At 37.8% G+C, this 482,398-nt stretch overlaps 8 protein-coding genes across 12 annotated transcripts; 4 read left to right on the top strand and 4 right to left on the bottom strand.

Moving 5' to 3' along the window:
* Positions 1-15,640: 15,640 nt before the first annotated feature.
* BBS9 (Bardet-Biedl syndrome 9) lies at positions 15,641-294,577 on the bottom strand. Its single transcript, XM_065752711.1, has 22 exons — positions 294,249-294,577; positions 291,220-291,334; positions 288,513-288,663; positions 287,512-287,576; positions 285,374-285,487; positions 262,989-263,163; positions 259,987-260,071; positions 258,037-258,220; positions 256,910-257,039; positions 240,228-240,409; positions 236,766-236,842; positions 233,926-233,979; positions 231,523-231,625; positions 230,557-230,661; positions 223,900-224,040; positions 221,831-221,926; positions 216,209-216,381; positions 215,057-215,209; positions 168,910-169,092; positions 152,529-152,751; positions 125,512-125,613; positions 15,641-18,288 (listed from the first exon to the last, which is right to left on the bottom strand). Exons 2-22 carry the CDS (start codon positions 291,323-291,325, stop codon positions 18,248-18,250), a joined length of 2,643 nt encoding a protein of 880 aa, XP_065608783.1. The 5' UTR covers positions 291,326-291,334; positions 294,249-294,577; the 3' UTR covers positions 15,641-18,247.
* Positions 292,878-314,951, top strand: NT5C3A (5'-nucleotidase, cytosolic IIIA). Of its 5 annotated transcripts, none has more exons than XM_065752751.1 (10): positions 292,878-293,017; positions 304,415-304,521; positions 310,148-310,246; positions 310,641-310,710; positions 311,381-311,427; positions 311,818-311,903; positions 312,165-312,254; positions 313,252-313,414; positions 313,843-314,043; positions 314,624-314,951. In XM_065752751.1, the coding sequence occupies exons 1-10, from the start codon at positions 292,906-292,908 to the stop codon at positions 314,723-314,725; spliced, it is 1,077 nt and encodes a 358-aa protein (XP_065608823.1). In that variant the 5' UTR covers positions 292,878-292,905; the 3' UTR covers positions 314,726-314,951. The 5 variants fall into 5 exon arrangements, with proteins under 5 accessions (XP_065608823.1, XP_065608819.1, XP_065608821.1 ...); XM_065752749.1 differs by having other exon boundaries at positions 292,962-293,043; XM_065752748.1 differs by lacking the exon at positions 292,878-293,017 and adding an exon at positions 303,964-304,062.
* A 5,349-nt stretch (positions 314,952-320,300) lies between these two features.
* On the bottom strand, positions 320,301-333,599 carry FKBP9 (FKBP prolyl isomerase 9). The gene is made up of 10 exons (XM_065751819.1): positions 333,341-333,599; positions 331,065-331,210; positions 330,469-330,658; positions 329,680-329,825; positions 328,577-328,766; positions 326,458-326,603; positions 324,970-325,156; positions 323,641-323,786; positions 322,089-322,252; positions 320,301-321,373 (listed from the first exon to the last, which is right to left on the bottom strand). The coding sequence occupies exons 1-10, from the start codon at positions 333,592-333,594 to the stop codon at positions 321,191-321,193; spliced, it is 1,752 nt and encodes a 583-aa protein (XP_065607891.1). The 5' UTR covers positions 333,595-333,599; the 3' UTR covers positions 320,301-321,190.
* An 11,356-nt stretch (positions 333,600-344,955) lies between these two features.
* On the top strand, positions 344,956-351,084 carry RP9 (RP9 pre-mRNA splicing factor). The gene is made up of 6 exons (XM_065752555.1): positions 344,956-345,212; positions 346,149-346,179; positions 346,976-347,105; positions 347,412-347,503; positions 348,745-348,806; positions 350,828-351,084. The coding sequence occupies exons 1-6, from the start codon at positions 345,007-345,009 to the stop codon at positions 351,009-351,011; spliced, it is 705 nt and encodes a 234-aa protein (XP_065608627.1). The 5' UTR covers positions 344,956-345,006; the 3' UTR covers positions 351,012-351,084.
* Positions 351,085-358,036: 6,952 nt separating this feature from the next.
* On the bottom strand, positions 358,037-363,224 carry LOC136058902 (uncharacterized). Its single transcript, XM_065752684.1, has 4 exons — positions 363,077-363,224; positions 360,492-362,420; positions 359,135-359,257; positions 358,037-358,077 (listed from the first exon to the last, which is right to left on the bottom strand). Exons 1-4 carry the CDS (start codon positions 363,222-363,224, stop codon positions 358,037-358,039), a joined length of 2,241 nt encoding a protein of 746 aa, XP_065608756.1.
* A 4,696-nt stretch (positions 363,225-367,920) lies between these two features.
* On the top strand, positions 367,921-379,347 carry KBTBD2 (kelch repeat and BTB domain containing 2). The gene is made up of 4 exons (XM_065752743.1): positions 367,921-368,081; positions 374,219-374,725; positions 377,159-377,324; positions 377,777-379,347. The coding sequence occupies exons 2-4, from the start codon at positions 374,556-374,558 to the stop codon at positions 379,310-379,312; spliced, it is 1,872 nt and encodes a 623-aa protein (XP_065608815.1). The 5' UTR covers positions 367,921-368,081; positions 374,219-374,555; the 3' UTR covers positions 379,313-379,347.
* A 4,122-nt stretch (positions 379,348-383,469) lies between these two features.
* On the bottom strand, positions 383,470-418,665 carry AVL9 (AVL9 cell migration associated). The gene is made up of 16 exons (XM_065752742.1): positions 418,540-418,665; positions 404,158-404,278; positions 401,556-401,641; positions 399,884-399,955; positions 399,220-399,309; positions 398,789-398,855; positions 398,088-398,128; positions 396,985-397,023; positions 394,741-394,810; positions 393,672-394,213; positions 390,872-391,006; positions 389,858-390,077; positions 388,338-388,455; positions 387,375-387,428; positions 386,883-386,971; positions 383,470-386,691 (listed from the first exon to the last, which is right to left on the bottom strand). Exons 1-16 carry the CDS (start codon positions 418,630-418,632, stop codon positions 386,597-386,599), a joined length of 1,932 nt encoding a protein of 643 aa, XP_065608814.1. The 5' UTR covers positions 418,633-418,665; the 3' UTR covers positions 383,470-386,596.
* Positions 418,666-420,088: 1,423 nt separating this feature from the next.
* On the top strand, positions 420,089-423,898 carry LSM5 (LSM5 homolog, U6 small nuclear RNA and mRNA degradation associated). Its single transcript, XM_065751854.1, has 5 exons — positions 420,089-420,157; positions 420,455-420,550; positions 421,340-421,367; positions 421,988-422,060; positions 423,636-423,898. The coding sequence occupies exons 1-5, from the start codon at positions 420,112-420,114 to the stop codon at positions 423,666-423,668; spliced, it is 276 nt and encodes a 91-aa protein (XP_065607926.1). The 5' UTR covers positions 420,089-420,111; the 3' UTR covers positions 423,669-423,898.
* Positions 423,899-482,398: the final 58,500 nt, after the last annotated feature.

Below are 482,398 nucleotides of genomic sequence, written 5' to 3'. Positions count from 1 at the left end.
TCTGGTCTTCCGTCCCCCTTTGCGTTTCCGTCCGCAGGTCGCTGTTGTAGACGAGGGCGCGGAGCGAGCTACGGGCACGCACCGAAGCTGAGCTTCTGCACACGCAGCTGCCCTGACGGCGTGACACTTCTGCTGCGCGGAGACTTGCCGGTTTTGCTTTGCAACTCGTTCTCCTTCCACGGTGCTGTTTCACCGGGGGAAGTGCGCGCTCGCCGAAATAAACCGATCTGGTGACCAGCTGAAAGATGCTTTCGGATTCATTGGCGTTTGCACGGTCTTTCTGCAGGGGGGAGTGAATGCTGTTTCAAAAAAAGCTGAAGGTAATGGCAAATCAGGTGCAGGCAGCACAGGACCGCTTTCTCTTTAAAGACATTTCCCTCCCGGTCAGACCCAAGACTATCGGATTTGTGTGTTTGTTGTTAGAATTAAGCCCAACAAACTGCTGGAACATGGCAGCACCATTCTGAGATTTGGGATGCCCACACCTCACTTCCAGCACCATTTGCTGCTCACCTTTATGGTGGGAAACCGACGTCCTGTGACAGGACTACACTAATCTGATATTTGTATTTAGCAATTGCTAGCAAGATCCCTCTCTATGAAAAAAGAAATCCCGTTTCTTTTACTGTCACACATTAGCAATCTGAACAGGTTGAACTGTGTAGGCATATACGATAATTTTGGTGCCATTAAAGGAAGCAACTATCGAAAGAGGAGATTTTGTATTCCAAGGAAATAAAATTGGGAGCAGTGCATAAGTATAATGCATGGAACTTGAACATATTCATTCTGAGAAGTGATTCACAGTTCCCTCTGTTTCACAGATAAACGAGCCTGTAGAGGTACATATTATACACTACTCTAGAAGAGATTTTCACTTGTCCAAATGTTTTTTCCACTGGAAAGATGTACTGAACCTTTTTGGCAAACTGGCTCTTCCTTACTTCTCTATCTGCAATCGGCGGCTGTGTTTCCGTTTTCTAATTCCAGTGCAGCTACAATCCTTCTAGAGCAACAGCCATAGGAAAAAATATCAGCTCCAATAATTTCTTAAGTGACAACTCCCACAGGAGAGTACTTATATCACTGTGCGCACTGAGCCTTCTCTTTGTGATGGTTTAAAATTCATTAAATATTAATGGTGCCTGGTGTGAGAAACGTACAAATCATCAGGGCATCAAATAGCAATCGGGCATCCAAATAACAGCAGGGAGCTGATAAAAGTGCTCTACAAATGCAGAAGGTTTGCATCTGTCAAATGAAAACAAGAAGGGACAGCAAGCGAGCTTTGTGGTCAACTCCTGCCGTGCCTCTTTCGGTTAGCAAGAACGTGTAATGAAATCATACCTTAGGCAGGGCAGTTATGCAGCAATGCACACAGCTTTGCTGCAGCATCCCCAAGACACTGCTTGGCCCCAAACTTACCTCTGAAACCGTATCTGCGTGATGAAAATATTTTGAGTGCTCCATGGGGTGAGCTCACTGGGTCCGTGCCTTTCGCTGTAGTTACCACAGCATTGGGGTGAGGAGTTTGCCCTGTTATTCATTGTCCCATGCACCTGCTGATGGCACCACAGTCCTCCCCTGTCCACAGGCTTCCAAGTGCTGGGGTAGACCAGCCTGCTGAGGGCTCAGCTCCGCACCCACCTACCTCTCATCATACTATGCGGTAAGTGCTCATGGATGGGAGCAACTCTGGTTCTCCCTGGCATCAATAGTGGTGACACATTATGGGGAATCACTCTTCGATTTCAATCTCTCGCAAAGTGAAATCCAGCACAGGAGGGAACCATGCCATCCCAATCCTCCCACCTTAAGTTTCACTCATTCAGTGCTACACTATGAGTTTTGGCTCACCTCTCCCTTAACCTTCCTCCAAAGTCTATCACATCAGTGGTCTGTGTTTTTTTCTTGTAGTAATGTCACATTAAGCACAGATCCAGAGGTTTGGGTATTATTTCTTCCTGCATCCACGTTTGAATGGGTATTTACTTTTCCAAGAAACATTCAAAGCTGCAGTAACTTAGGCAAAGTCAGAGGATTGCACTGAAAGCTGTGTCCTGCTGTTGGACACACACAGAGGCTTCTGTTATAACTGCTGGCTTATAACAAAATCACATGTCGTCAAAATTCTTACCTCCTTTGTATAAGCATCACACAGTATCACTTTGTGTTGAAGGGATATGTTCATTAGTTTTGTTTATTGGTCAGCCTGGGTTCATTGACGGAGCGCTAGCTGTTCACAAGTACCTAGTTTTACGTCATTTGGCTCCTTCTCCAGTTATGCTTTCCCAGTGGTCAGCCATAAATCGTTAACAGTGTCAGCCGTTAGCTGGTGACAATAAACGTTCAACTTAGCACTCACCTAAAATGAAAAACAAAGCTTTACTGTTTGTTAAAAATAACAATTGTGAAGAAGATGACAGTGATCACATTCACATCTTTCTCCATGATCATCTGTCTTCCTGGCAAGTCAAAATAGCTAGAACACTGATTATTTATGAGCTAAAGAATTCTTCCAGAACTGAAGAGACACTGAATCATTAGAATTCACAAGTATTCTCTTTTGTTAAGGAAATTAGCTGTTCTAGGTCTTTGGCATAGGGTCCCTTCCCATGCAAGAAAGCGTGCAATTAACATACTACATAGGAATGTATGTTAGCACCAGGAACGTCCCTGTTTTTATTGTTTTTATGTTGCTGTGCATTATTTAAATTCACTTTCTCTGTATTTGTGAGACTTCTTAAAATAAAGAAGGAAACACCTCTCCAAAAAACACTGTACTGATGCCTACACTGAGTGACTATGCATTTGCAATGAATATGCAGTGAAAGTGGCTTGTACATCAGATTGAGCTTACCCATTCTTGTTGTGGTGTTCATTCTACCAGTGATAAGAATTCTTGATCCAGTAACATACATCATCAAAAAGAAGGGTGCATGCATTTGCTGTAAATGGAAGTGTGGAAGTGATAAGCTTCAACTCTGGCAGTTCTTGCTGAGAGACCTGTAATTTGGGGAAGTATTTTATTATCGTGGTGCATCAAAACACAGCCACTGGGAAGCGTGGTAACTCACAGAATCACGATGCTGTTCATCATTCTGTTGTCTCCACTGCAGCCTTTTAAATGCATATGCGTGTTCTTCTGAATAACTCACTCATTTCAGTGCCTAATCGTGGTTTAAAGTTAATAGTATCTACCGGTGTAAGCAGATAGTATTTCATACATGACCGCTTCTCCTCCATGAGATAATGACCGTGAACCTCAAGGTTGGCCTCAGTTTATCAGAGGTGTTCTTGACAAAGCTCCCCTACAGCAAAATAATCAGAAAACCAAGTGGATGTAAACGAGGGCTGGAAAACAGACTAAGATCTTAAAACTGTAACGGGATTAAAAATGGCATATGGTCCGAGTCCTTAAATAAAAGGAAAATATCTAAAAGTTACAGCGAGACTTGCTTGAATAAATGTTTATAAATTTCATCAAACAACTCATCATTTTGACAGTTTTCCATAAACCCCTGCAACATGCAAAGTATTTAATTTATTTGTGGCAAGATAAAGATAATGAGTAACATTTTAAAAGTTTGTTAACATAAAATGTCTTGGCATGGTCAGACTTGCATACTTCTACTGTTTAAATTCTGTTTTCTAAGAGCTCGAAAAGCCATATTAGAAGGAATTTCTAGCTGCAAAAGTCTTCAAAATCATCCTTGTAATTTGCATTTGTACAAATGAAAGAGAATCTAACCTGAACAGGATGTAAATGGCACCAGATCCCAAGCTAAAAAATATATTATTATTATTAATGTTATTAATATTAATAGTAATATTATAATAAATATAATATTATAATAAAGATATTATTATTAATAATATCTGACTGCAGCACAAAAAAGAAAGTATCACTCCAACATGGAGAAAATGAACAGATATAGCCATATCAGGTATGCTAAGAACCAAAAAATGATAACAAGTGGTCATGCAGTCCTAAGTATGGAAGTCCCAGCAGAAGCTATTTAATAGGCTGTAGGTGAAGCTTACACAATCAATTGGTATGTGCCTTTCTGTTACTCAGCTGCTGTAAATACAGTTTGTCTTCCAGAGATAATAAAAAAAAATGTTTTGTGAGCTTTCTGCTGTCATGTTAAAGTTTACCTTGAACATCTGCTGTGCCTGAGAAATGATAAGAGCTAATTAAATCACATAAAGAGTGACATGCACGAAGCACTCCTTTGTTTCATATTTGAGAGACAAATGAAACCTGCATTTTGCTGGGCCACTCTCCTCCCTAATGACTGCAACAAATAAGGTGCATTCAAGAAACACTGTGTACCATGGCAGACCAGTGCCATGCAGATGAGGATGGTCCTCGTACAGTACACCTTTGCTGTGCAATCTAAAATTATTGGTTCTGCACCACACACACACCTAACAAAAGGCTTGTTTATTCTGGCATGAGATTTACCCCTCCAGCCAGGATCCAGTTCTAAAGCATCTGCCTCTACCACACACAGAAAGGCAAAAGCTTCTATGTGTGCTAAAAAACAATTTTTCAACTGCATATATCCAGTAAGATCACCTTGCCTCCCATCAAAACCTTGCCATGTAAGTTTTCGTGTTGCTGTGCTCACTGCTGATGTTCCTGTTTTATTGCAGAATTTCTCCTTGGGCTTTCCTGAACGTCAACGAAAGGCTCAATGACTTAGAGGTGATGTTTGAGGAACAACTGTAAGATGCCAAGTTGGAGCTTCCTCTTGTTCATGTGGCCCGTTTACACCCAATGAGCGAGAGGAGACCAAGGGCCATTCATTGTACAACATCTATAATAAAAAATGTTATCGCCTGTCGGCAGTGGTGGGGATGAAAGAGAAAAGGTGCTGTGTGGTGCGATTGCTGGCAGATGGCACTGTTGGGAGCCCTGATCTTCGCAGCGAGCAGAAGCATGGCAGGGAGGGGATGGGACTGCTTTGACGATTAACCTGAACCACAGATCTGTTTGCAGCAATCTAATCCATATGTGCTAATATCTTGCTGCTACACGAGTCAAACTCTCCCTTGGATTGTTCTCAGAATGTACTTTTTGCACATCTGGCTTCATATGCACAGGGCATTTACTTCTACTGTTCCTGTAAGGAGAACAGCATACCTTATTCCATCTGGAAGCAAGACAACAGACTGTTACAAAGAAATCCTCGATATTGTTATTTTCCAGATACAAAGCTCGAGTAATTTAAGAATTACTTTCTTTATTATTATTTTTAAAGAAAATTTTCTGTGCAACTTCTTCTTGTCTTCTGATTTACCTATATGACCATTTAATGCAATATCCGATCTATCCTACTGATGGTACCACACATACAGGGCAGTGAAATTTTTGACTTTTTTCATCTGTGGACATGAACAAGTCAGGGTAATCCTGAACCACTCTGTTGTAATTTCTGAGAATTACAGAGTTTCATATTGAGCAATATAGCTAATATTAAAAAAGTAATGACGCAAGATATCGCACTAAACTGCTCACCAATACAGTTGAATAATTAAACCCCAGATTTTCTGCATGCACTTAAACTCAAAATTAGACTCGTCTCCTGTGAAAGAGTATTCAAATAAAAGGCAAAAATTATATATTATGCTTATAATATACCCTGAGCTGCATTAAACATTAAAAAGGGGTGAACAGCAGGGAGAGGGAAGCAACTGTCCCTCCCACACTCAGCTCTTATGAAGGCTCATGTGGAGTACTGCGTCTAGGCCTGTGGCCCCCAGCACAAGAAAGACACATAGCTCTCAGAATGGGTCCAGAGGAGGGCTGCTAAAATGATCAGAGGGCTGGAACACCTCTCCTACAAGGAAAGGTTGAGGGAACTGGACTTGTTTAGGCTGGAGAAGAGAAGGCTTCAGGGAGACCTTATTGTGGCCTTCCAGTACTTGAACGGAGCGTATAAACAGGAGTGGGAATGATTGTTTACACAAGTTGATAGTGATAGGACAAGGGGGAACAGTTTTAAACTAAGACAGGAGATTTAGTTTAGATGTTAGGAAGAAGTTTTTCACTCAGAGGGTGGTGACACACCGGAACATGTTGCCCAGAGACATGGCTGCCTCACCCCTGGTGGCATTCAAGGCAACACTGGATGTGGCTCTGGGCAGCCTGGTCTAGTGGCTGGCAACACCACCCACAGCAGGGGTGTTGAAACCAGATGTTCTTTAAGGTCCTTTTCAACCCAGGCCTTCCTATGGTTCTATGATATATTAGGAAATACAGAGCTGAAGACTGGTATAACCCATCTCCTTTTGCTAATGATTTATGCGAGTCAGATTAATCTTAGACCATCACCAAAAGGAAAGCCCACAGTCATTTGAGCAGTAGAAAAAGGTGCTCAGAGAAGGCAGTATAATTCATCTGCCTGCTTCTCAGATGTCTGTGGCACTGTCAGGAGAAGACCATTAAACGTGCCTGAGGTGGGCTTTGAGTGTCATAATGCAGATCTGCGAGGGCTTTCAGCCTAGCTTCTCTGTCAGCAGCATATCACTAAATATATTGCTGAGAAGCACAAGGTGAACAGGGACAGGGAAAAGTATCAGACACGTCTTGTATATATTAGCAGATTAAACCCAAGAGAGTCAGCTGAATTGCCTGTGACCTAGGAAAACAACCAACAGTTTCAAGGCTTCATAGAACTTTAAATATGTATTTACTTGGTATACATCATTTTAGATATCTTTTAATGTAAACTGCTGTCTCACAGGAATGGCTGGCTGGTATCCTGACACAGAATGATTTCTGTTCAAAGGTTGGCAGGTAAAGAACCACTTCCATCACCAAGTTTGGGGCTTTAGAGGGCTTGCTTTGCTTTTGGTTCTAACCAAGCTAGTTTGAACAACACAGAACTAACTGTTTACTGAATTACTTAAAATTCTGCCTGGCTTTCATATTGTATTTTGGTTAACTTGAAGTCAGTCTGTAAGGCTGTAATCTAGTCTGTGTCAGTATGAAAGTGTGATAATAAATAGAAGAGCTATTTTTAACAAAATGGATATCACTGTGCTGAAAGCGTTTTGGAAATTGCTCATTGTGCCAGTTTAGATCCTTCCCTGGGAGATGTTCACACATTGGAGTACCCAAATGAGATAAATAAGAATCATCACATTGTTGTCAGAAGGGCTCTGCCTCTTGAAGGGCCTTCTTGGACCAGGTCTCTAAAGTAAACTGAGATAGCATGAACTGGGATAAACTTAAGTGCAGAGTGGCTATGGCATCAGGGTGGCCATGTGTTCAGCCTCTCAATGTGCTGGGGCATCCAAGTAACAGGCCCTTGTCCCAAAGGGTATATCTATGGGACCTAGTGGTGGTCTTCAGACCCCTACCCCCGCAGACACCTGCTTGGAGCTCTATCTCCAGGCCTAGGAGAAGCAATCATGGTCCCAGAACAATCCAAAGGCAGCCCACCCAGTCACAACTCATCTGCTCAGCCCTCACATCCAAATTGGCACCAGGCCTAAATTAATCCACAAACTGGGCTAGGTGGCTGCTATTGTCCAGGGTCTCCTAGGCTTTGCTTAAGAGGCAGTGTTCTGATAGAAATGCAAAAAGAAACCCAAAAGTAAAATCAGAATCCTTCAGAGAAAAGGAAAAGGGCTGCCCCAGTACTTTCAGGCTAACCAAGCCAGCTGTCTCAGTGGTGAGACCCAGCCATATGCCTCCACTGCCGACTGGCACAGTTTGGATGGAGGACATGCACGGTCTGGAGCACCTGCAGGATAGAGACACAAGCCTTTGCCTACCAGACCTTCCAGCATAGTACTTAGCTTTCACAATTACTTTCTTAGATTTGTTTTGAAGCACATGTTAATCTTCGTATACTCTCATATTCCAAAAGAAAAACATCAGATAATAAATCACAGAACAGAGGGCCTCATGATGGAGCTGCTTTCAGTTCTTTTGTGCCAGAAGTAATGGAAGTAATTGGACTTCTTAAAGATTGTTCCTGTGCATCTCTATTTAAAAAAAAAAAAAAATCATCCCCACGCTCCAAATGATGATTAACTGACTTGTGAGCATTTCACAAAAATGACAATACAAGCCATCTATTATAGAAAGTAACATTCTGCGACGAGTTAGTGCTAGCAACAGTTCCATGCTTTGCTTTTGGATCCACTCCAGTTGGATGAATAGACAGAGCAATTCCCTATACACAGAAATTTTGCTGCTACAAAACATTCAGAGGACAACAGTCAAGCCTCAACTTTGTAATGATAGGATTTTAAAAAATGGCCATTTATTTTAAAATAGCCTCCGTGGTTTGTAAAACTGTTTCTACAGAATGCAGAGAGCATAAGATGCACATATTTTTGCAGGCTTGCAGCTGCTGGCCAAGCGAAGAAAAGAATTAAGAAAATACGGACTGAATTTACATGATGTAAACTAGAAGAAGAGAACAAGAAAAGATGGCTCTGAAAGCTACACTTTATGTTCTCCTAGAAGAGGTGCAGTGCAAAGTAAGTATTTTTTCACAGCTAGTAGAATCCAGTCAGACTGCAAAGGTATGAGCATGGGAGCAGTCTAACAATAGCTCTATTCACCCACAACCAAATTCTCAAAATCTGGAGTTTCACTTTCTGAATTCCCAGACTGAGCCCCAGGCCTCGAGCTTAATTGGGGGTAACTAAAAAAAAAATGAGGGCAATCAAAATTATCAGTTGGCTTTGATAATGCAGGCCTTTGCAAGGGAAGGACAGGGACTGAGACAAACCCAACTGAGACAGTGTGCAGCACGTCAACACAAAGACACCCCTGTGGGCACATGACAAAGATTAAGAGAGACATGGGAGCCTGCAGGTAGAGGTGATCTTCTGTGACTGAAAACTGTTATTCTGGTTTGTGAGTATTTTCAAAGCACTGCCTAGCACTACAGTGTACAAAGGTTGGAAAATTATATAAAGAGGAGCCCAGTGATACCTCCGACATGAGCCAGGTGGAGGCACAGAATTGGGGGAAAGAGTCTTAGGGGATTCTGTCACATCCTGACTGCAGGATGCAGCCACTGCTGGAGACCAATGCTGCAGCAGTCACCATTTGGAGGTGAAGCATTCTCTGCTTCGTTCTCTGCTTCTGCTGTCCCAGTTCTCACAAGCTGCTTGCCACAGCAGCCCCGTGACTGACATCTAGAGCCTGGTAATTATGAAGTAGGTGTAAGAAATGAAGGAAAAGGGTGCTTCTTTTACTTGTACTCTCTGGCCTTGTTTTTCATAACAAAGATGTCCTCTGGCAACTCTGGTGAGCAAGTTTATCATTTTGATAATTGCTCTGCCACACCCTTCGGATGCTGAATCAGCAAGGGTTATGCAACTTCACAATTTACAGGTTAGTTTGATCTGTTTACCACTGCTGGGCCATTCACTTCACCTGTGGTAGCACAAAATTGGCTTTGAAGGAGATGTATCCACTAACTGCATAAATGTTATGCAGCAAAGGAATAATTGGTCTTTAAATTTAGTGACAGTGGAAGTACCTAAAAATGTGCAATAGTGAAAACAATGACCAGAAAGAAAAACATGACAGTTTCAAGCAATGTGAAAGTGATTTGGTAACAACCACAGAAGTTATATAAAAAGTTGCAGTCTATGCAGTTTTTCAGAAAGGTCCTCAGCTGTACTATAGCAACCTAAATATACAGAGCAGCAAATGCCAAAATTCACTTCCTATCTCAGCCACAGAAGGATGGACATAACCAGTGGTTTGGGACCTAAAGAAGTTCAACTCAACTAAACACTTAGTGTCCAGGTTTGTATTCTGGATATTTGCAATGACAGTGAAATGGAAAAACATTTTTAGAAGTTGTTCTTCTAGCCAGAATCAAAATTTTGAACAAGGAGGACCACACAGTACTTTCTGTCTACTAGTTTCTGTGTGATCAGGTAGCAAAACTGTCAAGGACTCACCAGGCTGAGCAATCAGGTCCTCTTTCAACATGCTCTAAAACTGGAAGCCAAAAATCAGTGCCCAGGTTTGAAAAAGTTCATCTTAATGAGAAGCAAGAAAGGTTAAAATGTACTAACACTGTTACTCATTGGGATTTATTCGCTCAGTTCTAATTTTAACTTGGTTAGCCCAATAAAAGGTATCACATCACCGTCTGGGTAGCTGTCTTACAAAAAAACAATGCAGCTACCAATTTTCCTCCATTGGATGACATACTTGGGCAGTAGCCCTTTAAAAAAAGCTTTGACTTCTCTAGAGCACATTTGGTTTTCCATTCATTATTTTTCTGATGCTGAAAGCAATGTTATTCATCCTAGAGAAGAATAGCTACATTGTACTTCAAAGGTTTAACCAAAACACTCCTTACTGCAAGTTGTCCATTTTCCTTTCAGGATTTTAGAACATATTTACCAAGTGGCTGCTGGGAGAAATCATCAATTTATGGTCAATGGGATCTGGTTAAAAAAAAAAAGAAATATGGGAAATAAATGAATTACACAAATGCAAAAGTGACTGCTATCTATAAAAATGTGGATGACGAGGACTCTTCTCCCCATGAGATGAGCTAATGAATGTTGAATGTGAAATGACTTAAAAAAACCCTAGAAAAATAAAATCGGTTATTATATTGTATACTATCCCCAATCTATAATAATCTATATATCTACAACTCCCTTCCCTCCTGTTTTTTGTTTTATGTTTTAATAACAGCATCTATAGTAATCATCTAAACATCAACCTTTACCTTCTCTAGTCCTGCTTGCCTGAAGGAGGAAGAACCCACCTCTGCTTGGATTTGTTTTTCTGTGACTATCTCTTGGCTCACACCCATATAGGACTATTTAGGTGCCACATACACAGCAATGATAAATCATTAGCTATTTTGAAAGGTCAGCCCTTTGTGTCCATATTCTTCTTTGGTTATATGGCCACACAAACACATTTGCTTTCAGTCTTCTCTTACCGATGTTAACCTTGTTAGTGTCACTGCTGCTTAACCACCGTAAAGGTTGTAAAAGCAAAGAGACCAGCACGAACAAGGTGTTACAAAAGAAGAAAAATAGATACTCACCCATCTCTAAAGAGCCAGATTTACAGTGAAAGAACTTCACAAACAAGAGACCTACAACAAGAGATCCTTCCTCAGTGGCAGTCAGCCCTTAAATGAGGTCATGCAGGTAAATCACCTTCACCAGTGCTCCCAGGGCTGACCAGATCTTTCCTTCAGGTGCTCACTCAGTGGTTCAGGCTGTGACTCAGCAGTTCCCATACAACCACTAAATGCCTGAATGCAATAATTCTAATCCTGTGGGGATGTTCTTACCCCTATGTGCCAGAATTCATCTAGGAAAGATACATTTGTCTGTGTCAGTTGGAATGGGAGTTTTAGAATGCAAACCTGATGGGTATCAAGGAGCCAAATGCACCCTGAAGCTCCTTGGTTCTTTTTCCCTCCTGCTATGCTTTCCCTTCATGTCATAAGGGGCAAATCCTCACAGCTGGAATACAGTTGTCCAAAGCAATAGGCAAAATATTGCTAATACAGGTCATGGACTTCAGGTACCTCTCTGCCTGCAGCTGTGCTTGGGATTGGTGCCCTGAAGTACACTAAGCAGCTGTCTAGCTTCATGATGAAAGATATGTGTTGTGCCACCATGAAATACTTACCAAATGCTGTAAGCTGTCAAGACAAACTCTTTTTGTTTCTACTTAACCAGAAGCAATTGCACCTTGTTAACTAAGCTGTATTATCACCAGTTCCTAACTACAGACATTGCTTGTGCTGAAGGAAGACACTGTTCGAGCAGCTGGAAAAGGCACTTCCTGGTTTCTATAGAACATACATATATTACAACTTGACTGTTCTCCAATATTCATGGATCTCAACTGCCTTCAATTCATTATACCACAAGAGAAGAAAAAGTACAGTAATCCCCTTTATGTCTCCTGTAATTGAATCCAACTATCATTATAATATATTGTGGGCACTTGAAGTACCTATTAATTATTGAGTGCTTGCTTCATAATGAACTAGAATATCATCTCTGATACACCAACCTCTTCATATATTCTTTCAGCCCTTCCAAGATCCTGCAGAATTGGTCTATCCTTTAAAATAAATAAAATAATAAAAACAATATAATAAGTAATTTTAGTTATCTCCCAAACACACTGTAGGTTTTGGGATACTCTCTCATAAGATTTAGCAAAACTGGTCCAAGCTGTCCTTGGATCAAACAACTTGGTGCTGTTTCCTAAAGTTTTTAAGAATGGCACCTATGTTACATTCATCAACAATGATAAAATGTCTCAGTATAATGAGAGGAGAATGGAGCTGCCAATTTTTTAACAGTACATTAAACTGAGGAAATAGTAATATTAACAATAACATCAGTTTAGAAAAACTGCGGCAACCTTTAAATAGATAGAGGGCCAAGTTTTCTGTTGATAAGATGCCAACTCAAGTGCAATCTTCCCAACAGAACACGTCCTGCAGATGTATCCCTCCTATGCTCTCTTGACTGGAAATCAGGAGAGCATGCTGCTCGTTGCTTGGTTTCCTAAACTAATAGCGCTGCTTGTGCTGTTGAAAGCTGTTATACATCATCCTGAGAGTGACTTCATCTCAGAAGTGGCTGAAGTAACCTGTATAAAGTACTTTGAGAACTTATTTATTTTGAAAGGGGCCTATTTAACATGTAGCATCACTCTCTACAAAGAAGCAACCACTTCTGGGGTAGAATGTAGTAGATGTTTAATTAATACTCACTAGCTGACCCTTACAGATAGAGTACTTGGGGAATAATACCTATTGGAGCAAACCTCATAACGTATTACATCATCTAGCTAGGAGTAATTGGTGCTTATTTGTCATCTTATTACAGCATTTGGCCTCCAGCAGAGGAGTATGGATGTTCTCCTATCACAGTCTGTGGCAAAACACTCAGTTAAATTCAATTAAGGTAGATTTGGGCACCTAATCAGGTTACAGTAATGACTCACGATGACTGAACTCCAAGATTACTGATCAGGCAACAGCTTACATAATCAGAGCAGAGTTGTTATCTTGTTTCTGCAGCTGAATGTGCTGTCAGTCTGCACCCAGCTGGAGCTGCAATGGAGAGTGGGCTGTGAGCTGCAGTGATCGTTCTTACTTAGGAAGCACTCCAAGTTTCTAGTCCGCTCATAAAGATGAATCAAAATATCTTATCTGTTAATCTGGGCTGTTATTGTTTTCCTGAAGAATCTAAACTGCTTTTGCCAAAAATAATTTTCAAAAGGAATTTTTTTTTTTGTGATGAAAGTGCTAAAGAGGTATTAAAGTAGCAAACAAGTACAATATACTTATGCTATTTAAAGTGGAAAATACTCCCACTAGAGCTAACATCAATTTACATCCTGTAGCCTGAGGGTGTGGATCTATTCCAGGGCTCCTGGTTACTTCTGTGATTTTTTTTCTTCTGCTATTAAAAACACAATTGTGCTCAATCCTTTCATTTTTAGAATGAGGATGAATATTAAAATTTTCAATACAGCATGTTTTTTTGCAAGCATGCACGCCTCATGCATACATAGTAAATCTAAGCACATGACAATGTATGTGAAGAAAATATCAGCCTACAGTTGAGTACTTAAGAAATATAATGGTGTTTTACTCTCTTTCCTGCTTTTGACAATATGAAACTCTTGGAAAATGCCACAGTGTTTTAAAATAACAAATATATTTGTTTACATATTCTTGGACATGGCATTTTCTTTGTACCCCTTGCTACAACAGATGTAATATTATGGCAAACAGGACATGTCAGACAATACCATGCCAGTACAAGAAACTAGGTTAGGCCTCCATCTTACCATTAATGAACTAATTTACTATACATTTAATGCCAATAAAACCACTGGGTGTCTCTGATATTATCTGCTGTCTCTTGTACAAAGCACATTCCCCCCAGACTGGAACCTTCTATACAGAAAACTGCTTGTCATCACACAAAGGAGAACAAGGAAGACAGAATACCTGGTACTGCTCACCATTATAAGAATTTGCATTGCAGGACATGGATGAGTAGAGAGGAGCTTCAGACTATGAATAAAGCAGTGTTTTCTGGTCTTCATATGAGTATCATTCTTGTGTTGAATTTGGGCTACGGGAGTACTAGAATAATTTCCCATAGAAGCAATGCATTCAATAGCACTTCTAATTGGGGTCGCTTTTGCTAATATGCAGAACACTACATGGCTTGGCCTCCCACTTGCTTCATCATGACCTGAGGGCATTCATTCACCTCTAGAGAATCATGGCTCGTATGCAAACAAGAAACTATGCAACGTTAAACATACATTAAGTTACATAGGAAGAACTAGGTCAGCTGCAAACAGCGTATGAAGATATCACATAAATACTGGAGGAATCCTGTGCAACAAGGCAGTGCGTGAACAAAGCAGCATGCTAGCAAAAGGTGACTACAAAAAAAAAAAAAAAAGCCATGGAAAACTCTAGCTTAATTTAAAGATAAATATGCAAGAAAGAAGTTTGCTTTCAGGAGTATGCCATACATTTTGCAGTACCTTCTACAAAAATTTTTTGAAGTATTTATACACAAGAAACTGTGATAAGAAGGAAAGATACTTGTTCAGTATGGTGCATAACCCATATTTTTTTATGCTGAAAGGACTTGACATACAAACACAATCTCTGCTCAACAAAATTCATTTTATGGCAGTGAACTATTCTTTATAAACAATACAACAATATTGAAACCTATCTTTTAACACTCTGTACAGTAAATGCTGAAAAAAACAAGATACCATGAAAACAAAATTCAACCTCTTGCAAGTAAAGGAATAATGCTTTTCCGTGCCATAGTTTAATAATAGTTGGACAGAAGAATCAACCTGGGACTGAAAAGCACAGTCCTGGATTGAACTCAGCATCAAAAAATCCCTCAGAGTCCAAACCTCCAGATTTTGGTCATCAGAGCAGTAATTGTTTTAATCTGTTGTTCTAAACTTCAACACCATGAAAATAAAAGAAAAGCCTTTACACAATAACATTCAGAAAACAATGATCACAAAATATTTGCCTATTAACAGAAATAAAATGCATATATTTTAGCTTAGGACTTACTTTAGAAAATACATTTCAAAGCACTATAGCACAAATATAAGAAAGTTGCCAAGACCCTCTGTTTGGTTTTCAAAATATTATAAAATTCACTTTAGATATAAGTATCCAAAATTGATTTTAATAAAATGATCAATTAAAATTAATTTTTATCATTAAGCCAACTAAAAATATAAAATTATCCTTGAATAGCTAAATATTCAAATAGACTGCATATTTAAGGTCAGAAAGTACATTTCTTATTTGAGCAATCTTTTTGCAGAATAAAACACTAGTTTTCTAGATATGACATTGATATTACAGACTCCACTTTACCCGAAAACATTGTAATTTTATAATTAACCAAACAGTTGTTTAGGCATTACTCTAAAATCCTGTTCAGAATTATTTGGTTGGTCAGCGGTGTGTTTTTGGCCTCAGAAACACTGTCATTGAGAACCGAACATTTGGACCCCCTAATCTTCTGATGGTTCCTTACATTTTTCAGTTGGCAAATTCTCTAACTTCAAAACTCCCAGTAATCAGCATGATTTTTTTTTCCATCCAAAAAGAACTTTCTTAAAAATTTAAATCACATTTGAAAACTGCTAAGAATTACTTTACAATATTTCCTCTTAGCCTAGTTTGTAAGTGACTACATTTCAACTACTTCCTTCCTTAGAATTAGCCGAACTATTTGGCATTGAGGGAAACAAAGCGGTATTTCTCAAAACAACTGTATTTCTCTCTTAAATCTTAATGATTCTATCAAGATCCACAATATAGCACAATATACAAAGAGGTCCTACACTGTGACTGTAGCCAGGTCTACCTTTTTTTTTTTCCTTCATTACCAGCACGTTTTCCCCTTCACATCATAGTATCCTCATGAGACCTCATTTTACGAAGCATTGAGCAGAAAAGACAAATAAGAGTGCTTCTGAACCTTACATGTCAAAATGACAGAAAACAAGAGTGTATGAAATAACTGACCTGAGTGCCCACTTGTTTACCCTAAATTCCCAATGAATCAGCGCAGCTCTGAGCACTGGGATCACATGCAACAATTATAATTATGACAGAGTAATATATTTCTCATACTAGTGTATTTTCCTGCTACTGTCATACGGATATAGGTTAAGATTCTTTGGTCCAGGATTCTACAGCATGATGGCACTTACATAGCATGGGTAAAAAAAAGTAGACTGTAGAGGATTTTTCTAGATTACCTAGCAGCCACTCACAAAAGAAGATTTGAGATCTATAGTTAAAGTTTAAGCCTAATAGCTACAGTAATTGATTAGTTCTCCATGGATTTTCTTTGGTCATTGAGGTGTGTACAGAAACTACAGGAGATTATTTTATTGGGTAATTTTCACAGCGCAGCAGGATACCTTTACAATGGATACTGCCCTCCTGACAAAAACCATGGGAGAGGGATCAGAGTGAAGGAAATTCAACCAGCAGAATCCTTGCATAACAAGTAGGGTGTAGGATTTTTCCTTCCTGGGAAAGAGGCAAGAGTTCTGGCAACACAACTTCAGATATCTGAGGTATCCTGAGTGGAGTCTTTTTTATTGTGAGGGCCTGACCTCCTCAGTTGTAGAAGTCTCAGAAGCCTTACCCAGTGTCCTGGCCACTTTGTTCCATGTAATGGCTAACATGTTGACAAGGGCTTGGTGAAAGGTGGTTTTATCATGGTTACTGAGCCAGAGTAGGACCAAAGGATTAAGCAGCAAATCCACAATTGTTGCAAACTGGTTTTGTTTTGGGGATGGACAAAAAAAAGGTTGAAAGTAAATACAAATCAATGATAGTTGTAGGCTTAACAAATCCTGAAAAATGTCTCATTTTAATCCATAGACCAAGTCTGGTGCAGACCACAACTGTCACAACCCTTGCCAAAACAGCAGAAAAGTGAGTTGGAGGTTCTATGGTTAGAATAGCAGTTCATGAAATCAACAGGAGAGAGGGAAGTGAAAATGGCTCATGCCAGTACAGAAACTAAGCTGAGACCTGCAATACTTTCCGTACCTGTAATCTAAAAAAAAACACAGCTTCTAATTTTTTTTTTATGAACTAGCAATAGCCAAGAGAGACTTTGTTCAGATGTCAGTTTTTACTCTTGACTCAGGGCTCACTTATTTTCAGTTCCAAATATCTTCTTCTGATACCACACTCAGCTCACTCTCAGGAAGTCAGACATGAGTGTGACACTTCCAAACCCTAGGCCAATATTCACAAAGGTGTTTGGCTTGCCTCCATCATTGGGTGTTGCATTTCAGGTGCCTCGTGTGGACCTGATTTTCAGAATGTGAGTACTCTGCACTTCATAAAAACTCAAACCTCTAAGCCCCTCCAAATGGGTTCATTAAAATTAAGGCACTCAAAAACAGCTAGTTACTTTTGAGAATCTAACCCATAACTAGAACAGGCTGACCAACAAGAAAAGCAGGAATAACAGCTAACCATAAAAAGACCCATGTGTTGCTGTGCTCAGGGTACTTAAAGTGTGAACTTTATTCAAGTAGTAGTGACATTGTTAATGGCAAAAGGGTTTGCCCTTTATGTCCAGTAACTATATTTTACTCTGTATCTCCTGAGAGCAGGAGTTTGTATAAGCAGTGAGGGGGAGGGGGGGGAGGCAAAAAAGAGTTGATGGATTACCAGTTTTTTTTCTTGTGGTGAATTCAGCTGTCTGGAATGGTGAATGTTAGTACAGGAGGAAAGGAGATGGTTATCTTTTGTCAAAGCTGTGATATAGCAAATGTTAATATAATCTCAAAGGGAGGTATAGTTCAGAATATCTTAAAAAACAGATAAAACATATCCTGAAACAAAGGTTGCTTTTAACTATATGTAAACAGTCTTTGATCAATCAACAGAATCCTCAGGAAGGGCTGATGTATCACAAAACTTAACACAACATCCCTACCACAGTTGAGTAAGTGCATAAGCTTTGCTCACAGAAAAGATGCTAGTAGTTGGCAGGAAGACCCAACTGAAATGATCAGAACTGAACTTTTTTTTGTATAAATTATCACAGTCCTCTCCTTCTGAAGCCTGTAATCAATGCAGTGTAAAAAGGACGGGTACTGTAGCTCTATAAGCACATTTGATATCAGATAGAAATTCTTCCTGAGGGTCGTCTTCATATTTCATGGCTTTTCTGCTTCCTTTGCTGCATCCTCAAACAAACCTATAAAGGAGAAAGAAGATGCTTAAAAATTTGGTGTACTTGGCAACTGTGTACATGCTACTGTTGATTAATGGCTTGTAAAAGCTTTGGTTATAGCTGGAGGAAACAATTTATTACAAGCAAAACAGGATAAGAATGCATAACTTTCAAATTCAAGCACTCACAAGCTTAGGGATATAAAAATTAAGGCAATGAGAGCAATTTCATATCAACTTCTTTATGAATATGATGGATGATGCCATCTTTAACTTATAAAATTGTGGACTACTCCTAAATTAGAGGGAAAAATGGCAGAGAACAACTAGGCGTACAATCTGACACATGGCTCTTGACTTGAATTTTGCCTGCATCTTTTTATAGCAACAGAAATTGCAAACAATATAGAATTACTCTGCATAAACTTAATAAGGATAGTTTTCTTTTAATATAAGACTAATACTTTGGGAAAAGGGAAAACAGCATAATCCCTGTACAGAAGGTAACTTCTGATTTAAACCAGGAAAGGATGAGGTTTTTGTTTGCAAATACTTGTGCAAAGGTTAATTTATCTTGGATTGGATATTAATCTTTGCAACTATGAGCCTTAAAGAACCAGAAAAGTGGGTAGAAAGACATATTAAGTTGGTTGAAATATCTACAGAGAAAAGGAACAGGGCAATCTTGCAGATTTGTATATGTACATACTTGCATGACTTAATTAAAGTGATTATTTAACATAGCAGTTTCTTACATGTCCACTATTAGTTAGGCTGAAAATTTTTTAACTTAAATCCTTTTCTAATTAACATTAAGCAATCCAGAATAAATTGGCACTATATCCAAATGATACATGAATAATAATACAAATGACAGACAGCTTTAAGCCATCTCTACAGGAGGTTAAATCCCTACAAACCCAGTAAGGTCAGTAGCAGAATAAATTTGATTATCCAGGACTTCTGAACACAGGCCATTGCATTGTCTGTAAAACCCAAGTGCCTTCACACAGAATTTATCACAAACAATCTACATCATGTAAGAAAATAATAAACTAAAGGCTGTCATTTAGTTCCAAGCAAGTCCACATGAACAACATCCACATTACTTTCTCATGTTTTGTTTTACAGTTTTTTGTTTGCACTATCAATGTCTTTTGGTGCTTGGGGATTTCAGCATATGCATGGATGGTTTTCATGGCTGCTGGTAAGTTAAACAAATTTTACCTCAAGCCTTGAGATTGAAGCAAAGTGTCAGTGAGGCTAACAGAGAGCAGATCAAGGGTAAAATTGCCAAGATACAAAAGACTAAAGCGGTAACATTTCAGCAACAGCTGGAAGCCCAAGCCCCCCAAGGGACTCAGAGGTCCCCCTTGCTGAAGTTTGTATTTTTTTTTTTAAGGACAATTCAAAACAGCATGTTAAGAGCTGACATGGGTTTACAAAGGTCAATCCTCAAATGACAGTTCCTTTGTTCCAAACTCTTACGAGACAGCACATGCTGAGATGACAAAGGGACCAGCAGCAGGTCCCATGTTGTTCCATTAATGATCTAGAGGATGGAGGTAGGTAGCATGATAATGAAATGTGTGGAAGGTGGGAAGCCCAGATGGGCTACAGCCACTGGAGAGGAGAAAGAAATACTGCTCTATGACCTGAGAGATTAACAAGGCTCAGAGAAGATAAAAGAAGATTCCATCTAAAATACATTATGGGAATAATCTTAAAAGCAGATGGTTGCTGAGGAAAGCCCCACTGAAGTAGTGCAGAAGAGCTTAGAAGACATGCATTCGCAACGAAATGGGCCACGTAGCAAAATGCAGTTCTGAACCACAGAAGCCACTGCAGAGCCCTCAGTTCCTGTTCCTGACCATGTAACTTTGTTGAAATCACATCTGCAGATGTTTACAGCTCTCTGCGCTACATAAAAAGACACCAGAGAATACCTTCATTTCCCGCCACAGTTAGGGAAGAGTTTGCAAGAGTTTGGAAACTACTTTCTGCATACTCCTAGAAAAGTTGGGACATACACATAGTTAAGAAACAGAAAAAAAAAAAAAAAAGTGGTATGCTTATGTCAGCTGTTTGTCCACAAAAAAACAGCCGAAGATTTACCAAAGGACCTAGAGGTACTGAGCTGTGCATTAGCACTGCCCACTGAGGTGCACGCCTCAAGATGAGTGACAGTGCTTACTGCACAGTGCCTTCAGTGTCTACATAACTACATTTGAGAACTTCAGCTAGAGCACGTCTGAGAGGTAAACAGCAAGAAAATAGTGAAGAGGCTTTGCAGAATACTGAGAGAGAATAAACGTTTGTGAAAAGACCATAATTGCCTAATGTGTATTTACCAGTAGTAGGTTGAAGCCATAAGATTAAAAATTAAAATCCAATTCTTAAATTGTAAAGGAAAAATAATTATTGCCGACATAAAATAGCACCCGGGATACCGCTTTCACAAACTGTTACTTCCATGACATGGATTTCTTACAAATAATTCCCGCGTCTATTTCTCTAAATTGCTGTGACAAAATGAGGAATGTCAATGGTTACTTTCAAGACTGTGAAACACAGTGGATCAGCTAAACCTGATACGTTAGCTGTAATTTTGGGCTGGCAAAACTGACAAAATACAGCAGGAGTTACCTCAGTTTCACATAGATTTGCCTGACAGCACTATACACAACTATAGGCAACCTGGAATACTTCTTCGCCGATCAAAGAACTCCTACATGAGTAAATTGCAGGAGAGACGAACTGACAGATGAGGTATAGACTGCAGCAATTTTTATTGTGTAACTCTAAAATGGGCGGCAATATGAAAACATGGCTTGCAGTCATGAGCCTTCCCACCTCTCCTCTGTATTTTTCAATGCACAGCATTTATTAGTCAGTTAGGAGAACAACATAAATTTCACACTAATTTAACTGCCATATGCTATTTGTAGAAGTTTATCATCAGTTTATCCTGACAAGCTTTGGCAGAACCTAAGAAATACCTGGTATAAAGTTAAAAATTCTGTAGATGAAGGCTCCTCTATTGTAATTCATCAGGAAAAGAAAAAAAAAAAGAGGCTTTACTTACCCTTTTACCTCCATATTTCCCATTAGAAAAAATCTATGTGTTTCATTTTTCAGATAACACAAAAATCCCAACAGAACAATAGTGGTCTGAGCACATATTTAGGCAAATGTATATCATAACTCAACAGCAATAAACTGGGAAACAGTGCTTTTGAAAGTAACCATAATAAACCTTAATCCTTGTGTAGTAGGCAACCCCAAGAGTTTCTGGAGATAAGTTTTCAAAATTTAAAGCATGTCATTAAATTAATGTCCTGATTAAGAACATGAGACTGCATGCATCTGAAGCTAAAAATGGAGTTCACCTTCATCCACTTAATAAAACTCTCAAATTATGTTGTGTATTTGTCAGAGCACATTAGCACCCCTGTGAAAGCCGCTTCTATAAGCAAAGATATGGAATATTTCAATCATGCCAATTCATCTCCAGAAATGCATGACTTAATGCATACTAAATATCACTGAGGCACAGAAAGTTCATTTGGTATTTGTATTTTTGAGCACTGAAAACTGAAAACCAAAAGATTGAAGAAAATCATTTACAAAAACACCAAAGACAGAAGAAGAAAAAAAAAACCTTCCTGGAGACAAATAAATAAATAAATAAAAGGAGGGATGACATTTGAGCATGAATAAGGGAGGAGAAGGGAGGCAAAAGAATCATTTATTGTAGTCACGAATTGTTCATACTAAGCATTATTGAGTAAGGTTTAAAGATGTTCAGGTTAAAGCATTAGGCAATGGAAGAAACTACCTAGGGAGGTGGATGACTCATGGATATGAGAGGTTTGTCAAGATAGGGCAGTAGAAATCCTAGTGGGGATTAGTGAAGAAGATACGCAGGCTTTCAACTGGATGACCTAAGAGATCTTCTCCAGTCCTATCATTTATGCTGCTATGATTCATCCTAAGGAGAACATTTTGGACTCTCATGAATTACTGGCTGAGTTTCTTGGATGCTATTGTACATTAGTCTACTCTGAAGCATGCATACAACTAAGTCAAAGTTGGCTTTGAAGTATTTAATCTACAATATTCAACACTTCCCAGTCTCTTTCATACAGTGACTCAGAAAAAGGGCTGTTAAAACAAGAGAACAAAAAGTTATTTTGAGTTCAGATTAAGTTAGAGAAGGGAGGCACCACTTTCATCGGTTCTTCCCATCTAAAAGGAAAGAGGAAAAAGCCACCCCACCTCATGGCCTGATGGGAAATTTTGCTATTTGTAGATCAGTCATAAAACAGCCTTAGAAGAAACTACAGTTTTCAAGTAACTTTTTCATAAATTTTTGGATGCAAAACTAAATGTTCCAGATGACTAAAGTGAATAGCTCTTTTTTTTTTTTTTTTTTTTTTTTTGTGTGTGTGTGTGTGTGTTAACAGAAGAAGTCAGATTTTTCCTAGCACCTTCAAGCCATGTTTCCGGAAAGCATAATTTTCTTCTTAGAACACCATCTTCTCACTGCTAATAATTTTGATTAACATTATAAACTGCCTGAGAAAGTATATACAGCTTCCTTTTTCTTAGCATATAATCTTTATTCCATGGACATGATCCAAAACATTTTTAAGCAAGTTTAAGAATGTAACAATATATTGCTTATCTCAATTCAGCCTGCTGTGCAAAAGGGATTAGTGTGAAACCATTGAATTAAATGCAGTGCTGAAGACTGATCATCATGATGGACAAGCTACAAGCTTTCCTGCAGTGTGCTTTCACAGGGAAAACTGGACTTGATCAGTATTCAGTACCACTTACTGTGGAATCATAAACTGAGAGTGAGCATTACCATTCCCTCTCAAGTCACCAGTGAGCCACTGATCACTGCATACATAATTTTGAAATGATCAGACTTTTGAACCTGAAAGGGGAGTGACAGAAGACAAATGAGTGGGAAGCATGAACTGACTCATTCATTAAAGAACTGGGTAAATAAAATAAATTTGCTTTTCATTTAGCAAGCGTGCCTGAGAGCAAGGAGTTCATTCCATGATCTCCTCTTTGTCCTAAGGGGCTATATACACCACGGGATGGATAATGTGAGACAACAGTTTCCATCACTCACTTTTAGATATGTCCTCTACTAACTGCAATACAAAGGGTCCAAGTTACACAAAGCTGTTAGCAGCTGAATTTCCAAACTGCTGCAAAATGGCAGGGTAGCCTTTACCTTGCGCTTAGCAGTGTTTATAAACCTTGCTAAAATGTTCTTTTGTCATTCTAACTTAATCTTGACATGTAATTGCAGTGTAACACGTAATAGCAGTGTAACACAAAGGAGATAACAAGCACCAAGGAGGTAACAAGTAACACCGTCAATGCTTAACAAATGTTCACAGATTATTATTTTTTAAATTAACTTGTAAACACTTTACAAAGTTCTTGAGCATTCATGACCCTAGGCTGTAATCCTCAATGGAAATTCTACAGACATGGGCATTATAGCAATTCAGGCTGACAGTGAAAAGGGGCACTAGAGAAAATTACAATCACTTGGTAACACCTTTTTATTTCTTTATTTTCTGAAGTATAGCAACTAAGTTGTCCTCTCATTATTTTTATCCTGATAATGAATGTGGTGTGCTTGTGTTGTTTAACACTGAAATCTTTATTTTTTATTACATCTTATTTCGTACATACACATATCCATATGCATCTTCAATACAACATTTTCTATCGAGAACCACATCACCCCAAAAGTATTAGAGTTGCCAGCAGGAAAAAAACAAGTAGATTGAATTACCTCCCATATGTTTTGGAAAAGGTAAAGAGGTATGCAACAGGTCACAGATCTTAGGACTATTAAGCTGTAAATGGTTAAGAGTTCAGACTCCTATATGTATATAATGCTATACATTTCTGTACTTTCTTCACATCTTTCTGCTTTACATTTGGAGAATGCCCAAGACACATGACATTTATCTACTGTAAAATTACAAAATTTGAACGCTACGAAAACCAACCAGGAATATTACAAAAAATTCCCAAGGAGCTAAGTTCTTATTCTAATAATCATGGTGATTTTTTTATTATTATTCATTCATATATGTATACTATCATTATATATATAATATTAAAACTGGAAATAAGCATATTCTAAAAAAGGGTCTAGCTTATGTTCATAGATGTCAACATGGAAAGAAGAACAAGAGGATGATGGCCACTTTGAAGTAATATAGAGCTTTCTAAGCAGCCCTTTAATAACAGTATTCTGAACTCCATTCAGGAACAACTACAGAAAAAAATAATAATAACCCAAAGATATTACAAAGCAAATTGAATATGCTCACAGGGACACAAATTGTGTAAAAAGCATTTTATCCATTGTGAAATAAAGTAATTGGTCATTAGCATGGGAAATGCATTTTCATTGGAGACCGAATTTTAACTGAAAGGTACCTATTTTCTCCAAATACCTGACTTATCACAATCAGCTATCAAATCTTTGATATATTTTCTAGGAAAACTTGCAAATTGCTTTAGGGAATTGATTTTTTTCATTTAAAGATAGCCACATTTACAGTTCAGCCTGAACAGATTATTTCTTGCTGCAAAATGAATCCCTAAAAATGAGTTTGTCCCTCAGTGGTCAAAAAGCAGGTTCTTTCTAATTAGCTACCAGCTTATGTTAGGGCAGTACACTAATTCAGTGAATTCTAAGGCAAATATGCAGAAGAAAAATCTAAAACTTAATTATGGCCACACAAATGTCAATGCTTAGATTTATTCTTCATCAGGTTTATATCTTAACATGCCATGCAACCAAAAATCCTACCAAATATTTCAGAAATGTTGGCTCTTTAATAATTTACTGTCAAAAGACAATATATACATTCGGGCCATGTATATTAAAGTTTGATAGATTAAACTATATTAAAACCAGAGTGTTTCTTTGCATAGATAGAATTCTTTGCTTTTTCCTGGGGAGAAGTAATCCCCCTAGTAGCTGGTCTTCTGCCCGCTTGATTCATTGTGCTGTTCTGCTGACTTCTCAGACAAACAGATTGGACAGCTGACTATTAAGAGAACCTCCAAGTAATCACCATGACAGATAGGCAAAACTCCAGGAGTAAGTTAGCTCTAGGGTAAGATTTTCCACCATTTTCATATGAATGGCGGGGAATCTACCACCCAGAGACAGTCTGCAGGAAGACCTAAGATCCTTCATGGATATGAGGCGTATATATTACAGATACCTTCTACTCTTATAGGTCGATCACATCTCATAGCTGACATCTCCTTGATAATATCAATAATATCGCCTACAATCTCCTTGATAATATCATCATTCATCATCTACTTCCATAAAGTTCAGCTAATACTAAGCAAGCTGGGATATTTTACTTTAAAAGATGCAGATGTAGGTCAAACAACCCATTTGTCAGATTCCTGCTGAATTTGTCAGATCAATTTGGCTGTAAAACTGTAAATCTTTAAGTTATTTTTCATATTTCCAAATTTTTTTGGATTTTCACTTCACAGTGAAGTATCATAAACACAACTTCCCTGATTTTCTTTTTTTTTTTTTTTTTTTTTTTACACTTAACAGATCCCAAACCTAGGCGAAATACTTCATTCCAGGAGTAAAAGAGAAAATCAAATTAATCTTTGGAGGTTGTCATAAAATAACAGATTTTCTAATACTCTAATTTAGTCAGAGATTTAAAAAAATATATATTCACAGAACTCTGTCCTTGTTAGCATGTGCCTGCATCTTAAATGAGTCAAAGCAGTACAGTTATCCTTCACACACAATACAATTGCCATAATGAAGCTTTCAGCAAATGTACATGCAAAGTATATTAGGCTTTGTCCAATGTCAACTTCAGGAAAGCACAGTCTAAGAAATATTCTAGATTTAGAGGAGGAAAAAAAAACCACCACAGCATCTTTTTTTATGAATAATGAGTCTGATTCAGGCAAGTGTTTAGGACCTACACTGTGCTTCTACTGCAAGTATAACTTCTATGGACACAGAATAAGTTATGTAAACATGACTTTCTCCAGTAGAGATTTTCCACATTTTTTTTTTTGTCTCCAGAGAACAGTACATAAAAGCCCATGGCTCCTCAGTACCAAAAAGATACAACAACACAGAATCAAATCCAAACAGAACAGTGCAAGTAATTTTGTGATTCCAGGGAAAACAGCAAAGAGAAAATAGCTACAGGCAAAGTAACATTAGGAATTGTTTAGTGCAATGAAGAGATACAAAAGAGGATCAAGAAAATGGAAAGAAATCAAGGATCAAGGAAAGGAATATTCAGCTTGCTTTAATGCCACGTTCTTCTAAAAGAAGTAGTGGAAGCCACATGGCTTGTGACATTTGCAAATTAGAACAAGTACTGCAATGAAGACAACTGTCTGGCAGTGTCAAGGAGATGGTCAAGCTGATATAACAGGAGTTTTCCACTTCTAATTCCTATTATCATACAACAGACCTGAGGTGCTACAGATTCCTAAGTGCTTTGTAATATTCAAGGAAACATTTGTTTTGCATACCAGCAAGAATTCAGCGACTGATTACTCTTCAGTATGTTGTTCCTTTTAACAATGGAACATTGCAGTGGAAGTGATAAAATCATATTCAAGATTTCCATGGATTATTCTGGAAATAGCATACAGTAGGATTTTATCCTTCGATGTCATTTTTCCTTTGGAGTCTTGCAGGAGAAAGGGCTTGGTAAAGAGGCAGTTTAGAAGGAAAATTTGTTTGGGGAAAAAAAAAAAAGAAAAAAAAAATGGAAAAGGAAAGCTTTTGTGTAATACTTTCCAAACTTGAATTTCACACATTCCTTTTAAGCTACACTATATGAGAAAAATTCTCTACGAGTTTTTTTTCCAAGTACAATCTTTTGATAAGTCTCTGTTGGCTTAAAAGAAAAAGAACACAATTAAGAAGACTGTATTAAAGTAACAGATTCATTCTTGTCTAACTCTCCTTCCATTGTTCAGCAAAAATCCATATTTGCATGTTGTTCTGAAATCTTACCTTTGCAAATGCAAATAATGATTTTGGGGGGATAGAGGTGTAATGAGACAACAATTTGGTGAGTATTCTGGTAAGTGTCATTAATTGTCTTAACAGCTCACTATATTAAAATATGTAACCCTCCTTATTTCTCCTACTTTTCCACTGATATCAGTCTTGTCTCATACAGATGGAAACTATGACCCTGGGTACGTCTATCTACTATTATCAAGTTATCTTGACAATAGTAGCTAGAAAAGCAATTTCAGCACTTAAAACAAAAATTGGAAAGCAGCTGAAATTTGATGATCCAATTAAGGCCTAAATTTGTGCATTTCTGAACAACGACAGGAAATTTCTGGGCCTTCCATGTTCACACCAAAATTGGCAGAACAAGAGGGAGGGTAGCACTTTGCAGGCCTGAGCCTTTTAGCACCTCCATAAGGACTGCTGGAAGCCAACATGCCTCCAACTAAGGTCTGAAATGATGAAAGTAACAGTTTTAAATGTACGGATTTTCTCATGCACTCAGGAAGCAATAAAAACTAAGTATAGTCAGACTGCAGGAGAGTAATATAGCTTTCATCATTTTCTGTGACTTCAGGGAAAACAAGCTGAACTTTTATAGACAGGCAATTCAGTATTACAAATGTTCAGAAAACTGCAATGGGATTTCCACAGTAAAGTTATATTCAAGTTACTGTTCTCTGCAAGCACGATACTTAAAATAAGAAATTTGGCTTCATGTAAATGAGTTGATTTACTTCAACACAACTAACTGCCTTAGATCACAGGCTTCTTGAATTGAGCTCTAGTGATACTAGAAAGAGCAAGTAATTTTATTCTGGTGGTTATATAAAGTTCTAATTATTTACACATTATCAATAAGACGGAGTAGCTGAACCTAACTACAGATTCAAAGAGAGATACTGGATGGCTGAGAAAGAGCTGCCTTTGGGGCTGCTTTACCTTTAGTCTGCTTCTCATCCACCTGAGATAACCTAAAGGCAGTTCAGACATTCTCGAAGCTAACATGCCTGTCAGAGGAGACTCAACAGTCTTCTTTATACCTAAATTAATGTTTTTCTTCCATAGGTGATACAGATAAGGCTCACAAACCTACGATTGAAGACAGCATCTAGGATACAGTTATTTGTTCTTATTTATATATGCAATGTAGTATGCCTCTCCAAGAAGGTAGAGATCATGTTTTCACAAGCTACCTTCAAATCAGTGATTGAGTTCCTCAACAACATAAATCCATTCCTACTTAGAAGCTCATAGGCCAGAGTTGTAAGACTCATGTTTACTCACTGGGAGAGTAGTTAACCACTTATGTATGATATGGAATCAGCTGCAGTTCCAGTTCAGAAAGCTGCTTCCAATCACTGAAGCAAATGTTCTACTGAGATCAGCAGAATTAAATATATCAGTACTGTGCTTAAACTATTGATATGAGCTGGGTGTATGCCTAAGCACTTTCCCAGCAAAGAATCCAAGCACAGCCTTAAATGCTTTCCTAAATAATGTTTTGTGTATAGTTTTTCTCCCTTTTTCCTGTCTCTTCCTTCTTGACTTTGCTGATGGTATCTGAAACACTGGCATAAAAGAGTGGCTGTGAAGGAAGCAAAACAGAAAAAAATAAAAATAAAAATAAGAGCTAAATTTTTTATCTGAATGAAATATAAATGCTAACAAACAATGCTGACTCTGAAAGAGAAAGGATTAAAAGTAAAAATCTTTTCCATTTTCCTGTGCATGTGACTTGCAAGTAATGCTAGTATGGATTTTTAAATTTTTTTTAGTCTAAAAAGAACCTAGTGACATCACCCAAGGAAATACCTAATCATACATCACATTTAATTTGATACAAATTTGCTTAACTTTTACTTCCTTAAGAAACAGATGCTTTTTTGTCTGCAGTGTTCTCAAAGGAATCTTTGCTTCTACACACGGTGTTTCTGATCTCTCACTGTGGGAGAGCTTTACATCAAAGGTCACATAGAGCTACAAAAGCCTCACTGGAGACTCTCAAGGCGATAGTTTTTTTGGAAAAAAAAAAAAGTTGTTATTGAGACAGATTTCAGCAAACCTGAAATTTAAGCACAGTAGATGAAGATTTATCAAAATGTAGGCAGAAGCAGTTCCACACTGCCTGCTGCTAGGATCTTGCAAGATGTTACTGCTTTTCTCCCAGTGTATTTGCAGTTGCTGCTCTTCTTTCTATAATGAGGGATTTTGTCAGAAGAATAGCAATATATATCACATGTAAGATGTTTTGAGAGGAGCTGTGAGTTAAATTACAGATCACGCTTGCCTTTTAACCCTTACTTGCAATGCTGTGTAACAGTTTTCCAATCTGTCATCTATGAAGTCATGGTATGCAGCCCATGAAACCACATTAAACAGGAAAATAAACATAAATCTTGCAGTTTTTCCAGCTAGAGGTGCAAAGACATGATCATCTGCAAGAAATGGGCCAGCAGAAACCCATGATTGTGAAAGTGTGAAAGCCACTAATTTCATTCTGCATGAAGATGAAAAGGAGAAGATCAAATCAAAGTTTTAGTTTTAAATGATCAACAAGAAAACAGTAAAGCATATGAACAGTGAAACCAATATGTTACGAAGTTTCAAATACAGTACTTAAGGGAGCATCTACCCTTCTGTCGAGCCTCTAGGAATACAAATAAAACAGTGGCACTTCTGAAATACGCCCAAGTATTAGCAACACTTAATGCATTGCCATAGGACTACCAAGAAGCTTGGAAAGCAAAGTCCTTTTAAACATAGTGGAATAGTTCACCAGTTCACACATAACCTGGCCAGATCTTCTTCATCCACATAGGAGAATTAAAATGCTGCTGTAAAAAAATATAATTTGCCTGAATAATTCCATATGTGGAACCAGATCGAGTCCTTAAGCAGTAGTTTTGAAAATGATGCCTACTCAACTTTAACAAATTACAGATTTAAAAAAGAATTAGTTTTTCTCCTATCTATCACATTCATGAATGGATGACACATTAAATGATAGAATGCTTGTTAAACTCAACTGGACCGTACCAAGATACCTGTATTCTGAGATGCTGCAACACCACCTCCCATGGAAGCCAAGGTTTTGAATGACTTCCTAGAAATACTTCTAAACCTTCTTCACCTTCCAAATTTCAGAACCAAAATGTTCTCCACCATTATTTACTCTCAAAACCAGTCTACAAATCTTTTTATCCAGTATGTAACGCCACCTTCACGTGACAGTACCCAAACCTGGTGGATTTTAAGTTTTATTTATTTTTCCAGGCACTTTCACAAAAGACAGTGACAAGAGGAGGAGGATAATAAAGCCTAATTGCAGCTTTAAATAAATCACTTATTTGTGTGAGGCCTTTCCGTGCCCTTTTGTCATACTGAGTTCTAACAGTGCAATCTATCTAGAGATTTTATAAATCTGAATAAATAATTTTAACTAATTTAATTAGCTAAAGGAAATACTACAGGGCTTTTGTATGTCTTCTTCAAAGGCATGTGCTCATCTGTCTACAGCTTCCTTCTTTCTCAATCAGTGTGTGCTCAAATGATGACAGGTACTGGCAATGGCCTGAGGGTAGGAGCAAAAAGTGACCCGCGAGACTCAGTGGGATCATGAATCAACTGAAGTCATAAGTCAGCAGCAGCCTGTAGCTGATTGCCTCTGCCCCACCAGTAGGTGTTACTTCAGCTATTAATGGAGATTGCTGTACAGCAATGCTGCAGGCTTGTACATGCCTGCCAAGGTACATAAAAAATATCCAAACCCAACTAAAATCTGCCAGATTCTGGAAATATCATGCAACACCCTGCTTTGTATCTGTAACAGCATCCAAAGTAACATTTGGGAGCTCTGACCATGGCCACACCCGTCCCTGTGTCTGCAACAGAGCCTGAAGGCTTTTCATTGATGGTCATTCCACTTAATCGTTCAAAGCAATTGCTGTGATTTAACACAGTAATAGCAATAATCCAGACTATACTTAAACCTTTCACAATACTTCCAGAACTGTTTATTAGCATTGGCTTCTGCCTTAGGAGCTATTTTCAACACCCTTAAGTTCCTCCTCTGGCACATCTGAACCAGCCAAGACCATATGAAAAAGAAGGCCTTATTTTCTGTTTGACTGAGTATTTGATAACAGCACTTAGCTCGCACTTTCTTTAACCCCAGATCAGGCTAAAGCCATCTGAAATGCCCAGTGTACTGTAACTTCAGTTCCTATACAGAACTGCATGTTGAACACAGAATTGAAATTTAACAGCTCCTATACGTACCCTGAGTTAGCTTCAAAGCCATCAAAATCAGGTTCCCATGCTCAACATCTCTGAGCTGAGTATCAGCCATATCAGACTGAAGATTTATGGCTATGCCATCACTAAATCTTATCTTTGAGCTAGTACTTTCCAATTGGTGAATGAACCCCATTCTGTATACTGTCACAGTGGAAAGCTCATCACTGACATTCTGTCTGATTGTGTATTTTCAATGAAAATAGTACTTTCCATGGACTGGAATGAACTCTTTCTTAACATGTGAATTTGATCCCTCATCATATCATTAGAACTCACAAGAACTTATTTAAGACTTCTCACACCCCAAAAGTCAACATTTACGGAGCAGTCATTAAGATTAGACAGAGAATAAAACACTTCCCCTCAAAAGTAGGTTTTGGTCAATAGCAAAAACACAAGAGTAATGCACAACATAATAAAGGCTTTTAGAGTTATAAAGTCACAGAATATCCTCATCTGGAAGGGGCCAATGAAGATCAACGTAAGGGTTTCACCATGCATGAAAAGTGCTGTCCAAACTCTTCTTGTACATTAACACACTTGGGGTCCTGACTACTCTGTCTACTGAGAACAAAATACCTTACTTTTTTTTAAGACACCAAAAGACTGCGAGCAATACTATTTTTATCAATGTTTCTCACAAAACATACCCAACTTTTGTTTACACAATTAATGCAGGTGAAAGGCTGAAGTATGCAGCCTTTCAACTATACATAATGTGAAAGAACAGAATTTCTCTAAAAGAGTTTTTTTACTGCGAAACCAATACTTATAAAAGCAGTGCAATTGAAAGCAGGTGGGAAGTAGTACAAGGGCTTCTCATCATTCTAAGTATATAGTTCAGCTCACTAACAAATAATAAGGCCTCTATGCTCATTCAGTTTTGTACTTCTCTTAAAGCAAGGCCACTCAATTGCGTCGAAAAATGTGTTATCCAATTTGGATTAAACTGAGAACACTAAGCTCATTTTCTTAGTGAACTGTGCTCTACTTGTATTATTTCACCTTGACAAGCAGACATTATCTATAAGAAAAGAGAAATGCAAACTTTCTAAAGACAGCAGTTTCAAATTCCTTATATTCTTGGTGAACCCTTAAAAGATGCTATACTTGAAATTAAAACTCCAAAAGAACTTTACCACCATGATGCAAATATGCCCACATGATAGCACATAATTAGATAATCATGTACATATGTATGTGTACTCACTGCCAAATTCTGCACTGTCACTATTATTTATATTTGATCTGATATCTGGAAGACACTCCTCAGACCAATTTCTTTAAAACTGTAAACAGTAGATAGTATCACCCTTTATATACATTAAAAATTAACAAGTTGGTAACAAAACTTTTACCACATTCATTTTTTGCTAACTTAAAAGTAAGAAGATAAAAGGGCAACTTGCATCTCATCATGTTGAATTGTAGCACTGAGGAAGAAAAACAAAGATAAAGCAAGAGTTTACAACGTAAATCTACTGATAGTTGAACTTGTTCAGATAAAATAAAAACTATAAATCAACTTGAAACTGTTTGAAGTATTAAAAAGATGAGTTAACTTTCTGGCACCTTTCATTCCTTCACTCTCACAGTATCTATTTTCACAACCGTTTTTGAAATTTGGCTCCTGGCTTCTATTAAACAATAAAATGGGAAGTGAGAGCACGAACAGCTTGCTTTTGAAATCATGTTTGCCAAGGAGTGGAACTGTCACCTATGTCTACAGAAGCACTTCTTCTGAGGTCTTTATATAACTCTGAAGGACTGAGAGACTGCAATGTAATGAAATTGGGCGCCTTTTTTTATATTTTGAGTCTATGATTACAACTGACTTACGAAAGTTGAATGTCTTGCTTTGTGGAAAGGTTTTGATTTTATGACAGGTTTTCATTCTCAGCTATATCAAAATACAGAAAATAACATTAAAAAAAATGAACTTTTTAAAGGAAGTTTCATATTGGCAATGTTGCTGTAAAATGAACTGTGATGGCAAAGAATAACAGAAAGAATGGTCAGGTTTCATACATGTTTCTTTCAGAAATTTGCATACTCCCTCTCTCACAATATGTCCAGCTAAACCCACCTCTGTGTCCTCATTTCATGTCACAACACCCTCAGCTGCCCTTCACATCAACTGACATCCTCCTGAGCAAGATTCACAAATTAGGCTGGTTTTGAGGTAAGACTGCGCTTACACAAGATCACATTCAATAGAACATATAACTACTAAATTCATGGTTGAACTTTCCCACTATAAATCCAAACCTTTCCTTTACAATCACCTGACAATTTCCGTGAAATTTGTATGAAATTTTTTTTTTTTGAGATCTCTCTCTTTTTTAAATACATCAGAAATAGGCCATGGAGGTTCAAGAAGGGCATGGAAAGAAGAACAAAATGCAAATATTATGATTACCCAAAGTTTCAAGGGTTAAAAAATGAAAATTTGTCTTAGATATGATATGACCAGATATTTTGGAGTTCTAATTTTAGGAGAATACTCTTCAGGAAATCAAAGTACCCCATTTAAATACATTAAATTGCTTTGTGTCAAATAACAACACATGCATTTTCTGCTTGGTCTCTTGCCAAGCAGAGTAGCTTCCATTGAGAAATTTTTGAGCATCAACACCCTCAAAATCAAAGGCCCACACCCTAACATTGCATAATATACTCAGCTTGGAAAAACATCCATAACCAAGCATTGTTAAGAGGTTTGCACTGAATTTAAATAAAACAGCAACTACGGCTTGCACCACTCGTTCATTTCATTAAATGCTATGCATCAAAAAGCCAATGTAATTTTAAAAAGGTGGAATAAATTCACTGTCTCTGAAAAAGAAATGCCCTGGTTGTTAGTGTTCTGTAAAAAATGATGGTACTGAAAATTGCATCACTTGAAGAGATGATATTGAAAATGCCCTTTAGCTGGAGATGCTTGATTTCACCCCATGTTTTCTGTGACACAAAGCTAGTTCTGTCCCACATGGACAGGTTGGCGGGAGCCCAGGGCACACCTCTGCACACACTCAGTGCTGGAACAAGGGTCTCCACCACACGCCTCAGCACAGCACTGCCATCCTGCAGGGTTGCTGTAACAGCACTAGGCCCCTGGGTGCCTAGGAAAGGTTTCTGTGAAACTGGCAGAAGGTGAATTCTGTGGAACTCTGCCTAGTCGCAATGACTGCTTGAGTCCTTGAGATGTCATTACTTTAGGCTGTACTTGACTGTCTCCTCCCAGGCTTTGCTTCAAGAGAAGGGAGATTTTTCTGCATACCTTTGCTTGAGGAAATCCTCTTCAGCTACAACCTGGAGTTGCTACTTTCAGTAGCATTTTTTGTACAGATTTATATAAAAAAAACTAGCAATTAGCAAGATTACAGTTGGAACAGCAAGAATAATCTTGCCCAGTGGAAGAAACTTTCACTGACAAGAGAGAACAAGCAAAGAGACAACATTTTGAGGTGACAAGAAGGGACTGAATAACGGAAAGAACAGGAACTCATAGAGTGAACACTTTACTGTAAAGATGTGTAAAAAAAGGTGCTCATTTTCAAGATGAAATAATCAGGAAGAAATCTTTTTGAAAATATAGTTCTGGATGAAGTACTGATTGGGAAATCACATTTTCACAAGCACAAGGAAGACAGAGATTCTTTCAGCCACCACACAACCTTGCAATGACCCAACACAGATGACTTTGATGGAGCAGCAGGAAGGGAAGGCACAGTTACACACCTGGGACAAGCACACTAAACAGAGAGTACCTCTGTTGTGGGGACACTCTGATGGCAATCTACAGCATACAGAAAACACTGCTGGAGCTAAACTGTGCACAATTCCACTATTTTAAAAGAATACTGGGTATTATTAAGCAACTTCTATAGTGCTACACCTTACTGAGGCACACCAGATAAGAAAACACAGTATGGTAATATTCAAAAATATGCCAACAATCTTCTGCTGCTCACAGATTTGAGAGAACAGAAGGGCTTAGACTGTGGTAATCTCAATACAACCATCTAGTCATATGTCTGGAATAAGAGAGAATATAGAATTTCACCAAGTAATCTACTCAACAAGCCCTTAACTTCCAGTTGAGCTTTTTGATGTAAAAACTGTAAGTGAAAAATGGAACCCATCTATAAATGTTAAACTTCTCTGCTCAAAAGTCGCCTTTATTTCTAGGTCCAATTTTTTTCCAGCTGTGTACATGTGCAATACATTGGTTTGAAAAACATTATCTGGTTTTGTTCATCTCTACTTTAAATCAAACAAAACAAAAGAGGAAGTAAAAAATAGCTGTAATATGCACATTACAGATCACTTATCTCATGTCTAGTGTCATACAAAGTATGAGATAATGATCTTGAATCCAACACACATTGTCTACTGAAATTGTCATTGCTTTGATAGTGAGTTCAATTTGTCAGTACTTAGAAGGATTAAGTCTAGGTAAAGTACATATCTGAGCAAACTATAGCCAGCATGGATAGTTTGCCCATTTGTCAGAGAGTAGTTATGGAACTAAGGAGACAAAAATGCACATTTAGCTTCAGCAGATTTTTCTCTACAGGATACATAATAGTCTGGTGGGTTTCTCTTTTTATTTCTGGAATATGTTTGAAAGCCAGATGACTCTCTTTATGCAAAAAACTTTGCTTTAATCAGTCCTTCTACTGCCAGATCATTTTCATTATAAAATAACAGTACTTTTTTTTTTTTTTAAACAAATTTGCTTCTCTGGCCATGACTAAGGAATAGGAAATCGGTCGTGTGCTCAGTCATTGGAAGAATGGAGTGGAGATGCTGCAGGTCCTGGGAAAGTAAATCTGAGTTTTATAAACTAGAAATTTGTACTCTTCACATTGGAGCTTTATACTGGAAAGGTTCCTACTGATTAAGATGGATGTTTTCTGCAGTGGAAAGCGCTGGCAGACATACTTCCCCAGATACCTTCAGCTTTATTGTCAACACAGTAGCAAGGGTAGAATAAGCTCCTCTCTGAAGAAATGGTGCAGCTCAGAGAGGCATTCTGCAGGTCTATGAGGACAAACTGGGCATTTCTGCAGTGTCCTACAATATCCCTTTCAGCCCACAAGGTAGGAAAACAGGAAGCATGGGAATCTAGCTGCTCAAAGTTGATGTGGTGTAAGAGGGAAAGGGAAGAGCACTGTTTAATGCTGTTTCTGAAACACAGGGGCATCTCTGCCACCTCTGATGGAGGGCACAGACCAAAGACAGATGGGTGCTGAAATCGTCACCCAGATTTGTGGGACTCTGTCTGAGCTGAGGTAGCAGAATTCATAGTTTAAACACTAAATTTAAGAAAAACAGAATTTTACTACATTCATCAACAAAGAGAAATACCAGGAACACAGTTATATCCACTTCTACGTCACCTTTTATCAAAGACTCAATCCCTAAAGCCATTCTTGTCAGCTGCTATGCAGAAGATAACATTACTAAAGACAGAGGCTTCACAATTTAGAAATATAGAACTGGGATTAGGTCCCTCGATTGGGTCATCCAGCTGAGAATCAACAGGCTACTGTTGCTTTGTTTCTAACCACTTCCTGACTGTAGCTTAGCTATTTAGCCTTTCACCACCTGGTTTGTATTTGATTTACAAAAATAAAAATAAACAATCTTCCCCATGTAACAGCAAGAATATTGCACAGTATGCAGTTTGTGACCAAAAAGGCTAGAGGCTGAGGCAATATAATCTATGGTACCTAAGCCACAGGACCATATTTCTGGTTTGAAGCATCTGCTGAACTCTTTCAAACAATAAGAAAGATTTGTTCCATCACTGAAATAGAAAACCAAATTTAAGGATGGCTGGGTAAATAGAGTGGAAATTCATTCAAAAACAGTGACCCGGAGGCCAGTTATATCTGGAATATAAAGACTTAAGATTAACTTAAAAAGATAATTACTGAAATAAAAAGCAAAGGTTCCTATTTTCTTCCTTCTAAATAATATTGCATATTTATATTATAATATATAAGCAATAGATTGCTTATAATTGCATATCCTATCGTAAAATTGCAAATAGTTTGTAAATTTAAAATATCATTCTGTAAATATCTAGTTCCATCCATTGCAACATTTTATGGATAACTTCATCATTATAATTTTAATTTATCCACTTTTCATTAACTCTGAAATTAGTTTTTCCTACACAGTTAAGTTTCAGACTTTAAATGGAATCACTGAATCTAATTGCACTTGGGGCTTCCATAACATCGTACGGGAAGGGAATCTACAATTTGTAAATCACCTAGAAGGGCGCCCTCTTCTACTTTTTTTTTTTTTTAAACCTGCCACCTGATACTTTTCTCAGTGGTTCTAGTGTTAATACTTCAGAATCCACTGAACAATCCTTCCTGACCTCCTCCACTCAAAATTTTCTGCCTCTACCATATCACATCATGACCCATCCATCTCTCTGCTACCACAAAGATCTGGTAAACTTTGCCCTTTATTTTTTCTTTGTTACCCACATGGACCACAATCAGCATTTCCTGCTCCATTTTCTAATAGACCTTGTGTCTTCTCTGCAAACTACTCTCCTATCTCAGGCAGAAATTTTTCCTTTGGAAAATTTTTCTTCTTTTCACTCAGAGGGTGGTGATGCACTGGAACAGGTTGCCCACAGAGGTTGTGGCTGCCCCATCCATAGAGGCATTCAAGGCAAGGATGGATGTGGCTCTGGGCAGCCTGCTCTAGTGGTTGGGGACCCTGCCCATGGCAGGGGCATTGAAACCAGATGATCTTCAAGGTCCTTTTCAACCCAGTCCCTTCTATGAGTCTATGATTTGGTTGAGTGGACGCTGCTGAAGAAAACTAGGGTTTATTTCCAGCTGGCCTCTTTCTCAGAAAGGCATATACTCAGAAATACACACTCTTCCCTCCCCTAGAAGGCCTAGGGAACACCATGAGGGGACAGCATGAGGAGACAGCATGTATATAGACAATACTTTTGTTTGCAAAAGGCCCCATTGCTCAACTAAGCAAAGGAAATTTGATCTCCATCATGAGATTGTTTTCTTGCACCTTTCCAGACTGCGTGCCTGCACCATCACTTTTCAGGTGCCAAATTCCTGCCAGCAGAATGTCCTTGTTTGTGACTGTCACAAGCATAAACAGGACTGATAATGTTAATGGGATTCATAACCGAACCTAATCCCCAAACCATGACAAAAGCCATTTCAGTAATCCCTTATCTGTCAGGACTGTGTTTCACTTCCTTTACATACTCCTCATCAAAAAGGGCAGAGATGAGTGAATTAGTTTAGTTGTGGGAAGGTGCTGGCATTGGAGCAAGCTCCAGCTGAGCTTGTAATGGGAACCACCTGTCCGTTGGCACTGACAGAAGAGAATTTCTCATTATATTCCCTCTATACTACTTACTTCAGAAAAAATAATAAAAATTCAATGTCATGTTAAAAAAGAGAAAGTCATTTGAAAGGATAAGTGTGTATGAAGAAGGTAAAAAGAAAAAAAAAGAAAAGGAAGACTGTTTTGTAAACAGTACACGTAGCATAATGGTGGGATAATAAAATAAAATATACATTAAGGGGATGCAAAATGTGGTGGAAAAGCCAAAAGCCAAAAGGCAGAGTTGTTACAGCAATTTCTTCCCATCTCAAGATAATATCGTCATTGCATACAGTGCAAAATAAATTTCTTCTGCTTTCAGGAACCAGTGTATTGCTCATCTGTGGATATCCCAACTCAAATGTCCCAGCTGTTTCCCAAAGCAATTACTGAGCACCACTTAGCATGAATCCCTTTCACTTTCCACCTCAGTTATGTCACAAGTCGTCCTGGGCATGTCCAAAGTTTATGGAATATTAACTGCTACTCTTCAAAGCAAAATCCCTGCAAACAGGCTGGTTTTATTGTAGACTAAGACTCTGATAAAAGTTGATTTGAACACTACCTACCTTAGCTGAGTTTTGGATGTAAAAGCTGAATGAGCTATCAGAAGGTCCACTTTTTTTGGCAACATGACATAATTTGATAGGTTACCTTGTGCTCTGATCTTACAAACACAGCTGGGATTGGACAGTGTGGTAACTGCATGATAAACTCCCAAGGATAAAAGGAACCGCCAGTACACAGCTGATGACAGAGCAGATGGTATGCTCCACTCTTTAAATCAGTATCTATCAAAACACTGAAGTACTAGAGACTGTGTTTATTTGAGGGGATAACTCATTGAACTGAGCATCCCAGCATGGTGAGTTGAGTTATGGTTAGGCAGAGATCATTTGGGGGGACCTAAAAGCAAGTTCCTAGTTTCTGCAGTCATCTGAAAGATGGCGGAATTTAACCGATTGTTAGGAAGGAAAAGTAACTAACTTTTCCTTCTAAATAAACGCTGACATGCTGACTAACAAGATTCACTTTGCAGTCTCGGTGGGATACAGTACTTTCTTCACGTTTTCTCCTGAACTGTTGTGTAGTGTTGCTAAGTACTTACCGCATTCCACCCCAGGGGTGGCTCCATTTCAGTGCTGGGCAAAGTGATCCTTACTTAAACATTACTTAGCTCACAGGAGCGCTGTGAAACTTAATTAAATTAATGCCTGTAAAGTGCTTTGAGGTTCTAAGATGAAAAGTGCTATAGAAATCCAAAGTACTATTAGTGTTTCTAAGGATAGGTGGAGCAATTTGGATGAACTAAATACTTACATAAATCTTTCCTCAAAGCAAAAGTTTTTGCAATTTCAGTTAATTTTTTTTTTTTTTTGTATTGATTTTAGGATCTTTACAATTCCTGACTTAACCTTCAATTGAAATAACCAATTCACAGAAGCCCAAACATACTAATGCCTCATTCTTTTTTGGCCTCTCTCAAAATGCTTTCTCAGTATTTCAAACCTCACTGTTCTCAAAAATCATAGCCATCTTTCTATCTGTGATCCATTACACAGATTGTTTTTATCTAATAGACAAAAAAAAAAATCAACTCCTCAGTGAAACTATAGTTACAGAATTATCACAGCATTCAACTGTTACTGGAGAGTTAGCTCCAGTCTCTAAACACACTGAATGACAACAACACAAAGCCTAAATGCAAGTGCAAAATATAAGTTGTACCATCACCTTGATTCTACAGCCTAGTCTCTCTGAATGGCTTTGGATTAATACAATTGTTTAATACATCCAAACTAGGACTTCAGAGAACCTGCTTTCTTTTAAAACAAACAAACAAATAAATAATAACAAAGAATTAAATTCAAAAGCTTATAATCAAAGTACTCTGTTACCATGCAAATGGAGGGCTGCCTTTTGCATGGCAGGTAACAGATGACTATATAAGAAACGCGTTTCTAAAAAGCATAAACATGAGGCATTATTAAAATCATGTTACAACATGAAAAACGTATCAAGCAGAAGGCAATTAAATCCCATAAATCCCATGAAAATGCTCATTCTCGTGAAATTCCCAGCTTAGCTTCCAAATCAAAACAATATGAATAAATATCCTCAAACAGAAAAACCATAGTAATGTAAGTTTCAAATCTTTAGAGATTTGCCCCTCACTAATTTCCTTTACAGCCTGGAACTGAGGGGAGGAAATCTGCAACTCCGTCACCTGCAAGAAAGCACCAAGGGATGTGGGTACATAAAACGATATGGCCACTTTGCTTCAGTATTACTATACTCAGTGCAGACCAAAAGGAATTTTTATTGATTCAGTGTACTTTGGGGGTTTGGCATTTAGTCATATAACACTACTGTGAGAAACCATTTTTAATCTCAAGTATGCATGACTGCTTATGACTACTTCAATGTTATGAGGTAACTATCCAGGAAAAGAGAAGGCTGTGGTTGAAAGGAAGGAAATCCCAATCTCTGACCTATATATGTTCACTATAATTGCCATCTGCTTATAAAAATATATGCTCGGTTTGACTGAATATATGTGTTCTTTTGACAAAATACAATAACATCAACCAAAATAATACCTTGCATGAAGCCAGAGAGCATAATACATCAGATGTTGCTCAAATGTGAAACTGTAATTCAGCTAGCAAATAAACACACCCCAGCCTAGTGATTGATCAAAATACAATACATTCCACTTAAATTAAGCCATAAACTTGTAATCTGTTGAATGTACTAGAATATATGCATAAAAAAAAGACATGCCATAACTTCCACGGTACTGGCTCTACCAGGGTGTGGCAAATGTTTTCCTTTCTTGTGCTGTCTAAAACCACAGACTTAGAACTTAAGAGATTTACACTCATTCAGAAAAGACAAAAATGCATCTAAGGACACTTTCCTAACTTAAATCCACTCATGTTGACTACATATTTTCTTTCAAATGTATACCCGAACACTATTCATTATCAATTCTCTGTTGTCTCCACTCTGGAAGCTATTTAATGTTAATAACCATCTTTCCAAGGAAGCAATTTCTCCTCAATTATTTTCATACATGGCACATCTCATATCTTGTTCATAACTCTCTGTCTTCTGCCCCAGTCAGGTTCCAAAAGCCTTTAAAGACCCATTCTTTCAATTCCCTCAAAAATTACACACATATCAAGTGGAATCCCTCTTACCTCAGTAGGATCCCCTTCTTTCCTAAAGAACACAGACCTGGTTATTTTGTGTAACTGAAACCCTTGAATTACTGCATTATTCTAACTATCCTTTGCTCTGCTGTAACTTTTCTCTCTGTATTTTCCCTCTTAAAATAACATGCCTTCCTCATACAGACCTAAAATTATTTCCCACAGCTATTCCTGAAATTTCAAACTGTGTTTTTTTGCAGTTTAATGCAAACATTATTTATACAACGCCTTTCATCCAAAAAGCTTAAAGAACTTAACACTTTAAGTTTTACCATATCTCTGTGAACTCCCTCTTTATTTGAAAGTTTCTTCCCTCTGGGTAAGACTATATCCATGTTGCAGAACCAGAATCTAACACAGTGGGGTCCAGAAAGCCAGCAGGCATGGCTTCACCCCTGGCAGAAGCTGAGTATAAGCTGCTACTCAGAAGGAATGCACACCCCACCTTCTTCCTCACTGAGTGACCCTGTGAACAGGGCTCATGCAGCCATGACACATGCCAAACCAGGGAGTGGAACCAGGGAAAAATAAACCTGTTTTGTTGGGTTGCTTTTCAGCTGGAACTGTTTCGTAGTCCATGCCACTGCACAGACTCCAGTGGTGTAACCATGAGGGAAGGAAAATGCATGGCCAAGGTAAAAGCGCTGCTCTCACTTCTTTCAGCATCATCTAGAACTTAAATGATTTAGATCACTGTAAAACTGCAACCACAGTTTAGAGATAGGTGAAACGAGTGCCCTAAGGATTTAGGCAAGAATATACAATGGTGGCCAGTCGTCCCCTGTGAGTTATTAATGAAAGCAGTAAATAGATGTACAGTCTGAACAACAAGTGTATCACCACTGATCTGAACAAAGCTTATGCACTGCTCTGTAGCTCTATCTCCATTAATCTCGACAGACTTAACTTACAGCAACACTTCTTAGGAAGCAGTAAATAACCTGTTGTCTACATGGCAAATTCACACACACAAAATCATCTGTGAAAAACCTCAGCTTTGCTTCAGACATGAAAACCTGTAGTTGCCCTTAGATTTAAACTTTTTATGAGTCCTAAATAATTAGAGAGAATCACATAAATCACATAAAGATAAGGTCTGATAAGAGAATAAGTTGTGCATTTCTTTAAAATAAAAAAAGGAATCTTCTTAATTTTTAATGCAGCAACCCTATATATTTTACAATTTTATGACATTTTCTTTATTGGAACACATCTAATTTATGGCGTTTTCTTACACAGTCATGTAAAGAAAGAAACTCCCATTGCGAATGTGGTTCCTATCTTTGGGGCCTTTCATACCTTTTAACAATTGGTTAAGAAGCCTCCAAAAGCCAGTTTTAATACATTACTACTAAAAGAACAAATTGGCCATCCTGTCAACAAAGAACACCAAGAAGACGACTAGTCTTGTTACAAAATGGACAAAGATGAAATGTGATGAATATGCAGCTGATGAAGGAAATGTATAGTGAAAACTCATGATGGTGCTCAGTCTGCTAGCAGAGGGCTCTGCATTGCCAGCTGCCAGAGCTCAAACAAAGCCTTTGATGAAATCACAACTACCCTTGTCTCAATTTCACCAAAAGAAAAAAAAAAAAAAGACTGCGGACAGTTTAATTATCACAGAACCATTACCATCAGCAGCAGTTTCATAATCTTGAAATGCTGCCATTCTCAAAAGCCATTTGCCTGAAAAAAAATCTTTAAAACACAAGAGACTGTCATACTGTCCAAACAATAGAGCAATTCTTATACAATCAGACGCCATAACTAATTATTCAAAAAAAAACAAACCACCCCCCTCTCCTCCATTATTTTTAAATAAGGGAACAAAGGATGTAAATTTTATCCAGAAATATTAGATTTTAAAAAGAGCAAAAATATCCAAAAATCAAAACAGATGAACATTGTGCTGTGGACTTTCCATTCTTGCATGCCTGTACGTGCACAAAACTGATTCTGTGTTGAAGGAATGAGTACATACACTGTTCATGTCCCTAACAAATGCAATAAAAAATAATAAGTCATAAAAGCAAACTCTATGGGAGCTTTTTTCTTGTCACTTTTGCTTACATTTCAAAGGAACTGCCTCCTTCATTCACACTCTATCTTATTTAGGTTAATCAAACTGTATTTTATTTTCTTCTTTGGCACCTATAAAGATTGTACTGATATAGTGCCTATTAAGATAAGTGTTTCAGTGTTCTTTTTTTCTTACCATTAGTCACAATTTCCTAATGCTGATATTTTGGCAGGAAGACAGAGGAAGCAGTTACAAATGCAAGTGATTAGTATGTGTGTGAGTGCCTTGACACACAGTTTTGGTCACTTACTAATACAAATACTAAGCTGGCCTAAGGGCATCTTTGTGTCATTTTCCATTAATAGAAAAATATGAGCTCTTTGTAACAAGTTGCTACTAAGCATTATTTCCTTGACTTCTATTGAGTTAACTTTTCAGACATCTGATGTTTGTTATTCATTTTGTACAGCGTTTGGACGTTCTAGAAACCTCAGTAATCAAAGCAATATGCACACTGGAGAATGTTCTTTTTGTTAGTCTATACTGGTCATATATCAATCATCTGACTACACAGAGACTGGAGTAAGTTCAGCTTATTTTTCTTTAATGAGACAGATTCATATGCAAAGGTTATATATGCAAATAGTGCCCAAAGGCATGGGAAAAAAAACTATGCAGAGATAGAGGAAAAAATCCTCAGCTAGTTGACTTGAGTAGAGCCAGAATTACATTCCTAAAATTTTGGCTTAAGACATCCTCTCTGAAAAGGTAAAAGGATTCCAAAATGATGGAGTTTACAAAGAAGAGGGTCAGGGCCTGTAATAAAAGCACACTGCCAAAATAGGAAGACAAGAGAGAGAACTTAGAAAGGAAATGCTGCAGAAAAAAAGCAGAGAGCTGAAAGTCTGAAAGGACGGTGTGAAAGCAAGGAAGTAAGAGAATAAACTTGGGTGATCCAAGCAGAAGGCAGTCATTAATGAAGGGAAGTAGAATCAGTGGCTATCAATAAAGGAAGTGATATATTTGTGTTACATTTCACTAGACATAAGAAAGTAGGAGGAATATGGTCATTAGTCACCAGAAGGGGTCCTGGATTAACAGGGAGTTCTAAAAAGAGGTCCTGTAAGCAGGTGGGTAGTGTGTTTGATTTGTATCTGAAGTAAACATAAGGTCCAGGCTCCTCACTCCTACTATACTGACAAATGAAGGTGGAAAATTTTAGAGGACTGCATAGTAGAAACAGGGAACACATGCAGCAAAGGTAAGAAGAACCAGGCTATGGGGCTGGTCACTGCTACAAAATCAAGTGATGAGCAGATTACTGAAGAAGGAAGACTTGTGCCTTGAGGCTGTATATATCGTAACTAGCAGCTCCTATGTTTAAGGTGGCTACAGAAGGATTCTGTTGCTTCATGAGGGTCGTGGGATTTGGGGTCACCTAGAATCCAGAGGAATGCTTCTCTGGCCAAGCTGGAATCAGAACAAGACAGACAGCTTTCTTTGCTTTATTCTACCGATCTGGCTGCTGCTTCTTGGAGTCTCTTAACAGAGCAAAAATTTGTGAGAATGCTACTACAGTAGGGACCCATGGAAATTGGTTACCATGTCCATGACATGCCTCCCTTGATAAGCTGTGTTGTCCTCTTTATTTCCCCTCCACCCCCCCCCCCCAACCCCAAAAGAGAAAACTAGAATAAAACTGGGTAATTTGATCCAGATAAGTTACACCACATAATGCACACTGTCTTTCTAGGACACATAACACCGGATGAGGAATACTTCCAAAATGGCTTCAGCTTACAATCAAATTCATGTACGTTCTGCACAGCTGTTGATATAGAGAACGTAACGTCACTTCAATGACAATGGCTTCCATTGTTACCAAAATTTTCATCTCTGCCCCTAGGAAAACATGCACATCTAGAAGAAAATATTTGAAATTCTGAATAGATGTAAAGCCAGGGGGAAAAAATGCTTTTGCTTCCACAGAATTGGTCAGGAAAGGGATAAATTACAAAGTAAATTCTAGATGTAACTAGAGTTGAAGTGAGGTGAACTAGTAAACCAGTGAGGTACAGCTGGCATCCTGCAATACATTTCCATGAAGTCTACTGTTTTCCTTCCTCAAAAGACACGTGAAAATATTGTTTAAGCCGCACACAGAGCCCAAGCTAACTGCCCTCTCCTAAGCATGCTCAAACACTTGGCATCTTAGGGGCTGCCTCTATTCAGGGTGAAAAGACTGGTGTGGAGAAAGGAACACATACCTATGTGGCAAAGCATTTAGATATCACAGTCATCACTTCTGTGTCACCTGCAAGAGGTTTGGAACACACTGGTGGTTTGATTGGTTGTACATCATGTATGATGGCACACAAATGTCTGCATCTGTGTGTTTACAAGTACACACAAAAAAGTCAGGGATAGATAGCAGAACTTTTCTTAACCCATCACTAAAAGTGTAAACATCTAACATTATTTAAGAGCTATATAACCTACTAATAACATAACTTAATGTATTGGTGAAATATAATTTATTCAGTCAGTCTTTAGAGAATTCACATACACGTTAGCTGACTTACAGAGACGAGGAAGAAAGAGATTATTTGCAAAGATACCACATTAAACGACAGAAAAATGCATAAGAAAATATGCATCTTCTATTTGGGACTTACTATAAAACTGAAAGAAGGGAAAAACAACACTATACATTGTCAACAGAACAGAAATGTGTTTAACACTTCTTCGATCTTGTATAAATAGTAAGCTTATTCTATGAAGATTTATGATGCTAATTCCACTAGATTATTTATTTTAAATGAGGTATTTAAATCAATTCACAAACGGATTGTTCCATGCCAACTTGGATGGTCCACAGGCACTGCACAAGGATTTGAACATAGTAGCCCTTTTGGCAGGAGAGGAGAAAGAGTTGTGTTTTCCCTTCCCCACCAAAAAAGGCTTTTCTATTAGAAATATAAACTTGAATCCAGGGTGACAGCTCATCTCTCCCTAAATCTAGGCATGTTTTTTTAAAAAGCCTATGAAATTATAAAGAGTTAGGAATTATATACAAAATAAAAATATGACAGAAAGGGAAGCTTTCATCTCTCATGGAAGCAAAGACTGTTTTTGTTGATACATATGGAAAAAATTAGGCCCAATTATATGTTGTGCTTTGGCACTGGGGTTCCAACTTCACCACAGGCTTATTTTTTTCACAGATATACCATTACAGCCAATTCTACCCTTGAACATTTGAACTCAAACTTTGTAACACAGGCATTTTTGTTGCTAGATTACTTGTACCCTGGATGAAATGCTCAGTGTTACCGTTGTACTATATTTAGAGGTTAAAAAAGGGTTATCCGTATGGACTCGAGAGAACATATATTCATAAAAATATAATAAGCTTCAAACTTTATATGAACAAAGCACTTTTTATTGCAGTATAGTTTCTCATTTTCTAAATTGGATTGTGAATTACAGTTCTTGGTATCATGAGCTTGATATTCACTCAAATAAAGGTTTTCATATAGCAAAACTATTTTACTTTATGTCATAAATCTTTTAATGAAGAGTTGGTTCTAAATGTGAAAAGGTGACATGATAACTGAAAGGAACTACTCCAGCTAGCTAATCCTTCCAGACAGAAATTTTGGCTGATAAAACAGAAAGATTCCAAGAGTTTCAGAATTCTTTTGATACAACAGCCAGAGATGCTTATTTACTAGATCCTGAGGTCTGCATAAGTATGACTGGTCACATATTATTCAAGATAACTGGCATGGATTGGATGTTCTCATTCCTCTGTGATTTGTCAGATAAATAAAATAACCTCAGCCCATGTGAGGTTGGAAAGTATATTTTCAGATTCTGTGTATGTAGGATGGTGGGATCCATCCCTCCTTCATGCCACTAATGAGACAACCCAGTCAAAATCTCCAGCCAAAACTTGTGATCCTTGCACAAAAAGTAATGCAAACACTAGCATTTGACGTCTATAATCCCCTTTTCCTCCCCACCAGAAGGTAGCAGCAGCCTTAAAGATAAAAGGAAAGTGATGGAACTCTTGACAGCTGAGGACCAAGAGGATGGATGGGTTGTAGTGAAAAGAAAAAAGAGAGTCCCAGAAAAAAAAATCCTATATAGAAATAGGTATTGGTATATTTTGTAATCAGGAGAGACAATGAAGAGGAAGCCACGATGTAAAGAGTATTATAGAAGTAAAGGTGATGAATGACCAGAGTGAACAACAGTTTTTCTGATGCAGATCATGACATAAGGAAGAGATTTTGAAAGTACCTAATCAAAATGACAGAACATAACAACCAGGAAGGACAAGAAGGAGAAAAAATGAAAAGTGTGAAATTTACATATGGCAAATATAAATTCACTTTAGGAATGACAATTAATAACACATGAAAGTAAGTGTCTTAAACTTGTAAGCAGAGGTCTACTTTCAAAGACCTAGAAAAAAAGTCATTTTTTAGTTACAGTTCTATAACTTTCTTGGGAAATGTACAGTAGTTTGCAAAACAGAATGGTTTAAAAAGCACTATTTCTAATGAAGTCACAAACACCTGTGGCCACACCCTTACATAAGTTAGAACAATGTTATTTTAGATTTATTTTGAATAATTATTTTGAACAGAATGTGAAAGCACAGCTACCTTAAAAATCTGCATTAAACTGATCCTTTCAGCCATTTCTGAAATTTCTTTGAAGATCATAGCTATTTCTGGACTAAAGATAGAAGCTTTCCCAAAGATTGGCCTAAATGAAGGTGGCCAAGGTTGTATGTAACTTGTAAGAATGAAATTCCAGAGCACACAAGCCATCAACCATCTATCCATGGTATTTCCTAAATGGCTATTCTGATACAGAATGTCACCTAATTGAAACACTATAACAATAATTGGTTCTTCCTGTACTTAGACAAGAATGAATATTATACAAAGAAAATGGAGAGGGACACTAAAATGAAATGTAAAGGAAAAGGGAGAAGTATTTAATAGAAATGTAATGCATACATTGAATACTCATAACTTGAGCTCCTGTGGCATACGAGAAGGGTTCTGGCATTCTCCCTTTCTGTAGCAGACTGCTTCAGAATGAGGAAATGATTCTTTACAAATGGATTTATCTTTGATAAGAACTACATTAGTATAATAGGAAAAAAATGTGCAGATTCAGATGAGTTTATACTAAATCTTAAAACAATAATTTCAATAATCTGCAAACTGTGTATATCCTAAATGAATCTTACTAATGAATCTACATTTTTCAAGTAATGAAAGGAAAACTCACAGTAAATGGATGAACCCAACTTTATTCAGTCTTCAGTGATAATAATACTAGAAATGCCTTTTCCTAATGCCCATGCAGGTCACATAATGAATTTTCTTTCTTGAAAATCAATGTTGTTCCAGAATGGCAAAAACAGAAATCATCAGCAGCATAAAGAAGAATGTAAATTTAAATTGCTTATATAAAGCATACTTCATCCATTTTGAAAATACCAAAGATGCTTTTGTGAATACAGTGCCCCTTCCAGTCTTTCACAGGAAAATACAGCTACTATCTACAATCTTGACAGTATGGATAATCTCATGCTGATAAGATCGTTTTGTCTGGGCAGTGTAAAATTACATAGTCCTGAAGTCTGTTACTCACTTTTCATTATGTGCACAAAGAAAGAGTAAGCTGAAAACTGAGCAATGTAGTACTCAGTTTTACAAAGATAACACTGCCACGTCCATGCCACATTTCCTCTGGATTATCCAAATCAAATTTTTAAGTAAAAACATGGTTTGGTAAAATGATTTGGATATGAACTTTATAACAAGATTTTAGAAACAGTGTTTAAAAATCAGAAGGATAAGCATGAGATGAACAGGGGAAAAAGAATACAAAGGTACAGTCTTCTAATCTCTATCATTCTTTTTCAGTTATCCTATTAGGGAGTTTATACTTCCATAGAATATTGGCTACCCTGAATTTGGAAGAAGAAAGTTATCATTAATAAAATAGACAAAATCATTAAGAATTATTACTAGGTATTTGCCATGGTGCAGAACAATTTTTAAAACAGCAAATGCTACTTCTGTGTTTTCTCTCCAGCCTTTACCAGTTCTGTTTCTGAATATAAAGCAGAAAAAAATTTGTGTAGTTTTTTTCGAGGTTGGACGGTAGAGCAAAACATTTTTAAAATATCAGTAATACAGCTTTTAAGGGTGGACATTCACTAGATTACCCATATTTTCTTACAGCACTAGTTATTTGAAAACAGACAAACAGACAAACATTCAAACTGATACATAAATAAAGCCATTTTATATTTTCTTTCCTAGGATAGTTTCTCATTAAGTAAGAGACCAAACTTTCTCACAGTAGTTTTACAACGTACAATGAGAATGCTGGGATTGCAGAAGCCCAAGCTAGCAAAACTGCCTAAGTGGTAGAGAGTACAACGCACATTTAACAGAGTGGCTATGGGAGTAATGTAACTGTTTTCACATGTCAGTTTCATTTGTTTAGTAAAAGGTTTTTGTGTTTTTTTCTGTTTGTTTGTTTTTTCCAATTCAAATAACAACTGAAACTTAAAAAGAACCATCTTACTATTCTGTCCACATGATGAAATTAAGCCTCAATTAAACCCCACAGTACTGGCACAGAACTGGAGTGGTGACCTGCTGATTGGATTAGCTGCATGCATCTGGGCTTATTCAGGAAAGTCAGACTGATTCAGCAAAAGAAGTGGGATGATAAATATCTCAAACAACATTATTTCCTACACCTCATGAAGGGAGTATTTTTAGGACCTTCGTGGCACACATTACAATTTACCTTAATTCCAGAAGGAGACCCTCCACAAGAAGAGCCATCCAATTTTGGCATACGTGTTTTAGACTCAGTGTTAAGTAAATTAACTCTCCCTTTTTTAAGCATCCCTATATTCATAGGCACTCTGGAAACAATTCACTGCAATCCTTTCCCTCTTCTGTGTCTCCACAGAGAATTACTCAGGCCACAGTTTCAAAAAAACCCACAGTTTATGAGTCAAAGGGACTGTTTGGGGAAATACAAAGTGGATGACGGATTTGTAATACAGTATGGGACTTATATATATGTGTGTAGAGGCAGACAGGTTAAATTATTGCCTGATGGATTTCCCATGGCAGTGAAACATAGGCAACCACCTTGACCCTTTAAAAAGTTGCTCTTTGGTACTCAAATGTTGAAAAACAATCAATAAAAATTATTTTCTGTAGTAAACAGATGGCTCACCTTTGTAAAGGAGCTCTCAGGTGTTGAAATGCATGGATAATGAATCCTGTATTTCCTTACATCCCATCTGCTGGTCACAAGATAAGGAAAAAGGAGAAATAAATAGAACAGCCCTTATTCTGAATAGACTCTTGCTGCTAGGCAGCCCTTTGGGCACTAAACATGTATACATAATTTATGACAGCTATTAGAAGAACGGTTTTGAACAATACAGAGAAGCAAGCAGAACTATAATGCTCATGTACCTTAGGTCATCTAAATCTCTGTTAAGTCTGTGAAAGGCAACCCATGCTAGTAATAGATTTCCACTGGGCACATCTTTTAGGAGTTTTGCCTGAGTAGCATTACTATATTTTGGCCTGAGCAGGAAGCCAAAATTTCATCTTCAAGATATTTCTATGGCAAAATAATTTGAAAAATCACATATTTCCTCAAAACAACTTTTCATTAATAAGGTTACTTGCCTTTCCATGAGAGTTGGGCCCAATTTGAGCTCTCACTTTACTTTCCTCTGAGCCACATTCTCTCAATTTTGTGTCACACCATTGTCCAAGGCTCAGTTTGTTGTCTTTCTACTTCTTTCATACACAGAGAGAAGAAAGGCATATCATAAGATTTGATGGGCATCTCTGTGAAGGCAGCTCAGTGCCAACAAGGAAAAGCTATGGATCTGCCAAGGATTGTTAGTACTCATGAGGTCTGCTAACTTGTGTCACCCCATTGCCTCTGCTTGTGCTAACACTAGAGTGAAGCTTCCAGTGCTGAAATCACATCCACTTACTTGCTTGGACTCCTGAAGCCCACACATGCTTTGTTGTGACTTAGCACTAAGTAGTAAAATATAACTACCTTTTGTCTGTAAACAGCATTTCCCCCTATCCTCCCCAGTTGATTCCAGTGAAGTTTTGCCACTTCTTACTCTGAACAATCTCACTGTACTGTAATAGTGGTGTCAGAATAAAAATCCAAGGTGATATTTTCAGAATTTATCTTTTTTGTTTGGAGTCAAAGAAAACATTGCTGAGGAATTTATGCACACTCCAAGATATTAGCTACCTGGGCAGAATCAAGAGAAAGACGATTACATCCTAAATTCACAAGAGCAGTTACCATTCACACTGCACCACATAGCTACATGATATAGTACTTGCTAACAAGCCTGCACACATATTTAAGACTGAAACTACCAGAGACAACATAAAGACACAATTCTGGAAAATACTTTCCATCTTCAGTGATGTTCACTGAAGCTCAGGCTCTCTTGCAATGAAAGTTTGATAGTATTGCAGCCATTCTTCACAATTAACCAAATGCTGTGTGAAATATGGAGCTATTAAGGAGGATATTCTGGGAAATGGATGAGGAGAGAATATATGTATTCATGTTCTTTAAACTAATGCTATTTAATTTTGAGTTTTAGTAAAATACTTTTTCAGATTCATGTAATTTATATATTTATACACATACAAAAAATCAACATTTTGATAATAAATATACTCTTTCAAGTATGAAAGCTCCCCCTTTTTAACTAACACTATTCCTTTGGTGTGGCTCTGCTACAAGACTACTTAACTAATCATTTCATTTTAATGATGCTGTGAAAATACCACAAGGTTGTCCCTGCAGTCCTAATTACTTTTACAGGGATCCAAGGGGGTACTTTAGAATATATTCATCCTGTACTCGATATACCATAAATTCAATTAGCAAGCTAGATGTTCATACTTAGATTAATATACTTTACAGAAATTAATTCTTTATTAGTGACAAGTGTACTAAATACTTCATTCCTGTTCGTAACAGCTGCTACCCTAATTATGATTTATTCCAGTGATAAATTTTAAGACTTTGGTGTAATGTAAGATAACTGTTGAGTAGCAAATAGAAAAGAGATTTAACAGTATATATATCATTCACATGAAGTTAATATCAACAAATCTAACTATCTTAAAAAAATATTGGCCTTTTCAAGCCAGTGAATGTTCGAGTGACATCCAATAGCAGAATTGCAACCATGGTACTTTTTGGATCTCCTGGTTTACTGTCACAGCTTTGTTCTGTGCAATGAACATCTCATTCGTACTGGTTTTTAGATTTAAGGTGTAATTTTGAAAGGCTCCACACATAAGGATAAGTTTAAACATTCCACATAGTTAAATTAGATGCTAAGGATTCCTGAGGCAATTAAAAAGGTGTTGTTTTTTTTTTTCTGAATTATGTCCCAGATCCTGAGCTTCATGGGCTCCTCCTAAATTAGACTTGGAAAATTTGTTAGAATTTTCTTCCTTCCAAATTTCCTCTCTCCAAGGTACAGCTTGAATATGCTGATTTATTAACTATATTTTTCAAGATACACATTAACAACTACAACATTCCAGACTGACATTCTTAAAGAATTTTTGCCTTTTCTGAGTTTCTTTTAACCTGTCTAAGAAAGAAATGGAGGGTTGTGGTTGATTTTACTACAAGAGTACAGAAGCCACATTATATCACTGTCCTCCAGTATAGATTTCTTCTTCTGTTGCATTCTATTTATAAATGAAAACAGATGAACTCAATAAAATGTAAGTCTACAGAATTATGGCTTCCTTTATCCTAGTGGTAAAGAAGTTTATACATAATTGGCACATAATTTTATCCAGTGGTTTAACCTTTTTCTTGAATTCAAAAAAAAGAGGAACCATTCAGTTTAAGAATCTGACAATTTACCTTCAGTGCAATCCATTGCATTTTCTTATGCTAGCAAATATGGATTAACTAAACAGCCATACTATCTGATTCTAAGGAAAGCTTCCTTTTTTTGGGCTCAAGCCAAGGGACCAAGAAAACCAGTAGCTTATTAGTAATAGAGACAGGGCGTCTTAGGAAGATGGAGGCCAAATTCTCCTTTCACATTAATGTCAGGAAATCGAATCCTCTTTGATGGAGAGCAGAACTCTGTTATGCCAACACAATATTAGTAAAACATAGTTCTCTATACATTACATAGCTATATGTCAAGTTTTGAGATATATATTAGAGTTTAATGGTTTGGCTTCCTGCCAATAACTCAGTTGGCAAGAACTGCTCTGTATTTTTGTAACTTTTGAGTCAAACAATAATCAATTATCAAATCTTTTATTTGCTTCATGGGCAACTCTAGTGAACACCAGTTCCAAAAAGTGACTGGCACACAAATATATGGTGGCATCATGCATTTTTGAAGCACTAATAAAATAAAAGGAAAAAAAGAAAGGCCTTCCCCACTAGCTCCAGTAGAGAGGTCCGATCTTCAGCTCAGAGAAATGGTCATGAGTCCCTTAACTTCAGTAAAATGATGCTTATCACATATTCAGTGAATTTGTTTGGCTTTTCATTAAAGGCACTATTTCTTTCACAGCCATAATGGGCAATGCCATAATGCTGTTTTAATTTGTTATGAGCTTCACTTCTGCCTGTCAATTATCTTTGTCACATTTTTTGGGGGAAAAAAAAGTAGATCCATCCCACCTACAGTTACAGTACAAAAAATTAGGCAACCACACTGGGACACTAAAATAAACTCCTTTGACATAGATCACAGTGAATTCAAAACTAAAAAGTAATACACTATGTTATATAAAATATTAATCATAGAGTAGGATGATGTTTTGTCTAAATCTGTTTTTTTCTGCATACTCTAGGGCCTAAATAGCTAGCATTGATCAACAACCAGATTTGAAACTATAGATGTGAAAAACATTAATTATTTCTTCATTTAATTATTTATTTTTCTGTACCATACCAGGAGCCAAAAGACAAATTAATTACCATACAGCATGTACACTGAAGTATTCTTTGATACATTATGAAAGAACTAAAATTGCCTAATAGTCTACATTACTTCTAACAGTGGGAAACTGTATGAGTTGAATTTCAACAGGATGTGTAACACTAATGTTTTTCTTAACACATCACTGAAGATAAGCTCTTTCAAGATCACAAAGCAGAACTGTTTCCTTCTTAAACTACTATATACTCTAAACATGTAGCTGCTTTGAAAAAAAAAACGAAATAAAACAGGAACAGATTATAAATTACAATTCAGTAATTACCTTGAAGTTCTTTGCACCATAAGGAGTCACAGAGAATCATTTTACTCTTTCTAATCTCTCCCCTCATTGAGAAGAAATTAACTTTGGAAAAATTTAACAGTATGAACACATTCATGTGGATGAATACAAAAATTCCACTTTTAAAGCCACTTTGGTCATTCAGCCAAAGACATACTGTATAATAATGCACACCTTGTTGTGTGCTATAACTTGCACAAAAATATTATTCGTGCAAAGTTTATAATAACATACATTTAGCATTATAATAATAAACATTCTTAACAAATGTTCTGTAGTTGGCAAATATGCTGCTCCACCTTATGTTAGCCTTGCAGAATAAATCTTCACTTAAACTTATTTTAAAAAAGTCTAAATCCTTAAGATTTTAGAAGATTGGTTTTTTTGTTGAAACTACAAATGAAAATTGTCACAGAATCAAGGATAAGATACAAAATAAGGAAAAGTAGCATTAAAATCTCAGATCGCATACTACAGATCAAATAAGGTTAGAACTCATCTAAGCATTTTCAACAATCATTTAAACATGAAAAAAATTCAAAAATGGGAACAAAGATTCAAAAATGGGAACAAAGGATGACAAAAATGCCTCTGGACAGATTATTCACTCAGAAAGAATCTTCAGTCCAATTGCTTGATTTCACTGTTTCCCCAGATCTCCAGGCATTCCCTACCTATCAGTCTACTGGCTCCTCCAAGGCCATTGAGTTGCTCTCTTCCTGTAAACATTACATTTTGAATAATTAAACTTCACTGAAACAGGGATGTAAATTCAAAATTCTCCCTTCGGTACTTTGAGTCAGCTGTCTGGGTTTACAAAATAAGTTGCATTTTAACAAGTTGTGCATTTGTTTTTCAGAAACTTCGGTTGAAAAATATTTGTATGTTTAGGCCATGATTTCCACTCAGTTTAAATTTACTCCTCCCCTTTTCAGCATGACTGCAGTTAGTATCATGCAAACAAAGCAGTTAAATAAAATTGTAATAAATGTTCAATCTAAGGGGAAACATTCAGTTATTTAACAATTCCAAAGTACAATATAATATATTCCATTTTATATATTCAACAAGAAACTTTGATTTTTCTTTTTTTTCCTCTCTGAAATTATTAAAAAATATTTCCATGAGAAATGCATCTTATGTGTTCTTTGATTACATAATCTAAGCTGTATTGAAAATTCCATCTGCTTTCTTAGCTTACATGAAAATCTTTGTAATGGTAGAAGGTATATTCTCATTAACTGGAGGAAAAAAAATACTATAACCAGTAGTTGACACTTGTTGGGAGCGTAGTTTCAACCTTTCAGATCAGTCATGTTAAACATATTATAACTTTAGTATCATGAAAATGAGACCTGGATTTCTGTACTTGACTCAGTCACTAAGCATAGTAAGAATGGCTCCAAAAAAACCCTCAAAAAACCATCCAACCAACCAACCAAAAAAAAAACCAAAAACAAAAAAAACCCCAAACAACCACAAAAAGAACCATATTTATAGATTTTCTTTGTCAAATTAAACCATTTGTCTACTCTCTTTTGGGCAGTCATTTGGGTGGTTCTTTCACTCAGACTCTGGCAAGAAATTCATCTTTAAAAAACACAGAACGTTGAGAGGGTCTTTGATCCCAACAATGGCCAAGCCAAAGTCAGAAACGTTAGCGAAAAATGTCACGAGTTTTCTGGTGGTTTTGCAAAAAAAGAATATTTCAATGGGAAGGGAAAAGTCAGTCAAGAGGCTGCAGAAGTCATCTTCATGTAAATGGGAGCTGTCTGAAATTGGACGAAGGGCCATTAGAGACAAAATTCATAGAGAAAGAAAAGGCATTCTGTGAGAGAGAAGCGCTACCTTTGTAAGACAATTACTTAGGCAACACAAAGCTTGCAAAATGTAAAATATACTATGTCTTACTCAGGCATAAAGAATCCCTCTTCAGATGAGAAAATTCAAACTCTTTCCACTAACCTGTTTTTCTGTAAGAAAGAAACTACGGACATTTAGTAACAGGCATTTAACCCACTTCTGGCAGCTATGACCACACTAAAATCTCAGCAAAAATATTCTGAAGCCCTCAAAATCTTTCAAAGTTATCATGGATCTGTTCCAGGCTGGACTGTCACCTAAGATGGAAACAAGATTCAAATGTTATTGTTTTTATTCTAGTTGCACTGTTAACAAAAATCTGACTGACTTGCAGCATTTGGACAGTATTTAGCCAACAAGTCGAAATCATTACTCATTACTGTAAACACCAATATGTGTTTCAACTCATTTCATTAGCACAACTGGCCTGTGGAACTCAGTGCCACAACAGTAAGTTTAACAAAATTCCAGATACATTAGTCTGTCTGTAATTTAAATATTGAAAATTGTGTGAAGATTAGGATTCATCAACAGTGTTACTCATGTGAAAAGTTACTAAAAGGGAAGGGGCTCCTTTGATTGACCACCAGGTTAGGTTCATTGTATTCTGCTGCTGTTACAAATCCCATGACTGCTTTAGTCTAATCTTTGGTCATTCAACATCTACACATCTTTAGAATGCATCTGTCTTTTGACCACATCTTAGGGTTGATGGTGAATCATATCTGCTCCACTACTACCACACCTAGCTTGGGAAAAAAATCAGTCAGAAGTGCAAAGCACAGCACTAAAAGAGCAAGAGTCTGGGATCTATTTATTTATTTGTTTGTCTGTTGGTTGTCAGAAGCATTACAGGAAAGCCTGAGAGGGGAAGGTCACAGTAGGAAAATAAGCTCATTTGAGAAAATATGTATAATGGTTCTAAGTGAAAGGGCTTTGAGTACTGTATAACAATTGTTGTAAACCTCAGATGGCATCCTACATGCACGTGAGTCTGTGAGTTGTCATAATTATTTGGATTGAAATATTTGAAAAAACCTGCATGGATACAGCACTAACAGCACTAAAAAGTGCTGTTTAAATTACTAAAAGCACAACAGTACAAAATTAGCAATATGATCAGAATAAGATGGAATCCTCTATAGCCAAATTGAAAACACTGGAGTTATAGCTTGAACTATGTAACAGGGATGGCTAAGTCATTTATTTCCCCCACCACACCCATATCTTCATAAAGAGGTGATAATTCTAACACTCAACAATGCTCCACAAAGGAAGTTCCAAAAATATCACCATGGATTCATACATTACTGCCTAACACAGGATGTGCTTAATGCTTGTCAGTGAACCTCCATGCCATTAACGCCTTCCTTTAAGTGCTCGATTTACTAGCACATGATTCATTAACGTCAGAAAAATATCTAGTAACGTTCTAAGAGGATACATATTATCATTATTGTAATTGACATCAGTCTGAACTACGTTCACTTTTCCCACAGCTAACTCTCAGCATCAGGTGTGACTTAGACTAAGTCATACATTTCATTTTTTCATATCATTTACATGATATGAAAAAAACATTACACTTTCCTGCGACTTTCTTTAATTGACTTTCTGGTTTTGTTCTGGAAGAAGTTTGTGCTAAAACTAATCACAGCACTTTCTTTTGCCAAGATCCTGTAATATATTCAGCACCTTCAGTTCCTACTGAGCGGCAGCACTTTGACCTTCACCTTCACATCACCCCAGTGAAACATTTAAGGGGTTTGGGAGTAGTAGCTGTTTATTTCCTTTTTCTCTCATGAAAATGATAATGCCAAGACACCATGTCTGGCTTATAGCACTGAAAGTTATCAAGAACTTCCTGAATATTTTCCACTAAAGCAAACCGCTTTATTTGAAGAATATAGAAATTCTGTACTGAAGGTGAAAACTGCTGTGAAATTTCTGATTCATTCCAGCAATTTCTGTAAAAAGTTACACAGTCACATTTGCTTTTCTGAAGTCACTCACCAGCTGTTCCATAACAAAAAATAAAGCACTGTCACTAATGACCACTAATCATCATATTGAGTTTAAAAAAATAATTCTCAAGTCCATTTTCCCTTTGATTTTGTCTTTGGGGAATTGGTCCCAGCTAGTACATAGCACACCCCTTTCTTGGCCAGCCAGCACTGGCTGGAGGTGATTTATCCTACTGCCATTACCTAGGTAATTTGCCATGTATCATTACACTGTTGACCAGTGATCTGGGAGTCCCAGTAGTATCAGTGAGATGTGAAACTATTGAGAATCTACTATATGAAAGCTGGAGTTATAATAATGCTCCTCTCTGAACTATTTAAGCTACTTTGAGGAGACCTTGAAGCTTGCTCCTTAAAGTAAAGTGTTTATTTTCCATGACAGTTACAGATATAAAAGCCCAGAACCTGATCCAAGACTCTTGTAGACAATGGCAAACTTTCTGCCGACTTCCTTTGCATCAGAGTTCCACAAATGATTCAAAGTAGATACGGCCACAATAAGACCCTACTTTAAAGACAAAATAATAGTCTATAAAGGGTGAGCCCTAACATCAAATACAAATGCTGCTGACAGCTGTGGAGAGGAAGAATACTCCACAGAGTATTCTCACAACTCACAAACAAGTATGGTGAAAGTAGGGCTTATCTATAGATTCTGTAGATTTGAACAACAAACAGAAATCTTTGAGTCTGAATGTCAGATGAAAATGTCCTTTCCTTCCAACTGTTCATCATTTTGCAGATGGTGTCAGTTCTACATATAATTTGTCAGTTATCAGCTCTGACTTCCCATTTAAAATAGCTAAGTCTAGAATAAAATAAATAAATAAATAAAAATTAAATAGAAAGAAAAGCATATTGCCAAACTACTGACTGAACAAGTGTATGGCTTTTGAAAACTAAGGATTTCAAAACAGACACAACCCGTGTATGAATGTTTTACTTTGTGATGGAAGAAATTTTAAAATAGCACAAGAGATGTATTATACCACAATGATTGGGAACATAATTTCTCTAGTACAGAGATAGCTTACAGAGCCTCAAAACTGTAATTTATTCATTGGGTTTGCTCATATTTGAAATCTCTTGTTGTACATTTAAAACATCTGTTGTTCTGAAAGTTCTTAGTTACAAGAAGGGAACAGAATCCAAAGAACAACAAGGTCACAATACGGCTAAATCACTCCTCATTTTCATTTTTATATTAAAACTGCTTTGAGATTTATGAGTCAAAGAAAGTTTGTCCTATTGCCAAAAGGAAACGAGCATACACCTTGAACCAACTAAAAATATTTAGAGCACAAACTGTCATCAGGCCAAAAGATGACACTTTGAGTAGCCAGAGTAATGATGTTTAATGACGCATAGTAACAGCAGTTAAGATAACAAAATACGACTAATACGAAGATTTTGACCCATTAACTATAACAGAAAATATTATTACTTTAAATATTCAGTAGTTCTTTGTCTTAGATATGAAACAAATGATTCCTTTTAAGAAGAAACATTTAAAGAGGGAGGGAGGAAGAGGGAAAATAAAGGAGGAAACAAAAAAAAAAGAGGAAAAGGAGTGAAAAAGAGGGGAAAAATAGGAAAAAGAGTGAAAGGGATAGAATAAATATGAATTGTAGATTTCTAGTTTTGTACATAAAAGAAAAAAAGCAACTTCTTAAAACTTTTATACTGGCTATTTTCAGATAATGCACCCTCCTGACTTTCCTCTTGTCTCTAAAGCTAGCTGTAGAACCTTTCACCCTGAATACCCTTGTTTCACACCTACATTAAAAATGATGCATTTAAGTTTTTACACTATGCACATGTTCACATGACATGTCAGAATTCTGTGTCTCTGATCTCTAAAGAAAACAACAGCTTCCTACTACAAGTTTACCGATACATTGTGCATATGAGTGCACTGCAGCATAACTGTGGGGAAGTGATATGCACCACTAACACATTCTTTGACCAGTGCCAATATATCCCTTGTGTCTATCTTTTACACTGCACTTGTAAAAACTCTTCTGAGGGTGCCTCTACCTTATTAATTCCACAAAACAGATCTAAGCACACCTTGAGCAGCAGCTGAATGTGATCCTTTTTGAAGAACTCTCCAAGAAGGTCAGCAATGCTTGTTAAGTATTTAAGGTGTCTGCTCCATTTAAATCAAGGTTTTGTTTTGTTTTGTTTTTTTCTTAAAAAAAAAAGAAAAAACAGAACAGTTTGGTAAGAGAGAACAATTCCACATAAATGAAAAACATGTGGAAATGTTCAATAGGTCAACTATGTAAAAATGTGTTATATACTGTGTTTATAGGTATTTTATTCACAGACAAGGCTGGCATTAGTGTTTTATTGATATCCTGGTGAAAAGCACATTAATCTAGCTAAGGGTTGCAAACTGCTTTTCTCTGTATGATGATATTGACTGCATCACAGCATAATAATTATTTTCAAAACATTAACTCATACAATGTACATTACATCTTCAGTGTACATTACTTCTCTGAAATCCTACAAAGCCTCTTTTTAGATCTGGGTATTTCTAATTATGCATCTGAAAGCAACCCACAGTCTCATAGTTCTGGAACTAAATTAACGCAACACATCATATTTATGTTTTTCTCATTTAAAGATGCCAGTTCCAAGCAAAGATGAGTAATCAGTTAGATACTGTTAGATGCTAGTTTGGTACTATTAGGTACCAGTTCAGAATGTCAGTACAACATTTAGGATTCATTACGAACTGTCACCTAGAGAGTTGTCCTTACCTCGCCATACAATGACTGCACTTTATGAAGTGGAAGTCACATACAGAATGCAGGAGCAACTATGCCAGGAAGTTGTGAGCTATGGGGCTCATGGCTCAGAAATCTGTTTTCCATTTACACCTGTGCCAGCCAGAGTCTGTAGACAAGTTCTCTCCTTGAAACAAATATTTAGTTGAGGTGTGACCAGTGAATATGAGAAAATATGCGTAGATTATGTTCTTTCTCAGACACTAATTATATCAGAAGTAATCACTAATGCTGAATTTTACCTTTTTTTTTTTTAATTAAAAGGCATACATGGTACAAATGGTAAAATTTAATGAGATACATCTGTAGTATAATTGATGTTATAGACTGATACATTTGCTATCTATAGTAAATATGCTTAATTCCTAAATATATAAACCTACATATAAACCTATGTGTAATATATATATATATGTTAACAGTATATATTCATGTTAACAGGACAAACAAAAACATATAATTCCGATTTCTACTTACTAATTTTAGACTTGGAACAAAAATTTTAAATACAAAAACTCAAGTAAATATAAAAGTGCCTTTTATCACAGAAAGCACAGTATTCCAGAATTTAAGATCCTATTTTTAGCTGATATGTCTAAGAAAAAATCTGACTACTAAGGAGAGATAATGTTCAAAATATTCCCTAAATTTTAAAGGGACAGCATCTTCATTAATTGCAGGAGGAAAAAAAGATTAAAAAAAAGCAAAAAAAAAGCAAAGTGCAAACAGCTGCTGGAAATACTCCACTGATTTGAACTTAAGTCTTTAAAAAGAGATGACAAACCCTCTGATCCTCAATAAGTGATGTTACTCCACCTTTCATATAAAGAAACAGATACTTCTGGTTATATATTCAGATTAAGTGCTCTTATATCAGCATTCTTCAAGTAATACCAAATCCTTTTTTAATTATTCTATTGAAAAGTACCTACATATTAGAGCATGAACCCACAAATTAAAAAGCGTATGTTCAGAATCTTAAATGGAAGCCTTTATAACATCAAACTTGGAAAATGTATTTGAAAACACACCTAGAGGAGTGAAAAGGTTAATAGAATGAATATGTTGTGTCACATTTTTAAATTGCTGTTAATGATAATCATTTGTTACCATAAACTCTTTTAATTTCACCTAGATTTGCTATGGCAAATAAAGAACAATCTTCCCTCATCGTACTTGTTTCAAAGGCAAATGACTTAACTTCCTATGCTATTTTCTTTACCTTAAGATCTATTACATATCTACCTATTGAATACTAAGCTCATGTTCCCTGTTTTCTCTTCAATCTTTGCAGTCTTTAAAACATACCATTCCATATATATAATATATACGCATATATAAACACCACTTTCTACTTTGAGGATCAAATGAGCAGCTGCCAAGTAAAAAGGAAGGTACTCTGAATGAGAAAAAAAAACCTTCACAAGAAAGCATTATTCACGTGGTAGATAACACCCTCTTCATAGCTGACTACATGACACAGTACAATGCACATAAGTTGACTATTTCAGCACACAAAAAAATCACCCAAAGATAATTAAAATGTTATAACTTTATGCTCCAGAATTTGAAAGTGGCATTGATCAATAGATCCCAGATAGCCCACATACGTTAGGGTCAAATTTTACCACAAGCAAGGACACCCTGTCTTCTCCAGAGCAAAAGGTATCCGTTTCTCCTCTTCTCTCCATTTCTTTTCTTGTTCAATGAATACTAGGGAGCCAACTTCAAGTCTCAAAGATCTCAGGAAACCAGAATTTCATGAGAAAATAATCTAATCAAAGGTGCAAAATAGTCAGCTAAGTTTCAAATGACTTCTGATTCTATTCGGATTTTTCCTCCTCTCCTTGCTCTCTACCAAAATTGCATGTGACAATTTTATTAAGTCTCAGAAGTTAACCTGACATGCCTACTCTCCAATTGCTGGTATTAGCCTAGGCCACATGAAATATGGCTCTTCAAGGCATCTTGGATCAAGGCAAGGGATGAATGTTCCTAAGCTTTTGCTAAATTATGTTTCATTTGGTTTTCCTGAAGTTTTATGATTCTCCTATATTATGATCCAATGCATTTGCTGGACTGAATCAATTTGGATGTCCTTGGGCTTTTTATTCCTCACACAGCTGCTTCTTTATTTATTTTCATTCATTTACAGTCATTATGTATAATTTAAGAGCCAATTTTTCTAGGATGCAGTTGCTTTCTGCGAGGCTCTGATTTCTTCATAATTTATATTTTTAACTTCCAAGCTTCTTAGCAAGTGCCATTGATTTACAATACCACACAGAAAATTTAATGAAATGTTATAAATGAACAACAAATGTCTGACAACTTGGCAACAGCTTTCACTGATGAGATGGAGCTGTTTTAAGGCCATAGAACTTCTACCATTAAGGAAACAGAGGTGCCAACTTACATTTTACAAATGAACACCTGAAATGCTGCATAAAAACAAATACTTTAAATATTAATGAGCTCCTCTTAATGAGACCCAGTCTGAATATATAATGCTGGAGATGAACAATCAACCTTCTTGTGATGCACGTGTAATGAATGTGCTGCTGTGAGCTTCTTTGCGGAAAAAGGAAAAGAATTCCAATGAGAGTCGCCTTCCAATTCACACAAACACAAACCTTGAAAGGCTAGAAAGATATCAAAGGAGGAGCAAAGATGAAGACATTAAGCACTGTCAGTGAGGAAAGGATGACACTTATGAGAAACACATGCAAGCTGAGGTTGGTAGAATTTTGCAGAGACAATACAAACAATGTTTAACTGAAGGCAGAAAGTGAGAAAAGTCACATGGCATTGATTTTGTTACAGGACATATTTACAACAGTGTTTTTAAGATTGAAACTCTACAAAGCTTACTTTCTGGGATTACATCTGAACATGATTTTAGAAGTACTAAATAACAATTCTGCTCCTGCTGAATAAAACACAATTCCTTGAAGCAAACACTTAAGCTACATGCATTCTATCTCTCTATGATTTCTGTTTAACTCATGTATGGGAGGAATGGGTGAACTGTGAGGTTTCTGGTAGCCTTATCAGAAAATATAATAAATACAAATACTGGGAGAAGGAGTAGGAAATCTTATAATGAAAAGCATGATATACAACTCAAAACTCTGAGACAGAATTGTTTTCTCTAAACATCTGGCTTTCTTTTGTGGGATTTTATGTCCATAATAATAAATAAATGAAGTTTAGGAGCGCCAGTTTATTAAGTATTTAAAAATGGCTAAGCCACAGCAGCTGCCTGGATTGCACAGCATGTACAAGCAGACCAAATGTTGCCTGTTGGTAACACTATATTCTAATACAAGTATTACTATTATATACTGATACTAATAAACACAAGGTTTAATTTTAAATGGGGCTTAAAATTCCATTTCCTTCCCTTACCATTTGCTATTTATTTTTTAGCTACTGAATATTCCTGGACAGTTAGCAAAAATCTTAAACATTTCATCACTTTGCAGTACTCGTGAAGGCTTCAGCTCTAACAGTACAATATTTCTGAATTAAAGATCATTTTCCAGAATCAAATAGGTAAATACACACCATGTCTGTATATTTTTTCTTTTCAAACTTTCATTTTAGTTCATACCTTACTGTTTGAACTCACCAGATTCTATCATCTGCACTGAGTCTGAGGGACAGTGAAAGAAAAAGCTTGCAATGTCAGCAACTCTACTGCCCAGTCTCTTCAACAGATCTCTCACGATAAGAATAAAAATTAACAAACAAACAAACAAACAAAACCCAAAGTTTATAAGTTTGCAGACTTGATTTCTCACGCTGGACCATGCTCACACTCAAGTAATTAAGATTTTTTAATACTTTGGATACTCATTTGAATTAGGCCACTAGAAATTTTTATTGCTTTAAAGGAAACCTCTGGATGGGAGAACAGTGGAATTGCTTTTAAAATTTGCTTTAAAGAATCACTGCAGATCAAGATCAGCATGGAGAAGGAAAATAAGTTAACTTCAGTGCTACAGAGCTGTGAGTGCTCATTGTTAAGAGCCAACAGTGTTTATAAAGTTAGCTAGATCCTATACTTATTTAGACTCCGTTTTAGTGACTGGATTGTAAAAAAATGTTTCCATTTGCTTGGACATGAAATAAAGAAATGACAGAGCAGAAAGTTCTTCAAGAGCAGCTGTGAATGACCGATACAAGGACTGAAAGAGGATGAGATCTCTGTATACATGGCACGTAAAAAAGATATAGAAAAATGTGAGCATCTCTCCAAAACTATGCAAATCTCAAATTATTCCAACAACACTGACTGGCCTTTCTCAAAGTTAGATGCAAAATCACTCAAAAAGGGGCTAAGTTTTGAGACCCAAACACGCTATTGAGAAGATGACTTTTATCTTCTGCTCATGATAAGACCAAATCCAATCCAATCTACAGTTTGAGCAGTATGATTCAGTATGAATACTAGCATTTAGCATGAATGGCTTTTTTTTTTTTTGCCTAACATTTTATCCTGTGACATAAGGATGACAATAAAAAAATTCAAGCCAAAAAGAAAGTTTTCTTTAAAAAATTATTTCAATCATCTGGAATTCCTGGAATAGAGTTGTATAATACAGAACACAGCCTGCAACAAATTGATGCAAGTTCACTAACTGGAATCTTTCTTTTTCTCCAAGAAACACTGCCAAAATGCATTTCAGATTTTAAGCTGAATTTGTTGAGATTTACTACTAAAAAATCACTGTTTGGAGCATACCAAGCATGTACTAAAATGTGTGTAACTAATGCATACAAATGACCATTGAAATTATACAGTGGGTTTAAGAGCAATATGTGGTAAATCTGAACTAGCTTAAGGTATTTTTATTCCAATGAATGTTATAACATTGGAAATTGCTATTCTGCAAGTTTCAGTTTCATCTATAATTAATTCAATAAATCAAGAAAATTTCCTAGATCACTTCATGTATCATTTAAAAATGCATGAGAAGTAGGTTGCTTGTTACCTGGAAGTATTGATTCTAGGCTATTAGAATCAGACTGCAAAAGAAAGAATTACTTAAATAAGTATAAGCAATTACTCAAGTTAATATGCTATTTTTCAAGTTCCATGCTAAATTTGTGGTATATTTGATATAAGCTTTTCAAGCTACAATTTCAGTAAAGGAAGTTTATGCTCCCCGAGAACTTCTGCTGATGAAACAGAATAAAAGACTGCAAATGTCAATGAACTACAAGCATTAGACAATTATATTTGTAAATCTTTAAAGTGCATATTTCTGGAAATAGAAATCTTGTTGTATGAAAACTTGTCCAGATTGATTAAGTTATCAGATGCAAACTGTTATAATTGCTGGTTTTGCTTCCTTGTTTAAGCTCTTGATGAGGGAGTCTCCAAGGCACTCTTTGTGTTTGCACAGCAAAGCAATGATATATCACATGTGGCAGCCAACAAATATTTTCATTCCAATTAAACAAGTCTGTACAACTCTGATTAAGATCCTTCTTCTGTCCTAACTTTACAACAAGGCCTTCCAGTCTACATGTGAGCTTATAACTAAACACTTGTAGCTAAGAAATTGTATTAGCAAAAGAATTACGTCTGAGATGTTTGTTTCCTTTACACATCAACTTTAAAACACAATTTCATTCAACTGCCTACTGTGCTGTTACTGCATACATCTTCACAAACAAAAGCATGTCTGTTGCCCTAGTGATCACTCATCTAAGCAGAAAGTTATATGGAAACCTGTGCAGGGGCCAAATTCCACTTATCTTTCAAGAAAAGCAGACTGCACTTATTTTCTATTATACTTATTTGTCATTACCATGTTGCACAGTTCCCAAGCACAGACAATTAATATGAATAGTATGTTATGTTCTTGAATCATAACAGATTCTATGAAGACTAGGTACAGTTTCACATGAAAATTATCACTCAATGAAAGCTCAATTTCTTTTGTGAAGCCTGACAGATGTCTGAGAGTTTGGGATTTTGTTTTTAGTACCTATATAATTCAGGATTGCTCCAAGGTATGGTCATGAAAAGCCTTCTAATGGTTTCCACTGCAAATGAAAGGTAAATGTTGCAGACTGCAACCTAACAAAGTTACATCATTTCATAAATATTTTTGTGGGAAACACAAAATTTGTTCTGTAATTCTAGAGTAGGATGAGCTGTATTCAAATTGTGTGTACAAATGTATGCTATATAATGTACTTCAGTCAAATTTTAAGAATATGCTTTATATATTCCATTTGGGCAATAATCGTAATCACCAGATTTTATGTTTTTATCATGTATAACTGCTTAGCAGAATATGTGTATTTTCTTAAGACACAGTTGCATAAAAGACGAAACACGTACAAGTAAAAGTTGCTTATGCATTTTCACATATACTTTGATGATTTAGGTATTGCATTCTTGGCAGGAGTCTGACCTCCAATAAATTGCAGATTTTTTTCCATTTTTATAATATATATTTTTAAAGTAATATTTATGTACACCAACTAACAGGGTAACATGGAACATTTCTGTTCATATTAGCCCATACAATCTGTGCAGAGACGTCCAAAATACGCTATCAGCATTACGAACCACAAGAGTTAGACACAGAAGCAAAAAGTCATCAACAGTTCATCTTACAATTGATTTGTATTGGTTTCTGTCTCTGCCAACAAGTGCTTGAAGTCAGATGTGCTGGTTCGTGTGGGGACCCTGTGCTACACTACCTCCATACTGTGACGGAACACATCAAAGCCTTTGCACTATTTTCAAAAGCCAGTTTAATAAAAGCAAATGAGCCAATGACATTTGTAAAAGAAACAGCACTAGGCGCCCGAATTCCATTACATTTCAAAGGAATGTAAGAGCCCAACTCCCTTAAGATCTGTAATGTAGGCTAGCTACATACCATTTATCAAAACGGTTACTACTTGATACCTACTTAAGTAAAGAAAGATGGGTGCCGAGAGGCAGCCTGAGCATCCTAAAGTCAGTGATTTACATATATCAATTTAAAGTTATATATGGTGCCTCCACAGTCATTACCTAGTAACTATTTTATTGCTTCCTGCCAAGGGCCTCCTCCACTGTATCACAGCCATTAAATAATACACTAGGGCTCCCACACCTCTTCCACATCACGAGCCTGCCACTGGATCACTAACCACACAGTTGTAACTCTAGGCTGATGAGAGCTCAGAAAAAAAACAGCAAAAAACAACCAACCAACCAACCAACCAGACTTTCAAAAGGATTTGGGAGAATTTTCAAAGAATGCTATTAAATCAACTGGGTGCACTCAAAACAACTTCTTTTAATATTGACTTTTGTAACTTTAAAAATAGTCTAACTCTTCAGACTTTCTTTGAGATAAGGAGATATTTAAAAAGTGGAGGCCCACTTGTTTTTCAGGGTATCTTCCTGCTGTCTATGGATGTGGCTCTTTAATCCCACCTAGGCTGTTTTTCATTCTTGAAGAGTGTGCTTCACCTTTATACTCTGCAGGGAAAGCGATTGTCTCTTCTCACCCATATAGTAATAGCATGTAGTGTTAAGTACAGAAGTGAAGAGCACAAATCCATTAGGCAACTGCTCCCTCAGTCTAGATCAGCAAGAAAGAAACTGACAGCAAAACATAGAGGCTGACCTCAGGTTGTTTTGTAACATAAGCACTTTCCACCCAAAGGGCAAAAGTCAAGGAGGGTTTGATTGTGGAGTCAAAATAGTCCTACCAGTCTGTTTTTTTAGCCTCCCTTTCTTCCTTCTGATTATTCCACTCAACATAATCTACAATGTTTAGCGATAAACCTGCTGGCACACAATTTATAGAGAAACAACACTTGACTTTCCCTCAGCCACTTATCTTTTTGAGCAGTCAAATTAAAAAACCCACTATGTATAGTGTCTCCTTGATGTCTAGACCTTTTTATTCTTTTTTCCTCCTCCCCCGCCCACCTTTATTTTTTGGTATGTTCATGGGACTTCAAGGTTTTAAGTTCTCCTTCCCAAAAGGATATAATAGATGCTTTTACACAGAACAGAAGACATCTAGTAATGCATGGTTAACCATGAAAAGTAACTGCTAAAGGATGGTAAGATCAAGTATCTGTCTATTTTGAAGAAACCAATGCCACTAAATTTGTACTATAAGGATCTGTAGTTCCTTGAATGCCGTTCAAGCAAAACAGAGACAATTATAAGAACAATTAAAATGAATAACAACTTTATTTTTATGATTAGGCAAATATAAGGAGAGCAAAGGGGAACTGAAAAAAAAAAACACCACTATTAAGGAAAAGACTTTCTTACTCTCCTGAATCTGTGAAACATCACTGAAAAATGAAATGAGAAAAAAAAAAAAAAAAAGAATGCAAAGGCCTTTCTTAATTGTTGTGGAAAACTAATTGACAGAGCAACACCTTTAGCAGCACAGCTGCATTATTACATTATCAATCATACCATGAAATGGAATAACTATACTGATTTTATAATCTTTGAGTTACTCATTGTGCCCACTAACAGAACTAAAAGAGAAGCAAGTGAACCTGGACTGCAAAAGTATTAATACCAACTGTAGAAAGATGCCATCCTAGAAAGATAGAGCCCAGAGAAATTATACTCATATTTGGATCTTATATTTGTAAACATAGCCCCCCCTTTTTTTTGTGTGTGTGTGTGTGTGTGTGTGATTTTCACAGAAAAAAACACTTGCTAATGTGAAGAGAGCTTTAATTCATACTAGAGAAAGTAGGGAAATACACAGTAAAAAAAAAGCTACAGGGAAAAAAATAAGGTCTGGGTTTACACATCTTTAAAATTTCTAAGAAAGAATAATTTCAATAAGAAAGAATAGTATCAGCTAATTCTGACCACAGACTCTGCACATGGATGACAAATAAGCCAGTAAAAATCTCACCTGATGTTTTTGTTCATGTCTCGTTTTTAAATAACAGGATGAGTTTGCAGGCATGAGATTTAAAATATCAGCAGTTCTCTTTCTATATATGTATAAGAAAATTATTTATATATGAACCTCTGTCTTTAAGGAAATGCTTTTTCTTCTATATTGAATTCAAACTAACTTTAAATTAGAAACTCCCATGGGGCTTTTAAACTCAACGTGTTCAGAATTTATAATCGACTTAGGTGTCCACTGAAACTGACTAATAAAAAAAAAGTTCAAATTAAGCATAGCTGACAAAGATCGTGGCCTTTTGAGAGAAGAATAAAACAAAAACAAAAACTTAGCACTTTCTACTACATTTCTGCAACACAGATCTCTTACTGGCTTTTTAAAGCTTTCTAATACTTATTAAAGGACAATATCAAATAGGGATAATGCTATATAATGTATATACATATATACAAAAAGACCATACATGTACAGAACAGAAACTTGAGTGTCTTTGTTTAATTCACTCCATCCTACATGCTTCCCCAGTGATCTGAAGAAGTCTTTGAAATTCTCCCTCCCTGCAGTTTATTTTCTCCTGAAGTATGAGGTTCTGTGAGAACTGTGAAGCAGAGGATGTTTTCAAGACCCACATTTGGCATCCCCATCTCTCTGAGTTCAAGCTGCCCACACACCTTGCCTGTCCAGCAGCAACGAGGTCAAGCTCCTAATAAACAGTGCCATGACAACATTTTAAGGGCAAGTGAGATCAATAACCCCCCACACTAGGCAGCATGCCTAGAAAAAGGTAGACAATGACCAGAAGCTTGTAGTAACAAATAGTGCTACCAACTACTAGGATTTGGCAGCATGTATAACTGAGAATGCCCATGTGCACACATACCTCCTCCAATGCTAGCCTGGTTTTACAGAAGTAGGACACATGAATCAATTCCCTTCTTAGCTTGAATAAAAAACACAATGTTCTTTACTCATATTATTCAACTGCCAGGCTGCTGATAATTTCCATCTGTGAAACTCCCCTCCAGGATATGCTGGACATTTTGCATTAGACAGTCACTACTTACAAAGCAAAAATCTTCCTGAAAGTGTTATCAGTATGCATCTTTCATGCTCCCACTGAGGGAAGAAGAGATTCAGCTTCATCAGTGCTCATCTTCACGCATACAGTAAATGCTGCTTTGCATGCACACTGTCATCTTGTACTCCATTTTCTCTCTCCACTTCCTCCCGTTTGGGACCCTGAGTGAAAGCTCAGGCACAGGCTGCTTTTCTGCCTTCAATTTACTCAGCATCTACTATCACAGGGTCATGGCCTGTGAAATGAATCCCAATGCACTACAGCACTGTAAACTTCCACCACTGGCAGGCCTGCCAGAGCAAATTAACTAAGTATATTTTGGTAATGCATAGTTCCCAATTGCTTCTTAAAGAGTTTTGCTTACTGATTTATGAATGCCAGTTTTCTACATGGAATTACATGGCTATTAGTGGAAATTATTGAAATTCTGCTTCATTTATGCAAAACAGTTCATGGGCAGATCTTCTACTGGCACAATCTAAGGGCTTCAAAAGAAAAACAGTTTATATAACTGCCTGCCCTTTTATCCACATCAACTTCAGCCCTTGTGATAACCATTCCAGTTGCAAAGGTCTAACACAGTGCACATCTGTACCTGAACTCTTCAATCTATGGAAGAAAGTATCTGTTAGTGTTGGGTGCCAGTATACTCAGTGAAACTTTTTCTCTGTACCTTGACACTGCACATACCTGCTGGGGTAGTTAATTGGATAGGAGAGGGAAGGTTACATTTTTTTATTTTCAACTTCATTGTTGGAAAACCTGCCATTACTTTTCAGCCATGAGGCAGAAATGCATGGAGTCTAGAGGACCTCACTGACTTTTACAAGGTTTTCCCAGCAGTAGCTGGTTGCTACAACTAGGTCTAGACATGGAGAATTTAAGAAGTTTCCTTGTAACTCCCATGGGAAATGGGCAACTGTGAAAAGTGTTGGAATTTCCTGATAATGACAGCATCCTGCCCTGTATGTCAACATAAATGCAGTTGACAGCAACAATGCACCAGAAGTGGACTTCACCAGTTTGCTACAGCGAGAGGAAACTGCAACTTACTTTTCATTTTTCTTCATTATGAGAACTGATGTGTACCTTGAGAGGTTCCTGACATGCTCATTTAAAGTCCTACCAGAACTCACTAGACACAGAAAAGCAGAAAATAAGCAGCACAGCAAGATTATTTCTAAAGTTTATAACCATTCTTACACACGCTTATTGCAAACTCTATAATTAATATTCTCTTCAGCCTACCTTTATGGAGCAATTGCACCAAAGTAAAATTTCACATAATACACATAAAATCTTGCATGGGGAAAATTATTACAAGCATACACCTCTTCTAGCCCACCTTTACCTCAGACTTCAGGCAGCCATAACAATGGCATTATAACCTTTTAAAACAAAAAATATCACAACTATAGTGGCAGAAAAACCAAGAGATACAATAACCTGAAACACATCTGTCATACCTGTACAATTTTTACAACAATAATCCATTTATTTTTTTAATACATTTAAGAAATGTATACTATGTTATTTTTAGCTAAGTTCCCACCACCCTTTTTACAGAAGCCTGCAAGTAGAGCTTTAACTAAATAGTGAACATTTTTATGTAAGGAACAGGATGTCTAGTCACGAACTAGAAAAAATATCATGCCATCTATCCAAGAAGATCCTTCCACACCTTAATGAGCAAGAGCCTCAGGACCTAAAGGGTTTTGTTTTTCACATATGATTCTAAATATTGCGAGATTCTGCAAGGAATCAGCTTAAGCAGCTGCACATCTATTCATCATTTGATTGAACATGTAGTGTTAAGTACGGTGATATGCTATTATGCTTTTGTCTCTTTTTCTTATCTTTTACATATTCAGAATTTGTCCAAAACATACCACAGAAGACGGTATCTTCATCTGCCATGCTCAATCAGACTACAAAATCAATGGTGGGAGAACAGCAGCTACCAAAGATAAGTTCAAGGGCAGGTCAGAAAGTAAAGTCCATACGAAGGAGGGTCTGCTGGCTTCAGCTGCCTGATACATCATAAAGCAACATGGTAATGTCTCTCTTTCATTCATTAGAACTACATTCAAGTCCCACATCACATTTTTCCAAACTAAACTACAGGAACCAATTAAAAATACAAGCACCAGACCAACAGCAAGTGAAGAGTAATGGTAGTATCAAACGAACACAAAAGTTCACAGACATCTCCGGCTGCTTCCAGGTGGGCTGCAGGCCACCTGCTACACCAAGCTGGGCTGGCCAAAGACAGAGACAGAGAAAGTAGATGCTTGGAAAATGTCTTGCTATGGCCCTGTTGGGAAAGGCAAATGGCAAGCAGAGGCCAAGAATAAGAGAGAACAAGTACATTCAAACCAGGAACACTTAATATCACTTGTAGTTGGACCAAGCCAGGTGGCTTATCTTGAGTTACATTACACTACTGTTGTGCTTGTATGTAGTCTGAATCGGGCCCTTGGAGTCTCAGTAACAACCTAGACACAAGACGATTTTGCCTTCTGTCAGGCCATTACAAGGCGCTACAGGCCTCAGACCTGTCCCACAAGGAGACATTTTATTTGGTCATCTAAGCCAGTAAAGGTGGCAGTCAGCAGTGCATGGCGACGGGCCTGCCTCTGGGAGAGGTTTAGTCACTACTGGCCGTGCCAGCTGGACTCAAAAGAGAGTTCAATAAAATGTTTCATGGCAGTGACCATTCCTGGTTGTTGCTGGCACAAAATACTTTAATCTCTAAATGTCACCAGCAGGTTAGTGCTGCCTTGAGCCACAGGGAAGGGAAGGGAAGGGAAGGGAAGGGAAGGGAAGGGAAGGGAAGGGAAGGGAAGGGAAGGGAAGGGAAGGGAAGGGAAGGGAAGGGAAGGGAAGGGAAGGGAAGGGAAGGGAAGGGAAGGGAAGGGAAGGGAAGGGAAGGGAAGGGAAGGGAAGATGAAAAAGTAAAAGAAAAAGAAAAAGAAAAAGAAAAAGAAAAAGAAAAAGAAAAAGAAAAAGAAAAAGAAAAAGAAAAAGAAAAAGAAAAAGAAAAAGAAAAGGAAAAAGAAAAAGAAGAAAAAAAAGAAAGAAAAAGAAGAAAAAAAAGAAAGAAAAAAGAAAAAAAAAGAAAAAAAAAGAAGAGACAAAAAAGAAAGAAAAAAAAAGAAAGAGAAAAAAAGAGAAAAAAAAGAGAAAAAAAAGAGAAAAAGGAGACTGCTTTTGATGCTGTTTGCTGCTGGCATAATCTACCTCCCTGCTTCTAGTGCCACATAAGAAAAGTGAAGCAACAAAAAATAAGCCTGTCTTCTCTGTTCAGTTATAAATGGTGAAATTTTGGAATTACTTTCAAGTTCATCCTGCAAAGGTTTTCCTGGAATGTCAGGGAAATATCAGGCAAGGAAGTAACTGCTTGTCTGACAATTTGAAGAAACATGTCCAGACAGGAGAAATGTAACTAATCTGCTGCTTGCCAGGAAATTTTCATGTAAATGCCACAGAAAATCCTGAAGAAGCGCCTCGCAGCTTGCTAAATTCCTCCTCTGGCTGTGGCTGGTCGATTCTGAACTCTGTTGCACTTTAGGAAAAGAACTGATCTCTAAAAGGGTCCAAATACTATTTACACCTTTTTCAGAGATTTTTTTTTTTTATTTTTATTAAGGAAAAATAAGGTGATGAGGTTACTTTTTATTCCTCAGCCTTCAGTTTGCACATGTAGTGATCACTGAATTGTTTCATTTGCAAGGACAGCAGAGAACAACGGTTCTCCAACAGAAAAGAGTTATAGAACCAGACACAACCCTTACCAGTTTCCTTTTGGCAATCAAAGAAAAATAAATACAGAAATAAATAAAAACCATATTTCCATTGTGAATAATGAAATTTGAGAAACGGGTCATAAATTCTTCTCAAGAATTCTTAAATTCTTGCATTCTTGTTGGCAGAATTAATTTGGGGAACAAATCCCAGTTTCCCACTTCTAATACTTATGCAATATTGAAAGTTAATTTATACTTCTCTTATTGTCTTTTATCAAATAAACAGTACAGATACAAAATGGGCTTTTAGAAATGTGAAGACTGTAAATATGATAACATTTTAAAGATAAATGTTTCTGTATTTTTGTACACATTCACAGCATCTAACTACGGAAACTGACTTGTTTTGCTCCTGTTCATTCTCCATACAAGTCTGCTGTGTCTGTCAACTGCTTTGCCTCACCCATGACCTCAGTAATGATTGCCAAGCCTTCACAAGGCTCTTTCTAAGTTTTGAATATTGCCAAGAGTGCAAAAGTGCTTGAATAAATGTCAGGGAAACTAAGGAGCTTGAGTATTGCAATATTTTTTTAATATTTGAGTTTTATCTGGAGCTGAGATTCAATAAGGTCTTGTTCCTTTGCAATAGAAGTTATTTCCTTAGAGGTAACAGAAGTGTATCATTATATGGATAATCCAGCGAGCACAACAAGATAACAGAGCCATTCACAGTATCATTTCCAGTCTAGACAGTCATGCAAAATACTTTGCTCTGTCTCACCAGGATTGTTATATATGCCACACAGAAACCAAAGCCGGACTGAGTTAGCATTTTTTTTTTTCCAGGAAAAATATTGTACAGCTCACCAGCTACTGAGTACTGGAGATGGTAAATTCAAATAAAAAGCAAATACCACATCATTTGGGATATCAGTATATCCTCCAAGTGGAGTGGAGTGACATTAGATGGTTCCAGCCAGCCCACAGCAGGATGTGTTATCAGGATTACTGGAGCACCTCAGAGCCGGAAATGCAATGCATTTTTGTGTCTGCCTCAGTGCTTACAAGGACAGCACATCAGACTTTTTAATGACCTTATAATTTCTATTTTTTAAATCAATTAGCACATAAAAAAATTCAGATCTTCTGTTAGTATTAATAGTTGTAAGCTAATGATGGCATTTTATATAAATGTTTTTCTTTAAGCTTAGAAGATTTGGGTTCCACATATTAATCAAACAGGCCAACTGTATCACAGCTCAGAGACGGACACTAATTTTGTCTTGAATGAAACATGATATACAGAAACATGATGAAAACTGGCAAAGCAAAAACAAACAAAAACAAACAAAACCCCACCCAACCCACTAACCTAACAATTTCTCAGGTAGGAGCAATGGATTTTTCCTTACTCTACAGATTAGGTCTGACCTTTGTATTAGATCCAAAATAGCCACCTCTCTAGCCAAATTCCTTGGAAGTTCTCTGACAAGCAAAAATTGATCCAGTGACATAACTGAATTTGCTTTGGTTATATACTGGCAGCCTGATACTGATTTCACTTTGCTAGAAACCCTGAAAAGCAGTGTACTATGGAAATAGAATAGCTTATGGTCGAACACCAGATTGAATCTGAGGAAGAAAAGACAGGTCATCAGGTCACCAACTGCCTCCTTTTTATACTAAAGAAAAAATGCTATATATTCCAGCGCAAAAGCTTTCTTACATTCACAGCAGATTCTTGAAACTACAGAATAATTCTCTTACCAGAAAAGCAAGTTCTTAGACTAAAAACTGGCAGATGAAGCAACAAAAAGACAGATTTTGAAGGTCCATGAAGACTGCAAATGAGGAACCTACAATGTAATTACTAGTTGTTTTCTTTTTTTTTCTTTTTTTTTTTTTTTAAGACAGTCTCTTTGCCTTTTTTATTTTTTATTTTTCCCAAAAGGCCAGATGAGCAACGTCTGAAAAAAGTTTTTCACAGGGTGCATAGTGGTTCAGGTTGCACCTTAATCTCCAATATGTCCTTACAGCTAGTGAATTTGACTGCTGTTAAATGTAACACTTACAATGAAAACACCATGATGTAAAAACTAACTACAAAAGAGATTCAAGACAAGAAATTATTTTAGTCTGTGATTCATCCTCAAACTTCTTCAGCTCATGTTATGTGTCTGCTTTAGCTTCTTACTGTGTGTACAGCTATGTGGTGGGTCACTCTAAAACTAATGCCTCCTGTTTAGTTCCATGAAAACAGCCACAGATACAAAGGGCAAAATAACACAATTTGATAGAGCCCATTCTCACCTACAAAACGTTATTTTTTAACATGCTTTTTTGCCATTGATGAACAAGAGCCTGCATGCTGCGCTCAGAAAAATCAGCACCAACAGAAGTGACCCACTGTCACCTCCATTTCTGAGGCACAAATAAAACTGAAAGCAGAAGCAGAAACTGATTCACTGACTGTTCCAAAAAATACCAATTGAACATTACCTGCTCTGGTGCCTGTACAAAGTTTCAGAGATATCAGAATGGACTGGCCATCAGTACTTGGCAGACACCCTTAAATATGGACAGCCAAACTTCCATTCTTTCTTGCAGAGAATTTTAGGGACATACTGAATACATCATCCGCTTGATTCTGAGGTGATAAATATTTGCAACTGGAACTACTGTTTATCCAGAAATTAAAAAATAAATGGCTGCATGCCCTTTCACCATTCAAAATGCTCTCCCTAAAACATACACGAAATGGGCCATTGCCAGTTCAATGACTTCTGCAAACTATTATTCTATTGAAAGTAATTTTGAGAGGCTTAACTTTAGACTTTTTCTCCTACACTGTCTATGAGGTTTCCTGTGTTGTGCCTCTCAAACCTTTTTCCAGTCTGGAGATTCAGCATTCAAGCAATACCACCTGAGCAGAGGAAAGTACTAAAAAGGACAGCAAAAAAAAGGGAAAAACAGGAAAGTGACTTAGATCTCTTGGGTAGTTTTCAAGATTGCAGAGAGCCACAGAGTGAAGCTCTCCCAAGGAAAATGCAACTTCCAACTTCCTGCTCTAAACTAACTATTTTTGTCTACCACAGTGATAATTTTCTACCCTGTTAAAGTACTTACTTCAGATTTAAAGCCTTTGTAGTAGTTAAAGGCTTAAATTAATAGCATAAAATCTTTACTCTTTTATAACATTCTCAGTGTATGAAACTGAACAAGAAATTGTGTGGCATTTGTCAGTCTATTAGAAGAAAACAGTCCATAGATTTCATTACGGAAGAGGAAGGTCACAAAAACTTACCAAGATTTGATTAAGCTTTCTTGATAAAAATGTACCTCTCTGACTTTTCCTTTTTCCTATACTTTCATGAAAGTTACTCTAACCAAAGATTACTGAACTATTTGCTTTTCCATGCGAAAAAATAGCAAGCAGCAGTTCTAACAATATCCCTAATTGACATTTCCACATAAGTATGTTGCTTACAAATATTAGAACATTTGTAAATTATTCCACTCCTGCCCAACAGGAACAGCAAGATTTTCTGCACATCAACAGATATTTAGACATATAATTCTGTAAATTATGCTGTAGATTACCTTTCTTCCAGTATGCCCATGCTACCAGATGAATGAATGTGAAGAGAAGATGCTGTCATTCTCTTAAATGACATGATTCCACAGGATTAATTTCCACTATACCTTCATCTTGTTTATGCTAGTAGTCACTGCTAACCTTATATTAAATATATATAGTACCTTTTTTTTTTTTTTGCCAAATCATAGAGACAATGAGCAAATACTACAGAAGAAAAAAAAAAAAAAGAAGAATGAATAGTTAGAAAATGAAAACAAACCAAACCATGGTCCAGTGAACTCTGGCTTTGCTTTAAACACATTAGCAAATATGTACCTCACTGCCTCATTTCTCCCACATTCCATAAACTGTGCTATTAACCCCTTCCTTTTGGTTGTGGGTAGAAGGTCAGTGTACGGACAAGGTATGCTCAAAAAACAGGCAGCCTTTACGGAGTTAACTTTTTTTCCACAAAGGTGAAGAGTTTTGCTGACCCAGGGTGAGTTGGGTTGAATAAAATTCAATCTGCTATAGTCAACAGGAAAGTAGGAAGGAAAATAGGATTTAACAAACAAAGCATAAAGTCCACAGCAGGAAATCATTATTTGAGCAATTGTTCACTTTGTTAAGAGACTGGACTGCATTAATATCTATCAGGGCATACTGCTGTGTTTGTGGTTTCTCTTTAGTGCCACGTCTAGTCTAATTAGTTACAAAGTGGTTGTATAGGCAAGCAAAATCTGCAATTGTGTGAGGTTTCCAAAGAATACAGAATACATATGTCATTGATGCATAATCTGGCACCAGCTTATTCTGGTTAAAGCTTGAGTGGTTAACTAAAATTAAATCAATACTAAAGGAAGTTCAGAAAGCCGATAGAGGTAGCTCACAGAAATAGTTTCACTGACCATTACAGCTGCTATGGATTAGGCATGTTAAACAGTCCAGTTTGTGTTAACAGTTTTAGTAAAGACACACTCAAATAGCTGCTGCCACAGTATTCTGTCTGCACATTTGCATTTAAAAGCATGCTAGTAACACACAAAATGTTGCTCCAAGTTAACACTTGGAACAATTACCAATTTACATTAGTTTCCTCACCATAAGGAAGTTAAAGTCATATATATATATGACACAGCAGTTAAAAAAATAGATTTTTAGACAAAAGTCCTGTAAACTGATGGAAAATTACTGACATTCCATAGGGTTTCACAGATCTGAGGTGCTTACTCATACAGTAATCATAACTTATAAAAAAGATGTCAATAAAAACCAGTGAACAAATGAACACCAACAATCTACAGGAATAGTTCCTTAGCTTTTGTAACTATTAAAACTGTCATAAACTGGTTTATTCAATAAATTTCAAAGGTTCTGGCATCACAGGAAGAGCACTCAACTTACCATGTAGCTATATTTCATCTGCTCTTCTCCCAAGCAAAGAGAAACACCTGGCTGCCCTCCATATTTGAGCTTCTTTGAAGCTACCTCAAAAGCTAGAATCAGTCTCTAAGAAATGAACTTTTGGTTACAAACTGCTGGTGGTGAAATAAGAAAAGGCTTGCAGTATAACATAACTCAACTTTTTATCAGACTCAGACAATTTAAATCAATACAAAGCCAGAAGACTTCTGCCAGTTTACATTGGTTTGAACACAGTTCAATGATTTGCACTGAAGAAGCATTTTGACTTACTTCCTTCAGGATGTGAGCGTGGCCCTGCCAAGCACTATTTCCCAATACTGCTGAGACTTAAATGAAACAAATGATGGATGTACTGCTCGAATCCACCAGTACCACTCGTATATCATCCATTATAGAATTTGAGGGATGTGTTAAGGCCATCTTCTTTAACTATCAACATTTTACCTAGTTCACGGGGCATAAGCTGCTCAGAGACAAAATTTGGAAAAGGTCAACATTCACAGCCATCTATTGCAAAATGCATCACATGAATTGCATTTCATTTCTGACTCAATAACTCCCCTTTCCCAGCCTTGATTCTTCAGAAGATTGAGTTTTTCTTATATCTGAGACTTATCACTTGCCAATATTAATCATGCAGTTTGCACTTCTTCACAATACCACGCTTTGACCACCTTGCAAGATGTGGGACTGAAATCAGTATATGGCATTTTTTCTAATTATTTCTAGATTAGTCTTATATTGAAATGTAGAAAACTGGTGCAATGCTTCTGGAAGTGGACAATCCTGACATAAAACCTAATCCAAGATGTGTGTAGGCTGCTTGTGCCTCCTTCACTTTTCATCTCCTTGTGAGTATTACATCTAAAAAGTCTCAGGTAACTTTCAGCTTTAGATTTACACAGATCCAGTGGCCCCATTTTCTTCCATAACTAACATGGAAGGGATGCAGTGGTGGTATGCTTTTACTAACAATAAAAAGCTGGTTGGGCATGTGAAGGTTGGGAGCAGCTATTGTGAGATGGTGGAGTTCAAGATCTTGCATGGAAGGAGCAAAGCAATTAAGTAGGATTGCTATCCCGGACTTCAAGTGAGACAGATTTGACTTCTTCAAAGACTTACTTGGAGGTACCCCATGGGTTAGAATGTCAGAAGTTAAGTGGGGCTGTGAGAGCTGGTTGTCACTTAAACACCACTTCTTCCAAGCTCAAGATCGGTGTATTCCTAAGAGTAAGAAAGCAGGGACAGGTGGCAAGAGGTCTGAGTGGATGAGCAAGGAACTCGTGGATGAACTAGGAGGAAAGAAGAAGGTCCATGAAATGTGAAAAAGGGCTTGTCCACCTGGGAAGAATATAGGAATGCTGTCAGGGCCTGAATACATGCAACAATGAAGGCTAAGGTCCAGTGGGAATTAAACCTTGCAAAGGAGGTAAAGGTTAAGAAGGAAGATCTTTTTAAGTACGTCAACAGTAAAAAAAAGACTAAGGAAAATGTGGGTCCTCAACTAAATGAGGTGGATGCCTTGAAAACAGGAGACACTGAGAAGGTGGAGATTCTGAATGCCTTCTTTGCTTCAGTCTTTAATGCAAAGAGACTAGCTCTCAGGAATCTCAGCCTGAGGAAAGGAAGATTTCCCATTGGTTGAGGAGAACTTGGTCATAGGGCATCTAGCCAAAATCAGCACACAAGTCCATGTCCCCCAGTAGGATGCATCCACGTGTGCTGAGAACTAGCAAGAGAACTGGCAGAGGTAATTGTTGAACAAATCTCTACCATCTTTGAAAGGTCTTGGCAAACAAAAGTGCTTGAAGACTGAAGGATAGCCAATGTCACTCCAGACAAAAAGGACAAGAAGAATCAAGGAAACTACAGACCAGACAGCCTCACCTCTGTCCTTGGAAAAGAGTTAAAAAAATTTGTTCTGGATAACCCTCTCCAAGCAATTGGAAGTGTAGAAGGTTATCAGGAGTAGTCAAAATGTATTCAGCAAGGGAAATCATGTTTGACCAACCTAGTAGCCTTCTCCAAAAAAGACTGGGATCTCCTAGAAGGAGTCCAGTGGAGGGCCACAAAGATGATAAAGGGCATGGAGTATCTCCCACATAAGGAAAGGCTGAGAGACCTAGGTCAGATCAGCCTGGAGAAAAGAAGACCAAGAGGGGAATCTGATAAACTTTTATAAATATCTTAAGGGAGATGAGAAGCAAATGGATGAGGTCAGGCTCCTGATGGTGCATAGCAAGAAGATGAGGATTAATGGCCTCAAAATTTAACAGAGGAAGGTTTATACAGTATGTTAAGGGTGACGGAGCACTCAAACAGATTGTCCAGAGAGGATGTAGAGTCTCCTTCTGTGAAGATATTCAAGACCCATCTGGATGCCTACCTGTGAGACCTATTGTTGGATATCTGCTTTAGCATGGGAAATGGACTCGACGATCTCCTGAGGTCCCTTCCAACCCCTGCGATTCTGTGATCTGGTTCACCCTCAGCCTCAACTTCTCAAACAGTGAAAAGTGCATAATATACATTGTATGTTCTTCAGCATGCTGCAGGGCTCAAATGTTTCTGTGGGTTTACTAATTTGAGTGCCATAATAGTACAGAAGTTTTCAAATATTAACATAGATTACATGATTGTGCCATCTACCACTTATTACCTGCAACAAAATTTTAATGAATGCCAATTCAAGTTTAGTATTGTTTTTTATTTTAGTTTCTGCTCATTTAATGTAAGTTTCATGTATATACATTAATAGTGATTTACTTGGAGTTATTTGTAATTTACAGAGTCATACAAGGGATAAGGCAGGTTGCTGGTAATACCCTTGATTTACAGAACTGAATTTGGTCTGTTAATTGTAAAAAGATGACTAAAGATGATTTGCTATATTACCCTTTCACTGACTGCTTTTTTTGGAGACAATAACTCAATTGTAAAACCAACAACTCAATGCTCATCCTCACTCAAGATTGCTATTCTTCGGACATAATCTTAGGGGTGAATTATAAAGCATTAAGTATTTGCATGCTATAACTTGTTATCAAGAAAGAATGTCATGATTTATTTCAACTTCAGGTATTTTAATATGTTGTACTGTAGTTACTGGTAAAATACTACCTCATTAATGCACTGAATTCTGCTGCCAGAAGCCATGGTAATATTTAGGAAAAAGTCTTAAACAACAAAAAAATCACAAGGATACATTCCATATATGTCATTCAGGGCTCATATAGTAAATTCATCATTAGCACAAACATTTTACAATTATATGTTTGATACCAAGTATTAAATATATAAAATATTCATTCTAATTGTTAAAAAGAGAGCATAATATGCAGATCAAGTCTTATCATGAGAACAAAGTATTCTTGTGGTTTTGACACTAGGCTTGCACTCGGTATGGACTCAGTTCAACTAAAATTACATATATTTTTGTGGTGTGTAATTAGAAACATATTTAAGTCAACACTGAAAAATTGGAATAGTAATGCTATTTTATTCAGCATAAGATTACTTCTAGTATGATATTAAATGCAGTTACATGGCAATGAAATAATCTGGACTTAAAAATTACAAAACTTGAGACCCACAATCTCTAGTGATCTGAACTCAGGAAGAAAAAGGTATAAAAAGATATCAGTGACTCTGAAAGAAATACAGCAATAGATAAGTGTTCACTGAGTGACTGTGAAATGTTATCTGGACACATATAATATGAAAACTGCAACATGCAAGATAGTATCTCCAGCTATTTTACACTCCCTGATTATGTTACAAACACTTAATACCTTCCACACCTCTTCCATCCAGTGAAATACAAATCATATTTAGATTACATACCCAGTCAATAGCAATATAGTGCAATAATTTTTATTGCTGAAGTACCTCTACACCAATGCACACAACTGGATGGGTTCCTGGACGGCCTGAACTAGATAGCAGCTGGCAACTCTGCCCCTGGCAGGAAGTTTGGAACTAGATGATCTTTAAGGTTCCCTCCAATCCAAGCCATTCTATGATTGTATAATTTTTGCCCAATTATTTGTAATAGTCTAAATAACGCAATTAATAAAAATATATTAATATAATGAATAGAATTAGGAAGGCTTACTATGACTTAAGTAACACCTGATAGGCTGCATCCTGCTACTATTGTAAACATTTAAGAAAGAATATTGTTTTTGGAGTGCATGGCTTATTTATGCTTTCTTATTTACAATGGTTCAGAAATCAGTATATTTTAGAAATACTAGGTATGCTGAATATACAGTAAAACAATACTTCGTACTTTTGCCAACCAAGAAAAAAATTCTCTGATGTAGACACTGAAATCAACATCTTCTCTTCATATCTTATTATCAGTCTCATCTAATGTATTCATAGACTTATTCCTGCATAACATATAGTTTAGACCACATGACATTTTTCATCTACAAAGCTCATGCTGTATCTAGTCTCTTCTTATACTGACAGCATAGAAAACCCTCTTCCTGCACTAATGCTATATGAAACTCAATCCTTCTCCATTGCTTTTAGAGACTAAGAGCCATCCTTGTCTTCATATCTCTCTCAAGCACCATTTCCTCATGTTACATTTTTCATCAGAAGTCTTACGAATGTTAAATCTTTTTCAGACATAAGCACACACACACGAAAAAACAAACAAACAAACAAAACAAAACAAAAAGAGAAAAACACTGTAAAACTCCACTAGCCGTGTAGTAATGAAGCTTGCCATATTTGGTGTGATCTTGATCTGATTTTTTTGTTAGTGTCCTCAATCTTCTCCTTCAACATACAAATAAGGCATTTGAATTTTTAAAAACATCTTAAATCTTTTTGTAGGCAGAAATTATTGCAGTGCATGACTATTGCTTTATACCAAAGAAATGGAACAATTATTTCATTTGTTAGGAATAGGTAACATCACTCTGTGGACTCCTTGTAGAGCTCCAGCAGTCATAAGATGCCTTTGTGTAACATATCAACATTCCTGATATTTTGTGGAACAAGAAAAACATCTGTATTAAAATTCAGGGAGCGGGAGCCTTCATCTCACCAAAGAATTCTTCACTATGAGTTACATTTGCCTTCTATGTTAATAAAAAGCCAGTATTCATAATTTATGGAAGCTAGATACCCAACATTTAAAAAAAGTCATAAAATCATAGAAGTTTTTAATGGAAAAGTCTTCACCATCTAAATTGATCTGTTACACAATACTTTTCTGCCAGATTTATAAAGTTTTATTTGAATAAGTTTGACTTTGCAATGATGATTGCACAAAAATTCCAAGCAGCAAAAACATCAAGAACGAGTAACATTCAAACAAATGTGTGGTCACATAAATAACAAAGAGCTTGTAGAAGACTCCACATTATTTGGTTTAATACTCCATTATAAAGCTATGCCCCTTTTAAAAAGATGGATTCTGATATTCTACTTTCCTGTTAGCTTTCATGCTGCTACTCCTTCATACAATGACTTTCTGCAAGGAATGATGTTCCATGAAAAACACAGGATGATTTCTTTCAGAGTCAAGAAGAGTTAGCAGAAAAATTACATAAGGTCTAAACCTTGAGCCACAAGCATCAAGAGTAGCACCTTCATTAGCTAATGCAACTTCAAAGTGTGTATAGCTACAGATTTTCATACTTTTTCATTAAGGAGATTGTATAACAAACTCTCCATAGGAAAACAAGGCTACCAGCAGAAAATGTTTCTTCACTCTGTTCTTTCTTTTTGTACTAGTTAATTGTTTTACAGTCATGCACTACATGGTTTTGACAGATGATGTCCTTCTCATAAAAATATCCAGTTTGATTGTGTACCTCTGATAGAAATAATTATTCAGTGACTGACACGATCAAAACTAGTAAAAAGAACTAGAAAACACATGAAATACCTCTTATTTTAATAAATTTTTATCAGAAAGAGGGATAGAGAGTGCGCATTCTAAGTCTTATCGTGCAGAAAATAAAATGTGAGTTGGCTAAGGCAAAATTACATAAGTAAACATGATACACATGCAGTTCAAATTATTCTTTTCTATGTAGTCAGAAGCAAATAAAGTGGGTGTGATCAACAACCTGACACAAAGACAAACTTGTAAAACTCATTTCTAGGAGAAATACCTTACATTTACCTACAAGTGCAGATAAACTACTTGCTGGGCTGAAAAATAAAAAAAAAAAAATGTAATTGTGGTTATATTTGAAATTTTTTTTTATCCCAGGTGGTTGGCAGGTTTTAGAGATCAAGGAGTAACTAGGGTTTTTAATGGCCACAGTTGTAGTGTGGGTGGCTGCCCATGTACTTGACATGTTTAAGTTATTAGAGATTTTTAATGTAGCTGTCATAAATATTATGCAACTGTAGATTAGTTCTTATTGAACAGCCTGCAAAGAAAACCCCATTAAAAAAATTAGAAAGAAAACAAACACAGCACCAAAGAAAATTGATGCAAAAATGTTTACATTAACTTCCTTCACATTTTGCAATCTTAAATTCATTGCATTTCAGTGTAAAAAAAGTCTTTTTCTACTTAACTACTTTCCTCATTTTGACTCTAACAAAGAGAAATACAACCCATACGAAGAATACAGTTCTTCCTACAAAAGCTCTTTCCCAGGTAGGCTGCTAGTACACAATTTAACACAAAGGTATCCTCTGTAAAACTTCCATTCACTAAATAATAATTCAAGATAGCATATGTCTTGTTAAACTGACATCTTTCTATTTTTTGGAAAAGTTTATAAAGAACAATTTTGGACAAAAATGTTTAAGACTGAATGTAAACATGGCACAAGAAGAAACATTTTTTGATTTATGATCAAAAAAGCCTTGCCTTCCATATCTCCTATGTGACCCAAGTACACAGATGATCTTATTGTAATTAAGCTGTCACTGTACATACACTGTTTTCATCATAGGACTAAGCATTAGAAATTGCTAAAGGCTGAGCTATTTACAACCACCATCCTTTTTTTTTCTTTTCCCTGAAAGAAAACACTGCAGCACTTCATAATTGCTTTACAATGTCTATTGTGGAAGATTTCACAAGGAATGTAAAAGTTTGTGTGTAGAGCTGTTGTCTGTAAAGGGAGTAAGGTTACAGATCAACAAGCAAATTTTACAAGAATTTTCACTGTCACCAAGGGGGCAGTTTGTTTAACCCTTTATTAATAAAGCTTTGCAACAGAAATAAAGCAAATTTCCCATTTCAGAGAGTTTTCCCCTTGCTTGTCCCAACAGCTTCACTTTTCCTCAGAAGTTTTACCAGTCTTTAACTTTAGATCTCTGCTAATGTATTTGTTAATACATTTTCCTAAATACTGTGTATTTTGAAATATTGCCCGTTCTTTAGCACTTAGAAAAATCTATGTAAAAAAAAAAAAAAAAGGAATTATATTAACTACTAAATATTAACTACTTTTTATGCACAGAACAGAGAAGACTGTTTCAGGATAACATGATATGTAAAGTTGCTGCCTCACTCCTAACATCTGCTTCTTCAAAGCAGATACCAAAGAAATCAGTTTGTTCCTGGTTTCTTAACAGAAAAGACAGTAGGTCAAATAGAGTATTTGAGTCGGTCGTTGGTCTTATTCCCCGTGAAAAGTACTATTCCAATACACATATATAATTATTGTCCTCCAGTACACACATTTAATTAACACTCTCTCATTTATAGATACCTACATGGCTTTTAAACTTTTCCTTGTGGTATATTCTTTGCAACTAAAAATGTCCCATGAACATGGGTACTCTACTAATGTTACAAAATAAGCATATCGTGTGCTTGTAGAAATATTGTTAATATGCAGTGACAATGCAGAGTGACCATGCAACTGCTGAATTATGCAAATAACATATGGAAAGTACATAAGGAAGTAGCTTCAGAGTCTATGAATTTATAATTTTCTATAATTTTCCATTCTAGTGATGGAAAAGTAGAGGAAGAGAAAGAAAAGCAATGCCTCAGCATTACTCAGAGCTTGGGAACTGGATAGGGAAAGAAAAATATTTGACCATTTGATCCCAGCCCACTCACAATAATCAAAAGCAAAGCTCCTATTAGGTAAAATGACATCGGATTGAGGTTTTCATGAAAAGGGATAAACTTCTCTCAGGGCTCTCATTCAGAGATTACTACTGAATGGACTTAAACATATGCTTATAAGTCTTCCTGAAAACACCATCTTGGGTGTATTCATAAACAAAGGAAAGATGCACAGAAGATTTTCCTGAATCAGACCTCACATGAGGAAAATAGCAGCCAGAAAGGCAGAAATGAATGGAATTGTAACGGAGAGAAGTAATATAATCTCCTAGCCAGATTTAGCTTCTTGAAATAAGGAGACAAATCAGATAAATGGTCAGTCTTCAATGAATGCATCTTTTAAAAAACCTCTTACTGTCCTCTCATCCATTTACCCTTTCTAGCTCTGATGCTGGATTTACCCTTTCTGCAGTGATGATGGAAAGCAAAATGATATGAATATTATGTTACAATTTGCAAATATTTGTGTTTTCTAGGGAGTTCCTAGTTCTATGCTCCACTGCTAGAAATAAGTAAAACTTTGAAATAATAATAATAATAAAAGAAAAAAAAAACCCAAACTTTAAAATCAACAATAATTAAATGAGAAGCATCGGAACAGTTTCTGAATGGGACTTCTCTGAAAGGTTCATATGATGAAATAACAAATGAAAAAAATAGATCATACAGGAAATTTTCCATGATCATAAAAGAAGTCATGATAAAAGTACCCAGCTTCCAAATACTGTAACAGGAAAAAAAAAGAAAGAATGAATAAATGAAGTGTTGTAGTAGGCGTGGCTGGGACACTGGGATGTGACAGGCCCTCCCCTGCTCTGTGATTGATGAATGACAGGTGCTTTGGGGGTGTAGACAATGATAGATAAATGTATATAAAGAACTGTCGTGCCTTATTAAATGCCATTTTGCCATTTTCTACTCATCCATATGGGTGTCTCTGTGTGGCTATGGCCCTAGCAGGGGAGATCACTAGCCCCGGCAGTCTGACCTTCCAGAACAGTGACAACAATGAAGAAAAGGGGAGAGTACAATCATTACTCAGAAATGTTATAAGATTACATCTAAGCAAGTTTACAAAAGCACGGAATTTTCACCTTGAGCAGAAGAAAAATCTGAGGTGAGAATTTAAGAAGAAAAAAGATAAAATACCTAACTGTCTATAGATTAAAAAAAGTCATTTCCAAAAACCACTGCAATTCTCAGAACTTCAGCTTCCTATATTCCTTCAACTGTCTATCACTAGGACAAGGAAGGAGACTGTCAGAAGAAATAATGATAACCATGTGACCAAACCCAAAGTTCTTAATAAGGTATTTGTCACTTGACACCAATACCAAGTGAAGAAAAACTGTTGAAACTTTTGGTTCTTGGACTTTATCTTCTGCTTTGTACACAATCTACAGTCAGACAGCTGAACTGAATGACTAGCAATGCTAATGCAAATGTCTTCGATTAAAAAAGCATCCTTGAAGTCAGAAAAACCACAAAAATCAGGAATTAATCTTCTGGAAGAATAGAAAATGACTTCTCTTTTTCCACAGCTGATAATAAGGTGACTTAATAGAACATGCACTTTGTGGTGTGTGAGGTGATGTAGCAAGAAGATCATGACAAACTTCCCATATTTAATTATTTTCTGGTGTGTGCAGACTTTTTACACTAGAAAAATTCAATCTCTACTGCACTATTTTTGCAGCTGACTACATTTCTAAAGAACAATGCAAATTTTTAGGAAAAAAAATCAGAAGTAATAATAACTTGAAAGCAAAATGAAGCTAGTGCCTTTAGAATCCCTCTGAAAGTTTAATGAACTTGCAATAAATATCCAATTCTTAGCACAATCCACTTTGAAATAAAACCAATATTTGCAAAACTATTTTAAGCTACAGTATTCATTTAGTTTTTGGAATATAAATGGGGGTTATTTACTGTACACACTGTTAATTTGTATTTACTATTTTGAAAATGCCTGAGAAACAAAGTGCATCAGAACAGCATTCAAAACTACTGTTCACCCGAATGCAGTCTGCAGAGTGCTTCTTCAGCATTATGAAAAATAATTGGATATCATGCTTCTAGAAACAATCTCTGTCTTTTCAAGAGATAATCTTTATAAATTTTGTCTTCATCTTACAAAAGGCAGCAGTAGCTTCTAGAGACCACAGAGCAGACAGCTTACTGAGCCATACTCACCTATGAGTGAGATCATAGACATGCTGAATGGGGAGCTACTCTGAACTGCTACAGAGAAGGAAGCTTTCAGCCCTGGTATAAAGTATTACTCCATACACAGTTCCACTGGTCAGCAGCAGCACAACAGCATCAAGACTGGTAGAAATGAGTTGTACAGCTCTCCTCAGTTAACAAGGAAAAATAATTGTTTGGACTCAGAAATTTAATTCTGATCCTGGCTTTCTGCATGACCTTGAGTCAATTTCATAGTCAATATAGCTCAGGTCCTCCTGTACTGAAATGAATGTAGTACAACTTTTCCACCTCTATAAATCCTCATGCCACTCAGATGAAAGGCATTTTGTAACATAAGTGCAAACTCTTGTAATTTATTAAAGGAGATATGTACCACAGGCCCCCAGTTAATGTTTTCAGGGTCTCTCTTTACCTCTAAATCTAATAAGACAATTATCAATTAATGACCACATCACCTCTATGAGAAATATAAAAGCAATCCAAGCATGCCTGTGCCTGACAAATCAACCATCTTCAGCAAAGAGTTGCACAATTTTATTGACTTATCCTAATGCACCCCTACTTCAGTGGATTCTAGCGGTCTTAAGTGGATACACTTATGCTAACCAGTCCTAATTCCTGTGGGTGTTATACTGGTGCTAGGGTTGAGGTACACTCAGCTTTAGTTTACGAGCTACTCAGATGTTCTCCGTTCCTTACATTCAGGCTTCTCAACTCACTGCAAACATAGGTTCAGATTTCCAAGCCAGCAGGCAGGTCTAAAAAGCAAAATATTTTTTTAACTGTAAAATACTTATAGTAGCCACCCTATTAAACTTTATAAGAATGTACAGCATCCAGAGCAATATTTTTCCAATTCATTAAAAAAAAAACAAAACACAAAAAAAACCAACACTGATTTACAGTGACTTCAGTGACACTATATCAAGAATAATGTGCTATTGGGGTTACTGTATCTCTTAATACTGACTGCAATGTACTGCCCAAAATTAGTACCTACACATAGACACCAAAGTCTGAAAACATACAATAGTTATGAGAGCTTTCAGAGATTTTCTGCTGTTCATTTTCAGGGATATTGATAGTATTTAATTAAATGTGTCTGTATCCTAGCATTCATCTACACTTTTCTGAAGCTGTTTTATCCAAATGATATCAAAAAATGTGTAAGCATCTACAAGAAACAGACAGATCTACCTTAAGTCAGACACCCCAGTCACCCAGTAGTTAACAAAAGTCCCAGCATTGGACTTGGATGCTTTTAACTTCTGTTATGCTCTCTTTTTTTCATTATCCCCCCAGTACACTTCAAGAGCAGAGGTATTTGTTACCCCTTGATAGAATCTGAGCCTTATCATTTAAAATCTACAGATATGTAAAATGGCTTTGCTGCTTTAAGTACACTCCTCAAACTGTTTCAGTTTTTAAATGAAGTAAAAAATAATAATAAAATAAACTAATTAAATAAGTTCAAGATGATGTAGAAAAACATTACTCCTTTTTTTGGTAGGGAGTGACATATCCAAGGAATCAACAGATTATCTGTATGACCTTTCAGCCCCTATCTCTTCCCATTCCTGCAAGTTCAGTGAATACAAAGAGATATTTCTACAGTGTACCTATGAGCCCTTCTCTTTTCCTAAAACACAACCTCGATATGAGTTATTCTTCCTCTCTAAATTAACTGGTAGAAAGTTGTCTTCCTCTAAAGCTGCTGTCCACAAAGCAGATGACTCCTGATCTTCTTCATCAGATGATCTACTAAGTACAATCTGTTCAGTATTGCTGAAAATTATCATCAACTGAAATAATTCAGAAAAGGAGCACTGGGTTGTTTATCATTAAATATTAGAAAATAAGTTGTATTGCAAAGGATGAACTTTTAGCCATTTTTTAAACAGATGTGTTTGTCTTTGAAACTCTTACAAGTTTCACAATACAACTGGATGGTGTATTTCTCAAACTACCCATCCTTCCTCTCAACACCAGCTTCTTGGACTGAATCATCTCAGAAGACTTTTCTAACCTTGGCGATTCTATAATTCTTACCAAACGCTCAGAATGCAAAAAAATTTTCATTGCTAGCACCATGCTACGAGGCTGGAATTTTACCAGGAAAAAAACAGAAGTAGCATTACAACTGAAATTAAATTTGTAGTGTGATTAAAATACAAGCAGAGGGTTCACAGTCTCAAACTGGTTTGCATGAACTGTACATACAGAGTCCCCATGGAAAGCTTTTAAAGTTCTTCAGGAGCTGCAAATAGCTGCAAGGCCCAAAGCAAAGCCAAGGAACACTTGGAACTTCTGAGAAACTGAATGTCAACACAATATCATTTATGAAAGTATGCAGTGAATTCTGAGAAGCTGCCTTGCAAGTCTCGGTCCATGCAATGACTTTAGCAGGTGGCTTAACTGTTTTTCCTGCTACTCTTCTTGAACTAGGTCTATTTTGACCATAGAGTGGAAAGCAACAGCCAGTGTAAATCTCCTAATCCCTCACTCATGACATTTAAGCAGATAGCGTTGTCAAGAACAGTGTGACTCAGGTTAAATTCTCATTAAAGGACTTCCCTGGTTTAAGTATTTTTCAGTGATAGTTTACAGTGCTAGCACAGGAATATAATAAAAGGCAAATGGGTTGGAACTCTGACAGGAAGCTGTCATCAGGCCTTTGTGAGCATCTGATTGTTGGATGATATCAGGAGGTTACCCATAAACAGAAGAAAAATAATTGCCACATGAAAATTCTCATTTCTGGGGTCTGCATGAATTTTTGCTGGTGTCTGACATACTTACTGTTTCAAATATTTAATATTAGAGTTCAGAGAGACTGAAAAACCCTGGACATGGCAGACAACAGAATAGCAATCTGATACAAAGGTTATTATTACTACTTATTATTACTACAACTTTTCTTCTGTTTTGGAGCCAATAATTTCAGGTACGTATATAATTAATGCTGCAACTATGAAGGAATATATTTATAATTCAGATTTTAATGGCAATACAAATAGAGAGGGCCTGCACATCCAGAACTGTTCTAGCCTTAAATTCCAACTCAGTGCATGAAATAACCACGTGAAAAAATCCATTCCTTTTCAGTGTGGCAGTCTGCTAATATTAAAACATTCAGGAAGCCCATTGACTTCAGCTGTCTGAATATAGCAATCAAAATGGATGACTGCTGAATTGGGTCCCCATGCTACTAATTCCATCAAAACATGTATCCCATCAGCTTCAGTGGTTTAAATGATGTTATGAAGTGGGATGATTGTAAAACCTGCTCCACAGTCTTTTGCATAACAAATGTTAGAATACAAAATGAGATGATCTCATAATTGTTAGCTAGAAAAAAGCTATTTTCTTTTCTATTTGGCTGTGACTGTTTGCAACATCTGACATAAGAGCTGAAAATAAACCCAATAAATTTCCACTTGTAGAAGGAATTACTGAATCAATATCATAAGTTTAGGAATATCAGTCAGTAAGGCTCATATAATCATACAGATGACAAAATTCACTCAGTTCAGAAATATCTCCTTTCATTATATTCATGAATATCCAATATATTGATATCTGTACTTAATCTATGAAGTGTGATGACTTAACAATCAGATGAGACTTAGAAATAAGCTTCTACTGTATTCTACCTCACTAAAAAAAATAATAAATAAACTGAACAAGTTTTGAAACAAGAGGATGAGGTTTTTTTTTAACATACAGAGAACTATTCTGGCTTCAGTGTCATGCATCTTGAAATTGTGCCATTACCAAACATGAAGGAAAACAAAAGCTGTTTTAGGATATCTATAAATGTCTCCAATATCCATACCTATTGGAGATACAGAGAATGGACACATTTTTTGAAGTATACTGGCAGGCTGATTTGTTCCTTTCTTCACCACACGTCACAGTCTATCATACGGTCTTCCCTTTAACCTCCGTAGACACACAGGAAATGCAGAATGGCTGGTTGAATACATGTGCATGAAATCAGGCAAGGCACACATCGTTACCGAGAAGGACATAATCACTAATACCACGCAGTACAAATCTTGCACCAAAAATTTGAAAAAATATATATAAGAAGTAATGTATCTGAGCAGTTTTTAGTTACTTATGCAGACTAAATTTAAACACAAATTATGTGGGTATTTTTTTGCAGTTTTGTCATATAGGCTGCTACTTATAGTAACATAAGTATCAAGAAACATACAGTTTCAGTCAAACCTCAACCACATGGCTTCTTCCAAAAGACTATGGTGTCAAGGCATACCTTGACTGTACAGCCTTTCCTGAATAAAGAAGAATAAAGACCTCTTCCTGATATAAGACCATATGGCACCATCCCTAGCGCTGTTCAAGAAGCGTTTAGATGAGGTGCTAAAGGATTTAATTTAGTAGTTGGGTTGAGATAGTGATAGGAGGATGGTTGGACTAGATGATCTTATAGGTCCTTTCCAACCTTATGAACTTATATAAAAACACAGCATCTTGATGCTAGTATATAACTTAGAAAAAAATTAGTGGATCCTTTTTTGTTTTTGTTTTTTAATTCCACTTAGAGTATCAATTCAGAAATGTATCACTTATATATCTAGAATAAAGAGACCATGATAGAAAATTATACTATCCAGAGTTACAGAGCTATAGCAAGGTTTTCACTGTGTGCTTAATGCATCAAAAAGCAGTTTTAGCTGTGACAAAAATCCAAACAATAGCTTGCAAAAGCTATTACCTTCAAGCTAATTTATGTTACTCTATAAGTGATTATGAAAAAAAACCCATACTATTTTTCCAATACATTTTTTTGTTTATCCTCCATTGCAGTTAATTCTTTTTTGAGCATTGTATATGACCATAGAGCTTTTAAGTGGCCTGCGCTGAAGTCCATAGGCCTACACAGCAGATCAGTCAGCCCGAATCCAAGTCTGAAATAAGATCAAAACAAAAGAAGTGCAAGTTCAAAACCACAAGAATTATTAGTTCTGCTTGTCAACTATATTTTAATAGTTTTACAAGACTAATTTTGAAGTTGTTGTGAAAACTAGCTGGCAAAAAAAGACAGCTATAACTTATCAGGAAAAAAAGCAGAAAAAAATGTAAGCAATCCTGACTGATTCTCAACAGCTGCATTTTAAAACAAGAATAAGGATTGCAAATGCATAAACTCTGATGAAAATACTGATTTATTTTTAAGTATGTTGTACTTGGAAAATCATTATGAATCAAAACAAGGCAGAGCTCAGCAATGGAAAAGCTGAAAGAAATCCATATGGGCTTGGTCTTTTCACATTTTTTTCCCAGACAAAATCTGCTGCCCTCACTGTTCATTCCTATGCCCCAAACAGAATTTCCCTCCCTCTCCTGTATTCCTGCCACCTTCAGTACAGACCTCTAAGAAGTGACTCTCCCCATCAGCCCCTTGGAGCCAGTTACCCATTTGCTTGTTATTCAGATCCTTCCCAAAGATACATTTTCAGCATTCCACAGACACATGCAGTCTTGCATAAGCACAAGACTAAAATTCAAATCTAAGAGAAATTAGGACCCTAAATGTACTGGTGAATTTGGGCCAGAAAGATGAGGTTTGAAAACCAAAGGACAACAACATGGCAGATAAATTTATTCTACATTTGATTCTGCCAGCTGGAAAATCAATGTGCTAAAAGCTGAACTGGAATTTCAAGAGAAATGCAGAATACCTACTTAGGAATCATTAACTTAAGGGCTGAAACACCAAAAAAGTGAATGTCTGGTCATGTGTCTACCTAGACCAGGGAGACAAGAATATATATTTCAAAGAGTAGAGTCTGTTATAAACAAACAAACAAACAAGCAAATAAATAAATAAAGTGCTTTGTATCTGTTGGAACAGCATCTTTTTCTCTGTCATAAGGGGACTACCTACTAAGTGTCTGTATCCAGCTGGAGTGAATCAAGCTCTGCACTGGAGAAAGGTGCCTTAATAATCAGAGTTTTCCCTTAGTCTCCCTTCTTCTATTTGAGTTGTTTGGGTTTTTTTTAATATATACTTGTCAGGTCCAAGCTGCACTCTGAAGCAGCATGAGTGGATTTTATTAATGTTCACAAAGTGCCCAAAGGATCAGGTTCTGCAAGGAACTTGCATAGCATTCAGATCCCCACTGACTCAGTGAAATTCAGGGGAACTGAGGGGAACTTTCAGTCTAACAGATGTCACTTGGTGCATATAAGGCATGTGTAAGGCTAAAGCAGAGCACAAGCTCTCTAGTGACTTCTTATAATATTTGTCCATTCCTCCCAAGTCCCTAAACACCAAAACAGGTGTCTGAAATCCTTCTTTTAGAAATGAGACACTGTGAAAGTAATCACGTTTCTAGTTCAGTACAGCATCATGAAGACTCTTCGTGATCTAATAAACAGACAAGTTGCTGTATATCTTCATTTAAAAAACAAATACCTAAGTTGCTCTTGGAAAATATTAATCCAATGCATCACTTCGTGGTGTCTGTAATGACAAAACCCTGTATAAGTTAAAAGCATGAAAATACCCTATTATGCAAGGAAAAGAGATCATAACGTTGGGTTTCTTTTTTTTTTTTATTAGAAAAAGCTAGTTTTGTCAGAATGTAGAATACACAACATAGATTTGAAAGAAAGAGATTCAAAATAAAGATTTGAAAGAGAATGAGAAAGAAAGAAAAAAGAAAAAGAGAAAGAGAGATTAGAAAAGAGAAAGACAACAGCTTGTCTCAAGAAATTCTCTGTGGTATCTCAACTAATATTTGTCTAACTGCAGTCCCCCATTTCATTGTTCGTGGCACTGCCTGTGTGAAACAAGCCAGCAATTGGCAATAATGCAGTCTGATGAATAATAATCTGCTACAAAGTGTTAGAAAGGAAGAATATTGAGAAAGACAATAGGGAAAAAGTAAATCCAAGAGAAAGCTGAAGATACAGAATTTGGTTTTGGCAATATATTTCTGTATCTCAGGAGAAAACTGCTTTCCAGCTTGGTCCAGTAACAGTAACAGACATGCACAAACAACAGTAAGAATGCAAATTTTGGCTTAACACCATATTCCTAGCTGGTGTGAAAGTGCCCTGACATGAGATATGCAGCCAGCAAAGGCTCCATGGCGGGCAGCACCAAGCACAGCCTGGGAGGTTCTGGGAGACCTCAGCTTCTGCTGAAATAATTTCCAGGCACTCAGGACCAGGCCTCTGCTTGTCCAGTGCCAGATGTTACACAACACATTCCTGGAACAAGCTCAGGATAGATGAGAAATGCTATGTTTAGTACAGGACATAATGGGTTATGAATCAGGCACACTGAAGACAAGAAGCTATTCTCTTTTCAAAAAGACGTTACTTCCAACATGCGTAAAACACACCAGTAAAACAGTGACTGCAACTTTGAAAATATCACTGCAACCATTTATTCCATTTAACACACCACCTGTATGACAGAAAATAGAAATATGTGAGTACAAATGGAAAGAAGTTTTACCGCAGTTAAATGTGCCACACACAGAGACCTTTTCATATGGTGTTATCATCCAAAATAAGAAATGTCAAAAACTATAACATCAGTGAAATTTACTAATAAAATTCTATTTTATCAAGCATAATTTGAGTGGAGACAGCAATAAAATCTCAGTAAACAACCTTAAAATAAGCTTTGGAAAAACATTAAAGATCAAGAACTGAGCATCATTTTTTATTTTTATTTCAAACTTGACTATTTCAATCTAATAGAATTTTACTTTTGAAGTTAATTGGAAGACCAAATTAAACTGTTTAGTCACCTATGTAACTACAGAGCAGATGCAATCAAGTGACTAGCTGGCTAATTTCCAAAGTACATCATCCATGCTCTTACAGAAGGTATAAATTTGTCCCTACAAAATTATAAGTCATCTTTCAAAAGCAATTCCTAGACTTGTGAAGTAACGGATTCTTACACTCTGTGGCCAGAAGACTTTTCTGTTAGAAAGAAATTTGAAACAAACAAACAAAATAATTTAAAATGAGAAGAAGGTGCATTAGTAACAGGTATGATTTTTTTCAGTTTCCTTTTACCTGCTGTGTAGCTTTATAATTAGATAGATTTGATCCAAGGGAGGCAAATTAATCCATATAAGTAAGTAAAGGAAAACTTAAACTGAGGCTTCTACTCTCTATTAAATTACTTTCTTGCAATACGCTCTGGTTTATAAAGCTATGAATGTTTTTAGAAGTCTCCAGGCAAGTTCAAACATATGCTTGTATCCAACTTGACCAATGTAAAGTAGAGGAGGAGACAAAAAAAACCAGAAGAACAACCCCAAAACAACACCATTCACCCCAAATTTCTGTTAAATCGGATCTATGGAATTATATAGGGAGTCTCATTAATTATGGAGTACCTGGTTATTTTTCCTTTCTACATCTTTTTCTGACATAGGTTTTTGAACTTCTGCCCAGACTAAGCCTGTGAATCAATGTCATTCACAGCATTCATTAAGATAATTGAACATGGTAAAGAGGACACAAATAAATAGAAAAGATATAATATTTTATATGGAAAAGATACATATATTTTTTAAATTGGTGGGGCAGTACACAACTGACCTCACAACTGTGAGGTCACAGTTAATGCTTTTCACATAAAGGAAAATTAATTTGAATGAACTTTTCTTTACTCTACTGTCATTTATTTTACTCTTGATTTCAAAAAAACAGTTTTATATACTTCACTGAAATATATCATTAAACTACAGACTCAGGGTACTCAGTATTAAAACAGCTACAAAAGGCTGAAATTTAAAATGGTTAGAATAACACATCTTAAAAACAGCTCTCTAGTAGTATTCAAGGACTTTGGCTTAAAACACTTCCATGTGTAAAGAAAAAACAAAGAATAAATATTTAGAGAAAAATGAGAACAAGAACACTAGCTCAGGCCTTAGTTCTGCAAACCACCTGTCTATGAATAGCACCACTGCTTATACACCAAGCTGCTGTCATAAGTGTATGATCAGGGGCCAAAATATGTATAATTACACTACACTGTTTAAAAATCCTGTTTTTAATATTAAAAACATGCATATAAATGGTTAAACTAGAAGTGGCTCATCCAGAAAGATATAATCATGACTCTTCAGTTTTTTCACTAATAATTTTTTAAATATATATATGCATTTTTGATCCTGCAGGACAAGAAGAGGGAACATAAAACTGTACAGAATTTCAGATAAAATAAAAGTGAGTTAAAAGGTATGCAGCCTTTGTGCTGATGAGACATCATTCTTTTGAGAAAAGGCTTTGCTTATCAGGCAAATATCTAATGGAGAGTGGCCTTCAAGAAGTATTTTTTTCCAAAGATCATTTCTGTTTAGAGAAAAGAAAAATTGTTTGAATGAGTGGTTTTCAGATGTATAAACCTAATAAGACACAGCTGTACTTTTTCCTTCTCCAAATAAATAAATTTAAATCAGTCTGAGAAAACAACAGTTAATAGTCTAAGAGGCAGAAGAAGAAAGAAGAAAAGCAGTGCTGATTAATGCATTTTAGACTGACCTTCTCTACTCATGAACATAAGAAAAATCAGGTAGATGTCCCTCAAATGGCAGCTGACCAACATCATGAATGGTTATTCACCTTCCCTGAATACTACAAGCATGAAGAACCCCCAAAAAAAGAAGTCGGTTAAAAAAGTGGGATTGCAAAGCAGAGAAATTCGAGCCAATGTAAAAGCCACAGCATAGTCAGTTCCTTCCCTACCTGAACTGATATGTCTGCTTTATGGACAGATATTAGGCCTGTACATGAACAGATAGACGTAGACTTTAGAAGTCTCACTTCTCAACCTTCACGAGAAAAAGATCAGGGATCTGAAAGCCAGCAAATGAAGCTCAGGCAAGGAAAGCATTTGTGTAAGTGATACCGTGTAAATTGCATAAAGTCAGATTTAAATTAGAGATGCTTAGAAAAACAATATAACTATAAAAAACATCTGGAGGGAATAAAATTGATTTTTTCCTAATGAGAATGCTTGAAAAATCCAAACCTGATGAAAAAAAAACCCAAGAAAAAAGAAAATAAAAATCACAACATCTTATTTGCAGCATTCTAGGCATTTGAGTAACCCACTCTCTTAAAATAGCACATGGCTCCTGAAACCCGCTGAGTATTTTAATACATGTTCACCTTCTTGATGGGAAAGTCTAACGTGATTTTACACCTAAGGAGCAAAATAAGAAGCTACCTTCAAGTATATTCAAGTGAGGTTGTCAAGATTTTACTGCATTTGACTGCACTTCCAGACTAGAACAATCCTAAATTTAATCATCTTTTGTTATCTATAGTGTTAGACTTTTGTTATCAATAGTGAAGTACACAGGTCTATACATTAAAAAGATGGTGCAGTGGGTGACTCAATAATTTTTGTTCTGTTTTTATCTCAGAAGTATGTGCTGCATATAACCGTTGCACAGAGACCAGCCTAATTTGAATGTGGTATCAGCACTAGGCATCCACAAAACAAAAAGATGATCAGTTTTGCTGTCTGTTTCATAGTCTTGTATGCAAGAAGTCATAGAGAACAGTAAGAGGAAAAACTAACCGATTACAAAGGATAGTCAGAAATAAATTTTAGTAAGAAGACATTTTTGTTTTTGGAAAAGCTGATCCCAGATCATACAGCAGTTACATCACAGTTATTTAGAAATACCTCTTAAGAGAAATTTTGCCAGCTCTTGACACAGTAACATAAACTTTACCAGAGGATAATGAAATCTCTGTAACCTCAAATTGCTCTGAAACTAAAAAAAATAAAAGAAAAAAACAAATCCACCTGATTCACCTGTTACAGAGGAGTAATATAAAGCACTAAGAGATGCACAAAAGAAAATTATCTTTAGTTACCACTATGTAGCAAGATTTTCTGATAAAAAATAAATAAACAACAAACAAAAATATACCTATGTAAGGTGTAGCATGATGAATACTGAGATTTGAGATGAAAATATGCATTTTGAATTTACTTGATTGTGGGAGCACAGAAATATACTTCATACTTTTGTGATCTGCAACAGGAAATATCCAGTTAAAAACAGAACTAGAAAATCAAATACTCTAGATGAAAACAACTGCAACTGTAGGGCTTTTTTTTTCTATAGGAATACATTCCATTTATAGCAAAAAGAGCATTGCCAGAATTTGAATATATGAATAAGAAACCAACTACAGAAATCTTTAGACAAAAAGATGAGCTACAATTGAACAGTATACCTTGATAATTCTGTTGCAATATAATATACACAGATCGTGTGCAACTACATCAATTTTTATTTGGGAGAGAAAGGAGCTTTTGAGGTTATACCTACTTTCTGTACTTTTATCTACATCATGGAACAGTCTAGAACAATAAAGATGGGACTCCTTTTAGATAAGCAAAACTAGAAAATGTACTTAAATCACTAATAAAGTTCACTGGACCAGATTAGAGAAAGACAGAAGTAAAACACCTTGAAATATGCGATTAGGTGAAGCCCTTGGTGACTGGGAAAAAGGGAAAGTCAAACCAACTGTTAAGAAGGGTAGAAAGGATGACCCAGGGAACTACTAGCTTGTCAGCTTCAACTCTGTGGTGAGAAATACAATAGAACAGATCGTCCTGGAAGATCCTCCTAGTATTCTGAGCACAAATGGATAAAGGTATCCTTTTTTCTATTTTTCTATAAATACAGTAAAACAGCACAAGCAGTATTGATCCTTGATAGTCACTTTCCTTGCCCTTGTCTTTACCTTTCCAGGACTGCCTCATACATTTTTTCAGCTGTGCAAAGCTGTTCAGGGAACTGCTTGAGGTTAAACAAGCTAAGGCATCAGTGCCTCAGTTCAGAATTTCTCACAGTTCCGTGTGGTTCCCTACACAGCAAGCAGAAGCACTGAGCTGCTGTACGCAGGAAGCAGGGTGAGCCCCACAGCCATCCATGGAAAGACATGGGTAACTTAATCAGTTCTTCAGTTAATTCTTCAGACAAATTGGGTTTCCTCAATAGCCAACCAGAAGGTGAGGCTGGTGAGGTGGAATGAGTGCTTGCTTTTTCAATTACTGAAATACTTTGCTAGGTGCCTGAGATTGGCAGACAAAAGGAAGCTCTTCATGCCTGATGCAAAGAGCCTTTTATTAAAAAAAAAAAAGCCTATCAGTGGTATCAATGGCCTTGCATATACTGCATATATTTAAATACCATTGTGTTTACATAGAATAACCAACAGCAATCAAATTGGTCCAGGAAAAGATGTCATCTACTTTCTTGATGCTGAATACTGAAGTCAGTGGAACAAAAGTCTGACATTTGGATTCAATGAAGCCAGTAGAAACTTGCTGTCCATTCTTCTCCTTTTATACATGCTAGGAATCTGATAGGAATGACATTTGGAAAAAACAAAAGGCTGCTTCTTTCTCATTCTATTAGGTCAATAAGCTTACTATATGGGTAAGCATTCCAATTAACTATCAGTAGTCCTAAATAAATCTCACCCAGATCTCAACAGAGAATTCAAAGCTACACAGGCACAAACCTTCACACAATTAATTACATCTAAAATAACTCAGAAATTAATTCCAGAACAGATTTAATATGTTCATAATTTAATCAGACATTTTTGCTCAAAGATTTGATGAACGAAATGCAAGACACTGGCAGCTTTGCCTCATTCCACTGTTGTGAGCTCAGTCAAATTATAGGGACAGAGGTGGGAGGACACGTAATACAAGCCACATAATTATGAGAATTGGAAGTATCTTATGAATATGGTAAGCACAGTTTTCATTATTACACTGTATGCTTAGCAATATGCTTGGCTAAATAAAACTCAAGTTCCAAATGTATAACCTAACGATACTAAGATCGCTACAGACCTCCAAGGTCAAAAAACCTCATACTTTCCTACTCATACTCCTGTTTTCCTGAATTAATCTAATCAGTTATATACGTAAGCAAAACTGTGCTTTTTATGTTAGGTATTCTGTTGTCAGTGAGCAGCTTTTACTGCCATCAAGGGTGTGGCAAGTAATCAGTCAACATTTTTCCTATCGCTATTAAATATATCATTTCTAATACATCACCTAAAGTCCACACAATGAGCTGAGACTGCATGGTAGAAATAATGAGCAGAATACCAACATTATAACATAGCTCTGTCTTACCATACATTGCTAGGTAGGAGAGCTGGGGAACAGGCACTTGAAAGTGATAGTGTCAGAACTTCATTACTTAAACTCATAATTTAAATTTCTTGGATTTGAAATATATATATGTTTCCTTATAATGCTATTAGTTCTTTGCTGGCCTATAGGACCAAAAGGTGTTATCTGTTATCTGCTACCTAGAAAAGACTCAAATCTATTGAAAATGCATTAATATTTAGCTTCTATATGAATTAACTTTGTAGGTGTTCAGTATATTTTATCTCTGTTTAAACAGGTGAATTTTCAAATTTAATACTAAAGCACTGCTAATCAGCAGGATAACATTTATAAAGGGCTTCTCTCATGGCAATACAAGAGACTGATTCTGATCTCACTTTGACTTAAAGAAAACTGAATAGGGCATTGTCATCACAAGCTGCGAAAGAGAAACGCTGAGATGAGCCGATACCACAACTACCTGAGCAGTGCCAATGTTTTTATGACACTCATCATCAACAGAACTGACAGAGCAATTTATCATTGCTACAGTACCAGTATTCTTCGAAACAATTACAAAGACATTCCCTTTTCTATTGGTCATAAATTTGCAATGGAAAGCAATGCAAAATTTTTATAAACTTCTCAAGTTTAGCTCAGTATGAGACAAACTGCCTCATGCTGGAAGAACTCCACAAATACTGCCTGCAGCTTCTGCTGAGATGGCAGGTGAAGGAGGTGTCAGGTATCACTGGGCAAACAGAATGTCAGGCAGATTTTTTTCCCTTATGACGCACAAAACAAGGCAGTATATCTTGTCTATCTAGACAGTCCTGCAGAAAATGTTGTGGGTTACTCTACATACCTGTAAAGACAGCAGGTCTCTTGGGATCTCTCTCATCATGAGCCTGCTAATTCTACTTCAAGCAGTGCCTGCCAAGAACAGACTCCCTTGAAACTGTTAGTTATAGCAAAATCAAGCAGCATGCATTACTTAATGTACAAAGCAGATTTTAAAACCCATCCTGTCTGCTGTAAAAACAGAGGTTTCCTTTGTTCTGTTTTAGAACAAAGCACAGCACCATGGTTCCACACTGACAATAATGTATATCTAGTAAAATCAGTCCACAGATCTCAAATAGCTCTAAATGTACATCTCAAAAATGGAAACAAACTCCGTTCTTTCTGTGGTAACTGATAATGCTGAGCACTCTAGAAACACTCACTTTCAGAGAGTTAGTTGAATATTTCACAATTTAGGATTAAGGGAAAAGAATGCAAGAAGAAAGCCCCCTTCACTGTTCACTTCTCTGACACAGAAATGGAGTACTTCCAAGAGCTAGCAGACAAGAAATTACAATTATTTGCAATCATATTGCTTTTTAAAAATAATTATTAAAAAAAAAAAAAGAAGGAGGAGGAGGAAGAAAAACATGTTAAGGGTTGTACCTTCCAGAACTATAAAGCACTCATTCTTCCATGTTTTTCCTACTGAAAAGATTAGGAATGAAGCCACAGATAATTCAGAGGTCAAATAAGTGAAGGCAAAAAAATAGAAATCTGTGTTTGAAATACAGCGATTCAGGTGGAAGGCTTTGAGAATAAGAGAATATTTATTCTGTATTAATTTTTCTTTAAATTAACTTTTCTCTGCCTTTCCACAAGTATATTCTCACTCATTTGCAGAAATAAGTCTGAGCACACTGCCAATTTCTGTAGACTGCCAGCAGCATATACACTAAACATTTCAGCTGGCTACATTTTGGTTATTTGTTAACAATGGCATTAGCTAATGTTATTGCTTCTGTTCTGTAATTTTGTAAACGATCCTCTAAAATTTGACTGCAGGGGAGCAAATAAGACAAAAATCAGCTTCATGCACAAACCTGAAGTGTGCTTCTAGAACAGCTTTAGCTGATGTCCATACTGCCCAATTCATGGCTGGCTACCTGTGTGCTAACGCCTACCTGTGTCAACATAAGAGCTCATTTGCCCTTCTGGGAGCAAGTTTAGAGATGCAAACTGGCAGGTGACTGCTCCTCTGGCATTAGTGACTGACAGGCAGTGGTCATTTTGGGAGGGAATGGACTTTGGTAGGTGTTCACCTAAACTCTTGTAGAAATGAATCTGAATTTGCACAAGGAAACAAATGAGTAGTAAATAGGGATAAGGCAAAATTCAGTTTGTGGAAAACATACTTTAATCAAATTAATGAAATCTTGCATTTAATTTAATGACCCTTCTCTATGAGTAACACAGCATCTTAAAAGCTATATATGATTGTTCATTTAAATTTGAAAGCATCCTACTACCTAATGAACTTCAGACTATGAAGTCACAGAACAGAATGTGCAAGGTGGCCCTGTTATCTAGACAGGACATCCAGCATTCCCAGTCACCTCTGCCTTCATAACTGTAAATGAGCATAAATACCGTCTGTGTCTCTACCAAATAGTACAAGCCATGCACTGAAAATAATTTATTAATCTCCAAAAAGAAAAAACAGAACTCCAAGATTAGAGAATGAAAGAAGAAACTGGGAGCAGAAGGGGAGTCGATCCAAAACAAAGATGATCAACGGGAAAAGAAACAAATCTGAAATATAGATATTACAGGTCACCAAAGGACAGCTAGATGCAGTTAATGGAAAAATAAATCAGTTTTGGCTGAATGGTGTATGTTTTCTAGTTTGCTCATGCAGTGAAGTGCACAATATAGGTCATTAATATCAAATAATGAGAATCCAAAAAAATATATTTTTAAATACTTGATAGGACACAGTACTTTAATAAAGTGTACAAATGTTAGAAATCAAATGAAATTTAACAGGGGTTCTTGTGTTCTTGAATTATTATTATTATTATTTAGTTTAGTTACATTTTTTCCATTACTTCAACTATCAGAAAGCTTCTCTGAAAAATACTTTTAACAAAGGGAAAAGAAAGAATGAATGGTAATTTAATTTTAGACCACTCCAGATTGATTTCCAGTCCATGCTCAGATGTCTGGAAATCAGCCAAAATAAAAACTGTATTTTAGGGAAAATGAACTAATACAGCCCATGAACAGTTTATTATCCTAAAGTTTAGCTGTTGGCTATAAATATTCTAAAATGTTAAAACTGCTGCTCAAGGGTATTTATGTGTTGGCTTAGCCTCATGTTCATGATGGAGCCCTGACCTATTCTCCACTTGATCAAATCAACAAAATGCTAATGAGGATAGGAGAAGCAGCTGTCCTAATATGACATTTCTTTCAGGCTTACAACCAATTCTACTGCAAGAAAGCCTAAATGCAGTCGATACAGAAAGGCTGGAGGGTGGTTTCACTTTGCCTACTGCTGCTCTCCCGTTCAGTGAGACTACATAGACTTAGCAGTGCATGTGCTTAACGACATTTTTGGATTAGGTCCTGTGTCCACAATTTTAGAGCTGTGAGAAAATTGCCAGGAAAGAACATAAATGAGTTCTGGCACAATGCACTGAACACAAGAATGGAGAGGCTCCCCATTATACACAAACCACCACCCATGGTGGCATAAAAATAAAGTAGTTTTTCTAGCAATGGCTCATTATGCAACAGAACTGAGAGTAACTTTACAGTTCCACTTAATAAAGCACTGCACATGATTTACAAAATTTGCACAATGTTCTGGGTTCTTTTCTCAATGCTCCTGTAAGGGTTCTGAATATACTTCAGCTATTCTGGATGCAATGCACACGACAGTATAAGCAAATGCAAGCTGGGCAAGTCATGGTTTCTCTCCTCCCATTTCTTTTCTTGAATTAGTTTTCGCGCTCCCACAATTGTGTGGTGAATGATTCAGGGTGCTGAGCAAGTCAAAAGCTAGGATGCTATTTCATATTATGCTTAATTCCATATATATGGCCAGCTGCCAAAATGAGTAGTCATGTTCTTCTCCATACATCACGATGCACACATCAATCTCCTCCACATCACTACTAGCAGCTTTGAACCTGTAAGCCCAGCGAAAACACAGACCTCATAAAATTATAAATTTCCCTTCTGGTGATCTAACTATAATGGATAAAGACTAAGCTAAAAAAGTGGCCTTAAAGCCAAACTCTAGAACGAGCTTCAGTAAAGGGAGAAAGGCTGTTGCCACTGCTTTATCTTCTCTTCTTCCCACCATCACTTAGTTGTAAAGCAACGGCAACATCCTTGATTTAGGCTGTAGCTCATTCCTATATGAGCAGCGCAGTTTTAAATTTGCTAGAGAACCTAGCTACTACAGGCAGCCTAGCTATACAAAAGTTACCTTCTCAGGCACATTTTGCAATATGCACTGAGTTGCAGTGACTGTTTTGCTTAATGTCACTTGCAAATGCTTTTAATCCTCCTTCACAAATATAAACTTTGCTGGACTATGACAATAAAGAACTAATACCTCTTAGATGTGGAGCATTTGGTGTATTTCTGCTTTTCTCAAATTCATCTGTGCTATGTTCTTCTGTTTTCCTTTCTTAGCTTGCTTCTTTTTCTCCTTCCAACTTGCAGTGAGAAAGCTCAGGTATCTCTAGTAGGAAATCTCTATCAATTACCAATCTCAAAGCAACAAGTTGTTAGTACTCGTGCACATGAAAAAATCTGACAGTTTTTGGAATGTTAAGAGCATGAGAATAAAGCTACACAAGCAAAAATTTATAGATAAACAGAGCCAGAGGAAAACTCTAACTACATATATTTTCTGTATTGTTAAGATTTTCTTGAATGGGATCAGAGATCAAATAATAAACTGAGTTAAAACATTTTGATAAAGATACTTTCCAGAAGACAGGCTTAACTTTTCATTTTTACATAGTCTTCAGAGTTCTGACACATAGTCAGGGTATTGCACAATGCTCCATGGTCCAGCACTCTGTCCGTGCCACTCAGAGTAACAGACTTGGTGAAGACAGATACATATATTACAACAATCTATCATCCAAAATAAACAAAATCATACATTAAATTCATTATTAACATGAAGGCACGGGCAACTTTTATAGAGGTATTTCAAAGACAATTAAATTAAGAGTCCAGATTTGATTAAATAGTGTTTTGGTTTTTTTTTGCTGTCATACTTAATAGAAGATATAAATTGAATATATATATATATATATATATATATATATATATATATACTGGCCTAACTGGTGACACAATAATTTAACTCCACTTAGTCAGGAAATATAGGAAGTTAAGTAAATACAGGGTTTCTTTGGTGGTTCACCTCATTCTGTGCAGTAGCATGTGCTGTAAATAACCTATTGCTGATAAAAGCAAATGTGTTCTCAGTCAATGGCACAGCACGTTTGTTTTGAGGTTGGCAGGAAGGGAAACAGACCTAGTTGTAACATCACTCCAGACTGCATATCCTGCATTGCTGAACATTTTGGAAAATCTTTTACTTCCACTCATAATACACAACTGTAGTCTGTGTTTGCAAATATAAGCTATTTTGCACTCATTATATATTACTGAAGACCTAAACTTCACAAGCCTTATACACTGGATATTGCTTACTAGCACTAAAGCATAGGCATTGATCTACCCATGCAATCAAGGAATTGCACTAGCATTGTTTAGGCTCAGAGTTTGTCTGGTCTAATTTTCCAGTAGCTATTACAAAATTCAAGACTGAGATTGTTTTTCATTCTCTTTACTTGAGCCTCATATCTTACTCTTGCAAACTCAGCAGTAAGCTTAATACTAAATTGGCAAGGGGAACGTGGCAACCTCCGGAACGGAATTATTGGAACAGGTGAACAGATAAACACAAGGGTACTAGGTAGAGTATGACAACACAAGAGTAACCTAGATTAGAATGTACTTAGAGATGTTTGATAAATATTTGATAAGGCTGACAAAAATTGGACTACCACAGAGTAAGAAATAATACTGCATTGCTGGAACCACCGATTTTAATAAAGAAGGCATCTGTTACGCTGCTGCTTGTGCATTCTGTGGAATATAATTCAATATATCCTAAAATGAAATGTTTTGTTCCAAGATATACTGCTACTCTTTAAGAAAGTCATCCAATCGCTTTCATCTTTTCCTCAATTACAGTGAACTCACATCACTTATTAAAGCCCAGTATTATATATTGTTACTGTAATAGATGTATGCCACGACCAGAAAGGGTCAGACAACCTGCACTAACCATAGTCAAATTTACTGAGTCATAAACTGCTTCCTTTAGAATTCTCCGGTGAAGTTTGAAATACGGGACACTTTCATGCCTTGAGGACAATATGGTTACATGTATTGCATCTCTTAGATGCAGGTGATAACCTGCAAATCAATAACCAAGGCGTTTGTGAGTAAGCCATCAGCCATGAGAGCTTTGACAGCACACTGGGATAAACATGGGGCCCTAAATGACCTTTCTATTAAAGGCAGAACGTGATCATCTGAGTTAGGCATATGTTCACACTGTGGGCCTGTCTCACCAGCATTTCAAAGAACTATGGAAGAACTTCTAGCACTATTGCATACAAATTGCAAAACGTTTGATAAAAATCATAAATAAAATGACTCATTTTAAGACCTACAGCCAGAACTACTGAAACGCTTACTGCTCCAACATACCAAATTGAGAACATTTCCTGGCTTAAGAGTTGATGTGCAATTCTGAGCAATGATAGACTATCAGGATTTGCAGTTTAAGCCTCTTCTGAGATTTGTCAACCTTAGCAGCACAGTATCACCAATCTGTATAATTACGGTGATTTAATCGCTTTTATGGAAAAGCTCTGATCTACGTAACCTTAATAGTACAGCAACATTTGGAAATTTTTACCCCAGTAATCAAAAGAAAAAACAATGTTGATATCAACTCTGGAAATGTTTCTGTATTATCCACAATATTAATTATCTAGGATGATATGCTCTGGCATTGCACATCACCTGTATTAGAACTAGTGTCTATTTCTTGATGATGAGTCACAAAATTCTAGCAATCCTCTAAGTTTGATCAGGGAGGGCAGACTATCTCTCCCCAGTTTTGGGGCTGGCTCACCTGTCAGCTGCCTCCCAGACTACAAATCTAGCCATGGTCTTCACTTAGCAGAATGCTCTTGCCAAGAAGAATGTGGGGACCCAGATGGAATGCTGGCTCAGAAATGCAGCTGCTTAGTTCCCCGGTTGCAGGGAGTACTTGAGCCTGTTGCTGCTGGTGGAGGGTGGCAGAGATACCACCTGTGTGAGGTGTGAGCAGGTGGAAGATCTTTACAGCCTGGTGAGAGAGCTCACAGAGGAGGCAGAGAAATTAAGGAGCATCAGGAAGTGTGAGCAGGAGATAGACTGGTGGATTAACTCCCCAACATACCTGGGAGAAAGGCACTGAGGTGATACATCCCAAAGAGTAGTGGAACCCCTGCCCTGTCACCATCAGACAAAGAGAGGGGACTTATGAGTTGGAAGGAATAGAAACAGGTCTCAGCTCAGTGTTCTGGGCAAGCCCCTTCCTTATCTACCTTGATTCCCCAGGTCCCCCTGCATAATAAGTTTGAGGTTCTTGATTCTCAAGGGACAGGTTAAGTAAGGATGCAGTGGAAGGCCCACCCATGAGGTTGTCTAATGTAAGGCAGTCAACTTCACCTCTCAAGATTGCCCCCCCCCCCAAAAAAAAGGAGAAAAGGGTAATTATTACCCTTTACTGATAGCTCAGGCCAGCAGCAATGAAATCACTGAGTGAAGCCTGAGGGCTAACAAAAGGGACTTCACGTTATTGGGGTGGTTAGTTGATGGAGCAGGAGTACAGGTGGTGTTTTCCTCTATCCCTTCAATTACAGTGAGGGATACTGAGAGGATCAGGAAAAGCTGACTGATAAATACATGGCTAAGAGGCTGGTTCCACTTCAGGAATTTGAGCTTCTTAGATAATGTGGCAGTTAACTTGGTGCCAGGCCTGATGGCTGCCAACAGGTCTCACCTGTCTCAAAAGTGGGAAACTGATCCTGGCCCAGGAGCTGGCAAGGCTTGTAGAGAGGGCTTTAAACTTTATTAAGGGTATAAAATGAGGCTCGTTAGAAATGAACCTGGGGGTGAGGTAAACGGCTCAGCAGAAGTACATCTACACCAATGCATGCAGCATAGGCAACAAACAGGAGGAGCTGGGAGCCATGCAGCAGGCAAACTATGACTTGATTGCCCAAACATGGTGAGACTGCTCCCATGACTGAATGTTGCAATGGATGGCTATAAGCTCTTTAAAAGGGATAGGCAAGGAAGGAAGGGCAGTGGTGTGGCTCTCTATGTTAGAGAGGGTTTTGATGTTATTGAGCTCAGGGCTAGAAATAACAAAGTCTAGACTTTAAGGACCAGGGGGAGGCCACCAAGGCTGACATCCTGGTGGGGGTTTGTTATAGACTGCCTAACGAGGATGGAGAGACAGATGAGGCATTCTCTGAGCAACTAGAATAAGTGATGCAATTGCCAACACTTGTTCTTATGGGGGACTTCAATTTTCCTGATATATTCTGGCAATGTAATGTAGTACAGAGGAAGCAGTCTAGAAGGCTTCTAGAGTGTGTGGAACACAACTTCATGTTGCAGCTGTCAAGAGAGCCTACCAGGGACATGCCCCACTAGACCTGCTCCTTGCAAACACAAGAACTGGTGGAAGATATGGAGGTCAAGAGCTGTCTTGAACAGAGAGACCACAAAATGGTAGAGTTCTCTATTCTTCGTGAAGTCAGGAGTGAGGTCAGCAAAACTACTACCTTGGACTTCCAGAGGCTGGACTTTGAACTTCCAGAGGCTGGTCAGTAGTAGGGAGAATCCCTTGTGAGTCTGTTCTGAAGGGTAAAGGGTTACAGGAAAGCTGGTTGCTCCTTGAGAATGAAGTCCTAAAGGCATGGGCAGGAAGTCTTAACAGCACGGGCTGTTCACTTCTGCTGTAAGAGCCAGTTGGGAAGAAGACCAGTGTGGATGAACAGGGAACTTTTGCTGAGACTCTGGGAGAAAAAGGGTCTATCTCCTTTTGAAGGAGACAGTACAAGAAGTTGTTAGGATATGCAGGGAGAAGATTATTAAGACAAAAGCCCTACTTGACTTCAACCTGGCCACCATAGTAAAAGACAACAAAATATTTCTACAAATAGATTAGTAATAAGAGAAGGGATAAGGAGAACCTCCATCCTCTACTGGATGTGATGGGGAATGTGACCACTGAGGATAAGGAAAAGGCAAAGGTTCTCAATGCCTCCTTTACATCTGTCTTCAAAAGTCATACCAATTATCCTTGGGGTATTCTACCTCTTGACCTGGAAGTCTGGGATGAGGAACAGAATAAACCCCCCATGGTTCAGGTGGAAACAGAGTCCTACTATTCCATCTGCACTGTCACAAGTCTATGGGGCCAGATGGGATCCACACCAGGGTGCTGAGGAAACTGGCAGAGATGACTACCAAGCCACTTTCCACCATCAGTGTTCCTGGTCAACTGGAGAGATTCCAGAAGACTGGAGACTTGCCAATGTGATTCTTATCTACAAGAAGGGTCATAAGGAGGATCTGGGGAACAACAGCCCTGTCAGCCTGACCTTGGTGCCAGAGAAGGTTATGGTTACATACTGTCTTCAGGGAGATCACATGGCACTTACAGGACCAACTGAGGGATCAGGCCCAAGCACCATGGGTTCATGAAAGGCAGGTCCTGCCTGACCAACCTCATCTCCTGTCATGCTCCAATATATAGGAGGGAGATGAGGTTCTTAGATTATGTATATACCCGGTGTGAGATTAAGAAACAACGGTTCAAATGTTGGTCCGACCAGTTTATTACCAATGTTGACTAGGGAGATGGGGAAGGCAGATACTGTCTTAACAGTATTGATGGCTATCTCCCCACGGAGATGAGTACCACACAAAAGAGTGTTCAGCGGCCATTGAGCTGCAGCTTTTCTCTTTCATTGTCCCAGGACACGCCCATCTGCTTGTCCCTTAGACAAAGGATTTCACAACCCTTGCCCAGGACTAGCTTGGACATGTTCGGACATGTTCATCAGCAAACTTTGAGGCAATGGTATAAAATAATAATAGTCTCTTACATCTCCTTCTATGACCAGGTGACCAGCCTGGTGGATGAGGGAAAGGCTGTTGACATAGTTGGCCTAGACTTAAGCAAAGCCTTTGGCCCTGTCCCCCACAGTACTCTCCCGGGGAAGGTAGCAGCCTATTATTTGGACAGTCTTTGACTGTTAAGTACTGGCTGGAGGGCCAGTGAACGGAGTTAAATCCAGTTGGAGACTGGTCAGAAATAGTGTTCCCTAAGGTCAATATTAGTAATCTGGACAAGAGGATTAAGTGCATTCTCAGTGAGTTTGCAGATGACAAGTTAGGAGGCGTTGCTGATCTACCTGAGGGTAGGAAAGGTCTTCAAAGGGATCACTGGGCTGAAGCCAATGGGATGAAATTCAACAAGATTAAGTGCCCAGTCCTGCAATTCAGTCATAACAACCCTGTGCAATGCTACAGGCTTGGGGCAGAGTGGCTGGAAGACTGTACAGACTAAAAGGTCCTGGGGGTGTTAGTCAATGCATGGGTGAACACAAGCCAGCAGTGTGCTCAGATGGCAAAGAAGGCCAATGGTATCCTGACTCATATCAGAAATAGCACAGCCAGAAGGAGTAACGAGGTGATTGTCCCTCTGTACTCACATTTGGGGAGGCTGCATCTTGAGTACTGTGTTCAGCTTTGGGCTCCTCACTACAAGAAAGACATCGAGCATCTGTAGAGAAGGGTAATGAAGCTGATGAAGGGACTGGAGCACAAGTTTTAGGGGAGTAGCTGAGGAAACTGGGATTGTCTGGAGAAGGCTCAGGGAAGACTTTATTGCTCTCTACAACTCCCTGAAAGGAGTTTGTGGAGAGATGGAGGTCAGCCTCTTCTCCCAGGTAACAGCAATAGGACATGGAATGGACTCAAGTCGTGCCAGGGTAGGTTCAGGTTGGATATTAGGAAAATCTTCTCAGAAAAAGTGGCGATGCATTGCAATGAGCCACCCAGGGAGGTGATGGTGTCACTGTCCCTGGAGGTATTCAAGAAAAGTTCAGATGTTATTCTAAGGGACATGGTTTAGTGGCCCACATTGGTGGTATGTAGACAATTGGACTAGATGGCCTTAAAGATCTTTTCCAACCTTGGTGATTATACAGTCCTAAGTAGCCTATAATGGCACTGGTAATCTCCATAAAACGGCATGAAAAATCTATTAGCAATTCCAGTAACAATCTCCAACAAAGAGCACGTGGGAATGTGCTCCCTCATATCAGACATGCCAGTATTTCTTTAGAAGATTCAATGTTTCCATTCAAAACTCTTATTTTAAGAGAGGTTGCAGAGTCAGCCCTGGGGGAGAACTGATAATAGCAGTTTCAGGTGTTTTCATGCAATCTTGTATCTCAAAAACACTCTTTTCTCTTTTTCTGAAGAAAATTTAAGGCATTAGCTCATAGTGTGGATGGCTGCCTTTTGGAATTGAGAGTGGGGAAAGGGGCATGAGACACCAACATTAATTCTAAAAGAAATTATTTTGGAAAAAAAAACTCTAATGCATCCACAATGTCTTTTTTTTCCAGCAAAAGTTCCTAAAGACCTAGACCTAATCTCCCTTTGGTAGCCAGTGTTGACAAGCTACAAAGTGAGTCTTGGCATTTTGTGTAACCTGTAAAAAAAAGAGCTGGAAAACCATTTTACAGCCTCATTCTGCATTTAACTAATACTCATACGGTATGTCAAATCATTACATTAGTACTAACTTCCAAATTCTGAGAAAGACAGTGAGACTCAAAGATAAGGATGGAAGTAGCGATTGTTCTGTAGTCTTAGTTATATAACATAAACCATACAACTCCAAGCCCAAGTTTCCACCATCAGGTAAACAAATGCTTAGAGAGCACAGTGAATTTTCAAGATTTCCTCAACCTTTCAGTAGAGTTTTTCAGAAGCACAAAGAGCCTTAAAGTGGAGTATTTGGTTTTGTTTTGTGCTATTGAACATCTTTTCAATTCCCTCTTTTATATGAAGATGAATGGTGGAAGCAAGAAGTATCTGCATTGTCTTACGCCTGCCAACATTGTTTTCCATGGCCATGAACAGCTGACCCAAATTTAATAAAAATTCCTGGCAGTCACAAAATCCTTCTTGGCCAGGAATACTAAGTGGGCATTTGAATAATATTTCTCTACCCTTTTATTATTTAACTTTTAAATAATATCTCATTAGAAACCACAACAGCCTGGATGCCTTTATATTTCTCAAAGACTATCAAGAAAGTATAGGAGACATGATCATCAATTGGGAAAGGACTGGCTTCATATTTTGCTTATACTCATCTCCTGTAGGTAATAGTTTAGTAGAGACCTGGGGATTTTTTTAAATCAGATCAGAGGCATTGCTGGAATCTGAAGACCAACTGCATATAAGCTGCTCTGAAAGTAATGCTTCATATTTATCTCCATGGAAATTAAAACAGATACAAAGACCACAATAACACTATTTCTAGAGCAAACTCTCAGTTAAAAACCACTGTTTTTCAACACAGTCATTACTGCTAGTTATGCATTTTTGCCAGCCATGAACAAGAGTCATAAACACGTCCATGATAGATGCCATTTTGTCAGACCATTCCTCTGCTGCCATCTGTCACATATCAACAAAATGTAATGGAATATTGGAGGAAAGGTTCAGACCCTACTGCCATACCACCAACATTCACCTCTAACATGCTGGGCAGACACAGTAAAATGGGAAGCACTGCTTCCATAAAAGCCCTCATAGTATAGTCAAAACTTCAAATAGAATAAAAATAAGACTTGCTACTTACTCATGTGTAATACTACATTTCACAGGTGATGTATATACAGGCTCCTACTAAAGGAGAAATTGCACTCAGTTGGTATTGACTTAATGAAGGAATTCTCACATTAATCTCTTAAGCTGTACTGCTCTTTAGAAAAACAGACTCTGTGGAAAAGAAAACCTCCATAAATCTCTTCAACTCTCTCAAGAAAAATAGGCTTTTTGTAGTCCATGGATTTTCTTTGCACCTTTTCTTGTGGAAACAATTAGCTTAGCAATTTTAAAGTATTAGGTACGCCCAGCTGCAGGCTCCCAGTATTCATTTTAGATAACAATGTCTGTACAGAAAAAGACAAGGATGTAGTCTCAACAGTACTACAGTGGGAAATGAGAAAGTGGACTTCTAATAAGGCTGTCTTGAAGGAGCTTTCACTTACCTGCAGCTGTCACAGATTTCAGCATTTTAAGCCAGATTTGTTTGTGGCTCGAGTACAGACTTGACTCTTAATTAGTTCAAGGACAAAATAGTGTTGCAACTCAACTTCCAAAAAGCTCGAAACTGACTCAGACTGTCAGAGACACAATAAATCCTTCTGACTTTAGATGAATTTCAGTAGTTGGTCCCTTGATGATTTCCATAGGCTACAACTGTAATCAGAACTGTTCTAACTACACTTTTGTCATGAGTATAGAGTAGCCAAGCTTCAGACAATACTGGTTCAAAACCATGGCCATGGAGCGCTGAGAAATCTGCTCTGAGAATGATACTGAATGATTCATTCAACTGACCATTTTCAAAGCTCATAGGCACAAAACCGTAATCTAAAGAGCATGTACATTTTTTTCCAAAATAATCTTTAGCTTAATTTATACGTCTTCCTCCTACTTATTTTGATGTAAAATACTGCTAGGATTGATTTCTGCTCTACTACACTGACTTAACTTGAAAAAGTTAACTGCTTGACTACATAATTTGAAAATACTTCTACTATTATGTTCAAGAATATCAGTATCCAAATAACTATCAGTGTAGTAAATTTGATAGCTACAATAACAGTAAGGCAACCTGTACTTTATATACCGTAGAAAGTTAACTGTGGTTATTAGTTCTATAGTAAATATGAACTAAACCAAATATAAATTTTGGTAGATTTTTACAGTTTTTTATAGCATGTTTAAACACTTTAAAACAAAATCAAGGATGTCTCTCTGCTCATTTGTGTAGGCAACTGATAATAATAAGAAAGGTATAGTACAAAGATGAAAAGACTCAGTGGCTAGTTGGTAACAATTTACATTTCAAAACTCTTGAATTGTTTGTACAAATCCAAATGTTTAATATTCCTTTCTATAATAAAAAAAATGAAACTGTATCAGAAACTTTATTTTACATCATTTTTTGATAAGTTACTCTGTAGATTGCAGTTCCACACAGTTGTGTATCATACAAATGATGATTTACAAGAAAATATTAAGTGAATACCTACATTTAAATGAATCATTAGACACTTCAAACAAAAATGTTCCAATTTTATTTCCTAAGAATTGTTTACATAAGGTTGTAGTAAACAAGTATCTCTGCGGACTGGAATCGTGTAATGGTTCCTGAAATTATCTAGGCACTTTAAGGACAGTAATCTTAGATTAGAAAACTAAAGTTGTAGAATCCTCCTAAGCTGCACCCACAACAACAACATGGAAATTATCATACATTTCTGTAGACAATGTAACATAAAACAACAACTAAAATACAATCAGTAAAGCTTGTAAGAAAAGATATGCAACTGTGCAATGTCTGGGAGCAACTTCTGAGGATCTTTAAAAAATTCAGTTCAAAATGTGGTTTTACTAGAGTTTATAGCTCAACTTCACAATCATTTCTGTATAGCTGTGTATTTTATCTAAAGTAATAATGAATTTTCTGCAAATTAAATTTAAAATCCATTAGATTACATAACTATAAATGCTGAGGTTGGGTGGGTTTTTTTTGTTGGTTTTTTTTTGTTGTTGTTGTTTTTGGTCTTAGATGCAGTAAGTATTAAACTATGAGAATAAATTTAGTAAATATAAACATACAAGATAAGAACTTTGAATTTTAATATTCAAGTTATCTAAAAACACCAAAACACAAAGAATTTATCTAAAAACAGTGATGGCACAGTAGCGAGTGCAAATGCCAAAGCTTTGTTCTGATTAACAGCTTCTCTGAAATATCTGTGCTTAAGCAATAAATGTAAATACCAGCCCATCGTCTCTGTTACTCTCTCAGAAAGACACAATGGTTATTCTGAATTATTACAGTGAAGTCAGGCACATATTTCCCTAAAATCTTTAAGACTTTCTTTGTTTAGATAGATCATTTATGGAATAGATTTACTGGCTTACAGTGAAAAAATTCTGCCAGGAAAATAAAGTCCTACATGTTGTGAAAATTCCTACAGCTGCACAACATTAAACCTGACAAATCTGTCTCCCAGTGTTGTAAAATTCTGATCAACTAAGTCAATTGCAAAGTGATCTGTACTATTGCACTACACCAAAATAAATAAATAAATGAACAAACAAACAATGGCAAAGATATATTTTTCAGTCCAACCATTCTCTGATTCACACTAATTTTTCATCTTGTTTTCCAACAGCTTCTTGGACTTACTCACGATACACTGACATATAACTCATTACTTATGAAAGAGCAAACTTTTTATATCTAAAATATTGAATGAGAATATAGGATTAAAAATACAGCCTAGGTAATTCTTTCATAGTAATGTGCATGCAGCAGTAGCATATGAAGCATAAATAGTAGCATATGAAGTAGCATATGACAAATACATAGCATGTACAAGAACTCCTTTATATTTATTTTCTACAAACAACACTTCCAACTCACTCTATCAGAAATAGTTTAGAACTTGAGAATGGAGATGTTCAGAATACTACTGAAAACTTACCTTCTAGACCATAAAAAAATAACAAAATTCTTGAAATCAAACCATTAATTGTCTCAAGCAGACTGCAATTGTGGTAAGAAAACCAAAATTTGTAAAGAAGAAAATGGAAGATAACAGATAGATCACAACAAACAGAAAGGAAGTCTATAGCACTGGCACGAGAGTCTACATTCCCTGAATTTGTACTAATGATTGCAATAGAGGTCAGCATATCTGTATTGTTATTGTAGCTGTAAGCTCATGGAAAAAGTAATGATGTTGCAACAGAGACTTCAGTGCACTCAGAACTTCAGTTCACATTCAATTCCCTACCACGCTTTTGCAGTCCAAGATGAAACCTGTGCTACTTTGTCCTCACTCTAACCAAAACATCAAGATCAAAGTTACCCTGAAAGTGTAATTCACATAGACCCAGTGACTAGAGGGGGTAAGTAAGAAGAATTATTATTTTTCATTCATAGAGATGGAGAATGTTCAAGCAAGCATTTTTGTACTCACTCAAAGCAAAAGCTGTTGGCAAGAAACTGGTCATACAACTGCACTAATTGCATTCATTTCCAAATATCATGAACTTTATCTTATTCTTTAGTATGGAATCATACCATATTTGGATGAGGGTGAAAAAAAATCAACATTAACTATTCCAGTAGTAAAAAGAAAATACCATTAATTCCCTCTCATAAGATAATCTGATTGATGCTCAAAGAGCATGCTAGTATATAACACAGTGACTGACACCCACCTCTGTACATCACACACTTCTAAATAGCAAGAAATCAGCAAGATCCGATATTTATTAGAAGCAAGAGTTCAATTCAATGTAAACCAAATTGTATTTACTTAAGAGTGTTGGCAAATTCAGGTGCCAGGGCTCCATGCCATTCCATCACAGGTAGGTTGCAGACAGTAACGGAGTTAGCCATCTCAAGGCTAACTGGAACATTGTCTGTGCAAGCAGTCATCACAGCAGTAATACTGTAAATACACTGAAAGAGATCTCAGTCTGGCATAGAATTCAGGACTTCTCTTCCTCCTGACGTTTCCTCTTTAGTGCATTTCTCCTCTGTCTTCCAACCTCCTCAACAGTACTTTTCTATTTAACTATAAATCAGGAAGTCCCAGCACAGCACCTCAGAGAGTATTCTTGTTACTTTCTCAATGAGGAACCTCAACGTTTCCTGCTGAGACAATTTGCAATTCAAGCATTATGTTTCTTTCCAGTAGATAAGATACTTTGCTCTGTTTTGCTTTTCTATTGCTACTGAAAACTGCTTCAGTTTTGTTGTAATCTAGCAAGCCATATCAGTGGGAGAAATCAGAGTTTATCCTTTTTTCTCGTGATGAAATACAGGTGTTCCTTACTAAGGCGCCTACACTACTTTTCTGCACTAGACCGTGTATAACTGTTAACACATTTTAACCTGTACAAAATTGTGCTGCTAAGATTTGGTCAGGCACCAGATGGAGCAAGTACATAAACACACTTCTCACAAGTTTGGTGGATGGTAGTCTACTAGTTTCAGTGCTGATGTTCTCCAGTGACCTACAGAATTCATTGGAATACTCTAACTTGATGAACTCATTTTATTCCTGTGATTTCCATCTTCACATATGAACGCAAATCTATTGCTAGAGATGTTTATTTTCATATTTCCTGCTCAGATGTATCAAATCATAGAATCGTGAAGGTTGGAAAAGGCCTCTAAGATCATCTAGTCCAACTGTCTGTATGGGAACTGTTGAATCACAGCCTGAACCACTGATTGATCACCTGAGGCAAGCACTGAGTCAGCTGCAGGAGCACAGGTGAAGGTAATGTACCCATGTGATTGAAAGGGGTGGAGTCTGGCTCCACCTCTCCCAGACCCCATTTAAGGGCTGACCACCACCAGGGAAGGATCTCTTGTTGGAGATCCCTCCTGTTTGGAGTCATCAGCAAGCCTCAACCATCATAAAAGGTGAGCCACCCTTTATTTACCAGTAGCCTGTGTACCATCTATATAAAGCCTTACGGAAATATACCATCCTCTGTGATATCTCCTCTGAATTCCATCCTTTTGAATTATCCACCCTACACTGTCTTCCTACCAACAATATCGTCCACTAAACAACATCCCTAAACACCACATCTACAGGTTTCTTGAACACTGCCAGGGACAATGACTCCACCACTTCCCTAGGCAGTCCACTCCAATGTATCACTGCTCTTTCTGAGAAGGTGTTCTTCCTAATATCCAACCTGAACTTCCTGCACGTCTTGAAGCCACTACCTCTCATCACTAGCTACCTGGGAAAAGAGGCCACCTCCCTTCAGGTGGCTGTAGAGAGCAATAGAGTCACCCCTGAGCCTCCACTTCTCCAGATTAAACAATCCTAGTTTACTCAGCTGCTCCTCATAACATACATGCTCCAGAGCCGCCTTCTCTCAGCTTCAAGGCACCATATGGGTTTCTGCGAACCAGACAGGAGGCCTCTCACTGAATGTCCTGCCATCCACCACCTGACCTGAGCAGACACAGCCACACTGTCTCCACTATTGTGTCCAAGTTCACAAACAGCATATCAATGGAACTGACACAGCCCTATGAAGTGCACTGAGTAAAGGCAGAAACCTGGCCAGCATTAATTTTGCACTGTAGAATTACCTTTGTACGAGTAACAGATACCATCTACAAGAAGAAAATAAAACCTCTCAATTTATAATCACCTCTCCCAGGAAATAAAAGATCTACCAAGAAAAATAATTTTTATTTTTCTCTCTTTCATTTTCTCTTATTGGTTCTGCATAGCTTAATTAAATGAAAAGTCATATATATACACACACACACACACACGCACAAGATAACAAATATCCTTTGAGAGCACAGCATATTCACTATGCTCTTGCTGCAGTCTCTGGTGTCTGAGCAAGAACTCGGGCCAAAAATATCATGTACAGAAAAACACTGCAACACTGTGATTTCATGCCTAGTGTTACCTTATGGTTTAAGTAGCTCCCTTGGCTCTTACACTTGTAGCAATTAGACTTTCCAGACAGCTCAGTGGCAAACATTCTAGGTTCTCTCTACACTGCAGCACTAACTGGCAGATGGCAGTCATTCTTACTGTGAATGAATTAAATTCATTAGTAAAACACAAGTCTGTAAACCTAAAGATTTATTTAAATTTAAATTCTGCCTTTCATAGAAAGCTACAAAGCAACAGCAGCCAGTTGTGTGATGCTGCGATGCAAGTCTTTTTTTTTTTTTTTTTAATCATGGGCTATAATCTACAGTAGGATACACAGGTCAGTGTGCCACTGTTTCTGGAGTTCATTAACACACCTCTACCCTTTTCCTTTCTTGATAACTTTATTTTTCAGCAATCAGATTATTTCAACACAGAATGCTATCTCCTGAAGAACACCGAAACACTCTAAATTACTGCCTCACATGCTTGATCAGAAAAGTGGAGCATCAGACAACGAGGAGAGAATGCCTGCCATATGCTCTTGTTTAGTGCAGTTGCCTGAAGTCAGAATTTTATCAGGATTGTATCCTAAATAATGAAGATGATATACTTCTGCATTACCAGTACTTAATAAATGTGACAAAGGTTAAGCAATACACATGCCAACATGACAGCTTCTTTTGACCCAAAGTCCAGGTGGACTACAATTAATTAGCACTCTGGAAAAGCCAAAGCTCTAGGCCTTCACTGGAAGTTTCAAGCTGTTTTAGTGAGCAGATTCTGGAGTTTTAAGTTACACTGTGGTGGCAACTGATCCAAAAGTAATGCCACCTGTTTATTATCATGGAAATACAACAAAGAGCACAACAATACTAATTTCACTGAGTCAATTTTCAGCTAAAAAACACTGTTTTTCAAGTCACTATCACTAGATACACATTTTTGCCAGCCATGAACAAAAGCCTGTGTGCCGTGCTTGTCAAAATCTGCACCAGCGTCGCTGTCTACACCACCACTACTGCTGAAATTCACCACTCACCACGACAGTGCTCACATCCACTGATCGATCTTCATAAACATTCAACAAGCATCAATGAATGTCAGTGGGTACATTTTTTTCCACATAGAGAAATCAATGACACACTTTTGCTTCCATGTCAGATGCCACTTGGTCAGACTGCCCCTCTGCAGCCATCTTTCACACAGCAACAAAATATTACAGGATATTTGTCTGCAGGTTCAATCTCTACTCCCATACCACCCACATCCACCTCTTACGCTGTGGGCCAACATAATAAAGCAGGTATCATTTTCAGAGCATCCTGCATACACTGCTGCAGAAGGTATCTTTCTCTCATTGCTCAGGTAAACCATGCCATTGCATTTAACTGCGTGTTTCAATTACACGCGTACCTTGCACCTATGTGAAAGAATTAGCCAGGTAAAGAAGAAGTTGGATGCACTATAAACAAATAATTAAGTGTTTTCTACAGGTGCATAAGGAAATTCTAATAATCTATTTCTGAATATTGATATTTGCAACCTCTATGTCTCTTCTAAACATGACACAACTGATTTATGATCAACACTGAAATGTATTAAAAATCAAATATTACAGGGAAAATCATGAAGATATATTACACAACAAGAGAAAAGAAGAGAAGGTACAACTTAGTAGACAGAATGGGTAATTGCTGTAGTCTAAGTCTGAGGGCTTAGCAGGCACTTTATTAAACTGCAATGCATTACTTTACAGTACTGCTTTTAAAATATGTTAACACTATATCACAGTTCCCAGCAGCATGAAGTCTTTCCAGAAAATGTGTCACCACTGTATGCAGCATATTTTACAGCCATTATAATTTTATTATATCCAATAATATTTTTTCTGAAATTCTAGGAAGTCTTCCCACAAAAGATAAGTAATGACTATATTTTAATCAGCTGGCACAAAGTCTAACCACCATACTGCAAGAAAAAAAACCCTTTATTACACCAATATGACCTCAGTTTCATTTTGCCTTTCTCAAAGACGTTATGAATAAAATCATACAGAATCTCATTCAGGTGTTATGTGGCACAAAACATCTCAACTGTAAAGTTACTTAATTCAAAAACTGATTTCTGCTATTTACCTATTCTTAATTGAAATTCCTATATACTGCACAATTAAACAAAGAAAATTTGAAAATTATGCTAACTAATCCTGAAATATATGCCATTTGTTTGATGAATCCACTAGCATTCTTAAAGAAGTTACGTATCTCTGAGCAAACCAAAATATCTTTTCTTACCAGTGTTGGATTTCTGCTTTGCAGTGGGCTTGTGATTGGTGAACACAGCCATGGAGCCTGTTGGTTCCTCTAAGTCAGACTCTGGGATTGTAGCACAGCCACCTAGTAGAAAAGGGAAGAAGCTTAATGAGGTGTTTATGTAACAAAACAAACTCACCAGTGCACAATTAAGGAAAAGAGGTGATAAATCAACTGGCATGAAATCCCAAGAACTGAAATAGCTTTAACAAGAAAAAAGAAATTTCTGTGAAGTGAAAGAAAACCATTACCATTGTTCAGAACACTGGTTATGCCTTAATGACTTCTCTCTGCCACTGATGTTAGTTTAGAAAAAGTCTGACTGCATTAAACCCATAGAATATTTAAAACTGGTTCCACATAAAAGCTGGAAATAATGTGGTTTATGTTAAAAATCAGACTACTGGGAGCTAGATCAGTAATAAAAGTAATTTTATGTGAATGAAATAACTTTACAAAGTCAACAAACCTTATAAAGATTGTTAGCTTGCCACAGAGAATTAAATGTGACATTTTTTTGGTTGGGTTATTAAATACAGTATCTTTAATTACTACATGCTAGAGACAGGAACACACAGGGATACTTTCACTGTAGGGTAACACTGCAGTGCCTTACTCATTAGTGATCTTAGGACACAGGATATAATGGATTGTTTGTATTTTGCAATACAGCTTTTCTTAGTAGTTCATCAGAGAGCACAATGGCTTTAAATGCTTATGTTTAAAATAAGAAAAGGGGGACAATTTAGTAGTAAAACAACCTGAAGGCAACTGCAGTAGCTTTCTATGGAGCAGAGTAAAGATATTCTTTTCTGAAAGGCTGTGATCAAGACTTTGGAGAAAGTACTTATGTTTCACAACAAAAACCATAACCTTACAATGAATGCTTTGCTAGCACAGTCTGCATGCTAAGCTTGTCAGAGTCCAAAGCAGGGAGGAGCTTTTTAAAGCATTAAGAATGATTGACTGCTTGAATGCTACCTCTTCCCATGTGTCAAATGATTAATATTTCTGTATCTTATATTTAGCTATTCTGGGCAGTTCTTGTTGAAGCCTCAACAATTTCAAAATAACACCTGATCTAAAACCCAATACAATGCTGCAGAGGCTCTATTATTGACTACAGGCAAATGGTCACCTGCTTTCAAATTTAGCTCTGATTTATATATTTTGTTGGTCCAGGACAAACGTTTGTATCTCTTTCACAGGACCACCACTAGCAAGTGTACAAATGCATGTATCTATTTACTTCTTTCTGAAAGCACGCATTTACAAACAGCATATCAAGGTTGTTCTCTCCTTAAAAAACAAATTAATAAAAAAACTATTAAAAATAATGTTACAGCCTCAGGTAAGAGAGCTGCAGCTGCCCTAGTAGTTTCAGAAGCACTAACACACGATGTCTTGCAGAAATGTGCCACAGTGTCTAGCTAGGGTACAGTATGGCAGCTCCAGTGAATATTGTGAGGGCATTCATTCATACCAACTGAAGAACTGATACAGCATCCTTTATTTCTAAGGAAGACATAAGACGTTCCAGATACACCCCAATAGAAACTGTAAGACACGTTATGGATTTGCATTTGACTAGAGCAAGCCAATCTTTTCTGTTAGAAAGGAAGTTGAGGAGTGGATTTATCAACAATGTGTATGGCCCAAGATAGCTTCAGCTGTGTAGGGATCCTGCTATGAAGCTGAAGGAGAAAATGGAAAATAAAAGAACTGTTGCCACGTTAAAATACCACAGCAGTGGGGCACACCATTAAATATAAACCTACATACATCCTAAATGAAAATAAGTATCAGTAAATGAATACTTCTGTTCACATTTGCAAATTATGACTAAAATGTAAACTCAATTTGGTTAAATGGAAGCACTGCTTTAAAAGTCAATTTAGGTATCTTTCATTCTTATCTTCAGATAAAAATCTACCATGTTAAACAGAAATCTGTAAACACAATGCCAAATTAAGGTTTCTTCTGCAAAGGAACTATTAAGAATGGTATCATACATTTTAAAAGGTTTTATAAAATTTTTAACATTATGAGTAAAAACTCATTCAGCTAGCGTCTATTGAATTTCTACATGGAAATAAAAACTTTTACAAGGCTCATTCTGAAGTCTGAAATTCTGTAACTTATGCAGCCTTGAGAACTGACAACTTTTGATGCCAAAGTACTTCATTAGTCATCAATACTGGTAGTAACTGAATAAGAACTGGAAAAGGTCTGTTTGCCCTTAGGTATAACACTACTTTCTAAAAGGAAGGAAGACTTCCTGCTCTTGATTTTGATGTGCTAGATTTGTTAAATTTACTTGTCAACAGATACTATCAGAATGTACTAAAATTAAAAGCAAAATTCACCTTCTCCATAATTTTAATTTCTTGACAGAAAATAGTCAAGACTGAAATGTTACGAATCACAGATTATTTTAGATAGAAAAAAAGTCCAAGCAGAGTACACAGAGCAATAGTAACATCATTATTTTCGGTATTATGAGTAGCAATTATTTTTCATTTCTACAAAAATACTAATAACTTTTATGTATTATTTGTCCTACAAACATCACTTCTTAAGGAACATATTCAGTGTGCTGAGAATAGTGTTCAGAGGACCTGAATTTCACCCAGGATTCTTACTGCAATAATTATTTAAACAAATGACAAGACAAGAAAGCAATACAATGGTGACATTTTGTGCAATGAAGGTTACATGATCAAGGTCATTGTACAACTGCTTTTCACGTCTTCCTCTTCCAATATTACTTTATAACAGAAGGAACTAATAGAATCTGCTGAACTATATTCCTCAAACTGTTTCCATGCCCAGGGCTAGGTAAAATGACTGAACCCTCATTCACACCAGCCTGCAGAAAAAACAAGTTGTGCCTGCTTCTTCCAACGAAACTCAATTCAATGGCAAATTCAATGTTCTTGATCCACTTGGCACAGGTACCCATCCTCATGATAAAATGAATACACTTGACAACACGCTATGATTGCCCACAGGAAGTAGTGAGGACCACAATAAGGCAATTGTTATTCTGGAGGAATAAAAACAAGAAAAAGTGCTAAACTTTCCCTCAGCTAGGCAAGAAACTGGATAAGGCATAAACAGATATTCACTAGATTGCAGCTAGGAAATATAATCTTTACACCACAGTAGACAATCATTTTGCAAAAATACTCAGACAGACAGGTACCAGTAGCCTGAAAAAAAAATATCTTTCCCATTAGAACTCTAAGCTCTTTTGAACTACATTCTGAAGGGTTTCTACTGAGGGCACCTATTCTGCCTTCTCGGGTCAGAGGCCAATAGAATTTTTACTTTAATGAAATAAATCACTCTGAATTCTTGTACATCTTTGTATACATTACAAAAGGTAGTCACAGAATATGTATTTTATAAAGCATTCATATCTGTCTGGAGTCCTAGAAGTCACAGAGCAGAATCATTCACATTCATTGATAATTAAGTGAATGGTACGAAGTAGAAAAGTGAAATATTTAAGGAAAAGGTTGGAGGAAGTAAGAATAGTACATAAATCTACAGGCTGGAAATGATCCAAGTTGAGAAGTTCTCCAGATGTCAGCCTGTAAACAGTGCTTCATAATATGAACTTCCCCATTAATTGTTGGCAGGAGTAACATCTAGAATACAATATTACTTACATTTGACCCACTCTTTCCCCCTTTTCTGTGTAGCAAAATTCTTCTCTGACATCACAGATCTTTTATCAGTAGTGATAAATCCAACCAGAAAGCTGTGGTCAGCAGAACTGTTTGATAGGGTACAACTTGCATAAAACTACTCTCAAGCTAATTATGAACTTTGTTCACCAAAGGAAATGAAACTTCTCTTGTTTATTTTCACTACATCTGTTTTTGTGACACATTTCGTTCTTAAGTTGGAAAAAAGACACCCACACCCAAAGGAAACATAAACATAATACATAATGAAAAAAAAATTAAGTACTAACAGTTTTCCTACAGGTTCCTATCGTCATGTTTTTACACATTTTAATATGGCTGCAAAAGCTTAAAAACAGGAAAACAGAAGTAGTATACACCTAAAGAATTAAAAAAATATTTGAGGGAAAAACCATTTGAGCTTCCTCTTTCTCTTCCAGTCAATCATAATCTAAACTACTCATAAAGTTTCCATTTTCCTCTGAAATTAACTCTTCTACAAGAGGCTACAGAAAGAAGAAAAAATATATACTCCCTGGCAGTCTTCAACAGTAAGAGGCTCAAAATGTGAGCAGAAAGCTCATAAGCTCAGTAATTAGCAGGTCTTATATTTAAGTGTATGCCTTTGTAACAACAGAGAAAATCTAAGCAGGAACATTATTTCGCAGATTCAAAAAGTATGGGCAAAATCACATCCAGTTGATTCTTTTGGGGAGATGTACGCTAAAAATGCGGCCTAAAGCATTATAGATTTTTTGTTCTAAAAACTAGCTACGTTTATTCCAGTCCTGTAAGTCTGGGGGGGTCTGCTCATCAGAATGTAGGTGTTTTGTTTAGGTAAACATTGTTTGCAAGCTTTGTACCTAGATAGCTGTGCTGTTGCTTCTAGGAAGGAAGATAGAACAATACCATCTATAGAAGAAATCATTACATATTTGAGACTATAAGACCCAGGGAATATTCATTCACAGACAGTATATTTCATTGCACCATGTAAGGAGAAAGAGTAAAGATAGAGATAAAAAGAAAGAGGAGGAGAGATAGAGAAGGAAAGGATTTTTTTAAAGATGTCTCACTGATAATGAATGTACTGTTACACTTAGCAGAGGAGAAACAACTCAGATTTAGTTCAAGTATTTGCTAATCTAATTGTAGAGTCACTTTTCAATCAGTTACAGATTTCAGGACACAGCATTTAAATCCGGCAGTGTGGCTATAATTGTTAAGTCACAAAATTCTGTTGCTACTCTCTGTTCCAGAGTTGCCTTAACCAGCATCAATGAAATGATGGAAAATATTTCTCTTGCATTCCACTGAAGTAATAAATTAACAAAAATATCATAATAATTGAGCATGCAGTCCAAGGTCACTCTAGATTAGCAAATATTCATTTTCAATGAACATAAAGAGAAACATAGTAGGCTGGTGTTCTGCTTTACCCTTGTTTTACTGAAATGTTTCTTAAAGAAATTTCCAGTTCATAAATTCCACAGGTTGTCTTATAATATGTTGCTTTGATGTTGCTATTGCTACTATTTGCATTAAGAGCTATGCAGAGGAAACATGCAATAATCATGTGTGACTTCTGTTCGAGCTCATAGCACATCCTAATATCTTGAACACAGCTGAATCCGTAAAATCTTGACTTAGGAAGTTCAGGTTACTTAGGCAGTACAATCTTTTTACAGGAAAAATAAGCTGTTTATAATAATCAAATTCTCTTGGCCGTTATTCCAGAATGAAATTCAGTGCATGTGGTATGCAAGTAACACAAATGGCAATGGGAAAACACATTTCTAAGAACAGATCTAGCAGCTGTTTTCATTAAAAAAGCATTATTGAACATTCAGCCAAGAACACAATCAAAATTAACATTCAATAATACCCTTACTAATACAGGTCTAAGAATACAATAGCACTAAACTGTATAATGCCATTCAACATATATCAAAAGTAACTTGTTACTAATTAGGAACAAAGAATGAATGATGACAGTTGTGATTCAGTCACGTAAATCTGCTCTGCCTTCCATCTACCTATTCAATTAATGAGCTGAAAAATATGACGTTCTGCTGTGTGTTGGGTGAGGTAATTATCACTGAGTTGTGTAGTATTTGGATGACTTTCCTCTGCCTTTATGTAACAGATAAAAAAATCACCTTACAAAAATAATTTTTCAAGGGGGAGATCAACCCTTAACAAACACCATGATAAAAATAATTGTACTTTTAGGGGTATGATGTCTGACATAACACCTGGTATTTTGTTTTTGACTGGAGCTCGTGGTTTTTTCCTGCATTCAATGTACTGCTAACTGGAGCTCCCATTCATTTAGTGTAACTGTACAGGTTTTTTCTTCAAAATGCTTAAATACTGCAGCAGCAGAAGTCAGAGAACATACTGTCTTCCACACACTTTCAGGGACAACATTCTTCATTTACCTTTTCGGAAGCAAGAGTGGGAATGTGCAAGGCCTCTGTCATTATTGGCTTTGGTTTCATTTGTCTGTTTTAAATACATATATAAATTCATTTGGTGTCACAAGGAAATGTGTATGTATGTGTGGAATATATAAAGCATTTTGTATCAACCATTTTGTTTTCACTGAGACAGTTCTAAAGATGTTTTATTTATTTCATTGTTTCAGTAATGCACAGTGGTGAGGAGCTTCTGGATGTTTAAAATTGTGTTGTTGTTTTTTTTAAACTAACGCATTAAAAAAATTAAATAGGTTATGATAAACACTTTGATAAACACTTTCCCTATTTTCTTTTTTCTTAAAGTATATTCTAATTAATTTCTACAGTCAGCTCTGGTTTCTATCTGACAATACGTTCCAAGAGAACTCTGGAGAGCCAATGCTCATTTGCCGATGTGACTCCCATCTACAAGAAAGGCCGTAAGGAAGACCCAGGGAACTACAGGCCTGTCAGCCTGACCTCGGGATCAGGGAAAGTTATGGAACAAATGATCTTGAGGGAAATCACACGACACGTCCATGGCAATAAAGGGATCAGACCCAGCCAGCACGGGTTTACCAGGGGCAGGTCATGCTTGTCCAACCTCATCTCCTTCTATGACTGGGTGACCAGACAGGTAGATGAGGGAAAGGCTGTCGATGTAGTCTACCTGGACTTCAGCAAGGCCTTCGACACGGTCTCCCACAGTATTCTCCTAAGGAAACTGGCAGCCCGTGGTGTGGACAGGTTCACTCTTCTCTGGGTGGAGAACTGGCTGGAGGGCCGTGCCCAGAGGGTAGTGGTTAATGGAGTTAAGTCTAGCTGGCGTCCTGTTATGAGTGGTGTCCCCCAAGGGTCAGTTTTGGGGCCCATCTTATTTAATATCTTTATTGATGACCTAGATGAGGGAATTGAGTGTACCCTCAGTAAGTTTGCAGATGACACCAAGTTGGGAGAATGTGTCAAACTGCCTGAGGGTAGGGAGGCCCTTCAGAGGGATTTGGATAGGCTGAACAGCTGGGCTGAGCTCAATGGGATGAGGTTCAATAAGGCCAAGTGCCGGGTCCTGCACTTTGGCCACAATAACCCCATGCAATGCTATAGGCTTTGGGCAGAATGGCTTGAAGAATATAGAGAGGAAAAGGACCTGGGGGTGTTGGTTGATGCTCGGCTCAACATGAGCCGGCAGTGTGCCCAGGTAGCCAAGAAGGCCAACAGCATCCTGGCCTGTATTAGAAATAGTGTAGCCAGCAGGAGCAGGGAGGTGATCATCCCCCTGTACTCAGCTCTGGTACGCCCGCACCTCGAGTACTGTGTTCAGTTTTGGGCCCCTCACTACAAGAAGGATATTGAGGCCCTGGAGCGTGTTCAGAGAAGGGCAACAAAACTGGTGAGGGGTCTGGAGCACAAGTCTTATGAGGAGCGGCTGAGGGAGCTGGGATTGTTTAGTCTGGAGAAGAGGAGGCTCAGAGGAGACCTTATTGCACTCTACCACTTCCTGAAGGGGGGTTGTGGTGAGGAGGGGGTGGGCCTCTTCTTCCTGATAAATAATGACAGGACGAGAGGGAATGGCCAGAAGTTGCGCCGGGGAAGATTTAGATTAGACCTGAGGAAACTTTTTTTTTTTCTGAAAGAGTGGTCAGGCACTGGAATGGCCTGCCTAGGGAGGTGGTTGAGGCACCATCCCTAGCGCTGTTCAAGAAGCGTTTAGATGAGGTGCTAAAGGATTTGATTTAGTAGTTGGGTAGGGATAGTGATAGGAGGATGGTTGGACTAGATGATCTTGTAGGTCCTTTCCAACCTTATGAACCTATGAACCTCACATAGCTGCTGAAACAACTGGGAAGTCCAGAGCATGCCTGTTCTAAAAATGTTCAGAGTATTGTGTAGGCATCCAGGCTTGTGCAGCCTGCTGTAAGAACCCTGCTTTGCAAGGGGGTTGGACTCAACGATCTCTAGAGGTCCCCTCGAACCCTGTTATTCCGTCATTGTCTTATCTAGTTTCTGTCCTTTCTTCAGGGCATAGAGAAAGTAGAAATACTGGAATTGACTGTTGCTATCCTGATACCAAACCCTTCTGGTACTCTGAAATCTAAAAGGTTTAGACAAAATGTTTTATCCTATCCTCATTTGAACCACTTTTATATATCTAAAGCACATTTGTGACATTCTCCAAAGTGAAGATGTTTGCAGACGTGTAGACTCTATATATTTCCATGTATATATATAAAGTAACACAAATTTTGATCTTACTAGTGAAGCGAGTGTCTGTCCTCACTCCCTGGAGACAGAAGTTGAAAAGACAGTAAATGTTTGTGGCTTTTCAGCTTGCTTGCATTTTCATAACTTAGGAATGTTTCCACATGTTCTGTGGTACAATCATACCACAAGAATTTCAAGGTGAGTACTGTATGACTGCCTTGGAGGAACAAACAAGGACAAGAATACAGAAAAAAATACTGAGATACAACATCATATATTCTGTGGATGACAGAAGACAGCAGAATAGTAATTGGGAATCAGCTGTAGATACTCAAAATGGAACAGTTAATGAAGTAAAGTAATACATCACAACAGCAATACAATGGACTAGTTTATAGAATTGGTCAATTTGGAAATAGATTAAAAAGCAGTTTAACAGACAAAACATCAAACTAAGCCACAGTCCAGCAGGATCAGACTGCAATACCAATCGCAAGTGCTTTAATATTAGGGGAAGAATTGACATTATCAAAAATAGTGATGTCATGGAATTAAAGATATTTCATATTTCTGAAACAAAAAAAGGCACCTTTGACCCCTTATGTGAAGCAGCCCAAAGAGAACTGACTTCAAAAAACTGCCAATGGCCTTTCTACCATAGACACTGTATTTAAAGGTACAAGAAACTGTTCTGAAAAATCCCCAGTAACTCAGGAAAACCTTGACACTGAACTTTTCAGACTCAAATTGCTTAATGTCATCATATGAATTATGTTCAAAACAAAGATAATGAATACTTGGAACTGTGTTCAAATCCAACCTCCTCTTTTCAGTAAAAGTAAGGTCTGTTTTTACAATAAAGTGCCATACATAAAGTTTCATGGGAAAGCAGAGGATTAACTTTCAGCTTCATCTTCTAAAAAAGTTGACGTTACTGCTACTGTGCAACTTAATAAATAGAGTGGCAAAGCAGATGAAATACAAAGACTCTCTCAATCAGCCATTTTTATGCATTACACTTATTCAGTTCTCTAGGTTTTAAGGATCACCTTTTAGCCTGTCTGGTATAAAAGGTTACTTATTCTAAATGATGATTTTCAAACTGTGACCCTGAAAACTGAAAAGTGTAGAAGTACCAAGTGGCAGTTACACAGTAAGGGTAGCCCCCAAGTCCATTTCCTCTTCAAATCATTATTTTGTTTTATTTATACAACATCAGTACATGCTAAACAAAGTTTACTGTAAACTACCAAAGTCTGCACAGATGAAACCAAACAGTTTAGAAATCTATATGTCATTTTCAAAGTAGCTGTAAGAAAGCACTCTGAAGATTACAAGATCAAATATACTATTTAAAATGAGAATAAAGATATTAGACAAAGCTTGTAACTGAACAGAATGAATTGAAATGACAGAATTTTGCAGATTACTTTGCAAAATCACAGCACTCAAGAAAAAAAAAAAAGACAATAAAAGCACGTTCAAACTTTCTTTTTAGTGATTCATATAATATTGTTCTTTTCCTGCATATCCCTGGTGCTGTTTTTCACTGTTTCTCACTTTAAAAGCTGCCTGGTGACAGAACTGAATCATAAGCTGCAGCTTTAGAAGTATTTTAAACCAGATATATGACAAACATCCTATTTTTTGGTCCCCATTATCATTACTCTATTGACACAAAAGTGCATCTGAAGCCATGTGATGTATTAGATCTGAGAACTCACCTAGCTGAAAATTAACAGTAAAATACACAAAGACTATTTGTGAGAATCATGAAATAATTTTTGGCAAGGGACCTCTAGAGGTCATTTAGTCCAAACCTCTGATTAGTGCAGGTCTGCTTAGACTAGGTTGCTCAGAGACATCAAATTTAGTCCCAAGTATCTCCAAAATAAAGATTCAGCAACCTCTCTGGCAACCTGCTCCAGTGTTTGACATAGCAAAAAATATTTTACCATCTCATATCTAATATCAGTTCCTAGTGTTCTGACTTCCATCCACTTCCAATCCCACCAACATCAAGCATCATATTTTCAGTAAGAGCTGGGCATCATCTATATCTTCCTTAAACAAGCCTTCCATTCTTAAACATAGAAACAGTTAAAAAAAACCACCTAAGTAACGTAAATGAGACACTCCATTCCTTGAAAGTGTGTGACTTAAATGCTTCTGCAATAACTACAAGCCTGTGTAAATCACATGCAATGTCTAAAGAGAAAGATAGCTTTCATGCACTTTTCTTTTGTGCATGACAAACTACATTCTTGTCAATAATCTTATGATCTAATATACACAGATTTCATGATACACATCAATTTATGCACAGGAACAACAGACATAACACCAGGTCTTGGTTTCAATGCCCTGTGTATCATCCACAGTGCAAATAGTTTATGAGCTTTTATGCATAAGAACCGATCAGTTAAAAACAAACTTTGTGAAGTTCATAGTTTGAAGTTTGAATAGAACATCTGAAGACTTTCTATATTTGATTAACAATATACATGATTATCATCAGTTCATCTCAAATAACATGATTACATGTGTTTAAAATCTGTTTGGATGCTCAGAGACATGATTTAGCAGTGGGGTGTTAGAGGTAGGGTAGTATGGTTAGGTGCTAATTGGACTCAGTGATCTTGAAGGTCTTTTCCAACCTGAGCTATTCTATGATTCTTGATTATTTCCTATAGCATAGTACAGAAAGATTAACCTTTTCTTAATTGTTGTCATGGTTTTATGATTTTTGTTATTGGTATTCCACGTCATAACATCACGTAGTGCATTGGGAGTTAAAGAGTTAATGCTCCAGTTCTGTGGATCATTGCTAGTTCTGGGTATACCTGTCCCAGAAGACAACTATGTACTGCAGAGGAATTTGCATTGCTTTGTGTTTTTCCATTTTCCACTCAAAGGGAAAGATAAAAACTGTTAATGTGTCATAAGGCACAGGCCTTCTCCCTTTCAGATTGACCAAGCAGCAGGTGCTCCCTAGCCATCTTGCCTTCAGCATTCAGCATAAAGCCTTTGGTCTTCAGACACTCTCTCATTTTATATATTTATTATATTGTGTTATTTTGCATTCTGATATATTTTGCTTTTAGGTCCATCTCTCATTTCCTTTTTCCCCCTTTCCTGGGCATGGGTCTGTGGGTCCCTTTACTCCAGTTGTCATGGAACCATGTCAAACCAGTCCATAAACCACTAACAGTTGTGAGGTTGAAAATTTATTTTAGCCTCTCTTGATACCACAACTTGTTTTCTTATTTATAATGATATTAATCTTTAGGTTTTTTTCCAAGGAAAATTCAGTGCCACTGAAGTGACAGATTTATCAAAACAGAGGCTTTTCTGCAACAAAGTAGGCTTGTTTAAGAAAACCATAAACAATCCAGTTAGTTGCTAACCATAATAAGAAATTCACCAAGGTTGAAAACAAGTTTGTGTGGTTTATACATACTCGGGATAACAGTACACCCATTTTACACAACTAGTCACAAAAAATTATATGCTAGAAAGCCCAATTGGTTTGAAAGATCAGGTTAAGCATGATTTGAAATTGGATTTTACTTTTTAAAACCATTCTTAAATCAAGCTGTAAGTATAATCAACGTGGATATGTTTTTAACTATTTGAGGATTTTTTCCTACAAAGCTATGGATTAAAATAGTGCTACTACTGCTACACTCCTTGCTTTTCTTTCCTCTTTAGCCACAGCACTAATTTCTCACATATGCTTTCTTTCTCTACTTATACACAACTTGAAAGAAAATAGGTCCAAATCTCTGAGAGACAATGCAAACACCATTCAACTGATGAGCTTCTCATAAAAGCACCATCTTCTGAAAGTGTATTTTAACTAGTTTAATAACACCATGTACGATTTCTTAGTTCCCACAAGATGCACAATATTTGAAGATATTCTAAATATTTTACAGCCAAATTGACTAAAAATACTAGCAAATATTATCCTCTTTGTATCAGTAGATATCAGAAATATTTCATTTGAAAATTCAGTGACATCCTTTTGGTTGATTCACTATTTTTGTCTCTCTTAAGGTCTACTTTCACTCTCAGACATCAACAAAATTTATCCTGAACTGAGTTTCTTCATTACAAGGAATAACTTGAGGGGAGGTAACTTCTAAAAACAAATCTAAATATCATCTTTTTTTCACTTCTTTCATAGAATCATAGAATAGGTTGGAAAAGACCTACAAGATCATCCAGTCCTATTGTTCACCTATCACCAATCATTCTCACTAAGCCATGTTCCTCAACACAATGTCTAAATGTTCCTTAAACACCTCCTGGGTTGGTGACTCCCCCATCTCCCTTACCCATTCCAGTGCCTGACCACTCTTTCAGAGAAGTAGTATTTGCTAGCATTCAGCCTGAATTTCCCCTGGCACAGCTTAAAGCCATTCTCTCTCATCCTATCACTAGTCACACAAGAGAAGAGGCCAAACCCCAACTCACTGCAACCTCACTTCAGGTAGTTATAGAGAGCAATAAGGTCTCCCCTGAGCTTCCTCTTTTCCAGACTGAACAATCCCTGCTCCCTCAGCCATTTGCATTCCAGACCACTCACCAGTTCTGCTGCCCTTCTCTGGACACACTCCAGGGCCTCAATGGCTTTCTTGCAGTGAGGCGTGCAAAACTGAACGCAGTACTCAAGGTGCAGCCTCACCAGTGCTGAGTACTGTTTTAATCTTTGCATTAAAAAACAACAACAAAACAAACCGCATTCTTATGAAGAATTTATTGCATAATCAAGCTCACTGAAGATCTGTTGTGTTCTAATTCTTTTGCCTATTCAAAATGACTGCAACAAATCAGAAATTTTCTTGGTTTTTTTTTTCTTCTGTATAAAAATAAGCTTACTAACTTCATACACTGAATGACCCAAGTCTAAGAATATGTATCACAAAGAAGTGCTCTCTGTCCCTTTGCTTTAATTTGGTCACGTCTACAATACCAATTGAAGCACAGCAGTAGTACCCTATACTGAGGGTTTTAAATGCTACTGTTCTGACCTACCAGAAACTGAAAATTTTGTTCATGATTTCAAATTCAACAAACATCACTTTATAACTTAACACATACTTTTGCTCTCCTGTAATATTTATGAAAGCAGACTAGCATCAAAAACACAACAGACTGCATTAACACTGTACTAGAACACGACAATACATTACAGGGACTTGAGAAAGTCTATTTGTACGAAGCAGTCATTTTAACATTTGCTCTTTCTTCCTATATATCTTAAAGCTAAGTTTTCTTCCTATATATCCAAAAGCAAAGTAAAACAACAAATGGCTCAAATGAAATATTTCCTTGACACCAAATTCAATTTTAGGAAGAGCACATATGGGATACTGGAAGTGTTAAACTTTATCATCTTTTGCGGCAAAAGTTACCTACGTGGGATAAAGTGTGAGAAGCCACATTATTCCCTTTCAGGCTTCTCTTACACTATGTTTCTATGTTACTCCTAATGAAAAGCTTAAAGAGAACTAGCGAAGAATAATACCAGCACCAGAAATGCCCCAGATAAGCCGCACTGCTCTTTAGTGAACAGTTACAGCAGGACAGAGCATAGAAAACTTCCAATTCCTGATAATTAAATCATCTCAGAAAGAACACCACCTTGATAAATTACTTGAGAATATTTCCATGTATAATATTTTATGTATACAAACCACCATTTAACAGACAGACACTGGAAATAATTACATTAAATATAAGTTTAAATGATTGAAGTATTATTACTAAGCAGCACTGCAACAGTTACATTAACACACAAGCTACACTTCCTTCCTATATTGGCAAAAGGAATTGTTGAAAATACTAAAATCCTCCATCAACTGAGTATAGGCTTTTCCATTCCACATGATCCAGATGTAAAAGAGGAATTGAAAAATATACTGTCTAGAAAATGATTTGTTTAAATGGAGTTATTCAAATTCAGATTTAGTTTCCGTTATGCAGCCAAATAGCCTGTAAGTATAATGCCTTCAGCTGGCACCAAGCTTAATGATTTTTTATTGATCTGCTCATAGCTTAAGTGCACATGTAAGGATATGGATTGTTAAACAATTCTTATTATCTATCACTGATTATGGAAATATAATACATCTTGCAGCAGCATCTGCACTTTCTCAAACATGAAATTATATTTACGGCAGACCATTCATTTTACCCTGTGAACTCTCTAACGCTTGTGGTATACTTTGTGCACCAGCTAAATGGAAGAATTTTTTTAGTTCCAATTATATGACAATTCCTTGTCTGTTACAGCTGGTGTTGTAAGCAATAAAGTAAATTATTTGTAGTTGAGTAGCATTAAATGCAACTGTAAGGTTACAATTGTAATTAACAAGTTAAATTTAAAAATGTTTGTGTTTTCTTCTCCATGAATCTTAGCTTCTCCTCAATTAAAGATTCTAATAAAAATTTAAATGGTCAGGGAAATATATTTCAAATTCACATCTTTGGCAGCTGTTTAAGTTAGTCCTTGCGAAAGGTTTGGTAGAGCTATTGGTACCACATGTTGAGTATTTCATATTCAGTGTTCAGTAGGAATTAATGGGAATGAATTAATGTAATTTTAATATTTCCTTTATCACTTTATCCTCTATACTTGTCATGAAGATGAGACGACAGAATTCCCATAAGCAAAGTTGCATGAAAAAAGTACAGGGCTTTTATAGATCCCTAATTTTGTATTTCTTTTCCCTTCCAGATCTTAATTAGGTGTTTGACTTATTGTTTTCCTGAGAACCAAACCTGCAATGTATTACAGTCATTACCTGTGCCTTCCTTTTTATCCAAACACTAAAGGAACTCCATTCTGAAGAACTGAACTTCAAGTCTGAATGTATTTTTATTTCAGTTGCATTCTGCTAAGTGTGCAGGTTACTACATGAACATAAGTATAACAGTAACATGCACAACTGTGAAATAAACGAGACCCTGACTAAATTAAGTCAATGGCAAAACTCCCAGTGACTTCTTTGAGGCCAAGATTTCACCCTTATCTTGTTGATCAAAACAATTATTTCACTGTTCAGAAGGACAAGACTGCTGTGCTAGCCAAGAATTTCTTAACAAAACCTATCGTGCACAGTCTTACTTGTATATACACCTCTATAACTACTCCTTTTTCATTCTACCAACGTAAACTATTGACTTGCCAAAAATATTACAACATAAGAAAACAGCATTCACAACAAAGATCTTTCTTTCAACTTAGCAGAAAGCCAGAAAGACCAAAGCTCTCCTGCATATAAATCTTGCTGCTGATCTGCAAATGAATAATTATCACTTCCTTAACACTCATTACCAACCACTGATGTTCACACCTGCTGAAGTGGCTAGCCTGCATTAGGAAATGTTTGACCCAAGAACTGAAGTGTTTTGTTGGTTTTGAAGTCTCATTGCAGAAAGCTACCTATTTTTCAGTGAACCATAAAATGCATACTTGAAGGCGTATCTTCTACATAGTATGGACCCACATTAAGAATAGTCTAACCATGAAAAGTATAGCTAAACACCACTTATATTTCTATACCACATTTGTAATACACTCTGTAACTATATTAACCAAAATGACCTCATGTATATGTGTTCAATAGCCAGAATCAAGTTATCTACATAAAAATCAATTTTACATTACACTAGAATGAAATACTGCTTTTAACGCACAGCAAAAGTGACCTAAAATGAAGGTTCTTTTTGACAGAAAGATACCAGTTTATATTAAGAAATGTTTGTGAAATTTGTTTTAAGAAGACTGTAGAACAAAACAAGCACTTTTATCTCCATAACTAATAACATGACATAAACAAAATTTGTTAATTTGTTCTCCTCAGACTTGGAGAATATCGCAAACTAATTAATTTTGTCAACATAGTACCTTTCTAGGGAAAAACAGTTGTTTAAAAGTGGTTTATTGTCATGGGCATCATAAGAATTTTTCTTGCTTTCAGAAGGAGTTTTACCTCAAAGTTCACTGAATTTTCCTATGTTCCTATGCTCCTACATTCTATTACATGCAATATGGCCCTCGACGGGTCTGAACATCTAATTATTTTATCCTAGATTCTGGTTTGACTCTACTGCATAGCAATTCCTTCTTTGCAGTTTACAGTAGAAAATAATCAGACTTGGCATATCTGTATATTTACTCCATTAACTTTAATCTCCTGATTAACTCCCATCTGTAATATTACTACCTGCTTTATCAATCACCTCTTTCAAATGAGAATGTCAGGTTACAACTTCATTTAAGACACTTAGGACAGCACACCACTGGGGCACCTAATTGCTGCTGTGGTTATAAAGAATCCTCCCCATTTTAACAAAGATTAAAAAAAAAAAAAAGTTGTAAATTCCTAGACATTTAATTGATTTTAAGATCATTTAGTCAGACTATACTCTGCAATATCCTCTACAAATTCCAGAATATAATTCAGGAATCCACTTTTTTTCTAAGCTGCTTTGAAGAATGTCACCACAGCAATCCTTTTCACTAGAAAATATCCTGGTTTGTCTGAAAAGTTTATTTGGAAGTAAGTGCTAGAATGCACACATCCTTATCAGTACTGTGATTCAGTTTTAAGATAATAATGAAATATTTCTCAGTAGAGCTATAAAATTTAATATAGTTTAGCACCACATAACTTACATTAAAAAACGTTGTTCATAATATTTGTTACCCCCCAGTTCTATTTCTGTTCAGCCATCCAATCTGAATAGAGGCATCCTTAATCAACCATATACATAAGACCCTCTCTTTGATCTCTAATGATAAATGTAAGAGCTGAATAAATTTTCTTTGAAATCTATAGTGTGGCACAGCTGCTTATGGTTACATAGAATACAGCTTGTCATTAGAATCATAGAATCATAGGGGTAGGAAGGGACCTCAAGAGATCATCGAGTCCAGCCCCCCTGCCAAAGCTGGTTCTATTTCCATTAAAATGGAAATTCAATTAATACAGTGGAATATCCCACTAATCATAACTCAGCTTTCAATTAACACCACTTAGGGTGATATCTCTGATTTACAGTTAACTAGTTTTCCTAAAGTGGAAAAAATAGCCAAGCTTTGGTTAAAGCCTGAATTAATTAAAGTACATCTTTCATTAAAAGACAGAGAGATACTGGCAGTACACTTTGCTGTGTATTTGTATTCTTACAACACACACCAGACACACAAGAGAAACTCATCCTTCCACATTAATCACGTGAAACTTATCAAGCTTGCTTTTTTGTTTCAATTTTTTGCCTATTTCCTGGAGGTTTATATAGCCCTACAAGCAAGTAATCTGCATTATCTACTTAACTATTATTTTTCCTAGGTGTTTTAGTAGAAGGTGAGCTAAATCTTTATTGCCAATTGGAACTGTATGAAAACAATCTTTGCAATTCAAGTTTAATTATTTTTTCATTTTTACTTACTCCCCTTTATTACTTTTATTTGTGTTTCAGTCAATAAAACAATCAAGAGGAAAAAAACAAAATTATTTTAAAGAATTTTCACATCTGCCAGTGTTATGAAGCACCTTATGTTTGATTTCATTACATTTTCCAGCTGAAATACCAAATGAAAGTGTTAGAGCCAGGTGAATCTGAATAAACACAGGGGCAAGGGAAATGTGAATTTATGAACCTTGGCTTACCCCATGAACACTGGCTGAACCATCCATACCAATTTCATGAGCAGACTCTCACCAGCTGACTGTTCACATAGCAAAGTGATACAGACAGAAATATGACTGGTCTTCAAAAATGCTAGTTTCTCAATATTAAGAGGAAAAAAAAAAACCCTGAAAATTCAATACAGATCATGCATAACTTTATAACACTTGTGTGCTCAGATTCATGACAAGGTCAACTCTTTTCTCAATGAGAAAAAGTCATCAAGACAGTGTCACTACTGAGGAATTTCACTGTAGCCAGATCTGCATTCTATCTGAGCTAGAGGTGTCACTCAGAAATTAAAAAGGAAATTGAGAGAGATATTACACCTCATTCAGTGCCATTTATAACACGATGTTCCCTTAAAGTGTGACTGGTTTCATTTCAGGTTGATAAGATGTGCCCATGCTCTCTAAAACCCAGCCTGTTCAACCACATCTACAGCTGAGTGCACTGATCCAAACTCCCAGAGGCAGTGAAAGCCACCCTGCATTGCCAGATGGACTTGGCTGCATTGTGTGTTCTCTGAATTTCAAGTGCTCTCTCTCAAAGAGGTGTAGTTAACCTCAGGGAATTATTCTTTAATTGCAGCACAGTTTTCCATCATAGCAAAAAATTATCCTTTATTAGGACAGACAGTCCTGACTCTCTGAAACTCACAACCCAATAAAATTTTAGCTGAACTTCCAATAAGATCCTCATTTTAAGCTTTGTTATCATGTATTTATACATTTCCAAAATAATCCTTCCAGTATGGAATTTGTCATGCTTAGACTAAGACTAAAAGCTTTAAATATTAAAGACAATCTTTTACCCACTAAAGTTGTAAGACCTTTAAAACTATTTTTTTTTCTGTTTCAAAAAATCATTGGGAACTTTCCTGTGTGCAACTCAAAACCAGCTGTACTTTGCAAGTGTAAACTTTCCAAGTGCCTGGCTCTCTGTAGAATTTTGGCAAATCCATTTGAAAGACTGAAAACTAGGGGCCTGAGCCAAAGCTTACTGAAGTCTATGGAAAAACTCCCAGAGATTTCATCAGGATTTGGATTAGGCCCTTAAAGAGTCCAAACTAATTGAAAAATCAGATCTGCGTGTACAAAATACGTATTCACGAGGTTTAAATTTGCTAGACTCCTTTATGGTAATGTAGAAGTGCAAATACATTATAATTGGTGATAGAGATGTAAAGAGACTTGCACCATTGATTTACCATGGACTTACACATATTTGTACATGTTACTTACACTCCCTGCATAACAAAAATTATGAAATCAATCACACACAAACACTTTTTTTTTCATTCTAAGACCTGAACACAGGAAAAACACTATAGCTCAAATGGCTTTTTAAATTCAGAACCAAATAAAATATGGACTAAAATAATCCCTTCAAAAGGGGTAGACTAAGTTCAGTGTTAAAGTCACACAAATAAGTTATCTCATTCTGGGCACACTTGCTCTGAACAGCTTAGAATTAGGTAATACTACCAATTTCAGTTAATATTTATCTAATTTATGACAGCAGAAAAGAAGAATCAGGTTCACTCAAACTAAATGTGCTAGAAAACGAAGAAAAGAAGCAAATGCGAAGTGATCAAGCAGTGGTGCTGGAGACAATGGTCACAGCATCACCTGACAAAAACTGATGCACATTTCCGCTGACTAAAGGGTATCACTTCCAATCAGATGAAACTGAATGAGCCATTAACATATTTTGGCTTAAGTTATATATGATGCTGTGTCTCACCCCTCTTTTCTGAATCTCTTCTGGTGCCATTCTGTGGAAGAATCTCTTTTGTCATGGCTGTACTAACAAAAAGTAGACATCTAGTACAATTTTGTGTTAGTCTTGTCTAGATAGTGACTGAAAAAAGAGAAGTAACACTATCTAAATGACAGAGCTAATCATGATCATTAATGCCTACAGCTAATGTGTGAATGTTGAATTGTTGTGTCCTCTATCATAAAGGTCCTCAAAATATCACATAAATATAAAACACGAAGGAGCCAAGGCAAATGTGTCAAGCAGAAATCCATACAATGGGTGCACATATAAAATAGATTCTACAATACTAGCACACATTAAATAAAATGATTATGCTATATTATTAGTACATAGGCTTTATTTTAAAATAGATTACATCATGTTACAGCCTTTTAAAATAACTAAGGCTTTATGTTTGCTTGTTTTACTTACTAGCATTGAATCTTCTGAAATGAAAGGCCAGAGGGCCTTCCTATTTTAGCAACACAAACTTCCTATTTTAGCGACACACATCTTCCCTGCATCTTTGAGCATTTAACTACTTAGAGCAGATTTTAGAAGTTTAATTCTGCTTATGGTATCTCAAGAACAAAGAATGCAGAATATAAAGTACAATTGCAAGTGTGATCATTAGGGGAAATTATTTCAACTGACAATTTTTTTCACCAAAAGCTTACCTCAATAATATGAATCTTTTCTGACCACTTATATTTTAGTTGGTCATATTAAAATCTAATGGATTTCAAAGCAAAGAGTCAGCAGCAGGACTATACACACCAAGGCACTAATGTGTTGATCCGAGCTGTACTTAGATGAGGCAAGCTGAATTGCAACATTACCAACTAGATTTCATAGTATAACAAATGAATGAATCCCAAATCTCAAGCAGGATTTCTTTTTTATTCATTATGTATGATATTTTCCCTTTTAAATTATTCTTTTTTTTTAATGTTGTTGCTTTAGCCTTCTTAATCTTTGTATTCCTTCATTCTGTGGTTTTTGCCAGCTGAAATATCAATTGAAGAGGGAAGATTTTCCCAAGAATATAATAAAAACCTTTTCACAACCCTGCATACAAAAAACTGCCTTGCTACCCTTCTGTCTTATTTTGCTTCTTTTCACACTAAAAGAATATTTCTAAATATATTTTATATTTTTAAATATAATTTCAACATTTTACCATTGTTTATGCAACCTCTGAAAATTAACAACTTGAAAAAATCAATTACCTCAGTCATTGAGCATGATTAAATTAGACTAAATTAAAGGCCACATCACATATTCTTCGTCGTTCTCTTTTCTTGCTCATGATCAAATTTCCTAGATCATACCCAGTGATGTAAGTATATGCTGCAAGGCTTATGATTATCCAGTAATCTGTAACGTGTCTTTTAGTAATAAAACATCTAAAAACAAATGTAGGTAGGTGCTACAGCACAAGGTTGAAAGGCACTATGCTTGAATTCTATTAATACAGATGTTACTGGCTTATGGCATGACCTTGGGTGTGCCACTTAACTTCTGAATAGTTCAATTTTCCATTTCACAGAATTAAATTACCAAAGTTACTAAAACAATGGAAATAAAAGTTTTAAAGATTGAAGTTACAATGGAAATTAGTTACAAGGAATTATATACCACACCAGAGAGCCAAACGATGTTTCTGGCTCCACCAAGCTGTTCTTAAGCTTTTCTTGAGCAACCAGAAAATCTTGTTGCTGTAAGCACTCCCAAAATTCTCCCTAATGACTTGCTACTCCCCTTCCTTTTCACTAAATCAGCTTTACGAGGCAAGGGACATTTCTGACGTTCAAAAATAGATCCCAAATAATTAGTTTTAAATGTCCAATATTACTATTTGTTTATTTCTAGGCTTTTTTAAACTGAGATAGAAGTGTTCATCATGAACAACCGATAATTTCCTTCCAAAATATTTTAAAAGCAGAGAACTAGAAGTCACGCTAAAGTTGCACCACTGTATTATGTTGCATTTTATGCCGTATCAAGTCTCATTATTAACTGGCATGACACAATACAGAGCTGGCGTGACACAATACAGCAAAAGTACATGGCAATGCTGTGGGCTGTTAAGAGTTATGGCAACATTGTTCTTCCTGTGATTCTTATGTGATTATTACTTGCACTGCAATTAGATGGAGTAGAATGTTATGAGCTCAACAGCTGAACCATGCCGAACCGCACAAATTGGACACAGAAGTGCAGAATTATTGTGCTATTTAAAGATTTAGTCTGTTATGCCTTTGTCAAACCTTCCCAGAATTTCACTGCCCAGCAGACCCATATTAGTACTCAGGGTTTTCTCTACAGTAACTGCTTTGGGCCACCGAGACTGACAGTTAACCAGGAAAATGACCTTCCTATCCTTTTATTGCTACCTCACACAGTCATAGGCATTTATCACGAGCCATCTGAGGGGTTTCAGTTACTTGCCCTGACTACCACAGTGAAGGAACTGTGTATATAGTTGCATTGACATCAAAGGGTACAGTACGGCAAGGAAAGCAATGAAGTGTAATGCAGAGAGCAGGAATGAACAAAAAGAAATTATGTTAATTTACGAAAAGAGCCTGAACAAAGAAGAGCCATACTGGTAAGAAGGAACCTTAATAGAAGGAAGACTCCCAGAAAGTAGACTAAAAGTAGACTTCCAGAGAGTAGACTAAAAGACTCCCAGAGAGTAGACACATTTTACCCAATTTTGTTTGCCTTTATTAAGGTAGATAAGTAAGGGAAGTTTAAAAACTTGGTACAGTGATGACTGGCCTGTTTTAGCTTCAGCGCAAATAAATGATCTTTGATAGGGACAGAAGCAAACACTACTAGAACAGCTGCAGTATACAGTTTCTTCTTATAGAGAAATCTTAGCCAAAAAGATAGAGCAAAACATACGTAATTGTTACAATGCAAACATACATTAATTTTCAGATAAGATACGCTTGCACATGAAAGTTGAGTGTTTTAGAGAACAAAGGGTGATAAATGTAATATTTTAGTGATAGTTAAATTAAGATATTCATTTCAACCAAAAAAGTCTATATAGTCAACAAATGTAAGAAATATCCCATCTTTCTGCTTAAATGCAGAATTCAGTCTTTCAATACTATCAATTTTCCAAATTTTTTTATTTTACTGTTTCACTCTTAATAAATGACCTAATTCCTGGGGGAATCAGCCATTCAAGACACTAAATTTACCAACCTATATGACTCCAAGGAAGCTAGAAAAGATGAGTTAGAATTTTCTTTGCAACATTTAAATGGATTTTTCTGTCAATTTCATGTTCAAGTCTTGTTCAAACAAACCAATACAAATGGATTGGCACATAGTGATTTACAAGTGTGCCTTCAAAATCTCTGGGTACATTTAAGGAAAAAACAACCTCAACAAACTGACTTTCCATAAGAAATAGGCACTTCTATTAAGGTTTAGATTCCTGAGATCACAGGTAGATGCAAATGTGCTCCTGGTAACTCCCAAGGCACTTTCATAAATATTACTCTGCAACATGAAGTAGTGGAAAGAAGCAAGAAGCACTATGAAAAATTATGAGTAAAATGCTGGATCTAGTTTTGATAATGACGAAGTTTCCACTGATCTCAGTGGACTACCAGTTCCATCAATCAGTACTGATCGATATTCAACTGGTATTCTCCTCATAGGTAGTAGCACATCAACACAGGGTTCCTTAAGGAATACAATATAGGTAGCTGCATCCCAATTTCCAGTTAAGAGTACAGCTTCAAAATGAGTGAATATCACTTATAAACAATACTATAGGATTTTGAAAAGGGGTTTTTTACAACCTTCATGAAAAAAAAAAAAAGAGAGGAAAAAAAAAGAACACAGGGAAACTTTTGATTTCCAAGAAATGATTTTAAATAGATTCTGGGAGCATATGCATATGTAACATGGTTAACACGTTAAAAAAACAAAACAGTGTATTTAAAGTTAGCACTTACCCATTCATAACCTGAATGTTAGAATCATGATTATACAAAGCAGTTAACATCAAATTGAACATTTAAAAGCTCCTTGCAGAATAAAATTATAATCAACTTGATAAGTTAATCAAATGCTGCGAAAATAAGTCTAAAAAATGCCATGAAAATGAAATGCTAAGTCAAGTATATACCATCACGCTGAGGAAACTAATATCATAAATATAAGAGCAGAACAGGAAACAGTTGTTTAGGCAGTTAATATGTAGGAAAAGAACCTAGAAATAGAGGTGGAGCAGAGTATAGCAGTATATATTACTTCAAGGGAGACACAGACTTACGGAAGAATATTCCACCTTGTAAACAAAAAGGAAAAGAATGGAAAATCATCATGAAAAAGATAGACTGAACATAGTCACAATTAGTATGAAAGAAAAGTTTCTGAAGGGATACAGTAATACCATTCCAAAGCTTAAAAGCTTACAGAGACATCATTAATTGACACTTCTACCTTCAATATACACAAGAAACAGAATGATCTGCAAAAAAAACATGGTGTAAATAAAATACTATGAAAGCCTTTCTATAAAGACAATTAAACAATCATGTAGGCTATCAAGGAGATTTTTCAAACTTGTACAAGGTGCTTATGAGTTCAAATAAACTTCTGTCAAAGATGCTCTGGATACTTTCAATCCATTGCAACACAAAGAAAGAACTAGATGGGCACCTGGTATGTTTTCTATCTCTACATTCATATGTATCTTGAATAGTACACTGACAATACTAATTGCAAATCCTATTTCCTGGATGCAAAATATTCCCATATTTTCTTATCATTTCAGTTCTGAAGATTCAGCCAACCTGGAGAACTGACCAACACTGGCATACCATGTACTTCATTGGTGATGTACTCAGTAACTGATTTTAATTTTAAATAACGTTTTCTCCAGTGCTTCTATTAAAATAATCTAAGTAATTAAATCCTACTAAAGCACAATGCAAAGATCCCCTAAGCAAACTAAGAAAAAAAAAGATTGAATTCCACTTAGGAAAATGAAATAAATAAATAAATAATAAAATAAAATAAATAAAATAAAATAAAGGAGAAGAAAAATGATTCTTGAAAGAAAAATAATGCCCTACTTTAAAAATAAAAGTCCTTGTTTGGACAAGATACTTAACTGATACAACAGAAACTACAAGAGGATAAAGAGGATCATGTTATAACCAAAGGGTAGTTGAGAGATACACAAATATAGGTGTTGCAATTACTGCAAATAGAACTCCAATCAGACAGAGTTAAGAACTCTTCAAATACCCACAGCTGACATATTTTAAGGTTCTCAAAACAATACTGAAAAATACATGGGCATCATAAGAGTCCTCTAAAATCCATAAAATTAATTTGCCACAGGTAATCAGGATTTATGCTATGAATTCTCACACATTTAACTCAATATGTGACAACCTGGGTGGCCTACACCACCTTTCCTCCAAACTCCCCTGCCTTTCACCCACATCTGGGTTGCTACCATTCTCCAAGACCCTCACCCTTCCCCTTATCCAAATGCCTATTGCCAAAGGTAACATAGTGCATGATATAGTGTGACATGCCTTGCTTGACATGACTTATGATCAAATTTAGCCAATTATTTTGAATAACTTATAAGAAGTTGATAGTGTTTATAAGAACATTTTGCATACTGGAAAACTATTGTGCCACTCTTCAACCTTTTCTATTTTCCCCTATATAGGAGAAAAAAAAACTACAACAAAAACCTTCAACTAATTACAGTTTTTAATGGTCTTTCCTGAATTCTAGTCATCTAAGTTTTTTCTTAAATCATGTTTCCCAATCATTTCAACTAAATCTTCATTACAAAGAACAAGAATCACTGAAGTCATATAACTACATCCCAAAGCCAGAATTTTACTTTACTGACTTCTAATATAGCATGGCTTAGATTGAAGGAACCTTAAGGACTACCTAGTTTCAACACCCCTGTTAGAAGAGACCACCAACCCCACTGTCACTGCAATCACCTTTCAGGTATTTGAAGAGAGCAATAAGATTTCCCCTCAGCCTCCTCTTCCCCAGACTAAGCAGGCTCAGTTCCTTCAGTCTCTCCTCATAGGGCATATTCTCCAAGCCCTTCACAAGCCTTGTTGCCCTTGTTTTGACCTGCTCCAGCACCTCAATGTCCTTTCTGTACTGACGTGCTCAAAACTGTGCATAGTACTCATGGGGCCTCACCAGTGACAAGCGCGGGGGGAGGATTACTTCCCTAGTCCTGCTCACCACACCAGTCCTGATACAGCCCAGGATGTCACTGGTCTTCTCGGCTGCCTGGGCACACTGCTGGTTCATATTCAGCTGAATGTCCATCAGTACACTAAGGTCCCTTTCCATCATGCAGCTTTCCAGCCACTCCTCCCCAAGCTCATAGAAAATGGGATTCTCAGTCCTCATTTTTAATCACATGTATTAGAAATGCACATGTTCAATTCAATTGAGAAGTTTAAAAATAAATAAATGATAAGGCATTTCGAGTATCAAAATGACCATATGGGGCACATTTACTTCGTAACTACGCATGTGCTGTAGGAAGAGTGATCAAACTGGGATAATATTATCTTAAACCAACGGTTTATCTAGTTCATTCTATTAGTTTGCAAAACAATCACTGTTTGGTTTCCACAACCAGCAAAATTTAAGCTCCAAAAATAATCAAGTATTTATCATTGTTATGGTTTTATGATTTTTGTTATATTATTGATATTCCACATCATAACTTCATGTAGTGTACTGGGAGTAAAAAAGCCTATAGCACCTGATATTGTCAGGAGGTCTCCCATCCAAGTACTAACCACACCCAACCCTGCTTAGCTTCTGAGATCAGACAAGAGCGGGTGTTGCCAGAGTGGTGAGGCTGTAGAGAATTTATACTTTTCCCTCTGGGTGGAAACATGTAAAAATGCAAAGCATTGCACACTCCTCTGGGGAATGTAGTTCTTCTCTTCTGAGACAGGTACACCCAGAACTATTGATGATCCATGCAGCTGGAGCATTGACTCTTTAACTCCTAAAACACTACACGATATTATGATGTGGAATATCAAAAATATAACAAAAATCATAAAACCGTAACAATCATCTTTAATTTTTTATATACAAATACATGTTTTAAATTATGAACATAAAGTTAATGCCTTACCTGGCACAGCAGTGGCTTGTTGAGTGGCTGTGTCGGTGCTCAAAGAAAGGCGACCACCTTTGGCCAGTCGATCACAGAACAGGCTGATATTCTTCTTAAGTCTGCTAGTATCTTTGGGCATGCTTAGCTGGCTGCTAAGAGACAGGGCTTGTTCCTTAGAGCTCTTTGACAGGCAAGTTCTTAGCAAGAAAGAAATGGCAGAATCCACAGTTTCTTCCCAACCCTGGATTAAAGGAAACAAATTTAAATGAGGTCAATTATAATATGATGTAGCAAATTAAATACAAATTAATGAAAAAAAGGATTGAGGATTTTCAAATAGTACTGATATGTAAAATATAATTTGGGGATTAATACAAGTCATAGCCATCTGTCTCTTTAACTTGTACATGTGAAAATTTCCACAGCAAGCAAGAAGGGGAGAAACATATTTCTAATATTCAGAGTCAAACTTTAAATAATAATACATGGACAGTTTGAGACAAATAAGAGTTAAATTCAGCAGCTGTATTAAAACAGTGAAAAAACAGAAGTTCCTGAATGCGATACCTAGAATTCAGAACAGAATTAAGATATACAAACATAATGCTTTTTAAATGTCATACAGAAGGTTTATTATATTTGGTATAAAATAAAATAAATAAAGCACTTACACAGATAGCAACCAGTAAAAAAATAAAAATAAAAATCTTAGGTTCTTTCCTATAAATAACTTTGAGGAGCACCTTTAATAATTTGCTTCAAGTTTCTGCTCTCTAGTATGGCTTTCAGTAACACAAACAAACCAAAGGTATTCCTCCAAGTAAGAGTCCTTAATGGCAATTAAGGATTTATGAGTTATTAAGCTCATAAATTTTACATGTTATTTCATTCATGTAGTGTTTGATGTAGAATCATCTCTTCTTGATGCATTCTATAATATTAAACTATATTTAAGTGGAGACCTTATGATTAATTTTTAATGTCTTTCAAGTTATTCAATAGTTGACTCGTGTTTCATAACAATCTTGCACAGCTTGAACAGTATTAGCCACAAATAGATAAGACTTTGTGTTCTGCTAATTTCAGTTCTCATTACATCTCTCAGTATTCAGCTACCCATAAGTAAGTTTTGTATATGTGCTGCATACATATGCATGCATAGGGAAGTAATATTCATTTGTCACAGTACTATCATCACCTCTCAGGGCGGTACTTATTAGTTGGGACTTATTTTGCCAAGCATCTCTACAGATTTAAGAATTCTTGGGGCAACAGTCTGGAACCAACCAACTGAATCTGCCTTCTAAACTAATAGAAATCAGTACCAAGGTAGACCTTTTGCTGTTAATGACTCAGGTAGAACAAAAAATATTAACAGCTCTTTGAGTATCCAGTTGTTAACTAGCCATAGATTTTAGTTCATAGAATCATAGAATCCTTAGAGTTGGAAGGGACTTCTGAAGGTCATCTAGTCCAGTTCTTTCTTACGCTGTATTATTCTTGAGTGGAAATGATCAGCTGAACAGCAAAATCACCCTTTTACCAAAATTCTGTGACTAGGTGAATATAATATCACGAGTCTGTTAGAGAACAATGGAAGCAACTCTTGTCAGAGTACACTGTTGAATAAATAAGGTCAGTGAATTTCTTTTAGATTCGTATGGCTTTTGTGGAGGGTAAGGTACTAATATTGAGACTTAAAGAATCAAAAGCTATCCTTCCTGAGCTTGTTGCTTCCTAAGAACAGGTCAAGAACAGATACTTAGATGTTGTCAAGTACATTGGTGAGGCTAAACAGTTATATGAACTCCACTCTGGCCAAAACACATACCAATCTTCACAGTGTCCTCAAAATGTGATATATTTGTATTAAAAATTAACATTTTCCAGAGGAACTGGATCAACTAGTGGGGTTTTCTTACTGAACATTTGCCTTTCATGACTTCAAAACAGTATAACATTAACCTGATGTCTAATCTTGAAATTTTCACCCCCTAAATATGCAATTTAGAATAATCATGCCAGTCAATGCTGCGATAGCTTAACATTTTTCAAATATTCTAGAAAGGGTCCACTGGAGTGCAATTCATCCACCAACCTGTGGTAGTGACAGGATATAATCCATTCCGCAGTCAATTTAAAGAGGTTAATGAGCTGGTAAATGCTGTCTACATCCCCACATACTGGGCAATGAAACTTAATATGTACAAAACATCAAAAACAGTCAAGCCAGGTTCTCCTAATTATACAACAAGACATAAAAATTAAGACAACATAAACACAAGAATCTTGAGTTTCACAAAACGTGAGAGAACCACATGGTTAACCAGTGTCAGCATAGAGTTGCTGAGAAACTGGCCAATAGTATTTCTCCAAATAAATAATAATAATAAAAAAGCAACATTTAAATAAGGAGACTGAAATAAAAACTAGTGGAAGTCAGGAAATTAAAAGTGGCTGATACTCTGTTCCTGGCTCCCACAGGCATGTTTTACTTCGTACTGTAGCCTTAACATTTTCCAACCTTCATTCTCATATGCAATTTCCATGTAAAACTATTTTTTCACCAGACAATAAAACTATCTCCTCCAATTCAAGGACTGTTTGGCCTATTAAGTCCAGTCAATTTCAAAGCAGCCTACATGATTAGTGAAAGAATACACAAGAGTGATGTCTACATGAAAAAAAATCTCAACAGAAACTTTACTGAAGTGACGTTATACAACTAAGAATGAATGGCTTCAAGTATGACTGCATGTCAGAATTCTTGCTTCAATAGGGAGAATTGAAACAAAAATAAAACTTATTCAACACTTATGTGTTAAAAAGGAAAAAAGATGTTTGAAAGTACAGGTGGTCTGGTCTGTAACACACTGAAGTGTGATCCTATAGCCATAGACTTAATATTCACTAGTGGCTTTTGCTTAACACTCTATGCATTTAAAGTCTGAAGAAACAGCTTCAGTAGAAGTGTAGTACTAGTAAATCATATTTCTTTTACCAGCAATCACTGCCACAACCAAACTGAACTGGTATTCTCAGAAAGATCTTAAATCATATAAATTCTTCACACTGACTGTGTCATCTGAAACAGGTATGAAAATTACTTAATTCAATACTTTAACTTTGTAATTGGAAATGGATTGGCTACAAATTTTGCATATACACATGATTATTTTCTTTTGAAGATAATAGTTTACTAAGTAAAGATTTGGGACTTCTTTTAACCAGATCAAATGCATTACTTGAATCTGAAGCCTTAAGTTGCTCCAGAAGTTATGCCTCCTATTTATTTCTGTGGAAAAAACAAAGAGCACAACACTATTTCAAAAAGCTAAAAGCTAATTCTCAGCTACAAAATGCTATTCTTCAATTTAGTCATTACCATTAGCTATGCATTTTTGCCAGCTATGAACAAGAGCCTGCATGCCACACTAATAAACATTTGCACCAGAGGAGGTGACCCACTGTCACTACCACCACTGCTGAAATGTATTACCCACTACTTCACTGTGCTTACACCCACTACTTGGTCTCCATAAATGTTCAGCAAGTGTCACGTGTCAATGAGTGCAATTCTTTTGCATAGTGGTAAACTACACAGCTTTGCTTCATACTCACTTTCACAGCAAACACCATTTTGTCATACCGCCCCTCTGCTGTCCTCTGTCACACAACATCAAAACGTATTGAACATTGGTGGGAAGGTTCAACCTCTATAGCCATGCCACCAACATCTGCCTCTGACATGGGCCAACAAAATAAAATAGGAGGCATTACTTTTGAAGAAATCCTTGCAGATACATGATACTAGCAGAACTATAACTTCATTAGCATATATATATCCTTTGTATGCCATTTATATTACTATTAAGGTTTTTCAGGTATCACAGGGCAGCTGAGTATGCCAGTAAGTTTACATTTAACCTCACCTTGATATCAGCTTTAATCCAGAGCATGTAGGGGTAACCTTGGGAAGATTTAAAGGTGTTAACATTTGACTGAACATGAAGAAACCTGTAAAATAATGTTCTCTGCAAGGTAAATGATTAACTTACTGTTATTTTAAAAGTCTAGACAGTAAAACTGCATGCAAGACTTTATACTGCAGAAAAATTGTTAGGCTGTAGAAACCATGCTCATCTACTGACACAATATACGAGGATAGGCATAGCGCTGTAGCCACCAACTTGGCTGCAAGTCTCCACTCCCCAAGAGCTCACTGGTCAACATTCAGGTTAAGTAGCAATACAGAGGGTCAGGATTTTCAAAGCATACATTGTTCTTAGGTTGAATGAGACACATATACACGTGGAGAAGCATGAGATAGGGCCTAACTGTAGTCAGACTTGATAGTTTTAATCCTATATTTATGGATACTTAACAGATTTGTATAGTATGGTTGCCTAAAAGCATAATTTTCTTAATTTTTTTAGATTATACCTATAGCATCATTCATAGATCACTGCAAGTTCCATATGTGAAAGATGAAGTTGGTGGGATAGTTGCAGCCAGAATGCTGTGGTCAACATGACTATGTCAAGATAGAGGCCTGTATCAAGTGGTGTCTAGAACTTTGTCCGAGTACCAGCACTCTTACATCACAGATTATCAGAGGGCTGGAACACCTCTGAACCGCCTCATGAGGACAGGCTGAACAAGCTGGGGCTCTTCAGGCTAGAGAACAGAAAGCTCCAGGGGAACCTTATAGCATCCTTCCAGTAACCTGAAGGGGGTCTACAGGAAAGCTGGGGAGGGCTTTTTTTTTGAAGGGCGTATAGCAACAGGACAAGAGGAAATGGTTTTAAACTGGAAGAGGAGAGATTTAGACTAAATATTAGGAAGACATTCTTTATTGTGAAGGTGGCGAGACACTGCAACAAGATTCTCCCTCCCTGGAAGCCCTCAAGGCCAGGCTGGATGGGGCTTTGAACAACCTGGGCCAGTGGGAGATGTCCCTGCCTACAGCAAGGAATTGGAACTAGGCAATCTAAAAAACTACTAAAAATATTAAAAACTATTTAAATATACATATTCTATGATTCTATGGTCAGAGGGCTGGAATACCTCTCCTACAAAGACAGGCTGAGGGAGCTGAGCTTGTTCAGCCTAGAGAAGAGAAAGCTGTGGGGAGACCTCATTACTACTGAAAGAGTGGTGAGGTGCCAGAACAGGGTGCCCAAAGAAAGTAAGCATCTCCACATATGGGGCATTCATAAGGCCAGTTTGAATGGGGACCCTAGTAGTCTGATATAATGAGTGGTAACCCTGCCCACAGCAACATATAAAATGTTCAGATTTTATATGATGCAACTTTTCATTTCCTCCACTATTCTGAAATTAGCCTAAATAATCTCCCAAAGTGCACCAAAGCTTAAATCCTACAAAGGCACTAAATAAAAATTGTTCTATACTTGCACATAGACCACAGCAGAGAAACTGAACAGGTGACGTTTTATGCTGTAAAGTTGGAAATTAAGTAGTTTACCACATCGTGTCATTACAGAACTCATCTCCCCCAAAAAATCGTTTATGCTCATAATTAACTCCAATGTAAATGACTCCAATGACTTTACCTTTATTTTAACATAGTCAATTTGTTTTTACCAAGCTACTAGTCTTCGTGTACTTTTCCCCTCTATTTGTAAGAGACAAAGGGGTTCCTTTAAATGCAAACCTTTGCTCACTTTGTGATGCTTAATATAAAAGTATAAAATAAGTCAGTGAAGTTAATCATTTCACAACTCAAAATTAGAATGACTGAAACATTTTTCTCTATGAAAGCAAAACAATAGGCAACATACTCTTGACTGAGTAAATAACACAGTCTACATATGATTATATGACTCGGTGATTATACCTAGAAAGTTTGATAAATAATAAAGTTAATGAGTAAATAATTTTGTCTGTAAAAGAAAGAAAAAATATCCAAATGCCACGAGATTTTCATGGGAGAAATTTCAAAATTAGATATCATTTCTGCTGTGATTGAGAGCGGAATGTTGTGCCTTGAAAGTCTGCTTATTAAGTCAAATACAGATATGACAAAGTTATTGAAATCTTTGTTGTACCTTTTATTTCAGCTGAAGACCTTCAAGAAATAATGGCTTACCAAAAAGTCTAACAACACAGACATTCTTACACAAGATAACACAGAAGAGTAACTTCTCAAAGAATGCTTGCTTATAACTCAAACCCACTAAGACATAGTGTTTTTCTAAAACAATTACAGTCATTTCATAGTTGTTTCTCCCACCTAAAAATCTGTTTACAGTGGTGCTCGCTGCCAAATCTTTTCATAAGTATAAAGTAAAATTCACCCAAAACCCTGTGCAGAGAATGCATCAGACAGGAAACTGCTGCGTCATTGCAGGAAGAAAAGATCAAGACAAATGATAGTACTATGTAGGGAAAATCTTCTCCAACCTCAAAATAACCTGGACAGAATATCTGGGTGGGGAAACAGTGCAGTACAGAGAGCAAAGCTGGAGATGTAAGCAGAAATGCTCAGAAATACTGTAAGGCTGAGGACATTCCAGGGAAAGGATGAAGAGAACAACTTGGAATGGGTAAGAAATCTGTCTGTTGGGAGATTAGTTTGAGAACAACTGCTTTATGGAATTAACAGAACTCAGAGACCATGAAAATTGAGAAAGCTAGAAGTTAATACTAGCTGTCTTAAGTGTAAATAAATCATTCTAATGGCACACCAGACAAACTTGAACAAGACTCCTCCTAAGTTATACTCATGAGCGAGAAAAACATTTGATTTTGTATCTTGAAGAGACTCTCTCCCAAAAAGCTTGACTTCACCTTGAAAGCCTTTATAGCTATTTATGTTATTATTCCTAAGGCAACAGACAATTTCAAACTGCCTACAAGTTTATTTATCCTACAACAATAGCCAATACAGTATTGAAAGAATGCAAATGCAATTTAAAATATACTGCAAAAATATGCAAAACTGTGGCAAGTCAGATGCTGGGAATTCTTAATGCTGTTAACACAGGAATTTGCCTGGCTATATCCTATTTCTTGGTTTTAGTCACAATAATGATTTTGTCAGCTCTCAGAAATGCCACAGTACTTGGAAACTCACCTTACTGAATGAAAACCATAGAATTAATGCTTATCTGAAACTAAAATCAAGCTTCTATACCTAACACAACAGTTCTATATCCACAAGATACATTGGTCATGTCTTTCAACATTTTGATTTCACAGTGACTTAAAAAGTTATCTTATTGTTACACATACAAATTTAGCAAATCAACAATCCAGGGCTACTGAACCGATACTCGTAGACACAGGACATTACCAGCTTTTCCCAAGAATTTACTATGTTATCAGTCATCCTATCTCACAATTCTTAAGCATATCCTACAGTTCTAATGTGTCTGTTTGCTTCCTGAACAGCAAGAAATAAGCCACAGGTCCATAAAAACAGCACACAACATTTGCATGTTACTGAAGTATTAATGCATTAAGTTTGAACAGTTTCATGAGACAATATGTTCTTTAAGATGCACATAAACTAGTTAAATAATTATCTTCATAACAACATAAGAACAGTTTTCTACAACACTGCGCATTAAAAATGCCAATTAGTAAAATAAATAAGCAAACAAAGAAAAAAAAGCATTCACTATAGCAACAACAACAAATCAGCACCAGATTAACTAAAAAGAGGGAAAAGCATAAAATACTGCAGACTAGTAGTCTCAGTTTAAAAACATTCCAAAACTATTAAATGCTTAAGAAGAACATTTGTACTGTAGTATCCTTTAATCTTGAATTTTTAAGAGTTTGGGGCTTTTTGTTTGTTTTATTGGTGGTGGTGTTTTTTTGTGTTGTTTTTTTTTAATTAGTATTATTTCTTTTTTATTTTATATTATTATTTTTTTGTGCCGTTGTTGTCTCAATCTTCACTTTTGACCCCTCACAAGCACTGACACTGTTCTGAGAACTGACAAAACAAACTCTTGTATGCATTCCAAATGAATGGACTGGTTGCCCTCTTTGTAGCCCACTACAGAAGCACGCTGTTTTGCTTTTTAGCTGAAATCATCTAACACTTCATATTTCCTTTCCCTAAAGACTTTTCACTAGTTAGCTATCTAAACCAAGGTGTTGTTTGGGTTTTGCAGATGCTGTCAAAGCTGTCTGCAGGAACACAAATACAACAGAAGTCATGCATCTTCCTGAAAAATGATATATACCCAATAGTGAGTCTGCCATAAGTGAGGTCTACAAGTTCAGTGAGGTTTGACAAAATAATTTTTGACACAGGGAAGACAAATTGGGCTTTGTTATTCTTGCTCTATTATTGCTTTGTTATTGCTAAATATCAACACATCTGCATCTCAGCATGTATTTTATTTTTATAACCATGACATCCTTGCAGAGGAGCTCCTTCTCTTATTCTTAGATTGCCACTGTAAGACACTGTGGAAGCCTGACAAATAAGTTTGTGCTCCTGAGGGATGTAAAATAGGGAACTACATTCACACAAATGTTTTAGCTCGAAAGAAATGCAACCTACTAGAAAGCGTATTGTTTCCTGTTTAAATTCTTACAGTACCTCAGATCTACTCACCAGTAACTTCAAATTCATTGGAGCTGCTTCACCATTTTGGAAAAACTCTACAGGTAAGGTCAAAGAGAACAGAGGCAAACTGGATTTGCATGTTTACTTGGATATCCAATTTTCAATCCTATGCTAGAATCAACTTTTGTTTCTTGAGAGTGTAGCTTGGGCAAAAATCATAAACTCCTGCATTATTCTCATAGCTTAGGAACAAATGCCTCATTTACTTCTGAGGTATCAAAACTATTTTAGCAACATCAAATTTTCCCTTCTTTGAAAAGGCTAAGATGGCTGAAAGAAAGACCATGCCATTTTTATGTTCCTATAATCTGAACTGACCTGTCACTAATTCTAAAGCAAAGCATATAACCAGCTGTTCAGACATGAGAGAATACTGGTTTATTATTTTTAATCTAGGAAATTAAGACAGAGAAGCTTACCATTATCTCAAAGAAAGACTTCCATCTGTAAAATCTGCCTAAGACTCACACGAGATATCTTCTCATACTACCTAGTAATATGTGTTAAAAAAAAACCTGTAAAAAAAAAAACACCTTATCTAATAATAACCAAAAATTGTTCTCTGGGAAAAAAGCAAATGCAGTTTATGGAATAACTGTTATTGGCTCTGAACTTGCTAATGGGCATTCTTGGTTCTAATTAGCAATCACAATGCATCCAAGAATGGATGGTTTGGTGATCAGGTCTTGGTATATCCCCCAAGAAACATTTGCGAATTTTGTGACTGATCTGTGAGGGAAATAATGAATTCAGCTGAATACAATTAAGTCATATGTTGAATATAAATCTAGGTGTTCATAAAATTATTGGAAGCCTCCACAATTTATTTTCTCAGAAAATGCTATGATACTGTGCTGGCTTTTTTTTCCTTTTTTTTTTTTTTTCTTTTCTTTAAATTCAGGCATTAACATAGAATTGCCATATTTTTAAAACAGTAGTATAATACTTTTTATTCCATAACAAGAGTTTGTGGATCTTTCAGTTAGTTTATCAAGAAAATTCTCCCATGACAATCGGCTTCTTTAAAAGAAACATTCCAAAAGAAAGTTACTGACTGTATATATCTAGTTGTAAGTCCATCTGGAGTACAGCATTGCTACAATCACCATATTGTATCACTCTTGTCACTAAGAAGTTTAGATGACAACTGATCTGAGCTGCTGGTATGTAACACATATTCAGTAATTACTATGACAGAGAAATACTTTAGCATCGCTTTGTACTTGAACTAGACAGGTAACACTTCCTGAACAAAGAAAGTTTAGGGGCCCCATGACAATATTACATACAGTAAGATGTCTGATAACAAAAGCTTGTTTAATCTGTCACACAAAGGGTATGCCTCCTGGGACAATTGCAGTACTTTCTATGATATCCTAGTTGGTTTTAAAGGAGAGAATAAGCATGCTGAAGGCAAACTAATCACAACAGAACACACTTCTGCCTTAACTAATTTACAGCAAGAAACAAGATAGTTGAGTAGGCTTCTGCTTGCAACATACATAGCCCACACTGAAGATTAACTTCACTATCTTCGGAATACCATCAGAAAAAAGCTGATAGCTCAGGTTAGGTAAAATTCTCAAAGCCAACTGATTATCTAACAGACATGCCAGAATTTCTCTAAAGTAAGGTTTATACCAAGCATTAATGTTAGTTCTGAGCTTGACACAAGGGAATATAATTAAACAAGACATGAATGCAATTATTTTTTTCTGTCCTTAAAATTTTATACTTTATAACGCATATCAGAACCCATTTCTACACAATTTTTTAAATTAATTTTATGCCATTAAGAATTTAAAAATATAAAGAACATCACACTTACCAGAAGGAAGTCTTTTAAAAACAAATTACAAAAGTAAAACACAAAGTATGTCCCACTCTTGCAAAATCTGGAAGTTGGCAAAATATGATTTTGAAAACAAATTGGACATACCTTCTTCTGAGAGTCCTCTCAGATAGAAAATACCAAAAATGCATTATATTACCAATTTTGATTAATTCACAAGAAGATTCATTTGATCATACTACAACTTTCTTTCCAAGGCCAACAAAATATTTACACTTTTCTATTCTACCCATATAATTCACTGCTGTAATCCAGCTCCAAATGAAAATCATTATTCAACGGCATACATGGCCTGTAATGGAAAATGAGTTGCTGTGTTTGCCAAAATAGTTTTTTCTCACTGAGCAAAATTAATTGCAGGAAGGGAATGACTCACAAAAAATTAGAGGAACTACAATAGCGCTTAAAGAAGTGCAGAGATGACCTAGACACTTAAATTCTCTCCCTCTCCAAATTATTTACCAAAAATAATTGATCTTTTGTCTCTGAACATTATAAAATTCACAGGTAATCAATCAGTTTGAAACCCTGCTTTTAAGGGACCACAGATAAAAGCAAAGAAAAAACGGTTACCCGTTAATTTGTACTACCTACAACCCTAAGTCCTCTCCACCTAGTCTAATTGTTCTTCTGCAGCCCTGTCCCTTTGACAGTAGTGAAACAGACTGGTTTGCTCAGCATTTTGCTGAGCTCCAATATGAAAACACAAAAACAAAGAAGGTTGGAATATGAGTCATGCTTTTACTTGTTCTTCAGTTGGTCACGCATACCTGAGCGAAAGACACTGACAGGCTCCAGGCACAAATGTCTTTTTAATCTCTGCCCCTCATACTGGACCTTCCTTGCCAGGGAAGCATATGAAATCTCATTCCTACAATACCATTTACCCCTCACTTTTATGCTGTCCTAAGCAAAAAACTAAGGTTCAGATAGAGGATGACAATTTTTTTAATGAAAATGATTATGCTTAGAAAGAAATAAAGCTTTACACTCCTTCATTTTATTTTGTCAATTATGGATTTAAAAAACACTAGCAATTTTCCCCCCAACCTTTACAAGGCTTGGATGACATTTTCAATGATGCCATTAAATGGTTTTTCTTTCAAAAGGAAAGCACAAGTCCAATCATTTATTTATTTATTTATTTTTAAATGTAGAGTATTACTACCAGCTGGAAAGAAAGGAAACAAATTTCACGTGCTTCTCCCACAAAAAACTATGCATTTCCAGCTGTATAATTTATTTTGTTTCTGAACAGAAGAATGTGGGAAAAAAGGGTATCTGTTATAAATGTGTCTGTTTGAGACAAACAAAGGATCTCGATACAACTACATAGAAATATACTTCCAAATTACTACTTGTCACTGCCCATCACGTTGTGGTTTTGTTGTTGCTGTTTTTTATTTTGGTTTGATTGGTTGAGATTGGAGTTTTTTGTTCATTTGCAAAGTATCAAATGATAATTTGTACAAGCTCATTGCAAGCAATATAATTTAAAGTATCCCAGCCTATTTTAAAATATTTGTTTGTTACATAGTTGGAACTTTGCTTTTTAAAACTGATTAGAAAAGACAAGAAAAGTACAGAAAGTAAGATATCAAAAAATTGATTGCAGATGCATTTTACCATGATTAAGACCTATCTTGATCTATACTCTAACTACAGAATTATTGAAAAGTGACAATTTATTAGAAAATTCTAAGAATTAAGGTTCGTGAAAATTATTCTTCCCAAAGATGTAGTTATTGGCTCAAAGTCCCAGCACTTATGAACATTAATGGAAAAAAATTAAGAGTAAGTTGGATACTGTTAGACTTGACAGAATTAAACCTCTTGGAATTATGGAATTAACCTTATCTTTAATCTTGGGAACTTTCAGCCAGTAAAGGATTCCTTCCCCAAACTGCAGTGTTCTGTTATTCAAGTGCTCTACAATAAATTCCATCTGGTATAATATATAAAGCCTAGCAGACTACCTAGCTTTTCCAAATTATTTATATTTTTCTGGTGGCTTACATTCAGAAGATCTAAAAGAAAGCACAGATGATTTTGATACTATCTCCTATTACTCTTTCAAGGCATTTTGTCATTGTTTCTTCATGCTTTTCCTTATCAACATTGTTTATTTTTCTACTTTATCAACAGACACTACAGGAGTAAATTTATAGTCATTAACTTTAGTTTATCAAACTAGATCACGGAATCACATAAATGCATTTTACCCACAGGCATTTATTTATTTTTTCCTTCCAAATTACAACTCGATAGGAAATTAACTTAGAATACAGACATTTACTTGGTTGCTATGATCTCAAACATAAACAAAAGCATATTAAAGTGTTCATCCTCAAAGCCAATTAATAGCTATTATTAACTGTAGTATCATGAGTGGTACTAGAAATTGATGATTTCTGAGAAATGAAAAGCTTTTATGACATTATTTGCTAGCATCAAGAGAACTATGAAAATAATTTTCCTTTAGTGAATTTACCACTGATGACTATGCTGTTGAGGGCACTTCATCAATCCTAAAATCATAACATTAATATCAACAGAATTTTTTTCCACTTGTAGTATGTTAAGCAAAGAGAAAATGTTAATAGTTTAATGATCAGACAACTGAGTAATCAGTCAATCCAAACTCCATACAATCATTATATCAAAACTATTCGGTGATATGAACCTTTGAACCCTTTAAATTAGGTTGGATAAATTCCCTGTCTTCCCCAAAGGATTTTCTATTTTAAGCATATTATCATTCAATCGCAAACTCAGCCTTTTTCAAGTATCTCATTTCATTCAGATGACTCAGCTCAGTAAAAGTAAAATGACTGAAAAACAACCCTTAAAACGTTCCTTGATATTTTTGATTTTTTTAGTAATTCAAATTGCTGCCACTGCCTGTTTTATGTTAATACCTGACTATTAGAGAATAGACCCCAACTTCCCTGAGAAAAACAAAATGCATAATAAAATCTCTGATAGATCATCAATATCATTACAGTGATCACGAATTCTTCTGTCACCAAAATAACTCTAACATATTGTCAGATATTTCAACAGATAATGAAGACAACACAGGATTCTAAACAGGTTTAATTTTTTAAACTATAAACTCTACCCAAGTTACTTGATAAATTAGCTCCTTATTTAAATCACTGGACAAAGCACAGATCTGGGAGATCTCATGCAACTTCTGATGTTATGCTTTCCAGACTCTCTGATATTCATGAAAGAATGACTAAAAACAGAGGATGGCCACAAATTCCCAGTATTACACAAAAGCAATCCTTTCAGTCAGCTTAAATTCAGAAATAATTGTTAATAATACATCGTGCCTAATATTAGTTATTCATAGAATATGCATTAAATTTTAGAAAATACAATAGAGGGGGAAAACTAGAGGTATTTTCAGAAATTTAAAGATAGCACCATAAAGTGAAGTTGGACTTTTCTTTTGTATTTTAAAGTACCTCATTTTGAAAGCTTGTTGTATTACTGTTGCTTTATCTCCATAGACAAGAAAATAGAATTTTACATTTTCTCAAGCATTTGTAGTAATAGACACAATTTATATAAAAAACTGTTGACAATGGGAACTCAAAACTTCTCTTCCCTATTTGCTAAATATCTGACTGGAGCGACTGCAAGGTCAAGAAAACAAGATGCAATCTGTCCTAAATGGAATGGTATGTATGAGAATAATGTTGATGTTATGGTCAGAGAAGCATTTCTTTTCACAGTAACAGTATATTCTAAACATTTCCCTTTTATTAAAAAAAAAAAAAAAACAAAAACAACACTTTCATAATTTAGTGTTTACAAAGCAGAAAATACTCTGGAAAGCTACACTGGACCCAAACGATCTTCAAAAACATTCCTCCAAATAAAAATAAGAGAAATCATTGCGCGGAATTGTTTGAGTAAATAAAATCCTTTAGAGTACTTTCTTTCATTACAGTTCTACTAAACTGCTTGCAAGGAAATGAGAACACTAGCTAGGAGCTTCTGTCCTTAAAAACCATTTTTATGTCAAAAGACTCCTCCTTTCCCTCCCTGGCCTAACTTAACTTCTCCTTAAACTACATTCAGATTTTGGCAGTTCCATAACAACTTCAATATGGCATGTATTTCCATATTTTGTAAAGGTTTCATTTCAATTTCCACCTCCAGTTATTGCTGGTTTATATTTTTCATCCTGGCTGCTCTGAAGAATGAACACCTTTACAATACTTATGTGGGGTCCCACAGCTTTAACATGAATCATTGTGAACTACAGTATTAAAGTGACATTGAGATATATATTAAACTGGTATCTTTTATTATAGATATGCAAAACATTTCCCCACAATTTACCAAAACGTGTCAAAATAAAACTTCATTGATGGCAAAATAAAAGTGAGTCATCCAAAAAGTGTTTGTTTGGGCTTTAATGAGATTGATGTGAACCATCTTTCAATTCTATTCATGCGACATACACCTCAGTTGTGCAGCATAATTTTAGAGTTTAAAAGAGCCAAAAGTCCAAAGCAAATCTCATTAAAAATGTTTTGTTTTGCCTCCTATGGGTCAATATCATGTAAAATGCCAAAACATACTTTTTTTCCCAGTTGAAATTGTAAATCACTTGTAGTTCACTTGGAACACAGCACAAACTTTCTAAATAGCCACAAACCATTCTAAGTATTCTGGGTATGTACTGAAATCTGATTTCACTTTATATTGCAAAAGTTCTGTACAGAGTTGTATAATTAAATTTAGAGTGTAGTCAGAAAAATTTTATTTTTTCTTACATTTAATTTGTCTGTGAAAACAGTAATGCAGTATACTTTAAATTCTGAATACCTAAAATAAACTGTGTTTAGAGGTGTGTTATCAGAGCTTATTTATCTTCTACATTTAAGTTTTGGTTATGTACTTTAATCTAGAATCCAACAGAAGGCTGGATTTGAATCTCTCTAACTGTTGCCTTTAGTTGTTAAAAGCTCTGAATATTCCTTACTTCCACTAAAGTAATATCATTTAGCTGGGGATCTTATATCAAAGTAGAATATTTTTTTTTAAATACAGAGTTCCCCAGATTTTGTACATAATCTCGCAAAGTCGCACATATTAGATCAGAGGAGAATTCACAAAGAATCTACATGATCTCAGACTATCTATGGTTAGGAGAATATAAGCAAGTTATCCAGGCTTGATATTTTCTTTGGATAACTTTCGTCCATTATATAAACCAGCATAAAAAATACTGAAGACGAAAGAGTGGCCAATGTTTAAATAAGAGACTGAATATATCATTTGACTGTGTGTGCATGCCTATTCATTATACTGACTGGAATTAGTATATAAAGGGAGCTTACAGAAAAGAAAAGACCCTTTGGCATGGTCTGTGGTGATAGGGCAAGAGGAAATGGCTTCAAACTTAAAAGAGAGAAGATATAAGGCGTCTTTTACAGTGAGGGTGCTGAGACACTGGAACAGGCTGCCCAGAAATGTGGTGGATGCCTCATCCTTGGGTTCACTGCAGAGGAGTTGGACTAGATGACCTTAAAAAGTCCCTTTCACCTCTAAGAATTCTATGACTTTAAGAATGTGTGCATGCAAGTACACAGACATGTATACATACCACATAGCATTTGTATTAGTGCATTTAAAAAAATTAGAACTAGTTCTAGCTTCCATCTAATTGTTAGCACTAACACAAGCCAAAGTTGTTACGGAATATACTCCCAGTGGTCTTGATATTTCTACTTGTTAAGTAGGAAATAACTGCTACTTTTTCATGAACTACTACCTAGTCCAAATTTTCAACTTCTCTGTGAAATCACGTAGTTTGCATCAGATGTGTACTACAAAAAACAATTTTCAACAAAGGACACAGAGAAATTCCTTTAAATGAGTATTTTTCAAGTAATTCTTACAGATTCTTAGATTCTTACCAGCTCTTGTGTATCTTCCGCTAATGGCAAAAATGTAGCTTCCATAATAGCAACTTGATCAGCATTGAGTTTCTGCCATAGGCTGATCAGCATGATCACAAGATGGGTGGCACTTTTCAACTTCGTGAATGCCTGGAACATGTTGGCTTGATTTTCTTCTGCTGCATCTGCTAGAGCTATTACCTGCAAAAATTACAAACTTCTGTTAAGTATAATTTTACCATCCGTTAACACTTAACATTGAAATTACATTTGGCACACTCTTATTTTCCTTTAGAAGGTCCTGAGGAATTCTGTTTTCCATAAACACAAACCATGGATTATTAAATGAATTATCATTTATCTAGATTTTTCCTTTGTATACCCAAGGTAATTTCAAGTCCATATGGCAATACAATTAATCTATCTCGTACTACAGTCAACATAGAAAGGATTCTGTTTAGTGTGTATTCTTAAGGCATTTCTGAAACTGATCCCCACCAATCCATATAATACATGATAAACTAACTTTCAGGTTTATACCACACATGATGCTAATCCCTGTACAACAAGAAAGCCTACTGTATTAATCAAAAACAATATGTTGATTTTATTCCATTAAAAACACTATATATAATTATTTCCACATGAACACAACAGACATCTGTTACTTTATTAACTCCCAGGTCTCCCTGTGTTTTGCACTAGTTGTTTCAGCATTTATGCCAAAATGTAAAGAGTACGAGTCCTGTTTATGACAGCAATACTGCTTTAGCATACCTGCCATAGATTCTGAAATATTATTTTTTTTTTAATAAAGTAAAACAGCAGATAAGTTTCTTGTAAGATGATAGGATAACAAAGTACTTCAGTACAAGGTGGGGGTTGTGAATAGAAAAGCTATGACATCCTACTCATTTCAGAAATAACTTCTCGCTGTGGATGATCACTCACACCACTATGATAATCGGTGTTTCTGAAAAGCATTGTAAAAAATCTCTTCTTCTTGAAATACGTTTAGACGTTTTTCACCACTTACTAGTGAAAACATGACAGTGATTTCAATACGCAGTTGCCATCATTTCAATATGCCAACAGTAGATTTGCCATGCTACTTGCACTGATTTACTTCAGCTAAAGTTACAGAAGAAATTCAAGTGGTTTATCATAGGGAGGGTGCGCACAATTTATGAGACCTGCTCTCTTGAATGCCCCAAGATTTTCATGTTGCCTAAACAATACTTCATTTGCAGCAGTGAAGATTATTTTCTCTGTCATTTAAAACAATTCAAAACACTTCCCCTCAACCACTTTTTCCTTCTGTGTATTTATCTGTGAAATCATGGAATCATAGGGGTTGGAAGGGACCTCAAAAGATCATCAAGTCCAACCCCCCTGCCAAAGCAGGTTCCCTATACCAGGTAATGGGGTAATAGGTGCTTTACTGGAGTTGTGAAAGGCCTCCCAGAAACACTGCTGAAGTGTAATTACTATTTCAACAGAATTTACAAAGTAAAACTCAATCCATTAGCATTTGGCAACAGCAGGAAAATGAAAATACTATACAATGCATCCTCAGCCTGGAAACAAAGCCAACCAGCTGTTAGCATTTGGTGGAGGAAAACTATTTTTAAATCTGCAACACTGGCATTAGAGATGTGTGTGTGTTCCCTCCAAGTTCCCATGTGACTGGGAAGATAAAGACAACAGAGAATTTTAGGGAACTATAAATATGAAACATTTCAAACCAAATGTGTTGATAGCTTTTGTTTTAGATTGTAAAATGCTACATTTCCAAATAAAATGGAGAACCCACAGGACACTTACAAATTCAAACACTGTATAAATCAGACCCGAGGGGAAGGGAAGAGACGAGCTCAGCTAACTGCACTAAGAAGTGGGAAATGAATCTCTAACAGTAAAAAACAAAATTACCTAAGGTGCTTAAAAGAAAGCAATAGTATCACAGCCACGAAAGCCCTGGTGCCCTATCCATCTTATCATTCTTTAAGAGGTGCAGCTCCACAGCATGCTTACTTTTCTGTGGTTTTGTATTACAAAGTCACATGACAAATTCACCACTGCAGAGCACCTTACATGAGGTGCAACTGACTGGCACAGTCACTGATTGCATACACGACACAGCTCAATCTTTACAGAAGACAAGTAACAACAGTAGACAAGTCCTCTGCACCCAAACAGCAGCCTTCGATCAACCTACCACCTCTTCTGCGCAATATGCATTCAAAAATACTGGGAATAAAAGTATGATATCATGAACTTAACATGCTAGTGACATTAATCACTATGGTCCCTAAAATACTGTAGTTGGATGGGATAGCAGAATGGATTAATTCACAGTTTTTAGAAATTAGAATAAAGTTATCTTCATACTGGATGCAAGTCAGTCAGGTAACAGGCAGTTACTGGATGCTAGTGTCATGTTAGTAAGGCTGAAGAAGCAGACAAATGTCACTGTGCTTATGCGACAGCTACTGGAACCTCCATTACACAATAGAGGTAGAGGACACCTACACTGAGTCACACTTGAATTCCTCGATGGTCTCTCACTCTGTCCTATGCTTAACACAGTATTGGATACATCAGAAGCTAAGAGAAGTTATTCCTGGTGTTTTACTTCAAGGAAAGTTATTCCAGAATTTGCATTCTTTCTATTTTACAACAATAAACAAAGGAGATGCTCACTTTTGATAGGCTATAAGACTAAAATAACTAAGTGTCACACTCCCAAACAGCAGCTAATACACCAACGCTAAAAGCTATTTTAAAAGCAGCTTAATTAAAAAAAAAAAAACAGCAAAAATTACAATGGTCAAAAAACTGTTACAGCTCAATCTGCTTAGTCAACATCCAATTTATTGTCTTTACAAATGGAGACAAAACTTACAAAAAAATCACCCAGCGCATCTTGTTTCTTCATAGGGTAGAAGCAAAAATATATTGCAACTGGTAGTCCAAAGCACAGATTAAATGCAAACAATTAGTCCAACTGAAAACAAGAAATCACCCATTGTAGCCTTCCTCTGCCTATTTAACTTTTATCTTTCTCCTTGATGTTTGATATCAATCTTTGATATCACAGAGATGCCAAAAATATCTAAGTTTAATGTAATGAAAGTAATGGAAGAAAGGAAGATGTCTGAAAGAAAAAAAAAAGCTAAAAGGTATTGAAATGGCTTGAACGTGCAGTATTTGTTACATATTTTTACAACTGACAAAAAGACATCTTTCATTTACAGCCTTTTTGGTTTTTTTTTTTTTTTTTGTATAACAACTCACCAATTCTCCCTGTGTTCCAAATACATATCTCAGCAAAGCACAGGCCAGTTACAATTATTAATGAAAGTACACTGTTAAAAAGAAAGAGAGAAGTAGAGAACTACTGTCTAAATTAAGATCACGCTTTTAATGGAGTTGAAAGTTTCATATTCACAGTACAGGTATGCCTGAAATCTAGAAGTGTTTCTGTAATCTCTTAAGAACTTCTCCCATTAACACTATTACTGATATTCAACTGCAAATATTTCCAAGTACAGAGAACTTCTCACATTTTCAGAACGGCTTTCCATACTTATTTCATTGCTAAGTAGACCTTATAAGATCGTCAAGAATTTGAAAACTGCACACGAATGGCTATTCAAGTTTAAAAAATAAGTAAATAAATAAATGCCACATCTCTCCATTATTACCACATATATTTTTGGGCAGTGTTTTAACATCCAGCAGTATTATTGCAAAATACCCCCTCTTCACTCACAGACAAATTCCCTAAAGCAATAATGAACATAATTATCACTGGTTCATTCCAAATAAAATTCCAAAAATACAAAAGGGCATATTAGCTAACTAAGAAATTAAAGAAAACTTTTTTTTTTCTTCTTTATTTGAAGAAGAGCTAGAAATGAGCACGAAGCTCCACACAGTTTTCTTTTGAGTGGTTAGTGTATTTTCTTGGAGACAAAAACACGATAGGGATTGAAGACTCTCACAGGTTTTATACCAGATTCCAAAATGGAGAACAGGAAATTTGACGGACAACTTCTTTTTTCTTTTTGAAAGTGGGCAAGAAAAACATAACTGTTCACCGTAGATTAAACTTCAGCCAACTGTTCTTAGTCTCATCTGTTTCTAACACAATAGGTTCACCTTCTAGCAAATTTGAAGTATCTTTATTTTCAACAGAAATCATTAGTGGAAGTCAGCAGAGATTTGGTACTTAAGAAATAAAGGATTCTCTTTACATTTCATACATATGCATTTAAGAGATGGTCTTCTATGCAAAATGTGTTAAAATAAGACAAATAGCATCAGAAGTATAATTACTTTGAACCAGACACAAGAATGATAAATTATCAAGACAGTTATCATGTACACCATAGTAAACTAATGCAAAGCCCCCCTGTCTAGTGTCAGAAAATAGATAACCTGCACTAAGGAATAATTATACAAGCAAAAACATTGATCACAAGCTCATAGGTCTCCTCTGGCAATTGTTAAAAATTTAATACAGAATTACTTATTGTAAGGTATCTATCTAACCCCTTCAAGCTTATTTTTTAAGCAAAGCTAAATCCTCATAAAGTAAAACCTGAATGCACATAAAGCACAAAAAATATAGAGAGGTGAGAATTCTCATGATGACTACTTGTTCCTCCCTGTTGTAACAGGGCATATAGTACTATTCTACTTCACTATATCCTGTATTCATTCATTTTAGAAAAGGAAATAGAATTCAACAACTACATCTATAACAACATCTAATCGAATATTCTTGTGGTTTTAAGAGGTCTCCATCACATATCTTAGTTCACATGGAACAAGCAAGCATCTACAGTAAATTCTTTAACCCTACAAGTCATTTTGTTTACCTTACAGATGGCATGCAGCCCTACACAAAAGCTAATGCACCAGTAAAGCAAACCTTCAGAACAGATAAGACAAGGTGGTAGCAATATATCAGTTTAATTAATAAACTTATGAATATCCTTATTCTAGGAGTGAACTATTTTCTTGAGGGCAACTCTCAATGCAGTTTGTGAAGTAAGCAAATGGTGAGTAGCAGACTGGATCCCTCTGCAGCCCTTCTCACTCAACGACCATTGTGCACATAACTTTTGACAAGTGACCGAGGCTTTATGGAATGCAGGCACAGATATCCATGTCAGAGAGTGATCTTTATTTAGCTCCCTGTCATCAGGACAAGTATGTCACTCCTGAACTTTACCTCTGTGGTGTTCCCACAGCCCCACAGCACAAATGTAGAACAAGCATCAGGGTTCAGTACCTCAGGCCACAGTTATCCCACTTAGATATGAATGCCCCCAATTGCACTAACCATGGCCAAAGTTTTTGAAACCATTGCACAGACCCACTATGATGACAACAAAGCATCAGTTCACAATGGAACCAAATACTCAGCTTTCAAGTGAAGCTCCACATGACCCAGTGCTGAGAAAAGAGCAGAGAGATGAAAGAGGCAGCATTGTATGCTATGGTTCATTATCTGGATGCAGCCAGCTACCTCCTAAGACAAGCATGAAATTATTGCTCACCATAAGTAGTTACTACAGCAATCGCAGCCTCTGGAAACTAGAAAAACTATATTAGTGAAATGCTAGAGTTTGCAGCGGATGTTGTGTGAATTTATTTCTTTCTATGTTATTTCCATGACAGAATTATCCCTAATAGCTCAACAGCACCTTCTCCTAAACTGGAACTTGCCAAGGAGCAGTACTGCATACAAGCTGACACAAAATACACATTAAGACAGCAGACAGTTCCAACACTCTTTGAAAGCCAAATGTATATACTGTTTATATTTAGAATTCTCTCTTGAAGCTTCGCATATAATAAAGCTGTTTTACCTCAGCAAACCAAAGAGATAGTGCAATATTATCACAGAGTCATGCTGCATCTATTTTATTTCATTCAAAGAAATAGGGACAAAGATACTGTTAAGAATATCTTTCTAGATAAAGTACCTATCTTTTCAACAATCCAAAGACAAAATTGTATGACTACATTCAACTGAAAATTGGAAAAAAAAAGTCTATATCCTTTTCTTTCTTCCTTTTTAGAAAACACAGCCAGCCTATAACTGTGTCTTCACAAGTTTCTATTCCACCACTTTTTACCTATATCAGTATGCCCCATTTTATTCAAAAAGCTTTTAGAAGGTTTATGCAAAATATTTGGCAGGTTCAGAACCCCAGTTCCCTGAGTACATTAAGTAAACTCACTTGAATTGTTAATGCATTTAAACACAAGTTAAAATCCCAATGGATCAATAACATCTTACTCCAAAGGAAATATGTTTTCATCGGGTAAAGCATTTAGACAAGCACTGCCAGTAGACTTGGTTAGTTCTACATAAAAATGGCTGTGATGTGATTAAACTGAGCATATTCATATTCCCCTTCGTTTAAGGGGGATACACAAGTTAATAGTGAAAAGTTCTGTCTAAACAATAAAAATATGATGGCAAAAAAGTATTACTCCATTAAATCATAATCAAATCATAACAGAGTAATACTTTTTTAATCCATTAAAAAGTATTATTTCATTACTTTTACCAGTTTACTGGTTTTATTTAATCTCACTATGCTACCTAATACTGCAGCCTATTCACAGTAACAGAAAAGAACTTCTGTTGCCTATAATATTTCTTCTGTCTGAAGTAATGGTGCCAGCAAAAAATACTTAGATTTGATTAATCTACTTTTCTCAATTTTCTTGATTTTTAAGAAAGAGTTCATTTCTTTAGAAGCCAGATGAACTAAAGAAGTTTATAAGAACACACAAGTATTTAAGCATTTAAGACCTCACCTGCTCTGGATAGTCCATCTACAAGTAATATTACCAGTTTTACAGGTGAGTAAATGCTTATTATTTGGTACAATTATTAAATACCAAGATGGGGAAAAATATTTATCATGAGAGAATGCCAAAAGTTACAGTATGCTCCAAAAATATATATGACACTTTCCAACACATTTAGAAGCGAGTCCTACACTGTAAATCAACATTTAAATGTGTAGATAGAAAATTAGTAGCTTATCCGAGTGAAACAGCATCTGGTGCAAGCTACACAAACCCCAAGAAGTCAGTGAGTTACAATGCATCTTTTACTTCCCCCTTCAAAACAAATGTGCCAAATAATGTGCAGATATGTCAAAGAATCGCTGATAGCCAATCAACACTGAAGACAAGAGTTTCACTGTGAAGCTGTGGTTGAATTGGCAGCAATGTATTAAAAAATACAGCCAAGCATTAGCTAAATGGAGACAGAGAGGTGGAGAGCTTGGTTTATATCACTAAATACATAGTATTATGTAATGATGACAAAAATATTTTACAACTGAGGAACAAACTTTGGCATATTAAAATAAGCTTTGCAGATAAACAAATGGTTAAAAAAAAAAAACCTAACAGGAGCCTGCAAGTTTTTAAATGTATTCCATGTATTTTATTTGAGGATGAAATTAAACACCCACTAGAGCTCAGCCATGTCCCACCTGTGGCCCCTTCTACCAATATTCCATTAAATTTTGCTGCAACTGAGGCAAAATGGCGTCTGACACAGAAGAGCATACGAGGCATTGTGGTGTGGAATTTAACTCCTCCATGCAGAAAAAATGGCACACAATGATGTTTATGGACACAGAGGATCTGAGCACAGCGGGTGGTGCACTTCTGCAGTGAAAACAACAGTGGGTCACCACTGTTGATGCGGAAGAATACCATTTTGCAGCTGAGAATATTCTCTATCAAATAGTGTTATTGTGATCTTTGTACCTGTTGTAGTTTCCATGGAAATAAACAGAAGGCATTACTTTCAGAGCAACCCACATATATGTGATCCAACTTAATTTCTCTGCACTTAGCGTGGCCCAGGCAATCCTAAATGATAAGGCATCCACACATTAGACACCACTTCTGCAAAAATCCACAAACAGCAAAGTTTAATGAGCAAAAGCAAAGCTTTACTATCATGAGTGGGAATGTTAAACTGATTCAGCAAGGGCAGTATTTCATCCTATTATAGAAGACTACACTCAGTATGATTAGTTACATACATCTAGTAGAAAAAAAGTCTGCAGTATGTTTGATACATAGCTAGCTCTGGAAATCAACAATAAATCTAAAAATCAATGTTGTTTCCCAAAAATTACATGCTAAATCATGTATCACCTAAATCAGGCTTGTCTTATGTCTATATTTTATTATTAAAAACAAAAACAAAAATAAACTTGTGAACAAACAAAATTCCTAAAAGGTTAATAAAACCAAATGCAACTAACACACTATGGAGATATTTTTCCTTTTGGATAGACACACATAAAGCAATTCCAGCAAATTCTGTTCCGAACACCTTCATCATTACTAGTATCAATACTGAACAAATCAGCAAGGTAGTTAAGACACTGAAATACTAAGATAAATTCCACTATATTGCATTTGTCCACCCAATTCCATGTGCAACTTTGGCAATTCTGCTTTTACTGAATAACCTCAGAGAATTATCCAAAATTCCTCATCCAGGCTGACGAATACATAAGTTAAAATGATTAGAAAACATTGCAGTTGCTAACAGTTTGGAAGTAACAGTAAGGCTCAGAATGATTAAATTAAAAGAATAAAGTGGGAAACAATTTTAAACACGGCAATCAAAGAAAATGAATGGCAGGCTAATTAGAAGCTCAAGTTTTTAACTACAACCCTAATTTCAGGACATCTCTCAAGAATACCTTTCTATTTTGAAACACTTTGTAGGATTTTTCTTTTGGTACAATCTTGAGAGCTTGTGCCAGTTCATTTGGAAATAAAACATGCTTTTCAAGTTGAAGTACAAAGGTCTAAAAACATGTGAAATGTTTGTTTGAATACGTTGTCTTTGAATTAGGGTTTTTTCCATAATTTCTTCTTTTTTTTTTTTGTTCTGAAAGAAGCATAGCTATTTCAAAACAAAAGAACACTGTGATGAAATGCATGTTTTATAAAAACCAACCTATATTAAACTTGAACAGAATTAAAAGAGATTGGAGTTATTTTCTAAAAGAAAAACAGAAAGAAAAGTTTCAAACCAGACTTTCAGTGCAAGTAAAAATTCAGCATTCATTGAAGGTGCCAAAAGAATATGTTTCAAACATTATTCTTGTATTTCTCCACAGAAGAAGTACAACTGAGATCACAATAATGCCATAATCCTCAGCAAATAATTTCTATCAATCTTATGAGATGCAACTCATTTTGTAAGATACTTTACTTCTATGCCAATAGTCATAATTGTAATATAAATCACACAATGAAGAAGCAAAGTGATTACCATATCCATGGGATCCTTCATCTACAGAAAAAGAAAGAAAAATAGAAAAAAGGAACCATCTTAAGTAACACCATAGTCTATTCAACATCAGCTTTCCAGGTGTGTTCAAAATAGCATACTTTTAGGTCACCAAATTCATTGTGCTGTGGATAATGACCAAACAAACGATTCCCATTCTTCAGCACACCTGGAACTGCACCTTCTTTCTTTGTTCCTTTCTAACTCTCTTCTCCATCTGAGAAATTAAGAAAATTCCCACCTGAAATACTCTGTTAATTCACAAGAACAAAGACCAGCGGAACAAAATCAGGTGAAGTTTTCTTTATGTGTGCATCTGCCCTAGCGACACAATAAACTGCCCTACTGAAACATATAAATTAGAAAATAAGTACTAATAAAAAAAAGTAAAACAAGTAAATACTTGTCCCCCAAATTTGATTTTCTTATGTTCAAATTAAGACAAGCTGCAGAGCCAGAAGTTATTTTAACATGTAAAAGTGACTTTAATACAGCATAATGTCAACAGATTGTCTCATTACAGGGCATAGATAGGTATCCAGCAAAATAAATGCCATTATTATATGTGCACATATATATTTGCAGGACTGGATCTTTATTATTAGTATTAACATTTATATATATAATTCTCCTATTACACGTCTATATATATGTGAGCCAATATGACATACATACATTCATTTCAAAATAAAGTTATATACAACCTTTGAGAAATGTTATGAAAAAAACAAGAACAAAAACAACAGTTAAAACAGTTAAAAGTTATATGCAAATGTCTTTAACAATCTTTGGAAATACAACTATTTCCAGTAGGACATCAGCTAACTGTACCCATATCCCACAGTATTCCTCTTTTTCTCAAAATAAATGAAGACTCAAAATAGAGAAGACCTAACAAACAGATTAAAGAAACTCCTTCCAGTATCAGTTTAGGTTTAATTATCCACTGAAAGAACACCTGTGTGACACACTTGCCAATTTTTTAACATGAACGCATTTTTTTACCTAGCCTCACTATCTATGTGGTACATTGTATGCTGACAGAAAAGCAAGATGACTCAGGCCAGCCTGGCCTTATGGAGGAATATTTCCAAAAAGTCTTTGGAAGTACTTCAGAGAGATCCAAAGTTTAATTCAACACTACTTCCTAGAAGACAGCTATTTTGCTCCACAAACTAAAACATTTCAAAAAACCCTATAACCAAATGCACAGAAATGCATGCATTTAAACTGCAACCTTCCATAAGCAAACTTATCATTCCCTGTCTTCCCTTATTCTAGCAGGCTGCTGATTCTATCAAGGCCCTACTGACCTAGACTAAGACTCCCACTGGGACAGCAGATGAAAAAAAGAGAGCAATTGTCAAGTGGGTGAGCTTAGACCTCTGAAATGTGATAACTGACCTTGCATCTCTCTCTGTTTTAAGTCCAGAAAAAATAAAATAAATAATAATAAAAAGAAAAAAATATATATATATATCCTTATTTTATGAGCAAATGTTTATGGGTAGCTCTACTGCATAATATTTGGATTAACAAATATTACCTTCAATTATGTTAGTAGAGGAAAGAGCTCATTTTTCAAGGCTAATATGTAATCACACACAAACACACCCCACTAAATTAGCAACAAATGCTCTTACTGATCTTAGCCAAGATAGGCTTCCTGATAAGATTCTCTTTAAAAAAAAAAATAATCTCAATTTAAACACTTATCTTCTTTCCCTGATGTAGTACAGCTGAAGTTCATGCTTTGATTCAGTCAAATCTAATAGTTTTAACTTAGTTTTGTCCATTACTGGTCATAATAAGACATATTCAAAAGGGTATTTATGTTTGCTCTATTCTATTGCATAAAGTTAGGAAAGCACATCTGGGTAGCGTACCTTCTAGCCACAGTACAGACCAAAAATCCAGATAAAAGTTTTGTCTAGAGGGATGACTAAATGAGTTGGCCAAATATCAGAACAAAATCACTTTGATGTTTCAAGTTGGTGGAGCTCAGAAATATGACCTAAAAGATAAAGTTACATCTCCTGAAAGAGTAGCAACTCTCATTTCCCTTAGTCTCTGCTAAGAAAAATGAAAAGCATTCCTGTTGAGTGATGGCAGAATAGCAAACTAATAAAATGGTAGGAGCTCAAGAAAAAGCATTTTTCTATTTTAGCTCATATTCCTAAATAGCTCATACCCATCCCCTATTCAGGACAATCTCTAGTGCTTGCCTCCACTTTAACCAAAAATGGCTTGGAGTCTTCTTAGAGGACTGCAGAGAAGGATGGTATTCAAGGTTCATGTTGCAAGTGCACATGGCAGAACTCAATCTTAAGTGGATTGGCTCTATATAGCCAATATCCTCAAAACGATGCTGAGTCATTTGTCAAAAATTAATAAACTATGAAATATATAAATGGATAAATCCTTGTATCAGGTACAGAACTAACTTATTGAACTCAATCTACCATGCAGTAAAGCAGACAGCTGGCATGGTGCTGAACGACAGGACTGGAGAGAATTACTAAGCACCATTCCTGTGGGTAGCAGTACTAAAGAAAACTCAGTGTGCAATGAGAATATGAACGAAACATCATGCTCTTCTCTAAATGGAAAATTCCTAGAGGAACAGAGAAAAATAATTTCCCAAAGGAAGGAACTCCATTGCAAAGCCTACCATTAAAGGAACTAGATGAAGCAATGCCAGCTGCCCTCGTGGGGCAATGAAACTATGAAGAATCAGTTTGCATCCTTAAGCTACATGTCTCAAAGATCTTTCCTTTAAAAGTACGCATCAAGAAAGCAGCTTTAATTTGTAATAAAAAGTAGAACTATCCCCAAGATTGTTGCACCACTTGTCATTACTAAGCAATACAAGGCAGCAGAACAGAGCACTGATCCCATCACACACCTCTGATTAGCCCTCAAATAGTTTGTTCTGGGCTTTGCAGACATAGAGACATGGACCATATAATTCCTTAGGACAAAATACAGTGCTACCCATGATACAGTTAGCTCCACCTTCCATAACTCCCACTCCATCAGCTGATCTGAATCTGTTTCCTGTAAATGACTGTACGTCCTTGAAAGACAATAAATGCCTTTTGAGGTGTGTATGCGTCAAGGCATGAATGTTCAGGGACAGGATTGATAGCAGAAGCGTAATGTTCAGACCAAGCTGAAAAAGGACTGAAGGAATAAAAGAATAGTAACAAGTTTGTTACATACTGGCATTCACCACAACTTTTTCTTCCACATAGTAGCACGGTATTAAAGAGAGAAGGTTTCCAAGACTTCCCCTTAAAGTGAATAGCAAGATGTTTAAAATCTGCAAAAGCAGCCAAGAAAGTCATCCAAACCTAAATTAACCACAGCAATTTTAATTTCCTTAAGAACAAAATTTTAGTACATTTGGTTTTGGATTCATGATCTATACAGCTCGAAAGTTAAATAAGTCTGGCGGTAAATGAAAGCTTTGCCTAGAAAGTGCTAAGAACATTTCTCCTCCTATTCAAGCAAGCAATCTGTAGCCTATATACCACATGCTTCTATTTAAATGTAAAATACAACTTAAAAAAAAAATACACATCCCCCAAACCAAATAAGTATCTTTTACTTGGGCAGACAGAAAGTTGAAGCATCCAGTTTAAGAAAAGACCAGTGTGAGAGCTGCTTGGACTCTAAAGAGTCCATCCACAGTAAGTAAAATTCCACTACTTTGGCTAATGTGAAAAAATGACAATATAAAAACACCATGCCACCCAGTTATTTTATTTTCTAATCCTCAGACAAGCCATATAATCCTAGTATTAAAAATAAATATATAAAAACCCCTACAGGTAAAGAGTATTCTGTAGTGGAGAAAATTGATTTCAGAATACTGCAAAAATGATTGTTCTCTGTTTGAACTTGCATTTTTTTTTCTACAGGCAACAACAGTATGCTGCTTCAGAAAGGGAGCAAGATTTGAATCAGACTACTGTTCATGGCAGACAACTAAAATATGCATCTGTACATAACTGCAACAAAAGTATTAACAAGAAAGAATTTAAAAATTTTTGCTTAGAACATGTCCTTCCAAGCCTCCAAGTTAACTAAAAGTCAAAATACTTATGTGCTGCTGTGTTAAAAAGGGTTATATGTTAACTAAAAATTAATTATTCCTTCAGAATGTCTTAGCGATGTGGGTGAAAGAGAACATAAGGTAGTGGTAAAAAAGAAAAAAAAGTCACCTTTCCATTATGTTCTAAGCACTGTAACATTAATTCACTTCAAATAAGTTACTTAAATACAATCCGTATATATTATCCCTTACACTCTCAATTTTTACACAAATGTGAATCAATGGATTTCTGCTCCACAGTTCTTTTATGCTATATGTGTAAAATTTAATTATTGTCCATTTAATAAAAAACAGCTATACATAAGAAGAACTTATTGCTTAATTAAATTCAAAGGAAACTTTCTTGTCAGTTTCCTTGTATCTGAGAATTTATATATGGAAAAACAGAGAGAAAATGTAAACTAAAAAGTAAGACGTGTTTCCTTCAATTTATAATTCTAATCATACTAAAATAGCTGTTTTCTGTGTGTGGATAAAACATATTCATAACAAAAAATATTCATGGACACACAGAATATTACAATCAAACTTTAGCAACAAGTTATGTGGATGTAATACTTCACTTAATAAAATTAGCTCCATATTAAATGAAAAAAATCATCCCCCTCAAAGATAATTTTCCAAATTTTCAACATTCAAACATCACTACCTTTATCAGGAGTTATTATCAGAGTACTGATGGACAAAATCCTTTTCAAAATGGCAAGGGGGTACTTCTGTCAGTAATTACCCCCACTAATTGGAAACTGCTCTCTTTCATTTGGTCTTTTCTAGTAAGTGCTCCTCTTATCTGTTTTTCTGTATGTGATAACAGCCACTGCCTCTATCAGTTCACCTGCTGCTTCATTTAACAGCCTTGCCCCTCCATAATCACTTGTTTTCTTTTTCAGATCTCTTCCAATTTTTAACATTTCAAATGGACATTTCTTAATTTATTTCTTGTTATCAATCTATGAAAATATTGCGAAGGTACTTTTTTCTTTGGTTACTTTATATATCCTCTACTAGCAAATGAGATAGCAGTATACAGTATGTCTGGCAGGATGTCAAGATATTCTGTTTATCTGTGTGTACGCTGAGGTTTCACATCCTGCTAACAGATTATATGAAAAGGTATTACTTCAATCTGTAATCTGTTTATAGCTCTCTACTAAAGTGTGTACCTTTATCTTCAGGTAAACCACATCTTTTATTTCTTTTTATTTAGTGGTAATTCTGTAAAATGCCATCTATGACTAAAACTGTAGAAATGGAAAGGAAACTATACAGAATTGAAACTCTGGTAGCCACAGAAGGAGATCTTGAACACTCAGCTGCATAATGAAATTCAGTAGCACAATAGTAAATCCCTATTTCTGAGAAATGGGTTGTCATTTTCATCCTTAAGCATGCGCTTCAAAACCCATCAGAAGGCTGGATTAAAAATATGCTATTAACTAATTAACTTTAATAGGCAGGGGATCGAGCAGATTTCTCCTCTATTGTGATGTAATCTTTTACCCCTATTTTCTGTTCTCACTCTGACTGAAGTGCTTCAAGACACTTAAGGACCTCTGCAGGAGAGAATATTCACACATGCACTGAAATTATTCTTAAAGCTTTTCCATTAATTTGGGTCACAGACATAATTATGACAACAGAAAGAGCTTGTTAATATTGTAATTTCTACTTCCTTCCGTTCCTCCCTGCTTCAAGAACACACGATGCTGTAAGTTCAATAAGTAATAAGCAGACCATTTTCTTCAAGTTAACACAATAAAGTCATTTACAATTCATTTTTAAAGAGTTTGGATTACATGCACAGAAAATAGATTTTACTAGCAATGCGTTTTTAGATTTCACACAGTGGGAAAATTATCTTTGTACATATACAGATATTTGTGTGAGTAAACACATTGTGAAATGTGTTTGAAAGCACCAGTTAATATTATGACTATAATGCTGATGCTTGTATATTTGCCACAAGCATCAGAAAAGGGCTTGCGCAGCTGTAATCAAACCTTCCTCTATATTTAACACTGTTCAAGCTTCCAATTGTATTTTTAAAGCATCATGTTCACAGGAAGCACACAGGCAGGTTTGATATTCCACAGCAACACAGCATCACTCAATACCTGTTTGCTTCTCAATGAGGGCCACATTTGATTATAATCTATGGTGCTGTAAATCAGCAGAGTCTGTTTTTATTCAGGAATTGCCATGGAAGTAAATATTTGCTGAATTCAACCACAAAGGATTCCTGAGTCCTATTATCCACAGCTAAGAGAATACTGGATAGGGTATTTATAGAACAAGATACTTATAGAATTGGATAATTCTACAGGAAAGAGAATATGTATATCCTCAATATAGTACAGAACAGGATATTTTTAGGGACTATTTTTAGGGACATATTTTCACTACTGAAAACTACTCTCTTGAGAAAGAAATCAATATTTAATTTGAGAAATTGTCAGGCATAATATGAGACTTTTCTGTCTGGTCCTATTCTTAGTCTTTTTAGGAGTCAAGCAAGTCAAGAGCTTTATTCCATATCCCATTACAACTACTTTTATTCATGTTTGAATACTTGGTGAACTGACAATAGGCATCAATATACCTGTCAAAACAAATATGTCCCACACATGGCTTGAATTAGATCTCCATAATTGAAGAGCTAATACATTAATCCATGGTGACATGTACTACACGAGTAGCAGGAAAAGTGTCTGTTTTTGTAATGTCTTCACTACTGTCTATCCAAACTCAATCTGTTTGCTTGGCAGCCCATGAAGTAATTTTAATGTAGAAATGATCAATTTTAAAAACAAATTAATCTTTTTCCATCATATAGCCTAAGGAATTATATATTGTTTTAGTTAAAGAACTAACAGAAAAGCAAGGGCAGTAAACTACCATCATTTTTTTATAGTCTTTCTAGAAACTCTGTGAGCTGAACTTGTTCCCACTCTACTTCAATCTGTAATTGCTTTACGGTGTATTAGTTAAATGGTCTTAAATCTGAATGATTAATGCAACAAATTTTCACTCTGGTTCCTTAACTTAGTAAATACTAGATAAAGTTCTTCTGTTTATAAAGGTAAGATACCTGAATTTTACTTAAGCTCACCTGATTATCATATAATATAGTACCAAGACTTAAATACAGTTTTGTGACTTCATTTGCATGCCAAGGGGTACCAGTTTCTTATCAGAAATTCTACATACAAGCTTGTTTAAAACAATTGCTAACAATGAGTATACTGATGTAAAATGGAAATACAAAACACACCCAGAGCATATAGCATACAGCATATATCAGACGTGACTACAAGCTGTACTAAAGTAAAACTCTAACAGATTTTTTTTGAAGCACATGACAAAGATAACATTTACAAAACGATGTCAAAAAGGTGTAATTCCTTAGGAAAACTACTGTATACAGATCTTAAAGGACAGTTTCACAAGCAATCATCCCCAGGGCCATGAGGTCAATGCAAATTGCAAATACATTTCTAACAGCATAAAATAACCTTCATTGTTTCTAATTCGGTTTTGATGTCTTCTTTAAGACAGGGAACATTTTACACACGCACTGATCTGATGACTGTAAGCACATATGCATGAGAAATGTCAGTGAACTTTAAACAGTACACTGTGCACTGACTTATTTTTAAGCTGAATATACATGCAAATAAAAAGTCTTGAAAAAGCTCAAGAAAGGAATTTCCACTGGTGCATATTAAAATGTAAATTGCAGGAGATTAGTCTAACAACTTGCAACTAGTGACCTTAAAATACTTTGCTTCTAATCCCCACTTAATTTAAACCAAGTATTTTAATAAATAGACTCTTTATCAACTGTTCTTCCATATCAACAAATTTTCCCCAGAACACCTTTGATATCTTCCAGTAGTGTTGATTTGGTGATATTTTCCCTTCAACAGAAATTAAGTGAGGGTTGTGCTTGTACTACCATATTCTTTCTCTTTGCATTTAGCTGCCTTCACTCTTTCAGAACAATCCTTGCTACATTTTAAAATCCTACCTTGGCTAAAGAAATTGATTAGGCAAATATGCTCCGAGCTCTTTGTATCTCAGGTGGAGAAGAACATAATGTCACTGAACATATTTTCCTCTTTCTCCTGGTTAGTAGTATTAAAACTCTTCTAATGAGTATTTTAACAGGTATACTCTCGATTCCAATCTTGTCAACAAGCACTGCTCCTCTTGGAAGCAAAGAATAAAGCCTAACTCGACATCTTTAACAAAGGCTCTTTAACAATGGGGTGAAGGAGCAATTTAATTTAGATCAGAAAAGATGTTACCAATCAAATTTTAAAACACCATTCATTAAATGGCTAATAGATAAAAAGAGCGCCACAATTTCTGGAATCCAATCTCTTTCACTGCTGTGAGCAATACCTTGTTGAACACTAATTGCTAAAAGGATTGACAATATATTTTGGGGGAGGGCAGGTTTAGAAACATTCACATATTTCAGCGATTCACTCTTCCATAAAGCCTGTAAAGCAATTCTGGTGTTCTCCCCTTGGGCAAACACCTGTTTAGGAATTGGGACATATCATTAAAAGTGGCTTCAACCTCTTTTATGCTGTATGCCAAATTCAGTGCAACTCATTTGCGTTATGCTAGACCAGCATTCTTAACCCGTGTTCTGGACAACTAATTGCAACTTTCAGTTTAACTACTTATCTAGGGTGTTTGAAACAGTGCCTGAAAGGGGCAAAGAGACAGAAACAACTTTCAGATTTTCCACCAAAAGAAATGCTGCCACCAACCTAGTTAGTACACTTGGACCCTCAAAATCAACAAATGAGGCAAGTTATTAACTCTTGATGAATACAGCACTTCTCATTTATTCATTATATGGGGCACCATACAAGTTTATAGAAGAACTAAAACTTTTCTTAAATACTAACAATAAATAAACATATCAGCACACAGGAGAGAAAACATTCTGCACTGAAATAGTCAAAGGACTGAAAAAAACCCTTGCACCATCAACAGCAATTTTTACATTTTAAAAGTTTAAAGAGAGCTCTTCTCCACCACAGCCATACCAGACAATTTAAGTATCAGTATACCAGAAGAAAATAAGGGTGATTATAACAGTGTGGCCCTACTACCTCCATAATACCACATATTACCAAATGGTAGGAATAAGAATCACATTTTTGAAAACTGTAGCAAAATATTAAAAGAATGAGGACTTTTCTTCTTCATTATTGCAGATATTTTTATTTGACAATAATGGCCAATACCATTTTACCTGAGAAACTGACATAACCAATTTATCAGAATCACACAGGCAACTGGTATTATTCCATCACTCTAGTATCCTTGACATGGAAGCCTGATTGCTGCCAAAGCTTGCTCAAAGTAAGATAATTATTCTCAACTTATGACTTAAGAGGGATAAATTTCAAAGATATCTACCTGGACCAAATTAAACACAGACAGTGACTTCCTTATTTGAAGATCGTTGATGCTGATCCACCTGTCCTAAATCTGAGCTTTCAGAACTGAGTTGAAACATTTCAAGGCTAGGGAAGTTTTGGGGGACAGGATTATTAAATGTTTATTCTCCTTGCTCTAAAGAATGAAAGGAAATACTCCCTTATTCTGGGCAGAAACAGCAAATATATCTGAAGCAACAAAATGCTCTTAATTTAGTTATGGCCCCTCAGCAGAAAGTTACCTCTCCTTCAAAAGAGAGGCTGTATGAAATTATGCAAGAGTTGCTAGTTCATCTTAATGTAAGCTATAATTCTTTAGTCCAAAACTGTATGTATTAAAATAACTTATCGTTGTAGTAGGATAAGACCAATCACATAGAAAACCAGAAACAACACACATAAAGGGGAGCCCAAGAGCAGTAACTTCTCATGCCAGTATAGGAATCACTGTCACAAAGCTTAATGTATTACACATTAATTTTTCTTAGACTATCCTCATCATAAACTGGGAGTTTGTTGTTTGGTTGTTTATCCTTTGGTTTTTTTTAAAGACACTCTTTTGCTTCAGACAGAAAAATAAATAAAAGTGTTCAGTATTCATAAAATAAACAGAGATTGAAGTTTTGTTATTGAGTTCTCACATTATCTTAGATTGTTAGACAAATCACTTGTCTTTTTCCTTAACCACAACATCTTTTAAATTTACTCACCACTCTCTTTTGAAATTAAGGTCAAGTACTACAGTAAGGATGAGAACTCTTCTTTGTAAGACCTGTTTAACCTATTGAAATCTGTGAATATATTTCAATCCACCACTGACCATCTGAACAATATATTTCCTCTTTAGCAGTTCTGATGTGAATATCTTAGGAAAACATTAGCTTGTTTTTTTGTAGTTACTTGCAGTAAAAAAGTGGGAAGCAACTTGCACCTAATTCTGTTATGGAAGCTCAAATCATTAAATGAAAACTGCACTTTCAGAATCTATGCGAAGTAATGAACCTTGAAGAATTTACTACTTGGGGCACCAAACTGCAGCAGTAAACGCTGCTTGGAAGTTTGCTCTGAGAGTTTATCAGTGAAACATTGCACAAATATAAAACAAGATACAATGTTAGACAACATGGATTAGACCTGAATGCTGCTTTTCATATTTTAATTACTCACAAAGCATGGCATATAAAATAGAACCAGAGAGCAATGCATTACACCACACTGTGAAAGCATGACAAAGAATGGGAGTAAACTCAAAAATAACTTTGAAAAATTGCATAAATAGCTTAAAACAAGTTTGCCATGCGACAGTTGGAAAGAAAACTAAACATTGCGTTTAGGATGAAATAATTTACTATATAATACAGTGGAGGGTATGTCTAAGGCATGAAGCAGATCTGCAATGAACAATCTCAGTACTATAGCATATCAAAACCTGAAAACAATTCAATGGTATTTTGCTGTTGCAGAAAAACAAACAAAAAGCAGGAGAGTATAAATGGCGACTATGTGCATGTTTACATATATGAAACAAAACTTTTTATATATTAAAAAAAAACACATTGTTTTGTTTTGCAGGAAATAAGTTGCCATAAAAGCACTAAATATTGAAATTAGAGACACTGACCCTAATCATTTCCATGCCATTCCAAATGTAGCTTTTCCCTCTAGATGTTTCCTGATGTGCTGTGCAGATTAGGCAAAGATTACTTGCAAAAAAAAAAAAAAGGTAAATAGGACATGCTTGAGTTTAAGATTAATAATGAGTTGGGAGGGGCACAGTCAAATCCTTTGTTTGTTTAAAACAGAAGTATTACAATGGCCAAGTGGTATAACCACTTTGCTATCTGCACAAAAGAATTAAGACTGTGTATTCCTGAAATGGACAAAAAAAAATTTAAATGCTTATCTTGCTATTTGCTAGTATTTGAGACAAATACTTGTTAAATAAAACATTACAAATAAAAATAAATAAATAAAAGAAGCCAACGATATTTTTGTCAAAATATAAATATTTTTTTCAAAATAGCTCTACACTTGACTGACTAGCCAGAATATGCAAATTATACAAGATCCATAGGTTTGTGTATAAGAATTCTGTAGGTAATTAAATACATTAAGGACTTGAAAGATTGCACTATTACCATAAAATGAAGTAAGGGAAATAATGGGTTGTGTTCTCCTGTGTGCCTGACCTTTGTGCACTCGGTGCTTATGCTATCTTTGAAAAGTACAGCTCTTGAGGTAGCTCCAAATTTCAACAGAAGTGAACCAGCCTACTGGAACTTAGTTACTGTTGTCACAAGAACCATGCAGTTTGCCCTTATTTGTCTAGACTCACAGATAATCTCAGCATTTGCAAGAATCTCATAAGTCACTGGTACCTCTACATCCTCATAGAATGATCTCAAACCCAAAAATGTAAACATAGTTGGCACAATATTCTCAATCCAATAAATAAGGCAGTCAGATGCAAGTCAGCTCAAATTCAGAAATTTTACCAAGGTGCTTTTGGCATTGAGCTAGCCCGGTCTCTCACCAGAACCCAGTAACTTGTGCATAGTACTTCCCAGCACGTCTTCAGAGTCACAGCTCAGCCAGAATGAGTTCACATCTGTCTGTAATATACACGTAGATATACCCTACCAAAAGCATAATTCTCAGAAGACCATTGCTTATGCTGAGACAGTATTGTTGCTGAGCCAAGGATCTTGCCCAATAGATGTAATGCTGAAATGTAAGATATATGATTGTAATCTTAATTTTAGCTCACATCTCATCATTATTACTGGAGGAAGAAAGTATCTCGGTGTCGAAAAACACTCAACTCTCTGCCATTCCTTCTTCATGTGCTAGAAAAATAGAATAAAATCTCACACCTCAGTCTCAAATGATAGATGAAAACTGCAATGCAAATTATAAAAAAAAAAGTCTGATCACATTTCTTCCAAATTATGTAATATATGAAGTCTCAAGTAAAGGAAGTACAATACTCAACTATGGAAATATGTCTGTGGTACTTGTTTTACTAAGAAGATTTCATTAATTCCCATGTAAAGTATCTGAAACATTCTTGAGATCAAACTTAAATTATTCTGCTGGAGGCATTCTGCAGTCATCCTTATAATCTCTGGGTTCTTATAAACACACATATATATACACTAATAAATATTACTGCACATGCCAAGTGTATAACACACTACATACTAGATATACATCCACATTACTGCTACATAAAATAAGTAGCTTTAATAAGTGTAAGAGAATTATGCATTTCCTAATGCATTTTCACAAAACTGTCATGAAATCCATGCAAATTAAAATTTATATTAATTTCCCTGTTTTGAATCTGATTTCTCTATTTAACAGGGCATACTGCCTACATAAAATAGCACTGGCTCTTTTTGGTGAGAACCAGAGAAGTCTTATAATTCAGATTTCTCAAATGGAACTGTTGCATAATTAATCTAATTTGCATAGAGCACACACTCTTAGAGCTAGTATTCTGCTGCCAGAACAAAGGAGACCCACTTATTTTGCTGACCTCCCATCCTGAGAGGTATTGGAACTCTTCTTCAAACTACTGAGCCTTAGTCCTGGCATAGCTCCAGTACTGTACTCATTTCATAAACGTGCTTTCAGAGCCAAGACATCTGCGTACTCCAGTGACATGCAAGTTATAAAAGGAGTGTTTATATCCAACTTCAGTATAATGTGAAAGTTTAGCAGCCACAAGACAGCTTTATACAGTGACTGGACCTTGCTTAAAGGCTTCACTGTACTTCTACTGACAGTACTCAGCAAAATAACTAGAGCTCTATAAATTAATTACACTTTCTTTTAATAATTACTAAACTCTCCTGGGTTTACATATAGGATGGTCCAAACACCAGAAAACGTGGCAGGAGGCCCAAAGACTGATTTAATATTTATCCCTGCTGACCAGTATTTCCCATTATCATTGTTCCCTACAGGAAACAAGAAAGCAAGCTTCAAATCACACATACATAGAAATGGAGCTGCTAAGCAGCACGCGTTTCTGGGTGTGCATTGTCCCCAGAGCCAGCTCCCTGATGCAGTATCTGATGGGACTAAATTTCTCTCACATCTGTGGGTTCTATTCCTGACATGCCCTCCTGAGCCTCGCAGTTACAGGGAAGTATGATCATGATCTTCCTTTATGTGTAGATGCTAGGTCTTCAGACTCCTGAGACTTCAGCTTTGACAATATTTTTCAGAAGAACATTATTTACCTTATGGTGCTCAATGTCACGAATACATGCAAGAACAACTATAAAATTCATGTAAATAATTAAATGAAAAAGTCAGTACCTCAGTTCTGCTCCTTCATGGTTTTATTACTTGTATGATTTATTTACCTGGTATGACCAGAAACTAGCAAACATACACTTATTCAACTATTTTACCAACAGCTTGAAAGGAAAACATACTATTTCAAATCTCTGTTTAGCTGTTTTAGAAAACATAATGGTACACACCGCTTGCCTTCAAGAATGAATTCCTCATCTTCTAAATAAAGCCAGACATGCACAATGCCACTCATACTCACTATATCTGTTATCACAGTGTTTTAAAGAATACACTACGTGAGCTGAGTGTGCAAATACATTTCATCTCAGCAGCTAGATCTGGTGGAAAAGCCAAAACTTGTAAATCTAGATAGATATCAGAAAAGAAACACAGTACCATTTGTACCTACAATCCCACGGTACTCAGACTACCTGCTTATGTATATACAAACCACATCCACTCACTTTGCCACTACCATCTAATGTTCCTGCTCTCATTTGCTTAAGTGTCTCATTTTTGGATTCTTAAATATGTAATTTATCTAAACAGATAGTGAAGTATACAGGAGTACATTTTTAAGTGAGTGAAGAATAGAATGGTCTCAGGACTTATTGATTTGGATGAACAATCTACATAATCTTTGCTGACTATGAACATGTCATTTTTAATTTTAGTATTATCAATTATACTTCCTTACTTTTCCTTTAAAGCTTTTAAGGCCAGATTCACTGAGACTTTGATTCACTTTCAGTAATTAGATGAAAAGCAGAAGTACTTTGTACCAGTTTGGAAAGGTTTGCAGATGCTTCATTTCCTCAGAATAGCTAGAAATATGTTTCTCTTTCTCTTTTCCCCTTACAGATTTCAACTTCTGCTTGCATCTTCCTATGATATGCTGCATGCATACCTCAAATTTTCTGCCTTCTGGCTTCCACGCTCCTCTCCATGAATTTCCATTCACTGCATACCTTCCCTTGTACAGATTCTAGAATTAATTATCCAAAAATACTCGTGGACAAATATTTGAAGGGATAAAGCACTTTTCATGTGAACTGTAATCATCATTTTTAAAAGGTAACGTTAAAAAATTAAGGTTTTGATCACAGTTTTTTGCGAAGTTTGTCAGCAGACATTGCCAAATAAATCACCTTTTTCAGATGGTTTACAACTTAATGAATATTGAGCAGAACTTTCTTTTCTCACTTCACTTAAAGTTAAAAAAAAAAAAAGGCAAATCCTGTCTTTTCCACAGTTAGATAAAATCCATGTCTAAAATGCGAAATTCAGCTCATGCTTAATGGCAAGGCTACAACTGTCTCCTTAGAAAGTTTTATCCCCTTTCTAGACGTATCCACTGTTGAAGCAAGTGCAAATAAATTCAGAATTCTTTGAGAATACAATATTTAAATAACGTACACAAAGCTTCTTCTGTGAGACTGCAGTCAATAGTCAATACATTACATTTTCCAAGACAGCTCTACAGACTCCTTTCCATAAAGCCTTACTTGTAGAGTAAAAGAAAAAAAATCCATTTTCCTGTCAAAGAGCTCATCTGCTAGCACTGCAATGAATACTGTATTTTTAACTACAAGATGAATGCAGTGTGAAATTCACACAGGTATCTACAATCCTCCCAGCTCCAACTGTAGTTGTTCTATGAATACTTAAATAAACATCTGGATTCCCTTTAGAATTTAGCTGGGAAAGAGTGCTGTGTTGAAAACAGTGGATTGGGAACAAGGATTCAGACATATTTCTAATAAGAGAAATAATTTCTTACATTTTATAATCATCATGGAGACACAGAAAACAATGTATCTATGGAATAGCTTGAAAAATATAATTAACTGAAAGTGCAGATTAGCATTTCCATTTTGCAGAACAGTTGTTTGCTTAAAATCTCAATGCAAACATAATACTATAACTTTCCAGAAGAATTTTCAGACATTCAATTTTCTAGACTTTTAATTTTGTGGTTTAGAGTTTTTAAATTGTCATGCTCTGAACATGGGCAAATATGAAATCATTTAGAGAACAAGAATGTAAAAGAGTGGAAAATAATAACTAGTGAAACATTCATTTATTCTTATTTCTTGCCATAACCTTTCCAATTTTTTTTTTTTAGTTCTGGGCAAATACAGACAAATTGAAAATTCAAAATGAAAAGAAAATCTTAGTTTTCAAAAGGGAAGTGCTTCACATACAATGTGTTTCAATAGAACATTCTGACAACTAAAAATATTTTTTTTTAGTAAACCAGCATTTTCATATAAAAATACATGTGGTTAAAAAATGGCTAAATAGTCTTAGAAAATATATCATGTGAACTCCACAATAATGAGTAATGCTATATCAGTAGGGGAAAAAAATGAAGTGAAAGGAAAGAAAGCAAAAAAGCAAAAGCAACACAAGACAACAGAAAGTCATATCTACAGTAGAGATTTAGGATGGAATGAGAAAAGCATTTTATAGTCAATACGTAGGTATTAATAATAAAGCTGAATTACAATAAAATCATAGAAGAAAATATAATGAAAATAATAAAGCGGCTTCCAATTCAGGCTCAAAATACTTTAAGAACTATTCTCTTCAGATGACAAACCTGTGCAATGAAATCACTGAAAGGTTTCTAAGTATGTTTTCACTATATTGGTAAAATTGATAAGAAACTGGATGAAAACCATCCAGTATAGTAGTAGCGCTAGTGAAAATATTGTCTGAGGAGTTCAGCTTCTCCAACTATTTCAATCATAAGAATGAAACGCCCTATCTCTGTGCACTTGCATTTCAGACTCTAAGGAAAAATAATAATGCAGGAACATATTCTAACAAGTCCCCAGCAAAGCTCAGATACTTCCTAGTCTCCTCTTGGGTCAATTTCATTCAATTCTTCTAGCACTTCCTCGTAATTTATTAATAATTTTCAACAAGGCTTTTCTCTTTCTGTTCACCTGTGAGTGGGATATTGATTGCCACATCAGAAAACTGATGCTTACATTTAATTGAACACCATTCTTCATCACTCTTTTCCTCGCTACTTAAACAACCCACAAGCTTGCAAAGTGAAGTTGTGTAGGTACAGGAAATTGCACTGTAGCATGGCTACAAGTTACAACTTCGCCACTAAAGACAAGCAGTAGATTAACTAGATGATGAAACAGCAGGAGTAATATGCTGAACTTAAGACATATCTGAAAGGATGCTCAACACTGATGGAAAAGAGCACCTCATGGGAAAAAAAAAACACACAAAAAAATGTAATAATATCAATCATAAGTTTTTATGTTTAGAGGATGAATAGATTAATTCACTGTTCTGTTTGTTTGTTTTTTTTCCTTTATGTTGTATACAAATACAATCTCAAGTTTGCAACTTGAGAATCTTTAATTTGAAATGTTTAAGCAACTGAATTCAGCAAGCCAATTTGGTTGAAATATGGCAGAGAAGAATGTTGATGTCAAAAAGAAATCTGGTTGCAAGAGTGAGATGAATGCTTTTACATATATTTATAAATTTATTATTACTGATGTTGAGATGGTTCAAGTTTTTAAGATGAATAGAGCTTAGGATAATTGCAAAAACAAATAATATCTGGTCAAAGTTCTCAAATGGGATGATCAAATTCAAAAGGTTTATTAGAGCAATAACAGGCACTTAATATTTTGCAAAAATGAATATGGTTTACAATTTACAAACCTTACATAAACATGAAAAAAAAACAGTCAATATATGAAAATATTCAGTAAAAACTATTGTAAAAGCTAAGGAACCCAAAAATATAACTCCTCCTGAAAACATTAACTTAACATTTCTATAGTAAAATTTACTCACAATCACAGAGACACAAAAACACAGAGAAGATGTAACATTGCATTAAATAACTGAATTTTCATTTTAGCTCTAAAACATCAGTGTTCTATTGGCCTAAATTGCTGTGCACAAGTTTCCTTGTAACAGAAAGAAGTCTATATATACAAGTTTTTCTCAACATATCCAGAGCTTACTAAAGATTGCTAGGCTCTTTATTCTCAAAAAAGTTGAGAAAAACATCTTTTTTAAATCCAGAAATGGTCACTCTCTCTCACCATCATTGGTTTTCTTTTAAATCTTTGTTTTCTAATTCCTTTGGAATATTCTTCCTTGACTGTTAAATCTACTTCTTTATACCTCAAGCTGTTCATCTTCCCTGTTCTCTTATTTATCCCTTTAAAGTCTATAGACTATCCCCATACCATTTTTTCAGAGGCTTGTGAGTCAGTTCTGTCTGTGAGACAGACCTCCTGACACCTCCTGACTTTGCTCAGAATCTCTGTGTCTTCAAAAGCAAAATACGAAGAAATACAGTTCTGGAGATGTGAGCCATTTATCCTTCGTGACATAGCCACCTTAAATAACTTTCTGTTTGGGTTTCAGGTGGGTTTTATTGTTCCTGTTGTGGTGGTTCATTTTTTTAAGTATCCATGCCAGGAAGAGATTATTTCATTGTTTACACAGCTGTTTAAAAAATTAGAACATTTGTGGAAAAGGCATTCTTTTAACTTGCAATTTTATTTCCTTGCAATTCTATAACTTAAGTATTCAGAAGCTTAAAAAAAAATGAAAATCATTTAGTTGCTTAGGAATTTCCATTTTTTATGAACTTACTTTTCAGAGAGAATAGTTAATTGGTAAGAAAATCATTGATTTTTGGAGAGAAAAAAAAAAGGGAACTCTAAACATGTGGCCAACAAGGCCAGACCCAAAGCATTCAGTCAGTTAACAGATTATCACTGAATTTGGTGGACATTTTAAAAGTTCTTGTATAAAATACAGCATAAAATAGCATACTGCAATCGAATCTCAGTTGTGATTTAAATGAAAATGTTCTTTGTTGTTGCTGCTATACTAGCATTCATCAGACCTTCAGTAACATTAACCACGCTGTGTAGTTGGCTTTAGTACATATTTAAATCAGCTCTAGGCACAGAATAATTTACATGATCAAAAAGTATACCCAAAGGACAGTGTATGTAGACCAAAAAGTCAGACTATTTTATGTGAAGGCTGTTTTTAATTCTTTTCTTGTTATTTTTGTCATATGATGGTTTTAGTTATTTGTTCTGATGACTCTAGTTATTGGGAAGACAAAGATTTAATACAAGAACTAAAAATAAACCCACTCTGATAAACACATTCTGCCTTTCACACTTTGGTTTATAGCTCTACAACACATCTGCAATGCTCACTGCATTGCTGGGGGGGGATAAAGGGGGAATAAAGTCTGAATACTATCAATAAGGTGCTGTTGTTTGCCCTGTCTTGTCACTAAATGTGAAATGGGATCTGAACCGCAAGGCAAGTTGCTCTACAAAGACTCTTCACACAAGATTTCCATTGCAGAATTCAGCATAATGTTGGCATTGCTAATGGGATGAAACTAGAACAGTATGAATAATACATTACATGCACCAATCAATGTTACACTGTAATGGACTGACGGAAAATAAATACTCTTCAGGAAAACCAAGGAAGAACCTTCAAATACCAACATTTTAAGATTATTCATTTATTATCTTTACAAGATGAAAAGAATCAACTGTGAAAAAAGAATGTAAAAGTAGTGTAAATGTTACTTTATCTGTACCAAGTATTTATTATTGCTTTGAAGCATGACTAGCTTCTGTACTTTCTGGGTTTTCTTCCCCTTCACCCTTTTTTCCCCCAATTGATCTCTCTTCCCAGACCAAACATGCAAAACGTAAACTCCTGCACCTACTATTTTACATACTTTCTAGGCCTCTATAAATCAATTATATGGATGGAGGAAAAACAGTAATAATATGTATTAAAATATCTAATTTTTCTCTGATTGTTCTAGATTCTTTACTCTCTTCATTGTCTCATCTTACCTATCTTTTCATCCATGTACAATCCCTATTATATTCCTCCAGCCCCCATTAATTTTAAACTCTCATCTTCTTACTCAATTCCAATAGCTATTTAAACACATCTATCCCCCATCAGCTAAAATCTATACTCAGTTTACTTAGTTTCCTTACTGCTGATAACTACATAGAGTGCTCTCCTACACAATACCTTGCTTCAAAACAGCCTGCACTCACATTTCTTCCAGGCTCAACAAATTCAACCATGGGTCAGATCTTCTCTTCCCCTAGAATCTCACAACTACCACAAACATTCACACCATGCAAATCATAAATATCCCCCGGTCGCAGGGCTCAGGAAAGTAATAACAAAGGCCGTAAAGGCTCTGGTACTATGACAACAAAGATAGCTCTGTTTTCCAAGGCCCTCAATCCCTCCTCTTTTTCTGCATGCAGTTCATGTGCTACGGTCAATCCAGGGACATACAGCTTGTGCCGTCATTAAAACAAAAAAACTCAGGCACACATCATATTCTCTTCAAGTTATCACTCCATCTTCTCTCTTCTCCTCATCTCAAAAAAAAAAAAAAAAGAATGTGCTCTTTCTAGTCATGGCATTAACATTCTTTCACCTTTCTGAACTTTGGAAACCTTTGTTCTACTACTTAGATGAAATGGCTCTCAGACTAAGGACTTCTTCACATATAAATTGCAGGACCATGCTAATGACTCTCACCAAGATAACTATCAAAGCATAATTACCAAGTCAAAGCCTCTTCAACCCAAATGATTTTTTATGATTCTATCTTCAGGTTCACTGCTTTTTGATGCATCTTTTTATTTTCTATTATTAAATTTTTTCAATCTCATCTCTGTTTCTCTCAGCCATTAGCATGCTCCGCAAGCCATTCAGACTGATTTCAGATCTCCTGGTGATCTTTCTAATTGAATCAACAAAGGAACTGGCAGATAAAAATTGCAGATAAAAACATATACATAGCAATCTTGCTCAGCTGGCAGGTACACATCAGGGCCTGCCAGCAGACAAATTCACAAAAGAATGAATTCACTTGAGAGTGGCCACACTGTACTACCACAAAAGAAAACCTTCAAGAACAAATACTGTAGAGTCACCCTAGAAGTAGTCATTCTTAAATGTTGTTCCACACTACTTGGAGAGTTTAAAACTCTTCCCTGTAGTCCTTATGGCTTGTATTTGCTGACTATTTTTTCTTCACCAAAATTAACAAATTGCTCCTTAAAACTAAGCATCACTTTCTCAAGAATAATGACCACTCCAATGATCACATTTTTTCATTAGTGAGTGATTTGCGATTCTTAAATGTATTCCCTTTTGTCATCTTGTAATTAAAGTCTCTGCAAGGCTAAGGCAAGAAAAAAAATTAGATGAGCTTAAAGCCACTCTGGCTCTGTTAAGATTTTCTGGTATGGGAAAGGTCAGTAAATAATTCCTTTCAGACTACAGACCAGGACAGATCCAATAATTTAAACAAAATAAACAATATTAGAAAAGTCAGTAGATCCGAGAATCATCACACTGCGTGACCACTTATCTAAATAGCCCTATGCTCTTATCACTCTGACCTTCATCTTTAGGTTAGATTATTAAACAAAACTTATTTGCAATTTGGTCTACTGAAACAGGAAGATCTTTGGGGGGAGGGGGGGGGAGTAAAGAAGTTTCTCTGTTTACACAGCATCTAATATATGACGTGTTGACCTTATCTAGAGTCTATAGGTACTACAGCAATTTAGAGTTCACTCTGTTAAAGATTCTGATTTTTGTCATTTGTGAGAATTCAGGTAATGGCAGAAAAAAATCCTCTCTCAGCATATACCAGAGGCTGTTACCAAAGCTATTTATTGGGGAAGTGGTGGTTGTTGCAGACTGCGATGCCAGAATGGCCTCCTGCAAGCCTAACCTCATTGCTGTCTAACCCAGCATCCCATGCCAAGGTTAGTTTTTCCCCAGTTCTCCTGGCGCCCTCAAGTGCTGTTTTAATTTGGCCAGCAGGAAGGAGGAGGAAGCAACTAGTAGTGCAGCACTATCACCCTGGTGTCAGGAGGGGTCACTCTTGACGGGGAGAAGTGATCAACCGAAGGATCACAGGGCACACTGTGAGGATGAAGGGTCTCCAGTGCCCACAAGCAACGGGATGGGAATCTCAGACTTGCACACCCTCAGTGTTACATTTGACCTGTTCCCACTGATTAATGAGCTGAGAATGAACTCATTTGGGAACACTTCCCACTTCAACTTTGGCAGTGTAAGGCATTTTGAAACCGAGGATCAGGAGAACCAGGGGATCAAGCTGCAACTCAGTGAAAACATAAGCCTATTTAGTGCTTTAAATCCAGATTCTGACATGGGAATAACATTAGAAATTATTAGTAAAAACGTATGGTTTGATTCAAATTATATACACTTTAACAGATGGATTAAAGAAGACTACACTCTTCTGAGATTTCATGAGAAATATTTTTGATAAACAATTTTCAATCTCTGAATTTGTATGTGTATATATAATATATATATTCTAACTATCTCTTATACTCATTAACCTGTATTTTAAGACTAGATTTCCTCTTTTCAGGTTCTAAAAACTGCTATTGGTTTTAGCATATAAATAAAAAATAAATATACGTCTTGATGGTCTCTTCACTACTCTTTAATCAATAATATTCAGCAAAAACATACTGATATAAAGAAAAAAATATCATATAGCGACTTTAAACAGACAGACACATAAGGAACAAGCAAGAATCCTTTTGTATCATTGGAAATTTTTCCCAGGAGTAAACTAGAAGGCTGACCTGAATTGTATATACTATCCACAACCAAATATTCTCACTCTTATTTACATTTTTGAGGGAGAAGGTAACTATATAATCTTTTCCTAATTGTGACATTTAAAGTAAGGCTTTTGAAGGCTAAAAGAAATTCTTGCATGTTATGGTGAAACAGAGGCCAAAAATAAGACTTAGTAAATTCTAAGCAATTATGTAAGATGGGAAAATACAGTAGCTAAAATTATGAAGGGCAGTGTAGTCTAATTCCCCAAGTATGGGTAACGGGAAGAAATAAAAAATGTCTGAACTGTAATCTCAATTCTTCTACAAGCTTGCAGTACAGCCTCAGATAAACAACAGCATTTAGCTACCAAAAATCAAAGTTCCTCTCCTATTTACCACTAATGTTTAGAAGTTCTTCATAGTTCTCTCTATATCATTCAATGTATGTTGATGCATCTTTAATTATTTTCCTAGCAAAGTCTAAGTCTCAGAGTTGCAGAAGGAAAAATGTGCAGAATGAACTTACTAAACTGCAACTTCCTGCAGATTCTGCATGTTTTATTTACATGTTTTATCTAGTACTTTATGGATTATGAACTCCTTTTATCTAAACTCTTCCTTTTTTTTTCCCAGCATACAAACTCTTGAGGAAAAGTAAACATATTTACACTATTTGTCTTTTGCTGCACTCTGCTGGAACAATCCATTTTTCAACTGAAAGTAGCACTGTTCTATATGTAATGAAAAAAAAAAGTAAAATAAAAATAAGACAAATATTTATTGTAAAAATACTGGTTTGCAGCACACAAATTTTTCAAACTACAATTTGCATCTTTATATTCATACTTACTCCTCCTAATGTGTCTTATTTTTAAAGACAGAGCAGTTGCAGCAGTCATACACCAAAGAGTTATACAGTGTGATCACTGCTGTTCACAATAAAGCTACAACAAACTAATGTCTCAGTAAGGCACTGAAGAGATTTCAGATTGGAAAACTCTGGACTTGCACACTTCATTTTAAAAGTCAAATAAGCACGTTATTTCTAAAACAGCAACTTATATGCAGAAATCCTCCACTTGATCAGTTTGTTCAAAATAATAGTAAAACATCAAGAGACAACGTAAGTTGTTTCAACAAATAGGACTTTGACTCTCTTCAAAAAGTCGTAACAATGTAGGAAATTTTTAAATTTGCAGTGTGAGTTGTTTCACTAAAAGAACCTGAAGAAACTTACCTGGGCTAGGGAACATATCCCAGTTTGTGTTCACAGTCAGAGATATTAAATCCCATGATAATTTATTCTGGCTGAGGATCTATTATAGAATCATTCAAGCATCCCACATGTCAAATGAAACGTGACTTCCTACTAGAAAAAAGCACCTGTGATCAAAACAAAGGGTTATGACTTTCCTCTTCCCTCTTTGCATTGACCATAAACTTCTAAAGAAAATAATGTAAAAGGGAAGTAAATAACACAGATGCAATGGAACAGAAATGTCACAGGCTTGTTCTAGCAGTCTTCTGAGGGCAATGAGGAAAAGCTTTCACTCTTAGACCTATCCTGGGAGTTGCAAATACAGATACGTTGGCACCATTCCCAGAACACAAAACAGTTTTCAATTTTTATTATTACCTGTTAAAATAGTGTCTTGGCATTTTTGTTCAGAAAGAAAATTAAGTAACAACCCATCTTAAAACTCTGTAATCCACATAAATCTCAAATGCTCCTCTCAGGGAAAAGTTTCCACAGAACCTCTTTTTTTTCCTCCAAAGAACAGGGTTTTTTGGTCAGTCATTGCCTTTATAGATTGCCTTGCTGAATTTTAAAACATGAATAAATGCAGTCAATACTCAACAAATCACTCGCACCCTCACACGAATAGTGAAGAAATGATTTAAGAGCTTTCAGGTTTCCAAAGGACAAAAGAAACAGATACATGAAAACAAGTTATCAGAGAAACTATCTACTTCAAAGGATACTTAGCCCCAGACTGATCAGGCCACCAAGTTTCTGTGTAAGTGCACTACTGGCATTCCCCACCACGATCAAAAAAAACAACAACAAATAAATTAGACAACACATTTCAGAAATGAAAAGTGTTTTTCATAGTAACAAAGTTATATGCTAGAGATCAAATGTTTCTCTGTTCCATAAATGGACTTCCAGTAGAAGATAAACATGTGAACATGCTGAAGACTTGTATCGGCACAAATTTCTCCATTTGTCTCTGATGCATTTTTAAAATAAAAGCTCAGTGATATTACAACAACGAACATAAATGGAGAACTGCACTTCAATCTGTTGTAAACATGAATTTTTGAACTGAATTTTTAAATTTTTAGCCTGCAACATAATAAAACAGATGTGAAGAAATGATGAAGAAACTATTTAGATACATCCAAAAACAAATGGACACTGCAGGCAACAAAGTGAGAGATAGATAAAAGGAGTAAAGGGAGATACTGATCTGATTGACTGGCTACAAGGCAGATAGAACTTGTTGTAGACAAGCTTTCACTACAAAAAAAAAAAAAAGGAAAAAAAACTGTAGGAAATGATGTAAAATATATTTTGTGTTACCACAGGTATTTCACATCATAGAATTCTAGCTGCAATTATAAACTACAATCCACTCATATGCTTTCTACACATAGGAAACAAACAAATAAACAAAACAGAAAAAGATAAAGCGAAATAACATGCAAAAATAACACAACCCAGAACACATGGATAAAATACTGAAGATAATGTCAATCTATAAATTATTCATAATCTTCTCATTTTACAATTCCCGTGCACCACTGAAAAAAAAATATATAGGAGAAAGAAAATCCTCCTAAAGTATTTTCTGACACATGTGAGATGTTCTAATGAATTGATCAAACTACACACGCTTGTTTCCACTAATAGGTTAAAAAAAAAAAAAAGACAGATAATAGTAGTCCAAATGTATTCTGGTATTCTCCTTCATATTTGTTTCCATAATAAAAAGAAAAGAAATTGAGTGTATCAGATGCTCATAAAAACTGGGTGAAGAAAATGTATCCAGAAGACACATAACATCATAACATCTGAGACAGAACATCCTTCTCTAAAATACATATATTAAAACAGATTTTCAGTGCCTACTGCGAAGTAATAGAGAGGTAATGCATGACAGCATACTCACTAAATAGGAAACAAACAAACAAACAAAAAACACATGGAAAATGCATAAATTTCAGTTTTTTTCCCATGCTGTCCTGGAGGAAAAGGCATTTTCTCAAAACTCTGAAGCCCCATTCAAATTAGGATAGAGGCAAGGGCTACTGTTTTCTTTAACATGACAAATCTAATTAGCTAGCAAATATTTAACCAATAGCTAGAGGTTGCTCTTTAAGTACCAAATAATGACATGTAATTAAGGTACCAAAGGCAAAAGGTTACTAATTTAGGGCATTTCAATGGTGCAGTGCTTAAATTATAGGTTTTATACAAAACTCATGGGCTGATGCACAAGAGAAAAAAAAATTCAATTTTAACGGAATGCAGAACAAATTAACATTTTAGCATTATAATACTACTTAATTGTATAATGGGATTTTGTTAAGTGTCACGGAACAGAAAAAGTAACACTCCAAGGTATGCTTGTTAACCTCTTCAAACTACATATATCACAAGCCTACTGAAGGCAATAAATAGACACATTGTAACATGAAAGACTCTGAATTCAAAGGCCTTTAATAGGCTTTGGGTTTTAATAAGTAGATTGGTGAAAGTTTATAAACAACATATAAGAAAAAAATATGTTATCTGTACCAAATGCATTCAAATTTCCTAAAGGGAAAGAGAATGATTCCTCTAAAAATACCTTTTAAAACATCCAGTTCCTTTGATGTGTAATGCTTTTTTTTTCCCCATCTCTCCCTCCTGCCATAAGAATTTAGACCAGCAAACAGCCTCCAGCACTCACACAAAATGTTTTCTAGGTTGATCAAAAGATTTCTTGGAAAAAAAACAAATTGCACTTGCAGTCAAAGCCTACCATCTTATGATCTGACCATACTGGTCCTTCATCCAACAAGGAGCTCAAGCAGATGCTTAACTTTATGATGTCTAAATAACTCCACACCAAATTACCAATATTACACCAAGAAACTGGCAACCAAAAAACTTCAAAGGGCTCTAAGTAAGCAGAAGGAATGGAACATTTTAGTTAATACAAACTTTAACATGATGCCCATAAAATTATAATACTCATCATTACTGTCTTGTTGCTTCCTGACTTCTGACCCTCTCACTTCATTACACTAACTTTTTTTGCATCAGCCACTTTTTTTCTTTTTCACACCAGTTTAAACTATCCACTACAGAGTAATTAAAGGCTTCACAACATATAAATACTACGTGGAAGGTAGTAGTTAAGCACAGTTGAAACAAAACAGATCTGACATACCAACTGGCAATAACAAAAGGATAAAAAGAATTCTTGTTCCTTTTTGTCATTCTACAGATTTAACCATCAGTTCATCATCAACAGAAACTTCACCTTTTATTAAAAAGATCTAAATGAGGAAAATGACCACACAAGTTACATTTTTTTCTGAGAGATCTGGTGGCTACTGCAGCAACTGAGTTGAGATTGTGGAGACCACAAGGAACACACAAGCAAAATAATAATAATAAATAAAAAAGAAACCACAGAACCTTTTTGTTTTCTATTTAATCAAGTGTTTACACTATTTTGGAATTACTTGTTTTCTCTAAGAAAGTCCACTACTTCCAAAGTCTAGTACTACACTTCCTCTGGTGAGTACTACAAAGTAGAATCCCAACTCAAGCAATCAGGAAAGCATAAGAACATAAGCAACATGACATATTCTGGAGGTGGGAGTCAGGCACTGCAATGACTGGAGGTCTACTGACATTAGTCGAAAGCATGATCATATGAGTCATTTTGGAGTAGCCATCATCAATGACTAAGTGAAATGTCACCTGTGATACCTGTAAGAGTGCCCAAGATCAACAGAATGGTAATTAAAATACTCATTCTCTGCGTATTCATGGGAAAAAGTCATCGTAGGGCTTGATGTAAGACGATTTCAGATTGAGCTAGCTGACAAAACAGCTTGGTCTTGCTGGTTTTACACTAAAAAAATACAACTAACTCCAGTTCAGTAGCTAACACAGAGATTTTCAAGCATTAGATGAGTAAATACTTTAGACAGTTCAGCCCTCATTTATTTCCCAGTTTTTAAAAGGAGGTTTTGTTTTCCAAGCATGTTTATTTTTCATCGTCTTCTGTGTGCGTCCTGCTTCATTTTTAAAATCAGAGTTCAGAGTGTAATACCACTAAATTACACAGTACTCTCTGCATTATAATACAGTCAGTTGTTGGTATAGTAAACATATGAATTGATAACAATGAAACAAGCATAAAGAACCCCAGTATTTCACTAAATCTGAGTATTAAATTCTCTTACATAACATGAATTCAAAATTAACATGTACTTGTCATCTAATGACCATGTGCAATTATCATCTGCTGTAAATCAAATAAATTGGTATAACACCGTAAGCTACAGCAGAAAATGATCTAGTTTGCTATGTTATTTCAACTACTTGAAGGCACAGCAACTGTGCTTTCACAATCACACCTGGGTAACCAAACTGAAATGAGCTATTTCACAAAGATCATGTATACAAACTTTTAAGGCCATTACATCTTTCACCACATACACTCAGTAGTTGTTACCAGCAATAATGCTTTTATGACATATTTGCTATTGTACCACAGAATTACAAGGCTAATACAGAAAAATTACTAAGAAGCATGAAATAATAGGGTTTGCATGTTTCTATTAATATGGTTTGCATTTTTATTCAAGTTTTGCTTACACTACTGCATAGCAATTCCACAGTTGCCTCCGGAGTATATTTTTTCCAATATGAGAGCTGACCAATACTTTAACATTCAGCAAAAGTATCCAATATTTCAGATTAAAAGATGACAAAGCTTTCTTTCAGATAAATAAGACATCTGTATTTGTTTCTCCTGGGAACTGTAGCCCACTGGTTCCATTTTCAGTTATTCAAGTGTTCATAGGTCCTATCAGTCCCTACAGAGATGAAGGATCTAATCTCACAAGGGTTATATGGCCTGCAGCACATTAGGCTGATGATAGAAGATACAGCCTTGCAAAGCAGTATTCTTCCCTTTCAAAAAGGCACTAGCCATAAAGAAGTGAATTACATTAATCACTTCCTGCCACTGCCTTTATATACTGAGAGGATACAATCTTTCCCTATCCCTGAGGACTGCGGCAAAGTTTGAGGAATCCTGACAGGTTACATTGATGCAACAGCTCTAAAATGAGAATAAGACCAAGCGTGGGACATGAATTCACCCTTCCCCTTTGATGATCTGAATGGACAAGAGCATTTTCAAACCTGGCTATTCAGCAGCTAGGGGGGGAAATTCAGTGACATGGCTGGGTGCAGTTGAAACCCTTTTTGGCAGAGCATAAGATAGGTCAGTTGGACTGAATGCAGCTCAGAAGACCCTAAAAGAAGTGCTTGGTGCCTCAGATACATACACACAGACTTTTTACTTCGAACTGTTTCTTCTTTTAACAGTGGCATTCTTTTACATGTGTCTTTAAGCCATTCTAATGAAGGGCAATCAGAACTGATGAAGATAGTAGCATCAGTTTTACCTGTTTGTCCTATAAACTAGTTGATCTTACATGAAGAATATTCCTCTCTGGAACAAATTATCACTGAAGTACGAAAGAGTTGTGCTAGTAATCTCAATAAACGCATCCCAAGCTAACTACTTTCAGACATATTTGGAATACATCTTCAAATAAAAAGAAGCCTTTCTGATACTGTAAATATTTCACAATTAAAGCTAAATAAGTCTTAGAGAAACAGAAACATGACACTGTTCAAAAACCAGTAAAATAGAGAATTTTAATTTTATGTAAAAGCCAAAAAGCTCCTTTTAGTGGCTATGAAAAAAAAATCTACATTTAGCAGAAACAGCAACAAAATGAGAAGTGTAACTCCTTCAAAGAACAGTATATTTATTCAAGCCAAAAAGAGCTAATTTATACCATGGGTGTAGTTCTTACTGACATTATCTGGGGAAAATGACTATTATAGGAGTGGGTGTGATATATAGCCTTCGAGTCACGCATGATAAACCCTAATGGTTTTGCTTTGAGGTAAAGTCCTTACTAATCAAGCAATGATTCATTCTCAAAACGTTGAGTTCCCAAGGCCATACGTGTCAGAAGCGGAACTCTAGAGTGAATAATCAATCACTAAAAATCAGTTTTGAGATTTTTATCAACCAATTAATAAACAAGAAAAGTAGCTAAGGGGCTTTAACAAAGACTTAATGGACTTCTAATGACACTCTAAGTGTGTTTTAGTGAATAGAACATAATGAGTCTTATTTGCTACTGGCCACAAATCATCAAAATCGAAGTGCTCTATGCACTGGAAGTGTAGAAATACTGCAAAAAACAGCACTTGCACTTTAAACAGAGGATGAAATTGTTTAGCTAAATGTGTATAAATTTAATGCCCACACTTACTTGGTGTTACATTCCTAAAGCAGATTAAAGATAAAGATCCTAAGTTCCTAAATCAGTAGATGGATGTGAAGTATGGAGGGAAACAGCAAGATGTTTATTCATTTCTTTACTACATTAGGTACTGTTGGAATCAGCTATCACAGAAGTAAACTGCTGGCTCTTACTTAAATGACATTGAAAAGACTTTCAGGAACAATTCTGAAGACTAAATATATGATGAATTGTGCATATGTACACATATATATACACACACACAAATTTATCTATTTCTATAACTGTCTATAAATCGCCTTCTGTCTTCCTAGATGTGGGTATTAACTTTTGATATACTCCTGACTTTTGTGTTGAAACTGCCACGGAAATATCAAAAGAGATTCCTGCAAGATACATTAATTTAACTGCTTGAAACCACAGTGTCACTATGACTTTTAATTCCATAAGCAAAAAAAAAAAAAAAAAAAAAAAAAAAGCCTGATTATGATTACAAGGAGACAGTTCACACAGATGAGTTTGGAACCAAGTCCCAAGACTAAATGACCTAAAATCGAAAGGAGAAGATATTTCATAGCTGGCACAAATCTGATTCTGAGAGTGGAAACAGAACAGGAATTGAGCAAATAGAACTAAGGCAAAGGGAAGAGATGTATATTTCCTTTCAAGAGGCAGTGACAAAATTCAAATCTCTCATTGAAGAGATGAAAAGAAGTCAAAAACTTCCATAGAGTTGCATTATTTTCCACACATCTACATGTTTCATGTTGTCAAAAAAAAAACCAAAAAACGTGTACACACACACATTTAAAAATGTGTCCATATATTATAATTATTATATATATATATATATATATATTTGTCAGAGGGAAAATTAAACACCTGAATCTGAGCAAAGCTGGAAGAGTTGCCACTATTTTGAGGTAAATGGACTCCAAGAACCTCTGAGAAAGAGGTACTCAACAAGGGATTGAACCTCAAGCACATGCCTAGAGACACAGGAACAGACAGCATCTATAATTCCTCTAGATACAGTATACAATAGTATAAAAAGAGATTATAGAAGATCTACAGAGAAGTGTGCAGGAAGTCAAAAAGTTCCTCTCCAGTTCTAAGGCAGATCATGAACCATCTCTAACTGTGAGCCACATAACTTCATTAAAACAGTGCTGAGAAGAAAGTATATTGGTACAATTTTTTAATCACCTTAGACACATTTGTAAAGTTTCTGGATAGCATCTTATTTACATCTATCTTTTGTGGAATACTGGTGAAGCGACAGATTGCTCCTAGTCATAAAGGAAAGCTTATAAACACAGCCAGATTCACCCATCTTATAAATCAGCATCTCCGGAACAATGCAGGTTTAAATCACATAGGAATCTGTTCTGAGAACTGATGAAATGTGTTAGACGTTCTTAGACAAGAAGGACAACATGCACCTACATCTGAATATTCATCTACCATTAACTGGAACGCTGGCTTCCATTTGAAGGGCCAAAATTCCAGGGAGGAAATCATACGATTCAAGAGATACAGTTCAGAATCAACCAGTTATCTCCCATTGTCATCAGAAAAACAAAAAAACTACAAAGCTAACTTTGGATTAGGCTATTTCAGCTTTCAATACTAGGATATATCTTGTTGTATACCATGGCTACTCTACATAATTTTGAAATGGGATTTAAGGACTCCAGAAGGATGAACCAACTGCAAGAAAAATTATCTGTAAACACAGAGCAAACATAAGGACATCTAAATAACAATCCTGTGCAAGAAACTCTGAGACAGGTCTAGGAGCCTGTCTCTATTACTTGACCCTAAGTTTTAGAACCTGGCATTAATTCACAACACAATTGCTGATATCTATCTCAAAAGCATGGAATAACCAATTTACATTAAGCTTTAATATAAGATGTTCTGAAAACATTAGAAACTTCTCACTTCAAAATTCTTTCACAGGTGTAAAAAAAGGTCAATTCCTATGAAATTACCACTTAGAAGAACTAGTGTTCACTTGACTTACAGATCCTTTACAAAATTCATCTCTTCCTTAAGAAGTCACTACCACAATGATCAAGATCCTCAACTAACATTCAGGACAGTATGTGTGAAGAACAGGTTAGATCATACATCTCAACGATAAGAGAAACTCTTATGTATGAATAAAGCTTTCTCAGACACTGGTGACAAGTTCCTATACAGTTTCCTACAATGTAAGGACTTAGGATGGTAATTCCATCAGGAATATCCATTTTTACTCTAAATGGTAGTCTACAGCATCTCTAATGGAAAGTTTTTGAAAATCTGCTGACCACTTCTAGGAGATTCACTGACTTTCCAATGTTGCCAGCTATATTAATAAAAAGTGCAATACAGGAAAGCTGAAGGAAGAACAGCACTGACATTAATTTTTAGCATTTGTGTATTTTTTCCTATTGTCTGTAAATACTAACCTACAATCACACCTCCAAAAATTGGAGAACTCTTAGATATTTTGTTTTCAAAACATTTCAAACAACAGAGTTTTTAAATGAAAATATCCTATATGCACAGATTTTACAAGCTACAATTTATAATCAGATTTCTCCAGATGCAAGACCAAAACCTGCCAATATACATACAGGCTATATTCTAAGGAAAGCAGAATGAACTGGAGAACTGGTTGTTTACAGGGCAGTGTCTGAAAATTACACTGAAAGTCATTTCTTTGCTGCTTACAAACAAATATTTCTGAGAAGCAGGCAGGCATTTCAGTAACAAAATAAATAAAATGATAATAGAAACCAAAACAAAGGGAAGAAACTCAAAGGATCAATTTTTCTAGCAGTTCTATCTAGAAAAGCAGTTAGATCCTCTTAATAACAGCACGGTGCACTCAAGTACATAAAAATCAATGCCTTAAAGAAAGAAAAACTGAATTGTATCATCAAAATTAAGGAATCATTCAGTTATTAAGATTAGTTTCCTAATGTTATGCAACTGTGCTGACCATTTATGTCAGACTTGTTCTAACAGTCCATTCCTCGTTCATGTAGTTGCTGTTTCCAACTACCACTACTAAATTTTATGAAACAAAGACTCATAAGTCTAAGTTCCTACATATTTTTCTAAATCAACAGACTGGCAGTAGAGAGAGACATTATTAGTTATTTCACAGACTCAAGGTCAAGAATCCTGACATCATCCATCTTGTCTGTCTAGCTACTGCATTGGCTAGTAGAAAGAGATTATAGAAGATCTACAGAGATGCCACTGATCTACATCAAATGCCACTGATGATGGAGAAAAAGTTGATATTTCAGTATTAAAAAATGCAGAAGTGTTAGCAGTTCTAAAGATGGGATGAAGAAGCCTTAAAACATGGGAAGACTTAAAGTATTGTGCAAAAGTGGTGAAAAAGAACAGGAATGGAACTAGGTTTATCACACGTGATGGTAGCGTAAGGAGGATACAGGACAAATCTACTTGCTTTGTGATTTATTTTAATTTTATTGTAGCCCAATGCAAAATAGAGAAGCTTGCTTTGTCATCACATTTTCTTTTAAACTTAAAACATGCGTCTGAAACAAGATTGAACAGTTTAACTACTTCAAGTTGGCTAAGCAACAGTCTGTGCCCTAGGAGAACTCCACCCCCATGTTTCAAATCCAACTTTTCTTTCCTAAAAGTTTGTAACAGCAAAAGCGATTTAAATCTAGTTACTGGGTTAAACAGTTTACAACTAAACAAGTCTAGTGCTTCTTATATTGGCTAGGTTAAAATCTGTGAGTTAAAATTGAACCATTTGATTCTTATCATCCTTATTGCCAATTCCAGCTTGTACCTGGAAGCCCCAGTAATGTATGTCAAGAGTCAGTGCATGAAAATTATAATTCCAAGGCAAGCACCTGCAGCTACTGCCGAATTATGATTTTTTTGTAATATCACATAAATAAAACAGGTAAGCTTAAATACCATTCAATTATACTTTCAAGCAATAACGTGTCTCTACTAAGTCAGCGTTACATATAGTACATACTGTTCGCAACCGCTACAACAAAATTTGAATATGAAATTTCAGCAAAATATTTCTTGATTTAAAGGACTCATGTCATCTCAACGACTTCAATTACGCATAAATTTATCTAAATGAACTCTTTTTTTATTTTAGAACAAGAGCTAATAGCAAGGTAATTGCAAATTGCAATGGTTGTTTGCTTTTTTTAAACCAGAGTTTAATAAACCATCATTCACAGGCGCATAAATATCATCTATTTATTTTCTATGATTTTCATATGGTCTAGCTAGAAGTCACTCTTAAGCAACACAGTGATAACATTTCTGTTTCTTCTAATATATTAAGCAACATAATGATAACATTTCTGTTTTTTCTAATATACATAATTACTACATATAGAATATATTTTCCTTTCAAAATAGAACACTGTATGTTGGCATTCATTAACCTCACTCAAACCTACTTAGATATACAACATCAATTCATAAAGACAAATTCTAGGAGAAAATTCTGAGAAGTGAAAAAAAAATTAAATAAAAAAAATCTTTCATCACACACCTATGCCTGCTTATACGTTTATCCCTTATCGTGAAGATGAAAAGTAAGACTACAGTTCGCTAATATTATTATATTTGTACTGAAAAGTCTTTTCACACAAAGGTTCTATATTTGCATCAGAACAATTGTTCAGAAAAGAAATAAAGGAAGCTGTAAGTGACACCTTTATATCAGGTCAGAGACAAAGATTACACCATTGCAGCTTCAATTCATATATATGTGTGTGTGTGTATATACATACACACACACACATATATATTTATATATAAACTATAATAGTTATTCTATTAGGAAAGCAACTCTCATAGAGCCCAAGTGCTGGAGACTGAGAGAAATAAACAGTAGTCAAAAGAGACATATACATAATAACTGGAAATTCTTTCCTGTTCTAGATGGAAAGGTCTGGAGTACAATATAAAATTCACAACACACACATTTTCTACTTGCAAAATCCAACGTAAAGAAAATATTTCTTTTGTAGAAAATAATTACTTCAGTAGAAAATGAGAGAAAAAAATTGTACCACTTGTTCTTTTCTCCTTGTAAAAATTTTTTGCATAGGAGATTCTCAGACAGTGGTAAGAACTGGAAAAAAATCTCCATTCTTTTTACCATCTAATACTTAAAGTATTTAATTGTGGGTTTTGACAAAATAACAACTGTTCTACTATCTCCCCTAATACTTTTCTATCACTTTTATTCAGAGTTCGCTTCAAATTAAATGAAGCAAAGTGAAGTCACCCCACTCACTTCCTTGGGGTATAGATCACTTCTTCATTGAATGTATTCTCCGTTAAGAAAACTAATGAACTATGATCTTCTGAATAAACAATGCTTCCGAAAGATAAACAAACAGACAATGCATTACTACACTTTTGCTTGCAATAAGAATAACAAAATGTCTTCATTGCAAGACTCACAAGAACAAAGGAAAATGATAAAGGGAATATACCAAGAAAAATATGAGCTAAAATCAAGTTTTAATGAGCATGGAAAAGTGTAAACATTTATTCTGCAGAAATATATATTTTTCCTTATTCTCAATTAAACTACAGCAATTCTAATAATAACTAAAAAATAAAAAAAAACTTATAATGTAAAAAAGCAACAGCAAAATTTAATTTTATTTAAAGAACCCTCCAAATAAACTTCCATAATAGGTAGCTATTTTAAACTATCTGATATTTGACATAATATTAGAACTGATCTATTTAAAAAATGGTCAAGAACTTCCCAATTGCTTTTAAGTTTAAAAATAATGCTTTGACACAGCAAAAACAAACTCAAGAAACCCACTTCTGTTTATCTATAGGGACTATTTAGTTGTGCCATTTCAAAGTGTTAAAAAACCATCCATATGTTAGCAAGACAGTATTCTGCTAAGTAAAAAAGATTTTAAAATCATGTCATAGTTAACTCATTAACAGTAAAGATGAAAATATGTCATGTTTCTCTTATGTCCAATAATAAATGGAAAGGCACTTTTTCCTCTACTTTACAGAAAGGTTTCATTAGGGCACACAGTAAAATTATTCTTCCTTAAGCAATGTGGAGTTGATGTAGGAGGAGAAAAAAAGTTTACTTCTTTGTTCGCATACTTCCAGTATGGGGATGGTTTATGAATATTTTTTATTATCTTTTTTTAATTATCTTTTTTTAACATTTTAACATTATGATTCTATAGAGATTGTATTCTAAAATCATCAGAACATAAAAGCCCCATGCAGAAGGATATGGACAGACTCAAATGATCTTGTTGTGAATGTTACACCAGCCAAACCATTCCCCCAGCACCATAAAATATTTACATAAGCTATGACCTATAAAATATTTTCACATGAACTATAAAATATTTACACTACCAACATCAGCTAGGGAAGAGTGATGTGTCATCAAGCTGGTGTGACCCAGCAGTAACAATTTTGTGGCAGGAGATTAAATAAAACTATTGCAAATCATCTGGAACTTACAGGGAATATTAAGCTCAACAAGTTACTGTTTCCTGGTCTATTGGATAGTAAACATAACCAGGAAAGAATAGCTTATATGCTTGAAGCTAAATCTTACCAACAAGATAAACAAAGATTAGGTTCATAATCAAGTTTTACTGACCTCTCTGAACGTTCCTTCTAGCAAGGTGTCCAGATGTTGAAGAGGAGCAGGAGTTTTATCTTTAAATCGTGTTAGCAATCGTCGCTCAATAGCTCTGAATTGTATGGCCCTTTCAGACAACAACTCCTGAAATTTTTCAGCATTCAAGCGTAGCTGCAATTTAAAAGTTTTCAAGAATTCAGATTAAGAGTCATATGCATTTCATAGGTTGTCACCCACTAGACCAAGCTGCCCAGGATGCCATCCGACCTGCCCTTAAACACCTTGAGAGACGGGGCATTCACAGTTTCTCTAAACAACCTGTTTCAGTGCCTTTCCATGCTAGAGTAAAAAGTTTCCTCCTAACATTTACTCTAAATCTCCCATCTTACAACAAGGTCACTCCAGAGCCTTCTTTTCTACACGCTGAACAAGTCCAGCTCTTTCAGCCTGTCTCCAGAGGAAAGGTGCTTCAGCCCTTTGACCATCCTTGTGGCCCTTTTCTTGAACCACTCCAACAGCTCTACATTTTTCTTGTGCTGGGGTGCCCCAGACTTGAATGCAGATGGGGCCTAACAACAGAGCAGGAGACAATCACTTCTCTCACTCTTTTGGCCACCCCTGTTTTTGCAGATCAGGATACAGCTGACCTTCTGAACTGCAAGAAGGCCAGCAGTTGTTAGAAGAAACATTCCAAGACACGCAGCTTTCAAGATACCTTATGACATATTACAGTGTCTCAACATAAGCAAAAAAAAATGTTTCCCAAATTTAGAAAATAGATTTTTAAAAATAAACAATCATACTCTTCTGTCAGTACATAATTATGAGGGGCATTAAAGCAAGCTAACAGAAAAAAGAAACACAACACAGGTTTTCTAGGAAGAGAAGGAAAAAGGGGACATCTCAGATAATACAGTTCCAAGCTTGCCAAAAAAGGGACGGAGCGTTAGATCCGTTAGAGTAAAAATACAACTCGTAATTTGAAAAAAAAAAGAAAAAAGAAAAAAAACATTGCTAGAAAAATTGTCATTATCTCAGATGCAACTTCATATTTTCTGAAAAACAAATTGTTACGTGTCTGTGATCACAGTTTTAAATGGATTGTTCTTAATAATAACAAATAATACTGAACTTGGAGAACAGTAGGTATTCATATGCTATGTAACATACCTCAAAATGCTGATCAATTAGTTCAAAGTATTCTTGTAGTGGAATTGAACCAGAAAAGGTACATGAAAAGTCTTTGCAATTTTGCTTTTTGAAATGTTCTTCCAGTCTACATGTTAATTCCTTTGTTATTAGCCAAAGGTCTTCTAATTGATCACTCTGGATTCTATAACGTTCTTTGAAAAGAACAAATACAAGATTAACAATGCATACATTTAAGCCATATACATATACTATGCAACAAAGATAACAATTCATAAACAAACTTCATAAATGCATTCAACGTCTGTTATAGAGATTTTCATAGAAAATGCATGTTCATTAGCATTAATTAAACTGCTGTCCTGTATCATAGGCCTGTTAATGAAACATGAATACCTATGAACTACCACAATAAGAAAGTGAGAATTAGTGGATGACATTAAGACCTGACAACAGGCTGCCTGAATTCTGCCATAACACAGCTGTATCAAGTTTTTCTGGAGGCTGAGGCTGGAGGCAAAGTTAGGCTCAATTCACTTTGTTCCATGAGAGAAGCACAGCATCCTCTGCAACTGATAACAGCTATAATAAACCAACTACATTCTACGTAAAATCTTGAATGCCTTTTGGAAACATAGTTCTTGAGTTCTTGGACAATATATTCACTAATATAACTTCTATTACATCCCTTCTTCATATATCTTTAATAGGAAACTGTTACTCATTCTGTAGTCACAGATAACAATACTCAGCTTTGTTAGTGCTACGCTTTACTCTAACAGCTAGTATTAAACAAAGTGCATTATCAATCCAACATACACTATAGTTTTGTTAACATGGCTTAGTGTAGATGTTAATACAATTGAAATAGAAAAGCACAAAGATCCAGATAGCATTCTCTGTCTCAACAAGTTCATTCAACTTCCCATTTTAGTGATTTTCAAATTATCAGGTTAATGGAATGAGATCTTATTACTGTTCAGTTTCTGCTCAATCTTTGTAATGTTCTCTTTTCAGATTTGTGGTAATAGTATCTTTTTTTTTCTATTTTTTTCTTTTTTGTCAGATACATTTTATAACAACAGTATTTTATTTCTTGGTATTATCTATTGATGCTATCCAAAGGGAAAGACAGAAATTCAACTATGAAGAAACAGAACTGTTGAGGTTTTTTGATACAAAATAATTTTTTTTCCAGTCTCATTAATAAGGATCATAGCAAATCTAGCAAAATTCTTTAGAAGTCAAATGCACTATTTAAAATTTTCTCAACATTAGTAATTCAAATTGTTTGACATTACCACTGGCATAATTCCCAGGATACACATTTCACTGAAAAGGGAATGACAAATTCTGTTTACAGTATAACAGGAAAGAAGCAAGTTTTATTTAAAAACATGTCTGTTAAAGAAAAGAACACCATCTGCTAAAGATAACATTCAACCTTATACCCATATTTTTAAATACTCTCAGCATAATTGCTAGACTTAGTTGGATGTATCACTGTACTTTGCCTTAAGTGATTTTTCTTAAGGGAAATTATCTCTGATGTTTTCATACCAAATCAACAGTCATACCATTTATCACTGACGTATCTAATACATTAATGGTTAAAATTGATAAAACTATTTCCTTCAAAATGCATATTTAGTTTCCATACATTGTTTGTTGGTCAATACAAACAAAATCTGATTTTATCATAATGTGAGTAATCATTTGCTTTACATGACCTTCCAGCACTCAAAAACAAAGATAAATTAGATTTAAAAACCATAGGAAAGTGAGAAGCCTTAGGTGTACTAAGTATCCGCTTTAACATACAGAAATAGAAAAGAAAAACTAGAGAAATAGCTGGGGTTCTGCTCCTCCTGTGCTTTTATAATTGTTCATTTATTTGTGTCAGACTTTTGTTAAAATAAGATTTCTTACAGAAAAATTACAATTGATTATTTTCAGAAATACTATCAAAAGGAAAAGCAGAAGACTCAGGAGCACTAATAGTTAATAGTGGCTTAAACATCACATGACAGCAGAGGGTACTAGTCCATCCTGCAATAAGCATGATTTGTTGCCTTGCCAGTAGCTTATCTGCAAGAAGCCTGGAAGATTCAGTTTGCTTCTCAGCTAGGAAGCCCTTAACACGAGAAAAAAAGCACCTTCAACTAGTAGTCAATTCTTTACACTTTGATTAAAATCAGTTTCAAACAAATTTCAACAACAATATTAAAACTTTACACAAGGCAAGCTTCATTTTAATTTCTAACTGAAAATGAACTTTATTTTCTTTACAGCAGTCATTTCTACAAGCTGAAGTAACATCTTCAGTTACTACACTGTTTAAAATAGATTAGTTAATATAATTAAAAACAAATGTGAATACAGATGTCATCCTTGTCTGCAGCTTCAGCAGTGAAACCCAATCCAACCTGGAGACTTTCACTTCTATGTGAAGCCTTTCCCATCCAGAACTTAAGGTCTATTCAAAAAGAAATATAGCAAAAATGTGTACATTGTCCAAGACTAACATCTTTCATAGAAAAAAATAAGAACAGATCTGTTCCAATTATTATTTTTTTTCCTCTGTCACTATTTGTCCACATGTACAATTTTCTTTTTGAAGAACCTTCCTACAATGATCATCCCCCACAGCTGCTTTTCCTAGAATCATAGAATCATAAGGGTTGGAAGGGACCTCAAGAGATCATCGAGTCCAACCCCCCTGCCAAAGCAGTTCCCTACACCAGATCACACAGGTAGGCGTCCAGGCAGGTCTTGAATATCTCCAGAGAAGGAGACTCCACAACCCCCCTGTGCGAGTAAAGAAGTTCTTGTGCACATTCGTGCAGAACCTCCTGTGCTGCAGTTTCTGGCCGTTCCCCCTTGTCCTGTCTCCACACACTGCTGAAAAGACTCTAGCCTCGCCACTTTGTCCCCCACACCTCAGATATTTATAAACCTGGATCAGGTCCCCTCTCAGTCTTTTCTCAAGGCTAAAGAGACCCAATTCACTTAGCCTTTCTTCATAGGGGAGATCCTCCAGGCCCTTCACCATCTTTGTGGCCCTGCACTGGACTCTTTCCAAGAGATCCCTGTCATTTTTGCACTGGGGAGCCCAGAACTGGACACAGTACTCCAGATGAGGCCTCACCAGGGCAGAGTAGAGAGGGAGGATCACCTCCCTTGACCTGCTGGCCACGCTCTTTTTAATGCATCCCAGAATGCCATTGGCCCTCCTGGCCACGAGAGCACTCTGCTGTCTCATGGTCGACCTGTCATCCACCAGGACATCCAGGTCCCTCTCTACAGAGCTCCTCTCCAGCAGCTCATCCCTCAGCCTGTACTGGTGCACGCAATTATTCCTCCCTAGGTGCAAGACTCTACACTTGATTTTGTTAAATTTCATCCGGTTTCTGACTGCCCAGCTCTCCAGCCTGTCCAGGTCTTGCTGAATGGCAGCACAGCCTTCAGGCGTGTCAGCCAATCCTTCCAACTTCATATCATCAGCAAACTTGCTGAGGGTTGCCACTATCCCCTCATCAAGGTCATTGATGAAGATGTTGAACAAGACAAGACTTTGTTGACAAGACTTTTATGAAATTAAAAACTCAGTGGTAGATTTAGGTAGAAAATAATACTACCACCCAATTAATACACAACTTCATTCACACTAGTTCTGTATAGGGTCTGCCTACTCAAGCACAGTAATTCCAATACCATAAAATTCTACCAAGGAATGTTTTTGTATTATGGATAGTCTCTGTTCACAAAAATACTCTTATTTATGCTTGTGTATCACATCTTTTACAAATAATTTTGTAAAAACATAGATTTACTTAAATAAGTGACCCCCATGCATTTCCCATGCTGAGAAATTCTGTAACCAGTTCAATATAACACATTTGTTAAATTCTGGAAACAGACCACTACATGGAAGTAGGCATCATATAACTCATTTGTTTTCTGAAGAATCCCAGACAAGAAAAATGAGCAGTCACACTAAGAGAAAAATAGTTATTTGAATCTCCTTTGTAAAGCGAACTTCACAAGTAAAACAGTGTGGGAAAGTTTATAGTAAGACTGCAAGCATCGTTCTTAGCTAGTGACTAAACAAACCTGATAGGAAAAACTTGAAGGTTGTATGAAGGAACTAAAAGTTATAGCCTCACTGAAAGTTAAAATATATTCATTACATAGATAGATTTGTCCTTTGCACAGTATCATCAGATTTAGCAATAAATCAAAAATATTCAAATGGCAATCCATAAAAAAAGTTACTTATATATCCTTTAAATTCTTTAGTTTCTAGAAATTATTGTTTTATATCTAGCCAGTTTAAACTTTTTTAAATGCAGTATTTAAGCAAATATTAAAACAAACTAACAATAACACAGCACACAAACAGTCCATACAAACTAACATAAATGCATTTGAACCTCAGAAATGTAAAGTGATTCTTGGTACAAAGAAAGGCCTGTAATAATTATTTTCCAGATGGTTTCTGTATGTAACACATTTGATTACATTATAAAGAGTATTAAATATTATCTCATAGCTTACAGCTGACACCATCGTCATTTATATAACCTATCATGAATACTACATTTTGAACACTGTGAGACAGATTATTTTTGTGTTGAAAGAAATTCAGATCAAACTAGACTCCAATTTTTCACTTACTCAAACTAGTTTTCATAAAGCATTCAAACAATGTTCCATTTGAACTCCCCACAATGTGTGGTTGGTATTTTAGCATTTCAATTTCTCAGTCTGAATCAAGAATTTGTGCTTTATTGGCACTGAAAATACTAAACACAACTGAACTGATTTGGTCCCCAGGTACACAACAAGGAAGTTTAGCAAGCTGAGTAGCAAGGCAAGACTGTAACTCTCCAAAATTAAAAGAACCAACTTATTTTATTTTTATTTTTATTTTTTACAAAGAGCACAAGCACACAGGTCATTGAAACATGATTACTTAATTCACAAACTGTCCTGTACAAGAGATGCTGGACAAGTTAACAGCATACCTACATATATCTTCATACATTCCATAAACATGGTAAAAAGTAGAGAATCAACATGGTTGAATCCATAGCCCTATATTTAGTGATATAGAGGTAATTAATGATATGGGCATTTACTTGATTCATTTACTATAAATATGGTCAGGTGCCTAATTAAAGCATTACTGAAAGTCAGTGTGCAGTGAGAAACCAGATGTGTAGTCCTTTTTACAAATTCCAGTAGATGGCTTCCTAACAGAGGTCATGAAATACATTAGAGGAAAAGAGGTAGGGTTGGTTGCTTGCTTGCTTTTCTACATGACCACAGTGGCAGTAATAATTCCTGATTTTAAATATTGCTAAAATAACAACAAAACAAAAAACAATTTCTCCAGTGATTGTACAGTATATTCTGAGAATGATTTTTGCTTCATTTCAAGGTTTTGTGACTACACTACCATTAGATACTTGACAGGGGATGTCAAGATATGACCTATTAACACTTTGAAGCTCCTGTGTAAATTCTCACACTATGATTAGTCATTTTTGTATGATTCTCAGTTTGCACATATAATAGATTAATCAGATAGTATCTATTATGTTTTACGTCTATTAACTTTTACATTTTAAAAGCACTTACGTGATGTTTTTGAAGCAAGAAGAGTGATTTTTGAACCCGTTAAGAACTGAAATCCCAGAACATTTGCCTGGTCATCCTCAGATGGATCAGCAAAGTCTAAAAGAGAAAATGAAATAACTGTCTGTTATTTAGCTTTCACATAAAACAAAAATCAAGCTACAGACAAGACCATATCAACCTTTACCTTTCCTATACTATTCATGCAATTTGAATTGCATGGCAGTGCTCCCCCTTCTGAGAAGTAAAGAATATCAGGAGTAGATTGGTATATATCCCCACTATTCAAGTGAAGTTGAGCTACACTGAGTTCTTACATGGAACTGGCTAGGCTTGGTAAACAAAAGAGTTTTCTCTGAGGTTCAGTCTGTGTCATCTAGTAAAAACTGTCTCTTGCACTGGACACAACACTGCAGGTCTCCCTTTATTAGACACTCACCCAAAAATCATCATGATAACATTTGAGTACCCTCTTATTTTAGCCCTCAGCAAACAGGACAACAAACAGCTAAATGACTAATTCTAATTAGTTACTCAGCAAAATCATGCACGCCAAAATTTCTGTTCAATCCATTAGACCACAACAACTTAAAAGGCTCTGTTTTAGATGTTAAGAACTACTTCAAGAACACTCTCCTACTAACTGCTCCCTAACAATAAGGTAAAAGAAGAAACAGAAGAGATACCATTTTTACTAAGGAATACACCAACATTTTCAAGTTTCTCCGAAGAACACATTATAAACAATATGCTTTATATTTCACCATCCTGTAGGACTGCCCCTCTGCTGCCATCTGTCACACAGCAACAAAATGTAACAGAATATTCTAAGGAAGGTTCAACCCCTCCTGCTTCACCACCAAGATCCACCTCTGACATCATGGCCAACATAATAAAACAAGAGGCACTGCTTTCACAGCAGCCCTTGTACTAAATAATCTTTCCAGAAACAGATGCAGCTCCACCTTAAAAACATTGCATTGAAGTTGTTGGCCCATACAGCACTCATCTCATTAGAAAACTGTTCCAGAACCTCAGTTCTCTGAAGTTCAGAACTTTAATCACTACCAGATTGAACTTATTCACTATCACATTGTAATCCTTGTTTATTCATTTTCATTCTTTTTTTTTTTTTTGCCAGTGTTTTATTCATCTAAATGAGTAATTCTCTTTCAATTCTCTCCTTCAAATCCCTAGGCAAATCTCATAGCCTTTTCTACACTTAAGAGTTTTAACTCACTTTCAGTATCAGCAACCAACATTCAATACCATATGATGGTGCATAGTTACTTCTTTGTTTGCAGCCTGGAACCATTCTGCCTAATCCATCCTAGGTTCTTAATGGTTTGCTTATTCTCATACAACATTGTACCACAGAGTACCAATCCTGGGATAACTGCCACCATTTCTATCTCTTCCAAAGCACAAGCACATAACTACAGTAGAATATTATTTATAATACTTAATTTAATTCATATTTTTCTAGTCCTATACAGCACCTAACTCCCTCTTCCTATTATTATATTACTCTTTCAAACATCATACATAACTCAGTTTTGCTTATCAGAAAATATTCCTAAAGTGTCAGTCTTTTTGGTCCAAGAAGACTAATGAAATGATCTACTAAGATCACCTCAAGACTAGTATATCAAGAATTTCCTAAATCTTTCTCTGAAGCAACTCTACTAATTTAAAACTTTGCTCTGCCCTGCTTCCTCTTCACATCACATGGCTACCCCCATAACCCTTCAAGAATGAATGCCCACATTCTCTCAGTTAAAACACTGCTGCTGCGTCTTGCATCAAATTATTTTCTGGATACATAAAAAGTAGATCTAATTTCCTAAATACAAAAAATCTTCAGTTGCTTTTTATTTTTATCAAATCAAAGTCAGATACACAAGGCTAGATTGATTACCTACCTTGATATGTTATTAGATAATTTCTTTCAAGATATACATTTTAAACCGTCTCATATTGGTTTTGTTATTTACTTCATACTTCTCACAAACAATTCCTGAGTTTCTAACACATCTCTTGTCAGAGGCATATTTTAAATTTTAAATACCTACCTGGAAAAATAGTGAGAAAACTGATGGGAGGTTTATTGGTATCAATAGTTAGCTTGTGGTTTGCTGATTTTGAAGGTTGAGCTGGAAAGCAAATTAACCGCAAAGGCAGCTTGAATTTACACTGGGCAATTTTTGGTATTCCTAAAGTGAAAAAACACATAGAATCATCTTTCATACCCATATTCTGAATAGAAGATATTTTATACTGCTGTCCTGGAGCGAATTACCACGTATTCATAATATAATTAAAGTATATCCTAAAACAGAAGCCACAAAATTTTTTAACTAACACTCCATGTAAAACACATTTAAACTAGAATACTTAATTCATCTTTCCAAGTGAATATTTATAAGTAAATGGGAGGTGAACATTATAACTCAAATCCACTGCATACCTGCATTCACACCAGTTAACATGCAATAAAGATTGGTAACATTTTGTTCAACCCTTTAAACAAACAATTCTATTTCAATGCAGAAGACAGCTGTATGTCTGTCCCTGATGCATTGAACAGAAAATTGAAACATGTATGTTTTCATCAGGAACACTCCCAAACTACCTCCTTTGTAAGAATATGCATAGTCTTAATTTTTGTTATTTTTATACAAAAACTGCACCCATTCTTCAAAGAAAAGTATCAAAAGCACTCTTTTTCTGACAAACAAGACAGAGGTGCAAATGTAACTTAAAAATCCCTACCCAAACTATAGACAGAAAAAATTAATGACCTGCAAACTAGCAATTAGAAATTGCCATTGCCCACTGTACCCTCTGTATGAGTAAATAATTTAAATCAACTTCCCCTTATTTTTCTTGGGTTATAAATTCCAATTTGTTGTTGTTGTTTTTTATTATTTTTTTTAATCAGAGTACTCACGACCGATTTGATAATAATATACTTCAAGCTGGTATTGCACAAACACTGCTGAACAGTAGCAGTCATTGTTATATAAGTGAATAACAAGAGCTAATTAAGGGGAGTGCCAACTCCAGTAAGCAGCCTTCATGGCATAAATGTAACATCTCAGAATTGCCATACTGTATACCTTTCCCAGATGAGACACAACTAATAATAGATCTGGATTTATTGAATAACAATCCTAATGAATCAGTTTAGCCCCTACTTGCTTAAATATTGAGTTATGACTCAGGGTTACATTAGATGGTATCATTCAACTCATAAAACATGTAATTTTATCAGAACAGTGCAAGAAGAGGACTTTTCAACACGAACAAACATATTCATTAGAATGAGTCAGATTTGTACAAATATAAGCATTATCTAAAATGGTTGGCACATCAGATGATGCACAGTATTTTCTATGTGAAAGATGAAAATGCTAGGGGCCATGAAATATGGAATGCTTGCTCTTCTGTTCAGACAGTCTGTGTGGTAATTTTGAGTGGGATGTTTTTGATGGAGCAGCTAATAAACATTATTTTGTTCAAGTAGAGATATCATTATAGAGACCTTACTGAAAATAGCACTAATATTGTAACAACAATCCCTCATTATTTCACAAAAAAATTAAAACACTAACCCCCAACACTCACTCCAGCAGAATTGAACACAATATACTGTCTTTAAACTTATTCTAATTTAATGTCATCGATCATACCAGGACAGAAGAATCATAAAACTAAAGGGTACACAGGCTGTCAGTCACGTAAGCTGAGGAGTCTACTATATAAAAAATAGCTTAGCTGTTTAACTGACATCTATAGCAACCTTTTTTACTGACATTCTTCTGTTTGTTTGCCACTTCACAGATCTCTTGCAAAGAAAAAGTACTGCAAGGATTTGTCTTGAGGAAAGAGAGGTTGTTACTAGAAAGCTGAGATTCACCCTGCTGGCTGTCAGTTAACAGTTCATTAGTTCTTCTGGCTGGCTAATAATGCCTCCAAGTAGCTAATTAGCAGATGCTTATTAAAAAAAAAAAAATCAGTGTAGAAACTGCAGAAAACACAAGTCCCAAAATTAGAATAACCCTAGGTTCCAAGGAAAATTCCTGAAAAATACTTGAAAATAAATCCACAACCTTTCAGAATGATTCACTGAAACATATCTTCACAGTCAAATGGAAAAAATAATTAAAATATTTTCTTGATGACAACATTATATAAACATCTTACTATTAAACTCAGAGACAACAGGAAAAATTTAGCAACAAAAGCAGCCAAAAAGGATTTTGAAATGTTTTAGTATTTAAATAATGTTCTTCTCATTTCAATGCAACTTCTCCTAGACAGCACATTAGGAGTCTGCCTCTCTGAAATATTGAAAAATCTTTCATAATTAAAATTAAAACTAAATTCAAATTAAAATGAAATCAAATAGTATCTGGCTATGGAGATTTCTAGTTGATGAGTTCAAAACAACCATGTACATAGGAAACCAAACCAAAGAACTTTAAGAAAATTTATCGCCACAGATTAATAATCTTACATTCAATTGAAATACAATGTTCATTAGGTCTGCAAGAGTAATTTTAAATGGTGGAAAGAAGAATCAAAATGGCAACAATTGTGGAAACAGAACTTCTTCAGTTGTTCAATACTAGCTCTAGTAATGGATTTCACTTCATTCAGAGCTGGATATATGTAATGATACACAATTTTAGTACGGTAATAATGAAAAAGAAAATAACTTGAAAAGAGCCTGAGTTGTTTTTTTGGTTTTTTTTTCAGATTACTCCTGCCGTATACAGAAGTAAAACTGAAAAGCAACAGAAATTTCGTAAAAGGTTAGCTCACAACAATAGTATTATTTGAAATAATTCATACTATGCACTTACAATCTAACAAAACAGTTACATACAAGTTTTCAAACTACTTTATTCAGTCTTAATCAGTCAATAACAAATCATCTGCACAGAGTAAAAAGAGAATTCAAGTTCAGATCTCTAATATAGAATGTTAAATACATAGAAAATCCATGCCTTCTCTGGTATTGATGAGTTTATTCCAGTGTACCTCACAGTAACCTAAACAAATTTTGCCAGGGAGATTCACTGTGCTCCACAGCATCTGAAAGGTTTCATATGGAGAACAAATTTCTTAAAAAAGATAATCTTCAGTTTTAGAAAGTCACCCTTTGAATTTATATACACCTATTTTAAATATTTTTTTATTCACTTTATTTTTACAGTATAGTTTTTTAATTACTTAAAAGAGCAAAAACGTACCATAGGGTGAAAGCTATTTTTCACAAAAGCACTTTATTGAGATGGTTAAAGAAACTATTTCTGGTAGAACCCCTCAAAAATGCAAAACCAAAGAGGAAGAGATCTGTTGACGCAGTTATCTACCTTTCCATTTCTCTTGGTGTGCTCACTGGAGCATCCATATTGAAAGACAAAACTTACACATACACACAATTAAGCATACTTATTTTTAAGAGAAAACTGCAAACTGAAGAAATACTTTGTTATCTCTAAATCCACAACAAACAACTTTATTTTCCCTCAGATGTGGGTGAATTTGTGTTTAATTATGTACATATTTCTTTGACTTAGTTTAATTATGTACATATTTCTTTGAGTTAGTAAGTGACTGTAACTATCCAATGCATGTACTCAACTACATTGCAAAACTATCTTCTCTTCTTTTTAGCCCATTTACATCTATCTATCACAATGAAATTTAAGTTTAGTACTGGTTGCACCAGTTGTAAAGTTGCCTTTAGATTTTTAGAAAATTAGATTTCTAAAAGGAATCAGAATGAATGGATGTTAGTGTCATCGCTCTCAGAGCTGTTCTATCCAAATAGCATAGAGTTAGCTACAAATCCTTAATGACTGTTTTAGTTTCCCCCCCAAATAAAAAAGCTGTAATTTGGCTACCCAATGAGTTCTTAGTGAAGGAATGAATAAATAGCTAGAAATACAATACTGAAGGACCATACAATTGTGTTTTCCATTTTTAATCTCAATGCATAAGGTATTTAATATATTGTAAAATCTCTATATGCTATATATGCTAAGTTGTGACATATTTCAGCAAATATCCTTACTAGATTGTCTTTTCCCATGAATATTTTTTCTTATTTCTATGTCTCATTTACTTTCAAATTTCTCCAATGTTCACACTTCTGTAGCACCATCTAACCAAGGAAAGCAGAAAAGCTTATAGAAATATTAGGTAATCTAATAGCTCACTTCCAGATCTGCCTTATTCAGTATATGCTCACTCATGAGACCATTCACATATGATTTTCCCATTCACTTACCTTCAGGATTGAGCTCTACCATTTAACCAGCAATAGCACAAAAGAGAAAAAATAAATAAAAAGAACCATAAGATGCTACTCTAATAAGAAAAGAAAATGTAATAACATGCTTAAAATAAATGATTCTTAAGTAGACAATACATAAAAACCTAGTACTAGCCAAAGGAAAAAATAAACAGACATGAGACCACATTCATCAATAGCACAATTCAATCCAGCTGAGTGACTCATATTAACATTCAGCTGTATGAATCCCACAGAGATGCACTTAAGACTGATTTGGCCACAAACATGGTATGTTAAAAAAGAAGAATAAGTCCCCATTCAGATAAAATAAAGTCACAAAGGCACTCAATTTTTGTGTACTAGCATATTTCTTAAGGATTTCTTTGCCTTGTACTAAACACTGCTTTTTTATGTAATTGAACAGAAATATTCCAGCTTAACAATTTAAATGAACATCCAAAATTTTAGCAAGATCTTAACATTTAAGCCCTTTTATTTAGAAGGTATATCAATTCTATCACTAAAGATTTTTATTATTATTATTTATTTTCTTCACTTATTTTGTTAGATGTCATGCCTTCTGGGGATTTTTTTAATTGTATATCAACAAACATATTTAAGATGGAAGGTTTCTTTACTTTCCTGCTTGCAAAATTGGTCCCAATAACTAAATACCAGAGGTGTAACTAATATCATCAGAATGAAATAATAATACATTCATTTAGAAATTAAAAAAAAAAACCACACTTAAACAACACTTCTAATCTTGGAAAGCAAAATCACAGACACAAAACCAGCAAAACACAAAGCATACTTTCAGAATCAGAGGATCCGAGATACTCAAGAGGAGACTACCTGTGCAGTTGCAGCTGTCTAAAGCCACATCACTTTAAATTGGACGCTTATGAAGTTACACAGCAAGTCATTCACAAGGCATAACCTGTCTGAGAGTCACAAAATAGGCAGATGGAATAGTACAAGCCATTTGTGTAGGCTCTCAAGAAAAAAGGAGGATTATCCTTTTCCTTCCCGTCCTCTGCCCACATCTTCATACCTAATCTAACAAGATAATCAAGTTCTTAAAAAAACATGAGCTTCTTTCTTGTCTAGGAGATAAACATTTTAATAGTTGACACACAACCTAGACTATTGTCATAAATACCATGTTTCAAGTGAGAAGCGATGCTTAAATAAAAGAGCATACATAGGATAATGTGCATTTCTTTGATGCTAGCTGACTCCATGTTACCCTCCCCTTAGTGCTGGCAGAGCTCTATGCTTGTGCAATGAGCCAAATCAGCAAATCTGGCTGAGTAATAATTTCTTATTGTATGAGCACAACATGGGAGGAGGAGCGGATACAAAGCCTAGCACTGCAAAGTGAAGAAAGAACAGAATGCTTAACCTGGTCTATGCTGCACTTAACTTGGAAGCCCTGCATAAATACAGTTTTTCATGTGGCCTAACACAGAGTCCCGAGGCTGAGTGTACTAAACTAAGTAAACTAGTTTTCAGTTACAGATAGCAAGGTAAATTTACATACTCTACCAACAGAATCATTGTAAAATAGAATGACTTAATTTCTATTCTTTTGAGTCACTTCATTTGTTTAGAATGAATATGTTGAGCTGCTGTTAAAAGGGAAGTGAGGAATAATCACTCCCAATGCTTATTTTCTTCCTGTGTAGGGAGGCAGTTATTGTCACGTTTGTTGGCAGCCCCAGAAGGCTGAACAGTCATAAAGATGTAATTAACTTCTCACTCCAAGAGGTGGTCCCTTAAAGAGCAGAACAGAAGCAAATTGATTAGGCAGGGGAAAAAGCTGGTAAAGCTGCTTCTTGAGCCATAAGATAATGATTTTACACATATAAAACTGTTGACATAACTTGATGATTTGACTAAATAAATAAATAAATGACAATGAGATTCTGAACAGTCCCAGCTCTCTCTTTTCCTTCTATGGGAGATGCTCTAAGACCCTAAATATTTTTGTTGCCCTTCACTGGATTTTCTCTAGAAGTTCCCTGTCTTTCTTGAACTCAGGGGCCCAGAACTCGACAGAATATTCCAGATGTAGCCTCACCAAAGCAGAGCAGAGAGGAAGGATCTCCTCCTTTGACCTGATGTCCATAGTCTTTTTAATGCACCCCAGAATACCATTGGCTATTTTGGCCACAAGGACATACTGCTGGCTCGTATCCACCGAGACCCCTAAGTTGTTCTTCTGCAGAGCCCCTTTTCCAGCAGGTCAGCCCATAACCTGTACTGATGCATGCAGCTATTCCTCTCTACATTTCCTCTTGCTGTCTGGTACGTGATTATTTCTTCTATTATTATCTGCCTTTAAATCTTTTCAAGAGAAAGCTCACAAGAAACACATAAAGAAAAGACCTTAAAAAAATTGTAATCTTTAGAGGCTTACCTGTTGGTGCATTGCATGAAAACACACAATTTCCTTCTAATTCTGACGGAGGAAAATTTCCCTTCAAAAAGACAGACAGGACTACAGTTTCAGATGACCCTGGTTCTAAAAAATTAGAAAAAAAAATTTAAAAACCCCTACAAAATTAAATCAAATAATAGAAGCATCCACATGAAAGCAACACAAGTTTCAGCATTTCAAAAAATGGACCATGAAATTAGGATAGTCATTTTCATTCATTCACCTTTATCCAATCCCTTAACAAATTACAATCAAGTTAGAAAACTCCATAGCAAATTTATTTTATATGGCAATTTTAGTATCCTACAAAGCAATCAGCCCTTTGTTCCTGTCACACGTTAAGGAAATGTAAGAACTGTACTTTCAGATTAGAACAGGAGTCAGTTATGCTCCCTTTCAACAGTGCAAGTAATACACATTTCAGTCCAAAACAGGTCCCAGCTGAGGCAGCAGGACACACTTCTCCATTCTTCAGCCCCATTTACAAAGCTTCTTCAAAGCTATCCTACCTGGAATTTTATTGGAAGAATCACCAAATGTTAATAAGTTGTGCTAGGCTGGCAAACAGCTCAAGCTTTCTGTCTCTGCTTTGATTCACCAATGCCATTCTACATAGACAGAATTGCCAGCAAAAGAAAATTCCCCCAGTAAAAATATCAGATAATAAACTGATTTTCTCTCTCCATCATTAAACTGTCACCCTGCCTCTTCTCACCTTCCACATATCATACTGTAAATCATGGAAGCAACTCCATTCCTATACACTTTTTTGTCATCCTCTGTAAACAGAAGAAAGATGCTGCAGTGTACATAAGGTATATTTGTAACTGCCTGCACTGCAGTTATCTGCAATGATTCACTTGATAGAGGCTTAACTACTGCTTTCAAACATCCTCAGAAAATGTAATATGATACCATAGCTGTAGCAGTATTACAATAACTTACCTAAATCATTAAAGATGAACTGGTCACAGGTCACTGCTAATGGAGCTTGTACACATACTGCCAGGTATGGTTTCTGGGCAGTCACTCTGCTCTGTATTGTTACCTAGAGCAAGTAAAACAGAATTATTTAAATCAAACAAGAAACTGATTTCAGTATAGCAGAAAACTAACACAACAACATAAAAAGAAAAAAGACTATACAACCCTGCAACAACTTCTTCAGCAATTTTTAATTACTTCAAGTTTCAACCACAGAAACAATTTTTACAATTCTTATTTACTCACGAACGAGAAAAAAGAAAACAATAATAGCATGCAGTAAAAAACAAAAAATGCAGCAAAAAGCTTTTTCGCATTCTTAGTAACTTTAACCAAAGGAAATCTAATGACAAATTCCTAGTTATAATGTGTTAACATTTTGCAAACTTCATTTACATTTATTTTACTGTAAAAAAATGTTTCTTTCAGATAACTAAAGCAAAATAAATAAATAAATGAAAGCAAAGCTAATCTAAGAAATTATTTCCTCTAACTACTGAGAACAGTTAACAGTTTTCTGAATAATTTCAGAGTTAAGTTTCGTACAATCTGTTTCATATGGTATCACATAAAACTAGGAAGGATCACATGGAGCTCTGTACATACATCAAGTAAACAGCTCCACTTTCTGAAAACAGAATTTTCATAAAAGAAACAGTAAAGAAGAAATCAATAGACTTGCAGTTCTTATGAAAAATACACCAAATACATACAGACACGAGACTGCACATCTCAGAAAATTTCTGATTAAGACAGTGACATTTGAAGTTACTGCAAAACTTTATAACAGTAAATAACTTTAAAACGAAATAATGTTCTTCACAAATTGCTTTTGGAGATTATCTGCTCTTTGCCTCAGCCCCAAAAGAGGGGCATACAGTTTTAAAAAGCCGTTCTTGCCCTCAGCTCTGAACTGTTTCAGATCCAATGTAATTCAATGAATGCAGCTGTGTAAACCCACTTGCATTACCTTTAAGCCAACAAGCTGGGCAATGCCAGATCTGCTGACTGCAACCACAAAAAATTCAACGCAAGCTAATTGTCTGACTATTTATCAACTTTCAAAAGCAGCTACTATACCCAAATTGGTCATTTCAAATGTAATTTAGGCAATACCTACACATTTTCCAGTGGGAGCACCAAGTGTAATACATATGGTTATTTTACGAAGTCAGATCTTCAACAGCCTCTTTAAGGCATGAAAGGGCTATAAACCACACAGAGTTGCCAACATACTCCGTGCTGTGACCCTCTGTCTGACTACATCTTTCCTACCTAAATCCCAATCCTCCAAATGAGTCAAGGCATTCAACTACAGTTCAAGAGCCTGCTCAATTCTGTTTGGCTTTCTGATGCATATAGAAACCTGAAGTGAAAAGAATCCACTTTTACTGTACATTTTGCCAAAAGCATCTAGTTTCATTAATTTTTTTTCTGAAGGAACTGCACTTTGTGGTTTGATAAATTCATACTTATCTGAAGACTATTTACATTATGTATTTTAAGGTAGCCCTATATTCACAAATAGGCTAATCAGCTGCCAAATACAATTCAGTGGAACTGTTGAGTTTTCATAGCAAAACCAACACTGACTTGATCAGAACTAAGTTTTTATCCTTCCTCATATTATAATTTGAAAATGAAGAGAAAGATGCTGAGCTAAGTACAATCAAGATACATTTACGTAAGGAAGTTCTCTTCAATAACTAGCTCAGTTAAACTCTAAACTTTTCACTCAAGTCAGAACTTCTCAAAAACAAACCCCCAGTATTCTTCCATTAGTAATCCTATAAGAGCTTCTCAAATTCAAAAAATAAAAATATCCCAAGCAATACTGAGAAGCAACTACACTTGCACACACACACGTTTGTACAAACACTCACACTTTGTTATAACCAGAGGTAACAGTCCTCAGGGAAGAGAGCAATTATGTCAATTTTCAGGTTGTCCTGGCTATTTTTGTGCTAACAAAAGTTGTAAAATTGTTTTTACAAATGAAAGTCTACTCTTGCTTATTGACAACTAAAAAGGCAGCTGGAAGTCACAATCCTTGTGTTTTGAGCAAATAAATATTTATCTGCTTCTTATTATTTCTAAAACAACTTCCTTTCACTCCAGTATTTTTTTTCTCTTTTTGTGATAGCTTCTTGATAAATCTATCACAAATAAAAATACATACACTTCTAACTTCAACAGAATTCTTGCAAGGTTAACACGTGTCATATGAGGGAAAAGAGAAATATGTACACAGAAGCATTTCAAATTCTACTCATTTCCATAATATAAGTGAAATACACAGAAAGCACTACAAGTTCTCTAAAATTAGTCACTACTATTTGCTACGGTTTGAGTTAGGCATAGTACCTTTACTGTGACTGATGGTACTACCTCTGCTTTTACCTCACTGTCAATGGCTTGCTGGGAAGAAAAAGATGAAAACAGTAAATTCAGTATTACACATGAACGAGTGAACACAATAAATGTAATATTACTTTCCTATCATCAATTCAGTAAACAAGGAATTAACTGTAAAGGACTTATCATTCTGATGACAGACTAAATACACAAAATACATTTCCAAGCTCGTGAAAACATAAAGCCTGTTTGAAATTGCCTGCAAAAAGGATAGCAAAAGTTCATGAATATTGTTTATATAAGGAACTAATACACTATGAAGTATATATGAATATTTGAAACTATTTTGCTTGGAATGTTTCTTTTTTCTGTGTATTTATTTAAATTTTGGAAATTCCTCCTGTTACTTATTAGGGAAACATGGCTTCTGATCTACCAATGTATTATATACATATCATAGCATGTATTACAAAATCATAGCATACAGCATGCAATCCTATAATCATAAATATATTTTGTACTTCAAAAGAAATTGTCAGACATTTGTTACTCATGCTTATTTCTATTTCATTAGGTAATTTCATCTAATGCAAAATTCATCTTGGCACTGCAGTCTGTTTTAATAGCTTGTTTTATGCACAGATTTAATTCTGCAGCAGCGCCATGTCAACAGTTTAAGAAGTTTTCCTACTTGTTTAAACCAGTTTGTTTTAAAGAAATACCTCACTTCTGCTGTAATACCAAATTCCCAGCATGAATTTATTCTCTCGTGATGGGAGCAATGTTTTCAAAATGATAACAGTAATAAATCTGATGTGGTTTATCTGTTCACTTTTTCACCTTAAAATGGCAATATAAACTTCACATATGCAACGCTCCTAAGAAATCAGGAAGGTGGCAGGTTCTCTCTGTGTTCTAGAAGTAGGAATTTCATTTGTGCATTGTATACTTTTCTTCATTGTAAAAACTCAGAGACTTTCATGTTGGGTTAGACTACTGGCTTATCAAGTGAACCAACTCTGACAGTTACCTGTGATTGATCCTAAAACAATAGCATGAATGCCAAGAGACTGATCCTTGTCCTGGTATACTGTATTCATACCATAAAATAAACAGTTGTGACTTCCTGAATCAGAGGCTGCACTTCGAAGATCACATTAAATACTCTGCTCCTACCAGTTCACAGTTTAAATCTCTTCACATGAGAGAAATAGTATTTGCAAGCTTGTAGAAGGCCTAAAATTGTTCTCACATTTGCTTTACTCATCCTTGTCTATGACAAGTCTTAATATTTTTTTCATTTATAAATGGTTACTGAAGGAGTATCCAGAAAACTCTTCAGTACAAGAAACTAAGATATAATAAATAAAGATTTAAGGTTGTAGTTCATTCAGTGTATTGAGTTACTCATATCCAAAGCAGACCACCTGCATCTGGAAGGTTGGGCAAATGAGTACATTATAGCATTCTGCAGGCCTGACAATCTTAAGTCTTGAAAGATTATGACAGTTAGCCAATATCATGTCTCACTGACTTTTTTCTCACCAACTAATCTTTTCCACAGGCAAGTGCTAGGCCATATTATAAAGACGTCTCTATCAAATAATAGCAACAGCAGCAGTAGTAATAGACTTTAAATATAGCTATCAAATAGACTTCTAAAAGTATTAAAAAGCAATTCCTTGTGTATTTTTAAAATGGTAGATAGTCATGAAAATTGTTTCTGCAGAAATCAGTGTCTAGAAACAATCAGTTACTTATTTTATGGTGCAATGACCATTTCCTGAAAAGCTCACGTGAAAAACTTTAACCAACAATATAAACTCTCCTAAATTTGTATATCAATAAATTCTAGCTAGGCTACTACACCAGATAATAGTGAATGACACATTGCCAGAGATTACGTGTTACAATGCATCACTGAGTGACAGCAGATTGTATCTTTAAAAGATCCAGAGGGTGACTACTACTACTACTACTGTTCCCCCCCATTATTAACTGCTTCAACAGTTCTCAATAATTCAAAATTATTCCAGATTCTAAGAAAATTTTTCATCACTTACTTTTGCTTAGCCAAGAATCGTAAAAGTCACCAAAAAGATAAAGTAATTTAATTACTCAAATTAAAATGACCAACAGAAACAGGTTTTTAATAGACAACTGGACACTATGCAGAAGCACAGTTCCATAAATATAAACAAATAAACAGTAATCTCTATTTCAGATGTTTCAGCTATTTTTATAAAGATCTAAGGCTTATGCTGTATCATAAGCTGTGAAATAGATCAGAAACAAGTGCAAAAGACAACATTACCTCAAACAGCAAGCATGAGTGCAAGCAGTCTTAAATGGTATATTTCTTCATTAAAGTATGAATAACATGTGATTGCTCGTGCATTTTAAGTATTAAATTTATAAACATGATGGCTATGATATACACAATTCTCTTACAAAAAATACCTCACATTTCATTGCTGTTTTCAAACCTAAGAAGTGGAAGTATACAACTTACATCCACTTACCCTACAGGCAGCTGTGAACTATAATAACCTAGTATATCATGTTATTTTATTATTTATATAGCACATTAGATAAATATCTATAGTTATTGACTTATTTTCTCATTACTTTTACTTCTCTCACCCAATGATCTGATTTGTAATAGGAAAATCTGACAGAACTCTACAGCATCAGAAAGTCATCTCTAATCATCTGCTATAAAGCAAGTTAACATCCATTAACAACACATTTGCAAATACAGAGAAGCATGTCAGATAGCACTGCTTGCAAATAGGAGCAAAAAAGGCTTGCCAAAAAGGGTTGTCATTTATTTTTATACATGTACATACAGATTCTGCATCCAAGTCTGGTGAAACTTCTGCAGTGACAATTAGATCTCTGTGTTTTTCAGACTGGGGCAAAATATCTGAAAGAAAACAAGATAAAAATCAATAAGCTCTCCTTCGACAAATATACACCTACATTTCTAAACACACTGTCAACAATGCCTGAATAAAGGAAGCACCAGGGTTTTTGGTTGTTTTTTTTTTGTTTGTTTTGTTTTTTAAGATTTCTATAGACAGCCTAAGCCTGGATTATATTCTAGATTTATGATTTATGGATTTAAAAAAATAGATTTATATATACTCAAGACAGGATTTTACTCATGCTATCTATGATCTTCAGCAGTCCCAGGAAAACTATATGTCCTTGGTTTTGCTCCCCCCGCCCTCCACACAGACAGTTACATACAACAGTACACCATAAAGTACAATAGTACACAATAAAGTATCCTGTCCTCAAAATACACACATCTCACATACGGTATACTTTGATGTAAATAATTTCATGACGAAGAAGCTAGGAAGAAAAACTCTGTCCAATAGCATAGTGTCACTAAAACATATTTCAGAAATTCATCTGTGTAAAAGGTTTTAAGAAAGCTTGTATGTTATATGGGGCTTTACTACAGTATGTTACCTGATTAATTTGAAGAATGTTAACATATAAGGTAAAGAATGCTACAGACTCATTTATATCCACAATACAAAATTATTTATGTGTGGTTTTATAAGAATTAAAAATAAGGCATTTAAATATTGCAAAAAGTTATATAAACTTTTCTAAGTGAGTACAGGAAGAAAGGAGAAAAAAGGAGGGAGAAAGGTCCAGCTTTAAGGTATTTGTGTCTTCCTGGAATATACTTTTATCTCACAGAACTAAATGTATTGGTAAAACAAAACAAAACAAAACAAAACAAAAAAACAGAAAATTCATATTCTCTGAAAAAACAAACAGCAGGAAAACTTAATGTAAAGGTGACATAAACATATTAATTGGATAAATAAGCACATTCAGAAAGCTGCAAGAATTTTATTATATGTAAGGTCCCAAAAATAGCATCTTATTTCTCTTTTTTAACAGGAAAGTCAAGGGAAAAGACTCTATTGAGAAAACTAGAGAAATTAAGTTTTCCTTTTCTTATGCCCCATGGAAAAGCTTCTTTTTAATTAATACAGGAAATAGAAAAGTAAAATCAAAGCATATTTCTCTAGCATCACCTATTAGTGATACCAGTTGCACACAACTGGTTCTGCCTTCTGCACATAACACAGCAAAGTCCCTTTTACTTGTTTGGATAAAAGTAAATCTTCCTATCTTCCTTTTCTAACCCTGTTTATCCATTTCTCTTTCAGCAAAGTCTGATGCAATTTCTGTCATATCGTCATCTTTCTATTAGAAATAGGACAGACAATACAACCAAAGTTTACGTAACATCTTCATCTCTTTCTTACTATTAAACTGAGTCAAACATCTATGGTTAATCACTTCAGTCAACCAAGTTGATGTTAATATCACTAGATTTACGTTAGCTTAACAGCTAACAAAAGAAAGGTTTTTAAATTTTTCTTCAGTTTGTAATGTAAAACCTCCTCCAAAACATATAAAATAACTAAAGTTCAACAGTTTAATGGTCAGCACTGAACAGAAATACACGACTTATTTATGGAAATAGCTGCTCTACATTTTTTATATGATGACCTAATTCTAAGTGACTTCCATTTTTGGAAGTCAAAATGAAACAAAGAAAAATTATTTCCATGTAAGGGTAGGTGTTTTCAAAACAACACCAGCTCTTGCTTTCCCACGTGAATCCACAAGACAGAAAAATCAATCACTCATTTTAAAGATCATGTTTAGAAAAACTGAATGGTGAACAGTTTTCAAAGGTATTCTGTAATCAACTTGCCATGATTAACAGTTATTTTAAGTCAGCTAAAGATCTAAAATAGTCAAAATGAGACAAAGCAAAATAATCCCAAACTGAAAGGCATTCTTCATAATCAAGTGAAAGGTTTTTCTTGTAGGAGAGGCTTTCTAACAGATTTTACATCCAGTTAAATCACAGCAAAATCTCTTTAGAGCATATCTCCACAATGAAGAAAGCATTCCTAAAACACCTTAAACCTTAAATCAGACTAGAAAGGCCTTGAGGAACGAAAAAATTAAGAGCAAAATAGGAAAGTAAAAGAGTAATATCCATAGAAAACAAGCCAATCTCATACTATCACATGCTTACTAGAGAAAGTTGTAAAGGACACTTATGTGATTATTTTCTCTACACAATTTTTTAAGACAAATAAACAGAAGTTTATTCACTTCAGAAACAGGTGTATTCACCTCGCTTGTCTTTCGTTTGGTTATAATAGCCAGATGAAACAGTCAAATATTTATTAAATAGGCTGTGGTAAAAACAATGAAATTTTACACATGTTAATGTTTAAAAAACTGGGTTTGTTAAATTAAAAATAAAAAAATAGAACATTTATATTAGTCTATTATGTCAGTAACAGAAAAAGTTATATGCAATTACAAAAAAAATCTTTGAGTTATACAACCGAGCTCATAACTTCAGCTTACAAATTTCATCCCATTTTCTAGGGAATTTCAACAAAGAAAACTGCAACTATTTCTTCAAGGCATATTAAGAACAGCTAACTATCAGCAGAAAGAGATTTTAAGTGGTTCTATTTGTCTAAGATTTTTGTCACAATTTCCTGTAAAATTGCATGCTTTAAATTCCCTGCACAAGTAAGATCCACTGCTTATAACAGTTATAAAACACAAAATTTGAAGGACCTTTGTAAAAAATCATGTTGCTATTTGAACAAGCTCACTACAAATCATTAGAATCATAGAATATCCTGAGTTGAAAGGAACCCACAAGGATTCTCAGAGTCCAACTGCTAGCTTCCAAGCAGGATCACCCAAAATTCAAATCCTAAGGCCAAGAGCACCATCCAAATGCTTCCTGAAGTCTAGCAGGCTTAATGATGTGACCACTGCACTAGGGTGAGTCTGTGCCTAGTATATGCAATATGTACAAATTACAGCATTTACCTTGATCATAATTACACTTTTAATGTCCTTTCCTATATTCTTCAAATACAATCACTTTTGAAAAAGACAAAAGAAAAGCTGTTTATAACACAAATCATCCCTTATTAATTGCATAATGTTTAAGAAAAAATTCAAAATAATTAAACAGAATTTGTGAGTACTTCCCTTCTCTCTAAAGCCTGACAGGTACACCAGACTGTTTGGGAAATTACTTACGTTTTCTTGCCTTTGGGTAGTATATGCACTGTCAGTCTTTTTCCTCTAAATTTTTGCTCACATGCAATTGAGCACATAAATCTTCTAACTTCCAATAGGCATTATGAAAAGAGAAAGAAAACTAAATACTTCACCAATCAAACGAAATACAGTTAGTTAAAGTAAGTACAACTAAATAAATGGGAGAAGCAAACCTTGTGTTATTGTGGCTTCCTTGATGATTTTCTGAAGCTTCTTCATTTCCGCATTAAATTCTTCGTAGTTTATTTCCTTAGAATCAACTCTAGGAGCCTGGAAGATCGAAGGATCAGTACCAAGGTAGGAACACTGCAGATGTCCGTTGTCACTCAGAGTAATTATAACACCTTTCAGATCTCTGCACAAAAAATAAGCCTCATTAAGAAACTGTAAAGAATCACTGGAGCAACTGTAACAATGAATTTATGCTTATCCTAAAGGTTACGTAGAAATATAATAAGACTTCCTGGTTTTACAAAATTATTTGACCAAGATAAAACAACATTCATCCTTTACTTTAGATGCATTTATTAATACTTTTTTTGCAACCACTTATGGACCACTAGGCGCTAGAAGATTAGTTAAGTATCCTCTAGACATCTCTCTTCAAAAAAGACAAGCAAAGGAAAGGACCAAAACAAATAAGCTAAATAGAAAGTAGTGTTGTAATCATTTTTTTTTTCAACAAATTGTTACTTTTTTTTTTCCCCTCTAAGGATGGATATTCAGGTTGGTATGCAGGAAGACGAATTACCCAAACAAGCAAATAAAAAAACAATTAAGGGAAAGTATGCATATAGAACAAATCAGTGGTTGATGGAAAACATTCACAATGACGACAGCAGTTAAGTACTCTGATGTTATCAGTAGCACCCCTTTACCATTCTCTGGCTGCTACTGCAACTACTGTGCTGACTCCAAACCCTGGCTGGCTCCTCCCTGCAGTGACCTTCTGAAAGGAGCCCACATGGATCTGAATGGAGACCATTTGGATCCCTTACAATGCACTGGAACGTTAAAGATGATTATTTTATTAGCTACATCCTAGTCTACTTTCTCTCCAGGGAACACTACTTCTGTGAACTTTAATCTCCAAAATTCCACTCATATTTTGTTTATCTGATTTAGTACCATGCACACAAAGCACCTGAAAAGGTGTTTAAAAAATTACCGCATAACTGAGAGTAACACGAACATTTCCCTCAGCTTGAAACAGTAAAAACTAGTAAGGATAATAACAGCAAAAAATAGGAGAAAGTTAACTTTCATTTTATTTGTAACATAGTGAAGCTAATTTTGTGAAGAAAGCCTAGTGTATTATGTCACTAATTAGATGCATGTAAAACATTTCTTATATAAATGTTCATGCCATAATTTGTAAAGAAATAACAAAAAGTATTTTAATCATTATAAACTGACGTCATTCAAGCATTTCCTCTAGTAAAGTCCTCACTAAAAAAAGGGTAGTTTTTCTAAAAATAAAAAGAAAATGAAATTCAATCTGTTTTTCTGTTGTGGCTTGAACATGGATCCAGTATACACAAATAGGAAATCTCATTCCAAAGTTTTCCAGAGTGAAGTAATTATGAAGTCAAATCAGGTGACACTGATTAATTTTGTTAATTGATGGTTTCACTGGACAATCCAAAACGTTTTTTTACAGAATGCTAAGGCCATTATGCAAGTGCTGGTTTCAGGATTCTTCAAACATTCTGGAAATAACTCAATTGCAGTTGAGATCACTCTAACTCTGTACAGTTAAAACTGCATATAGACCTGAGGATTCATCTATATAGTGCTTACCTCAGTTAAGAAATTCTGGAAATTGAGGTTGTTTTGATTTTGTTTTTAACAATAAGAATCCTTCCTGAGTTTGTCTCTTTCTGCAGATGCAACATAAAAACTAAAGAGCCTTCTGGAATAGAATACACATAGTAGAGACTTGAAACAAACAGCTTCCCTTATCATATAGACTTCTCTTAAATACAGTCTTCTCTTTTGGGAATACTGTGAAATACTGCCCCTACTGCCACAGGAACCTTCCAGCTATATTCTTAATTTTTAATTTTTAAATTCTAACATCCAATACAAAAACTAAGCAAACTAATAGAAGTCTGCCTTTGTGAGTACCATTAAAGTTGAGAATCCAAAGTCTACCCTAACAAATACTTTAAGGAAAAAGAAAAATTGGAAGATAATGTTGCTTTTACAGCTTACATATCTAGCACCTGCATGCTGCAAGCTGTCCTGCATGCGTGATGGCCTGTTTGCGACTTGTAGTCTTTGGAGTTTGCAAAATTATTTCTGACAAATTGAAAATTCTCTATACAGAGTAAGAGGAAGGAGGACTAAGTACTAGTCCTGGTCTCTAGCTGATTGAATATTTCCTGTACAGTATAGTTGGCACATGGAACAAACACTCTGGGATAATTCTGGGTTCTTCATACAAACAATGCAAGGGGACAGATCATTGTAAACACTCAAGTCCTATCTCAGCCTTTATAAGGTATGCAAAAGACACCTAACACATAGGACTTCAACTAATGCATGCCAAGTATTTGCAAAGAACTTTGCCATATTGGCCATGGTGCAGAGAAGTCTTCAAGAAGGAGTACTGTTGAAGAAGATGAGAATAGATGAAGCTTCCATGCTACAAAATACTCTAATCGATTACAAAAAATAGTGTCTAAAATTGTTTCAGTAACTACTCAGATAGTTCAATATGAACTCAGTCATAAGCGAAGAAAGAGAACTCTGACACCTGAACACAACAGCAACATTTTAAAATGTACTTCCCGAGGCTCTGAATCCATTAAGATAAGGAAATCTCCGTGAGGACATCTGAATGTGAATCAAAGAACCTGAAGAAATACAGCTGCATTGTTAGAAATAAATCTTTGATGACATAATACATTCAAAAACAGTTGGTAAATACAGTCCCTCATATATCTTTGAGATTAGCAGTCATCTGCAGATAATCAGTCTACCAAATAAAATCAGCTCAAATCAATTAGGTGATTTTCCTGTACAAATCAAGGTTTCCTTAATGATATGAAGTTTGTGTCAGCAAAAAAAAAAAAAAATCTATTACAGAATGCACATTTCATTTCAACCAATCTTCATGTTAGCCATGATGTCCTTTAATTTTGCACTAGCTCAGAGACAAAAGCATTATTTTAAGAAAGCAGCATTAAAAAGGCTTATTTTCCTTTCCTTCAATTACTGTTCTGCTGGGTCCTAAAAAGATTGTTCAACATGAAACGTGCAAATATCATAAAAAGCTTTTTTCAAAAAACATTCCCTGTTAAATGTTATTCATGAATTTGTACATCAATAGAAACAGTAAGAGAAATATGGCTAACCAGTTGTAACATATGATTTATAAGATGTTAATTTCTCTGCTGGAGTGTTCGTCAGCCAGTCAAGATTACTTTATTTTCTCAAGGCTTTATAACAGTGGTTAAAGATGGCAAGGGGAGGGGGAGTGTATTTCACAGTTTTATGGTAGTTTCCCCACAGCTACTGCACTCATGCAATATGCCTGCAAATGCCATTATTTATTTGGCACATTCTATACGCAATGTGGAATTTCAATTACTTGTTAAATTTCGTTTATTATAAACCTTTTTTTCTTTCTTTTTTATTTTTTTTTTAAACTATATATCACACACTAGTCAAAGTAATAGCAAATCTAAGGGGACATTTTAACAGTGAGGAACTCAAACTACGAAACAAATTATTCTGGTATCTAAAATAACTTTACAGTACAAAGCGACTCCTACTCACATATGGTAATCATTTGAAAAAAAATTATCTTTACTGGATTCTGGGTAATAATAATGGCATATGTTTTCTATAGGTCTTCTCTTACTAAACAAATTGCTGACAACAATTTTTAAAGAAATTAAAATGCTTTGCGTGTTTCCAGTTATATCGTACCAAAATTGAGCACTCAAACAGTTGCCTTAGAATTATGGATTCAGCTTCTCTGAAGATCTCCTTGGAGGACAAGCTAAGGTATGCACAAAGTCTGGTTACTTACAGTATCTACTGTATAAACTATTTATAACTTCAATTAAAACTTGTACTCCAATTTCAGGAGCTGTCTTTAGCGTTGATAATTCTCATAACAATAATTTCAGAATACAAAATGTTCTGCAGTACAACTTTCAGTCCTTTGTTGATAATGTATTATTTATAAACCACAGTACTAGGAAAATAATTCCTGAATTGTGCTCAAGCATTTTAAATGCAATTCTCATTTTATCATCCTCTAAAGTCATTTATTGTGTGCAATAGCAAAATTACAATTGCACTTTTGCGTTTAGTGCTTTTGGAAAAAATAATTTTTCCGAAGTCTATGATTTGAGACCACTTTCTCTATAACTGTGTGAAGTAGTTGATGAAATGCTAAAAGACCAGATTACTTGCAGTAAACTAAGAGCTTTCTAACATGAAATAATTTGAGTAAACGTCCAAAGCCTACTCTCTCATTGAACACACTGAAATCAGGCCATTAGCTGAATGTTCGAAGTATCACTGATGCGATTTAGTGACTGCTACCAATGATCTTTGGGTATCTCTTGGTCTTCCATTTAACTCCAAAAATTGTTACCTTTTTAAAAAATTGTTTTCAATTTTACATCACAAAGGTAAAATTTGTATGTTTGACATTCTGAAGAGGTCACTCAGAAATATAATGCAATTATAACATAATTTGTGCTGCGTTTTTTTGTTCTGCTTTCTTTTTTTCCCTTAAGAAAAGCATTGTTTTTCCCTTCAGTTTGTCATAATTTTGCATTATTGAACTCGAGGAAAAAAAAAAAAACAAAAAAAAAACAGATAAGTGGAAGAGGAATATGAAAACTGACTTTATCATGATCATTCTTGCCAGGAAAAAAAAAAAAAAGTTTCCCCTCTTACAAGTTCTGATAGCTGGAACAGAATAAAAAGCTTGAATTTTGAATGCCTATGGAATTCTCAGATCCTACTTTTTAAACAGTACTCCCTCACCCTGTATTTGAGAGGGAGAACATTTTCACTAGCCACACAACTCTAGGTGACACCTTCACATGGTGACACCACACAGAGCACTAAGGAAAACAGCAACTTCAACAACAGGCAAGTTCAGGTAGTTCTTGAGCAGGTGCAGTTTTCCCTTTGCAAGGGATTCTTTGCCTAAAAGGCTAAAAGCTCTCTAACGACCAAATTAAAGCAAAATCAAAACAAAACAAAACAATAAAGAACCACCAGCGCTTCTCGCTAGTTTGGGTCGGAGTCTTTTCTGCCAAATCGCTACTGCCACCTGCGGGTCAGCATAGCGCGCTGCCACAAGGCTGGCATAGACGAGGCAAGTGGCTCTGCCTCTCATGCAGGAGCCCTAAAAGCTGCTGTGTCGCTTCAAATGAACCGCAAAGCTATTCATTTAACATGGTTAGTACAATAGCCTGACAATTTAAATGCAAGGGGTCACCGTATGCGAAAACATACATGATATGCAAAGTCATGGACTTCTATGCACATCATTATCTTCGTTCCTGATGGAACAGGTTTCCCAGGGCAGTTGTCATGGCACTGAGCTTGACAAGAGTTCAGGAAGTGTCTGGACAATGTTCTCATCCATATGGGCTGAGTTTTGGGTGGTCCTGTGTGGAGCCAGGAGTTGGACTCAATGATTCATAAGGGTCTCTACCAATACAGGGTATTCTATGATTCTATGACTCCTTACAGTACAGATAGATCATGTCTAGGCCAGTAAGTTCACGCTACAAGTCACATACATGAAATTATTCTTTTGTAATGGGTTAACCAACTTAATGTCTTTTTGCTTAAAAGAAATCAAATCAGTTTTTCAAGAGCAGTAATGGTTCCATAGCTGGCTACTGCAATACAGAATTAAACTGAATTTGTATTTATCCCAAAGCAGAATAAAAGCAACATATTCCAAGTGATGCCAGAAGTCTCTAAAAATACATGGTCCTGTTTCAGGCAAAAATGTAAAGAGTCTGAAGTATAACATATGAAAAGTTACGAGAAGATCTACATGTTGTTGCAAGTTATTACTCACAGTTGAATACCTAAGAAATTTAGTGGCAGTTTCTGAATTGACACCCAACAAACACTCCCAAGCTTCACTCTCTAAGATCTAGATCAAAAACTCTTGATTTTTTTTTCATTTGCACCTCCTTCTCCTCCAGTCTGAAAACTGTCTGAAGACCAGGTTCCCTCACCAGCAGACAAGTGCAACAGTCTGCACTGCAGCTCCCAAGGGCTGCACCAAAAGGTGACAGCTGCAACACAGAAAACACAGGGCCTGAGGGTCTTACAGGTTTATCCTTCATCTAACCCTTCACTTTTCTCAGTTCAGGGTAGCATATAGGGATCCATTTCACTGCAGGTGAGCTGGAATGGCATTTCTCCTTCAAAGAACATATAAGAGATGCCAGGGGACATACTGACAAAATACATACTATTGAGTTTATGGTTTCAGTAAAAGCTTATTTTTCACTGTTCCCTTCATCAGCTCTTTAGATAGCACATGGGGAAAGCTAAACAGTTACCAGAGAACAGGCTACAACGAGGCCAATAGGAATAAACATGACAGGTCTCAGGGGTCATGGAAAATAATCAGCTATGGACACGTAACATTAAGCACTGTAAAAATACACCTCAATAAACTATTTGTGAAGTTTCTTTTAATCATATTCTGTATGAGGCATAAGCTCAAAACAAAGAAAGATACATATCTTACAAATAAATACACTGTTTAGTGATCACTGCTTTATATTAGTATTGTAACCTATCGTGATGCAAAGCACTACAACCTAATGCGTTCTAGCCATACAATCATTCTTGAACATGCCAATCTATCACAGCTCCTCAGCTAATCAAGTCAGAAGAGAAGCCTGCTCCTGCTTCCACTTTTTGTGCCCCTTTACTTTTGTGCCCTCAATCAGATAAAGCACTCTTTCTAATGCTATTCCCTCAGCATGAGAGCAATTCACTCTCTTTGGACCAAAGATATTCGCTAGCATCCAAACTCCACCCCCGGTTTCAAATATGCTCCACCATTAAAGGGTACATAAAGAACATAAGCATAGCAAAGAAGTATCTTCACCCCTGAAAATGTACTTTAAAAAGACTACTAACGTAACTTCAAATGAATGAGTTCCAGAAACTAATTTCCATCTCTTTCTCCTCAGCTCCTCACAGTTTTACACCGATGAGCACACAGTATTTTAGGCCCACAGAAGTCCATATACAACTACTTTTTATAGCACTTATCATTGCCCCCTGACCCTGTCTTGTAAAGAGCAACACTGTTATTTAGAAGGAACTCTGGAACTCTGCACTGCTAGCTGGCTCTCGTCTTCATAGATCAACATATGTGTCCCACCTGCTAGTCTGAGCATGGAAAAAAAGAAAGTCATTCATTTTAACAGCACAATACTTTCAAAATCAACAGACTCTTCACAGTGACTGTTATTCAAACAAGTCGAGCACTTCCATTGGCAGAACACGTCTCATAATACATCCATTAGCTCCAGCCTATTGCTCAACACTCAACTCCAACACTGAGTTCAGAAACTGAGAGTTACGTTTGCACTCTGTCACAGCATGAACAAGCACAAAGAAATTGGAGGCTAAAAGAAGAAAAAAAAATACAACCACTACACCCCACACAGTAGTTGTTTAAAAGCAAGTATTTAATATAAAATATTAGAAGGGGGAGTAATCTGTCTTGTTCTTAAATAGTTAGAATTTCCACTTTTAAGGCTTTTTCTAGAACCATGAAGGTAGGAATATTTTACCTGTTATTCTAAAGAAAGCTAAAACCCTTACAAAACCACATCACTATAAAAACTAGGCTTATTGCAAAAGCCAGTAAGTGACATGCTACAAAATTAGGAGAGCCAGCAATATGGGCATGTGTTTAATATCATACAATGTATACTACTTGAAAATTGAACTTGCTAGAAAGCCTCAGTCATGAATCAGAGTACATTCTGGATATGGTACACAGCACTTCTACGGTTTTCTGCAGGATCAGAATCCTGCTAACTTATAGGAAAAGCAGTCACCTACATTCTGTGGTTGCATAGACTACACAAATTAAAATTTTCTCTCAGTATGACCTTTAAGAACTATAGTATTTTGTACAGCTATCTCTTGACAATGGCTGTGGAAATTCAGTGATGAAAACCAGATGCAATAATTTTCCTTTTTCCTAAAAATATATCCTTAAAATGCAATTATGCTTAAGTAAGAAGATTGCAGAAGTTTTTGCGTTTAACTTCTCAGATCAGGCAACATATTCTTACAGAACACTCAAATAAAAATTTATACATCTATATATATATGTGCATATAACTGAACAGTTCATACTGTGTGTCATAACTGGCACTGCTTCTATTAGAGTACTACTATACAGAAAATGAAAAAAATCTTTCAACAAACTGTAAAGTTTGATTCCTGCAGTTTTCCTTCCATAAAACCATGTAATAAGTGTTAAGTTTTGCTGTTTTTATATGCAAGTTCTGCCATTTTTATATGGTGATTCTTTAACAGTTGTGGTAGCTGTGGTGATGTGAGTTATAATAAGGAATAACAGATGGGCTGGAATGAAGAACAAAGTATTTTTTTAGCATCTGGATAGCTAAAAGAATCCAACAAGAGGATTTTATTTTGACCCCACCCACTATTCCCCTATAGAAGACATCCTTTTTACATCTTAGATTCTTTATTCAACTACAGTAATTCTTCATTTTTTTTTTTCCAGTTAAATTGAGTTGCTTTTGCCTTCCTACTGCTTGGAGAGTGCAGGTACAGCAAACACATTCATTCACCTAACCATCCAATATACTACGATTCTGTGCCAGAGAATAAGTTTTAATTTCAAGCTCACATTTCAACCAGATTGATAGTCACTCACTTGCAAATTGGTTGTGGGTATTAATTTTCTTGTAAAAGAATATCGTAAGCCAAATCATCACAGAATTAAGCACATTTTCAAGCCATGGTTGTAATTCCAGAATACTGAATTCTTTTGATTCATCTCCTTAAATAAACAGATGAGACCTTCGGGCTACATGTAATTTCAAATCTGGGAAGTAATCAAAACAATGAGGAATTGAAGCACTAAGGTTCAAGCTCTGTTCTTTACAGAGATGGGCTGCTGAATCAGAAAGTTTATCTGAAACTTTTTTAGATAAAGCACCACAAAGTCAGATACATGTTAACAATGTCAAGCTGAAGTTGTTACTCACATATGGAAGAGAAGTCCTGTTTCTGTGAAACCAGTGAGTAACAGTCTCCAGGGAACCATGACTTTGTAAGTCATTAGACAGAGGGGCATGCAAACTATGCATTTCCTATTAGTCATTCTAATGTTATGAAATACTAATAAACTAGAAAATACAAAAGGATTATTAGATAAATTAGATAAAGCTAAGAGGGCAAAAGAAGTTATTTTCTTCATGCATCAATATGCTCAAATAACTACAAAGTCATTACCTCAAATACAAGCAAAGGATGTTTTAAATTGCAATAAGTGTATTCCTAAGCTTTATGCTACCTTTCAAAACATAAACCTCTAAACAGCCATAATACAGTCTGGAGGCCAGAAGAACTTTTCAGTTGGCATAAAGTATAGATGTAGGGGCAATCCCTGCTGGTCTTCAGAGTCAACACTTCTCACCATCAGAGCAATACACAGGCACCCATGCAAGCTGCAGACTAAAAGGGAAGACTGGACAGGAATAAAGTAGTGGAATACAAAGTAAACCAATTAAGCATAAAAATTACTAAATCATTCCTTGCACATTCTTTTGAATCTGGAGTTCCAGCACCAGAAAAGTTTTTTGCAGGCACTCATTGCTATCCACAAGGTCCTAAAATGGCAAAAGCCAAGAAAAACAGCATTGACAGTTCAAAGGAAAGAAGCAGCTAGGAGTAAATTTATAACTTAGCCCATAACAAGAGACTATCATTTCAGTAAACTTGAAGTTACTTTCTTGAAAATTAGAGTTTTACATTTCCAAATTGTCACCGGTTTGCAGGACAGTTCGACCCGGTACCGTGACAATTGAGGCAGGGGACCCACGGGCCCACACCCCGGGGAAGGGGAAGGGGGAAAGGGAAAAAGGAGAAGGGAGATGGGCCCAGGAACAAAACAGCGGCAACGATCTGAGGAGGAAAGCTAATTTACTAAATAAGATATCAGAAAGGAAAATAGCACAATATAATATAATATAATTGGAATTGAGGCAAATGAATCAAATAAAATGAGCAAGAGAGAGTGTCCGATAAACCGAAGGCCTTACGCTAACGCTGAAGGCGGATGGCTGCAACAAACACCCACTGCCGAGCTCGGTCCCGAAGGGAAGAGAGAGTCCCGTGACTGCAGACAGTTTTTATCTTTCCCTCTGAGCGTAAACACGTAAGAACGCAAAGCATCGCAAAGTCCTCTGGGGAATGGAGTTCTTCTTCTCTTCTGAGACAGGCATACCTGGAACTATCGATGGTCCACGGAGCTGGAACATTAACTCTTTAACTCTAAATGCACTACATGATGTCATGATGTGGAATACCAGTACCAAAAATCATAAAACCATGACACAAATATTTCAAAAATAATGTAAAATATATTCCTGTAGTGCACTTGCATAACTGTAACAAGTAGGAATTTTTCAAGAGACACAAAAGTACAGTAAGCTCTCATCACCACACAGAACAAGATAAAAATTCAAACAAGCAAGAACATGTTTACATCAAAAATAAAATGATTCTCACCATCCACATCGGTTAAATAGTGTCCTTGATTCCTTTTTTTTTTTTTTTTTTTTATTTCTGCAAGCATTGGTGGAATCATTTTTTGTGTAAATCATCATGTCTCGCTCAAAATGAGTATATGAGAGGACATAGGAATAGTCAATATTTCTTACAGTCTTGTAATGAGTTCCTAAGAGGCACAAGGGGAGAGGGAGGGAGGACTTAAAACAACATTAGACATTTTACCTACTGAATTTCTTTAGTTTTTCTCAAATAGCAAGACCTGGACTACTCTAGCATCTTCAGTCAATGGCTTTGAAGTGATTCAGTAAGCTGCAGTATGTTCTGTATTCAAGCCTGTACAATTCAATTTATTACTTTAAAAAAGTCCCTAATTGAGTAGAAAACACAATTTTAAAAAGTTACAGTATAAGTTGAAACAAAAACACCAATAAGCAGCTACCTGACAAGTACTTAACTATGTAATACAGTTTTAATGGGCTGGCTATTCACAGTACTAGTGTTAAGAGCTCAGGTATAACTGCTATGTAGTCAAGCCTGCAGTGATCATACATGAAAAAGTAATAACAATAAAAAAAAAAAGACTCAAGTAAATTTCAAATGCCACAGCCAATCATAGTCCTAGCACTTAGCAGAAAACATTTTTTTTTTTATTGCAAACTGAGCAATACAGAATCAGTGGTGAAAACACAAAATTCTCATATCTTTACTAGGTCATTCCTCAGTATAAACATAGGTAAAACTGATATTTTTAATGAGTTAAAGTGCAGAAAAAGCTTACCAAAAAAAAAAAAAAAAAAAAAACCAGGAAAAACCCTGCTTGCCTCCTGAACATGCAAAGCCTACTTTTACTCCCTGGCTTTTCAACAGTTACTTCTGTTTTAATTTACGTATTCTTCCCCCCACCTCAAATCTTGGAAGTATGTTTACAAGCTTAACTCTAGCTAAAATAGTTTGCTTCTGGAAATGTCACATTTTTAAGAAGATCAGAAATTCTCATTCTTAAAAGGTGCTAAATTACTTCTGGACTAAAAAGAAAAACAAAACTAAACAAATCTTTTCCAGACCGCTTCATATACTTCATACTTCCTCTTCAAAAAACTGTTCCGTAACCAAGTAAAATGATATGTACCTGTCAAATAATGAAAGTAGAAGTAAGTACTCCAATAACTTTCACCAACTTGTCCATACCTGTCAACCCCTCATAATAAAAGGACTGTTTTACAAGGCACACATATCATTCTGTGGGTTATTTCCTACAACAATCTTTCTTCCATGTAATGTAGTCTTTTTGCACACTGACACAGTATGTTAAAAGCTCACAAAATGTAAGTCAACATAATTTAATCTCCAGGTTAAATTAAACTTCTAAAAACAAGAGGCATCATATATGCAAATCATTCAATGACCTATGGACAAGCAGTAAAGGCAGGGCTAACATTTTTTCTTTGGGGCATTTCTAATGAAATTCTAATTAATTGGAAGGTAAAATTATCCCTCATTTAATTATAAATTTCACTGATAGACTGGTGCCTAGAGAAGAGTCCCAATAGGTTATAGATTTTTCCTGAAACATGTTTCCTACGCCCTGAGAGATGTCAGACTTACTGTTAGAAGTGGATGCCTGTAGATAAATTCCACATCAAACTAACTTTCTTTTCTCCCCCATACAGGTACTACCAGGCTTCATTTCTTGATGGATAGGAACAACCTGCAATACCATCTTGGGGGAAAAAAATTAAAAATGAGAAATATTTAACAAAGTCTATTATAGTTTAGAAGAAAAATTTGAGCCAGATTTCAGCATTCGCAGGCTCATCAGATTAAATGTGAAGGATGCATAATACAATCAAAAGCAAGACTAGCCAAGAGACAAAAAATAAAATAAAAACAGAAAAAAACCAAAGTCCTAGATTTGGAGCCTTCATGCTTCCCTATTGCAAAAACAGATCTCTAACTTGGAAGTGATCAAAATTGAAATCCCTTTCCCGAGATCATATCCAAGCTATAACACTATATCTACATGGTTTTAACTGAAGCCACAGTGGCAATTCCAATTTTTGTGATGGAAAGATCCCCGAGGCTAGCAACATGAGCTATTTTGCTTCAGACTGAACGCACCTTAACACAATGTTCTAGTTTCAGGTCATCCAGGTCAGCATAATACTTAGTGCAATCAAACCACCATTAAAACATGGCACTCTTAGGATCTGCTTTGCAACGTGAATTACTGTCAAATAAATAGAAAAGTGGATGGTGTAAGCATTTTAATCCACTCCAAGGACCTTTTATGGTCAAGCACACAGGGACAGGATAATTCAGGCACAGAAAAACAAATATGACCTCTAATAGGCCCTTAAAAAGCTACTTTCTGCTACTTTCTCAAGAAGTTGTTTCAGATGATTCAGATAAACATGACCCACCTTTCTGACGGGTAGAATTAAGACACTCGACTTTACAGGCTCTAATCCCTGGCAGAAGCAAAAAAAATGACCTTTATATTAGGCATCTGAGCTGACAAACTTTAAACAGCTTTGTCAGAAGCATGTTACTGTTGACCTGCTCCCCAGATAACTACCTGAATTATAGGAGAGGGTGAGAGGAAAACATAATATGCTTTCAGAAGCACCAAAAAGTGACTGCATCAAATCTAAGAACAGAGAAATAACAGTAGTGAAATTTCTTCAGCAAAAGAGATCTTGAGAGGTGCAGTGAAGGTCTTGGAAAAGAGGTCTCTCCAGTGAAACAAAGAAAGTGAAATGAAAGCATAAAAGAAAGGTAGTAAGAGTTGGAGCCGCTGCAAAAAAAGATGCTTGTGTAACTGCAGTGGATTCCAAACAAACACTGACAGTTACTACTTCAACACTGAAAATGAAAGCGGAATGGAAATGCTTACAATTTGTGCGATTTCCCAGATACTATGTTTTTTAACTGAAGCATATGGACAGTTTCTCTTCAAACCCTCTAGAACAGTGTGAAAGCTGCTGTTTTGTGTTTCGGGGGGGGTATTCTGTTTGTTTCTTTTAGACAACTGAGGCAGAACACCCAGACCAAAGAGTTCCAGCCTCAGCAAAAATACTTTTTCACAACCATAGCTTTAAGAATAACACACGATACATGAAACTTTCCAAGCAGGCTTATCAATGGGAAAATGAATTTGCACTGAGACAAAGTCCTAAACAGTATAAATTAATGCAAATTCTCAATGTAAAAAGGTTACCACTGAAGCAATCCAGGCTGTATTAAGCACACAGGATTCCCCTAACTTAAAAAGATAAAATTAAAAAAAGTAGTCCAACTTAGAATTCCAGTTGAGTAACAGTATCTATAGAGATCTTCAAGTAAAACCTAGAGCAAGATAAACTGTCGATTTATTTGCCTGTAGTACAATATTATGATTAAGATTCATTATAGTAAAACTTCATCTTCACTTTTTTGGCAGATACCACTCTATATACTTTCTACATAAGAAAGGCAAAATACCTGGTTCAACAGCTTAAAAAATACATCCTCTTTAGATCACAGATACACCTCAGCAAAAATGTTATTAATAACCACTTTGATTCTGCTTTTTCCCTGTATGCTTGTGAAAAGTGGAATGATAAAAATAAAGCATTCTGTCCTGGAATTCAATCCCCAAGATTGTAGCCTGTTATTATCATTATTTACATACTGGTATCGCAATAGGGAAACACTGCATTTCACATTACTGTAAGAGGAAAAATGAAATAATTAAAATTAAGGAGTACACAATAAAATCGAACTGATTCAGACTACTCTGAAGTATGTGAGGGGCTGGTCTTAGAGGCAAACTATAAAGATTACAGAATAAATCATATGACTGCCATTACAGAAGCAGTGACACTAACCGTGCCCCAAGAGAATTTACTTAAAATATCTTCTAATACTGCTTTCCTTATCCAACAAGTCAGAGCCACACACAAGGAGCAGATGAACACACAAGATCTGTAAAGACAACTGCTTTCAGAATGCTCCATTTACTTGGAAAGTATTGCAATAGAAGTGGAAAGCATGTGAAAATAACTCATTTATGAAGGTTATATTAAAGGTGCTTCCATCTCTCAGCAGTGTAGGATTAACAACTCTGTAGTTAATAAAAGGCTTAATATCATTTATGTTACAGTAGTGCCCAAGGGCTCCAGCTGAAACTGAGGCCTCTCGAGTGGATAGGTATTGGAAAAGCACCACACTGACTCATATGAAATGAGAATTCTCTTTCAAGCTACTTTTAAGCATAATCTTTGTTTAAACCAAATTATTATTTCTGAAAGCTTTACTGCAGTTTTCTTTCTGTGTAGCTTTTGTTTGAATATCGGTATGAAATACAAGTATAGTGCATATGTTCAAACAGAAAGCTATAAGGATAGCACTGAAATATATATACCCTGTACTTCTGCCTTACAGGCATTGGGTCTATACAGACAGATACACATCCCTTCATTTATCAGTACCTGGATAAAAAGAGATTTGTATAAATAGACTGCCATCCATGTCTTCCACATGACAAAAAAAATTAATAGAAATAGAAACATGGGTGTATGGAACCTTTGAATCTGTAACTAAGAAAATTATCTAGGATAAATTAGTAGGCTCTCAAAATTCTCAGCAAGATCAACTACTGAGTGTTAAATATTACATAGAACAAGTAGAATCTGCATGAACTTAGAATTATACAATCATAGAATCACAAAAGTTAGAAAAGATCACTGAAATAATCTAGTCCAATCATCAACCCATCTTCACCACACCCACTAAACTACATCCCAAGAACTTCTTAGTCACAGAACCACAGAATTGTAGGGGTTGGAAGAGACCTCCACCAGTATTTGAATAATATGCCAATAATTCTACATATCAATGGTAGTACAATATGCTGCTGAGAAAAATTCAGTGTTTCTTTAAATTGTTTCTGCTGACACTAACTGTTTTTTCCAAACTACTAAAGCTATACTGTCACATCCTGCATAATTGAGTTACTTTTTTTGTTTTACACTAACTAGATCACAGATGTGATCTGTTACATTCTTTATTTAAGACATGTTGGATGAAAATCAGCAAAGTTGTCTTCAGAGAGTTTTCAAAAAAATTAAAATTTTAAACTATACATTATTTAAAAATAATTTAATAACCTTTAACATCAAGTCAAATACACAAACATCCATCATGGATATCTACTCTATATAAGTCAGTAAAGTTAGTCAAATATTCATTAATTATGAGACTTTGTGAGAAAGAAAAAAAAAAATAGTGATTAAGTAAGCATTCAAAAATCTATAGTATGTTGTCATAACAGCCATAAGCTTGATTGGCACGAGAAGAAAAGGACACTATTACGGCATTTCCTAATGATTGCAAACAACAAGAAGCCAGCACCATAAATGATTCTAGTACATTCACTACAGTATAGGCATAAGTTGGATCATAAAAGCACTAGCAGAACTTTTCTATAGTTTGCTTCTCATTTCATTGACAAATTTGGCACAAGTAATAAACACTAGCATAATTTCTCTGTATTTCATCCTGCATCTGACAGGTTTTTTTTTCCTGTCCTGTCCATTTTAAGTACATTTTACAAAAAAATTTATCTGTTGCAGTACAATTCTGAGCATTTTAACCAGTTACTTAAACTAATTTCCATAGTTTAATGTTGGAGTTGAGCAATCTGTTTCAACAAATCATGGGAGTTCATACACTCTTAAACATTTAATGAAGAATAGATTTTCAGTGAGCATCCTTAGCACTGTGTCTCAGGGAAGGATCTTACGAGATGCTAAAGCTTAATCTTTCATTTATTTAAAGAAGAAACTACTTCTTCATTAGAAGTATGAAAGACCAATTTCCACTTTTACTCATGAAAATTGAAGTCTAAAGCACAGTACAGAGATTCTAGTGGGTCCACTATGAAATTAATATTTTACACAACAAATTTTGAATTTTCATTTTAGAAGTCACCTTATTTATTACACGACTCAGAAATACTTGTTAGAATCTACAAGCAAATGTCACTACTAAAAATGAAACTGGAAAAGTACTTCAAGGAACTTACTGTAATTTGGCTACTTTTACTGATACAGGAACATGGGGAAGCTGAGTGGCCCATTTCAGTGTAATGTCTTGATAAACATACAGCATTTTACTATGGTTTCCAACCAGAGTGTTTATTGTTCCTTCTTTCACTGTTAGAAATATAAAAACAGTTTAAAAATTAAATCTATTATCATAAGCTATTACTTTTTCTTTGGAGGTACATACTATCCAGCTATTTATTCATTTATTTCCTTTGATAACATTACTTGTTTTATATACATTTACAGAATTTTAAAATCTTTGAATTGACAATAACCAAGGATGCATGTTATTAATAATGTAATATCAGTTCAAATCATATACAACACATGCACCAAAACTTCTCAAGGTTCTAGCCAATTATGTTTTATAACTTAAGATATGAATAACAAAGACTCATCATAATTATCATGTTGGCATGCCAGGATAGGCATGACAAAATACACGTGTTTAAATTATATCAGTTACTTATACTTGCCATTAATTCACTGACCTGTGAACTCTGATTAAGAATTTATACACTTATATGTTTTATTTATAACTTAAATCAGAAAGCATACAAATTATGTGAAGATTATTATGATCATATTTACAAAGTTTAAAATAAGATTCTAAAGAAGGCACAGTGTCAAAAATTTATCAAATAAGTTTCATCTCTCAAAAATAAACTTTTTTAATATTTGATTTCTTAAAGCAAGTATATTACATTGCGCAGAACCATTTTGGAACCACTACAGAACTTAAAAGTATTAAGAATGTATTAACCTATTCTATATTAATGTTTGAAAAACTTCCAGTGAATAACAGAAGACTTTCAAACATTAATCTCTCATTCTTCCGTGTTTGGTGTCCCAGTAACCTGGGCAAACTAGCTCAAGCACTAGACTAGATATTTGATGATGAGAAAATAGCCATTTAGATTCTGAAAGTCATGATACTTCAGATTAAACAATATTAGAAGATAAATCTGAGAAGGCAGCTCTGATTTGTAGTTTTTCTACAATCTATAGCATATTTAGAAAAATATATCATCAACGGGGAAAAAAAAGACGAGCAACAAATCAGTAATAAAGCTAAAGGTTTCAAGTTGAATTTTCTTTTACAAACCTGAACAATATGGAATAAAGCAACTTGGACTGTAATCAAGCTTTTTCATGAAGCGAATCTGTCCATTATCCTTAAGGCAGAAGAGGTTTCTTTCACCAAGTACAAAAACAGAAGAAACTGCCTGATTAAAGGACACAATACATATATCCAGTGCTTGTTCTCCAATGTTCAGAACCCAATCCACCTTTAAAAAAGAAAAAAATACACACTGTAGAGATCAGTTGACAATTGCACATTTAAAGGAATCTCAAAAATATGCAGAGAACTGAGCTCAGAATTCACCAAGGTACGTAAGTATCGGTAGCATAAGTAGAAAAGAAAAAATCAAAGTGTTTTTTCGGAAGGAGAAAATATTACTTATCTACTTGTTGATCTGGAAGGCAGTTGTGATTTTCTCAATTGTGGATAAAGCAGAAAAGACAATAGCAACATTTTGAAAGTATCATTAATTAATGGCTATGCAATAAACTTTATTAGTATATTTAACTAAATGTTAAGATACAGTGTAAAGCACTTTCATCTTCAGTGAGATGTGTAAGTATTAAATTCTCCAAAAGCAGAGCAATAAAATCATTTAAATCTGACACAGTATGTGTCCTTAGGGTAATGTTAGGGAGGAAAGATGATAACCTATTCTACCAACGTATAATTGGTAGACAAAATTTATAGTGCTATAGCCCACGTACATAATTGCATTCAATAACATACAGCCTTTAATCTGAAGAACAGTTCTGTGTATGAAAGCTTCTCCACTTTTCAAACTACATGCATTGCTACAATAAAGAATATTCTGAAATCGTTTCTTACCTATATCCTTACATGTTCAAGCAATATTACTGCTTATTGATAGCTTTCATTAGTTTGTCATTTCAGTTCCTTTGGGAAACTTTAACTCACACATGCAAAAATTGCTTTTGACATTGCCAAGCTGGTTAAATGAATTCAGAATTTCTGAAATCAAAAGCCATTCAACTGTCATCACTTCCAAAATTAATATCGTCAATCTTTTTGCTTAAGACCAGAGTGTGTTAGTAAACGTAACAGCATACCTCATATACAAAACTGGAAGTGTCACCTTCAAAGGAAAATATTACCTTTGTCTCTATGTATGTTTCTTTCTCAATTCATAATTTAAAATTTGTTTACAGCATGTTTGAGGAAACTTCTAAATTTCTTATTAAAAATTATGTCTTCTCCTAATTCAAAGGATAGGATTATGGTTGATTTGCACAGTGTGAAGAAATTCTACTACTAACAAATGTAAGGAAAAAGTTCTCCCTATATTTTCGTGTCATACCTGAAATAAGCTAAATCTGGCATTTTACATAGTACTGTGAGTGGACAATCAGTTCTAACAAAGGACCAGAGACTCAAACTCTCCTCCTCTCAACAACAGGTAGCTCAACTACTAAACAATTTATGAGCTACAAGTCCCTCTTGAAGATCACTGACTTAACAGGTTTTTGAAAAAGAGTCCAGGATACTGTCTATTTATGGAAACATTTTTCAGTGTTGAATTTTCTGTAAAAGTACAAAGGACTCCCCAGGTACAACTAAATTAATTTCATAAGCTGTTTATTTACTTAGAAATACCCTCCAAGTTAAAAAACATGAGCAATATTTCAGGTTCATCTATTTTACTACAGATTAGATTCTGCATTAGAAAAACAAAGACTGTTCTTAGAAATAGCTGTTTACAGTATACAGGTTTGATTCTTGTTTGTTTTTTTTTTGTTCTTGCTTTTCCCAGCAAGTATTGAGGCCCAATCTGAAACAAGTAAGGATAAGGAAATCCTAATAAAAATGTACAGAAGACTTTCCATTGCCTTTTAACAGCAACTGGAAAGGATCCTTTGTCATCAGATAATGTTTCCATTCATTACTTAGTATTGGTCTTTTTCAGATGCTTGCAAGACATCATATAGGTTATATAAAATAAACATCTTTTACCACAAGTTTTTTTCCAGAGCTAAGTTTTTGTTGTGCTGTTTCTCGTCTTCCATCAGCATCTGTTGCAAATGCCAGCACTTGGTATCTGTTATAAGAAGTTTAAAAAATAATAATAATAATACAATAAAATACAATGTCTTCGTAGTTAAAACCTTACGTTAAGAAAAAATAAAATAGAATTATCATATTATGAGTATACATATGCAGCAAAAGCAGAAACTAAAAGTGATTGTCAGAAAGCCTACAGCAGCACAGCCATAATCAAAATTAAGATAATAATTATTATTAAAATAAATACTGCTGTAGAATCTGAAATAGGTGTAAGGCAGAATTTAGAACAAGGGTTCTACTCAGGTCTTCTCTGATGTTAATGTAATTCAACAGTTAACCATATTAAATGATGGAAATATCTTACAAAAAAAAAACATGCAATAAGTCAGAATTTTAAGTTTGCAAAATTAATATAGCAATTAAAAAAATTCCCCCTCCCCCACATAAACTTTAAAATAAACTATCATATTCAGGGACACTACCCAGATGTGCAGAGATGGGATCAGGAAAGCTAAGGTGTAGTTAGGACTGTACTCAGTGAGAGATATGAAAAATAGCCTGACAGCCAGGCTTCTCACATCTCTCAAATCCATGAACCTCACACATCCCTGAACCTTTATGAGAGGACTGGGGAAGCAAAATTCCCTGCGCTGCTAAGAGAAGAACAAGTGCAGGACCACCTCATGATGCTGAATGTGCACAAGTGGACAGACAACTTGCAGCCCAGGGTTCTGAAGAGAACGGACTGATGTGGTTGCAGAGCCACTCATAATCGTATTTGAAAAGTCATTCTATTAACTTATAATACCCTTATTTGCAGTACATCTATCCTTTCCCATATTATTAGCACAATGTCTGTAATGTGTTCACACAATATCTAGAATCTGAAAATGTCTTACTAAGTTGTAGCAGAATAATTAAAAGTTAGTATTCCTTGAGAAATTCAATTCAAGTGATAACATAGAATAATATATGATAATAAATATTATGTTAGATTAACATTTCCTTCCTGGATTAGATCCCTAAGGTAGAATTTGTAAATAAAAATTAAAAAGTGGTATTTGTGGTTTTTTATATATTTATTTCAGCACACCTTTACCCTTTCACACCATGAGCAAGACCACTTCTGATAAAAGAAAATCAGAAAAAAGTCATTTTCATTTCAGAGAGAGAATAAAGTTTAAAGATACAATGTTTCCATGTATTTCCAGGAAGTTACACTTCACAACTATTAATTCCCTTCTAAACCAAGTGCTAGAATGGTACTTTAAATGCCCTACATTACGTTTGTAGCAAATACACATCCCAGTGCAGGTTATGAATAACGATAATTGAGGTCAGAATGAAAATAAAAAAACAAAAGAAAGAAAATGGCCATCATCGGTAACAAAGATTGGGCATTACACTTTTGGCCTCTCCCATTACTAGGAGCAAAATAACCTAAGCTCAGGAAAAAGATTTGTGACAACTGTATTCAAACATTTTCAGAAAAGTTTTCAGAAAATAAAGAATTTTTTTTCCCTGCATTCATTATAACATTCTTTCACAGAGACATTTAAGGTGGATGCACAGCAACACTTCTGGTTCTACTCTACGTTTTTCAGTATAATCTATTGTTGCAGCTACACAGAAAAAGATGTGAAGATTAAATAAAGCAAACTCTATTAAGACTGAGGGAAGAGTTGTTGAAAGACTCATTTTAGGAAGACAGCAATGAGAGCTCAGTGTTTTGAGTGCTTCCCAAGCAAACTCAATATATTTATCAGAGACTCAGAAGCCTCAAACATCTAAAGAACAAATACAACTCCAAGCTAAAGCTAATTAATTTCACTCAGTTACGCTTTTGACACCATATATGAAATTATTTTAGGATACAAGTTAATGATGCACAAGCTACATAAGTCAACAACGAGGTAGATTGAATACTATTTGAACTGAAAGGTTCAGAAGGCTGTGATCAGTGGCATTTTCTGATAAGGCAGAGCTGTTATTTTTAGTTATGATCAAGAAGGCAGGCAGTGTTTCATTTTAATATAGAATATTCTTCAAAAGCTAAAGTAGAGGAAATATATCTTCACAGTACAGAAATGTGCAGTGTATTTGCATGAAAAAATTAGTGGTAGGAAGATGACAATAATAACTGATCAGTATTGTTAATCAAGATAACAGGGCTACAATATTTGTTTGGCAGGAACATTATCTGCAAGCTCCTAAATTTCACAGTATCTCTTGTTCTGCATATTTTAAGACTACAAAGCAATCTGTCTTTCAAAATACATTTAAATATTTACTAACAGTAGTAGTGTTGATAACCATTTGCACTAACCAGACAGTTCAGAATTTGACAAGCAATATACCTTCTGCCCTAACCTTTTCCATATTTATTTATTGTTACTTCTTGCACTTCAGCATCATCCTTGTATTTCAGGACATTTATTCTTATTGTTCGGGTATTTGATTATAGAAACATCGTCTCCAGTATCATCATCTGAGGAACGTCACTCATGTAAGGCTGTTAGCCTGAATCACCAACAACTACTCTGGAAGTCTGACAGTCTAATTTCTGTCTCCTATATGCTTCCTTTTATCATCTGAACTGAAACAGATTCTACCTGTTCAGTCAAGCTGATTTCTGCTACTCCTCATTTTCTCGAACATTGAACTGAATTGTTCTTGGTCTTTGAAAAGGTTATCCATGAAGATACAATAGCCCTCCTGTGCACTTTCACCCTTCAGAACAGCCTGCACTTGCAGGACAGCATGGCGAGCCTTCAATAAGCTAACTAACTTAGTACTTATAGAATTAAAATAAAGTAACTACAAATTTCACAGGAAACAGTTTGCTTTTTTTCAGCAAAGGCAATAAAAATTAGATGTGGTTACTTTTATTTGCTTACAATACTATATAACAGCACCAAAATACACAATAACTACTGAATATGCACACATACTTGTAACTCTCAACTTGCCGAGAGGAAGAAACTGTAATGAAAGAATCTGTCCGAGAGCTGTAAGTCAAGGGACCAGGCAGAAGAAAACCAGGTAAAAAGCGGCCAAAAGCATAGCTTTCCTGTTCAAATAACATTAGCATCCCATCCATAGACTGTATACATATCAAATCTCGACCTAAGAAAGAAGAGCAAAGGGAAGAAATGCACAGGAAAAAAAAAAAAAACGTTAACTATATGGTTTTATATTTCACAATTGTTATAAGTTAAAGTTGTATGTACACTAATAGAATTATAATTCTCATAAGTGTTTACTTTATAAGAATACTAAATATTCCAACTTCAACATACTTCTTGCTTACTATAAAGAACAAACAGCATAAAATCAAATGCAGATAATTACATGTATTTTATATCATTCCGAATATATTAAGAATAATGTTAGATTATTTCATTTTAAAGCAAAATTCCTGACGTTATAACTATTACAATTGCAGTTTCAAGAAATGTTTCAATACTCCTAGGGGGAAAAAAAGCCACTATACATTACAAGCAGTCATAACGACCGGGGATTAAAACTAAATAACCTATTCTACTCTTTCAAGAGTAGTTAAACAACATAACAAGAATTCTTATAAACATATATTGCTGTTAAAAATAGCACTATGGCAATGTTTTCCACACCCTGCATTCATGTCTTCTGTCTTCAAGGAACAAAGAAACAAACAGATTCACTTCATTTGTTGCAAACAGTACTAAGACCAGAAAAAAGGTCAGCTTGGAGTAAATGACTTCAAGCCATTATTTAATAGCCTGAAGATATGACTTGATATGTCTCTAAAACACCAAGCTAAATGCAAAGCTTCATTCTGACACACTGAGGTAAGAGGCTGATTAAGAGTTTTGCATTTCATATGTCAGTGCAATGATTCAAACAAACAATGTTTTCCATGTATTTGAAGAAAAAGCCATATCATTAAATCTAATAGCTTGGAACAGTTAATGGAAATATCTGTCGTGAATTCAAAGACAAGCCCCTCTCTGGCAAACATAACACAAAACATCGTCATTCAACATAATTCTATTTATCTGCATAAAAATACTCCACTGTAAGAGCTCTAGGATGTGTGGGGAACTTGAAAAAAAAAAAAATTCTTTCTTCAAAGTCCATCCGCAGTCTCTTAAGACTATTCTCCAACACAGAAAGATGAATTAAAACAAAAACAGAATAAAAACTCTTCCTTATACTTAGATAATGAAGGTTAGCATAAATGTCAAGAAGATTATATTTGATACTTGACAAAACAATGCGTAAAATACAATGGAAAGTATTGTTCATCTCTACTGTGATTCTCCAAAGAAATTAAGTATTTGAAAATAAGTAATAGTGTACTTCAGTCAGCAGTGTGTCATGTTACTTGCACTTGATTAAAGCAAATAGAATTCAGTTCAGAGTAACAACATAGATCTTATCCACTTGCCCTGCCAACCCTTCAACCCTCCCACCACATCCCTTCAGATTTTCTCATAATCTAAAAATCAAATTCCCCCATTTGTTTTTCCAAATTCTGCACATAATTCACTGATGTTCTACCAAACCTGTTGCAAATATCAAGCATGAGCAAGAAAATACATTTGAAAAATGTAATTCATTTTATTCACCTTGCAGACGCTAAATTCAAACCATTCACTAGTGAAAATACTTCAATTCTTCCCATCAAGATTTATAGACAGAAGAAGAAAAGAAGTGTAGTACCAGAAAGGAATGTGATGGCATTTCAACCACGTAACCACAATGCCTGTTTTTTTACCTTACATTCTACACGTGCCTTTTCTGAAAATCTTACGGATCATTCTTATTCAAGAGTTTTGTTGGTTTTGTTTGCCTGAAAACAAGTACTGCACGTGTGCATATGTATATATATAGATAGATAGATCCAAAAGTAATGCCTCCTATTTATTTCCATGGAAACTACAACAGATACAAAGAGCACAATAACACTATTTGATAAAGCTAACCCTCAGCTACAAAAACAAACCTTTTTTTCAACATAGACACCACCATTAGCTATGCACTTTTCCAGTGAAGAACAGCAGATTGCACACCATGACCGTAAAAATCTGCTCCAGAGGAGTGACCCCGTGTTTCACAGTTGCTATGACCACGCCATTGCCCACGCAGTCCAGAAGTCAGAAGGTATAAAATCCAGACTATACAGTGGATGTGATAGTACAGTCCAAGCAAGACTGGCAATGCATTCCACAGGCTTCAAATAGGGATGAGGTCTGGTGTTATCATAGCATAATAAAGGCAGGAAAAGACCTCTGAGATAATCTAGTCCAACCATCCACTGTCACGCTCCAATATAAAGGAGGGAGACGAGTCATGGAGGTTATCCTGCCGACTACGCCATTAGAAATGTCACGCTCCAATATAAAGGAGGGCGACGAAGGTTCTTTGATTATGTATATACCCAGCGTGAGACTAAGAAACAACAGTTCAAATGTTGGTCCGACCAGTTTATTACCACTATAAACCAGGGAGATGGGGAAGGGAAGGCGAGCGATAGGAAAGAAGCAAGGATTTGTACAACGCGGGGAAAGTCACCAGCCAGGATCCAAGGGGTGGTCCGGTTGCAAGCAGCTCCGACGGTCCGAGGCAGAAGAGCAGGGGCGGCAGAAGCGGGGAGAACAGCAGCAGCGACGGGCAGCCCTGAGCAGCAAGCAGCTGTCCTGGAGAAGCGGCACCGGGTCAGCACAGGAGTAGCGGCATAGGGAAAGTCCAGGAACAACATCAGTCAACACCGGAGAAGCAGCCAACAGTGATCAGCTCGTGAGGGTTCAGATGGTAGAACACCTCGAAGGAGCGGCGAGGTCCAGGAGAAAGCAGCATCTCAGGCAGCAGGCCCAGGAGGGAGTTCAGCAGCAGGGATCAGCTCATGAGGCTTCCGATGGAAGAACACCAACACAGCAACACCAACAAAACCACGACAATCTCATGGTGGTCGATCACTCTTTTATCCTTCATTTCTCTTGCCTACGCGGCAAATCCCGTGCTAGCCTGCCAGGCAAGCTTCTCCTGAGATGGCTATCTCCCCACAGAGATGAGTACCACACAAAAGAGTGCTAAGCGGCCACTGAGCTGCAGCTTATCTCTCTTTCGTTGCCCAAGGACATGCCCATCTGCTTGTCCCTTAGACAAAGGATTTCACAATCCTTTCCCCAGGACTAGCTTGGACATGTTTGGACATGTTCATCAGCAAACTTTGAGGCAATGATATAAAATATTAGTCTCTTACATCCACCTACCACCACTGTTGCCCACGTGTACTAAGAATGATAAGATGGCCTGTATTTTTTTTTTTTGCTGCAACTTTATCAATTCTATTCTGTCTAATAAATTGTTTTCATTTTCTTTCATTTCCCTATTGTACTGTAGTTAAGAAACAGATTAAAGGAGCAACAAGAAATTTTGAATAGATAACAGGTCGTTTAATTAACAGTCATGGTTTTATAATTTTTGTTATATTATTGGTATTCCACATCATAACATCATGTAGTGTATTGAGAGTTAAAGAGTTAATGCTCTAGCTGCACGCATCATCGATTGTTACGGATATGCCTGTCTCAGAGGAGAACTACATTCCCCAAAGGACTTCGCGATGCTTTGCGTTCTTACGTGTTTATGCTCAGAGGGAAAGATAAAAACCGTCTGCGGTCACGGGACGCTCTCTTTCCTTTGGGATGGACTCAGCAGTGGGTGCTCGCTGCCGTCCGCCTTCAGTGTTAGCATAAGGCCTTCGGTTTATCGGATACTCTCTCTTACTCATTTTATTTATTAGCTTTAATTCCAATTATATTGCATTATATTGTGTTACTTTGCTTTCCGATATCTTATTTAGTAAATTAGGTTTCCTCCTCAGATCGTTGCTGCTGTTTTGTTTCTAGGCCCATCTCCCTTTTCCCCTTCCCTGGGGCATGGGTCTATGGGTCCCCCGCACCAACTGTCATGGAACCAGCCCATAAATCATTGACATTAACCAGTTATGTAGTTTATACCACATTGTTCTCACAGAAGCCACAAAATGGTAAACACCTCTGCCTAGGTAATGCCCAATTCAGCTTCCTTTCATGGATAGTAACAGTTCTGGAAGGGTTGGTAATTATTAAATTCCTCAAACAAAATCTTACTTCCTCAAACAAATACTAACTGTTTTGTATTAAATCCTCACTCAGAGTCTGATGGGAGAATTCCAAGAAATAGAGAGGAATATATGCAAGAACAAGATATCATGTTGCAAGAGAAAAGTTGTGTTCTTCTCTAGCCTGACTCTGGAAGTTTCAACCTTCAGCTTAGACAGTATCATGATGTAGTGGACAGAGTTGATGGTTCGTGAGGCCTTAGGAAATCCAGAAGATACACAACTTTCCTATCCCAAAAGACAGTGCACATCACTTTACCTGCTGAAGGCTGCATCTTGAACTTCTTCAATAGGGAATTTGTATATTGCCACTCCATGGACTGCAGTTTTGTCTCCAGCTTGTTATGGTGACACCACTGTCACCATTAGTAATGTTGTGACCCAAGAAACTGTCACCTGAAGCGTTAGTTCCATTGGTCCAGACAAACTTAAATATGGTATTCCTTTCCGTTCCTCTGTGAGCATTTTTTGGAGCCTCCTGGTGCAAATTTTGCCATATTCCAATGCTGCCAGCACACTGAAGCTGACACTTAGCTCCATACGCAGTTGCTTCAATACAATGACTGAGTCTTAAAGTTCAATTGAAACATTTTGAAGTTTTTCATTGTTTTTTTTTTTTCCCCTCAAGTTTCCAAAATACAAGAGGAAACATTTACCATTTACCACTGTTTGTAGATTAAAGTCCTACATCCTTCTAGGAAGTACAAACTCTTTACTTCTGTTAACAGCATAAACGCAGTGAAGAAATGTTTCCTGTGGCTAAAAGCAAGCATTTTAAGAGCATTTTTGGGTGTGACATATAGATCTTTAGAAGCATTTTCTGAACAGAACAATTGTTTTAAAGCTATTGTTTTCCTAGGGTTTTCGACACAGACCTTCTAAGCTACGTATCAGGGTCAATGGCTTTTGTTCAGCCTTAGAATTAATTCTTTATTAAATTAGAAGCATAGTTCATACACATGTGCATTAGACATGATTACATACACACAGCTAGTATGTTTCTACTGAAATTGGCATAAAGCACCTTTATTAAAATATTTAAGAATCATTTCCCCTCTAAAGTTGTACTCACAGGAAAGATTCCAAAAGTGCTTAATTTATAACTTGTAGCTGACATTCTGCAGCTGAAATATATGGTATTCAAGAGGTTAAAGCAACTACTGATCATAGAAAGAACATTTGGTTTGCTGCTTATAGAGCCTCTGAAGTAGTAGCCAAAAACACTGCAATGCTTTTATTAACACAATTCAGAAATCAGCCAGTTAAAATATCTATAAATAAATACCTTACATAAGTTTCAATTAAAACAACGCAAAATGCATGTGCAAAGTTGAAAATCATTTAACATTCAGGTTCCAACAATTCTGAATGCCCTCTGTGCCACGCTAACAGCTGACACTACCAACCATTATTAGTGTAAATTTCAAAAAAGTGTATTTGTAAGAGAACTGTAGCAACTATACAACTTCAGAGTGCGTCACCTGAGACGCACTACAAAACCAACCTAATACTCTAATACTAGAAGGAACCATCCTACTCACCACTGCCCTTCCAAGCCTTCAGCTCCCCTTGCTCAGAATATGTGGTTCACCCCCACTCCCAGGCCAGGTTGGTACCTACCTGAATGCTGTAAACTGATAGCAGGATGTCCTACAGAATTAATGTTTTTTGTTTAAACAAATTTTTTTCAGGCCAATAAATCAGCACCCCATACAAATACCTTCATTCAGGTTCAGCAAAAAGCCAGGCGTGACCTGGACAGTTGCAAGAATGATATGATTCAAGACTTTTGACACTCTCTCTCACAATGTCCTCGTAGGTAAGCTCAGGAACAGTAGGATAGATAGATGAGTGAACAGTGGATTAAGGAGTGGCTGGCTGGCAGAGCTCAGAGGGTTGTAATTAGTGGCTAAGAGCCTAGTTGTATGCCTGTAGCTAGCAGTGCTCTCCCCAGGGGTCATTTCTGTGTCTAGTCTCATCTAACATTTTCATCAATAACCTCAGTTAAGGGATAGATAGCATCCCACAGCAAGCTTGCAGACAGTACAAAGCTGGGAGGAATGGTTGACTCACCAGGAGGCTGAGTTGCCATTCACGGAAATGCAGACAGGATGGAAATTTGGGCAGAGAGGAACCTCATAAAGTTAAGCAAGGGCAAGTGTAGAGTCCTACACCCAGGGAAGAATAACCATACACATCAGTGAGTGGTGTGCAGTGCTGTGGGCTGTGCAGAAAGTGGGCAATGCCAAGGTGGCAGCTGGTGCTTGGTCAGGACAAGGGAGATTGGACTTAAACTGAAAGAGGAGCGGTTTAGGTTAGTTGTTAGGAACAAATTCTTCACTCAGAAATGGGAGTCCAGCTGAACAAGCTAGATCATAAGTCTCTGCAGCAATTAAGTCCAACAGCATCCCAGGCTACATCAGGAATGGCGTCACCAGCAGATCAAGGGAAGTAATCCTTTCCCTCTATTCAGCATCATATTGATGAAGGAAACACCCAGGGTACTGGCCCACTTTCCAGAAAGTTGTGAAAAGCATTAAAATAGCCACCAGGCTAGACAATCAAAGCTTCCTCAGCTCCTCTTCAAAGGACAGGCCTTCCTCCACCTTTTACTAGCTTTTTTGCCCTGCTCTGGACACTTTCAAGAACATTAACATCCTTTTTATATTGTGAAGCCCAGAACTGCACACAATATTCAAAGCAAGGAGGCTGCACCAACCAATGCAGAGGGAGGATCAACTGTTTTAACCAACTGCTTGTGCTGTGTTTAATATGTTCCAAAGTGTGGTTTGCCATCTTGGCTGTCAGGGCATACTGCTGGCTCACGATGAGCCCACTGGCACAAGCACTCCCAGATCCCTCCCTGCTGAGGTACCTTCCAGCCACTCATCTCCCAGTCTGTGTCTATATCTGGCATTGCTCATTTCCAGGTAGGGAACCTGGTATTTACCTTCATTCAGCTTCATACAATTAATGATTTTTCCCATGTGCCAATATATCTAGAACCCTCTACAAGGCCTCTGCAGAAGACTCAACTGCACCTCTCATTTCAGTACTATCAGCAAACTTGCTAAGGATACATTTCACTCCTGCACACAGATTATTGGTAAAAATATTAAACAGAACTGGCACTAGAAATGAGATCAAGGGCTTATGAGATTAAATGTCACTAGATTAAAATAAAAAAAACACAAAAATGAAATGTTTAATTGTGAGATTAAAATGAAAAAGGACATTCACTTGTAATGTAAATGCCTTTACTACTACAGAAATCTTGTATTATATTTTTCTTAACACAATTTCAGGTACTTCCAGTTATGTGCACAGCAGCAAGAAGGCTTCTAATCATAACTTTCTGTTTTATGAAGTTTAGATAAAATATGCAGTTTAGTTGTTAATTTCTATTCTTCTGATGACATTAAAAACCAAAGCACATTACATCAGATATTATAAGCTTTATGCAGCAGTGATAGTGGGCTGCCCAGTACAAAAAAGACAGGGATCTCCTGGAAAGAGTCCAGCAGAAGGCTACAAAGATGATAAAGGGTGTAGAACACCTCTTTTATGAGGAAAGGCTGAGAGACCTGGGTCTGTTCAGCCTTGGAAAAAAAGAAGACTCAGAGGGGATTTGATCCATATCTATAAATATCTAAGGAGCAGGAGGCAAAGGGACAAGGCTGGACTCTTATTAGCAGTGCGTGATGATAGGACAAGGGGAAATGGCCACAAACTGAAGCATAGGAAGTTTCACACAAATGTGCTGGGGATCTTCTTCACAGTGAGGGTGAAAGAACTGGAACAGGCTGCCCAGAGAGGTGGTGGAGTCTCCTTCTCTGGACACATTCCAGACCCACCTGGATGCCTACCTGGGCAACCTGGGCTAGGGAGCTGCTTTGGCAGGGGGGTTGGACTCTACGATCTCTAGATGTCCCTTCCATCCCCTACAATTCTGTGATAATCTAGCAGACACATGACACTTCTATAAACAAAATGAAAACACAGGTCAATAGAACTGCTACTGCTCAGGTAACAAGTAGTAATAGCTTCTGTTACTATGTACATTAAGGATATCTAACCTATTCTTACCAGTTTTATTGCATCATAAAAATAATGAATAGTAGAAATAAAAATACAGCATCTTCTTGCAATATTAAGTGATGTTATACCAGCGAATCATTATGAATGTTAAATAGGAATATTGTTCTAACTATACACATATAAATATCGCTGTTAGAATATCCTGTTTTAACAGTAGTGTTATGACAACATTATGACATAACATGACAAGTTCTTTAGTGGACTCCAATGATCGCTATGTGTATTATGGCACTGTACCATAGTGCCTGATGTCAAGCACTGAAAACTAAAAATAATTGACTATATGCTGTGCTTCCTTTAAGGGCACAGCAACACGTCTCAATACACCTACTACCCTGTTGACTGTATTTGTGTCGTTCCTACTCACAAATTTTTATATTTGTGTTTTAACCAAAAACCAAATTCCAATTACCTGAACTATTAAATGTAAACCATAATTAAAGAAAAATAAATCGTGCATGAAGTTTTATTTCCTGGCTTTTTATAGATCGTCTTATTTCCTTTGGCCATTTGTTTTTAAATGTGTAGCTAGTGAATAGGGTTTTTATATTTCACTTTAAGAAATGCCGTCTTCCAAAAACTCAGCCAGAAATGTCCATTTCAAAAAAAAGCTTATTGCAGCCCAGTTGGCTTTGCCAGTGACATATTTATAAAGAGAAAATATAACCCATGGTGCCTTCTGCAGATCAGATGGAATCACTTAGTACACACTACATAGTTCTAGCAGCATGTGCCTCAAGAGGAATGTCCTTCAGCCAGCAAGTGTTACTTTCAAGCAGGACTCCAGCTACTGTTGTTTTGTAGTTTTATTATTCTAGCATGATACGAATACATTTATATCACACTTGATTTTTCAAACCAGAATGTATTTTTAGAGCTAATTCAAAGCCAAAATGAGTGGCAGGTGGTTGCTCTTTCAAATAAGCTTCTAATTAAAGTTATTTTGGAGCTTAAGTTTTTGCATGTTAATGATTTCCTCTGCTCTAAGTCTCTCCTCTGGCACCAGATCATTTTCATAAAGTGTACATTATATAGTCACAAGGCCTGAGCACCATGTGAAAACATGCAGTGAAAACTACACCATCAAATGGGATAAATTAGAAATCAGAATAGGCATCCTAGAGCTACAAAGCCTAAGGATACATCAGCAGAGATAATTTTACCACCTTCAGTGGTATTCATAAACTTCCTTCCACACTAGGCTTTTGACTGAAGAGTCAATAAACATAAAATAAGAAGATAAATTGCCATTTGTAAAACCAAATCTTCAGTTTATGGACATGTTATACATGGGAAATGTTTTCTTAATTGAAGGAAATGTAAGTCTGCAGTACATTCACCAGTAAAGGGATGCATACAGACCGTACTCCCATACACTGGAACAGAGATCACTATCCTGACTTGACACAGGAAAAATACATTTCCATTTTCTTTCATCATTGAAACTTACATCTCTCTCCCCCCACAACTTCCCCTTCCCCCACAAAAAAAAACAAGAAAATTCCCACCATAGACAACAAAGTCTCCTCCAGTTCAAAACATGTCTGGAGAATTCAGCTTGCTTCTCAGCATAGCTCCTGAAACAAAGAAGTTTGGGGTCAACTGTGAGAACAGCACTTCACAAATTGCTTCCTACTAATGGAAAAAGCATTTGAAAATACTTCGGGCACTTCTTAAAACAACGTACACCTAGTAAAAGGCAAGCCTTCGGTTACTTCTCTAAGCCAAAGCAGGAAGCACATGCCAACGTACATGCAAAAGAAACACTAATGTACTAACTCGGTGGTCTGGTGGCTGCCCGCTACATTACTACAGAAGGGATTGACATTCAGGATTTCAGCTGCAAGCATTCATTCCAAACCAGAGGTTCTAAGAGCAATGCCAAGGCAGTGCAATGCCCTGAGTAGAAATACAGAGAAAAAGGAAAAATACCCTGCATCACTCAGTGATGATGTATGTGTCCAACCTAAAAATGCAAGGGTACATGTGTTCCTGCTGAGACTAACTTCCTTCCCACTGGAATTGAAAAAAAAAAAAAAACACACTCCATCAGGAAAGTAATAAAAACAGAAGCAGATGAGAACTTAAGAGAAACTAAAGGAAAAGAAACACTAAATCCCTATTCTAACCACGTTCATTTTGATTATTTTCTAATCCTTTCTACATATTAAGTGAAGTATGTTTGTAAGTCCCAGCACAAGAGATGCTCTCTCTGCAACAGCCTAGTCTATTAGAATACTTCCTGGTTAAGGCAAAGAGAAGTATGCAATCAGCAAAACTGCTATAAGAAATTATATAACGGTTGGATGTAGCAAAAAATTCCATGTTCTCCTTATCTAATTCTTCCATATTTCTGAATGTCATAAAGCATAGAAGTGAATTTGAGATGTAGTTCAGGATTCCCTTTACATTTCCTCCTAAGGCCAAATCAGTTAACTTGGACCTCACACAACCAACTCTTTAGAGACTTGTAATGCACTCCTTTATTCTTGATCTGACTTTTACCATAGAAAATGGCAGAGACAAGATGCACAGAAGCTACAACAATTGAATGATCCCTTTGAACCTCATATTGACCTGAGGTGGTGAAAGGATCCTAAGGAAAACATTAGTACAGTTCAAAGAAGCCCAGAAGACTGACATGCAATATTGACATCCAGAAGTGCTATAGATGCAACATCCAGCACACTAGTTTCTACTGAAAGAAACCTCATATTTGGCACTGTATATGAGATGGTGTTCTCCCCTATATAGATTCCAGTACTATTTTTTTTAACCTCATACTAAGTGGAAAAAACTTACTGCATTCAAGAACGCAGTGATGTTTCTAACTAACAAATAGTCTCATAAAAAAAATGTTGGGATAGTTGTGAAAGCAGCATCATAGAAAGCTGTTGAAAAACATAGATTAATTCAATAGCTAATTACAGCACATTGATAGTACAGATTGAGACTTGAGAAGAACATTAGCTGTGCACGGTAGAATGAACATATGCACAGATAAAGCCAGAATAATAAAGCCAGAATAATGAAGGTATGGTTAAATCCTACCTTTCTTAAAATTTACTTTCTCTTCTTAACTTAATGAACATAATTATTTTTCAAGCCCAGACAATTGCAGACATCTACTTTTATAACTCCAGATTCACAGAGGTGCTTTCCTATTGAAATAACAGGCTTTTTAAAAGGACAAAGGAGAAATGTTCGTCTGTGAACCCTTTCAAAGTCAAGCTGCCATCATCTGAACCTACAGACCTATCATACATTACATTTAACATCTTACTGATGTACAAATCTTTCTCAGAGAAATATGAAGACAAGTACTGTCGGCAGTTAGCCCTTTCAAATCAGTGGCCACCATTTGAACTTTTTTTTTTAAATGCAAATCAATATAAATTGACAGCAGGTCTTTCATTAAGTTCATAAAAGTTGAATATTGGCCATACTTCTCAATATCTTAGTCTTAGGTGCAAAATTTTCAGTAGGATCAGTAACTATCAGTAGGATCTTAAGTCAATAACATATAATAAATTCATCTTTAAAGTTTTATCTATGACACTGACACAGAATTAGAATGAACCAGAATAGCAGAATTGCAACAACAAAACTCAGTAACATTCCCCATCTTTTCCTCTTCTCCACTTCTATCCTCCCTGAAATAAGAAACTCACATTAATGTATTACTTTATTACTAACTTTGCAAATGTGTTCATAATTTTTTTGTTGTTGGGTTTGTTCGTTTTTTTATATTTGTTTTTAAAGCAGATGACATTTTCAAGTGTATTTTTATACAAATCACGTGTTTGCTTGTGGTAAACTATATGTGGCTTAACCCACCACCAGCTCAACACCACAGCCATTCGCATTGTATAGCACCTTGTCATATAGCTTCTGAGACCGTCAACTATGATTAACGTAAACTTAAAAGTCTCACCAAGTACAATTCCCATTTCCATTAAGGAGAAAACAAGGCAGCCTCATTACAAAAAAAAAGTATAGAAAGTTAAATCCAGCAGAATTTTTCAGTTCTACGGGTTCTTGAATTCCTGGTCACTTTGGTACATATTTTAGAAGTGCTGTTATTTTGTATATGCACAGCTAAGTTTCCCATCAGTCATAAACCTGTGTATCACAAGGACTAGAACAAGTTGTCACCATGAGGAGGCATATCCCATGACCAGAACCAGCTGGATAGTGTAAAATGAGAATTCTCTTTATGAATCTGAAACAGAACCATCTTGTTGCATTTCCACTGATTTCTAACTCCTCTTCCTAGTCTGTTCCCTGTCACTTTTGATGTAGGGAAACTGTATTCCTTTGTCTTACAGGGGTTTTTTTTGGTGCTTGGAAGATACACTCAGACCTACTCATCACTACCCAAAATATCCACTCCACTGAATGATCTAGTAGAGAGATTTCTAATTGGCTTCTGGGTACAAATCTTTCCAAACAGCCTCCAAAATGTCTTAAACTGCAATCAGCAGAAAGCATCATTGGCCTGTACAAGATGTGTTTCAGCTATTCTGCTATTTGGAGGGCAGGGAAACAACAGAGGGGGCAACTAACAAGAGTCTGGAGATCTTCCAAATAAACTTCTATCCGTTACATAGACTTATTCTTTCTGTAAAGAAATAGTCACAAATGAACATCAGAAAAATAAACAAAATCTGTGTATACACATTTCTGAAAGGTCTTTTGAGAAGATGAAAAGACTGAGTAGTTTGAAAATGAAACTGCATTCTTTTGGAGGAAAAAGTACAGGGCAGCAAATGAATCTGATATAGATGGATGTATCCACATGAAATGTTGGAAGATTAATAACAGTACATATGTAAATAATAAAGCTGTACATAAAATATTTGAAGTAACAGAAAATTCATCATGCCAAACTATTTGTTACACAGGATAATAATATATATTTTTTAAACTTTAGAGACAACATCTCTAAGCTTAAAGTAAAACATCTGATATGATCTCAGACAATTGTCTCACAGGAAACCAGAGAATGGCAAGCAATAGTACTGAGAAGAATCTGGGGATTAGAGTAGGAATGATGAATTAAATATGAGTCAACAATATGTCACCAAAGAGACAAATGAAAGATTGGGTCATTATTAATATACATGTGCTATTAAAAACATATGAGGTAATTACTGTTCTGCTTGGCACTAGATGATACTTGGCAGGAGAATAGCAGAAGCCATAACCCCACATCCAAAGATATGAAACATCTTATGCTACCAACACACAATGACTGTACACATTTGGGTACCATATTTTAACAAAAGAAATTATAACAAGCATAGTATGAAAACCTATACCTAAGTGGTCTTTCACTTACATATACAACTACTCTCAAGCTTACGTATTTGTACAGTTTTTATTTCATTTTTATTATAGTGCTCTGTTTAAATGAAAAACAGATTAAGTCAGTAATTTATAATTGAAGCAAAGTTCTGGCATACCAAAGTCAATAAGATCTTTTTTTAACTTCAATTACACTGCAAACTTACTCATTAGTGTTGGGCAAGGTGAAAGGAACAGGATGGTAAAAAAAAATCCAGTGAAATTTTTCCTTGATTATTTTCCCATTCACACATTTACTTTAGTGAAGTTCTAACTCTTTTTTTTTTGGAAAAAAAAAATTGCCACTAGCAGGCTTTAAGAGTTATGTGAGGAAGCATTTAGAAATACTGACCAGCAGATCTATTCCAAGAACAAAACTCATGAAGAACAAGACTCTTCCAAATAATCTCTTTATCCAGAAGCAATTTAAAAGAAAGGTAATACTTAAACACTCTGGTCCTCAAAAGAAGTAGCCAATAAATCAAAGTCCAAGATCATATTGTTGCTGTATTAAAACAGTCATAAGAATCATTTAACCTTACAGCATAAAACTCAGCTGATAATTTTTACTTTTTTTAAACTAACACCTAATAAAATTCATTCTTGCAGAATTGTGGAAAAGTTAAGCAAAGTCTACCCTTCTTATAAAGTTTCCTGTTACAAGGTCACATGGTTTACACATATGTTGTATTTTCTTATTAAATAAAAAATTCTTCCATATAGCACCCTCTTTGTTGTAATACTCAAACATACCTTGCCTCTAGGCCAGTAGTATAATAAAATTAATTCAAGACCATTTGCTGAGAAAAAAAAGATAAGTTAAATGTATTTTCACACTTTTTTCCCCCGCTTGTAACTTTCATGTCAGAGTTGTACTTCCTTTTTCACCTTCCCTTTGCTATTGTCTTATTATTTCCTTTTATTGGTACAGTATCCACTGAACAACTTTAAACAAATTTGACCAATCCTGGAAGTCAACTTAAGGTTTCAGTTTAAAATAAAATAAAGTCAATTTCAAAGCCTGCACATTTTTAGGGGAAATCAAATTCTAAACCGTTATCAAGTCATTTAAAGAGATCATAAATAATTAGTGAGTTTGTCTCACTCTTATAAATCTATAAGGTGATTCAATTATATTTTGTGGAGTTGAACAAAATGGTAATACTGATATTCCAGTGAAAGCTAGTAGCTATGAAAGAATATCATTCAAAAATAATCTAGCAACTAAAAAAATTAGGATACTAAGCTATGCTTCCTCTCTCTGCCACTAAATATTGGTACTTTATTCTATTATAGGGTAACCCAATAGCTTGTGCATTCCACTGGTTGACTATCAACATTCTGTTTCTTCAATTCTTATGTGAAAGGCAAAATCTGTATCAGTAGCTGAAAAAGAAAACAAGAAGGGTAGAGACTTCATAAAACCATTTGAACATAACACTGATGTCCCAGAGGACAATTTGAGAGCACAGCGCTCACCTGGGAAAGGTCATCTGTTCCTATTATAGCATACGGTTACACTTCCTAGGCTCTCCAGAACATAGCTTGGGAATCGTGCACTTCATGCATCAATCTTCAAAGCACAGAATTTCAGCATTTGCTCCTTGCACACTGCAGTTTCTATATTAATCACTATCTGGACCCACCGTTCAATAACACACATCTGACCACATTAAATGTATGCGATAATCTGTAAAACTGCCTAAGCTTCAAGTGGTTTTATTTCTTAAGTAAAGCACTTCTCCAGTCTTCTTTATGCAGTTTCAACAGAAGTTGCTTCCAAAAAAATTTCCTTGAGTGTTATCCACGTATCTGACTCAAGACAAACAAGGCAAAGAATGGAAATTGCAGCCTGATCTGCACGCTGACTCAAAGCAGTAGTAAGGTTATTTCCTTTACTCTGTAAGAGAAGACTACCATTTCTTACAAGCAGAACATCCACAAATCTCTCTTTTTATGAAGAGCACACAAGAGTCAATTTACTACTCTCTCAAGATGTGGAAGGACTTCAGTTAATAGTTATAAACCAGAGGAATATTGTAATCTATCCAACAGAAACTGGAAATGGAGGAATAAAAGTGATTTTCCAAATCACAGTATCTTCCCCAGATTTCCAAAAACAAGACAACAAATTACATTTAAGCACTCATAACATGAACAAGAAATTCAATGCACAAGACAGTGCTAATTTCTACATGTTGTACATACAGTTTTAAGATTCTGTGACACGAATTATCCAAACACCACATTAGAAAGAATACAAAAACGTATGATAGAGTAATAGGAATTTACTGCTTTGCACTAAGCTATAAGTTGGTTTTAAAGACCATCTCCTGCATATCACCTACTTTACCAATACGCAATTCCAGATTTCAATTCCAAATTCATAAGTGAGCTGTTTATAATTCTCTTTGACTGATTAACCATCTATACAATTATTACTGTTGTCATACGAAGATAGTTCACTGCCACTGTTTCATGAAGCTAACACTGATAAATTGAATGAGCAAAATTTGTGCACAGCCAGAGCAGAGTCAAGTTATTTTCAGGTCTTTTAACTAAAATAACTTATTATTAAAATTAAAAAATAAAAATTAAAATAATTTATGTTCTTTCTCATAAAACTTGTATATAACTTCACTTAGTCGTAAACAAAATTCTAAGAACAAAAAAAATACATGATCAAAACATATCAAATATTAACAGCCAGTGTATATAGTTTGATCACTTTATACCTACATAGAGAAAACCATATTCCAATTGTTTTGATAAATGCTGTTTTAACTTCCACAAGGAGTAAACAACACGTAGAACACTGCTTTATAAGACTTAACTATTTCTCAACTAGTGTCAGATTTATGACTTCCTTAAGAAGTCTCCTGAAATGGAGATGCACTACTACATAAAGAATAAGGAAATAAAAGGACCTTTCAACAAAATCAACACTGCTTCACTTCATTGTGTTCTTTTATTCCCAAACTTAAAACTGTTAACAGAAAGAATGACATGCTTTCACCATTTTTTAGTAGGAATATTAACATGCATTCAGGTGAAACAATGACTTTCAAATCAGACAAACAGAAGTTGCAACATTCGGGGTTTACCAGCCCGGTACAACATTTTAAACTATTTTACTTGACCTTGAAAATCATGGTACTTTACATAAGTTTTCTGAGAAATGCTGTCCAGTATACAAGCGGAACTCCTAAAACAGGAAGTGTCATGCTGCATGGTTAGTACTTGTACTGTTTCAAATCTAGCACAGATTGCCTCTGTATTACAGAACAAATGGAGAAGTGCTGATAGATCCTCGCTCATATTAGATAAACTCTCAATACAGATATTTGATGTACTAGGCTAGACCTTCAGATTTGTTGACCAAAGGTTGTACATTCGCTTAAGTTTTGCACTTCTCTCCCAAACAAAAGCACAAACAAGAAACATGGAAACTCCCACTACTACAAAATGTAAACTTATTCTTTAATATAATACTACCCAGTAACTTAGCACTTGCCTCAAGTACCTTATAAAGACACTGAACAGCAATCTACGAATGTGAAGACAGTTAGCTCAAAGCATCTTGGAAAATGCTATCAGCAAACATCACTTACTACAATGGAAGATCAATTGGTAACAGGAATTTTCAGTGGCACAATCACACAGTGCCATGATAATTTTATACAAGGTCAAGATACGTTATGTGATTAGAAGGCTTTATAAAGCTGAATTTTTGTAGACTGAGTCCCCTATAAGTAATAAAAAAAGTGTATGCCACTTCCTTAATTTCATATTCTTCCAATAAATAAGAACTTATAGTTACTAATGCTAAGTAACAGACAAGTGTGCCTACGATTAGATTGAATTATACTTGATTCCTTGCAGGTTTGGGTTTTATTCCATTAACCTTTTTAAACTTTTTTTACTAGTTTTGTTTAGAAAACTAGCTAAAAATGCAAGGGACGTCCTTGTTTTTATTTTCCACTCCCTAGTACTTTCACAGCTTTGCCAAAAGGTAGAAGTTCATTTGGCTTTTTGATCAAAACTCTCCAACCAACAAAATATACTTTTTATTAGTTTAAAAAATAAAAATAAGAAGTGCATAATACAGTTTACAGAAAGTGCTTTAGTGTTTTCCATACTTCATTAACTCTTAAAGTAAATACACCTGTAGAATTGGTACAAGCATAAAGGCAGATGCAAAGACATAGCCTACAAGCTAATAACTGTAAAGAGAGGACCATCTAGTGGTGACTTCACCACATTTCATACACCATTTTTAAAAACATTTAATTTGAAAATACTGTCATCGGTGAAGCCAACAGCAGCTAACCTTCCAGGTTTCTACATATCTCACAGTTATCCCTTCAGTTGAAAAATCTCCAATACCATTTGTAAAGGCAAACGTACCAGCACAAACAAGGAGATGTAAGGAAAAGTAAGGAAAACAAATCCTCACCTGTCTCCATGGATCAAGGCTCACAAGGAAAGAACTCCAGAAAGAGAGATCTCCAACAAGAGATCCTCCCTCGGTGGCAGTCATCCCTTAAATGAGGTCTTAGAAGGGGTTGAGCCTGGCTCCACCCCTTCCAGTCACACAGGGGAATTGCCTTCACCTGTGCTTCCAGGGCTGAGCGCGTCTTTCCTTCAGGTGCTCAGTCAGTAGTTCAGGCTGTGACTTAGCAGTCCTCATACACCATTTTCCTTAATATATACATAAGAGCAAAATCAATCAAGAAATGACAGTTTACCCATATGTTCTATATCTCCATCACATCTCATCTAAACAAACTAGCAGATGAAGAGAACAAATTGTCACACAACAAGGGCATGAGCATGCACTGATGCAATCTAGCACGGACAGGAGAACAAAGCTTAAACTGGAAGAAACTGACTAGGAATATGAGATACAAAATTAGTGAGTGGATTCTAAATTTTTACTGAACATTTCAAATAACTGCAGAGACATCCTTCCCCAAATACAACATTACCAAAAGCTGTGGGAAATCCTACTGCCTAATAACATACACAGGGAGAGGTTTATGTAAAAGCACACATTTAACTCCAAAAAGCTGAAGGAGACCTGGTAAAGTTTTATAACCAATCTGAACCATAAAACAGCAGTAGTACACTTGCTTCTAATAGCAAAAGTCTGCTTAGTTTCGAGAAACCTCTGTTAGATCTTTAGTTCAACCAAGAGAAAAAAATTCAGGCAGTTTTTCCCAAAGATGTTACACTTTTTGTAAACTAGAAGAACAGACTGCATATCAGTATGACCTTAAAAGAAAGAAAGAATAAAAAAATAAATAAACTTTCTGGTCAAAACAAACCTGCCTCTACAACTCTTGAATGACTCCAACAGAAACTGCAGGATTTTCAGCAATTCACAAAGTTAAAGAAACTGATTATGCAACTTTAAAGCATCAAGAGACTAACAGAGCACTTTGTGTCTGAGTTAAGGCCACAGCTACAGTAGCACACACAGGCTAAACAGCACAGACCACATCTGCACATGAGTAGAAGTCATATATAAATGATTACAGCAGAAACTTGAATGCCAACAGGTATTTTATTTGAGGCATGAGAGAACAGTAGTGGACATTTTCTCCAGTTTCCATTAAACTGACAATTTTCTTTTGCCACTACAAACTGCAACAGCTGTGCATAATGAGTTTCTTCCCCATGAAAGATATAGAAATAGGATTTCCATTAAAAAAAAAAATACATTGTCTTCAGCAAAAGAAACCTGAACAAGACTGAGCAACTCCACAGATCAAGTGTTCTGTCACCCCCTGCAGCATTCTTCTTTGTTTATCTCAGATGAAAGATTAAGTTTCTGGGGGATTTACATTTCTCCTCCCTGACACTCCTACAGCATGCTTCCCTTGTACTTACTCTATTCCACAGCCTTTCTCCTCTGTCTGCTTCAGTAGCAATGTAAACATGAACTCTGAAGTGCCTCTTTATCTTCTCATTGTTTCAAAGATGTTTCAGTATAGCAATGAGAAAAGATACATATTAGCCACACAAGTAACAGAGAAGGCAATAAATATGGAAAACCTTTCCATTTATTTAGTTCACCTCCTCTGGAGTGCAGTATAGAGCTCACACTGCAAAGCAGGCTCACTACTGCATGCTTACAGCACTTACACCATTATGAATTAACCTTCCCTGAAGATAGACTATTAGCAGACACTCAGCAAGAACATCAGAACTGTGGAAGTCACATAGTCAAAATATATGTATATTTATTTATACAGTGGATGGCTCAATTACAGCACAGAACATCTGCCAAAGACATGCATATAGGTAGTGAAACAGGACAGGCCAAGCATCTATACATTTAGTACAGTTAATAGCACTCTACCAACTCACTCTGGCTAGTCTAGCAAGATGGAAAATACAGCCGACATTATCATTCATAAACCTCAAGAAGAGAATGGAATATTTATAGATGTTACATTAAAAAAAATTAACAACACAGACCAGATTCACTGCAACACAGATCAGAAAAAAAAATTAACAACACAGATCAGATTCAATTTATTCACAAGAATAAAGGAATAGCCTTGACAAGAAATCACAGAATCACAGAATTGTAGGGGTTGGAAAGGACCTCCGGAGATCAAGTCCAACCCCTCTGCCAAAGCAGCTCCCTAGATCAGGCTGCACAGATAGTCATCCAAGCCAGTCTGTCATCCACCAGGACACCCAGGTCCCTCTCCTCAGAGCTCCTCTCCAGCAGGTCATCCCCAACCTGTACCAGTTCACGAGCCTACTCTTCCCTCAGTGTGAGACTCTACACCTGCTCTTGCTAAACTTCATCTAGTTCCTTTCTGCTCAACTCTCCAGCCTGTCCAGGTCTCACTGAATGGCAGTGCAGCCTAGTGCTGCTATTTAGTCAGATATTCAAAGAAATCCACAAAGAAGGATACTAAATCCAAGGAAGCCACATAAAATTAAGAGCATTTTCCAGTATCTACTTCACCTATTTCTCTGATGCTTCAATACCTGCCTTAGAGAACATTCAGGTGCCTACAACAGGCTAATATGATTTTTCTAGATTTAGGTATTAAAGCTTCTTTATCTTACGATAGTAATGGGGATTATTTATGACTAACAAAAATGTCTGCCTTCATTCAACATTTCTTGTCACCTCAAGACACAACTTGAGGCAATTCTCTTCCCACAGCAATGATTACACTAATGCAAACTGCAACATAGGAAATAAAGGAAAAGGACAGCAGTTTGACAAGCTGGGAAAGAAAATGTTACTAGAAAATAAGAGAAACATACAGAACACTCTAGAGTTCCATTTGCTTTCTCCTACTGAGTGTTTTCTGTCAGAACTCAATGTTAATTTGACTCTCCTAGGAGTTAGAAACTGCTTGGCTGGCTTAGCTCTGAGGTAGTCATATGGCTTTCCCAGCTTGCAAAGGTATTTCCCTCGTTATCGGATTAACACCCCACACAGCTTTGATAAGGTACCTTATCAGATAAATCCAGCATCAAGATTGAGCTGCTGGATCTCTACAGTAAACAAACATACACGGCTCAAAAATACAGAGATTTTATTCTGCAGAACTGTGTGGTGCTAAATGGATATTTTGTCTTATCGCCACGTCACTCCAGAGACACTAATAACTCTTAGCTTATGATCCCTGAATCCATCCATTACTGCAATTCCACTGCAATATGTCAAGAATCCTGCTATAATCTCTTCTCAGTTTTAGAGAAAAATCAGCATCTCTTTTTAATATTAACACAAATATGCCTGCGCTTTATACATTCACCCTTCAAAATATTCACAGTACTGCTTATCTTCTCATTCTATTGACTTAAGTAACACATTCCTCCAAGATGGTTGGGCAAAATTAGCACATGAAGTCTCTTCAATCAGTATAAATTGTGATCAGCTGAATTCTTTCCCAGGGACAAGCTTGATTTTAAAGTGACACACTGCAGCATTATTATTAGGAGATTACAGTTACAGAACCGAGAGGCTCTCTGGCTATATTTGCCATGTTATCTCAGAAAGCTTTCTGCCTATTAAAGTGGCATTACTCTGTGAAAAGATTAGGGACAATATTTGCACAGGTGACCACTATCTCTCAATGCTTCTAGGAAAATTTGTCTTCTGAAAAGAAAGTGCTGAATGTAGAGCAAATCCAAATGCTTCCAAATTAAAAAAAAAAAAAGATTTGTAACTTTCATAACAATGTCACAGAAGTTCAAAGACTGAAAACTTAATCAAAAATAAAAGTACACCAAATATTACTTCCCACTGTTACGTTTTCTAATCATAGTTTTGTTTGTTTTTCTTCCTGAGTCTGCATCTTTAAAGATGTTCTGTATTTCAGGATCAGAGAATGAAAGTGTTGACTTTGCTTTGCCTTGGATAAGAAAGTTGCCAAAAAGCAAACCAGAATTAAAGCACAGAAGAAAGCAATTACTTTGAATGCTATATTTTTGGTTGGTTTTGTTTTCCATATCAATACTATCCTTGTAAGCTTATTACTTGCTCAAGACATGAGAAAACAATTATTCTGCAGTTAATACTCTGCCTCATTTATTTATTTAAAACTTTAAAACTTATTTTTGTATGCATCAGATAAAACATACTATCATTTAGAAATATATGCTGCAGCTGTCTAGAGGTGATCATCACCTTTCAAAATTTAAGCTAATCCTCAACTATTCACAGGAAAATAACAAATAATAAACAATATGCAGTAAAGAGCTTACCTTTTACACCACCAAATGGTCCGTAAGTCATATTACAAGCTGTTCGTTGAAGATGGTGCTCATACATCAGTTTGATCTGATACTGGTTACCATGTTCCACATTCCCAAGAGTTTCTACAAAAAAAAAAAAAAAAGAAGAGAACCAAAGGGTATACACAATTGCATGAATCAAGGTTGTAAACAAGGACACGTAGACCCATGCAGTTAAAGGTTGACCAGTTTAAAGAGCAACCCGAAAATCTCTAACTTACTACTATTGATTCTGGGATGAGTTGAAACTAATGGTCTAATAAATAAATAAAACCTGAGGGCAGAAATAGAAAGACGCTGAGATTTTATTCCTTACACTTAACTTTCTTCACATCAGAAAAAGTCTACTCAAAAAGGCGGAATTCTTATGATTCTCCAGTTAGACAAAGGATATATTAAACCCAACAAAACAGGCTCAGCTGTAATGGTCTTCATTTCAAATTGAGCTGTAGCCAGTCATAAACTATATTTAATACAAATATATATGTATTATGTTTAGGCTACATTTATCTCCTGTGTTTACTCAGTCTGAAATTCAATGCAGCAATAAAGACTGCAAAGATAGAGGCACATACACATATTATAGAATTATTTTTGTTATGTGTCTTATTCTCCAAAGCATCTGCACAAACTAATTTCCTGATCCCTTCAGGGAACTAGAAGGGATTGAAAAAAGTGAAGTTAAGGCTCACCTCTTGATAATCAAAGTCTTTTCCACCCTCCCAGGAGGAAAATTACTAAAGTTCTTTATCATGTAGAGCAACACTTTAAGAATCCTAACTGCAAGCAAAAAATTTTTTACAACAGTCACATCAGCTTAGAAAAAAAGATGTACTGAGTGAATCTAAGCAAAAATTTGTCCTAGCTTTAGGTATACAAGGATTATTCCAACATCCACCTTAAAAAGTGAAAAGATTTGCAGTTTATGCTAATCTTCCAGGCAATTGCTCTAACTAAAATCCACTACTGCTTTTAAGTGGATACATGAAAGTAGGCCCACATTCAGGAGAACACTGGGGCAGACTTGGAGGACAAAGCCCTGGCTGGATAAGTATTTACAGATCAACATCAGAGGAAAAACAAGATAAGGTAGTCTGTGCATACTGACTGTAATAAAGAATCTATGACAAATGTTAGTCAGCCTTAAAAGATGCTTTCATTTGTCCAGTAGGAGAGATATTAAAATGAAACTACTATGAATAACAAACACATGACAACATGTATAAAAACAGGTAAAATTCCACTTTATGAAATAATAATTTGATGTGAAAGGATAAAGAAATAGTGATCTTTGTTTTTGGAAGGAGTTTGTTTATAAGTATAAAAAATTTAGAAAATAGAACATTAGAGCACTCATTAGATCATGAATGCTTGCACATTAGTATGAAAAATCTATTAAAGGATTGTAAAACTTTTCAAGGTCAGGCTGGAACAGGCACTGAGTAACCTGATCTAGCTATCTAGACATCTAACAGATGTCCCTGTTCATTGCAAGGGAGTTGGACTAGGTGACCTTTAAAGGTCCCTCCCAACTCAATTCTATGATTCCATGAAATAATTATCTTTTGAAATGTGAAACAATTATAAGTAAGTTGTCATTAAATAACTATTTAACCATGAGCACTTTGAATAGTAACACATATTTCTAAAATTGTAATGAGAGCTAGTCATTCACAAGCACTTTTACTTACATAAATCCTGCAGCCTTTAGCATGCTGACACTAAACAAGCTAAGTCTCATAACTAACCTCTGTGGGCAATGCCATGAATTCTGTAAGTCAGATCAACTCTATCTTCCTGTGGGAGCGTAACTAGAGCAACACAGAGAGAAAAGCAGGACTCCAATAATACCCATTGAAGATACACATCACAGCACCTCATGTGCCGAGCTGGCCACCAGATCTATTAGCCATTAGGAAACATTTTGACATAATTACTAATGTCTCTTCTTCATACATGACTGAGAAAGAGAATGTGACTGCAGCTCTTAAGGGCTGATGAGAAAGCACTCAGTATATACTGAGTTTAGCATTCAACCTAATCCAACTTTAGAATGTACTTTAAAAAATAAAATAAAATCACGAGATACCTTGCATCTGTAAACTTACCTGAAACAGCATACACACAGAGCTTTCGGCAGTGCAACACAGCCAAGTGAAGTCCTTCAGTACCTCTATAAAGAAATAAAATTAAATTGAAAAAAAATAAATGGGGAGGAAAAAAAGTATTGTTTTCAGATAAAATTCAAGTTAAATGCATGAGGAAAAATTCAAGCAACATGTCAAAACTACTTTCAGGTCTTGGCAAGATCCTAAGTATTGAGCGTATTAGACACTAGTCTAAAACAACCTAGTACTAACCTTCCAACCTTCCTAAATTTACACTTCTGTATTTGAAGCTAATTTCAAAATTAAGATGAACACCTTTAGAATATTTTTCCCCCTAGATTTATGCATAGAAAGCATATCAACTATTTTCCCAGGCAGCTTGAAATTTTTTCTGAACAAAATGCTGTTAATTCTGATAAAGAATTATGTGGATGAGAAGATAATTATTTCAAACAAACACTACTCAGCAGCCATTTAAGTTGTTTTTAAAATACACTTTTGTACCAGCTGTATGGAAACTACATGAATTAAACATTAATGAAGAAGTCATAAAACTTGGAAATCTATACTCATCTTCTCCCTCCTCCAAATCTAAGTAGATCTTTCCTCTACCTGGCCACTTATTTCTACCAAATTCATTGAAGATCTTCAATACTCTATCAAACACCCCCAAAAGTGGCAACATTACATCTTAGGACACTAGAATTGCAAGAAAGCATACTGACATGTTTTCTTAATACCCAGAAAACTTCAGTATAACTTTTCCCCTGGTTCTATGTACTTCAAGACAATAGTATAAGTACCTGGACTATTTTCCTCTAGTTAGGCATTAAGTAAAATTGTGATGGTTCAACAAAGCAGACCAAATGCACACTATAATATTCACAGATAAGCTCAATAGGCATCAATGTGGAAGCTAAAACCACTCCACACCACCCAAAACAGGAAAAGCAAACCACACCTACGCCTTGCATCAGTAACACAGGCTGTTGTTAACTTACGAAACAAATTTTCCCACTTCCACCTGCAGTATTGGTTCTCGTAACTGCACTTCCAAGAGCAAGTCCTCAGCTTGCACTCCATCTCCAGGTTTCACAGGATGTGGATTGAAGATGCGGAGATATCCCATATAACTGCCCACAATAATTTTATCTACAAGAAACAACCAAATGAGATTACAAAATACACAGTACATGAAGAATTAAATTTATTTCTGAAGAGCTTTGAAGAATACCCTAAAATGATAGAGCATTTACATGGCTTGCTTAACATTTACTACGCTCTGTCTTCCAGTCAGAGTAACGAGGTAAAAAGTATTTAGTGGTTTTTTGCCCCCAGTAAAACCTGTCAGCAAAGCATATAATATAGCAATCATCATGGTGGTAGCACTAACCACTTTCAGACTGATATTCACACTCCTTGGGAAAAATCTCACATTATGGTATTTAATATTTCAAACTTTTAGCTTCGACATCTACCATCTGTGTATATGCATATCACACTGGCTGAACAGCTAACATTTAAGGCTGCATTTGGAGAAACGTCAGCAGATCTAAACTAAATACAGAGAACTGTTACATCAGGTCAACAGAAGAAAACAAGGCCTTGAGATCTGCTCTTGAGACAGATTGCTTACTTCAAAGAGGAGTGCAACAGCTACAAGAGGTTTTTTCTGGAATTAGTATTTAAAACATGAAAATACTCACTGACAACTAAAAGACTAGCAACAAAAATTATTAATAAAAAAATGAAAGAACAGCCTCCCACAACAACCACAAAAAATGCAAAGGAATTTACAGTACCTCTTTCCTTTGTATAAACAGCATCATTATCATAAACGCAAATAAACTTCAAATCCAGTAACATTTCTCCATACAGCAGGACAGCACACTAATACTCCTCAATCAAGTTCACAGCGTTCATAAGGTTTGGCATGGCTTCACTGGACACCAAGTCCAGTGAAACTAGACCCTCTGTGAAACTGGAAAGCAGTGCCCATTCAGAACAACTGCCTGCTTCCTCTTATCCACCACAAAAAAAAAAAAAAAAGCAAGTCCCAGAAAAATGCTGTCTGCCTACTCCACTCATCCTTACTTATCCTTTCTTCAGTTCTGTAACAAGTATCTCAATAGCAGTAAATAAACAATAGAAAAACCTAAATCTTTAAATCTATTTTAGTTATGCACTCTTTAAAAATTCTTAAGCTTTCTAAAGTAAGGACTTTTTGCCCTATAGTTAGGTAATTGCACCTAGCTGAGTTCACCTTCTTTAGAAAAAAATTCAGAAGGAGTCTGATCTAAAAAAAAAAATAGAATAATAGATATCCTGATATAGATGCCCTCATGAGGCCCCATCTGGAGTACTACATCCAAGCCTGAGGCACTCAGTACAGGAAGGATGTGGAGCTGTTTGGAGTGGGTCCAGAGGAGGGCCACGCAGATGATCAGAGGGCTGAAGTACCTCTCCTACAAAGAAAAATTGAGGGAGCTAACTTGGAGAAGAGAAGGTTCTGAGGAGACCTCAATGTGCTTTATCAGCACCTGAGGGAAGCCTCTAAAAGGAGAGGGATCAACTCTTTACATTGTCTAATGGCTATAGGATAAGAGGGAATGACTTTAAACCAAAAGATGAGATTTAGATTAGATGTTAGGAAGAAATTCTTTACTCAAGAGGGTTGTGAGACACTGACACAGGCTGCCCAGAGAAGTTGTGGATGTCCCATCTCTAGAGGTGCTCAAAGCCAAGTTGGATGGGGCCCCAGGCAGCCTGATCTTGAGGGTGGCAACCCTGCCCATAGCAGGTTGGAACTAGAGGATCTTAGATGATCCCTTCCAACCTAAGTCATTCTATTATCTATAATGATAAGGAGTAAATACAAGAGTTCTCCCACAAAACAGTTCAAGCCCTGCTTTTGTATCAGTTTCACTTTTTTTTCCACAAAGAAAAGTTTCAATCCATAACACCTTCAGTCAGTTCCCACTGAAAAAGGTCACTCAAAACAGTAACATAGCTGAAATTCATTCGAATTCTCCTGAAAAGGGAAGAAAAAGAAAAGTCTGCCAACAGTGAAATCAAACTCAAGAACCCATAGTAAGTAAAAAAAAAATAATCCTGAATTAAATGAACAATCTTGAATAAGAAGTTCCCAAATATTTTATCTTTTACACACAAGAACTTTCACTTATTACAAAGATCATAAGCTACTGTAGATATATCCTCAAAGAGGCATCATGTCAGTTCCACACTTCACTTCCATGTTGTTACTGAATACATAGAACAGCAAGGTTTACTCAGTCACTTATTTCAATCTCCTCATATTTTCCAGGCACAAAAGGCTGCTCGCTTGTTTAAAATGCAGTCTTATTTATTCTCACCCTCCTTTTTATTTATTTATTTTTTAAACTTTTTCCCATAATCCTTTCATGGATTTCTGTGTTTGCTCCCATGTTCCATTTCCTGTGTTACATACTGTGTGCTGTTTTAAAGAAATTATCTACCACAGACAAAATAAAACAAGAGACAATTAAGATATTTAGAACTCTGTGTTATATGAAGACAAATGCACTGAATGTGTCTTATTGAGTCTACAGAGACACATTAAAGATAGTAGACCTTAAACTAACTAGCTAATTAGCCTAACAAGATTTCAGTACACATTGCTTTGGTAACAGCAAACTCACAGCTGTGTAGCTTAAATTCTGGATTTACCTTGGCCACTATTATCAACATCAGCAACGCACAGGCAGCCTTGATCAAATTCTTCCTTCTCCCCAAGTATGGTGGACCACCAGTCTCGAGCTTTAAACAATGACATTCTTCTTCACTGAAAAGGAAGCAAATTGTTTTTGAAACCTATACTAACACATCACCCTGAACAAGCCTCTTTTCTTCCAATAATAACAGCTTTCACTACGTGTATATCATCTTGTAGCTTCACATTGCTCTAGTGGGAGCTGAATGCATGCTAATCTTAGATGTTTCTGGTTGAGTATTTAAAAAAAAAGTTTCTTGTCACAAATTCATGAATAACATAAAGAAGGGGGAAAAAAAGCAAGAAAGCTGCAACTTGTAGAAGGGTTAAAAGACAAAGGAAGGAACCCTGAAAAAGTAATCTGGAAGTTTTTCAAGTCACAGAACTGAGTTTGTCTTACCCAGGAGAAAAAGGAAAAAAGCACATTCTGATCTGCCCCTCTTCATAGCAGGGGAGTTGGACTAGGTGACCTTTAAGGGTCCCTTCTAGCTGAAATGACCCCATGATTCTGCTGGTGGACTTCCATACGTGTTTATTTCAGAAAAGCAAACGAAGCTATAAAAAGCAGCAGAACCTCCACCGAGTAATCGCCTTGCAGATGCCCCAGTGACGTGCCTGAAGAAGTCGGTCAGACAGGGCACAAATCAGCTTTTCCTCTCCTTACCTGCCGCTATTTTAGGTGACAGCAGAGAAATCCTTCTGCAGGCAGCCTGACAGCAGTGTTACCTCAACTCAAAGCTCACAGCTCCCCAGCCGTGCTCTGAGGTCTAAGTCAAGCCTCAAACCGTTACACTCCGTGTGGCACCGCTCAAACGTAAATACGGTGGGGCGGGTTGGGCGCAATCTAGAATCGCAGAAGGCTTAGAATGGAAGGGGCATTAATGAGAGTTCAGTTGCAACTCGCCTGCCCCGCGCAGGGCTGTGACCCATCAGCTCAGGCTGCCCGGGGCTCCGTCTAGCCTGGCCTTGAGCACCTCCAGGGATGGGCATCTCCCAGGACAGCCCGTGCCAGCGCTTCTGAGTGAAACCGGAGTAATTAGAGGTTGACAAGTTTCCTTCCTCTCCGTAGACTGCCTATTCCGTAGGACAACACGTGCTTCGCTTCACACCCGCGCAGCCCACCCGCGCGCCTTCCCCCGCACACAGCTCCGCACTCGGACCCCCAATCCTCAGCCATCGAGAGCGGCGGGAGCTTACCGAGCTAGCAGCACAGCGGGCGGCCGCGCCGAGCGGAGGGACCCCGGCCACGGGCGGGGCGACCCTGGGGATGCGGAGGCCGGCAGCAGCACTACGGCTCCGTTCCCGCCGTTGCCGTGACAACAGGCGTGCGGCACGGCCGCGCTGGGAAACGTAGTTCGGCGCCGCCGGAAGTGTGGCCGCCGCGCCGGGTTCTCCCACTTCAACCTGCGGGGGTACCAGAGGGGAAAGCGGGGCTTCACCTGCGTTCCTCTGGAGCATCCTCAGCTCCCGATGGGTACATTCCGTTCCCACAGCTCTCGCAGGAACGTCTCCGTGCTCCGGCGCGCCTCTCTGCGGCACGCGCTGCTCCCCGGGCTCCCCCTTCCCCTCCGCGTGGTCCCGCCCCGCGCGGAGCCCCGCGTGGAGTCCCGAGCTGCGCGCCCGCCGGGCGGGCCGTGGCCGGCATGGACCGCGCGGCCGTGGCCAAGATGGGGGCGGTGGCCAGCGCCAGCGTGTGCGCCCTGGTGGGCGGCGTGGTGCTGGCCCAGTACATCTTCACCATGAAGAAGAAGACGGGCAGGAAGACGAAGATCATCGAGATGGTACGTGTGAGAGGCCGGGCGCGGCTCAGAGCCCGCCTGGACCTCCCGACGGGTAACAGCGGCCGCGTTCGGCCCTCTCTGAAACCGGGGAGCAGTGCCCGGTGGGGTGCTACAAAAAGGTTGAGCCGTCTCGCTGTCTGCCTTGGTAAACTTGTCATGTCGAGCGTTATTCGCATGACCGCTGGGCACTAGAAGGCCGTAGCGCAGGCGATGTGCTGGTGCCAGCGATAGCCTCATTTATCCGTCGGTGCCACGGTGGTGAAGGACTGAACAGACATCAGCACGGCCCTGCGTGTTGGCCGGCTGGTTCCCTGCAGGACCTCACCAAAAGCTCGGCTGTTTGTGTGGCTTGACTGATACACGGAAACACAAAGAGTTTGCTAAGAACAAAAAGGACCATGTCTGCAGACTCGCTCTTGTCTGCATCTCACTGGGCTATGATACACGACATTGACCCGTAGAAGTCATGCAGTGCCACGTTTGATAACGTGGGCCCAGAGAACGCCAGCGAGCATTCTTCCTAATCACAACCCTTGTCCTTGCTGCTGGAAAAAGTATTTCAGTGGTGTTTGGAGTCATCCGTCACATTGCTCAGTGGGATGTTTTGCTTTTGGTTTCAGTGAGGTCCCTAATAGATTGGCAGTTTAAATAGTGGTTTGGTTTGTTTTTTTCCAAAAAAAGGTTGGATTTTATAAAATGCATTTGGAAACATTCTGTGGAGTTACACTGGTCAACTACAAACAGCTCTTTAAATTCTAATACTGATACTAGAATACTATAATTCTAATTAGTTCTAATACTGGAACTTAGAGTCACATGAGCAATAGACTGAGAGAACACGAGCTGTCATACAGACCTTCCAAAGCCAAAGCAAATCCTTTTCACCAGCTCCTGTACTCAATGCCATGTTTGTGCTGTTGTTCAAAAAAATGCCTAATGGTTTTTGAAGGTGTGTTTGCATTAACTCTGCGCCTTTGCTACTGAAAAAAATATAATGTCAACAATAAATGTATTTCTGATAAACGAATCTCTCAGGTAAATACTTCAGATAACATTTTCGGACACAAATCTACAATCCTAAATAGATACTTAAAATTCTGCTTTTAGAATCACTGTTCAGAACTTTAAGCTTTGGGGAAAGGCAGAGCTTGCTGGAAGCATGACAGCTTTCTTGTATGAAAATATTTGACTGATTAGATACATACGTCAGTGCTATCTACTCACTCCCAGAGCTGTCATTTCAACTGGCAGTTGAATTGGCTGCTCCCTCAATTAAAATCATTAGTTCATCAGCTGCAAGTCTTTCTTCTTCAAGGAGTATTTTCCATGAACATATGTAGTCAGGCTGGGATATTTCTCTTATTTCAAAATAAGGAAATGATGTAAACATCATGCCAAGCTTTTAGCCTGTCAAATAAGGGAGAAAATGCATGTAAGTGTTTATTATACTGAATATTTTGCATTCTGGAGAAGTTCCTGAAATGGTTTTTATCCACCAGTGCACATTTGCTTCAACATTTTGCATTTATAAGATGCTATGGGGAGAGATCTTTATTGGGGAGAGACCTTCCTTTGAGCTCTGGAGAGAAGGTGCAGCTCTCCAGTCTGTAATATAGTATAAGTTAGCATGGTGGAGAAGAATAATATTGCTTTGATAAAATACATTTTTACAGTACACGAGTTACTGTGCCAGGTTGGTATTTGGCATTCAAGTATCAAGTTTACAATTTCTCTTCTAGTTTTGTAGATTCTTTGTTTGTTGTTGGAGTTTTCTTTGAGGATGGTTACATTTTGTTTTTAGACTCTAAGAACGTTGGTTTTACTAAAATTAGTAGGGATCCCGGGCTGTTTGTACTTAAATAAGGTGAGTTTGTTTTTCACCAATGTATTGGTTTTTAATAATAATTAATTACAGCAAGCAAGCTGTTATTGGGGATTATGTTGGCAAGAATTTTAATGGAAAGTAAATGCTCAAGCATTCTGCAAAACGTAAGGGTAACCATGATTCCTTGCTGTATAGTAAAATTAATGAATTGCTTAGGTCTGTCTCAGTTTCCAGCAGATGAATGTTTTTAGCCAAATAATTAATCTGGTACCCAAATTTAAGTTTAATAAATATGCATAAATAAAAATAAAACTGCTTCTTATCTGGAAGCAAAGGTTTAAGTTTGAAATTTAAGTATGATATATTGCTTCTATTGACCATCTAGGAGATTTTGTCTTAGGCACTGATTAATGTACTTCAGCTCCATTTTTGAAATGAGAGGTGTTATCAGAAAATGTTGAGGCAGTCATGTGAAGTTCCATGAAACAGACTGTATCAAGCTTCAATGATGACAGATTTAAAATCACTTTAAAAAGCAATTTCCAGGTTTAGAGGAATTTTTTCAACCACCTGTTGTTAGGCGTTTCTGGCACCAGTTTCCTTTCTAATAGAGGGGAAGAGAAATACACAAGTCTTGCAGGATTTGAATTTACCTTGAGAGAAATAAGTAGAAACAATAAGAAATGAGGTAACCGTTACCTCTTAAGAGAGAGGTAAGTATTCTGTGAGCATGACTGTCATAAGGTTGTGTGCAAAGGCATTATTATTTTCTTGCCAGTCTCTGGCAAGAGCAGCTTCTTGCTTCAAGGTAATGACAAGGAAGGATCCAGACCTTCATGTTGCTCTGAGTCAGTAACCTACAAGTGGAGAAGGAAATGAAGGAGTGTATAACATAGTATATTGATGACACTAGACGTCAGGAATCTAAATAGCTACAATGTGAAATTCTGTCAGGCAAAGATGAGTGTGAGCCTCAGCAAATTGAAAAAACAGAATGGAAGGAGCATGGCATGGACACTTATGTATCATGTGGGACTATCTGGTTGTTGCTGGAAATTAAATAGCAAGTTTAGTTGTACCTGTAGAGGTAAAAACAATAGTTTGTCTTAAATTGTCTATCACAACAACTCTGAAAAATGCTTCAAAGTATGTTATCTTCTGAAGTGCCTTGCTTCAAGGAACATGAACATCTGCTTCTTACCCATCATTGGCACTTGGATGAGTTTTATTCATAGGAACATTACCTATTTTTTTCCTGTCTTATCTAGTTCTACTTCATGTTAATTTCTTCAGCCATTCAACCCTCTTTCCTTTCTTTGTGCACACGTACAAGCACATTGTGTTTCTGTGTACTGAAGCCTATGAATAACAAGCCCTGGAGAGAGTTTAAGGAAAAGCAGCATGAGAGAGGAGCAGGCTGACAGACCTCATTGCTGTAAGTCGGTGCATTTGTCAGAAGGTACTTAATTCTCAAGCAGTCACTTGTAGGAAGCACAGCTGCAGCATACGATGCCAAACAGCAGGTGGCTGCAGCGTGCAATGCCCATCAGCAGCAGAGTGGCTCTCTGAAGGTGGATATACACATTTTGTAAATAACTTGTCATTTAAGATGCCCTGTCCAGCAACAACTGGCATTTCTGGCCACTGCTGTCTCCAATCAGACACGTATGGCTGAACTGCTACTGCACACGCAGGGCTTGGAGCAGCAGCTATGTCTCTGATGGCTGTTAAATGCTCAGTACCGAAACTTGGCTTCTCCTATCACATGCTGACTGCAGCCAAGAGGCAGAAATAGCTCACAGCCACGTTCCCCACCCTCCTTTTCTAACTAGCATGCAGGGAGATATAAGGCCAAACAAGTCTGGGCAAAAGAACTTAGTAAGTGTACTGTAGCTGTGAAGAACAAAACTTAGGATATCAAGACAACCTTTTTCTCTGGGCAGCTTCCAATCAAATCACTGTGCAGCAGTTGGTCTGCTGTGAAGCCCTGGGATAGAGGTCTTCATATGATAGTCATGTTGACAAGCTGCATTTATTTTCACTTACCAAGAAGTACTCACCGATGGTCAGCTGCTTTCAAACATCACAGAACTTACCACAATTGCTGCAGGCAGCTTCTTAGTCCCTTGTCAGTCATGCAGCACTTTGACTAGCACTGCCATTAACTTGGCATTTGCAGCTGTTGTACTGCGTATCTCTATCACTGACAAAGTAAAAAATCATATATCCTTCCTTAAGAGTCCACTAGATTTTCCTAATTTTGCCACTCCAGATATTGGGACTCTTACATTTGAGTGTTAAAAAAATATTTTTCTAGAATTGGATTTATGAGCTGCAGCCTTAAGCATACGTCAAAAGAGATACCACCTGTGTTTAAATCCTGACATAACTATATTCTTTTTTTCAGTAGCACCACAGAAGTCAGAATTGCACCACTTAACTAAACTCAAGCAATAAATACAAAGTAACTTTTGAGTAAGGCTTATGTAAGCTATGTAAATTAAGCACGGTGGTAGAAGGAAATGTGGCTTCTGCTTTCTTATATGCCAGTCTTAAAAAACAAAAATGTACTTAGGTTGGAATTATTCTCATTTTTGTTGCTTTTTTGTTTGTGTTTAATGGCATGGGACAAGACCCAGATTTGAACACTGAGAATTCAGTGTCTAAACACATTGTGGTGTTTTTGTGTTGTGTAAGCCAACAGGCAGCTAAACATCACACAGCCTTTTATACACTCCCCCTCTACACAGTAGGACTAGGGAGAGAATCAGAGGAAAAGAATATAATGCACAACACAACTGTTTACCAACTCCAGTGCCTAGCCAGTCCCCAAGCAGCAGCAGCTCCCATCCCAGCCAACTCCCCTCAGTTCTGTAGTTTCCTCACATGATGTCATATAGAATGGGATATTAGTATGGAATATCCCTTCGGCCAGTTCAGGTCAGCTGCCCTGGTTCTGTTCCACCTCACCTTCCCCTCACCAGCAGGACAGTACCAAAAGCAGAGAAACTGATGTGTCCTTGGCTCCTTGCAGCACTGTGCAGCAACAACTAAAGTGTGGGTATGTCATCAACACTTATTCTCCTAAAGCCAAACATAGCATCCTACCAGACACTATGAAGTAAAAAAAAATAATGAATTCTGTCCCAGCTGAAACCATGACATTTTGCTACCAAGAAAGGTTTCTGATCTAACTTACTCTTTCCGGGTTTTCCTCACTCATTAGCTATAGTTTCCTTCATACCCTCTCATAACAGGAACTAATTGCCCACTCTAAATTGGATCAGTGAAATAATCCAAATTTATTGGAGCTTTTCTTTCTACATAAGAGTTTGTGGTTCTCCACTATGATGATTAGATAGCATGAGTACCATTGAAATGTACCATTAACCTTTCCCTTCAAAGCTCTTGTTTTTTGCTGGAAACTTAGTAGTTGTCAGACAAAGTATATTTTTTACACAGTTAGTTATTTCCTGGGGGGGTACACCTGCCTTAACATAGATCAGTTAATGGGAAAGCCTCATTTTTATCCACATTACTGTGGAAAAATTATATATGAAACCAAAGGGTAGAGTTTAGTACAAATCAGTAGGAATATTGGTATGTTAACAGTAGTAGCATAGTATATTCTATAGTAGTAGCACTGTAGTGGCAGTATCAGTACAAAGTGTTTTGAACAGGTCCTGTATCCCTCCCATAAGGCAAGTCCAGAGATAAAGAAATAAACAACCCGCTGTATTTTTGAATGGATCAGATGGTCAGAAGTATCCAGGAAGCATGGGGGCATAGACACAAAATAGTATGACAACTTGAAGTGTAATGCAGGGTCTATTACCTTTAACATGAGCATGTGGTAGCCGCATCACATCTTTAGAATTACCTTTTTGTTTTTTGAGATGTTTAAGTAAAAAAAACATTTAAAATACATTTAATTTAAAATTTCAAATTAATTAGTCTCAGCTTGTAATTTTAACTGCAGTACTGTATTAACACTGCATTCTTTCGTGAGAATTTTAGTGCCTGGTAATATATTGTGGATTAAACTTTGTCCTGCTGACTTAGCTTTCAGACCAGGTCCTCCAACTCTGCCATTCAAGGGTCAGAGTTTATTTGACCTAGATACAGAATTCTTAAGGTTGGTGAATTTAAGCTTTTTTTCCCTCCTTCTTCTGGCAAGCAGATAAGAAGAGAATCAACAGCGACTGTTTCAGTCCAGGCCTTGGGTTTAAGGCATACTCTGTTCTAGGCAATGTTACATGGGAAGCTCTTGTTTTTAAAGCTCTTTCAGTGTATGCACACAGACATAACACAGGATATTTCATAATAAAAAGTATATGTGCAAATGTAGCATTTGGAAAGTGAACATACAGCTCATTAAAATTATATAATTAAGCAAGGTGAGTCTCTGCACTTCTGATAGCTAATTAAGAATTTTTAAATATTGGGCAAAGTCTACCTAATGCCAGTACTTAGGATTGGGTACTGTTTGACTAGACATTTTGTAGCAGGATTAGTTCACCAACAACCTCCTGTAAACATTCTTCCAATAAGCATTACATTCTGTGTAACAAGAGAGGAAGTTGGATCTTTCAAGTACTGAGACTTTAACATCCACCTTGTTAGCATAGCAATAATAAGGAAAAATTCAAATTCAAAAATCTTAATTTTCTAAATGAATTTTATGTCTCTTTGCTCTCTGTAGGAGGAGTGATAGAAAAAAAAGCAAAGAATGAAAAATAAGATACTCAAAATTAAACTGAAGAACTGTCATGAGCAGCAAATGATTCTCCCTGTTGCATGTGATAAATGAGAATTTTATCTTACCTTCCATGAAAGGTCTCACCTGATACAAATACTGGTTGTTTGGCAGCAGCCCTGAAAAAGATAATAATGGGGTAAAGCCAGTTTTCTGTAAAACAGCCCAATTTTGTTTCATAGCAATTTCCCAGACTCTTGTAGCTTGTATTTCAGTATTTCATGTATTTTATGTATTTCATCACTAATCACTACTGCCCTTCTAAGTACATTTTCCATTACTGCTCTATTCCCTGTTAAGGCAGGGAGTCCAGTATTGCATTTGATCTTTCAGCTACAATTCAGCTGTCCCTCATACATTTGGTCGCATGTGTAACTAGAGAACAGCACTAATAGCTTTTTGTAGTATAGTCATAAATGGTCAGTCTGTAGATGATCTCTTGTATCATAAAGAAAAGTTGTTTTGGATGAGTTCTAGAAAATCTCTGTTGAAGATTGCTAAATATGGCCTTGAATACACTGTTGACCTCTTCAAATCTGTTCTGTGCGTGCATTATTTTTGCAGTTTTTGCAACATGATAGTTGAGAAGCCAAAACACACTCATCTTCAACAGTACTACTGAATCTTAAAGCTGTTAACATTAAGACTTTTTTGTTCTGAAAGCAAGATTCTTGCTCTCATTTTCTATACTCCTTGCCAGGCCAGAATAAAATCCCTTTCTGAGCACTTTTTTCTAGCAAGTGCTGTTCATGCTTTCTGTCTAAACAGTCTTACATATCTACATTCCTTGCAAGTTAACTCTATAATACATAGAAAAGCTTTCATATTCATACAGTGCTTTGTATTGCATCATATCAGCTATAAATATGGCTAGCTTTTTTTTTTTTAACTTATATTCTCAGTAGAAGTTGAGTGTATCTATGATTCCCACAAGACATCCTTCCAAAGCTTTTCATTAAGCTGAACACTTATTTTCCGTATGGTTGTTATTTGCAAATACAAAAAGCAATTGCTGGCAGCAGTATGATGCTCATCAACTCAGTTTACTAGGGCATTAGAAAAGCTCATGTTTGAATTACAGGGTTGGTATTTTTTCCTCCTTTTTGGGTATTTTTTCCTGCTTGGTTTGAATATTTGAGTGCTGAGGTTCATTTACTTTTCCTTGTTTTCTAATCTGGAAAATACCTACTAGAGAGACTTACTAAACAAACAAAAATTGGAAGAAAGTTTCTTAATGCTCAGAAGTGATTCTGCAAGGGTTTTATTAACATTGGGAAACACTAACTATTCAAAGCTGTTCAGTAATAGTAGGCTCACTAGTCAAGTCTAGAAGGTAGTAAGCTCTGAAAAGCTGAAGTTTATCCTGTAGAAGCATTCAGTGAGCTCTATTTTCTGTAGAAAGTTCTAAAGAACAGAAAAGACTTTAATATGTCTTCTTTCTTCATCTTCCAAGCTGATTTTAGTTGAACTGTTCAACTTTTTACTTAAAGTTCAGCTGATTTGCTTACATACCTTATCTGTGCTGTGTTCATTTCTTTTCCCAAGGAAACAGGTTGAACATAGGGCAGAGGTAAAACTGGCAGAACTAGTTTTTCTTTGCTTTAGACTAAAAACTTCCAGCACTTTGAAAGCATCCTGAATCTCTACAAACCAAGTTCACTTAACACATCACCAGATGAAGCAGAACTTTTTCATAGTCTTAAATTGCCGACAAATCATCCAATTTTTAAAGTGTTGTTCATTTTGTTTTCAGTCTTCTGCTCACAATATTCCATGGTTGAGTTACAAGGCCCTTTGGCCTTCAGCCAAAGAAAGAAGGTTAAAATGAAAGCTTCCTGTTGAAACAGCAATATCTCATTCCTGGTTCCCAAAAAATATTTAAATGACTTCAACATGGTGAGAGTAGAAATACCATGCTGGATGTTGTTTCCCTCTCTTTGAAAAAGAAACAGTAATTCTAGGTCATCTCTTACCAGTAGTTAAATAGCATAAACCAAACACCAAGCTGACTCAACTTGGCAGTAGCAGAACAGAGTCAGTGGTAGCCACTTATTCTCTCCTCCAGTAGAGAGTTGAATAAAGCACACAATGCAAAGATTTCTTAGAGCTGCAAATACTGTCCCCTTCATTTTGAATAAGAAGTTTCACATGCTGTATTTTCATTAAAGTGAAAAGTTAAAAAAAAAAAAGTAAAGCATACTGTTATTAGAGATAATGTAAGATGTTTTTCTCAGAATTAGGTGTTGGCTGTATTAATGTTTACAGAATTTTGACTTACAACATTTTCTAAGTTTTGCTAATACTGTGTTTGTACATTTAAAATGCTAACTCATCTGGTATACTCAAAATTAGTCTATAGAGTTGTAGAAATTGTCTAACTCCTTTCTTTCAGTATTAGTGAACTTAAAACCACAAACTATACGTGCATGTTGTTTGTTTTTCACTTTCACAAACAACAAACTAACTTTCTTTGAATTATTGATAGCATTGGAATTAATTTTCTCATTGATGTACTGTAAGGTGTGAAGTTAAAAAAATGAATAAAGACTAAATGGTATTGTTAGCTAAGATATTTCATAAATGGTGCAATTAGAAAGATTATTGAGATGTAAAAGAGACAACTTATATAAAGAGAAATGCTCACCCATATCCTAGGCTTGCAATAGAAAACTCCAAAGAAGCAATCTCCAGAAAGAGATCCTTCCCTGGAAGTGGTCAGCCCTTAAATGGGGTCTGGGAGAGCTGGAGCCAGACTCCACCCCTTCTGGTCACACAGGTGCATTGCCTTCACCTGTGCTCCTGCAGCTGACTCAGTGCTTGTCTCAGGTGATCAATTGAATGGTTCAGGCTGTGATTCAACAGTTCCCATACAGGTATCAAAATATCAGCAGGCCAGCCCCAGCACCCACCATGTCCCAGTCTTACCTATGAAGTTCACAAGACTTAGTGATGTCAGTACTTTTGTTGACTTTGAGATACATAAGAGCTCAAAGACGGATACTTTCCAAAACTACACTTTTTATTGTGCGAGTAATTATATACTGTACTGCATTATACATAACTTTCCCAAACATTATGGAGGTACTTTCAACTAATAGCATATGAACTGTATGTGTGGATACTATAAAAGTGAGTATAACCTGCATATTTAGTATTACAACAGGGTACAAATGATATAATGAATAGATGGAATGAGAGGTTTGATACCTGGCAGATACCAGTGCCAACTAGGGTTGTCTTATTGCATATGGTCTTTGCAGGTGTTCTCTTAATTGAACAGATCTTTCCAACTCTTTTGCAGTCCTTGACATGTACATTTGGAAGGAACTCATTCGCTTCAAAGAGGATAAGTTGACTAAAGCTGAAAAAACTGAGTTGCTCTCTGTAGGTCACAGTCTGGGGAAACCTGACAGATTGCATACTGGCCTACAGTTGGAACGAGGGCACAAAGCATGTAGGGATCCACTGTACCATTCAGAAAATGTCCATTTATCTATTTATTTTTTTATTTGTGTAACGTAGAAAAACAACGCATCTACAACACATCTTCCTTGAGAGGAGATTTTCATAGCTAAAGGTATTTCTAGAATCCTGGTAATGTGTTATGTTTGCTGAGTTAGTGGTTTGTCCTGGCAGCCTCAAGTAATTATCACAAACCTAAGGTTGAACATGAATTGGAATATAGCATAGGGAAGCTTGCACTATTGCTATAACAGTGGCACTTCCAAGCTTTTACACAATTATAAAGTGGGAGCATGATTAGTAAATGTATCCTTCATCCTCTAAAAAATAAAACAAAATACATCCTCCATATCACCTAGTTACAGTCTTTGATCTGGCAGTATGCCCTATGACAACCCTCTGAAAGTATGTCGAGTCAGCGTGTCACTCAGAAGCCCTCACAAACAAACCTCCTTGATTTCCTGTTTCAGTATTGCATGCTTACTAAAAGTCAGAGCAGAGGGTGATCCACGTGCCGTTTCTACACAAATAAATGCATGCTGCCTTGTAAATATTTATGATGTCGTATCAAGGAGTTTGTGGCACTAGTACAGGAAACCATAAAATACTCTGAAAAGATTCTGTGAAACAGTTAAAAAGTAACAACAAACTTGTGCTTTGAGAAACAAGTCTCTTCCTCTGTTGAAGCAGTCCACGTTTGCCTGCTGCATCCATGAAAGCTGTTCATTCAGAGAAGGTCAAAGGTTTTGTTGTTGATGTACCAGCTGATCGTCTGTATGCCGTTGGGCTGCACTGCTGAGCATAACAAACTGCTGTGCAGTGCTGACGTGCGTCACAGGACCCTGGGGTTTTGCACGGGGATTAGTCAGGCTGTATTTGGAAACGCCCTCAACTGCACCTTGCGCTGCTATATTAGTGTTTCTCAAGCAAGAGGAATTTTCTTTTGCTTCTGCAGCTGCTCCTGCAAAACCCTCCGGTAAGTGTGCGCAGCTTGTCAACAGGACTATCTTCTGCCTGCATTTTTAAGCCAGAGTGAAGAGATGAGGCATTGTAAATGGTTGTTTACTGTGACAAGTTGTATCTCTTAGAAATGATGAGCACTGAAGGAATAAATATATTTAACATTTTTTTACTGAACAGGATAACTCAATTTGCACACTCTTCTTCTTTTAAATATGTATCAGAGTAATCTTAAGCATGGGTATTTTCAGAAAGATCTAGCTATGTACCTTGCATGTCTGCTTTTATTTCTGTACAGCAGGAATAGCAAACATCACGTAATACAGCAAACCAATTCTTAAAAGGATTTGGTTGGTTTTTGTTGGCAGCCTGTATGCAAGCCCTGCGTCTCTGGACTCTGCTTGCCACCTATGCAGTTGCAGTAGGACAGAATCAAGGACAGAAGAATCAGGAGTGCCCTAAGCTCAACGCACAGGTACTCTCCTTTAAAAGCACAAGAGAAAACACTTGCTGTCATGTTTTCTGTGAACGCTCTTTTCAGATTTTTATGGTTTTTTTTTGTTTGTTTTGTTTTGTTTTTTACCAAACTAAATATCCACCGTGCTTAGTGGTGGGTTTTTGTTTTTTGTTTTTTTTTTTGTAAACTTCGTTTTCTAGAGTAAGCAGATAAAATTAACATTCTGCAATAATGTCAAAGGGGAAGAGAACTTGGAAAATAAGAGATATTTATCAATTAAAGGACGTGCTCCTTTTCTTCATAATTTCACCAAGCATACTTTTTGTTACCAAGATCTGATTTTCTGTAACTTGCCAGGGTATCAGATCTCACAGCTATCACTGATGCCATACCCTGCCTTTTTTGGTACGTCCACAAGTTAGTGTATGTGATAGCTAGTCTCAGACCTTGGAATTGGGCATTTGCAGTTCCCAAAATAAACATCATTTACAGCATTTTACCTGGAAGTTGTCACCATAGGCTAGAAAATCAACAAATAATTAAACCTTACCCACTTTATTGCTTTAATTTCCCTTTTTCATGTTCAGAAATAAGTAGATCTCTTTCCTTGCCAGGTCATTCCTGTGTGTCCTCTGTATTACAAGTAAATGAGTTTGGAGCCTAGTCTAAGACAAGTTAACTAGCAGATTTTAAAAACAAATCATGTGTTACTTGAAATTCAAGAACTATCAGTAGCGTTATGGCTAGTTCATTTTCTTGTCACTTCTATGACACTGTGGTCATCTAAAGTACTTTCTCCTTCACTGAGAACCGTAGAAAAGTCTCCTTAATATTTTACCCACCTGAGATGCAGGGTGTTTTCTTAGCAGTGCTTTTTGTGATGCATCCATACAAGATTAGTCTATTTAAAATAAGAAAACTTTTTATCTGCCAAGTCGTGTATTCTTATAAAGGTATTAAAAAAAAAATGAGGCAAAGTATTTTTATATGTCTTTGTTTGAAGCACTGCTAAGCAGACTCATGTTGATAATCTTCTACATTTTCAGTTATTAAGAGGTAGTAGTTTGATCTGTTTGTCTGGATTTTATTGTGAAATAAGCCACCTCTGTATGTGTTTAAGATAATAAATCATTCATCGTCTCATCATTCCCTACTGAAAATTACAGACAGTAAAGCTACATAGGGTTCCACAGCTGTCCTTCAGATTAAGATTATTTTTATTAGTTACTATTCTAATTGGCATTATTTTTTTACTTCTTTTCAGTCACAGGAACTTATTTTATTTAACTGGGTAGCAGGAGGATTCAAAAGTTCAGTATATGCTTAATTCCAGAATATGAAGTAATATCCTGTGTACACAATAAGTTGTTATTACCTAGGATACCGTTTTAGTGATAATCGCCAGCTCTTGTTTAATAGTCTGAGCTGCATATGCTTAGATACACACTGTCTCAATACTAAGATGATATATATATATATACATATATAAGCAGCACCCAAATACAACATGAAAGCAACTCTGCACACTCGCTGTCTTAATTGTCCAATTGAACAAAAACTAGAATTCAAGATGGTCTTCACAGTATGTACATTTCTTCTTAATTTAACCCAGCTACGTAGATGTATGCCTCATGTACTAAGTGGATATGTTATGCTCAGAACTGGCACCGTTGTAAATGACCATTCTGTGGTTTGTAGGACGGGGATTTCCACACCTGCGTGAATCCAATATTGTTCATTCGTCAAGGTATGAATATAACATTGTTAACTACAGAAGAATTTCCCACATCCTTAGTCCAGTTACTTGCTATCAAAAATAACACCATCTTTTTATCCTTTTCATAAATCAAATTAAGCTCACCTTAAAGTAATCAAGTTGCTTTTGTTTGAAAGCTCCTTAAAAGCCTTGTAGACCAGAAACTTAAATGTGTTTGTGCCCTTTGAATATGCCAGCCACAAATTACCTTTGGAAGTTATAATCTTTGAACACAGATTTCCAAAACCTACCTGTCTCTATGAGCTATTTCAGTAATCTATTGATACGCTTGGTATGAAAGTAAAACTCACACCTTTATAAAATGACAGAATAATGAGGGTCACTTATATGCTTCCATGTGATATACTTTCAGGTATCACAAAGAAATAGGAATTTGTTTTCCTGTGCTTATATAGTTTTAGTCTTGTACATAGAAGCTCCTTGCTAAAAGATTTCTTGCCTTTGCTAGGTGCCCTGAAGTATTTTTGTTAGGCTGTTTCTCCATATAGAATTACCTTTGGTTAGAAGGGGTCTCAAAGATTATCTGTTTCCAATCCCCCTGCCCCAGGCAGGCTTGCCAGCCTCTGTATCAGGCTTTAGATCAGATGGACCAGGGCCCCATCCAACCTGGCCTTGAACTTCTCCAGGGATGGAACATCCACAGTCACGCTGGGCAGCCTCTGCCAGAACTTCACCACCCTCTCAGTGAAAAACTTTTCCCTAACAACTAATCCAAAAATGCCCTCTTTTAGTTTAAAACCTTTCCCCCTTGTCCTATCACTATCTACCTGCATAAAAAGTTGATTTATATCCTGCTTATAAGCTCCCTTTAAGTATATGTGTTCTTTCCTTGAGTCAGAATTATGAGCCTTCTACATATATTGAGTTGAATCCCAGAGCTTTATTGAGTAATCTGTAGAAAAACAAGTTTTATCACATTATCTGCACTTCTCTTATTAGCATAATTTCACACTTTGTTCTTTTATCTATCTTACCAGTTCTATCCAAATTGAATCTGTTTGTCTATTTCAACTACGAAGAATGGTAAATACAGAAGAAAAAACAACAGCAACACTGGGCGGAAGTGTAAGACACAGGAGAAGTCAGTTTGTTAGAAAACTGGTGATTGCTTATTAAGTAGTTCAATTTACTTCTAATATGTTAAAGCACAAGTAAAACAGTTGCTCTTAAAATGTGAATGCAAGGAAGTAGCAATCAAGACGGTAGTTATTTTCTCTTTCTATATTTGTCTGGGGTGCTGTGTTTATCAAATTCTATATCCATAGTGAAAACTTGAAATTTCATGGGTTATACTCACTGTGGAAGATTTTTTTTCCTCTAAATTAAAATACTTGCTCTTCAACTGACTTCAGTTCTTATATAAAAATGAAAAATGTATTAGAAATAACAAAAAAAAAAAAGTGACCTTGAGCCAGAGTATAAGTTTACAACACCAAAGCAGGAAACTTTCATCATACTCAAAATCTTAAGCAATCTCTTAACATAATCTGCCGAATTCTTTACTAAGGGTGGTGTTTCAAAAACTTAGAAAAGGCCTCAGCTGCTAAAACGCTAGCGAGCAATCCAGCTTTCCTCATGCAGTCTCTCCCTCTGATTTCTTCATCTCAACCAACATCTAGTCTGTGTAGATCAGGTACGTTAGGAAGTCTGTTGCTTAGTATCTAAGTAAACCAAATAACATTTGAACTACTTCTTACAAAAAAGGACATTTAGTTTTAGATTTCACTTTGTTTAACTTTTGCTTTCCAAATCTAAATATATATATATATATATATATATGATTTGCTTCCTGAAAGTCAAAGGAATTAGATTAGTCAGTTCACTGTGAAAGGTTTATAGAACAGTCAGATTGCTTTATCTTTCATTATAGAGAAACAATTGCTGTATGCCACCAAGTAGCTGGCAAGGTTTGTTTTACCAGCACTATGTAAAATACAAAAGCACTGGAACACACCTTTAAAGAGTTGCGGGTTGTTAATGTTTTGTTTTATGCAGCCAGATCACTTGATGTACATCTACTTATAATTAGAATTAATATCTGTAAATGCTTTACAGATACATTTCTCAAAAGATCAAGGAATTCTTTAATAAGTCTCTCTCACAAAGATACTTTGTGCTTACTAGCTTTCTTGGTGAATCCCAGTCTGGGATTCAGACGTACCTTTTTTTTTAATTGTCTGTGTTAATGAAAGTCACAAGACACTGCAGCCACACAGAAAAGAATCACAGAATCACAGAATTGTAGGGGTTGGAAGGGACGTCTAGAGATCATCTATTCCAACCCCCCTGCCAAAGCAGCTCCTTAGACCAGGTTGCACAGGTAGGTGTCCAGGCGGGTCTTGAATGTCCCCAGAGAAAAGAAGAGCTGTCTTAGGTTAGAATGTCTATCACCTATGCTATGGCAAAGACTTTTTCTGTATATTTCTCACATGTACAGAAAAACAGGAAAGCCCTCTATCTTCCAAACTGAATAAAAGAAATGCAGTTTCCTTTTATGAGGTTTATAACACAAAGAGGTAGCAAATACCCTGCTGTGACTTGAGAACTGTTGGCAAGATACTCTGGTATGTGCAGATCATTTTAGGTGGGTGGAAAACCTAAAAAATTGTCAAAGACTCACAATTAGCATTTTAGAAGGATCTCCATTCTCTGTTTTCATTACTGTCTTTGTGGACATCAGCCAGAAATTGGCTATTAGATTAAAATTATTTGTTATATTTGATGGGTAGGAACATTGGTGTAGAAAAAACAGTACAATCTAGCACAACTAAATGTAAAATTTACACTTTGTGCAACTACTTGTTTCTAGCTAACCATAATTAGAGAAGAATATTTGGCAATTACCAGGTACTTTTGATCAATATCACCATATTATTTCTAACGAAGTATATCAAATGTATATGCAAACTTATTATGTGAAAGGCCAAAGTAGCCCTTCCAGCTGAGGCCATTTCAGAGCAGAAAAGATGATACTGAGATATAGGTCCGTTAAAGAATGTTATGTTTCAAATAAATGGACCAGGACAAAAGTCAAGAACTGTCGAGAGATGTGGAATAAAAGTGCTCTGTAAAAGAAGATTTAAGCAGTCAGGTTTATTTAGCTCATGAAGTATTCGAAGTGAGAACCTGTGAAGAAGAATACTATACTCCAAGTTGAATGAGCTAAAATGAGAGGAAGAAGTGTTAGATAAAAATTAAGTTTTCTGAATGTAAAGATAGTTGAGTGGTAATGTACTTTCTTGGGAAGAATAAAGGGTGTGTGAGTAGAGCTTTTGAGGAATGGGTTAGACAAATATCTGAGAATGATGTAGCTGTAATAGTTTGCAAAGTAGATGGTAGATGATATTTAACAAAACTTTCAGCTCCTTTTCCCTCCCACAGGAGGATCTTTTCCATTACAAATGCATGTGTTTGCCATAGTTAAAGAGACTAAAATGTATTTTTCCTGAAGCACAACATAACTAGAATTTGACTGACAGTTTGTTCTTACTAATTCTTTGCACAAAAAGCTAGCTTTTAAGATGTGCCATCTTCCGGAGACATAATTCAACCACAAAGTGATCCTCATGTCCTGTTTCCATACATTTCCTTTTCCTACAAACACAGTTATTTTCTCTGAGTGTCCATTTACTGAATAATTTGCTATTAGGAAAGGGAACAAAAACACACGCTGAAACCAAAAACTGCAGTTGTCAGTTAATACTTGGAAAAGTTTTCTATTTCTTGTCATTTTTAACATTCCTTCCTGTCTTGAGTATGAAATGGTGTCACATGAAACTGCAGAGCTTCCAGACTGATGGGTAGCAGGCATTACTTACTGAGTTTTCCTGGTAGGTATATTTCTGTCTTTGTTCTTACTCTTCACAGATGCCAGAATTTCAGAAGAAGACTGTCCATATTAAGGATCCAGGGAGAGTAGAAGAAATTATTTGTGGCCTCATCAAAGGTGGAGCTGCTAAACTTCAGGTAAAAATAGTAAAAGGTGTAACCAGTTCAGAATGAAAGTAATCATATGATTGTTGCTGCGTGCCAAAAAAATTAATTTATCTATAACAAATCAGCCTCCAGGTTATCACCAAAACATGACAGCTGTTAATTCTTGTTGATCCAACCATAATTCAGCCAGTCAAGTAAATTATATAAATGCGCAAACTTATTATTTTCAGCATGTACTCCAACCAAAGGAATTAGAAAAACAATTTTCTCAGAAAATAAAAAACAAAGGCATATTCTAGCTTATCTTGTAGTAAAACAGGTTTCTGTAAAAAATGTGCTACTCAACTGCAACAGAATTTCTATCCATTCTTTATTTTGTCCCTCTGTGTTGTAAGACAGTTTTGCTTTTTCTTTCCTTAAATAGATTATTACAGATTTTGATATGACATTAAGTAGATTTTCCTACAATGGAAAAAGATGTCCAACTTGTCATAGTGAGTACTTTTTTTTTTTTTAATATGGATTGGTTCATTCACTCATTTCAGTTTTTCTTAGAATTTAATTTTCTATCTGTATTATTTCTTAACACATTAGACTTTATATTGACTTGTTACTGAGGGTGCACATCCTAGTAAAGTATTATAGTGAGTGCGTATGTGTTGTATGCATATATATTTTAATTACTGTCTGTGTGAATTAAAATCAGTTGTCATTCACAATTACAAACTACGATCTGAACTACAAGAAGTCTGTGACTAGATATGGTAGGGTTGATTTCTGAGGTTGAAAAGCCCATAACAGTCCTTAGACCTGCAAGAATCAGATAGCAAACTCCTTGAGGTTCTTGACATTTTTGTCCTGTAGCATCCTAAAACAAATGAAAATAATTTAATAATGAAGTACGTTGCCTGATAATTATTTGAGAAATACTTTAAGTCTCAGAAATAAGAAGCTTGTCATTGACCTCCTAATATGAGGGGAGGTTAGTAATATCATCATCCTTACAAAGACAAATGCACCCTTTGTTGGTTGATGGCAAGAAAAGCTCTGAGGAAAAATAATGGTATGTCATCAAACATTGACTTCTGTGCCGTATACAGTGTTGTACAGTGAAGTGAATGAAATGCAAAGTCTTGTTTAACACTTTTTTTTCCACCTCTCCAGACATCATCGATAACTCTAAGCTCATCACAGAGGAATGCCGGAAAAAGGTAAAAGGAAAACATACTAGCTGCTTTTTGTTGTACGGACAACTGCTTTTATCCTTGGCTGTACTGTGCCAGCACTACGAGACAGGATTCCTTCACCTCCTTGAAGCTCTGAGGGCTTTCTGACTGACTGTAAGGCATCCAGTCTCTAATAGAAGCAAACAGAAATACTTCAATTCTTGGTAGTCGCATATAGTTTAGTTTAACACCATCCAATTTTGCTTTGTAGATATATGATCAATCTGACTTCTCAAGTGTACAAAGCATATTTAAGATTCTATTTTATTTAAATAACATAACCAGAATTTAAAAAGCTGTTTTGAATGATTAGACTAAATACCAAGTGCTGTTTTATAAAGATACATTAAACATCTGTGTTTTGTTTTCCTTCAGTTATTGCAGCTGAAAGAAACATATTATGCTATTGAAATTGACCCAGCCCTCACTATTGAAGAAAAATATCCATATATGGTAGAATGGTGAGAGATATCTCCTGTATTCATATTGTATTAAAATTAGATTTAATAATAAATTCGATTTAAAAATAAGTACGTTTTAAAAATCAAATTAATGGTGGTGATTAGCTTTAATGCATTAACTGAATTAATCTCCTGAGCGTCGCACTACTGCTTTTGTTTTGCTGATCAATTTATGTTAGTTAACAAAAATTAAAAACACAGAATGCTGTTGTTAATGACAGATGAGTAAGTTGCCCAACTCATATTTTGGTTACGTTCTAGGTACAATAAATCTCATGCACTACTCATTGAACAAGGATTACAAAAGGATAAGTTTGCAGAAGTTGTGAGGGAATCTGATGTTATGCTGAAGTAAGTTTCTTTTGATTTGAATAATTCTCTTTTGAAACAAATTTCTGTAAGTTCTTACTGTGTGTTTTTAGGGGGGAAAAAAATCCTGAGGATGTAACACCGTATTCTTGGAATATAGAGAACTCTTTGCTCCCCTTTTTTTGATATTCTGTAGGTGAAGGCCTATGGTGATCATACTGTATAAACCAGAAATCAGAAACTACTTTGTTGAGGTTTGTTTTTGAATGCTGTCTCTTGTAAAGTTCATTTCTGCAGACTTTCACCCTCTTAAAATTGCACAGGTGGAATATAGGGTGGATCTTTATTCCTGAAAAAAACATTCCCTATAATAGTTTTATCTGGGATAAAAAAACAATGACTTGAGGAACGTGTTGCCAAGTTGTATTAAATACTGTTCTTCTATGGATAAAGGCAAGTTTAAAAGCAGCAAAATCCTTGCTTGAAACACACTCTGTGCTTTGGCTTGCATCTTTTTTAAAATACTCCAGAACCATTTGAATTTTGGAATAGCAAAACCGGATGTTAAAAACTCAGCCTGTGGAATTGTTTATTGTATTGACTAAATTCTTCTCTTGTGCAAAATCAGCAAGCGTGCGGTCTTCACTTATGACAAAGCCTAAGTCTGCGTGGGTTGAATCTTCATTCACAGGATAAAATTTCCTCCAAAACTTTCACGATAATAAAGTAAAATTCTACCATTCAGTGTCCGTGCAGAGAAGTGTATAAAAATATTATCTTGATCCTGGAATACAGTACATAGTTATGATCTGGGCATTGAAAACTGAAAACCTTTCAAAAAAGAGTGACAAGAATGTTGTCAGACTAGCTAGTAGTTCCTTCTAACCTCAAGAGTTGAGGTAGAGGAGAAGTTGAAGTGAAATGCTCAGTGAAGATTAATGTTCTTTTCCAGAGATGATGTAAATGTTTTCGGAAAACTTTGATGTTTCTTGCCTTTTTTAAAATTGAAATTGGCTTATATTTACATCCTGTGTTCCAGGGAAGGATACGAGAACTTCTTTGATAAGCTCAGTGAACATAATATTCCTGTGTTCATATTTTCTGCTGGGATCGGAGACATTCTAGAGGAAGTTATCCACCAGGCTGGAGTCTACCATTCTAATGTCAAAGTTGTTTCCAATTTCATGGATTTTGATGAAAATGTATGTATACGTGATTGCTTGTGGGATTTAGTCATTATTTATATATACCACAAGGCAAACATTTTAATCCATCAGATGTAGCCATCTGCCCTGCTGCATAGAAAATGAGAATTGCATATTCAGCACTCTCCCAAGAACAAAATCAAGCAGAGAATAATAGTTCAAACGCTGTTTTACATGTGATGTAACTAAGATATAATTCATTTCCGTTAAAGACAACCTCATACTCAGCCCAGTACAGCAGTATTTCTCCAAGCAGGGAAGATCACTGTCTCCCTTAACAATTGCAGTCATTCCATTATTTAACGGTTATTTATCTTGTTCATAATTGGAGATTAAATTGCTAAATGTCTATTTATAGATTAATACCTACTTCATTCCATGTTATGTCTATATAATGCTAGAAATAACTTGTGTTTTCTTAATAGGGAATATTAAAAGGATTTAAAGGAGAATTGATTCATGTTTACAACAAACATGATGGTGCCTTGAAGAATACAGAGTATTTTAAACAGCTGAAAGACAACAGTAATATCATACTGCTGGGTGATTCCCAAGGAGACTTAAGTATGGCAGATGGAGTAGCAAACGTTGAGCACATTCTTAAGATTGGTTATCTCAATGATAAAGTAAGTAGCCTTAGGTCATTGTAACTTGGAATGGAATATTTGTGAACTAGCAACAGGTTAATTATAATCATTAAACATCAAAGCAAGTACCCTGCTTATTTGGAAATCTCATCATGTTTCATGGATTTCTTCCTTCTAGTTCCTCCCATATCCCAACTACCACTACTGGAAGCTAAATTGCAATCTTTCAAATAACAAATTTTGTCCATTACTTTCCCCTCCCCTCCACACTCCAGAAACGCAGCACTGTTAGCGATTTACACATCCATTTGCATTCATGAGAGAAAACTTCAGTTTTCTATTTCTCTCTGCCTTTAGGGAAACTGAGAAAGGGTGGGGTTTTTTTTCAGTATCTGAGCATATGAGAATCTGGAATAAATGTGAGGTTATCCTGGAACGTGAACACAATATCACTATTCTCCTTCTTTGTCATCCTGTGGAATTCCCTCAGGAGTGACATCTAATTTCCATGGCTCATTCTCTAAATTTGATGGGAAAAATGGCAGTAGCTTAAGGACCCATTTATACATTTATATTCTAAATCTAAGTGGATCTCTCTTTTTATCCCTTTTGCAATTAGGTAGATGAACTTTTGGAAAAATACATGGACTCTTACGATATTGTCTTGGTGAAAGATGAATCCCTGGAAGTTGCCAACTCCATCCTACAGAAAATCCTGTAAAGTGCAGTCTCCAGTCACTGCATTCTTTCCAGAAGCCAACTGAATAGAAGAGCACACGTGTGCAGTCTTAAGTGTATCTATCACTCATTGACAGAACTGTTTAATTTAAAACTTTTATCCTCATTTGGTATTTTGAAGTATACATTGTTAACTAGGAGCTCCTTTTACTGCTGTTATGCTGTTCTTTATTGTCTCACACTCCTATTAAAACCACATTTAAATTGGATTTACAGATGTGATAAACTGCTTCTGATGGGGTGGTTCACTGGCTTTTAATCAGGCATTTTAAAGAGCATCTTAGTAAATGTGGCTATTGTGTAATATTGTCTGAATAAGAAGTTTATGGTGTCTTGCCTTTCCCTCTTTCAAAGTGTCATCCAAAATCCAGGAAGAAAACTTCCTGATTCTAATGCAGTGTTAAAAAAGGAAAAGATTTCAGTGCCAGCTGTACTTTGAAAGATACTCCTCATACACTACAGATTGACACAGAAGGTTTTCATACATATTTTCCTTCAGTAAAAATACTTCATTTGCCCAATTCAGGCAAAGCATTCTTTATCTACGGATGTCTGTATCATTACAAAACTTTCTATACCCTTATGTTTACTTAATCACTGTGGAGTGGGACAGTCACACTTTAAGTGCACCTAAAGTTTCTTAACCTTGTACCAGGAGGTGGTTCACAAGCTAATGGTGTCCACCAGCCCCTTTCAGATCGTATTGTCTATACTGCCCTTCATTCCAGCCAGCTGTTTCGTATCAAAGCTAGCAGAGCTTGCCTGAAGTACTTTCTCTGAGAATCCTCAGTGAGCTCCTTTGAACAGAAAATCAAAACAAAGCTAGATCGTAACCTTGGAGTTTAAAAGCTGATTTAGCAATCATACAAAATCAAGCTTTTCTTCTCTCTGTGCATCAGAAACATTTAACAAATGACTCCAGACCTTAGGCTGGCCCTCAGTTATAGTTCTACTCTCTGCTAATGCAGCTTAACATATCCATAGCTTCTCTGATCAGTGCAGGAGAAGCTAAAGGTAGCAGTAGTGAGACCAAGGTCCTAAGGGGTCTCAGCTGTGCTAGTTCTATTCATTAATACAATAGAGGTAATCATAGAACTTGCACACGCAGTGCGAGCGGTGCCATTCCTTTTCATTCCCTGAGGAAGTGAAATAAAACTAGGGGAGAGCCTACATCTGCATTCTCTCCTACTAGCAAGTAATATAAAAATAAATTAATAAGTAAAGCCTCTTCCCTGTTCAGCCTGAATGCTGACTAAGCAGCACCAACCGTTCCTTTTCCCCAAGTCAGCAGGCTTCCGTCTGTTACCACACCTGCTTGAATTTTCCAAGGCAAATTGTGTTGTTTGCTTACCCCAACGCTGCGTTTTCTGTGGTAAATTGAAATTAAATCCTCTCTCCACTTTAATGCATGGCAGTCCAATGTAGTGTGAGCATCCTCCCATAATCACCTTGCACACCGTGTCCTCAGTTACACAGGGCCCCTTGTCTACAACACACAGACATGTGATTCCCTACTTCTGGCATGAAGGCAGCTGGATCCCCAAAAACACGAGCCTCAGAAGCCATCCATTTAAGCAGAAAACCACTTAGAACAGAAGAGGACTGAAGGCAAGCTATGGCCCTGGCTGCCTTCCATTTGAGCAATGACTCAGGCAGCAGAGGCCTGGAAGAGCTGAGAGCAGCCTGGTGGTGCCAGTAACACAAGGAGATGGAGCAGCGGTGGCTGCCCCAGCTCAGCCTGCCAGGACCCTGCCAGCCAAAGCCCTGGAACAGGGAGGGCTTGGAAACACTACCAACATCTTCAGCACTAGCAGAGCTGCTGCTCTCCCCACATTTAAAAACAAGAAACAAAACAAATACAACCACGCACATTGTGCTCAGGCCACTGTAGATGCATAACTGAGAGGAGCAAAGACCTGCCAGGTAGAAATGCTGCACAGAATAATAAGCTGAAGGAGAGAAGGACTTTGGGCAGTGCAGCTGAGCAGGGCACCTGCTGCAGATCTGGGAGCTGCTGCATGGGGGCTGGGAGGGAAGACGTCACAGCCCAGGGCAGCAGCTTGGGGTGCAGCGGTACTTCTTGGACAGAGCAGCTTTGTGCAAGTAGTCATTGGAGAGCAAAATAATGTGTATTATAAACAAGCCAACCACACTGGGACAAGACAGGATTGCAGGCTGCCCTAACACAGCCACTGGGGACACCAGAGACACTCCTCAGTGTGCAAGGTGTACACTGCTTTCCTCTCCTACTTGGATGTACCCTCAAGCTACCCTGCACCTCCAAGCCCAGAGGCCCCTCCCTCCCCAGCACATCTGCTCAGGCCACAAAGGAGAGCAGGATGGTGATGTGTGAAACTTGACGAGAGAAAAGAAGCAACCCCCTGCAGTCACCTGCCATCACTGCTGCAGTTTCAGGGCAATGCTATGTATGAATCCCCCCAGGGAATCGATGTGAGGTGCCTGCTCAGCAGTGTGGTTGGCCTGCAGGACCCTGGGCCTCACCAGGCTCTAAGGGAACATTGCTGTATTTCCAGGGAAGCTCAGCAGGCAATTTCTATAACTGATGGGTTTAGACAGCTTTAGAAGTTACACTACCAAAGCTCATACTGGGGGCCAGGGGCAGTTTTTGGTATTTCTTATCAACTGGTTTTGTTGGTTTCTTTTTAAAAAGGTGATCACGCTGAATCTTTTGTCAGAGCTGCCAAGTAGAAGTCCAAAAGGCAAAGGCAAAGGCTCAAAGAGCAGCAAGGTGTTTGGATGCACCGCTTACTCAACCAGCCTCCATCTGCTAGGGGCTGACTACCAGGTGTTGCTCCCAGTTTACACTGGGGCATATTTTTCCATTGACAGACAGGTTACCTTTGGAATGCAGATAACAGTACAACTTGGAGTGCGTGAAAGGCAGCTGACGCCACCATTCTGCAGCACAGATGAGTCAGCAGCACATGTACACACACACACACCGGTGCAGGATCCTTCTGGCACCAGGTGTAATGTTTCTCTGGTAACCCAACTACCAAGGGGTAATTCTGGTCTCTTGGTATCCTGTTCCTGAGGCAAGACTGTCCCGTATTCTTGTCCAGCATGCTTCAGAATTTCATACAAAGACACTGATTCCCTCGCCAACATCTTTTTCTCAACTGCATCGACCCTCACAGGAAGCAAGCCATCTCTCCTTCAGTGGGACCATCCAACCCAGACACAACAGAAAATAAGACCACAAGGAAAAGCATTAGGCAGTATCTTTAAAAGCAATTATCTGAGCAGATCTTCAACAACATCTTAGTCCAAGTCACTCAAACTAGTATGCAGCCTGCTAGAGCCTGGGCAGCAGTAGAAGTGCCTGATGATTCAGGGGGGAAGCACCTGATGGCTTTCAGTTCCCTACACAGGCACTGAAAATTCTGCCTTGGCAGAGGATTTTGGATCCAACAACCATTTTTCAGTCACTGGGTAAGCAGAACTTACCCCTCTCACTTGCAAGCAGATGGACAGTGAATTGTCCATGGACTGAATATTTGGTGAACAAGTGACAATCACTTAATAAAATGACTTTTACCCACTCTCCAGCAAACTTCCTTCTATCACAAAGCCATACTAGTCTCAGATTCTGCGTTAGGGCACTGAGCCTGCTCAGCTCTTTGCTGGCGCAACAGAGCAACTAAAATTTGTGGATGCAACAAACACAGTCACCTGCTGGAACCCATTTCCTGGGAAAAGGGTATCTGCAAGTCAAAGAATTTACTTCTGACATGCCACACACACAGGGTATCTCTATCACATGAGGGCTGAAAAAAACGTTTACAAAATACCTGACTTTTTTCTGGGTATGCACTTGCCTTCCCTCCCTTTTCCATTAGGGCTGTTGCAATCCAGTAGGTATTTACCAACCTTGACTGCAGACAGCCCCTCCCATCAAGGAGACACAATAGGACCCGGTTGCTCTGCTCAGGGAGCAGCACCTGGCTCTTCCAATAGGAGAACCACAGCAGCAGCCTGGCTCTGGTTGAGACTCGTTATCTAAACGAGGCTGTTTTTGTCCAGTTACTGATGATATTTAAAGAGTTATTATATATTTTTCCAAAACAAGTTATCTTATTGAGGTATGTAAGAAAGTATCATATATATTAGGTGCGAAGGCACTGATGAGACCTTCCAGGACCTGAAGGGGGCCTGCAGGAAAGCTGGGGAGGGATTGCTTACAAGAGCAGGTAGCGACAGGAGAAGGGGAAATGGTTTTAAACTGGAAGAGGGAAGATTTAGACTAGATATTAGGAAGACATTCTTTACTGTGGTGAGACACTGCAACAGACTGCCCAGCACAGCTGTGGATACGCCATCCCTGGAAGCATCCAAGGCCGGGCCGGATGGGGCTTTGAGCAACCTGTGGTAGCGGGAGGTGGGTGAGGTGCACGGAGGGGGTGTGAACAGAAGCTTCCTCTGGGCAGTAACCATCGTTTGGATGAGTCACAAACCACGCTTGTGAAGCCCAAAGGAACAGTGTAATGCAAACGTGCACTCTCCAGACGTACCCTAGCCCCGGGCAGTGAAGTCAGACCTGTTACAGCATCGCAGACGTGTGCTTCTGAAAAAAAATCCTCTAGGAACTCCTCGGATCACCCCAGGGAATTGACTGCAAGGATCCTCCATGCAGAAAGCCCCAGTGACTGATTTTTTCTCAGATCTTCCATTCTCAGAACTTTTTGAGGTAAATATGTGAAGAGATTACAGGGTTATTTCCACATTTTGGAGACTATTTCTGGAGGTGCTCAATCAGAACTTGGCCAAATAACTGATTGATTTAGATTCACAGCTTCTGGGAAGAACACAGACAAAATATTTTATTGTGGTTTTAATTGCTTTGAATTAAGTATTTTAATTCAAGATTTTTTTTCCCTGAGATTAATAGTAACACTGAATGTGTACAACTGTTGTGTGTACAAGAGTGGTCCACGAAGGGCATTTGCTCCTACTGTATCCCCACTCATCAAAATACCAAGAAAATGTAATTAATCAACATTTTATTTAACAAAAAGATCAGTTATCCAACATTTAATGCTATCAAATGCCAAAAATAGTTCACTGCTTTTTCTATAACAACTGTATTAAAAACCAGTACAAAATGATTTTGCCCCATGGAAATACCAGGTTCTAAAGAGCATCTCAGGGAGCTTACAAGCCACATGTACAGATGAAGAAAAGCAAGAAACAAGACACAAAGCATATAATGAAACACAACTCCCTTTCTATGTGTCTTTGACAGTGTTGCACTATACCTATTTGTGCTCTTTACATGTAACACACTGAGGGGGGAAACCATACAGCTTTCCAGAAAAAATGGCTATTTAGTGTATCTTTCTATTAAACAGCTTATAGCTATGCTTAGAGCTTTCATGGCTGATTGTATTAAAAGTTCACAATCTAAACAGCACTCCCAGGACTCATGTGGTATCGAGGGATACACCAGAACATTTGCAGGTGTAAACAATGGGGTCTGTTCCTTGATTTTGTCACTGTCTTTTTGTTTGCTCGGCACGCCAGGCTGCTCTGCTGCTCCTTAGCCTAACAATTCCCAAAATAGGAGGCAGAAACCCAACACAGAACCAATTGTATCCAATATTTATGACACTCTTTGCATCCCATAATACTAACATTTAAAGTCTAACAGAACTATAAATAAAGTTGCCACTCTAAATGGTTGGGAATCACCCCCTAAAACAGTGAGCACTGTTTTTAACAGGCCAGCAAGAAGAGTCAAAGTTATTAAATACGCTCAGAGGGTGGCAAACTCATTTTGTGAAGCAATAACCCACCCCACACACGTGGATACAGTTCTAGGCCTGCTCAATTCACAGCTTAGGAACTTTTGCAATGGCACGGTAATCGTTTATGTGTTCTGCAATTTGCAAATCAAGAGCTCCCACGGGCAAATATTCCTCTGAGTTTGTTCTGTTACTGGAGAGAAATGATCCCATTTCGGAAAGGAAACGGGATCAACTACTGACAATTTTTTTGTTATTTTCATGGGGATTATTTTCTGGTTTCTTCTCCTGCAGAAATATCTCAGGTATGCCGTGTTTCTTAACAATTCTTTTAAAAGCACTCTGTAAGTATCTCCCCGCCACCCATCCAAGAAACTCTGTGTTGATCCACGGTGACTTCTAATCTTTAAGCTGAAAACAGACCGCATGCTTCACGATGCCATGTTTGGCAGTACGCTCTTTATCAGGTTACACACCCTCTCTTAAGGCACTTAAGACTGCTTTTTATTTTTACATACACCTAACAAGTCCAACTGAAAATCTCCTCCTGTTTCAACAGCCTGCTCAGCACACAGTGGGCACACACAGGCTGAGCACTAACCTTACAGGAACATGCTTGCTTAAACCCCTCCCAGTACACACGTCCTAAGAGTAGGCCAGCTCGGTACCCTCCATTCCTTTCAGCTTTACAGTTCATCGTGCCCCTCTTTGGCCTCTTGGTCTTTCAGCTTGAATTCTTCGGCGGTGACTTTACCATTTCCATCCCGGTCCTGATTGGTGAACATATTTTTGACAATCTTCTCAAAATCAAAACCAGGAGCTAGTTTTCCTTTACCAGAATCGACCTGAGCTTGAATGTACTCCGAAAACTGTGTGGGAAAGGAGGAGAAAACAGCTCGCTTAGAACAAACATTTAGAAGTGATGAGATAAATCTTACAACTTAAATTAGACTAATTAGGACAGACACAGGAGATTAAATTGTACTATGTGGAGCTCAAAAAGGAATTCCTTCACTTACTCCAGTGAGCTCTGGACCCATAAGAAGAGAAGTTATTTCTCATCATTTTGGATGTTGTTTTTTTTTCCTTCTAGAACTTAGGAAAGGTGAGTTGAACAAAAAGAACAACTTTGGAACCATTCTGTATGGAGAGAGGGTGTCTAATTCTACACGCTGACACAAGAAGTTTGTATCATAAAACAAGCTTCTACCTGCAGCTTAAAAGATTGTGCACATGAGAGAAGAATGAAACAGAAATGAGAGTCGAAATATCAGTGAAGGATGGTTGAATACTTTGCCTCTTAGACCTGCTCCTTAAAGATCTGACATTGACCACAGGAGACAATAGTACACAGTCTTAAGTAGTGTGACTATTCCTGTAATTTTTTTTCTCACTTCTCTTTCTAGAACTAAATAACCAATATTTTAATAGACACGACGGCTTCCTGTTACCTTGAAAACACTTATGATGTGAAAAAAGACAAGCAAAGCAAAGCAAAGCAAGCCCCCATTCTTCCATATCTGAGCACCTTGGTGATGGCAGCAGGAGAAAACCACTGGAAGTGTTTTCAACGCCTTAGCTTACCTCTTCCAAAAGAACCTCTCCGTCATGATTCTGGTCTATTTCTTCAAAAAGATTGGGAGAGACTTCACCATTCCATACAAACATGTATCCTTCAGGCAAGCCAGACACCAGCTCCAGCAGTTCAATGTCAAAAACTAACACAGCACTACCAGGCACTTCTCCTTCTGTCACAACAAATGGCAAAGAGAGGCATATGAAAAGTATATTTGCTTTTAATATGCAATTACATTTCTCTTCCAGCTCCAATGGGTTCTTTTCTACTGTGATCTCCAAGCCCTGGGATTCCAAGCCCACCACACCTTCCTGCTCAGCAGAGGTGAATGTAAAATGAAGGAAGGATTCAGAATAAAACTGTGTCCACATTTTCTTAATTAAAAAGTAAGTATTGTGGGAATTACTTGATCTTACCAATACACTGCATATCGAGTTGTTACTGACACACTCACATACACACACGTACTGACTACCATGTTGTAACAGCTCATAATGCCTCAGTTAAACCATAGGAGTTTAATTTATCCTTGAAAAAGCAAACTGAAGTCATCTCTAAGTTTTTTCCAGCAGCAACAAGAACAAGCTCTTCAGATCTGTGGGCACATATCAAACCACTGATGGTCACATAATGTTTCAAACATGGATATCAAACACAATTAGTATGATGCCAACTACCTACCACTGGTATATTCATAATGGGTTTTTAACACAGCAGATTTTTTTTCCATTTTACAAGGCATTTTCCAATTTATTATATATAACAACATAATTTTATAGAGTAGTATATAATGTCATGTATTTATAATACTCCTATTTCTTCATAATTCTTATGGAAACCAGGTACAAGTAAAAAAGCCTCTTTATCACTTTTCACAACTTAATTCTCCATTAAGCCTAACATTTGAAGCCTGACAGCTTTTATAAAATACAAACTGTTCTGGAGGCATTCAAAGAGCATAGCTACTTATGCAACTGCCTCTGTATTAAACCAGAGCTTTTTGCTCCTGGGCATTTCCTGGTTAGACTCCTTTCCTTCAGTTCTGTAACTGTAGAAGTTCTTGTCACTTCTACATTGTTCTTCCTAATTACTGCTGTCCCTTTCATTCAAAACTGATAAGCCTTAATGGCCTGAAACAGGGATACACCAAAATGCCTTGCATGTTTTACTGCTGGGGTTTCAACAGCAGCAAAAAATTGTTGCACATTCTGCATTCAGATTATGTGGTTTCTGAATTTTGAATTTTCATTGTATTTTCTAACACATTAACACTGAACAGTCCCCTTCAGATGTTTTTTGTCCACAAGTGAGCACCCATTCCCTATCAGTGAGAACAGTGTTTACATCCCTCTGCAACACCAGAGGGACTGGAGCTTTCCATTCTGGCAAAGTAACATTACTGGAGCATGTGTTATCTTTGTACTGGGAAAAAAATCAAAGAAATCGTGTTCAAGCAGCTAAGAGATACTCACCCTATATCCTACCGCACAGCCAGTAGCAAAACCTGCATAGATGCTCCAGAGATCCTAAGTGGATGTGTAATGTGTTTCACTTACTTACCCACTCCATCTTCTCCATAACCAAGATGGGGTGGTATAACCACCGTCCGTCGCTCTCCAACACACATATCTTGAAGGCCCATGTCCATCCCTATCACCACCTGCCCGGATCCCAGAACTATGTTGTAGGTCTTGCCAAGACTGTGTCTGGAGCAAGGGGGGAAGGAAAAGAACATAAAAAAATCAACATACTGCAGAGAATTTCTATTATTCAGAACTACCAAAGAAGTAGCAGTTCCTAGTTAGTGTTATTACTGCTATTTAAGCTGATGGTTCTTCGAATAATGCTTTGTTGCATGTCGCTCATTCCTAAAATTAGAAATTACCAAGAGATAACCCAAAAGATAAGCATATATTGTAACACCAAAAGAAGCTTGCTGTGTTAAGACTTATTACATTGCATGCACCACATCAGCAGGATCCTCTGTTCCGTCAGACTCTTTTGGTTATTTGGCTCGACTTTACCACTGCAGGACACGTTTGTACAACAGTGTTATTTGCAAAGAAAACTATTCAATGAATAGCAGGCTCATCTTAAAATTAGAATTGTTAGGACTCACAATCTTTGATGTCCTATGAACTGCTCTGATAAGACAGTCTCGACATCCCTTGGCTCGTGCCACGAAATGAGAATTGTGCACTTCTGTCACATAAAAGAGGTTCTGTATGCACGGTGATACTTCCATACATACCTGACTACAGCATAACATCACGTGCTTCAACATAAGCCAGCTTTTTAGCCCTCCAAGCCATTGTGTGAACTGTGAAAACTCTGCGTGACTTCCTATAGTAATTATAACCTGTTTAAAAATAGCTTTTTCCAACTTCCCTTCCAAAAATAAAATACCATTGAGATGACTAATGCTATCCAAAAGACAGCAGAAACAAGCTAGCAAAACTACTGAAACTGCAACAAACAGCGCTGTGTGCTTACTTTAGTTGTATATGAGAGACTGGAACGGTCTCTGCTATCCTCATAAACCTACTGTCAACAGGAAGGAGGAACATTATAATCCAGCAATAACCTGATGATAATCTCTCCATGCTGACACTTATTGCAACAGTAGTTGCAGTAAGGAAAGCCAGCACCCATGTGTGGTACAGACATGATGATGACTACTGCACAACACCCTTAAGCAAGCTTTAACACAACCTCATATTCCTACACCCTCTTTGTTCCTGGTTCTCTCACTATGACAGACTCCATTCCTCCTCCTATACATCTTAGGGAGGCAGACGTAAAAATACAATCTGTGTAACAGCTTTCCAGGCTATTCACTCTGCCTTCACCGCTGCCAGGGCCAATTACTTTAATGGGTAATATACTTACGTTGAGACTAGCAGAGTGCCATCCAGGAGCGAAGCATTGTAGTGATACTTCAAGTAATCTCCCTTCTTACTCAGTAGGCTACAGTTGGAAGGTTTGTAGTTAACAGTAATGCTGACTGAATCAGAGGGGTTGTGGAAATCAGCCACATGGATGTCAAAGACAAGCACTGCAGACCCAGGAATCTTTCCTAGATGCAAAGCAAATTAGGCAAGTAGTAGGAAAAGAAACGGTACCCAAAAAATCACGATGACCAGGTCCTGCACCCAGTAGGAATATTAATTCCCTCTACAACCACTACTGAGTCATTTTGCAATTTGTGTTCAGAAGTAAAGGATTACATCTCCTTTACAAACAACAGATGCAAGTTTCATCCAATGTAGGAAAGAGAACCAGTAGAAAAGCCCTGAGTTTGCACTCAGTTCCACGATGAAGGAAAAGAATACCCATTATTCTGAATCAGAAGACCACTCAGAAATGAAGAAATAAGCATGTATTTCCTGTGACCACCTTAAATGAGACTTGTTTTTGTTTCACGCAACAACTCATTAATGATCATCAGAATTCTCATAGGATTTCACATGCTTCATGGAATGCCTTTGTGTCTTAAAGGTTACGTTTTCCTAATGCCCTGATAGCAAGCAACTTCTTCCCCCTCTTCCCAAGATAATGTATAATTTCACTGCCAGCAATGCCAGGCACATCTAGAGCCAGCAACGAGGTTTTGGGGTTGTTTTTTTTTTTTTCGTAAGAAGCCTAATTCCCAAATCAACAGCCCAGAATCTGCATTCAGAGAAGAGAGAGAAGATTCTCAGTCAGTTTTTCCAAACATCAACCCCGGAGGTACCTTTTAAAATAGCAGACACAAAACTGTGATTGGCTAGAAGGATTATCATATTCAACCTCTCACACCAATCCTTTTAGTACGAGTAAGTCTTCCCAAAAGAATTTTAATTGTATGTTATACATACACAGATACTTTGCTGTTACATGCATCCACTGTTTACAGAGGCGGCTTAGGAGTCCACAAAACCTGTGGCTGTGGAAGGAATGGGGAAGAAAACTTAACACAGTTAATTCCTTTAGCACACAGCACTTGTTAAGACACACAGGAAGGAATCTGACTCTGCAGTGTTCCTGGCACCCGAGGACCAGTCTGTCTGAAACACTGATTATCCGAATGATTTCAGGTCACCAAGTACCAATCTGCCTGAAACATTAATTATCCAAATGATTTCAGGTCACCAGTTACATGAGAGATTGTCCTGCGTTCCTATTGTCCTACCTATTGGGTAATTAAAATAATTTTGCACGTTCTGGGTGTTATCCTGTCAGTTGTGTGCCCACAAATTAATGAACTAATTTATATGCCTTCTGAACGCCATAATGTTGGAACAAAACACTTCATATATCTTAACTACACACAACTGTACTGAGCAGCAAAGAAAACATCGTTCATTACAGAAATCTCAAATGAAAAGTCAATCTCACCTCTTCCTTCTTCTCCATACCCGAGATGGGGAGGGATTATTATTCTTCTCCTTTCGCCAGTGCATACACCTAGCAAACCTTCATCCATCCCAGCAATCACATAACCCTTCCCCACGTAGGTGTCATATGTACGATTTCGCGAGTAGCTGTGGAAAAGTATTTGCTTTTCAGCCATGGCAGGTGATCAAGAGAGCACAGAAACTTGCAGTTTTGCAACACTATTCTTAAACCAGTTAGGTCAAACACGTGGTCATTAACCATCACCAGAGAGAGACAATGCAATCATCATGAATGTAGGCCACCGAGTTTCATGAGTCAGTGATGCATATATGTCATTCATTAGCCAATAGTGGGACCCTGGCATGTTTGCAAATGCATCCCTACTGTATACTGAAAAAAATCTCACCTATGTCTGTACTTCATTACAATAGGGCATTGATTGAGTTTAAGTTGCTGAAAAAAAAGGTTTTCACCTTTAAATTTTCCCCTGCCTTAGCCCTATTTTTCTAAGGGCTTAGCAAGATACATTTTAGGCTCATTTTTGTGCGACACCAATCTCATGTTGCAACCACAGCTATGCTGTTGAACTGCTATGGGCAGGAGGTAGAATAAATAAGTTCTCCTGGGATGCGCAGCATTAAAATGAGTCATGACAACAAGACAGCATCAACACTATCCCTCCCTTCTTAACTATCCAAATAGCATAAACGTTGGTTTAAGAATATGCTTCGGCACCTAGGGTAAGAGTGAAACAAGCCTACAACAACAGATGATGATTACTGGTAGGATGTGTCTGTCTTCTGCCTTCCTTCGAGGCATGTTACATGAAGACACAACACAAAGAAAGGAAGGCAGAAAGGTTTTAATTCAACTTTACGAGGTAACTCTGGTGTAGAAGGAGATGAGCCCAGAACCTTAGTTAATTCAGGGGCTTGTTGAACTGCTCTAAGTCCGGGCAGATCTGGCTGAGTTTCCCAGGTTCTGTTCTGCAGTTGAATATTGCAGAGAAAGAAATGAATGAAAAGATTATTAGAGAGCTTGATCCCAGCCATTAGCTGAGCTTTTGGCATGCTCCCTGTACTAGTGACACTTTTTTCCTGGCCAACTCCAAGGCTTTCACTCAACATTTTCAGCTGCTCTGTGTCTTCCTAGGCTTGTAAGACATACCCTTTCTTGTAAATTCTGCAGGAAGCCAGGATATGACATCTGAATAAAGATAATAACAATTAACAGCTCTTTAGAACATTTTAACAGCCATCTACAAAGTGTTTATTACTAATTATTGACAAACACCCTGGTAAAAATACTACAACTATTTTAATCAATTGTTTAATCACTACAGAAAAGACAATACCCATTTACTTCTGGGGGAAAGAGAAAAAAAGAGACATTCTGGCCAGGTGCACTGTGGATAAGCTAGAAGTTCTTAACTTGCAAGTTCTTATAAGATGTTCTGAAAGCTGGAGAAGGAAAGTAATATACTGCTCATTAAAAACGAAGAAAATAATGTCCCAGTAAGTTACAAAGGGTATTATTCATCATACAATCCTGTACAAGGTACTAATGTACCCAGAGCGCTTTGAATATGAAGTAACAATTAAATTTCTTCCTTCTATCACATAAACCATGCTGATAAATTGTGTCTTGAAAAGCACTAGCCTTTAAAACATAGACAGCTTTCAAGTAGAGAAGAAAGGCTTCAGATATTAACCTCCAACTAGCCACAAGACCACTGACCCACAATTCTCAGGACATAAAAAATAAAATAGGAATCATATTTATTTTCTCTCTCTTCGGTTGCATTATCTACTTGGCATGTAAACTCAATGGAGCAAAGACAATTCAAGAGCTCACGTGTGAAGCATGCAGAGCTTCACCAGATGGATCACAACCCCTAGATGGTGACCCTGATACTGCCAAAATACAAAACAGCCCTCTGTCATCTGATTTTGGAAGGAGCTCTAACAGTGTTTTGTTTTTCTTAATACAAGAAGACTCCAACTCCATTCATAATTTTCAGAAAGGAAGTAATAGCAAAGAGTTCCACGTAGGTATATTATGAAGAAGATAGGCAAACCAAGTCAGAAATGGGATCTGTGGTGCTAAACAGTTTGGTCACCTGGAGTCAAACAATGTGCCATCCAAAAGCGTGCCATTGTAATGGTATCGGATGAAATCTCCTGTTTGGGTTCTTCGCTCACAAGATTCCGGCACAAGCTGGTTCTCAATAGTAATACCATCTTTGGGGTTATGGAGATCTAGCAAAACCACGTCAAAGACAAGAGAAGCTTGGCCAGGGATCTCCTTACCTGAAAATGGAAGAGCAGAAAACTGGTAGGACAGAGCACATGTTCAACAGGGAGCTTAAGAGCTCTTGCTGAAGAAAAGTACTGCCAAATCAGGCACTTCTTCTATAATAGATCAGCATAACCTGCTTCTGGTCAGTCATTCAGTAGGTGAGTTTGTCACTTAATTCTCCCATTCCATTACTTCCTGCTGTTCCTATAGTGATGGCACTGCCTTATCAAAAACAAGTCTCTTTAGTAATGCTCACCTTGGTCTCTGTATGCCACCAACTCCAATCTGAGTTCCATGTTTTAAGCCACCACTATTTCCAACACACTTTAAGAAAGTGCCTAAAATATCTGTCAAAATACAGATATAGTGTAACTGCTCTTCCTCTCTTGTTAACACCAGAACAGGAGCCTGCATGATGGAAGTAGATGGATAAACTACTTCCTGAGAGGTGCTCTCAGGAAAAAAATACCCCTCCAACAACACACAAATTACACTGTGGATTGTTTAGACTGAGATAAGTGAGCTCAAGATCTTGTCAAAATGTTGTAACACAGCCTGTGTATTTCTGTTTTCTGCTCTCTGTGGCAGTGATTGAAAAAAACTGTGCAGTCACCTGACTTCTACTTTTTGTAGCCATGATTACACTATAAGTGATATTCTCTTCAGTATGTAAAGATTACAATTTGTACCAACAATACATCAACTAAACAATGTACTGCTCACGTTAAAAAATAATTGTGTATTTTATAATCAGTTACATCCCACACATAATACATTTTCATCCTTTCTTTCCATCCCTTTTTTCCCTTTGTCTGATATAGGTAGTCACGTTGACCATGAACTTAAAATATACGAAGCTCAGGTTTGCTTTAGAATATAGATGGCTTGGATGAAAAAAAAAAACACAAAAGGAACAACTTTTACCATCTCCTTCTTCTCCGTATGCCAGGAAAGGTGGTATCGTGATAATGCGCTTCTCCCCTACGCACATTCCCAAGAGACCCTGATCCATTCCAGGAATCAGCCATCCAATCCCCACATAAGTATCATAAGTTCTCATCCGGTTATGGCTAAAAATACAAAACAAAACAAGAAAAAACAACAAACAATTCAGAGCTGCAGGCAGGAACAGTATTAATCCCCAGCAGCCAGACACTAAGCATGATACACGTACCAAGGTCTTGCTGCCTAGCATTCTCCAGAACCCTTAGCTATCTCGGTAACCTAGCAGAGGTTTTGAAAACTTACTTACAAACAGAATGGCAGCTGCTATTAAAGAATCATTTTCCACAGGACTTTAATGAAGGAGGTATGCTGTGAATTTAAAATCTCAATATAGAAGTGTTTATAGCTCAATTTCTTTTAGATCTCTGCCTGCTTCACTTTTAAAGCTTGCATGTAACACCAATAGCTATCCTGCAGTAGTGATAAAACTATTAGCTGACTGCAGCAGGCATTATTATAGATGCAGGATGCTAATACCCGTGCAGAAATTATACAGCTGTATGTTTTATTGGTCTGAGTCAGTACTGCTGTCCCACAGACACTGAATAAATTATTTTTATATGATGCTTGCTTTAATTTCTTGGGAAAACTGCCTGTGTTTCTGGTCAGATAACACTAATTGCTTTACCAACAGAGTGGGAGAAGAAGATGGTTTCACGTGACTGATTCAGACACCCACTAAAATACACACACAATCCAGCTGCACACCTGGAATCAAAGAGAGTCCCATCTAAGAAGGTCCCATTGTAATGGTATCGTACGAAGTCGGACACCTGGACCTTCCGAGCACACTTCTCAGGCTTGAAGTAAGTCTCAACCTGCACTTCATCTTCAGAATTCCAAAGATCTACCAGAAGCACATCAAAATGGAGCACAGCATTGGGCGGTATCACACCAGCTGCAAAAGCAGAACAACACGATGGAGTTCATCTCCCGTTTTCTAAAGAGAGGCAATCAAAAAGGGAATCAATCTGCACACTCCCTAAACAATCTGCAGTGCACGGCTTCTTCATTTGTGGGTTTGTATCTCTCTGTTCCTTAACACTTCTGCAGTTGCATAAGGGGAGGAGAATCTGAAAGCACAAACTGCTGCCACGTATGTCCATCAGCCCAAACGACCTTATGTGGCATTTGTTATTCCTGTAAGACCACAAGCAAAGCTGCTTTAGTCACTGACAAGACCTGGTGCAAATTGGCAATGGCAAAACACAAAAAGCATTTAACGAAACAGTAGATGCAAATAAATAGCTGTCTCTAGCTAGCATGGCAAGCACCCTGAAGGTCCTTCAGCACACTGTACTTACACACGCCTTCACTTCCATAGGCGAGCTTGGGGGGAATTGTCACAAAGCGCCGCTCGTTCACGCACATGCCAACCAGGGCCTTGTCCATCCCAGCAATAAGCTGACCTTTTCCCACAAACACGTTAAACGTGGATCCCCTGTCATAGCTGTGAGGGGAAAAGCAGGGAAAAAGGTTAGTGGTTTGTTTGACGATTCTTCTGCTGTTTTTTGAGGGGTTACCTGTACTCAGTCCCCACTTTGACTGTTAGGCCAAGGTTATCGAGAGGCTATCATACCAACACTGGCAATCAGCATTAAAAAACACTACACGAGACTGGCAAGCTTTGCAACATGAGACATCATGCTTGGTGGCTTCTAGAGCAGAGGAAAGAGAATAAGTTGCCTTTGAGTCTCAACTGTGAGTTTTGCCCATCAGTTAACTATCTTCTTCTCATTTCACTTAGATTTGAATAAACAGTAAAAACTAGAGCTGAGCTTTGAACAGCAAGTTGGCCAGATCGAAAATCAGTCCATTTGATTACGAGATCTTCCACTGCAAGAAGACAGAAACACTCAAAAGATGAAAGAAATTGCTCTGAATGTTGAAGAAAGCCTTCCACACAGACCTGAAAGCAGTGTTGGCACAGCATAGCACCAACACCAGTTGGTCCTGCTGCTGCCCCAAGCCCCCACACCACACCGTTCTGCTGGATCTGAGTTACCACCATTTTTTTTTTCAGATAGCCAGCACTGCCATACTGCAGGGGAAATGATGTCAAACCCTCCCTCGAGGATGCCTGTGTCACTCACACAACAGACTGAGGTCCCAGCAGCCCCTCCGATGGTTCACTGGGAGCTCTCAGCTTCCTGCCAATCACTTCCCTGAGAACAGAGAGCCCTCTATAGGCAGCTCTCATTTTCTGTTCCACAGATACTCTCTGCTCACCCGCAAGGATGGAAAGTATTTAAATAAGCTCCCGATAAAGCGTGGCACTGTGCTTGGGATGAACTTAAAACCAAACAGTTTTTTGTTCTTCTTCTGTGGGTTTTCTTTTATTATTTTTGACAAAAATAAACCTGCAATTAAGAAACCATTGGTGCTGAGGAGGAGCTGAACAAAGCAGAAATAACTGACTTGGCAGATCCCTTACAGCTCAGCAACATTGGTTTCTATCAGCAGAACTCACCACACAGCATATCCACAGACAACTAAATTTGAGCTTAAAAACTCAAAACATTTTGCAGCTGTGGAAATAAAAACGTTCATGTGGGCAGGAAACAAGAATGAATATAGAGGTGTATAAGTTAATTACATGAAACAGCTAACACGGGGAGAGCTGGGAGTAGTGTGTTGGCAAGAGGAGCAGTATTACTGCTTGGGAGCATCTGCATAGGACAGGAAGCTTAAGGCCCAAAGACATTTTCAACCCAGTCCAACCCCACACAATTCACACCCACACCACCACTAACTTGGAATGAAGCTCTGCCAGTAACTCTGTGCTCCACAAGCACACTCTCAGCCATGGGGCCCAGGTGCACAGCGCAGTGCAGAGCTCTGCAAGCACACCTCAGCACATGAGTGGGCAGAGCAAGGATGTCTGTGGATCCAGCAGGAACACATCTCTGAACACGTGGCTGCTTCCCACAGTGGCACGCATTTTCAAGTGAGTGGGGAGCACACCGCCCTCATGCACAGCCATCCAGCACCGCACTGGGAGCCCCACAGGACCTCCCTCTGCGTGATTTCCCCGGGGCACGGGGAAGACTGTCGATGTTACAGAGAAGCAAACAGGCAGAGAGCAGTACTCGTGTCCCTCTCGGTCTCCTGATCCCACTGTTTAGGCTTTCTGATCCCAACAAAACAGGAGAAAGGCGGCAAGGCGTTTCGCTGGAGGTAGTTCGCGCTGACTCAAGGGTAACAACAAATATTTCTGAGCAAGCACCGCTCCCGTGTTTCTAGGCACGATGACTCCGAAAGCTTTACAGGGTTGAGCCTCAAAAAGCCGGAGGAAAGGAGCGGAAGGAAGCAGGCAGGAAATCCCTGGGCTCCGTGACGGGGACACTGCTTCCCACCAGCACATCCCGACGGCCCCGGAGCCCCTCGGGCAGCAGGGTGTACCCAAAGCGGGACCGCAGCGGTGCCCCCTCTCCGGACCGCAGCCCTCCAGCCTTCCTTCCCCCTGCACAGACACGGTCAGCGCAACCCCGCCCCACGCGGGACACCCACCCGACGACCACGACGGGCCCCTCCTGCGGCATCCCCCGCCTCCCTCCCGGCCCCGGGGCCGCACGCCGACCTGGAGTCGAAGCGGGTGCCGTCGGGGAAGGAGCCGAGGTAGTGGTAGCGCACGAAGTCGCCGCGCCGCACGGCCCGCGGGCAGCGCTCGGGCACGAAGCGCCGCTCGACGTGGACGTCGGCGCCGTCCCATGGCGGCTGTGCGGCGGGCACCGGCGGAGCCTGGCAGGCAGCCCAGCTCACCAGCAGCGCCGGCAGCAGCAGCAGCGCCCCGCAGCCCGCGCCCCGCCGCTGCACGGCCGCCGGCCCCGCCATGGAGGGCGGCGAGGGGGCAGCGGCGCGCACGGCGGAGGGAAGGCTGCCGGCCGCTCCCGCCCCGCTCCGCTCCGCTCCTCCTCCCGCCGCGGCAGAACTTGCAAACGTGGATGCGGCGCCTCCGGCCCCTTTTCCCCACAATGCTCCCACCCGGGGCGGGGCGCGGCCCCGCTTTGGGGACGGGGGGTGCGGCGCGGTGCCCCCGGAGCGACGTGGCGCTGCCCGGGGCCGTCCCGCCACGCCCCGCTGCGTCCCGTCACGGAGGGGCGGCTTTGGAGGCGATCGGAATCGCCTCCTGCATCAGACCTCCAAAGGTACAGGTACTCAGAGCACTCTGCCACGTGAGCCTTGCGAGTGACGCAGAAAAACGAGCTCACGAGCGGCAATGGACCGAAAGAAATGTGCGTTCAAGTCATCCCAGCATCCGTTTTCCCTCTCTCTCCGGTCCTGCAAGCAGACAGAACATAGGTTTCTCCTCAGTTCCCCTAACCAGTCCCAGTGGAAAAGCTAAGCACCCAGCCCTAGCTCTAAGCAAGTAAAATAACTTTTTTTTTTCTTTTCTTTTTTCTTTTTTTTTGTTTGAAAGAAAAAAAATAATAATGAACATCGTGGCCTGACCCTTCTGGGGTCACTGGTTGGAATGCAGGTGCGCAGAAGAACGTCATTTGCTGAAAAAACACCTTTGATGAGATGCTGTTGCTGATCCTGGATGAAGCAAGCACCACTGGTATGTGCATGAAGCACTTGGAGAAGAAACTACTGAAACAGAACCATGGTTTGGGTTGAAAGGGACCGTGAAAACTGTACATTTCCAACCCCTTGCCATGAGCAGGGCTGCCACGCACTAGATCAGGCTACCCAGTGCCCCATCCAGCCTGGCCTTGAATGTCCCCAGAGATGAAGCATCCACAGCCACTCTGGGCAGCCTGTGATGGTGCCTCACCACCCTCTGAGAGAACAATTTCTTCCTAACATCTAACCTAAATCTTCCCTCTTTTAATTTGAAGTCATTTCCTCTTGACTTATCACTGGTTGCCTGCATAAAAGGTTGGTCTCCCCACTCCTGTTGACAAACTCCTTTCAAGTACAATGAGGTCTCCCCAGAGCCTTCTCTTTTCCAGGCTGGGAGACTGATTCCCTCTGTTTTTCTTCACAGGAGAGGTGCTACAGCTCTCTGATCATCTTCATGGCCCTTCTATGGACCTGCTCCAACAGCTCCACATCCTTCCTCTACCCTAGGCTTGGATACAGTTCTCCAGACTACGTTACAAAGGCAGAGTAGAGGGGGGCAAGCACCTTGCTTGCCCTGCTGTGGCAGCAAATGCCTGAGCACCTCAGCTGGGAGGGTCCGTGGGCCTGGCTGCATGCATCTAACACACAGTTGTTTGACAGCACCCACAGGGATGTGGACATACGTAAGATAACCAAGATAACCAAGTTTGTGGTTACCATCACATCTACATCCCAACAACAATCCTGCATGTTTGCTCTCTATGATTCCCTGAAAGGACCTGGGGGTCAGCCTCTTCTCCCAAGTAATTAGTGATAGGACAAGAGGTGATGGCCAGGGGAGGTCCAGGTTGGATATTAGGAAAAGTTTCTGCTCAGAAAGTGGTCAAGAATTGGATCAGGCTGCCCGTGAAGATAGTGGAGTCATTGTCTCTGGAAGTGTTCAAGAACCATATAGATGTAGCAGTGAGGGGCATAGTGCACATGCTGGTGATGGGCTGACAGTTAGGCTACCTGATCATAGTGGTCTTTACAATTCTGTGTTCCTATGATTCTAAATCAGACCTCTGAGACACTCTTTGAACAGACTGCTTAGATTATCTGGCAACTGCTGAGGTGTGAACGGCCCGTGTTGATGTTGGGCCATTATTGTATGCTTTATTTTCTTAAGAACCACTAAAGCATGTTGACACAACCAACATGAAGATAAGCCCTACAATTGTCAATTCTTTTTGCCAACCAGTGACACATTCTTTATTTATGCCCATTTATTTAAGTTCTATGAACTTAAAACAATTCTTTGGACTCAGTTTATACTCAGTTTTGATCTCATTACTCATAAGCTGTGTCAGTAAGGGTTCTCCATCTCTGATGTTGCTACCACTGCCTCAGGACAGCTGTATGTTACAGCAGGGCGTACTGATGCAAAGGGGAGCTTCCTGTCTGTTATGGCTTTATGATTTTTGTTGTGTTATTGATATTCCACATCATAACATCATGTGGTGTATTGGGAGTTAAAGAATTAATGCTCCAGCTGCATCCTGTGTATTTCTGTCCGGGAATTGAACCCTGGTCGTGTGGGTGAGAATACTGGCTCCTAACCACTAACCCAAGAGCATTAGCCAAAAATCATAAAACCATAACACTGTCCATCCTATTGTGGGCATAGAGAGATTCAGGTAGTGCTCAGCCAGATGGATGTGGCTGCTTTCTGTCCTCATTTATTCAGGTAACACAATGGCAGCAGAACACCAAAAGTACAGGGTATTTTTCTCAGAAATTAGTTTTTAGCAGCTCACTTCTTTAGCAAAGCATAAGCATACACAGAAAGGGAAGACCTGTTTGTACATCAGTTAGTTTGAGCAGTAACTCAGCTTTCCTGCAGGCATTCTGGGGGACACAGGGCATTATCAGACCACCTGTCCCGCAGCCAGCTCAAAGTACAGTGCTGACTAACGCAGGGTGAGCAGAGGATAAGCACAGGCATGTCTGAAACTCCTGCTCCTACAGCAGGGATTATCCTTCCCAGACCTAAAAACAAAGTGCAGCTAAGGTCTGTTCCCTCTCTAAAAACTTATCTTTCAGGAATCTCTCAGGTGTGACATGAGGATTAAGTTCTTGGGATTCATGGGTTTACACACTGTCTCCCTTCGTAGGATGCTGTGTGCCTCATGTTCCAGAGGCTCTGCTTTATCAAATTAAAATACACTGCAAGGATCCAGTGCTGTTCCCTAGGCCTTTTTAAGGGCAAGGAAATAACAATACCAACTCTGATTCTCTACTTGTCTATCGCAGCAGTATTACTGTTTGAGCTCATCCAATAGCTCAAGTACCAAGAAGTTAGATAAGAGAATTCCTTCCCACTTGGCTGCTACGAATCATGTCTCAGGAGCACTGAGGAAAGCTAAGGAGCATGCTGATAAATCATTCCATATAAAGAATAATTGATGGGAACAGGGGAAAAGGAAATTAAGTCTCAGCATGACTCTGAGGTAGGCAAGATGCTGCCTGTTGTGTAACCTGAGATCCTGCTCTGTTCCCTGGAATGTGCTTGAAGCCGAGTGTGAGACAGCTGTGAGATGCTGGACCTAATGGAAATTAAGACATCTGCAGTACATTCACTCACAGAAATACAGGAGGGGTTGTGACTAGTGAAATGTTCTGCTGTGTAGCCTTTGGGCTTGTCCAGTTCTTAACCACTGACTGTTCTAATTACCCATCACATAGCTGAGATTGCAGGCCTGAAGGTTCTGTTTCTGGGTGCCTGAAGTGCATGTTGTGTTCTGCCCCAGACGTTTTATAAAAAGGTAGCATACAGAGAGAAAAGTATAGAGTGGATTTACAGTGTTTTCCAAATGATCGAATATAGAACAAGAAAAATAGAGGTGGTTCTTGTTTTCTTAGAAAGAGTATGTCAGAAGCTGGAGCTTGCAGATACCTTTACATCATGGTAGGCAAATTTATAGCTCAGACACTGGAAGTACAAAACAGAGAGCAATGGGAAACACAGCTTGAACTTCTGTCAAATCCAGTTTAAAAAATATCTCTGCTTGTAACTAATAGGGGCTGTATATTCCGCAGGGAGACTATGTAAATTGTTTTTCTTTTCTGCAGGTTTTCACAATTATTCTTCTCAGTATATATTCATTTTAAAACTCTTAAGAAGCTGTTTAAAGAATAGCCTCCAGCTACAACAAATGTGAAAGAAACGTAGTTCTCTCTCTGCTGAGCTGAGTTTCAAGTCAGGAAACTGAAGACCCCAGTTATGGCTCAGTGATAATTTCTCTTTCCAAATATCTGCAAAAATCATGAAGGTTTCCAGATACTATGAAGCAACCACAAAGGCACAGTGTATCAGTAATCATGTGGCCAATGTGTGCATATAAAACACATCCCAGACTCCACATTGCCCTAAATCTGACCTGCCCGTTACATTATTATCCAAATGATTTAGGAAATCTGTCTCGCTTTGACTTGACACTGGGTGGACAACACTCAGAAAATGCCACATTCAGTAGGGCCCTGGGCAATCTGATCTAGTAGTTGATCTCATAGCTGGCAACCCTGCTGTGGCAGGGGGGTTGGAACTTGATGATCCTTGAGGTCCCTTTCAACCCAAGCCATACTGAGATTCTGTGAATCTTTGATTCTATGAGGCAGCAAACACGAAGACAAATTACAGCTCACTGTTGTCTTCCACCGACACTGCTGCTGCCTATAAGGAAAATGCCTGCCAAAAACATGAGCCTAGACAACACTGTTTTGAGGCATCACTTAGGCCTTCTATCAATTTCCATCCAGTATATATACATTTATCAGGAATTATATATATGTATGTGTTAAAAATGGAAATGCCACTGTCTTTGTTTCATGAAAAAGAAATGGACACAGTGAGCCAGGTTTTCAAACCTAAAAACCTTTGAAAATAGAGAACATGGAGGTTAAAACTCCCCTTTTCAGAAAAGCTAAACTGTTAACAGTCTGCTCATAAGTTACCTAATGTAACACAGGAAGCTGGAGGCAAAATGGGAAATATGCTGGATAACAAGCCATTACAATTCATATGAAGAAGAACATATTTTAAATACGTTAATATTTTATGTATTTTAAATACATTACATGCAAGGTACCCACAAATTCAGAGTATTTATACATACACCTGTACAGCAGAGTACTTGTATTAAGTTGCAGAGAGATTTAGATATTCGTAACAAAGGGTGCATATGGTTAAGCTACTGCCTACAGATCTTCATAGACCTCTGCACAAGTAGTAAGGAAGCCTGCTATATGTTGTCCTAAATTCCCCAAGAGTGAGGATTCGCATCTGCAATGGGAACAATCCAGGAGACTGTACAACAACAACAAAAAGCAGAAAAGCAATGAGCTAAACATTAGCCTTGTGCCATGCAGAATTTGGAAAATGGTGAACTTTTGTGTGTAGCATGCACAATCTCCCCACTGTGTTGCTCAAGCTGCAGACAGGGGTGGTTGCTGCAACCAAGGAGCCCCCTGTTTTTCTTAAATTCATTAGTATTACCTATTACAAAAGATTTTCACCCTCCCAAATCAAAGGGGAGGGTAGAAGCATTACGCATTTATTTGAAAGCTAAAATCTCATCCAGAAGCAGCACAGTCACTAAGGTCTGAAAAACAATTGGTCACAATTGAGTAAGTAATTTATCAGGCCAAAGTTTTACCATGCCCAATCTGTACTCTGTCTGCTGAAATTGTTATGTCTCTATGGTTAAAAATAATAATGTTCTGTTCCAGCATTCTTTTAAACAAAGCTGCCTTAATAAAGCTGGTTTGTAAATTAGGTGTGGACTGTGACTCCCAGCCCAGAAGACAGAACCCACTCAGGATGGCCTCCCCCATTCTCTGCCCATAACATTTTGTCTATAAAATATCTATAAAATATGGAAGCTGTGTGTGTTGGGAGGAGGAGAGGAAACAGTGCCTCTGCAAGCGCTTGGCGCAAAGTGAACTATACAAACTGTCTTGAAATGTAAGGATGTCTGTTCTACCAGAGGTGAAACCAGCCTGCATTTTTCAAATGAGCGCACAACAAATTCATTTTGCTGTCTTGGATGAAGGGATTATTTGCAGAGGGGATGTGAAAGAGGCAAGTTGGGTCAGTCACTTCCCTGCATACCAGCACTGCAGCCACTGCCTAAGCAAACTGGAAATAGAACACCTTGTTATTTTTCCACTCTTGCATTAATATTCATTTGAGAATCCCCTGGGAACTGCCTGCAGTGCATAGGTGTTACAGAATAGTGCTCACTGGTATGCAAGCCTAGAAATAAATTACTATCAGGGTGCCAGTGCAAGATCACTACAATCATCTCCACTAGTTAGTAAGCATTTCTTGCTCCTGGCACGATTTTTTTTTAGTTTTTGTTTTGCATCTTAAGAGAGAAAAGTCATGTATATTTAGACATCAAATCTTAACACTACACTTCCACTAAATATTTCAACATCGTTTGGGAACCTGATTCACATGGATTCATTGGTTATTCATGAGTTTTCTGAATTTGTTGTAGACAGAAAAGTGCCTATCTCTCACACAGTGCTAGAGTAATAGCCCAAAAACTTCTTTCTAGGCTCACACACACACAAATTATTTTAGGTCAAGGCTGACAAAACTCAGTGCTTTCAGCTCACCACCATATTTTGGCATTCACATGCAGCTGGTGATGTTCATACTGATCCATCATTGTCCTGTGCTTAAATTTTCCAAGGCCTGCACTGCTATCTTGTACTTATATTTGGAGGCCCAACGTGTACTCTTTTGTGTTGCTTGCTCCCCCCCACCCCCACCCCACCACCCTTCAAAGTGTTGATTCCAGAAAATCTGATGAACGTTTTATTAACACGGCCACCTGTAGCCAACATCTACTTGTTTTGGCAGTATCACTGGTACGTTATTAATATTACCTCATAACTGGCAGAACACCTCTCATTTCTTAGTTTATTCAAGCACGATCAAAAATTAACTCACAAGGCTGGCAGGAGAAAGCCCCACTAGAGGATGCTAAATTGAATTTTTTCACACTACATGAGTGATACATAGGAGCACAAAACAGGCACAAATCTGCATAGAGGCAGACAGGACTGGAAAAGAATGTGTTTTCTATGTCTATAATGATATATCTGTCCTTTCATTTCTGTATCTATATAGTTACAGCTGACAGTAACCTTCAAGGAAAGGTCACTACGACGGAGCATTCCTGGATGGAATTCATTACAAAACTAGCGTGCCACTGAGAAATGTAATTTTTGTGTGTTTAGTGTGAATTTCAACATTTCTATATGAGAATTCCTCTCTCCATCAGAACAGTTCTGGGTCAGTGAGGCACTTACTTAACTAACACTTTTCTTCACTACTGTGCCACTGCTCTAGGCTTTCCATAAGTAACTTCTTGACAAGGGCAGGGAAAGAAGAGGGTCCAGAACTGTGAGTTTCCATTTCTTTTCAATTGTCTAGAAAGAAGCTGTCGGTAACTTGACATATGGCAAGTATGTTAAGCTTAAAGAGCTGTGAGCTTTGGATAGTTCTGAAAAAGAGTTAGGGTTTAAATGAGTACAGCTGCTGTGAATGGAACTAAACGATCAGCAGATTTTAAGAAGAGAAAATCATCTTCCTGTTTAAGAGGTGGCAAAACAAACTAAGAATCTTTGCCTTGAAATTTTAGAAAGTCTTTCTTTCCTTCCTTTATTTCTGCAGTTTCTGTGATGTATTAAAGAACACTGGAGTCTTTTCAGGCAATTAAATCAATGTTCCCCCAGAAAGCTGGCAGCTCGCAGGGGACATACCAACAGCAGATGCTGGCACTGAGGCTGAGCTTCACTATTTCACTTGGTGCTCTGGGCATCGTTAAAATAGGAACTGTTTTATCAGTCAGCATCTTAGGGACTTTCAGGAAGCAAAAATCTGGAAACAAATCTGCTTTTGCAAGGGAAAAGTTCTTACAAATCGATTACTAATTTAAGAATATCACCTAAGCCCAGGAGGAGCAATTTCTTGTGATGATGAAAAAAAAGAGGCTACCAGGCAACGAATCTGAACTTGATCCCTCCTGAAGTCAGTAACAATATTCCTAATATGCCTGCTGACTTTGATGACAGAAAGACTACACCCACTAAGGTTTAAGCAGAAGTATATATAGATTTAATACCCAAGAAACATCCAATCTGGAAAAATTATCATCCCTCTAATAAGGAGTTCAAATTGCAGTGATCCTAACTTAACCTCTCTCATCTTTCAGAAATAGATCAATAGAGAACTGCAAATGTTTTTGTCTCTGGCTGTTTCTTATGAAACCAAAGTCATGCCTACTCAGCTTGGGCACAAGCAATCCCACAAATAATGGTATATTTTGTAGGAATGTGGGAGACTATCCAAGGGTTGTCAGCCAAAATTTCCCTTCCACACTACTGTTATATAATATGCTGTTAGCATTTCAGTGTTCCTACAACATACAGTTTACAAATGTGCTCAGTCCTTATGGAGGCAAGCTACCATGAAGTCTGACTGAAAGTTTGCCTTGGTAATGACATATCTGGGCCCTGTTGGCAGTATACAACTGAAGACTCAATGCCCTATCAACAGTGTACTACACAAATAAATGTACATCAAATAAAGCCTTGTTCTTGGAAAATATGTCAATGGTGCTTAACAAAAAATGGCTTAGAATACTTATAGTTACACATTTATTTGTGAAGATCAGAAAGTGAGGGCAAAAGCTTGTGAAAAAAATCAGTTATTTAATGTCTCTAAAGTTTTAAGTGAGGTAAAACAGTGAAGAGAGATGGAAGATAGACCATTCTCACTAAGTAATGACACAAAAAGACAGTAAGCATTACAGTTCTGATGAAAATTCATACAATCTGCAGGAAATCAAGAAGATAGTCTCTCCACAGAAGGGTGGGTGAATAGAATCAACTATTAGACAGAATTTACAAAAAGGAAGACAACTAAGTACCAGCTTGCTAGTCTTTGTAATAGATCTAATAAAAATCTTAAGTGCCTGAAATGGGATGTACTCTAACAAGGGGACTTTAGCCTAAAACTGCAGTTCATATAAATCTTCTCAGCTGCTGGCCCATCCTATTTCCAGACACTCCTCTTGGCTTAGCTGTAATGCTTTCCTGCAAATGCTCATTTTTGAATACCTACAACAACCCACTTTTTGCAGAAACAAACAACTCAGTGCCTAGTTCATATCTGTGCTGTGTTAGGATCCAAAGCTTCGATGCCTTGCTGTCCCATTTTCCTAAAAGGATTGCAAAGTTGTTCTAGACTGGGAAGCACAGAAGGAGACACAGGAGTTCCAATGCAAACTCCAATATCAAGAAAGGAGAGGCAATTACTCAAGATCGGTGCACAATTGGCACTGCCTGGGCTGAAACCAGGACGTGGGGAGAGCACAGGGCTGTGCTGACTCGTGTGATGGCAAATAGCTGTGTGCAGTTTCATACACTGGCGAAATGTAGTCCTGTGAACTGAGAAAAATTTGCAGCCCTGCTTTCCGTCTAGACACAGGAATTTGAGAATAAGTTTCAAAATCGCAATAAAACAGACAAATAAATAAATCTTTATTTTGGTATATGTGCATTTTCAGCTGACATAAATACAGTACCTGTGGATTTTCAAACGGAATGCATACTTGAGGATGAAGTATAGGAAGATTTCATCAAAAACCTCCGATGAGCACCTTGAGAACTCACTAAGAATGGCAGCCACTTCTATCGTGCCCATGTGGTACATTAGTATCACAAAACAGTGGCTAATCTCCCACTAGTTTTGTGGTTTTGATACTCTTTCTGAGTAACAAAATGCTCAGTGAGTGCATGCTCAGGACCAGGCTGGGCCCCTAGGCAGGGCAAAGGTGCCACTGTGATGGCGTGGGGGAGGGGGAGGCTGCAGGGTGGTCTGTGCTGGACTGTGGGCAGTACATGCCTGGGTTAGAGTATTTTTTCCAGGTGAGATAGGAGACTAACAAGACTGAAGAAGGAACATCCAAGTCTCTCACAAAATAAACGGACAGTACTAACACTTAAAATATAACTGTCTTTTTACCTCTGTAAGAAAGGATGCCAGCTCCTTTCCATACAGCTGAGGTTCCCAGGTGACAGAAGTAGATTTCGTTGAAGTCTGAAGCAGCTGAGACACCAGGGTCACACTAGTCTGAATGCATCCTATCAGCTATCTTTGGCAGCTGCACACCATCTGCACTGGATTCAGACTGTGCACAGGCTGCTGTGTGTTCTGGATCCCATTACGAGGTGCTTAACTTCCCATGGAGGTTAACATGGGTTCTGGATTCCTCTCCTCTGCGTAATATCTGACACATAATCAGAAACAGATCTCATCCCGAAGCTCTAGCCATCCAAAAATGGAGAAAAACAGATTGGCTGACATTCCACCACGGTTACACTCTCGCAGGCACACTGATGCCTATGGGGTGACTTAGATGCAAATTAATTTGGCCCTCCTATTATCGTTTAGAGTTCAAACATTCAGTTGTTTATAATAAAAATACAGTTGAGGTGGATAATGCGAAACATAAGGCTTTTCAAACAGATTAAACTGCAGTAGCAATTGCAGTATGTCTGCTTAGATGTTATGAGGCTGGAGTTAGAATGCTGGTATGGTTTCCTGAGATCATCCTCTATGCATCCCTTCTCTACCATACCATTCATAAATGGGAAACACTTTATCTTGGAGTTAATTACCTTTTCTGTTACTGTCCAAAGGCACTGGAAAGCTGTTCCAAAGTTTGACTAATCTGCTGGTTAGTAAATATGAAATGAAAAGTATTTGAAACTAGTGAAATATCACTGGAATTAAAGGGGGACTAAAAATGCCTATTGTGTCACTTGAGGCTGCTGCCAAAATAAAGTCTCTATTTCGTAGGCATCAACCCAGATGGTACGTAACTTTTACTAATTATTGCCAAATCTCTAAATAGAGTTAAGAATTGATACCATGTCTCATTTAAGTTCTTACAGACATTAAATAGAATGCCTGGAAGTATTTCCCCTGCTTCGCTCATTGCTTGAAGACACATGATGCATGGGACTGATTGCAATTTGGCGTTACCACAAACCAGCAGTATCATAGTGGCAATGTTCTCAAGCTTGCAGCAAACATGCAGCTTTACCTGCTGCAATGTAAATTGCCTTGAACCACACTACCTTGCGTTTGCCTCTTGCTAAGCATCGGCACAGATATTTAACTGAGGGGAGCAAAATGTTTCTGCCTGTGGGGCTTTAGACAAGAGGAATTCAGAGTTTTGAAGCAAAGGTCAACTGCTACGATGCTGGTATGAAATTTGCTGCTTGCTTGTACGATGTGCCATCTCAAGGGATGACAACAAATCATTCTCCTCACAGGCTAGGCCCCAAAGCAGGCCCACAACAAAGCAAAACGTACAGGCAGACGTGGGGCGAATGAAAACCGATAATCATTGACTCCTTGCAAAACACTGCGAGGGAATTAATGGAGAACCGGGTAACCAAGACACAGCCCCTCAGCACCGCCCGCCACTCATCACGCAGGAGCGGCCCCGCGCTGCCGGCGGAGGGAGGCGGTGCTCGGCCGGGGCCCGGGAAGTGAAACCGAAACGCGCGGCGGGCCGGGAGCTGTTCCTGCGGTGTCCCGTCCTGCTTGCCGCGCCGATGTCCCACGGGCCGAGGAGGGGACGGGAGGAAGAGGAGGAGGAGGAGGAGGAGGAAGAAGAAGCGGCGAGGGGCAGCCAGGCGCGCCACGGGAGCCTCCACGAGTCCGCGGCCGGCGGCGGCAGCAGGAGCCAGGGCCGGCACGAGAGGAAGAGGAAGAAACAGGAGGCGCAGCAGCTCCAGAAGCTCCAGCACCTGGAGTCCTTGTAAGGACGGGACGCTGCCGCGGGTCCCCTGCCCTGCCCTGCCCGGCGCGGGGCTCGTCGTTGGTTGCGTTTTGTTTGCTTGTCGCTGAATGCCTGCAGACAGGCCTGGGCCTGGGCAGGCAGCGAGGCGCCGACCCGCAGCGGAGACAGGCGGCTCCGAGCCTCGGCCCCCTCCGCCAGCACATAGGGTCTGATTCGTGTGTGGTCCTGTGTTGAGTCGGGAGCTGGACTGGATGATCCTGGTGGGCAGCTTCCAACTGAAGGCATTCTGTGGTTCTGTGCCTCCCCTAGCAGTTCAGTTCACTTGTAGGGAGGTTGTCAGCATGAACGCCATGGAGGTGCTTGCAAAACATCTTTATCCCGATTTGCTGGGAAGGCTACATCAGAGATTGTTCAGCCAGTTTCCACTAGAGTGGGTTTAAAAAAGAAGAATTCCTTTGGTTTAATACACCCAGGGAAAGCATCGAAGTTGTTATCTTATATCAGAGGTTGGTTGCAAAGCTAAGCACGAGAAACACGCTGACCTGACGCGCTCAGCTGGGAATGTCTATGATTTGGTGGGGATGGGATAAGGAAGTCTGTGTCAGGGAGAGCAGGGCACCTCAGAGAGAGATGAGACTGTTATGTGTACAGTAACTGAATCTGGCCTGGGTGTACGTCCCTGTGAAGCAATGCTTCCCTGTGAAAATAGGAATCCGAAGAGTGTTTACAGAGATGCATGTTGTGATATGGCAAACACGTGACACTCTGGAAACACAGGGTCTCAGCCTGCTTGCATCCAGGTGTCCATGTTCTGCTACGGTTGGTGATTACTAACTAAAATTTAAGGGGAAATGGGAGGTGGAAGTTGTAACTCCATCCCATTGATATACTTTATTTTGTCAACTCTTTGTTTATACTAAGCTACAGAGTAACAACGTTTCTATTGCTTTTCAGCTATGAGAAACCTCCCCCAGGGCTAATTAAGGTTGGTACCTGCACTGCAGTACATCTTCAGCTTTACAGAGGATTTTCAGAAACTGTCTTCTAGTCCTATAGAGGATTTTAGTCCTATAGTTAGAGGGTATAGTTATAGGATACCTGTTTAAATTACAGATATAATTAAGTGCTTCCAAAGGACAGTTCAGAGCTTCTCATTTGCAAGGCAGCCTCTTTGACTCACTGAATCCTGAACAAAATGCCCAGAATCAGATAGGATGATACTGGTTCCTTCACAAACTCTTAGGACAGAAAACTAATGCAGTACTTGGTAATGGATAGAGGGAAATCATGCATGGTGAAGGATATTTTCAGTTTGTGTGGCATCTTGTCAGGATTCTTCTCAAAATTCTTGTGTAAAAACACTTTCATAATGATTATTGCTCTTGCCAAATGTATATAATAAAACCATAATATAATGCTTTTAACCCCCAGTATACTTCTTTGCATTTTAAAGGCCGTTTCTAATAATTTAAAAAGTCTCAGCTTGTCTGTTAGTGTTATGTTAATGTTGTGTTAATTTTTCATTTCTATTATTCACTGAAATAAACTGTTAGAATAAATGGAGAGGAATAGAAATAGTATGTCTAGAAAATCTGAACTAGAAAAGGGCAAGGGAGAAAGATCCTTCTTATGTTGCAAGTAAAATAAATGTTACGGGGAGTTTCCATATTAAATGAAGGCCTGTACACTTGGAATATTGATTCTTACAAAGGTAGAGTATTCCTGTTGTTGTGTTGGTTTGTTTGAAAAGGTGATATTATTGTCCTTATCTTTTTCCATAGGAAGATGAAACAAAACCAGAAGACTGTATACCTGATGTACCAGGCAATGAAAGCGCACGAGAATTCCTGGCACATGCCCCAACAAAAGGACTTTGGATGCCTTTGGGAAAAGAAGTCAAAGTTATGCAATGTAAGGCTGAAAGTGTTGGAAGTCTTTTTATAGTGAGGGAGGGCAGGATGCCTGGTGGACAGATCACAAGATCTAAGTAGTCTGGCATCATGTTGGTATAAGGCAGTCAACATCTTGAAGGCTGTAATAGCCTAACATATTATGGAAACTACATTTATAAATGTAACACTCGAGTCTCTTTTTTTTTTTCCATAAATTGAAAATATTTCCCCTTTAAATATGCTTGTTTGTCTTTAGTTTTGTTGAAATGCTGGTCTGGCTCACAGATACAATTCACTGCTGCTTTTTTGTTTTTTCTTTCCCAAGGTTGGAGGTGTAAACGCTATGGACACAGAACAGGGGATAAAGAATGCCCATTCTTTATTAAGGGCAATCAGAAACTGGAGCAATTTAGAGTAGTGAGTACAAATGCTGTAGTGTTATTGCTTGTATTTTTTACATAATATTGCAGGTGAATAGAAGCCTGATAGATGATGATCAGTTAAGGGCTTTTCCTCTGTCTCTAGTACAATATAGATGCCAGAAATCTCCTGATAAATAAAAAGCTACAGATGTGGTTGGATGTTTGGCTACTTTGTTGAAAATCTATTTTGCAAGAGGAAGATAATTAATATTTACATTGGAGATCTTCAAGAATGTCTTTCAATCATCATATTCAGTCAATATTTACAGCATAAATTTTTGTAATAAAACATAACAAAATGCTTAGTGAAGCTTGACTGCCTGTGTTAAAACTGTTTCAAGCTTTCTACTGTCACTGACCAACCACACCATGAAGCCTGTTGTCTAGACATGTAATCCATCCATTGTGTACCATTCTGATCTTTTGCTACATGAGACTGTGTATTCATTTTTCAGATTCTTTCAGTGTAACCTCTTTTGCTTTGCATTGTTAATCTGCATTTTAAGTTCTTACTGCTTTATGTCTTATGTCCTTCTTCTTATCTTTGAAAAATGGAATCCAGGCTCTTCCTGTCCAGTAAGAATGCTGCTGCAAAGAGTATTTTTAAGTCACGTTTGTGACCAGATTGACTCCATTCTTCATTTTAGTTCAGGCTTTTTCTCTGTTGCATCACACTCTTGTGTTCTGTCAAGGCCCATTAGACCCATTAGACCATCTTTCATTTGCTGCTGAAATTAAAATTCCCACTGTGATCAGCATCTGATACCATTTCTCAGCCAATTTATTTTCTTAATCTTCCAACAGAAATTATCACTTCAGTTCTTTTTGCTGCATTCTTGCTTGGCATGAACTGGCCTTAAATGCTTGCAAGTTTATTTGCTATCTTCCTTCACAACTATCTTTTGCTGCAATGCCTATTCAATTTAAAAGTAACCCGGTTAAGAAGCAATAATAATAGTACACAGCATGCAGGGACAGCTCCAGCTTCCAGTACATAGCAACTGTATTGCTTTGTATTTATACCCAATTTTGTAAAATATGCTGTCAGGCTACAGCATGAACTATTTTGAACTTTGGTATTCTTTCTGTGTCTAGCTAGCTATTCCAGCAGTATGTGTTGGGGACCTCTTCGTTAACTGTGACTGGAGAGGGAGAGCCCCCTTTGTCAGTGATGTAAATAAGTAAGAAAGTAAAAACCAGTCCACATTAATGAGGCTCCTGTTTTTCATTGTAAAGGCACATGAAGATCCAATGTATGATATAATAAGGGAAACTAAACGCCATGAAAAAGAAATGAGGTAAGTGTTCCTCTGCAGTAAAATGTATTTTCACTTTGATTTGATTCCATGGTACTGACTTGCAGTTTGTAGTTGAAACGTTGATAAATTACCCTCACCAACTCAAACATTTTGAATGACAGTTTGTTTCTGTTATCAGAGATTATTGCATTTCTACTTTCTCAGTAATAATTCTGTATAATTCCTGCCTCTTTAATATCTTCTACATTTATTCCCAAAGCAAAGTTTAAATAGGAGTTCTTCATTTATACCATATTTGGGTACTTTGATGTTGTTCTGTATTAGGTCTAATATATATATTTTTCCTATTGGCTTCACTAGTTGTTTTTACTCAGTCAGCTTCACTGACATCATCTCTGTAGATTAACTTCTTAGTATCATAATCCCAGTATGCACCTATGTGTGTGTGTGTAAGGTTAGAACTTCTTATGGTGGTCTGGTGGTTGCCTTTGCCCGTTTTCTGTGCTTAAATAAATTGGCTGCTCCGAAAGTAATGCCTCCTACTTTATTGGCCCACAATGTCAGAGGTGGGTGTTGTTGGCGTGGCAGCAGAGGTTGAACCTTTATGCCAGTATTCCTTTACACTTTGTTGCCGTGAAACTGATGGCAGCATAGCAGCAGCTTGACAAAATGTTTTCTGATGTGGAAGTGCATCTGAAGCAAAGGTATGGAATTGAATTTCTCTGCAGAAAAACTGGCAGCCACTGACATTCATCAACGCTTGTTGAATGTTTACGGAGATCAAACAGTGGATGTCAGCACAGTGGGCTAGTGGGTGGTACGTTTCAGCAATGGTGACAGTGACATGAAAGACAAGGTGCGTTCCGGAGAGCTGTGCACACCTGTCACATCACAAAATGAAAAGCATCTCCATCAGCTCATCCACATGCACTGGTATATTACAACCAGGCAGCTGTGTAAAGACCTGAATGTTGCCTTCAGTGCACTGGAAATGATGGTGGAAACTTTGGAATGTTGCAAGTTTCCACCAGGTGAGTCCCATGAATGTTCACACAGGAACCAAAGAACACTATGGAAGCTTGTCAGGAGCTATGGAACCAATATAAAACTGAAGGTGACAGTTTCTTTAATTGCATCATTACTCCACTACAAGCAGGAGTCAAAATGATAGCCCATGGAGTGGGGACGTGTGAATTTCCCATGAAAGAAGTTCAGAGATGCAGCCCTCAGTAGGTAAACTGAAGTGCACTGTCTTTTGGAACAGTAAAGGGGTAATGCTTCTGGATTTCCTGGAACCTGGTCAAACCATCAGCTCTGATGCTATGTAGTGATGCTGACTAAGCTGAAGACTGGAACTTTCATAGTCAGGCCGGAGAAGAAGACAACCTTTATCTTCCAACCATCTTGCCCCATTCCAGTTTGAAGACCAGGAGAACATTGCCAGACATGGATTGTCTATCCTACCACACCCACCATATAGTAGGGATTTAGCACCTTCTGATTTCTGTCTGTTTGGGCCAATAAAAGGTAGACTGCGTGGCTAAATTTTTCTGAGCTGCTGTGATGGCATTGCTGCTAGGAGACAGCGGGTCAACTCTGCTGGTGCAGACATGAATGAGCGTGTCATGCAGGCCCTGGTTCATTGCTGGCAAAAATGCATGGTTAATGGTGATGACTGTGTTGGAAGATAGTTTTCTGTAGCTTTGTAGAATTTGCTCTGTCAAACAGTTTTATTATGCTCCTTTTATCTTGTTAGTTTCCATGGAAATAAATAGGAGGCATTATTTTCAGAGTGACTTATGTACATACTGTCAGATATGCTAGTTTGTGATATCCCATGGGATGCAAAGATCTTGAATTAAACATACATGTATCTCAAAAGAGGTTGTCATCAGATTGAAAATTGTAATGGGAGTTTAATTCAGCAAAAGAGGGAGTGTTCCCCTGCCTTTTGTATACAGCTTCCATTTCTAAAGCTAGGAAGGAAACAGATGAAAGCTTGAATAAATTATTACAGGGAGAGCCTATAAAGGATTCTCATTCATATTTTTTAAACACAGGATACAGCAACTGAAGCAGCTCCTGGAGGATTCCACCTCAGATGATGATAGCAGTGATGACAGTGATGAAGATGATGAAGATAGCAGCAGCTCCACTTCCTCAGATAAACATAAGAAAAAAAAGAGAAAGAAGGAAAAGAAAAAAAAAGAAAAGAAAAAGAAGAAAAAAAGAAAGCATAAATAATCTAAACCTAATGAGAATGACTGACAGCAGTCATCTACTGTATGCTCATTGACTCCACCTCCTCCCTCCCTCCCCCCCCCATCCAACCCTACTTGTGACTGCTGGGAAAGATCCAAAGAATTAGGAAGAAATTATCAAAAGGGGCTTTTGTAAACTGAGACCATACAGATGAATACATGTAGCTCTTTTTTCTACCCCTCTGCAGTGCTGGAGCCAGAAAAGAGAGAGCTGTGCTGATAATGCACAATCATATGTATTTTTCTTACCATAAAACTTATGCAGAGGGTCATCCAACCTGGGGAAATCGTTATATGACTGCCAGCAGAAAGCCATCACTACCATGGTGGAAGAGCTCAGCAGACTGTCTATTGAAGCACGTTTTCACCACGCAGTCATTTAATTACATACAGAGCCTTGCTGCAAGTGGGCTGCAGTGTGCATCATGCTGGCAGTTCACTTACAGTAAGGGGCTGTATTATCTTTTTTTCTACATACTGCCTATGTGTTGAAGTCCATTGTACTTATCACTTGCAGCTTGGGAAATAACGAGCACTTGAAGGTGTTTCCACTTGAAGGTGGAGAAACGTTAAGGGAATTGAAGACAAAACCAGAGTGAGAGCAAAACTTTTTTTTTTTTTTTTTTTTTTTTGCTAGCAAAAGCTCAATGTGATTGCAGTAGGCACAGTTCTGCAACACCTAGAGCATTCCCTGACCCGTAAGGTCGTGAGCCAGGTGTGATTTTGCTAGATGCTGGTTTTACCGTAAGAACTTAGTTTTTGAGTATTTAAAAAAGGGAGTGGTTGTTTATGTTGGAAATGAGAAAGATGCATTTCTACATATACTTCAGTATCAGTTGTTTTGATACATTTGATTTTTTTTCCTTTTAAAAAGGCTTGAGGAAGTAAAGTCCAACTTATGCTGTATATTTACTAGAACTATTTCATGTAGTAATATTATATGAATCGTCCCAAAAGAACATAAAGTGTCTAAGGAAATTTCCAAACTTGTGCTTGTAAGCTACAGAACAGTAGCAAAGAACATGTAAGCAGGGAGAAGAGGTGTGCTCTAATGATGTTTTAGACCTATAACAAGTTCTTGCTGTTAAGTTGTGTTCCAAGATAAACTTGACTGGAACAACTGAGGTTGTGATAACCTGTGTTAAATACTCTCTTTTTGAAAGAGATAAAGATACAGCAGTACAAAGTCTTGACTTGAAGATGTAAATATTCATTGGAGCTCTGCATAAGAAAAAAAAAATAGTTAATTCGAAGGGAGTAGATCATACCTCATCTCACTCAGAAGTTAGTCTCTGTATTTATGTTTATATTGAAGTATGATGAACATCACTAACCAGTGCCAGTGAAATCAAGACACTGTACACTCAAGTGCACTTCAGTTTTTTGGTAGTGTGCTTTTTTTTTTTAACCTCTTTCACCTGAGAGCTTTGGAAGAGAGACAGGAAAGTATGCATTAAAAGTGTTTTTCCCTTCTATGTGTTTATGCCATTTAGGAAGAACAAAACTCCATTCCTTGCCAGTCATTCACAATGTGAGTTAAAATAAGGTAAACAAGACCTATTTAGAAAAAAAAAGAATCTCTCAATCACATTTGATATTTTACATTTTCAGTAAAGTCAGCAAAAACTGTTCATTGATGAGGCAGTTGAACAGTTTGTAACTTAAATATTATTATATCCTGGTAACCTCAAAGAGTATTTGAGCTAGAAATGAGCTCTAAGGAGAAGGACTTCTGGGCTCTTGTGGATAACAGGTTGGCCATGAACCAGCAGTGTGCCTTTGTGGCCAAGAAGACCAATGGTTTCCTGGGGTGCATCAAGAAGAGTATGGCCAGGAGATCAAGGTCAGTTTTCCCCCTTTACTCTGCCCTGGTGAGGCTACTTGTGGAATACTGCGTTCACTCCTAGGCTTCTCAATTGAAAAAAGAGAGATGTCTTCAAGAAAGAGTCCAGCAGGGGGCCACAAAGATGATTTGGGACTTGGAGCATCTCCTGAATGAGAAAAGGCTGAGAGACCTGGGACTCTCCAGTCTGAAGAACAAAGCGGGTCTGATCACTGCTTATAAATACCTGAACCGCAGCAGTCAAGTCAATGGGGCCACTCTTTCAAATGGCTTGCAGCAGTAAAGGGCAACAACTGGAACACAGGAAGTTCCATACCAACAAGGAAGAACTTATTTACTGTCAGAGTGACAGAGCACTGGAACAGGCTGCCCAGACAGGTTGTAGAGTCTCCTTCTCTGGAGATACTCAAGACCCATCTGGACACCTTCCTGTGTTACCTACTCTAGTAGTGGGATTGGACTTGATGATTTTCAGAGATTCTGACCCTTACAGTTCTGTGATTAAGAAAAGCAGTACCCTTGGGCAAAACTCCAATAGTTTATCTTGTTTGCAGAACTCAAATATTCTGGTGGTGTTCTGTCCTCTAGTATTATTTACCACAAGTTTACTAGTGACTCCTGGTAGTTCATAACACTGATACAGAAGACTAATTTGAAGTCTAATTTGAAGTTCCCAGTTCTTCAACAAGAAAGATTTAATAGATGTAGTAGCATGCAGAGACTTACAATGGCTCAATACTCTGTCTTGAGCCATATGATGCTAAGAAAACCCATGTTTTGAAAGCACTGGTGGTTGCTGGACAGATGCTGGAAGCCACAGCTAGTAAAGCATAAACCTGACACATTCCAGAGAATTCTCAGTGAGTTTGAGTAGAGCAGGATAACCCAAAGACCCCTTCTGTTCTTAGCTTTTGTCATTTAAGACTCTCCTGAACATTAGCTTTCTCCTTGTTTCTCATCCCATTCATTGGGATGAGATCCCCTCAGCGTGCCCAGTCAAGTTTTGCCTGCAAACTTGCTCTTTGAGCAGTCCTGAAAGATACCGTGACAAGACCATTCTTCAAATACCTACCAATAACAATTCAGAAGTTTATTTTGAGACACCAAATTACTGTTCCACGATAGACTAAATGTCTGTTTAACCCAGTATCTTCTCCGGCTCGCAGTCAATAGTCAAGAAACAGAGCAAGGTGAAGTGTAGTGATCTCTGTTATTTCACACACAGTCTTAGATTCCTCATAGTATAGTACTTTGAACCACAGATTATATTTTTGTTAATAGGCCCTAGGAAGATTTTTATTAAATAGCCAATCGCTTCTTAAAAAAGTGTATTTCCTTCAGCAAGGAATCCCCTATTTATTTCCATGGAACCTATAACAGACACAATGAGTACAGTAACAATGTTTGATAGAGCAAATTCTCAGCTACAAAACACTATTTTTCAATACAAATTCTGCCTTCAGTTATGCATTTTCATCAGTGCTCAGCAAGACCCTGGATACCATGCTTTTAAATACCAGCAGAGATGACCCATCGGCACTGTCACCACTGCTGAAATGAGTTACCTACTGCCTCATATCTACTGTTTGGTCTCCATAAATGTTCAGTAAGCATCAATGAATGTCAGCGGGTGCTTTTTTTTTTGTTTTGTTTTGCCTGGAGGAATTCATTTGCATTACCTGAACTTCCACGTCAGTCACCTTTTGGTCACACTGCCCTTTTGCTGCCATCTGTCACATGGCAAGAACATGTAACAGAACAGTGATAGGAAGATTCAATCACTACTGCAGTACCACCAACATCCACCTGTGATATTGTAGGCCAACATAATAAAAGAGGACATCTTACTGTCAGAGCAGCCCATGTAAATTTTATACTATGATGTATAGTGAAACATGAAGTATTTTGTTACTTATTTTTCATAAAACATTAAAGAAAAAGAGCAACAGAAAACAAAACTAGGGGAAATTTGACCTTACTGTGAAATCAGTCCATTGGTCCAGTGAGTTCTCAAGGTGATCATCAGGTTTTTGATGAACTCTTCCCATGCTAACCCTAACCCTATCCATAAACATGCACGCTGACAAAAAGCAACAACATGAATAAGGTGTGATTGTGAAGCAAGAGATATTCATCTCTGGTCAGCAAGAGCTTATAAAGGTCTGGTAAAGAGACACGTAAAGAGACAATCAGCTTATTGAATTGAACATCTGATTTCAAATCTATGCACTGCATTTGAAAATTCACAGGTAATGTATTTATGTCCACTTGGAATGGACTTGCAAACAAACTGATTACTGCTCCTCTCCCCTGCAATCTTGAAGCTCATTCTTAAATTCTTGTATCAAAATGGAAAGCACAACCACATGCTTCTCACTCTTCTTGGGACTGTGTTTAGCCGATATATCACACCACATAGAATTATTTGCCATAACTTGCGTTAGCAGTGCCTTGCGCTCTCCCTGTGTCCCAGTCTCAGCCTGGACAGTGCCAATCACACAGTGCTTTGTGCTGTGAGCAACAGGTGCACGCCCAGCCACTTCATGGGGAAGGGCCACAGCCAGAGTACAGCCACACTGAGAACTGTGCTGGGTTGGAGACCAGACATGCCTGCCCTAATTCTTATACTGAAGGATACGTGGTCAATTGGTTCCTATTTATTTTCCTCATATCATTCTCAGTTCTACAAATCTGAGCTACTAAAATCTTTATGTTGGGAATAAGCATCTACCCAAACTCAGAAGTAGAGCCAGCTTCAAAGTTAAAAGCACATTCTCGATACGTTAAGGTTTCTAGAAGCACTAACTAGCAACCACTGTGAGGGTACTGAGATAAACACTTCATTTAATCACTTCACATTTTAAGCAGTGCCAAAGCTAGCATTTAAGATACTTTAGATATTTAAGAATGACAGACTAGAGAAATTCTAACACCTATTTTACTACTGGAAAATGATTCCGAATGAAAGTAGTTCTAGAAAGTGGGATAGGAAGCTGTATTCCTGAAAGATGGAACAGCCTTATTTGTATCTTAAGCATTGGAGTATTCATTTTCCTGTTAAAGCAACAAAATTTCCTAGTCATTACTGCCTTCTTTATAGGAATATTTGAAATTTATACTGAAACTTGACTGGTAACAGTAGTACCAATCTATTAATCCCATGAATCTAAACAAGTGTCAACTGTAGCTGATATACAACTCATAGGCAATACAACACAACTAATGATTTTCAGCTTCTATATGTGAAGATCTTAATACTCCAAACCACTATTTTCAGAAATACTCCAGCAATACAGGTATTTTTTTTTAAGCCATGAGATTACTTTGGGTCATCTCTCTGCCTGAGATGACGAATGGCTGCAAGTCAATCAGGGAATCTGAGGACTTATTTTTAAACAAAAAACCATGTACATTTATTTTCTCCCCTCTCAAATTGCAATTGCTGGGGTTTATTTTAAGACCACTGTATCTTGTCTGCCTTCTATTATTTTAACAGAAAGACCTGTTATTAATCTTCTCAAGTATAGAGCAGAAAACAGGACGTTAAGAGGGGAAACTTTATGCCATATAGATGCTACAAAATCTAAAATTAAAACAAAATCTGACAAACTAACATAAGCACTGGCTCCACTGTAGTGATTATATCCCACCTACACTGCAACAGAGGTTGCAAATAGCCACAAACAATGACTTAGAAATTCTGAGTCACAGACAGTACATCTGTCCAACAAAATACCTGGTATGGCTGTTTCAGAGGCCCATGCTGTCTGCCACTGCTTTGCAAGTACACATGCACAGTTACTCATCACTAGGCAATCCAGCTTCACAGGGAGCAACAGAGCTGACACATGCGCATTTATAACCAGAAACCGAGTCTGAGATATCACAGGCTAGTCACCTGTCTGAACTTCAATTCACAGCCTTTTAAAACACAATTCATAGTCTACAACTTTTCTAAGCCACATCCATCTCACCCACTGGAACATGAAACACAGCTGTAAGCCAACTGACTTAAGATGGAGTCCATAAATCATCTATACCACTGAGTGAAGAAAAAGCCAAGTAGAAGATGCAGTTTTAGGACCACAGTACTAGTTCTGTGGAGCTGAGTACACCAAACATACATGACACAAGTAGCATTTTTTCAGACAAAAGCTGTCTAAGTGATCCCCACTGCTACACCTTCTGTTGTCACCCAGCCCCCTATTGCTTCTTACATAGAAAGAGTAAGAAAGCACACGGCCTAATACTAGACCTGTGAAGAGATGAACCAGTATGATTCTGGGAGTACTCTGGAATATCAGTCACTGCCAAAAATGAGTTCCTTCTACCCAACAGGTCACAATACTTCATTATCAGACAAGAAGATGACTGACAATACTAGGCCACTTCTCCTGACAGATTTCAATTTAAAAGCCACACTCAGGGGAAAATATCAACCTTTACATTGGAGGTCTCAGCTATAGTCATATAGTCTCCAACTCAAAGAAATTCTGCTACTCACTCTTGCCAGCTCAGTAAGGTCTACCCCTCTTCAAGGGGGATAGTTTCCTAAACTAGACAGCTAACAGCAGAAGCTTCCATATCTTTCAGAGCAGGGACGATAATACAAAATATTACAAAAGCCCCATGCCAGAAAGAATTCTGTCCGTCCATTTACTCTGAGGTTCTGACGCAATGGAGGTTTTGTGCAGCACAAGAATTTGCTTTTCTTATTTTCTTGTAATGTACTTAAGATGAAAAGAAAAGCATACCCAGGCTATGGAAGAGAAACTTGCAGCTATGTTCACATCACATAAACTAACCATGAGATGACACTAACAGGCTTCATAATCCTACTGAGCTTAAGAACAGGGCAGCAGTAACTGGCATACTGTAGTAGTCTGATGGGGATATATACACATCAGTAATTTTTATTTCCATACACAAATGGAGTCTCAAATGCACTTCTGTTAAGTTTATTATTTAAACAGTGGATGTGTTAGTTACAAAAAAGTGACTTAGTTTAGTGTTAAATACTTACTATAGTTTAATTGCTGAACCATAAAGACAGAGGGCACTTCTTACCCTTGAAGAGTGCACAAACAAAATATGCAAGAATAATTTTCTTTTCCTTTCATGCAAACCTACGATATTTGTCTCCCCTCCTGACCCAATATTTGCAGTTATCTTCTCTTATATAGAGACTTCCTTGCTGCTCCATGCCCTGAAGGGAAAAAAAACACAGTTGAGGTACACACAGAGTAATACAGGTCAACTTACTCCTAAAGGAAGGATATACATCAATGGCTGCCTTTTTCTTTTAATTACAGGAAAAGATGCTTGTGATTAGAACTATATACTCAAACTCCCAACAAGTTGAAATCTACAGACAATGTTGGACTATAAAAATATCCCAGTGTAACAAATGTAAGAGTTTCATAAACTTAAATTTTCAGTATGCTCTCATTGAATAGAAGGCATCTGAAACTCACCCACTATTTCTGGGAAAAATATCAGAGGTTATTTGGGATTCTTTTCAGTTTTCTGAAAGCTCTTTCAGGAAAGGGTCAACAACTGAAGATTACACCCTGTTTAATAAGACTTTGTGACTGACACCAACTTTGAGTAATAGGATAGTTCAGTCAAATTTGTTTCAGGCACTGAAAATACAAGTATTTGTAATTCCATTTAATGTTGTATTTACTTTGAGAAAAGAGGGTCTTAAGTATATCCCAACTAAACATTTAGGCTAGCTTAGCTGATATTTAAGTTACACCAATCTTCTTCCCTAAAAGGGATTCTGATCTTTCAGAGAGCTTCTTGTATATACTGCATCATTTCAGTTTGTAACTTCCTGGACCCTCCCACAAACACAAAAGCATATTGGTTACTGAATCTACAACTAACAAGTTCCTACTTAAAGTTCTTAAGAATTAAGAATTAAGTATGTGCACCTATGTTGTATCAAGTTGCATATTAGCTGAGGTAGGCCTGTAGCTTAAAGGACATCATACACCGCAAGTAGCAACACAGGAGCCAACAGTTAAATCAAACACTTGGAAAAGCAACTAGACCAAAGTAGTGTTTCTCCTAAGGAACCTAGCCTGGTAAATAGTATTTACAGCTAAGTTCACATTCAAAGTTTAACTTGAATTACAGGCAAGTTAAAATAAATGTTATTTGCTAATATTTCACAAATAACCTAGTGTTCTCCCAGTTCACAACCAGGACACATTAGCTGAAGACAGTAGTGGCCAGATGCTTGTAAGAATCCTACCAACCTTTGCGTACACTCCTTTTAGGCATCTCCCACACTTCCACTTCTTCCACCTCACATCTTGTGTCTCTGCGTTTTAGTGGGGGCTTGCCTACTCTCTTCTTTGGTTTAAGCAGAGGCGGGCACCCTAGATAGACACCAGTTGTATCTTGAAGTCATATGAAAGCAAATTTAAGCTCAACTTCTCTATTGCTTCTCGTGCTTCTTTCTCCCCTGTATACACTACTCTGTGCATATTTAAGTCACAGATAAAAAGCAGAGTGTATAGAAATCACATATCACTTCTCAAGATTAGGAACTGCCACTGTGTATGCATTTAAGCATTAGTTGGGTGAAAAAATAATAGTATTTATGACAGAAAAGCTTTGCACAAATAAGGGCTACTTTAGCTACAAAACACCCTATGATTTCCCACAGTACCTTTATGGAAAGATGCTCTGAGGCATCCTTATATTTAAGAAGGATATGAAACACCCTGAGATGTGCTGGATTGACAGTGCACTTCAGCAGTAACAGAAAAGTTAGAATTAGTTTCCTTATCTTCAAATTCTCTCAAAACAGCAAGTTTACTGCGTTCCATACCACACCCTTTTGATTATTTCTTAAAACAAACATTGAAGAGAAAAATGTACCTTGTTCTTCACTTTTGGCTTGGGGTGAGAGACTACCATGTATTTGTCCAGTGAATTTGGGTTTAGCGCCACTTCTAATCCAGTACTCCTCAGGTGGTATCCCCATGCTCTCCCTCAAAAGTCTCCCTAAAGAAGAGTTGGTTTAAGATCAGTATTTTGCTCGCTGATGTTAATATACAGTTCAATCAACCAGACAGTTTGCCAGAATGCAAACCAAGCCACAGAATCATAAGAATCTTTCAGAAATAAAACAACCTTCTGGAGACCACAGGAGAAAAATTGCAGGTTACAGGCTGCACTAGTTAAATATGTAGATTTTGTAAAAGAAATAAGAAAGAACACTACTCATGTTACTAGAAGTAGATCCTGTTTTAAATGTTTTCATAAAAAGTCTATATTAAACAACCTCAGTGTACCAGTTATGAGCCTTAATTTTGCTTATTCTCACTTCCAATTAAGTAGATATTAGTAGAAATTAAATTATGTAAATTTGGTCTGGGAAAGTTTTACTTAATACAGTTTGACACCAATTTTATAAAAATAGCAAAACTTGGCTGCTGTCCTGCAGTTTGCAAGAAACAAAACCAATAGTTTGGTGCTCCTGCCAAGAAGGGAAGTTACACAACATATGGTCATCAGATTACAGGGTTCAGCCTACAGCTGGCAGTTGCAATTGTGTCCTTTACATTTTCTACTAACAAGCACCTTTTTCCCCAGTATTTATCTTACCTCCCAAGAATTTCTGTAGCGTTCGCTTGTGTTCAGCTTCTTCTCTTCTTGCCATTGGCCTCTTCCTTCCATAATACCCATAGTCACTATATACAACTTCATCTTGTTCTTTCTCCTTTGGTTTGTAAACAACACCAATATTTTCACGAAGCCTGCTCCTAGTTTTCATCTTCTCTTGAGCAGGCCAGCTAATTAAGTGAGCTGGAAAAGCATTTTTTGGTGGCTTCCAAAGCATCCTTCGGCCAACTTGTCGGTACAGATTTCCTTTACTTGGCATGAAGATTCCATATGGAGCAGCTTCTTGAAAGAAATACTCTATTTCATCTACATCTTCATCCTCCTCATCCTCTTCATCCTCCTCTTCTACCTGCACAGAGTATTCTTCCGAGTCCTCAATTTCTGAGGAACTCTTGACAGCTTCTTTCTTGAGAGAACAGATTTTTTTCCGACTAGAAGATCTAGGAAGGACTCTCAGCCTTCTGCCTCTACTGGAAGTCTCTTTAATCTTCATGGTTGAAGAGTTTTTGACATCCTGGCCATCCAAACTGTTCATCTGCTCCCTTCCTACCACTTCATCTTCGTTGAGGGACCCACCACTTTTAATTTTCTCTTTCTCCAAGCCCTCTGTACTTTTCTGGAACGTATACGTGCTTTTCTGAAGCACATAGTCAGGTACAAAATAAGACACTGGGGCATTATCAACGGACGAGACATCCTCTCTAGAGGACATGTCATCAGAAGAAAGACTAAGTACACTTGGACGTTTCCTTTGTGGCAAACACACATCGTAGCCATAGTTTGCATCCATATTATCCAAACAAGCCAGCCAGCTGCTAGAGGGAACATACTTCTCCACTGATTCTTCACACCAAATACTTCTATCTGTTTGACTTTCATTGTTTGCACTGTGGCTTAGATTCAGCTTTTTCTGCTGAAAACTCAAGTCACTCATTACCTCCATACTAGATGGAAGCAGTCCTGCTTGTTGAATAAAGCTGGATTCTTCTTGAGAAGCTTTTGAACCTGTGGATCTTTTAGAGCTAGATTTCTTAGCTACTAGCACATCCTGTCTTCCTGCTGGTTGTTCTATGGTAACAGATCTTGCAAGTTCTGCTATTTGCACTGCCATGGCTTCACCTGGAGGCGATTTTGCCCTCTGACTTGTAGTCACCTGCTTCTCTGCATCCAGCTTCACTTCATTATCATGGACATCTTTTTCTTGCATAGTTTCAACACTCTGTTTTGAAGAGAGGACAGCTTTTCTCTCATCCATGTAAGTCCCTGGCACCAATTTCTCCCCTTCGTGAGGGCCATATATCATTCCCTCACATGAGCTAACAGAAAATACATCACGCTGCACCATATTCTCTGGGACTGGTTTACCACTTGCCACATCATACAAAGGAATAGTTTCTTTAAAGGACTTCCACAGTTGAATAGCTGGAGAGCCATTTCCATATTCTATTCTCACCTCTTCCTTCTCAAAGGCATAGCTTCCAGTAGGAAGATTTCTATACTGTGTAGAGCTGGAAGGACTATTATGAAACTCTCTGTCTACCACAATGGAAGATCCAGATAAATCTTGTTTCTCTGAAGTACTTTCAGTCTCCATACCTATACCAGAAGAAACACAGGCCATATTTCCTGCATCACAACCTCTCGTTTCTGTATGGGTATCCTGATGCTTTTTCTGCTTGTTTTCAGGCTGCCTAGGATCAGTCTGTGTTTCTTTTGTCTCTGTTTTTCTCCCAGGGGAGCTGTAGTGTCTAAATCGTGTTGCATGATAAAACATGGGAGAGGGGGGGGGAGCATTAAAATAAGGCCTTCTGTTAATTCTTGCATGCACTGGATGTTGTGGAACAAAAAATCCAGGGTACTCATGGAGTGCAACAGAATAAAGTGGAAAATATGGATGTCCACCTCGGTAGCCTAATAATTGGAAACAAAGAGAAATACCTTATTTCTAAAACAAGTCATTTTGATAATTACACACGCAGGAACTACTATGAGATCAGACATACAGGCAGTTAAAACACTGCAGTTACCAGTATCTGAAGCAAGGCTTGTAGAAAAACCCAGAGAGAGAGTACTGTATTACAGAACAGCTAATCTGGGCAACAACACTTCAGAGTAAGGCTTGATTTTAATCCCTGAAGCATGTGCTATTTGCTGCCTTTTTTGTTAGTTTGTTTGCTCGTTGCCTCTCCCTTATGCAATGTTCTATAGCACTATCTTTGCTAGCAGAGCTCCAGACAGAAATTAACACAGGTATACTATTTAAAAGATCTATTATATATTGTGGGCTCTCCTTAAAATTCATATTTATACAGTGTATATGTATAGAGCTCATACAAACATTTTCAGTTACACTGATAGGATAACCGTTATTGTCTTGCGTAGTTCCCATTCTGCAGAAACAGATGCTTTTCAATACAGAAAGGCCACACTTTACTAACGCTTTTGAAATTCAGTGCTTAAAAAAGTTTGCATTAATTTCACTTTAAATTATCAGGCAGCTTTTTAAACACACTTTTTCTCTGCTCTAGGAACAGTTTACTACTTCAGATAGCTGTCAGTTACCTTACCTGGTGCAGGCACACAGTATGGGTTATACGCATGGCTGAGGTACCATGGATGTTGAAAAGGCTGTTGTGCTGTTGGCTGCGCATAGAAGAAGGGTCTTGAGTGGTTTGTGGAATATGACCCACTCTCTGAAGCAGATGCACTATTCATTTTTTTTTAAATACTGTGAAAAGACAAGTGACCTGGATTAATCACTTTAAAACACACATGATTTGAATATTCTTACCAGAATTCAGCAGCAATTTATCTTCCTGTCTTCATTTCTAGCCCAGTGAAACAATATGCTATATTGTTATACTTCTAAGACTACCCTTTTCCATACAGAAGTTAGAGTATTACCATCAAAGTTATTACTGTTAAAGGTTCTAGTTGCCTTTTGATAAGTAAGCTTTTATACACAATTTGTAGTATTAGCACTTGAAGTCAATCTCATACCACATTTTGAAGCCACAGTAACTTGGAGGTAGTCTCACATGCATATAAGTAGTGTTTTCACCACTTTAAAGTTAGCTTTCAGTCAATGGGTCTTAAGCAAATGGTTTCAAGGAAAAAAAAAAAAATCAGGCTTTGTATTCCATAAAGAAACCACATACACCACATCTGAAATTACAGTGGGGTTATTGACTCCAAGTTTTGACATTAAACATGCACAGTAGCAGTAGTAGTTAACAAATAATTCAGTGATACCATGCATCTTGTGCTTAAGTTAAGGCAACAAAAAAACCACAAGAAAGACTCTTACACATCAGCTTACGTTCAGAGCCACGTGAGATAGAACAGAGACTTCATCAGTTAAGAGATACACTTACAGGAACCCATTAAGTATAATAATATTATTATACAGCTTAGAAACTGGAGTATAAGAATATAAGGAGCAAGAAAAGTTTATGAGCTACACAGAAACAGACAGCTACTCAGCTATTTACATCTCAGAGCTTAAATACTCTGGAAATACAGAGGAAAAAATTAAAAAGGAAATTCTGACCTGTTATAAACTAGCATACAACTCAGATCTAGAGTCTCAGCCCTCAAGAGGATTAGAGCCCTCTCCAGTTTCCATCCAGAACAGTCTGTCCAGCTTTTTCAAGCACCAAAAAAACAACAACCTCCCTTCACTCAATCAGGCCAAAGAGGCCTAAGGAAAAAAAAAAAAAAAAAAAGAAAAAAAAAAAGAAAGCCCTACAAAAAGCCAAGCTACTTCTCCCCCACTAAAGCTCCTCAAAATTAATGTCCTTGCTGCTGCTACCTCCAGCCCAGCAAAAAACTACCTTCCTGTTCAGCTCACCTTCTTTATAGGGGGCAGCTGCTGCTTACCCACTCCCTTTTCCACCTGCACCTCATTTGGCTGGTGATGTGGGACCTCTTCCATCCAATGGGAGGCAGAGTCAAAACATGAGGGTAGGAATAGCAGTAAAAGTGCTCCCGTGACTGGAATTCTGTAATAAGATGGCTATAATCTTTCAGAAGGGATAGGCAAGGAAGGAGGGGGTGGTGGTGTGTCTCTCTCGGCTAGAAAGTGTTTAAATATTGTTGATCTCAGGGCTGGAAATGATAAGGCTGAGTCTCTGTGAGTAAGGATGAGGGGGAAAGCTAACAGGGCTTATCATCTTGGTGGGGGTCTTTTATAGACTGCCTAAAGCAGGAATGAGATGGATGAAGTGTTCTACGAGCAGCAGGCAGAAGTTCTGCAATTGCAACAGCTTGTTCGTATAGGAGACTCCAAATTCCCTGATATATGCTGGAAATATAATGCAGTATTATATAAGCAGTAGTCTAGGAGGTTTCTAGAGTATGTGGAAGACAACTTCCTGATGCAGCTGTAAGAGAGCCTATAGGGGAGATGTCCCACCAGACATGCTGTTCACAAACAGAAGACTGGTGGGAGAAGTGAAGGTCAGGAGCTGTCCTGGCCAGGGTGACCAGGAAATGGTAGAGTTCTCCGTTTTTGGTGAAGCTGGAAGTGGGATCAACAAAACCACTACCTTGGACTTTTGGAAGGTGGACTTTGAACTATTCTGGACAGGAGAATCCCTTGGGAGTCTGTTCTGAAGGGTGAAGGGGCCCAGGAAGGCTGGTTGCTCCTCAGGAAGGCAGTCTTAGGAGAAGCAGGAGCAGACTGTCTGCCTCTGCTGTAAGATGTGCCAGTGAGGAAGAAGACCAGCATGGATGAACAGGGAACATTTTCTGAGGCTCCAGGAGAAAAAGAGAGTCTACCTCCTGTGGCAGAAGGGTCAGGCAACTCAGGGAGAGTATAAAGAAGTTGCTGGGATATGCAGGGAGAAACGCAAGCCCTTTTTGAACTCAACTTGGCCACTGTAGTAAAAGACAGATTTACAGTAAGAGGAGGGCTAAAGAGAATCTCCATCCTCCTCTGGCTGCAGTGGGGAATGTGACTGCTGAGAATAAGGAAAAAGCAGAGGTTCTCAATGCCTTCTTTACATCTGACTTTAAAAGTCAGACCAATTATCTTTGGGGAACTCTACTTTCTGACCTGGAAGTCTGGATGGGGAGCAGAATAAATTTCCCATGGTTCAGGTGGAAACAGTGAGAGACTCCACCTGGACTGCCAACATGACCACCATCTATGAAAAGGGTTGTAAAAAGGATCTTGGGAACTAGAGGCCTGTCAACTTGACCTCGGTGCCAGGGAAGGTTATGGAACAGATCATCTTGAATGAAAACACACAGCATGTGTGGGACAATTGAGGGATCAGGCCCAGCCACCATGGGTTCATGAAATGCAGGTCCTGTTTGACCAACCTCATCTTCTTTCATGGCCAAGTGACCAGCCTGGTGGATGAGGGAAAGGCTGTTGACATAGTCTACCTAGACTTCAGCAAGGCACTGTCTCTCACAGTATTATTCTGGGGCTCAAAGAGTGGAGGTGAATGGAGTTAAATCCAGCCTGCAATCAGTCATGAGTGGTGTTTTCCAGGGGTTGGTATTGGGGCTGGTCCTTTTCAATATTTTTACTGATGATTTGGATTGAGGGAATTGAGTGCACACTCAGTGACACCAAGGTGGGAGGAAGTGTTGATCTACCTGATGGTAAGAAGGCCCTAGCTGGGCTGAGACCAATGGGATGAAGTTCAGCAAGACCGAGTGCCAAGTTCCACACTTCGGTCACAACCTCAGGCAGAGCTTCTGGCTTGGGACAGTGTGGCTGGAAGATTGTGCAGAGGTAAAGAACCTAGGGATGCTAGTTGATGCTTGTCTGAACATGAGCCATTGGTGTGCCCAAGTGGCCACAAAAGCTAAAGGCATCCTGGCTTGTATCAGAAAAAGTGTTGCCAGCAGTTGCAGGAAAGTGACTGTCCCCCTTCACTCAGTTCCGGTGAGGCTGCATCTCAAGTACTGAGTTCAGTTTTGGGTCCCTTGCTACAAGAAAGACACTGAGGCCCTGAAGTGTGTCCAGAGAAGGGCAACAAAGCTGGTAAGAAGTTTAGAGTATAAGCTTTATGAGGAGCAGCTGAGGGAACTGAGATTGTTCAGTGTGGAAGGGAGGCTTTTTTGCCCTCTACAATTACCTGAAAGGAGGTTTTGGAGAGGTGGGGGTTGGCCTCCTCTCCCAGGAAACAGCAATAGGATGAGGGGGAATGGCTTCAAGTTGTGCCAAGGGAGGTTCAGGCTGGATATGAGAACAACTTCTGTGAAAGAGTGGTCATGCACTGGAACAGTTCCCCCCAAGAGGGACGTGGTGGAGTAACCGCCCCTGAAGGTGTTCAAGAAGTGTGTAGACATGGTACTAAGGAACGTGGTTTAGTGGGTGGTAGGTGGACAGCTGGACTGGATGATCTTAGAGGTCTTCTTCAACATTAATTATTCTATGATTCTAAGAAAGCCAGTGGTCTCATCTGGCAGGTATTTAAGCTCCATCCCTCAGTCACTTCAATGGACTGCCATCATAGCATTGGAAATTTCATTAAGAAAAATGTGTTAGTGAAGTATTACTAATTTTCCAGTTAAAACAACTGGCTGTTTGTTTGTTTGTTTGTTTTTGGGGTAAGGTGGGAGGCCAGGGAGCATGCTGTACATGTGGTGAGTGACTGGAGGCAAACAGAGGTGCGGCTGTTTGGAGGCAGTTTGTGTTTTTCAGCTGGGAAACTCTCCCGTCACTTTATTTCTGTACTATTCAGATCAAGCTTGCCCACTTGCTGCAAGATGTGAACTACGAAGTGGGCTCCGTCTGGGAAGGATGCCTGATGTCACTGTGCACACGCCGTTCCTCACGGCTTGTCTGTCGGCCGCCTGTGTGTGTCACAGTGCGTCTGGCACGCTGGGAGCTCCCAGCTCCTGCATTCACCAGAACAGCTTTCACCCTTACAGGGAAATATCCAGCCTTCCTCTCGGTGGGTGTAGGCTGTGAAGCACTAACGGACCCGAATGGAACTAAATACATCGGCGCCGCCTGCTTTCCGACATACTGCCTCTCGAGATGGTATCTTTTTCCTTTGGACCACACGTCAGCCCTCCCCCTGCTGCTTCTCCCGGGCCCAGCTGCCGGCCGGGCCGCTCGGGGATGGCGAGGACGCGGCTCCTCCTCGTTCGCCCCACCGCTTTCCCGCCTGCGCTGAGCCGCCTCGCCCAGCAGGGGGAGCCGCCGCGCGCTCGCGCTGGGGCACGCATGCGCACTCACTCCTCCCGGGTCAGCTCTCCCGCTATGGGGAGAGCCGCGGTTGCCTTGGTGCGCGGGCGCTTGCGTAGGCAGGGGAAGCTCGGAGGAGTGGAACAGGAAATGGGGGCGGGCCGAGACGCCGGACTCGGCGCCCCTCACCCCCCTCTTCCCCCCGGCTCGCGGCTCTGGGCGTGCGCAGGGGCGGCCGCGCGCGGCGCGTCTTAACGGCCGCCGAGCGGCGGTGATGCTGTGGGGCTGAGGAGCGGGCGGCGGAGGGCAGCGCGCCTGCGCGCCGGGCGACCGCCGCCTCCGCAGCCCGGGCGAGACCGGATCCTCCGCCCCCGCTTCCCCGGCTCGGGGCGCCGAGGCGGATGAGGACGCGGCCGTCGGAGGTTTGTCCGGCGGGATGGCGGCTCCAGAGCCGCTTCCCGTCTCCCAGGGGCTGGGCGCGGGGGGAAAGGAACGACGGCAAAGGGGAGGCCCGCGGCGGCCCGGCGCTCGCCGAGCCTGGGCGCGGCTCTCGGCCACCCGCGAGGCCGGGCCGCGGTGCGGCGGTACGGAGTGCTGTGCCCGCGGCGGAGCGGGCGGGGGGGGGAAACTTGTTGGTGTTGCGCCGGGCCCGTCCGTGGATCCGCTGCCGTTCGAGGCGCTCGGGAGGGCGGGCGGCACTGCGACTGCCGTTCCGTTCCTTCTCGCTCGGCTGCTCCGCTCAGGTGCGGTGTCGGTGCCCGCGGGTGGGCTTGGGGTCTGTAAGGTGGGTTTGAGGAGTCCGAGAGTTGTTGGTGAAGTTTTACGGGCTAAATGCGGATCGTGTAGAGATGGTGAAGAAGCCGCGAAATGAGCCGTCTGCGTGCCTCGGGTTTCCCAGCGCTACCTACTGCTTCTGAAGAAACTTTAAACTGTGGTTTAGAAATAGGTTTGCGTTGCGTTTGGCATCTGCGGTCGTAGGAGCTTTCCCTGCAAAGCTGAGGGTGTCACTTTGAGCCTGTGCAACCAGCTGCTTTGGCAGGCGGGTTGGACTCGATGGTCTCCAGAGGTCCCTTCCAACCCCTACTGATCACTGTGGACCTCGAAGGTCGTGCTCTGGTGTGAGCCCAGCCATGTCCACATGAGTTCTCTGAAGGAGATGAGTTATCCTTCAAGTACGCAATCCACTCGGGACTGAGAGCTGAACTAGAGGGAGTAAGTAGTTCTTAGTGTTCCGTATTTCAGAGTACTCAGGCATGTAAAACTGTAATCTCACTGCCCTGGTGTGGATGTCACAGGTCTTCCTGAATTATTTTTTTGTGTAGGGTAAAAAGGTCGTTACACATGGCACACGTGCAGCCAGCACCTTGTAGAAGCAGACCTGGAGCTGAGGAAAGGATGTTGCTGCAGAGTGTTTTGGGTTGAATTTTGGTTATGTTTGTAGTTTGGTTTCTGTTATAACACAGATGTTTTGATATTGGTCACGTGACTGTGAAACGGACCATAATCCAAAAATGTCTCTCCCTTAATTTAGGAGCAGTTGCACGTTGAGCATAAACTTTATGTGGCTAAACGGGGTATCTGTTTTGAGTCTCTAACCATTCAGGAAGTAATTCATCGTTAGTTAAACCACGTTCATTAGCAGTGTAATATATTTTAATGCTTGAATCTGTAGTTAAGTAATCGCTGAGATATGATGTTCAGGGGAATGATGTACTTACGGACTGAAGTTTAAGTTCTTAAGAAAAACAGACAAGCTTCGTTAACATACCAGAGTTCAAAGGGGAAGAAAGAAACAAAATGCCAACACATGCTTCCATGCCTTCTTGGTACATGGCTGGCTCTTGCTGCAGGCGCCCGTGGCCTACTGATTTTCAAAGGCTGATCCTCTGAGACAGGCCAGGTCTTTCCACAAAACAGAAATGCCCTTGGGGATGGAAACTACCTGTGCTCAACACAGAAGGCCAGTTGCCAAGTTAAGTTGCTGGTTTATCTTGTGTTAATTTTATTTCTGAGCAGGTATTTCCTTTAGTGTGTAGCTTCCTTTAGGAGCAGAAAAACAGGAAAGAAACCGATGGTGAGGAGAGCACTGTGACCAAACATGTTGTTAGCGTGGAGTCTGGCACTTCCAGTCTCTAGCTTCTCTCTAGCTCCAGAAAGTTCACCTGCCTTCAGCTTGTAGCTTGCTTCCCAATGGTAATGTATGGAAAATAGCACAAGCTTCCAAGTGGGCAGCAGTTTTTGAGATAAAAACGTTGTAAGGATAAATCAGTCCTTTGTTTTTTGTGGGATTTCATGTTCTTGACTTACTAGAATCTTCTTGATGTCCTCAGGTTTCTGGGCAGCAGTGTTATCAAAGATACCTTTGATGGCTTTGGAAAAGAGGAAAACATCCAAGTCTGGAGCTGCTTCATCAATTACCTATTTCATTTGTGCTGCCAAGGATGCAAACTTGATACATTACTCAGGAATCCAGAGCTTCCAACACCTCTTTTTTTTTTCTTTCCTTTTTATCTTTGAGATCAGTTGGCTAGATGCATTGATTTAAATAATTGATTTTAATCATTTTTAGTCCTTGTATTCCCTTTTGCCATTAGTTGGTATAATCATCTTGAGGACAGATTGATTTGTAACTTGCTGTACTGTTAATACTATGTATCAGAGCACCTACGCTGGGTGCTTTCCTTGCTCTCTACACACTTGAGTGCTTGTATAGTTTGGCTTAGGGTTGTGCAGTTCTTAATTCTGACATTTCATTATGTTAAAAATAGTGAATGACTCACTTCATGAGACAAGTTTTTACGTGTGATTTGTATGGGGCTGCACTTAGATGGGAATTGGAGTTTGATTAAAAGTCCACAAGTAGAGTATTTAAATCCTTTTATTAGTTAAAACTAAGTTGAATAAGAATAAGTTGACTGTCCAGGAAAGTAAGGGGTGGTACATGTCTGTATTATCCATTTTGCCCTTATAATTTGGAAAAAAAAAAATTGAGCTTTTTTTTTTAAGGAAGATTGAGATAAATTAGTTTAATTGAAGAATATTATATCTGTATATCTTATTCTTTTTCCTACTTATTAAGTTGGAAATAAATATTTTTTCTACAGTACAGATTGAACAGTAGGACAACATTTGTACATGTGTAGTGTGGGATGTATCTGTTCATTAATCTTCACCTGACCTCAGAAGGGAAGCAGCTTCCAGGAAAGCAATTAGTAGCCTGTCCCATAACTCATTAACATCTGATGACTAACTTTTGGAATGGTCCAGTTCAGGTTTGAAGTACATGAACAAGTGTGAAAGCCACCTCATTAAAATTGTTGAAGCTAAAAAGAATAATTACTTTCACCTTTATCTGTCTGTTGCTCCGTGGTGCTGTCCAGCCTGATAAGGGAGTAAGTTTGGCTCTCCGGGTTACGTAGTGGTGCAGTCTGCAATCCAGTACTGCAGCAGCCTTCTGGAAGCTGCTTACTGTCCTGCTTTAAGATAGCTCACTTCCAAGAATTTACCCAGCACAAAGTGGTGATGTTGCGGAATTGAGGGAACCTTCTATTCTGCAATCTCCAGTTTAGGGCAGCATGTGAACTTCAGCTATAAGTCTTTCATGTGTAAATCGGGAAGGCCTGCCTCTGTGGGACTGTGGTTCTGCAGACATCCTGCCAAGCTGATAACATCAGCGTCACCATTTTTCAGTTAGCTGAGATTTACAAGCTGTGTGCTAACTGAGCTCAGTGGCAGAGGCAGAGGGCTGGGACTTGGGAGGATGGAGCCTCTCACAAGTTTTCCTTCAGATGTGCTGATTCTCATTTCCATGTCTCAATTTCTTAAACTCTGGAGTGAATTCATCTTTCAGAACCATCTTGAAGTTTTTGGAGAAAGGTTTGAGAGCCCTAAGTAGCGTGGGATGTTTTGAACAAATTCACTTCGCTTGGGCAAATGAGGATTGATATAGTGATGGCTTTGGAACAGGAACTCAAGAGACCCCTGGTGGGCTCTTCTCCTGAGGAGGATTTGGTATGGTTCCACTGGGAGGGAATGCAGTATAACTGTTTACTTTGTGACACATGCAATCGTTTCTTCTTTAGCCAACGGTTATCTCTGGCAGCAGAAACTCAGTGTGGATGGGGAAACCAGGAGTGAAGTATGTGTGTATTTTACAAACAGAGCCCCCCCCATGCATATCATAGCGGAGAGAGTCTGATCAACTAGAAAACTGAGTCCAGCTTTGTGAATTTACAGTCTAAAGGTGATTCAGATCACATAAATGTTCTGCAATGAGACTCCTGTCATCTCCTCAATCTTCTCTGCCACTGGGGGTCATACTTAAATGTTCTGGCTATTTTTAGTAATTAATTTCACAGTTTCAACTTGTCTTCTGTTGAACAGGTCTGCTTTTTCAGTCGTAACTGTCAGCCACACTGCCAGAAGTGTATGTAGTCATATTGGGTGGTGTACATCAACTTGTTCATGGGGATCTGAGGATGGGTTCTGTTACATGATGACTAAAACAGCATATACTGAAGTTTTGTTCTTTTTTGTTCCTTGCTTGTCCTGAAGATTTGTCATTTAAAATCACATCAGAATGGGAAGCTTTTAGAGATGATTTTCTTTGAGTAGAGTTCAGCAGTACTGATGTTCTGCCTGAACAAAGCTTAATGCCCCAGCTTGTCCTGTTGAGACTTTACTCCTTGGCCAGGAAAAACAATGCTGCCGAGACCCCGGATACCAGCAGGGCCGTGAGCTATTTATTTCTGTGGGCCTGACACGCTTAGGAAGTCAGCATGGCTGTGTAGCCATTTAAAGTTCAGTGCAAAATCTGTCAATGGATTAGGTTGCACGTTAAGCTGTTATCACATAACCAGGGTAGTGGTCAGTAACGTTCAGATACAGTGCATGATAACTTGGTGAAAAGAAGCTGGGACTTGAGGCAAAAAGTCATTGCTTTAGATAAGCAAATTCCATGATACCCATCTGCTTTAGTGACCTCAGTGTTCAACTGCACTTGGAAATTGAAGGTTTGAAGTAAAGAATTGGTGGCAATATCAGTTATTTCATCAGGAAGTACTCACTCCTTCTTCTTCCTCCACTTATTAACTCCTTTTCTATTTTTCTTAATTAACTGCTTTCATTGGAACAAGCAGCAAATGTTGGCTTTTATTTTGGCTTTCGTATTGACTTTTCTGGTTAAATAACAGTGATAACTAAAAGTTAGAGGTTCCTGTTCTGTGTTTTTGCTGGGGGGGGTGGGGGGGGAAGATCTGCAATATTTTATTTGTAGTAGTGAAAGTGGCATGAATTAGTTGTAAGAGCACTGTCTTTGAGCGGTGTTATGTGCAGGGCCCTGCTGGAATAGCACATCTCTGGTAGAGCTGGCAGGTATTCCTGCTGCCTTGATCTTACACTAAATCTTGGAAATGTGTATGGGATTTGAAGTGTGCCATTTCCAGTAAGGTATATTTTGTGTTTTCTTCGTGACCTGCAGTGATAGTGATGACTTAACCAGATGTTAGACAAGTATGTTACTGGTTGTTGCTCAGTCTTGCAATGTAGAAGCACAGCACAATATTAAATGAATGTGGACATATGTAACAGGGTACCCTGGGGTCCCGTACAGTAATGATTTTACTGTCACAGCTGTCCCATCTTCATTTCATGTCTGTGGTTGAGTGGAAGATAAAAGGAGGGGAAAAAAATTGACCTCTTTGCGAGAGAAGCAGAAGTGTTCTGAAAGCAATGACCACAGGCTGCCAAGGTCTGCTTTCCTGCTCAAACAACTCCAGCTTTTTTTGACCTCTGCTACTCCTGCATCCCTTTGCTCCCCTTTTCCCCTTGTTTTTCTTCCCTCTTGCTAGCAGTGGTCATGCTTACCTGGTTGTTTGGAAGTTATGCACAAAGAAGAAAAAGTAAGTTGGACATTAGTATGTGAAGCCCTTCTGCATGGAGGCAACTAATCAAATAAGCATTGGGAATATGGGTTGTTAGGTTTTTAAATCCTTGTTGCTTGTTCTACAGTAGGATGTCAAAGGTGATGGGTGACAAACAGATGGATTATGATGTTGAGAGTTTAGTTGGGAAGAGATGGAACACTGAAGAAATGGCATTTATGTTCTTAGCAGGCGTGGTGTCGATAAGTTCAGAGTACACAGAAATGTTCCAACACAAAAAATATCCCCATCTTTTTCATCTCTGTTCAAGCAGCTGCCTTATGTGCGCAAGGAAGCGTGCGGGTGGAGTCAGTGGGAAAACCGGGTAATTCAAGGAAGAGGATCAGCCTTCCTGATCCTTGTTTTAGCTCTTCAGCCTTAAAACCTGTGCTGACAAAAGAAAGTATCTTAGTTTATGGGTTGAGATGGCGAGGAGAATTCATACACAGGCTCTCCTGCTTTTCTCTTTCTATTTGCGTTGTTTAAGTTTTCTTTCTGTGTGTGTTTCTGTACAAATAACGTGCACAAAATAGAAACCAGTCTGTTAGACAATTAGTTCTAATGGGTAGCTATGAAAAGGAAATGCGTTTCTTGGAGAAGTGCTAGTGTGTAAATCAATCTTATTTTCCTGCTTTCAGTCCCTCAAGTGCAGCCTCTGATCACGAGATGTTACCACAGAACCTACCTCAGACTTCGCTTTTGCCGATTCGTTTCCTGCATCGTTATCAGTCTCAGCAGGAGCTGCGCAGACACTCTTGAAGGTCTCTGAACTGATTGTGACATTGTCGAAGAATGATGACCTAACGTAGGTCAAAGTCTGGTGCATTGATCCAGCGGTCCAAGATAAAGCTGCTTTTTTTTTTTTTAAATTGGTATCATTTCTGAAGTTACTTCAGAAACGTTCAGCTGACCTTTATCTGGCAAAAAGATCTTGACTTTTCACTCTGGTCCTGGAAATATTAATGGAAAACAGTCATGTCTACCCAGGACGAGAGGCAGATAAATAGCGAATATGCTGTGTCCTTGCTGGAGCAGTTAAAGTTCTTTTATGAACAGCAGTTGCTAACTGACATAGTATTGATCGTTGAGGGTACGGAATTTCCCTGCCATAAGATGGTTCTTGCAACATGCAGCTCGTACTTCAGGTAAGTGTTGAAAGCGGGGCTCCTTAATGGAAAGAAATGTGCAGTATCTGTTTGTGTGTAGTTTTGGTTAGTTGGAAGCAGATAACATGTTGCGGACTGTTTTAAGAATGAAGCGAGAAAGTAAAAAAATAAAGATTGCTTGCTGACATCAGAAGAGTAAAATATGTTTTCCAGCATCTTGTGATTTATTGTGGATTTTCCTACAGGAAATGAGAGGAAAATCCCATTTGCGATGGTAGTGTTCTTTAGGGAGCTAATTAAAATTGTATAAAAAGAAATAATTACTTACACATTTTTTTTCCCCCAAGATAAGGTGACTACACATCCCTGGGGCTTGGCTTTGGGAGTTTCATTGCCTTGTTTATCTGTATTTTCTTAGCAGGAATCTCTGCTGGAAGCAGGGAGTGCTGTGCAGGCTTCATTTCCTAAGTCATCTGCCCAGGCAGTGAAGCCTGGGAGTGCTGCAGTGGTGCATCATGTCTCTTTCTTGTTTTTTTTTTTTTTTGTTTGTTTTTCCCCACTTGGCTGTTGCAGTTCTTAATCCAGCAGCTCCCACCCCCCAGGTGTCCCACCTTTTGAAACTTCTTATTAATGTCAGTGAAGCACTGCTGTCTTTTGCATGTACCCTGCAGCAATCGGTTGTTCTTTGTTCATAGTGCAATACAATTAATCCACTCATCTGGAAGGGGTTTGACACCAGTCTCGGGGGCATCCAATGCAGATTCTGTGCATCTTCACAATTCATCAGGATGTTTGCAGATTCCGTTTTCCTGTTGAGGCGGTCTCTCTCTACAGAATACTTGTCATTTTCTTCTGTGTAGCCTGCTTCTTCTATCAGGGTGTAGCTTTTAATCTGGGAAACCAGGATTAAATTATTTTCACAGATTTCTGTCCCAGCTATTGTTTGTGTTCATTTTTTTTCTTTGCATTTCAGATGGATCCAGTGCATGTTTCAGGAGCGAGTATTTTGTAATCACTAGATAATGATTATTGCTGTTGGCCTTCTGCAGATGACACAGTTCCAACTGTCTATAAAATAACAGCCACTGGAAACGTGGCCAGATTTAGTGTGGGTGGCTGATCATAAGGTTGGAAAGCTGTCATGAGTCCATGCAGTGTGAGGCATTAGAATATGCAGTCAAATCTCTTATTCATACGTGTGTTTATTATTTATGGAATGAGGTTTTGGCACCGGTTAAAAGAAGCATCAAGCTTGTGGTTTTGTCAGATTCTGTTTTTTCTTCTCTGCTTTGGTTTACAAAAAGATGTTCGGTTTCCTAAATTTAGCCTTATTATGAAAAATTGATAGTCCTGAAGGAGGCTGTGGGGAGAGAGGGCAGACCTGAAAGACATCTCTTAGCGATCCAGCCATCCTGTATGGCAGGAGCAATGCTTGAGCACTGCTGGAACTGCACGGCTTTGGCACGTGTTGCTCAGCTGTGTGTATGCAGGCTCTGGAGCCAGGCTCTGTAGCAGCTCCCCTCTTTGTTCCTGTGAAGGCTGCCCTCTTTGGTATTCTTAAGCACCTTGCTTTCCTTCAAAAAGCTGCCTGGCAAGTTGAGATGCTCATGTGGCCAGTGAGTGACTCCACCTAAAATGCAAGCTTGCCCAAGGAGCTTAGAAGAGGGCAGAAATGGAGATAGGGTGGGACGAATGGTGGCAGGGCGCTGTCTTTGTGTCAGGTACTTCTGGAAGGGTTTTGCTTAGCAGGTGTATCTCCATGCTGCTTCACCTCTGCAGCTGCAGGGTGCACTCACTGCCCCTTCAAACTCCTCTCAGATCTGGTTTCCTAACAAGTTCAAACTATAAAGAAACTTAAGCTGAATTTATCATATAGCCATTAGTAACTGCCTTTCTGCTTTTTGGGATGGTGCAGAAGAGATACTTTAAGGATTTTTTTATTTTATTTTTTTTACTGCTGTTGATTTTTGTCTACAAACTTGAATTTACCGTACACTGTGAATGATACATTAGCAAGCTGTGAAGCTCTTGTGCTTGCTCCTTTCTCTGAGCTTTCTCTTCCTCTCAGAGGAGCATGCTTTTGGTACAACTTAGGTTTATGCAATGGACTGAGTTGTTTCTTTTCATTTTAGAGTCTAAAATCTATCACCATTATCTTCAAGCAGTATTTTCTGGAGTGTGTTTCTTCCCTCTTTGTTTAACACAGGAAGTTTGAAATTGCCATTGTTGGAGCTCTCTGCCTATTAACACAAATGAGGTTTGCATGTGTATATGAAATGCTTCTACAGAAGGCACTGGTATTGCTTTTCAAATGTTCAGTCCAAATGCTTTAACACTGGATGGTAGCCTGAGGAAAATACTGAATAAATAGGCAACCAAAAAGATTATTTACCTTTGGGAGTGTAATTGCTGAAGACTTAAGAGTGACTACATACTGATGGTTCTTGTTTTCATGTGTGTGTTTCTCTTCAGAGCTATGTTCATGAGTGGGCTGAGTGAAAGTAAACAAACACACGTGCACCTGAGGAATGTGGATGCTGCCACTTTACAGATTATAATAACTTACGCATACACGGGTAACTTGGCAATAAGTGACAGCACAGTAGAACAGCTTTATGAAACTGCCTGCTTCTTACAGGTAGGAGTGTTTTACTTTGACTATGAAGTGTTTCTAATTTCCAAACCATTCTTCCTTTGACTTGTTAGGTGTTCCTTTCTGTTGAGAAGCTTCAGAATACTCTTGTTCAATTTACTTAGTACAGATAGACAGCAGATATATGTGGCAGGCAACTGCTGTCTGTTTTGTGTACACGTCTGTCTTTGCTTTACTGGTCCAATGGAGGATGGAAGTAGAACAGTGCGCTTGCAATACTTGGGTAATTATTGTCTCAAACAGCCATCGTAATGTAATGTACACAATCTGCATGAATCCACGGAGTAAGTCAGTGCTGTGACTTTGTGTATGTTAAGGTATTCCAGGCCTGAGCTCTGCTGTCTATTCCAAAAAGCAAATACATCCACCCACTGCTGGAAAGTGAAAGAATAGACTGTCTGTGGCAATACTTGATATCTTGTCTTTTTGCATTACAGGTAGATGATGTGTTGCAGCGGTGCAGAGAATACTTAATTAAAAAAATTAATGCGGAAAATTGCGTGCGTCTGTTAAGTTTTGCTGATCTGTTCAGCTGTGAGGAGTTAAAGCAGAGTGCTAAAAGAATGGTGGAGCACAAGTTCACAGCCGTGTACCACCAGGAGGCTTTCATGCAACTGTCACATGATCTACTGATCGATATTTTAAGCAGTGACAACTTAAACGTGGAGAAGGAGGAGACAGTTCGTGAGGCTGCTATGCTATGGCTGGAGTACAACACAGAGTCGCGGTCGCAGTATCTGTCCTCTGTTCTCAGCCAAATCCGAATCGATGCACTTTCAGAAGTAACGCAGAGAGCCTGGTTTCAAGGCTTACCACCCAATGATAAATCTGTGGTGGTACAGGGACTGTACAAATCTATGCCCAAGTTTTTCAAGCCCAGACTTGGTATGACAAAAGAGGAGATGATGATATTCATTGAAGCTGCTGCTGAAAACCCTGGTAGTCTTTACTCTTCTGTCTGTTACAGCCCACAGGCGGAGAAAGTTTACAAGCTCTGCAGTCCTCCTGCTGACTTGCATAAGGTTGGAACGCTTGTGACTCCCGATAACGATATCTATATAGCGGGGGGTCAAGTTCCTCTGAAAAATGCAAAAACCAATCACAGTAAAAGCAGCAAGCTCCAGGCCGCCTTCAGAACTGTGAATTGCTTTTACTGGTTCGATGCACAGCAAAACACTTGGTTTCCAAAGACACCGATGCTCTTTGTTCGTATAAAGCCATCCCTGGTGTGCTGTGAAGGATACATCTATGCAATCGGAGGTGACAGCGTCGGCGGGGAGCTCAACAGGAGAACTGTGGAGAGATACGACACTGAAAAGGATGAGTGGACCATGGTAAGCCCGTTGCCTTGTGCGTGGCAATGGAGCACAGCAGTAGCGGTTCACAACTGCATTTATGTAATGGCGCACAACTTGATGTACTGCTACTTTCCCAGGTCGGATGCGTGGGTAGAAATGGCTATGCGACAAACAAGCAGATGTTTTGCTTCAGCTGCCGCTTTCGGTGATAAAATATTCTATATCGGAGGATTGCATATTGCCAGCAATTCTGGCATACGGCTCCCAAGTAGTACTGTAGATGGGTCTTCCGTTACTGTGGAAATCTACGACGTGAATAAAAACGAATGGAGGATGGCAGCTAATATCCCTGCCAAGCGCTATTCTGACCCGTGCGTTAGGGCCGTTGTCATCTCTAACTCGTTGTGCGTCTTTATACGAGAAACCCACATGAATGAGAGAGCAAGGTATGCCACCTACCAATACGACCTGGAACTCGATCGCTGGTTTTTAAGGCAGCATATATCGGAGCGTGTGTTGTGGGACTTGGGGAAAGACTTTCGGTGCACTGTAGGAAAGCTGTATCCATCTTGCCTCGAAGAGTCCCCATGGAAACCGCCAACGTATCTCTTTTCACCAGATGGAGCGGATGAATTTGAGCTGGACGGGGAGATGGTTACTTTACCACCTGTATAGCCCCCGTGTTAAGACTGCACAGTTACCTTGAAATAAATGATTGTGGGAGGTCTGGAAAGAAAAACGTCCAATCTGTCCTTTATGAGTTGTACTTTTATGCCCTACCTAATACTTGCAGCAATCCAGTATGAATTGATGAAATGAGCAGGTATGCTTCCATAATCTGAAATACTGTTATCTGATAATTGAGAAACATATATGTATATCATGATCTTAAGCGTCTGACTTGTCTAAAGAATTAATTTCTAGTTCTATAAAGCCTTGTTTCAGGAAAAACTAGCTTCAGAAAAAGAAAAGTAGTTACTGTTTCTAGGATGATGTCACGGCTGTTCTGAAACTATCTTCCAGTTATATCTGAACTACTTCTGGATATTCTAATTAAGTGCTAGTTATATAATTATCAGTGTGGCCTAATTAAGGGACTGTGCTGCACTTAATACTAGTATCCATGTTGGTATAGCAATTGCCATTCAAAAACAAAACAAAAACAAATCCCATGGATCTACCTGTGGTAGGAAGGGTAGATCTTCCATTGTATTGTAATGTGCAGGGCGAGATGACTGCAGGTTCAGTCAAGCTGTACGATTAGGTGCATGTACTCTATTTTCACAGACTTATACCTGTCTATTTAGAATACAGGTCTTCCAAGCAGCTGGTAGTTTACCAGGTGTGGACTTAAGTTGCTGGGCTTGCAATAGGAATTGTCAGCCCTCATAGTGCGGGTCTTTGTGGAGCTTTAATCAGTGAATGCCTCCACGTTCTGTATTACAGTAACATTGGCTCATGTATATTACTTCCTGCTGCTGATGTATTTTTCCATTGTAAAACGAAGTTTTAGTGTGGATTAACCAGGTCTTTATTTTCTGTTAATTTAATAACAAGCATTACTGTAGTGTGATTGTGTATAGATATCCCTTAGCTATCAGGTTTTTTACTCTGGGGGGGACGGGGGGAAGCAACCAGTTCAGGAATATCCTGTACGCCGCGTGCAGGAGAGCAGATGACTAGTGCTGCTCTGGCATTAATCCCAGGAACCACTAGCAGTAGCGGGGCACCGCCAGCCTAACATGAACACAGGTGCTTCATGATAGACCTTACTAGCATGTTCAGTTGCATCATGTTCTGGCACTGTATTTTGAATGACATTAATTTATTAAAAAAGACTGAATCCAACTGAGTTTGGGTGTGCTTTCTGCTTGAAGTTGACACAGCGATGCCCTCTTCCCCACCCCCCTCCATCAATATCTCTTAATTTATTGTGAGCAATTTCAAACAGTTAAGCTCTGGAAAACTTGGAGACACCGCTATGGGCTGGGCTGCTTCATTCTGTGGCTTGTTCTCACAGTAGCACACTTCATCAGGCGGCACTACAGCAGTGTTAGGCTTTGGGATGTGCTCTTAATTTCAAGTGCAGATGAGCTAGAGCTACTGAAGGAGCACAGTGGGTATGTTCTGTTCAGTGGGAACTATCAATTCAAGTTTAAGACCTCATCCACGATCTCTTACCCCAGAGAAGTGAGGCAAATTCAAGCAGTGCGCTGAATTACACTCACAGCTGTACTTCACAGGACTAGCTAAAAACATGGTTTGAAGTGCAGAAGGACTCCCTGCTGCTCCTTAGAACAGTTTGGTGGTGTACGTCTGTGTGGTACTTAACATTAGCTTTAATAATGCAGTGCTTAAGGACAAGACTAGGCAAGTGTCAGACAGTTCTCTAGTGACTTGCTCAGATGTACTGAGTATGGGTTCACTTACAGCACTCGTTGCTGCAGTCAGTATTTGACCCCAAAGGAAAGCAGCTGGAAAATGCGAGGCTCTAGTCTGAATTGTTCCTTTTCATTATTTGAGAGGGAAACTCTGCAGGCACAGCACTGTCATGCATCTGGAAACGGTCACCGGTGGAAGAATTGGACTTCAGTGGGGACAAAGACAGCGGCTGAAAAAATGCAGTACTCATTTTATAAATAGAGCAGAGATGATCAAAGCCTTCAAAGAGTTCTAAAATAGCACCTCACTGCACAACTTCCGCCTAATGCCAGCCCAAACAACCTGCACTTGGTAATGCTAGCCCACACAACCTGCACTTGGCTTTGAAGTACATAAGTTTTAATGACTCAACTTCTCATGTCCTCAAGCTTTCCTCTTATTTGCAAAAAGTTTGCTCTTTTTTTAATTTTTCTGATAGCGATACCTTTAAAGTCAGTCCTATGTAATTTCAATTCCCTGTACCTGAAATAATAAAAGAACACTCTACCACCATTTTTAGTGCATCCACTTATTTCTACAGTTGTTTAACTACATGCCTAATTGAGAGCTTAATTTTTTTCTTCAGGGAATAGCCAAAATTAGGGCACTCAGTGTTGTCAAACCGTACAGAGGACAGAAAGATGGGTACGCTAACTTTCACAAACAATTATTGGGTCATTTATTTAAAGAAGCTCTAAAGCTCTACCTGGTACTTCGTAACTTTCTATTTCTTCTTTCTCTTCTCAATATTGCTGTTAATGTGCATAAGCTCTGCCCAGGGCAGTAGTGTGAGGAACACCTGCAGCCGCCTCCTCCAGTAGTGGGCTCCTGCTGCTCCTCCTCTGCTTCCATTTACAGCTGCCTTCAAGGATTGCTTTTTCTTCTGGACCTGGATTCTAACATGAAAGGAGCTTGAGCAGTGGCAGCCTCTTGATATGTTCTTATCGAATAGAAAAAAACTGCAGAAAGGAGTTCTACAATTTAACTTTGGGCACAACATTACTCAGTTCAAAATGCACAAACCTGCAAGTAAGAGCAGCAAAGGTCTTAACACAAGTTGTGCTAGGCAGCACATTCAGCTCGGCACTGGTTGTTTTGCCACTTCCTACTCTGCCTCCATTTGAAGTTCTGCACTGCATTTGTGTGCGTAAAGTCTCTGAATTCAGCATTAAGTGACCAGCTGAATTTGCTTCTTCAGTATTCCGCTTCATGGACCACACAAAGGGTACTATTCCCTACATCCTTCTAAAGAAAACTGCGTCAGCCTTCACTTTACATAAACATTCTTCATTCACTCTGAACATTCTTACTTGATTTTCTTCATGCTCACCTGGTCTAGAAAGCACTCCTATTCTTGGTGATCTAGATTAAGACAAGAAAAAGAGGATTCTGTAGGTGATCTCTGCTACTGTTGAGGCAAATAGCAATCATACTTTCACCAGCAGTAGGAGGGCTGCCTTGTTCAGCACTAGCTATACTGTGAGTGTAGCTAATGGTGGTGACCACACTGAAAGTCTGTGGAGCTGAGAATTCGCCCTATCAAGCAGTGCTACTGTGCTCTTTGTAGGTGATGCAGTTACCATGGAAATAAACAGAAGGCATTGCTTTCTGAGTGACCTATGTAGTAAATTGAGGCTACACAGTAACAGAAATATTAGTTTTATCAATTGTCTGTAGTTAGACCAAGTGCTCAACAAAATAGCTTAATCTTGGCTGCAATGGGGTGTTGAAGTCTAGCTGCCTCTGTGCTACGTTACATACATGAATCACATCCCCTTACTGGGAATAAGATCACAGAATTGTAGGGGTTTGAAGGGACCTCTAGAGATGATCATGGAGTCCAACTCCCTGCCAAAGCAGCTCCCTAGCCCAGGCTGCACAGGTAGGTGTCCAGGCGGGATCTCCAGAGGAGACACCATAGCTAAATTCACCACTGCACTGCACTAACAGAAGTGCTCCTTCTCCCAGTTTATGACTCCAAAAAGTACTTGTAATGTTTGACAAAGAACTCTCTGCTATTGCAGAGAGATAAATGTGCAGCAATTATCTGCCATGCTTCATGACTAGGTATCACCACCCAAACGAACCGTGCATCATTTGAAAGCTAGATCTAGTTTAAAACATTACAGTCCCACCTAAAGTTCTCACTGACGCACAAGATGGCCGTGACCTACTGAAGACTTTAAACCAATTCACAATGAGCAGTACCCTGTGGGGAATGAAACATCCTACCAGGCAACCCCCTTGTCCTACATTTGCAAAAGCAATGTCCACAATCAGTTTAAATAGAAGACAAGTCTCAAATGGATTGACAGCACATTACAAGCAGCTTCCAATATCAAAACCGGTGTGTTCTGGTGGGGATTACCTCCTCAAAATACAGCTTTTCGAGCAGACACAGCTTTAAATAGGCTGGATGTATTTATTTTCAAGCAGCACGAGAAAAATCAAATCCATTGCTTCTATTTTTCAATGATCAAGTAATGTTTAAAATCTGCATTCACACCTTCACTTTTACAATTAAATACAGCTGCATTAGTTCCTCCGCTTAGTAATAATTTCTATGGAAATAAGTTTGTTCAGACAATACTAAATTTAATTACAAAGGTGCTTAAAACAGACGTACAAACAAATGCAATGGACTAGAAGAGTGATCTGAAAATGGTAATTAATTGTTACATATGAAGAAAGTGCTGTCAGATGCACTCAAGAATTAAGGTTATGATGTGAATATGATGAAAAATGCTGAATATTTTACCCAAATGACATATCAGGTCAACAGTACTTCATCTAGTGGATTTCAGGAGGGCATGTGTCTATGCATTCTCAGTAGGCAGTTCCCCAAATACTGGTAACCTACAAGTGGCAGAGGTCAATGCCTTTGATGCCAGAAAGTTGAGGGAAGTGTTATAGTGTATTACCGGGAGGTGAGTTCATGCTGTACATCAACCATCAGAAACACCTTTGCAATATACATTGTGACTGAGCTGCCAACAATACCTTCACAGTTGACTCACTTAGAGGTGCTATCACCAATTCATTTAGTATTCTCTGTTTCTTGCCATGCACAAGTGGACGTCAGGGTCTTTGAAATAGAAGTTGACTGCATAAATCCTTTTGAATAAGTAATAACACTTGCACTGCAAGTTTTAAAAAGAGGGGAAGAAAATAACTTGCATTCACACTGGATTTATGTGAAGAGATCACAAACAATAAATTAAGAAGAGGACTTGAGAACTGAGATGAAATACAGTGGCTGCTATCCCTCCTACAGACCAAAAGGAAATATAAGTATGAAGGAGCAAACGTACATGTTAACGAAGACAACTCATTATGAAGATCGCTTCATCTCCATCCACTGCTGAGTTTAAATCACCATTCAACTTGCTAGCAGGATGCTGATTCTTAACAACACTGAAGATGAATACAAGTTTCTTAATCCAACCTTATGTTGAGAAACAAAGGAAAATACTCTTAACGTGGTCATATTTCTGGCTCCACAACAGAGACAGCCAGGGCAGCGGGGAAAAAGATCACAAAAGCAAGCTATTATTTTCTTATCTGCATGCTGAATCAGAAAGCTCCACAATCATCACCAATAACTGCACCTTTAGCCTTGCTTCACCAGAGGTCTTTCTGCAATTTTTTCATAATCTTTACAAAAGGTATTAATGTATATTACAGAGTTATGGAATAAAACATTGAAGAGCATCAGAAGATAGACACATACACACAGTCCATGAGCAATAGATCAAGTTATGTAGATGTATTTTACTTCTAAGTCAGAAGCAGTAGATTAAAAGAGCTTTAGGGGCATTTTTGCCCTTCTCAAGTGAAGCTACTCAAGCCAGCTGTATGCTTTCAGGTTTTCCATGGTTGTTCTACTATATATTTAGCTTAATAAACTCTTTAAAACAGACCTTGTGTTTTTAAATTGCTATCTGAACCAATAACACTGAAAGTTACACTGTTGGACAGTAACTATGAGATGCAGCTGTGCCTTTTCTACCAGCTTTTGAAATGCACCTAAGAAATTACAACTTAGCTTCTGAAATTACATCAGAACAGTCTTATTTATCTCTTGTACAGCTATTTTATTTGAGGAATGGAAGAAATAACCATGATTTGAAATCTTGGCCCCAGAAAAAAGCATGGCAAAACACAAAGATAGTGATGAGGGAATAAACTATAAGAGCTTTCTAATACAGAGAAATTGGAATATTTGGTAATGCAACACAGAAAATATTAACAGTGATCACATGGGGATGTTAGAAGGAACAACGTGCACATGCACTGCAACCAACAGCAAATAATCTGTTTCAAGAGCAGGAAACATATGATGGGGAATATGTTGACATATAGAAGACACTGCCTGCACTTTCCATATGAAGCACTGCATTACGTCACATCTTTTCATACAAACTATTATATTCCTTCACACAAGGATAAGAACTGCAATGTTTCAGTTGCTCCCTCAATTCTGGTGTTACTTTCCTTATGAGAAAAGTAGTTATCCAAATAGAACATTCCCTGAGTAGAATAAGAAAAATCTGTATAGCTGATTTTCATTTGGAAGAGTCTTCATAACTTCACTGGCAACAAAAGTACACAGTTTGCTACTGTGCTAGCTTAGGTCATTTTAATACTCAGTATTCATATACATAATAATTACATTGATGGGTGTAATTATATCCTAACAGAGCAAGACCTCAGAAAACTGTCTATGATTCAATCCTAATTTTGGAGTATTGTTTTGTGATACTTTTCTTGAAGAGATCTCTCCAACTGGAATCCTGTTCATGTCCCGGGGTAAAATACTGCCAAAACATATGCTCTTACAAAGGCCTACTGTGTAATGCCAAGAAAAGAGTGATTTCGCAATTGTTACACAGTCTTGCAGACACTAAAGAGAGCTAGAGACAGATTAATGCAAAAGACTGTGCATGGCTACAGGTGAGAAAGGAGAAACACTCAAACATCAGACACAGTCTTTCTGCATTCTGCTGATCCTAGTCTGCAGGTGGAACCAGCAAAATGCCACCTGGCTCTGAGCCCTTGAAGGGCTTCCACCCCTTTAACTGTTGCTGACATGTTTCTAACCCAACCTCAAAGATGAATCAGTAGTCACACTCTCCTTATTTCTAAGATTCACAACCATTTGGCTACAAGGATTGAAAAATAGAACTACTTTACATAAATATCTTCAACATCCAAGAAAATGTACAAATCTAAAGTCAAACACGTTTGGCTTGCAACAAGCCTTGTTTGCTAATGTCTTTATAAAGGCTCAGTTTTAAAGTAGTCATTTTAAACACAACCAATATCCAGCAAATGCCATCTCATCTTATGGAGACACTCACCATTCTATACTTCTAGTGAAACCGAATGATTAACATTCCACATCACCTTGCAAGCAACATATGCCTTGTTTTGGTCCTGGATAGGTAGTAGTCATCCCTACTTTTTGGAGCAGTCCTTTTACAGCTCATTGAAACCATTGCACCTGAAATATTCAGCAGAGCTGGGCAAAACCATCACTTAGTCCCCAAGGCTTTGGCTTGACTGTGTAAAAGTGGAAAACCACGATGACATGGCTGATTTTGCGCTTGTGAAGGCTCCTCCAACCGACTGACCTGCATTATAAAACAACAACAAACAACTCTAACTATACCCTTACTGAGCCTCCTTAAAAAGGATTACTAATAAAAAAATAACAAAAACCCAAATAATTCATGGATTAAAATGAAATATAACTGAGAGATAAGATGCTTCCTTAAAATAAAGTACTGCTTAGATCCAAACCAGTTTAAAATAAGTTTCTTACCTACAGCTTTTCCCGTTTGCACTACGTTTCGGCTAGTAGAAACCATCACATTTCCAATCTTCTTCCCACGTTCACTGTTTTGCACAGAACTAAACAAGAGAGATGCTGGAGACTGTTAATCGACTGACTGATTAAATCCAGATATAAATAAAATGCTTCCTCAAAATATCTACCCATACACCTATATAGCCTGTGTATAGAAATAAGTCAAGCCCATAATTCTTGTATAGATTTTACATGTCTTATCTGCTAAGATCAGCTCACCAAGCTTGACCAAAGAAGAGAGACTGCCAGCAATAGGAATCAAAATACTCAACTGTTCATTTCATGCTTATACATCTCCTAAAAGTTTACCAAAATACATTTACAGAATCAGAATTACAGTGGTTTTGGAAAGTTTATTTTGTTTCAGCCACTACTCCAACAGCTGTGCTGTTATTAATATTTGCCATTACATTTTTAAAAATACATGTCAAACTACTATATACTTACTGTGACAATCTTAGTTTAACGTCTGATACAGAGTATTGTCCCTGAAAAGGATGGCTAGAAGAGGAAAAAAATCCAAGAAAACATTAAATTATTTTCTATCAAGAATCCATACCACAGCAACTTCAACTCCTAGTCATACTTGTCCCTGTGGCTTACAAAAAAATAATCAATCCATTACAGACAGGGTCTGTACCACTTTATAGAAGGCTAGGTAGTACTGATTACTCAGTCCTAGGTTTCTTACAAACTATGTGCAAGGTGCCTCCTATTTTCATACCAGCTATTAATAACCTTCTTTTCACACTAAGGCAGACACCTCTTGCAAGTAAGACTAAGAATGCAAAAAAGGAAAAAAGACCAAAAGAGCCTTACAGGTCTGAAGAAAAACAACTTTCTTCAGACTACATCAGCTGGCAAAGCAAGAATGAAAACAGACAGAACTCCGTGCACTACAGTACAAATGTATGCTAAACAAATCATGCATAGCCTACAGGATCATCAAGCCAGGCATCATCTAATTCTGGAGTGGAAATGCACATAAAACAACCCAAATTATAGAACATGCAACATAAATCAGCCAAATTCCCTCCATCCCTATCAATGACAACCCCAGACATTTCCTTGTAAACCTGGAAGTAACTGATAAAAAGCAGAATCATCTGAGGACAGCAACAAACTCCACAGCTGGGGATAGCCACTAATTAACATTAATAAATTTCACTTCTCCTGACTGTGGGTATAGTTTTCTTCATAAAATTATATCCCAGAATTTGAGTGAGGCACCAAATAGTAGAAACATTCAGTTTCTATACTCACAGGACCTTTACTGCACAGGGTCACAAAGCCCTCAGGGCTTTATAATGGGAACAAGTGAGACACTGATTCTACTGAACAGTGTGTACCTAACTACTCATAATAGGAGCATTCCATATTAAATGCTAAAAAAAATCCCCAGTTCCTTACCTAGAATGTACTTCTGCAAGAGCTGGATGCTTGTTGCTATTCCAAACTCTGTAGTTGTGAGTATTTTTCCAGGCTGCTACAAAGGCTGTTCCAAAGTCTGACAAAGTCTTTTCATTGTCTGAGAAATTAAAATAAAGATGTTAACTTGTAGCAATTCATTACGGATGCAGTACAAGAAAAAGAACTGTATTTTACAGAAAAACTGAAGTTTTCCAGACTCTCATCCAATCAAATGTAAGACAAACTTAGCTCTGAGAAATCACACTTAAAAATGTTTTAATTATTTTTTTAATTATTTTTTTAAGTGTCTCAAAGCCAAGAGACAACAAAAACACTCAAAAAATAAGCTCAATCTTTTTCTCCACTTATTTAATTTACAAAGGTTCTCAGCGAGCTCAGCTGGAGGGGAGAAAAAAAAAACCACCCACATGGGAATTTTGATCAGATACAATATTTTGATCAGATACAATATTTTGATCAGATACAATATTTTGATCAGATACAATATTTTGATCAGATACAATATTTTGATCAGATACAATATTTTGATCAGATACAATACTATACTATGTTAATACCCATTCCTATTTAGCACATTTCAAATCCACTCCAAAACCACAATACAAGCTACTGTGGGATAAACTTATCACAACATCCCCTTCATCCCCTTTAAAATACAGAAGATTAAGGGAAATTGCTTTAGAGTCAGACAGTTGAGCAGTATGAATTTCAGGAAAACTCCACCATCTCATTATCAACCACACGACAATCTTACAATATTAATGTTGCGAGACAAATAAATTGGCATCTTCAAAACTCTAAAATCAAGTTGTCAATCCCATGGTTTCTCAGAAATGCCACAGAACAGGAACTGAGTTACTTAATTGGTGTTAAGGGAAAATAATTATCAAGAGGATGAAGTTAACTGACTTAGTGCTAGGCAAGCTTCCACAGATAAGCCAATGATTATTTAGGTTATGTTCATGCATGAAAGGCATGAACACAGAGAATTCCCCCTGAATTGAGACAAAGATGTTGAGCTCCAGAGAACAGAAGCTGATAAAACCTCAAACTGACATTTTCAGCTTAAGTGAATCCCTACTGAAGACTGTGGCAGCAGCAGAAAATAGATGGGACAGACTAGTAAAATTTCCTGAAATCAGCCACTTAACTTCAAGCCTCCTTGAATCAAATTACCCCAAACTGACTAAAGTCTGTAGAATATCTAAGTTTGTAAAAGTCTTATCCCATACAGGATTTCAGGTGCTTCTACTTATAAGGAAAGCTTAACTAAAATCAAGAAGGAGATAGTCAAAGAAAAAGTAAGTCTGTAAGGCTGGGAAGAATTAGTAGTAATCTCTTCAAGGAACAACAAAGAGTCGAGGCCAATTGAAAAAAAGCAGACAAAGTGAAACTTCAGGCAGAGGGTCAGCCAATGACAGGTTACACATGTTAACAAAACGGCAAATACTTTTTAAACCCACCCTCACCTCAGACCCTGGACAAGGCATTTGTTCTACCTGGTTGAAGCACAGCAGCAAGCAGTGCGTGAAGATAAGCACTGAACTGAGCCCTGATCCACTCATCTCCTCCTTCCCATCCAGTGCCGTCAAGGAAAACATCATCTCTGTTCTCAGTTACATGCTTCACCAAGTAATCTGCAAATCTCAGGTCAGCAGTTGTAGGGTTCAGGATCTTACGAAGCTCTGGATCGTGGATTTGTACATGAGCATCTTCTATCTGTTTGAAATAATTCCAAGGGTAAAAATTTATCTAAATAAAACTGCTCATACAACAGTATACTGCGGCTGGTGAACAACTACCTACATCTGAACCCAGCAGTTTCAACAGATATCAGAAAGAAAAAAACAACCAATGAAGTTCTGAATGAACAGTTCTCAGTGTCAGGCACTGCTCTAATTCAACCCAAGCCTGATGATCTTCCTGGTGGATAGTACATACAGTAAAGCCTGCTCATTTGACAAGATTTAGAAGAGGAAGTTTGGTGCTCAGGTGTGTTTTCATAGAGGGCTCTTTGATGTTCATTTCAATTTATTAAGATGATTACCAATATGTAGCTATCTCAGGACACCAAATATTGATTATATAGTTACTAGAACAGACAGTGCTTTCTTAGATACTATTTGCCCTGTTGATTAAATGAAGCAGAAGTCAACATTAATACACTTTATTCTCTACCATATGTGTTCCTTAGCAGCAAGCACTGATTTTGGAAGACCTTACTACAGAGCCATGAGAAAAAACCACAACATGAGAAGTAAAACTATCCTGGCAACAAAATACACACTGAAAAAAAGCTAACCTGCAAATTCAAATACATAATCTAAGCAATGAACCATAAAAGGCACATTACTTTTGCATAGGTAAAGTTATGTCCTACCCTGACACAAATGGAATAAGCTTCAGAATTTCAGAATTTATTTCATAGGGAAGTGACTCAAAATTTGTAACTTTTTTTTCCTCCCACCCCCCCTACTCTTCAGCTCAAAAAGCTTGAATACAAAGAGTCATACTTCCACAATTGCATCGCTCAGATGTTTCTGCTGACGGAACAGGATATTGGTGGCTCCCGCAACAAAGCCGCGGACTGTTACATCTGACAGAAGATGATGCTGCTGCAGTGCCATGTATGGCAAGCAAAGGTATCCCTAAAGCAACAGAGATATTCAGAGGATTAATAGAAGGCAAAAAAAAAAAAGTTTGTCTGTATTCAGATTTTTTCCCCTCATTAATAAGAAGCCACCATATTGAACCCAGAATAAACAACTCCGGCTACTATAATTTCACTATATTACATCTTCAAAGCTAAGGAAACAGATTCCACACTTGTTGAGGTATCTAAGAGATTGTGCTACCTTCAAGTCCCAGGACTGAAACTAAAATACAGTGTGAACTGAAAGGAACCAAGCATGTTTACAAGGCAACAAACAATGCAATAGAAATTGATAATGAGGTCTCAGGTCAGTTAAGAGGCAGGAACTCAGTGGAGATAGAGATTCATCTCTCTATTTGCATACCAAGATATCTTCTAATGTTTCTCAGGTCTACAGTGTCAGATTTCCAAACATACACAACTGCTACCCACATGTGGAGGATGTAAATTCCCCAGGTGAAGAGACAGCAATCAGTTTTTGATGGGCACACACGTCCCTTCCTTTAAAGGACAGGATAGAAAGCAACGCACTGTGCTCTTCAACTCCTCTGTGTTTATGTAAATCTAGTATTCCACACTCCAATTTAATATAAAAAAAAACAACAAACAACCCAAAACACTTACAAAGAAGAATCATGTGGCTTTGAGGTAAGTTATTCAGAGATCCCTGAGAAGCAGCTGCAGTTATTATAATTCTCCTTTTAAATATAAGAGGAGCAAGACCCTGAAGTCTAACACTCAAGTCTAATTCCAGCTGTTCAGTTGCAGACAGCACAGAGCAGTTTATTCACTACTTTCACTACTAGTAACCTGAAAGAGCTAACAGCATACTGGGCAGAAATAAAAAGCACATGTACTTCATCACATAGTAATTGGGAACATAAGGAAGAAAGGAGCACAACTATTCCCTTTTCTGATCTTGAATGCAAGGATGGCTTTCCAGATGACAAGCACTTATCAACTGAAAGCAAACAGCATGTGTCAAAAGAACAACGGTGCTTTGAGATGGAATCGTCAACCTAAAACAGAATTATTTTTTTTTTTTTAGAAAATACAGCTTAAAAAGCAGGCAAAGGAAGCCAGTGCTTTTTAACAGTTGCTACTCAAGAAGCAACTATTCAAAACTGTTCACAATTTAAAAGATCAAGAGTCAGTTCCCAAATGCACTTCTCTCTATATAATAACATCTATTTCAGTGAACACATTTAATTTTATTTGTTTTTTGAGCGAAAGTTCAATGGGTTTCAGATCTCACAGAACTGCTACTAAGGAAACAAGTACCACAACCTATTTTTCTCCATGCTGCGGTGCACTTGGACACATGACTGCACCATCTCGTAAGATTTCCGCCTTTTCACATTTATCACACGGCATAAACACATGCAGAGATGAGAGCTCTAAAAGACTTTCGGTAAGTGGTTAAACTCTAACTTGTAATCAGATTTTTCTGGTAATTTTGAGATGTAGAGCCATTTCTGTTTCAATTACATCAGATGAACTCAGATGAAAAGTGCCTTTGTGGAACAGAAGGTACAAAATGCCAGCTTCCTTAAAATTGTTTGCTTTTCCATTTTATGAGCCTAGTAGCAATCTAAGTTTGCACCCACAGGTCCTCTTATCAATGCCTCTTACTTTCAATCTAGTATTTTTGATAGAACTAAACTAAACAGAAATTGCAGGCTATTCTGTTGATTAGATAAACCATAAAGACAAGCACCAGACTGTAGTTCTGTGTAGAAAAACTTTTTCTAACAGCAACTTGAGACAATACAGGGAAAAGAACATTTGAGTTGCTCACTTTGGCCTATGTTTGTACTGCTTCTGATGAAAGGTATTCCAAGAAGCTCAAGTACCATTACTAAACAATGTTCTGCAAGAAAACGCAAATAAACAGTTCCAAAGGAAGAAATGACACTTTTAACCACATCAGTTTGAGGAGACATATCATCTGATTAAACAGTTAGCATGTTAAAAAGAGAACAAAAAGATATCCCACTTCTCTTAATAACAAAGCTATCCTTAAAAGGGAGGCTTTTTTTCTTTTTCTTCTCCATTTTAGACAGAAAACCAGCCCCAGTAGACATATTGCTTGTTATTTAACAGTGCCCATCAGGGCCTTCAGATACCTGGAGTTCAGTTAGGCATTTTTTAGTGAAAGCTTGAAGCCCAGCAGTTCAGCACTATGCACAGGAAAGGAGCCACAGACAACCAGGAATAGCCGTCATATAAGGAAGTATGAAAAAATATACACATAAAAACATGCTTAGGTGGCAGATTAGACACAGCTTTCATAATTAGTTTGGATTAACATATCTAGACACTTAAGTACTCTGACCTCAACCTGAACAGATAAGATCAACAATTCAAATTAAAAGAAAAAAGTAGTTATTGATACACACTATTCATTAACCATGCTGGGTCTAGAGGTTACAATCTTGTAGAATTGCAAATAGTGCTAAGTATATGTATGAAAGAAAAGTGGAATGCATGTGCACACATCCCTCAGACACGTGAGCATGCAGCCACTTGTCAGACACCATGCTCCCATGGTTTGTAGCACCCTACTGTACATTTGGTGTTGAGTAACCAAAAGTTAGAAGACACCTCTCACAAATGGGAAGTCTTTAGGAGTTATCAGATATCACAAACAACCTATTTACCTTTGTAAAAATAGCCAACGGCATACCATACTGGTCCTCTTCCAACCCAGATATGAGTCCTGGAACAAGTACCATGTGTCCTGTGTTTGCTTGGGGCTGCACAGTGATTGGAAGACTTTCAGAGCTCGTGCATTCACTTGGACGATTTTCCATCTGTTCTGATGCTGCTTTCTCACATTCTCCTTTCATATTAGACTCCTCCAAAATGCTAGGATCCAAGGTCTCCCAGTCACTTTCAGAGGACTCTGGGGAGGTGCGGGAAGGAACTTCCAAGTGTTGCACAGTACCATTGGAGGACTGAGCTCCATTGTAAGTCTTCTCTGACTGGGAGAAAGGCATGTTTGCTTTTTGACCTACTGAGTGGTTTCCTGCCGTCTTCCTGACTCCCTTCCCCGTTCCCAAGTTTGTATTTGAAATATCACCAGCAGACACAGAAGTTGAGTTATCTAACCATGGTGTAGTTTCTTGCAAGCCAGCCTCCTCTGATATGCTTTTTCTGGGTCTATAGTGTGAGCTGTCAGTAAGACCATGTTCAATCATACCTGCAAAGTGACACCACACATTAAAGTCAGCATCTCTATATAAATCCAAATGACTCTCGCTAAAGACAACAACGAAAGTGCCACTGTGTGCATCCTGGAAATCACATATTTTACACTACTACTTAAAACAAAAAAAGCCCCCTCTTCTCCAAAGGAACCTACACCAACTTTTTGTTTTGAGAAGACTGGTTGTACTTAAGAATTAATAAGGTTATGTATGGCTTTGACTATTTGTTTTCACAAGTACATGCAGAAAGAACTTTTGATTTTTAAGGAACTTGACTAATTCAGAGTCACATTCATGTTACCCACAGGCAATACAGAAGGCTCTAATTAAACACAAGCAGTAACTGAGACAGTGCAAACAATGTTAGGAGGTACGTCCACATTACATGCACGTCTGTAAGTTATCCTGTTTTCCAGGCAAAGCATCAACATAATTCTATTTTCATATAATCTGTTCCCCACATGAGGTGGTACATTCAGCCCTACTGTAGTAACTGAGAAGTTCGAGCTTCTCTTCTTACCAGGAAATAATGACAGGACAGTCATCAGAGCTCCCACCAATCTATTTACTGGAGAAATATAAAACAGCACCTGGTGGCAGGAGAGGAGGAAAGAAAAAAAAAAGGAAGTAAGGAGAAACAAACAAAAAAAAAAAAATCAAAATTACAGTTGAGTACAACAAAGAACACAAACTGTCAAAGGAATTTTTTTAAAAAGGAATTCTGCTCACCCACAAAGCTCTTACAACAGCTCATATTAAGTATTTTAATATGCATATTGTATATTTGTACTTTATACTATTTATAATGTATACATTATACGTACATGTGCCTGCGTGCATAACATACAGACAGATTTTTCTGACTGAATGGTCTTTTTGATCAAGCATGCTGACTGGATCAATTTTAGAGAAAAAAAATCTGATTAAATGACAGGCAAAAGTTGTTTCTGGCACTAGTTGTTAATTTGTAGTAGATTAAAGTGTCTCTTATAGATCAAAGAGACTAATAATCTCCACTCCAGAATTCTGGCAAAAAAAACTCTATGAAAATATATTGAAAGTGTTTGAAAATTAGGATAACTGCAGCATGCATTTACTACAGATATCTTCCTATGATAAAAACTGAGTTTACAGAAGCAGAAGACACAATTGATAAGTACTTTTCACTAAAGTTAATAACTTGGAAAAACAATCTCCTCTACTGAAATAGAGACAATGAGTTTAGTAAATCAGTTTGGAACTCAGAAGGGAAGATATCAAAAGGGTAGCAATGAAAGAAGAAACACAAGTGTAACTGAATATTAATACTAGAGTTCTTCCAAGACAGACCTTCAGGGGACAGAAAAGTAAAAACGAAGGAAAAAAAAAACCCGCCTTGTTTAACCATGACATTTTTATATCTTTAATGAAAAAGGAGAACAATACTAGCGAAAAATATATGAGCATTACAAGGAATCTACATCACAAAGGAATTCAGACTGTTCTGAGACAACTGTGTCTCAGACAACAACTTTCCAGGCCAGTTTTACAGGTACACAAAATTCAGTGTGCGTCTGTGTGCTTAGCAGTATTAACAGACTTCTGCTGTAAGCTCAGAAATCACTTTAGAGGTAATTAATGAAAAACTTAAGATCCACTTGCATGTCTACAAGCTACTGATTTGATGGAACAAAGAGAAAGACCTATGCAGCCCTAAACACGTATTAAGTGAGGTTTAACAGTTTAACAACTGAAAATAGATTACGTGCATTACCTTGTACAACCATTCCCCACAGTTGTACGAGGTACACCTTGTACATGTTCAAGTTAGTTGAACTCAAATTCCAACAACTACAGAAAAGACATGACTGAAAGAACAAGCAGCTTATCCAAGACTACAGTTGTCAGCAGAAATTCCTTCCTAACTCCTTTTCATATGCTGGTCAATATGAAAAATATTGAATGCAAATAGCAAGAAACTGGAACAGGAATGCTACAATATCCTCCAGTTTTACATTGTCATATACTATGTACTTGTAGCAAAACTTGTTTTCAAGACTACAGAAATAACTAGGTCTACAAAGAAGTCCTTTGTTTTCAGGAAACTTTCTCAAATTTATCTTCAGTTTGGGTGGACTGACAACTTAAGCCAAGCATTTTTATGTATTTGTTCCACCAAGTTCCTCTGCCATCTTTCCATCTGCATGGGTGCACGTTCCCTTACCTACATTACATGACCTACAACATTTAAATCAGCCAACTGGGTGGTCCTGCCAGCAGAAAGCCAAATGATCACTGTATGCAAGAGGTCTTCTAGCCCAGTAACAGCTGAGAGGTGGAAAAAAAACAAACGCCACCAAAAAGCCTCTGGAAAGGCATCAACCAAACTGCCAGGAGTTAGAGGAAAGCAGTTCGTGGCAGGGAAGCATTTTTCAGCTCAAGGAAAATTGGCATTACTATAATGTGCAAGGCTTCCTGCACGTTATATTTAAGGTCTCTGAATACACACATTTCCAGTTATTCTGGAACATTAACATCTGTCAGAAAACAGGCAGTGCCAGAAAACCAAAACTCTTGCTTTTGAAATAGCAAGTGCTGTCTTCCTGTTGAAGCTTAAAGGGAAAACAAACAATACAAAAATCTCATAGGTTTATTAATATGTATCCAGCTCATTTAATTTAATTTTTTATTTGTAATTATTTTTCACTGGTACGTTCTACATATTTTCATGTTAAAAAAAAACTGTTTATATTTCCATTATCTGACTCAGCCTACAAAACTATACCTTTTTCTCTAGAAGAATCAATTTAAAAAGGATCAACACCTGAAAAAACAAAAGAAACACACGGTAAGTGAAGCAGTGCCATTTATCAAAATTACTGTGCCAAGTTTATCCTATTCAAAATTTCACTGCATAACTGTCAAATGATCAAATACATCTGAACAACAAAAAAAAAAACAGTGTTTCAATACACTGTCTCTGCTAGAGCTCTCTTTGAAATGGCATTTGAAATTAATGATTGGCAATTCAAATCATACAGAGCTTATGAAGAAGGAAGAACATATTGTATCGTTCCAGAATTTTAAAAAAATAATAATAAATTAATTGAATAAACACAAAAGTTCTTTTGCAGAATTACAGAAAAAATTTGAACCAAATTGCTGAAATAGCATTCACATTACCTAATGTTAGACATCTACAGATGAGGCATCTAGATCAGAACTAGCTGTCTAGACTCTAAATCCAAGGAAAAAAGAAATACTTTTGGGGTATGTGAAGTGAAACAAAAGGAAATTCTACCTCAAAAGTCTATTAAGCATGCACAAGTACACTGTTAAATGCAGAACCTCAAATTTCTTTCCCTGATGCCTCTCAGTTACAGACTTTAAATGTTATTTGTAACTTCTCTACAGGATACAAACTCCATTTCAAGAGTCATTAAGAAAAACAAGGGGAACAATTACAGGTTTCTTTGGTGGCAGGAGCTGCAAAAAGCACGCATCAGGAAAAATGCCCCAAGTGTCTGCAATGACTTTAGCAGTATTCTTCCATCACTTTCATTTGACAAGGCACAGGAAATAGAAACAAACCCATAATTGAGATACCACTTGCACTTTGGGCCAGGTCTAAAGAATTGTAACACAATCCTAAAAATCTGCAGGAAATCCAAAAGACAGGCAAGATTTCTCATTATGAAACTTACTTTTACAGAAGATCTGTAGGTGGAAAAGAAAAAAAAAATCAAGAGACTGTAACCACAAATACCTAAGGAACACTCTTACTTCTACCTCAGGTACGTCTAGAAATTTATTTTTCAGTTCTTCAAAAAGCATTTCACTCCTCAAAAATAAGTGCTGTATTTTATAAATCTAGCAGAGAAAGCCTACCTTGTGTCTGAAGTGAAGAACCAGATCCCGAGGAGACAGACCTGAGATACCAAAGGAACAGCAATTACTCTGGTTTAATAGCTAGTAGAGATACTAACATTAATTCCTGTCAACTTTTTATGAGGAAAGTGGGTATGCCCATTATGCATTTTATGTGAACGTTGGTTATCTCAATAGCAGAACTCAAGAACGCATTCTCTCCTTAGTGCAGATGAAATACTTAAATTACAGCAGAGGCAATAACAAGATTAGTCACACTCTGAGTTATTCCTGTTGGCTATAACAGCATTATGAAAACACTAAACTAAATCCTACATCGTGCATTCAGAAAACATAGAACAGAGTCAGAATCAGATGGGAGATTTCCCAAATAACAGACAGACAAAAGATGTAGCATCTCAAAATTTCACCTTTATGTTAACAAATTACTGTTTCCCAAAAACAGCTAAGCAGTCATTTGTCAGACTGACAGGTCAAGAAGTGTGATGGCTTTCAACGCAAAATTACTTCCATTATGAAAGCAACACTGCATTTATTTGACATTTATTTAAATCCATGAAGAAAAGCATAACAGAATTACTGTGCAGACACACTGACCTCTGAGCTTAATCTGTTAATGAACATAAGCAAATTAGCTAAGGAAGGGAACGCACTGATTAACATGACGTTATCACTTCCACTTGCACAAAAAAGCCACTTACCAAGATAAACTTGTGACCCTTCTAACGAAGTCCCTCCCAAGGAACTATTCATATGATCATAAAGTTCCTGTAAAAGTATGAACAAACGCACACAGACAAAAATAAAATCAGAGATCATTAACGGTACACAGTCATACAATATCCAGCATTAAAAAAACTGCCTTACTGAAGAATTTCAATGTCTTACTCTAGAAAGAAAGTCAAATTGTTGAGTCAATGGAGATACTAGTTGAATATTGTGTTCATTCTTCTATTTCAAAACACATCAGATTTGTATCTGTCATGAGGGTCACACAGCTTCTCTAAGTTATTAGAAGAGCTGAATGACCTGTGAAAATGAAACACCTGAGCAAAGCCACTAATTAAAAACACTGAAGTCTGTAACCAAACACTGAAGGCTTTGTTCCACACAGTTACTACTTACAAGTTACCTTTAGAATTGAAATTTGTGAGAAGTCTTTTTCTTCAAAATAGGCATGAGTAATGAGCTGCAGCTTTGCCTGAAGTAACCCGTACAACGGCTTGAAAGAAAAATACAAAAAACAAGTGAAAAAAAAAATCAGCCCAGTTGTTTTGAACATCAATCTTCTCCCATTCTTTTCTTGCAATATAGACACTTTATTACACACGGAGTTCACGAGAGGAAAGTGATAGACCTGAATCCATAGTTGCTAACTTGCAACATCTTTCTCCTACGCTCATTTTAAATTACTCTAACTATTCTGATTCCACTCATATATATCTGAACATCTTTCTGGTAAAGTACTTTAAACATTGATCGTGCAGCTGTAATGATAGCTCTTCCTACTCCCTGTCTGGGGAATAGTAGCTTTTGCTAAGTAGTAAAGAAGATGTCCCTTCAAAAGAAGAATATACTATTTCTGTGATGATCTTAAAACCTCTTTCATGGTTGATAATAGCCACTCCCTCTATAATAATGACCTAAACCCCAACTCCTTTTATATATGAAGAACTGGTAGTGCTTAAGAATTAGCAACAACATGAAAAATAACAAATTTAGAGCCAAAAGAATAAGGAAAACAAATATAGAATACGTTATTTAGGAGTGTTTTGAGATTTAAAACAGCTTCTTACCAGCTGACTGAGAACACAGACACTTTTCTGCACTGTTTCTCGTGTGATGTCTGCTTGCCGCACTTTTAATGCCTAAGAAATAGAAGTATAACAACACATTTACCTAAACACACTTTCAAAAATAACTTTTTCACAGGTCAAGATGCCACATATTCCCTTATTTAAATAAAACCCTAAGATTCTCTGCCTTCAGTGGTGAAATATCCAAATCACATCAAAGTACGTCTTTACCTAACACAGTCAAAACACTGATTCCACAGTTATGTTCTCAACTCACTGTGCACAGCATAAATCCAAATACAGCTGTAATGACAGGCAGAGGACTGTTTGAATGGCACTGGTTTGAGTAAGTAGTTCTGGAGTAGCCCTGGAGAAGGCAATGGCATTTTTAACTCAGTAACAGGAGAGAAGCAGCCACAACAGCTTGCTCTTCTCTAATATTATCTATGAAAGCAAACTGTGCTGTAAAGTCTTTGCCTGGAAATTGTTTACTTTATACTCAAGGATTTTCCCTAAACCAGCCATAAAGTAAAAGAGGTATTATCTCCAGAAGGAACTCCATTCTCAGCCAGACCAAATGGTTCCGGTAGACAAGAGCAAAACTAGGAAGGGTAAGGGCAGAAATACAGCAGTGATTCTTCTAGCTGCACAAAACAATAAGCATGTGGATTGCAGCCCACACATCAGAAAGCCAGATGGAAAGGGTGCTTGAGTTGTTATATAAAACACACACTGTTTTGTGTTCTACTTTCTCCAAAGAGTACAATTTAAACAACCATCTTAATTGGTTGGTGAACAGCATAAACTTGAAATCAAGACACAATAAAGCCATGTTAAAGGAACTGTACAGTTAAATACAGCAAGTGTAATCACAATAAATGTGAGGACTGGCTGAAAAGATAGTGAGTAAAAAAATCAACAGTACATTCAAAAGAAACAAAACTAACCTATGTATGGAAAAATTCTCCTACGGCATAAATAGAAACTTGAAATATAATTAAGGTGTGCTAAAGACAGAGTACAAACTTTGTATCTTCTGAATGCAAAACTAATTTAGACCTCAAGGGCACAAAGCATTCCAGAATTCTGCCATGTCACTAGAAAATAAGTGGTTTTCATTTATTTTTTCAATAAATCTGTAATAACATCTCAATTGTAGTTACACAGACTACTACCGCTGCTACTTTCAAAAATCAAATTTATACTGTAGCTTTCACCAGTTCTTTCCAGCTTTATTGCTAAAAATTCAGTATCAGTAGGTACCTACAGAGAGCTGCACACAATGAATGGCAAGATTTTGGTTTACCATGCAAGTGTATTTTTTGCAAAGGAAATAGGTGAAAACTTGCATGATCAGACCCAAATAAGTACTCTAAAATTCTTCAAACACTAGAGAAATTTCAACTGCTTCCACCCAAGACACTTTCTTCCTGTCAACAGGACTTGACAGCCAGAGAGACTGTCAGTTTTGCTACTTGGGACTAATACCTAGATTAGTCCTCAAAAACCAAAACACATTTATCAATCGTCTTGGATGTTAAAGAATAAATAAATAAATCACAACATGCTTGTTGACAAAAATGCTGCTGTTAATACAAGCAATTGAATTTCAAAGTTATTAGTGCATCAAGCCTATTACTTCGGTAGTATTATTCATAGCTTGGAAAGTTACCTTTGCTTCAATTTGCCTATAGCAAGAGACACCATATACTGTGGTTCGGTCCCCACATCTTGGTGGCAAGTGGAAAAATACAGTATCTGTGAAAAAAAAAAAACCAACAACAAAAAAAAGAATGTCCCATAAGTCACTAACAAGTGTAGTCCTGTCATCACCATTACTTTCTTTTTAAAGGGGTTACTGCTGAAAATATTGACACATTTTCTGAAATACTGGGCACAAAGAAAGAAAGTCATCAATGAAGCCTGCACCCGAATCAGGATTTCCAAATTCTATGGTACTTCATGAAAGAAGCTCTAGTATTGCTAATGTGGATATTCTGACAGCAGCCTCACAATTACCCTAATTGAGCTCCCTTATAAGCCCACTGACAGATGTTTAGAAGCAGCTGTTGATAGCACAGAAGTGCCATTGAAACCAACAGCCGTACAGCTTTTCCAATTCAGTGTAGAAGAATAAAGACAAAGCATTAGAAGTCAAGGCCCACAGAAGTGTGTGCAGCAGGACTGCAATGCCGTTAGGAAGTTAACTGCAATGAAGGTAGGAAAACAAATCAAAACAAGGAGGACATACACAGCTGAGAGGTTGGATTTGCTGATACTCCTGCTAAGGCAGATACAAAGTACAGAACCATTACACTAGTAAAAGCCATTTATTCACACAATTGTAGGACTCACAGAATCACAGGGGTTGGAAGAGACCTCAAGAGATTATTGAGTCCACCCCCTGCTAAAGCAGGTACTCTACAATAGGTCATCTGGATGGGCATCCAGATGACTTGAGTATCTCCATAGAAAGGGATTCTACACCCATTCCAGTGCTGCCACCCTTACCATAAAAAAGCTTTTCTGTATGTTTGTATGGAACTTCCTATGTTCATGTTTTAGGCCGTTACTCCTTGTCCTATTACTGTACACCATGGAGGAGAACCTAGCCTCATCCATTTGCCTCCTACCTCTCTTTCCGTATTAACAAACATTAATCAGATCTCCCCTCAGTCTTCTTTCCCCCAGGCTGAACAGACCCAGGTACCTCAGCCTTTCTTCATGCAGGAGATGCTCCAGGCACTTTATCAACTTTGTGGTGGATTCCTTGGTGGAATCCTTCTAGGAGATCCACACTGTTTTGAATTGAGGAGCCCAGAACTAGACACAGTAGTCTAAATGTGGCCTCATCAGGGCAGAGTAGAGGGGGAAGATCACCTCCCTCGACCTGAAAGCTATACTCTTTTTAATGCACCCCAGGATACCACAGGTCTTCTTGGGCACAATGCTGATTCATGGCCAACCCTATGTCCACCACAACACAAACACATTTCATTGTGTAAATGTAACATGAAAAAGAAATTGCAAGAGTGAGGCTTATGCTATGGGATATATATACATACACACACACACTTGCTACTACTGCTAGAAGTTGCCAAGTCATAAGTAAAGTAGAGGAAAAATACATGATTATTTGGCTTTCAAAAAACAGAGTGAAACCTGCCCTGAAATCAATTAAAAAACATTTACTTCCTTTGTATAACCAACTGAACAGAATAGATAACCCAGCATGTATCAAGTCCAATGGCAAGAGGAATTATGTATTAAAAAAACAATTCCCTTAAATAAGTGAGGAGATATTTCCTGTACAATGCCATGATCTTGGCAAAAAATGTAACTGTCAGAGGGCATAAGTTAAAAACTGTGAAGAAAATGGAGATGTAGTAACAGTTACTTTATGTTTACAGAAACTTTATCTGAAATAGATTTGTTAATTTCAAGTTCATATGTATTCTTAACTACAAATCATTGGGCTCTGCACCCATCTTGTTGCCACATCTCACTTTTTTTTTTTTAATTCTCCTTACCAAAAAACACACATTGATAATCTTTTAGTGCAGCAGTGTAACCACGCAAAGTTGAGCACTAACTGAGGTGATGCTGAGCCAATAGGGAACAGACAACTGAAGTTACATATAATTTTCCTAGCTTTAAAAATAGCTACTGCTCATATTTAGCAATGCAGAAACAGAACAAAAATGACGACCTCAGTATCAGAGATATTCTTATGGCTACTAGAGAGTGTCTACACAGTATAAGTACCCATCTATCTTTCCATGCTGCTGACAAATACACTAAAGGTCCTGTCTTTTACATCCGCTAGTTTTCAAAATATCACTCTACAGACACAGTGACTTGTAGAATCATTAGCAGTTAGTGGAAGATATGAGTATGATATACATTACAAAGCTTAACTGTACAGCTTCATTTTCTTCTTACCTCAAAACTGGATTAGGTTTTACTCAACAGTTAATTCATAACTCAGATAATGGTTTGAAAGAAAGCTGGTAGCTTTCCTTCACATTACAACTATGTAACCTTTAAACTGAATTTTTGATATTTGGTTTCTTCATGCAGGAGATACGCATTTATGACCTATTTTCATTTCAATCTCTGAAGTTTTGTATCAGTTATTCTGCACCCTAATTGAGAAGTATAAGAAATCCAATAGCAAAGAGAATAGTTGATTAACTGTTCAGATACTAAGGGTTTTTGCCTCAGCCACAGTAGAAGCCTGCAGGAGGCTTCTTACTTCCTTTCAAGCTTCTTACCCTCCTGGTAGTTGTGAGCACCATCTGGTAAGGCGAGAAATGGCAAATACTTCCATTCCTCTGGTAAACTGTGGCTGTCATGTCCTTCACCAGGAATCAGAGGAGGGTAGGAGAATTCAACCTAAAGAAACAAAGAAACAAAAAGGAAGTAAAAGGAGAACAGATTATTGTTAGCAAACAAGCAAGCTTCTGTACTTCAGCCTGGTGTTATTTTTCTTTAGCAATTCCTTCTCTCTTCCCTCACAGCACCCATGGATGGACTCATATACAGCGTGACTGCTCTGACCTTAGGCAAATCTAGCTTCTACAGCGCTTCTATCCAGCCTAATATTGCTTCTGCAAGAGAAATACAAGACAGATGTTCAAGAAGAGGATGTCACCTTCTTCCCTGTATGCACACAGCAAGCAGCACATTGCTGCCCCTGCAATATCAGCAGCGGTCATTGCTGGGGCACATCCTGAAATCAGATTTGGCTTCTGATTGTCTCGAGTCCTCATGATGTGCTAATGCTCTATCACATGCAAGCCTCTATTTTACCCCAGTGGATAGCCAATAATACACCAACAGCAAAATACTGTTTTCAAATACTTTTTTATGTCCTTGATCTCAATGATGCAGCAAGTATCCCACTTCTACTAAAAATGCCTCCTTCCCCCTCCCAAGAAATCCTGCCTTTCTATTTCATTTTTCATTTATTTGCCTTTTACCTCTTTTTCCTAATATCAGTGGCAACCTCCCTATTTCTTGTGCTGTAATATCAGTCTACCATGGCTCCTCAAAATCAGTCCTCACACAATCATCTTTTTTTTGTTATCACATGGACTTCAGAGTTTCCAGACACTTTCAACAGATCCTTATTTCCAGACTTTGATATCTTAATGAATAAATAATAATAATAATAATCAAAGCACAAGTTTATCAGTAGAAGAAACTGTTGCAGCATATTGCATCTCCTCTTGGAAGGCATTTGGCTAAAACCTAGTCAGTTGTATGATGTATAGATGGAAATTTGTAACTTGTAGGAAAAAGTATGACAAAGAAAGCACGCAAAACATTAACATTAGAATCCTTAACATTAGAAGGATTATAAAGAAAAGCACTATGAAAGATGCATATATCAATGAAATAGGAAACAAAATAAGAAATGAAATTCTTCACCTTAACACATGGTGTCACTCTTTTCATGATCAACACCACCTGGCTCCTGTGTTCTTACAGCATGAAGTTTGCTGAAGAACTACTTAGCCTTCTTGATTCTGGCTCATAATAGCTCAGGTGCTATCACACATCCTAAACAACAGGGATTTCTATAGGCTCTGACAGCTCCAAATTCAACAAACCCAACAGGTATTCATGACACCACTGATAACCTTGTCTTCATATCAGCCTGTTTCTTTAAAATATAAGCATCTTAATATAGGGATTTCTGCATTAATGTATACAGGTGAGAGAAGACCACAAGACAAAGCAGGATTAAGACTGTTTAACTGCACTTAAATAATCTATTTTATACATAGATGTTATGACACATCTGATCAACATGTAGTAGAATGCCTCTCCCTTCCCAAAAAGATCCATGTAGGGAACCTCTCTGGTTCCTAAGGAGGAATTTCATTCATGTAGTTTAATAGACTGCAGCCTGGGGAAGTACTGCCTCATTTTGTGGCAGCTGTAGGAAGAAAAAGGACAGTTCCAACAGCAAAGACAGCATGCAATGCCCTGGAGAACTTCCTTCTACACCTGTCTCCAACTACAAAGTTCCCAGCAATTTCATTTCAAAGCAGTTAAGTTGAACTTTTTCTCAAGTACTCACTGCAGGTGGGAATTGTGCCATCCAACTACTTATCAAAAAGACAGAACTCCAAGCCAGTTTTCCTAAGCATTCTACAGTCAGAGAAAACAGACACCTGCAGTGCATGATTCATCCAATCTGTTTATTTCTATCACCTCCAAAAAGCACCAGCTCAGGCTCAGAAGCCCAATTTGCAGATGAAAGTCACTCTAAATGTTCCTTATCTTCCAGGGATCCTGCTTGACTTCTACAGAGCAATTTGCAGAACAGCATAAACTGCAGCTAGGAGTGTTCTGCAAATAAAAACATGATTTCAAAACCAAAGTGTTGTAAAATACTGAGCAGCAAAAAATACAAAGACCTACCCGTAAAACAAACAATAGGTATTGGAAAAACTTGGAAACAAAAACTGCACATGTAGATAAATAAAGTAAATTGGGTAGTGAGAATCTCAGTTCTGAACTGAACACTGCTTCTGAATTTCTGAACAGCACTCTTAGCAAAATTATTTTCTTAGGCTGTATGTGCATGCATAAACACGCACTTCAATTCCCCTGTTCCTTGTTAATGCACATACGCATTACAAAAATCACCTGCAAATAACAGCAAACATATTTGTAGCAAAACTTGGTATTCAACAAGAACAAATACACACAAGTATTCTGAGTTAAATGCCTGAGCAGGCTTTACAGCTCTTATCCCTTCAAACGAATTTAAGAAGTCTCCTCAAAAAAGTGAAATTCTTATTCAAAACTGAACACCTCAGAGACTTCAGCAGAAGCTATATAAAAAAAAATGAACCAGAGTCTCCAGTCATTTCTTACTCTTTCAAGTGTCAGGGATCTTCATTATAGCTGGAAATATTGATTAAAACTGACAGAGTTTTGATGGCAATGTTTTCTGCCTGCTCTGATTGTCTTCTTCTGCATGCAGAGTGCTGCTGATGGATTTTAGAGCTAAAATCAATACAGAATACTGTAACACGATTGAGTGGAGAAATAAGTAAGCATGCACTTCACTGCACAAAGTAATCCAGCTCCTGTGGGTTATCAAATTAAAATAAATGCAAAAAAAACCCTAACCCTATACTAAATAACCATCACATTTCTAGAACTGACATTTGTATCTTTCTGCAATTCTGCAACATTAACCAACCTTTTGTTAAGCAGTTTGTATTGTATCCAACAGTTTGTAAGCAAAGCATCTACTGGTAAGCAGTCCTTTCTCTTTAAAGAAGAGTCCCAGCAAACTCTTTTGATTCCTCCTCTTTAAAGAGATTTCCTAGCCAGAATAAATTTGCTAACTTGCAGTAAGAAACACTGAGTGTGAAGAAAGCAAAACATATTTCACATCTTACTTCTAGGAACTAAGATGAGAGATTTTCTTTGAACAAATGCATTAATATCAACCCCTACAAGATAACAAGAACACAATCAGAAGAAAGGTCAGAAAGACTTGGATAAAAAGAGGAATTTCCAAAAGACACGTGCATGTCCATCCATCACACCCACGTATTAGACAGGTATTCTTCACTGATATTCAACAAGCTTTTTATTTAGGGCAGGTAGTCTTCCTTATACATAAAGTGTTGCTAAGTGAGAGCAATCACAGCAAGAGTAAAATCTTTGGTGAACATTAACCAACGATAAGTCAATGTGCTGGTGAGTCAGTATGAACTACAGACTTCTCATACTCCCTTCTCCAGCTACAGTCACGTGTTTGAACTAATTTACTTACAAGTTAACTCTTCCTACTCAACAGTGTACATTCCTCAGTACAGGTATATTGAAAGAACTCTCTGCAGAATACAAATAATAATAATTAAAAAAAACCAAACACAACACCTGGTCCCTAATAAGTTTTTCCATTAATTCAACAGGGAGCAGATTTAAGTTTAGGTCTCTTAAAAATCTGAAATATTTAAAACAGCAGATTACTTTAAACACAGAATACTCTTAGTGAGTTGCAGAACTAGATTTACAGTTAGTGAACCCACTCCACTATAGGAAAAAATTAACAATCTCTCTATCGCTTGAATCACATCAACAGGTAGAACAATTGCTTCATGTGAAGATAAGAAAACTGGTAAAAAGACTCACTGCACTCCTACTTAGAATTTTTTCCTTCATAAATCATCACAGTTTATATTGACAATATCAGCTCTTCCAGTCTCACTTAAGAAGGAAAAGAGGAACAAGAAAAATAGGATCTTAAGCGCTGAGAATACTGCTAAGTAGTAATGACTCCCCCCAGAAGAAACACTACAAATTAAAATCACATGCGGAATTTGATCTCTCATTTCAAATAAGCCAGTATTTGTTCTTCACTCAAAGCTGGGACTTTTGAAGGAGATTTTTTCTTGATGCCTTAGACCAAGCATAGACATGTACAGAGAAAACCAGTGATTTTATCTGAATCACTACGACAAATCCAGCATGTAGCCAAATGAACCTAGGCATACCATTCATTTTCCATTAAATCAATCAGATTTATATGACAGACTTCCCACATATACATGACAGAAACAACAGATCAGAATCTACAGATTGAAGAGCCTGTCTGTAAACTAAGAATGCCTATAGTGTAACACAACGACCTCTAATGATAGGTTTTCTTAATATAAGAATATATAAATATATGAGAGTGCATGTCAGTATATATCTTTTACATACACACACAAATAGTGAAATTAGTATGTCAGAAAGCATTAGGGCACTGCATTTTCTATCCTTCTAGTTCTTGAAACTTCTGCACATGGGCCTACCAACACAGCTACAGAGCAACCAGTTACACAAGCTCTAAGACCCCATTTGGATTGCTACAGATCCACATTTGCACTGGAAAAACTCTAGGTTAGTAAAACTTTGTTAGCTGCTATGGAACAACATGCTAGTCAGCTCCCTTACTGAAACAGCCTCAGCTCTACTCCTAAGCTACCTCTGCCCACTGCAGCAACTGCTGCATGGTAGGGTAAGTCATAGCCAGTGCTCCACCCACACAACCCGCTGCACCCACAGGCTAGTAAAGAATATACCCAGCTACAGGGACTGGCATTTCCTTTTTCTCAGCCTGCACCTGGCGCTCATCTCACAAGATTCAGACATGCATCCTTCCCCCCCCCAGCTCTGATGAATGCCCTGGTTTCCAGCAGGAGGGAGATGACACATGCTGGCAGATCTCAACTGAATCACGGGATAGCCTAAACTGTGAGGGACCCACGACGATTAAGTCCAATTCCTGGCTCCACATAGGACCACCCAAAATTCAAACCCTACATCTGAGAGCGAGTCCAAATGCTCCTTGAGCACCAGCAGCCCGTTCCATGCCCACCGCCCTGTGGTGCAGCACTGTCCCTAACCTGCAGCTGCCCCTCCCCTTGACACAGCTCCATGCTGTTCCCTCACTGCAGGACAGCCCTGTCGCTGTCACAGAGCTCCCTGTGAGGAGCTGCAGCTGTCATCAGGCCTCCCCTCAGCTCCTAATGTCAAGATGTTACTTCTTTCTAGGACAACAACAGTGGGTATGCTTTAAAGCATATTTAGTCTCCAGTTTAGAAGCAGCCATTGTATCTAATCTGTAAAGCACATGTTGCTGAACTGATGACACCTAAGTGGGCAATCACCATGTCTCCTAACCCAGTGAGCATTTGGATGTCTGAGGGTCCCTAACAGCTCCTAGTCAACATGCTCCTTCCTTACCAGCAGTACAGTTTGGTTTAACTCTGAGCACAGACAAACTCAGCTCTCTACCAAGTACAAGGTCAGTAACTACAAAAGCAGTAACCACGAACCACATAACATTCTCCGCTCTAGGGAACACTGAGAAGCAGGCAGCCCCATACCCTACTCCCTGCACATAAGGAACTTGCTCTGATTTTTTGTGTACACAACACAGAGCTTCCAGAAGCAACATGCCTGCCTAGATGTAACACTTCAGCACCACATACAAATGGTGGGACGGATTACCACAACTATACACAAACCATGAAACAAGGCAGCACTACAACTGGAAACTATTGTATCTGCATGCAAATTACATTGTCGACGTAAAAACACTGAGAAACCATGTTACCAGTATTGGAAAACATTTTGAATTGGGCAGTAAAAAGGTGCAACGAAGGTACAGAAATATGATTTTTACTAATTCAGCATTAATTCCTTTATGATGATGTTAAGCAACCAACAAAAGGTATTTAGGAGTCTTCTCAACTCCTATCAGGGCAATTACGGAGAAAATGCTCAGTATGGCACACTTCAAAGAAATATATTTCCTGTATGGTACTTCATAAAGGGGTTACATAGACGTGCAAAGAGCCCCACCATTAATTCTACAGAAGAGATGAGAATCTGTGGTATGGTTTACAGAAGCATCAGATACCAACTGCACTGTGTACTTAGCAGTGTGTTGTCAATTTAAAAAGATTACCATCCCACGCTAATTTGAGTGGCCTTTCTAATAAAGCTAAAAGGTTTCTGTCAGAATTTCTACCTGCTGAGCGTAAGCTAATCCTTGTATTTCCACTGAGTGCTCAACACATTATAGGCTAATTTTTGATACTTGTTGTCTGTTACTATTAACATCATTAAAAGATTACACTTTCATAATGCTCCCTTAAAACATTTAAATGTTCCTATTACAAGCAAGGAACAGAAAGAAAGGAGTTGTGCTCATGTTTTCAGGCTATCATCAGTAGAGCCAGGAACAAAGCCCTTCAACTAGATTCCAGTGTGGCTCCTTTTCAATGTACTTTTCTTGTTGCTCCCATAAAAGACTCTTATTTAACCAGTGCAGAACATTACCTGTTGCACAATAGTGCTTACCATACTTCCCCACAAAACCAAAGACACAAGAACTTGAAAGAAGAGAAGGCACACACAGCTCTTACATTGTTAAGACAGCATTAAGCAAATCTAATAGAGGCATAGCCTATTTTAGAGGTTGGCAATTCTTGGAATCGAGAGCTATAATGTAGAATGCAAAAACCTGGAAACACAAGCAGTGATCCAGTTTATAGAAGCAGTAGGCTTAACTTGCTCTTTCTTTAGATAACTCCTCATTCTGCAAACAAATTCAAATACAACATGTCAAAATTCTGAAGATATTCTGACCTCCCATATGCTCTCTAGACATAAACAGGCCACACATGCACTGATTGCTCAGGACACTGCGCATGCTAATTGCTACAGATCACAATAAACACTACCTTCCACAGCTGAAGTATTTAAAGTTCTCATATTACAGGAAGCGAACATACATAATTCAAGCAGGTAAGAAATCTTGAAGTGCCTTCTTCCCTCTAAAATACCAGAATGTATTCGGACACTTTTCTAAAAAGTACATATCAGCTGTTTCATTTATTTGCTCACCAGGAATAGAATTTACAGGCAGTCAAGATGGGAAGAATGATTTTCAGACAGGGTCCACACAAAACCACTCCCACAAACACACGAGTCACACAGCACTTGGGAGGGAACAAACATCAGGTTCATGTGAAGATGTTAAAATACTCAGAAGTATTTCAGAGGTCTTTCAGACAAACACTGGGATTCCAACAGAATACATATCTCTGTATTTACAGCAGTCCACCACTAAATGTGTGACATTAAGAAGCCATTCTCCACAGTGTACAGAAAACAGCAGCTTATGCTGACCCACTGAGTTTATAGAACAGAAATCTCAAGCAAACAAAAGTGACTGAGAGCATGATCAGCTCAAGACACACGTGGTACTTCTCTACAGTACAGTTAGAAATTCATATGTTTGCATGTTTAAGCAAACAAAGGGCAATTTGGAACATACTGAAGCACTCCAGAGTATACTCTAGGCCACGTTCACTCATTGTACAGACCTGCAGAGCTGCTCAGGACACTGCATGAGGAAAAGCCTGGTTTTGTCCTACTGCTTCATAAACATGAAGCTAGATTAAAGGCCATAACTGGTGACAGTGGAGCCTACAGGTTTCACTAAAGGTGGAGACTAAGTTTACACACATTAACTAGTTCATGGCCTTGTAGCAGAAATAGAGGACTGGGTTTCTTACACCAGATTAGGTAGTGCAGTAGTAGAGGGACCTTAAAACTTTTCAAACACAAGTCATTGGGCTAACAGCAACTTCTGTGCAAAACCTTCCTATAAGTTCTTCCAGCTTTGCTAAAATCATTTTTTCTTCCTCTCCTTTTAAAAACAGTGAGTCTTCATTTTAATTTTACCACCAAAATGAATCACTCTGTTATAGTACTAGTATATTTTAAGCCTTCCTGCATCATCGGCCTTATCTCTTTCTGCCTTGCCTTACGTAAATAAAACTTAAGATGCAGAGAGCTCAAACAAACTGCCAAACAGGAGTTATGGTGCAGAATTACACCCCACTACTAAGTGATCACCTACTACATGCGTTTTTCAACACAACGTGCACCAATCTCAGTCAATTTCTGTTCAGATTAGATTTTTGCAAAAGACTTCTATATTACATTAAGTAAGAATTTTTTATGCTGTGTTGCTTTCAAAACAAAACAAAACAAAAAAAACCCAAAGACATGTAAAGGCAAATCAAGACCTTTATCTCTCACTGTAATGACAGAACCCAGGAAATCACCAGAGCTACCCAAGACCCAGTGATCTGGACCAGTACCCTGTGGCAGAAGCTAATGAACCAAGCAGCTACAAATGCTCCAAAACAGATTACACTGTTTCTGTCTGGCTCACCAATCAGTTTAAGCTCAAAATGGTTTTACGACCAATTTTAAGGACTTCACTCCCTCTCAGCTCCTTTCTCCACTTTTACCTCTGTTCACACTTCAATTTCATAGGCAATTTAGACAAATATATATATTTTAATCAGAGAACAGTGCAGAGTATTCTTAATTAGGTAAGGAATGTAATGTAATGTCTTCCAGGTTTATGTTAGCAGCAAACCTTCTACTGGAAGGTCTACAGAGTACTACTTTACTGTGGACTAGAGCTATAACAGCTGAGACGGTATGAAGCCACTAACAGAATTCTGTGAAATCACTTCTGTCTGCACAGATTCTTCTATAAATCATCCTGAGACATCTTGCTTGCTCTGTGTTCACATAACTAGGAACTATACCACGCACAAAGGATAATACATATTGTGTAGTAAGAAGCTGAGAAGAGAAGATAATCTGAGCAGACAAATGAGGAATTTAACCTTTTTTTCTTAATTACTACTAACTTTGCAATTTCTGGCTCTAGATTTGTTTGCTTGCATAAATATAAATGGCCTTCATTCATTTTTGATGGAGCTTTAGATAATTTCCTCATTTTTCCCCATGTGATTTAAGTAGTAAACTAGACAAACCAATCTAATCAAGCATGAGCTGCTATTAAGTCATGAAAGGCTAAGAAGGAAAGAAATAATTATAGATAGCACCTTTCTGTGGGATCACAATGACCTGGCATCCAGTATCTGTGTCAGTGAAGCAAAGTGTTCCCCTGTGGGGCTTAATTCATTTGCATCCTGGATAACTCAAGAAGCCTGAAGAAATTACTGTCACATCAAAACACCATGCTTTCTATTTGCGATGACACAGCGAGCAACTACAACTACATCCAATGAAAGGTTGTGTTTGCTACTCACTTCTGTAATCAACCACTCTTACCAATACTAAACAAGTACCAGTAAAGCAACTTCTTTGGACTACTTTTAAAATATATTAGTCATTTCATTTCAGATAAACGAAAGCCGCAACTGAATGCTACACAAGATCTTTGCACATTTCAAGATCTCTGCTTTTATTCCTGTAACAAGTCAGCCTGTATGTATGAAGGAAGGAAACTCATCACAATGCATGCTTCAAGCAAATTATCATTCCCTTCTTTAATGAGAGCAGCCAGATACTAGAAGGATCTACTTCACAGCTAAGCTCCCATTCTATGAGCACACTGCCTTAACTCCATCTTCCTTTTGGCAAAACGATGAGCACTTTTGGAGTATTTACTTGGTACCACAGTATAATTCAATAGCTCAAAAGATAAAATGAGGGATTTAGGGACTTGCTAGCATAAACAGTAAAAGCATACAGCTTCTCCAAAAGCTCACTAAATGCCTTGCTGGAGAAAACTCCTTAAAACTGATTGCTATTTTTTAAAACTTCAAGAAAGCAATACATAACTTATACAGAGAACACAGCCAATTTCACAATGAGGAGCAACTCCAGGTTTAACAATTACACAGGATACTAAGACCTCAGACTAGAAGTATGTATGGTAAACCTCAACTCTCTTACATAACCATACTTCAAGTGGAAATTAGACCCACAGTATAACAGTGTGCTCTTGAAAGGGGCATGTAGAAAGAACATCACATTCACACTATGAATCAAGAGGAAATGGACAGATTCCTTGAATTTCACTCTTTTTTTTTTTTTAAACAAGTGTATATGGACTTTTTTCAAGCAATAAAAAGATGTAACACACTTTCAAATTCATGTATAAAATGCTCTGTTGCATAGGTAAGCACTAGATAAGTTTAACCTGTAAGTTAAATAGGAATAGCTGTACACTTCTGACAATCAAAATCTAACCAGACAGTATTTGTCTAAGAACACATAGGAATCTGATTACTTGGTACCAACAACAGACTCCACAATGTCAGAGCTTGTTTTCAAGTTACATGTCCACATACACATCGACTTTGCACTATATTAATATTACTATTCCCTTCCTTCTTTCCAAGAGATTTCTGAGGAAATTAGGTGATGAAGACACCAATGATGAAGTAATCCATCAAAATACCTAACTCTGTATGCATTTTTTGGTAACAATACTGAGAACATAGATAGAAACAAAGAACTAAAGTGTCTTCTCAGGGGAAAAAAAACAACAACAACCGAACAACACAACCCCTCCCCCACCCCAAACACCACAAGTTTAATTGCTGTTATTACAGGTTATGTGATCTCTTGTTTTTAAATTTGCTAAGTTCAGTCTGAACTACTCTCATTTGAAAGCTGCATTATAACTGTTTTAATATAATTCAAATATAATTCATTTATCATATCCAATCTATAGCTTGTCCAGTTCACATGCATTTGTGCTTGTGCCAACAGTATCTTTTAGATTAAATAGTTATTTTTCCTCATTATTTTTCACTTTCTGAAAAGTGAAAATGTTTGCCTGAAGTACAATCACACGTAACGCAGTGGTTCAATGAATACTTCAAATACCATTAGAAAACATAATCAAAAGAGAAGCCTCAGATCATCAGCATAGCTGTCTTCTGCAGACAAACTCTGATCAGAATCAGAGAACAGACAGCAGAAAACCAATCTAGCAGAAAACCAAACTACCAAAATAAAGCTTATTTTTTCATCATCTCAGTTCCCCACTTCAGTTCACCACACAATTGCTTCTCCTTTGCAGAAGTGGAAAGGTGGCAGAGAGAAAAAGGGTAGAATACGCACGTACTCACTGATGTCACTGAAAGCATTTATCTGACTATAGCCTAAAAACTGACTTCATTAGCCAACCTAGCCTCTAAGTCATTCTCCTTCTCTAAAACAGAATGGCCAAGGACATACTTCAATTTCCGGAAGTGAAAGAGAGAATCTAAATTCACTTTTATAAAAGTTGGATCAGAATGTTAATATACTGACAAACATATTAATACGTTATTATTATAGGAAAACATTTGTTGCCCCTTTCCTCCAAATCACTCCACTTTTGTGGCTTACCCTGGATCACATGCAATCTTTTTTTTCCTTCCAGAGGTCTTCCAATGTAAATTCCTAAGCATACCTCATTATTACTCATTCCTATGACATGACTTCATCATGTAATCCCATTTCTACCATCCCAGTGTTCATTATTATCCAGTCATCACATGACATCCCAGTGTTCCTTTGTACCAGTGACTCTCAGTTTGGTAATCACTGTTAGATCTGACTGTGTGCGTGCTGCCATAGCCACTCACAACGTCCCAGGTCAGTCTTGAGAAACACTGCTTGCAAGCATCGCTCAGATCAGCAGTTCCTCTTCTGACACAAATCTTCTTCATACTGATCCTTACCCAAGTTCCAGCTCTTGTACTAATTCTCTAGCATCTCTAACTTATAAAAAGGTTTATTTTGTTCTATTGTGAGATAATATTATCAAATTCAAAGCAAATTAGAGCTACTATATTTATTTTACAGAGAAATACAATCATTAATTCTTACAAAAGATGCAAGTCAGTCAGGCGTGGTCTATCTTTAGTGAATCCATATAGGCCTCACTCATTTTCATATTGTTAATTAAATTTTTTCCTTCACAAATTCTCTAGAGCCTTGCATGCTACTGATGAAGCTCATTAGGCTGTGGCTGTGCATCTCCCTGCCTCCATTTCTTTCAGGATACACTATGTATTTCAGTAACAAATCTGTCTGTAGTCAGAGGTAGAATATAAGTCTTATTCTTAGGGCTCTAGCTTCACAGATGAGTTCCTCCTAAATTGTGAAACAAGCTATCTGAATTCTTTAATCAAGCAAATGGAACTTGTGTCTTTGCCTCCCCATCCCATCTTTATTTTCACTCTTGATATTATTCCTTTCACTGAAAAAGAAAACAAAGGATTTAAGATAATCTGTGTATGAGTCAAGGAAATAAGCCTCCCATTCTGCTAACCGACTTCTCTCATCCAGTTCTTTTTATATTTATGTGTCTGAAGACTGCTGTAGTTGCCTTTCCTTTACAAAGTCAGGCTGTTTGTGGCTCTAAAAAAATGTATTTATATTCCTGCAGTTCTTATTCCAGAGACACTGCTACTCCTTCTCCCTTCCCTCTGCAAATCCTCTAATTAATTTCTCAAGACAGAAAAAGAGAAAACTGATTCGAAGGTCTCCCCATCCATTTTTTTGACAATACTTGAAAAATCACTTCTAAAACTGTATTACTGGCAGCGAGGTAAAATTCAATGTTACTTATAGTTTCTAGTTTGCTACTGTATCGAAACTGCATAATACTACAAGTAGTACAAACACACACATGAAAGCCACATCTACTTTTGTCTCCAATCTATGTTTTTTCTAACTGGCCAACAACAACAAGGGTGTGAGCACCTTTATAGGTGTTCTTCCTGAGACATTCAATGGACATTCACCTGCCTCTTAGGAGGCTTTGGCAAGAAAGCAACTTGCTAAATATTGCAAACCTTGCAACCCAAGGTGATCTGATTACATCTAGAAACTGATCCTGCAGCTATCCACGTGAACAGACCCTGGATGCCTTGAGAAGGATGTATTACAAAACGATGCAGATCTCTCAGAAAAAATAGCTTTAATAACACATACAATGATGACTGCTCTTAAGCTTCAGCCTTTGTGGTACAACAGTTTGTTTTACATGTTAACATCCTGAGCTTGTTTAATTTCCTGAAGTATTAACAAATATTAACTTAACTCTTTGGTAACTTGCACAGATGTGATCTTCACATCAGGACAAACTCTCAGATAACGACTACAGCATGAAATAACGTTCTCAAAATTTTTGTAAAGACAGAAAGCTCTATGGAAAAGACTGGTCTGCCTTCCCTTGCTTTCTAAAAGACTTCTAGAAATGCTAACCCACATTGCTGTAGCAGTGCTCCCTTAACTGCATTGCTTCAGTTCTTCAAAGCACATTGGGGCCACTTCAAAAAACACCTTTTGAGAAATGCAAATAATGAGTTCTAGTGAGTAGCCAGCCCCACTGAGACACTGAAACGGGATCTTTCAGGCTTAGATAAGGAGAGAAAAGTAAAGAGGAGGAAATGGAAAGAAAAATAATTAACATACATTAAAAATAGATTAAATTTAACATTCTTTAATGTAAATTATAAGCTCAAGATGCTAAATTTGGGGTTGGTCACTATAACTACACTGATTGCCACTCCATAAACTATCTGCTTAAAAAAAAGAGCTGCTAGTCCTGCAGACTCATTGCAGGTCAAGTCCAACGTTACAGCTATCTGCTGCGATAATAACAAGCAGCGATATTTGGAGACGAGCTGGGTAACAAAACCTCATTTCTAGTGCTTTCTTTCACTTTATGAATGGGCAGTCCAAGCATTCAGAGTTACCTTGGAGCTCCACAACGTTTAAAAACAAACTAGCTACCATGTGATGAGAAGTTATACATCACCTGAAAACTATTTGCTTTCCTGACCACAGCACTGCCTTCAGAAGCAGAGAACACAATTTATTCAGGTTTCTAGAGACTGCCCAGCCACAGAACGTGCCACGACTCCAGAAGTCTAAACACCAGATGCAAGACTTGAATAAGATTTGAATACCTGTCATTTTATTGGATCAAATCAAATGCAGTTCTATACACAGTCTCAAAAAAGAAGTCCTCCCTACAACAGCCCCGCTAACATTAAGTTAGAATGCGAAGGAACACAAAATACGTACGAAACACAGGAGGCGGCGGGCCTTGGGGACGCACCGAGCGCTGGCGGCCCCATCCCTGCAGGCAGCCCCGCTCCTACCCACCCCAGGCACCCCGCAGCCCGCAGCAGCTCGCAGGAAGGGGCTCGCAGCCGGCCCGCAGCCCGCGGGCGGCGGCGCCCAGCCTCAGGGGCACGCTCTCGGGGCCCAGCACCCGCGCCCCTCACCTGGCAGCCCTTCTTGTGGTGGAAGCCCACCACCACGATGTGCAGCACCGGACCCCGCGGGGGGGCGGCCAGAGGCGCGCCCCGCTTCTCCATGGAGCCCGGATGCCGCCCAGGCCGGGCGCTCGCTCCGCCTCCCGGTGCCGAAGGCCGGAGAGACGGACCCCAACCGACTGCGCTTCCGCAGCGCCCGGCGGGGGGGAGGCGGGGCAGGGCCGCCCTGCTCCCTTTCGCCCTGCCCCCGGTGTGTGCCGGCCCGCCCCTCCCGGCCTCCTCCGCCCCGCGGCTCCCGGCGGCGTAGCGTGAGGGGCAAAAAATGAGCCACGTTTAGCTGCCTGCCCCCAGATCGCGCTCCTTCGTTAACCTTGGTGATTTGGTTCTGTTTGTTTAAAGCGACAGCGCTTCCCAGAGATTGTGCTCATCAGTCACTAAGATCCCCTGTGGAAATCGGAGGAAGGTGGGCTTTTTGAAAAGGACTGTAAAAGAATAGCGTTTAGAGAAAACCTCGATGCCCTGAGGCTCAAATTATAACAGTAAAGCATGTAATCGCATATTGTTCCTCAGTTTCAACGGAAGATTTGTTACATGTATTTTAGGGAGCAAAAGATGAGCTACAAAGAACAATCCAGCACTGGCAACTGAATGATTTCTTACTGGTTTTACTCTGCAACTTACTTCCATGATTCAGTGCAATCGAAAAAAAAAAAAAAAGGCAAAATAAGCAAAAAAGCAAAAACCTCTAACCATTACCTCTTGCAGAAATGAGCTAAAGCAAGAAAGGCAGATGGGAGTACTTAGAGCTCATCCTCAGTTTATTAAAGAAAGGCGTTGTTGGCATTGCTCTCACAGCTGTGGGTTTTGCATTGCAGAGGCATCTTCACGATATGCTGAATAACGGTGGCTTATTGCTTCTCTGAATAGACTATTCGATTTTTTTTCACTGCTTGCAATTTTCCTTCTCGCTAAGGCAGTAAAAATGTTAAACACCGTACATAACAACGTCAGTCTGTTCCAGGAAAACGGATTGACAGCATCTCTCTTCACGGCTCATGTGGTTGTGCTTATGAAAAAGAAGAGAAGGGCAGAGCTGCAACCAAACAGAAGCTCTTAGAGCTAAGTTTCAGCTGAAAATCCCCTAATGGAATTTTCTTTCACAACGTGCATCTAACAGATATCCACGAAGACTCGGCTATAGGCCAGAGCTGCTCCAAAAGTACTGCCTCATGGTTTATTACGTTGGTCCATGATGTTGATATAGCAGTAGGGGTTGAACCTTCCCACCAACGGTGTCTGACCTGGAAGTGCATCAGAAACCAAAGTGTGGAACTGAATTCCAGCATGCGGAAAAAATGGCATCCGTTGGCAGCTGTTCAGCCTGGAGAAGAGAAGATCTGACAGCGATCTTCCAGCAACTAAAAGGGGGCTATAAGAAGGGCACAGCCTCTTTACCAGAGCTTACTCTTCCGCCGGGGCGCGAACGAGGGCTCTGCCGGCCGCTGCTCATGGCTGCGACCCGCCCACCTCAGCTTCTACTTCCGCGGGAGGTGGGGGCGATTGGCCGGCTCTGGTGGTAATATGGCGGCCAACGCGAGCACCAACCCGTCGCAGCTCCTGCCGCTCGGTGCGCAGCGCTGCGGCCGGGTTCCCGCGCGGGCTTGGTGTCAGGGGCGGCAGCGGCGGGAGGAGGGGGGGTTCGCGCTTTGACCGGGGTAGGAGAGGCCGTAACAGGGGGTAAAGCGCGATCTGCGAGTGAGAAACAGAATTAGTTCCCCGTTTCCCGCGTGGAGGAAATCCGTGCTCCGGGCGTAGCGTTGCTGCTCCCGGTCGGTCGGGGATGACCCCCAGAGAGCTCCTCTGGGTCCATTGGTTTCTGGGGAATACACTAACGCGCTTTTTCTTCTTGTTTTTAAATCTTCAGAGCTCGTGGACAAATGTATAGGTTCTCGGATTCATATCGTGATGAAGAGCGATAAAGAAATTGTTGGAACGCTTCTGGGATTTGATGACTTTGTCAGTATCCTTTGGTGGATGTTGTCTGCAGCCACTGGCTTCGTGGGGAGACTCAGTTCGTTTATTCCTCTAGCAAATTCCTAGGGTAGAGCCCTTTTGTGTGTGTTAAGTATATTAATCTATGTGGTATCAGTTTGTTGTGTTGTGTTTTGTGTTTAATTGGCAGCTAAAATCATAGCATATATAGAATGAAAATAATTTGCCCCACCTCTACTCTGCCCTTGTGAGGCCCCATCTTTAGTACTGCGTCCAGTTCTGCGGCCTCCAGCACAGGAAAGATGCAGAGCTGTTGGAGCAGCTGAGCTGGAGGCCCATAAATATGTCAGAGGGCTGGAGCACCTCTCCTATGAAGGAAGGCTAAGGGAGCTAAACACATTTCTTTAGCCCAAACAAGAGAAAGCTCCTGGGAGACCTCATTGTTTCCTTCCTGTGCTTGACGAGAGCTTATAAACAGGAGTGACTTCTTACATGCTCTGATAGTGATGGGATAAGGGGAGACGGCTTTAAACTGAAGAGAGGAGATTTAGATTAGTTAGGATTATTTTTTTTTTTTTCACTGAGAGGGTGGTACACTGACACAGGCTGCCCAGAGAAGCTATGAATACTTCCATTCCTGGAGGCATACAAAGTCAGGCTGGATGGGCCTCTGGCAGGCTGATCTAGTGGGTGACAACCTGCTCATGGCAGGGGGTTTGTCTTTGCTGGAACTGGGTGGGTTTTAGGGTCCTTACCAATTGAAGTCGTTCTATGAAAAGAAATCTGGGCCTTATTTTCCTTGAAACTGAACTTTCAGATATGGTGTTAGAAGACGTGACAGAATTGTAAGTAGTATTTCTGCCTCTCATTGCTATTTAAAGTTTGGTTTCCCAAGGAAGAATGTGGTATAAGATCTGTGCCAATTACAAGTACTTACAAACTGAGCAGTTTATATCCTGGACCTAAACTACACAGGATGATCTATTCAGGACAACCTAGAGTAGTTTTGTGTGATTTATCTCAGTGAATGCTCAGAATCAAGTTCCTAAGTCATAACTTTAATTTTGTATGCATTGTGTTGAACCTTCCAGTTGTTTGCTCTTTTCACATTTCCATAATGTGTAGTTTTAACTAGATTTAACTAGTTGTCATACTAAAGGGTTAATATTTTTTACTTTGTCACGCAGTATTGCTATTTGAAACCTATTTTGAGTATCAGTGTTATTGAAGAAATTCTCAAGTTTTAGAGGGCAAATCTGTGTTTCTATGTGCTGAGCAGAAAAGTACAACAAATCTCTTCAGTAGCCAGGTAGTTTTCCCTAGGTGGTTGGTGTATCAAGTTGATGCTACAGCATTATTTCCGGTAAATGCTATCTTAATATGTGGATTTGCATCAGTGCTGTAATCAAAACTATAGTTATTGTTGATGATAATGTGCTCATATTTTTGTATAATATTGTTTCAGTGAGATCACACCTGAAGGCAGAAGAATCACAAAACTAGACCAGATTTTGCTAAACGGAAATAATATAACAATGGTAAGTCATCACTGTGAGAAGTCTGCTGGAAAAGTGATCTAATTGCTCTATTTCATATATTTTACAGTTTAAAATGTGTTAAAAGAGGAGTGTGAGCATGACCATGATTTTATTTTGGTAAATGCTTTTCTTGTTTTAATAAGGTATGTGAGGGAGTCTTTGGAAGTCTGGTTGACACAGTGGCTTTTAATTCATGAGTGTCTGTGTAACTCTGTAGGGTGGGATACATCTACATTTCATCCATTATGTATAGATGTGTTTGCAGCAGCTTTACTTAATCTTTTTAAGTTATTTGGCTATTATTAATCATTATCATGTGATGCCTAGCGCTCTGGAAAAAATAAAGGTGGAGCTTTGATGGGCTGTAACAAACTGATGTGTGTAGATCAGGAGTAAAACAGTAATATTGCAGTTATGCATCACTAAGTGAATTCTGCAGCATCTAAGATGCTTTACTGCAGAAGCAGACCTGCAGTACTTCATTTGCATTCCTGCACAGATGGCTGCAAAATCTGGACTTCCTACATAAGGGTGTTCGTGAGTTTGTGGAAAGAGGAAGGCTCGCTTCAGTCTATCTGCTCTGTGTGAATGGGGAATAATCTCCATATTGCTATCTCATCCTTCTGAGTAAAAGCTGTTCTGACTTAATTTCAAAGCCTTTTCTTGCTTTGGTGGTTATTCTGCATCCTTAATGCACTGTGCGTGTTTTGGCTTCTTGCATGGATAAAATAATTATCAAGTTCATCTGGTGGGATATTTCCCTTGAAGCAGAAGCTAGTGATTGTTAAAGTACACATATTCAGCAAAACCCTATAGTGCTTCTGTATTGGGGATCTTGTGCCTCTTTTGAGGATATATCTTCCTGTGTCAAGAGAAGTGTGCCATAAAAATATTAAATCCATCTCAGAAGCACCTCAGATCTTTCTATTTCAGAACTGTACCATTCATTATTAAGAAAATTAAAGTAAAATGACTGTGACCTTTTTTCCCCTTTACCTTTGTTCATATTTTTCATTTAATATTTCCATTTATATTTCCTGTTTAGTTCTTTATTCACAGGAAAATACTGTCTTGTTTCCTACAGACTGTAGAGGGGTTGTCTTTTTATATGTTTATTATTACATATATGTATATATAGGCTCTGCTTGTCACTAAAAGTTGGAAAGGACAAAGTAACTTCTCAACATAGCAATGGTGTGGAGAAGAATCAGCAATTGGAGAAATGCTTCTAGTAAGGAGGGAGATTCTTTGTCCTTTTGAAAAGAAACTGTAGTGTTTCAAGATAGAATCAGCACCTTGAAATGAGTAACAAGGACAGAAAGAATACTGTGTGTTATTTAGGAACTCCGTTGTGCATAGTATTAAGCATGCTTTGTATTTTAAAGTTTCTCTTAGACACTGAAAGAAGAGCACGTCAGACTTCCTTTTTTGAGAATGTAATAATCTAAGAACTGCTTCTGTGGTCTACTGTGAAGTCTCTAGCTGCTTAAATGTTTTGAAGGAAGAACTGTTGTGTATGAATTTGAATAACTCAAATCAACAGTGCTAATACAGAACTATCATTTTCTTTTCCAGCTGGTTCCTGGAGGAGAAGGACCTGAAGTATAAGTTGATACAGATGTCATCTATGACGACCTGTTATATATCATCTAAATAGAGCCTTGGGGGTCTGGGTGATTTGTTTGTTTATTTACACACTTGCAGTTGACATTTGATAAAAGACCAAGATTTCCTTTTCAGGAAAGGTGCATTGCTAATGCTGACTTTGTAAGTTGAAATCATGACTTTCTTGTAAAGACATACTAATTTGCTCAGAATAAAGGCTTTTGTTTTGTTAAGTGTTTTGTTCTGTTATCTAAGTGCGTGAGTTTTTAAGAACTGTGTTTCTATTCCATCAACCAGTTTAAAACTGTGTTTCAGTTACTGCCAGCTTTCTGTTTTTCTGTTTCTGGCATTCATTTATGGTCCAATCCTATTCAAACACAAGCAGTTCAATTAATTGGAATAGAAGTGAAACTAAGCTGTATCCTTTGTTTAAACCCCCCTTCAGGCTGTGGCACCAGAAACCATGTGGAAGAGTGCTGTAGGATTCTGGAAATGCTTGCTAAGTGAATGCATCCATTTGATGCTCAGCAGCCTTCTGTTCTGCTGCGTTTCAGCCCTCTTGGTCAGCTTTTGCCTGGTGGATACACTTTCTTACAGTAAAGATGCTAACAGTATTTGACAGGTAAGAGCAGGCAGGCCAGACAGTCCGTATTGAGCAGTGAAGGGCTGGTAAAACTTTTTAATTTGTTATCTGTGATGATTTCATCTTTACCACTAAGTGGTGCTGTGTGTACTTCTAAGCTAGGAGATACCTATGTCAGTTTACAGTTTGGAGTAGTCATTTTAGACAGAAGATTGTCTTTACTCTCTTTTTTGTTTTCCTGTGATTTAAGAAGTTGACAGTTACTGGAGGTAATTACTGCTTCAGGAGAGTTTCTCTGAAGTAAGACATTGGTGTATGTGTTGGTTTTTGTGGGGAGCAAATGTCTGATTCTGAATCATGTCCAATGCAGCTTGTGCTTCCATAATATACTATGCACCTGATTCCTATGTTTGAATCTCTTTGGAGGATTGGAGGTGCCTGCTGTTATTATAGAGACACACAGGGTAGAGTATGGACTCAGAGGCAGGAGGAAATTCCTTGCCTTCCCACCACCAGAAGTGGAAAGAAGAGTTTGAAGAAAGGAGTTTGGGAGCAGGATTCTGTGAGGAAGTAGCATGAGGTTCTTTTGCTTAGCTTTATCTGACAAAAGAGCTGCCCTGAGAACTTGCTTTAACCTTTTCAGGAGGAAGAGTTTCTCCCTTCTCTAGAGAACATGCTGCATTAAGATGTAATTCTGGATATAGCACCTGCAGTTGTCATTGAATCTAAGCATTACATTATAACACTGACTCTCTGAATGGTTTTTCATTTCCAGTTTGTTTTTTCTTTAATATATCAACTAAAATACTTTATTTGATTAAAACATCTGTTTGTTTGGATCCTTATTTCCTAGAGATGAGTCTTCACATCAGAGCATGTAAGAGATTTCTAACCAGCGTAGTAGTAATATTTTTTTTTCCTTTAAATAAGATTCTATACATGTTTTAGGGTATGCATTCCAGTCAATACTTGGAAAACATTACTGAAGAGTAGTTTTGTGTCGGGAGGGAGAAAGCAGTTTCTTTTCTGTTTACTTTTTTGACATGCTGGAGGCTGCCAAAGGATGGGTTGGTGTCACAAGTGCTCAGGCACATCATTTCCACTTTAATTCAAATAATTGGCATGTGTTCGTTAGTTTGCTGATGTCTATAAAAAGCATTTCACTATGGTAATAGTCTCAGGTGACAAAGTGGATAGGTCTGTCGGTTTAATTAAGCCTCTCTTGCATTGGTGATTTCCCAACCCCATCCCCCCAGCTTATATAAAAAAAAAATCAAGTAAAGAAGCCATCTTGAAATAGAAATGTTAGTGGGTTTTAAGGAGAGGGGTGAACTGTTCTTCAGTCTGCCTTCCAGTATGCAGTGGTTTTAGGTTGGAAAGGATATTAGAGATCATCTAGTTCCAGCTATCCTGCCATAGGTAGGGATGCCTTCCACTAGACCATGGGCTGCTCAGTGCCCTACCTAGCCAGGCCTTGAATGCTTTCAGAGATGGGGCATCCACAGCTCCCCTGGATAGCCTGCTGCAGTGCCTCATGGCCCCCAGAGGAAAGAATTTATTCCAAATACCCAACCTAATTCTACTTTCTACTTTAAACTGTCCTATGGCTGTACTCTGGATGAAGAGTCGCTCTCTAACCTAACTTTTCTTGGGATGAGCAACAAAGGAGTTATTTTGGTGTTAAAAGTAATGTTGTGTGCTGTCACCAAGCAATGGACTGTGACCTCATGGCCCTCTACTGCATGTGCTGGGGCACAGCAGAGCCTTGCCCAGCTGAGCTTACTCTTGGCTCTGGCTGAGCACCTTTGTGCAGCTTGTAGAAACTAGCAAGGCTTCCTTTGGTTGTGCTGTGGGGCTCTGGGAGCTGTTCTCACTGCCCATCTCTGCAGCATTGACTGTGTTTTCCTGGTCCTGCCTGGCTCAGGCATCTGGGCCCCAGGAAGCATGCCCTGGAGTGACTGTGGGGTGGGTGCTGGGGCTCATGGAGCTGCCAGGGCCACAGGTACAGCCTGCTGACCCTGTGCCCCGAGGGAGCACGAGCTGGGCCAGCTGTGGGGTCAGGAGGGTTTCTGGCATAGGGACTGGGACTCTGCTGCTGTGTGCCCCAGGACAGCCACTGATAGTGGCCACCTTGCAATGCACAGCAGCTGCTGCAGCCAAACAGCAAGGAAGCAGTTTTTCATCCCCCAGCCTGCTGCGGTGGGAAGGGCATAGACAAGGAAGAATCAGGTTCCATCTGCTGTGATGGGTGGCCCTGACATGTTCATGATTCACTGCAAGCATGTGTTCTGCCTCTGCTCCATCCTCCTGTGGACAGGAGAAAGCTCACCTGCCCACTCTCCAGGAGGCTTGTGAGCACCCTCCACTTCTCAGTGCAGGCAGTGCCCTCAGAGTCTCGGACAGTCTCCCTGCAGGGCACTGCTCCATCAAGCAGCCCAGCAGTTCACACTGAGGAGGATCTCCCTGGCAGTTCCCACATAAACCCTGGGGATCTCAGTGCCCATCCCACTATACCCATCCTCAGGGAGCTGGAGCAGGTGGCAGGAGCAGGTCCTTCTGCCCAGGGCTGCAGGTGCAGCCTGCCACTCTTGGCCATAGTGGGGTTTGCTCATCCAGGAGGGCCTGGTGACCCAGGAGGAGAAGGGTCCACGGTGCCCAGGACACTTCACAACCCTGCAAGAGGTCTCCCCTGTGGCACCATGAGCAGCATGTAATGGATCTTTAATAACCAACAATAAAAAAAGCCCGTAACTATTCCACAGACAATGTCTCAGTTTTATTCAGAGCTCGTGACAGAGCCTGTGGGTGCTGTTATCAATGGGGTGTGGTGTTTCTGACAACAGGTTGCAAGAGTTGAGGCCCAGCAGTCTCCAATACAGTTCCCTTGGTCCCTGTCACTGCTACCAGAGGGCAGAGATCAACACTGTCTTCCACTCCCCTGTGAGGAAACTGTAGGTCTTGTGTCAGAATAGTGTTCAAACGACCAAATCAGAGAATGGCTGTAGCCAAGCTGGATGGATGAGGAACAATGTAAACAGGGACAAGTTGTATATTTCAGTTGCTATAGCCTCTGTGTGTAAAACTTCAAATGATACAGTGATGCTGGATATTTGGAGAAATGATTAGTGCTGAAATTCTGAACTTACAGGTGAGACCCACCATCAAAACATGACTTATCTAAGGAAAGAATTCCACTACCAGTACTGTCTGATCAGAATGTTACCTTACACATTTTCTTTTAATGTTGTAGTGTTTGGTGACATTTCATGGGTATTTTCACAGATATTTCACAGGAAATCAGAAACTCGGGAAGGAAAAGCTATAAAATCTTTATTCTAAAATATAAATGTCTGTATGAATGCAGTAGGAAAATGCTCAGACACAAGTCTGTCCTTGCACTTATAATCTGTTTCCACCTCTTTGGTTATTTTCTACTCTTCTGTCCTCCAAATTCTTCTGAGCATCTTAGTGTGTATTACACCTTAAATTATCAAAATACATGGAATATTTAAATACACACAGAGTGTTTAAAATAACTGAGATACACACATACTTCTGCATGTATCGGTTTGTGTTATGTCTAAAATTACATGAACAGAGTTGTTTCCTGATGCTCAAGAATCACGTGGCTAAATAATAATAAATATAAGAGCTTCAGTATAGATTGTTTATTAGCAAAGATTTATTACTAAATCTACACAGCTGTGTTCTTGGGGTTTGTGAGTCTGAGCACTTGAGTATAATATGCATATAGATAATAGCTCACAGCTATTTATGTTGGAGGAAATGGCAGTTCATTCTCAACATTTGAAATCATTGCTTCTGAATTTAACACAACTGAATTTAATAGTATGTATACGAGTGCGATGTTGCAGGACAACAGTTACGCAGAATATAAGAGTAACAGTTTACAATCTCCAGCTTCAGGAACCAGGAGTCAGCCTGATGTATCAAAAGATGCCTTTAAAAACACATCTATCTTGTTTCCTGTCTGCATCTGCTTGCACAAGGGGCTAAAAAGTTTTTTAAAATACTCCAGAACGGCCTCAGCTTGTTTTACATCTGTAAATATTACTCCTGCTGAGAAAGCATTAAGTGAATCCTATTGCCTTCTGCATCACTGCATAGGTATTTGGGCATAAGGAAAGTGATAAATGCTCATCTAGAGAGAGAAAGTGTCTTGGAGAGGGACCTGTCTGCTGCTGGAAAATAATTCTTTAAGCTACCTAAGCAAAATGCTTCTACCATTTCTGATAATTTCTATCTTTGGAGATGGAAGTAAATTTTCCACTCAATGTACAGTAGAGAAGCTAACTAGAATCTGGTATTAAAAAAGCAAACTAACTAAAACCAGTAGATGTTATAAATAAATACATTTAAATTGCTTAGTTCACAGGAGTTTGTATGTCTGTCTTCTTAAATCATTCAAATCTACTGAAGAAATCTTCAGAAATGCTGGCCACAGTCTTTAGTGACTTAGTTTTCTGCATAAATTAAATTGTAGGATAACAGAATCTATGGAAACAGATTCTGTTATTTGTGTAGTTCACACTTCTGAGTGTTAAAAGACTGCTAGCTGTGAGGCAACAGTGCTACAAAGATGATCAATCCAGGGGGTGGTGGGGGCCAGCCTGCATGAGGAAGGTGAGAAGGTGGGATTTATTTCCTTTAGGAGAGGGAAAATCAGCAGACAGAGCAAGAATGCAAAGGCTGAATCCACACTGTGTCACAGATGTGGCTTTGCAGCTTGAAAGCCTGTTTAGTCAAACTGACACTCTATTATTTCAGTACTCCTTCAGATAACTCTAATTAAAATAGGTGGGCTGCTGGTGAGGGAGAACAGGAGTGCACTTTCTTCTTCCCCCCTTCTACTCTTTCTCCCCCCCTGCTTGTTCACTGGTTGCTGAGCAATGCTCCTCTTTCTGACTTTGTATCATGGGCAGACCTTGGTGTCATGTATCTGCCGTTCCTGCTCTGCCTGCTTCCATGAGGGATAAAATGTCCTACCTGCTGGCAGAAGGTTGGTTGCCTGGCCAAGAGGAAAGGCAGCACATGCAGCTCAGGTCTCTTCTCCTCCCCTGGTAAATGTTTGTGTGCAAACAGGGCACAGCCCTAGCAACTGATTTGAGGAGGCAGTTATTCTTAACTTACTGTTTCCATGAACCAGTGAAACCTCATTTCCTGCAGGTTTGTGATCTGCATTTAATGAAGGATGTTTGGTAAGAAGTAAGTTGAAGCTGCAGTATTCCCCACATGAGGGAGGAATTTTCAGCCTTTTGTTCCTACAAATCTTTTCATTAATTTGCATTAGCTTTGCATCTTTGGGTAGTTTTCACATCTCTTTGGATCTAAGGCATTAAAAATTATGGGGAAGTCAGTGATTCTGAACACATGATTTTCCTTTTGGCTGAAATAAAACAGCAGAAGATCAGTGCCAGCAGAGTGATGGACTCTATAGTTTCATTCCCTTTGCATTTCAGTAAAATAACAGACTCTGGGTCTATAATATGCACTATAATATTTACTTTGGCCATTGCATTGACAACATGACTGTAAGGCAGCTTTAGTTTATAATTCACCAAAATGTATTTGTCAGGAACAAATTTTATGTTGCTTTTCAGAGTTTGTGTACAGGGAGAGTATAGTAGGTGTCCGAAGGAGTTTTATGGAAATCTTGTATTTAGAACTTGCTTGTGATGCTTTGAGGAAAAAAATACATAGAGTCACATGATTAAAGACAGAGTTATAGCACCTAAGCATAATTTGGCTTCAAATTGGGCAGGAAGGGTTAATTTCTTAAAATAAAACATGCCTAGATTAATAAATCTACAGTGTTTTACAACATCAGTACTTTTGCTCCTTGTACTTAAAGTACTTATCTTTCTGGAAAAAAAAAAAAAAAAAGAATATTTAAATAAAACAGATTTTCCCTCACCACATATCACATTTGAGAAGGGAGAAATAGAGTTCTAGAAGGAAGGTTAGTTGTACTCAGTCCTTTCCTTGCATGCTTATAAAAATAATTTGTGATCAAGAAACCTCCCTAGTGAGCAAAACATTACCTACATGCTACTCATGCTGAAACTGTCTTAACTGCAAGGAGAGTCAAAGAGAAAACTCAGGCAGAGACAATGAGAGTAAGCCTAATGAAACAAATGCATGGGGTTAGAAACACAGGCTATGTACATCTGCTTTCTTGCTTTCTGATGCATTCATGGCACTGTTTTTTTCCAGAAAGGAAGGACTGCCCTAGCACAAGAAATTCCCATTCAGAGTTTATTATGTCTGTGTTGAGTTGCCTTGGGATCTTGCTGCAGGAGCACAACAGACAAGAGAACCAGCCTGCTGCTGTCAGCATAGAAGATCTGAACAGCTTCAGGAAGTGCTGGCTTCCCTCCTGACAAGAAGTGGGATAACAGGCTGCTGAAGGGTTATGTGCAGATATGGAGGCTTTATGCTCTGGAAAGTGGGTCTATATTACCACTGTTGTCTTAAACCTCTAAGTAAATATGCATAATGCTTCCAATTGCTACAGTAATGAAATGCTTTTAGGACTTGCAGTGCCCTGGAGAAGTTTTATGGTACCTTTTTTACAGGTAGGGATTTAATGTCAGCTTTTGAAGTCTCCAGCAGCTGAAGACAGTCCAGTTTATGCAAGAGCTGTGCTAGTGATGCTGTGATGCTGTTACAGTGTTTGGTGTCTGTAACTAACTATAGTAAAGTCTGTAGTTACAAGCTGCAAATACAGTTTGGTCAATGTTACCATGACAGTTAATATTTCAGTATCACAGCCCCTGCAGATCACCTAGTCCAACTCGCCTGCTAGAGGCAGTGTTTTATTCAATCAGGATTAATACAAGCACAAGTCTGGATGCTGCACTGCTTAAGAAGTCTTGAAGAAGTTGCAAAGGAAGGCAGAGATATGTCCCATGTCTAAGTTTTCTATTCAAGGAAGTAAAAGTTATGTACTCGAAGACGCAAATGACCTCAGGGCTGTGTCCACTCCCTACAGTACGGTTACCTTTCCCTCTGTTTATGGCAAGGTAACCCTAGGAAGTAGTACTAACCGACAAATAATGGCATTAAGAGGTAGTAAAAAGTGTTGAATGTACTCCGGCTCCCTTACGAGGAAGATGAGGGATCAGTGCTTATTTTGATGCCACTCCAGGCTCAGGCAATGCGAATTCCTCGGTGCAGACCGCACTTTCCCACCCCACTACCGACACGCGTCCGAGTGACGGGGCTCAGCAGCGGGGACGCTCCCCAGAAGCCGCGCTGCGGCCGAGGGGCGGAGGAGGCGGTGCTGGAGAGCCTCCTCGACTCCCCCACTCCCGCTTCTCTCTGGGAGCGCAGCCGCCTGCAGGAGGGGCTGTGGGCCGGCCGAACCCCGAACTTCCCGCGGCGAGGAGGAAAGAGCAGCGAGGGCTTCCCGAGAGCGGGGCCGGGACATGGGCTCAGCCAGCTCGACGCTCGGCCGCTCGCGGCGCGCCCCGGGCCGGGGGAGCGCGGAGCCACCCGCCGCACCGCTCTCCGCGGTGCTGAAACCTCGCCGGCGCATGGAGGAGGAGGAGGAGGAGGAGGAGGAGGAGGAAGAGCGGCCCCGCCACGGCCCCGCCGCCCGTGAGTGTGGGCTCAGTGGGTCCCTGCAGCTTCCTACCCGAAGAGAAGAGCAGGGGGGCCGGGAGGCACAGGGAGGCACAGAGGCTCTTGTGAAACCAGAGCGCCATTTGCTTTGCAAGTGTGGTGTGGAGAGGGGGCAGGGTTAATTGCGAGAAAGCATAGCACTGGAAATTGTATTATCCTTCTAGTTTTCTCATGCGGTCCTCTGGGTGTAGCTTTAGGATGAGGAACGAGTTTAGCGACTGGTAGCAGTTCCTTTCTGGGACGTTGTCTGGTTGAAGCTACTACCTCTGTCAAAACTTGCACAAAGATTTCCAGTCTTACTGTGTTGCTGCAAAGACTTTTCCATTGCTATCCTTCAGTTTCAGAACAATGCACCCCCTTTCATTATTATAATTATTTTAAATGCATTTGTTAGTCAGCCAGCACAAAAATATTCAATGAATTCATTCAATAAAAGCATAAGCTTTGATGCCTAAAAAGTCTTAAAGAGGTTGCAAAGGAAGGCAGATGTATGTACTTAAGGAAGTAGATAACCTGTTTTTTAAGCTACTTAACAGCAACTTTCTCTTAAATAAATACTTCCAATTACATTAGTTGTTAGGTGATTGTAATTTTTTTAATGTAGCCTGATTTGTATCTCATCTTTGTTCTTTCTACTCTTTAGACCACACAAATAATCATTTGAAATCAATGACCTAACAAGGCTTATAGGTACTAATCTAACTAAATGGAATCTCTATCTCCTCTCTTTTAAATGCAGGGTCACTTGGGAGAAGATTTGACCATATTGACATTTTCTTTCTTGTAGCATTCTTCCTTTCTTCCTATTATTTCTTATTCATGATATTAAAGGAGTTACAACAACTGCTTTTATGTCCCATCAGTTTCTTAGCTTACTGACTCATCAGTTATATCTTTTCACTTCAGCCCCTGCAGTTTTCTCTTCAGTGCAATGCAGTTGATATGTGATTGATTCAAATATCACAAATTCCTCTGTAGCTCAGAGTAATACAGTCAGAACCTGAGATATTGTAAACCCCTGAAATATACACAGTTATAACTGTTAATGCTGTCAATTTGCCATTTGTATGTGTCTAATTATGCTTTCTAAGCCCTCTCTAGAGGAAAAAGAAGTACATATGTGTGGTGGAATATACAATCTTTTGGTCTAATTTTCTACTTTACCTGGGTTGAGATGCCGTTTATCTGGAATTTGAGAAGTAATTATGCTGGAATTAGTTCTGTATTTAGATAGATTTTAGAGAACTCAGCCTTTTTTTTTTTTTTTTTAATTTTCTTTTTCCCCCAGCGATTCTTAGATTGTTGATTTCAAATTCTTTAAGAATCTTGCTAAGAGCATGAGCGATGTGACAGTCATTTCAGTTAATAATCACAGAATTCTAGGGGTTGGAAGGGACCTCTAGAGATCATCTAGTTCAACCCTCCATGCAAAACACCTCCCTAGACCGGGTTGCATAGATAGGTGTCCAGGTGGGCATTGAACATCTCCAGAGGAGGAGACTCTACCACCTCTCTGGGCAGCCTGTGCCAGTGCTCCATCACCCTCACTGTGAAGAAGTTCCCACACACTGTGCGGAACTTCCTATATTTCAGTTTGCAGCCATTTCCCCTTATCCTATCACCACACACCTCTGAGGATAGTCTGGCCTCATCCCTTTGCCTCCCACACTTTTTTTTTTTTTGCCTCCCCTTTGCCTCTCCTCATAAGAGAGGTACTCCAGACCTTTTGACATCTTTGTGTCCCTCCACTCGACTCTTTGAGGAGATCCCTGTCATTTAATACTGGGGAGCCCAGAACTGGGCACAGTACTCCATGTGAGGCCTGACCAAGGCAGAGTAGAGAGGGAGGATCATCTCTCTTGGCCTGCTGGTCATGTTCTTTTTAATGCATCCCAGGATGCCATCGGCCTTCTTGGCCACCAGGGCACACTGCTGGCTCATGGCCAGCCTGTCATTCACAAGTGTGATTACTCTGGTAAATCTCAAGAGAGTGGTCTGCTGTGATTACTTCCAAATGAACACTGAAGTTCACAGAATGTTTGTTGCTCCATAGCTTCACATTCTAGATCTAAGTAAGAGGGCTACTCTGAAAGTAATGCCTCCTATTTTAACATGTTAGCCCATGTCATCAATGGCAGATGTTGGTGGTTTGGCAGTAGAGGCTGAACCTTTCCGCCAGTATTCCATTACATTTTGTTTCTGTGCAACAGGTGGCAGCAAAGGGGTAGTCTGACAAAATAGCATCTGAATGGAAATGTAGATGAAGCAAAAGTGTGTAATTGAATTCCTTCACATGGAAAAAATGGCACCCGTTGACATATGTCAACACTTGCTGTACATTTTTGGAGACCAAACAGTGGATGTGTGCACAGTGAGGTGGTGGCTGGTGTGTTTCAGCAGTGGCAACAGGAATGTGAAAAACAAGACATGTTCCAGATAACCATGCAAATTTTTACAAGTGTGGCATGCAGGCTCTTATTCATCATTGATGAAAATGTATTGCTAATAGTCATAACTATGTTGAAAAATGATGTCTTGTAGCTGAGAATTTGTTTTATTGAACAGTTCTTTTTTGCTCTTTGTACCTGTTATAGTTTCTGAAGAAATAAATAGGAAGTATTACTTTTAGAGTGACTTATGTCTTTCCCAAGACTATTATTTTGGGCCAGTGATATCACTTTTTCTTTTGTTGCAGCCATTTGATTTATTATTATTTTTTTTAATTTTATATATTTTTCTTGCTTATGCCAGGAACATACACAATTGTTAGCTAAACAATGTCAAACATAACAGAAAATAGATACTCTCACTTAACATTTTAAATCTTACAATTAAGCTTAGACTTACTCCCTAATAAACCCTTATTAATGATAATGTACTTTGAGATTGATTCAGTTTCATTAAAAGACCAAAGGACAGTCAGTAACTATTAGACTTGGTAGAGTTTTCTTGCAATTTAGAGCTCAGTTAGACCCTGGGCTTGAATCATATGTGGGGTAGAGGTACATTGCTCTCACGGGAGTTCTTGGAGACATTGCTCCTTGAGGGACTTCCTGATACTTTCCTGAACTGTGGAAAAATGGTTAAAGGAATGGCGGGAAATTAAATCTGCTAGTTTGCTTGGTTCCTATCACATGTGTAAAAATAAATAAATAATAATAAAAAAGGCAAAGAAAAACAGTTCATCCTGAAATGCCAGAAGTACCATCATATGGCTTTTCCACTTAAGAATATTTTCTTTTACTTCATAGAAAAAAAATTGCAGTTACAGTTTGCAAAGTAGCTTCCAGTGGTTTGGTTGATCTTAAGAACTACTCTCTCAGTATCATAATGTACAGTTCAGAGTCAAAGACTGTGATTGCAGGGAGTGTATCTATTTATAGCATGGGTTCATGAAATGCAAGTCCTGCTCAGCCAATGCCATCTTCCTCTATGACCAGGTAACTAGCCTTGTGGATGAGGGAAAGGCTGTAGACATGATCTACCTAGACATCAGTAAACTTTGATGCCGTCTCCTACAGCATTCTCCTGGAATTAGTGGCTCATGGCTTAGACAGATATACTCTGTACTGGGTAAAAAATTGGCCGGCACAGAGAGTGGTGGTGAATGGAATTAAATCTAGCTGGCAATTGTTCACAAGTGGTGTTCCCCAGGGGTCAGTACTGGGGCCTGTTCTGTTTAATAGTTAAATATTTTTATTGATGACCTGGATGAGAGTATTGAGTTCACCCTCATTAAGTTTACAGATGACACCAAGTTGAGAGGAGGTGTCGATCTGCCTGAGAGTAGGAAGGCCTACAGAGGGATCTGAACAAGTTGGATCAATTGGCTGAGTCCAGTTGTATGAAGTTCACAAGACTAAGTGCCAGGTCCTGTATTTCAGCCACAACACCCCATGCATTGCTATAGGCAGAGTGACTGGAAGCCTGCAGGGAGGTAAAAGACCTGAAGGTGCTAGCTGAAAGTCAGGTGATCATGAGCCAGCACTATGCCCAGGCAGCCAAGAACACAGAACATCCTGACTTGCCTCAGTAACAGCGTAGCCAGCAGGAGCTAAGAGGTGGTGGTCCCTCTCTACTTAGCACTAGTGAAGCTGCACTTTGAGTACTGTCATTTTTGGGCCCCTCACTACAAGAAAGATGTTGAGGTATTGGAATGTGTCCAAAGAAGGGTAACAAAGCTGGTAAAGAGTCTGAAATACAAGTCTTATGAGGAACAGCTGAAGAAACTGAGATAGTTTAGACTGCAGAAGAAGAGGCTCAGGGAGACCTTATCACTCTACAGCTACCTGAAAGGACAAAGGCTAATGGCCTCAAGTTGCACTATAGGAGATTCAAGTTGAATGTTAGGAAAAAAAAATATTCTCAGAAAGAGTGCTCAAGCATTGGAACACACTGCCCAGGGAAGTGGTGGAGTCGCTGTCCCTGGAGGTATTAAAGAAACGTGTAGATGTGTCAATGAGGGACTTGCTTTAGTGGGCATGGTGAGGATGGGTTGACAGTTAGATCTGATGATATATCTCTTTCAACCTTAATGATTGTATGATACTATATGAGTAAGATAAAAGGCAAAAATTAACAAAACTGTCATTTCTCTCTCTTTTTTTAAGTATGATAAAGCCTCAATACAGAAGAGTATTTATTTACATTGAGTGCACCAATGTATCTAAACCATGAGCTACTGGCCACTTTATCATACAAGATGTAGGACATGGTCAAGCCCTCACTTATTAACTGGTGCAAAAAACTTACAAATTAACTCTTCAACTCATTTTTTCAAGCACAAGAAGGTTTCTCTTATGTTTGTTTGTTTCCGAAAAAGTAATTAATATGTTCATTTATATACTCAGTGACTGTTTGGGTACTGTCTTTGCCCCTCTGATTTCACTGCTGTCTTTCTGTGCAATTCAGCTCCTGCAGCCAGCCACTGATACCTTCAGAGCACTTTCCCGGCCTTCAGTCAAGGTTCTGTAAAATCCACTTGAGGCAAAGTGCTCTTTTCCAGCACTAGCACGCAAACAAACATCCCATGTTGTCTCCTAGCAACCTGGCAATTCTTTATAGAGCCCTCAGATGTTGAGTAGTTGTTTCATGTCCAATCACAAAGGTTACACCTCCTACCTTTTCCATAAAATCATGAGAAGTTGATGTGTTATCTGCAATGAGTGTGCAGGGTGAGAGGACTCAGTGAGCTTCTTTTTATTCTGCCCAGGTGCCAAACAGCACCAGTCCTTATAGTTAGAGAGCACTGTAAGTAGTGAGGTGCTGATTAGTCATTTTTCTGTTTCATTTAGTGTGGGAGTACAACAGTGACAGACTTTTGTAGTAATGAAAAACGCTGTGTAGAAATGTTAGCATTCTTGTTAGCATGTTATCTGTAGTTAGTATGTTATTGAACTGTGATTTATTTGTTTTGGACACTTCTTTTGATTTTTTTAAATCTGTTTAATATTTTGTCTAATTTATAGGATATGTTCTAAAGATAAAGTTGTGGATAAGTATATCACAACAGGTGACAGGGTATTTTGACTATTGAAGAGTTTGAGCTGCAAGCATAAGGATACAAAAGTGTTTCCTTAGTTCAGCAAAAGTATTTTGAGCCTCTTATTTGTCTGTTAGGGTAAAAACATCCTCTGCATTGAAAACTTTCAAACTCTTCCTCTGTTAACAGACAACATTTTCCCATAATTCTTAACATGCTATGCTATTTGCATGGATTTCTGCTGATTGTTTTCAACTTTTTTTTCTCTTTTTTTGGCACCTTTGTTTATGATTGTTTTCTAAGATACACAGAATATATTATAATGAATGCAAATCTACAGAAATTGTTTGACTTCTGGCAATATGTGCATACAAAAATAGTTTAAAAATACATCTATATTAATTACTTCTTACAGTGCCCCAGGGCTCAAGTGCTGGCTGTTCATGGAAAAAAGGAATAATTTAGAAGGTTAAATTTGTATTAAGCAAGTGAAATATATGTCTTTAAATTGAGCTCTTGGGAACTGTTTCAGGGTAAGAGCACGCAGTGCTGACAAAACTGCTAATTACTGGCTAGCAATGTGATTACTCCTATGAAATAGGAAAGATCAGGATCCAGTCTACCTCAACGAGCTGAAAATAAGAAAAACCAGTAAAATAGTGACTTGATCTGAAGATTTTTACTATGGAAAACAAAATGGCTGACAGCGTTTAAGTGTGGTGACATTTGGCTCTCTGAGCATTGGGGACATGTTGCCAAGATGCTAAGAAGGGATTTTCAGAAAACACACTATTTAATCAGTTGGTGTGCCCACAGCTTCCTGGTCCAAAGCACAGACCCCTGATATTTCATCTGATGGGATAATAATACAGCAGTACATGACATTACTGTCCTTTTGAGAATATAAGGTGGATGCTGCCTATAGTCTGTTAGATGAATAATTTCTATATAGTAACATAGGGTTATGGTGAATGGCACTATGTCCAGGTGGAGGATGGTGATGAGTAGTGTTCGCCAGGGGTCTGTCTTGGGACTGGTGCTCTTCAACATCTTCATCAATGACATCGAATACATCCCCAGCAGGGACAGGGAGGTGATTGTCCCTCTTTACTATGCCCTAGTGAGGCCCTATGTGGAGTACTGTGTCCAGATCTGGGGCCCCCAGTACAGGAAAGATGTGGAGTTGTTGGGGAGGGTCCAGAGGAGGGCCATGAAGACACGTCAGAGGGCTGGAGCACCTCCTCTGTGAAGACAGGCTTGTGCAGCCTGGAGAAGGGAAGGCTGCAAGGAGACTTCATTGCAGCCTGCCAGTATTTAGATGGAGATTATAAAAAGGAGGGGAACCAATTTTTTTACAAGAGTAGACAACGATAGGACAAAGGGAAATGTCTTTAGGCTCATGGAGAGAAGGTTTAAATTCCATATGGGGCAGAAGTTCTGAGAGTGTGATCTGCTGGCACAGGCTGCCCAGAGAGGCTGTGGATGCTCTTTTCCTGCAGGTGTTCAAGATGAGGTTGGATGGGACCCTGAGTGACCTGGTCTAGTACCAGATCTGGAGGTTGGTGACCTTGCCTGTGGTAGGGGAGTTGGAACTTGTTGATCCTTGGGGTCCCCTCCAACCCAAGACATTCTATGATTCTGTGATTAACTCAGTATACAATGTTATGTAAAGTAGATTTACCTTCTTCACAGTTACATGGAAATACCTGTTGCATCATTTAAAACGCCATTTCTCTTCTCTGTGAAATTTGTAGGGCCAGGGCCCTGAGGGCAGTAACTGCCTTAGTAGCCCTCATCAGCCTGCAGCCTTGCATCACCCTGCCCAGGGCAGGCCTCCATCTAAGCTCTGCCTGAGGCGGCCATTACTTCACCAAGCAGTGTCGTGGGAGCACAGGTCTGTATTGCTCTGGACTCTAGTGCACTGACCGTGTTTCCAGCTCTCATGTCACTATGGACTTTCCTGCCTGTGTTGGGACTCCCCCTGGCCATGGCTATATTCCCTGGACATGATCCTGACATAACTTTCTGGCATGGTGTCAGGCTTGTGCTGTCTCCAACATTTTGTCTGGATTTGTCTCAAGCTAGATTAATTACACTGGGTGATGAGCTTCACAAATACTGCTGCACCCCTCTGGATGCTGGCTGGCAGTTGGCAGAGTGCAGTCTCAGGCCATATGGGCTGTCTGATTTAGGCCATATGGCATAGTTATGCCATCCAGTGGGGATGACTAGATGTTCCCAGGGAACACTGTTCTCTGGGCCCGAGAGCAGTTCAGGGTACCCCTTCCTTATATTATGAGATCTTTTTCCTTGTCTCCTATTCTGAAGACACAATTTTAAGAAATATCTACACATAGATCTTGGAAGACTTTTCAAGGAAGGTATAAGTCATTATGCCTGTCTCATGGGTGAGGAGTCCGAAGCATACCAGCTAGATGGAAATAACTAAGGTACTGTGACTTCAGGAGCCACTACCTGCAGCTGAGCTATAGCAGTTTTGTGTGTGCCCTGGGCCTCAGCATTAAGCCAACTGTTTCTGCTGACACTGAGTAGGAATGTAGAGAGAAATGTCTATTGATTTCTCATAAACAGTAATTCCAGAGCCTCATCTGTAAAATACAATCCATGTGGATTTCCCTGAAGCACTTGATGTGCTAGATTAACTAGTCATGGATGCAAAGACAAAATAGTTTGTGTGAGAGCTGATGTAGCCCTGGCAGATACTGTTCTTTCCTGCAAATATGGTGATATATGATGATGTTCTTTAGTTACTTCTATCACCTGTTCTCCAAAGTACATCAGATGGTGTGGAAAAAATAATCTCTATGCAGCAAAGTTCTTGGTGATCCTTTAGATCCATGGGGATCTGTGCCTCTGGAGAAGTTCCAAGCCAACTTCCTTCCACAAATACAACGAATCTGTGTTTAACAGGTGTCTTAGTCCTGCTTTCTTAACCCCTCTCCCTTTCTTCATATAAGCAAGCATCAGAGAAGTGATAGGGAAGAGTTGCTCCTTCTCTAGGAAGTTTTTCATGCCCATTAGCCTGCTATATAGCTGTGCCGTGACCAGTTTTTTACTTTGCTTTGAGGGGGAAAAGCTCCTGCTGGAGAGGCAGGTCAGTAGTGAAGACCCTTCCCAGATACCAAGCTGATACGCTGCTCTGCCTTTGGGAGAGCAAGCTTGACAGAACATTGCTTTTCCTTCTGCTTATCAGCCTCTGGAAAGTAGGGAGAGGAACAGAAGGCACACTTGACCTCACTTTTGCCGAGGGCTGTTCATGATTAGATGTGATATCTGAAATGATGGGCATTGGCTCACTAAGCTATGTTTTTTCCCTCCTGAACCTTAACGCAAACTGTCTTAGTTTAGAAACCTCAGGAGATGACAAATGCATTATTTTCTTGATGTTAAACTTGAGCTTTCAGAAGCTACCTAGATAATCCCGGCAGCTTTTGTCAGTGTAGTATGGGGTGGAATTAAGTCTGAGCTGTGAGGGGTGGCAGTTGCTTTAATTACTCATCTTGTGGTGTATTTACTATCTTCCTGAGATTTGTATGTAGCTCTTCTTTGCATTCTGAAAAGGTACAAGCATCACAAGGCTTGTCCAGCTCTCCATTTTTTAAGTTTGGCAACATCCAAATCTGATGAAATATTTGAATTTATTTCTAGAATGAAAAACAAACAAACAAAAAACAAACTTGGAGGAAAGTAATGAAAGCCCTGCCAGTGTAACTGTTACAGTCTTTTGCCTGCATGTTTTTTTCCTCCCGATGAGGCAAAACTACAAACATGGTAGCATTTCATTTGGTTAAATGTGCAAATAGGACTTGGCTTGTTATTGATGAAGCTGAGTTCCATTCCTGGCTTGGGACAGTCAAATACTTCTCAAAGCCCAAGGACCACAGAAAGACCTGGCTGAGTGAATACATAGCACATAGTCATCCAAGTTTCAGCAGCTCCAAACTAATGTACATTGAGTGCTTGTGACAGCCAATTCAGCTTTATTATGAGCAATGTCTTGAAGAGCGGGCTGATAAACTGAACGCAGTCTATGCACATACAAAAGTCATGCTTGTACTTCTATGCTTTTATGAGCAATAGCTCAGTGTCGTTCCTGAGTAAATGAGGTTCATCTTATTTTGTTTCACTTCTGTGACCTGTTTACAAATCACCTTCTGGCCAGTAAGAAGAGCACACTGGATTTTGGTAAGCTGTTCTGTGAAAATGGTAGCTGTACAGCACTGCCTGCTGATACTACTCGTTTTGGTAGGGCTCTACCACAGTTGCAGATAGTACACTGAGCTAAAGGGACCTTTGGCCATGGTGCTGGGAAATCTATGCTATGACCTTCGAGGGAAGGAGAAGCATGCAATGAATCTGCATACATCTGTGTGGACTTTCACCGCTGAGAAAAATTGTTAGGGGGTAGCAGGTTTAAGAAGAGGATTTTTTGTTCCATATTGTATTTAAATCTTTCCTGAAAGTGTTTGAACAGAATCTATAAAACTGTATCAGAAAAACTGCAGGCATAGTGCTGAACCTACATTTTCATTTCTGTTTCTTCCTTTGAATTATGAAGCTCCTTTTGTTCTGTGTGGCCCTTGCCACTGTGTAGAACTTTTATTTTTTATTTTTTTGTAGTTCTTGTCAACTCTTCCAACTTGCATTTACTTATCAAGGGTGTAATTACATGAAAGCCTGACACTGAGGATTTTTCTTTTAACAACGCAATGCATGACTCAAGATTATTGTTCTGGGCTACAATTAAGTGTTCATTTTATTTCAGCGGGCCTCAAAGGAAACGTGATTGTTATTATTAACTGTAGATGTGAATACGTATAAGCCACAATGAACAATCACAGCTGTTATGTAATTGCCAGTGCAACAGTAAACTGAATCCTCCCTCAGTTTACTTCTCTTCCATTTTTTCCCTAATTCTAGAATACAATTGAATGTCTCCATCTATGTTTTGCTCTTGTTCCCTGCATGTATTCATCCAGACCTGGATTTTGAATGTCCGCTTCAGGCTGTTCCTTCCACTTGTGAGAGAAGCAAAGTTTCCTTTGAGTCCTTTTGTGCAGGCTAAGCTGGGGAATCTGTCCCATTTGAAGGAGAGTTTTTTGTTTGTTTGTTTGTTGTTTTGTTTTCCATGTGATCTCCACATCCATAGGATAGAAGCACCATTGTGTACTACCTAATTCAGCATTTAGGATTTCAAAAGATCCTGTGTAGTCTCAGACTGTAGTTGTACTGCTAAATGAACGAACTTGAACACTACTTACATGTTCCTCTGAGTTGTTAGCCAGTTCCCTTGTGTGCTGTCATCTCATGTGAGTGTCTGAATGCAGCTGGTTGGTGGCAAAAGGGACTGTTCTCACCAGCTGGTGACACAAGGCTGGCCTGGGTTTGTATCCCTTCACAGGTATGGCTCAGGGCCACCTGGTTCTACAGCATACCTGAGGCAACTATATTGCAGGTGGGTCTGCCTGTGCCACTTTGCCCCAAGACAAGAAACCCTTTTGTCTTTATGTACTCCAGTAGGTATAGCTTTGAAGGTTGATCTCCATTGCATTGTTTGATATGCCATGGTTTTATAAGAGGAATTCCTTACAAAAGCAGTATTCTGTAATACTGCCCTGGAACTGAAATAAGAATTCCTTTCCTTCCTTCCTTTTCTTTCTTCCTTCCTCCCCCCCTCCCCCTTCCCCCAGCCCCACTTTCTTCCTCTCTTCCCCCCTTCCCCAGTTCCATTTTCTTTCATATGCAAGCTCTGCCTGGTAGAAAACTATCATCTGCAGAGGCTAGCCTTCTCTTATTCTTCGTGCAGGTACTCTAGGCTTATGCACTCACCCTTCTTATGTTCTTTTGTTCTTTGTGTTCAGAATAAAGCTCAGCCTGTAAGCTCTCTCTATTGTTAAATGAAATTCAAGACACACTTCTGAATATATGAGCATTGCTTGTGCAAGATGACAAGTAAGATTGATATACAGCACTACTCTGTTTTTCTATACTAATGCGAGGAAGAGTTCTTGATTTGCAAAGATGTAGTTGGTTATCACAACAGATTAATAGTTTTCTTTTTAATCTAGCTTCACTCACTGTTTGAATAATACTTTAGTATTAAAACTGTTGGAAAAAACTCAAGGAAACTGAAAGATGAAGTTATGATTATGTTGAAAGGTTCTGATATATAGGATTGAATTTCCAGGAGGAAAATGATGTATCTACCTCTACAGTATTGGTAAAAAAACACAGGTAGAGATAACCAGAGCACAGGCTTAACTCCACTCTTTCCATAGAAATTTTATGTCTAAGGATTTAAGTCATAAATGCTCATTTCCACTAAAAACTAAATTTGGTAGTCCTTTGTTTCTTCCTTTTCTGGGCCCCATTTGTATGACAAATTCCAATTACTTCAGCCTGTGTTAATTTTATGATGTCTGTGGTCAATGTCAAGTTATTTATAGTTAAAGTTAAAACAAAACTGAAGTGCATGCACCAACCAGGATTTAGCTGCTTATGTATGTATGTATGTATTTATTTATTTACTTATTTATTTTCCCCAAAAGTTTAAATTAATGCTTTACTGAAGTAAGTAAGTGTGCTTTAACTTTGGTGAAGCTGAGTGCTACCTTGAAGATGTTTGCTTCAGGGATCCCTGAAATCTTACAGCTGCTTGCCTCCCCCACTCCCACACTGGCCCTTTTGTTTTGATAGATCCAAGCAAACAAAACCTTAAAGTATTTCTTTTCATTTTAATGTCTCAGTAGCTGCCTTCTTCTCTTCCATCTGGTTGGTAGATAGCTGCTGTGTTGCTCTGAGAACTGCACTGGTTTAAGTAACTCTGCTAGAAGATGTTATTGCTTCAGATCTTCTCTTCATTTTCCCCTTGCTGGGGGCCACCATCACAGCAATGTCAACAATGAATGCAGACTCATCAGCTGCTGCAGCTTGAAGCTGTCTAGAACAATCCATTATATTAGAGCTGTGTATCATTACAACTAAAGAAATGTGTGCTTACTCTTGTTGTCTCTTTTGTTTCTGGTATTAATCTCCAGCAAAACAAAAGAACTGGAAGAGAAAAATACTGCTAACCTGCCAGCGTCTATAGGGCAGTGCTGAGCTGCATGTCTTGCTTTGGGATGAGATTCAGGTTAAACTGAAAACAGCAGGGATTTAACTAAGACACTCAGTAGGGTCAGCATCTGGATTTTATTTACTTGATTTTGTTGTTCCTATGCTTCTGAAATTCTGGTTAACATACATTAGTGTTAACCCCTGTCAGCAGTAGAATGGAGTCAACTGTTGTGATATAACTTGTCTGAACTTGGCTTTTCTGTTTCTGCTTGGAGTGTGAAATGTCCTGTTTCACATCAAGCTTGACAATTAAAGAAAACCAAATGATTCTTCTAATTGCTCATCACATATGCTTTTATGCGTGCAGTGTTTTTCTGACTGAAAAGTTGTTCTATTCCTAAAATACACTTTAGAGTATTACAGACATACTTACATAGGAGGAGCTCAGCAAGGAGTCATCCCTGTGAATGAGCCTTAGGAAATCAGGCTGTACTGGGGCAGCAGCTAATACATCCAGCTAAGCAACTCTCAGCCCTGCTGTGACTAGAGAAAGACTTCCCATAATCTGAGCAGGGATGATTTTCATGAGGTATTTTTAGTGGTGGGTTTTCTGCCTGAATTCTACGTCTAAAAATACTGCTCTGTGGCTGTGGTGCATAACACAGGTAGATGATACAGCTACGGAGGCAAAAATTATGAATTGCATTTTTTTTCTTGTTAAGTCTTGTTAGCTTTCCTTGTTATAAAACCAACAGGTTTAATCACTCTTTTGGAATGAAGAATAAAAAATTCTGCACGAGTCAGATGTACCCCTGCAACTAGATTATTCATTATGCTATGCCTTCATTAGAAACAAGGATAACGTTTGCAACTGATTACTAAATTTGAATGATCTTCCAGTATATCATGTCTTCTAGCTAATGGGGACATTGCTTGTGCTGCAGTACTGCTGCTATTGGACTATTAAATTATATTGTCAATATTATTTTGTGATGCAGAAGCAACAGAAGCATTGAGTTAAAATCAACAAGGGCTTGAAATATACAGCATCTGGCGTTCCTTTTTTTTGTTTTTTAATTATTTATTTTTTAAAGTATCAGTAATCAGTGATTCAGACAGGACCACCAGTAGGAATTACACTGTAGTGCCATCCCAGCCACCTTGCTATGTAGATTCTGTACTGGGCCAAGGTCTAAAGTATTTATTTAGCCTTATATATTTGTCCTTGCCTTGCAATGAGTGCTGCATTAAAAGCAAGCAAACAAACAAAATAAACCCACCAAAATTTGCGATCTGGGGAAGAACAACCATTGACTGAAGCAAGCTTGACAATTGTGTGTGCAAATAAGATTTACATGGATAAAACCTTTTCGAGATCCAAAGCAGTAGTGGTAGTACTTCAAGGTTGGAGTAACAGTTTTGGCTGTCCAAATGCATCTTCTAACAGCTGAATCAGAGACTTGATGGTAGGAGAACAACCAGTAGCACTGTGGAAGAAATGTGGTATTTTTTTAATTCATCTGTTTCCTTTGTTTCATTTATCCATACTCAAAACATACCAAGCGTTCAGTGCCAGTGACTCAAAAGAAAACAGTCTCACTCTTCAGAAGTAGGCCTGAGCAATAAATGTTGCTAAATTACACTGCTCTTTTCTTGCCTCTAGGATTGAGCAGCCAAGATCTGTACCGAGGTTGCCAGGAAATGACATACTAGTGCTGCTGGATGTGTACAGGACATGGTATGCTGTCAGGTTCTGTAATGGAGCTGTGATAGAGATAATGAACAAAAAGTCCAAGATACTACTTGTGGAACAGAACAGTACAATTGGAAAGGACCTACAATAATCAGGTCCAACTGCCTGACCCCTTCAGTACTGACCAAAAGTTAAAGTATATTAATGAAGGCACTGTCCAAACCCCTCCTGAACACTGACAGGCATGGGGCATCAATCACCTCTTTGGGAAGTCTGTTCTAGTGTATAAAAACGTTTCCCAGTGCCCAGCCTGACCCTCCCCTGGTGCAGATTTGTACCATTCCAACCCTGCCATTGGTGCCCAGGAGAAAGTCTGCACCTCCCCTCTGCTTCCCCTCCTCATGGAGTTCCAAAGATCAGTGAAGTCACCTCTCAGCTTACTCTTCTCTAGTCACAACAGCCCAAGTGTCCTCAGCTTCCCTGCACATGACATGACTTCCAGCCCTGTCACCAGCTCTGTGCCCTCTTTCAGACCTTTTCAAGGACATCAACACCCTTTTTATGTGGTGGAGCCCCAGTCTTCACAAAATATTCAAGCTGAGGCTGCATCAACACTAAATGAAGTCCGTTTTGCAGCTGGCTTTGCTGCGTTCAGTGCATCTCAAAATGTGGTTTCCCCTTTGGCTGCCAGGCACACTGCTGGTTCATGATGAGTTGCTGTCACCAGCACCTGCAAGTCCCTGTCTGCTGAGCTATTCTCAGCCACTCATCTCCCATCATGCCTCCAGCATTGCTCCATCTCAGGTGCAGGACACAGCATTTACTTTTGTTGATCTTCATGCCATGGCTAATTGTCCAGTGCTTCAAGGTATCTAGATTTCTGCCATACCTCTTATCCCTTGAAAGGATCATCTGCACCTCCCACTTCAGTACTGCCAACAGACTTGCTAAGGATGCATTTGACTCCTGCATCCTCATCATTGGTGAAAGTGCTGAAAAAAAAAATTAAAGGTCTTGGAAGGAAAAGAAACCCTATTTTCTCTGTAGACTGAAAATCTCTTTACTGTGGGTGGTGTGATGTCATTTTGTAGAACCTGTTAGATAAGTAACAGTGTGAAACAGCTCAGATTTTACTAAACAAGGCTTCCCTTTGGAAGGTAAGTACCTCTCCCCCTGCTGTCCATGCACCACAGCTGCAGCCTTTTCTTTATCTCCATCTAGTGGCCACTGCGATAACAAATTGACTCAAAACTGTCTCGGCCGTTTCTAGATACGGGGGTATCGCGTCTCCAGGCACTGCATTCATTAAGTGGTTTCGTGAGCTGTCCATGAGAAGTGGGTGAGATCTTGTTTTTTTTCACAGTAGTTGGTCCCAAAATCAGCATGACGAAGGGGAAATTATCAGCAATTGACATGATAATACTCTTCGGTTCTTGCCTCTTTGGTATTTAAGTGGGGGCTGCTGGGATGTACCTTCCCCTCCTCACATCTAAGATATGAATGTTCAGTCTTCTGGCTCCTCTGAGCCACGCTGACTGAGAAGGAATTTCTTAGAACCAGAAATAAAATATATAATAATGTATATAAGTAAAACCTTTTTTCTAAATGCTTTTGTTAAACTAATGCCTTGGTCTGCTTCAGTGTCAGTGTCTGCTGTTTTCAGTGAGCTCTCAGGGGACAGCCTCAGTGCTGTGTGCAGTGTGGTGGCTGCTCCTTGGGCTGGAAATGAGGGCAGCGTGTCCTGCTGCGGGGTACGTTCATGTGTGCAGGAGACACGGGGGAGATGTGGAAACCTATGTGCAAACTCTAAAGTTCCAAAAAAAGAGTTCCAAAATACTCTTTTTCTTTCAAAAAAAAAAAAAAAAGGAAAAAAGAAGAGAGAAGAGAAGAGAAGAGAAGAGAAGAGAAGAGAAGAGAAGAGAAGAGAGAAGAGAAGAGAAGAGACAGAGAAGAGAAGAGAAGAGAAGAGAAGAGAAGAGAAGAGAAGAGAAGAGAAGAGAAGAGAAGAGAAGAGAAGAGAAGGAAGGGAAGGGAAAGGAAAAAGGAAAGAGGAAAGGGAAGGAGAGGAGAGAAGAGGAGAGGAGAGGAGAGGAGAGGAGAGGAGAGGAGAGGAGAGGAGAGGAGAGGAGAGGAGAGGAGAGGAGAGGAGAGGAGAGGAGAGGAGAGGAGAGGAGAGGAGAGGAGAGGAGAGGAGAGGAGAGGAGAGGAGAGGAGAGGAGAGGAGAGGAGAGGAGAGGAGAGAAATGTTTATTTTGTTGTGGTTTTCACTTTTTTATTACTTTATATTGTTATTTTAAATTATTACTTGTCCAATCTTGAACAAAAAGTCCAAGTGAATAATCTTCCAGGTGATCCAGGGATTGGATCTTCCTGCTGACATTCAGCATTTCTTCCAGTCCAAATTAAAGTTTGCTTCTCCACTGGAACAGCTGCCTCTGTCACTTCTCTCACCCCTCCTTTCCAATGGGGAGGGATGAGGGAGTGGAACAGGAAGGATGGGCTCATGGGATCCTTGACTGTGAAAAGACTTACCAGGAAATGGAGACTCCATGTGAGCTCACAGGATGGCCTGAGCTGGGTGTCTCCTGGCTAATGGTAAACTTACAGGATCCTTGCATTTCTGCGATGTTTAAGGCCCCCAGCCGTTGAGGTACTTCCACTGGACTCCTCTCATTGCCCTGGTACTGTAGCACTGAGGATGGCAGTCCCTGCCTGCCCTCTTCCTCAGGACTTTTTGAAGAAGAGATGAGGGATCTTGGTGAGAGATGATGGAGGGGGATGAGAAGGATGGGTTCATGAACTTTTCGCAACTCAAGGATGAGACTTGGCTGTGAAAAGAAGAATTAGCAGGAAATGCAGGCTCTATTTGAACCCACAGGATGGCTCTGAGTTGAGGATTTCCTGGGTAATGGTAAATTTACTGAATGGGAGTATTGGCACTGGCATCAAGGTGGTTGTTTGGAGGGAGGTGGACAGATCCCAGCGCATCTGCAATGATCATTTGGGTACAGTCTCTTTCTGGTTAGCCTGACAGTGATGGAGCATGGTCTGCTCCAATAGAAGTGGATCCACCTCCATCAGGACATTCTCAGAAAGTGGCCCACCTTCATAGGCTCTCCATCACCGTCAGGCAGCTCCACCTCCACTGGCTCAATGTCATGTCAGTAAAATGGTTTCAGGAGGACTTAAACCTAAATACTGATTTCTGTACTGTGTATCTCTAAACAAAAATATCAGAAAGACAAAAGAAAAAAACAACAACAAAGACAAAAGAAAAAAGCAACAACAAACACAAAACAAACAAATAAACAAAAAACAACAAACCAGGCACTTTGATGAAGTAGCTAGGTATACAGAAACTAAATGCATGTATTAACAATAAAATAATATGAACAAGAGGCTGACAATGAGTAAGAGGGTATAATTAATTGTGTTCTGTTGTGAAACATGGACAGTAACACACTGTGTAGAAAACCCTTGCTATATGAGACTCTTTATAGGGACTGAATATGGAAGGAATGGTCGCATTTCAGTCATGACCTGGAAAAACAGATAATGTTTTAACAAACATAAAATACCAGAGCTTTTTCTTCAGCAATTTATTTTCCTCCTCTTGTTGCTTAACATCAGGACTTTAGAGTCAGTGATGATGCTACTGAATAGCACACAATTCTAGTTTGTAGCAGTAAACTCATTCCTTGCTCCCTTTCCTCGTGAAAGATGCCTGGGAGTTAGGGGCACCTGCTGGATCAGCAGACCCGTTGGCACCCAGTAGGGAGGTGTGAGATGTGGGCACAGCAGGGATGTGGTGCCTGTTGTGATGATAGTTGGGTAGGCTGGGTGAGGAGATCCTTGAGGCCACCAGTTGTAATCCATGTATCACAGGATGGCCTTCACAGAGCTTTTATGCAATAAAAAATGAAGTCAGTTTTGGCCAATGTGTAGCCACTGCTCTGTACATCTGAATACCTAAGCTTTCAATTGAATGAAGCTGCCTGTACTCTTCATCTTACAAAACTATTTTGTAACTTCCCCGCTGCTATACTCTCTTTGTTCCATCACTGATGATGATGCTAAGTGATAAAAAACACTTCTTGCCTTTAAAGTTACAGCTAATGACACTCATTTTCAAGCCAGTTGGAACTCTTTTTGTGGAAGAAGATAGGAAAATAATAGGGTGGTCATTAGTTTTTTCCCCCATAATCTGATATAATGAGTTTTATTATGGCCTTTGATAACCATAACCACAGCAACAAATACAGATGGATATACTACATTAAGGGTCTCTCATTTCAGTAGTCATATTCTACTTCCAGATGCCTTACAGGTCAGAAAGTAAATTAGCACTTAGCAGAAATGCATTGATGATGCACAAAATTCTCTTCCCTTCTAGCAACCTCCTCCCAGTTGTTGAAGACCTTTGAGTGCTACTTATATAACCATATCCAAGCTTTATACTTACTGAATGTATGGGAACTGCTGAATCACGACCTGAACCACTGATTGATCACCTGAGGTGGGCACAGAATCAGCCATGGGGCCACAGGTGAAGGTGATATACCTGTGTGATTGGAAGGGGTGGCTCCAACTGCCTAGCTCCACCTCTCCCAAACCCCATTTAAGGGCTGACCACCACCAGGGAAGGATCTCTTCTCAGAGATCCCTCCTATGTGGAGTCCCCTGCAAGCCTTGACGTCCTGAAGGTGAGCCATCTTCTCTTTTGTATTATTTGTATCCCATTTATATAGAACTACTCAAAATATATTATCATCTATACTATTTTGTTGTGCAGTACTATCCTTGGGAGTTACTTACCCAACACTGAGTAAGTCATGTAAAGGCTAAGGAAATCATCTGCCTGGATTATTTGTAGGGGCTCTGCAAGAATCAGTATGTGAAATTGGATGTGATATATACAAGCGGAAGAATAAAAAACTACCTTGAGGGGGCAAGCTATGGTGGTGATTTTGGGAGGAGGGCAACTTATTCTTGTGTCTGTATATTCTTAAAAAAACAACAACAAAAAATCACAAACAACCCCTCTAATCCACCAAACCTATCCTTTTTAAAGTGAAAGAGTGTTGTTACTTGTACTTCTTTGCTGCTATCTTGCATTCTATACAGTAGCTAAACAGCATGGCATTGCGTGTCATGCTTTTTTGTGTTCTTGTGGTCCAAGCAGTGATGTGAGAGTAACACTAACGTGTCCTGTAATCAGAGGAAGGTATGCTGTTGCAAGAGATCTTGGGTGAATGTAAAGCAATTGCAAGTAAAGAGAAAGTTAACATTTCTGTTTCCCCTTCACAATACATACAGAGGAATGAAAACAGCCTCTGAAGTGTTTTCTGAATGCAATGGAGTGCAGCTGTATTTTCTATGAAAAACATATATATTCAATCCTTATTTGAAAGGTTGTTTTTGGCCTCTCTGAACTGAGGAAGATAAGTATGTCTGGTTAAACTAAACATTTACTGTGCATAAACAACTTAACAAAAGTTAAGTTTTTGCCCATTTGCAGGATGTCATAAGGGCAGTATTTGAATAAGTGAAATAAATTTCTTTTTGGGAGTATCTGTCCTTTCCTAAGGAGAAAATAATTTTTCTTAAACTCTATTCAAATAAATTTGTCTATGGTTGTTACTCTTTTATTGCTAAAATAATTTTTTTATGAGCAATTAAAAACACATAACAATTCCAGTCACGAGAATATGTAAAAACAAAAAATCCTTGAAGAATCCTTGAATCCTTGAAAAAATGCTTGAAGATATATTTAAAAAAAACCGAAAGCATTAAGCTTAAATTAGAAAAGCCAGATCTCAGAGAATTTTAGAGCACATAAAAGATTAGATGTGACTTGAGAGAAATATCTGTGAGACTATTTGAAAATCAATGCTTTGTTGTTTGTTGATATTAACCTATATTTGGAGGATATAAAAAAAATTACTGAAAGTTGTGTGTGGTTCTTACTGAGTGATTAAAGCTCCAGATATTTGTCTTCAAAGTATTTATCTTGTACATATAAAACCAAATGAACTAGGACTTTCCTGGTGAATGTATGGATGCTCATAACCTCAGCTCAGGCCTTCCAACTGGTGTATATGGAAAAAGGGGCTGAGACTACATTGCTGCTCCCTTGCTCTGTTCTAAGCTGTTTGTCTCTATCTGTTGCACAGCTAAGGGATTTTTTTCTTTTTCTCATACCTGGTTAAACTGCACTTGTCCCTGACCTCACTGCAAGCCTAATCTGAGTTATGAGATGTTATTCCAACAAGACTGTCTTTTTGGACTGAGGTTGGTCAGGACACTGTGGCCAGTTTTGCTTTACTCATATAATGGTCCACTGCAAAGGTGTTTCTGCTGATAGGAAAGTGGATGCTCTTTTCAGACTTCATTAAACTACTATAAAATAGTGTGTGAAACATCTAATTCATGATTTCCAAAACTGATTCCTTACATAGCTATGTTGCAGTCTTGGAAACAAATTTATCTTCATTCTGTCAATCAACAATTTATTTAAAACTTCTGTTCTGTGCATGTTCTTATCTTCTCTCAGCTATGGGGATCCTGTGCTGGTAAATGTCCTTACGTTTGCTTATTGCTTAGTTGTGCTTATTTTAAGCAAAGAGTAGATTTATCTAATTTGAGTAGGACCTTTAATCTAGGAATATAGGAGTAGAGATGTTCAGTGTTAGAACAGAGGAGATGGCTGCAGTAACTTGGATGGTGTGGGAAGGAAGACCTGAATAAACTAAAGACTTGTTTTGTGGATTTGTCTTAAATTTGAAGTAGAAGGTGGAAAAGTGGGTATTCATGCCCTACTCAGTCTCGTGTTAGTGTTCAATCTTCTTTACATCTGAACTGTGAGAGAATTTATTCTGTATACCTGGTTGAAGTCAGAGGTTTTTTGTTGTGGTTGGCTGTGTCAGAATAAATACAGCAATTCTGCTAAAATGTTTGAAGAACTGTTGAGATGTGCTGACAGTGGTCTGAATGCCACCTATCCCTTCCCATTAGAAGTTTACTTCAGTAATCTGCAGGGTTTTGCCTGCTCAGCAAGATTCTGAATAGAGAAAAAGAATGACAGTGTTTTTATGTTAGTGATACTGGAAGTAGAGATAGAGGAAGCATTGTACAGATTATTGTTTTGGGAGCTGTACGTTTCAAAGCAAGCTTTGTTCTTGTTAAAATAGATGGAAGCACAGCCTTGCTATCCTGGATGAGCTCCTCCCCTATTGCAAGACAGATAGGTAAGATGAGCAATGAGGAAAGTGGGAACTTTCTTGGTAATTTGTGGAAATAGTTAGCAGCTTTCTTCTTAGATATAACTCACCTTGAGAAGTGATTTGGGAATTCCTGGGCTCACTTAGGTTGTACTTTGTAGTTACAAGGAACCAGAATCTTACATATCTGAGAAAGATGTCCTCAGAGTTTGTTTCTATCTAACAACTATTGTACAGCTGTGAAACCTTTTTCTTAACCAGACAACTTGGTGATGGCCTTAGGCTTTACAGTACATACTTTCTATCTTCTATTAGCAATAAATTCAGTGTCTAGGGGCAAGTATTCCTCCTCCTGAAAATAACTGCATTAGAAATCATATTTGTACCATACTGTATTATGCATAGAAATAATTAAATCCATTGAATGTTAATTTTTCTGGTGAAAGCTCTCAGGAAAAGTATATTCCAGACATGCCTTTTCTTGTTTGAAAACATGCATTTTATAAGCCTGAAATTTTCTTTACTGATGTAATTTAGTCTCTGCTTGTTATGCTATAAATACGGAAGAAATTAATACAGACTTCGTCTGACTCCAGAGAATCTACAGCTGCTGCTTCTGTTCCTGTTTGTGGCTCATGCAGGAGGATGCTACAGAGACCAGTTAATCTCGGCGTTGGCTTGGAGCAGTGCCCCTCAGGACCCAGCAGCACATTGCCCGTGCCTTGTCTCCCTCTTGTGGCCTCTGGTGAGCTGCTTGCGTGCAGAGAGCTCTGCTTGTCTTCCATTCAGGGTTCAGTTATTTGAGGAACCAGCAGCTGTGCACGGGTGTGAACAGGCATTTCTTGTTTAGCAGATACAACTATTCATACAGTGCTGTATCAGCACCAGTTTAAGAAATATATATATATCAAAAAGTAAATTAGCACTTAGATAAATACATCCTGGTAAGGAGTAAGAGCGTATACCTTTGCTTTGTTGTTCAGTGGGATAATGCTTAGATTCAGAGTTCATTAAAGGCAGTTCCCAGTTGCTTGCTTAGGCAGACTATTTTTCTGAAATATTTATAAGAGGGTCATTCCATGCAGGAATGAGTGGCTTAATCACAGGTGGACCTCATGCTGGCAACCAGTCTCAGAAATATATTTTATAAACTGCTCATGGCAAATGAAGTGTCATATCAAACTGAAAATGTCTATCATTTTCTATTCCACTAAAGGTCTGCTGAGGCTTTTTTTTTATATAGTATCACTGCTCTTAGATCTTGCAGGGAATCAAGGTAGCAAATACTCATGGCACCACCTTGGAATGGGAATTTGTTGTGTTTCTTCCTGTTTCAAAAAGCAGAAATGCAGGAATACATAGAAATAATAGCTATGACTTTTTTTGGAGGTATTTAGTTGAAGATGTACTGAAGTAAAATCACATGCAGCTTGGTAAATATACAGCTTTACATATACACTCAGTGGATGCAACCTTAAAAAGCAGATTATTATTATTCTATTGCTTGTCAGCAAAATAATTCTGTGTAGAACAGATACTCTTTATTACAATATTTTTACTGTTGTTTTACTTCCAACAGCATTCTGCAAAGTTCTCCTATCCAGAACTACCAGCTGGAGACTTTTGCATTTTGAATATACTTGATATTATTATCTGTTGTTCCAGTAAATGACAGTTCTTAGAACGAAGGATTAATTTTCAGCCATGAGCATCCTCTGCTGAACTGAGTTATTCGGTTCATTGTTTGACATGAACAGAACATTCTGTGTGAGACTTTACGTAAGTCTCCATTCACCTCACCAAATGCCTCAGAAATGTCAAATGGAGCAACCTGTTCCTTTTTAAACAGCAGACTTCCCCCCCCTCTGCAGTTCAGACAAGACAGAGGTACTGATCACATTGCCAGTGCTCAGGTACTCGGGATATGGCTGCCTGTGTTGCAGCAGGGGATGCTGCAACAAACTCAACTATTTCTCAGACCTCAAAACCATGGAGGATCTGAATTCATCAGTGAAGCTGCAAAGGAGACAGTGACATGGTTGTAGTCCTTGGCACAGATGTTCTGAATTTTGAAGACTTAGTCTTCTAGAGAGATAGTATTCACTGCACTATGCTACAATCAGTAGTGGCTATGTGGATAATGTCACAGCTGCAAATGTGGAAAATTGAGTTCTGACATTCTGTTGACAGTGGATCCTCTCCCTAGACTCTCAGCTAAATGTCACCTACAAACACTGGAGCCATGTCACCTCATTTGCACTGTGACTGGTACGCCTGATGAGTTACAATGTTGGAAGGGTGTATTTTTCTCTGCTTCAGCTGCCTGTAACTTTATCCACAATCACGCTAATTCAAAACTCCCAAGTACTTCAACATTTAGAGATTTTTCAGACAAATTTCTTTCCTTAGGAAAGGCATAACTTCCTCCAGATTATTTAATGAAAAACTGTGGATATATTCATAATCTACAAAAGGTTTATTCTTGGCACCTTCCTACAATAATTTCAGGTAGCTCTTCCCTTTCTGAAACCTCTGTCTTCATGGTTCAAAAAACCCAATGCAGACATAGTTGAATTTTTAGTACTTCTCTATATCCCCTATTGTCGTTTCACCAAATGCAGTACCCTTCTGAGAATTAAACTGATAGAGAGCTTGAGTTTAATGCTTTGACTAATTAAGACAGCCAATGACTCTATAGTTAAACACTGATATGTATTTGGAATATGTATGGGAACTGTTGAATCACAGCTTGAACCATTGATTGATCACCTGAGGTGAGCACTGAGTCAGCTGCAGGAGCACAGATGAGGCAATGTATCTGTGTGACCGGAAGGGATGCAGTCTGGCTCCAGCTCTCCCAGGCCCCATTTAAGGGCTGACCACCATTGGGGAAGAACTCTCTTGTTGGAGGTCCCTCCCCTGTGGAGTTCCAGGTGAGCCTTAACTGTCAATAGCAGGTGAGCCTTTCTTAATTTACTATTTGTCTTTATACCATCTGGATAAGCCATACAAAAATGTACCATCCACCTTCATTATTTTGTGTGGGTACTATTCTTTCAGGGTAATCTCCCTACATAATATAAAATATTTTAGCCTTTCAAACTGCTGTAAAAAGTTTATTTTTGCCATGAGGAGTAGCTGTGGTATGGAATTCCTTGCTGTAGAATCCTACTACAGCGAGGTGTCTGTATGCGTGGTGTGGTCTTCTGCAGTTGGGAAGGTAATCTAGTGTCTGCAAAGAACAAAACCAGAGGTCCTGGACAAACTCGCACTTTATGGACAATGTCAAGATGTAGATGGGAGAATCAAGAGATATCAGGGACAAAAATCATCTAGTCTTCTGTTAATATGAATGCTTGTAAACGCTTGTGCTGTGAGAATTGCAAGATAATTGCAAATGTAGAGATTGCAAAGCATACATAGTTCTCTTGCTCTATGTGGCATATGGTATCTCAGTATCATTCAGTAACATCAGAACTATCAGAAGCATTGTAATGGAAGGACTAATTATTCCTTAGAAAGACTTGCCTATTTTGCCTTGGGATTATTTCTTTTGTTGGCATGGTTGACAGCCTTCCTTTTGAAATAGATGTAACTGTTTAAAATATGAGGCTATTAATAGACTGTGAGAAATTCACACTTGATGAGTATGAGCTGATCGTTTAAAAATGTTTAGCTAGTAATTGTTCCAGATGAAAGAAGTTCTGCCTTGTCAGACAGAAATCATTGCTATGCTTCAAGAGTGGAACTACAGGTGCTGGTGGCACACTATGTACTCTGTATACATTAAAAACCACTGCTGGCTCTATCTACTTCACGCTGTTAACAGAAGTGCAACAGCAGCTTGCGTGCTGCAGAGTACCTTCCTCCTTCCCATTCTGCAGGCTCACTTGCTGCCTCTTAAAGGGAAACATCAGCAGTAAGAAATTAGAAAACCTGCCCAGAAGCTGCATGCTTACAGGAGTTGGTTTTTTTGGCATTCAGTGTGGTAGTAGTGGTAGAAAAGTGCTGCATGTCATTGTTTGAGAGTACTGGTCGTAGGTTCTTAGACTTAGATCTAAGATTTCCCTTTGGTTGGGAGGACGGACATGTTCTGTGTTGTACTGTGAAACTTTGGTAAGTGATGTGTGCCAGAATGACTGGGAGTTGGTTCTCATTGATTTAAATTGCCCTCTTTAACATGAGAAACATGACACTGATCAGAAGCCTATGAGCACAGAAACGATTAGGACCATGCACATGTGTGTGTATACAACATATAGGTATTCTACTTCCTACATGATGTCTGTAACTTTCTCACTGATGAAATATGTCCAAGAACTTTGTTAAGATGGTGTGCCTCATTCTCATATCATAAAAACTGTATAAAATTTACATTTCTGTTAATGTAGTTTATTTTTCCTCTTGCTTGTGTGGCAAGGTGCAGGAACAACCTAAGCAAACTTTTATAGGAAATTTCCACTTTAGAATTTCAAAAAAGGAACTCAAATCTCCTAATCTGTTTTAATCACTAGACATTTCTTATATATTACTGTAATGCTGAGGAAAAAATGGAATAATATTACTGTGCTCTTCACTGTACAAATGTTTGTACAAAGTGTTTCTTGCCTACCTTTTGTAGTTCAGTAGTTAGTTGTTTCTGGAGGTGTTGGGCAATAAAAAGGGAATGTGGAAGGGAGAATAGGAGAAATGAACATAGAATGTGATGATCTATGTGCAAGTTAAGTGTTCATCCAAGCACTTTGCATCAAAAACTCTTTAGAAACTTGTTTTATTTTTAGACACCCTTCAGTAGTTTTACAAATATAAAGATTTCTCAAAAGTACAATGAGTAATTGTTTTCTTTTGCTGCGGTGTGAAAGAATAAGCCATGACTAAATTTTCTATAGGAATACAAATAAAATCTGAGTAAATCTGGACTTCAGAGGTTTTGTAGCAGCACAGTAGAGCTGTGAGATGACAGGCTCACCCTACGCTTTTAACACCTCACTCGCCCACGGCCTGCAGGCAAGTGGAGCCAGAGATGGCCAAAAACTCAAGCTGGTCTGTATCATGAAAAGACAGGGGCACAGATGGCATGAAGTTTCTTTCCCACACACCTTACCTATTTTGAAAAACATAAATGATTCCAACCTCCCTTCATACTTTCTTTTAACATTGGCTACTAGGTAGTCACTTGGCCATGTCAAGACAACTACAACTGTGCTTTTTGGAACAGTCAGGATGTTACATTTTAAGACTGGAAGATGCTGTTATTTTCGTAATATCTTGTTGGATGAAACATCATATGACTCAAGTATTAAACTTAGCTAAATTATCTTGTCAGTTCAATCACAGATTTCCTCAAGCCTGGGCCCAGAACTCCTCAGCTGGACACAGGCTACTATTTTGCTTTCTTGCTCCTCACACTATAGTGTTTGTGTACTGGAGCCTATGTCACGTATTGGGTTATATCACCATGCATGTAACCAACTGGTTTGACAGAAGTGTTTATGCATCTCTCTTCATCAGTTCTGAGGCTGTATTTGTAGCACTGCATACAACTTTGGGCTCCTCAGTACCAGAAAATTGACAGACTGATGAGAGTCCAGCCACTGCAGTGATTGGGGCAGGAGTTAAACAGAGATTGAGAGCTAGGTTTGCTCAGTCCTAAGGGTGCTAAGGTGGGATTTGCTGCTTTCAACTACATCATGAGAAATTATGAAGAAGAAAGAGCCAAACACCTTTTAGAGCTGCACAGTGATGGGGTGAGAGACAGCAGGCAGAAGAGGCAACATGGGAAATTCCAAGTAGACTATAAAGAAACTTTCTCTGTGAAAGGTCAAACACCTGATGTTAAAGCCTAGAAATGTTGTAGTGTCTCTTTTCTTGGAGATGTTCAGAACTCAGCTGGCAAGTCCATGAAAAACCTTATCAAAAGATGCAGTTGGATCCAACATCAGTATTGGCTCAATTCTGCACAAGGTGAAAAGGGATATTTACATAGTCTAACCAGATGACCTCTGGAGATCCCTTCAAGACTTAATTTATTATTCTCTTCCACAGGCATGTAATTCCCTGCTTTCATTACTGAAAGCTAGAGCGCTCACAGTCTTCCATCTTGACTCACTTCTGAAATCTGGGAAAACAAGCCCAACTTTGGCACTTTTTCTTCTGGTTGCTGATAATATTGTGGCCAAGCTAGCTGTGGTTGTAGCAGGGATGTTGTGTCCCCACTTTGCCTGGCAGCAGTTCTTTGTTCTGCTGTTCTGTGCAAGACTCAATTCTAGGGAGCACATGTATTCTGGAGCAATAGTAAACCTACATTGATATGAAGTCCTGCTTATTTATTTTCCTGTACATAAGCTACCCTGATGAAGCTCCAGGTTACAGCACTCAGAGCAACTATGTTGTCTTGGAGAATGAATGTTTATTCATCTCCTCTCTCCTCAAATCAAACAGTTGAACTGTGGTGTTCTTTGGTTATTGTTGCATATCACGGCAAGGGTTGAGCCCTTCAGCCATCCTTTGTTTCCAAATTCTTTCACTCCTGGGTTGAAATGAAATGTGAGTACTTGCATGCCAGGGATTACTGTACAAAGATTCTCTGGGGCTGGAGACAGAGGTCCTGAATAGAGATTAAGATAGGGAGTGAAAAATTGAGAATATCCTTTGCTTGTTGTAGAAATTGCATGCATCACAAGGTATAGTACCAAGGTAAAGTACAAGGTTAACTTACTTCTGTACAGAATATTTGATTTTTCACAAAGACTATAAAGCTGTTTTTGAAAGTTTAGAGTGTGTGTGTGCCTCTTAGGGTAGGAGGGGATGGGGGGGTTAGGGCTAGGGGGCATAGGGAAACAAATTGATCGCTCTATATAATGCTTTGCATTCATGAATATTCTGCTGTCCTTTCCATCATGAAGCATTGTGGACAGCAACATGTGATTTCTGTTGTGCAGTGGTAAAGGATATTCAAATGTCTGTGTAACAGGAGCATGTTTGTTGTGCTTTTGGTTGTTTCTCCTTCCCCAGTCCCTTTATTCTCCTGTAGGCTGGTCTTGTTGGTCAATATCAGTGTGACAAGATATGGGAATAAGCAAGAAGTTGCTGGTCTCCTTGGTAATGTGGTGATTAGCACAAGCTATACAATGACGTGATTCATGCAGAGGGGGCGAGTGTGGAGTTGTGAATGCTCTGCTTATGTGGCACTGCAGCACCTGGGCATATACGGCAGATTGCTACTATTTGTAGTGCTTTAATCTCACATTTAAAAAAAATAAAAAGATGAATTCTCTACTGATTCTTCCAAGCTTTGAGGCATCCAGTCATCACCTCATATCAACAGGAAATTATGTGCAATAGCTATGCTTAGAGGATTTTTTCTAATAATTTTGCCTATCTACGCTTGTGCTGTGCTGTCTTCAAAAATTTCTCTTTCCAAGTAGATGAAGCAGAAGTGAAGGAGTCTCTTACGCATTTAATACAGTGGAATTTTTTTCTGATTTCATGCAGTTTCTTTGGAATTGCACTGTACAACCAAGAAGTGAATAAATCCTAGTCTCTCAGTAGTACAATCACACAGTTAAATTATTGGTTGTGTCAGGGAAACCTTTCTTTGAACGTGCAGTACTGGAGCTTCAAATATTTGCCCCTGTGTTTTAGTTTCAGTGGCAAGGATGCTTAGTTACCCAAGGAACTTCTAGATGGGAAAAAGGACCAATCTTTGTTTGTATTCTCTGTGTTGGCTTGTATATCTGGAGACTGCCTCCTGGAAGTAGTGAGATGAGTTTTTCTTTTATGAAAAGATGAGTTGTGAAGAATATAGCCTCAGACAAGCTTTCTGTCTGAAATGCACAAGAATGACGGACCTACAATCTTATTAAACAAAAAATATTCTTCTCTTGAAAAGTGTCATCTGCTTAAATACACTTTTCTTTCTTTATTCTACTGACACTACTCTTTTTCCCAAGGCTCTTCCATATCATGTTTTGACAAGTAATGTCTTTTCTAGAATGCTGTTTCTTTATGGTGTTGGCTCATGTGGCTGCATGGGTTTTTGGTGTTTTGAGGTAAAAACAAGTCAATTATTAAATTATTTCCTTCCCCGTTACATTAATCCTCACTGCATGCTTTTTTGCTTAGAAACAGCTTGCAGACTGGATAGTTACTGGTACAGATCTTTCACTTGTCTCAGAAGTATGTGGTTTCAAGGGAAGCTACCATATGAATGATGTAAACTACCATTTGGCTGTTCTTTCCTCCCTGCCTTGTAGCAGAAATGTGAAGTCACAGCTTGAAACAGTGATTGAGCACCTGGTGGGACCCAGGGGTCCCATGCATGCAATGCACCTGAGTGACCAGAAGGGATGGAGCCAGAATCTACCCCTTCCCGGACCTCATCTAAGGGTTGGCAGTGGAGGCAAATGTCTCTGATTGGAGATCTGTCTACCTGAGATCATCCAAGGGTAAGCAAACTTTTTTCCTTTGTTTATGTAGCTGTTGCATTTGGGCTTGTGCTCACTTGCTATAGCCTGGGACTTTGCCGCCCTGCTATTATTGCTGTACTTTCTATCATATTACAGTATTACACTGCTTCCGTTCATTCATGGTGATTGGACCTTTTATATGAAAATACTGCTAGTCAAACTGCAAACAAAGACATTTAAATCATGAATTCTTTTCCCATTACTAGCTGTTTTACTGTGTTCTTCTGTTTTGCCTCTTATTGGCAAGGCTTTCTAGTGTACTGAATGCCCAGATCACTGGCAAGAAGCAAACATTTTTTAGTTTGCTACTACCTGATTATATTAGTCACTCATTATATTTAAGTATTTGTGTTTGTGAAGTCTGTACATGAACTCTTCTGTTCCAGGAGAGTTAAAACAACCAGAACAGGAGTATGGTTTGACTGGCTCTTGGGGATGAAGAAAATAGCATGCTTCCATAGACATATAAGCAAATGTGAGTTTGAGCTATCTGCATGAGGTTGGGTGTTTACAAGATGTTTAGACACCTCAGAAACTTTTTTTTTGGAAAGGACCCAGAAGTCCAGCTTCTGGCTCTACACAGGACCACCCCAAATTCAAATCTTATATCTGAGAGTATTGTCCAAACACCTCTTGAGATCAGTCAGGCTTGATACCTTGACCACTGCCATGGGGAGCCCGTTCCATGCCTGCTCTCCTCTGATGAAGATCCTTTTTCTAGCCCCCAGCCTGATTCTCTCCTGAAGCAATCCCCTTGAGTCCTGTTGTTGTCACCAAAGAGCAGAGATCAGCACTGCCCCTCTGCTCCCCTTGTGAGGAGATGTAGGCTGCAGTGAGGCCACCCTTCAGCCTCCTCTACTCTGCCAAGGGATCTCAGCCACTCCTTATATGTCTACTCCTCACGTGTCTTGCCCTTTAGACCCTTCTCTACTTTCACAGCCTTCCTTTGGAAGCTTGTGATTCCTTGCCTGGCTTTGGACAGCAATTATGAACATTCCCCCAACCAGCATTTGGAGATGAATTAGTAACTCTAGTTTTGTGGGCAGTGGTGTTTGAGTGTCTTTCAATTAAACAGCTACAGAAAGAATGGCAAAACTTGAAAGTGACCTTTTACTAACAGTCTCAGGAGCATTGGAAATTATTTGTTTGCTTAGACTGACTACTCCCTGGTGAACAGTTTCAACCCATTGAATTTAATTGGTCTAAAGATGTTATTCTCCTGGTTTAGTTTGGCATACTAGTAGTGGGGGAAGGGAGAAATTAAACTGGCTACTTCATCTCTTTCCATGTTGTTGTTTTTTTATAGCTTTTTGTGTGCTCTGCAGAGGAAATTAAACTGTAAGAAATATATGGACGGAGGAAGAGAAATTTATTTGAAATCTGATTTAGCAGAGTTTAAGTAGGAAGAGAAAAATATGGTAATGGCTTTGTCTATAAATGTTTTTAAGCATATTATACCTGCTGGAATCTTGGATCATATTCCAAATACTCACACCATTCCTTCCCACCAGAAAAGTGTTGTTATCCCCATTGTACAGATAAAGGCTATATGTCATGATAGGCTTTCCTGTCTGTACCCAGACTTAAATTTTTGCTATGTTAGAAGTCGAAGAGCCCTTTCACTTCTGCCTATTCATATGAAATTCTCTCAGAAAGAGCAGCAATGCTTTGATAAACCTAAATGTCAATTACACGGTTCAAGGCAGAAAAGAATTGGACTCAGAAATCTCATCTGGCCAGGTCAAGTAGTTTAAAGGAGTGTAGAAGAAGAGAAGCAGATGCAACAGATATTGTGTTTGGCCTAGAGAATACATTGTGATATAAAGATTTGCTATGCTGGTGTGATAAATGCAATGAAGTCATAGTTCTTTCATCCACTGTCTCTGCTTCTAGCCTGCATCCAATTCAACTGTGGAGAAAACCTAGGGCTCTGCTCACTGTCTTCTTACCAAATACTCCACCTGAGATGCAAGCCAGGCTTCTTTGTGGAGGGCAGACGTGCAGTGTTCACAGTTAGAACCTGGGGTGCGTTTCGAGCACTGATTTGTGCTTGTCAGGCTAGTTACTCACTGTCTGTGCAAGAAAGTCTCTGTGCCAAGTGAGACACTTCTGCTGGGCATAGAGCAGTGTGAACACAAGAGAAACCTGCAGTTCCATCTCCAAATAGGTGTAAGATCTTCTAGTATTAGCCTTCTCTCCAACTGATTTTTTTTCTTCTCCTGTTGTCAAGGTAACACTTTAATTCTGTTTAGTGAGAAAGCTCCATATGTAAACTTGACCTTTGGGACTTCTGTGTCAATAACAATAGCGCTCTTGTATTTGCTGTGTTCAGCTTCTGTAAGGGATGGGGCTAAAAAAAATCTGAAGACAAAAGGATGAGAGAGAGGTTATGTTTCACATTAAAAAATTCACAATTATTTTTGCAGTTGGATTTTATTTAAATAATTAATCATGTATTAAGAGTCTTAAAAAGATAAAAATCTGCAGTAAATTAGGGAGCAAACACTTTATGCACTTCTTTTTATACTACAAAAAATTATCAACAGGATGTACCACAGTTAGGCTCCAAATTTTAGTAATGCCTACTCCTCCTTGGGATTTGTTCTTGCAAGGTGTTGAGTGCCCTGGCTGTAATCCAGCAGGATTTAAGCATGTAATTTAACTTTAAGAATGTAAGTAGTCCCACTTTATTGAAAGAATTCGAGTGATCAAAGGTACGCAGGTGGGTAAGTGCTTTTCTGGATGGAAGCCAGAATGCACAGCATCTTCCAAGATCTAAATTTTAATTATTAAATTGATTTAGAGCAGTTCCTGTATCCAAGGCAACAATGACAATGAGATTGAATACTAAACTCTGTATACTTTTAAGAGAAAAGTAGTTATTTAGATTCTGCCAAAATATGGGTGGACATTGATTACTGTGGTCTGTTCTCAAAAAATGCAAGAACTGGCTCTATTGTTGCTTATGGATGAATTAAAATACAGCATGGATCTTGTATTACCTTGACTTTCTGTCAGCATTGGGTAAGACTTAGTTTGTCCAGGTGATCAGCAAGACTTAAGGTGATACTGACCATCGTGTCATTTGGTAATATTTGAAATATGTGCTTCTGTCTCAATTTCCCAGATTCATTTAAACACAATAAGCTTGTGTATATATATTTTTACTCCAAGATTTCATTTCCCTGTAATATACTAAACTATTAAGTAAACTAAAAGTCTTAAAATATGGAAGAGACATGTTTCTTGTTCTATTTATGTTTAAAGAAGGTTTTGATTCTAAGATCTGTCTTACTGTTTTTGGTTACCTAAAACTAGATAACTGCTAACATTGTAGCTCAGACAAATCTATTTGGATGGAACAAGTTCTTAGTATTTTCATCCCAACACTCAGTTGCTATGAAGCAACTGAAATACAATTCATATTATTGGCCAAGATGGAAAAAACCTCTCCTGAGATCTTCTGTGGAGAAGGAAAAATGGGGAAAAAGTATGAAATTCAGCATGGTGCTGTTAGTTTTGGCATGATCTTTCCACCTAACAATAAGATGAAGATAGTCTTGGTTATGGTGAATTCATTGCAAGAATTTACTATGTTTTCTGAGTTTTTCTGTAGTATCAATTAGTTGTTAATTGGTGCCAGTGATGGGTTACAGAATAGTAATTATAATGTATGATCTGTTTATTTGCAGTTTACTTTGATACTGCTTTAGTGTGACTTCATATACTCCAGAAAAAGCAGACTTTAAACTTCTATGAATAAACCCTGGAGTCCCCATTCTCCATGGCTTTTGCATGAAACAGTGATCTCTATCAGTGCAGAGGAAGGGCACCCAACCTGCTCTAGCGTTGGCTTTGCCACACAGGTAAATGACACCTTTCAGTGTTGTGGACAGTGAGGCCATTTCCTGTTGTCACCATTATGAAAGTCTTGTGAAAGTTCTGATATGGACGTGCATATTGGAAAAGGGAGAGAAGAAAAAGTCTCCTAGTGTGATCTCCTCCTTCTGGGGACCTGGAATTGCAAGTGTAGATTACACCTGTATAAACGCCTTCTCCCATTTTGCAAGTAAACTATACTGGCATAGTTCAGATATTTGCTAGTGTAAGCTTTTTCTGAGTTATCTGATGGAGAAAAAAGTGATCTTTGCCCAGTGTTTTGCAAGCTGGCAGTCTCAGCACTCTTCTGTCCATAGCTGTTTTCCTACTGTCACAGATCTGTCTGATACACTGCTAATACATCACAGGGCAGAAATATATTTTTGAAGCACTGCCTAGTGGTCATACTACTAAATTCCTGGGAAAGCTCTGCTTGTTCTTGCTTCTGTCACTTAACATCAGCCTCAGCCAGTCGACAGCTATGGAGCAGTATGTAGAATAGAGTTCTGGTGGTTTTTCATATTTTCATTCATGTGTGAATGACTAGAATCTGTTTTAAAAGCAAAAAGAGAAAGGATGTGTGGAGTTGTCTGAATTTGAGAAGTTGCAACAAATCTACAAATAATCCACTTTGAGATTTATGGAAAAATCCTGACCAAGCTAGTATGTTTGTTTATGGAGTAAATATTAGTCCACAAACTAGTTCAGACCAGGCTTGTCTGTGTTCTAGATAACAGGCTAGAAGACAGCTTGAATTTGAACATGGAGATGTACTGTTCTCTTCATGACGAAGCCCAGTGGCAGAATTGTGGATGAAGTTCTCATGCCTCTGATTTGCCTACCTTCATGCAGAACAAAAAAGAAGCATATGATTAGACATTAGCATTTGACTATCAGTGAGTACTTATTTCAGCTTCTGAGCAGAAAGCTGCTGAAAACTTTAAACTTGATTGCTGCTGACAGGTGGCTGAGAGACTAACCTTTACCTTTGTAACCACCCTAAATCAAAATGCTAGCTGCTCACTGTCATAAGGTGTCTTACAGGGCTCGTTCTGTCCCATGGAGGTAAGGATGTTCTATCATGGGCCCCACTGTCCAGCAGTAGGATTTGTTAGCTTGTTCAGCTCGTTCTTGTTATTTTTTTCCTGTGGAATTGCTGTGATAAAGATCTGTGAAATGATCTGAATAAAAAACAAGGGGAACATCCCTGTCTCCTTTCCTTCTTTTCAAAGGCTGTTTAAGTGGCACAACTCGCAGGCTGGTTATCGTCAGCTGGGGAATGAGAGCAAATGAGGGAGACTGGGGCTATGTGGCTGAGAAACCTCCTCACTGAGTCCTGCATTTGACACCTAGCGATCTTCTTCCCAAGCAGAAAAAAGGGTGGGGATGAGAGTGCTCAGGATGTTTGAGTGGGGGAGGTGTGTGTGGGGGGACATTAGTACTACTTTACACCTCAACAAAGCTGTTAGTACTATAGCAAGTTAAGAAGTAGTGTGCTTGCAAGTAAACAGTTGTTTAAATCAGATGCTATATCATGTGAAGATATCCTTTTTAGTGAAGTTTCAGAATTTGTCCTTCATTACTGGAAATGAAGACAGTGATGGGGGAGCTTTTATAGACACCGTTAGGTTTCCTGTTGTAATCCATATATACATATATAAGGTTATGTCTACTGAACATTTTTCTTGCTTTTGAAATGTAGTGGGCTGTAGTGATACAATGCAAACATACCTTGTAAGATAAAGTGTTTCTAGATCTCCTTGGTAAACTTTTTCCTCCTATTCCACAGCTTATTCACTCTGCAGACACTATCAACGTTAATATCAGTGTAAGGAAGTCTTTAAGTTCTGAAATAGGCAGTAATAGATCTTTGTATAAAGAAGATCCAAACTTGTATGTCATTAGGGGGAATGCTTAGTTTTAAAAAAAACCAAAAAACCAAAAACCCTAGTTTTATTATGCTGGTATTATGTTAGAAACTCATGCTGCTAGATAGATGAGAGATTTTTGTAATGGAAAATGTCTTAATGTAGCTTAAATATCTGATAAGAGCATTTCAGAACGGAATCCTTCATGTTCCCACTTGCTGACAGCTGCAACCTGCTGCTTTTCTCAGGATAATACAAGGTCTCTGACTTGCAAATTAAACATTAGCCAGCAATGGAATAGGAAATCAGGGGAAAAAATAACTATGAAAGATGAGAACTGAGTTTGCATCATAGCTGTGCAAAATGGTGCCTGTTTTGATCAATTGAAAAGCTCTGAATGGATTTAACCATGACATTCTCCTGCAATATTATTTTTTCCCCCATGGACTGAAAGTTCTTTGAATTAAGTCTTTGACCGCTTACTAAATCAGAACCTGAGTCTTCCCAGAAAACTAGTGGACTGGACAGACACTACTGGGTTCAGCTCTACAGGCACTGAACAAAATCATGTAGTACTGTGACCCAACAGATAGTGGTGTGAACAGTAGTAAGCAAGTGATATCTACAGTGCAGGTCCTGTATGTGCTTGTACCCTCATCCTTTGGTTACAACAGGGTGGCTTCATCCTTTAATGTACATTATATGATACCTTGTGAACAGTCTGAGATTTAAAACCCTATAGTGATAACATTCTACTTCCATAACAACTAAGGAAGCTTGTCATGTGCTGGGTTCTGTTCTCTCTTTTGTACTGCTGCCATTGGTGCTAGTGGAAATGACAAATTGGAGTTGAAGGCTGAATAGTTCCTACTGTTTTCATCTACTTAATGGTCTTGTATAAAAACTCTGTGATCATCATCTCAGGGTTGTTTGTCAGCCTCTGGACAGCGGTCTTGCCTAGGGTATCATAATTGAATTTGATTTTCTGTGCTATCTATGTTGCAGGGTTATCTTTGTAAAGCTGAGTTATTGGGTGGTTCATACATGGCTTGACAGATGCATGGAAAGTTAAGTTAATAAGTTATTGCTTTATTTTCATGTAATCTACAACAAAGAATAAGGAGCATGAGAAATTTTTTTTACTTATTTTTGCTCAGGGAGAATGTGGACCTCAGTATCTCCAAGATATTTTACTCTTCCTAGTATATATTCTTCTCTATCAATTAAAAACATTTCAGTGCCCCAGTTAGTATGCACCAAATCACAAGAGAAGTAACATTCTTTTCTGAAGTAGTGAAGGGAACGCTCTTTATGAGATTTGAAGTATCTCATTTTGTGATCTGTTCAGCTTCAGAAGTCTGAGCAATTCAATTGTTTGGGCTGTCGCTAGGGAATTTTTTTTTCCTAAACTCTGGTTAATAGATGTAGCTGAGAGTCAATTGCATACAATTAGGCACTATACTTCAATATGCATTGTGTGCAGCTGAATTGCATTTGTGAATGTAATGTCTCAGTATTGTCAAGGAAATGGAACAAAGATCTGTAAATGTGCACAGCTTGACTGGGTCGTGGTCTGTTTTCTCTTTTACATGCTGTAAGAAACAGTTTACCCAGGATCTTTGCATTAATTTCATACTTTTCAAATCCATAGCCATGAAGTCAGGGCTTTTAAATTCTGCAGTTCTCTTTTCTCCATTACACTTATTGTTTGAGTAAACTCTGGCTATAAATAAAATAGGAAATAAAAGATGTTTTGTTTCAGTCTGTCAGAATACCATAGGTAGCAACATGGGGAAAATGACAGAATATTGAGAATCCTTAAGGTAGGATTTTATGCTTAGTTACACTAAAAACTGCAAGATTCTATCAAAAGAACGAAGCTAGCAAAGTCAAACAATACAGAAATTACAGGTAGGAGTATTTGACTTGTGCATCATATCTTTGTCCATGTGCGTGAGTGAAGAGTGAAGAAGAATCTTTGTTGTGTGTTGAAATCTTTTTTCACCTGCTTTAATAAAACGTCATAATGGGGAGAAAGTAAATGTGGTTTTGATATAGTTGTGGTTAGTTAAGGTCAGCTCATGTTACCCTCACAGCTGGGCTTTGCATGGATTGGCTTCAGGTAAGAAAAATCTTTTGTCTGTATTATAATATTATTTAGTATTTATTTGTTAGCTGAAGTAATTGGGAGTCACCTCTTCATTTCCAGAAATGACCATTTTGGTAATTCCTGTCACTTTCTTCTCTTTTGAGAGGAAAAATGAAGTGGGAAGTAGGGTTTAATTTCTTATTTATAAAAACTAGCTGGTACTACAATTGCTTATTGTGTCTGGGTCACTCCCTGCAGCTCTGCTCACCCCAGAACAGCCCTGTACTACATGGGGCTGCTGAAACTACCAAGCAACCTGCCCTGTTGTGAGCAGCTACAGGTCTTTTTCATGTTACACACAAAATCAAGCTCGAATATGCAGCAATTGTGGGGCAGCTCCTATAACATCCCACTGTAAAAGTAGCATTTAAGATGATGAAAAATATTTGAGGCAGTTATATTTGCCCTGTGGCATTCTTAAAAGTTCTTTTAAAAGGAGTATCTTTTCAGTTTTTATTTTTCGTATGCCTTTCTTTTCTTTTATTCCCCTTCAAATATTATTCTGACATATTTTAAGTGTGATAAAAGCTGGACAAAGATTCATCTTTGGAAGAGTGGTGGGAGGTAGCGTAGGCTGAGGTTGGGTCAGTGTATTGTTCAGGCTTTTAAGTGGAACTGGAGAAAATTGTGAAATCAAGGTTGCGAGGAGAGGTGAGTGATACAGTTTTCTTTTCAGATTACTGTTAGAGCTGCAAGGTAGAAAAGCATGTTGAACAAAAAATAAAATAACTTAGTTTTTAATGATTTCAGATAATCCTTCCTTTGTATGCGAAGGGAACAGAAAATGCCAATGACTTTCACTTCTGTTAAAGAAAAAAAGAGATGTTAACCTTTTGGTCAACATTCTGTTATTTGTTTCTTGTTTCCCAAGGCCGGTATGTGTTAATAATATCTGCATTGTGCAAGTTCTTGTGGATCCTGTTGTTATGTCACACGTTTGTGGGATTGGAAGGCCAGCTCAGGTTGCGGTGAGATGTGTTTTCCATGTGTTCAAGTGATTCTAGTGGTAGGGCTTGAAGAATGGTGGGGGAATGGATCTGTGAAGTGCTGGAATGCGAGGATGTGAATTAACAGTGAGAACAAATGTTTTCAACATCAGAACTCCTTTAGGTTTGTGTGCGTTAAAGTAATATCAGGTATTTCAGACAATTTATGTAACAAATTTTGTTAAAATGTTCATTATCTTATAATGAGAATGACTTTTGGAGGAGGAAAGAGATGTTGCTATGGACCCTGTGGCTTGCACGGATTGGAACAAGTTTATAGCTTAGATTTACTCCATAAACAAATATAAGTAATATTTATTGTCTGGAGTCTTTAGGAAAAAAAAATTGGAAGTTTTCTGGTGAGTAAAGAAGCTAAGTCACTTAAAACAAAAGAGAAAGATCTCTTATTTATTGGAATAGAGACTCAATGACCGTCAGAACAGGTAAATGTTCAAGCCCTGGTAATGTCAATGGGAACTGGATGCTTCACTCTTCAGCTCTGAAATTACTTCTCGGGTTTGTATCACCTTTTTTTCCTACAGTTTATGATTGACTTACAAGAAGTTCTGAGTAAAGCCAAGCCTCAAGGCATGCACAAATGAACCCCATGGGATTGATCTTTGAGTTATCATTTCCCTCTTTAACTATTAGAATATATCAAACCATTAATGGCTATACTATTAACAAGAGTTCCCACTGTGCTAGTGATTAAGAGATTCTGGAGAGCTTCTCAAAGGCCTGTGTAATGCTCATATCCTGTATGTATAGGTATTGTAGGGATAATTTAGCAAGTCTGTTAGCCAAGAACATCTTTACAATAGGGAAATAATCATTCACATTCCTGAAATTGAAGGAGTTATATTCATTAAGTCTCCTTTCAGGTCAGCAGTGCTAGCTCATTATTGAAGTCTGATTTCTCACCTTTCTCTGTTACTTACACTTTGTACAAAATCAGGGACTGAGCATTCCTAACAGGAGCTGTCAGAATCAATTTGCCGTTTATGTCTATCTTCTTCAGTGACTCAAAGACCTTTTTCTTTACAAACCTTCTCATTTGTGGTTTGCAGTAACAATCATTGAATGTTCCCTGTTTCAGAGCTCTCTGAGCTGAACAAGTTGACTTGGCAACAGGGGATGTTGGAGATGGGAGTGGAAGGCACTGGTTGGCTGCTGCAGATTAATAATGACTTATGTTCATACTGATACCAATCTGTGGCAAAACAAGTACTTCCTGTTCCCAGCTATATAATGGAGAGCACCTCTGAACTTCAGAAGATCATCAATGTGCCCCCAGTTCTGCAAGCTGGGTGAGACAAAGGTAAATGTATGCTGGCATTTGTCAAACAAATAGCTTGGTCAGCTTGTGCTCTGATGTACTCCTTTATTCTCAGAGGCCTCTGGGCGGCAAGAGGGAGAACTGTGATTTTTGTTGTTTCAGCAGACCTGGTTCAAAGACATGGGGAGAAAATGCACTAAATCCAGAACACAAGCCCTGAGGTTTGATTACCATTGCTTTAAATGTGTCTTACTTGTAGCTATATCCTAAATTAGGGTTTGGCCCACAGATAAGCAGATACAGTTGCTGCTCTTTATTATGCATGTTCTCTAGCCAGGATATGTTGTTTTAAAGGTTTCTGTTGCACCTGAAAACCATGATGTGACAGACTGCAAACCTGCCTGGTTTCTTGCTTTGCTTTTATTTTTGTTGGGAGTGAGTTCTTCCTGTGTCTGCAGTTCATCACCTCAGCTTTTCCTTTCCTCTTGTAGTGTGTCAAGAGGATGAAGCAGCATCTGGGACCCCTTGTCCAGTTGCAGTTGGTGCCTGCAGTTGAGAAGGAGGTGGTGGGGGAGGGGGCTGTCCCAGGGCCACCTTGCTCAGAAGGATCCAAACTTAAAACGGTGCTGCAGGGAGACCCTTGCATCCAGGAGCTGCATCCCAGAGGCTCTCGCTCATCTCATGCACGAGAGAGTCCATATAGTCCAACAGGATGCTGCTGGAAGGAAACTTCAGTGTCCTGAATTTATGGCTTTTGGCAGTGTTTGGATACCTCAGACTAAAAAGCACTTTCGGAAAGACATTGCTAATTGCATTCTGTCATATTTATGACTCCGGTTGAAGGAAATCCGCTGTTCTTTGTGGCAGATTTTGCTTTTTACTTCAAACTGAGCTGTGAAGGGAGATATAAGGAATAATCATTCACTATGAAGAGCATCAAATAGACCAGGATGGCTCATAAGATGTCTTTCATAAATATCTACTGAGATTTGTCAACTGAAATGGAGGTTTAGGTACAGAAATACAGAACCTAACTTCATTTGCTTCCAGAATTCTACTATTCATAAACACTTAAAAGTACATTGAACAGAACAAATTCTCACTGAAGTATAATAATTCAAAAGGCATATTTCATGTGATGCTGTGGTCTCGGCTCAGTTTTCTTAGTAACATTTCTCATCAGGAATTTGTCCTTAAGTTGAGACTGGAACATGTTACTATTCTAATACAAGGTATTGCACGTAGCAGTTGAAATACTTATGTTTCATAATACCTTAGAGTAATTAGATGCAGTATTTTTTTTTTCAGAAATGATATTTATCTAAAAGTATTCTAGCAAGTCCCAAAGTATAAAGCTTCTGTGAATGCATGATGTAAAAAAGGGGAAGGTTTTCTATTTTCATAATCTTAATACATTAGCAGAAATCTTCACATGCATTTTTGTCTTTGCATGTGTCTCAGAGGCTCAGAACTTCTGCTGCTGGGATTTGAGTTTCTGGTTCTTCTTTCAAAACTTCTATTATTATGAAATAGTTTTATTGGCTTATTTTTGTTTTTCCAAGGAGTAAGCCTAGAATATTTACACATATAAAACAATGCAATATGTTCTTTTGGCAACTGCAAAATCTCATCTGATTGATGCAACATGCTTTGGATTTTTATCTCTCTGCCTGCAGTCTTTTTGCTCTTCTTGTAAGAGTACGAGGCTGTAGGAATAACATGGAACTGGAAAAGCTGAGGTGTACTGTACATCTTTGCAGTCTTATGGTGGTTCTGAGTCTAATTGACTCAGACCTTGGTCTTGATACATCTGATGGCTTGACCAATGTGATATTACTGTGTTTCTGTGCATTGGCATGGTCATGGGCTGAGAGGAAAGTGAATATACTGCATCTCTAAGACAGACAATTAGGAGGAGTCTAGCCTGCTTGCCTTTATTTCTATACTTTGAAGATCTCAGGCACCCTTTTATTACCTTAAGTGTGTATGTATGCACTCATGTAACACTTTGTTTCTGTGTCAGGGAGAAGTGAGGGCTGGCTGCTGGTGCAGCAGTTGCCCCAGCTGACTGGAACAGGTCGTGTGCTCACCTGTGTGAGCTGCTGTCCCGTGTGTCTGAGCTAGGGGCTAGAAATGGGCAAGGAGCGAAGATGAGCCTGTTCCAGAGTCTGTCTGGGAGCAGCAGGAGCTGAAGCCAGCCTTGGAGACAATCTGCAGTGTCTGCATGAGGTGTGTCCATTGATGAGATGAGCTACTAAACTGAGGTCCATCCCAGATATGGGACCAAGGCCAGAACACCAGCAACAGAATGCAGTCTGGGTCTGGTGGCCTTTGATTGAGCTGGAATGGATCAGCTGGGGATGTTCCAGGTGAGTCTGGTCAGGGCTGTAAGGCCCTTCAGTGCCTCCAGGGCTCTGGTGCTCTGTGACATTGTCAGTTCTCTTATGGGCTCTGGGAGCAGGCAGTGAGTTTGCCAACACTGAAATAGTTGCAGCTTCCAATGAACTTTGTCCTGCGAGGAAAGCAGGCCTTGCTAAGTTCAGTGATGATAGATGGAAAACACATTTATCATCTGGTTATTAAATTACAGCCTTGCTGGCATTCAAGTAGATGAATTATTTCTGTCAAGCGAAGTTAACCACTATACTCTTCAAGTTCCTGGTGTTGGCTCAGTACTGACACATTCCAGCCTTGAGTGATGTGAGACGTGCAGTGAGAGGATCTCAGAGCAATGGGCCCTTGGAGGTGAAGTACCAGCAGAAGCCTGGATTCAGACATAAGGCTGTGCTTTGTGCATTCTGTAGCCTTCTTTAAGACATGCACAAGTGTGACTAGATTGTCCTTTGGGACTTATATACAGGGGAGGTACTCCAAGGCTATAAAATGCATGCAGAATGAGTTTAGCTAAGGATGAAATGGAATCAGTTGATTAGATCTTTCAACCTTCTACCACTGAAAGGAGATGGTAATGCAAGAGGGAAGCAGGACCTTATCTTAATTCTGTATCCTACTTGCATTCTTCTGGAGTAAGGGAACTTCAACGCCACATTGTGGTCAGTGCTGTTTGTAACACTAGTGCTTATAAAAAGAAGAAAAAGGATGAAAAATGGAAGTTAGGAAAGCATGTAATATTAAGGAGATCCCTGTGTTCAAGTCTGATTACCGGATGTAATGTTGCCAAACTTTCAGTACTTTCTCAGGGTTCTGGTGCTGTTGTGGCTTGTCTCATCATGTCTTTGCTATGAAAGTAAAATTAATTAGTTGCACTGAGGGGGAAGATGGGGCAGTATGTCAGGGAGGAGAAATGGGAAATAGTGGAGAATACCAATGCAACGTGGAAGTCAATACAGCAAAATCCATTGCTTAAACGGAGTAAGAAAATACAGAGTAAAGGAAAGTTGAGTTTTCAAAGCCTTCTTTCCTCTGCTAAACTTAGTGACTGTTTTACGTTGTTCTCTTGAAACAGCTGTGGATTTGTACCAAAAGATAAACTTGAAACAACTTTTAAAGGGAGAGGTTATAAACAACTATTTTCTTGGCCCAAATAAACTAATTTCCCCCTTTGTGGGAAGGCTGCAAGTATCTAGATTACACTAGTTTCTTCATACATTACTTCTCATAGTCTGCTAGTTCTATGCAAACACTTAGGATTCTGTTAACAGGCAGGGACAACAAGAAGAGATTAATCAAGAGTATTCCTGCCAATCAGCAATAATATGTGCTGAGATCTCCTATCAGCATAACAACATAAAAATCTTTCTAGCTAATCACTAGGGCTAATTGCCTCTTGTATCACCTCTCTGAAATGTGTACTTAGTTACAATGAATTCTGCTTTTCATGTGAATTTGTGGATACTTGATGTAAACACAAGTGTAATTAAACTAAAGTAAGTTTCATGACAATAATGGGAAATCTCTACTACTCTATGTTAAGCTCATCTCCAGAGCTAGGGGCAAGGAAAGCTTTTTCCCTGAAGTGAGATTAGTTATGGCTAGTGCTATGCCTGTTTACTTACCTGCCATTTATTTTTTTCTCCCTTGAAATATAGAGAGAGGCCTGCATCTTCAATCTTCTAGGAATTTCCACCTTACAGAGCTCCTACCAGTGCAGATAACTAAAGTGCTGCTGCTGTCTTGGGTGTCCTGGCCTTAACATCTGTCACTGTTCTCTGGCATATTTCGCGCAGGAGGCTTTTAGCTTATTTTGGGTTGTAGAGCTGTTTGTTGGTCTGGGGTGTGCAGAGTTAAAGAAGTGGGCATCATTTGAACTAGATGTCTTTATTGTTGTTGCCTATGATGGTGAGGTTGTAGTTGCTTGCTAGTTCTCATTAAAAATCCATCTAGTGTCCTGATCTCTTGCCCCAAATTCTAGCAGTGCTGTTGTGTTTTAGTACAGTGAGGAAACGGGATTCCTGATGCATTACTTCCTCAGCAGTTCAAGATCTTTTCTGCACCCTTCCACTATTCTAATTTCCCTTGTCTTCTGACTTCACTCAGATTATTGGGATGAGTCACATGGGCAGGTTTTTGGAGGGATTGGTTTTGTGTGTGTGAATTTTTCTCTGCTGCAAATAATCCAGTGCTTTACTGGCAGCATCGCAGGCAGCAATTGTGTTCAGCTATACTTTGCTGTCTGCATGGTACTTGTGATAACTGAACCTCTTCTAGTTTTCTGCCATTGGTGTGCCTGAACAATTTGCTTGTTTGCAAAGGTATTTAGGTGGTTTTCTGCTCTTGGCCTTTGAGTGAGCTAGGAACCAAATGCCAACTGGAAGTAGGTTTATGGATGCAGCTGTTTGGTGCTTTATTGAACATATTAGTATGTTTATATATTTATACAGACACACAATATTGCCAAACTTTAGCTAGGGACTTTACATGAGGAGGGCCCTAGCTATGTGGGTGCGGACAACACCAAACTTCCACCAGATTGTTGGTGTGGCAAATCAGAGGGAGACTGTAGAGTGGAGCTTACTATTTCCATCCTGGCATTGAATGTATTAACCTATTCTTTCCTGGTGACACTCATTCAGGACAGGGTTCAACCCCACTAAAGCAGAGTGACAATTTTTAGGTAAATATAAGCTAGTTAGCTAGGCTCCCTTTGAGCTCAAACTAAAACTGTGCAGAGCAATCCCATATCTGGAGGTATCTGTGCTTCCTCCTTGATTATAGAGGGTGTATGCTTAACTTGCTTAGGCTGGAGCCTACTTTTCAAACAGCTAGAATTTAAATGAAATGTTTTAAGCTTTCCATGCTTTGCAAAGGTAGTTTGCTAACAGCTGAAGAGCTCTAGCAGAAAGCTGCTATTTGTGGTACAGAGGTTTAGCATGGACTAGGTTAGTAGGAATTATAGGGCAGATGGCTGCCATATCAAATGATACTGTGTTGGATCTCTTGTACTTAGAATTTGAACTAGTTTTCCTTCCATTTTTTTTAGGAAGATATAGCTTCATGTATTTCACAAAAATACCTAGCTGATAATTAATCAATATAGTCACTTTCATATAATTAAAATCAGATTAAAGCAATGAGATGATTGAGATTCCCATTTAAGTATTTGGACAACAATGGAATTCCAACTGTGAAAAATACACTTGTTAAACCTCTGACTCAATTGAAAATAAAATATTAGCCCTCACTGTATCTAACTTGAAGCTGCTCTTCACTGTAGTTTACTTTGCATCTACTGATGATTAAAGTATTAATTATTTGGAGCTTAGCTATGCAGCACCTTGAACAGAGCAATGAAATTGGTTAGTTTGTACACAAGAACATTTGCTATGTTCCATAACTATGGTAGGTCTGATATAGGTTACTCACACCCTGTATCCTGGCTCCCATCTCCAGACCATGGATGTCTTGTCTCTGAAAACATTCAAGGTCAGGCTGGATGGAGCTCTGAGCAACCTGATGTAGCTGTAGGTGTCCCTGTTCACAGGGTGAGGGGGAGGAAGGGGGTGGAGGTGGACTAGATGAGTTGGAAGGGATACTTACAGGTCAAGTGATTTTATGATTAACTGTACAGGGAAGCTGAAGAGACGAACTTCAATTCAGCGCATATATTGTATGTCTGAAGTAGATAGTGTAGAATCTCCATCTTTCCCCCTTTACTTTCAGTGTAGTATTTGCTGATCGAATTCTTCCCAGAGCAAGGCAGATTTTCTTTGCCCTTCTGTCCAGAGCTGTAACAGAACAGTCTTCCATGTCATGATTTTTTTAATCGTACGTGGTATAAAAAGGTGTTTGTGTATGTGCTGGTGTGTTGTGTGTACGTTTTGAGCTACCCTTTTGTAGTTTAATTTCCATTTGTTCAAGTGTATCTGTATCAACAAGGAGAACAGCCAGTACTGCAAACAGAATACAGGCTATGTTCACTTAGTGTCAAGGACAGCTTGATCTGGTCAGAAAAGCCTCGGTCTAGGAACCATGTGGCTGTTGTGGGCAGTGTAGTTTAGGACACCTGATAAGAGAGGTTGGAGTGGCTGCTTGATTTACTCATATAGGTGTGATTTAAAGGGGAACAGCTGACTAGGGAAGGGGGCACACATAGGATGTTAGGTCTCCATTTTCACCTGGGTCTTTTTTTTTTAATGTTTATTCAATAGTGTGGAGGGAGAAGACCTGATAACTTGAGCATTTCAATTTTTAGTTGTGATTTGGAAAGGATAAAATGTTAAATGCATGTGTTATACTTCTGGCTCCAATACTGAGAAAATTGGGCACATTCACAATGTGTATGAAGGCAGGGAAAAGCAATGCTCTTGGCTCCTTTGGGAAGGTGCCTAGCTAATCTACTGTCACTGCTTGGAGCAGCAGTGCATTAAAATCCAAATGCTGATCTGAGCAGCTGATAGTTGGCTAGTGTTGGCTGATTAGAAACTGTTTGCATCATGCAACTTGGTTTTCTCTCCAGATTGGAAAGGTGGGAGCAGATCTTGATCTTAAGAGCTAGGGCAGCTTTGCTCAATCTGATTAAGTTACAGTGCCTTGTACCATCAAAAGATTTACTTCCTTGCTCTGTGCATTGTTGCGTGCCCTCAGCATATTCACATAACAGATAAAGCATGCCTGTGGATTCCTTTAGCCTAACCAAATACTTTTAAAACTCCCTGCAGAAGAGGAAGAGAAAACCAAGGATGGGGAGGAATTGCTACACAGAATGAATTGGAAGGCAAAATAATGGCTTTCATGTGACTGACACCAGCCCTAAGTGCTATGGACAATAACTGCCAGAGAATCAAAAGCAATGCAGTGATTTACATGTATGTGCTAACTGGCCACTATCTTTCTATTGCCTCTTGGCTTTTCAAGAAGGATAAGTGGAGGGAAGGGACAATGCTAAATCTGTCAGAGTAAAATTTAGGGTGTGAGCAGCTAGAGAATCAGAAATGTTTGTGACAATATGAAAAAGGATCTCTAACCACTGCTTTGACTACAGTGTAGCCCCAGGAATACTGTGATAACTTGGCCATCGCATATATATATAGCAGAATCATGTAGCTTTAATTGATTTTGCAACTTGTTTTTGATACCACTACCCCAAGCTTTATTCTGTTGTGTAATGGTATAATTTTTATTCGTTCTGATTTTGGTTGAATTGCTTGCAAGATTGTCTGCTGTAATATGGTAAATCACATTACATGGGAGAATCATACTTTGGTAGTGTGCAAAACAAGACCAAGAAATCAAATTAAAACATAAAGGCAAACTGAAATTGTATCAGGAGCACTGCTTAGGCAAGAGGAGGATTGCAGCATTAAAAATGTCTTGTTACTCACATTTGATTTTTTTTTAATCTTGTTAAAAATGTAGAACTACACTCACAGACAGGGATGATTTTTGGCTTTCAAAGTGCTAGGGACTGCAAGTTGGTGTGCACAGGAAATAGGTCAATCTAGCTATGTTTAACTTCTTACTTTTCCTTCTTACTACAACATCTTTCCCATCCTCTGATTTTTGCATATGACTAGATTCGCCTTCACAGTATCTTCCTACTTACAAGTGGCACTAGAATGATGTGTGATAATGTGGCTTGCTCACTGTGCATTTTTCCAGGACCCATTGTGAAAGATAGACCTTACTGTTACTACATGTAGTTGGATGAGGATCACGACTCCCTACGTTACTGCCTGCAGGTCATCTGGAGAAGGTATAAGCTTTTGGTAGAGGGTCCTGCTGCTTAACATTGGTCTCTTCACTAAGTTGCATCTTTCACATCTTAGATGCTGCAGGATGCCTCAGTAGTCTAAAGAGAGAACTTCTCTAGAGGACATGTCACACCTTAGGAGCTCTGACTCACCTTTGGGATTACTGGCTTTGATAGGAACCTGGGGGATCTTTGTGTAGGCATATCATCTATATGCCTCAAAGTAGACAGTATAGATTCTTCCTGTTTCTTAGGAAAATAACACATTTCCTAAGTTGCACAGATGTTTGAAATAGCTAGGATGAAATCCAAGTTCAGAATAACATTACCATTATTTTTCTTCCCTTTCCTGTGCTCAGGATTTATCAGATGCATTTGGATTTTTATCCATGGTGTAATGCCATTTTAAATGATACAATATGAATGTGAGTTGGGAAATAGAAAACAGCACACGCTAATACTCCAGCAAACTGCAGACTATTCCTTTTGTCACTGTTAGGTAAGGGAGAAAATGGTGAAGCTTCAAGCAAACAGCATCAGAATAGCTGAGCACTAGATAGTCATACTGACTGCTGGTTATTATGCCTGAAAATATCTTAAATGTACCGGATATCCAGTGTCAACTTCTGATAAAGCTGTTGTAACATACATTTGGATTACTTCTAGGAAATGGTAGAACAAATAAGCTTTTGTGAATGAATGAAGTTCCTTTATAAACAATATGCAGTACATAACTTCATTGTTGCTTGTCAGAGACATACTGAGTATCCTGGGAGGATGCCTTTCAACTTCTCTGAAACTGTAAGATGTTTTCTTGGTATTCATCAGTTCTGGTTTCATCATGCTCAGTTCTGAAAAAGGCTGAGTTTTGGGGTGTTAAATGTTTTTGGCCAGCACTGACACTGGGGATGAGAGAGCCCTCTCTAAAACTGCTCAAAAAAGTGTCTACTTGTAAAATGGAAAGCATTGTTTGGAACATCTTATATTCATAAAGATTTCCTGAGTCAAAGGCAGGACTCCATGTGACTTGCCCTGTGCTTTTGTGGTCCATGCACTGGGGCTTACCATCTCCAGGATTCCTCAGTGTTGGAAATCCTGAGTGCTGGGTTCCCCTTTGCTCCATGTAACCACTCCTCAACTTTGGGTGCATAGCCAGAGAGCTTTTGAGTTGATATTATTGTCAAAAGAAATAGCAGGCCGAAAAGCCAGCAAGTAGCTAGAAGGAGAAAGGTTCAAAAGAGATCTTCATGTGCTGTTTAGCTAAGGTGTGAATCTGTCTGCTAACAGGTGCTGGAGATGCTGAGGGTTTAAGCTGATTGAATAGGAAGCTTTTGACCACCTTCTATATATTCATAAACACACGGCTCAGAAGGTTCTTCAGATGGAAGTTGCTTGTCTAACAGCACCACAGTTTGTCTTGTTCTTAATCATTTTTTAGCATGCTTATCATTTTCTTATGATGTATTGCTCTGATGATGCATTGTATATGATGCAGAGTTGGGTGTAGGACACTGCTAAATTGAACTTTGTCCTGACCCAGTGTGGCTGCATATTGGTTCTTATATTCAAATTCAAATTGTTAATTGAAGGTACCTGAGATTTCTGGAGAGACAAAAACTCTGAGTTCCTACTTCTGCTTACTTCAGTGACAGTTGTTACAAAAGCACATGGATACCTGAGATACAAATTCTTCACTACTCTGACCAAATTTGATTATATCAGGAGCTGGGTCAACAGGAGCACAGGTCTAGAAAACTGGAAGGACAGAACTCCAGCCCTGCTGGAGTGAGTGATTTGCCCTTGAATTCTGTGGGACAAGGATTTTACTCAGCACTTTTATTCTCCCTTTCTCCTAGTACAAGAGTTGGGGATGTGCAACTGAAAGAACAAGCCGTGACTTCGTGCTGATACACGGGAGCTTTTCTGTGTGCAACTAAATTTCAGCATTTATTTGGGGAAAGCATTTGGGTGTAAACTGCAATTTAAAATCTTTCAGTCTTGTTTAGACAAAGTTATGTGAAGCATGAATTTTTTTTTACTGCAGGGCAGAAGTGCATTGCTTGAGGATAGGAAGATGGTGTTTTGTGTTTGTGTTACAGGTGACTGTTTTATAACTTCCTCAAGCATGTGTGTTGAAGGATGGCAGACTGGATGGATCATTGGTTTCATCTGATAAGATCTTTGGTTAAAATCAACTTCCTGAAAAAAATACAAGCTCTTCTACACATTGAAAAGAGGAAAAATATTACAATAATTGGT

Source organism: Cyrtonyx montezumae, unplaced genomic scaffold, assembly GCF_038088225.1.
Source record: "Cyrtonyx montezumae isolate F1298 unplaced genomic scaffold, pur_monq_1.0 scaffold_8, whole genome shotgun sequence".
In the NCBI taxonomy this organism is placed as follows: domain Eukaryota; kingdom Metazoa; phylum Chordata; class Aves; order Galliformes; family Odontophoridae; genus Cyrtonyx; species Cyrtonyx montezumae.
Note: the sequence above shows the minus strand (reverse complement) of the source record. Positions and strands in the feature narration are given on the sequence as shown.

Bases quoted from the DNA above. Each gene is read 5' to 3' on its own strand.
- BBS9 (XM_065752711.1), bottom strand. From the start codon at position 291,325: ATGTCATTGTTTAAAGCTCGAGACTGGTGGTCCACCATACTTGGGGAG. The intron at 285,488-287,511 runs GTAAGTTTACAG...TTTTTTTTGTAG, and splicing joins CTGTGTGTATGCTGTTTCAG to AAACTCTTGGGAATGTGGAA. The intron at 233,980-236,765 runs GTATGTACATGT...TTTTCTTCCCAG, and splicing joins CAGACTTGGATGCAGAATCT to CAAGCCATTGACAGTGAGGT.
- FKBP9 (XM_065751819.1), bottom strand. From the start codon at position 333,594: ATGGCGGGGCCGGCGGCCGTGCAGCGGCGGGGCGCGGGCTGCGGGGCG. The intron at 329,826-330,468 runs GTGTGCAGCTGG...TTGTATTTTTAG, and splicing joins GGGACTCTCTTTGATTCCAG to CCATAACCGGATGAGAACTT. The intron at 321,374-322,088 runs GTAAGCTAAGGC...TTTCCCACACAG, and splicing joins GAGAGGTTCTTTTGGAAGAG to TTTTCGGAGTACATTCAAGC.
- RP9 (XM_065752555.1), top strand. From the start codon at position 345,007: ATGTCCCACGGGCCGAGGAGGGGACGGGAGGAAGAGGAGGAGGAGGAG. The intron at 347,504-348,744 runs GTGAGTACAAAT...TTCATTGTAAAG, and splicing joins AACTGGAGCAATTTAGAGTA to GCACATGAAGATCCAATGTA. The intron at 348,807-350,827 runs GTAAGTGTTCCT...TTTTAAACACAG, and splicing joins CGCCATGAAAAAGAAATGAG to GATACAGCAACTGAAGCAGC.
- LSM5 (XM_065751854.1), top strand. From the start codon at position 420,112: ATGGCGGCCAACGCGAGCACCAACCCGTCGCAGCTCCTGCCGCTCG. The intron at 420,158-420,454 runs GTGCGCAGCGCT...TTAAATCTTCAG, and splicing joins GTCGCAGCTCCTGCCGCTCG to AGCTCGTGGACAAATGTATA. The intron at 422,061-423,635 runs GTAAGTCATCAC...TTTCTTTTCCAG, and splicing joins ACGGAAATAATATAACAATG to CTGGTTCCTGGAGGAGAAGG.
- KBTBD2 (XM_065752743.1), top strand. From the start codon at position 374,556: ATGTCTACCCAGGACGAGAGGCAGATAAATAGCGAATATGCTGTGTCC. The intron at 374,726-377,158 runs GTAAGTGTTGAA...GTTTCTCTTCAG, and splicing joins ACATGCAGCTCGTACTTCAG to AGCTATGTTCATGAGTGGGC. The intron at 377,325-377,776 runs GTAGGAGTGTTT...TTTGCATTACAG, and splicing joins AAACTGCCTGCTTCTTACAG to GTAGATGATGTGTTGCAGCG.
- AVL9 (XM_065752742.1), bottom strand. From the start codon at position 418,632: ATGGAGAAGCGGGGCGCGCCTCTGGCCGCCCCCCCGCGGGGTCCGGTG. The intron at 394,214-394,740 runs GTAAGAAGAGAA...GTCACTTTGCAG, and splicing joins TGTCCTGTCATTATTTCCTG to GTATGATTGAACATGGTCTT. The intron at 388,456-389,857 runs GTAGAACAAATG...TTAATTTCTCAG, and splicing joins TGCTGCTGTGCTTCAACCAG to ACAATGAAAAGACTTTGTCA.
- NT5C3A (XM_065752751.1), top strand. From the start codon at position 292,906: ATGGACCGCGCGGCCGTGGCCAAGATGGGGGCGGTGGCCAGCGCCAGC. The intron at 311,904-312,164 runs GTGAGAGATATC...GTTACGTTCTAG, and splicing joins TATCCATATATGGTAGAATG to GTACAATAAATCTCATGCAC. The intron at 313,415-313,842 runs GTATGTATACGT...TTTTCTTAATAG, and splicing joins TCATGGATTTTGATGAAAAT to GGAATATTAAAAGGATTTAA.
- LOC136058902 (XM_065752684.1), bottom strand. From the start codon at position 363,224: ATGAATAGTGCATCTGCTTCAGAGAGTGGGTCATATTCCACAAACCAC. The intron at 359,258-360,491 runs GTAAGATAAATA...GTGTCTATCTAG, and splicing joins GCTACAGAAATTCTTGGGAG to GGTGCCCGCCTCTGCTTAAA. The intron at 358,078-359,134 runs GTTGGTAGGATT...TTTTCCCTTCAG, and splicing joins TAAAAGGAGTGTACGCAAAG to GGCATGGAGCAGCAAGGAAG.